Source organism: Podarcis tiliguerta (assembly GCF_965153285.1).
Source record: "Podarcis tiliguerta genome assembly, chromosome: 14".
NCBI lineage: Eukaryota > Metazoa > Chordata > Lepidosauria > Squamata > Lacertidae > Podarcis > Podarcis tiliguerta.
The window spans coordinates 30,992,198-31,545,125 of record NC_139547.1 but is presented as its reverse complement, the minus strand read 5'-3'; the positions used below and the strand labels follow the sequence as shown (position 1 = coordinate 31,545,125).

Sequence of the window (552,928 nt, the reverse complement as noted above, 5' to 3'; positions counted from 1 at the left end):
GCCCTGCCAGGGGTTGGATGTCAAAGCCGAGGGGACTCCGTTGTCACTTTTTGCCAACGCCCCCCCCCATGATGGACTGCCCCCTGCTTGTTTAGGTTTTGTTTCCAGCCATGACATTCGACCAAATTATTCTCCGGCAAGGGCTTTAAAGATTCCCAAGAGCCCGTGAATGCCGGGAAGTTCCGATAGTGATCCTATTTCTCAGCTGAGTGCCTGCATTCAGGCCGAGGCCCATTGATATGCAAAGCGCCCAAAGGGTCCCAGCTCTGAAAGATGGTTTGTGTCTCTGCCTTGTGAAAAAGGGGAGTTTGGGGCTCGAGGGTCTTTTTTTCCTTCCCCCTCCCCAGCTCGACAAAGGGAAAGGCCTGAATCTCCAAAGCCACACAATGCCTTATAGAGTGGAGCTTTTCAAGCATCTGACGTGACCCCAAAACGCATTGAAAGCGAGCATTTGCCTTGCAGACTCATTAAGAGCTCTCAATGGGCTCTTGGCAGAGGCCAGGGCTGAGGCTGGCCGCCCGGATTAAGACTTTTGAAGTGTTACACGAACCCCCTGCTTAAACTAATTGCTGCCCCACCGCTCAGGGGGTCAAGTATTTGCATTCATGGCATTGAACAGGCACCACTTGTGGGGTTGACCAGGTGAAACCGCTACTTCATTAGACGGGGACAATAAAAACAACCCCTCGTGGGGGGGAGGAAGAGGGGAAAGGTAGCTGAAAGGGGAAATGGTCAGATCTTTCCAGAGGATCCCCGCTGCATTCAGAAAAAGCCCTCTTGTTACTGCTGCGAGCTCGCTGGAGTTAAGAGTTGCAAAACGGAGCAAGCCATTTTTAAGTGGGGGACGGGACGGGCGCTTTTGTGGAAGATCTGTCAAGCTATTTGGTAAATCGCCCGCTGGGCCTGTTTCAAAGGCAATGTGTTTTTAATGGTTTGCCATCTATCCAGATCATTGTGACTGTTAGCCTGGGTTCTAATCTCCAAACAGCCAGGAGCGAGGACTGTGTTCTGCAGGAGGGCAATGTGGTACAGAACCCAGCCTCCTAAGAAGTGCAGTTTTCAAGGATGTGGAGTGTGTGTGCATCATTTTTGTTTATTTAAAAACAAGTTCCTAGTCCCTATGGATGCAAGGCTGCAGGGCAACTCCTGCTGAATCTCAGGTGCCAGAGTGTGACTGGTTAGATAAGATTCCCCAAGGTCAGAGGGAGGGGCTTCAGTGTGCTCCTCCCCATGACTGACAGAAGCAGCATAAATTATGCAAAACAGTAGAAATGAGACCATTATACGACATAAGAATAATTGTGCAATTGGCTTGAACCCAGTTCAGCTCTTGATCTTACAGACTTTGGGTTGCTTGAAGGCAGAAGCGGCTGTGGAGAGCTGGCATACTGGAAGCAGTACAAGGCTTTCTGGAGCTTGAATTCCCACAAGCCCAACCAGACATTGCATCTCAGCCTAGCGTACCTCATCCTAACGTATGTCACAGGACTGCTGAGAGAATGAAAGTGGGGATCTTGCCCTGCATTCCGTCCTAATGGTAGAATTAAAACAGCATTCTTCAACCTGGGCTCCTCCAGATATTATTGGACTACAATTCCCATAATCTCTAACCACCGGCCATGCTACCTGGGACTGATGGGAGTTGCAGTCCAACAACATTTTAAGGGCACTAGGTTCCCTAGCCCTAGTATAGATTGCATTCAGAGAGAAAAGAAACTGATATTACTGAACTGGGTAAACTGTACAAAACCAGTCAGCTGTTTTCCTTTCTTTGCAAGCCTTTTTCATAGCAGGGAGACATGCAACTACATTTTCAGGGAGGGGAACTCCCTCAGAACTACCCAGCCAATCAGAGAACAAGCTACCTCAGCAAGAATCATGCAATTCTGACTGGTTGCTAGGCAACACCTCTAGCACCCTGTTGACTATCAACAAAATTAGCCCTTAGGTACTAACTGTTGTAGCCCTGTTGTACTTCCAGCGTATATGGTTTCTTATTCCTTGGGCCTCGTTGTCTATTCCAGTCCTTGACAATATAGCGAATAGTTTATTCCAGCCCAAGATGTCAAAGGCTTTTTCTAGATCAGTTAACCCTAGTTGTGATTCCCTCTTAATTTCTAGATCTCTCTTGGTCCCTATTTGGATTACAAGCATGGCTTCCCTGGATCCTCCTTGTTTCTTAAATCCAAATTGTATCTCAGTTGTTCATCCCAACCTTTCTCTGCATAATCTTTTGCTGGTATTTTGGAAGCACAGGTTAATAACTCTGAGGCTCTTTGCATTTGCCTCCTGCCTGTAAGAACAGTTATAGTGGCCCAGATTGACTGGCATGTTTTGCTACTCCTGTCCATTTCTCTGATTAATTTAAACAGATGTTCCTTGAAACCATCTCCTGCAACTTTCATGAGTTCAACTAGGAAATTATTTGTTGTTGCTGTTGTTGTTATTCCTTCTCATGCTCCTTTTAGTCTAAGGCCACTTCCAGGCTCATTATTTTGTGAGGATGATTCGGGAGAAAGTTTTTCTCCTGTCTATAACTTCCTCTGAATGCTATTTCCATATTTCTGCAGTCTTTTAATCTTCTGTCAACAAGATCCGTTGCTCACTTCCGACAGTTGCATTCCTCTCACCACTTAACATTTGTTTGCAATCTGATAAACCTTAAGAACAAGGGAGTTACCTTATAATAATGTAAGAAGAGCCTGCTGGAACAGACCAATGGCCACTCTTTCCTCACATTGGCTGACCAGATGCCTGTGGGAAACCCACAAGTAGAACCTGAGCAGAAGAGCCCTCTCCCCTCCTATGGCTTCCAGCAGCTGGTAGTCAGAAGCATTTCTGCCTCCAGCTGTGGAGGTAGAGCACATAGCCATCATAGCAAGTAGCCATTGATAGTCTCCTCCTCCTCCAAGAATTTGTCTAATTGTATTTTAAAGACAGGGGATGCAGGTGGCACTGTGGGTAAAACCTCAGTGCCTAGGACTTGCTGATTGCAAGGTCGGCGGTTCGCATCCCCATGGCGGGGTGAGCTCCCGTCGTTCGGTCCCAGCTCCTGCCCACCTAGCAGTTCGAAAGCACCCCTAAGTGCAAGTAGATAAATAGGTACCACTTTATAGCAGGAAGGTAAACGGCGTTTCCGTGTGCGGCGCTGGTGCTGGCTCGCCAGATGCCACTTTGTCATGCTGGCCACGTGACCCAGAAGTGTCTCCGGATAGCGCTGGCTCCCGGCCTCTTGAGCGAGATGAGCGCGCAACCCTAGAGTCGGACACAACTGGCCCATACGGGCAGGGGTACCTTTACCTTTTTATTTTAAAGACATATAGAGTGATTGCCTTCACTGCCTCCTGTGGGAGTGAGTTCCAGAGTTTAACTCAGTGCTGTGTGAAGAAGTACTTTCTTTTATCTTTCCAGAAGTGATAGTTCAGCTGGCAGCGCATGAGACTCTTAATCTCTGGGTTGTGGCTCCGAGCCTCATGTTAGGCAAAAGATTTCTGAACTGCAGGGGGTTGGACTAGATGACCCTCGTGGTCCCTTCCAACTCTATGGTTCTATGAAAAATCTTCCAACATCCAGCTTCTTTGGATTCCCACGAGTTTAGTAGCATGAGAGAGGGAGAAAACTTTTCTCCATCCACTTTCTCCATGCTATGTATAATTTTATAAACTTCTATCATGTCACATCTTACCTTTTCTCTAAAGAAAAATGCCCCAAATTCTGCAACCTTTATTCTTAGGGGAGTTGCCCCCACTCCCTTGATCATAGCGCTTGCCCTTTTCTGAAACTTTTCCAATATCTTTTTTGAGGCAGCATAACCACAACTGTGCGCAGTACTCCAAATGCAGTCACAACATAGATGTGCAACTGGTGATGTGCAGTGGGAGGCATCTGGCTCTGACATCTGAAGGGAAGATGCCTGGGAGGGTTTGGGCTCTGGCCCTACAGGCTTTGGTGGTCTGGGAGGTTCCCCTGAGGACTCCTGTCCAATGGTCTCCCTGCCTTTGGTGGCCAACTCTGAGCTCTGAACCTGATCCCACTTCCCATCTGGTGCTTCTGCAGCCTCCCACTCAGTGTCCCCATTACTGCTAGATTCAGGAGTCACAAGAGCTAGGACATCAGAGCACTTGAATCTGCTTCATTTGCACATGCCTGAGATCCCAGCATGCGACTGAATCCCTCCCGCAAAATACAAATAGCCTGGAATCATCCATAGCCATTACATTTTGCTGCCTGATACAAAGAAGGCACACATAAGCCAACCAAATTGGCAGCTGGATCTTCCACACAGGTGACAGGACAGCATCCCTCACTGCAGCTGAAGGCCATAGGCTAGCTCAGGGGGTTCAGAACTTGGAACCCGGGACACATAGCATTATCTTCCAAACACCTCGCTGCAGCTCCCTCGCCTTCCAGCACCTGCTGTTTGGGGAAACGCCATAGCTCAGTGGCAGAGCATTTCCCTTGCATGCAGAAGTTCCCAGGTTCAATCCCCAGCAGCCCCAAGTAGAGCCCCTGCCAGTCAGCATAGGCAATACTGATCTGGATAGCCCAATTGTCTGACTTAAGAGAAGGCAGCTTTCTAAGCTCCTACATAATATTGCCCTTATTAAGAACTGTAAGGACTAGAATCTTACTTAATGTTTAGGAAAGGGACATGGTAATAGAGCATTTGCCTTGTGTGATGAAGGTCCTAGGTTCCAGCATCTCCAACTGGGGCTGGGAGTGTCCCCTGCCAGAAACCCTAGAGAGCTGCTGCCAGTCAGTGTAGACAGTATTGAGCAAGGTGGATCAGTCATCTGACTCTGTTCCTAAGTTCCTATTAAAATACTTGTGAATGTTTTCAGCTTGATTGCCGGGAAGGAGTTGCAACTCACCCCTGTGCCGGCAACACCCTCTGCTTGAGACAAAAAAAGGCACAGAGGCATTGTCAAGAAATAAACAATGAAGGAAGGAAGGGTCACTCACTCTCCACGACTGCCCCAGCTCCTTTTCCCCAAAGCTCTTGGAGTTTTCTGTTGGGATTCCCACTATTTAAACATTTGGGGCTAAAGTGTCAGCTATATTCACCCTTTCTGGCAGGGTCAGCAAGCGATCATGTGACCTTGTCACTCACCCATCGTTGATTCCATCTCGCCGGCTTTCTCGTCATGTGACCCTGTCAAGTGTTTGGACAGAGGGCAGCGTTCGCTGTCAAGAGAGATTAACTTGCACAGAGAAAGTTGCCCATATGGAGATGAGTGTTTGGAATATACAGTCGCTGGGCTTCTTGACTTCTGCTCAAGCCAGTTTCCTTCAGTGGCGACAGAGGTGGGTGGGAGAATTGCAGGGGAAATGCATTCATTTTCTTAGATGGGTAGCCTACCCTACACCCAAGACAGGAGGTGGGCAGCAATATTTAGATCTGGTTCATCTCTTTATCTCTTAAACATAGAATGGTGTGGAACGAAGCCTCCTAGTGATTGTAGTGATTGCCAGTCCCTCAAGCAGCTACAGGAAGCATGGCCTTGAGATTCCCTGGTTTCACTTCAACCTTGGTATTTTGGGCAAGGAAAGAGTGCCTAGCAGCAATCTATAGCCTTCTCCTTCCTTCATTTGTCCAGTCCTCTTTTGAAACTTTATGAGGAATGGTTGAGGGAGTTGGAGATGTTTAACCTGGAGAAGAGAAGACTGAGAGGTAATCTGATAGCTATCTTCAAACATCTGAAGGGCTGTAACATGGAAAAGGGAGCAAGCTTGTTTTCAGGTGCTTCAGAGGATATGACCTGAAGCAATGGATTCCAATGACAAGTAAGGATATTCTGAACAAAACATTAGGAATAACTTTATGAGGGTAACAGCTGTTCAGCAGTGGAATAGACTCCCTTGGAAGGTGGTGGACTCTTCTTCACTGGAACTTCTTAAACTGAGTTTGGATGGCCATCTGTCAGGGATTCTTTAGCTGTGATTCCAGCATTGCAGGGGATTGGACTAGATGACCTTTGAGTCCCTTCCAACTCTACAATTCTATGATTCTAACTTGGTGGTCCTTTGGTGGCAAGGTGCCAACAAAGGTCCGTATAGTTAAAGCTATGGTTTTTCCAGTAGTGATGTATGGAAGTGAGAGCTGGACCATAAAGTAGGCTGATCGCCGAAGAATTGATGCTTTTGAATTATGGTGCTGGAGGAGACTCTTGAGAGTCCCATGGGCTGCAAGAAGATCAAACCTATCCATTCTTAAGGAAATCAGCCCTGAGTGCTCACTGGAAGGACAGATCCTGAAGCTAAGGTTCCAATACTTTGGCCACCTCGTGAGAAGAGAAGACTCCCTGGAAAAGACCCTGATGTTGGGAAAGATGGAGGGCACAAGGAGAAGGGGACGACAGAGGACGAGGTGGTTGGACAGTGTTCTTGAAGCTACCAGCATGAGTTTGACAAAACTGTGGGAGGCAGTGGAAGACAGGAGTGCCTGGCGTGCTCTGGTCCATTGGGTCACGAAGAGTCAGACACGACTAAACGACTAAACAACAACAACAAACTTGGTGGTCCTCATTATACCTTGGGGAAACCCTTTGACCCAGAGGAGCCAATCACAGAAGCCTCTGAACAACTTAGGTCATCTGGGTCCTGGATATACAGGCACATGGAGACCAAGATTAATTTTCAGAACATCCTTTTAGGAACATAAGTGTTTGGCTGCTGAATCACACCAGACGCCCAACTTAGCCAAGCATCCGATTCCCAGTGTGGTCAGCTATGGGAAGCCCACAAGCAGGATGTGAACACAACAGCACTTCCCGCCCCAGTTATGATTCCCAGCAACTTACCAAGCAATGTCATTTTCCATTCAGTTAAACATGGATTTACTTTCCTACTACTGTTCTGGCCCAAGCTGCCTTTCATCAGGGTTTGTTTGTTTACTGACACAGGGAGAATGGGCACGTTCTTGTGTTCTTGTGATGGTTATGTAATGAGAATGATACCTCATTAGAGCCCGTTTTCCTTCTCTTGCCTACCTTCAACTCTGTAATCCCCACCCACCCCACACCTGAGAATGCTCACATTGAATCAATTCTACTCTATTCAAGCCAGTCTTCTCCAACCTGGTGCCCTCCAGATGTTTTGGATGGCAACACCCAATCATCCCCATTCAGCACCCAGCTGGGGTTGGTGGAGGTCATAATCCAAAATTTATGGTGGACATCAAGTTGGGGGAGGTTGATGTTGGCAAACGTGGCCTCCCCAGTTTGCTGCAAATTTGAGTTTCTCTGACTATTCTTACTTATTCTTCCTTGCATTCTTGGCTACTTGTCAAACCAGCTACCAATCTGCCCCCAGACATCCAGACATCACAGCAAATATGTTGTGATGTGTGGTCTAATGTAGCAGTGGGAAGAAGTTAGATTGGGATCACTTGGGAGACCTCCAACTGATTTGCAGCAGATCAGAAAGGGTTCTCACTCCCAATTGTTTAACAGCAACAAGGCCTTCTAAATTAGGCTGCTGGAATGAGGAAAGATTGGAGGAAGGGAATTAAGTGGGGGATGGGAGAGGGGGAAACAATTATCTGGTACTGGAAAAGAATCCAGAGCCTCAATCCTTCATTTCAAGAGCATGCTGTGTCTGCTCCACTACTATTTTGGTCCTGGTTTTAGTTAGTGGATTTTGGGATTATGGGGTTAAAAATAAATAAAGCAGAGCGCTGCAAGCATAATAACTGCCCATCCATGGTCTAATGGGTCAATCATTGCTCCGGAAGCCACTATTCATTCATTCATTCATTCATTCATTCATATTATATCCCACCCTTCATCACAACAACAACAACAGCCAGAAAAACCATTCAAGAAACAGTTGAAAACATTATCTTAATCAGTGATTTCATGGTTACCAGGGACGGTTTCTTTTAGCCGTCACATGCCTGGGTAAGCAGGAATGTTTTCAAATTCCTCCTGAAAGTTCATATTGATGGAGGCAGACACACCTCACTACGAAGGGCATTCTGCAAATGGGGAAGCACCGTGGAAAAGGCCCTAGTGGGTCAATGCCAATGGAAAAGCCCCCAGTAGTGGCAAAACCACATTCCATATTCAGAGTAAGGCAGTGTTAGGGAAGTGAATCCTGGTTTGAGAGCAGACTTTTACCTGTTGCAATTGCACACAGATGCTTGTAGGTAAGACAATAATAACATTGTTTATTGTTTACACCAACCTGGTGCCCTTCAACTGTTTTGGACCAGAAGAGCCATGCTCGAATTAGTCCCATCATCATTCGCCCATGCTGTCTTAGACTGATGGGAATTGTAGTCCAAAACATCTAGAGGGTACCAGATTGGCAAAGGCTATGTCTCTATGGCCGTGCTAGCTGGGGCAGTTGGGAGTTGTGGTCTAAAACATCTGGAGGGTACCATGTTGGTGAAGTCTGGTCCAGGCATATCCTAGGGTCTCAGATGAGCTGAGTGGGGGCTCTTGGGGTGTCTTTTTTCATACCTGTTTATTAATGATTCAGGTAGAAGTTGGCATAATAAGAGTATACAATCTGTACATTCCTAAAAGGAGGAGGAGGAAACAATGGTTTCAATTTTGGCACTGGGGCTTCTTCCCATCCATCAAAAATATTCAAGGAATTTAAGGCAGACCTCAAGCCAGAGAGAACCAGGATGGGGAGGGGACAGAAAAGGAGGAGAGAGAGAGAGAGAGAGAGAGAGAGAGAGAGAGGAGGAGGAGGAGCAGTTACAAACCCGCCAAGTTCAGCAGCTTGTCTGCTGGTTTGAATTGCTGTGTAATCCTCTGACATAGAATAAACTCGTGCCATATTAAAAAAAAAATATGCCCAGGCCTCGGGAGAAGAGAATAACTATAGCCACATGTCTGTGGGATGTTTCCAAACCTTGTCAAGTTGAAATATGTGAAGTAAGTCCATTTAACCACTATCAAATGGTGCCATCTTAGATGAGTGTATAAAGAAGAGAACTGAACTGGAAAACGAAAACCAACTGCGCGTTCTAGGGCTCAAATAAGTTCAGGCACTTTGCCTTAATGTCTGCCTAATTACTACACAAGCTGGTGTGTGTGTGTAATGGAAATCCAGCTTTCTAATGGAGCCAAGATCATGTTTTGGTAATTTGACTTCCTCCCCCCACCTCCTGCATTTCCATTCTCATTCTTCAAATGCATTGATGATTTGACATTATTTGCCCAGCAAAACAATGGTGGCTAATATATTCCTCTGTAGTCCACACATAGACCATCTGCTCTAAAGATCTGAAATTTCACTGAGGCTGCAGGGGGCTCGGTGGGACGGGACGGGCTCTGTCCTGGTCAGGCACACAGAGCTTGGCATTGTTCTGCTCCCTCTTTTCTGCTTGATGGGAAGTTCAAAGCTGCCCCCCCCCCCCCCGAAAGCTCTGCCCCTTTCCTGTCATTATTACAGGAGGCCTGCCGTGTCTTTGTCAAAAATCTGTTTATCGACATTTTTTTTAAAAATTGTTCTTATGCATGACCTGAACTCTTCCTTGAAAGGCTCAAGGAACAACAGCAGAAACAACAACAAAAATCCTTATAACATGAGGGAAATGTTTGAATGGTCAGGTGGGTGGTGAGTGGAGGGCCAGATGCATTTCTCCCTCTGCTGTTAAATGGTCACCTCACCTCAAAAAGGATGTTGTAGAACTGGGGGGGGGGGGGAATCCCCCACTCTCATATCACTAGAAGTCATGGGCCTCCAATGACGCTGAATGTTGGAAAAGAAAGGGCTTCACACATATTTTTTGAAGGTGACTCGGAAACTACAACTAATCCAGAATGTGGCAGCCAGACTGGTGACTGGGAACGGCAGCCGAGACCATATTACACCGGTCCTGAAAGACCTAGATTGGCTCTCAGTATGTTTCTGAGCACAAATCAAAGTGTTGGTGCTGACCTATCGAGCCCTAAATGGCCTCAGCCCAGTGTACCTGAAGGAGTGTCTCCACTCCCATTCTTCTGCCCAGACACTGAGGTCCAGCTCCGAGGGCCTTCTGGCGGTTTCCTCACTGTGAGAAGTGAGGCTACAGGGAACCAGGCAGAGGGCCTTCTCAGTAGTGGCACCCGCCCTGTGGAACGCCCTCCCATCAGATGTCAAGGAAATAAACAACTATCTGACTTTTAGAAGACATCTGAAGGCAGCCCTGTTTAGGGAATTTTTTAATGTTTGAAGTTTTATTCTGTTTTTAGTGTTCTGTTGGGAGCCGTCCAGAGTGGCTGGGGAAACCCAGCCAGATGGGCAGAGTATAATAATAATAATAATAATAATAATAATAATAATATGGAACTTACTCCCACAGGAGGCGGGGATGGCCCCAAACTTGGATAGCCTCAAATTCGTGAAGGAAAATGAGGCTACCCATGGCTTCTATCCTTGATGGCTATGCTTTCCCTCTATGGTCAGAGGCAGCAACGCTTTTCTGGAAGCCACAGGAGGCGAGAGTGCCCTTGTACTCAGGTCCTGCTTGGCGGTTTCTCATTGGGACATCTGGTTGGCCACTCTGAAACAGGAAGCTGAGCAAGATGGGCCACTGACCTGATCCAGGTTCTGGGAATCACAAGTTGCTGGGAATCACATGTGGGGAGATTACCGTTGCACAGCCAGGTCCTGCTTATGGTCTTCTGATTGGTTAGCTTACGTGCCAGCAGAATGGCTCAGCAAGATGGACATTTGGCAGCCTGATTCAGCAACCAGGTTCTTCTTGCGTTCTTTCCCAAAGGTATCATGTGTCTAAACCTTGAGGTTGCACATAACTAAATGATACCTAGTTAATCAGTTGCTGGGAATCACAAATGGGAAGAGCACTGCTGCTGCTCTCAGGTCTTGCTTGGAGGCATCTGGTTGGCCACTGTGAGAACAGGAAACTGAGCCAGATGGCCTTCGATCTGATCCTGCAGGGCTCTTCTTGTGATGCTCCCAGCCCTACCTGGAGAGATGCCAGGAATAGTACTTGGAACCCTTGCTTGCATATCAGATGTTCTGTCATTGAACTGAAGGGAGCTTCCAGAAATGGAATGGAATTAAAGGTGAGAAAATGGAGAAGGGGAAGTATGACATGAATTGGGAAACAATAGGAAAACTTTCACACGATGCCGACTCAGGCAAATTCTACTTTCATGGACCTAACTCCTGCCCTAACTGTGCATCCACTGGCTGCCCACCACGGCCCAAGGTGTATATGGAATGTAAAAAGTTGAAGACAACAAGCTCATCACCAAATGTAGCTTTATGTAAGGGCAGCCCATTCATCGCACTAGGGAGGAAGGAACACAAAGCCAGCATCTTACTGTGTACAGTTGTCATGCTGCATGAACTGAGCATGTCTGTTCAATTAACAAAGCAGCCTTGGAATTCCTTCTTTGATTAGATACAGAGACATGTGGCTGAGCAGAACGTGCCAATTTATCTTGACTTTTTAAAAAGAAACAGGCCTCTTCTATCGAATGGAGTGGGATGGAGGAGACGCAAACAGGGGCTTGAGTCCTCTTCCCGAAACACAGCTTTGTGCAAAAGGAGTTCTGCCTCTGTTCATTTTTTGCCTTGCAATCGCAGAACAAAAGGTTGAAACTGGATAGGGATAACCTAAAACTCTTAACTTACATTTCCCACAGAGTAGAAAAGCAACCAGTAGCAGTTGAAAAAAATGTTTCCCTGTTTCCATCTCTCTTTAATTTTTCTAATTGACTGTGTTTTGCCTCGGTAATGTAAACACTTAGCCAAACCTGATTGGTTGCATAGCATGCTATCCTATTCACTGTGTGATCCCAGACTGGCTGGATCATCTGACCAGCTTACTTGTTCCTGAATTAAAAGAGCAATAAACAAGGAGGGCAGGGCAGATTAGGGATGCCTGCGTGTCTGGAGTGTCTGGATTACAAAGTGGATTTAGCTGATCCCTGCATCCATATGGATCAGAATGTGGCCTGCATTTCCATCAGCAGTATTGCCTAATTCTATGAGGTGGTCTGGGGCTGACTTTGACACAGACACAGAGGTGGGCTCAGTTGCCCACTATATATAACCATTCACGCATGCTCTCATTTCAGGAAATGTGGGTCACTGAGCACAAGGCATGTGCTCTGCCACTGAGCTGCAGCCCGTCATAGAAGCTGCCTTATAGACAGCAGCTCTCCAAGGTTTCAAATGGGGACATTTCCAGTCCTACCTGGAGATGTCAAGGATTGAAGCTGGGACCTCCTGCATGCAAAGCAGATGCTCTACCAATGAATTATGGCCCTTCCCCAAGCTCATTGCTGAACACTGAATCAATCAGTCAGTCAGTCTAGTAGTTGGGGACAAGGTTCCATAGAAGACGGCTGAGGTTACATCACCCACTTGCTCTTCTAAGGTGCAGCTGCTGGACAGTGTTGCTGGACATTATTCTATGTGCATAGCATGGAAAGAGTGGACAGAGGAAAGCTTTTCTCCCTCTCTCCTAACATGAAAACTTCTGGACTTGAAGATTCAGGACAGATAAAAGAAATGTTTCATGCAACACACAAATGATGGAACTTGCTCCCACTCAGTCACCCACTTGAAAGGTTTAGAAAGAGGACGAGACAAATTCATGGAGGAGAAGGCTATTAATGGCTGCTAGCAAGGATGGCGGACGTGGGTGGCGCTGTGGGTTAAAGCCTCAGTGCCTAGGGCTTGCCGATCGAAAGGTCGGCAGTTCGAATCCCCGCGGCGGGGTGCGCTCCCGCTGTTCGGTCCCAGCGCCTGCCAACCTAGCAGTTCGAAAGCACCCCTGGGTGCAAGTAGATAAATAGGGACCACTTACTAGCGGGAAGGTAAACGGCGTTTCCGTGTGCGGCTCTGGCTCGCCAGAGCAGCGATGTCACGCTGGCCACGTGACCCAGAAGTGTCTCCGGACAGTGCTGGCCCCCGGCCTCTTTGAGTGAGATGGGCGCACAACCCTAGAGTCTGTCAAGACTGGCCCGTACGGGCAGGGGTACCTTTACCTTTACCTTTAGCAAGGATGGCTATACTCTGTTTCCATGGTTGGAGGCAGCAATGCTTCTGAATTCCAGTTGCTGGAAACCACAGGTGATGCTGCTGTTGTGCTCAGGTCCTGCATGTGAGCTCTTCATTGGGGCATCTGGTTGGCCACTATGCAAACAGGATACTGAACTAGTGGGTCATTGTTCTGATCCAGCAAGACTCTTCTGATGTTCTTGGACTCTCTCCTGAATTACGTAACTCTCAGAGGAGGATAGGGAGGAAAGGAGACAAGCGGTGTCAGCAAGTTGAACTTTGGATGGATGGTTCAGATTTGAAACCCTCTTCCAGGAGTCCAGGAGTCCCACTCCTGCAACAGAGCCACTCCCTAAGACTTCCAAAGCCACCTGGCACACACACATCGCCATGGGAGAGATAGAGAGAGAACAGCCGGTGTGCTCTGCGAAGGAACTACGCTTGAAAGTCAAGGAGGAGGAAATCATTTGTCTCACTCTTTTTCTGCCGTGAATGGAAAAAATTCTGGGACCACAAAACCTCAACGCTGCTGCCTTTTCTGTGCTTCCCGACATACTGGGGACAGATGCTGAGGAGGAAGAAAGGCCCAGGAACAAAGCAGAAGGATTTGCAATGATGTTCTGGTTAAGAGGGTGGAAATAAAATAAAAAAAATAGGATGGGGGGGGAGGCCTCCAGAACAGGCGGCCTTTAATTAAGGACCTTGGAATCCATTCCCAGCTGGTTAACATTGCTGCCCCCATATTGCAATGGTTTAGGAGTAATGCTTTGCTGAAGTAATTCTTCTTCCCTTTCATCATGTGCTCCCCCTTTCTTTATTTCTCTCTCTCTCACTCACACAAACACACACCAATCTTTCTGCCCTGGGGTATCAGGGAGGCCTGCATCCAAGTTCCTCACGATATCTGGTTTATCTCCAGGTTGCAATAACACTTACAAATGGTGCTCTTCTGGGAATTCAGGTCAAGAGCTCTGCCACCCTTGCCGGGATAGTCGGAGGATGCTTCTTGAGCCAGACACTGCCCCTCGTGTCTTAACATATCAGGGTTTAGTGAACAACAGTAAAATGGCATTGGAAATAATACCAGCAGTAATTCAATGGACTGCATGATGAATTTACACAGACGCAAAGAGCTGCTGGCTTAATAAAGGCCTGGAAATCCATAGTGAGGATGTCTCTGCTGAATCTCGCCTGGAAGAATGTTCCACAGCATGGGACTGGTGGAACGCAGTGCCTAAATCCTAATGGAGGCCAATAGGCCTTTGTAAAATGAAGGACAGTGTGGTGTAGTAGTTAGAGAGTCAAACTGGGACCTGGGAGACCAGGGTTCAAATCCCTACTCAGTCAGTCATTGCCTCTCAGCTTAACCCACCTCACAGTGTGGCTGTAGTGATTAAATGAGCAGGGACAGTACCATGTATGCCACCTCAAACCCCTTGGAGAAAAGTGTGGGATACAGATATAGATAAAACATGAGGGACAGCTAGCAGTTCTCTTCCGGTATATGTGTATTTGTGTTTCATATCTAGATATCTCTCTCTCTCTCTCTCTCTCTCACACACACACACACGTATACAGTGGTACCTCGGGTTAAGTACTTAATTCGTTCCGGAGGTCCATTCTTATCCTGAAACTGTTCTTAACCTGAAGCACCACTTTAGCTAATGGGGCCTCCTGTTGCCACCGTGCCGCCAGAGCACAATTTCTGTTCTCATGCTGAAGTAAAGTTCTTAACCCGAGGTACTATTTCTGGGTTAGCGGAGTCTGTAACTTGAAGCGTATGTAACCTGAAGCGTATGTAACCTGAGGTACCACTGTATATATTTTCTTATAAGCTTACTCTAGTCCCAAGAGGTTTTCAAAGTGGCTTGCAAAATATTTGCATAATAGTGTTCAGAAAATAATGCTATTCAAAAAACATTTTGTACAAATAATCACAACTAACCACATGATACCCAGTTTGCTTTGTTTCCCATTGACCCTTGTCTCACGCCTTTGTAATTTGGTGAGCATATTGGGTGGGATGGTTGAACAAACCATGCCTAAAGAAAGGTGATGGCTTTGTGTTACATAGTTAAAAGAAGCCAAGGTTCATCAGTCAATAACAAACCATGATTTCAGACTGTGGACTCTTGATAGTAAAGAAAGCCAAGTTAAGCTGCTGGGCCAGTCTCACACATATTGCTAAGCCATGATTTAATGAATCATAGTTTAATGAGCCACAGTTTAGTGTTATGTGTGAACCAGGGCACTGAATTCAATGAACTCAACAGAGGAATAAAAGCCCCAAAGACAGCGAACATGTAGAAGAATCATAACAGTCCTTGAAGTGTTATATGTACTCTTCTCTAAAAAGTGGTCTCCATTATTAAAAGTGTTTGGGTGATTTGCCATTGTTGAGGAATTGCCCCCTCCAAACTTGACTCTGTCTCCGTTCCCCCACCCCTTCCACGCATACCCTTGAAGTACAAAGCCCAAATACTGCTTCTGGCCAAATATGCAACCCAGACCCAGATTGGAGAACAACTAGTGGATTTTACTAGATTAAAACCAACACTTTTTCTTAATTGCTACCAGACACTCAAAGGGCAACTTATTTGCTCTGCAATGGAAGCAAGGGAAGCTTCCTTTCTTCTTCATACAGAGGGAGCTGGTGTGATTTGTTTATAGCTGATCGGCCATCTTGTAAGGATTTGCTACACTGGCTGTTGGGCGCAGGGAGCAGTATCAGTGATACTACTCATAGGTCTGTAGCCAGGATTTGGGGGGGCAGGCTTCAGTTAGGGGGATCAAACTTCAGTTAGATGAGTATTTTTATTGATACATTTGATCTGGGGGGCAGCTGCCCCCCGTCCCCCCTTGGCTACACCCGTGATACTACTCACTCCTTAACACCTTGAAACATGGCTAGGTCTCCTTTTACCACCCTGCAAGAAGGGAAGCTGAAAAGGGCTGAGAAATCGGACCAAGGCAAACCTGGGAGACAGCATCTCGTTAGCAAGGAGTGAAACTGCTAAATTCTTTGTTTTGTTCCAGTTTCTATTCAAGCTGTGACCCAGAATTGCTCTGGTTCAGGAAGGGTTCGGCAAGCAACGCAACACAGTCTGGATTTTTTTTTGGGTTTGGGTTCCCACCAGAGAGGAGCAATTAGAGTAGCAATTTGTTACAACAAAGCATCAAGCATAACCCCAAATGACTATGGTGAAGTATGCATGAAATAAAATTTAAAAATAATGGAAAAGCTGAAGAATGTGGAGGCTTAGAGCTTGTTTTTGATTTGTGCTGTTTCATTAACATGTGATTGTACTCTCCACCGTTGAAGGAGCAAGTTCCCTGTGTGCTTGCTGATGCTTCACATTTCGTGTGGCAGGGATGAGGAATGTCAGCGGCCCTCTAGCACTGGACTTATGGCCGCATCTGCAAAATCCCATACCCTCCAACATTTATCTGACGAAAATAGGGACGTCCCATTCCATAATGATAACTTTACTATTTATACCCCACACATCTTCCTGGGCAGCTTCCAACATATATAAAAACATAATAATAAAACATTAAACGTTTTTTTAAAAAACTTCCCTATACAGAATTGCCTTCAGATGGCTCGGGGGTTGGATAACTCCATACCCTCCAGCATTTCTTCAATGAAAATAAGAACATCCAGATGGAAAGTAGGACATTCTGGGATCAAATCAAAAATTGGGACAGCTTCTCTAAATCAGGGACATCCCTGAAAAATAGGGACACTTGGAGGGTCTGCTATCCATTTAAGGCATTATTATACAGTCATGGCTTCCCTAAAAGAATCCTGGGGGCTGTAGTTTGTTAAGGGTGCTGAGAGTACTCTATTCCCTTCTCTGAACTGCAATTCCCAGAGTGGTTTAACAATCAATGGATGTTTTTGGAATGTGGTGTAAGTGCTGTTGGTGTTAGATACAAAATGGCTGCCATGGGGGGGGGAGGCATGGCATGGTATGGTATGGCACAAAATGGTTGGCACACCTAGTTACCCATGATAGTTAAATAGAACCTCCCCTGGTCCCATAGAGTACCTATTGCTCAGGGAAGGGCTATAGTCTTCATCTCCTGCATCTGCCCGGACATTACTGGAGATGCTGGATTAGTCAGATCTTGATCTGATCCAGTAAAAAACGTTCTTCTCATTCCAACAACTGTGTAAGTTTACAGCATGATGCTGTAAATCCTCTTACTGCATTTTTCAAGTGTATGCTTGTGTCCCCCATTCATTTTCCTTCTGCATATAGAATCATGAAATTGCAGACTTGGAAGGGAACCCTATGGTCATCTAGTCTAATCCCTTGTGGTGCAGGAATCACAGCTAAAGTAAACATGGCAGGAGGTCATCCAACCTCTGTTTAAAAACCTCCAAGGAAGGAAAGTCCAACCCTTGTTGAGAAGGTCCATTCCACTGCTGAACAGCTACTACTGTCAGAAACTTCTTTCTAACGTTTACTCAAGATCTTCCTTTCTTGTAATTTGAATCTATTGGTTCGAGTCCTACCCTCTGGAGCAAGAGAAAACAAGCTTGCTCCATCCTGCGTGTGGCAGCCCTTCAGATACTTGAATATGGCGCTCATAACGCCTCTCAGTCTTCTCTTCTCCAAGCTAAACATACTCAACTCCCTCAACTGTCCCACATAAGGCTTGGTTTCCAGACCCTTGCCCATCCTTATGCTTGCTCCTTTCTCAGAAGAGGAAAAGAGAATTCATCACGCAGACACACCCTGCCTCCATAGATTTTCATCTATCCGCCCATTGCAATGGCAGGGAACAGTAAATGGATGGGGAGGGTGTTGCTCTCAAGGAACTCAGAAAATGTGCTGAGCCACCAGAAGAAAACATCAAACATCAGCAAAAATGGGCCACCACTTCCTGGCAGGCAAAGCAGAGAAAAGCAAATCCGCTGCTACTATATGACCCAAACATCTCCTACCTGGCCAAGCCAAAATGTTAGCTCAATCCATCATGCAGGCCTAACATGACAGCCTGTGGAGCTGTTGCATGCTTTAAGGACAGCAGAAAAGGAACGTGGGTTGGAGTGAGGACATAAGAACATAAGGAGAGCCCAAGGGAAACCTTCAAGCAGGACTGGAGCATAAGACCAACCCTCTCCCGCCTATGGCTGCTTAAAGGAGATTCTGATTCCTACTGGGGAAAGCATCACACTCCCCTCAGAGGTCCCCAAAAGGTGGGCTGTTAATCACTTTTAGTGCCCCGTTTCTGATGGACATTATGAAGGCTATAAAAAGTTTATTACGTAAAGGCCACCTGAAAATGATCTGGCTCCTGAGGAGGGTTGTAAGAAAACACACACACACACACACAAACACACACACACATTTCCTTCACTATTGGAGCTTGTAAAAAGAGCTGCTGTTTCTGCACAGGGCTCTGAGGTGGTTTCCTTGAGGGTTGGAGGGGTTTTTTTTGTTTTTTTAAGGAAGTTGTGGGTGGATTCATAGGCATCCATGGGAGTCGCGAGCAAGGGAGCCGGTTGCCCTCTCCTTTCCACCATATGAACCATAGTCCCCTGATTCCCAGCTTTTATGTTTTACAAATAGTAAATTTAAAATGCAGCACCTGAAACATGAGTATTTGTTTCTCATTTCTTTAGTGAGAAATTTCCCTGTTCCCACCTTTCGGTTTTGTTTGTTTCTTTGTTGGTTTGTTGGTTTGCAGTATTTACTCACCACCGTCCCCCAGAATTCTGTGTGTGGCCATGAATGGATTGCAGCATGCACCTGCAATTTTGTATGTTAACAAAATGGAGATCTACCTCACCCTTTCAACTGATAGGTCTTTTCTGAACTCATTTATAGCTCTGGTGACAGAGAGTTCCACAGTCATAGAATCATAGGATTGTAGAGTTGGAAGGGGCCCAGAGGGTCATCTAGTACAACCCCCTACAATGCAGGAATCACAGTTAAGTCAACCACACTCTGTGAGGGTTGAGGCGATTAAATTGTACTTTCTTTGAGGAAAGGACACATCCTTTTCTTTATAGCATCCTGAAAAGTACTACATGCATTGCTAACGCTGTAAAACTTTCAGACAACATGCTTATGGAATCCAGTCACGCAACAACAATAATAGAAATTGCAATTTATTCTGCCTGCCTTAACAAACGCACTATAAGCAGTAAACATGCTACATAGGGACCTAGGAAGCTGCCTTCTGCTAAGTTAGAGAATTGATCCACCTAACTCACTGTTGTCTACACTGACTGGCAGCAGCTATGAAAGGCTGCAGATAGTGGGCATTGTGAGCTCGACCTGGAGATGTCAGAGACTTGATCTGGAGTCTTCTGCAAGAAGGCAGGCAAGACTGAAAGATGGAAGATACACAAGAAAGCACAGTATCAAGGGAGACAAGAGCATTCTGGCAAGTAACTTCTGTACTCCTATGAAATACAAGTCAGGAAAATAAAGCAGGAAGGAAGTTCCACATTTATGAGTAAACATGGACAGGGTCATCTTCCAGCAATTTGACATGGCTTAAAAGGCTTCATTAAATCATTCAAATTTACAAGCAAGGAGCAGCCTGAATGATGGCCAGATAAAAGAGTCTGCTCGCTCGCTGCTTCCACTTGTGCTTAAACAGCATTGCATGAAGCAGAGAGAAGTTTCCAAAGAGGCTCTTTCTAAGAAGTAGAGCTCAAAAATCTGACTTTTTTGTGCTCCATGCTGTCCAGGAGCAGCTTGTGGGTCAAACAAGGCTACGTAACAGAAAGCCAAGGGACGCGGGTGGCGCTGTGGGTTAAACCACAGAGCCTAGGACTTGCCGATCGGAAGGTCACGGTTCGAATCTCCGCAATGGGGTGAGTTCCCGTTGCTCGGTCCCTGCTCCTGCCAACCTAGCAGTTTGAAAGCACGTCAAAATGCAAGTAGATAAATAGGTATCGCTCCGGCGGGAAGGTAAACGGCGTTTCCGTGCGCTGCTCTGGTTCGCCAGAGTCATGCTGGCCACATGACCCGGAAGCTCCCTCGGCCAATAAAGCGAGATGAGTGCCGCAACCCCAGAGTCGGACACGACTGGACCTAATGGTCAGGGGTCCCTTTACCTTTAACAGAAAGCCACCGTTGTACAGTGGCCACAGCGCTGGGCTAGGACCTGAGTGACCTGGGTTCAAATCCTCACTGAGGCATGAAGCTTATGGGGGTGACCTTAGGCAAATTGCAGTTTCACCTTGACCTACCTCGCAGGGCTATTGTGAGGATGGGATGAACCAGATGCCAGATCTCACCATGGCACAGACCATAACTTGCCGACTCTGCTGGAAAGTGGGTGCAGGGCAGCCTGCCCCACCCCAGCTAGGCTCAAGGCATTCAGTTGCTGCCCCTCAAGAGCCCTTGGGGAAGGGCCATAGCTGAGTGGCAAAGAATTTGCCTGTATGCAGAAGGTCCCAAAGTCAATCTCTGGCATCTCCAGGAAGGGCTGGGAAAAGAATCCCTGCCTGAAACCCTGGAGAGCCAGTAAACAACTTTATTATTTTCTCCCTTATAAGCATCTCTCTCTCTGTGATTGCAACAAATGTACCCTATCTAGTCAAGATTTGCTGGCTAAACACTGCTTGCTCTGTATACAAAAGGGTGTCAACAGGTAACTGACCCAGTTACCCCAATAGTGAGCACCTTGTATTCAGCCCAGAAATGACTCTGCAGCCAATGCAGCTGTTTTGAAATAGGGGTTATATGAGTTCTAAAGGCAACCCCAGCCAATAATCTGACCTCTGCATTTTGGACAAGTTGAGAGCCGGCACAGTATAGTGGTACCTCAGGTTAAGTACTTAATTCGTTCCGGAGGTCCGTTCTTAACCTGAAACTGTCCTTAACCTGAAGCACCACTTCAGCTAATGGGGCCTCCTGCTGCCACTGCACCACCACCACACGATTTCTGTTCTCATCCTGAAGCAAAGTTCTTAACCCGAGGTACTATTTCTGGGTTAGTGGAGTCTGTAACCTGAAGCGCCTGTAACCCGAGGCACCACTGTATAGTGGTTAGAGTGTTGGGCTGGGACTGGGGAGACCCAGGTTCAATTCCTCACTCTGCCATGAAGCTCATTGGGTGACCTTGGGCCAGCCATACTCTCTCAGCCTAAACTCCTTTGCAGGGTTGTTGTGAGGATAAAACGAGGAAGAGGAGAAGTGTGTGTGCCACCTCCTCCGAAGAAAAGTGGGGTATATATCTAATAATAATATTCCTGAGCCATCTTCAATGGCAGCCCTATGTAGTGTTGCAATAAAGATCACTTTATTATCTGTGGATCCTGCCCAATACCCAGCAGAGAGATCTCTGCAATATGCTCGCTTTCTCTCCACTTGCACACAAACATCATAAAGATTGGAATTTCACCAGCTGCTGAGAACAATACTTTGTCCTTTCATTTCAGACCTTCTCTCTGTTAACAACTGTATCTGTGTCAGGGGCAAATATAGCAATTGTAGCTCAGTTGTATGTATCCTTGATATAGGAACACACACGTGTGTGTGTTTGTGCGCAGGTACAGCTGCAGCAAGAGGGGGAGAGAATCAATAACCTGATTTACCGAACGGTGTTTTAATCTTCCTGCCGACTGTCCTGCCCCCCCCCCCCCTGAGACTGACACAGTGACATTTGGCACAAAGGCGAGCCACCTAATGTGAACATGACTTAGTAATGCCAAACAAGGGAGAGGGGCTGGAGGGGGGAAATCGATGGCCAGCGATAAGCACCGGTAATAAAATATTGATGAGCTGGCTGTTTGGAAATGGCAACGGGAGGCTGAGGCAGGAAGGTGCCTTTTTTGTCATTTATTTATTTAGCGCAAATGAAAAAGATGGCATACGCTTCAACGCAGAGCACACGAGGACATAGTACGAAGGAGGGATGAGCGAGCAAGGATTCGATTCACTTCACACCTGAAGGTGAGACCAGCTGATTTGCACTCACCGAAACAATAAATGAATGAAAATGCAGCCACCTTCTGTAATTTGCCCATCTCCAAATTTTGCACACGGCAGTTCTCTGGCCGAGCAATGTGTATATACTATGGTAAAGTTTGCATGTCAGTGTGTATATTGGATAGGGGGGAAAGGCATTATGTTAGAGGAAATTGCTTGGCAGAAATGTGCATATGAAAAAATTGCAGAGAAATATGTGTATATGTGGAGAAATTCACACACAAAATGTTGATGAATTTTCATGAAGACCTTTTTTAAATTAATAAAAAAATTACAGGCTGATGTGGAAACATGGAGAGCTGAAGTCTGGAAAAATGAGGAACAGAGAATTCAGAATTGGCTGATTCATGCATTGCTTAGAAGAGGCTTGCCGAATCAGGCCACAGAAAGCCCATCTAGTCACAGAATCACAGAATCACAGAATGGCAGAGTTGTAAGGGACCCTGAGGGTCATCTAGTCCAACCCTCTGCAATGCAGGAATCTCAACTAATACATCTAGGACAGATGGCCATCCAAGCTCTGCCTAAAAGCCACTGATGAAGGAGAGTCCAGCATCCTTTCTCACAGTGGCCAACCAGATGCTCCAATGGGAAGGACCTGAGTGCAGCACAATTATTCCCACCTACAATTCCCAGCAACTGGTAAAGTAGGGAGCTATATACAGCCTCAAGATTTAGAAGCAGTGTACCTTTCAGGAAGAGCATAAGAAGAGCCTGGCTGTTGATCCAGGGCCAAGACCCCTTCTAGTTCAGCATTCTATTCTCACACTAGGTAACCAATCAGACAAGCAGAACCTGAGTGGAACTGAGAGCAACTGAAATTGATAGATTTGCCCATTCCTAGAGCTGTGCAAGAACACTATACATTTCATATGGGGAGGGGGGAAGAGGGTCTCCACAAAAGCAATTCCAGGCAGAAAGTGCTTCTCATATATGTGCCTGCCTCTCTCTCTCTCTCTCTCTCTCTCTCTCTCTCTCTCTCTCTCATTTTCTCTCTCCTCTCCTCTCCGCATGCTGGCGTTTTTCAAGGAAATAAAACCAAATAGCCATTTGGTTAGCGGATGTTCACTTATTTGAAACATCCCTCCCCGGCGTACTGTGCCTTTTTAAAGCATCCTGGCAGGATCCCTTTCTGCTTTGAAGATGCAAATTGTGAAATATCATTGTCATATCTGCTTCTCAACCCCTCCCCAAATGTGCTTCCTGTTTGAGATGGGATGGTTGTATTTATTTGTTTAGGAAGGGGAGGGGGACTGTGTTTAAAATTCTACCGAGTTCCTTTTATTGTGAATTCATTTGTCCTCTTGCTTCTCTTCCCTTTCATTCTGGGTTCATTGATATATCCTTGACACAAGACAAGGCATCTGTTTTCTCTGATGATGGCCCTTTGAATCGCTCCTTCAGTCTCCCTGTCCTCATGTGCTTTTTTTCCTGCTACTAAGCAGTAACAAGGCCCTTTCAGATCTTTGCATCTTCCCGGCGAATTTTACATATGGAAATGGCACCATATGCTCGAGGGGGAAATGTACCAACATCACTGTGTATTTCTAAACACAGAGCTTCTCTTAATCTTCTGAAACTACATGTTAACCTCATTGCTGTTGGTGCTGTTATTGCTTCTTGAGCTGGGTGTTGAAAAAATCCACAATGAGTTGCATCTAACTAAGTTCTATGAGTCACTCCATGGAAATGAATGAACCCAAGTTAATCGTGGCCATTCATGTCAATGCAGTTATTCATGCAACTCATAGTTAAACTATGGAACTGGCTCTCACAGGAGGCAGTGGCGGCCACCAATTTGAATGGCTTTAAAAGAGGGTTGGACACATTAATGGAGAAGGCTATCAATGGATACTAGCCACAAAGGCTATGCTGTGCCTCCATGGCAGTGGCGTAGCGTGGGGGTGCAGGGGGGGGCCGGCCGCACCGGGCGCAACATCTGGGGGTTAGGGTTAGGGGGCGCAAATCCACAGGTTAGGGGGCGCAAATCCACGGGTTAGAGGGCGCAAATTACTTGCCTTGCCCCGGGTGCTGACAACCCACGCTATGCCACTGCTCCATGGTCAGAGGCATATAGTGCTAAACACTGCTTGCTATTACCCACAAGAGGGATAATAATATAATAATAATAATTTAGTATTTATACCCCGCCCATCTGGCTGGGTTTCCCCAGCCACTCTGGGTGGCTTCCATCAAAATATTAAAATACAGTGGTCTGTTAAACATTAAAAGCTTCCCTAAACAGGGCTGCCTTCCGATGTCTTCTAAAAGTCTGGTAGTTGTTCTTCTCTTTGACATCTGGTGGGAGGGCGTTCCACAGGGCGGGTGCCACTACCGAGAAGGCCCTCTGCCTGGTTCCCTGTATCTTGGCTTCTCGCAGCAAGGGAACCGCCAGAAGGCCCTCAGCGCTGGACCTCAGTGTCTGGGCAGAACGATGTGGGTGGAGATGCTCCTTCAGGTATACTGGACCGAGGCCATTTAGGGCTTTAAAGGTCAGCACCAACACTTTGAACTGTGCTCGGAAACGTACTGTTGTGCTCAGGTCCAGTTTGTGGGTTTCCCACAGGCATCCGGTTGGCCACAGGATACTGAACTAGAAGGGCCATTGACTTGATTCAGCAGGCTCACCTTACGTTCTCGTGGGTCTACTCTAAGTATGACTAATGGTGGCTACAGCACATTTCTCCCATTTGGGTGGATGCTTCCCTGATTTTGTGCCTTGTGCAATCTGTTGCATTTGCTTTGGGTTGTGCTTTGTGTGAAATCCACTGACCAGCCCATTCCTCAGAGGAGTGTCCCTCCCACTTCTCAAAGATGTTTCTCAGGTGTCACTTTCCCCAACCTGATGCCCTCTGGGTGTGCTGGACTGCAACTCCCTTCAGCACCAGCCAGCATGGTGGTAGGAAGTCAGTACTGATAGCAGCTGTAGTCCAGAACCTCTGGAGGGCACCAGTTTAAGGAAGGCCGCAACATGTCTTTCAGCGAAACCCCTCTGACACTGCACTCCAAATTTGCTTTGAATTTAACTTTTGGTAAAATGTTGCAGGCGGTACTGGCAGCTGTGAACTAGGGCAATGGGTTTCACATTCTTAGCAAATGCCATTTTGGCAATATATGGACCACCTTTTGCCCAGAACCACTCAGTGCCCATTATCCCTCAGCCCACCTGTGACAACAACCTTGCTTCGACCCAGAGCAAATCTCTTGGACTGCAAAAAGCATCAGCAAAGCTGGGGGAAGTGTTCTGCACTCTTCTCCTCTGCTAACAAGATTTATGAGCACAATGAAACAAAGGAAAGTGCACCATGTATCAAAGTCACACGGACCTGCAGTCAAGCCCCATAAATAATGCTGGGAGTTCGTTACTACTATGTTTAACAAGTCACAAATTTTCTTGCCTTACACAGAGGCTGTCTTGCTCATGCAACTATCCAAAGACTGATGAAGGGTTACTACAGCTCTGTCATGTTGTAGTAACCTTCTCTTCTAGCCCTTGTAGACAGGCTCTGACCCACAGGACTTCAGAGGAGCTCAGATTTAAGCAAAAAGCGTAGGCTGATAGATTAAGAGACTGAAGTATTAGATGTCTGATCAGGGGAGCCAGCATATGATCAGGTGGCTGCCAATCTGATACCCAACCAAATTCAGTGTGCTGATACTAACATATATGTCCCTATACATTCCAGGACTAGGTGACTCGAAAGATTGCCTCATTTGTTAGACACCAATTAGATTACTGCTGACTGCGAGAGTTTCTCTTGCAAGGTTCAAGAATCTCAAAAGTCCACTCTGCAATTACTTGGAGCAGGGCTTTTAGTGTGGCTGCCCCTGTTCTGTGGAATAGCATTCCTATGAAGATGTGACAGGTACCCACTCTCTGCAGTATCTGGAAGAGAGTTTTTGTTCTGACTGGCTTTCCCAGCTGGATAAATGGGAAAGTGTTTATTTTCTATTGTTTTTGTTTTGTTTTGTGTGCTGTTTCTTCTAGCTGTTTTTATTGTGTACAATGTCTTGAAAAATGTGTGTGGAAGGTGAATAATAATAATAATAATAATAATAATGGTAGTAGTAGCAGATGGAGCTGAGACTGACTTTTTGCTTACTCTATTAAGCTTCTGTGGTTCTGGTGTGCTAGCATTTTTCCCACTTGCAATTCCCAGAAACTGGAATTCAGGGGCATATTGCCTCCAGCAGTTAGAGGTAGAACACAGCCATTGGTACTAGTAGCCTTTGATAGCCTTCTCCTCTCTTTGAATTTGCCTTATCCCCTTTTAAAGCCATCCAAACTGGTGGCCCTCACTGTTTCCTTTAGGAGTGAGTTCCATAGTTTAACTATGCACTGTGTGAAGAATGACTTACTCTTGCCTGTCTTGAATCTTCCAGCATTCAGCTTCATTGGATGTCCCTGAATTCTACTGTTATTATGAGAGGGAGAAAAACTTTTCTCTATCCATTTTTCCGCACTATGCATAATTTTATATGCCTCTGTCATGTCCTCCCCTTACTCATCTTTTCTGCTGAACTTAAAAGCCACAAATGTTGTAACCTTTCCTCACAAGGAACTTGCTCCAGACATGATTACCAGCCTCAAGGTGAAGTCATGGCTGTAAGATCTTACATTTGAATGAGTCTTTTTTTTAATGTGATTACAGGGAACATTAACATGCTGACAGTATAAAAGAAACTTTTAAACTCTGTCCCTCCTTTTATATAAGCCACATCTATAAAAAGTACATTAAAAATTGGCCCAATCACTGTAATATCACTTATACCACCTCCCATTTAAGTAAGACTGTTTCAAGTCCTTGGTTAAGAAAGACCAGGCCTATATTTATAAACGCCCACTGCAATAATCCTCCTGGAAGAGATTGCCCAAGCCTGTGCAGTCATTAAAAAGAAAAATCCACCTCAGATGGGGGAAATGACATCAGTGATGGGGGTTCCTGGCTCACGTATCTTCTCCATGGAACAGCAGGCAAACCCAGCACTGATCGTAGAATTGTGGAGTTGGAAGGGACCCTGAGGGTCATCCAGTCCAACTCATGGGCGAGTTCAACTCATGGGTGTAGCTAGGGAGCAGGGGGCAGCTACCCCCCCCAAAAAAAAAAATCAAGGAAATAAAATACTTAACTGACCAATTGTATCAGATAACTCACCCCCCCCCAAAAAAAAACATAAAGCCTGCCCCCCCTAAAATAAATCCTTGACCCAACTCCCTGCAATGCAGGAATCATATCTGAAGAATTCCTGATAGGTGCCCATCCAGCCTCTGCTAAAAAAGGAGTATCCATTGCTTTCCAAGGCAGCTGTTCCACTATCAAACAGCTCTTTGTGTCAGAAAGTTCTTCCTAAAGTTTAGTCGGAATATCCTTTCTTGCCTTCTGAATTCATTGGTTCCTACCCTGTGAAGCGGGACGCGGGTGGCGCTGTGGGTAAAACCTCAGTGCCTAGGACTTGCTGATCGTATGGTCGGCGGTTCGAATCCCCGCAGCGGGGTGAGCTCCCGTCTTTCGGTCCCAGCTCCTGCCCACCTAGCAGTTCGAAAGCACCCCTAAGTGCAAGTAGATAAATAGGTACCGCTTTATAGCGGGAAGGTAAACGGCGTTTCCGTGTGCTGCACTGGTGCTGACTCGCCAGAGCAGCTTCGTCACGCTGGCCACGTGACCCAGAAGTGTTTCCGGACAGCGCTGGCCCCCGGCCTCTTAAGTGAGATGGGCACACAACCCTAGAGTCGGACACGACTGGCCCGTACGGGCAGGGGTACCTTTACCTTTACTTACCCTGTGAAGCAACAACAGAGTGAACTCATTGAAATCAATGGACATGGCAAATTTTAGTTTACTGATTTCTGAGTAACCCAAAATGCCATTATAGCTCCTAAAAAGCTGTCCTCCATTCAAACTCTTCTTCTTTCCTAGCTCTGCTCCTTTCAGAAACCTTTTGGAGGAGAGGCAGAGAAACTGAACAAAAGCCAACCAAGTTACCCATGACAGCACTCGCTCCCCGCAAAACCCAGTCTCAGGAAGTGGCCTTATTCCACCCCAGCGCTATGCCCTAGTGGAGGGTATTTTGCTACGAATGATGAAATCCCCAACTTAGTTCAGACAGAAGATGTGTCTTCTCCCTCCTTCCTGCCTCCGCCCCACACCCCTCGCATGAAACGGTCCCCTGATCAAAGCTGCGGGAATGACTGGCACACAGTAATGAATACCCATCCATCCCGAGCTGAGAAAAAGGGGCCCGCATCGAAGGCAGGGCCTTTTCTTCGCAAGAGGTTTTCCCAGCTTGAAACTCCACTGTCTGTCAACTCCAATGATATGGCTGGCACTGGGGCTCTTTCCACTGTATTGCATTCTTTTATGTTTGTGAGAGTGGGGGTCGGAGAAGAAATTCTGAAGAAAGAACTGAAATGAAACTTTTAATACTGTAACATTACAGAAGCCAGTGGAGGGCCCAGGGTGAGGATACAGCAGCATGAGAATAAAAGGGGGAAAGTGGGGTGGGGAGAAAAGAATGAGATTAATAATATGAAAACACACATGCACCAAACAGAAAAACTCTGTATTATAGTCAGAAACTTCTGGAGCATGGCAGGGAGAATCTTGCTAACAACGCCACATATTTAGAAGCTGCAGGCAGGCTGAAGATTACATTTTTCCTTCTAAGTTCTGTAGCAACAAGAGGAAAGACAGGGGGAAAATATTTGAGGAAGCTTTCCTCACTCTATCACTGTAACACAAAAAATAAGAAGAGACTGCAGGATGATGCCAGTGACCCATCTACTCCAGCATCCTGTTCTCACAGTGGCCAACCAGATGCCTGTGGGAATCCCGCAAGCAGGATCTGAGCTGAACAGCACTTGCCCTTCCTGAGGTTTCCAGCAACTGGTATTCAGAAGCACCCATCATGGACAGAAGCCATTGATAACCTTCTCCTGCATGATTCTCTCTAATCTTTTAAAACCAGTGCTTTTTTTCCAGGGGATACTCAAGGGTTCACAGTACTGGCACCTCTCTTTTTTTGGTTAAAAAGTGTGACACTTACTGTAACAACTTCATGGTGAGTACTGGCACCTCTTTTTCTAGTAAAAAAAAAGCACTGTTTAAAACCATCCAATTTAGTGACCACAACTGCTTACTGTTCTAGCAAGTTCCATAGTTTAACTATGCGCTGCATAAAGAACTTTATTTTATCTGTCCTGATTCTTCCAACATTCAGCTTCACTGGATGTCCACAAGTTCTAATGTTATTGGGGAGGGGGGACTTTTATTATCCTCTTTATCCATGCCATGCATAAATTTGTCAACTTCTATCATGTCACCACTTACGGTACCACTTACTCAACATAGGAATAGAGGAAGCTGCATTATACCAAATCTGAACATTCATCCATCTAGCTCAGTATGCTCTATGCATTCCAGTGTTTTGGGCAAAGAACATTGCCAGCCCTAACTGGAGATGCCAGAAATTGAACCTGGGACCTTCTGCATGCAAAGCAGATACTTTTCTACTGAGCCACAACCCTTTCCCAACAGCCCTCCACCCCTCTGTCACATTCCGGATCCCGGACGTCACCATTTCATTCCGTTTGCTAGGACTGGCATCACCTGTAGATCCAGCAGCCAGGACAAATATGCCATCCATCCAAAGGAAGGGCTGATGTCGGGAATTCAGTGGGTCACTCCTTATGTTCTTAAGCAATGCAGGAACCACTCACTAGAAATTTTAAATCCCTCTTTTTTTTTTGTCTTTCGAAAAGAGAGGAGAGAGACAGAAGCTACACAGGAGATAGTGTGAAATCCATCTGTTCTTTTTATCTCCTCCTCCTCCTTTTGAATGAGGCTTTCTTCTTCCTTAATTTGATCCGTGTTGCTATCAGCAAAAAGAGCACTGAAAAGCCATACACTGCATTCAGCCAAAAGCAGATAATGGAGGAAAACTCATAGCCGGAAGAATTTCATACGCCGGTGATCCGATCTATCCTTTTCTTTTTGAAATGGAGAGTGGCTACTTGAGAACAATGCAAAAAAACCTGATTCTATAGACTCACCTGACTACAGGTGAACATTTGCCCTAACTGGAGGGCATTTTGCACACCAGATAACATCCTCTTCCGTTATTTAGAAAAATGAGGCTGGGTTTCGTTTTTTTAAAAAATAAATAAGAAGTATAGTATCTGATTGGCAGGCCAGCCTGAGAATAAATAAATTTGTCATTCTTTCAGGGTAGGTGGTGGGGGGAAAGCAGATATGAAGTTGTGAATCAACATAGCATCCCTTTTCAAATGCAACGCTAAATGATGGTTTAGCATTACATGACTGAGCCTCAGGCTTGAATGATTTCTCCTCCCCTCTCCTCTGCTTCTACGTTTAAACTAACCACAGCTCCCCATTTTGTCCAAGTATGGGAGAACACCATAGTTTACAACCCTGACTTGTTCAATAACCATAGTTCAGACTATCCATTTCCCAAGATTGGACATTACAGGGAACCATAGTTAGTTTAAAACTGGAAGTGGATGCTTCTAGTCTTCGCCTTATGCAGCTGTGGCAGAGGAGGGCAGTGCGAAGTGTGCATGTTACACACCTAGGGTTACTTTAGAGATGGCACGGGGGAAAGATCACCAAAGAGTTGTCGTTCTGTATGCTCCAAAGGCAAGTGCTTAAGAACACTGATAACACAAGGGGCTTAAGTTTCAAGACAATGGTGTTCAGGTTCTGTTACCCACAATGGAACTTCAAGGGGAAAAACTTAAGTTACTCCAAAAGAAGTTACTGGAGCACTCCAAATCATTTGCTCGTGTATGTACACAGAAACTAGTAGATCTAGCTGAAAGATTTGAATAGATCATTGCAATGCCTAATCATTTGTATTTTCTAAGATTACTGTATAGAAGAAGAAGAAGGAGAGTTTGAATTTGATATCCCGCTTTATTACTACCCGAAGGAGTCTCAAAGCGGCTAACATTCTCCTTTCCCTTCCTCCCCCACAATAAACACTCTGTGAGGTGAGTGGGGCTGAGAGACTTCAAAGAAGTGTGACTAGCCCAAGGTCACCCAGCAGCTGCATGTGGAAGAGCGGAGACGCGAACCCGGTTCCCTAGATTATGTGTCTACCGCTCTTAATCACTACACTACACTGGCTCTCTGGTATAAGCTTAAAAGGTAATATTAATAATATTAGAAAGGGGCATGGCTGTGGCTATCTTTAAGTGATCTGACACCTCTGAATTTGCCACTGTGCTGCTGGGAAGAACCAACCACTGAGTTCTACAAGGGCAAGGCAGACACTAAGAAGGAGAAAGATGACAGCTGCTACTATACACTAGACTGGATAAAGGCAGGTGTGAGCCGGTTAAGGGCAGACTGAGACCAGTGAGGCAGTGGCCCATCGGGACTTACAGACTAGCCTCCAATGCCTAAAATGGTTTGAGGGGCAGAATATAAGTTTTGCAAATTTAATAAAATAAAATAAATAAATAAATAAATAAATAATGCATCCCTTGGCTCTAAGGGTCTAGTCACTGAAAACAGGCACCCTAAGATGACAAAAGCATGGCTTCCAGTTTCAATTTTGTATTATAGCTACCAACAAGCCTGGCTGAGAATTGGTGCCAGAATCCCCATGTTGCATACAGTTTGTCTCACTTGCTTGAGCTATCTAGTACCATTTGTTCTATAAGCAGCACCCACACCTATATGTCCTGGGGTATGCACAGTTTGGAGAGGTGGGTGGCCTTTGCCTTTCAGCCAGAAGACTGAACAGATGGTCTTCTTTGACTGCTCTTGCATTTATGGTGCTGAGTTGGGGAACCTCTAATTACCATAAATATTTTGTACAGTTTAAAGCTGGTAGGGGGGAGATAGGTCACAGAAGGATTTTCCTCCCTTTTTGGTGTGACCAAGATTGGACAAAAATAGATGTTCCCAGTTCACAGAAGAGCTCTCTCTGCTCTCCACCCAAACCAAAATGAGCTTGTCACCCCTTCGGCATGTCATTTGTCATCAAGCGGTGTATAATTATAATGGACTTTATTGACATTGTAACTATGAGTGCACAGGTGGTATTCATTTTCAGCACTTTAATTGAAGACAATGAAAGATCTTGTAATACGGAGCCGACATGGTGGATTAATCAGACTAGACCTCAGCTTTCAATAGCCATGACCTTCAGGTCATAAAATTACCGATCAGGAGTTTAAAAAAAAATTATGATACAGAAGTGGAATACTATTGATTTCTTTTATTTTAAAACATAGAGCAAATGGAAAGATGAACTGGCTTGCTTAGTTTTCATGAGGATCCAAGGAGTAAAACACCTTGATGGATACTAATAAGAGGTGCAAATATAAATTGTAATCCTTGTGTCAAATATTGCACATAGAAGCAAGATTTGCACAGGAATCTACCACTTAACCCAAACTGCCATACCCCAGCCTTGAAGAATGAACACACTAGCTTGGAATTCAACTCAATTTCAGTGAAGCCGATTTCATATAAAAGGGTTTAGGTGTAGGGCAGGGACAGCCCAGAAGCTGAATAAGGCCCTTGCTATAGGCCATGACCTCTCCCTAGGCCACACCCTTCTCCCTAAGCCACACCCTCACTAGCCCTGTTTTGCATCCTCCTTGAGTGTCAGGACTCTGCTCTTGAATAAATCTATGTTGGCCATCATTATCTCCACCTTGGACCTGGCTCCTTAATATTAGCACCGGAATTGTCTCAAAGAACATGATTCTGAGGCCATGGAACTGAGGGGAAATAATGGAGAATCACAAATCATACAACCTGCAATGCTACTCATAGTGGCTTTATGATCCATTCATGCTTCAGTGTTCCTTGGGGGATCAGGAGACAAGCCATCCAGTAAAGCTAAAAGTTGGAAGATTCATGAGGGGCAACAAGAAGTCCTTCTTCACATAGCACATGGGATTTGCTACCACAAGTAGTATTGATGGCCACCAACTTGGATGGCTTTAAAAGAGAATTAGACATATTCATGAGAGATAAGGCTATCAATGGCTGCTAACCACAGTGGCTGTGTTCTACCTCCACTGTCAGAGGCAATTGGCCTCTGAACACCAGCCACTGGGAAGTGCGGGTTTGTGTGTTGGAGGGGCAGCGGTGATGTTCTGCTAATGGCCTACCTGTGGGCTTCCCAGAAGTATCCAGTTGAGCACTGTCATGGGCGGACTTTGGTCTTTCAAATTTCAGAGGCGCCCTGTGCAAGGTCAACATTTTGCGCCTCCCCCACTTCCTTTCGCCTCAGTTCAGAACACCATAGTTGTGATGCCCTGCAGCACTCCCTAGGCCTGATGCCACTGCAACTAAACTGGTTGTACTGCCCTAAATCGTCCTCTGTCACTGTGAGAACAGGATGCTGGACTGATGGGTCTTTGCTGTGATCCAGCTGCAGGGCTTTTCTTAACTGAATAGATTATGCCTGGACCAGTCAGCGTCTCTTACCTAAGATCTAGAAAAGGCTGTGTCCTTGTCTCTAAAGGGGTTTACAGTTCTGCAGCAGTGTGGACAGAGATTTCATTGTCCTTGTCAAAGGCCCATTTTTTGTCATCAGCTGCACTGAAGAGACAACAGACAGTCTGACTGCTGTTTTACTGGAAAACCAAGTACCCTCTCTTACTGCGGCCCCTATCTCTCATCCATTGTCTTTGAATCTCCCTGCCTTTCTGAGGCACCCTGCCCCATTCAATTTACAAGTCACTATGCTTTTATTCCTCTGGTTACATTCACTTCTTCGTCCTGTCTGCTTCCAACTGGAGAAATTAATCTGAATGACTGTGAAAAGGGACCTAAGCTGTTGGTTCATGAAATCATTTCCGGAGTAGGGGCTGCTATGCCAAACCCCTTCTGGGATGTCTCTGTCCACCACGGTGAGGACAATTCCAATCACTGCCAGTTCAGGAAGTGGGAGAAAAGTAAAGACAAGGCTGAAACAAATGTAAAAAAGGTAGCAACAGAGACAGTGGCCATGAGCTCTATTTTACAGATGACACTTTCTATTTGTAGCCCATTCTAAAAATTAGAAGAGCCTGGCTGCTGGATCAGTCCAAAAGCCCAGCTCTCCTGCATCATCTTCCCACAGTGGCCAACCAGATGCCCCAATGGGAAGTCCTCAAGCAGAATCCACTAAGGATGGGGCAGGTTTTAGTCCAGAAACATCTGGAGGATACCATATTGGCTACCCCTACTGAACCTCATTTCACAAAGAGAGCTAGGAAGCGAGGCAAACACATCAGGACTGCTCCAGTAGGATCCGAACCCCACTGCAACATCAAGTGCCATGTTAGCCCAGAAGGGCCAAGCACCATGAGAACCTAAGAAGAGCCTGGTTGCTAGCATATGTCTTCCAACATCCTCTTCTCACAGTGGTCTGGAAAGCAGGGTATGGGTGCTTTGTCACTTGTGATTCCCAGCAACTGGTATTCAAACACATAGGCTGTGTTCATATCATATATTTAAAGCACATTCTACTCCCATGCAAAGAACCCGAGGAAGTGTCATTTGTTAAGGGTGCTGGGAATTGTAGCTCTATGGTATGTACATAGCCATATTGCTTCTGATTCCCTTAAGAACTATATGAAGGAAGAGCAAGGCCCATTAGCAGTTAGCACCAGGACAACAGACTCAGCAGGCCCACAGGTCTCTTGGTCACAGTTCTCCCAGCTGTAGAGATATATAATTCTATTCTTCTAAATTTTCACCAGTAAGTATGTAAACCAGCATATGCAAAAGTGAAGCACACCTGTGTTCTCCCCCCCCCCCTTTTGTGTGTGTGTGTGTGTGTGTGTGTGTGTGTGGCCTCCCTAGGAACAGGAGCAGGAAAATCCTCTTGGTGCTCAGCAAGCTAGCATGCTTGACCCAGAAGGAAACTTTTATGGGAATCAGAAAGTACCGTATGACATGTTCCACCCTATTATAAGGAAACCTGACTTCTTGACAAGCAAGGGAGAGATTTCACAACAGTTTACAAAAAAGAAGCTGTTGCATCTCAGTAGTAGGGCATATGCTTTGCATGCAGAAAGTCCCAGGTTCAGTCCCCAGCAACTCCAAGTGGGACTGAGAAAGATCTGTATCTGAAATCCTGGAGAGTCACTGCCAATCAGAGTAGGCAATATTGAGCTAGATGGGCAAGTGACCTGCTATGGTATAAGACAGCTTTCTATGCTGCTAGAGAGAAAAAGAGAACATGACCAAACACAAACCACACGGAGGACAAAGCTATCAATGGCTACTAGCCATTGTGGCTATACCCTGCTTCCACAGAGGCTAAATGCTTCTGAAATCCAGTTGATGGAAACCACATGGGGGAGAGTGCTATCATACTCAGGTCCTATCTGAGGGCTTCCCATAGGCATCTGGTTAACCACTAGAACAGAATGCTGAACTAGATGGGCCATTGGCCTGATCCAGCAGGCACTTCTTATGTTCTTACAAAAAAGGAAGGAAAGCCTCAAAATGATACTGAAAAGTATATGAAATATTAGACTGTTATAGATGGGTTCCCAGTGCTCCCCCATCCCCAAAAGACCAGTATTGGCCTCTAGGTGTACTTATTGTCCCAGCCTGGTCATGATGCTGCAGAGATATAGTACCACACTCTTTTAAACTTATTATATGTATAATATACATATTTTTGCATGTAATTTTTAGTATGATTTTGCATATTAGTCACACATTTTTAAAAAATACAAGAGATCGCCTGTGAGCAAAGCTTGAGTGGTTCGAAACAGCTAAATTCTGCATTTAAATCCGTTTGAAACAGATTCCCTCTCCGTCCTTGCAACCAACTGTATTATCTGTATCTGCTGTTCAATAACCTCCAGATAACCTTAACGCTCTTTACCTTTGCAGACAGGAGATCATCCATCCTAAATGTCGTGGCTTTTTGTTTCCAGGAGCTACAGTGAGTTAAACATCTATTTAAAAAATGTGTTACCTGTGTCAGAATATGGCTGCCATGTTGAGCCCTGAGCGTTTGACACCTGGCGTGTTTGGGGGAGGAGGCAGATGTTTTCTGATAGCGTTTCTGTTGCCACTGCATCGAGAGCTACGCCAGCCGTGACCTCTGTGCACTCACCCCTGACTTCTTTATCAAGTCCAAGACACACACAATGTCTCGCCTCCATAGCTGTTCATATTCATCAGGGGCTGGTAGTTCTGACAAGTCAATGCTATTGTGGGGGAAGATTTAAAAGAGAGAAGAGGAGGGGGGATCACTTTCATGCCATTGTTGTCACATTTAAAGGGAGGGGGAGCAGGCACAATTTTCTTCCTGCATCAGAGATGCTGTTTCCGTGATGAGGAGGGCAAAGTCTCTCTGGCCATACAGCTGATCTGGGGAGCCAAGCATGGTGTGCGCTGAAGCAAGAATGGGTTTTCTGGAAAAGCTGGTTATGACAACGTGCCGAGAGCCAGACGGCCTTTTCATAACTGGCTTTCAACAGAAATTCATTTATTCAAATGAAAACCACACCAAGGCAGCAAGCAGCTGGCAAGTGTGTGCGCTCATTTCAATTCTAGGTGTTTGGCTGGTGCGGGAATAGGACTGGAAGAATGGCTGGGTACAAACCATACATTTAGAGCACATTGCTTTTTGCCCAAAGAATCCTGAGAACTGTAATTTGCTAAGGGTGCCAGGAATTATAGCTCTGTGCGGGGGTAAGCTATAGTTCCCAGGATTCTTTGGGAAGAAATAATGTGCTTTAAACATATGGTACGTATGAAGCCCCCATTTCTAGTTATGACTGAAAATATTTGGAGGCTTGAGGCAGAAAATCCAAATAGCACACCACACTCCAATGGTGGTTTGAAAATATATTAATAAACTGATAATTTGCTACACCCTCCTGGTGCTGCCACCTCAAGTGGACTGCATCATCACACCCAAGTGGGGTGAACCCTAAGCATTTCTGAGCTAACTGTAAAACAATGCTTATATTTTAGTTACATTTTTATAAACTGGGAAGCGCCATAAATTGGTAATAATCTGTTCTGTATGCAAGAGGTCCCAGGTTCAATCCTCCACATCTCCAGATAGGGCTGGGAGAGTCCCCTGTCTGAAACCCTGGCAGCACTGCTGCCAGTCAGTGTAGACAATACTGAGCTAGATGAAACAATGGGCTGACTCGGTATAAGTTTGTTTTTAAAGGGTACATTTTGACTTTTACACCTCACCCTTCTCCTTCTCACAAAAGCCGCCATCTGTTTAGGCCTGTCATAGGCAAACTTTGCCCTCCAGATATTTTGGGACTACAACTCCCATGATCCCTAGCTAACATGATCGGTGGTCAGGGATGATGGGAATTGTAGTCCCAAAACATCTGGAGGTCCGAGTTTGCCTATGACTGGTTTAGGCCCTCCGGTGAATGAATGTGGAGGAAAAGGGTTGTCACCAATATTAGTTCTACTCAGAATACACACACTAGCATTAACTGACATGGCTAAGATAGGTTCATTAACTTCAGTAGGTCTAAAGGTAAAGGTACCCCTGCCCGTACGGGCCAGTCGTGTCCGACTCTAGGGTTGCGCGCCCATCTCGCTTAAGAGGCCAGGGGCCAGCGCTGTCCGAAGACACTTCCGGGTCACATGGCCAGCGTGAAAAGCTGCATCTGGCGAGCCAGCGCAGCACACGGAAACGGCGATTACCGGTACCTTCCCGCTAGTAAACGGTCCCTATTTATCTACTTGCACCCGGGGGTGCTTTTGAACTGCTAGGTTGGCAGGCGCTGGGACCGAGCAACGGGAGCGCACCCCGTCGCGGGGATTCGAACCGCTGACCTGACGATCGGCAAGTCCTAGGCGCTGAGGTTTTACCCACAGCGCCACCCGTGTCCCTTCAGTAGGTCTACTCTAAGTAAAAAGCATTCACTTAGCAAAGATTCCAACTGAGAAAATCTTTTGAGTTTGGAACTTCGTTTACATCTGTCCTCTCACCACCCTTCAATTGGATATTATATTGAAACACTCATCCAGTCAAAAACATGCATTGCCAGAGAGCAGAAATATCTTGGATAAGCTTGAGGTTCAACTATTTAAGCACATAAACCCACACAAAACTCTACTCTTAGTAAAACTTAGTTGGATTTATCCCAAAGGGTGTACAAAACATGACAAATATTTGGCTCCACAAGCTTTCAGCTTCAAAACTAGTTTTGTTAACTCATACTACAGTACAGTATGTATTTCCATTTACAGTACAGACCATCCATCAACAGTCCTAGGGCTGATCACAACAACAAACACATACCCAACAAATTAAAATTCAAAATCACAGCAACCTAAATAAGAAGCCAAACCAAGTTATATTATTGTTTATAACCGATGGCCATTACAATATAGACACAAAATACTTATGTGTAAAACACAGAAAAGGGTCATCAATCCAGTAACACAGGTATAAACCCTGAAAATAAGCAGGATTTAAAACATTCGTTTAGTTAAAAGCTCTCCTCGATATTTAGCGCTGATCTGACTCAGAAAGAGTTTGTGCAGAGGAATCACTGAATAACCTTATCTTCTAGTCAATGACAATGAAGTTTACACCCACCCACACCCTCTTGATCAAAGCAAAATTCAGATCCCCGTAACAATCCCCCAACCACGTCGAAGTCTCTCTCCCTTTGCCAGTCTGCTTCCTACTACTGTCCCTTTAAGGAGCTGTCGCGAGGAACACGAGGCAACCGTTGCGAAATATTTGCCAGCTGGCGCGCCTGCGGGCTGAGAGCTGATGCGTTTTCCCGCCCAAACTGTGGTGGCTGTTTTTGTGTAACGGGACACGATTGCAGAGAGAGGCAGTGCAGGAGAGCACCTCCTTTATATATATATACACTTTGCATGAGGAAAGAGTGTTGTTTATTCAAAACATACATATAAGCCCCATTGTCTGCCAAAAGGAAAGGAAAAAAGAACAAAGCCTAGAGTGTATTATTATTTTTTTCATTTATGAATTGTTTCCTATAAAACATCCTGCAGCGATTTAACAATAAAACTGTACAAACTGAAACACATGAAAGGCTAATAAAAATAGCACATGCCCTGTCCCCTAATGTAAACTTCTGAGGGAAACATACACTTTTTTCTCTCTCTGAAGAGGTCAGGGGTATGTACGTAGTTTCCCCCTTTCTGTTTTTTTCAGACCTCTTGTGATTATTGTTACCTCAGAATCACGAATACCCTTGGTTGTTAACAGAATATTAAGACAAATACACATACACAGCTGTAGCCAGTGCTAGTGCTACTCAAGAGTAGACCCATCAGAATTGCTAAGGACCTCTTGGACTGAGGTTTTGTTGGGGGATTTTGTTGCTGTTATTGATATTTTTTGTATATTTATTTTTCGATCTTTTGTTTTATATGAACATTGTTCAGTTTGGTTGTGTTCTTTTTGATGTGTTTTATTTATTGTTTAGTTTTATTGTATTTGTAATTATGTAAATATTTTCATGTTGTCAGCTGCCTTGAGTATGGCTTTAACAATGGAAAGGTGGCATACAAATAGTATCTTAACACCTTTATGTAAATTCTGAGGCAGCAAATAAATGAGGTAAATAAATAAATTCACAAATACACTTGGGGTATACAAATTTAGCCCCCACCTTTTTCATTTAATCTTAAATATATCCAAGGTCAAGCTCTGAACGGTGCTGTGACTCTTGACTGCCTCTCCTCACAGACACTTGAAATGGCATCTGTGATTAGTACCTCATAATTCTATTTCTGTGAAGGATTTACCTCAGAAGTCTCCATTTTGTTAGTCTTGGTACACAGAGATCAAGGTTCATTACTTAAACCTACCTGTGTTGGATAGGTAGCTGTTCTCATATACCCTTTTTCATATACTTTTCTTTTCTCAGCAAAAATGACAATTTTAATCCCTCATCATAAACTCAAACAATATTTTCTTCCTCAGACACAGTGACTTCTTGCTTGCTCTGCCCTAGTTTTGGCCCTCGTTTTGGCCCACTCCACATTTAATAATCTGGAATAATCCAGAGAATCTCTCTTCCCACTCAGATTTTTTTAGTTCAAGGTGCATACAATTATAATGTAGTAGTAGAAATAATAATAATAATAATAATAATAATAATAGTATCCTAGTTTCCCCTGATTAGCATGCCTGCTTCATCTAGCAATCACTGATGAGGTGAACAGCCCTTCAGCAAATCTCATTGTGTGAATATAATACAGGGTGAAAACAGTGTTAAGAAATGCCCAATCCACATTTTGGCTGAAAAATCCTATACCCACTCGTTGGGAAGTAAGCCTCATTGAGTTAAATTACTTTCAAGTAGACTGTAGGATTGTACTGTAAACTGTCTTTACAATGTAGCATCCCCATTTCCATCTTTTCTTAACTATACTGTACTCTGTATTTGGGAAGGGGGGTTCCATTCCTTCTAGGATTCCCATATGTCCTCTTTTTCCAGGACACGTCCTCTTTTTCATGGGTATGTAAAATGAAAGTCGTTACTGTATAGCAATCCATAATTAAAAGCAGAAGTCAACAAATGTGTCCTCTTTTTTGCTCTTCAGAATATGGCACCTTACTTCTTCTTTGTGCTGGCCCTCACAAAATTGGCCAGCAAAGTCATGACTTCTTTAGTCCATCCCTTTTACATCCCCCATTTGTCTTAATGCTTACTGAAAAAAGGATCTATGAATAGATTTCTGTTTTCAGTTAAAAGCGGTTGCAACATACTCTACTGGCAGTTATTCCGCTCAATTAAATAGGGCGTATTGGGGTGCAGTTTTATGTCTAACCATATGTGTAACCATTCTTAATGCCCTCACAATTCCCAGAGTTCCTTGCAGGGCACAATGGCCATTTACTGATTTAGGTTGGCAAGATAAGACAATATCCGTACTTTCAATTGAAACTGGTTTAATTGTCACAGTTTCATGCACAGTATCCTGGTAATTGCAGTTTTCTGAAGGCTAGTGAACTTCTAACAGAGAATCAGCTTTTGCAGTTGAGTAATACAGCATGCTGAGGGAAAATACTGAACCCCCCATTAAGATATACTCTTGAGTTCTTGTTGATTTTGGTGTCACAGTTTGGCTTATTATCTTGGAAGTGCTGGCAACAAGCAGCTTCATACCTACGACTTTTAAATCTCATTATATCCATCTTGAGATGCAGAAGATGCTTAACCCTCCTTTAGTGATTCCACACTATTTAATATTACAATTCAGATGTATCCACCAGTAACACTTTACATATTTTAAAAACTTTGTCTTTTAAATGCCTCTTTGAGGTAATCTGATTCAGTCATTAAAAAAAAAAGCCCACTAATCCATTTTCAATGGGCAATGAATTATTTAACACTGTATTTGAGGGAAGAATATACTATTGATAGTTGCCTAGGAGGCATAATTGGGCTGCATCTTGCTGCCTAAGACAGCTGGAAGTTTCTGTTTCTTTCCAAGTTAGAATTTTTAAATATGGAAATAGGGCACCTTAACTTTCGAAGGATCTATAGGAAAAAATAACTAGAAGTTAAAAGGGAAGACTTTCAGAATATATTAGCTGGATACACTTTATCCATGTTTAAAAAATAATAATAATCAAAAGTTGTGAAATAACCACAGTTCTGTTTGTTATGTATTATCTCCAGACAGCATTCATTTATTTTCACTTATCTTAAGATATGCCAGAGATGGCCTGATGGATGAAAAGTAAAAAAGAAAGCCCAACAAAACACAACACTGATATCTGTCAGTGAATATGAGTACAGTCCAAGGAAAACAGCTTTGAGAACTGACATTGCAAAGGGCTTTTAGGCACACTGTCAGTGTACTGATTGTGACTCCTTTTTGATGCCAGTATGTGTGAGGCTTGGAAGTTTTGAACATCCCACAAAAAGTCATTTTTACTTTACAATCTGGGTTTTAAAATGAATGTTTTACAATATACCAGAAAGTCACTAAGGAACCACAACACTTTTTGGCTTCTTGGTGCTGCAGACTTATGGCAGACAATTTTTAGAATTCAGCTTTTGTTAACTCCTAAAAACCCTTTTACTGTTTTTATTGGTTTCTGCTGTTCATTTTTTTGAAAAAAAATATTATTGCTGCTGCCATCAGTAGTTCCTTAATCCTTTTTATCTTTTTAGAAATACTGAATGCCAGGAGAATAAACATAAAGGAATAGGCTGAGTGGGTGGTGCTAGTGATAGGGTAGGGGCAGACAAATGCCTTCCCCCAAAATTCCCTGTACAGTGTCTGCGCACTGTCTGAATTAGAAATATAGAATGTCAACAGAATGTGAACTGTTTCAAAATGTCTAAGTTTGTAATAAATTCAAAGAGCTGCTGTAGGCTAGTCCAGAGGCTTGGGCTAGAGTGCATTTGGGGAGGGGGGCTTTTTAGTCTTTCTCTGTGAGAAACATAAATTCTTCAGGCACATGGAACCAATTGCAAAGTTCTTTGGATACTGGGCACAGCTTCTTGCTGTGGTAATTTTAACTTTTCTTGAGATGGAATTTGATTTAAAAAAAAATAAAAAGAAAGAAGCAGAAGCAGATAGTTTCTTTAATATATATATAATTTATAACATTTTTGCCCCATCCTACCTCCTGGGAGTTCAGAACTGTAGACAGTGGGTGCCTTTATCTTGATTTCATTTAACATTTAAAAGTTGACTAGGTTGGTAAGAGACTGTGGTTTACTTATTTAGCTTCATGGTATAACTGAAGATTTGACCCCAGACTTTTCTAATCTCAAGTCCAATAGTCCATGCACAAGAGGAGCTGGATTGTTTTACACAAAATTGAACAATAGGGCAAGATGAGAGCTGATGGATAGAAAAATGACGTAGGGGCCAAAGCTGATGCAATGCACTTCCCTCATGGGAGAATATCCACCAAGAATATCCACAGATAAAAAGCATCAAAGTAGTCATGTGAAATCCGTATAGGTCATTACTGTTCTGTATTTACTACTTTTGCACATCTTGAAATCTGTTCAGAAACTGCCGCACACATATCATGTTTATCATGAGCCAATTTCAAGCTTGCAAAAGTGCCCACATGATCTGAAAGTGTTACATTTTAAAAAGTGAAATTAAATTTTTAAATGTAATTTTTTTAATCATCTGATCTAATAAAAGAACCTAAGTGTTTCTTGACAAGTTGAAACAGTTTTGTTATCTATGTTTGGCCATTACAGCAAAAAAGTCATCCAGAAAGCAGGTGCTGTATATCAAATTAGCTTTTTAAAGAAAATGGTTTCTCTGCAGAATGCTCTAAGTGATTTGTTTTGATTTTGCTCTCTTTAAAAGCTCTAACATACGTTTCTGTAGTTTCAGATAAAAAGAATGGCCTACTCGGTTCCAACACAAAAATTTGTAGCCATTTCAGATGTGCATCCAAATCTTGCTCGTCCTGTAGGTCTTGGTGACATAAGTCTTTTTTGTTCTCCAGTGAAACTGTATATCACTATATTATATTACTGCAAAATTATGTAATTGGTTTGTCTTTATATACTCACAGCATTGGCATAATTATTAGGCACAAAGTATGTTAGCTTCTCTTTGTGTACCCTCAGAAAGTGAAAACTGATACTTCTGTTGACCACAGAGTGTGGATGCCACAACTATTGATGTTGACTGGACAGTTCATTGACTGAAGTATCAGAGACTTCTTTGTATTTTCTTTAAATAGATGTTGTGTTGATAATTTCTACAGAGTCTGCATTATAGTATCACAATACATTGGAAATGTATTCTTTTGGACTATGGACACCAGATTGGAAGCTGTGAGCGTTACTCACATGGGTAGTCCCATTCATGCACAGCTTCCCTTGACTTCCCTTGAGCATTTGAAAAAAATGATAATTGAGGCAAAAATTTCCATCTCTGTCTGTTGTTTCTTAACTATTAAATGCATGTCAGTGTTCCAGAGAGAGCAAGGATTTGTAAGGATACTGGTGTATGTGCATATCTCCGTGTACTCTGTACTTAACAAGCACACATTGCACCTTTCAATCAGATCTGCTCAGAGTTGAGCCCCAAGGCATGCTCATAATCTGGATTCCATAATAAAAATGAAGGTTGAATAGCCAAACTGCCCATTACATCCAAAGATCTTCAGCTTGGTTCTATACTGCAACCATTAAAGCCAGTGGCGTAGCGTGGGGGGTGCAGGGGGGGCCGGCAGCACCGGGCGCAACATCTGGGGGGCGCTCGCAGCTCTCTGTCCCTACTAAAATCCACGGGTTAGGGGGCGCAAATTACTTGCCTTGCCCCGGGTGCTGACAACCCACGCTACGCCACTGGTTAAAGCAGCTAAAGCTATGCTGCTTTCTCCTATTTGTGATTAGTAAGCTGTAGTATCTCTTGTTCTGTATGTGTGCGCTCACATGCTGGTAGCTGTTACATTACAAGAGTTGCCAAGGGCCTTGCATTCCACATCAGTTCAAGTCCACACCCTCCTGCAAAGCCCCTTGGCAAGGCACAGCTGCATCATGCAGGAGTTGCTGAGCACTGGTACATTTGTACCAACATCTCTAGCTGCCCAATTCACATGGCAGAATCAATTCACAGGACCAGATCAAAGGGATAAGGCAGGAATGGGGAACCTGTAGCCCTTCAGAAGTTGGTGGACTCCAGTTCCCATCAGCCCCAGACAGTGCAGCTAATGGACAGTGATGTTAGGAGCCATAGTATAACAATATTTGGAGTGCCATATGTTTCCCATTCCTGGGATAAGGTGCTGTCTTCACCTCGTACAGTAATGATGCTGAGACAATGGCACTGGATCCCATACTTCAATGTTTGCATTGTGGAGGTTTAGCATGGGCTGTTGAAACACAAATGGTAAGAACCAGGACTTAAAAAAACTTTTAAAAATGTTGCATACATAATATGGGTGGCAACTACATACAACACGTTGAAAATGTATATATAGCTTTATTGTTTTATATTTATACTCTTCTCTCATTCATTTTTGATATAATAAAAAGTAGTATTATTTTGCAGATGGCTGTACTTGTGTGAGTCTTAAACCTCAGAATAAGACATTTAGTCTGCAGTCGTAAACATTCTAATCTGGAAGAAGTAAGCCTCACTAAACTAAATGAGGCTTACTTCTGAGTTGACATATTTAGGATTGTCATGTTAGTCTCATTACATTCAATGTGGATTGTTCTCTCAAGGAAATGTGCATAGGATTGCAGCCTAAGGATTATTAAGTATTTTAGGGACCAACAACAGAGAGTTTTGGGCCTGAAACTCAGATGGCTTACTTAAAGTCCTGACAGGGGCAAGAGAAATATATTTGTATCTCCCAGGACTTTACTGTTCATCCTAACACAAATGGCACACATACTACCGTGAACTCTTTGTTGATTTTAACATAAAATAAGAGTAGTAATTTCCTCCTATCAAAAGTTAAAGAATGTATTACAAGGCCATAGATTTCTTCAAGGGATGTTTCTTTGGCACTGAATTGAAAGCACATGAAAGATTCTCTTGTGGGGTGGATGTATTTGGCCAAAAGATTTTATTTAGTGTATAGCATTGAGAGTATCAATGTATGGACCAAGCAAGAATTTAATTGTAGTTTTACTTGATAAACAAATAATGCTTTTCAATCTGGAAAAAAAATATGGTTTATTTAATGTCAGACATTAAGTAATTCATATTGAAGGAAGCTAGTAGTAGACTTTATAGTGTGTGACTTTATACATGTGAATCAGGAAGTTTTAAACATTTGATGTTTTATTATGTTTTTATATTCTGCTACAGAAACCCAGCCAGATGGGTGGGGTATAAATAATAAAATTATTATCAGTATTATTATTATTTATAAAAGAACTAGCTCAAATAAAATAAATTCTACAACATTATTTCAAATAATATTATATATAACTGAAGCACTATGTCACTGTTTTAAGTTATGTGAATGCCAAAGGTCAAAATGAAGTAAGATGAAGATATAGAGCAAAAATAACGAGTTTGGAAAGTGTCAGCAGAAAATCCTGACAAATGGACACAGAAGTTTATTTTCTCCTTTTGAGTGGTTAAATGGTATAACTAAAATATCTCAGAATTAAGGATATCTAAAAGAGGTTTAGGAATATTTCTCAAGCTTTTAATTTGGAATTATGGAATTTCACTTTGTTAAAAGAGTCAAATAATGTTGTAAATATAAATTTTAAGAAGACTTTGAAATAAATACTATTGTATGCAGAGTCTTAGAACATATTTGGGATTCCAAGAACCAGCTCTCTATTATCAGCAGAATTATACACAAGATATTCTGCGATTTAATTAAATTACTGTGAGTTAGGAAATGAAACATTTTGAATGCGAATTAATAGAATGCACTTTAAGAAAGCTTTCAAAGACCTGAGGGAATTATATTTCATTGCAAACATACCCTGAGTGAACTTATCCAGATAAATGCTGGAATAGTTTTCTTGCCCCATCTAGTGACTGAAAGGCACATCGAAATCTGCAAGCCTATTTTTCAACAGGTGTCTTGTTCATTCTGTTTTCCTGAAACCCAATTCAAGAATGTAATGTGGTGTGCTGGTTTGGGGGGGGGGCGGCGAGTAAAGCTAAGAGACCTAATGTTTGGAGTCCTTTTAGGACAGGACTTCTTATCTTTGGGGGGTTTTTAAACTAAGCCAGCCAGTTCATTAAACATTACAGTGTTATTGTTTCAACACTACTGATACAAATCTGCAAAAGAATCTTTGTTTGGTGGTAGTTGTTGCCTTTAAGCATAGGTATTTCCTCTAAAAGTCTAAATAAATGCATATTTTAAGGGCTTAATGCACAACATACCCAAATTCATTTACTGCTTCCCCATGCACCTACGTTTTTAAAAAGCATAGCAGTTTCTGAGAAAGGGAAAATTCATGTGGAGAAGTGGTAGAAAGGGAAAGTTTATGGAACCCCTACCTTCCTTCTGTGTCACTGTTCACAACTGCCATCTTGGGGAGTTGATTTAGCGTAGCAAAAATGACTGTTATTTAACTTAGCAAAAATGACTATATGTAACATGCAGCTAGCTACCCTGCTGAGAGTTCATGATGGTATAATAAAAAATAGGAGTTTCTTTAATAGTGAAGAAAAATAGAAATGCTCCTTTTATGCCATTGTGCAGACATGGGAAATCATATGGCCTCCGTCTGTCATGGATACTTTAGTTGAGATTCCTGCATTGCAGGGGGTTGTACTAGATGACCCTTGGGGCCCCTTCCAACTCTATAATTCTATGATTTAGATGACTCAGGAACTTGTACCCTAATTGGTTTGACTTTGACATGCCCTTAGCCTATTCCGCAGTGTGCATAAGCTGCTCACTGCCAGTGCAAGTGACAAAAAAGTGTATGTTTTCAGGTAAACATTTTCCTTACAGAGACAGACAGATGTGGGGTCTTTATATTATTTCCCAGTCTTCATCTTTTAATATATTGAGAAAACCACTTAGGTTGTTAATTTATTGATGCTTCTGTAGAATAAGTGCATTAAAATAAAAACAGTTAAATATGCTTTTTATTATTGAAGGACAAGAGAGTCTGTGAAATCAAATACATCCTGTACATCTGTATTTGATGTATATATTCTGTAATCTCTTTTTTCCCCCAGAGTATAATTGGTATGGTGATTGGGAAAACAGATGCCAAAGGCTTTCCAGACAGAAAAAGTAAAGTTCTTTTAAGCCACAATTTCTCTTTTTTTCTGGCTCTATCTTCAATCAGTGGTTTTTCTAACCAAAAAGCATGTGCATCAACTGGTGGGGATATTTTATGCAAAACCTATATTGAAATTAAAGTGTAGATTAACAAAGCTCTAAGAGAGAGTAACAGCATGTTAATTGAAACAAGCATCTCATCAACTTTATCCCTTGCTGAAACCTGGCTTAACATTTTTAAGGGCACCTGCATCTGCTAGGGTTAGTTAACATAGCACTGAATTTCCCACTATTTTATAAGCATCTGACGATATCTGATGATAGTGGAATATTTCATTCCATGCAAAGTTTTTGCCAAAACAATGAGGCACTTGCACTGCGGGTCTCTGCCTAAACTGCAATTGAACCAGCCAAGGCACCATTTTTCTCCCATTCATGAAAATGTAATATTTTAATTAAAAAAGGAGTGACCTCTAGTGGTAGTTAATGAGATTGTTCTCCTTTGCTTTATACTAGTTGTCGGGAACTTTTGGCCCTACAGATGTTGCTGAACTACAACTCATTCCCAGCCACTGACCATTTGCTGGGGTAGATGAGAGTTGTAGTTCAGCAACAGCTGTATGGCCAAAAGCTCCCCTCACCTGCTTTATACCTGTTTCTCATTAAGTGATCCTTTGTCCAAATCCAGCTTGTCAAGCTTTTACAGCCACTCCTCTTCCTCTCTTATCATCATTTCTTTGCTCCTGCTGCTGCTGCTGCTGGCACCCCAGCACTGACCTCTATATTTCTTTATCATATGCCATACGCACATCATAAGGGAAAATGGCGGCTGATACTATGGTGATGACAGCCTCCACAACCAATAGGTGTCTGAGACAGATGACAGTTCTGAAGTCAATTTGATTGAGGTGGGCTGTTTTCTGCCATGACTTAACACTGGGCAGAATGTAACAATAATAATATTTTCATGTGTCTTACACGGAATTAAAACTTTTAACTGGATTCTAAAACTGTCTCTGTTTCTTGTCACTGCAGATATTGGATCAGAAAGGTACACTTTTAGCTTCACTGTCCGCGATTCGCCATCTTATTTCATAAATGTACATTCTTGGGGAAGAGAGGACTATATTAAATCACTTTCAGAAAGCTTTAGAGTTGGTGACTGTGGTGAGCTGGAGTTTATTCCGAACATATTTCAATTTCAGTATGTTTCCCTACTCTTTAAATCAGTATAATGTGTTGTGGTCCTAGTGTGTTATCCTTCAAAGAGTTGTGGACTATTTAATTGGAACCAAATTTTTTAGTTAGATTGAGTGAGAGGGGGAAAAGTAAACTAAAAAGAACCAACAAGATTCAATCTAATAAAGCTGTCATCAAGAGACATGGACTGAAAAAGTAATCTCCCAGATTCCCTCTCAGATGCTAAGTTTTTACTGTTTCAGTCTTCTAAAAATGGTCCATAAATTTAATAATAATAATAATCCAGCCAGATTTAAGCAGTTAAGGCTGAAATTGTATGCAGGTACCCAGGAGTAAAGCTGACTGAAAACTATTAGAACTGGATTGCCAGTGTCTTGCTGAATGAACGTGTAAGCAGTCATTTAAATCCATACTTATGTGGCTTTCCACTGTTTTCCCTTTTATAGTCATAATTGAAAATCCTTTAGTTCAGACAAAAGAGGCTGAAAAGGAAGAAAAATTCAACGCTACAACTCCTAGGTAACTGTAAAGTCAGAATCTTATACCCTAAATAAGACTAAAACATGTATACAAGTGGCATATTCAGATTCTTGATACCAGATGATACAGATGTTACTCTTGAAAAATTTATATAGCTGTCTGGCAAGGGATTAGTTAGTGTCCTCCACTAATGCTACAAAATGACCTGACAGCCAAGCAACACCAAACAGTTATTTATTAGACATTGTGTCCGGATTTTCACTTTTTGAAATATGGCAATTCTAACATCTCTTAACTCTGAAAGTATCGTAATACCCTGTACTGCAGAAATGAATCTTAAACTCAGGGCTCATCCACACTTACGTTTTGCCCTGTGCTTTCTAGGAACAGGTCCACAATTTAAAGTGCTGTATTTGAGGGGCCCCCCTTTTTTGCCCTGGCACTTTCCCTGAGAAAACCTGCTCTTTAATGCTTAATCAAAACAAATGTCAGTTTGTGTCTCCATAGATTGCCATTTGCTCTGATTCAGCAGTAAAGAGCAGGGTTTCACAGGGAAAGTGCAGGGCAAAAAAAGCAGGCACAGAGCTTTAAAGCATGGATGCAGCACAAAAAGAAGTCTGGAAGAGCCCTCAGTCGACGTATATTAGGTATTATTTGGCCCCATTCAATGTAAGTATAGTGCGTAGAAAAGTGCAAAAGCCCTGCATTTTGCAGAGCCTCAGAAACTGAGTAATTGATACATCAAACTGGGGTTCATAGTTAATACCCCAAAATCCAAAATTGTCTGAATCACTTCGAACTGGTGCCAAAGTTTTGCGGTGGTTTTGCAGCAGTTGTACTCACACCAACTCTGTGAGACGGAGAGATAGTGAGTGGCCTAAGATTGGCTGATGGCTATTTGTATGGGGACTCTATCAATTACATCACACTGGCCCTGTATTACAGCTTTTTTTCAAGTCTTGTTTTGAGCAACCTTAGGTGTTAACGGTTGTTAAAGTACCTTCAGTTACTCACTTCAGTTACTTATTGCAACACTAAAATATGCAGAACTATCTGCTTCCAGAGCTTAGAGTAGGTTAATCATCCATTTCTCCCCCCACCCCATGAAGCGGTCAGTGTCAACTCTGCCTGCCAATGACTTGACTTCTGTTTGTACAAAGAAGCCACTATTCTCTGGTATCAATTGTAAAGTGCTTTTCACAACATCAGTGTAACATCAGTATTACAATAACCCATAACAATTCAGAGTTCGTCATATAGGAAAAAGCCTTTAGTAGTGATGAGTAAAGTATTGTTTGTGTTGTGCATGTCAGCTGCTACAAACTGCTCCTCAGTGAGAATCATTCCGTGGTTAAAATCTGTCCCCACTATGAAGTTGACACCAAACTACTGTCCCTGTTGAATCTACCTGTGAAGAACCCTCAAGATTTTTACTCTCTGGCGGACATTGCAGCCAATGGACAGAGCCTGGAAGGAAGAATCATTAATATTCTTGCAGCTGTCAAGTCGGTAAGTCAGAAAAACTGTAACATATTGGAGAGCTTCTACTGTAGCCCGGTGGTCAAATTAATTTATGTATAGTTAAGGATTTATTGGACCATCTCTGATTGGAGTTGTCTCCTTTTGTCTTGGTCAGCAGCCAGTTGGCTTGATTTAATACCAAGGAAGGTTTGCAAGTAATATTAATGAAAATTTTCATAAACAGCACATTTCACAAAGCCTTCATGTACCTAGGCTGGCACCCTGAAACAGCACAATAAAAGGAAGTTTATTTAAAGTCTTTTGACATTCACACACAGATTAGTTTTTAACTATAAGATTAAGCATGAATGCTAAATTGGTTTATTGATTTAGCACATGGCTCACTGACCCTTCATCTTTGTCCTCTTAAGAACATAGGAAGAGCCCTGCTGAATCAGCGCACAGGCCAATCTAGCCCAGCATCCTGTTCTCATAGTAGCCAACCAAATACTTAATGCATGGGTAGGCAAACTAAGGCTCAGGGGCCACATCTAGCCCAATTGCCTTCTAATTCCAGCCTGTGGACAGTCCGGGAATCAGCGTGTTTTTACATGAGTAGAATGTGTCCTTTTATTTAAAATGCATCTCTGTGTTATTTGTGAGCCATAGGAATTCGTTCCTTTTTTTTCTTTCCAAAATATAGTCTGGCACACCACAAGGTCTGAGGGACAATGGACCAGCCCCCTGCTGAAAGAGTTTGCTGACCTCTGACTTAAGGGAAGCCCACAAGCATGACATCAGCACAACAGCACTTTTGCCACTGATATTCAGGAATATGCTGCCTCCAACAGTGGCGGTTAAACATTGCTGTCATATAGCATTAAGAACATGAAACACTTTAAGTTTTCTTTCTTACATACTCCATTCAATGAGGGCACAATCCATTAAGAAGTTCTCTTGTACAGGCCCCATTGCATTTAGCAGGAGCTATACAATACCATGCTAAATGCCATGGTGATTGCTGTGTGCAAATGCCATCCAAATCTATCAAACTGCGCTACTTACTTGGTATCACAAATCACACTTGTCTATACAAGTTTCTGGCATCTTCAGTTAAAAAAAAAGCTGAGTCTACAAGTGATGAGAAATACCTCTCTCTGCCCAATTGCTACTCAGAGTACACAGTACTGGACTATATGGTCCACAGGTCTCACCTGAGTTAGTATAAGGCAGCTTCATATGTTTACCAGAGTGGGGGGTATCTGCAAGTCTCCAGCCTTATGTTCGCCACCAGTTAGTGATTATCTCCTGCAAATATCATTTTTTCCAGCTGATTTTCAAGAATTCAGTTGGGCTTACTTTTTATTTTGGAGACCCAGTTGGAAGAGGGCAGGCAATAGGGAATGAATAACATTTAAAGGGAAGAATCAGCAAGCAAAGGGAGGCTTAGGTACCCACTCTTACCCACTGTTATCTCCCCTATAAGTGCCTCAGAGGAAAACATGGGGTTTGGTAATCTATATCTCTCCGTACAGTGTCCAGTTCTTAGAAAGTTACTATGGTAAATGCTTTTCTACTCTATTGCAAGAGTACTCATGTAGTCTTTTGAATGTAAAAATGCAATAGACTGGTGCAGAGCTGCTTACTCTCCTTCAGCAATGCCCTACCATTTTGCAAGTCCTTCGTTGGATTCATTTTTCTGTGAAGAATGAGGTGCACATGCATACCGAGAGACTTTAATTGCAGCCAGCCCTGCTGAAGTGTTTGTAGTGCGGACCAATGGGGGAAGCTACCCATTGTGACTGCTGAGGCAGAAGCCAGGGAGGCTAAGAGTGGGCAAAACCAGGGCCAGTGGCAGGCAAACCCAGCGCATTCTAGTTTTGTCCCCACCTTCCTCCCTACAAGAGCAATAATGATACCAAGGGGGAAGAAGCTGGCAGCCAATGTCCCCCCCCCCCCCGGACCTGTTGTAAGTGCAATTACAAAACCTGGGCACCACCTCTCTGCCGAGCGGTAGAAAGATTACAGGGGGTTTGAGGCATTCACCCTGGGGTTGTGCTCCTTTGGAGAATTGAAAACATGGTGGATACTGTTGTACCTTTAAGAAATATGGTTTATCAACATATTTACACATTCAGTCTGCATGAAGGGAGTCCAGATTTTACAGAAAGGTCATTTCAAGAGGGGGTTGTTCCCCATAGCAGTATAGCACTGGAGGCAAAAGTATTTCTCCTAGCCAACCTGCCCAAAATGCATCTCAGTCTTTTTTCTCCCTTCCTTTTCCCAGCACACCTTGCTAAAACACTATTTTCCTGTCACCCCACACCTAGCTACCCTGCCAGTCTGTCTACTCAGGCCAAAGATCCCTCTTAGAATGGACCACCAACACCTTTGTCATGTTAATGTCTCTATCCCAGGTGAGGCACTGGCTTGGAAGAAAGCTTAGCCTGTACTTTTCCACTGGCCTCCAGTTCTTCCCTTCAATACTCCAAAAACCAAAATTCTACCATTTATTAATCTCTAGGCTTTGGGGGGTCCCCCCCAATCTATAACACCACAAAGGGAGTCAGTTGGCAGCTGGCTAAGGGCAAAGTGGGGCAATCTAATAGACCAGACTTCACTGGTATAGATAGCAGAGACATAAATATGGGGATACATTATTGCTTTTGACAAGGTTGGTGTGTGCGCAAGATGAAGATTGCAAATCATTTGTTGTTCACTTTACAAAGGTTGGAGAACCAAAGTACTTCACTACTTCAGACAGACGAAAGGGTCACAGATGTGAAGTAAGGCTGTATGATGAAACTGAGTCTTCCTTTGCAATGATATGGTAAGGTGTATTCTAAATCACAACCCAACTATACCCATTAATACAAAAATAAGAGGCTACACTGAACGTAAGTACATATTGCTATCATTAATTGAAGCTTCTTATTAATTGTGTGGTGTCTCTGATGATACAGCAGCATTCATTTAATGGCAGCAATATCCATTAACTTCTATAACATACAAGGCTGTCCAATAGAATGGTCTTGAATATATTACCCATTTCTATGAGTTATTGACAATTTCTCCCCTAAGGAGAGGCAGAGTGAAACAAAGCTGCAAATCAATTACAAAAGGTCATGTGGAGATGAGGAAATAAAAGAAGCCATTTAGTCAGTGAGACCATTGATGATCATTCCTGTTCAAAGCAACATATTGTCAAGTAGCAACTATAGATTAACCTTTGCATAAATGCTTATCATCAAGACTTTTATACATTAAAAATGCTTCAAAAAAATTCTTAGAGAACGTGTAGCAAATACTGTATTAAGAATGTAAGAGGAGCCCTGGTTAAGATTTCTCTTTCAAGAGAAAACTAAATAAACACCACTGCTCTTTTAGAAAAACCAGATTACCTAGACAGAGAGGGAAGAATATGGATAGAAAAAGAGCTTTTAATTTTTCAGTCCTTCTTGTGTCTGGGCCAAGTGACATTTCCATGTTCTGAAGCCACAAGGCACAATTTAGTAGTTGTGATCTGCAAGCGCTCTGCTGTTCCAATATGCAGATAAAGCTCAATGAACATAGAAGGTGCTCTCATCTTTATCAGCTAGTGAACATTCTGGGAACATACATTTTCATAGACGAGAATGGAAAGCTTCTGCATGTGTGGGGATTTGAATTTGAATTTTGAAACAAGCTTTATTTTGGTTGCACACACTCACCATATAAATATAGGTTAACATTTCAAAAACTGGAATGTAAATTGGTTAGGTGCAGAGCAACTGCTGCGTTGCTCTGCACATAACCAGGTTATCACATCCTGCTGCATGCAAGACTGACATCTGAATCCACAAGTATTATGATTTTGCTCACTTTTCCTTAGTCACTCAGCCACTTGGTCATAGCCATGATGCTTTTTGTATAGTTTTGACCTGTGCTCTTATGCTTATATAGTCTGGGTTCAGCATATGCCTCATAAAGAGGGATTCCCTGATCCAGGTGTCAACTTCTTATAAATAGGACCTCCACACTTGCTCTGCAGTTCCCTTCCTGAGTGCTTGTGACTGCTTGTTTTCAGAGGCAGAGTAAGATATATCTGTTTAGCAATTTGCTCAGCACCTATTCTGCCTTAAACCAAAGGAAAAGCAGTGCCCAACCTGGTGATTACAGAATGAACAATGCAAGTAGGGGACTGCAACCTAAGATGGGGAAAAGGTGGTGGTAAGGAACACTGAGCTACTTTAAATGAATTCATATCTCCAGGGCCTGATGAGCTACTGCAATGTGCTCTACATGGGGCAACCTTTGAAGGTGATTCAGAAACTACAACTAATACAGAATGCAGCTAGGACCTGAACCAATGGATCCAAGTTACAATAAAGAAGATCCTGATTAAATTCAGGAAGAACTTTCTGAAAGAGCTGTTTGATGGTGGAATAAACTTCCACAAGAGGTGGTGGACTCTCCTTCCTAGGAGGGTTTTAAGCAGAGGTTGGATGGTCACCTGCCACGTAGGTTTTAGTTGAGATTCCAGCATTGCAGGGCATTGGACTAGATGATCCTTGGGGTACTTTCCAACTCTACAATTCTATGATTCTTTGACATTTGTTACTTTTTATATTGTTGTTTCATTTTAATATTTGGAAGTTGCCCTGATACAAGAGTGTCAAAATATTCTATCAACACAAATAGAAAATATTAACATTTTAAACAAATAAACATTTGTATTAATTGAATGCTACTATTTTTCTAGCTGGGACAATGAATCTATCCAGCTTGCACAGAGCTGGATGCCACGAGAAACAGGTACTTCTCAGTTTTTTATATATAGTACTTTTGCTGAGGTTATCACTCGTGTAAAGCTTTGCCTGTAATAACAAAATAATAATAAATAATATTTTTCTTCCCAGTAATATTTGCATCAGATGTAAGAATAAATTTTGACAAATTTAGAAATTGCATGGTTGCAACTGTACTCTCAAAATCCATCATTACTACTAATCCCGGTAAGACACAATTCTAAAACCTTGTTAAATTGTCATAGAATGCCTTATATTATCCTAATGCTTTTATTGAAATTTTATCTATTTATTTAATATATTTATATTCCATCTTTCTCCCAAGTTGGTATTCAGGGCAGCTTAGAACATTAAAATATGATGGCTTAGGACTTTAAACACAGTTCTACTTGTTTAAAACCTACAGAATAATTCCCTGCCCATTTACAACATTGAGTTTCTTTATGGCAATAGTTTAATACCACCTGTTTTACTAAGTGCCCAGCTCTATATCTATCAGTACTTTCTTTTTTCTTCTTTGTACATTTCAAAAGTTCCATCTGAACTTCTATTTCCTCCTAAACCCTCACCTGTGTTCAGTCTATGATCCTTATCTATTCACAATGCTACAATCCATCTTGTTGAACAGACACAAAGCCTTGGCTTTCTTCAATTTTCCTTTATTCCCCATATTTAGTCCATTCTATGTCATTACCGTGGGACACGGGTGGCGCTGTGGGTTAAACCACAGAACCTAGGACTTGCCGATCAGAAGGTTGGCCGTCCGAATCCCTGCGACGGGGTGAGCTCCCATTGCTTGGTCCCAGCTCCTGCCAACCTAGCAGTTCGAAAGCATGTCAAAGTACAAGTAGATAAATAGGTACCGCTCCGGTGGGAAGGTAATCGGCGTTTCTGTGTGCTGCTCTGGTTCACCAGAAGTGGCTTTGTCATGCTGGCCACATGACCCGGAAGCTGTACGCTGGTTCCCTCGGCCAATAAAGCGAGATGAGCGCCGCAACCCCAGAATCGGTCACGACTGGACCTAATGGTCAGGGGTTCCTTTACCTTTATGTCATTACCATCCTCACACTACTCTTGGAGCTATCTCCTAAAAAAATGAGATGCCACTTCCCCCTTTTTCTTCAAAACCCATCTTTTATAAAGCTTTTGGTAGAATTCCTGGTCCCAATGCCCTGCTGTAAACTAAGTACTTAATAGGAACATTTTCTGTTCCTGTTTACCCTGCCTCCATTTTCTTCTTCTCCCAGTTGTCTCTCCCTGTGATGAATTATAGATTGCAAGTATTCCGAGTAGTACCCTGTCCTCTTGTCCTCTGTAAGGCACCATACACATTGATAATGCTCTATGTATCTATAAATAGATATTTGTATAGAAAATACGTGCCTTCATGACATATCTTTAGGTCCCAGGCAAAAACTTTCCTCTTCTCCCAGGCCTTTGCCTAATTAAACAATCTATGGCCTTTTAAACTAGGACGGGGCATTGCTCCTTTGTTATTATGTATATTTGTGCTTTTATACTGTAAACTGCACTGTGATCCTCAAATGAAGGGCAGTATACTTAACTTGCTTATTTAATAAATAAATAAATTTCAGTCCCACATGTCCTTATTAAAAAGGATATAATGTATTATGACTGGGAAAACCTCTGCCTATAACAATGGAGGGCTACTTCCAGAAAGATTAGACAATTCTGGGATAAATGGTATCTCAGTGTATGATCTTAAGGCACATGAGGCCACCACCTTGCTGAAGCTAAGCAGGTCTGGGTCTGACCTCGGAGTCCATGACAGAAGAAAGGCAGAATATATGTGTAAGAAAATACATAAATGGATCAGCCACCAGCTTTACTATAAGGTGGTCTTATAGGTTTCATCTTTATCAACACAATCCTATATGTGTTAATTCAGAAGTAAATCCTGTTGACATCAATGGACCAAATGCCTTGCGTGTAAAGAATTACAGCAATGTCTTTTCTGTAGCAGACATCAACCAAATACATGGAGCTAACCATTTAAGCTAAAAAAACTCCCACAAACTATTTTGGCATTATGCAAGTTTACCTTTATTAATACTGCTTTGACAAATATTTTTTCAAGATACACCAGAAGCAATCAGTCTACACAACTTTATAAGAGAAAGTGCAGAAATGTTAGATTTGGATGATGAAATGGGAGATCATTTCAGAGATTCCATAAATGGTGAGTGTTTACCAAGTAGTCCTTTAATCTGATAGAAATTTTTTAAAAAATTAAAAAATTGTCCAGTAGCACCTTAGAGACCAACTAAGTTTGTTCTTGGTATGAGCTTTTCTGAGGCTGGTGGACTTCCATTTCATGCAGCTCAACGTGGTGCCTTCCATGGTTCTAGATTCAGGTATCTGAATAATCTGATAGACTGCTATACATTGCTTAAGGCCTCAATTCTGGATTTACCCTTCTAAATGCAAACAGTTCTCAGAACACAGGCTAACTTTTTTGTTTACTGGGATTTTTTTAAGGACAGCATGTATTCAAAGTTATTGCCACATACTTCAGAAGCAAATGTATGTTAAAAGTTCTCATGTACAATCCATTTGATGCTGCGTGCCATTCTGAGAACTATTAACTGGGAAGTATGCTATAAACAGGGAAGTGTTCAGCTATCATGGCTCAGAGAATAAAGAGTGGACTTCAGTCTGGGAAATCATAAAAATTAATTAAAGTTTAACTGTTCTGGTTATAATACAAATGAATAACAGAGTATTTTCTGTCCAATGACATATTATGATTTTAAATGTTTTTTTCTTATGGTAAACTATATTTTATTGAAGTCCAAAGTCCACTAGTCAGTGGGAAGTTTTTTTTCTGTCTTTAAACTTCAGATCAAGTCCCTTTTTAAAAAGACAATCTTACTTCTTTTTCCTGTTATCTTTAGTACAGGCAATAGTTGATGTTTATACAGTGGAGCAATTAAAGATTAAAGCTTTGCAAAATGAGGGAAAATTGGAACCTTTCTATGGCATTATTTTTGCCTACATTTCTACGCTGAATATTGATAATGAGACAACTAAAATAATACGAAACAGATGGTAAGCACCTCATTAAGTGTCCTGGACATTTATCCTGCTCCTCACTCCCATTCCAAATCAGCTTGAAAAACTTCAATCTCTCTATTCCTCAAACCACTTTTTCCTCCTAACTCAGCATTAAAGCCTTTTCTGAAGTACTCTAACCTTATCTAACTTGCATGTCCAAAGATTCTTTGCTCTTCAGTCATCCTTCTTTCTTGCCTTTGAGCCAAGATAGCATGTCTATTCTATATTATACATTCTATTATTGTACACTCATAATTAAACAAAAAGCATATAAACAGAATGTGACAATTTCATCAGATATAATGAATAGGTATGTTAGATGCGTAATAACTAAACACATGTTCATTCATTTAAAATCTTGCCCTCTCTTCTTTTCTGCAGTAGCAAGTGCCACTATGTGGTCAATGAAAGAACAAACTCATGCTCCTTCTGTAGCAGCTTTGTCTCCTCTTCAGATGCCACACTACTCTTTGCCAGCTTTGATGTACTAGTTGATCTGACAGACCACACAGGCACTCTCCATTCTTGCAATCTCTCAGACACAGTGGCTGAAGAAGCTTTAGGCTGCACGGTAAGAATGTGTTAGAAATAGATCTCTTCTACTCAGGTTTATGGTTCAGGTTGTGTTTAGAACCAATCGAGAGCCTGAGGTTTAATGCATTGCACCAGTACTGCATCTGATGAAATAGACTCTAGCCCCCAAAAAGTTATGCTACAATAAATTTACTGATCTTTCAAGACCCTTCAAGGCTTGCTTGGTTTTGCTGTGAACCTACTGTATGTATGCACTTCTGAAAACACTCATCTTCCTTTTGACTCATGCTTCACTTCATGCTTGTGTGCATTGCATACCAATTAAGTTGTGGTCACTCCATTAGGTCCAGGAGTTCCAGACTCTGACAGAGGCTCAAAAAACAGCCCTAAAATGGCACCTTCTTCTAGAACGAAGCAAAATTTATTTTAAAGTAAGTACAGAAATAAGGAAATACACACCTAAATGAGCACCATTCTCCATGACAACCCTCACCCTATTAATATCTTATGGTGGAATTATCAAAGTTTCTTTTAGTGAATCAAGAACTGAGATTTGAAAAAGGCGTTTTTCTATGATTGCCAATAATATAGATCAGTTTATCCAGCAAGTTCTGCAGGAGGCAACACCAACCAACTTTGGAGGGGCAGGTGGGGGAATTGTCAGCTTGTACATTTTCTGGTAGATAACAGATTTCTGCATGTAACTGCTCATCCAAGTGGATGAAGTTAAAAGTAGCTAGAGTGTGTGTGTGTGTGTGTGTGTGTGTGTGTGTGTGTGTGAAGATTTTCTGTGAGAAAACAAGGTCAGAAGGACTAATAGCCCTCTCCTGCCCATCTTCTCCTTCAAACTGCCACTGCACAACATAATATGTAGTCCTAAATTTATATAAAGTTGCATTATTCTTCTTGCAAACTGTATTTTTTGGAGAAGAAATTTTTTTTTAAAAAAAATCTAATTTACTTCTATAGGTTATTATTTCGCCCAATTCACGAACCGGACTGAGAGTTAGTTTGCTTTCTTGCAAACTAGCAGATCCTGTGGAGGCCAGTCAAAACCTGCCTGGAAAAGACCTACCTTGCCCAGCTTCAGAACAGCTGGAAGGAGTCTAAGTTGTTGTAATATGGTGAATTTACATCTGGGGGGGGACGTTGCATTCTCATTACAAAGATGCTAGAAAGTGTGCTTTATCATTCATGTTTTAAAACTGTGTACTATCATTTACGGAAGAGTTTACCTTAGTCCATCCGTCACCAAATTGGTGTCCAGCTCCCAACAGTTGGAACTGATGAGACCTAGTCCAAAACATGGTGGATTTACAAGGCTGGCAAAGGCAGCCTTAGTCTGACTCAAGAGACCTAGATATACTATCTACATTCTTTTTAAAACAAAGTTTTCATTCCATGTATAACATATTTGAGTAAAAATATACTTCTGAAATTTATTATTTTTTCTGTGAGCCTATTTCTTTCAATTTTATATTATATGAAAAGCAGGAACTGTGTTCTGTGGGATTTCAGACAAAATAAGATTAAGTACATTGAACACTATAAATGCCAAGTTTTTTTATTTCACAGACAACAGTCACATGATACAGGGTGTCTGAAATTTATTGAGGCAAGTAGATAGAAGTTTTGTTTTATTTACACCTTAGTATACAGTTGCATGAGACTTCATTACAAAATATATTCTAAATTTCACCATATTTCCATTTTGTATGTGTGTATTTTAATATAATTTTCCCTGTTGAACTCTGTAAAAGCAGTCTAGTCTGGTAGAAAAGAATAATTCTTACATTCTTTGGCTGCGCTTTTCAGAAAGGCCACACAATCATTTATGATGACAAGTATAAGCCACAGTGAGTATAAGCTTGCATGTGCCCTCCTCTTCCTACGGCACGTCCCTCAATAATTTGAAAGCTTTCACTTTCAAACCATAGTTTTGTGTGTTCTCTGAACCACGTTAATGTTAACTATTGTTTGTTTTTAAAAAAAACAGCTTCATAACCTATGGTTTGGAGTGTGCTTTGTTCAACAAACCATAGTTAAGATTAACCAGTTTTGGGGGGGTCTGGATGACAGCAAGCTGCAGTTAACCTAAACTGAAAGTGAACTACTTGCTGCTGCACCAGAACCAAAGAGGAGAGCAAAGAGTGTACAAGCCTGAGGCTTGTTGTGACTTGTCCTTCTTATGCTAGGGCTTAGTGTGATGCCTGAACACTGTGCATATATTAAATGCCCAACAAGATGGGCTCTCAGCCCTTCTCTCATTCTGTCTGTCAATGTGGAAGAAGCTAGAACCTGAATGAGGGGAAAGCCAATTTTACTTGGTTGCTATATAAGGAGAATCTAAACTCCCAGTCTCCCCTGTCCCACAGGAAAGGAATGGTTTAGTGTCCCTTTGCTCTACAATCTGAATCTGTTCTTAAGGTAAAAGGAAACATCCCCTATCAAGGCCGGCATTTCTGCCGAACTACTTGAAACCGCATGCTCAGCACCCCCTGGATCCCAGCTTCTATTTCATCATTCTCTTGCAAAGCAGAAACCCCTTTTGGGGTTCCTGTTAGGATAACATCCCCTTCTTCCAGGGTGACAATTCCACTGATGTAGCTGATGATGTAGGGGATAGAGAAGATCATGTCTGATGTATCTCCTTCTTGCCGCATCTCCCCATTTACCTTTAACCAGATCTTCAACTGGTGTGGATCTGGGACTTTCTCTTTGGGCACAAAGTCACTGACTGGACAGGAGGTATTGAACCCTTTGGCCATTGTCCAAGGAAGCCCTTTCTTCTTGCATTCTTCTTGGGTATCCCTGGCTGTCATGTCCAAGCAGAGGGCATAGCCTGCCACATGGTCCATTGCTGTTTTCTGGGAAACTGCCTGGGCTCTCTTCCCGATCACCACCCCAAGTTCCACTTCATGGTGCAGCTTATTACAGTAGTAGGGCTGGATGATGGGAGAGCCTTCCCTGACATAGGCAGATGATGGCTTGAGAAAGAAGAGCGGCTCAGTTGGGAGAGTGTTCTTCAGCTCTTTGGCATGCTCTGCATAATTCCTCCCCACACAGATTATGTTCTTGCCCCACTCCCAGAACCTGGCCAAAGGCTTTGAAGAAGTCATTTCCCCCTCTCAACAATTATACTTCTGCAGGACAATGAGCTCTGAGTAGGGCAGCTAGACCTTTGCTGCAACAGACGCAATTTCTTCACTTCAATATAGCTGCTTGCTTCTCAGCTTGGGGAGAAAAATAAAACAAAGATCTGTGGGTAAAACTCATACATTTCCTTCCCATTCAGCTTCTTTTGCTACCAGAAATTCTCAATACAGCTGTCAAGCCCATTCTTTGTACTTTCACAATGCATTAGCCTCATTCACACATAATGCTAAGCCAAGCTATAGTTTAGCATGAACTAGCAAGGATGCAGTCCACAGTGAGAAAATCCTGGCCACTTAGCTACTTCCCCAACATACTACCTAAGACATGGTGTGGCTTAGCATGACATCCAAACCCAGGCTTGTGGTGTTTCCCTCAAACAATCCATGAGCAGTTGGCAAAAAACACATTGGTTACAGTTCATGGTTTGCTTGAAGCGAGACAAATCATCATCCCAGGTTCAAACGTTACACAAAGCCATGGCACGAAAGGAACAGGAGGAGCAAGGCAGGCACGATTTTCTCACTGCACCAGCACACTTGCTTATTCACATCATAGCTTAGCAAACCAGACTGTAATAATCACTAGTAGATTGTAAGTGCAGGAACATGGGTGAAAGCTTGGGACTCCCTGTTTTATGGCTGTCCAGCTCAGATTCCTGTCACCTGGCATCAGTTTTCAGTCACAGATCCTAAACAAGGCAAGTAGTCAGAACTAGAACATCTCCAAATATAACAGCCTGAGCGTAGCCATTATTGGGGAGGGGGCAGGACCACAGTTTGCTATGTATTTTTATTGATTTTTATTTATGGGGGGGCCAGCTGCCCCTCCCTGTCCCCACTTCACTACACCCATGTATAATAGTCACAATAAGAAAAAAAAATTCTGTCCTTCGAGTCCCCCTGCCCCCACAGTTGGCTAAGATTCTGTGGATTCTGCCCCTTCTCAAATGCACTTTCTAATTATTTTAAATGTGCCAGGCTGACTCCAGGCCCTGAAATATTCTGGGTGTTTGGGCAAGCCTTGCTTCATCACGTAAGAGATCTACTTCCCTAAACAGGGGCACTTTGCGTGCTCTCAAAGACTCGTTATTTCTGTTGTTATACCCTAGCAAGGCCTAGCTCAACCGTTTACCCTTTGCCGCCTCCGCCGTCAGATACTTCTGCAAGGGCGGTCTCATTTTCTGAGAGGCACCCGCTGCAATCCTGCTTACCTTTCACAGTCACACATCCCTAAAGGAAAAGAACCTCCACTCCACTGCGCCTGTCTCGCTTTTTTTGCAAGGACGCCAGCCTGTCCTCCAAACGTATAAACGCCCCGCCCGGCTCAGAGTCCGGGGAAGCGATTGGCTGGCTGAGACGGGTCAGGGGCCAAAGGGAAAGGGGCTGGAAGGCATCTGCACCAAACAGATCGCCCGGCCGGTGCTTGTGTAAGGGGGCGCGGAGGGTGCCTGGTTGCAGCCTCCGCCTTGGACCATGGTCTGCGGGGGCGGAGGGAGGATCGGCGCCGCTGCCGCAGCCGCTGTGTTGTTTTTGGGGCTCCGATCGGGTAAGTGGAGCCGCAGCAGAAGGAAGCGTCGCCTCCCCTTAACATTGCAGGGTTTGGAGCGCCGTTATCTTGTTAAAAGTTATTATTGAAAAAGGGCCTTTTTCGGTGAGGATCCTCTTGCAGCTTCTCTTGGACGTGTCCTTTATTGGAGGGGGAATCTTGCGCTCCGCGGACACCCCTAGCTCGCCAAGCCGCTCATTTTCCTTCTGGTCGCCCGCAGAGCACGAATTGCAAACCGCATGAAATCTCTTGCATGACACTCGGCTTTTAAATGCGTTAAAAATAAGTTAATCTTCACTGTAAGGCAGGAGACCCTCAAACCTCTTCAGACACCCCCCCCCCCCAAACCCAGTCTGGAATATAGACACACTTTCTCAGGACACTTTTACAGTGCGCGCATACTGGTATCTATTTATAGCTATTCCTTTTCTCTGGGAATTGTCTTGTGGGTGCGGAGGCTGCAGGTCTCTAACTGAGAATCTGGGCGACCTGAATGAAGTAGAACCCCCCTTGGGGAGTATCTATAACACTTCGATGAATATAGAACGTGTATAGCATACAGCAGGCATCCCCAAACTCGGCCCTCCAGATGTTTTGGGACTACAATTCCTATCATCCCTGTACACTGGGCCGAGTTTGGGGGTGCCTGGCATACAGTGTAGACACACACGCATTCTCTCTCCTTTCTTCCACCTTCTCTTTCATTTTATTATACGTAGCAAAAGTGGTGTCGCTGGTGCAATGACGTTTGAGTGAGACTGACCCACAAGTTGCTAAATGTGTTGGCGGTGGGGGGGCGGTCAGCAGCTGAAGGCCCCTGAAGCCATATTCCCCTCCAAACTCGCAAGGGCTTAAGTTACCAGCCTCAATAGACACAGGGTGGAGGCAAGTTGTTGAACAGGAATTAGCTCAGCCTTATTTCTCAACTGGGTGGCGCTGTGGGTTAAACCACAGAGCCTAGGACTTGCTGATCAGAAGGTCAGCCGTTCAAATCCCTGCAACGGGGTGAGCTCCCATTCTCAGTCCCTGCTCCTGCCAACCTAGCAGTTTGAAAGCACGTCAAAATGCAAGTAGATAAATAGGTACTGCAAGTAGATAAATGCAAGTAGATAAATAAGTACCGCTCCGGCGGGAAGGTAAACGGCGTTTCCATGCACTGCTCTGGTTCGCCAGAAGCAGCTTTGTCATGCTGGCCACATGACCCGGAAGCTGTACTCTGGCTCCCTCAGCCAATAAAGCGAGATGAGTGCTACAACCCCAGAGTCCGCCACGACTGGACCTAATGGTCAGGGGTCCCTTTACCTTTATTTCTCAACCAGGTGTCCTCCAGTTGTTTTGGACTACAACTCCCACCAGCCCCATACAGCAAGCAGATAGGATACCATGGCTGATGGGAACACAGCCATGCTTGGCTGGGGCTGATGGGAGTTGTAGTGTAAAAATGCTGAAGGGCAGCAGATTTGGGTAAAACTGCAACAAGGCATCGCCAAGCCTGAATGAAAATGACCTGCAACGAAATTGGATGGGCTTTCCTGTCTTGCCACCCAAAAAGTCTGAAATCATGTTTTGACATTAAACAAAACTTAGTCTGGTGTTTCTTGATTGTATGGGCATGCGTGACATCTCATCAAGCTGTCATCTGTGAAGTATTAAATGCCATTTCACATTATCTCTCAAATGCTATGATCACATGCCATAGCATATTGGCAATCAAATATTCCTGGCCTCTACATACTATTGCATGTTTGCAATTGGACAGTGTCTATTGCATGTTAGCCTCTAAATGTTGTCAAGTACCATAGGTACTTAATATGTGGATAATATTCAAGAGTAAATTTCATAAAAGAGTATTTTGAAAAGGAAACTAATTTCAGTTCTACTTCTGGAAGATATTAAATATGGGGGAGAAGAGCAAAGTAGGTTTAAGGAGACAAGTGGGTGCTTACAAAGTGCTTTGTAGAATAGTGGAGCTATTTCTCAGGGTGGGGGCACATGCCTGCATCCTGAAGGAAGGAATCGTTTATCATCTTACAGTTTGATAAACAAAATCTGCTGCCCATTGTAAGATGGAAAGGTAGCTCTAATATTTTTCCTTTTTATTGAATTTGGGAATGTGGAACGCACCGTGTGCTCTGTTCTTCTTCTTTGGCGATCACTCGTAGCTGACAAAGATTGTCTTCCATGAATATGGTCTTAACAGTGTGTCCATAAGTGACTGTGGAGGCCAATTCTGGATCCACATGTCCTTTCCACAGTGGGGACTTAGGTTTCCCGAAGGGAGTTGATCACAGTGAGGATTTTCCAAACGTGCCTTCCTCTTAGCTCCTTTCTTCCTTTCATCCTGAGTTTGTGCTGCTTCAAAGTCTTTGATAGAGGCTATTCTCCAATTGGAGTGCTTGCAGGCCAGTGTTTGCAGGTGTGCTCTGTTACTGTAACACAGACCACATAATACATGATACAACAAGTTCATGTGAACATCCAGTAGCAAAATTGTGCCAGAGAAGAGACAGACTTGGTTAAAATGAGGCAAAGTCTCTGTGTTCAAAAAGTCTTTAAAAAATATATTTATTTATTATTTATTAAATATTTTCTTTAAAAATCCACTTGATTGTAAAAAGAACCCTTCAAAGTAATTTACAAAAAAAAAAACCCAAGGAGATTATCAACATGTAAAATTAACAACAACCATTTGAAACTTCCAGAAAGTTAAAATAACAATAGACTAAATACAAATTAAAAACTTGCATCAACTTTCTAAACGTCTGGGTAAGCATGTCTAAACAATAATGTTTTTGGCAGGGGCCAAAAAGAATACAGTGAAGGTGCCAGCCTGATATCTTTAGGCAGGGAGTTCCAAAGTGTAGGTGCTGCCACACTAAAAAATCAAGTTCCCATGAATATTGAGTTCAAATGATGTTCATGTTAGTTTCAGCTTAACATCATCAAGCTGTTTGTGGTAGTTTTCCCTTTGAGATTAAAATTACCACAGTCCTGTAGTCTGGGATTAGGAAACTAGAAGGGAAGGATCTGGGTTTTTTCCACCAGTTTGAGTACAAGTCGGTGGGGTTTTTGAGGTGGTAATGGCGATAGCTGACAGGGTCAGTCCAACTTGAAATGTGGATTGAACTCCCCCAGCCAATTTGTGGAGTTGTACACAGAAACAGCCAAAGCTATGAGCTATCTGACTGACATCAGACTTAATCGATGCATTTGATACCCCAGAAGACATCAATATCCTAACTACTGGCAGGGTATTACAATTAAAACATCTAAAATAAGTTACAGTTAAAAAACATCTAAAGCAGTTAAAAACATTCTTCCACCCGGTGATCTCAAGGTTGCCAGAAACTGCATTCTCCAGCTGCCAAATTCCTGGGTAAATGGGAATGTTTTCAAATCCCTCCTGAAAGTTAGTAATGATGGAGATGGGCACACCTAACTAGGAAGGGCATTCCACAACCAGGGAACCACCACTGAAAAGGCTCTAGTGGCGATGATACCACCAAATTATTATAATTAATAAAGTAGTAGTAGTATAGTAGTATACTATAGTAGTATAGTAGTATAGTGAAGGGACGCGGGTGGCGCTGTGGGTTAAACCACAGAGCCTAGGACTTGCCGATCAGAAGGTCGGCGGTTCGAATCCCCGCGATGGGGTGAGCTCCCATTGTTCGGTCCCTGCTCCTGCCAACCGAGCAGTTCGAAAGCACGTCAAAGTGCAAGTAGATAAATAGGTACCGCTCCGGCGGGAAGGTAAACGGCGTTTCTGTGCGCTGGCCACATGACCCGGAAGCTGTACGCCGGCTCCCTCGGCCAATAAAGCGAGATGAGTGCCGCAACCCCAGAGTCAGTCACGACTGGACCTAATGGTCAGGGGTCCCTTTACCTTTAGTAGTATAGTATCAGTATTAGATTAGTACCCCACCCATCTGACTGGGTTGCCCCCATTCTTTGGATGAGGCTGCTTCCCCTTTAACCCCAGTGTATTCCCAGTCAGTGCATTCCCAGTGCTAAAAGATTGTGCAAGGTGAATAGGAAAACTCTGAATTGCTATTAAGCTCCCTTCAACTTGCCACTGTAAAAAAAGGAACCTCGGCTTTAAAAATCCTAGCTCATTTCGCACTCCTGGTTATCCACCCTCCCAATGCTTTGTTTTTTAATAATCACTTTCATTTCTTTTTCCATGGCGTCTTTCACTTTCACATTTGCTGGCCAGGCCCCATGAGTTTCTGCTCTTGTTTGCCAACCGTGTGATTGACCAACTCCCTGAGACCTTCATAAAGGCTTAACCACCTCACTCAGCTTCTCTAGAACAGATAACTAGGAGTGTGGGAGATACCCCAGGGAAATTGGTACATCTTTGCGGTAAGCCAGACTTGCTGACAACACAAACAGTGATCATCGCTGACAGCAGTGCTGGATGGGTGGAGCTCAGTCTAGCTGAGCCATCTGCACAGCTGGATTGTGGAGATTGTAGGTGTTGAAACAGCCTTCCTAGTGTCTAGCTCTGTGATGGCTTGAAGACTCAGAGTCCTGCAGGTCACAGGAAGAAAGGAAGGATCCTTCATCATTGCACTGCACTGCTTGTGTGCTTTAAGGCAAGTTTGTAAATAATCCTTGTTTTATGGGAGCCTGTGGTAGAATTGTCTCCAAATAATATAACTTTATTATAGGAGCTGTAATTTTAAGGACCTGCACTCGAGCTTGCGCTTTCCACCTTCCTCCTCTTCTTTTCTTCCTCGTGTGTCATATCTTTTCATATTCTCAATCTGATATCAGGGGCTGATGTAGTACTGATTTTTCTCTGCTGATTTGGGAGCCCCTTTTTTGGCTCAAAAGGGCAGGGTGTAAAAATGCCGTACATAATTAAAATAAATAAACTTCGAGGCAGGGAAAAACCTGCAATCTGGGTCACTGATGACTGAGTACTGTAGAGATTTGTGTGGACCAGTAATTCTTGCTAACTTAAATGCTGCTTTGAGGACCCTTGAAAAGTGAGGTTCGAGGCACCCCTCTAGACTCAGTGAAATGTATGGCAGAATCAGGGAACAATGGGCATTTATCTGGAGGTCTGTGGCTCAGTAGGTAAGTCACTTGCTTTGCATGCAGAAGGTCCCAGGTTCAATCCCTGGCGATTCCAGGTAAGGTTTGGAAAGACCCCTTGTCTGAATCCCACGAAAAACCACTTCTAGTTAGTGTAAATCAGGGATAGACAGACTTCAGTATTATTACTGGGTTTTTTCCCCAGAGCTCTGCTGAGAGACAGGATTCCTCCCTCCATTGACTGCCAGATGGCAGCAGCCATTCCACCAGGCTGCAGCGGATGAGCATAGCTGTCAACTTATTTTCAGATTTGAAAATAAGGGATCAGCGGCCTCAAAAATAAGGGATCAGCAGCCTCACCTGTCCCGGGGACAGTCTATGGGATATCTAACAATCCGGGATAGCAGCGGGAAGCAGCAGGAAACGGCACTGGAATAAGGGAATTCCCCGCAAAAAAAGAGAAGGTTGACAGCTATGTGGATGAGATGGGGGAGAGAAAGGAAGCAGGGTGGTTATCGGACTACAACTCCCATCAGCCCTCTTTGGCATTGCTGCCTGCTCAGCCTACTGGGAGTCTGGCGACATCCGGAGAGGTCCACAAGTTCCCCCACCCTTGCTTGGAGTGGACCACCCTTCTCTTCTGTCTCAGCCCTGCTTCCTTCCCATCTGCCAAATGAGAACAATGCTGTTGCCCTACCGTACAGGGTTATTGTAAGGATATTAATAATGGCGCTGTGGGTTAAAGCCTCAGCGCCTAGGGCTTGCCGATCAAAAGGTCGGCGGTTCGAATCCCCGCGGCGGGGTGCGCTCCCGCTGTTCGGTCCCAGCGCCTGCCAACCTAGCAGTTCGAAAGCACTCTTGGGTGCAAGTAGATAAATAGGGACCGCTTACTAGCGGGAAGGTAAACGGCGTTTCCGTGTGCGGCTCTGGCTCGCCAGAGCAGCGATGTCACGCTGGCCACGTGACCCGGAAGTGTCTTCGGACAGCACTGGCCCTCGGCCTCTTTGAGTGAGATGGGCGCACAACCCTAGAGTCTGTCAAGACTGGCCCGTATGGGCAGGGGTACCTTTACCTTTAGCCATTTGAAAAGCTTCTCTGTTTGTATCTGTTTAATTTAATTACTTTTTTCCATTGGGCAAGGCAGTTTCTCTCGTGAATTAAAAAAATTACAACCGGAGAAGTGAGTCTCTTTGTGGGGAGACAAACTGGTTCTTCCGCTTGCTGAGAGGCACTGCTGTACACTTTTGAAGGGACTTGGAGATGACTCAGCATAGCATGTAACTGGATGACTTTGGGAAATGAGGTCGCCTCATTTATTTATTTTTGCTTTAAACTATTGATGCTGCACCTCTTGGTGGCTGCTCAAATGCAGATTGCATTTTTGTGGGGAAGTTTGAAGCATTACTATGGCAGAATGTAGGAAATAGCCTTAGCTGACAGGTTCAAGCAGCGGTTCCCAAACTTTTAGGGACTATTGCCCCCTTAGTCCCATAAGCTCACCCCCAGTGCCCCCTACCCTATAAAAAGCATTATGCAAAACAGCCATTTGTACAGCTCACTAAGGAAGACAACAACACAATAAAATATGAAACAGTAACAATTAACTGAATATTTATTCAAAAAATACATATATGCAAAAATAAATATATACTCTGACCTAATCTTGTAACTAAAAAAAGAATATTCAGTAAAGAATATTTACTAATGAAAGTGTAAGGCTGAAGGAAGTTTATAGGACAAATTATTTTTATTTAGCCACTTACCGCACATGCATAGACCTTCACCTACCTCAGAGGTGTGGGAACTAAATTATAACAAAATCAATAGCTGTTACCAATAATTGGCTATCTTGTGACTTGTGAATCTCAGAATCGTAAATACAAACAACTGTGACCAAAGGAAATAGCTTTGAAAGCAATAAGAGCAGTAAAACTTCTAATATGAAGCAGGGAAGGTGTTTCACTCTGGGGTCCAGCCTGGTCAGTTGTAAATACCATACTTTTCCATGAATTAGACTGGTTTTTTTCTCTCAAAATCATTTTTAAAAGTGTGGGGCGTCTTATAGTGCATAGGGTGGACATTTATTTGGTTGCTGCTGCAGCTGTCAGCGGCTGTTGTACGTGTTATTGGTTGGTGCGTCACTGGGTGTTGTTGATTGGCCGACGATCCGGCCGTTGGGTGGTTGATTTGCAGCTTCTGCCAGCAATGGGACAGATGGGAGGCAGATCTTGCGCTGTGTGCGGGTGAGCAATTTTCGGTAAAGCTGAACAGCTCTGGGCAATCCTCCGCAAAAAAAGCTCAACAACTCTTTTGCCAATCTCCCCTGTTTTCTTAAATTTGAGACCCCCAAAATAGGGGTAGCATTATACATGGAAGCGTCCTATAGACAGAAAAGTACGGTAAGTAATCGAGGCGCTTGGAGGGACCCCCTGCTGCCTCCTTTTCTCTTAGCACCATCCTAGGTAATCCCACCCCCAAGTCCAGATGGACCAAGGGCCAGACTTGGTGCAAAGCAGCTTCTTAAGGCCTCTCTGTTGACGGTTTAACTGTCGCCCTCCCCAAAATTCTCTCCCGCACTAGCTAAACTGCTCCTTCATTGGTGCATCATAATATTTCACCAGTGTCCGCCCAGAGCATCGTGGGCGCCACCCCACCCCCCCAACACACACATTAGCCTTCACTGCTGGACCCACTGTCTCTCCTAAAATTTGTCCTTCTTAATCTCCTGAAGGTTTGCCACAATTTCGCACCAGCTTCCTCCACACCGAGTTTGAAAGCAGAGCGTCCAAGGTCATCTCACAAGCCAGCATGAAGGTGGAGCTGCTCCCGGCCCTCACAGACAATTACATGTACTTGCTCATCGATGAGGACACCAAGGAGGCTGCGATAGTTGACCCTGTGCAGCCCCAGAAGGTACCTCTGCTCTTTCTGGGTTTAGAAGCTTTGGGGAACACAGTTTAGTTGATCAGATCCACACTTGCAGAGTTGGTCAGTGTACACAGTGCCGAGCTAAATGGATCCAATCCTCTTAACTCTGTATGAAGCAGCTACTTGTGTTCCTAAAGGGCAGGGCCGTAGCTCATTGCTTAAGAGCACCTGCTTTGTATGCAGAAGGCCCTTGTTATCTCCAGGGGATGTTAGGAATGTCCCCTGCCGGAAACCCTGGAAAGCTGCTGCTAGTCAGTGAGGGGGTCTAGGTGGGGCTCCCCTCGTGCTTGATCTGGAAGCTGCAGTTAGTGCAGACTGCTGCAGCACGATTACTGACAGGAGTGAGGCCTTGTCAGCGTATAACACCTGTGCTCAGAGATCTGCACTGGTTGCCGATTTGCTACCGAGACAAGTTCAAGGTTTTTCTATTAGGCTATAAATCCCTTAATAACTTGGGACCAGTTTACCTATGAGATCACTTTATCCAATATGTGCCCACTTGACCACTTCAGATGGCAGAATTGGCACTCTTGCAAGGACCGCATAATAACTGTTTCACATTTGTAAGAACTCAGTTGTTTAGTGTGGCAGCACCTATACTTTGGAACTCCCTGCCTATTGATAACAAGCAGGCTCCTTCACTGTATTCTTTTTAGCAGCTGCTGAAAACATTGTTTAAACAAGCCTACCCAGATGTTTTGGGACGCACCTAGGGCTTGCCGATCGAAAGGTCGGCGGTTCGAATCCCCGCGGCGGGGTGCGCTCCCGTTGTTCGGTCCCAGCGTCTGCCAACCTAGCAGTTCGAAAGCACTCTCGGGTGCAAGTAGATAAATAGGGACCGCTTACTAGCGGGAAGGTAAACGGCGTTTCCGTGTGCGGCTCTGGCTCGCCAGAGCAGCGTTGTCACGCTGGCCACGTGACCCGGAAGTGTCTTCGGACAGCGCTGGCCCTTGGCCTCTTTGAGTGAGATGGGCGCACAACCCTAGAGTCTGTCAAGACTGGCCCGTACGGGCAGGGGTACCTTTACCTTTACCCAGATGTTTAGAAAGTTGATGTGAGTTTTCATTTGTTTCAGTCTATTGTTTTTTTTTTTTGGGGTATGTTTTCAATTATTGCTATAAATTTTTAGTAATAATTTTATTGTTTTGTCTTTTTTTGTCAACGGCTTTGAGAGGTTTTTTTCTACCATCAAGTTTAAAATATCACATGCATTAACTACAGACTCAAAAGAAAGAAATGTATTTGCTTTTCTCCTACCCGTATAAGGAAACTGCTGGTGTTCCTAGTATTTCCTTTTTCAGGGACTCCTTATGTCCAAACAGGCATCTAAATGAGATTGACCATAATAAGCCACGGTTTTGAAGATAGGCCACATTTGCACCATCCATTTAAAGCACCATGATACCACTTTCAACAGTCATTTGAAAGAATTGTGGGACTTGTCATTTGCTAAGGGTTCTGATAGGATTCTCCTCTCGCCCTCCCACAGCTAAAATTCCCATATTTCCCTGGGAAGTTGATCGTTCAACCATTCTGTGAATTGTTTGCTCTTCGAAGAGATTTCCTAGCAATTGTTGGCACCCTTAATAAACTACATCTCCCAGGATTATTTGGGGGAAGACATGACGGTAAACAGTGCTTTTAATGGATGGCGTGAATGTAGCCGTAGAAAGTGTTGTGAAATCAATAGTGGCAAGAAAAACTGGTGAGCTATGCGGAACTGGCAAAATTGACATATAAATTGCATGACAAGGAACATTGCGACTTCAAGGATGAATGGGAACTTTTTACAAATTATCTAAAAAGACAACAAAATGATTTGGACTCCTTGGCAGGTTTTGAACATCCATAAATTTATTAGTAGAACATATGACAGATAAGGCAAGGATATGTACAATTTTATAACATGCAAAGAACAGTATGTGCAAAGAAATCAGAGAGGGGAGCTGAGGGAAGTCCTTGGGGGGGGGATAATGTAATTGGTTATTTGGACTGATGATTTGGTAAGTTGAAAGTGTTTAATATATATATATATATTTAAGTGTTGTGAAATCTTCAGGCCATTCAGCAAGAGATGGGTATGGGGGCATTTGTCCTTCCAGCCTTGCAGTACATGTCTCTTAAGGACTCACAGAATCCACTTAAACCACAAAGCTGGTTGTGACTCAAATAGATTTTGTGAAAAGGTAAATATCCTTCCTTTTCCTCCTGTCTGTAGGTTGTGGATGCAGTCAGAAAGCATGGAGTGAAACTGACCACTGTCCTTACTACGCATCACCACTGGTAACCCTTTTGTGTTATATGATTTAAGTAAAGGAAAGGTCTTGTGCTTTGGTGATGTATGTGCTGTTCAGCTTCATGCTGTAGGAGGCTGCCATGGTATACATTAGTGGTTCCGAAACCTTTTTGGGCCATGGCCCCGTTGGTTCCATAAACACATCCCCAGTGCTCCCTACCCTATAAAAAGCATTATTCAGAATAGTGGTTTGTACTGCACACTAAAGAAGATGGTAACACAATGAAATTCAAAATAGTATCCATTAATTGCACATTCATTCAGAATCTAGTTAGAACTATTTAGTTTAATTAATTCAGCAAAACCCTGCGACCCAGTTGCCTCTCAACACGCAACATTTCAACCAGCTTCAGTTTTGTTTGGAAATAAAATTTAAGGTCTATGAGGGGGCATCATTTAATTTTAACACCACATTGGCCTTAATAATTGTATTTTGAAGTCAAGAAGGACTTCCTCCTCTCAATCGAATTGCCTTGATGCATCTCCCTTTATCTCTTCCCCTGAGCCTCCTTTCCTTGTATTCCTCACAACTTTCTCTAGTGTGAAACAGGATGAGCTCCTTGCTGTAAAGCCACTGTGGTGCTTGCTATCCAGGCCAGGCCAAGGCATTTTGCTGCCTGAGGTGAAACAGCAACACCCAACAACCTGCTTCCAAATTAAGGTGTAGAATACCCAAGTCTGACCAATGCCACATTTATAACATACATTTAAAGCACTTCTGATGCCACTTTGAACAGCCATGGCTTCCCCCAAAGAATTCTGGGAGTGGTAGTTTGCTATGGGAAATTGTTAAGCCACTCTGGAAATGGTAGCCTGGTGAGGGGAATAGGGGCCCCCTAACAACTCTCAGCACCCTTAAAAATTCATTGGGCGAAGCCATGGCTTTTTAAAGTGGTGTCATAGTCCTTTAAATGTACAGAGTGAATGCGGCCCTAGTTATTTTGTCCAGAAAATTTCACAAGCACCTTTACCTGGGAATAAAAAATACAGTGACTATGTGTCTAAGTAAGTTCTACTAATAATAGCCCCATTGCAATTAATGGACCTATATTAGTTATGTTGATTAATTCCAACCTATTGATAAATTAAAAAATAAGAATTTGCTGTCCTTTCATGATACCTCAAATTGGCTGCCACACTCAGCCCAGTGATAGAGCCAGCCCCTACACACATTACAGTGTTTGTGTCCTGTGCGCCAGTGTGGTACCCACACCTATTTTTGCCACACCTACATGCAGCCCCCCCCCAAGGGTTGTCCATGGGTGGATGCAGGCCCTTGGACCATTGCCCCACCCCCGTAGCCACCCCTGGACTACAGGATGAGGCTATTAGTTCCATTTTTTTTTAAAAAAAGAAAAGGACCAATGGCTTAACTTTAAAGAAAAGCAGGATTCAGGCTGTTTGCTTGATGCACATTGTAAGAGACTGCCTCTTGTGTGTTTTGCTCCAAAGTCTGACCATTTTGACCTTCTAGGGACCACGCTGGTGGCAATGAGAAACTTGTAAAGATGGAGCCGGGGTTACAAGTGTACGGGGGAGATAGCAGGGTTGGAGCCTTGACCCAGAAAGTCTCTCATCTTATGTCATTTCAGGTAAAAAGAAAGAAACGGGGGAAATACGTTTGCCCAAAACATCCACTGAAATCATGTGTTCCGTTTGAGCACTGAGACGCACGAAGGCCCTGGAACATGGCAATTGCGTTTTTGTCGCCGTTTCCTCCCCACACAAATGTCCTTTGCACGTGGCAGCTCTCTGCTTGTGGAAGATGGACTTCCTGACCTGAAATTCCTGTTTTTTGTTTGGTTTGTCTATTTTGCTTAAGCACATGAACACATAATGCACAGTTGCAGTGCTGGCTCAGAATGGCCCTTTTCGCCTGCCACAAGCATGGAGCTATCACGAGGAAGGAGAGGTTTGGGGGGGGGAGCTTCCTCCTTAAGCAGGGTGACTCCCCGGCCATTTGGCCTGTTTGAAGACAGGGGGCAAGCACCCTGTGGCACCAGGTGCCTCCCATGGGAGTTGTGTGACGCACCAGAAGTGCCACAGAGTTTCCATCCCTCTGTTTTTGGCCCTGTTTTGCCCATAAAACAAGCAGATGTGCACAGTGCAAATGAGAAGACACACAGTCTGTTGCCATATCAGCCTCTTGACAAAGACTTCGTGTGAACAAAGGCCTTCTCTAAGCACTAATGTCACAGCAACCATGCACAGCACAGCCTCCCAGCAGCTTTTGCTCAGGAGGTGTTCTCAAGCAGTGGTTGACCGCTTAGGCCACCTGGGAGAAGCAACGAGGAGGTCCTGTCCTCCTTAAGAAGCTGCCATGTCAACTAGCCCAGAGGTGGCCTTCATCACAGGGGTGGCTAACCCATGGTCTTCCAGAGGTTGCTGGACTCTTCATTGTCCCTGACCATTGGCCATGCTAGCTGGGGCTGGTTAGAGCTGGAGTCCAACTACAATATCTAGAGCGACACAGGTTAGCCTCCCGTGCTTTACAGGGTAGATAGAGCGATAACTTGAACTAGATCTACTTTTGCAATGATGTAGGTCAGAGATGGGAAATCTGCTGCCCTCCACTCCTTACTGGACTCCAACGCCCATCACTCACCACTTTCAGCCATGTGGGCTGCTGGTAGTTGGGGTCCAATGTCATGTTCCCCAGCCCAGATGCAGGCTTTGTGGAGTATCACAGACCTCTCCAGCGGGGGAAATGGACGCATCTTGCTGGCTCCAAATACTGGTTACTTGCGCAAGTGTTTTTGGTAGCTGGGAGCTTAGGGTTGTATCTGATGCTAGCCCTGCTCTGAGTAGACCCATTGAAGTTAATGAACATGGGCTAACATAGCTCCCTTAATCTCATTGGGTCTAGTCTGAGTAAAGCTCAGCTAAAGACAATCCTGAAGGTCAAACTAGATGTGATGTTAACCAGCTGATTGATCCTTGCCTACTTGCTTTCTTTTTTAAATTTACTAAGTAGCTGTGGAAGGAGGTGGATCGAAACTGCAGTGGAGGTCCAAGGGCAAGACCCTCCTCCACTGTACTGTGATTTACGGGGGGGGGGGGACATAAGGGGTGCAACTGCTAAATACTAAAGAAAAAGCAAACCTTTGCGGAGGACCACTTGTGTGATTAACATCATATCTAATGCAGCCTTTAATGGGTGATTTCATAGCCCTCCCACACAGGCGTTCATTGCCCCCTGTGGATAAAGCAAGCCTGATTTCCCCAGTCGCTGTTCGTGGTGAGTTGCTGAAAATCTCAGACCCTTTCTCCTGCTGGAATGACCGAGGCTGCATAGCTGTCATGGGTGCTTCTTACAGCTGAGAATTAGTCAAGCTTCCAATCTTGCCTGACAAAGAGTTCTGTGCAACCAAGAAGTGGGCGCAAGTCATGACTACTCAAAACACACAATACTAGACCATAGTCATTGGCTTGCATCAGTTTTTAGGGTTCCTTTCCTCCTCATCCCCACCCCTCTGCTTCTCTTCACCCCTGTGGGTGTTACCAATCTGAGATTCGCCATGTTGGTGCGGAGCGGTCGTGCCCTTGGTGGGCAATTGTGGTTTATCTGCCCCTTTGCTTTCCCCCTCAATGACTTGAGCTTTTCCACCTTTTTTTAGGTTGGATCTCTTAACGTGAAATGCCTCTCGACTCCCTGCCACACTTCTGGACACATTTGCTATTTTGTGACCAAGCCAAACAGCTCCGAGCCGCCTGCTGTGTTCACAGGTGAGGGTTTGGGGGCACTTCTTTTGCCTTGACCTCAGGAGCTTGAGCAACATGGGGGGGGGTGTTGCAACCTAACCCACCCCCCAAAGAGAGTGCAGGGATTGCCTTTGTGAAAATATTATTAAAATGATAATGTAGAATTGGAAAATATTCAGATAAGTGCAGTCAAAATGATCACGAGGGACGGTTGCAGCATTTGGGGCTTTTAAAAATTCATGTCCCTCCTCACTCACCTTTTGTATGGCATAGAAGAAATGGATAGAGAAAAGCTTTTCCCCTTCTGTGGACTTGTGATGAAGCTGAATGTTGGAAGATTCAGGACAAATGAAAGAAAAACCCTTCACACAGCACAGAGTTAAGCTGTGGAGCTTGCTCCCACCGGAGGCAGCAGTAGCAGCCAACTTGGATGGCTTGGAAAGAGGATTGGGCAAATTCATGAAGGATGGAGCTATTAATGGTTCCTTGCCACAATGGCTGTGCTCTGCCTCCATGCCTGCAGGCAGTATGTCCCTGAATACCAGCTGCTGTGAATTGCAGGTGGACATTGATCCTGCTTGCAGGTTTCCCACAGGTATCTGGCTGGCCACTGTATGAGAACAAGATGCTAGAGTCGATGGGCCGCTGTTCTGATCGAGTTGACTCTTCCCATTCTCTTACATGAAGATGTTCCCTCTGCCCTCCTGATGTCTTAATCTGGCTTCACCCAATGCGTTTGTCTGGTTGGGTGTTGGCCACCCCACAGCCTTCATCTGGGTGTAACCAAACACGTTCAGCTGGTTAGGTGTTGGTCAAAGCATGTGATCTGCCACTTTGCTTCTTGAATCCAAGAACTGCCTTCTGCATCTTGACACATTTTCTCACTTCATAGCCCTTTTTCCAGTGTGCAAGTGTCACCCTGAACAGATCTGTCCGTCCTCCCGACCTTCTAAATGTGGGTGCTCTACAGTGAGTGCTCCGTCACTTTGCTACCCCCACCCCACCTTTAGAGTTTAAGATCCCATTCTCCAGGAAGATTGGTCTCATGGGTCCTCATATTTTGGGGCACATTTGGAAATCTAATTAACTTACAGGAGCACCATAAAAAAAAAAATCCATTTTATTTTAATCCAGTAATATGCCATGAAAATTTAGGAGGAAATTGAACAGGGAGGGGATGAACACTTGCAGGATGGAAGAACGGAGAGCAACCTCAGGAAGCAATGGAGAACCACATTCAATAGCATTTAGAGACCGCACACAGTTCTGGGTCTGCTGGTCACTCAGCTGTGGCTCAAGTCATTATGCTGATTCTTTGTCACTCACTGCAAGCTTCTAGTCCCTACTGTTGAAGTTTCTCACCTCTGCCTCAGCAGAATCTCCTTCCTGGTTTACCCTTTTCCACCACGGTGCTCCCAATTCCTGGTTCTTTAGTGAGATCGTTAAAGTGTGTTCATTCTCCTCTCTCTCTCCCTTCTCTAGGTGACACACTGTTTGTTGCAGGCTGTGGGAAATTCTTTGAAGGAACGCCCGAGGAAATGTACAGAGCCCTTATTGAGATCTTGGGGCGACTCCCTCCAGAAACGGTACCACGCAAAAGCTCCCTGTTTGGGTCGGGTGTGTTTGTTCCCTACTAAAGACAATTAACTTTGGTAACTGTGTTCTTAGAGGACTCTTGTCAACCAGGCCAATCTACAGCTCCCAAAACATTTTGTGGGAAGCAACAACAGATAAGCCAGGGGTGGCTAACCCCGCATTTGGTGGTTTGACCTACCCGGCAACAAGCACATTTTCCCATTCCCCTCCAAAAATATCCCACAGATTCTGGTGGTGTTGGCAAAAAGAAGGCACAGAGCTGAGGTTGGGAGCCCAGCACCCTGATGGGGAATACAGATGATGCCCCTTCCCTCCCTGGTCATCAGATTGATGATTTGATTCACAGGGGCAGAGGTGATATCCCGTTTCTCAGCTGATCTGTGCAGGTCAGCTGGTGTGTGTGAGAGAGAGATTGTGCAAGAGAGTGTGTGAGGTGATTACACCCACCACTGGCATGTGCCACCCCACCCCAAGGGTTAGCCAAGCATGAATGCAGCCCTGAGGCCAAAAGAAGGGTTAGTTATATCCAAATGAAACAGATATAAAAAAACAGAGCATCCAGTAGCCCCACCCAGCTCTTGCATTGTCCAACCAGGAAGCAAAATAACCTTTTCCTGGGGAACAGTTAAAAGACAGACCTGGCCCTCATGTTAGGCAAAGCAATGGAAAAGTATGAATTGCCTCCCCATTGGGGCACTGGGCTGGCCGGAGAGTTTTTAATCCTGCTGTTCACCTCAGAGCCATCAGGTATATATTGTTGTGAGATGGGGGGGGGGAGTGGGCTGCATGCCAAGACCCCTCTAATTCCTGGAATAGCCAGGCTAACTTCCTGATAGCCTAGGTAATAGACCATTAAGGGAACAAAGGAAGTGGCTTGGCACCAGAGGAAAAATGGCTGGGCGCCCCTCCATCAACTGGCTGGCAAAGGGACAGAGTTGAGAGTAAAGTTATGTGAGCATCAAGCAAAGCAGCAAGGTGCCTGACCAGGATCATCTTCTTCCTTCAGCATGACGGTCTGCTGAAAACCTCAGAATTAGGCACAAAAAGCGGTTGTCTTGCAACTTAGGGGTGTGGGAAGCTGCCTTACACTGAGACAGAAGCAGTGGTCCATACAGCTCAGTACTGTTGACACTGACTGGCAGTAGCCCTCCAGGATTTCAGGCAGGGGACATTCCCAACCCTACCTGGAGATGTCGGGGTTTGAGCCTGAGACCTTCTGCATGCAAAGATCTACCCCTGAGCTATGTTCCTTTCCCTAAAAATACAGAAAAGTTCCAGCCCCCATGACTCTGGTTTAAATAGAAAGCTGCATTCTACTGAGTCCTTCTACTTTCCCAGTCCTATTGAGGATTGAACTAGGGACCTTCTGTCTGCAGAGCAGATGCTCTACCACTGAGCTACTGCCCTTCCTCAAGGCCTTCAGTGACTTTTAACTGCCTTCCTCCTCTTCTTCCTTCCTTTCCAGAAAGTCTACTGTGGTCACGAATACACCATCAACAACTTAAAGTTTGCCCGGCATGTTGAGCCCAACAACAGCGCGATCCAGCGAAAACTCTCCTGGGCAAAGGCAAGATGGGCTTCTCATTCCTGGAGAGGAGATCAGTCAGTGGGCAGCCTCTGTTCCCTTCCGCACCCCATGCCATTGGGACAGGCAGTGCCAGTTTGATTCCTTTACTCCGGCAGTGCTAGTCCAGGCCTGTAGCCAAAATGGGCAGGGGTGGGTTTTGTGGGGGTTGGGAGGGTGAGGGCTAATGACTCATTATAGGTGGGTGGGCGTGGCAGGTAACTGAACACTGAGCAAACAATGCAAGTTCTAATGTCAACAGAGCCTTCGTCAAACGGAATACTGTTTTTTCCAAAAGTGACGGCTGCCTGAATGCCTTTGCTGTCATTGGCTAGATCTCTGGAAGGCGGGAGCTTTTTTTCCGTTCCTTTCACCTCCCTTAGAAAAAGGATCAAGGGTTTAATGCTGTTTTTCAGCAGCAGCCTTGTACCCAGCCTCACTTGGGAATCCCAAGAAACCAAAAGATCATTTTGATGAAATCACTATGTTAAAGACAACACTTTTGAAAAAATGCATTTCACCATCTTGATTCAAAATAGCGTCCAGTTGTAGCCAAATTAGACAAAAACCTGCACATTGATCTCAGGAACCATAATCAAAAACTTAGGTAAAAACTGGTTTTAAAAGGTTCGAGTCTGTCATCTTGGTTCAAAATGACATTCAGTTGTATCCAAACCTGGAGGAATATTGGAAGGTGGTGGATGCTCCTTCACTGGAGGTTTTTAAAAAGAGCTTAGTTAGCCATCTGTCAAGGATTCTTTAGCTATGATTCTATGAACACCTGCTCTTTGATCTCAGGCACCATCATGCAACACTTGGTTGGATATCTTAAATATCCAAATGCATCTTGAACAGACAGAGGAGTTTCCAAAATTTCTAGTAGATGAAAACTGAGCATTCAGGATCAGGGGGTGTAGGCATACCCCAAAGCACTTTTGGAAGTCTCCTTGCAGTGGGGTTGGACTCAATAAACCTTTGGATCCCTTCCAAGTCTACAATTTATGATTCCCCTAGGCAAAATACGATGGTGGGGAGCCGACTATCCCGTCGACCATTGGCGAAGAATTCACCTACAACCCGTTCATGAGAGTCAGGTAATTTGTGTTTGAGGATGACGCTTTGGGAAGGAGAAGGTGTGGGGAAGGGTGTCCTGCGTTCTGAGGAACTGCAGCTGTGGGTCCATGGCTTGAGTGGAATTGGTTTCGTGAGATGGGAGTGGTCAGTCTCTTTGAAAGTGAGAATCTTAATTTGCTGAAGTCCGGCATCCAAGTACTATATTTGTCTATTTTTGAAAATTATACATTATTTTTAAGCAGGCACAGCGCTGGGATGGGGGGGGGGGGTTGAAGCCCAGCAAAACAGCCCCATCCCAGTGATTACTTTGATCATTTGAGGAGCACAGAAGGGCAAGAAGCTCCTCCAGCTGTTGCAGAGAGTCTGTGTGTGTGCATGTGGCCCTTGGGTGGTTAGCCAAGGGTCAATGCGGCCCCCAGGCCAAAAGAAAAGCTTGCCATACATACATGTGTTGAGTTGCTTCTTATGAGCCAGCTAAACAGGCAGTTTTTCACAACCTGGTGGTAGTTGCGTCCATGTATGGCATGGACAAGTCAGAGTAAGTGTCCTGGACCCTCCATTTTCCTTCATTGTACCTGCTGTCTGGTTGTGGCTTACAACAGTGTTGTGCATATGCAACACTGGGTGTGTCCATAATCACATGCAACGGTCTCTAGGTACTATTAGTTTTCCAAAACTGTATGGATATTCGGAGTAGAACCATTGAAATTAATGGACATGGCTAACTTAGGTCCATTTCTTTCAGTGGAAGAATTTTCTAAGTACAACTTGGCTGGGTAATACCCATTGTATTTTTTACTCCCAGGTAGAGGTGCTTGTGGAATTCTCTGAACAAAATAACTTTGCCCATATTCACACCATACATTTAAAGAGCCACTTCAAACAATCATGGCTTCCCCCAAAGAATCCTGGGAGCAGCTTTTTGTTGAGCAGCATGGCTTGTCTGTCAGCCAGCACTCCTCTCCTCCAACTGAGCTGTGATTGGATTGGAAAGTTGTTAGGAAACTCCTCACAGAGCTGCAGTTCCCAGCACCCTGAACAAACTACCATTCCCAGGATTCCTTAGGGGAAGCCATGACTGCTTAAAGCGGATCACAGTTCTTTAAATGAGTGGAGCAGATGGTGCCGTAGTTATTCCATTTTCAACAAACCAAATAGCCTGTAATCTCCTGTCACCTACATGCGCCATTTTCCTTCTTTTGGCAGGGAGCCAACAGTGCAGCAACATGCCAGGGAAGGAGACCCCATCCGGACAATGGGTGCCATCCGGAAAGAGAAGGACAACTTCAAAGTGCCAAAAGAGTGAAATCCCAGCCGCTTTCCTGCCCCCACCCCTTTTTTCCTTTTCCAAAGTTGATTTAGTTAAGGAAGATGAAGTTTCTCATTGCTCTGTTATGTTAAAAATAATTCATGTCTAAGGATCTTTTTTTTTTTTTTTTTTTTTGGTCTTAAAAGCACTTTGCTCTTATAGGAAATGTCCTATAAGCTATTTAAAAGATGTTTAAATTTTAATTTTTCTTGTATTCCTGGATTTGAACCACTGTGTAACAGTAAGTTTGTTTTTATTTTTTGAGGAGTGCATGGAACTTGGGAGAGGAGCGACCTGGTTGTTTCATAGGTTGTCAGGACAAAATTCAGATCAACTTTTTGCCCTCACTTGTTTTGACTTCTGGGGAAATGTTTGCACCCTCTGCCTCAGATTGAAAAGTGGCTCTGTTCTAATTGGGTTTTTTAAAAAAAAATTCTCCTTGCATCAGTTGCTTTGAAAACCCATTTTGTGAAAAATCCAGCTGGCTTTGTGAGGCTTGGAGCGAACCTTCTTGATTTCCCTCACATTCACAGCATCCATTTAAAGTTCCCTTATCCTTCATGGCTTCCCTCAAGAATTCTAGGAACTGTAGTTGGTTAAGAGGCTGCCCAGGGTTATTAGGAGACCCCTCACAGCATCCTTAACTAACAATAGTTCCCAGGATTATTTGGGGGAAGCCATGGCTGTTAAGTGAAGAAGGTATGGCTTAAAAATGTGGTGTGGATCCCCACATAGGCAGCGTAACAGTATCCATTTCCCTTCCCCCATCATCCTGAGTCGTTGGCCCTGCTTGGAGTCCAGTAACATCTGGAGGGCCACTGGTTCCCCAACCTAGGCCATGTCCACATGGGAACAGCTTAGGGCACAACCAAAAATCTGGGCGGGGGAGAAGAATGTAGTGTTGGCCATAGTTTTGTGGACTCTTCCATCTTGTAATACCGCAGTTCTGCCACTTGGAGCTGAGGAGAGGGAGCAGGGATGCTGAATGAGCACGCTTGAGTGTCCAGGGAGAAACTCCTGTGCAGACATGCCTCTAGCTTGCCAGCTGAGAGTACAGCAAGATTGTGCCTCTGCTTCTGAAACAGCCATGGTACGTGCATGTTGTCCACGCTGAAGATTAGCTGTGTGCTGAGCCACCAGTGCAGACAGCGCAGCAGCAAAACATCAGCATGGAGCACGGCGGAAAATTGCCATTGGGGCAAATAACTAATCTGAACACATCTTTTTTTTGGCTGCCTTGTTCTTTTGGATCCGGCATCCCTATCCAACTCTAATGAAAAGCAGGATCAACAGATCGAGAGAAGGTCTGACCACCCCACTCTCCCCCATCTCTCTTTTCTAAAAGAAAGCTGTGTTTTTTGACAGTGGTATCGTTTTCTTTTGGGTGTGTCTACCCTGCACTTTAAACTTTAAACAAAACAAAATCCCCAGACCTTATTAATGGGTGTGTCTCCCAGCCAAGGAACTGTGGGAACCGGAAGTTAGTTTGAGGAAGCAGGGGACACTTCTACACAGTGTACCCAGAGTTCATTGCAGGAGGAACCAGTGACAGTTAAAATGCCTTTGACAGCACTATACCTTTTTACGGCTCACATTGGGGCCAAGAAACCCCTCTAGATGGACAACCCACTTGCCAGCACCCCTCAAACCGCACCCCGTGTTCCTTGTTGATTCAGCTGACTCATGTGTACATACCTACATATGTGTATATACAGAAAACTAATATATTGCTATAAAAGAGATGAACTATTAGGATCAGAGTTAAGAGGTGTCACCAGTAACAGGCCAACTCATTTTAAAGCTGTTGTAGCTTCCGAGACCCCTCCCAGAACCCATGGAATTGGGGTCTCGTGAAAGCAGTGGGGCTCCCTTAGTGCAGTATTGAGATTCCAAGAAGCCAGGAATGTTGTAAAAAAACAGTTGAAAAAAAGAGTGTACTCCCCACACACACCAGGAACTATGGAACTGGGGATAATTTAGAGGTGATGGGGTCTTGCCTGCCCATTTCTAAAACCACTGTATAGTGGCTCCCCAATATGGTACCCTCCATATGTTTTGGACCACAACTCCCATTGGTCCCAGGTGACAACTGATGGGAGTTGTGGCCCAAAATATCTGGAAGGCACCAAGCACTCTGCTTTAGCTACTGCTGCAACTGTGTGCCCACCAGCCATGGGTGGCTGATTGGTGCTGCCACAGCAAGAGAAACTACGTAGGCATGTTGCTCTTCTTTGCCCAGGAAGCATTAAAAAGAATGCTGCCATCTAGTGGTGTGGAGGTGTGCAGCTGCCTCAGATGTAAGTTGTGTGGGAGCCTTTTATTTCAAATATTGACAATGGTGTCCTGCTCTGCCAATAAACATCTCTTGTGCTAAGCTGTGGTTCTGCCTCTTAATTCTTGGAGCCGAGACTTTCGCCACGAGCAAAGACAGGCCGACTGCAAGTGTCGGGAAGCAAACACAATTTTTCCTTCTATCATAACACTAGAACTTGTGGACATCAAATGAAACAATGAAATAAGTTCAGCGTCCTGAACCTTTCCGAACTGGATCTGGATGAGTGTGAATTTATCCCTGTGATTTCTGTTTTAAATGAGAAACCCCATGAGGGCCTAATCACGGAGTTTCTGCTTCCAGTTTAGCTGCACCCTTAAACTGCTTCTTCACAGTCTATCTCAATGGTTCCCAAACTTTTTCAGGCCATCTCCACCATTGGTCCCAGTGCCCCCTACCCTATAAAAAGTGTTACTCAGACTAGCAGTTTGCATGACCCACCAAGGAAGATCGTAACACAATAAAATTCAAAACAGTAACAATTAACTGCATTTATTCAAAATCCAATTAAAACTATTTAATTAATTCAACAAAACTGGTGAACTTGATCGAGTAACACCAGCTTTTCAAAGTCTGAAAGTCATTTATATCTCTAGATCCCCCTTGCCTCTTAAAGAGTCTCCTTAGGTAATCCCATCGCTCCTGGAGAAAAAGCTTCTCGGCTTTGTGGGTGCAGAGAATAAGGAAGTAATAAAGCAGGCCTGAAACATTTCAAGTTTCTGGCTACAGTTCTTTTAAAGGCCGCACTTCAGTGTTGTAGGTGACATTTTGCTCCCGTCCAGGATGGGGCATGAACTTCCAATCTCTGCATGAAAAAGGTAGGGCACAGATTGATTTGGGACTCTTGAGAAGATGATGTAGGAGTGTATGGACACTGGCCTGATCCAGGAGGCTCTTTCTGAAGTTCTTAACTCTTTATCCTGTATATTTATAACAGCTGTTGTTTTTTGTTACTAAGGGAATTCCTTGTAGGCAAGTGGCAGGAATGAGACAAAAGCACAGAGAGCTCTGGAAGCACACTCTGAGCTAAGGCAGGTGTACATGCTTTGAACCCCAAGAACGTGTTCCAGCCCCCTTTCGGGCAGACATTCAAGAACCCCCAACCTGCAGCAAGCCACAAAACGGGCTGTTTCCAACTGAAACTCTGCAAGAGGCTGGCTGGCCCCTGTGACAATCACTCAAGTTGCATCTGTTAGTATTGTGTTTTCCTTTGCATTGTGGGGTATGGGGGCAGAGATCTTGATCTAGGACAATTGTTTATGGTAGCAACATGTAACATGCCCCCCAGATATCAATGGACTCCAGATGCTACCAGGACGGCCAACAGTCATGGCTGTCAGAAGCTGGAGGGAAGGCAAGGGTATATGGATGAACACAGCTCTCCTTAAAGCCAAACCCTCGGTCCGTAATCATTTTTATTCCAGTCTTTGGTACTAAAGGTGGATTTGCTACATATTTTGCCACCTATGAACAGTCTCTGTCCTTCCAGCAACCACTCTGGAGAGGGAAAGGAAATCAAGAGGGCATGATTGTGACACCTCCTGTACCCAGCCATCTTCACCACTTGATATTCAAGGTGGCGCTTGACTTCTCCACTGCGTGATACCCTGTGTGCAGGATGTCTCGAGTCTGTCCCGAATCAGGGCCACCCAGCCACTCCTCATAGAGTGCCTGCACGGCTCCATTCAGCTCCGGGTTTTCAGGCTGGACTGATTCATACAGCCTCTCCACCCTCTGGAGAAGATCCTTGCTGGGCTCCCCTTCGGCTTTAATTTGGCCCCCTCCATTTAAGCAGCCTGGAAAGAAATGAGGGGGTGGGAAGAAAGTGGATCCCAGTTAAACCTGTATTCCCCAAGCTGGCACCCTCCAAATGCTTTGAACTAGAACTCCCATCAGCCCTAGGCATGCAAGGCCGCAAGTTCAAAAAGATTTCTGCAGGCTGGTGCCTGCTAGGAGCTCAAATCTGGAGGGAAGCAGGTTGAAGGAAGTACCTGAGTTAGCTAAGCTAGAGCTTCAATATTATCATCATCACCAAATGTATTGCTGGCCTTTCACCAGCAAGACCCGGGGCAGGCTACAACAATGAAAGACTAAAAATAGTTAAAACACATGACAGCCATAGGAAGAACAGCGTAGTCCCTGGAAACGCACATCTCAAGTGTCAAAGGTTGGCGTAAAGAAGTGTGTCTTCAGCATTCACTGAAACCAGTGAAGAAGCCAGGCACACCTCTGCAGGTAGGGGAATTCCACAGCCTAGGGGCTGCCGCAGAGAAGGCCCTCTCACAGGTCACACCCCTCTCGAATGTCTGAGGGAGATGGAGCAACCATGAGGGCCCCCTCTGTCGATATCAGCGCCTGAGAGGGTCTGTGAGGAAGGAGGTGGTATTTCAGATTGTTATTTATTTACGCATTATATTTCTATACCACCCTTTATCCAAGGATCACAGGGCTGTTTACAATATACAAACACAAAAATACATAACTTTGTAACAAACAAAACAGCATCCTGCTTCTTTTTAATTGAAGGAGAGTCTCCATCTTAGGATGTTGCCAGAGAGCTCCAAGCGACATATGCAGCCTTTTCTTATTCCCCCTGCCGTTTCCAACCTGCAGGTGGCCTTACCTGAAGGACAAGCCATCACCTCGATGTAGTGATACGGCAGCTTCCCCCGCTTTAGTTTCTGCACCAAGTTCTGGATGTTCCGAAATCCGTATGCCAGGGCAAAATGCAAGAGGGTTTTGCCATCCTTCTCCAGCGTCACTTCCTGCAAGTCCTTGTTTCTGGGGAAGAATTAAAAGGGGTCAGGGCGGAACCAGAGATTTGCTACTGCAAAACATGGTCTCTTCAGACACGCTCCCAAGCCAATATCCCAGCTGCTCAGAGCGGAAACTGGCAGCAACGGAACATGGACGAACAGTACAACTTTGGTGGGGAAGTCAGCCTGGTTGGAAAACGAATGCTTCCTCCCAGGCCATGTCTCTCTTGCACCTTCCACGGCTGCTTGCAATGGCTGCTGGCTCTTTAGCCAGCGAGGGAGGCTGGAGCAAGGGACAGGCAGCAGCAAAGCAGCAGCAGCAGCACTCCCAATACTTCCTTACTGGAAGAGAGTGCAGGCTGGGGGAAATGGGCTGGGATAGGATTCTTGGTAAGAGCTCCAGGCGGTAATGCAATATCCTTACTTCAGTGCCTTATAGCGAACTTCTTCCACTTGAATACCGAAGAGCTCCCTTGCGGCATACTTATAGATGTGCTCCAGGTAGCCCCCAGAACCGCCTCCAGAGTGCCCGAGCAACTGCTCCTCTTCAGATACACCACTAAACCTATGGAAGGGAGAAAAGAAGCAGCGTAGGGCACCATGCAAAACTCGAAATGCCCGGCTGCATGCCGATAAAGGCTAAATCCTGATTAAAGTTCTGCAAATCGAGCACATGTGAAAGAAGCAAGCCGGATGTAAGTGTAGCAAGGTTAAGCGACTTTAGATCTTACATGCTATCCAAAGGGGCAGGATTCACTTCTGATAGGGTTACCTTCTCCTGGTCCAGCAACTTCACAACTTCTCCTGAAACACAGAACAAATGCAAGGGAGTTTGCATTCTGGATGGAACGGAGGCAGGAAGCAGAGAGGAGTTACCAGGCAATGAATTAATCCTCTCTCCAGTTCAGGGATGGGGAACCTCAAGCCTAGGGACTGAGTGCAGCCCTCCAAGCTTCTCCACTCAACGCCCCTACTCAAGAACTTTTGCTTGGCTGGAATATGTCCTTGAAATGGCATAATCCCTCTGGCTCGCCAGGATGGAGTGATGCGGGAGGTTGTATGTGTAGAAACCTCTGGCAGAATGAGCGCTGGGCTCCATTAACTCAAATGGGGCAGGGTGGAAGTAGTGGCTAATGAATGGGCAGTTGCACCTCAAGCCAGGGGAGCAGGCAAGGGAATCTTCTGGGTGTTTCTAACTCAAACACTGACTGCATCACAGTTCCTGGCTCCGCTCTACCTGTAGTAATCACACAGTCAACCTCACGGGTCTGGTGCTCTTGGATGAAGAAGTCAGGTCTGGAAGCTTCTAACTTCTTGTCGTAACAAGGCATCACTGTCACGTGGTAGATCTGGTCAGGTGTCAAGTGCTATAAATGGGGAAGAGATTGGGATACCTGATCAGCAAAAACTAGTCCTGATTTCATGTTTCTGACAGTGGCACCAGTAAAGCACCGCAAAAGACACACAAGCAAAGAATGAAGGCAATAACCACTTTCTGTTTGGTTGGTTTTTGGCCCTGGCAGGTGGCATTCAGAGGTATAAAACCTCGATCTAGCAACCATTAACTAGTAGCACCCTTTGCAAATTTGTCCAAACCAGCCTTTGCCAACCATTTAGTGCTCTCCAAATGTTCAGGACTACAACTCCCATCAGCCACAATGGCACTGGCAGTGGATGATGGGAGTTGTAGTCCAAAACATCTGGAGGGATCCAGGATTGGGCAAAGGCTGGTCTAAACCCAGAGAAGTGAGAGTAGGTCATTCCATAGGGTAATAACAATACTGGGTGGTTTGAGATGGTTGCCCTTAAGAAGAAAACAGCAGCAGCAGCACTGCCCTAGCATGGAAAGGAAAAGGTCTGAGCTCCCCTTTCTGCAGAGGATTGTTTGGGTGAGAGGGTGACCCCTTTTCTGGCTGTCTGCAGAGGTGATCTGATGGGGAGGTCACAAACTGAAGCCCAGCTGCTGCTCCCAGACTTTCTAGGACACCAGTTCCCCTGCGAAAAGTGCCTGCCACGGAACACACACTTGCTGTTTGGCAAAGTGCCTCTTGACGAGGGAGCCCATCACTTGCTGGGGAGACTTGGCTGTGCTGACGTGAGGGATGATGAAACTCCCATGGGTTTTTTCGGCATAACAGATCCAGCCTGAAAAAGGAAGAAGAACCAACATCCTAAAGTCGCAAATCCACCTCCAGGCTCCAAAGGCAGCACCCACCCCATCCCACTCTCCTCTAGCTGGCCTATTGGAAGGAAGGTAGCTGCTACAGCATCCAAGGCAACAGCATGCAACCAGCTGTAAAGAAATATTGGAATGTCCCATTTATAGTCCACAGCAGGAGCAGGGAGCCTCAAGCCCAGAAGCCAAATGTGGCCCTCCAGACCTCTCTATTTGGCCCTTGGGATTCTCCCCAGGCTACCCGCTTCACCAGTTCAGCTTTGCACCCTCTCTGAATGTTTCTGCTTGGCTGGAATGTGCCCTTGTACTCTGACAGTGACTCTTGCTTGCCTGAAAAGCAAGTGAGTGGGAGCGGGGAAGAAGCCTACTGCTTAAAGGCAACATTCACATTCATTGTTCCACCCTCTTTTCCTTCTGGCCCCACCCATCACTGTCTTACAATCTGAGGTTCCTGGATGATGGGTAACACCAGTTGCAGGGCCCACACCCCACTCTCTCCCCCCACAACAGTCTTACCTGGGCAGGCAGCAGCCAACATAGGCAAAGCCTTCTTGTCTTCCTTTTGCCTCCGGAAGCGCTGTACAAACTCTCGCTGGCTCTCCAGCAGGCTGAAGTTCCTTGAGAAAGTCGTGTCAAAGACATAATGTACCCCTGGGACAGGGACGGAAGAGAGGTTAGGTATTAAGGAAACCACATTTGTGGAGTGATTTCTATACAGGTGTCATTGGACCAATGATCTGACTCTGTGCAAGGCAGCTTCCTTTGTTCCAAATGTCTTAAGCAAAGGGCTACAGCTCAATGGTAGAGGGCCTGCTTTGCATGCAGAAGGTCCCAGGTTCAATCCTCAGCATCTCTAGGTAGGGCTGAGAAAGACCCTTGTCTGAAAGCTTGAAGAGCTGCTGCCAGTCAGTGTAGACAATATTGAGCTAGCTGGATTGGTGGGCTGTTCCTAAGCTGTGTCAACTCAACACCCTCTGCAACAAGGGTGAACAAAACCACCAAGTGATAGGCAGAGATGACTTCATCTGTTTGGTCAGTTTTTTTATCTTCCCCCTGCATTTTTTTTTCAAATATAATGTTTGTAAATGTAACAGAGGGGAAAGAAATAAACGTCATCAGTTGACAATAAGTCCCAACTTAATTAATATGGGCAGTCTGTTCAAACAGACATCTAAATGAGAATGACATTTAAAAGCTATTTGTTAAAAGGGTGAAAAGGCAGCAAAATCTTCAGCCCCTGAGTAGTTTTATCCTTCCAGCCTTGTGGCAGAAATGTGATGCTCAGGAACACAGGAATCCGTTTCATCCCAAGTGTGTTTAATTACTAAATCATCAAGATACATACTTCAGAAGAGACACTGCTGCTCACCTAAACTTTTAAAGAAAGACACCAGTTTCTTGGCTGTGTCTAAAGGAGTCAGTGAAAACTTTGCCGCCAGCGAAGCTCGGGACTGAGGAGATACGGACACCACCACCAGCTTCTGGGAAGCAGAACCTGACGTCTTAAAAAAACAAACAAGCATCAACATGAAATTAGTATTTGCTGGAGTATTTACCTTTTCTATATTGAGGTGCCCTGAGCCTTTCTGTAGCTAGCATGAAATGGCTGGATTCCTTTTAAAAATATATATATGTTGAGAATCTAGTCTCTAATGCAATGAGAAGTGGAAGACAAACACAAAACCACCAGCAGCTTTGTAACAGGTCTAGATAATTTGCTCTGAAGCCAACCAGAATGCAAACAGCTTGCTAACATTGCTCCTGGCAGTGGAAGAAAATCCAGCCTACTCAGTGGGAAAGGGCTGTAACTCAAGGGCAGAGCAACCGCCTTGCATGCAGAAGGTCCCAAGCAGCATCTCCAGGTAAGGCTTAGAAATTCCCTTGCTGGAAACACTGGAGAGCCACTGCCAGTCAGTGTAGATGGACCAATGGTCTGGCTTTCTGTATAAAGCAGCTTCCTACCTTTATGTGCCTAGATCAGACCCCTATAGTTGCCTTCTCCTGCACAAGTGGGCAAGAAAGAGTTCATCTTCCAGGTCCTCAGCCCCTATGACTCCCATGCTGACAGCATCAACAACTTACTTTATTGGTATTTAAGACCCTGAGGAGTTCCTCGTGGCTCTGCTGTGTGATTAAGACACTCTCCGCAGACGTGATGCAGCCGCTACATGCCAAGCAGTCATTGAGGGTGATTTTGGCCTTCTCAAGCTTTTGTGACCCTCCGTCCTGAAAGGGAGAGTTGGTCAGAGGGGATGGAGATCGGCTGCCAAGCGTTCCTGAAAAGTACTTCCAGCTTTCACTAGCGGCCATTCAGGGGTTACCTCCCCACCATCTGACGATGATGTTGGAGATTTTATAAATGAAAGCTTCACAGAGGGGCCCGAGGACTGTAACAAGTTTTGGCTCCAGACTGTAGGGCCAAACATGAGAGATTTGCAGTCCAAAGAGCAGAAGGGAGTAATTGCTCTTTTGAGAGCATCCATTAACCAGGGCAATTTTCTTCACTACAACTGAAAAGGTCCTCCTTCCTGGAGGGCTGTTAACCAACTCTGCAACTAACTCCCTTTCCAAGAGGCTCCTGAACTCCTAGCTGGGGCTGCAGAGCTGTAACCGCTGACCCCCAAACCTATTTTGTATCTCTTATAACAGGGATTTAGCTTACTGTATAAGAGGCACAGCAATGGCATCACCCGCTTTCACCTCTGGTCCTGCCCACCACTGCCACGTGGCCCCCAGAAGCTTGATGGTGGAATGCAAAAACACACAGCTTAAAAAAAGCTTCCCCACCCCATCTTATGATGTGATCAAACTGAGGAGCGGAAACTTTACCTTGTCAACTTGAATGTAAGTCCCATCATCTTCAATGCGGATCTTTGCTGCTGCTTTCCCAAGCTTCTTCTCAACTTTGATGGGTTTTATGCAATCCTGAAAGGAAAGCGAACTACTGAAAATAAACACCAAAACACACACACACCACAATCCGTACTTCAGTAAGAAGCAGCAGTGTTTCCTCCTAGACTCCCACTGGACAGTTCAGAAATTCCTGCATCAGGCATTGATAACTGGTTGGTAATGCCAAGTTTATTCCCCACCCCGTCACATCCACACCCATACCCCATGGTTAGGATAAAACAACTTACCCCTTACAGGATCACTGTGAGGTTTGCCAGGAGAAAGAATGGATGCACTTTACTTTGGACACTTTACATTTTTCATTACATTAAAAACCAGTCCCATCTTCAATTTGCTAAGGCCAAAACCTTTGATTCCTTCCTTCCTTCCTTCCCATGACAACCCTGACCAGACCAAGGCCACCCAATGAGTCTCCAATGGCTGAGAAGGGATTTGAACCCAGGGACGCAGGTGGCGCTGTGGGTTAAACCACAGAGCCTAGGGCTTGCTGATCAGAAGGTCGGCGGTTCGAATCCCCGCAACGGGGTGAGCTCCCGTTGCTCGGTCCCTGCTCCTGCCAACCTAGCAGTTCGAATGCACGTCAAAGTGCAAGTAGATAAATAGGTACCGCTCCGGCGGGAAGGTAATCGGTGTTTCCGTGCGCTGCTCTGGTTCGCCAGAAGCGGCTTAGTCATGCTGGCCACATGACCCGGAAGCTATACGCTGACTCCCTTGGCCAATAAAGCGAGATGAGCGCCGCAACCCCAGAGTCGTTCGCCACTGGACCTAATGGTCAGGGGTCCCTTTACCTTCCCTAACCTGACCCTCTCACCATGACAGCACTCTGGCCCCGCATATTGGGGCCGCTCACTCTGAGCCTCAGCAATGGGCGCGCATGCGTGTGCTGCTACTGCTGGCCTACCTCACATGGTTGTTGTAAGGTTTGCAAAGAATACGACACGGGACCGGCCCCAAATGCCTGTATCCTTCTCATTCTCCTGCCTCCACTTTCTCTCTTCCTCCTCCCCCGCCCCACTCACTTGCGAGGGCCCGATATAGTCGTCCAGGTCCGTCAACTGCAGGACTCCGCTGAAGGGCGACACAGCCGTAGCCATCTTCGCATCTCCCTTCTCCGCCACACTGCCGTAAAGCTCCGACGAGGAAGTATATGCTCGTACAACACTGCCTGATAAGCGATTTCCGCCACACTGTCGCAAAACGACCAAGGCGAGAGAAAGAGGAACGCGGAGATAAATAATGTAGAGTAGCCACCTCACCTCCTTAATGAGGGCTCCCGATGTTACCTTGGCGTTCGTGTTTTCTAGGTTTTTTGCCCGCAGAAATAGACGGAGAAACCAACCGATTTAGACCTGGTTTTCAGCAACCTGCCTATTGATTTCTATGGCCATTTCATACTTATTCACTCGGGGAAGGAAGGTGGAGAGAAACCCGGGAGTTGAGCCCTATATGTCAATCTACACTAAGTCTATAAAAGAAGAAAAGAGAACTTCCAAAGAGTTAGAGGTAGAGTGCTCAAAGTAACGATCACTTCAGGTTCCCGATGGCAGCGGGGCAAAAACCAGTGAAATAATCCACCTGAAAGCTTAAACCGAATTAGGCTTGAAGAAGAGCCTGCATTGAGGGGATGAGCCTGTCGTGCACAGGTTAGAGTGAAGGCCCTGGGCGGCCAGAGTTCAAATCCCTACCCAGCCACAATGAACCTCAGGAGGGTGACCTTGGTCCAGTCAATCACTATCTCACCCTAACCTACCTCACAGGGTTCTGTTGAGGATAAAATAGGGAGGAGAACTTCATAGGATGCCATCTGGAGCTCCTTGGAGGAAAGGTGGAATATAAATGAAATAATAATCCTTCTGAGTTTTGGATGGTGGTTGCTGGAAACCACAGGAGGGGAGAGTGCGCTTGAGCTCAGGTCCTACTTTCAAATTCCCCACTGGGCATCTGGATGGCTAGATGGACCCCAGTGACTTGATGCATAAAGCTCTGGATGTCACAAACAAATAACTAACTAACATACATTCTATCCTTTCCTCCTCGCTTCATGGCTCCCATATTAACTTTTGGGATAAAACTCTGAGCTTTTTTTTAAAAAAAATCTGTAATCATGTGCATCGAAAACTGGGTTATGTCTGCTTCAGTTACCCAGTGCATAAGAAGCTCATAAGCTCTCTGCCGCCTTGTTGTTGTTGTTGTTGTTGTCTGCGGGGGGCTGCCTGCGAACCAGCTCTGGGATCCTCACGCAAGATACTGCAGAGACATCTAAGCATCTCGGAGCTGGTGCTCCAAACAGGCCTTTAGAACCTTCACTCTTGGCTTAGATTATGAGCCCCTTGGGGACAGATATTTACATGTGGACAAACTGCTTCAAGTCATAACTCATAAATTGAAATAATACCCACTCGAAGCCTACAGGACTTGGAATCTTGGAAAGTGAATGTTTGGGCCTAAAAAGAATCCCAGTGTTTGGGCAGATCTAATAGCAGCTCTAAGCTTAAGGAGAGTGCAGGAAATGCAATAAAATTACTCTGGAGGATGCAAAATCCAGCTAAAATACCCTTTTTATTAAATAAGGTGAAGGTAAAGGGACCCTTGACCACTAGGTCCAGTCGTGGCCAACTGGGGTTGTGGCGCTCATCTCGCTTTATTGGCCGAGGGAGCCGGTGTACAGCTTCCAGGTCACGTGGCCAGCGTGAATGTAGCACCCTGCTTGTGGTTAACGCTTAGCTGGAATGAAATATTCAACGCAGCAATAGAGAAATTAAAATAATAATTTATTTGTCAGACAAATAAATGATTGGCACAGTGGTATATGGTTACCAAAAGCTCTGCACACTCCAGCCCTGGTGGCCAGCACTTATATTTCCTGAGCCCAGCCCCCTTACTCCTCCTTTGGCTGCCTCTGTTCAATCAGCCTGGTTGAAATTCCTATTGGCTGTTTGCTAGAACCAATCATAAAAGATACACCCATTTCCTATTACCTTTTATGGGAGACAAAGAGCTATATTTCCTTCTATCCATAAATGGCAGACAGGTAGTCATATGTCTTACATTTGCCTCGACAAGGCACCTTAATTACCAGATCATCCTTGCCCTTTTTGCCCTTTTGCTCTTTTGCCCTTCTGCCCCTGGCAACAGGAGCAAATGGCTAAAACAGATGGCTCATGGTAACAGAAATTTTGTCATAAACAGAGATCTTGAGTTCACCTTCTCACACACCATCAATGAAATAAGAATCTAAGAATCTAACATTTCTTACTTTCTAAATCCTTTGTATACTTACATTAAAGTCAATATATTTCATATATAACATAGATAGATTTTTAAAAGAGAAGAACTTAGTAAAAACAGTTTCAAAAGCAACCCCTTCAATTTACACCCCCCTTAACCAGCCAGGTGCTGTTTCTATTAGCTCTTTGCCCTTTAACCTTAGGAAAATGTGGCTGATGGGAGGCCCATAGATAAACTATTTACCAACTCTTATTAGTGTTTATGCAGCTTGATTGTATTCTATAATTTGTATGACCTTTGCTCCCAGCTTTTGCTCCTTTTTACAACTTTTAGGTACATAAATCAATGAGGCGCCCTGTTCAGGAGAATAAACAAAAAGTACTCAGCCAGCTGGTTTCTGCCTGGCATGAAACAAGCATTCGCAAATATATTTTTAAGCTTATTTTAAGATATAGATCTTGATCAGATGCCTCATGACTAAGCGGCATCTGGCGAGCCAGCATCAGTTCCGCACACAGAAACGCCATTTACCTTCCCGCTATAAAGCGGTACCTATTTATCTACTTGCAGTTAGGGGTGCTTTTGAACTGCTAGGTGGGCAGGAGCTGGGACCGAACGACGGGAGCTCACCCCGCCACCACCGACCTTGCGATCAGCAAGTCCGAGGCACTGAGGATTTACCCACAGAGCCACCTGCGTCCCCCTTCCCACCAGAGCGGTACCTATTTATCTACTTGCACTTAGGGGTGCTTTCGAACTGCTAGGTTGGCAGGAGCTGGGACTGAGCAACAGGAGCTCACCCCATCGCGGGGATTCGAATCGCCGACCTTCTGATCGGCAAGTCCTAGGCTCTGTGGTTTAACCCACAGCGCTACCCGCATCCCTTTTTATTAAATAGGCTGCAGCTAATAGGAACATGATGTACAGCTGCCACATTGTGTTTTCAAAACCTCTGGCTTGTCCCTCGAGTATGTTTCTGAGCATATTCAAAGTGCTTTTCCCTGAGCATAACACAAATGGTTTCTGTTAGTGCCTAAAGCAAGGTTGGGGGTCATCTCTGACCCTCCAGAAGTTGCTGGACTACAACTCCCATCGTCCTTGGCCATTGGCTGTGCTGGCTGCTGATATTATGATCCAGTTTTGGGGCAGAACTAGATAGCGAATTTTAAACAACAGCTTTGCTGCATGTGTCAAACTGATCAGGCTCGAGACACACAGCCAGCCCCAAATCTTTTCTTTGCAATGGGAATAGCAGGATAAACAACCAGGCCGTAAATCGAGGTCTTCCTTTGCAAGGGAATAAACAAATAACCAGACCAAAAATAAAAGTTAAAAGCTTTATTTCCTTTAAAAAGTGTTACACAGCGTAAGATGTTATTTTCCTTGTAGAGTTTGAGGACTCATCCTTTGCTCCGTATTGCTAGGTGCAGTCTGGGATTTCTAGGTTCACGTCTGAGCACTTTTCTTTCCCTCTCACTAATTTCTCCATGAAAACATGCTCTTTACCGCTGAATCGGAGGAAATGGCAATCCAGGGAAAAACCAAACTGCCATTTGTTCCGATTCAATGCTAAAGAGTGGGTTTTCCTGGGTGAAGTGGCGGGGCAGGGGGAGCTCTGGGGCACAGACTGGGAAAGTGCAGGCCTCAGCCTAGAAAGTGCAAGGCAAAAGGTGTGTGTGGCTGAGCCCTGACTCTGGGCGAAAGGGAAACAGAGGTTGAAGTGAGGATATTAACCTGCTTAGTACACTACCTCAGAATTCATGAACAATGAATATATCAGACCCTATTTTCCAGAGACAGTCCCAGATTTACAGAAGCCATCCTGGTTTCGGATTTGATTCTAAAATGTCCCACTTTTCCTTAGGACATGCCTATCTTCATTGGAGGAATGTTGGAGGGTATGGAGTTATGCAACCCCCGAGTCCCCTGAAAGCAGCCCTGTACAGGGAGGTTTTTGTAATGTTTAATATTTTATTATGATTTTATATATGTTGGAAGCCTCCCAGAGTGGCTGGGGCAGGGTATATATATATATATGCTTTCGTAGATTTTCACGGGTACAGGAATGCAGGTTTTGGTGTCCTCGGGTGTCTTCCCGTGTAAAAGTTGGGGTGTCTAGGCGACGTTTCGACGAGGTCTCACTCGTCATCTTCAGGCTGGTGCTTTCGGCTTCTTGTTACTGGAACAGAGCAGGATCTCAGTGTTTGAGTTCCTATAAATACTGTTGAGGAGGTGTGGTGTATAGCCTCCAATGTTCTGGGCAGAGAGGAGGTTCCCAGGCTAGTGTGCCTTTTCTTCTTTTGTTCCTTAATTACTTGAGGGATATCTTGAGTGATTTCTTGAGTGATTTCCTGAATCCCACTTAGGTGGGTCATTAGGTGTGGATTAGTTGCTAAAGCCTTCGTGTCTTGAACTCTTGAACTTTGTGAAGAGTTTTTCTGAGAAGATGGCTGTACTGCACTTGGTTGTGCTCTGGCTTGGCTTCGTGTATAGGGGCGAGCTGTGGTTTTGTGGCCTGTGCCAGCCAGATCTGTGTAGGGATTGCAGGGGGGTGCAGCATCAGGAGGTGCCACCCTGGTTTGGCTACTGGATGGTGTCTGTAATTTATCTGTGGAGAGGGTCTGGGTTTGGGTCTGGTGTGGTTGATTGGTGATGGCGTTCTGTGTGCCTCTGGATCTGGTGTCAGATTTTGTGGGGAGGGCTAATTTCCAGATGTCTGGCAAGCGGGATGTGTCGTCACGCTTGTTCATGTTGTGAGGGTGTTTCTCTATCTCGATGGCTTCCATGATTATTCTCTTGTGGTGATGTTCCATGTTAAAGAGCAATTTGGAATCTGCAAAATTAATTTCGTGTCCTGTTTCTTTCATGTGTTGGAAAAGAGAGGAAGTTTTTTCTTCTTTTTTGACGGCATTCTTGTGTTCTGCGATCCGTGCATTTATTCGTCTGTTTGTTTGTCCAATGTACGTGGCTGGGCAGACTTTGCAGGGTATTTCATAGACCCCTTGGTTTTCCAACTGAATTTTATCCTTGGGGTTTCTGAGGATATTGGCTATTTTTTGGTTGGTGCAAAAGGCTGTTTTGATATTGTGTTTATGGAGGATTTTGCTAATTTTATCTGTAGTGCCCTTGATATAAGGAAGGAGGGCTATGCCATTGTTTTCTTCTGTGTCTTGGTTTTTGGGGGGTGTTTCTTTTTGGATTAGCTTCGTAACCCTGTTTTGCTGGTATCCATTGGCAATTAACACATTTGAGAGATTCTGTAACTCAGTTGTCAAGTGGTCTTCGTCAGCCAGGCGTTTGGTTCTGGAGATGAGAGTCTTGGCTACGGAGTTTATTTGTGCAGGGTGGTGGTGTGATTGTGCATGTAAGTAGCGGTTGGTGTGTGTTTTTTTCCGGTAGATAGTGTGTCCTAGGGAGCCATCAGGTTTTTTGTAGATTAGGACGTCAAGGAAGGGAAGTTGGTTGTTGGCTTCTATTTCCATAGTGAATTGTATTTTGGGGTGTAGGCTGTTGAGATGTGTGAGGAAGCTATCCAGTTTTTCCTTCCCGTGTGGCCAAATTACAAAGGTGTCGTCAACATATCTGAGCCAAAGTTTGGGTTTGTGTTCTGACTTGTCTAAAGCATTGGTTTCAAAGTGTTCCATGTACAGGTTAGCGATGACCGGTGAGAGGGGTGATCCCATAGGTGCTCCTTCTATCTGTTTGTATCTTTGTCCATTGTGGATGAAGTACGTGTTGGTTAGGCAGTGGTTGGTCAGGTCCAAGATGTATTCGGGGGGATTGTATTTGTTTTGAATGGCTGTCAAGGCTTCATTAATTAATATATATATATATATATATTCATATTCATATTCATTTTATCATGATCATGATGATGATGGAATAGAATGTTCCTATTTTCATCAGAGAAATGTTGGAGGGTATGATAAATTCACACAAAAGGATCCAAGCTAAGAATCATTTAGAGAATGAAAGGTGAGTGCATTCCCCAAGACACCAGCAAGTGAGAACACTGAAAATCCTTCATTAGATAACCACCTAATTGTGGAAGGAATTTGTGGAAGGAACATGGCTCACTTTACATGCAGAAGGTCTCAAGTTCAATCTCTGGTATTTCCTGGGAGGAGTGGGAAATGCTCCCTGCCTGAAGCTCTGGAGAACTGCTGCCAATCAGTGCTGGCAGTACTAAGCTAGCTCACCAATGCTCCGACTCAGTATAAGCCAGCTTCCTGTTTCACATCAATAGCGTCTGCATGCCTAATAAGGTTCTGCAATTGGCCATTGAATATCCACATTAAATCACCATGTATTGTTCTCAAAAGCACAAGGGACCCAGCTTTTCATTACCTGCACAAAGTTTGCGAGTGGACTGAATTCTTTAAGGGGTGGAGGCAGAGTTTGGAGGGTGGAAAAACACAATGGTTGGTGGGGCACCAAGAAACATCCAGCTGCTTTTCCAAACTCCGATGTACAGGAATAAGGAATGTTTACTAAGAAATATTAAATATTTTGCAAAACACTGTGGATAGCAAGGTTGGATTATAGGAAAACAGTTGTAAGAAAGTAAGGGAGGACAAGGGAGGTGGAAAACAGGATTGGATGGGTCCATGCATATGAAGGGGCACCTCCATAGATGTCCCCTGTAGTGTTTCCAAGGATGTGAATTGCAGCACCACCAGTGTGGTTACCTGTTGCACCAGTAGGAATGGGAATTGCAGAACCACCATTGCCGTTGTCTGTTGTGCCACCGGGGATGTCGGTTGCAGAACCAGCAGGAATGTAGCCTGCTGCTGCTCTTGGGGTGTGAGTTACAGAACCACCTGTGAGACTACCTGTTGCACCACCAGGAATATCAAATTCAGAGACAGGAGGAATTTTGCCTGTTGCACTACCAAGAATTTGAGTTGCTGCATCCCCAGGAATATGAGTCAAATCACCACCAGAGACATCCTCTGTTGCGCTACCAGGGATTTGGGTGACATCCCCACCATTGATGTCTGGAGTTGCAGCACCAGGGAGGTCAATTGCAGAGCCATTGGGGATGTTGCCTGTAGTGCCACTAGGGATGTCAGATGCAGCAGCACCACGCATGTTGCCCATTGCTGTAACAGGAATCTGAGTTGCATCACCACCACTGATGGTGCCTGTTTTGTGATGAGGAATTTGAGTTGCAGAACTACCAGGGGTGTTGCTTGTGGCACCACCAGTTATGTTGGTTGCGGAACCAGTGATGTTGCCTGTTGCTCCACCAAAGATTGATGGAGCACCATGAGGGATGTTGCTTGTTGCTGGACCATGGATTTTGCCTGTTGCATCACTAGTGATGCCATGTGCAGAAGCACCAGCAGTGTTTCCTTTTACACCATGAGGTATCTTTGTTGCAAAACCATCATCAGTGTTGCCTCCTGTGTCTACAGAGTTGTGATTTGCAGAACCTCCAGAGATATTGCCTGTTGCACCACTGGGGATGTCAGTTGCAGAACCACTAGTGAAGTTGTCTCCTATTTCTCCAGGGATGTGTGTTGTAGGACCACCAGGAATGTTGCCTGTTGCACCACTGGGGATGTCAGTTGCCGAACCACCAGCGATGCTGTCTGTTCCCTCTGCAAGGATGTCAGTTGAAGAACCACCAGGAATGTTGTCTGTTGCACCAACAGTAACGCCACTTGCAGAACTATCAAGGATATCGTTTGTTGTGCCACCGGGGATGAACGTTGGAGCAGCATGTGGTATGTTGCCTGTTACTGTGATTCCAGTGTCTGTTGCAGCACCATCAGGAATGTGACCTGTAGCACCAACAGTGATGTCATTTGCAGAACCACCATCAATGTTGCCTGCTGTTCCTACAGAGTTGTAAGCTGCTGAACCCCCAATTTCTGTTGAACCACCAGCAGCATTGCTTCTTGTGCCTATAGAGACGGGAGTTAAAGAACCATCAGTGCTGCTGCCTGTTGCCTCTCCAAGGATGCCAGTTGTGAATCCACCAGGAATGTTTCTTGTTGCACCACTAATAATATCAGCTGCAGAACCATCAGCACTATTGCCTGTTGTACCTACAGAGATGTGAATTGCAGAACCACCAAGGATGTTAGTTGCAGGGATGTTGTCTGTTGCTGCACCAGCAATATCAGTTACAGAACCACCAGTGAGGTTGTCTCCTGTTTCACCAGGGACACGTGTTGTAGGACCATTAGGAATGTTGCCTGTTGCTGCACCAGCAGCTTCATGGATGTTGCCTGTTGCTGCACCATGCATGTCAGTTGCAAACCAGCCAGCAATGTTGTCTCTTGTGCCTACAGAGATGTGAGTTGCAGCACTACCAAGCATATTGCCTGTGATGCCATGAAGGATGTCGGTTGTAGCAGCATCAGGAATGTTGTCAGTTGCTGCACCAGCAGTCTCAGCTTCAGAACCACCATCAAGGTTGCCTGTTGTGCCTACAGAGATATGAGTTGCAGAACCACCAAGGATGTTGCCTATGGCTCTAACAGGAATGTCCATTGCACCAGCAGTGTTGCTTCTTGTTGTGCCTACAGAGATGTGAGTTTCAGAACCACCAGCAATGCTGCCTCTTGCCTCTCCAAGGATGTCAGTTGTAGAACCACCAGAGCTGTTCCCTGTTGCTCCACCAAAGATGTCTGTTGCAGCACCATCAGGAATGTTGCCCGTTGCTGTGCTAGCAATGTCATTTGCCGAACCCCCATCAATGTTGCCTGCTGTGCTCACAGAGTTGTGAGTTGCAGAACCTTCAGAGACATCTGTTGCACCACCAGGGATGCCAGTTGCAGAATGACCAGCAGTGTGTTCTCCCATTTCACCAGGGATGTCAGTTGCAGAACCACCAGCAGTGTTGCTCCTTGTGTCTATAGATACATGAGTTGCAGAACCAAGGATGTTGTTTATGGTACCACCAGGAATGTTAGTTGCAGCAGCATTGCCTGTTGCACCATCAGGGGTGTCAGTTGCAGGACCACCAGAGATGTTGCCTGTTGCTGCACCAGTGATGCCAGTTGCAGAGCCACTATAGGGATTGCCTCCTGTTTGGCCAGGGATATGTACTGTCAAACCACCAGGAATGTTGCCAGTTGTGCCTACAGAGATTTGAGTAGGGAAACCACCAGTTATGCCGCCTGTTACACCTCCAGGTTTGTCAGTTACAGCACCATCAGGAACGTTGCCTGTTGCACCATGGGTTATCTGAGTTGCAGAACCACCATCAGTGTTTCCTGCAGTGGCTACAGAGTTGTGAGTTACAGAACCTCCAGGGAAATTGCTTGTTGCACCACCAGGTATGCCAGTTTCAGAACCACCAGCCAAGTTGCCTCCTGTTTCACCAGGGATGTGCGTTGTAGGACCACCAGGAATGTTGCCTGTTACATCACCTCTGATGTGTGTTGCAGAACCACCAGCTGCATTGACTCTTCTGCCTACAGAGATGTGAGTTGCAGAACCACCAGTGATGTTGTTTGTTGTGTCACCAGGGATCTGAGTCACAGAACCATCCAAGATGTTGCCTGTTGCTCCGCCAGGGATGTTAGTTGCAGAACCTGAAGTTATGTTGCCTGTTGCCTTACCTGGGTTGTCAGTTGCAAAACCACCAGTGAGGTTGCCTCCTGTTTCTCCAGGGATGGGCCTTGTAGCACTACCTGGAATGTAGCCTGTTGCACCTCCAGGGATGGGAGGCTCTGTATCACCAAGGATCCTGCCTGTGGCACCTCCAGCAATGTCAGTTACAGTACCACCATAGATGTTGCCTGTTGCCCCAACAGGAATGTGAGTTGCAGTGCCACCAACAACATTGCCTGGGACATTAATTACAGCATCCCCAAGAATGTTGCCAGTTGCTGCTCCAGGAATGTGAGTTGCAGCACCACCAAGGATGTTTCTTGAGATGCCTCCACTTCCAAGGATGAGAGTGGTGGTCTGTCTCGAGATGTAGGATGCAGCCCCTCTTGGCATCCCTCCTGTGCTTCCTGCAGGGATGAAGGTCGCAGCGCTCTGGGTGTCCCCTGTGGCAGCTGCAGAGGCATCAGTTGCAACAGTGGTTGCATCTCCAGGACCATGAATTGCAGCTTCTTCAAAAGTGCCCCCTTTAGTTGTTTCAGGGGAATTGGCTATAACACTTGTAACATTTTGAGTTTCAGCAGCTCCAAGGATATTGCCTAGAGTGCCTCCGGGGATGTCATCTGGGGCTCGTTCAGAGATTTGCATTGCTGAAAACGAAAATGAAAAAAAGAGAGAAAATAATCAGTTTGGAAACTTCTGAGCCAAGTGGACCAACAATCCAACTTGGTGCAAGGCTGCTTCCTGTGTTCCTATGTTCTGCTCACTTTTCTTCTTCTTAAGAACTTCATTCTATTATTCATACCTACCTTGCATCACTTCTTTATCCGCCTTCCCTGAAACCCAGCCTTTCTTTGGCCCTTCCTTTTGATCTGGGTGCATTTTTCCTTCTAGAGGTCCATAACTCTCCTCCCTCCCCCCTCTAATGTATTATTGTAAACATCTGGCCCTCCAAACCTCTTTATGTGGCCCTCAGGACTCTCCTACACCACACCCTCTTCCCAGACACTCCCACTCTCTTCAGGCCACACCCATCACTGTCTCTGCTTCACATCCAGGTAGGGTGGGGAGAGACTCCCTGCCTGAAACCCTGGAGAGCCTCTGGCAGTCACTGGAGACAATACTGAGTTAGATGGACCAATGATCTGACTTGGTATAACTGTGTGTCACTATGCCTAATAAGTCCTGCTGAACTGCCTAACATTAACTCGCTATGTGGGCTGAACTCTTTTAGGGGTCAGGGGAGAGGAACAGAATGGTGGGGGAGGCACCCAGCAATGTCCAGCTGCTTTTCCACACTGAGATGTTCAGAAATAAGGAATGTTCAGCAATAAATATTAAATATTAGATGATAGAGCTTCCACCAAACCTTTCTTTCTACTGCTACTAAGGAAAGATTTCTGAAGAAAAGAAGGGGAAATGCTTTCTACAGAAGCCACACACGGTCCTCTTTTCACACAACAACCTACATCTTTATTTGTGGTTGCCATAAGGCCAGAATTTCCCGGACATGCATAGAATATTGCAGTTGGCAGCAATGTCTGGACAAAAATCGGGGAAATGTCCGGGAAAATCCAGATATATGGCAGCCCATGTTGGCAGTGTCATTTTTGCCGATTTTCCATAAGATTTTGCCAAAAAACCAACAGCTCAACAACTTTTCTGTCCAAATCTTCACTGTTTAAAATATGGCAATCCCATTTTGTACAAATTTCACGGTAATGTGAAGCTAGAAGGATACCAGAATACTTTGATGTGCACCATTGGCTGGACGGATGATTTATTGCATGATAAATATATTCTGTGTAATCAAACACAACAAATTCAAGATTCCAGAGTAGCAGGATGCTAGAAAACTGCTATCAGTTAATCTGGAAAGACACTGATACACAACACTGTAGTCTGATTCCAAAGAGTGTCTCTTATTTAGGCAAATTTGCAGGTGGGTTGTGAAACAGAGGTGCACTATGGGGAAATGGTTACAATAAAGCAAGGGAGGAGAAGGCAGGCGAAAAATAGGACTGGGTGAGTCCATGCATATGCAGGGGCACCTCCAGAGACATTTCCAGGGTTGTGAGTTGTATTGCCAGCAGCGACAGAAGTTGCTCCCGGGATACGATGACTGTATGCTGTATCCCTTCCAGGAACGGGAGCTGTCGTTTTTCCAGGAATGTTGCTGTTTGAGCTTCCATGAACTGAAGTTTCAGTAGCTCCCGGGATGTGAGTTGCAGAACCACCAGGGATGTTGCTTGTTGCTCCACCAGGGAGGTCAATTGCACCACCACCAGTGGTGTTGCCTGTTGCTCCTACAGAGATGCGAGTTGCAGCAGCATGAGGGGTTTTGCTTGTTTCTCCACCACGGATGTTGGTTGCAGAACCACCAGGGATGTTGCTTGTTGCTCCACCAGGGACTTGAGTTGAGGCTCCTCTAGTAACGTTGCTGGTTGTGCCTCCAGGGATGTGAGTTGTACCACCACCAGGGATGATGACTGTAGAATTTCCAGGGATGTGGCCCGTAGCACTCTCAGGGCTGTGTGCTGTAGGAGTAGCAGGGACGCTGCTTGTGGTGCTTCTTGTGACGTCAGGGGTATTGCCTATGGCACTTCCAAGGGTGGGAGTGGTAGTCTGTCTCGAAGTGCAAGATGCAGACCATCCAGTCATCCATCCTGTGTTGCCTCCTGGGTGGAGAGTTCGGGCACTGCCAGAGATGCCTCCAGCCTCTCTCCCAGGGAAGAGGGTTGAAGCACCTCCCTGGATGGCCCCTGTGGCAGCTGCAGGGACCTCGGTTGGAAGAGTGGTGGCATCTCCAGGACTGCGAGACGCAGAGTGCCCAGGGGCATCACCTGTGACATTTGCAACGTTCTGAGTTTTGGCACCTCCAGGGGGCTGATTGGCAGTTCTTCCAGGGATTTGTGTTGCTGCTGCAAATGGAAAGGGAAGAAGTATCAGTTTGGGAACATGTCAGCTAAGAGGACCAACAATCTGACTTGGTGTCAGGCTGCTTCCTACGTTCTGCTCACTTTTCTTCTTTGCTTTGGTTGCTGAGAAGGGAATGCCACCCTCAGACTGAAGGAAGACCCTCCCCCTTAGTAACAAAAGGTTACCTGTGGGTTTGGGTTGATGATCACCCAGGAGGCAAAGGCTTTTGACCTCTGCAAGTTCTTCCTGCCGTTTAGTAAGGCTGGGGTGAAGTGCGACGATCTCCTTCATTCTGTGATTAATAAATAAGTTTTGAAGCAGCAGTGAGGCATTTTTTTAGAGTGGGACCTTTTGAGCAACATTATAGGAGGCTCTGTTCAGAAATTTATCTGTTCCCCCTCATTTATTCATTAATTAATTCATTCTCTCTCTCTCTCTCTCCTATCATTTACAACAACATTCAAGGTGATATGATATAGGGGTGGATAAATCTGTCAATGTTGGTTTCTCTCAGTTTCTCATTTTTTTCCAGTCTTAAGTTCCACCCCATCAGTTTGCAATATTTGTTTATTTGTTTTTAAAAGTCCTCATGAAAATTAAGTGTTTTAGTGCTTATGTCTCCTAGTTTTTGTACTCAGTCTTGCCCAATATGCACATTTTTACAAGCCATCCTTTCTTCTGCATTTCTGAATGTTATTTTCAGTAATAGATGCCTTTTCTTTCTTTTCTTTTTTGCACACTTTCCCCCCACCCATATTACGCTACCTCTGACTTACGTGGAATGGAAGAGTTCACATGTTGCCTTGGAGGATGACTGGGGGTGGCGGGATGTCCCCAGAGTCGGCAGGAAGTTGGAGAGCAAAAGGTGATAGACTTCATTCCACTGAGAGGAGTCCATTGAACCTCCTCCTTTCTTGAGGAAGAGAAATACATTGTCCAAAAGCTCTTGCTGGCTTTCAGGGGTGAGAGCAGCCAGTGGGGAAGGTCCTTGACACATAGACAAGATTTCTGTGGGCTTGTAGCTCTGCATGGAAGAGACAGGGATGAAAGAAGTGGGCTTCACAACAGTCCAGAGAAAGAAAGAGCTTTCAGGATTTCTATAGGGTGTGCCAGTGGTATGCTTAGGCTCAACAGACTTGTTCACAAAACATATCAAGAGATATGAATGCAGGGAGGAAGCTGGATTTCACTAGATCAGGGGTCTGCAACCCACGGCTCCGGAGCCGCATGTGGCTCTTTTACACCTTTGCCGCGGCTCCGGGGCAGATACTAGTGAGGGGAGGAGGCGCATTGTGCGCCCGACACTCCCCACTGTGGCGGGCGCTGTACTGGCTGTGACATCGCATGGGGGCGGTGCGCACCGTCCCGACGTCACCTTCCCGCACGCTGTCAGATTGCAGCTCCAGAGATATATTTGTTTTAAATGTCGCAATGGTTTTGCGGCTCCCAGGTTTTTTCCCCTTCGGAAACGGGTCCAAGTGGCTCTTTTTGTCTTAAAGGTTGCAGACCCCTGCACTAGATTACACGTTGATGGAAAGCACAAAATAGAGCCTATCGGCAGATCCACACCATGCATTTAAAGCACAATGGACATACATTGAAGAACTCAAGAACAGCTTACTGGATCAGGCTAATGGCCCATCTAGTCTAGCATGCTGTTCTCACAGTGACAAACCAGATGCCCATTGGAAACCCACAACAGGGTCTGAGCGCAAGAGCACTCTCCCCTCCTGTGGCTGCATCTAAAGTACATCACTCCCCCCCCCCAAGAATCCTGGGAACTGTAGTCCCACCTCACAGAGCTAAAATTCCCAGCACCCTACCAACAACAGTTCCCAGGATTCTTGGGGGAAAGACACATGCTTTAAATATGCATTAAAGATGTTTTAATGCACGGTGTGGATCTGTCCTGTGTTTGGCTATGAGATGCTCTTCAGTGGCATGCACCAGCAAATTGTGTAGAAGTCATCCAAAACAGGCACAAAAAGGAACACTGTCTTATCAAGGAGAGGTATCAGAAAGTTGGAACACGTAGATCAAGTGAGACTGTGGCCAAGGAAATAGATTTTAGCACATCACAAAATGGCATGGGAACACACACACCCCAACCTTACCTTGCAGGGAGGGCCTTTGAGCCTGGACAAATATTCATGGAGCGAGCCATAGTTTTTAAAGTTCTTCACGACCCCAAGAGCCAGGCTGGCCAGGGTGGAGTTGTGCAACATCTGGGCAATGACAGTTAAGTCGGCTGCTTGGGCTGGGCTGAGGGCAGAAGGGTTCTCCATCTGCGGATTAATTATAAGGAATTACTGTAGGAAGACTGGAAGCTTTGGAACTAGACTGGTTTGCTTGGGACCACTTCTGGCAAGACCCATTTCATTTCCAGAGAAGGCCTGGCTACCTCTGATACTTCAGCTTCATATCTGGGCTTCATCGAAAGTGGATGTGCACCCCTAGTCTGCATCATTTCCTATGCAATCCATTTTCACTTGTGTCTATTCACCCGGTCAAATGCCATTTATCAAGTTTTGTGCCAGACTTTGCTTTGTCTTACTTGAAGGCTTCCATTATTCCCAGTGGTGATGGTGCCCTGGAACACACCAGGCATGGGAGATGGGCCATTTAAGATAATTATTATATAAGTAATGAGGGTGTGTGTCTGTATCAAATTCCAGGTTACATACAAAGCTGCCTTATATTAACTCAGGGAAATGGTCCATCTGGCTCAGTACAATCAACAATGACTGGCAGAGGCTCTCAGGATTTTAAACAGGAGTCTTTCTCAGCCCTACCTGGAGATGCTGGTGATCCAACCTGGGCCCTTTGGCATGCAAAGCAGGTGCTCTGCAACTGAGGTGTGCTCCTCTCCCTATTGCCTGGTGTCATGGACTAGTTAGACACAGAAGAATGGTGGAAGGAATAAGCTGAGGCTCAGAACCCAGGGATTGCTGGTGAGACGATGATAAGTGGACACAGGGAGAAGAAGAAGAAGACTGGAAGGAGGAGGTGTTGAAAGCTGAAGAGGTAACAGGGCTTAGTAAGTCTGTGGCAGAGAAGTCCAGAACTGGAGGCTGGAGAGAAGGGAGGCCAAGAGGCAGAGAAGAGTCTGGCATGTATCTCTCCCCCTCCTGCTGCAATGAGCTGCCCTGCCCCTTGGTCTCTCAGAACAAGAAGAAGCATTACAAGGACGATGAGAAGTTAGCTTCATGCAGGTGCAATCTCCAATTGCTTGGGGGAAACCCTGGAGAGGAAGGGACTTAAGCAGCTGCGGGGAGGTGGAGACCTTCAGACTCAGTGACTGCTTCATGGGAGCATGGGACCTACTGGAGATGAGCTGCTGTGCTTGTTAGGCCTGACAATCCTGTGCAGATGCTGTTTATGCTAATAAAGAATTACTCCAACTTGCTCGGTGTGATTTATTGCTGGCTCACACCTGTCACCCGCACACACTAGACCTTTTCCTTTTCCTAGTAATCAGGCTGCCCTTGAGTGTGTACAGAAGTTCAGATTCTTAGCTAGTGGTCCCGTTCTGCAAAAACACCCCACTGTCTAATAATCAGGGGGGGTCTTGGACTAAAGGATCAGATGTCAAGGAAAATCTGGAAGCACCCTAACCATTTTTGGTATCCCATCAGTGAGATCCTTTATAGACAGTTTAAAAATTCACTCAAGGTCATGCTACCAGAGTCTGGTGCCAGCTTCAAAGCACTGTTTCGGATAGGTCAGTACGTTTCCGAGCATAATTCAAAGTGTTGGTGCTGACCTTTAAAGCCCTAAACAGCCTCGGCCCAGTATACCAGAAGGAACGTCTCCACCCCCATCATCCAGCTCTGAGGGCCTTCTGGCAGTTCCCCCCTATGCAAGAAGTGAGGCTACAGGAAACGAGGCAGAGGGCCTTCTCAGTAGTGGCGCCTGCCCTGTGGAACGCCCTCCCATCAGATGTCAAGGAAATAAACAACTATCTGACTTTTAGAAGACATCTGAAGGCAGCTCTGTTTAGGGAAGTTTTTAATGTTTGGTGTTTTATTGTGCTTTTAATTCTGTTGGGAGCCACCCAGAGTGGCTGGGGAAACTCAGCCAGATGGGCAGGGTAAAAATAAATTTATTATTATTATTATTATTATTATTATTATTAGCCTGGACCTCTGTTGTTTTTGTATGAAGACAGTTGCTTCCTTTTCCCCTTAACCCTGTGAGGTTGTTCCTACCTTGGTCCCATTTTACAGATGGGCAATTGAGACTGAGAAAGCAGCAAAGCTTGCCTACACTTTTCCTCCAACTGAGTTGTGATTGGATTCGAGAGTTGTTAGGAGACCCCCCTCAAAGAGATACAATTCTCAGCACCTTGGGGAAACTATAGTTCCCAGGATTCTTTGCAGGAAGCCATGACTGTTAAAGTGGCGTAAGAGTGCTTTAAAAGTGTGGTGTGGATGTGACCAGAACAGGTCACTATTCTGTCTGCACATCCAGCCTTGGCCACTGCTCCAGGTCTGCAATTAGGCGTGGCTTCCCTAGGTGCTATTGGTCACAACTAGCACAGCTATAAATGAACTTCGCCACACCTCCATGTTTGGATTTCAGCCTAATATTGTTAACAGAGCAAATTCTGTGCAGGTCTACTCAGAAATAAACTAAGTGGAGCATACTCCCAGGTTGCAGCCCAAGAGATGTGGGGCTTCATCTACTGTCAGAATAGACACATTGAAATTAATGGAGATGATGAGCCTGAATCCATTAATTCCAATGGGTCTAATCCAAGTAAAATTTAATTGAATGCAACCAATAAAGAATCTTCATTTTTACAAACCTATTTATGGAGTATAAATCCATTTATTCATTCCTGCTGTAGATACTGCCTACCCCACTCCCCCCCCCCCAAGACTGTGGCTGATGGGGGTTGTAGTCCAAAAGAGTCTGGAGGGCCACAGGTTGGCAAAAGATGCTTTTAAGTTTAGTTCAATCAGTAGCAATCAGTTGGTCGAAATGCTCAGTATCCCATGTAGGGCTGGCCTAATCAGTTCCAGTTCTTCCCTGTTTCTCATTTTTCTAATCATTTTGTGTTTGTTTGTTTGTTTTAATTTTGGTTAAGCCCTTATTAAAATTCAGAAACATTTTAGTGTATATTTCTCCTAACATACACGTTTTTTATGCAGTTTTCCTTGATGGGCACGTTTGTGCAAAGCAAATCCCCCTTAGCATAATGCATTTTTGCATGCTATCCTTTACTCCTATATTCATTTTTAGGCCTGCATTGCCCCATTTTTCGTATATATTGCTTGGGTGGAGCACTGGATTGTAAAATCTGGAGCGGTGCAAAGTTCAAAGGATACCACTGGGTTTCTGTTAATATATTGTTGCAGAAACTGCAAGTGAAATGTGAATTGGACCGAATTTCTACTCCATCCCATGTCTGATCCCACCTGTCAGGGGCATGGGTGTGGGGTTAAAAGGACCACATTAGTAATATGTGTGTGTGCGTGTCTGTTCTTAAAGAAAACACCACCATGAAACATACCAATTCAGCTGTTTTCAACATTATTGTTATTTTATTAATTGAGCAGATCAGCAGAACCACATAATAAAGAGCGGGTAGAGAAACAATGCTCTGGATATCAGCAACCATTTCCAAAACACAGAAAAATCATGTTTGATTTAGAACAGTTGTTACATGGTTAAATACAGTGTTCTTTTTAAAATATGTAAGGAAGATACCCACCCAAAAAACCCCTTCTTGCTTAAATTTTGACAGAATTCATGGGTGATTTTCCATGTCCATACTGTCCTTGAAAACATTACACCGCCTGTGTTAAAAGTCTGTGTTTGCTTTAGAAGAAAACGCACAGCTTCATTTTGCTGCTTCTCAGCTTAATGATGATACTCAAGCATTGAAAACTGAACCATTACGGGAGAAATTTGCTCCCCAGATTGCTACTGATTAAACTAAACACCAGCCTTAGAAAGACAATTTGGATGCCAATCAGGTTGATTTCTGAAGTATTTACTTTCTAAAGCAAGCAGTAGTTCGAAAACTCAAGAAGAGAAGAAAGAGTGGAATATAAAGAGACTGCAGAGAACATCAATCCTTTCCCTTAAAGATATGTCAGCTCCCTTTAGTCGATTTTAGGCTGGATGAAGATACTTTCATCGTTGCACAGGGCTGCTACTGTTCCCTGCAGAGGAAAGAGGTGGGGCAGCCCCCTCTGGAGCACAGTGCCGAGAAAAACTTACTCCATCAAGTTCTGGGTAAAAAGCTTGAAGTTCGCTCAGCTTAGCCACTGTGCAAAACTCCCCCAAATTCTTTGTCAGCCAGTCTCGGATTCCTGTAGTCCCACCATCACACGCTGACCCTGTGGAGGCAAGAGAATGTGTCAAGCGAAGACAGACTAAAATCCACAGTTGGGTTCCTTACAAATGATGAATTTGTGCAGAAATAATGCTGGAAGTCTATTACACCCTCCTCCTCCTTCCCTGCCCTTCTTCCAACCAACAGAACAGTTTGCCCCAAGCACCGAAGAGATAAACTTCTGAACAGATAAACTGTTCATAAACACTCAGCAACTAGTGGTTGAGGTTGGGGGAAGGCTCAATAATTAGGTCCACCAGGCCAGTGAAACTGTTTTGGCCAAGACTCCACCACCACCTGCCCGACACCTGACATCACATATCAGCCAGTTGTCAAAAGGGCTTTGCAGGTACTGCCTATCAGCTGGTTGTTGCGGCTTTCACAGCACAGCACTTTGGCCCATGTGACTGAACTTTAAGCTATGGTGACAAAAACGGGTCACCTGTGGCATCACATGATGAGCAGGTGAACCACCACGCTCCCATGTCAAGCTTGGCCCACAGGGGGCAGGAGAGATAAGGATTTGGTCCATTCCCCACTCCTGTTTCAGGGTGAAATTCCTAAGACCTGCCCCTTTGGCTCCTTACCTGAATCAGCAAACTGATAAGCTAAATAAGCCTTCTGGAAGTCATACACATCTTGCCTCTTCCGGGCTGATAATGTTGAGTAGAGACCATCCATCGCTTTCACACTGAGGAAGAAACGCAAGCGATTCCACACATTGGCTTGAGTCGCACTTGTTTTTCCACCTATTCACCGTATTCATTTACTAGCATCCAACCTGCCCTTCCACCAGTATAGGCCTTATCCATGACTTTAAACCATGGAAATGAAATGGAGCACCCATATTCAGAGGCAGCATACCTCAGAACACAAGGTGCAGAGAACAAACAATAGGGCTATAGCTTTCTCACCCTGCTTGCAACTGGCTCTGGAGTCTTTTTGGAAATAGAGGGTTGTGCTCCACTAAGTTTTACTCAGAATAGACCCAATGAGATGAATGAACCTCAGATCATAGCTGCCAACGTTTCCCTTTTTTAAGGGAAATTCCCTTATTCCAAATAGGATTCCTCGCAAGAAAAGGGAAAAGTTGACAGCTATGCCTCAGATAGTCATGGCCATCAATTTCAATGGGTCTCCTCTGAGTAGGACTAGCATTGGATGCAATCCAGAGTGCTGAACTAGGTGGTCTGATGAAACCAGCCTTTGTGTCCTCAGCTGGGTGTAGCTGCTTCCAGACTGTGGTTATTTTGAGGGTGGGGATTAAGAATATAAGAACATAAGAAGAGCTCTGCTGGATCAGGCCAGTGGCCCATCTACTCCAGCAGCCTGTTCTCAAAGCGACCACCCAGATGCCTGTGGGAAACCTGCAAACAGGACCCAACCACAAGAGCGGTCTGCTCTCCTGTGGTTTCTAGCAACTGGTATTCAGATTAAGGTTACTCAAATGAAGTTGAGTGGAAGAACTTGCACAATAAACCCGCTTCCCCAAATTATAGTAAAATGCACTGGAAAGTGTTGGAATAACACTTGCTTGAGGCAGCAGAATCTGGTGTCCCCACAACAAATCAGGATGGATACTCAAGACGCAGATTGTGTGGTAGCCACCAATGTGTACAAGAGGTAACCTCTGTCTGTTATCAAACTATGTGAAGGGACCTAGAAACTACTGAGATAAATGTATGCCAGCTACTTACATGGTTTGGTAATATGGGCAGGGCATACCCAGGGGTAGCAGCTCAAGAATTGTTCCATTGATACCCGGGAGGAGGAGGTTGAGTTTCTGGAACCAAGTGTTTGTGTCTTCCAGGGAACTGGTGGCAATCTGTGGGAAAATGATCTCCGCCGATAGCATCAGCATAGTGTCCCGCACTTTGGGATTGCTCAACAAGCCTCGGTTCTGGAGGAAGAAGCAAGAGAAAAACCAGGGAATAAGTGTGACTTCATTGAAGATCAGGTTATAGGTGGAAGCAGAAGTGTTGAAGACATGTTACTATTTCTGCAGCAGGGTCCCTGTCTCCAGCATCCTAGAGCTACCCAACCAGGGGAGCTTTGAAGCCATTGAGAATAAATCTTCTCACCCTTAGTGCTGATTGCAGCCAATCAGAATGAAAGGAGGTGAGTGAGCCACTGAGGATTGGCTCCTAGGGTCACTCTGGAGAAGGCACACAGGAAGAAGACCAACGAGTTGTTCCATATGCTCCAAAGCTGAGCATTTAGGAACACTGACAACACAAGGGGCTCCAGTTTCAAGAGAATGGTGTGTAAGTTCCGTTACGTACAATGGAACTTCAAGGAAAACACAATCTAAGTCACTCCAAATGAAGATATTGGAGCACTCCAAACCATTTGCCCAAGTAAGCGCACAGAAAATAGTAAATGTAGCTGAAGGGCAACACATGGAGATCAGCTTATATATTTATAATGAAACTCTAATTGTTTAATATTATAAGATTGTTGTACAATCTTAGAAGGGGGTGTGACTGTGGGTATCACGAAGGGACCTTGCACTTCTGATTTTGCAACTACGCCCAAAAGGATCCATGAAATCAGCTGACAACGTTTCACACAATGGAGAACAATGGGCTAGTAATGAGAACCCTTGACAATTACATGAGTTTTGAAAGTTTGTAGGAAATTGGAAAGGGTGATCTCGAGTCCCAAACATCAGGAGGGCCCCATCCTGGTGAAGGTTGTGCTACATAGCTTGAAATCCACTGCTCTGGAGTAATTTCCAGCTACCCCAAAGGTCACAGATCATGCATTCCCATTGGAGTTGACCACCAGTGCTCCAGTTATACGGCAGAAAATCATAGCCTGTCTCCAGCCCTGGAGGAAAAGTCTGTCAACAAGCTTCTGTTTACCTTCAGCACCAGGGTGTTGAATTCATCCAGGTACGTGCTGAGGAATTGCTCTGGCTCCTTCTTTCTCTGGATGGCTTGGAAGACCAGCACCATTGCTGAGCTCCTGTAAATGGTGTGACCTTCAGTGGACAACTGAGCCAAGGCACTGGCGGAGAAGAGGTCCAAGGAATCCACCTGCATTTGGAAACACAGAGCTGGAGTTGGATGGAAACCAGGCTCAAGCTCAGAATCCAGAACTCTTCAAACACCCCAAGCTTCCAATCATCAATAAGTCAGTAAGGTGCAGATTAAACCACAGTTTACCAAGGTTTGAGTGACACAGGAAACTGTGGTTTTAAAAAAAGGAAGTGAAAGCTTCCAAACTCTTCCTTGAGTGAGCTTATTAAAGCTAAACTGCCCAAGGGGAGCAATGATGGGGGAGAGGCCTTTAGAGGCTTTGTGAGCACCAAGGAAAGGCGTCAAGGGCAATACATTGGTGACCTGCGAGTTAGTGTTATGCCCGAACCTGCCCAGAGTCAAGAACACCACAAATGTTAAACTCCAAAGTCTGTGCCGCTCTCACCCCACGGAAGTCGCTTTTCAATGCAGTGAAATCTGAGTAGGAGCCATAGGCTGAAAAGGGTCCAAAGAATTTGCTCAGCCACTCTTGGTCCGTGGAGGCCCCCTGAGTGCAGGCAGAACCTGTGGCAAAACCATAAAGAGGGAGAGAGAGAATTAGAAATGCAGACGCACATTTCGGAGGTTCAACATTCTGGAGAGGGTCTTCATCAGGGTGGGTAGAAGGTAAAGTGTGCCATGGGGTGAGGGGAGAGATGTGCTTCCTTTGTTTACCTGAATTTTGTTCTTGGAATTCAAGAATCCTCTTTATGAAGGAGAATACATCCTCTGGATTTTCAAATGTGCTGTTGGCATGGTGATCATTTAAACCCTCCACTCTGCAAGATTAGGAAGGAGGTTGCAATTGAAGTAATAATACTCAGTTTGGAGATTCAAAAGAAGGGAGGAGTGAAGGTTAGGGGGAGGCATTTTGGATCAGCAAAGCATCTTCCACTGACAACTGGGGAGGAGGCCCATCGCCCGGTGACTGGGCACCTGCTCTGCATGCAGAAGGTCCCAATTTCAATTTGCAACATCTGCAGGCAGTGCTTGGAAAGACTCTCTGTCTGAAACACTGGAGAGCTGCTGCCAGCCTTCGTTGGCAATACTGAGGTAGATGAACCAATGGTCTAACTCAGTCTAAGGCAGTTTCCTAGGGTAATGGGCAGAACTCAGTAAGCAGAACATCTGCTTTGCATGCAGAAGGTCCCAAGTTCAGTCTCCAGGTAGGGCTAGGGGAGATTCCCACCTGAAACCCTGGGGAACAGCTGCCAGTCAGTGTAGACAATACTGAGTTAGATGACCCAACTGCCTGACTGGGAGCAATGCAGTTTTTGAGTTTCTGTGACTGTTCTCTTCACCCTTGGCTGCGCCTCGCCAAATGACTCCACCATCACCCCCACCTTGGGATAGGCATAGAGTTGGTACCTACATGGCTGCCAGAGAATCACAGGACATGTCACTGGGCAGGAAGCCGAGGTTCTGGGAATCAAGACTGCTCAGGAAGAGAGGGAGCCTTTGCCCAAACCACGCAGCATAGTCTTCTGTGGTGAAGAACTTCAGCACGCCACTCAAGTGGCAGAAGATCTCGCCAAGGATGAACCGTTTGGTCTCCAAGTTGGGCAGCTGAGTGAGCTGGTGCTTTAAGAAGAAAGCAAAAAGCACAGAAGGTACAGTGTTAGGAGGACAGGTGTGCCTAGCTAACTAACATCCTAATGTCAAAGTGTATAATTTACCAGGTGCCCTCTAGATGTTGTGGACCTCAGCTCCCACCGTCAGTCAATGGGAGCTATAGTCTAAAACATCTGGAGGAGACCATATTAGATACCCTTCGGGTAGATGACGAGCAACAAACACAGTTAAAGAAAAGGCCCACAAATGAAATGGCACAGCATAAAACAAATCTGCAACTAAATCAGTAGACAACAGCTAAAGGCAGGCCAATAGTCATTGCTGTAGGAGGTTAATTCAACAAGATAGGCTTACCAAAGGCAGCGCCAAGCAAATGGGCTTGGGGAGGAAGTTCTTGAGCTGAGGTGCCAACACAGAGAAGGCCCTCTATTTAGCCTGTATAATGGTCTTCCCCAACCTGGTACTTTCCGGAAGTTTGGGACTGCAAGTCCTATCAGCCCCAGCTGGCATGATCTGTGGCTGCCATTGGCAAGCTGATGCCCTCCAGTGCTGGCTGGGCTTGATGGGAGCTGAAGTCGGAAACATCTGAAGGGCACCAGGTTGGGGAGGTTGAAGTAAGGCTGTTGGGCAATAGCCCATCACTCTAATGGAGTAACCTTCAATAGGGAAATGTGTTAGCAAAGTCACTTGATTAATGTGAACAGAGTCCAGAGATAAAAGTCATGATAACACTTTACTGAGCAAAGTGAACCAAAACTATGCATAATTTGAAAAGAAACGACAGAGAGCGTTTGTCTTTCAGTTGAGGCCTTGTACAGGGCAGGGAGACATTCAACCAAACATAAAGAGGGAAAAACTCCCCCAGAACTACACAGGCAATCAGATCACATGCTGTCTCCTTGAATATCATACCACTCTAACTGGCTGCTTTGTAATACCTCTAGCATTCTCTGTTGGCTGGTTGACGTTAACACTAGTAGAATTAAGTAACAAACTGAATGAGCCCTGCTGCTGCACTTTGAACAAGGCAGAGGGGAGGAAGAGGGGAGTCTTGCAAACCTGTTGGGCAGCCGCATTGAAAGCATCCATGAATTCTCCAATGTTGTGTGAATCAAGGGAGCCAAAGACCTTCCCGGCTTTCTCGCTGTCGCGCAGGGCGTCACTCGCCAATGTGTACTCAGCCAGTTGAGATGGCGTGAGTCTCGCAACTGCATCCATCTAAAGAATGAGCAAAGCTGGTTCTTAGCAAAGGAAACTGTCAGCGGAGCAGGGACAGGGGGATCTGTCCATTTTGTTTCCGTCAGTTCCTCATTTTTACCATCTTCAATTCAGTTCTCTGCATTTTTTTTCAAATTCTTAGTACGAATTTCATCCAACAGTTTTGATGAATGGGCATGTTTGCCAAGCAATTTCCCCTAACACAATTATTTTTGCATGTTATTTTCTCTAATATATTCATTTTAATGCACAATTCTCGCTTAAATATGAATTCTGGTAAACGCTGGTTGGTTGGAAGAGAGCACTGCAAAATTCGGAGGGTTCAAATTTCAAAGGGCGGCTACATTTTGGTTCTTGTATTGTTTTGGAAAACGGCAAATTAACTGGCTAGCCTTTCAAAGTGAAATGAATTCAATCCCCCCCCCCCAATACTTTTGGCTAAGTCATGAATAAGCCTCTGCCCCCTGCCCCTGGTCCAGCAAGGTCACTTACCGGGTGGAAATCTGCATTAATGGCAACCAAGTCTTTATAACTGGCTAATGAGCTGAAGGACCCAAAGTTGGCTGTTAACCAACCCAAGCTGCCCCGAGTATTCTCAGTACAGGGATCTCCTGGAATGGAAAAAAGAAAAAAAATCATTCTTGGAGAATCATTTCGTGCATCCAGGACCCCTTTTCGTGAAAAAGTGACTCCTTGCAATATGCTATCACACTATATTCCATTTGCACTGGGGGCATGGTACAGCTGCTATGAGTGGCGAAGGAGCAGAGGAAACAGCCTTATACTGAACTGGACCAATGGTCCATCTTTGCTTCCAGTAACAACAGCACCCCCTGCCAGCTGGGAAGCAAGCACAGCAATTACACCCACATAGCAAACACCCTCTGGTTTTGACACCTACCTCCTTGAGATGTCTTGGTCATCAGGTAGCCTTTGGCAAAGTTGTAGACATCTTGGCGACTGTCTGATGACATATGTCGAAAGCTGCCATCCAAACCAGCCATTCTGGGTGGGAGAGGAAGGAACAGGAGGGGAAACGTATTAAAGTCTTTATAACAATTAACCTCTTGTTTGCTAATAATGATGGTGGTGATGATTTAAACTTACTAGATTTCTTTTTCCTTACAAAAGAAACTTACGATAACAACACGTACATTCAAACCAGTGTTGAACAAAACAGAAAAATCTAAAACTCATTCTTATTTTTAAAAAGCAGGATTAAAACAGCCCCACCCACTCAAGAAGGCCATAGATGATTAAAAGCCAAAGGCCCGGCAGAAAACAAATGTTTTTGCCTGGTGCCTAAAGATATGTAAGGATGATGCCAGATGAGCCTTCCTGGGGAGAGCCTTCTGCAAGCAAGGAGCCACCACTGAGAAGGCCCCTTCTCAAATTGTCCCTCTCCTGGAGGGAGCACATGAAGAAGGGCTTCAGATGGTGATCACAGGGTCTGGGTTCATATGGGGAGAGGCTGTCTTTGACGTACTGGGATCCTGAACCACATAAGGCTCAAAACCAGCACTTTAAATTGGGCCTGGAAACTGGTTCCTTTGCCCCCTCCTGGCAAACCCGCAGACGGCTGAAGACTCACATGGCTTTGAAAGTGCTGCAGGGGATGCTCTGTGGAATGGCTGCCAGGGCTGTGGCGTTGATGCTGGGAAGCACGAGGGTCAATGTTTTCTTGAACCAGTCTTCGTACTGGGAGGTGCTGGCTGTCGTTAGCAGGCTCTGTAATTCGCTGAAGATGACGTCAAATATCTTGTCCCTCACCTCCGTGTTTGCCAGGAACGTCACGCCGCTCTGCCAACCAGAAACACGGAAGGAACAGGTCATGGCCCCAGCCTTCAAAATGGCCAGAGTAGCACAGAGGAATGTGATTGTGCTGGAGAGAACAATGGCAGAGAGACAGAGCTTCGTGGCCAAGCGGGGGTTTGAACCCCGGTCTCCCAGGTCCTAGTCCAACACTCTTGCCACCACACCACACTGGGCTTCAGATGTCCCCAAAGAGAAGCAGCGAAGGACTCAGCACCAGGAGAGCTCCTGAAAGAAAAGAGATCTTATCGAATGGATATAAACCAAAGCTAACAAAAGACAACTCACCTGAGCAGCCAAGGCTGCAAACTCTGTCATAAAAGCAAGGGTGTCATCAACAGGCTTGTTCTCCAAAGGCTCCAGAAGGGCGCTGACTTTATCAGGATCATCCAGGGCGCCAGAGGCAAAAAAGACATGAGCCAGTTGGGTGGCAGTGAGGTTGCCCCGGACATCAAACTGCAAAAACACACATTCGAGGACATACTTAGAGACTTCTTCAACCCTTCCCCAATCTGGTGTCCTCCAGATGTTTTGGACTACAACTCCCATCAGCCCCAGCCAGCATGCTAGCTGGGGCTGATGGGAATTGTAGCCCAAGACACCTGGAGGGTACCCAATCGGGGAAGGCTGCTTTAGAAGATTTGGGGAGGGAGAAAGGTAGGCAGCCCTTTCCTTCTCCCATGGTGGGAGGAAGCTTCTCAATTGAGCTGTTGTGCAGAATATTCACTTCCACCCCTCCTGAAATGAAGAATCATTCTTTTTGCAAGTGTGGAATGTGGAAAACTTGCAGAACTGACTTCTCACTGACCCAGCACACTCAGGATTGTCTACACTGACTGGCAGCAGCACTTCAGGGTTCCTCTGGCTCCTGCCTCACCCTGCCACTCTTTGAAGGCACTAGGGATTGAACCAAGGACCTTCTGCATGCAAAGCAACTGCTCTGCCCTCTTCCCCTTTTCAGGAGGAGTCTAATGCAAAATAGACTTCCTAATCATTTGGTGGGGGTGGGGTTCTGGAGCACAGGGTGAGCATTATGCATCAACACAAGGCAACCTCTGCTACGTACCCCATTGAACGTGGCCATCAGCGTGGTGAAATCGCCATAAGGAGCTTGGGCTGCGAAGGCCCCCAGGTTATCTTGCAGCCATGCCTCGGAATCCCTGGTGTTGGAGGTACACGCCGATCCTGCAGTGTTGGTAAACAAACAAGCCTTTCTGAACAGAGCTCCATGTGGGATTCATTGGCATAGTTGCAGGTGGAAACTCATTCGGCCAAGAATTCAAAACTGGGTGGGTTTGATCTCTCTATTCCTACTCAAGAGGAATGAATTCTCCCCTAGGTGCCCACCTCCCTGCTGGATCCCTCTCAGGCCCCATTCCCAGGGACTCGGGCCTCTACTTCTGTTCCCCACCAGCTCTCTAAAGTGCCTAGACCCCACCATCCTGGCGTCACACGTTGCCCATGGCTAGGGATGGAGGAATCAGTCTCCCTCAGGTTTTCATTTTCCCAATCTTTAGCTCAGTTCTCCATATTTCCATTTCAGTTTGTAATTTTTTTTTAAAAAAACCAATATATGAGAGAATAGTTTTCCCTATATACATGCTTGTATGTAATTCTGCCTAATATACACCTTTTTTTGCAAAGCAATGTTCCCAAATATAATGCATTTTTGCCTGCTATTTTCCATGAATACATGCATTTTTATGCATACTTTACTCTGGCATCTGCATTTTTTTCTACATGATTTGGTTGGAGCACTGTATTGCAAAATTCAGAGAAGTGTAATGTTCAAAGGACTGCAGTATTTTCATTCTCATTTTGTTTCAGAAAATGTTAATTATTATTAATAATAATAAAATTTCTATACCACCCTTCATCTGAATATCACAAGGTGGTTTACAATGTAATCACCCAAAGGCCTGTAGAAGAGGAACATTTTTCCTAAAGATATGTAATTAAGGCACCAAATTAGGAAGATATGCTTTGAAATGGAAATCAACTGGATCAGCTTTCTCCCCGCTTCCAATCCATGGCCCTGAACTGCAAACTTAAAATGGTGCCACCGAATTACCTGTGGTCTTGTGCTGGTTGTCAAGGTAGGAAAACAAGGTCCTGTAGACGCCTAGTTGGTTGGTTGGTAGTATTGCAGAGTAAACTTGGCTCAGTGAGGACACCCTGAAGAAAAAAGGTTGTGTCAGAAATGTCTGCATAAGAGCAGAACAACAGCCTTCTGGATCAGGCCAGTAGCTCATCTTGTCCAGAATCCTGTTCTCAAAATGGCTGACCAGATGCCCCAGTGGGAAACCAGCAAGCAAGACCTTAATGCAACAGCATCTCTCCCCTTCTATCACTTCCAGAAACTGGTGTTCAAAAGCATATTGCCTGCAATAGTGGAGATAAAGCATAGCCATCATGGCTCATAGCCACTGACAGCTTCATCCTCCATGAATTTGTTCAATTCAATTTTAAGGCCATCCATATTGGTGGCCATCACTGCCTCCTGCAGTAGCAAGTTCTAGACTTTAACTATGCACTGCCTGAAGAATGATTTTCTTGTATCTGTCCTGAATCTTCCAGTATTCAGTTTTGTTGGATGTCCATGAGTCTTTTAAGACCAATCTGGTTCTCTCTAGAAGTTCTGAGACTATGAATCCCACAAGCAAAGACTCAGTGATGGCTGTCATATATTGCAATGCAACAGTGGTACCTATAGGCTGCTTCACACCTGTGTGCCCATCTCCTAATGGAGGGGTCAGCAAGGTTTACCTCTCCTGGGCCGGTTCACTCCAGCGGAAATGCCTCCATGGGCCGGATTACGAGCACACATGAATGTGTGCATCCGTGATTTATGGCGTCTTCGCAGACGTGATTTACGGTATCTGCGCATGCACGATTTTCGGTGCCATGGAAGTGAGTCCCTGTGCCATACTGGTTTAGTGCAGCGTGCGGGGACTCGCCAAGTGGGCGGCTCGGTTTGGAGGCGGCTTGTGGGCCGGTTAAACGACCCCCAGGGGCTGCTTGTGGCCATGTACCTAATGAGTGCAACATCAAGTGATGACTTCCTGCAGTGCTCATAGTAAATATGTCCATCACCAGCCACAATGTATCTATCACAACATCACTCATAGAAACTATGGTCTAGCTTTCCCCAACCTTGTAGTCCAAAGAATCTGGAAAGCACAACTCACATCAGCATCACTAGTTATCAGTGGTCAAGGATGATGGTCATCCTCAACCATTGGCTATGCTGATTCGGGCTGGTAGGAGTTGTAGTCCAAACCATCTGAAGGGCACCAGGTTGGGAGAGGCTGAACCATAGGTTGCTTCTTTCTCTTCAGACATGAATCTCCTTCCTGTTCCTTTAATTCAGTTTCCCATTCCATTGGATAGAAACTTCCAGTAATGAATTTGGCCTGTGCACCAGAAAGGAGACCATATGGCAGTGTGGACTGTTCCTTGTTTTAATAACCCAGCCAAGCCCTCCACCACAATACTCCATTCCAGTCCTCCTGGTTTGCAGAGTCAGACAGAATCCCACTGAGCGTGCTCAACAGTGGTAGCTGGTGCTGATGTGGATTGCTGGGGTGGAAGGCAGGGAGCCCAACAGTAGGTGGCAACAGAGCCAAGGACAGGCAGAGACAGCTCATTCTGGTTCTGTCCCCATCCTCTTCTCTATTGAGTTCTCTACAAGGACAACACTGAGACTAAGAAGGAGGAAGTTAATAGGCAGTGATGCCCTCCTAACTGCTTGTAAGTTAGAAGATGGTGGCTGGGGGCAGATTGTGGTTGGTGAGGCGGTTCTCTGCATATCCTCATGGACCAACCTTGCTGATTCTTCATTGGGCTGCTTTAGGGTTTTTCCTCATTTAGTCCCCCTGCCCTCCGCAATCTATATGTTGTTGTACTTCCACAAATCCTGTGCATCCCCCAAATTTGCTGATACGCCCCTCTTGCACATGGGATTCACCATTTTGGTTACTTACACGTTGGCACACTCCTCTGAATACTTGTAACAGTGAGAACGACGGCGGTTTATACTCACACAGCTTGGAAGGCATCACAACCGGAAACATAAGACAGCATCTCTTTGGATTCCTTTGCGCTGACACTTGGCAGGAAAAGCAGCAGCCTTGTGGACAGCAAATGAGTCCAGTTTGCAGGGCTGAAGGTTGAGAGTTCAGATCCAATCGCCTCCACAAAATGAGACAGCACCCTTTGCCTTATGCCTTCCTCTTTGAGAGACGTTATTCCAAGCTGCAATTTAAAGAGAGAAGGGAAAAATAGCAAACTCTTTCGCTTAACTATTTGGATTTATCTTAACTTTGTTGTCGATAACGGGCAATGAGAGGCTGTCCCATTGATTGTGATTTGCTGCTTATCTTCCCCCGGCTGAGCTGCAGAGATACATGCAAGGTTCATTAACATTCTAACTTATCAGGTGAAAACTGTCAGCAACAGAATGTATACAAGCAATGTGGGTTCTGTGAGGGAACGGAAAAGTCAGTTTGGGTGGCAAAAAGATCTAACTTGATTTGGAGTTTTGCTTTTCTTTAGTAAATATTTGAAGGCCGTACCTTATTGGCATCTGTGTTGAATTGGTCCAAATACTGGTAGATCTCTTCTAGCGGTTTGTTCTGCAATCTTGCAAGAATCTGGCACATCTTCTCCTCTTCATTGATGGCATCAGACTTCAGAGTGAGGGATGCAAGTTGCACTGGAGACAAAGATTGCAGAACAGCCATCTGCAGGGGAGCATCAAGAAAATGACAGTGAATTTTTCAAGCAGTCTGTAATAAGTTGCGATGCCTACATATGCACTCCTTATGTTTCTGGTTTAAAGTCGACACCCAAATTTTTAAAAAATGCAGGAGAGACTAGAGAACATCGGGAAAAAATACTGCTCAAGTAGGAAATTGTCAGCTATAGAATGTGCACAAACATTGTTAGGGAAGGTCAGGATTTTGTTTGTGTCATCAAGGAGCAGAGGCGAGAGTTATGGACAGGCAGTGTGGTTGGGGAATCAAGGGAGCAAGGAGCCCAAATGAAATTAATTGGGATTGTACCAGCCCATTTATTCTGGAGAATCAGCATATTTGGGTACTAGCATGCTGTGTTGTTGCAGGGAAGCTTCAGGGAAAATAAGAAATCTCTCCCTATATGGTCCTCGGGATGCTTTACCCTGCCATTTGACACTCAAGGTACACATTTTTAGGATCCACCTTATTTTTGTGACTGCAAGCTGTTTTAAACTGCTCTTTAACAATGTGTTTTAATGTTGTCACCTGCCCTGGGACCTTAGGGTGAAGGGCAGGTAATAAATAAATAAGCACCACTTTTTGCCCAAAGGTCAGTCCATATAATGCAAGGATGGGGAACATTTGTAGCCCTGCAGATGTTGTCAGACACCAGCTCCCATCAACCCCTGCCAGTATGGCCAATGGTCATGGGTGATGGAAGTTGTAGTCCCTAGAGGGCCTCACGCTCCCTATCTCTGATACAATGGACTGCCTAGACTATTTAGATCAGGGTTTCCCAAACTTGAGTCTCCAGCCATTGTTGGACTACAACTCCCATCATCCCTAGCTAGCAGTACCAGTGGTCAGGGATGATGGGAATTATAGTCCAAAAGCAGCTGGAGACCCGAGTTTAGAAAGTCCTGATTTAGATCTTGGGTGGGCAATTTAAGGCCCAAGAGGGGGCAATGTGGCCCTTCAAGCTTCCCTATGTGGCCCTCAGGACTCTTGCTAAGCCACACTTCCTCCCTAGACTATGCCCCCTACTGCCCCTGCTCTGTGGCCCACTCCAGTGTGTTTGCTTGGCTGGAATGTATCCTTGAATTGCAATCCCGCCTCTCACGTGCCGTGATGGGAGGTGGAAAGGCGGGGTATAGAACTCTCTGGCTTTTGATTGGCTGCACAGAAGTAAGAGCCATGTCCATCAGTCCACACGGTTTTTGCCTGGCCCCAACCACCAGCGGCTTGCAGCCCTCAGAAGGTTTACCATGAAAATTTCCTCAGGTTGAAAAATGCCACTTCCACCGTCACTGATTGAGAACGATTGGACTTGCTAAAACAGCAAGTACATTTCTGAGGGGATTTCCTCTCTATCGAGTGAAACAACCACATGAAGACATCTACATGCGTGGCTGGAAACTTCTTTCTCCTAACCACAAAAGGCTAAGCAGGGGATCCCAAACTGGATAATCTCTAACCATCTGCTGAGTTGCTTTGGCCATAAATTACTTCATTTGTTTGCAAGAAATGTTACCGTGAAAAAGCCTGATAGGTCCCATGCCAACAGATCCTGGATATAAAATACTCACTCCGTCAAAATGCAAATTCCAGCTGAGCAGGTCCTGGTATTGGGCGTATCGGCTGAAGTTCCCAAGATTGATTTCCAGCCACTCCTGGACGCTCTGAGTGGGCCTTCCACATGCAATGCCTGGAAGGAGCGAGAAGCTGTTCATTCCCATGAACCATTTGCAGCAGCCTTTACAAACCTAATGCCACTCAGTGAGGGAGGAACAAATTTCTCCTTTATCAGATCTTAAAGCCAGTCCCACATATTTCCCAAGACATTTGTGATTTAAAAAAAAACAAAAAACCTCTCATGAAAATTGATCAACATTTTGGTACAAATTTCTCCTGATGGGCACTTTTTTTTGTATGTGGTCTTGGCTAATATACACATATTTAAAGCAATGTTATTTTCACTAATCTATGCATTTTATGGATGTGTTATAGATGCATTTTTGTACACACTATTGGCTGGAGAACTACATCAAAAGTCTGGAGAAGCGCAAATTTTGAAGAATAGCTATGTTTCAGATGGCATATTGTAAGTCTCTTTGCGTTCCCTTGGGCAAGATAGAGTAACAAATTTAATAAATAATAATATTGGTTTAGTAAGTGTAAAGTAGGCAGATTCTCATTAAAATGCGAACAGAACCTATTTTTCCCTAGTTCCTACCTCTAGATGAACTACATCTCCCATCAGCCCCAGCATCATACAGCATGCCAGCTGGGGCTGATGGGAATTGTAGTCCAAAACACCCAGAGGGTGCCAGGCTAAGGCTGCAATTGAGCATGATGACAGTGATGCAAAACTCAAGTACAGAAGGAAACTCAGCCCCCATTCCCAACCAGTCAACCAGGGGCAGATCCACACCACACTTTTAAAGCACACCCAAGCACATAGCTTGCCCCGAAGAACCCTGGGGACTCAAGTTTCATCTGCACAGAGCTACAGTTTCCAGTATTCTTAATAAACTACAGTTTCCAGGCTTCTTGGGGGAAGTCATGGGCCTTCAGTGTGAATCTGCCCCAAGATGTAATTGTATTAATTGTAAGGTAAAGGTAAACGCCGTTTACCTTCCCGCCGGAGCGGTACCTATTTATCTGCTTGCACTTTGATGTGCTTTCAAACTGCTAGGTGGGCATGAGCAGGGACCGAGGAACAGGAGCTCACCCCGTCGTGGGGATTCGAACCACCAACCTTCTGATCAGCAAGTCCTAGGCTCTGTGGTTTAACCCACAGCGCCACCCGCGTCCCTTGTATTAATTGTAGGCAAGCAGAAAAGCTGCGAGGGGGAACCAAAATCCCTCCAGATGTTGCTGGACTCCAACTCCCATTGCCCGTCACCCACTGGCCACACTGGCTGGGGCTGATGAGAGCTGGAGTCCAAGGACATCTTCAGGGCCCTTGCCTAAAGAAAAGTGTGCAAAACAAGGGCTTGGTTTTACTTTACGCTGCTAAGCCAAGCATGGCAAAAAGACAAAGGCTCTTTGCATTCCCAGCCTCACCTAGAGCCTTACATAAACAACTCTCAGAGCTACAGTGCTTGGCCAGTGAACTAATTGATTAAAGAGCTTTTGTGCAGCAGACTTAAAAACCAACGGCACCCTGTCAATCATGATTAGAGCACATATTTATTTGTCTTTTGGTTTTAGGAAATGTACATCCTGCCCTGAAAACCACATGCAAGGCACCTTTCACACTTTGAAACAACAATATATCATAACGCAAATTACATAATTGGAATGAGAACTAGGAAGTGTCACAGCTCAGTGGTAGGACATATGCTTTGTATCTCTGGCATCTCCAGGTAGGGCAAGGAGAGAGTCCCTTGCCTGAAACCCCGGAAAGCAGCTGCCAGCCAATGTAGACAATACTGAGCTAGATGGACAAATGGTCTGACTCAATACATGGCAGCATCTTCCCAACAGAGTAAAAACAACAACAACAGTAGAATCAGCTATTAAGAATGCTAAATTGGCAAATATCTAAATAAAATAGAAATTCTTAAAAGGTTTCAGCTCAGTGGCAGAAGAGGACCATGCAGACCTCATGAAGGAAGGGAGTTCTGCAGTCTGGGTGCAGTCACAGAGAAAGGCTTTCATAAAAATCCTAACCATTCCAGCTTCACCTGTATTTGTCAATGAAGCTGGACTGGAAGATTCAGGACTGACAAAAGAAAGAATCGCTTTCCACGGTGCATAGTTAAACTATGGAACTCACTCCCATAGGAGACAGTGGTGGCCACCAACTTGCGTGGCTTTAAAAGAGGATGGGGCAAATCCACGAAGGAGGAGAAGGTTATCAATGGCTACTAGTCACAATGGCTATGTTCACTGTGAGAGGCAGGATGCCTTTTGGGTACCAAAATGCTGGGAATCCCAACTGGAGGGAGTGTGTCCGTGGCACTCAGGAGGCTTCCCAGAAGAGGAATCTGCCTGGCCACTGTGAGGACAAGATGCTGGACTAGATAGGCCTTTGGCCTGATCCTGCAGGACTCTCCTTGCGTTCTCTTGCTCTCACCTTCCAAACCCACAAGTGGCAAGAACCTTCTCTACCTCTCTTGCAAAGGAGAAGACATCTTCTGCAATGACATCTGGTTTCCACACATGGACCCACCATCTCAAAAGAATGGGGGAAATGCTTCCCCTATGACTCCAGTAATATGCACATTCATTCAGATGTGATTAACTAAAGAATGGATCTATTAAAGTTGAATATGATTGTTATCTATTTCATGAAGCGACAGCCCTGATTTATTCAGATAGGTAGATAGATTTTTTTTAAAAGGGCTTGTGTTACCTGATTTGATTTTTGTAGTCAAAAAAGCTTTGCTGAATCCAAATACACTGAGGGCTTTTCCAGGCAGGATGTTGGCGAAAACATTGTTGAAACCTTTCAATCTGGGAAGCAAAAGGGGCAGACAATGTCACGGTTAGCCAGAACTAAATGTCTTCTCAATGGCAAACCCAGCCAATACTCTAACCACTAGGCAAGCTTTTCACCAGCGCAGAACTCCTCCCCAGGTTATTCTGGGAGCACACGATGGAACAAGCTTTTTTCTTTTCTTTTCTTGTCCATTTTGGCCTTAGAGTGGTGCTGTCTTTGCAGTCACAGATGGAAAGATGTGCTTTACAGATAAGATTTCATCTTACCCTGTAAGCATCTCACTCAATCTTATGGAGGGGACTTGTAGTAGTGACTTGGCCACCTTGTTTCCTGGGCTACCCTGTCACCTCACTGCACAACAGCACTGCAGCTGGCAAGGAGGTAGTTTTCAGCCCAGGTGGCTTCAGTGCTTGACACAAGGGAACCAACAATTAAGTGTCATCTGACCCTAGAAAATTGCTGATACTAATTTGGGTCATCCTTCTGAGTCATCCTCATTTGCTCACTTCCTACTGAAGTGTTGGATGGCTTCCCTTCCTGCCATCAGCCCAATACTTCTCATTTGGTGCGACTGACATGGCTAGCAATTTATTTATTTTTGTGCCAACAGTCTGTTATTGCCTTTGTTTGCCTGATAAGCAGGTGCAGGTTTGAGGTGAGAATTCATTTCCATGCCATGCAACACACTCACATTTTCTGGTAGGAGTCACACGATATCTTGAGCGGAATGTCCACCACAAGGGTCTCGTTGAACTCATGTAGAATGTTCTGGAAGATAACTTGGAACCAGTAGGCGAAATCACTGGCTTTGAACTTCGGGAAGTTGATCGCTATCCTTTGGAAGGCAATGCTCAAGATGGAACCGGCGTACGAACTGCTTTGCAATTCCATCTGTGAATAGAAATCGCCACCCAGTATTCATTAAACAACTCTGCACATGCTCTGGTGCTCCTGGAACCCCACCCCACCGCCAAAGCAAGGTGGTGTCTCCATCTCATTTCCTTCAATGACCTTTTTGCAACCTACTCTTGCTCCAGATCCTTTGGCTTAATCTCCTAGTCCATATTGCCAACTGAAATGAAGCGTAAATTTGTGGAACACTTACTCACATGGATCTGCTGCAACCCTTAGCTTGTCTCTTTCCTCCCCTGCCCTTAGCTTGCCACTGAAATTTAGTCTACATGGTGATCTCCTTGAGGGTGATCTCCTTGTCTTCTGTTGCTATGTCATTCTGTGAAGTACCAGGTATGCTTCTACTACTTATTCAAATGCTACATCCTGCCACGACCACAATGCTCACTGAATTGGGCTGATGGGAGTTGTAGTCACAAACATCTACAAAGGGCACTAGGGTGAGTAAAGCTGCTCTAGTAAGAAATCAGGCTTACGTTATACCACAAGGCAACATGCTATGTGCAGTCATAAACTAGTCAAATCTGCGTATAATCTTTGACATCCCCTTACTCCATATATGCCCAAACTGTGGAACTCACACTGTGACAAGTGTCACATAACACGTTCTGCATTTATAAGAAACCAATCTTTTAGTATGGCAGCATCTACACTTGGAAACTCTCCAATTATTGACAAATGGCAGGCACCTTCACAGTACTCTACTCAGCACCTTCACAGCCTGCTAAAAAAAAAATTATTTAGACAAGTCTACTCAGACATGCAGAATGTTGACATATATTTTTAATCTGGTTTGCAGTTTATCATTGATTTTAATTGTTTCCCAAAGGTTTTTAATGGCTGTTCTTAATGGCTTTTAACCGATAATTTTATTATATTATTCTTTCCGTAAAACACTTTGATGCAGGATTTTTTTAAAAAAACAATCAAGTAGTATATGAATTTTAGGAAATAAATAAATAGGCCCCCAAACTCCCAGAAAGCAGCCATATACCGGGGCAATGGTGTTCAGCTTGCCCAAGAATAGGGCAAGGTCTTCCACGGTCTTCAGGTTGCCCATGATCTCCATGATGCCACTCCCATCAGCCAGCGCTCCCGATTCCACCGCCAACTCAGCCAGCTGGTTTGCAGATAGCTCTGCCATTGCCGAAATCTGAAAAGGTGCACATTTTGCTGCTCATGTACAGTTGCAACCAATAGTAAAGGTAAAGGGACCCCTGACCATTAGGTCCAGTTGTGGCCGACTCTGGGGTTGCGGCGCTCATCTCACTTTATTGGCCGAGGGAGCCAGTGTACAGCTTCCGGGTCATGTGGCCAGCATGACTAAGCCACTTCTGGCAAACCAGAGCAGTGCACAGAAATGCCGTTTACCTTTCCGCCGAAGCGGTATCTATTTATCTACTTGCACTTTGACGTGCTTTCAAACTGCTAGGTTGGCAGGAGCAGGGACCGAGCAACGGGAGCTCACCCTGTCACGGGGATTCGAGCCGCTGACCTTCTGATCGGCAAATCCTAGGTTCTGTGACTTGGTACGCAACAGAATGTTGTGTACCCGGGAATCTGTGGCTCTCCAGGCTGGGTCTCTAGCCCAACATCATAAGCATATTAGAAGAGCCTTCTGGATCAGACTAAAGGCCTGCCTAGTCCAGCATCCTCTGTCCACTATGGCCTACTAAACATCCCAATGGGAAGCAGGACCTGAGCACTCTCCCCACCTGGGATTCCCAGTGACTAGTACTCAGAGACATGCTACCTCTGACAGTGCAGTTTAGAATCTAGGCATCATGCTATGGGCAAGTTGCGCCGCTCTCCAAGGACTGGTCCCTCCAATTTTCCCCACTTCAAGGGCTTACAATCTGCCTCTTCCCGCAGCACAACCCCTGCTGGCAAAGGTTCCCTTACCCCATTGAAGTTCACATTCACTGCCAAAAACTCTGCAATGCTGGCAAAGGCACTGAATTGGCCATAGTTGCTGAGGATCCATTGGCTGCTGTTGGTGTTGGGAGAGCATGTGACCCCTGGAAGAGAAGAAAGAGTTTTGATCGCTGGTCAAGCAAACCTGAATTCTCCTAGAAAAGCAGAATAATAAGGACCTTTTGAGTGAAGCTGCATGCAGTTTGGGGGAGGGGGGCCCAGCATCCTGCAAAGAATTTTAGTTCTTCAGCTAGAAAAGTGGCTCCCAACTTTTTCTGCCATGGATTGCTTCTTTATTTCTCTGCCTGTAGTATCAGTTGTAATGCGCTGTGCTAGATGCAGTACAGTTTTGAATTATATTTTTATTGCTTCTTCTTATTTCTTATTTCTTGTATTTTATTGAATTCCATTGAGCTAGATGAGCCTTTCGTTTAACCCAGCGTTTAACCAAGTGGGTGGTACTGCCCCTTGTGGGGTGGTGGGGTTACCTAGTGGGTTGCTAAGAGGCAAGGGGAGAGCAGGGGGCACTGGAGATGTAAATGGGTATCAGACTTTGAAAAGCTGGGTTCACAAGTTCATCTGTTTTGTTGAATGAATTAAATTAAATAGTTTTATTTGAATAAGTGTGCAATTAACTGTTAGTGTTTTGAATTTCATTGCGTTATTATCTTCCTTAGTGGGTTATGCATACCACTAATCTGAATAATACCTTTTATAGGGTAGGGTAGAAGGCACTGGGGATGCGATTATGGAACCAAGGAGGCAGTGGCCCAAAAAAGTTTGGGAACTACTGGTCTAATCCAGTAGGCCGCTCAGTTGGGGTCATGTTCTTAAGTTCCAAAAACAAAGAACCCGTCTTCTGATACCTTGATCTGCCTGATAAGATTCCAGGTAGCTGAATATCCTCCCATGAATGGCCTTCTTCTGCCCCTCCGTGAAACGACCGAACACCTTGTCCATCGCTTGCACCCTGAGGAAGACAAAGATAGTGAAGGGCTTGTATCAAATGGGGTCCCAAAACTCCAGCGTAGTTCATGCCCTTTTAGAAAGAGAGGCATTACCAGGTCAGAGGTGTACGATGGAAGGAAAGACAAACAGGATGGGACATAAAGGTGGACCAAGCTATCAAGCACCATCAGGACGTAGAGACTGATGACTCTTCATTTCTCATTTTTCCAATTCTTAAATTCCGTTCTACACATTGCCACATCATTTGCAATTTCTTCTTTTTTTTTAAGAGGCCCTCGTGAAAATCATCAGCATTTTAGTGCAAATTTCTCCAACATACATTTCCTGCATGCTGTTTTGCCCAATAGACACATTTTTTGCAAAACAGTTATGTCAAATAAAAGGAATTTTTGCATCTGACTTCACTAATACATGCATTCTGAAATGCACACTTTACCCTAAGATAGGCATTCTTTGTACACGTTACCTAGCTAGAGAATGGCACTACAAAATTCAGAGAAGTGTAAATTTCAAAGGACAGCTGGGCTTTGCATATTTCAGAAAGTGAAAATTTGGTAGGTTTGCCTTTAAACGAGAACTGAATCCAATTTCTCCACTCCACTGTCCCTACCCTGATAAGGCTAAAAAGACATGGGTGTTTTCCCAGACTTACAAATTTTGGTGAGACTGGCAGTCAATATCAAGGGGAATCAGCAGCAGGTCCTTTGGTTTGAGAGATGGCAGGAGGAACTGGAGCTGAGTGCCAAACCAGAATGAGTATTGCTCTGCAGAAAAGGTGCTGAACTTGAGTGTCTTGAAGACCATCTCAAAGATCAAGTTACGGATCCGGAGGTCTGGGAGGACGAGCAGCTGTCTCTGCAAGGGAAATGGACAGGTGGCATTCCAGGCACATGCAAGATTAGCGGGTGGTGGTTTGTCCAGCAAAATCCAAATCTAGATGTGAGGAGATTCTAGCTTTTCAATGGGAGTTTGCAGTGGAGCTCTTTATGAGGCCGTCCACCTGTAAAACTAGCTCATGTATAAATACAATGGGATGAATTCTAAGCATAGTGCAATATCCTCCAAACCAGTCCCTCCAATGATGGCCAAGACTGAGGAAATTCATCATCCAAAACTTTTGAAGGGCACAAGCTTGGGGGAGACTAATCTGGCAGGACTCCTCCTGTGTGCCCTGCTCAGAGGAACACAGGAAGCAGTCTGACACTGAGTCAAGAGTTGGAAGGAAGATAAAGTCCCAACCAGAGGCAAATGGTTGATAAAGATGACAGTATGAAATGACGGAAATGACTGGGAAGATCAGAAACCAGGAAGAAGGAAAATTTAATAAGGAATGGGGGAAATTTATAAACACTGTAAACAACTAAAAACTTTGGCAGAATTTTAGCAACACTTGTAATGTACTAAAAACTAAGGTAAAAATGGATTGAGTTAAGAAATATGGGAAATTATGTGATGCGGTAGATGAAGTTTGACAGTGGAAACCATGGAAGGGGGAGGGAGTCTAAGGATTCAATGAATCCTAAATGTTGATGATTATGAATGTTGTTTGAATTTAATTGTACAATGTAAAACTGAATTAATGAGACAGAGACAGACAGACAGACAGGCTGAGTCAGACCATTAGGCCATCTTGTCTATGCTGAGAGTGCATTCAAACTTGGGGGAATTGTTCTAATTTTCTTGATTACACTGTCACTGCTTCTGTCCTGCTTTCTAACATTCCTTCCACACTGCAGTGACTGTTGTGTTATGGAACAGTGTGGCTTTTTCACTGCTATACCACTATGTTCCCCCCCCCTAATGAAAACGGCAGCAAAGAACTGTATGCTGGTATACAGTTTCACAACAATACTCCCACAATCTTTTCAGTTCCCATCCAGGGAAGGGCCCCACGACTCATTGCACATATCTTCTGCCACAAAGCTACAACCTTCTTCAAGTTCCAAGAGTGCAGGGAGAATGAATTTTATGGAAAGTGCAATTGTTCAGTGTTGACTGTGCAAAATGATTGGGGGGGGGGAGAGATTTGACGCAAGTTAGAAAATGATAGTTTCCCATCCAGGTGAAAGCGCAGCATGGTTACCTGGTTTACCGCAGCATTGAACTCAGCTGTGAAGTCCCTCATTTCCTCAGGGGGGCGCTTCTCTAATTCCGCCAAGATCTGGACAGCAAGGCGCTCATTTCTGAATGCGTTCGTAAAAACCATCATCGCGCCCATTTGTTTTGGAGTCAAGGCAGAGAGGGCTTCAAACTGGCAGGGAGAAAATTCATGGAGAAACAGATTCAGCAGACATCCAAGAAATTTAGCTTTGGTTGAGCAAGGGCAGGCATATTCTTCAGTCGGCATTTTTGTAAAGAAACCTAATTCTAGCATAGTGCCATGAACACTATTGTCATGAACTACAAGAAAGTCAAGTGAAACCAATCAACCATTTTTTTAAATAAACAAACACCTATTTTTAAGAATGAAGGAAAATGGAGTTTTTAGAACACAACCTATCTATCTGATTTAACCATCAAGCAGCAATTCATTTCTGGGAATATGTAAATTCATCCTGAATATTCACTTACCCCGTTAAAATTCGGATATAAGATGGCTAAGTCAGCGTAAGGCACAAAACGCACAAATCTGTAAAAGAGGAGTTGCAGGAAGCTCTGGCTGTTGTTGTAAGCACCAGGGAATGCTGTCCCTAAAAATCAGAAATTTGCAAAACAAAAACACAGAAATATTCATTTATACAGATAGTCTTCACCACACTTAGCAGACCACTAATCTGCCAGAGCAACACCTTCAACATGCATGAACAATTTGCCTTTTACCCAATCCCAAGCCAGCCATGACACAGCAGGCACTGCTACCCCTAAATTCCATGAAGCAGGTACCTGAGGCATTGATTTGGAATTGCATTATTCTCTTCATCAAATTGTAGATCTCGATGGATGCCTCCTCAGGTAACTCTGGGAAGACCTGATCGAAACCTCCAAATCTGCAAATGAACAGGAGAGAAATGAAAAGAAGTAAATACCAGACAGCTGGAGTTTAAAGAGCTAAAGCTATCTGCCATAAATAGGTAATAGAAGGCACTATATCTTCTCAACAACCATGTGAAGTAAGTTAGGCTAAGAAGTTAGGAAGTGAGCAAAAGTGAGCAATGGGAAGTAAGTTTCAAATATGAAAATGCACATGCTTTGTGTGTGTTTATTAAGTCTGCTGAAATGTTTTTTTGTTTGTGCTTTTCTGACAGTTGTAAAATTGCATGTATTCAGAGTATTATTATTATTATTTTAGTCTTATGCAATAATTTGTTAGACTTTGTGATGTATTTTCTGGCACCTTATTTAATGCATTCCTTTTGGGGAAGAATTGGGAGGGTTCCTATTCTGGCAACCATCTGGGCCTGCTTGCAGGAGCGAGTTCCATAGTTTATGTATGCACTGTGTTAAGAATTGTTTCCTTTAGTCTTTCCTGAATTGTCCAACATTCAGTTTCTACTATTCGACTCTACTCCAATTCTAACGTTACATGAGAAGCAGCTTGACCAACGAAATCTGAAGCTGATTGATCAAAAGGGGTCACTTGCAATTGATGGGACAAGTAATGAAAGGTGACACCTACATGGCGCGAAAGGAGGCAAAGCTGACATCGAGAGGAATCAGCTGGAGCAGGTTCACATTGATGCTGGGCAAAAGGAGTTTCAGCTTCTTGGTGAACCAGTTCTGGTAGTCCAAAGCAGTGAATTTACGGAAATGGCGGGCTAGGTTTCTGAAAACAGTGCTGAGCAGTTCCAACCTCACCTCAGCATTTCTGATACCCGGGATGTTCTTCTGCAAAAAGGGGAGGAAAGGTTCTGAAGGGAAAGCATGATTCAGGCTGCTGCAAATCTACACACCAGATGGGAGGGCATCTGCAGAGCAAAAATATTACCACCACCACCACCCCAAGGGATGTCGCTGATCCAATCAAAACCCTTCTTGTTTCCACTGAAGCTTCCTGGATGTTTGCTTTGCACTGGAGGGGCTGGAAGTTGATTTTTTTTTTGGAACTTACCTGTTCAAGGATGAAATTGAGCCTTGTCAAGAACACATCCATCTTTGCAAGTGGGATTTCAGAGCGGCCAGTCTCTAGGCTCAACAGAACCTGTCTCAGGGTTGTCACATTGACCAGAGCGTCCGAGGTCGTGATGACGTCTACCAGCTGTTCGGTGCTCAGGGTGTTCAAGACGGCAAACTAGAAAACATAGATACTACTCAATCATAGTTTTTCACTCAATTACAAAAATAGATAGGGATAACATACAATTTATGTTGATATACCAATAAGGGACAGCCCATTTTTGTGCAACCCTAATGATTAGGGGGTGCACTTTAGTTCTTTGAATGCAGAAGGTCCCAGGTTCAATCCTCAGCATCCCCCCCATTAAAAAAAAAAACTCAGTAGGAAATGATGGGCAAGACATCAATCTGAGACCCTTGAGAGCTGCTGCCAATCAGAGTAGACAATACTGAGCGAGATGGGCAAACAATCTGATGTAATATATCTATCAGCTTTCCATACAGATAAATTGACATATGAAATGGTTCAGTCTTTTCAAGGGAAAATAGGATCAATTGAAGAAGGATTAGATGAATTAAGAAAAACTAAATGTGGGACTGATTGATGGAGGGTTTTTTTTGCTTTAATTATAGGCTATAAAAACAATGAACGCTGTAAAGGGGGGGAAATAGATAAAATATAAACTTGAGATTTATAATCCTGTTTGTAGAATTTATTTTGCTTTAGGGAAATATAATCTGAATCCTAAAATACTGGTCAAAAAGGGAAGGGTTTAATTTATATTTATTTAATTAATATTAGTTTTGTAATATCTTTTGGTGGGGGAACAGCTCAGGCTACTGGGACACAATCTGGGGTACAAATTTGTTTTATATTTTGTAAACCTCTCAGATAATCAGCATATACAATAAGGAGCATATACAAGAAAAGAAGAATCGTCATCTTCATCATTAATACTATGCAGCATAGTATTAATTTTTAAGCAGCAGCACATTCCCCCTTCCTTGCAAAGAGCAGCTGTTTCATTGCTTTGTTACAAGTAGGGGGCTGCTCCTTCCATGAAACTTTGCCCCTGGAGTTGCTGTCTGAACACTCAGTTTTCTGCCACATGCCCCTGAGTCTTGCCTTCTTGGCAACAACTTCATTTTTCAAAATTTGCTGGTCATCAAGAAAGCAAACCTACAGGATCGAAGTCTTCCTTGATGGATTCCACTTCTCCCAAGGTGGCGTCCTTGAAGAACGAGCCCCAGGCTAACTTGATCCACTCAGCAAATGGTTCACTGGGCTTTTCTGAATGGGTAATAAGAGGACACAGGAAATATTTGAGCCTTTCATTATACTAGAAGCCACTGATATTTGTCAGGGGACATTTTACGTATCTGGGCCTCTGGGATTGCTCTACATGTTCCCCATGGCTTCTTTGGTCATGTTACCTTTTAGGTCTTTGAGGTTCTGGATGATCCACAGTACGACAGCTCTCCTGAAGGGTTCTGCCATTTGGGAATGTGCTCCACTAAGCCCAGCAACACTGTCATCACACAAATAGCAAAGATGATGAAAAGACACACAGACACACATCTACAATTGCTAAGAGCTTGCCATCCTGTGGAATGTTGCAAGGGATTCTGGGGCATACTTATCCGCTTGCACATGGTATATGCCTCAAGAGTATGACCAGCTGTTCTGTCTCATTCCATCCCCCTTCTGTGTGATGTCATCCCGTTCTGTCCCCTTATAAGCCATTTCTTCCCATTTCATTTAAAATGCATTTTGTATGCGTTTTATGCATGCCATTTTCATAATATACACACATTTAATAATAATAATAATAATAAATTTTATTTATACCCCGCCCTCCCCAGCCATTTCAATGCTTTTGAAAGCATTCACCAGTAAAATGTACATTTTGTACCTATCATTCACATAAAACACATGCTTCTCCATGCACAATTTTGCCCACATTGCAAAATCCAGAGAAGTGCCTCTTTTTCACTGGGAGTCATGTTCCAATCTGCGCACAAGTCTAGGAGATAGGAGCTATCCTATGTGACAAAATTCCTGCTGTGGTTCTAATCTGCAGGTTGTATGTGCTCTTTGAATTAGGGGGAAAGTTCCCGCTGGAGTCAAGGGGAACTTCAACCATGGCTTCAAGTTAACTTGCTTCAAATAAACCACCGCTATTAACCAGTTAGTCAGTTCGGATGAAACAAGCTGTACTAAACAAAACTGCAAATAAAAATTTCCAAACACCTCCTCTTAGCCATATGGGGAACCTATCGCTTGCCAAGCTATGTTCCACTTTGTGTTCATCACATTAAACTATGGTTTAAACACTGGCACATCTGCAATACCTTCCTTTCCTTCCCTTTTAAATTTATTTTTATTTCAATAACTTTTTATTGGGCTTTATAAACAGGGATCATAGGAATAATAAATGATAACCCATGACAGCTGTGGGCAGGATTCCAGCTCTAGAGTTCTATGATATTCTATAAGATTCTTCTATAAGATTCTATGAGCATTGGAAATGGCTCAGCCCACAGCGAGAAATGGACCAAACAAAATCCCTCCCATATCCTCTAGCGCCCAGTGAACTCATGCCGAGACTTACATGGCGGTAAAGGAGTTGTAGTTTTGGGGGGCGAAGTAAGCAAGGGTTGTTGCATTGACCACAGAGCAGAGGAAGCGCAGTTCCCCCTGAAAAGTGGCGTTCCAGTCTGCTGCTGTGTAGGTTTCCATTTGAGAAGACGCGAGGGTCAGGTAATTTGTCAAGAGCAACTGCGCAACTTCGGTGTTTGGGAGGACCGTCATCTTGTGCTGCAGAAGGATTAAACAAAGACACCTCCAAGGAATCAGTTTCTAAATGAAAAGCACAGAATCCTCTATACAGTGGTACCTTGATTCTCATACTTAAACCGTTCCGGAAGTCCGTTCCAAAGCCAAAAACGTTCCGAAACCAAGACACGCTTTCCCATAGAAAGTAATGCAAAACGGATTAATCCGTTCCAGACTTTTAAAAACAGCCCCTAAATCAGCAATTTTAACTTGAATTTTACTATCTAACGAGACCACTGATCCATATAATGAAAGGAATGAACAATGTACTGCAATCAGTAGCTGAACTGGGTTCCACACAGTAACAAAAAAAAAAGCCACAAAAACAAAAACACAAAATAAATAGCAAAAGCAGACAGACCTCAGCGCAACACTCAAAACGAAAGTGTGCAACTCAAAACGGAGCATGTTTGGCTTCCAAAAAAAGTTTGCAAACCAGAAAGCTTACTTCTGGGTTTGCAGTGTTTGGGTTCCAAGTTGTTTGAGTACCAAGGCGTTTGAGAACCAAGGTACCACTGTATATATTTTTCCAATGTCCCTAATTGTAGACAGGATACCTAATTTGAACTTAACTGTTTAACTAGGTTCCCATGTGTATTTAGGAGTGGATTGTTTTGCTAGAGTTGGTGAGTTAACAGTCAGAACCCAAGGCAACAGCATCACTTGGCAATTTTATAGTACTAGGGGCTATCGCTCCTGTCATTCCCCTTGCCAACCCTGGCTACCTGTTTGCCCAGCCACCACCCCTGACTCCCCCTCCCTCTACACCTCACTCGCTTGCTTGCAAATCCCTCCACAGCATTGTTGTTTACTGCCTTGGGATTCTTTGGAAGGAATGGTGGGATAGAGATTTAACAATAATCACAAGAACTTCAGCTGTGATTCCTTGCTTTGCAAGGGGTTGGACTCAATGACCGTTGGACCCCTTCCAATTATTCTACAAGAGCTTCAAGGGAAATACCTGAATTGCAGCCCTGGTGAATTGCTTCAGAATCATCTGGACAAAGTCAACGCTGCTTTCTTGGAAGAAGCTGACAAGGCGCAATGCCAAATCCATGCTGGTCAGGGTGTTTGAATGTACCATCATGTCTCCAATCTGGATCGGAGTTAAAAGATCCAATACTGCGTACTGGAAATAAGAATGTCAGAATGTCAGAAGGGACTGTTTGCTCTTTTTGCTCACTTCCTGCTTGCACTGGCTCAGAATCTCCCACAGTGAATACACCCCTTGAAGATGCTCCCATGCCGCTGAATGCCAGGATTGGACATTCTCCCCCCTATCTGTTCCCAAAAGTAGAGAGGTTCAAAGCGCTTCCTTCTGTGAATGCTAGCACAGCTCCGGTTGACAAAGGTGCTTTCCCCCACCTCCACCAAAATGGGGGGAAGCATTTGCAGATTTTAGACATTGCACCCATCGCACAATGCCACTTGGCAGCCATTTTGTGACTAGCGCCCACATCACTTTCTCAAAATTTCAAATGTGCCCACTGGTTTGCAAGCGCTAACTTACAGCATCAAATGTTTGGCGATAGTATGAAACCAGCTGAACATATGGTACTTCCGTATAGAATTGCCCAAAGTAGGTGAGTAGCCAATTTCTGGGTGTGGTTTGGCCAAAGCAGGCAGGACCTGGAAGGAAGAGATGAAAGCAAAAGTCATGACTTATCTGCCCAGTGGGAGAATGTCAGGGCCGGCCAGAGACATTTTGCTGATGGAGAGAGAGCACTAGTTCCCTTCTCCAACATACACACACTTAGGATTCGAAAGGCCCACATAACTGGCATCAAAAATAGGTTTCAGGATAAATTCTGGCAAGTTAGCCTAAACATTTTATGTATTTGACTTTAATTGAATTATCATTATTTTAACTTTAGATTTTATATGCTGCGTAATTATATTTCCACATGCATTTACAGTATAGAAATGAAAAAATGAAAAGCTAAGGCCTGTGCATTCCAAATACAGTGCTACCTCTGGTTATGTAACTAATTCATTCCAGAGGTTCGTTCTTAACCTGAGGTACCACTTTAGCTAATGGGGGCCTACTGCTGCCGCCGCGGCACAATTTCTGTTCTCATCCTGAGGTAAAGTTCTTAACCCGAGGTACTACTTCCGGGTTAGTGAAGTCTGTAACCCGAAGTGTTTGTAACTCGAGGTATTTGTAACCCGAGGTACCACTGTAATCCCTTTGTTTTAGCTCAGCGGTTCTCAAAAAGTGTGGCGCACCACACTGGTGTGGCACGAGCGGATCAGAAGAGCAGCATGAAGATTCAGAGTCAATCCAGGAAACGTTTAAACATTTCAGTGTAGTATAGTGTAGTGTAGAGCAGTGTAGTGTAGTGTAGTGTAGTACAGCATCAAAAAAACAGTGTTTTTGTTTGCAGAATATGGATAGATAGCCTTTCAAAATGAGAGCAAGAGCAGCAAGTGATCCTGAGGACAACCTTAGCTGTCATCCAGAATCACTGTGCAAACATTGGCTATTCTACAGTTCCCCATGTTGTGAACAGGGATTATCAACTCTGACAAATACGAAAGATCAGAAGAGAAAAAGGCTTCTTTGTGTTGATGAGGAGATGAGACTAGAGAGTTTGTTGGTCTCAGATTAGATCTAATATAAATTACCTGGCAAAAGGAAGCTCACACCTCTCACTGAGTTTGTAGACATACAAACTTACTCTTACACATGTAAGACGCTAATTTAAAATTATATACTTTGAGAATGATTCGTCTTATGTAGCTGCATTGTTTTATACTTTCTGAATGTCCTATGATCATGTTATAAAGCAGTTGTGTTCTAGGTTATAAATCTAGCACTGCTAGGAGTCGTTTCTTTTTGTTTTCCAATGTAGTTCTTATCAATAACAATTTTTGGTGTGGCACGAGCAAATTTTCATTTGGAAAGGGTAGCCCAGATAAAAAAGTCTTAGAACCACTGTTTGTTCACTCTTATTTTCCTCCAGACAGATCTGCCCTAAAACCCAGTTCTTTACCTGTGGTCTGAGACTTCTGGGTTAGGAAAGAAACAATGTAGTTGACACAATCCTTTTTCCTTTCCTGTGGAATTTCAGAGAAGCCTCTGTTGATCCCAGTAATCCTGGGATAAGAAGGAAAAGGCAACGTTAGAATATATATACACTATACACTTTTAAACCAGTTTCATTGCCCCAGTTCATTCTGGGAAGAGTGATGAGCATGTTGGGAGTTCTCCATTGGCTAGTCCAGGGACAAGCTAAATCTCCATCACCCCAACCCTTTAACTGCTAAGTTAGTAACACACATTAATTTCAGTGAGTATACTCTGAGTAGGCCTAATGTTGGACACAACTCTAAATTTTAATCTGTTTTTTTAGGAAATCACATTGACTGCTGCTGTGTTGTTGTTTAAATTTCTATTCTGCCTTTCATCCAAGATCTCAGGGAGGTTTACAATATAAAAACACATAAATACATATCATAAAAACAAACAAAAACAATACCCTTCCACACACATTTTAAAAGGGCATAGGTTGTTTAATTAGACAAAGGCCTGGGAAAAGAGGAATGTTTCTGCCTCAAGATATGTAACTGAGGTGCCAGGCGAGCCTCCCTGGAAAGAACATTCCAGAAGCAAGCAGCCACTGCAGAAAAGGCTGGTTCTCGTGTTGCCACCCTCCAGACCTCTGGTGGAAGAGGCACATGAAGAAGGGCTTCAGATGATATTCACAGGGTCCAGGTTGGTTCATATGGGGCAAACCAGTCCTTGAGGTACTGCAGTCCTGAGTTGTTTAAGGCTTTATAGATGAAAACTAGCACTTTGAATTGGGCCAAAAAAGCACTTGGCAGCCAGTGCAGTTGGACCAGGATTCGTGTTATATGCTCAAACTGTCTTGCCTCAGTAACAAGCTCACTGCTGAATTCTGACCAGCTGAAGTTTCTGAACCATCTCCAGAGGCAGACCTACATTTAACACGTTGCAGTAATCTAAACTAGAGATTACCAGAGCATAGATGACAGAGGTTAGGCTGTCTCTGTCCAGATTTTATGTAAATCCCTCAGAGGTGTTTTCTTATAGCACAGTAAGCAGTATAAAACATGGATAAATAAATATGTTCGGAGGGGACCTTCCCTCAAAATAAAGAACAGGTCAACACTCACACAGACTTGTATGCCTCGCAGGATATACTTTTGGGGATTTTCCCAAGAAACTCTGCATTCACACTGGACAGGACGACCACCAGTCTATCCTCAAACCAGACCCGAAAATCAGCATTAGTGAAGGTTGAGAACGCCACGCTCAAGCGCTCCATCGTCAAGGTGAGCATGGCCATTTTCACATCCATTGAGATATTGAGCACGCTGGCAGAACTGGGCTAAAATGGGAATGAAAGATGATTACAAACTTTGGCAGGAAGATTTCGAGAGAAGAGGGCCGGAGGTCAGGGAAGGTCTTGTTAATGCTTTAAATTTCGGGGTCCTTCCTTGAATACCAGACAGGCACCTCCCTGTTGTCTTTTCGGCACCTACTGAAGACCTTTCGCATGCAAGGTGGGTACTTTTTAAAATCATGCTCCACCCCTTCCCTTAAGTGAACCTATGAAGCTGCCTTTTATCAAGCCAGACCACTGGCTCAGTTTTGTCTACACTAAATTCCAGTAGCACTCAGGATCTTTTCCTCATCCTTCCTAGAGATCTCCCTATATAAAGAGAGATGTAAGGTTGTCATCATGCAGCTCGAATTAGAGGATTTTCAGTGCCACATCACAATTTGCATGAATTCTAGGTGGGGTAGGGAAGCAAAAGTGAAGGCAGGTCACACAACAACACTGGCCATAGCAGGGGAATGAGAAGAGAGGGAATACCAACAAGGGGCAGTTTAAAACAACAGCAGAAGTTTAAATAAAGCAGGGAGGGACACAGAGGGAAATGGCTGTTTTAAGCAATAGCAGACGATGGTGGGGTAGTTTATATGCAAGAGAGTTGCACCAGAGGAGGGGGAGAAGGCAGAGACCTGGGGTTAAAGGTGAAAGCTAGGGGTGCGGCCCCTAGTAAGAACATAAGATGAGCCTGCTGGAACTGGTCAATGGCTCATTGATCATTCCCAGGGGACCTTTGGAGGAAGCCATTACAGCCAAACCAATTTGCATGAGGTGTTTCGAATTCCTCTACAGTGGTCTTTCTCAACCTGTGGGTCCCCAGATGTTGTTGAACTACAACTCCCACCACCCCTAGCTAGCAAGGCCAGAGCTGAGGGATGATGGGAGTTGTAGTCCAACAACACCTGGGGACCCACTGGTTGAGAACCACTGCTCTACAGTGTGGCACTCACCAAAGCATGCGCAACTGTTGCACAGGGGTAGCCAACACGGTGCCCCTCAGATGTGCCCAGGAACTCCCAGGATTCCTTACCGTTCCCGATGATAGCTTGGGCTGGTAGAAGTTGTGACCCAGCAAAATCTGGAGGGCATCACATTGGCCTACCCTGGTGTAGCTCATGGGGGAACTATCAGCTAGGTGCCTGTTAAGTATATCAGACCAGACCACTAGCCCTTGGCCACCAAGATACCAGCCACCAGGTCAATAGGGTTCCATTTGCTAGAAAACCTTGCAAAACAAACAACACCCAAAAAAACACTTGCTCTAGAAGCTATTAATTAAAATGCCATTCCATCCCATCTGCTTGCCTAAGATGGGGTTTGCTCCATGATGCAAAAGACCTTACCTGAGACAAAGACCGTCTGACTCTGAGTCTCGGTTTCTGAGACTCTGGGTATCTTCGGGTAGCCTAATAAAAATTATTATTATACTTACTGGAGAGGGCGTGAACGGACAGGGACATTCACATAGCTTTGGCACATATTGTTAAAGTCTAAGAAATGGCTTATTTCCCTGTCTGTCCATCCATCCATCTACCCCCATACAGCCCATCCTCTGAAGCAGTCATATGGCAAGGGCAGGTTTACACAGCAAGATGCCACTGGTTTCAAACTGGTTCAAGGAGTCATTGCTTATGGCTTCCCTCCCAAAAAATCCATCAAGTCAAGGACATGCTAATTCAAACAACTGTCATGGATGCTTCAGCTGCGATTCCTACATTGCAGGGGGTTGGACTGGATGACCTTTGGGATCCCTTCCAACTCTACAATTCTATGATTCTGTAACTCATACTTGAAGGCTGTATCTGAAGCCAGTTCACACCAAAGGACCATAGCAAGAGGCAAATATGTTAAAGGCCCCCTACCCTAATCATGAGAAGAACCCCAACCTAGTTCAGGCTGCTTGACTCTTTCTGAATGGAAATTTGTGTATTCTGGGGATTAATGTTATGTGCCATATGGTTCAAACAGTTGTCAATGGCCCGTCTGGTGCAGCACCCTGTTCCCACAGTGGCCAACCAGACAGGACTTGAGTGCGAGAGCCCTCTCCCCACTGGCAATTCCAAGCAATAGTTATTTAGAGGCATGCTGCCTCCAACAGCAGAGATAGAAGAGCCTTCTGGTTCCTCCATGCATTTGCCAAATCCTCTTTTAAAGCCATTCAAAGTTGTGGCCATCAGTGCTTCCTGGGGGAATGAGTGCCACATTTTAACAATGGGCTGTGTGAAGAAGGGCTTTCTTTAGTCTGTCCTGAATGGCCCTACGTTCCAGTGCTGTGAGAGAGGGAAGAAAGCTTTTCTCTACATCTGCTTTCTCCATGCTTTCTGTCATTCCAGAAAGTCATTTCTGGTGCCCTGCTCGGCGGTGGAAGGCAGGTCCCTGAGCTCTGTACCTTTTTGTAGGCAATGTTGAATGCATCCCAGAAAGCAGCCAGGTGGTCAAGGCCAGGCAGCTGAGCCAGCCTTGTGAAGACCATATTCACTTTATCGACGCAGCAGAGCATCTCTGGATTCACAGTCAGCTGAGCAAGTTGTACTGCTGAGAGTTCCCCCATGTTAGCCGTCTGAAACAGAGGGAAGGCACAAAGAAATGATTAGCTTCATCCATCCACCCGCTTTTATTTTATTTTTTAAAATAAATTTATTTATTTGGTTTTTCATATATGATACAAAACAGACACCACCATTAATTAAAATAGTAAAGTAAAGGTTCCCCAAACCTTCGGACGTCCCTCCATGGGCTCCGTTTCAAACTTTCATTTCTGCAGTTTCCCCCCCTGTAATCTATCCATTAAGTATCCATAATTTCCAAAGTTCATGTTACTTTACAAGTGTCATTGTATCCCTGCTAATGATTTTTAACCGTTTACACTGGTCTCTCAAATAGTCCATCTGCTTTTCATCCTGGGGAGTAGTTGGCATCATGTTACCTTAGCCTGAGAAGATCTGAGTTCAAATCCTTGCTCAGTCCTGGAGCTCACTGGGTGCTCTAGCCTAGTAATCTTCAAGTGTTTCAGTACTAACACCCACCTTTAACCCAAACATGCATTTGGGAACCCATTTCTTAATCTTTCCCCACATATTTGCATGGTGGTGGTGCTCCCGTTGCAAACCGCCTTGGATCAGGTCGCAACTCACTAGTGGTTCCTGACTCATCAGCCTAAGACCAGCCTACTGCTTGGGGTTGTTGCAAGGACTGAAATGTGATAATCCCTTATGCAACACCTTACATGTCTTGGAGGAAAGTTGGAATATAAATATAATAATAACCTATAGCAGTTAACATTTATATGATGCTTTTATATGATCCAAGTTCTTTACCCATTTTATTTCATTGCATTTCATACAACAGCCCTATGAGGTAGGCCAGTGTTATCATCCCCATATTGTGAAGGCTGGAAGTCAGGCCACTGGTCCATCTATCGCATTACCGCCTACACTGACTAGCAGCGGCTTTCCAGGGTTTCAGGCAAGAGTCTCTCCCATCCCTACCTGGAGATGCCTTTATGGATTGAACCTAGGGCCTTCTGCATGCAAAGCAGGTGCTCTACCATGGAGCTAAGGGCTTAAGACCAAAGGATGAATTGCTCCTCTGCTGCTGTCATAAAATATGGACCAGGCCCTGGTTGATCTTAATAGCAAGAGCATCACAGCTGATCTTACCCCATTGAAGCTTGGGTCAAGAGACATCAAATCTGTGATGCTAATGAAGGACTTGAATCTCTGGAAGTTGAGGGAGAGCCAGTTTCCGGTCATCTGGCAGTCTGAAATAAATAATAATAATAAATGTTTCTGCAATTCTGCAAGTAGGTACCCATTTAGGAGCACCAGAGGAACAAAGCAAATGCTTGCAAATATTTAACCTAAGTTCCAAAAGATGGGTTGTCGCTGCACTGTTGTTTATGCAGCAATGTAAAGTAAGTACGAGTGGATTTTGCCAGGGATGAAAGGATAATTTAATTTCTAGTCAACTTCACTTTTGCATTCGTTCATTACTAAGGCCATTCCATAAATGCCCCACCGCTGCCTGTCAAATGCCGCCCTGAACAAGGCCCACCTGGCAGCAACACTGAACTTCTTTTCACAGCCAGGTGAAGACTTCCATGGAATTTGATCCCATTGCTTTATCTTAGGAGTCATCCACACTTCCATTTGCCCCACCACTTTCTCCCTGGAAAACCCACAGTTTAGGGGTGAATTAGATTGTCATTTGCTCCAGTTTAGAGCAAACAAGAGGGTTTTCTCAGGGAAAGCAGCAGGCAATGGCAAAACTTCTCTGACCTGAGCCTAGAAAGCACAGGAAGAGCAGATAACCACGCCGGCCCACACTTTCTAGCCAGGGGTTGCTCAAGTTCTGTGTTGGGTTGCTCCACCCCTGATGGAAGCTTGCAATTTATGTTTTGTGTATTGGTTTTATTTCTTTGAATATTAACAGTTTTTATATTAATCAGTTTTTATATCTTTAAACATGATTGTTTAATCATCCTGTGTCAGATGGCTAACAAATGAATTTATTAATAATAGTAATAAAAATGATGGTGATGGTGACTCCATTCTGCTTGCACACTAATCCACACAAAGGATCCCATCATATTTCTGCCCAGGGCTCCTTCGGGAGGAGAGATGGGACAGCAGTTTAATAAGCAAAGAAACAACCTGTGAGTGGAGGGCTGACGTTAAGATTTAAGAAGAAAGAAGTGAAGAGATCCAAAACTGACTGATTCCTCCATCTGTACATGAGTTAGAAAACCAGGAAACAAAAGGCTCACCTGTTTTTTGAAGGGCCTGGAGGATCCACTGGGCCACACCAGTCTTGGTCTCCAATGACATCTGGTCAAAGGCAGAATCCAGCCCTTTCACACTGCAAGGCATCCAAATGCAGGGACACCATTAATCCAGAACACTTTGGTCTCTAGTTCTGCCCACCAATGCAGCCCCCAACAGATTACTCCTGAGGAATTGTGGCCCTCTATAGATTGGCCACCCATAGTTTACACACCCTGATTTACATACCCAAGCTAAAGACTGAAAAATCAGCACCAGGAGGCACAAGAATAATCACTTGGGTGATTAAATGTACTTTTAACTCCTGGCAAAAGCTGTCCACAGATTCCCCACCCCGCTAATCTGAATGAAGACATTTATTCCATAGGTTGAGGCCACTCCTAAGAAGACCCTCCTCCATACTGTGGCCAGATCTGCCTCTGTCCAATGAGTACAATCCTCAGGCCCCCTCCCTAGCAGATCACAATGACGGGGGCAGCCTCTACAGAGGAAGGCCATCTCTCAGCTAATAGCATTATAAAACTGTTGAGTTGGAAGGGACCTCAAGGGTCATCTAGTCTTTGGCAACCCAACCTCTGTTTACAAACCTCCAATGAAGGAGAGTCCACCACCTTCCTAGGGAGTCCATTCTGCTGTCAAACAGCTCTCACCACCAGACAGTTATCCCTAATGTTTAGCTGAAAGCGCCTTTCTTCTCATTTGAATGCATTGGTTCAGGTCCTACCCTCTGGAGCAACAGCAGCAGAAAACAAGCTTGCTCCATATTGCATGCTCCATCTCACCTGATCTTGGGCTATTTGGGGCTTTAAGCTGTCTCCATAGCAAAACAGCAGCCAATGCACCTCCTTCAGACTGAGTGTTATTCTATCCACCCAGCACGAAACCCCACTAATCAAACTTTTACTTACATGGGTTGTATCTCCGTGCAGTTGGGGAGAGTAGGAAGGGCCCCCAGCTCCTCCACTGTGATGGATGGGAAATAAATTATCAGGAGCCCATTGAACCAGGACAGTAAATCAGGCATTGGCATGGAGGCAAAGTGTGGCTTCAGGAGTTGGAAAATCCCCCGTAACATGATCTCACGAACCCGCACATTGGTTATCTCTGTGATGCTCCCCTGGAGACAAAGAACATACAAACATCAAATGTATGGAGGTTCGTTTCTTTTATTTCAGATTTGAAAATCTGCTTTATCCTTGGCGTGAATGGCAGGGGTCTTAGAAAGCTCTGCATTTGAACAGAACAATGTATCTAAGAACGTAAGAGGTTCTGCGTCAGATACTGGGTGAGATCAATGGCTCATCTAATCCAGCATCCTGCTCACACAGTGGCCAACCAGATGCCCCAAGGGGAAACCTGGAAGCAGGACCAGCTACAAGCACACTCTCCCCACTTTGGGTTTCTAGCAACTGGTATTCAGAAGCATTACTGCCTCTGCCCCTGGAGGTAGAGCGTAGCCATTGTGGCTAGTAGTCAAGGCTAGCCTCCTCCTCCTCCATGAATCTCCCAGTCCAAAGCTGGCATCCAACACCATTTGGAGAGTCACCATTCCTGTCTTCCAACACTCAAAGTGGCTCACCTGTGCCTGGATGCTGAGAAGAAGGCTTTGGAGCTCAGATATGCTTCGGCTCTGAAGGGTTGCCATCACATTTGTTGCCTCCGTCTCAGCACTAACCCTGGCGCTGTCTGTTAAGGTGCCAGAGATCACAAGCAGTGTTCCCATCTGGGTTGTTGTCAGCAAATCCAGCACTTCAAACTGAAAGACAAGGGGCAGCGGGGAGGGACACCATCATCACCAGAGTTTCATTCCCTGTATGAGTGTGGTGGGCAGGTGTAAAAACTTTGTGGTTCAGGCTGTAGGTCCATCTAACGCACGCTTCTGATCACCAAGGGTCAGTTGGTAAAGCATTGCCCAGTTGGCCTTGGCCGTGGCAGTGCCTCCTTGGTGGTGGCTCCCACATGAATGATTTCCAGGAGAAATTTAAAGAACATTCCTGTTTGCACAGGTGCTTGGCGGCTGAGAGATAACTGGCCACAGCAACCACAACATCAATAACCATGGTGGTATACAATTGCTTCTAAACATTTTCAATGTTCTAATTTACATATTTTTAGAGGCTTTGAAAACGCTCCACATGTTTTCTTTATTATCCTAAAGTCTACTGTTTAATTTATTTATTACAAGTACACGCCACCTTTTCCTCCTAGAAGCTAAAGGTGGGATACATGGTTCTCCCTTTCCCCATTTTATCTTCACAACAACCCTGTGAGGTAGGTTAAACGGGAAAGAGTGATTGGTCCAAGTGGTCTCCCACATCCTAGTCAGATACTCGAATCACTACACCACGCTGGCTACTATACCCCATTGGCTTCACATGATGGTGCGGCCATTGGGAGGAAGGGTGGGATACAAATTTAATAAGTAAATAAATAAAAACACCTCACAGTGAGCACTTCACTGAAAGATTTTCAGTCACCTGAAGTTCAGCAGTCTCACAAAGAATCACCACCCTCAAAACTGTTAGCATGAAGGAAGAACCCCTGTCAAAGGGGAAGAAGAACCTGGTCTTTGCATGATTATTGCCCTCACTCCCTGACTTCCTCAGTGCTCATCTGCCACAAGCAGAGGAAGGGGACTTGAAAGCCTCATTATCACCTCATTCACTTGTCAGATCAATTGCTCTGATGCCCTGGCAGATAATGACAATGCTGCTGCTCTGGGGTGGGGAGAGAGAAAAGGGCCTGGAGCGGGACTCTCCCTGCCCCCCCCCACCTTCCTGCCCCACTTCAAATGAGGCTGGGGGTTGGTGGTGGTGGGGAACAACACTAAAGGTCCAGTCGTGACTGACTCTGCGGTTGCGGCGCTCATCTTGCTTTATTGGCCGAGGGAGCCGGCGTATAGCTTTCAGGTCCTGTAGCCAGCATGACTAAGCCGCTTCTGGCGAACCAGAGCAGTGCACGGAAACACCGTTCACCTTCCCGCCGGAGCGGTACCTATTTATCTACTTGCACTTTGACATGCTTTCGAACTGCTAGGTTGGCAGGAGCAGGGACCGAGCAATGGGAGCTCACCCCGTCGCGGGGATTCAAACCACCAACCTTCTGATCGGCAATCCCTAGGCTCTGTGGTTTAACCCACAGTGCCACCCGCGTCCTGTGGGGAACAACACTACTTACGCCATTAAAAGAGGGGTTCAGGTGAAGAAAATCATTGTAGTCTGCAAAGCTGCTGGAGAGTCCGAAGTTTTCCTGCAGCCAGTCTCTGCTGCTCGATGTCATGATGGTGCAAGCAGCTCCTGCAGGGAATATGGAGATGCAATTGCTCCGCCCACTTTTGCCCCTGGCCACACCCCCTTATGACTCTGGCACATTCACCACCGGCAGGTGGATCCCAGAAGATTATCCCCAAGATAATGTGGTTCTTCAGCTGAAAAGGCTCCCCATCCCTTGCCTTAAAATCTTAATAGTTTAACACAATTTCCAGCAAGGGAGAAAAACCACAAAATAACCATCTATCACCTTCTTTTGTAAGTTGTCTTTTCAGAAAATCCAGACGCTTTGTGCAGACAGCCTTTTGGGTGCTGTTGTCTAGCTCATGATAGACAGAATCAATCCCTTTGTAGCTGCAAAGCAAGCAGAGCAGAATGCATTTTTGTACAGTCTCCGCAACAGGGAAATCCAGTTCTTTGCACACATAATTATACTTCTCTGGCCTATAATAGGGAGCTGCCTTATACTGAATAAGACCATTGGGTCCGTCTAGCTCAATATTGTTTACACTGACTGGCAGCAGCTCTCCGGAGTTTCAGAAAGGGGTCTCTCTCACCCCTGTCCAGAGATGCCTCAGTTGAACCTTGGACCTTCTGCATGCCAAGCAGATGCTCTACCGCTGAGGTAGCCTATTCCACTGTTGAACAACACTTATCATCAAAAAGTTACTCCTGATGTTTAGTTGAAATCCTGTTTCTTGTCATTTGAATCCATGGGTTCAGGTTGTACTTTCTAGAGCAGCAGAAAACAAGCTTGCTCCATCTTTCATGCAACAGCCCTTCAGATATTTGAAGGTTGGTCTCATATCACCTCACAGTCTTCTGTTATTTAGGCTAAACATACCCAGGTCCCTCCATGGTTCCTCAAAAGGCTTGATTTCCAGACCACTGATCTTTTCGGTCTACCTCCTCTGCATGCATTCTAGCTTGTCAATATGCTTCCTTAAACTGTGGTGCACAGAACTGGACTCATATTCCAGGTGGGATCTGACCAGTAGCGGAGCTAGCCACTCCTGCACCGGGAGCAGCGGGGCAGGGCGATCTGCCCATGGGGCAGTATGATCCGCCCACGGGGTGATCAGCACGGCAGCGTGATCCTCGGGCGGGGGGGGTCCAATTGCAGTGCAGCGGTGCAATCCTCCAGGGGGGCCGATCACAGCAAGGCAGCGCAATCCTCCTGGCGGGGGCCTGATCGTGGCACGGCAGCGCAATCCACCCAGGGAGAGTTTGTCACACACCCCTCTGGGATGGCACCCAGGGCGGGCCACCCTTCCTACACCCCTGGATCTGACCAAAGCTGGTCCTATTATGTCCCTTGATCTGGACACTAGACTTCTGTTGATGCTGCTTAGAATTGCATTATCCCTTTTCGGTTGCCGCATTGTGACAAACGCAGGACACGGCAGACATCTCTACATCTGACAGTTTTTCCATTAGAGGACTTCCCTCCATCAAGCACAACCCATGGACCACCCACCCTTAACCTGAGCCTACTCACATATCACGGAAGTCTGTGCAACCAATTTTGGTCGGGAAAAGCTCCAGGATCTTTGCATCAGCAACAGGCAGGAACCGCATCAGTTTCACCTGAAACAGGTCTTTCAAGGAGGGTGAGCAGAGGTCGGGGAAGCTCTCATTCACCTTCCTCAGAACGGTCTCCAGCAACAGATAGCTGGCTCCGTGCTCAGGTGAGGGCTCCAGAGGCAACAGTGATAACTGAGTCAAGTAATCTTCCATGAAGCGGATGTTCTGGCTGCGGAGGGTTTGGGCAACATCTTCTGCCAGGCTGGCATTGGCCAGGACACCACGGGCAATGGTCAGTTGGGCAAGCTGGGAGGCCCTCAGGACATCCAAAGCTGCAAACTAGAAAATGGGTGAAAATCATGAGTTTGGTGCAGGCAGTCCTAAATGGACAAAACAATAGCTCTTCTAAGGACTAGTGTTGACCATTTCTCCATGTCCCTCTGAGCATGCATGGAGTATATAGGAAAGGGCTCGGTGGTAGAACATCTGCTTGGCATGCAGAATGTCCCAAATTCAATCCCCAAGAGCATTTTCAGGTAGGGCTGGGAATGTCCTCACCTAAAACCCTGGAGAGTCACTGCCAATTCCTATGTCCCTAAAGGTTATCCCCCTCCCCATATATAATGGTTCTAACGCCCCCCAATAAAAATCTAACCTGTCACAGGGAGCCTATATACTTGTCAGGAGGGCATAAAAATGAAGTGCCTCTGAGCATCTGTCTTTTCTTTGTGAAACAGCATCTGTTTGCTTTTTTTAAAAAAAGGCCAGAGTACTTCAGAGCACATGCAGAGTGCCTTCCCTCACCCCCACCCTGACAGGAAGCCTTCTAGTTGCATTCCACAGCTTGTGGTTGGAGTGAGTTACTCTCCAGAGCCACAAGTGCAATTGATTTTCTTACCCCATCGAATCCACTCCAGGTCTTTAGGAGGTCATTGTATGAGGCGTTGTTCAGGAAACTCTTCCAGTAGCTCTGAATCCATTCTTTGGGTGAACTCTGTGGGCAGCCTGAAAAGCAACATCAAAAGGAGCTTTGTGGTGTGGGCAAGGAAATGGAAGGACCAAAATCTGCCACCTGTTTGGTGAAGGCTAATGAAATGTGGAGCTGGCAGCAATGGAGAAACTGACTGATGCAATCCAGAAAAGAGAAAGCATGAGATGAAATGGAATGTATGGGGAGAGATGGAACTATTTTGTGAATACTGGAATGCATTGTATCGAAATGAAAGACTAGAAATAATATTTGTTTACCTAGATTATGTATTTATTTTTCCCCTCACTCTCTTTTCTGTTTATCAATGTATTATAATGCCGTTTTTCTCCCTTGCGGTAGTTTAATGAATAGCAATAAAATGTAGAAGAAGAAAAAGTGTATTTAATTTTTTTTAAGGAGCTTTATTTTTCAAAGGGTCAAATGGAACAATTTCTAATGAAGCAACTAGGACTATTATCCCACTCAGTACTGGAGTTGTACTGGAGTTGAAATTGACTTTATAAATAAATCCAATAAATCTTGTTGTTGTTGCTGCTGCTGCTGTCATCAATTGTATTTGTATTTCATGTGATTGTTTATATTGTGTATGTTTTTTATTGAAAATCACTTTGAGATGCCTCATTATAAGTGATTCATAAATGAAATTAATAATAATGCATCCTACGGGAGGTTGGCAGGAGTGTGAGGTCCTCCTCTTTAAGATTCCACCTACACAAGCCCTAATTCCTAATCTGCAGTTAACGAACCAAAAGAAAACCAAAACACAGTCACCCTTTGTAATTTTGCACCCCTCCAACTGAAAAGTTTGCACAACAATGAATATAATAATATATGAGTGGAAACAACTGCATCATATAAGGGGGAGAATAATTGCTTGCAAAAACGTGTATAAATTTGCACTCAAGAAATATTGGGAGAAATAATTTGCACAAAATGCAGATGAATTTTCATGTGGACCATTCTTTGAAAAAGAAAACCGATCAACTAGATGCAGGAATAAGGTGAGCTTTTCCAACATAAAGCTGGAAAAATAAGAAAACAGGAGAAACCAACATCTGTCCATCCCTAAATAAGAGAGGGAGTCCTGTCCAATACAGGGCTGTTCAACGGCTGAAGGTCCACGAGTCATGTGACTCAGATTCAGCTTTTCTGGAGTTATGACTCTTGACCGCTTGTGAAAGGAGCACCAGAATGGGGCACAATTCCCACTTACTTTGTATTGTAAGGAATCTCCCGATCCAGTTGGCAACCTGTTGCTTTGTGCTGCTGTCCATCCCAGAATAAGCACTGTCCAGAGCCTGAACACTAATGATGGGAGACACAAGAAAGGAAATAAGCATCTTATTGTTGGTTTTATCTGTTTGATACTTTACACAGGGCAGCCTCTGTGGGACAAGGGCTTGCATCCGATTCTAGTCCTACTCAGACAAGACTCAACCAAAAACAGTGGCCATGATAACCAACTCCAGTTTATTTATTTCATTGAGTCTACTCTCAGCAGAGCTTAGCTGCAGACAACTCGTGCAGCCAGGTTCCAAAACCTTTCAAATGCAATCAAATGCCCAGACAGAGGAAAGTCTTACTATGACACCAAAAGGTTGTCAGTGATGGTCCCAGGCAGGCCTCAACTGGGAGAGCATTCCACAACTGTTGGGAAGGAGGTTGCAACCAAAAAGGTCCTCTCCCTGCTGCCACCCTCAGGTGTTTCTTGTGGGGTATAAGGAGAAGGGACTCAGATGATATTCTTTTTGGGAGAGGTGGCCAGTCAGGTACCCTGGTACTAAGGCTTTTTAAGTTAAAGCCAGCAACTTGAATTGGACCGAGAAATCTACAGGCCTCATCCCCATCAGCATTCTGCAGCAGCTGCCATTTCCAAACAGCCTTCAAGGGCAGCCCTGGGTATAACTCATGTCATCCCTGTGAATTTTGAACCATACATATCTCTTGTGCAAAGGACCTTTCAGACTGCAGTATTCAGGATCCAAACGTCTGCTTGAATCCTGCAACTACAGCTGTCTTGAAATTCTCATCTCAATGAGAGGGAACCAGAGGGAACCAGCTGCTAACTCTAAATGTTGTCCTCTTGAATGTAAAAAACAAAAAACCTCAGAGTGGTTTACAAAAAAGGGAGGGGGGAAATGAAATTATCAGTGAAAAACAATGAAAAACTATTTAAAATCTTCAAAGAAAATATTAAAATCAATAAGCTAAAACCCAGTTTAAAACACAGATCAACATTGTACATATCTGTACAGACTTGCCTACACATAAATGTGTTTTCCCAAACAGGGAAGGGGGTTGCCAGATGTCAGTAGGCAGGGAGCTCCAAAGATTGATTTCTTACTAATAGTTGTCACTTACACGGTAGCGAAGCCATCACAAGTGATCGGAAGCTGAGTCATGCACTCTAGGACATTGGAGTTTATCGCTGCCAGGTAGGAGTGCACTGTGTCTTGAAACCAAGAGGCAAGGAAGCCTGGGCTCTGGACCCGGGGGTCTGCCTTGATCTTTTCCCATGCTGCATTCAGCAAGAAGGTTTTGGCTGTCAGTGAGATTTGGTCCACAGAGACCTAAATAAAACAGAAATGTGGAACAGTTGGTGCTCAAGGAAGAGAGATAACCTGGCACTTTATTTTTGCAACACGTATCCAAATTATCACTACACATCATGTGGCTGTTATTTAAAAATAGAAGAATAGCTTGCTGGATCAGACCAGAGGTCCATCTGGTCCAGCATCCTGTTCTCACAGGGTTCAACCAGATCCCCATGAGAAACGTACAAGCAGAGCCTGAGTGCGACAGCAGCACTCTCCTCTCCTGTGATTTCCAGCAACTGCTATTCAGAAACATTACTGTTAGTGCTGACCTTTAAAGCCCTAAATGGCCTCGGTCCAGTATACCTGAAGGAACGTCTCCACCCCCAGACACTGAGGTCCAGCGCCGAGGGCCTTCTGGTGGTTCCCTCGCTGTGAGAAGCCAAGTTACAGGAAACCAGGCAGAGGGCCTTCTCGGTAGTGGCACCCGCCCTGTGGAACGCCCTCCCACCAGATGTCAAAAAGAAAAATAACTACCAGACTTTTAGAAGACATCTGAAGGCAACCCTGTTTAGGTAAGCTTTTAATGTTTAATAGATTATTGTATTTTAATATTCTGTTGGAAGTGGTCCAGAGTGGCTGGGGAAACCCAGCCAGATGGGTGGGTATAAATAATAAATTATCATCATCATCATCATCATCATCATCATCCAACTGTGGAGTCAGAGCATAGCCATTGTGGCTAATAGCCATTGATAGCCACCTCCTCCATGAATTTGTCCTGTTCTCATTTAAACCATCCAAGTTGGTCGACATCTTTGCCTCCTGTGGGAGTGAGTTCCATAGTTTAACTATATGCTGCATGAAGAAGCCTCTTCTTTTCTCTGTCCTGGTCAACTGAGCTATGCCTCTTCAATGCCCCCTAAACTAGCTCACTGCCCTCAAGCCAGGGGGAGGATGCTATCACACTGACAGTGCTAAAATAAGATTCCCCTGCCACTCAAACCAGCTTCTGTTTGTGAAACAGGGCGCTGGCACACTCCAGTCCTTAGCTCAGGCAACAAACGTCTTGGGATGACCCAGCTTATTCACCATTCAGAACAGCACAGGCAGCAGCATCAATCAATGCAAATCTTGATATACAATGTGTACTGCATGCACATGCATGCACACACGCACACAACATTAGTTTTATAATTCTCAGTTGCTCAGCTTTAAGCTCTCTGCTTGCAGTAGGGTTATACAAGTTAAAATCCTGGGGATGGGAGAGTTGCAAATGCACAGGAGATCCTGGTCTGAGCTGCAGGGAAATTTGGCTTTGTGACCCTCTGTTCCTTTGCAGGTCTCCAGGTCTGTACAGGTCTCCAGGTCTCACTGCAAAATCTTCCCTGCAAAACGTCTCTGGGGTGTCACTTTCTAAATAGAGCTATCCATTCGCAAACATACAGGTTGAGCGGAAGGGAAGCAAGCACAACAGGTCAGAATTTCTAGTTCCAAAGGAGCAGCCCTTATCCTACACACCTTATCTACCTACCCAAGCCCAGATGCAACACTGGCCTTCAACAGATCCTAGTGTCCACCAGAGAGGTCCTAACAGCACACAAAAACTAGGACCATTTTGCAGAACCAAAGAAGGTGTTTGTGAGAGTACTACTTACCTGCAGATTTATCTCATTCAGAGCTGCCTGGAGCGTGTCTTTGTCAACATTTTCAAAGAGCATCAAGAAAGCCCCTTGGTCCAGCCAGGCCTCAGAGTCTGTGATGGAGCACTTGAGGATGGAAGCCAGCTCACTTGACGTCAGGTTGGAGATCTGTAGAGCAAAAGATGTATTTGCGTCATTTTCTGTGAATTATTTGCACTAGCAGTAGCAAAACGAGGTACTCTTTCATGAGCCAAACACTCATCTTCACAGCTACATGTCTTTTAATAGGTCCAATCCTTCCCTTAAACTAGTCCTCTTCTCTGCCCTTGGCAATAATTGCTCCCACCTCTTTTTCTACACCTAGCATTTTCATTTCCAGGTTTATTTCGTTTCCTAAATAACATTACTTGATAACTCAATGGAAGCTTCCCAAGAACTGAGCTTCCTAAGCTGAAAGCAAAGCACTGGCATGACATTGGCTCCATGGCAAATCAATTAAGATAAACTTCGCAGAATCTGAGCTGTTGAATAAGCAAACTTGCAAGACCTTATATACCAAACTGCATTATTTTGGATATTTAAAGCTGGCAAAGATACCTGGTCTGCTGAGCCACAGGCATACTGTGGCAGTGTAAATTGGCATGGTTCTTCAAGCGTGGAGTTTAGCTCTGCCCTATATAAAGAAACACACAAGATTATAGATAATTCTGCCAACCAGTCAAATACATTTCATCTCACTTTTGTCTACTGAAACGATTAAATGATTCAGCCTGCAATTCTCACATAGGTGTAAGCCCCATTGAACAAAGTGACACTTCCTTCCAAGTAAACTCACATTCGATTATATTGCCAACTTACTGCCTTTTGTTTTTTAAAAGCTGCACAACATATGGAATGGAGCTCCTTATTCATTTCAGACAGACTTTCTTGTTTATTTAAATAGTTATCAATAGTTATCAATTGCACCCATCATGTAAATACAGCAAGACATGTATACCACATACAAACTGACAGTCACTCTGATAAAAGCATCATTAAAGCTGGGTGTGTGTGTTGGAAATCATATTGCAAAGGCTTGCCTGAATAATACAGTTTTCAACAGATGTCTGAAATTAGGCAGGGATTATTCCTGTCTAGTTTCTACTGGCAGGGAGTTCCACAAGGTAGGCTCAGTCCCTAGTAAAGGCTAACCAAAACTCAGGAACACGACGAACCACCAAAAGTGTCCCATCAGAAGAGCTCAGTGATTGAGGTAGTAATCAGATGATCCTTAGGGCCCAAGGCCTTTGGGTTTTGTGAATTAACACAATAACTCTTCAACATGGAGTCACTTTGCTGCTACCCTCCTCAAGTCCTGCTCTCTGGGCCCTCATCTGGGAGGCCCCTGAGTTATGGGGCCCTAAACCTTGGCCCAAGGTCCACCTTAGCTATACCACCAGCACTTAGAATTCTACCCCATTCGCCTGTACCTGTTGATGGAGGAGCAGTAGGTTGATGCTGTGAAAACAAACAGACAAAAAGTAAATAATCACAGTGTTCTTATATTTGTTTTTAAAAACAGTTGCTTTTATCTATATTCTGGTCATTTCATTGCCTGCCAACTTTGAAGCCTGGCTTGTAACCAGAAGCAATAAAAACATAGTATTTATTTATTGAGTAAGTGGTATATCTATAAACATAAATCTTATGAGGCTGCTAGATCCAATGGAACAGAGGAGTCAGAACCCAGTGCACAGCTATACGTGCTTCAGTCAATCGATGCAACACAAATGAGTCTGGGTTGAATTACGGCTCTGGTGAATCAACCCTCCTTGCTTCAGTTAGGAGACATCTCAAGCCACAGCAGTTTCAGCACCCTGGACAGCAGCCCCATTCACAGGGCAGCAATGAAGCCTCACTTAGGGCTCCTCTACACTTTGCTTGTCCCATGCCTAGAAAGCACAGGTCCGAGAGGTCTTCCGCTTCTCCCAAACTTTCTGGGCATGTGTCCAAGTGGTTTTCCATTTGTCCAACCACTTTCCCCAGGAAAACCCACTCTTTAGCACTGAATTCATGGAAAGCTCAATTGACATTTGCTCCCATTCAGTACTAAAGAGGAGGTTTTCCCTGGGGGAAAGTGGCAGGACAAGCAAAAGTGCAGATTTACTGTCTTCTTGTGGGGTACAATTTAGCATACTCTGAACAAGCATAGTTGAAATTTGGGAAATGTTCCATTAACTTTCAGGCATCAAGTTTCAATGCCTTTTAGCCAGATGAGCTGGTAGAGTTCTCAGCTAGCGGAATGGACTGTACTGTTTTAGCATGCAGGTGGGAGATGCCATTTTTGAATGCTCTCTTGCATTTTAAGGGGGGGAGGGAACCCTCCAGATATAAAGTTTGCACTTGCAAGGAGCAATGCTAGGAATTTGTTCTATTTAGTTTTTCTTTAAAAGCATTCAAAGGAGCATTTTGTAACCTGAAGTGGTGTAATCCACACTGCCACTTCAGGGTTAGCTATGATTCCTACATTGCAGGAGTTGGACGAGATGACCCCTTGGGTTCCTTCCAGGTCCACAATTCTATGATTTTACCACCTCATTGTCCTACATCTGTAGATCATTTCCACTGGAAAGAAGTGGGGCAAGGAGAAAATCACTCAAACCCATGCTTTCTAGGCATGAGACAAGTGGAAGGGTGGACGAACCCAGTGACTAAGAACCAGGAACTGCCTTTCACATAAATAGATCATTACATTAATGCTTTAGCCCAAAACAGCACTCTGAGTTCAGCTTAACTTGTGTGTGATATTGGTCATGGGTCTGTATAATTATCTCCTTCCCATCCACTACCAGTCTGCTATAATCCCCTGACCCTCATTCTTATGCCAATAAGATAAAAGTAAAACTGATCTTACTTACAGATTGGGTAGGCCGGACACTGATTAAAAAGAAGGAAAAAGACAAGTGGTCAGAAAATCAGGATTGCATATTGCTCATATATAGAGCTGGATCTATTCTAAAAATCTAGTGCTGTGGAGGGGTCAAAATGACAATGATGGAAAGAAAATCTCCCACACAAAGAGAGGGGGGTGGAATGTTGCACTAGAGTGTTCAAATACTCCGAGTGCTCTTGAATTGTTCGGTCATTGTTCACCTGTGATGCAACTGGCAAGATCTTCTTCTGAATAAATGGTGCTATTTTCAGGACAGACACTAAACTGGCAAATTAACTCCAACAGCAAATGGATCATGTTGCCACTGTTCACCCCCCTCCCCATACTTACTGGATTCAAAGCGATAGGATAGGATCGGCGGGAGCGATAACCATGCCAGCTGCCTTCCGTCCAGCCCCCTTGAAATGCAATTTGAAATAGTTAGAACACGTGAAAGGACTAGTCTTCCAAGAGTTTGCTTAAGGATTAAAGCAGTGTTGGCCAACATGGCGCCCTCCAGATGTTATGACTACAATTCCCATTGTGACTAGCGGTCAAGGATAACGGTGGTGGTAGTTCACAACATCTATAGGACATCACATTGGCTGCCACTGAATCAAAGCAATCTGAGTTAGAGGCCATCATCACATCTTGTGGCAGGGAGCCCCACAGATTAATTAGTGGTGTGACATAGCAGTCCTTTCTTTTGTTAATCCAGAACCACCAGCCCCTCTGAATTTTAATGCTATGAGAAAGAGAGAGAAATGTTTCTTACTCACAAGTTAAGAGAATCTGCAGGATGGTCTGCTGTTACTGCAACAAATTTAGCTAACAGCACAAGTCTCCTCATGTCTACTGAGAAATACATTCAATGGGCCTTGTTCCCAAGTGAGTGAGTATAGGCTTGCAGCTGAACAGTGCAATCCTATGTCTCTTTACACAGACATAGCTCCTATTGTGTTTGTTGGTGCTTCCTCTCAAATACATGTGTATAGAATTACAATCTAAGGCTGTCACCTCATTAAATATTAGTGGATTCATCACATGGAGTTGTATCTAACCAAGTTTAACTTAGAGTAGACCCACTGAAATGAATGGAGCTGAGTTAGGCATGGCATGGCCAAACCGCCAGAAGGCCACCAGGTCAGGGAAGACTGATTTTAGTCAATTAATCTATTCTTCATAAATTTGCACAGAAGCGGAAAAAAACAAACAAAAAACACTCTGAAGTAGAAGCACAGCTGCTTTGATTTTAGCTTATTTAAGTAAGAGTTACAGCAGAACTCTCTTTCAGAAGATGTTCCCCATTCCCCAATTTATAGAAGGCTCCTTCCAATATGGTGCTTGCCACAACAGTCATTTTTTGTTAACTACTTCCGTTAAAAGTAATTTGAGGCACTTTTAAAGAACCAGCTGCCTCTGTTAGGAGGGACTTTCTAAACAGCTAAAAATGTTTGATTGAACTGATTAATCAGCTGGACATTACAAGCTGGGCAATTAATCAGTTGCATAGAAAAGCCATGAGTCACTGCTTTAGCTCTCAAAGAATGTGATTACTGTGAAGCTGATTCACCTTCTAGCCCCACAAAAGCTTGCCAGGAAAATGTCTGTTTTGCTCACTGTGTAAATATTTACTTGGATGCATTTGATTGTGTTAATTATTGGGAAAAGAACTGCAAAACCTACCTGAAATGAGTAGCAAAGTAAAGATCGCGTAAATGGGCGGGCCTTCTTTTTCCTTCATGGCAACTCAGTTTTCCAAACAGGCCTTCCTTGCAGTGCTATAAAGCATAAAATATGACCTCATAAGAACATAGGAAGGGCCTGGCTTGTTGGATCAGTCCAGTCTCCTGTTCTCCCAGTGGCCAATGAGATGCCTCTGGGAAGCCTGAAAGACAGGGCCTGAACGCAACAGACTCTCCTGAGTTGTGCTTCTGACAGTGGAAACAGAACACAGCCATTGTGGCTAGTAACCATTGATAGCCTTATCCAATGCTTTTTTCCTTTAAAAATGTTTAGGAGTTGTCTCATTTTGACTCAAGAAAATCACAATTTTATAGTTCAAATTGGGGAAAATAAATACAGTCAATGAACAAAAGTACAAAGATTCACAAAATATTTTGGGGTATGCTTACCCCTGCGTACCCCCAGAAAAAAAAGCACTGGCCATATCTAATCCTTTATTAACACAAACCAACTTGGTGGCCATCACTACATCTTGTGGGAGCAAATCCCATGGATCACCCAGTTCAGGCCCTCCCTCCAAAGACAACCTTCCTCGCTCTCCGGAAGCACCCATGTGCATCCTTTTGAGACTCCACATAATTCCAGAAGTGATTTGTCACAAGGGTTATGAAGGAACGAGTCATTAGATCTTCCAGAGGGGCGTCTTCTGGGCCTCATTGTTGCTCTTCTGCTCTAAGCTACAGTCAGAATCGCAAACAACTTTCAACAGTTTGAGAAGTATCACACTTTTTTTGTGCATTCATCTGGTTATGTTCCAATAACACTAGAAGACATAGAATCGTAGAATTGTAGACTCGTAAGGGACCCAAGGGGTCATATAGTTCAACCTCCTGCAATGCAGGAATCTCAACTAGATCATTCATGACAGGTGGCCACCCAACCTCTGCTTAGAAACCTCCAGAGAAAATTGCATGACATAGCAATTTAGTATTGATTGACAGCATTTATATTCCACCTTTTCCTCCAAGGAGCTCAAGGTGGTATACATGGTTCTCCCCCTCCCTATTTTATCCTCACAATAGCCCTGTGAGGTAGGTTAGGGTGAGAGGCAGATGGCTTCATGGCTGAATGAAGATTTGAACACTGGTCTCCCAAGTCCTAATATGACACTCTAACCACCACACCGGCTCTCAGTGCAGATGAGGAAGGGACAGCTCACCTGAGCACACCATTTTCAAACCAATTCCATCCATTTTTAATCCTTTTTTTAAGGGAGTGCTAAAACACTCCCCTGCCCCCAATTTTAACACCGGTTTCACAATGATTTCAATATTTAAAAGTGGAGGGGGGGGACAGAGAGAAATATAAACACAGGGATAGAAGGGATACGTATTGAAAACAGCTGGGTATTTATTATTTATTTGTTTGTTTGTTTGTTTGTTTGTTTTTAAAGTGTTTTTATCCATTTAATTGTGTGTAGTTTTTTAGAATTAAAAAATTAGGCCACAAAGCACCATTTTAAAAAAACTGAATAAAATCTGCAGCTAAAATTTCACTGCCAGGAAAGTTCATGGAGGCATAGAGGGCTGGCGATTGGCTCAGCTGCTCAACACATCACTTGACATGTCCAAACCACAGATCATCAACCCGTCATATAAGAGGAAAAGGGAATGAGGCTTAAGAAATTTTAACCTAACCATCTATAATACAGAATGGGCTTGGTTGTAAATAATAATAATAATAAAATCAGAAACAGATGGCATGGCAGGTATTATTATTATTATTAGAATTAGAATTTATATACTGCCCTATATCTGAAGGTCACAAGTTTGTACTACATCTCCCATCAGCCCCAGAATTGTATGGCTACACTGGCTGACATTGTGCTGGGAGTTGTAGTCTGAAACATATGGAGGGCACCAGGTTAAGGACTGCTGATCTAGATTAATAATTTCGGGGATATTTTAAATATAAAAAACCAGAATTAATATTCCAAGTGTTGGTAGCAGCAAAGCGGCCTATAGTTCAATACTGAGTGGGCAAATGGTCCTCCCAATGAATTTCCAATTTCTACTGTTTTAGGACAGGATCCAGCTGTTCCTACTGCCCCAAAAATTAAGGCACAGAAACATAGAACTGCAAAGTTAGAAAGGACCCAAGGGTCTTCTAGTCCAATCACCTGCAATGCAGGAATCACAGCTAGTGTGTACAAGTTGTCCCCATCCACCTTCTCTTCCCCTGCCCCTCCAAAACCCACCTTACCGTCAAAACGCCGTCATGTGTTCCGGAGGCTGGCAGGTGGACCAGTGTAAAGTGTCACAGTCTCCCGTGACATCTCCTTTTATACCCAGGTCTCAAGCCACTGGGATGGAATGCAGTCAAGCCGTACAGGTGGCTGCTTTGATGCAGCTGCAAAGAACAAAAGAAAAGGGCCCCACCCTTCCTCCTGGGGCACCCTGGCCTTTGGGGCACATTGCACTCCCCTGCAGAAGGCTGGGCTCACCATAGCAGAGGAAATTCACCTCAGTGGGAGCCAGTGGAGTGGCTGGGGACCAGTCGCCATGTGCCGCTCATCACGTGGTTCACCCTTGGGTGCCTAGGTTTTTCTTTCAGAAGCAGCCAACATTCTTTACTTGTTTGTTTGCTTGGTTTAGTCTACTTCTGGGCTCACCTTACACTGTGCATGTTCACTCGCCCGCTTCAAGCTGCAGAATTGGCACTGCATAATGCTGCATAATGTTTGTTCCGCAGTTGTAAGGAACTGATCTTCGGAACTCCCTGGCTATTGACATCAGGCGGGTGCCTTCACTGTACTGTTTCCAGCTCCTGTTTAAAACATTTCTGTTTAGGCAAACCTATCCAGACATGCAGAAGTTACATGTGTTTTCATCTGTCTCTAGCTTGGTATTGATTGTAATTTGTTTTAGAACGTTTTCAAATATCTGCTTTTGTTTTATTGCTAACTAGCCAGGAGTTCCTGGGTATTTTTATTATTGCGGTTTTTAAAACGGATAGTGCAATTTGTGAACCACTCACACCAAGAATTGGGTGAACTCAATCCAAAGTCATGTTTTGGTGTCCACCATCTTGATTCAAAATGGTGCCTGGCACTCAAGCATCAACGTAGAGCCCCTAACCCCCTCCAAGGTACCCTCATGCTGAGTTTGATGATGATATCTCAAGAGGTGGCCAAAGCTATGTAAAAAGTCGGCACAGGCGTGCCAAAATGACTTTTTGGTTCATCATCTTGATTCAAAATGGCGTCTAGTGTCCAAATGGTAATGGAGTCTGCCAACCCACCTCAGGAACCTTCCTGACAAGAGAACAAACGGACAGACAAGTGGTATATCAATTTTGCTAAATAAATAAATGCACTTCCACTATTTAGAGACTGCTTTTTACTGTGGATGTTCACAAAAGGTGTTTACATGACAATCAGTGAAACAATTCATGAATCAATCCCATGCTAGTTCTACTGTCATAGGATAAAACCAAATATATCAAAGATGGATGCAAACACACATCTAAATAACAACCTAAATTATAGCAAAATGTTGTTGTTGATGATGTTTAGTCATTTAGTCATGTCCGACTCTTCGTGACCCCATGGACCAGAGCACACCAGGCACTTCTGTCTTCCACTGCCTCCCGCAGTTTGGTCAAACCGATCAGGGGTTGGGTACCATTTTTTAAAAAATTGCTTTAAAATGCTTATCCAGGGAGATAGGACAAACCCATTTGTAAAGTAAATATGGTATGCCAAATATATTCAGGAATTGACATCTACAGTATTCCCCCCCATTAAGCTAAAAAAACTGTTCTCCACATCCTTGTTGTGTGCGCAAGTACAGCTCCTAACAAGCCACTGAACCTAACTTTCCTAATGATAGAAGCTGTTGGACAGATTTCCTTGAGATGCAGTGGGTGCTTCGATAATAATAATAATAATAATAATAATAATAATAATAATAATAATTTATTTATTTATATCCTGCCCTCCCCAGCCAAAGCCAGGCTCAGAGAGGCTAACAACAGTAAAATAATACAGCATTCTAAAATCAATTCATTATAAAATCAGTTCAAATCAAATTAATGGCAACCATTGGGCTAGAGTTCTGTGAAGAATTACCTTGGCCAAAGGCCTGGTGGAACAGCTCTGACTGGCAAGCCCTGCGGAAGGATGTCAAGTCCCGCAGGGCCCTAGTCTCTTGTGACAGAGTGTTCCACCAGATCGGAGCCACTGTCTGAAAAAGCCCTGGCTCTGGTTGAGGCCAGCCTAACCTCTCTGTGGCTCAGGACCTCCAATGTTTTTTTTTTTTTTTTTTTTTTTTTTGAAGACCGTAAGGTCCTCCGTGGGACATACCAGGAGAGGCGGTCCCGTAGGTACAATGGAGATATTTCGACGGAGGCTGGGCATTCATCTGTCCTGGTTGCTGCCGCTGCATCCTGCACTTTAGATCCTGTATATAAATTCAATAAATAATAATAATAATAATCCTGCGTTGAGCAGGGTGGGAGTCAAACTAGATGACCTCTGAGGTTGCTTCCAACTATATAATCCTATGATTCTATAACCCATGGTTAATTAGGACCATTAACACACATCATGCCAGAAACAACAGCCAAGAATTTGTTGCCCTTGTGTTACTTAATACAGTTTCTATGCCTCTTAATCATCAAAACCTTGAGTGTTTTTTTCAAATCTGCCTAACACTTTCAGAATCCAACCCACTAACAGCCAGTAGTTTTTTTTAAAAAAAAAGAACGAAAAAAAATTGGTGCTGCTTCCCTGTTGGCCTCACGTTCTCTTGAGCTTTGATTAATCCTCTCCCTTCATTCTTATACAACCTGTCCTTCATCAGGTGAAGGGCAGAAATCATTGCATATTTTAAGGCTGCATAACCAGATCAGCATTCTTGATGTGCTGCTCAAATTGTAGACAATCAAGATTTAAAGTGGGGGAGGGAGAGAGAGACCAGTTGACCTAGGGAGGCGATCAGAAACTCAGAAGATACTATTGAGCTGGTAATCTTCTGTTGAATCTCTATGTGCGTGCTCAGGTCAGAGAGTTTTAGAACCTGGCAACATGTCAAGAAGTGGTTCTATGTCTCTGACTGTTCAACATTCTGAAGTGGCTGGTTTTCCTTATGAGTTGAGAGCATAAGGACATCACAAGAGCCTGCTGGATCAGGCCAATGCCCCATCGAGTCCGGCATCCTCTTCTCACAGTGGCCAACCAGGTGCCCTGATGGGAAACCCACATGCAGGATCTGAACACAAGAACACTCTCCCCTCCTTAGGCAGATTTTGGGGAGCGTGACAGGTTTGGTTGCACTGGGTGTGGGGGCGATGCAGAAGGCGACACAACTACGATGTAGAATGGAAGACGAGAAGCAGGAGCTGCCGGATTTTGGTGTTGCATGGGTGTCAGGGGCTGGACTGAGGAGGAATGATGCTCCACCTTCCCAAGAACAGGAGGACAGTATAGATTTAGAACAATGGTCTGCAGAAGGTCATAGTTCAGAGGCTGCAGAGGGGAGAAGCTGGGAAATATTGGGGAAGCAGCAGGAAGAGGAAGCACCCAAGGGAGAGACAACCTACAGACTCAGTGTCTCTTGAAAGCATTCCTGACCCCCCTCCCAGAACCAGGCATGCCTTGAGGGTAGTTGATCAGAAAGCCCAGAGACAGAAAGCACAGATCAGCCAATGCAGGGATGATATAGAATAGGAGAGACGTAGGGGGTGGGACTTTACTTGGAGCAACGCCATTGTCTTCGGGAGACCGCCTTCCTTTGTCTCTCTCTGTGTGAATATTGAATAAATTACTTGGTAAGAAATCCTTTTTGTTTCTCTGCTTCTTGGCTGCCACCATGGGAGGGATAGGATTCCTTGAAGCCTGACAATGGGGCACCTCTGAAATTTGAGACTCCAAGGTCCGCCACTGCCTGTGGTTTCCAGCCATCATGACTTGTAGTCAATGCTAGCCTTCTCCATGAATTTGTCCAGTGGTCTCCCCAGTGAAACATGTCTGGTGCCATCATTAGCAGTTTCAAGACCAGCAGGGCTCTTCTCATGTTCTCAGCTGCATTGTGTTTACTGTTTTCCGAAACCAGCTGCCCCACATTGCCTTGCATTTCCTTCTGATTTCAAACACAGGAGCTGTCATTCAACAATGGGTGCAAGTAAATCCCATACATGCTTAGAGGAAGGCCCCACTGAGTAGAGTAAACAGCTTTTTACACAAACAACCACCCTTCCTGTTTGGACAGTGCCAGCGTACCATGCAAGCCCTAATCTGTCCTCCCGAGCCATTCACAAGATATCAAGGGGGATTGCTCTGGCGGTGATGTGAGGGGAAGCACAGGGAGGATCGCTGGATCATCTCCAGGGCCAAATGGTGCATCTTTTCTTGACAGTCATTCGTCAAACTGGCACTGTGTACTGAAGAACTAAGCAGTCACTTCAAACCAGGAAAGAGCTTTTTATAGCCTAAGACTGCTCATTCCAAGCCTGGTGTTGTTCATATTGCTTTCTGCCGAGGATGGGGGCATATCAGCTGCTTGGATTGGGCAAAGCTCCCCAACACCAAGAACAAGAAAGCAAATGATTTGGAGTGCTCCAAAATCATCTTTTGGAGTGACTTAGGTTGTGTTTTCCTCAATGTTCCAGTGTACGCTGTTCTCTTGAAACCGGAACTCCTTGTGTTGTCAGTCTTCCTAAAAGCCCAACTTTGGAGCATACAGAGTGGCTCCTTCTTGGTACTTTTCCTGTGTGCCCTCTCCAGAGTGATCCTTGGAGCCAATCCCCATTGATTGACACACTTCCTTCCACTCTAGTTGGCTCCAATTTGTTAACCATATAACATGACTTTTGCTTTAATTGTTATATTTAGTTTTGTGGGGGTTTTTGTTGTTGCTTTGTTTTATAGATTGTAACTCTTTCTCCAACGATTTGCTAATTATCCTATATGATTTATGCTGTATTTGTGATGTTCTTTTCTTATTGTTATTTATTGTTTGTAAGCCGCTTTGGGAGTCATTTGAATGAAAAGCGATATAGAAATATAACCAATCCAATCAGTCCAAAAGGTGAGAGTATCATTGAAATTCTACTCAATATTGATCCAAGGTAGATTCCAATGTATAGTTAGCAGAGTAACAACTTAAACAAATTGCAGGATTCCCCCCGAAAATAGACCAAAGACAATTAATATTTCATCCAGCAAAGCTTTACTGCTACTGAAGGCAAATGAGCATAATGGTCACAAATCCAATACATTCAGGATTTATTTACTTTTAAAAACATTTTTATTAAGTTTCTATTTTATATAAATATAACATATTCAAATTTTTCACATTATATTCCGCTCTCCCAAGCACTTGACTCCCCTCCCTCCCAGACCATGATTACCTTAAACTATATCTTTTTTAATTGCATTTCATCTTTCTCCTCTTTATTCAATTCTAATAATCAGAAAATTATGTTAATTGTAAATCGGTGCTTTCTATAAACTATCAAGCTATAAATCAGTCCTGTCAGTGTTGTTAAATATTTACAATTATCTTTCAAATACTCTATAAACTTATTCCAGTCTTTATGAAACATTTGGTCCCGCAGGTTTCAGATTTTCCCAGTCAATTTCGCCAACTCAGCATATTCCACCATCTTTGTCTGCCAGTCCTGAATGGTTGGTAAGTCTTGTTGTTTCCATCTCTGTGCTAGTAAAACTCTTGCTGCAACAGTTGCATACCTAAACAGTTTTTGGTCTTTCTTGGGTTTTTCCTCACCTATTATTCCTAATAAAAATGCTTTTGGTTTCCTAACATATGTAACCTTTAACATTTTCTTCAGTTCATTATATATCATATCCCAGAAGATTTTGACTTTATTATAAGTCCACCACATATGGAAAAAGTTGCCTTCCTTGACTTTGCATTTCCAGCATTCCTTATTTTTACATTTTTACATTTTAGATAACTTAGTCAGTGTTATATACCATCTATACATCATTTTCATCACATTTTTACATTCAGGATTGGCACTGTCCATAAGAAATCCAGTTGCAGCAGACTTAACTTAAACTTACAATAACTTATAATAAGACCAAAAGGAAAAAGAGACAGAAAGAGTGAAACTCAGGCTCCTTCTGACCTCACTATTATAATCAGCATGACCTTGACAGAAAGAGATAACAGAACCAGTTTAAACTAGCTGTATTCAGCTTCTCTGAAGGAATAACCCAAACATCATGAACCTTCTGCTTGTTTCTTTCACACAGAGAAGCTTCCAGAACCCTCTTGATTTAAGTAGAATAGGAAAGATCTCTACACATCAGATCGATACTTTCTGTACTAAGAAATGCAAACTGACAGAGAGGACTTCTTCTCGATGGCTAAAACACTCCCCTTTCATGCTGATAGGACAGCTCTAAGATGCTGGAGACAGCAACCCTGTTGGAAACCTGCTGAAAAAGTAGTAATGGGTCTTCACCCCATGTGTCCCTGGACTGCTACATCTCTGCCGAATGGCGGTCAAGTGAGAGCCGCTGCCCAACCACAATGTCTACTGACGGGCAAGTAACAAAAACATGTGTATGCTTAGAACATCAAAACCATCTTTATACCATGTCAAATTCTTTATCCACCTTGGTCAATGTTGACTCCTCTGTTTAAAAGCAAAGACCCTGCAGGGTCTCAGGTAAAGAAGTCTCTCACCTCATCCACTGGAACTGAGGATGCTAAGAACTGAAACTAGGATGTCCCACCTGCAAGGTGTGTGTTCTGTGCCTTGCCCCTCCTTGGAGAACAACTCTTTCAGGAAAGGATTTGGGGGTGATGAAGTAGGAGGCGGGGACAGGGCCCAACACAACGTCCCCTGCCTCCCAGGCGCCACTTCTCAGTCCAAATTTTCCTCCCAGAGAGGCTTTCCTCTGGGGAAAAACAACTGTCATGTTTTAGCTACTGAGGAAGGAAATTGGGCAGTGAATAGGGAAATAGTGAGAGCATGGGTGTGAGGATGGGGGAAGGTAAAGCAAGGGAGGTTGCAAGAGGGAGTGGCTAAGAAAATCAGCAGTGGGGGAAGGAAACTGGAGTTCTCTCATTGAAAACATTCATACTGCCATCTAAATCCATCTCCAAACTCCACCTCTCAAATTTCACAGTTGTTTTTTTCTAGGATGTAATATTTTCCCAACTGTCTGAATTTGGAAGCATGCCAAAGGCACTTGTTGTCAAAGTACATACTCTTCTCTCTCCTTCTCTCTTTATTTCTCTCGCTCTCTTCAGGACGGTTAGATGGCCTGGAGCAAAATTTCTCCCTTTGAACCACACCCTTTCCTGCACACTTACAGATCTAAAAGTGTTCTGAGAATCTTTTTGTCAACTCTCGTTCTTACCTAACCCAAAGGTCATCCATTGCAGAAATCATGCAATTTCATTACTTCAGGCTGATTCTCCTCTCCACTCTTTTGAATGCAGCTTCCATAATGTTATTAGATTTTCTTGGCATTCAGCAAATGTGTTTCTCCCTAATCTGTGCTGTGTGATATTACCGTATTTTTCGCCCTATAAGACGCACTTTCCCCCCTCCAAAAATGAAGGGGAAATGTGTGTGCGTCTTATGGGGCGAATGCAGGCTCCTTGGCTTCAGCGATAGCAACGCGAAGCCTCCAAAGCCTGTGCTCTGGAGGCTTTGCGTTGCTTCCGCTGGAGCCAGGAGAGTCTGCTCTTTGAGGCTGGCGGTGGGGGAAAGCAGCGCTTCCCCCATCGTCAGCCCCAGAGGATGGGGGGCAGCGGGAAGGCGCGCGATGCCTTCCTGCTACTCTCCGACCCGGCTTTGAGGCTGGCGGTGGGGAAAGCAACGCTTCCCCCATGGCTAGCCCCAGAGGATGGGGGTCAGAGGGAAGGCGCGCGACGCCTTCCCACTACCCTCCAACCCGGCTTGGAGGCTGGCGGGGGGGAAAGGAGCGCTTCCCCCATCGTCAGCCCCAGAGGATGGGGGGCAGCAGGAAGGCACGCGACGCCTTCCTGCTACCCTCCAACCCGGCTTTGAGGCTGGCGGGGGGGAAAGGAGCGCCTCCCCCATCGTCAGCCCCAGAGGATGGGGGACAGCGGGAAGGCGCGCGACGCCTTCCCCCTACTCTCCAACCCTCCTGTGGGCTTTTGCGGGAGATGGGGGAATTCCCCCACCTCCCACAAAAGCAGGCAAAAGCTGCCTGCTCTTTAAAGGGGCTCCGCGGCTTCTGCTGGCTTTTCTAGGAGGTGGGGGAATTCCCCCACTCGCAGAAAAGCCCGCAAGAGCCGCGCACCCTTTGAAGAGCGCGCCCCTCTTGGGGGCTTTTCCCCAAGGAGGGAGAAGGGACTGACTGGAGTCCGTCCCTTCTCCCTCCTGTGGGCTTTTGCGGGAGATTGGGGAATTCCCCCACCTCCCGCAAAAGCAGCAAAAGCCGCGGGCTCTTTAAAGGGGCTCCGTGGCTTCTGCTGGCTTTTCTAGGAGGTGGGGGAATTCCCCCACCTCGTAGAAAAGCCAGCAGGAGCCACGAACCCTTTGAAGAGCGCGCCCCTCTTGGGGGCTTTTCCCGAGGAGGGAGAATGGACTGACTGGCCATTTCAGTCCCTTTTCCCTCCTGGTCGAAAAGCCCGTAGGAGTCGCGCAGGGCTCCTGTGGGCTTTTGGGGGAGGTGGGGGAATTCCTCCACCTCCCGCAAAAGCAGGGAGAAGGTCTTGGAGTAGCGCACAGGCTGCGTGCAGCCTGTCCGCTGCTCCCAGAGCTGCGGGGGGGAAATCATTTTTTTTCCCTTGATTTCCCCCCCTGAAAACTAGGTGCGTCCTATGGGCCGGTGCGTCCAATAGGGCGAAAAATACGGTACTTGCAGCAAAGTGTGGCCAGTTCACCCACTCCCCCAATGCTCTAATGCCTTTAACAGCACAGGCAAGAAAGGAAAAGCAGTTCATGGAGACAAACACTTTCCTTGTCAAACTTCTGCCTCTCATGATGACATGGCTATAGGCACAGAAGCTCTGCCTGAAATCAAAGTGACAAGACAACCCAATTTCAATGGGAGTATAAAAATGTAAAGCTTGTATTATTAAATAGTGTTAAGTAGCATTTGTTTATAATTATGGAAGTTGCTTTGTGTGGTTTTTATTAAATGTGTGCATTTTTCTGCATATACAGTGGTACCTCGGGTTAAGTACTTAATTTGTTCCGGAGGTCCGTTCTTAACCTGAAACTGTTCTTAACATGGTACCTCGGATTACATACGATTCAGGTTACATATGCTTCAGGTTACGGACTCCACTAACCCAGAAATAGTGCTTCAGGTTAAGAGCTTAAGAACTTTGCTTCAGGATAAGAACAGAAATCATGCTCCAGCGGTGCAGCGGCAGCAGGAGGCCCCATTAGCTAAAGTGGTGCTTCAGGTTAAGAACAGTTTCAGGTTAAGAACGGACCTCCGGAACGAATTAAGTACTTAACCTGAGGTACCACTGTATGGTTTTATAACAATACATTTTTCCAATTGTAGATTCAGTTTTCCAAATTTCTGCAATAATTCACTATTTTTAAAAAAAAAAAATTGTGAGAATCCATCAGCATTCTAGTGCAAACTTCTTCTAACTGACACATTTTTGTACACTTTTGACCAGTGTTCACATTTTGCAAGCAATGTTATGCAAACAATGCATTTTTGTACCTTATTTTCACTGATGTCTTCAATTTTGTGCACACCTTTATTGATATATGCATTTTTGCATACACTACTTGGCCAGAATTGTAAAATTCAGAGAAGGGTGCACTAAATTACGCTAGATTTCTGAAAATGGCTTTTACGTTGTGTGAAGGCTCAAATATTATCCTGAAAGTAATAGTTAGGGAGGCATCAGGGAAATGGAATAAACTGGCGCATGGATGTTTTGAATTGGTTACTAAGCAATGGGGATGGAAGAGGCAGGAGACTGTGAAGGAGAAGGCAAGGCAAAGAGGGTCAGAAAACATCTCCAGTCCTTTAAGCTCTGTGGCAGAGCTAGCAGGGCTGGGAAAGATCTTGAACAGAAATCTTCAAGAGCTTCTGCCAGCCAGTGTAGACAAAATTGAGGTAGGTGGGCCAGTGCTCAAACTCAGTATGAAGCAAATTCCTATGTCTGTTTATATTTCTTCACTGCTATTTCGTTAAAAAAGCAGTTTACAACAGTACATAAAAACAAAATAACCATAGAAACAGTCAAATTCTGACAACAATTAACTATTGTGGGAAGATGAATTTATAATTGCCTGTACAGTGGTGCCTTGCTTCCCAAAGGCCTTGGTTCCTAAACACCGAAAACCCGGAAGTAAGTTTTCCAGTTTTCAAACGGTTTTCAGAAGCCAAATGTCCTATGTGACTGTTGGCTATTGTTTCCACGGTGTCTGCACCAATCAGAAGTTGTGCCTTGGTTTTCGAACATTTCGGAAGTCAAACGGACTTCTGGATGCTTTTGTTTTTGCTATTTATTTTGCATTTTTGTTTTTGAGGCTTTTCCAGTTAATTTGTTTTTGTGACTGTGTGGAACCCATCTCCGCTACTCACAGATTGATTGATTGATTTATTGTGTGACTGTGGAAATGGATAAAAGCCCCTCATCCAAACAATGACTATCATCAGTGCAGGTAAGGAAATAAATTAATTTTAATTTTTATCATCTATAACACTGTCTTATTTATTTTATAGTACAGTGCATAGATTATTGCTTTCATTTTATGGATCAATGGTCTCGTAAGATAGTAAAATTCATGTTAAATTGCTGTTTTAGGGGTTGCTTCTAAAAGCCTGGAACGGATTAATCCGTTTTGCATTACTTTCTATGGGAAAGCGCACCTTGGTTTTGGAACGTTTTGGTTTTAGAACTGACTTCCGAAACGGATTACGTTTGAGAACCAAGGTGCCGCTGTATAGTCCTGGTGGAATAGAAAAGTTTCCAGCAGGTATTGAAAGTGTGGCATAGAAGAGCAATGAACCAACCCCTTTTTGTTAACGTTCCTTTCTGCATTGTCTTTCTGCGCCTCCTGCTTCCAGTACCCTCCAACATCCTGCTGATCAAAATTGGGAAGCCTGGTGTGTGTGTTTTTTGGGGGGGAGTCCCCAAACTCTTGCAGGAGCCAGAGCACAGGACCAGAAAGAAAAAAGAGGACATTCCAGGGTCCAATCAGAAGCCAGGATGGTTTCTGTAATTCTGGGAAGTCCCTCTCAGATTGGGACAGTTGAGGGATATGCCCAATAGTTCAGTATTGTCTAATTGACTGGCCGTGGCTCTGCAGGGATTCAGACTGAGGCCTATCTCAGCCCTACGTTGGAGATCTTGGGAACTTGGGACCTTCTGCATGCAAAGCAGATGCTCTAACCACTGGGCCATGACCTTCGCCTAAAGGAAGGTGCCTTTCACTGAGTCAGGCCATTGGCCCATCTAGCTTGATATTGCTTACACTGACTGGCAGCAGATAGAACTTGGGACTATCTTCATGCAGGGCAGATGCTCTGCAACTGAGCCATGAATGATTGCACCTCTTGCGTGACCTGGGGACATATCTCAGTGGCAGCTAAGTTACTTCGTCATACCAGAGATGGTATTGCTGGGTGTGAATCTTTAGGCTTAATCCCCAATGTGGGAAAATGGTAGCAGGGTGTAGCTGCCAGGCCTCGTCAAAAGGCGTGTCTGCAGTAGCTGAGCACATCTATAATGTCTTCCTGATACCAATATCAGTCCATTTCCTGCACACGGCACATCTTCCTTGTTGAATCAGAAGAAAGCTTCTTATAGCAAAATTATTAGAAATTTCCTGTTTTCTTTGTTAGTAGCTACTTTGAGCATGATTCCTTTTTGCAGTGGGGCAGGGTGGGATGCATATAGAATTGTGGGGCAGCAGTTCCATCAGACTGCCTCACTGGGAGCAAAGGGAAGCAGTGGGGCTCATTCCATCAGCTTTGCCAAAACTCCAGCTCCATCAGCCACCTCCTACCCTTGAATGATGCAAGCCGGTCATTATAAGAACCACTGTTTTAAGAATTGGTACAGTGGTACCTCGGGTTAAGAACTTAATTCGTTCTGGAGGTCTGTCCTTAACCTGAAACTGTTCTTAATCTGAAGCACCACTTTAGCTAATGGGGCCTCCCGCTGCCGCTGCGCCGCTGCTGCACGATTTCTGTTCTTATCCTGAAGCAAAGTTCTTAACCCGAGGTAATATTTCTGGGTTAGCGGAATCTGTAACCTGAAGTGTATGTAACCTGAAGCGTATGTAACCCGAGGTACCACTGTACCTGAGTTTGATGTTTTCCTCTTCCCTCCCTTTCCCTTTTCCCTCGTGTGTTGTGTTCGATTGGAAGTTTGCAAGAAGGGACTGCATTTGTTTTTGTTTTGTTTTAAAAATAATACATTGATCTTAACAAAAAGACAAACAAAAAGAAAATGATTACACTGGTATGGCACAGTGCAATGCAGACAGTCAAGCAAAGCTTCTCACCATGGAGGGGCTAGAAAAGAAAAAATCCAGATTTGAAATTGATCAAACCAGAAACAACATGAGGTTAGATCTGAGCTTTCGTAGCTCTAGCTGCTGTAAGTAAATGGATGGTCAGTTCTTTATTTTGAAGACCTACAATATCAACAAAGGGCTGTATTGTTTTAACTGATTGAATGTAAGCCACACTGGGAGACTTTCTGGCTGAAGAGTGGCATAGAAATGGTCTAAATAAATTGTAGATTTAAATTATTGAGAAATTAATTATGTGGTAAAGGTAAAGGATCCCTGAACTGTTAAGTCCAGTCAAAGGCAACTATGGGGTTGTGGCGCTCATCTCGCTTTAGGCCGAGGGAGCAGGCGTTTGTCTACAGACAGCTTTCCAGGTCATGTGGCCAGCAGGACTAAACCACTTCTGGCACAACAGAACACCGTGATGGAAACCAGAGTGCACGGAAACACTGTTTCCCTTCCCGCCGAAGCAGTACCTATTTATCTACTTGCATTGGCATGTTTTCGAACTGCTAGGTTGGCAGGAGCTGGAACAGAGCAACGGGATCTCTGATCGGCAAGCTCAGGAGGCTCAGTGGTTTAGACCACAGTTATGTACAGTAGAATCTCGGGTTACGTACTGTCCTCCTTACGAACGCTTCGGGTTATGAGCTCCGCTAACCCAGAAGCACTTGTTTCGGGTAGCAAATTTTGCTCCAGGATGCAAGTGGAAGTCACGTACCGGTGGCCCGGCAGCAGCGGGAGACCCCATTAGCAAAAGCGTGCCTCAGGTTAAGAACGGTTTCAGGTTAAGAACGGACCTCCGGAACGAATTAAGTTAGTAAATGGAGATACCACTGTATTTATTTCAGTTTGCATTTCTTAGTACAGAAAGTATTGCTCTGATGTGTAGAGGTTTTTCCTATTCCACTTAATTCAAGAGGGTTCTGGAAGCTTCTCTGTGTGAAAGAAACAAGCAGAACGTCTATCATGTTTGGGATTTTCCTTCAGAGAAGCTGAGTACAGTTGGCTTAAACTGGTTCTCTTACCTCTTTCTGTCAAGGTCATGCTGGCTATAAAAATGAGGCCGGAAGGAGCCTGGGTTTCACTTTCTCTTTCCATCTCTCTTCCTTCTGATGTGGTGTTCTGTATATAGTGTTAAGGTTTAGATTTACTATATGTTATTGTAAGTTTAAATCTGCTGCAACTGGATTTCTTACGGCCAGTCCTGAATGTATTGGATTTGTGACCATTATGCTCACTCGCCTTCAGTAGCAGCAGTAAAGCTCTGCTGGATGAAATACAATTGCCTCTGGTCTATTTTTTGGGAATCCTGTGACACGTTTAAGTTTTTACTCTACTAATTATATGATGAAGTCTGCTCTGGATCAATACTGAGTAGCATTTCAATGGCATTTATTTATTGCATTTATATCCCACTTCTCCCCACCTCATGCTGCTACCCATCTACCCCCTAACATAAGAACCCATCTAGTCCAGTATCCTGCTCTGACAGTGGCCAACCAGATACCTGTGGAAAACCAGTAAGCAGGATTTGGGCATAAGAACACTCCCCCCTCCTGTGGCTTCTAGCGGCTGGCATTTGGAAGTATTTCTGCTTCTAGGTGTGGAAGGAAGGCAGAGCCACCGTGGCTAGTAACCGCTGACAGCCCTCTCCTCCATGAATTTGTCCAATCATCTCTTAAAGCCATCCCAGTTGGTGGCCATCCCTGCCTCCTCTGGGAGCCAGTTCCATCGTTTAGCAATCTGCTGTGTGAAGTAGGACTTCCTTTTATCCCTCCCAAATCCTTCAAGGGAGAAGAACTTTTCTCTATCCCCTTTCTCCAGTCCATGCATAATTTTATAAATTTCCATCATGATGACTCTTACTCACCTTTTCTCTCTTTTTTTTTATAAGATATTTATTAAAGTTTTCAATATATTACAAAATTTAGAAAAAATAGGAAAAATAAAAAAGGAAAAGAAAATACAAAATAGGAACAAAATAGGATCTTATCTTTTATCTTAATATATTATAACTTTAAGTTATCACTTGTTAAAACAATTCATTTTTACATATTCCTTAACATTACTACTAAAAATTCCCACTTAGCTTCAATCCAACATCATTCTAAAATTCATTAATTTTACGTTTTTTGTAGATAGTCTTTAAATTTCTTCCAATCTTCTTCCACTGACTCTTCTCCCTGGTCTCGGATTCTGCCGGTCATTTCTGCCAATTCTATATAGTCCCTTACTCACCTTTTCTCAAAGCTAACACACACACACACACACACACACACACACGGAACATTTCTTCTCTCATCAGATTGTGGTTTGCAGTGCCACCTATCTGTGGCCAAGTAGTGCAATGACACTTATATTTTTATTATATGTATAGATACATGCATACACACAGTGCTTTCCCCCCAGGAAAATAGGCGCATTTATTGATTGATTGATTGATTGATTGATTGAATTTATATACCGCCCTATACCCAGAGATCTCAGGGCGGTTCACAGAAGAGATCACAATATATATAATCAAAATAAGAACAATAACCCAATAACACACACACACATACCCAAAAAAGGCCCACATTTTAAAAGGGTATAGGATGTCCATCAGGTCAACCAAAGGCCTGGTTAAAAAGGAACGTTTTTTTGCCTGATGCCTAAAGGTATACAATGAAGGTTTCCCTGGGGAGATCATTCCACAGACCGGGAGCCACTGCAGAGAAGGCCAGTACTCATGTTGCCACCCTCCAAACCTCTCGAGGAGGGGGCACACGATGGAGGGCCTCGGAATATGATCTCAGGGTCCGAGGAGGTTCATATGGGAAGAGGTATTGCGGTCCTGAGCAGTACTCACCATGAAGTTCTTACAGTAAGTGCCACACTTTTTAACAACAACAAAAAAGAGGTGCCGGTATTGCGTATCCTTGGGTACCCCCTGGGGGGGAACCACTGCATACACATGTCAATAAAGTTTAGCAAAACATGTTCAACCTTCAGGCGTGTATGTTGCTATTACAGAAAAGCGGCAGCAGCCTGGCACTCTCTGTGGCCTTCTCCATCCCAGTGCCTCACTCTGCGGAAGGACCCTTTTATCTGGAGGAGGAGGGATAGGGTTGCAGCAGTGGTGATTGCGTTCAATGGCAAGCAGGCAAGCAGGTGCTGGACAAATCCACAGCTGTTTGTGAAATGCCACCTGAAGCACACATCTTCCTGAGCCTCAATTTAGGGCTAGGTCCCCAGGTGGCGCTGTGGTCTAAACCACTGAGCCTCTTGGGCTTGCCGATCAGAAGGTTGGCAGTTCAAATCCCCACAACAGGGTGAGCTCCCATTGCTCTGTCCCAGCTCCTGCCAACCTAGCAGTTCAAAAGTATGCCAAAAAGTGCAAGTAGATAAATAGGGAAGGGAAGGTAAATGGTGTTTCTGTGCGCTGCTCTGGTTTCGGTGTTCCATTGCGCCAGAAGCGGCTTAGTCATGCTGGCCACATGACCCAGAAAAACTGTCTGCGGACAAACGCCGGCTCCCTCAGCCTGTAAAGTGAGATGAGCGCCACAACCCCAGAGTCGTCTGTGACTGGACTTAACTGTCAGGCGTCCTTTACCTTTACCTTTACCCTTACCAAAACAAGATGGACACCATGCCCATGCCTAAGTGCTAAGCTGCTCCTGAATTCATAAAATATGGGTGGTTGGGAAGGACCATTAAACATGCACTGTGAGTGAGCTGAAGTTAATACCAGGGCATACACACCCCTTTGAAAATGCCCAGCTGTTTTTTTCTGGTAGCTGGGTGGCTGGTGTTGTTACATAGTTTAGTCACTAGGTGGCGGTGAGCCCACAATATATCATGGTGGGAGTCGGGAGCTTCCTGTTCCTGTTTTGTTCTCCTTTGAGAGACAATAAAGCTACTGATTGACTTGTTCCCATATCCCCACAAAGGCAAGGATGGGGGGAAATAGTAGCCCTCCAGACATTGTTGGACTCCAGCTCCCATCAGCCCCAGTCAGCATGGCCAAAGGTCAGTGGATGATGGGATTTGTAGTCCAGCAACATCTGGACAGCCACAAGTCACCCATTCCTGCTCCCATTAAAGGCTCCTCCTTGAATGGAAGCCGTATGGTGCACTTAAAAAAATTATTATGCAGTGCACTCTTCATTGCTCCTTCGCAGCCACAACTTTACTTCATCCACATCTCACATCATATGGCATCAGGTGAGTGACAGGTGGGCATAGCTGGAGGAAAATGGCTGGCAAGCCAAACTGGGAGAACTGGATATTTGGCCCATGGACCAAAGGTCCCCCACCTGTGTTTTAAGCCATCCATAGCAGTATAACTACTGGAGGGAAACTTTTTATTTATTTATTTATAATATTGCATGGTAAGGGGTTGGACTAGATGACCCATGAGGTACCTTCCAAACCGTCTATAAATTGTTTTTTAATAATTGCTGTTTCTAGAGGTTTTTTGTTGTTATTTTTATCTGTAAAGTATATACACAAAGTATCAAATGTGGTGACAGTAATAATAATACAACAAAACAACAACACCACAAACTGGCTTATAAATATAAAACCAAATTTACTAGAATAATAGCTAGAATAGAGATAGACTTGTAACCATTCAAACAACAAACATACTAAAGTGCCATGTGCAAGACAAAACCTAGAGATACTGTAAACATTTATATCCTGTCCTTTCTACCCAAAGCTCCCAGGGTGACAAGTAGATACATAATTCAAAACAAAACAAAGCAAATACTTTCTGGAAACAGTTCAAATGTTCAAAAAACAATTGCAATTAAAAACATTCTTCCATCCAGTGGTTATGAGGTGACCAGGAGCAGTGTTATTCAGCTACCAAGTGCCTGGGTAAACAGGTATGTTTTCAAATTTTTCCGGAATTTTAACACACTGCACTAGGGAGGGTATTCCACAAATGGGAAACCACCACTGAAAAGCCCCTGTCATGGATCAGAGCCAAACAGGCTCCTCCTGGTGGTAGCACCACCACCAAGGTCTCACCTGCTGATTGTAGGGTCTGATATGGTTGGCATTTGGGAAGTTGCTCATTGAAGTACTTGCTGGGAGAGCAGATGTGGTTTCAGTGGGAAATCCCAAGCGAGGAGTTGGTTCAGCTCTGTAAGGGGACTGCCATCGGAACAGGGGAGGGAGGCAGGAGGGCCGTTGGAATACAGAGAGCCTCTGAAACTCCTGAGGAGCAGTTCCTCTTCCAGCGGTGGGAAAAGCCACACCTCCAGTGGAGAAGAGAGTGAGGGGCCAGCCAAGAGAGGAAAGGGCTCGAGGATGCTGCTGAGAGCCCCAGCGCCTCACCTCGCCAGGTTGGCCAGGAGGGACGCAAGCCACTTCCATCGCCCAGCTTGCTCAGAGGGGTGAAACGCAAGGAGGGGAGGCGGAGGCTTGGGGTGTCAAAGTTCTTATGTTGGGGGAGAAGCCGGAAGGGTCCACTCCCAGATTCTGTGAGTGACTAAGATGGACATGAACTTTGGAGATCTGCACTGTAAATAGTTAGCACAATAAAACCTGTAAAAGACAGGTTTGGAGTCCTACGTGGTTACTCGCGAGCAACTACCAGCAGCATCTGAAGAGCTCCTTTCCTCCTATTAGTTGGGATGCCCCTGTTTTCCTTCTGCTCAAAGCTTTTCATGGGTGATGGTTTTCCAGAAGCTCCAACGGCTGATTTCTGTGATGCCTTTACACTTCCTCCATTTTGATATTTTTCTTTGCTAGTTCCCATTTTAGAATTGCCGCTTACCGTCATTTGCTTTAAGCTGCCTTGAGTTGCTTTATCAGTAGTGATATGAACAGAACTATAGCAGAACTGATTTCTCCAACCTGGCGTCATCCGGAAGCACTACATTCAGCAAAGTCAAGTGCAGGCATATGCAAACTCTGCCCTCCAGATGTTTTGAGACTACAATCCCCATCATCCCTGACCACTGGTCCTGTTAGCTAGGGATGATGGGAGCTGTAGTCCCAAAACATGTGGAGGGCCGAGTTTGCCTATGCCTGGTCAAGTGCATAAAACACATGACATCATAAAATTAGTTCATAGAATCATAAAACTGTAGAGTTGGAAAGCATTCCAAGGGCCGTCTAGTCCAATCCTCTGCAAAGCAAGAATCACTACAAAAGAGTATCTGAAAGATGGCTATAGGAGTATAGCATCTAGATCAAGGGAAGTTATAGTGCCACTGTATTCTGCTCTGGTCAGACCTCACCTGGAGTACTGTGTCCAGTTCTGGGCACCACAGTTCAAGAAGGACACTGACAAACTGGAACGTGTCCAGAGGAGGGCAACCAAAATGGTCAAAGGCCTGGAAACGATGCCTTATGAGGAACGGCTAAGGGAGCTGGGCATGTTTAGCCTGGAGAAGAGAAGGTTAAGGGGTGATATGATAGCCATGTTCAAATATATAAAAGGATGTCACATAGAGGAGGGAGAAAGGTTGTTTTCTGCTACTCCAGAGAAGCGGACACAGAGCAATGGATCCAAACTACAAGAAAGAAGATTCCACCTAAACATTAGGAGGAACTTCCTGACAGTAAGAGCTGTTCGACAGTGAAATTTGCTGCCAAGGAGTGTGGTGGAGTCTCCTTCTTTGGAGGTCTTTAAGCAGAGGCTTGACAACCATATGTCAGGAGTGCTCTGATGGTGTTTCCTGCTTGACAGGGGGTTGGACTTGATGACCCTTGTGGTCTCTTCCAACTCTATGATTCTATGATTCTATGATTCAGTCTGTTTAAAAAAACCTTCCACAAAGGAGTCCACCAGCTTTTAGGGGTTCCTCTGTCAAACAGAACTTACCTTAGAAAGTTCTTCCTAATGCACATATACATTTAAAATGCATGTGCAGCAATAAAATTAACACATGCAGTTTTTTAGAAGGAAAACAGGTTTGTTCTCAGTGATGGGAGGGGTTTTCCTTAGTAGATCAATTTACAGATCTGCACTGTACTGTTTTAGTTCTGCAATCTATACATGTTTACATGGGAGGGAAGCCGAAAGCAGCTGTACTCAACCCCTCTGGGTGTTTTGGGACTACAGTTCCTATCAACCTCAGACAGCCTGGCCCATCAATCACTGGAAATGTGCCCTGATCTTCATGCCATGACTAGGTGTCTTGTTTAACCAGCCTGGCAGAAAATTGGCCCCAGGCCCTTAGGCTTATGAGAAGCGCATTCAGTGCTGTGCCCTTGCTGACCTTTCTAGCTGAGCCAATTACTTGCCTGGCTGGTCCTCCGAAATGCTAGCGCAAGGCTGGGCCCTGCATCAGCTGTGACGCCACAGCCTGGGAAAGGAGATTGCCAGGGGCCTCAGGACTCCCTTGGAAAGGGGCGTAGCTCAGTGTTAGAACATCAGCTTTTCCTGAAGACAGTCCCAAGTTCAATCCCTGGCATCACCAGGTAGAGGTTGGGAAGGACTCCCCACCTGAAACCCTGGAGAGCTGCTGCCAGTCAGTGTAGACAATTCTAAGCTAGATGCACCAGTGCTCTACCATTGAGCGACACTTCTTCCCCTTCATGTAAGATTTTTAAGTGGGCTGATACTGGTGGGTTTTTTAAATGAATTTCTGTTGTTTTTCATTACAGATAAAAGCATCTTTGGTGATCACTCATAGCCTAGTAAGATTGTCTTCCATGAACACATTCTTATCTTAACAGTGAGTCCATAAGTGACTGTGGAGGCCAATTCTGGATCCACACATCCTTCCACAGTGGGGACATAGGTTTCCGGGTGGGAGTTGATCAAGGTGAGGATTTGCCAAGCGTGCCTTCCTCTTAGCATGTTTCTCCCTTGTGTCCTGAGTTTGAGTGTCTTCAAAGCTCATGACATCTTTGGTAAAGGCTATTCTTCAATTGGAGCGCTCGCAGGTCAGTGTTTCCCTGTTGTTTGTGTTTATACTACATTTTTTTAGATTTGCCTTTTAAGTTCAGAATAGAGCCGTTGCTTTGGAAGGTGATAATCAGGTATCCGCACAACATGGCCAGTCTAACAAAGTTGATGTTGAAGAATCATCGCTTCAACACTGGTGATCTTTGCTGCTTCCAGTACACTGGCATTGGTTCCCCTGTCTTCCCAAGTGATGTGTAATTTTTTTCAGAGACACTATTGATGGAATCTTTGGAGGTGTTGGAGGTGGCATTTGTAAGTGGTCCATGTTTCACAAGCATATAGTAAGGTTGGTAGTACAATAGCTTTGTAAACAAGCATCTTAGTTTCCCTACAAATGTCCCGGTCCTCAAACACTCCGCACTTCAATCAGGAGAAAGCTGTGAGAGTGATAAAAGCATACAACTATAGTAACAATCAGAGACAACCCACATCTGCTGCTGCTCCCAATTCTGCATATAGGTGGGTGTAAGGAAAATATGAACATTTGTCCACCTGGCTCAGTACTAACTGGCAGTGGCTCTGCAGTACTTTCAGACCTGGTAGCTATTGCAGCTCTACCTGGAGACGCCAGGGTTTGAACCTGGGACCTTCTGCATGCAAAGCAGATGCTCTGTCACTGAGCCACAGCACTTCCCCTTCACATTAACGTTAGCAACGTTGCTAGCTTTCTGGGAAGGCCTTTGAATCGCTGCAGACTTGCTTTGAAGTGGGGGGCAGGAATCATAAAGTTTCTTCAACTGTTTTGGACCAGTGTGGATGACAAATCAAGCCCGACCATGCCTGAAGAAGAAAGTTAAACGCACAACAGCAGTGCAGACTTCTCCAGCTGGAATCTAAGAGCATTGGCTGAAAAAGTGAAGAAGTCACTACATGTTCTGTCAGAAACATTCCTTGAAAGGTACAAGTGGCTCCCATTTTAAAAATAAGCCCCAGACAAACAAATGCCTCCTGGTAATTACCTGGAACACTTCGGCAGGTGTGGCGGCGGAGGGCATTTGTCCTGACAAGTTTCATCCTCCCCTCTCACAGGTGTGACTAAGAATACCTGTCCAAAGAGCCAGGAAGACGAGGTGCTTCTGCAGCCTGAATTTCTGCAAATGGATCTTGTGATTGGCCAATGGGGAATATGACTGACTGTGCACATGGCATCAGAAACATAGAACTGTAGAGTTGGAAAGGATCCAAAGGGTCAACTAGTTCAAGCCCCTACAATGCAGGAAGCACAGCAAAGAAGGACAGCACAAGGAGAAATGGGGTGATCTGGAATGAAACCAGAGGTGGATTTAGGGCAGAACCACTGCTTCCCTGCACTGGGTGCCAAACCAGCGGGGGTGGGGGGACACTTCAGGGTGTCACAACTATGACATAGTGAAATGAACAGAATGGGAGGCAAGAGGCAGGGTGCGCAGAATTCTGGGCTTGCAATGGGCACCGCTGAAAATTTAAAGGCCAACGTCCGTCCCCGATGAAACCATTAGGCAAAGCGAGGTGACTGCCTGAGAAGGCTGGGGGAAGGGGGTTAGGTGTCATGGGTGGAGAATCCACCTCTACCTTCGGTAACTTCACAGATAAAAATTAATGAGCAGTTTGTTTTTTATAGTCCTTTTATTCAGGCATCAGGTTGCAAGCAAAAATCCACATCCCTCCACAAGGAGAGCAGTTGGCTACTTTAAATCCTTCCCTCCCCGTTGCCAGCAACGTCCTGCACGCCAGCAGGAAGTCCCTCCTCCTCCTCTCTGCATCCTTTGCTCTCTAATACAGTCGGATCTCCTAGTTCTCTAATGACGTCTCTGCTATCTGTCACCTCCCTTCTGTTTCTCTTGCCATTATCTCATAGCTAAGTAACTCCTGCCTAAGTTGCTCTGTGTCTGTCTCAGCTTCTGAGACAGCTGTAGGCAAGGTGGGGGGTGTTGAATCTTCCCCCTCCAGCTCCTCTTCTAAGAGAATCTGCTCTGCCTGAGAATGCATTCCCCAGTCCTCCGCTTCAGCCCATTCCCTGACATTAGGAGAGTAGAAACCAGGGGAAATAGGAAGCAGTCTTATAGCAAGTCAGATTATTGGTCCTTCTAGCTCAGTATTGTCCACACTGACTGGCAGTAACTCAGCAGGGTTTTGGACAAGAGAAAGAACTCAGGAACATATGGAGAGCTTGCTGGAATCCCACAAGTAGGACCTGAGCATAGGAGCCCTTTCCCCTCCTGTGATATCCAACAACTGGTATTCAGAAGTATGACTGCCTCTGACTGTGGAGGATAGCTATCAAGGTTAGTGGCCATTTTTAGTTATCTTTTTTCAACCCTACTTGCAGATGCTGTGGATTGAACCTGGGACCTCAGGTGTCCACAGCAGATGCTCTACCACTGAGCTATTGACCCTCCAAAACAAAATAAGTTTTCAGGTCGGAACAAACAGCCCATTTAACTATGAGAATCTGAAGCTGTTTTAAATGGGAGACTGGTTGCGCCCAACAGAATCAGCAGGAAATGGGTACCAATATATCTGACATACCGTTGAAGAGAGGAATTTGAGGTGGATGGGTGGACATATGAATTCATTTCCATTTATGAATTGCTTCTTCTAAATACATTGAAGTGGCAATGATAAAAACTCTAAAAACATTCTTTTAAAAAATACAAAAATGGTATGTCTGAAAGCATATCAGTTTCATATATAAAAACAAAACAATCAAAATAATTCCTTCACTCTCTTTATTACACTCACTGAAGCAGAAACTTTGTACAAATTTATAAAATAATACAAAACAAAATAGAAAACAATATCAATAAAATTACTAGTAACCAGGGCTGGCCCACCAATGAGGCAAGCTGAAGTGACTGCCTCAAGTGGCAGGATCCACAGGGACCGCGGATCCTGATGTAGATCTTTATCCCCCCCGCCTTGTTCCTGATGTTGATATTCCCTCCCACTTTCTTCCCTAGCAGGGAGGGAGCTGCCATTTTGTGGTTCACCTCAGGTGCCAAAATATATTGGGCGGGCCCTGCGCATAGCTGTCAACTTTCAGATTTGAAAATAAGGGATCAGCAGCCTCACCTGTCCTGGGGAACCTCGAAAATAAGGGATCAGCAGCCTCGAAAATAAGGGATCAGCAGCCTCACCTGTCCCGGGTACAGTCTACGGGATATCTAACAATCCGGGATAGCAGCGGGAAGCAGCGGGAAATGGCGCTGGAATAAGGGAATTTCCTGCAAAAAAAGGGAAGGTTGACAGCTATGGCCCTGCTTGTAACTGTATCATACTATAGAGCACGAGGCATAAAGAACAAAATTAAAAGTTTGCAGCAGCACAATACTTAGCCACCCTAGAAAAGGAGGATGTTTTCTGACCTGAAAGGAGTCAAGGAAGCATAAATTGCATCTGATCGTCCTGGGAATTTCTGTAAAAAAAAAAAAAAAGTTCCATAAAAATCATACCAGTACCACAATAAAAGGAGCAACACATAAGAACATGAGTTACCAATTCTACCTCTCCAAATTCACAGGGACATTTGCATTGACAATGGAGGGGGAGTATTGGAGGGAAATCCCCTCCAGGACTGCTGATGGAAGGATGTTTAAACACACCAGAGTAAAGCCTTTGCAATGTTTTTGAAGAGAGAGCTCGTAAAGATAGGACTGCATGATATTTGAGGCTAAGCCTAGAAACAATTTCATGCATATAAAAACAATACCCACATCCGGCATATGAAGCAGCCTTGGCCCCAGATCTACTTTGCCGCGGGTCTGTTTGGCTTTATTCCCCCCTGCCCAATATATTTTATTGTGTTCTTAAAATTAGAACAAGGAAAAAGAGAACAAAGAACAATATTTCCGGTTACAGATCTTGGATCTATTGAACAAGTTTGGCTTTGATTTGCTGCTTGCTGGTTTACTTTGGACAGGAGCACTTCACAAGAAAGGGGTGAAGAGTTGATAATCCCTCATTTTGACATAACAGGAAAGAGTCCAGGACACCACGGCGTTCCAACAAGCCTTCAATCTGTATTATGCTGAAGATGGAAAATAAAAGGTTGACATGGGTGGGTTAGGTTCTGACGCTTTTGCAAGGTACATTGAACATTTTGGCAGTGTCAAAGTCCACCTTGGCCATCCAGGCTGTGCCATGACGGATTTTCCTCTAGCACAGCGGAAATCAAGCTGGTTTGCGCTTTCTCTTGGCCTGACCTTGGCTTTCCCAGCCAGATTGGAGCTTGAGAACTTTGTGACGGAGATCCAGTGAGACTTTCCAACCAACAAAGTAACCAAGAAAGGCAATCATTTGACCATCACATTTCAAGATGAGGAGGGGGCTTTCACAAATAAGTCGTGGCCAGGTTTGCACATAGCACAAATCTGGGGTTTGTTTAACGGTGGTTTGTTCGCATTAGCAAAGTCTCTTATATAACACCAACTGAGTCTGGCGAGAAAAGAAATCTGGGGAGCACATGCAAATAATGGACAATGGAAATGCCTCAATTATTTTATTGATTTCATAAATTTTATACACCGCTTGATTGTAAAAAATACCAAAAACCTCAAAGCAGTTTACAAAAAGATAAAACAATAAAATCAAGACTAATGTACAGTCATGCTTTAAAACGTAGAAAAGTTAAGATACCAAAGCAGATTAAAATTACATCGACCTTCTGAGTGTCTGTTTTGTTTTGTTTTGTTTTGATGTTTTGTTTTGTTTTGTTTTGTTTTGTTTTGTTAGTTACTTAGTTGGTTTACCCTGAAAATAACTTAACTGGATAAGGCTTTTTTGCAATGGCCTCTTCCTTCAATCCAAGAGCAAAGCTTTGGCTCTTGTGAATCTCACCCACTGTAAATCTCACCCACTTGTGAATCTCACCCTCTGTAAAATCTCCTTTCCCCATTTCCTACTGCCTGTCCAGAACATGTCCAGAATTCACAAGGCACTCTTCACTGTTTAGTGGCCTGTCAGAGCAACTAGCGCCATCTATTACAGTGCACAGTTTTATCCAAATATTTATATTTCCTGACATAGGGGTAAAGGAAAAGAAGGCATTTGGTGAGTGATCCAGAGAATCCCAGTGTGGTGAGTAAAATAATTGTGCCACACCTTGTGGGAACAGGATGAATAGCATGGAATGAGTAGTGTTTGCCTTCTTGAACAACATGGCCTCGGGTTACATATTCAATCTCCCTATTCCCCAGCCCCATTCACCCATGGCACTTAGAGGTGTATCTAACCTACTCGTCACTGCTCATCCATCCATCCATTGAAAGCATCATTCATTTTACCTTGTGTGTCAGCAAAAGCACCCGGAGCCATGTAATGTAAACCCTATAATATGTAGGAAAAGTTCTTGCCTGCAGGCTGGCAATCTGAAAGGCATAGCACAAAAGGAGAGGGGAGAGGGAGGGGAGAGGAAAGCACGCCAACTAAAAGCTGGTTACCATGTCAATGGATCATTTATTGTGAGTGTAGAATTGATTAATACTGAGATCATGGGGAGGAGAAATCCCCTGTCTGCAAAGCAAAATACAGTGGTACCTTGGTTCTCAAACAACTTGGAACCCAAACACTGCAAACCCAGAAGTAAGTCTTCTGGTTTGCAAACTATTTTCAGAAGCCGAAAATCCTCTGTTTTGAGAGCTACGCTTCCGATTTGAGTGCAACACTTCCGTTTTGAGTGTTACGCTGAAGTCTGTCTGTTTTTGCTATTTATTTTTATGTTTCCAAGCTGCCTGGGAAGAGGATAGCAGATGCAGCTCCAGATTTGAGATGGCAAACATCTTCACAATGGTGGGGCCCTCAACAAGTGCCTGATTCTGTTGCATTTTCTTCATCATGGTAGGATTTTGAGCTAGTCGCTGATCTTTTTGTTCAACGCCTCTTTTGATTTTGATCCTTCCAGATCAGGGATGTTGCTCAATTTTGGGGAAGTGACCAGTTCTGCTTGCATTGAGGGTGTTGCCAGGAGGAATTGATCCCCCTCGGGGCTGAGTCACTCACTGGGAAGAGTCAATCAAAGGTCCATCATGTTAAGCCTACGAAAGGTGTTAGATATGTCAACAGATAATAGGAAGAGTGATGGCTGTGCTTTGAAAGGGCAAAGTTGGGCAGTGAGATGAGTCAGTGGTTCACTCCTTCAAGCAGCATGGGGACAGTGGTGCCAGCTTGCGGGGCAGGGGAGCTATTACAGTCATACCTTGGGTTACAGACGCATCAGGTTGCGTTTTTTCAGGTTACGGACCCACCGAAACCTGGAAGTACCGGAACGGGTGACTTCCGGGTTTCGGCAGTTGCGCATGCGCAGAAGCACCAAATCGCAACCTGCACGTGTGCAGACGTGCAGCTGCAGGTTGCGAACACTGCGGGTTGCGAACGTACATCCCGCACAGATCACATTCACAACCCGAGCGTCCACTGTACAAGATACAGCGCGCACACACACTATTTGAATGGCAGTGCCCATCAACTTGTAGCGTACTCAACCTGTGAAATACTCTAGTATGCACCATGGTACATAAGGATTCCAATGCGGGAGGGAGCTGTAGTGTGGAGGTATTGATCCTGCAAGGAAGGGCATCAGGCATGAAGTGGAGCCTCAGCCTTGGGCCTACCTTCTTCTGGGAAGATGCAGCAGCTGATCAGACAGGTCTTGGCCTTGCTGTTTCTCCTTCCTGCCTGATGCGCTGCCCCCTGATAACCACAGAACACCCTCTGCCAATCCAGCCAGACTTGTAGTGATCTGTGGCTGTGAAACCTGACTCAGCCAAGGCAGCGGGCCCCTGGGGCAGTGCTCCCAGGGGTAGAGTACGCCTCCCATAGGGGCAGGGTGCACTGCGGGGCCTCCGGAGTCTGCCTGCCTCCTCCCACTCAGCTGCCCTACAGCTGGGGGGGGGAGGCAGCAGGCGGACTGTTTGGGCAAAGTGGAGCCTGTGTGCCCCCAAGCCACCGCATCTCTCCCAGGAGAGATGTGTGGCTCTGGCACACTGCAGACCCTGTGGTGAGTGCCACCTGGCATTTTGTCACCCCCCCCACCCGAGTGGTGACACCCAGGGCGGCCCACCCCCACTGCACCCCACTTCCTCCGCCACTGATCCAAGGCCCTCCAAATATGCTTACTTTTGCTAATGGCTTGACTGAATCCGGTGCAAAGCCCTTCTTCTCATCTTCTGCCTACCGTTCGCCTCTTTATTGAACTCCCACTTTCTTTCTCTGTTCCCACTCTGTCCCTTGCATCACCTCTTGCAGTCCTCCATCACCAACTGTCTTCACACTGACAGCACAGAGAATCATCGAATTGTAGAGTTGGAAGGGACCATTGAGGATCATCTAGTCCAACCCCCTGCAATCTTTTGTCCAACATGGGACTCAAACCCGCAACCCTGAGATTGAGAGTCTCGTGCTCTACTGACTGAGCTATCCTACATTAGACTTCTTCATGCAGCACAGAGTTAAACTATGGAACTCGCTCCCACTAGAGGCAGTGATGGCCATCAACCTGGATGGCCTTAAAAGAGGATTAGATAAGGATTTCCTCTGCCTTCCTGTTGCGTCTCTGTTTCCTGAGGTACAGCAAGAACTAATGGATGCACACACAATATCTCACCCAGTTGCCAAACCTTTCTTTAAAAAATAAAATTGGTTGATTATTCACCTTAGGACATCAACTCACCTTGCAGTGTCTAAGAGTTGGAGATCCTTGGATGTGGACTTTTTTTGAAATCTGGCTGGCACAAGCCTGGGGCCTAATTCTGATGGAAGAATTGACCAACAAGATCCTTGACAGGAAATGACATTTTAATAAATAATAAAATTTAATAAAATTTCTTTAACAAAGAAACATGGAAGACTTACTGTAATTTCTGGAATGATACATTTGTGTGTGTGTGTGTAATTTAAATGTGACCTCTTGTTTTGCCTTTAATATGTCTTATATAATTATGCTTTTTTGGACAATGTCAGGGGAGTTGTAGGGATGGGTGGAGGGAGCGAGGAATCGTTAAGAAAAAACAATAAAGAAAAGGTTTTGAAAAAATAATAAATAAAATAAATAAACAAACCCACAAACCACAGGGTGCGGTTGGCACTTGACATGTGTCCTCTCACTTCAGATGAAGGTATTAGAGGCAGAGGAGTCACACCCTGCCTTCATAATGAAAAGCAGAGCACTTGGAGCCTGTCACTTTCAGCCCAGCACACGAGGAGAAGGAGGCAGGTATGTACTTTGCTCAAAAAAGATGCTTCGTGCTCTGCTTTTCTGCCCTCTGCTAGATAGTTTGGTGAGTTTTGTTGCTTGAAGGGAAACCTGCCCTTTCCTTTTTCTCCACGAATCTCTCATCTAAACTGCAGCTCCTCCATCAAGCCCTGTCCATTTTTTAAACTTACGCACATTGTGAGAATCAGCTAAAGTGCTATCTAAATAATAAATATTACTACTATTATTATTTAAAGCCCTAACAGGGTTGCACATACTCAAGATATGGATTTTTAATGCACTATATTGTGAACTGCTCTGGCATCATTGAAATGAAGAGGGGTTCAGAAGCATTTTTTTAAAAAAAATCCTTAAAGAGAAGCAAAAATGTTGCGGTTTTGGTAAGTCGGACACAGTTTCTAAGGTGAAAGGTGGACTCTGGAATTCTGGAGCCTTGAGCGAGGACAAAATTTGGCCCCAACCCCCCCCCCCCCAATATTTCTTATTTTCAGAATAATCTATTTGGTCTAGTTGCTTTTTAATGAATCATCACGGTGCTATTTTTCTAGAAAAAGAGGTGCTGCAATGCACTGTGAATGCCTTCCTCATTCTCTTATAATGGCAACAGCACCCACCTGAGAGGTGCTGAGTTCCAGCATGTTCCAGCTGGAAAAAAGCCATGGATCTTCTCAATATTATTATTATTTTGCACCCCCTTAGCTTGGTGCCCTGAGCTGGAGAACCACCCATAATTCCCTAAATCCGTCACTGCTGAGGTCTCTGTGTTTGCAAATTCTGGAATGCCTTTAATGCTGCGTTTCTAATTAATTTCCTGTTCTTTTGATGATCAGGGAAACTTGAAGAAAATTAGGACCAAAATTGAAATTGGTTTCATTTATTTCTTTGTGTGGTTTTTTTCCTAGAGAGAGCAGATTTAACCATGGGGAGGGACCCATTTGGAATAATGCTACGTCGATCAAGAGTATTTGCTTGCATTGTTATGGTTGGTGAGTACAGTATGTTTGGATGCTGTCAGCTCCCAAGATGTCACTGAAATTCACCTGAGCCAACCTGAGAAGACTGACTGGCTAGTGACGGGCAAAATAGAAAAAAACAAATAAATAGTAAATAGTAAAAACAAATACCAGTAGCTAAACATGGCATATCACTGAGGTGAATTTTAGATAATTTTGACTGGCCACTGAAGGGTGAACTATAAATTGTGAACAAATAACCTAATACAATAAAGCGCTGAGGTAAATTTTAGAGAGTCCTGCTTGGGCAATATGAGAGGCAAAAAGCAGCTTCGTAATCTTCTGAAGAGAGGATTCTCAGGTTTCTAAACCGCCACAAAACTTTATAATGTAGCAGGAGCAAAAATAGTGGTTCCAGTTTGGGTTTGGGGAAAACTTCCAAAATATTTTGAAGGAAGTAAACCGTTTTGACAAGTGATGGGAGAGATTTTTGGGGAACGGGGGAGGATTAGGGCCTTTGAATTCTTCAGAGGGGGGAGTCCTTTTTAAAAACCTTTTAAGACATTTCCCTAATGCTCCTAGCTGTGTGGGCTGGGGGAAAAATCTCACTGCAGTGAGAAGTGAAGAGATCAGCCTTCCTTTCCTGTGCACACCTAAGTTTATTTTAGGACAAACAAGATAACCAGCTGCATGATACATTCAAGAGAACATCTAATTTGGGCCTCATTATAGCCCTTTTCTTTATGGATTCACATCTGGGTGTTGCCATCATATAATTAGAAGAAAATTGGAGCATGCAAAAGCAAATGATAGGAGAGCATGTTATTTATATTATATGTTATTAATTGTAAACCCTCCAACTTTTTTATGGACAGAAAGAGGGAGACACCTCTAATGTCCCATTATTCATGCTAGGGTGACTGACTGAGAACCACCTTCCACATTTGTATGGTACATTGTCGAAAGCTCTTCTCCCACCAGTTCTGTGCTGTATTAATTTACTCTGCAGTAAATTCTAGTCTCCCACCAAATGTAAAGCCTTGGTCTGCTATTAAAGGTACAGTGGTACCTCAGTTTTCGGACGTAACCCATTCCGGAAGGCCGTTCAACTTCCGAAACGTTCGAAAACCAAAGCAGTTACTTCCATAAGCATTTACTTCTGGAAAACTCAATATGGAAGTCGCGTGGCATGTTTGACTTCCGAAAAGCATTCAAAAACCGAAGCAGTTACTTGTGGGTTTTCGGCGTTCAAAAACCGAAATGTTCGACTTCTGAGATGTTTGTAAACCGAGGTACCACTGTACTCTGGAAGAGCACTAAAGTCATTGGTTATCAGTACTTCAAAATACATATTAGGGAGATGATGGAAAATTTGATGTCACTCAGGCGCAAATGAGCAAGTCTGACAAGCATATTTGAACAAGCAGCTGCTTGCTGGGCTCTGGCATCGGCCAGAGACACCGAGACACCGAGATTGGTCACAGACAAACGGGGAAAGAGCGGTCAATCAAAGGATAGCAGAATAAATAAACTCCAACAGTGAGGTTGCCTTCTCCACCACACCAGGACTTGCCCCACTCTGCCTACTGGAAGGGCCAGCTTTTCCAACTGTGGGGGGGAGGGGAAGGTGCACAACATGTGCCTTCTCCAGGGCTTATCTTCTAGCATCACACACCTAAGTGCTGTATTGTCAGAGCCCCAGTTTATGCCAAGCAGAGCAAATAACAGTTTGGGGGACTTTATTTGTTTTTGCTGCTGAAGCAAAAGAAGCATTTGACAAAGGACATTTGCTGGGCCAGATTTCCAAAGGTGAGCTGCATTTGATTCGAAGAGGTGTGTGGTTTTTTTCCCCTGAAGCCTTATGTGTCTTTCAGGTTGGGTGATGGCAGCTACTGCCAGTTCGGCGCTGAAGCTTCCAGTAAGTATTTTCTTGGCTTGTGCATACTTGTTGGGCTTTCCTCTTGCTATGGAGGGGCTGTAGCTCTATGGTAGGACACCTGTTTTGCATGCAAAAGGTCCCAGTTTCAATCCGAATCCAGGTATGGCTGGGAGAGACTCCTGCCTGAAACCCTGAAGAGCCTCTGCCAGTCAGTGTAGACTTCCTCCAAATAATTCTGGGAGCTGTCGTTTGTTAAGGGCACTGAGAGTTGGAATAGGAGGTCCCTGTTTCCCCCTCCTGGAGCTACAATTCCCAGAGTTCCCTGAGAAGGGTTGATTGTTAAACCACTCTGGCAATTGTAGCTCTGAGTAGGAAACAGGGGTGGCTCCTATCAACTCTCAGCACCCTTAGCAAACTACAGTTCCCATAATTCTTTGGGGGAAGCCATGACTGTTTCAAATGATATCATAGAATTGTAGAGTTGGAAGGGACCACGAGGGTTGTCTAGTCCAACCCAGCCCCTTGCAATGCAAGAATCTTTTTGCCCAACATGGGGTTTGAACCCACAACTCTGAGATTAAGAGTCTCACGCTCGTGTGAATGTAGCTTCAGAATATGGCGGCTTCCTATGTTCTTATGGAGTTCATTGCAGCTCCATGTAAAACAAGCACCAAAAAATCCAGGCTGTTATTACTGTTCCAGCTCTGTGGCAACAGATGGCCAAGGAAGACCAGCCAGAATTACCAATTGGAAAAAGAAAGAAAAAGGGCCACTCATTTGATACTACTCTTCCCATCCAGCCAAGCACAAAGGCATCATTACAGCTGATCAAATTCCAGACAGACAAAACATTCAAAAATGACTAGTGAGGGATGGGGCTTGGGAGGAGTTCCAGGGACCAGCTGAAGATTCCTGGGTGGCCACATTGGAACCTGAGGCCCGATGTCCCCCAGCCCTGCAATAGTGCAAAAGAAAGACTGGTATGGATAAGGTAGGTGGGCTTCAAAGAGTCCAGGTGTTTGCCCAAATAAGCTTAGAATATAGGTGAGACAGCCAGAACCCACAGAGAGAAGGCAGCAAGGCTGGAAGTCAAGGCAGGTCAAAGGTTGAGGACCACGGACAGCTCCAAAGGAGCAACTCACACCAACAGAAGCAAAGCTGTTGGTCAAATTATTGGTGTTAATTCTTCTTATTGGTAATTTTATTGTTTTATCTTGTCTGTAAATCCTGTTGAGATTTTTTTTTTTTTTTACAATATCGTGGTGTATAAATTTTATGAAACAAACCAACCCTCTAGTCTGAAGACACACACACCTCTTTCATTCTGCAGCGTGCACACCCTGGTGTCGCCAGACTGGCAATTTGTGGTGGGAGGCATCTGCTTCTTCAGGGTCGGGGAAGATGTCTTTGACAGTCCAGGTTCTGAATCTATGGGCCCCAATAGTCTGGGAGGTTCCAGCTCCTCATCTGGTGCCCCTGCAGCCTCCGGTTCATTATCCATAGAATCACAGAAATGTAGAGCTAATGGAAACACCCAAGACTCACCCAGCCCAATCCCCATGCAATGCAGGAATTACAGCTGAAGAATCCCTGGCAGATAGCCATCCAACCTGTGTTTAAAAGCCTCCGATGAAGGAGAGTCCACTTCTCTGATGAAGAAGAGTCCAACTTTCACCATTAGAAAGTTCTTTCCTATGTTTAGTAGGAATCTCCTTTCTTGTTGTTGGAGTCCATTGGTTTGGCTCCTACCCTCTGGAGCAGCAGAAAACAAGCTTGCTCCCAAGCTTCTATTAATCTGGAATACTGATGGATTCAGGGGGTCATGACTTCTTTGGGCACATGTGATTCCCCTCTGCCTCAGTCTGGGCCCAGGGTCATTCATTCTTCTTCTGCCACCAGGTTGCTGGCTTGCCAGGCAGCCAGTGTGACACATTCTCTCCAGCAATCCTGAACTCCCTGGGACAGAAGGCTCTCGGACTCTCAGTGCAGCAGATTGAGAACTGCATCCCCGGCAACATGCTAGCCTCTTCTCTGCCTTCCTTGAGCAAAGTTCAGGGCTGGGACCCTGAACAGGCTGGCGCCATCCTGGAGAAACTGTTCAGTTCTGGATACCAGGTGAGAAGAACATTGTCCCCTTGCATATGAAATACATACAGCTGAGCAGGAACCTTGAGGAGACATGGGAGTGAAGAAAAACGTCTCACCTGGTACAGGGAACTTCTGCCAGAAGTTGAAGGTTTTTTGGCAACAGGAGCTGCCCATTGGCAAATCTTGGGGGAAGAGGTGTAGCTCAGTGGTAGAGTAACTGCTTTGCATGCAGAAGTTCCCAGGTTCAGCACCCCAGTTTGCAACTCTGAAGAGTCCCTGCCAGTCAATGTGAACAATGCTGAGCTAGATGGACCAATTGTCTGACCCAGCAGAAGGCAGTTTCCTATGTGCACATTGGCCCCAGTGTCTAGCAGGTCAGAATGATACTGGTAAGAAATCGGTCCAAGGAGAAATAGGTCAAAAGCTCATATAGAAAGAAGGAAAATGTCCCGACTAAAGAAGAATGGCAACATAAGTTATTAGAATGCTCAGAAATGGTAAAACTTACTGGACGAATAAGAAATCAAGACGATTTTTTAAAAATATAGCATGGAAACCGTTTATTGAATATTTACAAAACTCTTGTAAACAAATTAAGACTTTAGCAGGATTAAAGTAAAAACATGCAGTGACAAAAAACATATATTGACTATCTGGGATAAACAATAAATGGCGTTAACATGGAAATGCAGTAAAGAACAGTATACTGTAAATGTAAGAAACCACAAAAATGGGGTGGGGAGTCAAGTTATGATGTGGAATAATTCAAATTTATGTTTTGTGTTTGTTGTAAAATGAAAAGTGTATATATATATATATATATATATATATATATATATATATAATTTATACTTATACTTATATAGATATATATAAAGTTCATGTAGAAGTCCCTTAAGAACATGGCTCAGTGTGGGCTTGCAGTGTCTCCTAGCTCCAAACCACCAATTCAGTCTTCTGGGTGAAGTTGACTATTGGATGCCCAACCTGGTTCCTACAGCTAAGAGTTTCCTATTTACAGATTCAGGATGGCCAGAGCCTTGCAGCACTTGGGAGTTTGGTGGTTGGGTTAAGCCACACCAGCCTGGAATCCATACCTGCCCAGGTGGTCTTGGACGCTGTTAAAGTCCCAAGCTTTGCCAAGCAGCTGGAGAATGTGCCACCCACTCTGAAAACAGCATTTGTGGAAAAGGTGAGGCCTTTCTTTTTCCTGTTAACTCATTGTAGCATTTCGATGCTATTATTTATTAAATAGTTTTTTTAAAAATTCTTCTGTTCCTCCAAAACAAACCCCCAGAGCAGCTTGCGATCTGAAAGACACGGCACAAAAAGAAAAGTGGGGTGGGAGGGAGAAGGGGGGAAATAAACTCAAGCACTACGGTAGTTCTTAGTTACAGGATCCTTGACCTGTCAGAATGGAAAGGTTTCAAGGAGAGGGGAAGCTCAGAATTTCCAGCCTTTCAGGAGAACTGACAGAGAGGCTTAATAATAGCAGCTTTCGTGTTTTCAAAAGCACTTCACGTACATTATAATTATTGTAATCCTTTACAACAACAGCCACCTCAAGGCACATGCCACCTCAGGAAAAATCTTACCGCTGCCTGCACTGCTAAGCAACACCTTCCCCCATGCCCTTCTCAGCTAGTTGACTTTAACACCAACAGGATTAACCTTAAATTATCAATTGAACGATCCCTGCTGTTGCATTTTCAACCAAGACAACCCTGCTAAGTGGGAAAATAGTGACTCAGTGAGCTTTGTGGACCAGTAGGTATTTTAACCTGGATCTTCCTAAGGCCACTTAGAGATTTTGGTTCAGTTTTCATTTTAAAGTGATATGAGGTTTTGTGAAGGCCCTGATCTGACTTATTGCAGTTTATTGACACTGTGCTTTGACTCAGGGAAGGTGGAGAGCACCCCCAAACCACATTCATCCACCTGCACACCTCTAATATCTATATTCCAATGGATTGTGTTCACACTTTTGCCTACCACCCAGGAACATACAGATGAAGGGTCATCAATAAGTATTTTAAATAAGCAAACAAAGCAGCCATGATGGGCTAGATGGGACTGTCATCCAGTTCAGCAAAAGTCTGCCCCCATGAAGTATAACTTTGTTTTCTAGCTGGTTGCTGCTACAGCGGGATTTAACGACCTGGTGAAATACACCCCGGATAGTCTGGTTCCCTATTTACCAAAATCACTGCTGGTCCCTGGTGACACGTTCAACATTCAAGATCTCAATGACAAGCCATGGACCCCAGAACAGGTGAGACAGGGAGATGACTCACCCTTATTTCCAACTCCTCCTGGACATCAAGGAGGAATCACGTGTCCTTGTTATTAACAGAAATTGTTTATGTTCTTCTTGGTTTATTCCCATAGGCTGCCATGTTGTTTCCTGATATAATCAAGAGGGTCCCTGAAATCCACAGGTATTGCTGACCCCTAATATTCTTTTTCTTTTTTGGACTTTTTCCTCTTTGTGGGAAAAAATGCCACATTTATTCATAACACTCTTTCAAATGGGTGGCTTTATTGGAGAGGAATGGTCTGGAGAGGAGAGGAAAGACCCACCCATTAACCTAGAGGGCACCGTCACTTAGTTGTAACTCTTGCAACCCAGCTCATTCTTTTTGGGATGCTGATGAAGACACTTCAGTGGCCAGTTTATTTTCTTACAAAGCAACTTGTCTGACCAGGCCAGCAGCCTCCTCTCTTCAATTTTAACTCTCACTGGACATGGGATCCCAAGAATTGGAAGGGACTCAGGCCATCATCCAGACCTGGGTAGGCAAACTAAGGTCCGCAGGCTGGATCAGGCCCAATTGCCTTCTGGATCCGGCCCGCGAATGGTCCAGGAATCGCCTCGTGGATCGCCGGTGCGCACGTTTGTTCCTTCTCCCCCCCTCTCCCTCACACAGCGCTGGTGGCGGTGCCTCCCTCCCTCCTCCTGGCTTCTCCCCGCCCTGCCTAGAGGAGGAAGGGAGCTGGGCTTTGTTAGTGCCAGCAGCAGCAGCGCTCGAGTGGCCACCATTTTAAGCATGCCCTTTCGTGCTCCGCTCATCGTCCCTCCGCTGCTCACAAGACACAGATAAGCAGCCACCGGGGCTTGTGGTGCTCTTCCATAATTCCCCCCCCCCAAAAAAATATAGTCTGTCCCCCCACAAGGTCTGAGGGACAGTGGACCGGCCCCCTGCTGAAAAAGTTTGCTGACCCCGATCCAGACTGACCCCTCAAATCCACAACACAAGAATTAGTTGGCTCTACCAGCCACCGGTGCCCCGATCGAATTATGAGCCCTCCATATTAAGTATTTCAAAGGCAAAAGAGGAGAAAGGTTAGAAGATACCCCACCTCTCTTCTGCATACACATTCGACTGAGCCCCTCGCCTTTTAAAAACCACTGGTGATGTTCTTCACAACTATCTATTCATTGCTTATGGTCCTCCTTTGAATTTTCAGCCTATCCCCTTCCATACTGCAAGGTGTTACTTGTGCAGTCGCTGCTGATATGGATGATGAGAGATTCCAACAGCTACTCAACGTTCTGGGGCAGAAGAACGTTCAGCTGAGTGAAGAACAGGTCGGCTTCTTTGCATGCATCTTGAGTGCTTTTTTTGAGATCAAGATTTGAAAGTATTTTCAAAGACCTGAATTAGATCTCCTGCCTCAGCTTTTATCCTTGGTGTGTGTTCTTGGGGATAAGATAGTAACAGAACTGGGGCCAGTCATTCAGTTAGGTAGGGTAAGGAGACCACCTCAGGTAGCAGGTGATGGGGAACTTGGTGTTGTTTGTGGGGTTTTGTTGGAGAGATTATTGCTGTTGTTGCTGTGGGTTTTTTGTATCTTTATTTTAGACCTTGTGATATATGTGGAAATTGTAGAGTTTGGTTGCATATTTTTAATGTTTTATTTATTTTGTTATGTTCTAGTTAAGTGTGTTTTTTTCGTGTTGTAAACCACCTTGAGCATGGTTTGAACTGTAGAAAGACGCCATACAAATAAAATTATGTATGTATGTATGTCCCCACAGTCTGCCCTAATCTTCTCAGCCAGCCCAATGACCTCAGGTATTGTGGCATATGCAAAGGAAATCTTTTGGGGCTTAAATTTAGCAAAACCAGCTGCAAAACCACCACAGATGGGTGTGTTGTTGTTGTTTATTTTATTTTATTTTATTTTTAAGGGAAAATCCCCTCGCCATTTTCTGAAATAAATGACCTGCTTGTACTTCTTTCTACTTGCTGACAGAATGTTCTGGTTTGTTTTTCAGCTGAGCTGCTTAGCCAAGAGGGTACTGCTCAGTGGACCCCCAGAGGATTTAAACAACTACCCTAAAGACTTGTTTCTCTTTTTAAGGTAAATTTAGAGTAGTGTTATAAGATGTGGTGGGGTTGGATGATGCCCATGAGTTCCTTCCAAGCTTGTGATTGTGTCTTTGTAAGGTTGGAATCCACCAGAGGGAATTACTAAACTGGCCGTACTAGTCTCTTTGTTAAGACATTGACCCTAGACGGGCTTGTAAGCACCCTGCTTTTACATGACTAAAGAGTGGTCATGTTGCTATGGAGATGACTGGCTGGTGATGCTCTTTCAGGAGGAAGCGGGTTCTTCCCCACGTCCTTGTCTGTCTTGTAGATAATAGAACAAGAAGCCAGGGGATGCTCTTTTGTTTAGTCTGGCTGATACTGAGAGCCGGAATGACAGAGAGAGGCTTGTCTTCTGCTGTGCTGAATCCAAAGCTATGGTTTGGGGAGACCCTCTCCCCCAGCAACCTAATGGAGAAGCAAGATCTGTTGGAGTACTAATGCTGTGAGCCCCTCCATCCTATCCTCAGGTTGTATATATGTTCAAATAAAACCACCATCTTAATAAAAGACACCACAGTCTCCAGTTATCTTCATTCCAAGGAAGCCAGAAGTAAGCACTAGAACCTCTAAAATATTTTTGCCACTTGGAGACTGGGGTGTGCACAGCGGTATATTAGAAGAAGAAGAGTTTGGATTTGATATCCCGCCTTTCACTCCCTTTAAGGAGTCTCAAAGCGGCTAACATTCTCCTTTTCCTTCCTCCCCCACAACAAACACTCTGTGAGGTGAGTGGGGCTGAGAGACTTCAAAGAAGTGTGACTGGCCCAAGGTCACCCAGCAGCTGCATGTGGAGGAGCGGAGACGCGAACCCGGTTCCCCAGATTACGAGACTACCGCTCTTAACCATTACACCACACTGGCTCTAATTTATTAAACACAGAGTGGGGAGAGTCGATTCATATGCACAAACATTCATTAATCCTTTCTTGTTTCTAGGCCTTCAGACCTTGCAGCAGGTGAAAACTGCAAGGAGTATGTCACTCGCGTCGGAAAAGCCAATATTGATGTCCTGGAGAAAGATTCCCCACAACGGAAACAGCTTCTGTCAGAGGCATTAGCTTGCCTGGTAAGTAAAGTATAATTCTGGCACCTTGGGTAGCTAAAAGAGCAAAAGCATTTATTCAAGCTTGCGTCTGTGCGAAATAAGTGGCAATCTGGACCAAGAAACTTTCCATTTAACTCAAGAACACCCTGGAAAAAAATACTCTTCACAGCACAGACTTCAGTTTTATCTCTTATGCCCATGACCTCAGTTTGAAATACAATCAGTTTGCCAATAATCACCTGATATCACATGACAGAAGCTGGGTTTTATCTCTCTTCTCCAGACTGAAAAAATACAATTAGTAGATGAGTCAACTACTGTTCTAGTTTATTTATGTATTTGTAAAGAGACATTTTTTATCAATGAGGGTCAATTTTAATCGGTGAAGCAGATTTTAGACTACTGAAGTCCTGGTGTGTTTTTCATGGGAAATTGAAAGGCAGCAAGTATTGGTCTACTCAGTCTCAAGTTATCTCCCAGTTTCTGAAATATCTCATAATAGTACCTATACAGGATTACAGATAGAAATTAATTTAATGAAATATATTTGATTCTTTGGTTAAAATATAGGTTATTAATCAACTAAATTATTTTAAGATGTTGATAGCTTCTCTTTTTAAAAAACTTGCGCAATTTTTTTACAAATGATTTTCCGTAGGACATCCATGACCTACAGGTAACCAAGGAAGATGCGGCAATGATGGGCCACTTAGTCTGTGATCTTGGTGCAGACTACATCGCAGCATCCGGCAACAATTTTCTGACGCAGTTAAATCAGTGCCTGTCTTTCTCAATTGAACAAAGCAGAGCACTCCAAGCTCTCCTCAGAGGTGGAACAACCTCCTTTGGGTAGGATCACACTGCAGGTTTTGTTTTTTTGTTTCCGCTCTTTTGGAGTTTTCTTAATTCTCCTGAAAAGAAAACTGGTTGTCAGAAATCTGTTTGGATTGCCACTGAACCTAATTCATTTGCATTTGCTAGTGCAAACAGCATTTCAAAGCTAGAATTGTGGGGCTTTGACTGGAAATGCTCATCATGAAATGTTATATTTGCAGCAAAAGCTAGGTTCCCTAAGAGGAAGTCACGCCTAACATAGATACAGAGTCAGTATATAGAATAATACCTAAAAAGCCGAGTCAGGCTATTACCATGTCACTTACTTGCAGAAGCTTTCCAGGTTTTCAGACAGGAGTCATTCCTCACCCTTCCTGAAGATGCCAGGGTTTGAACGCAGATGCTCCACCACTAAGCTACAGCCCATAAATTTCACAGCTTCAAAAGCCATGCTCTGTAGCTGAAAGGTGGGTTTTGCCTAAGAAACCTGAATCTCACACAAACGAAAAGCAACGACCAATTTACACAGTACAGTTTTCATTTCACCATGGAATAAATTTTTACACATGCAGAAATGGATTTGGAGGGAGTAACTATGATCTTGAAATGTCGCACAGGTTCTGCATCTGAAACCAAGGCTTTAAATGACAAATACTTGATGTTGGATCCTTTTGGTTTACTGCTTGCAAAATGCAAGTGTGCAACATTTGAATTTTTATATTTTTTCCTTTTCATCTTTAGCGGTATTTCAGTATTCCATCGGGTTATACGGCACCAGCAGGAGCAAGTGAGGGAGAGCAGCAGTGCTGCGAGGTTGGGGGAGCCTGTCTTGGTGGTGTCCTTCAGGTGTCCCAATAATACCAACCTAAAGCTTCCCTGATCTCACTGCTGCCTCACCCAGCAAATGCAGCACCAGTGGCAGGAGGGCAGTGCCCCTGCTGCCTTGTCCTCCTTGTGCTCTGCAGCTGCTCAATGCCTAAAGAAGGAGAAATTATATTCTAAATGTCACAGACATTGCTTCTGATTGGCACATCCTTTAAACTCTCTCTCCATGAAACTCATGCCCCTACTTCAGAGTTCCATTGTGCTGATATGTAGCTTGCTGACAAGTTTCCATTCCCTTTCTTTCCACTCAGGCTTCCTTCAACATGGTCAACTTCTACCCTGGAAGAACTGAGTGGTTTGCTCCCTGTATTTGATCGCAGCATCCTACAAAGTATCCCTGCAGTAAGTCTCTTCCCCCCGCCCTCACATAATCAAGGGGAAGCAGAAGGGTATTTAAGTCTCTGTTGAACTGCTGTGCTCTGGGTCGTGTTTGTTTGCCAGGAAAATAGGATGGGGGGATTGTAAGTGGGAATTATTGTGGACCTCACTTATCCTTGTCACAAATGTCATAAATTGAACCTAAGCAGCCTAGCCTCTTCAAGTCTTTATCTCCACAACTTCTTGTTCTACCCTATTTTCAAATTCAACTTATATACACTCTTTCTTCCAACCTTTAGTCAAATGCAAGGAGAATGGACACCTTGTTAAATTTCTGTTTCCCCTTAATTGTCAAGCTCCTAGTCGAAAATGTTGTGCAAAACCTCCTGAGCAAAACACCCCCTTTTAAACTTTTGACCCTCCTGTGCAAAACTTCCAACTGCAAACCTTTATCCTTCCTGTGCAGGAGACTGCTAAAGCAAAAACCAACTGATATATAACAACCAACCAGAACACAAAGTGTTCATTAATTTCCACCTGCGTTCCATTTTCCATCACTAGTGCTGCCACTGAAGTTCTGTAAATGAGAGCAGGCAAGGGAAAGGTCACATCTCATGATTCTTCATCAGTAACCATCTTTCATACGATGGGTCTTGTGTTTGCTGTGACTTTATACTGAACTGTTTGTAACTGCTTTGTGCAATGATGACTTTGTTAGCCATCTTGAAAGGTAAGGTGGGATAAACCTAACATCACCACCATTTGCATATTATTTGCTGCGATATTCTGTTCTGAAAAATAACCATCTTGGTCATGCTACCAAACCCCAAATCCAGGAGAAGGAAAGGAATCTATGCATTCAGTTTAACTAACTGAGAATCGCATAGATTTTCTAGATTTTACATCCTTCACCACATAGGTGTTTCTTTTTCCTTCTGCAGGGTGTATTAAAACCATGGCTGAAAGACTTCTTACACCATACCCATATGCCAACAGAACAGCTGGCATCTGTTGTGAAAAACCTCCACCCCTCCAGGCTGAAACGTAATTCAGGTATACAGCAACACTGCTTTTAAGTCTGGAGCTATTCTCTGGTAGCATTGGAGCCAATTAACACAAGCGGCAGATCCCATGATAAAGCTGTTACATAGGAAACACAGAAAGTTGCATTATACTGAGACAGGCTATTGGTCCATCTAGTTCAGTATTGTTTACACTAACTACCAGTGGCTCTCCAGGGTTTCAGGGAGGAACTATTTGCACCCATACCTGAAGACACCAGAAATGGACCCTGAATATATGTGAAACAGATGCTGTTTATATTGCCAGACTTTAGATTGCCGCTTCAGTTTACAGTGAGGGGATTAGAGGGGGCATTCCTGAAGTCTTCTCCATATGAACAGAAACTCCTGCTAGGCTAGGGATGAGGGAGAAATTCAATTCAGTTTGCATCTAAAGGCAAATCTACCTATTTCACCCTTTCCAAAACAACACACAAAGTGAAACATAGCCACCCTTCAAAATTCAGACTTCCCTAAATTTTGCAGTGCAGCAAGCTGGTCCCAAGCTATTAAGGGCTTGATATACTAACAGTAGCACCTTGAACTTTGCCTGGTAACAAATCAGCAGCCAGCGCAAATCTCTGAGCAGACAGGATCTCACTCCCACCAGCAGCTGTGTTGTAGCATACGGCAGCTTCCATATCAAGCACAAGGGAAGCTCCGCACAGAGTTCATTGCAGTAATCCAACCTTAAATTACTTGCATAGTTAATACAGGTCACAGAATTTAGCCTCTCTCCAAATACGTATTTAGCAGAGAGCACCCTACAGCACATAGTCTGTACTCCCTGGTTCAGAGGCACTATGCTTCTGAATCACTTGTGGCTGAGGAGCAAGAGGGGTGGACCTAAACAGACAGGACTTTGATAGGATCCAGCAGGGCTCTTCTGATGTTCTTGCATCCACACTGGCTTGTCAGTTGTGCAAGTTCTTCAACCCTGGTTAACTATTGAGTCTTGCCTTCCCAGGATGCCCAGCTGATAAGACCATAACACAGGAGATGCTTGATGATGAGCTGATGCCTCTTTATTACGATAATGAGGAATTACGCCAGTGCTTGGATGACGCAACCCTGCAGGCCAATCTCAACAAGATCTCAAGTTATGCTTTCACTGAGGAGCAGTTGATGGTGCTTAAAGAAAAGCTGGACCGGGTAATCGATGTTTTGGCTTTCATAGTTTGCTAAGAGGGGCATGGAACCGGGGCTTCAGTTCAGCCATTGCTCATCTGAGACTGCAGGCAAAGAAGAGTGGTCCAAGCAGATCAATAGATTGAGGCCTTGCATTCTCTCTCTCTCTCTGTCTGTCTGTCTTGTTCACTCTACCCCCACTCATTCATTGAGGTGAATGAGGCACTGCCCCACCAATCTCAGCCTGCCCTCAGCAAGCCCACTCCCTGCCTGTCTCCTGACTAGGAGCGAAAGTGGCACCGATTCCCTTTCCTTCCCCGTCTACCAGCTCCACCTGGTGTGCCAGCCAAGACCCTACCTGCCTGGCAGTGTCTCGCCAGAGTGGTGCATGCTCTGGTTATCTTCCGCTTGGACTACTGCAATGCACTCTGCGTAGGGCTACCTTTGAAGGTGACTCGGAAGCTGCAAATAATCCAGAATGCGGCCGCTAGACTGGTGACCGCAAGTGGCTGCCGGTACTATAATACAACAGTCCTAAAGGATCTTCATTGGCTCCCAGTGCATTTCCGAACACAATTAAAACGTTGGTGCTGACCTTTAAAGCCCTAAATGGCCTTGGCTCAGTATACCTGAAGGAGTGTCTTCACCTCCATTGCTCAGCCCAGACAATGAGGTTCTCCTCCAAGGGTCTTCTGCTGGTTCCCTCACTGTGAAAAGCGACGTTACAGGGAACCAGGAAGAGGGCCTTCTCGGTAGTGGCACCTGCCCTGTGGAACGCCCTCCCGTCAGATGGCAAGGAAATAAACAACTATCTGACTTTTAGAAGACATCTGAAAGCAGCCCTGTTTAGGGAAGTTTTAAATGTTTATTGTTTTATCATATTTTTACTATTCTGCTGCAAGCCACCCAGAGTGGCTGGGGAATCCTAGCCAGATGGGTTGGCTATAAGTTGTTGTTGTTGTTGTTGTTATTCCAGCCTGCCTTAGTCTCATGCAGCCTTGTTTCTGTTGTGCTCCAGTTCGTCCTCTGTGAAATGCCATGTTGTTTGCCTTGCTGTCATGAAATTATGTAACTAATGTAATATACATAGTTAACTGTGTAAGTTAGGTTGTCAATATGTTATTTCACCCCATTAATTCAGTGCAAATTGCGGGGGGGGGGGGGCATAATCAGTTATGTGTTGTTTGTATATGGAAAGCTGTAGCACCAGCAAATATCGATTGAATTCACTTGATTTTTGTTCTGCACACGGGTTGAAAAAGTGAACACCAGCCATTTCCTCTCCCCTTTTCTTCGTCATCAGAATTCCCTAACATTCCTGCTTCTTACCTCCAACCCATCAGGGGGTGACTGTGCCTGTCATGGCCTCTGGAGTTGCCTGTTGTTGATCTCCTCTGCATTCCTTCCCTCCAATCCTGAAGAGCACCAGCTCTCTCACTCTCTTGTTCTCTCTCTGTATCTCTCTCTCTCTCTCTCTCTCTCTCTCTCTCTCTCTCTGACACACACACACACACAATAAGGCAATCTGTCTCCTGATTGATGTGCGCTCTGAGAAAGGGCAAGAGGTGCTCCAGCAGCATTCACAAACAGTGATTTTTATTTTGCAATCCCTACAGATCTATCCTACTGGATATCCCGATTCGGTTATCCGTAGCATGGGAGGCATTCTCAGCCTAATGACTCCTGAGGATATTAAGAAATGGAAGTTCAGCTCGCCAGACACCCTTGTTGCTTTGCTGGACAATGCACCTGATGATGAAGTGGTAACGTCAGCCTTAAAAGCACAGCCTCCCCAGATTTACTTCTTCCCCTCGTTTTCCAAACTAGAAGTTTATTTTGATTTTGTGAATCGCTTCCTAGAAGCAAAACATGAGGAAACATTTTACATGCGTAAAGAGGTGCATTTGGTTGCAAAGTTTTAGAGGGACGGCACTAAAATACACAGAGGTTATGATGCCTCTGTTCTCCTCTGCTTTTTTAACAGGTGGTAAAGTTAATGAGTGGGTGGCATAGTGGTCTAAACCACTGAGCCTAGGGCTTGCTGATTGGAAGGTTGGTAGTTCGAATCCCCGCACCGGTGTGAGCTCCCGTTGCTCGGTCCCAGCTCCTGCCAACCTAGCAGCTTGAAAGCACACCAAAAAGTACAAGTAGATAAATAGGTACCACTCTGGCAGGAAGGTAAACGGTGTTTCCTTGTACTGCTCTGGTTTCGGTGTTCCGTTGCACCAGAAGCGGCTTAGTCATGCTGGTCACATGACCCTGGAAAACTGTCTGCTGACAAACGTCAGCTCCCTCGGCCAGTAAAGCGAGATGAGTGCCACAACCCCAGAGTCGTTTGCGACTGGACTTAACTGTCAGAGATCCTTTACCTTTTTCAAGTTAATGAGTTGTTTCCCCTTCAGCCTACCCCAGTGCATTTTGGTGCCTCAGACCAGATTTCTGAATATTCAGAATGCATAAAACGTTGCTAGAATGAGCCACAATGTGGAGACAGCACAGAGCATTCATAAGACTAGTTCAGCTGACCAAAATCCACTGGAAAAGTCATAGAAGTTGGCTCATAACATGTCGGACAACTGAGCCACCCTACTTCAATATTGCCTGATTGGCAGTTGCTCTCCGAGGTTTCAGGCAGGGGCCATTTCAGGCCATACCTGGAGATGCCATTGAGGATTAAAGCTGGGACCTTCTGCATGCCAAGCAGCTGCTCTGCAACTTTGCTGTGGAACATAGATGCTGCCTTATGTCCATCTAGCTCACTATTGCCTACACTGACTGGCAGCAGATCTCCAGAGTTACAGGCAAATGATATTCCCACTCTTACCTGGGACCTTCTGCATGCAAAGCAGGTGCTTTAGCACTGGGCTATGGCTATTTTATCTGAAAGCCACCTGAGTCCCTGTCTGGGGGAAAGGCGGGATATAAATAAATACAATAATAATAATAATAATAGCTCTTCCCCAAAAAATATACATTTGCAGAATGGCCCTGAAACCCATTGTTTTCAAAGGTTGCTCAGGTTTGTGCAGGTTTGTGCATTGGGGGTGTACGGCCACTGTGGTGAGACCCCTGAGAACATTTCCTTTTAGGACAAGGATAGAAATGGTAGAAATAGTAAAAGGTCAAAATAGTACACTTAGCTGAGTTTTGGCTAGTTCATTAATTAGTGTCTTAGCTTTGCTCATGTAAGACATACTTACAAGCCAATCTGTTTTGGGTTGGAAATTATTTCTTTTAGGCCAGGGAGATTATTCAGCAATATGGCAAGTCTGGAGGCCAGTTTGATGCCACAGCTCTGGATGCTGTTGGGGGACGTTACATGTGCTCCTTGACCCAAGGCCAGCTTAAAACGATCACAGAGAATGCTATCAAGTGAGTAAACTCCTTTAACACTCTTCATCTCTTAGCAAGAAAAGAGGTCCACTTTCCGCTTAGCAAATGGCTTCTCCACAAAGAATACCAGGAACTGTAGTGAGGAGAGTCATTAAGAGACCGTAATCCTCTCACAGTGCTACAATTCTCAAAATTCCTTGGGAGGTTATACCACTCTGGGAATTGTAGCTCTGGGAGGAGGAATAGCGGTCCCCTAACATCTCTCAGCACCCTTAACAAACTACATCTCCCAGGATTCTTTGGGTGAAGCCATGACTGTTAAAGTGGTATCACAGCATTTTAAATGTACAGTGGTGCCCCGCAAGACGAATGCCTCGCAAGACGGAAAACCCGCTAGACGAAAGGGTTTTCCGTTTTGGAGGTGCTTCGCAGGATGAATTTCTCTATGGGCTTGCTTCGCAAGACGAAAATGTCTTGCGATTCCTGGGGGGTTTTTTTCGCTCCCCACCCCCTTTTTCTAAGGCACTAAGCTGCTAATAGCCTTTTAGCAGCTAATCCGCTAATCCCTTAAGCCTTTAATAGCCGCTAATAGCCGCTAAACCACTAATAGCGCTAATCCGCTAATCCGCTAATGGGCTTGCTTCACAAGACGAAAAAACCGCTAGACGAAGAGACTCACTGAACGGATTCTTTTCGTCTTGCGAGGCACCACTGTATTGTCAAGTACGGGAGTTCCCCTCTCCCTTCTGGTGGTTCAACGATAAGAATTAATTAGCATTTGGTAGATTTATTGTCCTTTTATTACAGCATTATGTTGAAATCACAAACAGGCCACCCTCCTCAAGGATATCAGTTACCTACTCTGACTCCTCCCCACTTCCGCAGCAAGAAGTACACCAACAAGAATTTCCTCCCCCCCCCATCTCCTTTGTTTTCTGACATGCTCAGACCTCTGAGTTCGGGGGGAGGGAGGGGGGTCTCCCCCACTCTTGATTGATGTATCGCCCAGCTGCTCCCTCCCTTCTGGTTGCTTAGCTACTATCTCATAGCTGGGTAGCTCCTCTCTCAACTGAGCAGCTTCTGATAATCCCCCTCCTCTTCTGTTAGGAGCTGATCTCCCTGTAATTGCATTCCCCAGTCTTCCGATCCAGACCAGCCCCTGACATGTATAGTGTGCAGGTGGGATGGTAATGGGAGAGGCAGAATCCAGGGGTGCAACTTGATTATTAAGATCTTGGGCTTTGTGGTCTTCCAGCGTGGGCCTTTTGGTTATGTGCATTACTGCAGTTTTACAGCGCACAATTTCTCTTCACATATTGTATTTTATTCTGTTACAATTTGAATCCCATAGAATTCCAATCGTAATACAATATGGGAAATAAAAGAAGCAATTAAAGTACAACTAAAATTCAATATGTATATTGAGTGTAATGGATGTGCAGTTTCCCATCTTCACAAATCCACAAACATAAAGTGCATTGGGGTGGCCTCGGGCCAATCCCTGCCTCTCAGCCTAAACTACCTCACAGGGTTGTTGTGGGGATTAAATCAGCCCCACCCTGGGTCTTTGGAGAAAAAGGTGGGATATTAATGAAATAATATATAGAGTGGTGCCCCGCAAGACGAATGCCTCGCAAGACGGAAAACCCGCTAGACGAAAACCCGCAAATTTTTTCCCGCTCCCCACCCCCTTTTTCTAAGGCACTAAGCTGCTAATAGCCTTTTAGCAGCTAATCCGCTAATCCCTTAAGACTTTAATAGCCGCTAATAGCCGCTAAACCGCTAATAGCGCTAATCCGCTAATCTGCTAATGGGGTTGCTTCGCAAGATGAAAAAACCGCTAGACGAAGAGACTCGCGGAACGGATTCTTTTCGTCTTGCGAGGCACCACTGTATAAACAAAATACTGGTGACCCATGGACCACAGTTTGGGGGGGGGGCTGGATGTTTATAAACAGAGGTTGGATGGCTGTTTTTCAGAGATTCTTTTGCTGTGATTCCTGCAATGGAGGGGTTGGACTAGATGACCCTTGGCGTCCGTTCCAACCCTAGAATTCTATGGTTCTATGACCTAGTGAGCTCAGCTCTTTGACCCCTTCATTCCAGTGAATAATAAGCAAAGCTGAGAGAAATGTGGAAGGGCTCGGAAACTCGCTCACCTCTTCTTTCCTCTCCCTCCTTGCCTTTCTTGAACAGGAATGCCAAGACCCTCAACATTGGTGGGTGTCCTCAGACTACCAAGGATATCCTGTACCCAAAAGCCAAGAGGGCTTACTCTGACCGACACAACGAGTTCCCTGCTTACTATAACCTCATCAAGCCGTACCTGGGTAAGTCACAGCATCATTTTCGGAAACACCTTTGCAGTCTAGGCTGAGCATTGCAGTTTGTTGAAATGCAACTTGAAAGCAGCAGATCAGCTCATCCATTCGGTTAAATGGGGACACTGCCCCACTAACCTCAATCTGCCCTCCTGCCCACCTTCTTACTTAGAGATGGAAGAATCTGTCAATTTAAAACAAATGCACATATTAGGGTATGTGCATAACAGCATAGTGAAAATAACATACAAAAATGTATTAGATTGGAGAAATTTTCCTGCAAGTATGCATATAGTTGTCACAACTGCATGCAACTCTTTATTAGGAAAATTTTGCACTAAAGCTTTGCACTAAAATTTTATGAGGGTGTTTTGTTTTGTTTTTAATAAAACTCACAAACTGATGCAGAAATGTAGATAATTTAAGTTTGGAAAAATGAGAAACCAAGAGAACCGAAATTGGTATATTTGTCCATCCCTAGCCTTGAACACCACCATTATGTCTGGTTTGGATCAAATTTTATTTCCTCACCATCCCTATTTGCAGGACTGAGAAAATTAAAACAATGTTGTGGGTTTCATGGGGGGTTGGTCTGAATGATACCCTGAGCTCCTTCCAATTCATTGGGTGCTGTACTCAGTGAGGGTTAGAATCTAAGAGCAGAGGTTGCTGGCCTGGTCAGACAAGTTTATTTGTAAGACGGCGACCTTAGCCGGCCACTTAAGAGCATCCCAATAGAACAAGCTGGGTTGCAGGAGCTACAACTAAGTGATAGCGCCCTACAGGCTAATAGGTGGGCCTTTCCTCCAGCCCCCTCACCTAGCTGCTAGACAGGAAAACAAGAGCCAAAGTAGCTGAACTGGGAACAGGCTAGAAGCTGGAGACACAGAGACATGCTTGCTCTGTACTGGATCCAAAGCTGGGACTACTGGAAAATTTAAAGACACTGTGAAGAGTTGGGGACTTTCACATGTAAAGAGTTGCCTTTATTAGGGAACTTTGCAGTTCAGTTCTAAGCATAACTAAAAGATCTCTTTCATTGACTCAAGAAAAGTTGCCAATGTATAACCATCAAGTTTTCACCAAGTTTTCTTCTTACAGGAGGTGCTCCGGGTGAGGATCTGGGGGCGCTCAGCAAAAATAATGTCAACATGGACATCAACACTTTCAAGGGCTTGCGAAAGGATGCCGTGATGGTGAGTGGGATAATGCCATAGGGCTGAAGATGACAGGGCTGGCCTGCCCATGAGGCAAGGTGAGGCAGTTGCCTCAGACAGCAAATATGGCTGGCAGCCATCTCCTCCTCACCCTGCCTCCTCCTCCATTCCCGCCACCACCTAGTACAAGTCATTTTATTACAGTCAATGACCAGTATCAGGGCAAATACACCAATTACAAAATTTAAAAACAAAATCAGATGATGTAAAATCACATATACATAAAAAAGGCAGTTCTAGGTCACCATTTATCAGTCAGAAAGGAAACCTTCTGACCTAGGAATGTCCATCGGTCGGTACATTACACTAATCCTGGGTGCTAATTATTATAAGTCGTATTTTTATTGCTGCTGCACAAAACTTGGCCACCTTGAATGTTATAACAGGATTAATAGCTAGGATGTTAGGACAATAGCTAGGATAATATCTCTGGCCTCCTTTCGCTCCTGCCTTCAGCACAGGGTGGTTGTGGCTTCAGGGGGGGAGGCAACAGTAAGGGAGGGCTGTGGAAGAAGAGGAGGGGGGGCTGCGGAAGATGAGGTAGAGGTGGGTTGGTATTTTCTGTTTCTCCTGAAGCAGCAAAACATCCTGGGCTGGCTGTAGAAAGCAACCTTCAGAAAGAGCATCGAAATAAAATGAAATGAAATTTATCAGAGCACAATTCAGTCTTTGACTTCTCTATCAGTCCCTGGGGGATTTCTATAGATCACACCCCAGCCTTCTCATGTAACTATACCGGGAGTGGTGTTGCTAACAAACTTGCACCTACAGCAACAATTGGAGCACTTTGGAAGTTCCTCTCAGTGAACGAAAGAGAGAGAAAGAGTGGGCCATATACACATTACACACATATACATATATCCTTTGCCTCTTACATTCGCAGTTGGAGCTTTTGAATTCCAGCAGGGTAGACATTGCCTATAACCATCTCCCTTTGACTCATTTCACAGCAACTAAAACCCACCGATGTCAAACTCTTGCTGGGGATGAATGTAGCAGAGCTGAAGACTCAAGAGAACGATCCCTTCGTAAGAGACTGGATCGTGAAGCAGAAGCAGTCCGAGCTGAACAGCCTGGGCCTTGGGCTCCGAGGGGGGATCCCTGACGGATACATTGTTGTGCCTGACGAAGAAAAGAAACGTAAGAAACGGGGGGCATTTGCTTTCGAGGGGGTTTAAATTCCAATGATGTAGGAGGTAAATGATCCACAACTATAATAAAAGCTCTCCAGCTTGAGAATCAGTATATAGGAATTATGAAAATGTCTCCAGGTGTCTTTTTTGTGTATACAGTGGTACTTCTGGATACAAACTTAATTCGTTCTGGACGTCCATTCTTAACCTGAAACAGTTCTTAACCTGAGGTACCACTTTAGCTAATGGGGCCTCCCGCTGCCGCCGCACCGCCACCATGCGATTTCGTTCTCATCCTGGGGCAAAGTTCTCAACCCGAGGTACTACTTCCGGGTTAGCGGAGTCTGTAACCCGAGGTGTTTGTAATCCAAGGTACCACTGTACAGATATATATACTACTTTATTTATTCATCATTTATTTATTTTTGCAATCTGCCCTTCCTATAAGGAGTTCAGACAGTGCATTCCCCGCCCTGCCCCCATTTTAATTGCACAACAACCCAGTAAGGTAGTGACTAGCCCAAAACCACCACATAGTTAGATGGGATCCCAAAGGTTATCTAATTCAAACCACTGCAAAAGCATCCCTGATCAAGGGCCATCCAGGTTCTGTTTAAAAACTTCTTACAAAGGAGAACTGGCCACTTCCCAAGAGAGTCACTTCCACTGTCAACCAACTAAAACTGTTGGGAAATACTTCCTTATGTTTAGCCAAAAATACCCTCTCTGCCCCATTAATTTTTTTTGTACTTTAAACCCATTGGTTTGAGTTCTACTCTGTGGAGCAACGAAAAGCTATTTTGCTCCATCATCACTATGACTGACAACTCTTCTGAATGTTTGGAGATGGCTACCATATCGCCTCTTAATCCCGTCTTCTCCAAATGTACACACCATGCACTTAAATCTCATTTAAATCAGATTGCCTCTCTCAAAAACGCATGGGTACTGCTGTTTGTTCAGGGTGCTGGGAATAGTAGCTCTGTGGGTGGGGGGTACACTACAGTTCCCAGGATTCTTTGGGTGGGAGCCATGTATGACTTGTCTCCCGGAGACAAGGGCTATTAATGAATACTAGCCATGATGGTTGTAAGGGACACAGGTGGCGCTGTGGGTAAAACCTCAGCGCCTAGGACTTGCCGATCGTATGGTCGGCGGTTCTAATCCCCGCGGCGGGGTGCGCTCCCGTCGTTCGGTCCCAGCACCTGCCCACCTAGCAGTTCGAAAGCACCCCTAAGTGCAAGTAGATAAATAGGTACCGCTTTATAGCGGGAAGGTAAACGGCGTTTCCGTGCGCTGCGCTGGTGCTGGCTCACCAGAGCAGCTTCGCCATGCTGGCCACGTGACCCGGAAGTGTCTTCGGACAGCGCTGGCTCCCGGCCTCTTAAGCGAGATGAGCACGCAACCCCAGAGTCGGTCACGACTGGCCCGTACGGGCAGGGGTACCTTTACCTTTATGATGGTTGCGCTCTACCACCATGGTTCTGAACACCAGTTACTGGAAGCTGTGGGAGGGGAGAGTTGCTGTTGCACTCAGAGGTCCTGTTTGTGGGCTACACACTGAGGCATCTGGTTGGCCCCATGACAACAGGATGCTGGACTAGACAGGGCATTGGCCTGATCCAGCAGGCTCTTCTTAGCTTCCTGTGCCTGTCCCCTTCTGCTTCAGAGTTCTCACCCTTTCTCTGAAAGATGAGGAATCTGACTATAGAGTCATAACGATGTTGTTTCTTGTTTCTCCAGAGACCTCCGGAGCGCCCCGTGCAGCCACCATTGCCCATCTCCTGCACCTCTTCCCTGCGTTCCTCCTGACTCTGTTGCTGACTTCTTTCCTTTCATGAAACTCTCCTGCTCTAATCAAAAAACGGGCAATGTGGTAATGATGATCGATCTCATTTTGCTGCCATTTTCTATCAACTTTCAACTTTGCCTGTGGTGGGAAGAGCAAGAATACCCTTAGGGAAGTGGGTGAAGGAGATTATTTTAGGAAGTCAAACAAAATCTGTTCCGGAAGTCCATTCGACTTCCAAAACGTTCGGAAGCTGCGTTGGATGTTTGTGTTCCAAAGACCGTTCGCAAACCAGAACACTCACTTCTGGGTTTGCAGCATTCGGGAGCCAAAACGTTTGACTCGCAAGGTGTTCAGGATCCAAGGTGTGACTGTGTGTGTATATATATATACAGGCATACATATATAGATATGTAAGCCACCCTGGGATCTTAGGGTAAAGGTTGGGTGTTTAATAAATAATAATATGTAGAATGCTTCATTCATGCAGCAATATCATTTGCAAAGTAGGAGCTTCATAGCCTGAGCTATGATGAGACACCAGGACCTGTATAAATTATGCAAATAACGTAGAATTAGCTGCTTTTGTCCAACTTACAAGGTTTGTTTCTGTAAAGTATAGGGGGTGCAGCAAGGAGCAACCTTGAGCTCTAAAGCACCACCTTCTGAAGTGCTGGCTGCTCATCCCACACAGTCCCTGGGCTTTAAGCTTAACCTGCAATGCCCAAATATTTTCAAGCAGAAAGGCCACAGCTCAGTGGGTAGAGTGGGTGATTGACACACAGAAGATCCCAGGTTCAATGGCACTTCCAAGCAAGGCTAATAGAGAACCACACCTGAAATCCTGGGGAGCTTCTGCCAGTCAGTGTAGAGAATAATGAGTTAGTCGGACCAGTAGTCGGACCTAAGTTACTCTGCCTTTGGCAAACACGGAAGGGGTGGGAATTAAATCTGCAGCCCTTGGGATTTTGTGCAACACAGAGTTGCATACTTCTCACTTTCTCTGAGCTCAGAAGAAATTTCAGGAGCAGGTTTAGAAGGTTGCTTTTCTTTCAGAGGAGAGAGTACGCATGTGTTGTGTTGAGGTTAGAGCTAGATGAATTTGTCAGTTTCCATTTCCTCCCTCTGTTTCTCAATCTTCCGGTCTTAAATTGAGTTTATCACATTTCTGCATCAGTTTCCAGTATTCCAATATTTCAGAATTTAGTTTGCTTGCAAAAATATACTATGAGAAATGCAGTTTCACCTAATATGGGGAAGGACCACAGCTCAATTGTAGAGCATCTGCTTTGCATGCAGAAGGCACCAGGTTGAATCCCCATGACATCTCCAAATGGGGGTGGGCTGGGAAAGACTCCCTGCTTAAAACACTGGAGAGATACTGCCAGTCAGTGTGGACAATACTGAGCTAGATGAACCAGTGGTCCAACTCAGTATCAGGTAGCTTCCTATGTATTATGATGCACGCTGGTTTGTTATTTCACTTATATATGCATTTTTGTTTGGGGAACTAAATTCAGAGCAGTAGCAAATTTTGAAATCTAGCTTTGTTTCAGTCACATCCTGCTTCAGGAAGTGTGAATTGATTTCAGTTTATTAACAGAGAGGAGAGATAGAAAGGAAGTAGGCTACTCCAAGCATTATCAGCATCCTAAAAATCAGCAACAACCCATTATTTTCCTCAAGGCTGCTTCTACCCAGTTAACTCCAGTGACATGAAGTCTGCTTTTCTTGCAAAACATGCAAAAGCTGTCTTTTTCAGTCCTCTTTCCCCACTGCAGATGAAGAGAACCTTCATGCTTAAGCAAAAATCCCCTTTAGCTACCAAGAAAGATAAAACTTTCCATGTTAGACCAAGGAGTCCAGGGCCAGCCCCAAACATTTTGAAACCTGAGGCAAAACAAAAAATGGCGCTCCCCTCCCCACCAGGGAAGAAGATGGGAGTGAAGATTGACATCAGGAACAAAGGAAAACTAAAGTTCTATATTGGGATCCACTGCCCCTCTGAATCCTGCCGCCTGAGGCAGTTGCCTCAAGTTACCCCATGGGTGGGTCGGCCCTGAATGAGTCCATAGGATTTCCTAATGCCACACACAATCCTTGTAGTATGGTTGTTGATGCACAGAATGCACATTATGCAGTCATATGATCAATCAGCTGACCAGAAGTGCCTTCACCACAGCAGACATCCCGAAGTCTCCAGAAATCTCATAGTCAGTCCAGCTAGCCAAGAGAGTAAAGGGAAATGCTGTGGTTGGAACTGTCTTGGGCCATGAAGAAGAACCTGCTGAGCTCAAGACTTCTTTCTAACCAGGGGGAAGACACCAGTCAGCTGACTGGGCCCGTCACTCTGCACCAACTGGGTGAGCAAGTGAGATGGACTTGGAAGGCATTGTTGCAGCCTTCTGGACAAGCATTGCAAGCTGATTCTAGCCCTGGGAAGAGAGGGGCTTACATCAGTCTAGCAGGGGAGGGTTCTCTTGAGGACTAGGTGCCTGCTTGTTTCGTAAATTGTTTGCTGGGAAAATGTGAAAGGGCTGCAACTCAAAGGCAGGCAGGTTGGGGATCAGTGTTAGAAAAGGGTAAGACAATAACAGAAAATCCGCTGGGGAAGGCTAAGGACACCCAATGCTATATAACTTGTTCTTTTGACTCATATAAATGGCTTATATGTATTGTGCAAAATAAACATCTGGTCATCCTCTCTAATATGGCTGCTGTGTCTTTGGCATTCCTGGTGTAAGATGTCACACTGACTTCTAAAACAGGGCTGGGGAACCTCAGGCACAGGGTCACATGTGTGTGCCCCCTACCTCATGCCTCTCTACATGGACCTCAGGGTTCTCCAAGCCTCCCCAGACCACACCCCCTGTCCCTAGGCCACACCCACCGGCGCCCCTGCCTCACACCCTCCAGTGCTCTGGGATGTTTCCTTGAACTCTGATAATGCCTCTTGCTTGCCTCGATGGAGGAAAGAGAGAGTGGGTGTGTTGAATGTAGCCTACTGTACAAAGGGTCATATCCACCACTGTGCCCACTTTTTCTTCTGGCCTGCCCATCTTCGCTCCTTCCTCACTGCCTGTGTTGGAGTTGTCCTTTGGGAACTCCCTTAAAAGGAGGAACGGAGAACCTGCAGCACTCTAGAAGCTGTCAAAATATAATGCAGAGGTATAACTTGACCTAGGAGGAACATAATTATGCATTTTATAATTTGTTCTCCACCCCCACTTCACTCTAATTTTAGCCACTAGGGGTTCTTAAAGTTCATTTGGGCCTCAGTTTGCATGGTTGTGTAGACATTGTGTCAAAAACTGTGTTGATATATGTATTCAATTTATTTCCCCCACTCTCCAGCCCTTCTGCCTCCCACCCCAGCATTCCAAAGGGGGGGGGGATGTGTAAACATCAAAGCCGGTCAAAATTTAAACCAATTTTTTAATTTATTTTTAACACGTTATTGAAATTAAACAGAAAGTCATTGCCGCAGAAAGCAACTTTGTGACATTAAGGAACTTGAACAATTTAAGAGGGAGAGGGGAAACAGCTGGACTTTTTTAAGATCAATGAGCATGAGATTTAGAGAGGTATACAATGGAGTCTGGAAGTTATATCAATTAAGAGCTTCAGGTGAGCTTTCCATTACTTCTATCAGAACCTAAAACTCTTTCAGTGGTAAAGAGGGAGGGGTGATATCTGTCATTTTGGATTCCATCAGTTTCTCATTTTTCTAATCAAGTTCTGTTCCCCACATTTCCATATCAGTTTGCAATTATTTTTTCAGCATTGTAATATTAATTTATACAAACATACACATTTTTGCAAAGCAATTTCCCCCTTGCATTTCCACGTGTTATTTTTTGATAATATATGGATTTTTTTCACACTTTACCCTTGTTTATGCAACGTTGTACATATTACTTGGAAAACCGCTTTGCAAAATCTGGAAAAGTGAATTCCAAAGGATGGCTGAGTTTCCGTTCGCGTATTGTTTTGAAAATGCAAAGTAAGTGGCTTCATCTTTAAATGCAAACTATGGTAAATCACATTTGTCTCCCATTCTTCAATGTGACTAATGTCACATCTGGATCATGGCAGTTTTGAATAAGGACACACTCAGTATTCCCACCTTCTGAATTCAACAGTTGGGCAGAAATCTGTTGTTGTTTATTATCAGCCACTGCAAGTTTCTCAAGCTTCTGGTTTTGGTGATTGGTACCTGATGTTCCCTGAAACTTTGGCCAACATGCTACAGCCAAGTCCAATGAAAATGCCTATTGCTAATATGCAGTATAGCACAAAATATACAGAGTTCTTATTTAGGGTTAACATAGGATTAAGATGCCTCCTTCCTTTCAAGGTAGTGCCTCTGCTGCACAATAATCAACTTTCCCCAGCATTCAAGGCACTGGATGTTTCCAAGCAGTTTCTGTTTTCGGATGAGGTTCAGTCACATGCCAGAAAATTCAGGTTGTGTAATTATAGATGGATGGGACTCAGACCTTGGGCTGTAGGCTGCCCACAAAGGGAAGGAAGAACTGAGAAGGGACATGTCAATTTGAGTTCCCTCAGTTTTCATTTTTTTCAATCTTAAATTCAATCGTCTACATTTCTACAAAAATTTGACTTTTTTTAAAAAAAAAAACCTAGTGTACTCTTTGTGCATTTATCCTAATAAACACATTTTTCTATGCATCTTTCTCAAGCACATGTTTTGCAAGCAATGTTCCCTAATACAATGCGTTTTTTAATGTTAGTTTCATTTTAATGCACAATTCTCCAAAACAGATGCATTTTTGTAAACGTGAGTCGGTTTGAGCACTAGATTGCAAAATTCAGAGAAGTGCAAATTTCAAAGGATGGCTGTGTTTCCGTTTTTGCATTGATTCGTGCAGACTAAGTAGGTTTGCCTTTAAATGTGAACTGAATGAAACAGAACTGGGTCTCTGAATAGAACAGCCTGGCCACTTAACCAGCACAAGCAGGGCCTGGGTGAGACAGGAGTCCACTCTCCACATGTGATTTGCAGCAACTGGTATTCAGAGGCAGACTGTCTCCAACCATGGAAGCAGAAGACAGCCATCATGACTAGTAGCCAAGGGGCAGAGAAAGCGGTTTGCTTTCTGCCAGGTTCCCAACTCTTCAAGCTGACTTGAATGGATGGGCTGAGCAAAGCCAGTCTTCTTGCTTCCCCTTGCTCGGAACCAACCTGAGGTGCTGATGGTGCAGTTCTGGTTACTAACATAGGCCCAGAAAGGAATTCAGGAGTACAGCTGTTCCAGGAGGCTCAACAAACCAGGATCCAGCATGCACAGAGGACAGGAAAGATGGTGCTGGATCTCAGCACTACCTTGAGTGTGGAAGTGTCACCATAACGAAATGAGGGTAGAGAGAAACGCAGCAGCTTTGCAGCAGGCAAAATTTGCATTAGGCACAGGGCAGTTACTATGCACATAAAAGTCAGAAGAGACCCACAGTCCAGAGAGCATTGGCGTTTGATCCATGGGTTCCAAATGGCTCCCCTTGTAGAACTTCAAAGCTCTTGCCTTTGCCGTCCCCAGTTTCTGTCGGGAGGTGCGAGGAAGCAACAATACTCTCAGAGAAGCCTCCTCTGAAGTGGGATTCCAACCACAAGGGACAATGCCAGAAGAAGACAGCTGGAGATTAAGCTGGAAGATGATCCTGGATGGAGAAAGCGGAGGGGTAATTCAAATGAGCCACTGTTGTTTTTGCATTCAAGATCCTCAGATTTGCTAGAGGACTAGAAATTCTACACTATAAATGCCCTTTCCTCACCATGGATTATGCAAAAAATAATGTACAAAATAGAGATCAGATTTCTATAACCTTCAAGGCTTTAGACACCTTGGAGGAGCCTCCATACCGTAGTCCTACTAAGCCTCGGAGGGGAACCAAATCCACCTTTTCTGGGCCAAATATCACATATGTAGCCTTAAGGGCTGTTGTTTCCAGAACACAAGAGCTGTTCTGTGAAAGATGATGTACATCAAATTTTGAATGAACTTGAATGCACTTTCTCACCCTCCCCTGCTAATATGCCTGGTGTTGTTAGGGAAGTCTGTTCAGCCACAGCCTTTTCAGTGGGAGGAAAGCTGCCTTGCACCACATCAGACCATCCAGCTCAGTATTGCCTACACTGACTGGCAGCAGCATTCCAGGGTTTTAGGCATTGGACATACTGAGCTCTATCTGGAGATTCTGGGAATTGAACCAGGGACTTTCTGCATACAAATCAGATGCTCTACCACTGAGCCATTTTCCTTCCTCATAATTTAGAACATTGTTTGCCCCCGATAAGTCAGTCTAGTCCCTTCACAGAGGTCATTCCACCATGAAAGTAGAGATTCCCTGCCCTTAGACATAATAGATATTTAGCAGATACTTAAATCACAGGCACTTACCACTTAGCGGCTGAAGATTGATGTAGCCATTGGGTGTTGGCTGCAATGGTGGTCTCGTTCTCGAAGGTGTTCTGCTGGTGGTTCTCCTTGTGGTTTGAGGTGAGACTCCTGTCTTAGCGGATGTTTCTGGGACATGAACGGTAGTCTTGCTTGAAGCAGTTGACATCGTTTCCTTCATTTTTGTGGCAGCACTGAGAGGTGCTGGGGTTGTGGCATTTGGCATGGGCTTAGGTGGTGCTGAAGGCCTTTCAGAAGATGTAGCAGTCATGCCAGGCATAGCGGAAGTTCCATTGCTGGTGCCAACTGTGGTTGCATTTGCACTATGAGTGTGGTTTGTGCTGATGGCAGGTGTGTAGGAAACAGTTGCACTGATAACAGTAGTCACATTGGTGACAGAGGTAAGGAGACCTGTATTGTTGATTGTGGTGGGGTTGGAGGCTGGTGTGGTGTTGATGGTGGCAGTCAGATTGGTCTCCATTACAGTGATAGGGAGACTTGTATCATTGATCGTGGTGGTGTCAGACGCTGGTGTGGTGTTGACGGCGGCAGTCAGGTTTGTGTCCACTGCAGTGGTAGGAAGACTTGTATCATTGATCGTGGTGGTGTCAGACACTGGTGTGGTGTTGATGGCGGCAGTCAGATTGGTCTCCATTGCAGTGGTAGGAAGACTTGTATCATTGATCGTGGTGGAGTTGGAGACTGGTGTGGTGTTGGTGGCAGCAGTCAGGTTGGTCTCCATTGCAGTAGTAGGGAGACTTGTATCATTGATCATGGTGGTGTCAGAGGCTGGTGTGGTGTTAGTAGCGACAGTCAGGTTGGCCTCCATTGCAGTAGTAGGGAGACTTGTATCGCTGATTGTGGTGGTGTCAGAGGCTGGTGTGGTGTTGGTGGAGGCAGTCAGGTTTGTGTCCACTGCAGTGGTAGGGAGATTTGTATCATTGATCGTGGTGGAGTTGGAGGCTGGTGTGGTGTTGGCAGTCACATTGATGCCTGTTGCAGAGGTAGGGTCAGGTATTCCACTGACAGTATCATTTGAGGCAGTTGTGACATTGGAGGAGGTAGCTATTATTTTGGTGGAGACTGCAATGGTGGAGTCTATCGGGATGGTAGGAAAAGTCGTGCTATCAGTTCCGGTGTCGCTGAAATCTGCTGAACTTCTGCCAGAGGTAGTTGTGTTGACATCTCTTGCTGTGGTAGGGGCCGATGTTCCACTGATGGTATCATCTGAAGTAGCTGTGACACTGGATGAGATAGCTGGAGCTTGGGTGGAGAAAGCAACTCTGGGATCTATGGCGACCCTTGTATGGGTGATGTTGGTGGAGACAAAAGAGGTTTCATTGGCCGCAGTGCTGGTTTCAAAGAGTGGCGTTGAAAGGGGTTGCATAGCAGCACTGCTGCTGGAGAACACTGCTGCATTGTCACCAGAGGTCACTGAGTCACTTGTGGCAAATGAGGTTGACCCCGTACTGGGAGCAGTAGGAGGATCAGCTGTTGGAGTGTCAATGGGTGTTGTAGACTCGGAGGCATCTGCTACTGTGATGCTGGTTGCTGTGGAGGACAGAGAGGTCATCCCTCCTCTCAGACCAATCTCAAGAGTGTCCAGCTCAGACTGAAAATGGCTCTTGATCCACAGGGCTACCGAAGGATCATTCTCAACTTCTTTCAAATCAGGCAAATTTACACCAAGCAACCCTTTCACATCCTGGACGCTCAGTTTCTGCAATACATTTGTGATACCTTTGCTCATTCGGGAAGGTCCCTGTGTTTTAATTATGATTTCCCCCAGAAAATGACCTTTCTAGTCTGCTCTTGCTTCTCTCTACTTTGAAAGCATTAAAAATGCAAGCCTGGGACTACACTACAAGCCAGCATCAGTTCCAATACTCTTCTATTATCGTAGCATCTCCTATTACAGTTTGATGAGGGTGGCGTGAGAATGAGAATCCTCTGTTAGAGACCCTGCACCCCATATCATGGAATTATTCCTCACCCACCCCCTGCAGTGTTCCCTGAAAAGGATAAATAATGGTTCATTCTGCTTAATTGTCCTTTTAAATGTGTTTGTGGGAGGGGGGTTGGTTTGGTTTGTTCTTGTTTTTATTATGCATTTTGTGTTTTCATTTTGTGTTTTTATACTCTGTGAAGCACCCTGAGTTCTTCAGATGAAGGACAGTACACAAATTTAATTAATAAATAAATAACACTGTAATGTTTTTTACGCTTGTAAGAGTCTAGCACATCCTTCATCAACCTGGTGCCTTCCAGATGTCTTGAGCTACAATTCCCATCAGCCCCAGCCAGAACAGCCATGTTTTGGACTACAACTCCCATCAGTCCCCAGCCAGCATGACCATTTTAGACTACAATTCCCATCAGCTTGTGCTGGCTGGGGTTGATGGGGAGCTGTAGTTCTAAAACATCCAGAAGGCACCAGTATGGGGAAGGTTGGTCTGGCAGATAGTTCCACATTTTGGCTTAAACTTTCTAACTGATGGAATGGATGGGAAATGTTGATGTGGCCAAGTCTTGCCAAGTCTTTAGGCTGCCTTTAGAATCCACACAGTTCAGCCAACTGCAGCAACTCACCTGTAGCTCTTCTGGCTTCAGATTAACAAATGTGGCAATATCCATCGCAACCTGAGATCCAGCCAGCCTTTTCAGGTCCTCAGCAGGAGCTCCACCTTAAAAGGGGGAAAGGAAAAGGAAATGGGAAACAGAGCAGCTCATATATTTAACAAGGTGGGATGGAAACCCCAAAACCACTTAGAAGAAGAAGAAGCTGCCTTTAAAATAAAAATGGGGCAACATCTGAGAAAAACTGAGAATGCACCCATTTCAGAGAAAGGTAGTCCAGATTCTGAGAAATGTAAGAAAGCACTCCCTTAATTATGGAGGGGAAGGTTCATCTGGAAGCACCTTTGTTGCCCATGGTGGAATGGAGGAAAGTTGCAGGGAAATTAAGGTACCCACCTAGATATGGCTGAATTAGGGGATAATATGCACTGGTTCCATTTTGGCTGGCAAAGGCTGTGCGTGCTTTTTCATAGAGGATGTCTTTCTTGCCTTGGGAACAGGAAGAAATATCTAACTTCTCAGCATGCCTGCACAAAGCAAAATACAGGGGGTGAGATTGGACAAAACAACTGCTTCATAGCTTCAATCGACTTGGAAGGCAACTTAGCTGCTGACACAAAATAATAGCTGGTTCAAGGGACCTTGAAACCTTTGCCCATTTTCCTGGGGCAGCCCCTGTGTGGTTGCATTGATGCTCAAACCACATGCCTGAGTAGAAGGACTGGCAACTTGGGTCTCACCTATGAAGGTGGCACCCTGGGGTGCCAATTCTATTGGGAAGACCCACATTGTCAGCCCTGGCCAGAACTTTGGATTGTTGAAACGCTTTCTCAGTCACACAGGAGTCTCTCTGCTGAGAAAACCTCACATGGCTGGGATGGCATGAAATGGCTTGTTAGGGGTGCATTTTATCACATAGTTGGCAGTGAGCTCAACAAAGGAACTGATGGAGAAGAAATTTGGTTTGGCATTTTAATAACAGGTCTGTCAGTGGCTGCTACCCATGATGGAAGTATGTTCTGCCTTCACAGTTGGAGGCAGAAAACCTTGCAAATGCCAATTGTTTGAAGCCATAGTTATGGGGAATGCTCTCATCCAGGAAAAGATATACCCTGGGCTCTGAGTCAGAACTTTCCATATCTGTTTCTAGCAGCAAAACCCCCTGCCCCACCCAAGGCTGCATCCTACCGAATTGCTTCTGGGTTTATTTGCTTCAGCTGATCTTCATCCAAAAAGCAGAGGTATTTCCCCTCCAGCATGTCAAGTAATGGGCCCGTGAGGGTGCCCCCTTCTTCCATGTATCTTGACACCAGTCGCCTGAGCTGCAAGATGAAGAGTTCAGTTTCAGGACATGAACAGTGACACACTGGGTCACCTGTGGTGGCACATCTAGCTCTGACATCCAACAGTGCTGTAGGACTGCGGCAGGCAACGTGAAAAGTTTGCTCCAGCAGCTAAAGTAATTCCTTATGTATCTGCATCATCTAGGAACCAGTTTTGGCTGATGCCCATTGGGGCTGGTTGGATGCAAGGCAGGAGGCCATCAGTAGGTGGTGCCAGAGCCAATGACAGGCAGAGCTAACCAATTTTAGTTTTATCCTTGGTTTCCTCTCTGCTGAGTTCTGCAAGCGGCAACTCTGAGACTAAGGAGGGCGGAGGAGCCAGGCAGGGGAAGGAAGGAAGGAAGGAAGGAAGGAAGGAAGGAAGGAAGGAAGGAAGGAAGGAAGGAAGGAAGGAAGGAAGGCAGGAAGGCAGGCAGGCAGGCAGGCAGGCAGGCAGGCAGGCGGTGGTTGGCTGAGAGCAGACTTGAGTTTGGTGGCATTGAAATTATTCTGCTATTCCTTTAAGGTCGTGGTGTGAACTGACAAGGTGAAAGACCTAAGATAAGGAGGTAGCTTTTTCTGTAACTCCCATTGACTAGTATGAAAAGTAAAAGCAACTGGGCTTTCCTGCTTCGTTCTTCCTTTCCTTCCCTGACTGTAAAACCAGAGTTTAGTTTGTTATGAGCAAAGCTTATGAGTTAATAAGATAAGTCTGTGTTTCAAAAGTCATGCTTCTTCAAACCATCATTTCTGTTAAGAAGACCTTAGTAGTTGCAAGAGTTAGAGCAATACTCCCCACTGGATACATTGCAGGGGCACTATGCTCTTTCCTTCTGCACAGATATTTTAAGGATTTCCTTAAAATTCACATGGAAATGGGGTGGAGAAGGACCCTAGCTAAGTGGCAGAGCATCTGCCTCGCAAGCAGAAGGTCCCAGGTTCAATTCCTGGCATCTCCAGGTAGGGCTGGGAATGCCTCCTGCCTGAAAGTCTGCAGACCTGCTGCCAGTCAGTGTAGGCAGTACAGAGATAGGTGGACCAATGTCCCTATGTTCCTGTGATGGGACAGACCCAGTGGCATGCAGTTTTGGGAGCTATTCTGGGGAAGGTTGCCTTTTATTGTTACCGTAGTCCTACAGTTTTACCTGTCGTGAAAACCGATAAAATGAATTCATTTTAAAAAGAAGAATCTGGACCAAATGGACTTTCATGAATTCACCCACCCCACCCCACCCCATTTATATATGTTACCTGAGCCATCTCCCAGGCCCCATTATTTCGGCTGAGCAAAGCGGCAAGTGTGTCACTGGAGGTGATATTCCACCTGCCAATCTCATCTGCGCTGTACAGGCGTGAAAGGAAGCCAAGAAGCTTTAGATGGTCCTCTGGAATCCCATCGGGGTAGATCTAATAAAGAGGGTAGGAAGTTCATTAGTTGTGGAACAAGCAACCTTGTTCGCTAGAAAACCCATCACCATTGGCCAACATCAGTAAGGCAAAGGCTGCAGACATTTCTGTGGCAGCCAATCAGCGGCATGCACAGACATTTTCTTCTGCTTCAAATTTGCACAGCCAGCTGTTTCTGAGCTCCACCTTGGATAGGAAAAAGGTACTTTTGGATCAATTGTAATAAAGGCACCACAACCAGAGCAACCTGGCTGCCCTAAAATTGCCACAGCATCATCGAGCAAAGGCTGCAGTGCACAGATACATCAATGGCCCTTCAGTTACCTCGTCCAGCTTCCTTTTAATTACTGTCAAGTAGTCGTTCGGAAGCGGCTGCTCAAGCAGTGGGACCAAGTTGGCTTTCAAAACCTCATTGCTCAGGCAGGCATCAAACTGCTTGGCGCTGTCATAGTGGACGATGAAGAGCGGGTCTTCCAGTGAGCTGGTTGTGACTGGAGTGGACTGGCAAGCTGTTGGCAGAATTTCACAGGCAGGGAATGACCTTGCAAACTTGGCAATTATGGGAAACCATCACCCGTCTCTTTGGCTTCCTCTCTCTCTCTCTCTCTCTCTCTCTCCATCAATAATCAAGAAAGCCTGTGACTTTTAATACAAATTGTTACCAAGCACCAAACATACAACTTTAAAACAATTGCTACATAAAACAAATGTCTTAACCTAGAGCTTCTCTTCCACAGCCAGACATTTTTCAACCTCAGAATGTGGAGGCTGTGACTTTGGCACTGAGCCATTTCCTTTGTTACCTTAGTGACTCATACCATAACCTCACCAGGAAGCTATCCCCGCTATTCTGATTTCATGCTGGATCCAGGAATTAGAGTGGGGCTCAGGCATATAACCTACCTACCTCCAATCTCACAATGAGATAGAGATATATAGATATGCACAATAAACTAGCTTCTTCTTTTTTTCTCTCTCTCTCTCTTACTTTCTGGTGCTCGTCTAGTCCGAGGAGGGGAAGCAGATTTCGATCCAAGTGACTTTAAGAACAGGATTGTTTTCGCTTTCTGTGAGGCACTTTGGCTGTCAAACAGATCTGCCACCTTGCTGAAGAAGATCAGTCTCTCTTCCTGTGTAAAAAAAAGGAGATCCACCCGAATCTGTACATCAATGGCAAACCTTAAGGAATTACGGGGGGGTACAACAACAACATAGGGACGCGGGTGGCGCTGTGGGTTAAAGCCTCAGCGCCTAGGGCTTGCCGATCGTAAGGTCGTCGGTTCGAATCCCCGTGGCGGGGTGCGCTCCCGCTGTTCGGTCCCAGCGCCTGCCAACCTAGCAGTTTGAAAGCACTCCCGGGTGCAAGTAGATAAATAGGGACCGCTTACTAGCGGGAAGGTAAACGGCGTTTCCGTGTGCGGCTCTGGCTTGCCAGAGCAGCGATGTCACGCTGGCCACATGACCCAGAAGTGTCTTCGGACAGCGCTGGCCCCCGGCCTCTTTGAGTGAGATGGGCGCACAACCCTAGAGTCTGTCAAGACTGGCCGGTACGGGCAGGGGTACCTTTACCTTTACTTTACAACAACAACATGTGAAGCCTGGGACTCTTCTGCTCCCCCTACCTTGTTAATGGCGTCCCAGGTGGTACGGTTTATGTACAAAGCAAGGGGCCCGAGATCTTCCAGGGTTCCATCATCCCAAGATGCAGGCGCCCTGTGTCGCATGGAGACATAAAATCCTCAGTTGCTTTATGGCATGCTTGGACCAACCTGCCACCCTCTAGTTGTTTTCAGACTACAACTCCCAGAAGGCAACAGCCAGCACAGCATGATCAGAGACAGCCTTCACCAACCTAGATGGACCCACCTCTTTTGCTGAACTGATATGCTAGAGTGAAAAACACCTCCCAGATAAGGTGCAGGGAGGGCTCTTCGGGTATAGCCAAAATAATAAAGAAGAAAATATGGGTTGAGTCAATGCTTTCAAGGACTGTGGTTGGCTGAAGAGTTGGCTGAAGTGTTCGGGTGGCAGAAGATGGTTGGCTGGAAGATGATACAGCCAAGATGGTGCATTTTTCCTATATAGGGCATGTGCAAATGGAATGCTTCGACAGCCTCTTTTGGACTCTGTCCTGTCATACATTACTGAATAAAGCCTGACTAACTAGGAATTTCATGTCAGCCTCCATACTGAACCCCAAAGGGAATTTCTCCCACATCACATGCAAAACAATCATAAACAAGAAACGTTTGTCTGTCCCTGTTGCTCACCCTTGCGAAGTCTTCCCGCTGCTCAGAAGCACATTTAAGGCAATACTCTGGGCAGCTGTGAGATCAGGACACAGTTTCAGGTTCTCCAGGACCGTGGGGTCAGAGTCCAAAATGGTGGCTGCATCCATGTCACACACGAGGGCTCCAAGCTTCCGCAGCTGCTCTTTGCTGAGCGAGGTATTCGCCACTCTCTAGTGAAATATTTAATATTAGGACCAAAGAAGGAACAAGCCCATTTTGCTCTTACAATTGCTAGTGTTCATTCCAGCAATGGCAGGACCAGGGGCAGCCACCCATGAGGCCAGGATCCACAGGGGCAGCAGATCCCAATGTAGATCTTTATTTCCCTCGCTCGCTCCTGATATACTGTATTTTTTGCTCTATAAGACTCACTTTTTCCCTCCTAAAAAGTAAGGGGAAATGTGTGTGCGTCTTATGGAGCGAATGCAGGCTGCGCAGCTATCCCAGAAGCTAGAACAGCAAGAGGGATTGCTGCTTTCACTGCACAGTGATCCTTCTTGCTGTTCTGGCTTCTGAGATTCAGAATAATTTTTTTCTTGTTTTCCTCCTCCAAAAACTAGGTGCGTCTTGTGGTCTGGTGCGTCTTATAGAGCGAAAAATACGGTAGATCTTCCCTCGCCCATTCTTCCCTGGCAGGGAGGGGATGCCATGCTGGGGTCTCCCTCAGGTGCCAAAATGTCTTGGCTCAGCATCCCTTCTTATTTGGTTCTGGGGAGGTTAGATGACATTGTGTTAAATCAAGTGTTATCCTGTGTGTTTCCCAACCACCTTCTCCATCACTTTCATTGTGGCCACCTGAATTTGCCAGCATGTGATTGACTCCCACTTGAAAATAGGGACAGCTGCCCCCTACAAGGCCTTTGCATAAGGAAAGAGCGTCACTCACAAAGCAACTCAATGCATTCTCCAAGAGTTTGTTCCTTTGGGTTGATCCGTTGGCCAGCAGAGTTAGATTCCCTTGGGAAGCCAGGGTGTAAAACGCTTCACAGTTCTGGTGATTTATTTTGTTGAGACTGGAAGATACAAGAATCTTCATTATTTGAGAGGCAGGGCAGGAGTGCAGGAAAAGTTTGTTACTACAAATGCTTCCACTCCTCCTTATCCAGCTTTTAACTACAGTCGTACCTTGGTTGTCAAATGCCTTGGTACTTGTCTGTTTTGGCTCCTGAACGCCACAAACCCAGAAGTGAGTGTTCCAGTTTGTGAACGTTCTTTGGAACCCGAAAGTCTGGCACAGCTTCCGTGGCTTCCAATTGGCTGCAGGAGCTTCCTGCAGCCAATCGGAAGCCGCACCTTGGTTTCTGAATATTTTGGAAGTCAAACAGACTTCTGGAACGGATTCCATTTGACTTCCAAGGTACGACTGTAATGTTGTCCAATGTAAGTTCTAAAATGATAGCCTAAATATTATTTCTCATCTTTGTCTTCTTTGGGGCAGGGAAGGAGAGTCCTATAATGTTAAAACTGGTATACAGGAGGAGTAATAACATAAGAAGAGCTTGCTGGATCCGGCCAATGGCCTATCTAGTCCGGCATCCTGTCCTCACAACTAGATGCCCCAGTGGGAAACCCGCAAACAGGATTCAAGCACAAAGGCAATTCTCCCCTCCCTCCTGTGGTTTCTAGCAACTGGTGTTGAGTGATAGGTCTGGAGAATGAGCACAACCACCTAATACATTTAAAGCACATGTGCTGCTCTAAAGAATTCTGGGAAGTGTTGTTTGTTAAGGCTGCTGGGAATCATAGCTTTGTGAGAGGTGAACTGAAGTTCTTTGCAGAAAGCCATATGCTTTCAATGTGCTTTCAACATCTGGCGAGAGAGCTAAACAAAGCAAAACAAAGTTCCTGACCCTTAACTTAATTCCTCAGAGAAGACAATTCCTCAGAGCTACTCACGGAAAGAAAAGCAGCACATCGGTTGGGTAACTGGTGAAATTTGCTGCCTGGTTGTTTCTGGAGAGAAGTTTTGCCATGCAGGAGAGCTGATGGGAAGACAGCCAACATTATTCCCCTTACATCCTTCGTAAAACAAAAGCTGGATCTCACCTCCCTATCCATTCCCTGATCAGTGCAACATCAAGCTTGAAAAAGCAAACCAGGTGTCTGGGTGTGCACTTTCTCTCTGTCTGAATCTCGCAGGGAGGGCCGATCTGAGGGAAAGAAGTCACCCAAGGGGGGGTGCCACCTGTTCGACTACACTGTCTCAAAAATTCAAATGTACCCGCAGGCCTATAAGGCTGGTAACTATAAGGCGGCACCATTTTCTATAACCTTCTTTTCACCCCGTGCAGCGCTGCTTCCATTCTGCTGCAGTTAGTACTCTGCCCAAAACTATGTTTTTCATCTTGCTGTCACCTCTGATGAAATTACGTAACTTAGGTAATTCATTGTGTTGTCGTTATGATATCCTGCCCCATTCATTTCAATGCAAAGGAAACACAATGCAAATGCGAGGGACGTTAAGTGTGTGTTGTTTGCAAACCAGAAGCAACAACAACAGTGAACACCAATCGTATTTGCTGGATTGATTTTGGTTCTGGGCACAGGATGCATAAACAAGCATCAGTAATTTCCACTCCTATTTCTGTCTTGGGAGGAATTCTCTGACCTCACTACTGGTGACCCCTGTCTTACAGATACAAGAGAGCTCTCCTGGCCTCCTTTGCACGGGACACCAAATTCAGAAGCAGCCAAGAAAGCACCCTAGCATACTAATGCAGCCTGGCACTCCTTTGGCCCCTGTCTCATACCAGCACCATCCTGCCTGAATCCTATGATTCTGCTAATTGAGGGGAAGTGAGGGCAAGAGTCCTCAATCCAGCCCCATTTGCAGCCCATCTGCATCTCTCACCTGTTCCTCACTCAGGTTGGCATTTTTAATCTTCACTTCTTGGACCAAAGAGGACAGCTGTGCGGGTGTCAGTTTGGTGGCAACATTGCACTGGAAGCCTTGCAGGATGAATGCAGAAAGCCTAGAAGCCACAGAGGTGAATTAGTCTTTTGCTGCCAATTTGCTTCCAAGCCAAATTCAAGATGTTACTGTTAGCATATAAAACCCTTAATAATTTGGGATCGGTTTACCTATGAGGTCGCCTTACCCCATATATGTCCACTCAACTGCTTTGATCGGCGGAATTGGCACTTCTACAGGTGCCACATAACACATTTGGAAGAACGCCATCTTTTAGTGTGGCAGATTCTACACTTCGGAACTCCCTGCCTATTGATATCAGGCAGGCGCCTCTGCTGTACTCTTTTTGGCACCTGCTAAAAATATTCTTGTTTGGACATGCCCAGGTGCTTAGAAAGCCAATCAAAGTTTTAATCTGTTTTTAATCTATTCTTATTTTAACATTTTGAACATCTTAAAATTCTGGTGTTAATTTTTCCTATTGATAATTTTACCATTTTACCTTTTTAGGCAAACCACTTTGAGGTTTTGTACTTTTTTCACCATCAACCGCTGTATAAATTTTAAAACTCAACCATATTTCACTAGGTGCCTTTAATATATATATATGGCGCCAGGAGAAAACAATTCTCTATAACCAGGCCTTGGGCTGATTAAACAATCTATGGCCTTTTAAATGTGTTTGTGGGAAGAGGAGAGTAATTGGTTTGCTTTTTGCTTTTTTGTAATGTATTTTGTGTTCTCATTTTTATGTTGTGAACCTCCCTGTGATCTTCAGCTGAAGGGTAGTGTACAAATTAAATAAATAATGATGCTGAAAATGAAAATGTCTAGTATGGAGAATTAAATCAGATTTGATTAAGCCAGGGAGAGGGCTTCTTAAAAGATAAAGATTCCTTCATGAAATAAGCCAATTATGCCTCCCTTGGATACAAGCGCAAGGTCAAATCCATGGAGCCAATGGAAAGGCTGTCAAATGCTGGGCAATTGTTTTTTAAGATAATTCTGGCTAGGGGTCTCTCCAGTCCTGCACCACTGTGGGCCCACAACTCACTCTGTGTAATTATCCGTGCTGGACAGCACATCTCCAAACAGAACAGATGCCTAGAACAAAGAGAGGGGTCAATTCAATAGCAAGGAAGAAGCAAGATGGCAAACTGGCCTGTCCAGGCTCAAATTGCCATGCACGGCAAACAGGGTTTAAGAGAAAAACCAGAGTCATTACCTGCTGTGGGGACCATTGTTTCTCATTGATTTTGTGGAGATCTGGGATCTTGCCTCGAATCACCAGTAGCGAATTTGGGACTTGGTCCACTAAATCATCTGGGACATTATTCAGGATGTCACTGAGGGAGGACGAGTTTGAGAGGATCTACAAGGTTGAGGGAAAGGTAATAGAACCAAATCAGAGTTCGCCAATATGGCTTATCTTATGCGGCTTTGCCCCATTCTAGTGCCCTTCAAATGTTTTGGACTACAAGTCCCATAAGTCTCAGCAAGCACAGGGGCTGAGGGGAGATATAGTCAAAATGGATTTGCTAATGATAACTGTAGTCCAAAATGGTCATGGGGGTGGGGACCAAGGGGAATTGTAGTCCAAAACATATGGCAAGCAAGAGGTTGGGGAAGGATGATCTTATACAGGGGTTGTCAACCTGGTCCCTACTGCCCACTAGTGGGCGTTTCAGGATTCTAGGTGGGTGGTAGGGGGTTCTACAGCACAGGCTGAATCCTCCTTCCATCTAGCACTGGTGGGCGGTAAGGAAATTTTACCATGAAGGAAGATGCATTAGTGGGTTGACTACCCCTGATCTAATGATATGAGCATTATCGCTCTGCCCCAAATAACTGAAGAGCTTCCTACTGCAGCCTGCTACTTTATCTACCGGTAGGCTTATGCAAAACAAGGAATTTGGTCAAAGCTGTGGGCTTCTGAAGCCTGAGAATCCTAGCTTTCATTTAAAGCAGAGCACAAGTTTCTAGTGCTTGTGACTTTGAAGAAATGTTTGGGTTGTGCTGGATGAAATGTCATTGAGGGAAAGAGCGGGCTTCCAGTTATTGGGTCTACTAGATTGCAAGGCTCTACACAAAACCTTTCTATGCCCCACAGCTAGCAGAAGCGGTAAAAACGGTACTAATGTTTGGATTTCCCTGATCTGCAAAGTATATTCAGATGGATATATTTTATTTCTTTTCTGGCTTTTGTAAAACTGAAAGTAACCAACCCCTAAGCTAAGACACTTCCAAAAAAACCCAACACATTTACAAAGGTTGTTCCTGTGCCCTTAAGCCCATTTACCTTGCTAACAAAGGCCTTCCTTAAGTGTTCGGAGCCTTGCCTGAGAGCACTCAAGAAGGCAGCATTCTTTGCCAGCTGAATTGCCAAATCTGCTGAGATTGAGTCAAAGCTGCTGCTGGGCAACCCTTGTGCCAGGGTGCCAAGTCTCTCAAACTTCTCAGCGGTATCCAGCTGCATTAAGAAGGAAAGAGGAGGAAGGTCAGAGCTTCAGAGAGGAGCGCACTGTCCTGCAATGTCAGTTCCCAGGTTTCAGGGGTCACTGTGTAAGATGATGCCCTTCTTAACACCAACAATTTTGGTCATTCTCTTGCCACACCCCTCTGAGTCCAAACTGAACCACTGCCCACAGCTGCTGTGCCTTCACTTTGGGGTAAGGCAATAGCTCAGCAGTAGGGCACCTGAGCTGCATGTGGAATGTCCTGCGTTCAACCCCTGACGTCTACAAGTAGGGCTAGGAATGTCCCTTGTCCATGAGAGCAGGATTCAATGGGTCTCTGGCTGTCCAGAACTGGAAAGAGGCAGGTGGAATAGATGCCCCCTTGGACTGGCCTAGCATGGTGATATTTGCAGCTCTTTCCAAAAGTCAACCACCAGAGATGGGTGTCAGATTGCTTACCATGAAGTCGCTGCGTAGGATCTTGTTCACTAGCCCTTGGGACTGTCCCCTGTTCCAGCCATTGACCTGCCCAAGCGATTCCAAGACCTGGGGGTCCACCAGATCTTGCGGTGTCAGATTTGAAATCTGACCAGTGGTCAGCCCCATGGCCTGCTGCCCCAAGGCCACCAGAGTCTGCCTGTCAATTGTCTTGACTTGTGCAACAAGACTTGTAGCAAGCTAGGAAAGGGACAAAAATATAATTAAGGATTGGGAACTTCTTGAATGCAAAATGCATTCAGGGAAAAGTCCATGCAAATGCAGCCGCTGTTTTGGTTTTTCCAGCATGAAAATTTTCAGATTCAGTGTCTGCAGACATGATCCTGAGACAGCTGTGTTCAGATCCTGACTCAGCCTTTGATTCAGTGGTTAATCTTGTCCAAGACTCTCTGATTCTCAGCCTTAGTTTTCCTATCTGTTAAATTGAAATGACAGTGATGCCTCTTATTTTTTGCATAAAGCCACTTCCGAGCTGGAGAGGAGGTGGGGTTGCGGGCCCACCCCCTCCCCACGCACGCGGGGGCTGCGTTTCTTATATTTATGGGTTTCTTATTTTTATGGCTCTTATTTTTTGCATAATTAAGTTCTGCATGGCATAATGTTACCAAGATTCCATGCTTTAATGCATTTACAGGCACACAGCATAGAATCACATGGATCTCAGTAGAATCATTGTAAATGTAATGCTATCCCACAAATAATCCTGGGAGTAGTTGCTGAGCATTCTCTTTTCCCTTCAAATAACTGCTATTTCCAGGATTCGCTTGGAAGAAGCAATTATTATTAATCCAGTTTAAGTCTACTGTGTAGCTATCATAGCATCAGTTACCTGTATTGTGAAGTTAAAGAAAACAACGCACCTTTTGTTGTTCTGATTCCTGGGTTCCAGTTTCTGGAGTACCAGTTACTGGAGGTCTTTACTAAATCTGACTTTGGAATGGGAAGTGTGACCTCTCCCACCATAAAATGTTATGGGTAGGAGAGAGTCATGGCTTGGGCTAGGACCATGAAAGTCTACACATCACCCTCTTCCGAGCCCAGAAATGAATACATATAAATTAAAAGTATTTGGGGAAGGAAACCTTTGGGATGTTTAGTCTCCAAATCCATCTGGTGCTCTTTGTACCAAGGATCCCCACCTTCATGATGGCGCAATCCTAAGCACATTTACTCAGGGGTATATCTTGATGTGTTGAGTAAGGTTTACTCTCTTACAAGTTTACAGCACTAAGACTGCATTTACATAGGGGACGCGGGTGGCGCTGTGGGTTAAACCACAGAGCCTAGGACTTGCCGATCAGAAGGTCGGCGGTTTGAATCCCTGCGACGGGGTGAGCTCCCGTTGCTCGGTCCCTGCTCCTGCCAACCTAGCAGTTCGAAAGCACGTCAAAGTGCAAGTAGATAAATAGGTACCGCTCTGGCGGGAACGTAAACGGCGTTTCCGTGCACTGCTCTGGTTCACCAGAAGCGGCTTAGTCATGCTGGCCACATGCCCCAGAAGCTGTACGCCAGCTCTCTTGGCCAATAAAGCAAGATGAGCGCCGCAACCCCAGAGTTGGTCACGACCGGACCTAATGGCCAGGGGTCCCTTTACCTTTACCTTTATTCCATTTCCCATTTTGCTTACTGATAATTTCCCCATTTTGGTTGACCTTTCATGCAATGTGAAAGCCACTTCCGTAAAACTAGCAAAACATAGTGCATATTTAGCACTCATTTCTGTGTTAATTGCTTCAAAAAAAAAATCTGTTTGCAGCCCCCCTTGACCCCGAAAACCATGGGAGCACAGTGATGGAATTTGGGGTGGTATACCAGCATAGGGTTCTTTCCTGCCATTTTCATGGGGAATAGATGCAATACGTTGTCCAGTGATGTTTGTTGTTGTGGCACACGAGGCCCACTGACGTGAATGAAATTTAGTATGACATGCAGATACATCAAGGAAAAGGGCACAGTTCCAAAACACAGCTGTCACGGCAGTGTGCCAGGACTGTTAGAAAATGGGACAGAAGCGCTAGCATTATAATCAGGAAAACTAACAGAATATTCCCCATGTCTGAATGCATCCTAAACGTGCAACGTGCAATCACAAAATTCGGAGGGATCTCACCTGGCGGTCAGATGCCGATGGCAGAGAGGAGTTGCAGTAGCGGTTGACCTGCGCAATGAGGTTCAGGGCCTTGTCAGAGCTAAGGCTGGAGATTTGGGTTGAACGTCTAGCAAAGCAAATGAGCTGGTCTGGAAGACTTGGGAGGAAAGTGGGTGGTGTGTTAGTTTCTTGCTTCTTCACACATGATATTTTGGTGACTTATTATATCGAGTCGGAGTCCTTTGCTAACTCGCTGAGAACGAGATGCACCAGTGATGCCAATCCAGTTGAGACAGAACAGAAGATTCTCAAAATCAACCAGAGCTTGATGTGCTATAGCAACAGGATTTTTATTAGCCCAAGCAGATGTTCTAAGCACATAGAGTGAATGTGCATGGGAAAGGGCAGAAACCATCGATTTATTATGGTTCAAATTTTAGGCCAATTTGCCCTGAATGCAAGCAATTTCCCCTCATATAAAGCATCTTTGTATGATTTTTTTTTTTTTTTACTAAAAGGCACGTTTTTACGCAGACTTTATCTATAATATGTATTTTTGTACACATGACTCAGTTTGAGAACTGTACTGAAAAGTTTGGAAATGTGCAAATTTTGAAGGATGGCCTGTGTTTCATTTCACATCCTTTTTCAGGAAGTGCAAATTTGGGTACATTCACTTCGGAATGCAAACAACTGAATTTCTCCCCCATGCCTAGATGTGGTCCAAAACATTTGGAGGGCCCCGGATTGGCCAACGGCTCTTTTAGCCACTTCATAAACAGTCTCTCCCACACCTACCTGTCAAGATTGAAATCGGAATCGACGGCAAAGAGGGCCTCAGCATACATCTCTGCCAAGTCTTTACGGAGCCTGTTTCTGTTGATGAGCACCAGGTTGTCTGGGTTGAAGGCAATATCTTGGAACTAGGAAAAGACACAGCCGTGTAAGTGCTTGCTGGGGAAAACGCAATGAAAAGTGGGATGCATAATCGATTATGCACCGTTTGTGAACTGAAAGCAAAGCAGCTGCAAATGTCAATCATATTCCCTGGATTGATTTCCATTCCAGACATGGGAGGAATGAACAAACATTGGCAATTTCTGCTCCCATTCCTGTTAGCATTCTCTGCTCATTCCCTGCTCCTGCCAACCTAGCAGTTCGAAAGCACGTCAAAGTGCAAGTAGATAAATAGGTACTGCTACGGTGGGAAGGTAAACGGCATTTCTGTGCACTGCTCTGGTTCGCCAGAAGCGGCTTAGTCATGCTGGCCACATGACCCGGAAGCTGCACACCGGCTCCCTTGGCCAATAAAGTGAGATGAGCGCCGTAACCCCAGAGTCGGCCACGACTGGAACTAATGGTCAGGGGTCCCTTTACTTTTACCTTTAAGTTCACCACATCCATTAATTTCAATGGAGCTACTATAAGTAGGACTAGCATTGGGTGCAACCTCTTCTGCTCAATGTCACCTGGCAGCTGTCATTGATGTCTGGCTTACAGCCGCTCTGCAAGAGAAGCCAACTCAAGCAGAGCCCTCCCCTCAGTGTCTCTCAGCAGCTATTCCTTCAAGCTGCAGCAGAAGGAAAGCAGGGCCACTCCACTGGCCCAGTGGCTTTTGGCTCCTCCTCTGCTTGGAGCTTTTCCATTCTAGCTGGTCCTTATGAGATCTTTGTAATGAACATCTAGTGTCTGGGTTTGCTTTTTGCCCTCCTTCCTCCCAATGGCATGTGGTGAAATTTTTCCTAGGGGCACAGTTAGGGCCAGAGGTGCCAGCTTGCAAGTTTTCCTTCTCCTGGGGACACGGGTGGCGCTGTGGGTTAAACCACAGAGCCTAGGGCTTGCCGATCAGAAGGTCAGCGGTTTGAATCCCCACGACGCAGTGAGCTCCCATTGCTCGGTCCCTGCTCCTGCCCACCTAGCAGTTCAAAAGCACATCAAAGTGCAAGTAGATAAATAGGTACCGCTCTGGCGGGAAGGTAAACGGTGTTTCTGTGCACTGCTCTGGTTCACCAGAAGCGGCTTAGTCATGCTGGCCACATGACCCGGAAGCTGTCTGCAGACAAACGCCGGCTCCTTCGGCCCATAGAGCGAGATGAGCGCCGCAACCCCAGAGTCGGTCACGACTGGACCTAATGGTCAGGGGTACCTTTACCTTTACCTTTTCCTTCTCCTAGATGGTCTGCCTTCCCAGGTTGATGAGCTTCATCTGCCCCTAACTTCCTTCTACAGCAGAAACCACATTCTTGACCATTGGACCCACAATTGGTCTCATCCACTCAATCCACCAGAACCTTTCTTAGCATGCAGGGGAAGTCTCTAACTCACCGAGGGTTTGAGATCCATTGGCTACCCTCACCTGGTTTAGCTAGCCAGTCAAAGCTGTTCCTGGGGTGTGGCCACTGTTGCATGCTGGCCACAGGTGAGATCTGGGTACAGGGTGGAGACCAAAGGTGGGCAAACTATCCCAGAAGGAGCACAACATGCCCCCACCAGAGTTACTACCCCTCCTCTAACACTCCATACACCCCAAGGTGCTTGTGGCATAATAGAAGCCAGTTTCAGAGCTCGTTATTCTTCTTCCAGTTTTTAGTGAATTTTCCATCATTTTCCATTGAGGACTTGATCAGCACCACCACCAAAAGCAAATCCAGCAGAAATACTTACTATGGTTGCATTGTTGTTTGTGAGTAAACGCATGTCCCTGGCATTGCTGTAACGGATGTAATTCCCAAGATAGGTGACAAGCCAATCCGATGTCTCTTTATCACTGGGATTGTAGCAGCGGGGCTTCACTTGGGCAGCTGCGACATAGATCAATGAAGGTTCTCAAAATGGAGCAAGACCTCAAATGTCTCATATATATACCAGGCCCTCTGCTAATCCCTGCTTTTTTGCATTTGATCACCTGACACCTGCAAGCCCCTCTGAGCAACTGGTTGCAATGCAACACAATGTTCAAACATTCTCACTGCTTGAAGGAAAAAGGCAAGCTATAGAATGGGGATAAGCTGTGAGGGAAGGTAAAGGTCCCTTTTGAAGAGGGAATGACAGGACAACTTGTACTCTGCTGACAAAATTAGAAGACACACAAGTCCATTTCAGAGGTTCTTTAACATGTGCAAACAAATCAGAATGGGTGCTCAGTAAAGAGCAGCCACAGTTCTATACTAGGTTCTGAAAGCAGCTTCATCTTTCTGTGGCTCCAGCCTGGGTATTGACTTACCTGCCAGGTAAGCTTTGATGGAATAGTACACTTCTTCCTCCTTATCTTGGGACATGCCTGTATTTTTGTTCAGCTTCTGCACACTGCAGACAGAAACAATGGAAGTTGAGGCAGACAAATAAAACTTTCTTGTTTCTTTGCTTTGCAGTTCAGACCTATGAGTGGGGCAAATTGCCTTGTGTGGCCGCCAGGAGAAACCAAGAAGATCCATTGTTGAGAAGATCCATTTGAGGATGCCAAATTTAGGCCTCAATATTTGAAAGACTATCTCCTTCCCTACAGACTGTCTCAGGTGTTAAGGTCAGCAGAGGGGGCCCTCTTGGTAGTTCCATCTCCCCCCAGACTTTTGGGGGAGAGGCAGGAGAGGGCATTCTCTGTGGCAGCCCCAAAGTTGTTGAATTCCCTCTTCAGAGATGTATCTGGCTTATTCCCTATACAACTTTCAGCAAATGCTGAATATTCACCTCTTTACACCGGCCTTTGGCACCTCAGATGTGTGTTTTCAGGGCCCACAATTCCTGTGACTGTAATATGTTTTAACTGTTTTTAATTTTGAATGTTAACTTGACATAACCCACCCTGGAACCTGCTTGTGAAGGACAGGTAACAAATTCATTGTTGTTATGAATAATAGCATGAGCTCAACAGAAATATGTAATTTCATTTTGAATATATTCAGAACCAAGCCTTTGAACCTGGCTACAAAAGCCTGCCCCTCTTGCTCTGCCAACCTTCACTTTCTAAAAGTAAGATGCTTCAAGAATGTGAAGGCGAAGAACTCCTAAGTACTAAGATACAATTCTCCTCTGCCTTCATAACAGCCTTACAAAACAGGTTACCGTAGGTGATAAGACTTGCCCAAGCTGGAGACTGTTTCACAGCTCAATGAAATCTGAATCTGTCTGAATATTTACAAAACCAGGGCTCAGTTACCAAAATTTGGTTGTGTTTAAACTAATCTTGTGAAAAATATAAAGAATGTAAAGTGAAAAATTAAGGAAAATCTATAGGAAAGATATGAAGAACAGAGGTTATGGCGACTGAAGTATAAAAGACGTGTGGTGTAAACGGTGGAAGTCTTTTTAAAACATTTCAATTAAGGTTGATATCTTGCAAGATGGAAATATATAGCCGTATGCAAGCATAGATCTAGAACTGTTGTTTATGGCAAACACTTCTCTATTTTCTAAATTTTTATTTTAAATCTTTCCTTCTTTATTCTTTTACTCCTTTTTTCTTTCTTCGTTTATTCTTTTTTCCCTCCCCCTCTTTATTTCTGAATATTGCTTTATAGATTTATAAATAATTATGTTTATGTGTATATGCATGAAATCTGTTCTGTATTTCCTTTCTTATTTGATATTTTTTTTGTATTCAATAAAATTTAATAAATAAAGAAAAAGAAAGAAATCTGAATCTGAAACTCTCGTGCACTAACTGCTACCTGTTATGACACAGAGACACCAGTGGCAGACCTTAAGCTCTCAAATTTCAGGGGTGCCCTGTGTGACACCAAAATCCACCCCTTGCCTCCTGTCTTCCATTCTGCATCATAGTTGTGGAGCCCCCTGTGGAGCCCTCAAGGCTCCACGCCCAGTTCGACCTCTCAATCCACCTCTACACACACATGCCCAAATCAGAAAGAAGAACTCTTACATTTTACGGAATGACACACAGCTGGTATTCATGGTCTCACTTGCATTGAGCAGGTCACCATCGAGGAACATGAAGTAGGGAGCCAGGCGGCCATTGAGCCACATGTCCACTTCTGTGTTGTTGCTGCTGGAAACTACAGTTGGCCACACACCAGCCAAGAGAGCTGCCTTGGTGTCATTTGGAAGGATACCCTGCCAAAGGAAAGCCACAAAAATAATTTGTGAGTGTTAGAAATCAGGTGCTGCAAAGCCTGGATCTGTTAGAAAGTGAGAGGTAGGAGGGTGAACTTTCAAAATCCACCTGAATGAGAAGAGTACATTCCGTTCCAATGTAACCCCAGTCTCACATTTTGGCATTAGCTTGATTTCATGAGCTTCAGAGCTTGTCCAAAGCTTGTACAATAGTGTGGTTGAAACTTATATGCAGTGTTATTTTCTAGGCAAAAGAGATCCCGGAATTCACCATGAACACCTCCCTTGTTCTCTTATAATGGCAACGGCGCCCACCTGAGAGGTGCCATTGAATGCAAATGTCAGGCTCAGAATCATAAGAACATCAGAAGAGGCCAATGGCCCATCTGGTCCAGCATCCTATCTTACAGTGGTCCTGCTGGAAACCAGCATCCAGGAGGCCCAAGAGCCCACCTTAAAACCAGGAATACCTTTTGCAAGCCCCCAACATCTTCTGCTGCTCAGATCCATATCTGACCTCTCTCAGAGGAAATCCCATTTCCCAACACTCCTCTGCACCACCTGGGCACAACCCTCCTCTTCCTTTCTATCTCCATAAGAGGACTAAAGTTTTTGGGTGTTCTTAAAGGTAAAGGGACCCCTGACCATTAGGTCCAGTCATGGCCGACTCTGGGATTGCGGCGCTCATCTCACTTTACTGGCCGAGGGAGCCGGCGTACAGCTTCCGGGTCATGTGGCCAGCATGACTAAGCCACTTCTGGCAAACCAGAGCAGCGCACGGAAATGCCGTTTACCTTCCCGCCAGAGCGGTACCTATTTATCTACTTGCACTGTGACGTGCTTTCGAACTGCTAGGTGGGCAGGAGCAGGGACCGAGCAACGGGAGCTCACCCCGTCGCGGGGATTCGGACTGCCAACCTTCTGATCGGCAAGTGCTAGGCTCTGTGGTTTAACCCACAGCGCCACCCACATCCCTTCTTGGGAGTTCTTATCCTTCATAAAAGTAAAAACATTATGTCCAATCAGTTTTAAAATATGAGTGTTGCATTTTTCCTGTATGTTGCTATATCCCAGGTGTGGGGAATCTTTGGCCCTCCAGATGTTGCTGAACTACAACTCCCATCAGCCCAAGCATGATTGTACAATGGGCAGGCATGATGAGAGTTGGAGTTCAGCAACTCCACACCTGATGATGATGCCCTCCAGATGATGCTGAACTACGACTCCCATCAGCCCAAGCATGACTGTACAATGGGCAGGCATGGTGAGAGTTGGAGTTCAGCAACTCCACACCTGCTATATCTCCTCCTTTCTTCAGTGTGGATTTAAAAAAAGAAAAGAAAAGAAACTGTTTCTGTCATTTCCCCCCACTTACAGTAACATTTTTCTGGTTAAATTTATCAATAAAGGCTCCATTCTGCTTATAGTTCCGTAACACAGCAGTCAAGAAAGGCTTGTCATTGAGAAATCCCTCTCTGGCAAGCAAGTCAGCCAGAGCATCTGGAGAGACTGTGTTCACAATCTGAAAACAAAAGCATAAAAAGCCAGCATTATAATTTGAAAGAACAATAGGCTTGGGTTATAAACATGCAATTAAAAAAGAGGCTGGTTATTATACAAAAATAAATGATTTGTACAATGATTCTGCGCTGCAGTTGAGCAGGCTACAAAAACATTTATGCAGACCTTCAGAATAAATCTTCCATTTGGTGCTATTTAAACAGTGGTTTTGGCTCATAAGCCTTGGGGAGCCACAAGCTGTACAGACCAAACGATGTGGAGGGGAAGGGAAACTTTATCATCCTAAGGGCTGCATTCCCTTCTGGACAACCTTCTGAGGGCCATGTGCCCATGGTGGGTGGGTCCAAAGACAAAAGTGGGTGGAGCAACAAAAGTTAAATTCAGCTTCTTACAGTAGGATGGTTCCTACACACAAACACACACACGTCTCATTCGTGGTGCTGGCATCCTGACTATGAAATGCCTTTCCAAGGCAAATTAAGCAATCTCCCTCCTTTCCTGCATTCAGGGAACATGTAAAGGCTTTTTATTTAAATAGCTATCATGGTTTTGATCGATAGTTGTATGAAGTTTTTGTTGGCTAGTTGCAGTATAGTAACGCTGCAGAGAGCTTGCTGGGGAGACCATGCATTAAAAAGGGACTCAAAAATAACTTAAACAAGGTTTTAATAAGAAAAACAAAAACTCCTTTTACACTAAATACATTAACAAACAAACACGACCCAACCACCAACCCATCCCCCAGGGTGAATGGCAGAGCTAGGTGCTGCTCCCCATACACTACACCCAATTCCCGACAGCCCAATCAACGCAACTCAGCAGCACCTGCCATGCCCCACAGCTGCAAAGCTGGATCTCGCCATTCTGCTCTGGTCCTTGCTCTAGCCCCTTAAAGATATACACATCGGGTGAAACAATGATGAACCTTTACATTTAAAGAAACAATTCAACAGTTTTTACACTGCTGTTTTCAGCTCCTTTCTGCATCATGCTACAGTGTTGTTTTAAAACTGCTTTTATGTTATTTTGATAATCATGAGCTGCCCTCGGCTCCCTTAGCTTATAATGTGAAATAATAAATCATCGTAATGAATGAATAAATGCATCATCCTTCCATAAATGTTTTGACGGTACTGCAGCAGCAAAAGCACCTTTTGGAGGTCCGATGTGGGAATGAGGGTCTGCAGATCTCTCAGAGTCAGGAGGCTGGCAAAGCTCTGAAACATCTCTTCCAAGAAGACAGAGAAGCTGGAGTTTGCAGAGAAACAGCGGAGAGAAGAACCTAAGAATCCAAAGGACAGGAAGGGGCAGGGAGAGAGAGAAGCGGATAAAAACAGTGAAATCTTTTCAATTTCATAACTTGGAGAACTGTAATGCCCCCTCCCCCCCCCAAAGAAAAACCATTATCAGAAACATTTGTCACAACAATTTCACAACTGGTATTCAAATGCTATTTTTTAGCAATGAAGCTGAAGCTTTACAGTAGCTGAACACATCAGATAACACAGCGATTCTTCAAACAGCTCTTGTTTATTCACAGGCCAGAACAGAACTGAACTGAAGGGTTCAGCCAGCCTGCTTATATAGAGCTCCACTAGAACGCAACAGTAACCATTTTCTGTAACTATCCAATCACTGAACGTCACTTTTGATCCCTTATTTGCATATGTGGACCTGAACTATCTACAGCATCCCCCCGCTGGCCCAGGGTGAGAACTTCAGTACATAACAATCAGAAACATTTGTCACAACAATTTCACAACTGATATTCAAATGCTATTTTTTAGCAATGAAGCTGAAGCTTTGCAGTAACATTAATAATTAGCACTGATGCAGAGCACTTCAATGGGGCAGAGCCTCTGCCTGGCCCATCAGCCCCAGCTACCACAGCCATGTGGGTTGGGGATGATGGGAAACATGATCTTGAACAGGGGCTACTGTTTGATTTTGGGTTGAAACAGAGGTTGACTAGTGACATTTGCCTCTTTCAGCCCTGTGATTTTGTGTCAATTTTGTGTCAATTTCCCCAAATCAAATGGGTGGGAACCGCATGTGTTTTGGCTCTACAGTATCTAAATTCAAGCCCTGGATTACTGGGCTGTTAGACAACCTTATAGAACAGGGCAGGGAAACATGTGTCACTCCAACTGTTGTTGGAACCCAACTCCCATCAGCCCCAGCCAGCATGAGTAATGGTCAAGAATTATGGGAGTTGTAGTCTAACAGCATTGGGAGACCTGCGGGTTCCCTGTCCCTGTTATAGTATGTTTGCTGCCCAGGCATGGGGCACTGATTAAGCTTTAAAAAACTGAATTGGAGTTAGGGTTGGGAGAGAAATTCAATTCAGTTCACATCTGAAAGCAGATCTATCAAATTTTAATTTTCTAAAACATAGCTGTCCTTTGAAATTTGCTCTTATCCAAATTTTACAACACAGTTCTCCAACAAAACGTTTACAAACATGCATATTTTACAGGGAAGTATGCATAAAAATAAATATATTAGTGAAGATAGCATACAAAAATGCATCTTATTACGGAAAGCTGCTTGCAAAATATGTACACGAGTCAGAAGTACGTGTAAAAACGTGTTTTGGGATAATTCACACTAAAACGGTGGTGAATTTTCCCAAGGAGGGTTTTTTAAAAAAATAAATAAATCTCAATTTACTGCAAAATGTGGAGAATTGAATTTAGAACTGTAAAAACATGAGAAACTTGAGGGAACTGAAATTCACAGAGTAATTGCAAAACATTTAAGAGTGGTCAGATTGGGTCCCTGAATTGCCAGAAACAGGCAGAATTGCCCCTTACCGTTAGAATTCAACCCTTTCAGGTAAGGAAGCTGGAAAGACTCAAAGACTTCCTCTTGGAGCTGAGAACTCATCTTGGTAAACTGTGCATCGAGACCTTTAACGCTGGGAAGGAAAAGTACGGTATATTGTTGCGCAGATGGTGGATGGATTGGTGGGCAAAAGAGAAGAGAATGAAAAAGATTAGTCTTAGTTCATGATTCTATATGCATGTCAGGCTCCCCTTCCACAAAGGATGAGGCTATGGATTCAGGGTGGGAGAGTACATTGCACTCAGGAGAACCAGTGGGGTTGGGGAAATCACATTTTCAAATGATTGCAGTTTTGAGCGCTGGAAGTATGGATGTAAAGGAAGCAGTAATTTCCATTCCATCCTATCTCCATCACAGTCAGAGCTGTTTCCATTCCACTACCATTCGGCTTCTGCTAAAACCAACATTGTTCAGCTCGTTTTCCACTATGCTAAAACTAACATAATAAAATGTATAATCATGTAATTAATTTCAATTGAAGGGCGGAGTAAAAAGAAATGCAGAAAATAGCAGTCCTTTCCGGCCTGAAAAACCTGATAATAGCTACAACTGCTCATACTTGAGCTTGTGATTTCTGTTCATAACCTCCAATGAACAAGCAAACTGGGGGGGAATTATGCTTCCATTCTGTTTTTGATGGGATTTGCTGGCATCCCTAGTTGGGGAAATGCGGTTAGACCTTCCCTTTTAGCTGCGGTGCAGGCAGACATTTTTAACCCCTGGTGGAATTGAAGGACATCGAGCAATGAAAAGGTAGCGTAGAGAGACTCTTGGTCACAGCAACATGAACACAACCCATACATTGCCTGGTACTGTTCGCATCCCATTGTCTCATTGTGAAGGCACTGGAGCATGTCGACAGAGATGGCCGAGATGAAAAGCCGAAGCCTCTTCTGGAACCAGGATGTCACAAAGGCTGTCTCATTGAAACGATCCTCGTTTCTCAGCTTCTCATCCCACAGAGCCCTCAGTATGATAGTTTTCCATTTTTGAGAGATCAGGGAAGAGTTCATGATCTGGAAAGCAAAAAGATGACTTGGGGAGTTTCTAGCTGGGAAACCGGAGCTCACGAAGAAGTGGAGAAAAAAAGGCAGGGAGTGGAGTCATCATCATCATCATCATCATCATCATCATTTATTATTTATACCCCACCCATCTGGGCAGCTCCCAACAGGATTAACACATTTTTTATATATACCTTGCGATCAAATGCTTCCAGTGCTTTCTCCAGCTCCTCCCCATCCACTTCACTGAAGAGCACCCTGACTATATCTAATGAAACCTCCTCACTCGTCTTCCTTAGCACAAGTTCCAAGGCGCCAACGATGAAAGTGCTGTTCACTTCAGTCAGGTTCTGGAGCTGAGGAGAGAAATGGGGGAACCTTCGCAATATTGCCTCTTGTGTACAGGAAGACAGTGGAGGCCTATTTGTTAAAAGGAACAGGGCCCTGCTCCCACCCCACACCCCTGCAGAGGGACTAGCAAGAACAAGGGCAGGGCTGGGTGGAGGGACGGCTCTGCCTCATCCAAACCCCCGCCAGCCCAACCAGTTGGGGATTTTGGATTCCAGCCATTTCCTCTGATGGAAGTTAAGCTATGGAACTCACTGCCACAGGAGGCAGTAGTAGACAAAAGTCATGGAGGAAATCAGTGGCTTCTAGCCATAATGGCTATGGTCTGCCTCCACAGTTGGAGGCAGCAATGCTTTTGAACTCCAGCTGGAGGAAAGCGCAGGAGGGGAAAGAGCTTGAAACCTGTTTGCGGGCTTCCCATGAAGGTTTCTGGTTGGCCCCTGTGAGAACAGGATGCTGGACTAGATGGGCCATTGGCCTGAACCAGCAGGCTGTTCTCATGTTCTTAGGATTCCTTCCAGCCTGCTAGGTAAAGCCCAGTTTGGCTTCTACCAATGTGTGTGTGCGGTTTTTAGGGGGGGGTGTTGTTGTTTTGCCTTGCACACCACCTACTCCTAGTGGGCTTGCCACAAACACAACAGTGGTGTGAATTGAGTACCACTCCCAGCGTTCTTTCTGGGCCCCCTGCTCATGAGCAGATCTTTATTTGGTTCTGAAAACGTAGCCCAGGGATGTAAATCACTTACATTGTCGCATACAATATGGGTGAGGTTTGGTGATGTTTTGACATCCATCCTGGGAACAAACAGAGGTGGGGGGGGAGAGAGAGAGAAATACACATAGGCTGAAAAGGTAACAATTCAAAGGAGGCTGCCTAAATTCCACTGGCGGATTAGGGTGAGCCAGTTTCTATAGCCTGCAGTACACAAGGGTGTGCCTGATCCAGATTCCATCTACAGCTCTGGAATTCCCCCATCCCAAGAAAGTAGAGTCATATTTTCCAAGGAGGTCCCTTTTTCTCCTCCCGGTTTCTCACAATTTATGGGTCTTCTTAGTTCAATTTTCTGCTGTCTGGTTAGTAGCTGTGATGAGCTATTAGCTGCGATTCCAGCACAGTGGTACCTCGGGTTACATACGCTTCAGGTTACAGACTCCGCTAACCCAGAAATAGTGCTTCAGGTTAAGAACTTTGCTTCAGGATGAGAACAGAAATCATGCTCCGGCGCCGTGGCAGCAGCAGAAGGCCCCATTAGCTAAAGTGGTGCTTCAGGTTAAGAACAGTTTCAAGTTAAGTACGGACCTCCGGAACAAATTAAGTACTTAACCCGAGGTACCACTGTATTGCAGGGGGTTTCACAAGATAACCCTCCAGGTCCCCTTCCAACTCTAGAATTCTGTGCCCAGCCCACTACTTTCTGAAGCACATGAAAACTCCACATACACACACACACACAACTCTTTTACTGCCCATCTCTTGACCTCGCCTAACCAGAAGCCTAACCCAACCCATCTTCCTTGCCTGCCTTCCATTTTGGAACTGACTTCAGCTTGGTTTCCCAGCTATATATCTACCTCATCCAGCAATGCCAGTTATTATGCATTGCCCCCTGCAAGAGAAAGATAGGGGGTGGGGGGGCCATAGATACAGAGCATTGCTTTGCATCCATCTGAAGCCCTGGAGAGCCACTGCCAGTTCATGTGGCCAATACTGAGGCAGAGAGACCAAGGCAGCTTCCTATGTTATGTTCCTAAGATTTGCAATTTTAACTTTATATGTGACAGATGCAAACATAGGAAGATGGTTCTGAATCTAGGGTCCCAAACCTGGCCCTCATAGGCACCTCCCTTGGTGTCCATCAAGACCTCCTGTCCGTCCCCCCCCCCCCCCCCCCCGGTTCTTTTTTAAATTTTTCTATCTTAAAAATAGGGGGTTTGGGCTGCTTGCACTTTAGAAATACCTCTCCACGTCTCCACAGACTTCTGAAGCTGTTGCAAAAAGAAAAGAAAAAGAAGTTTAGCCAAGTTTCTTCTACAGTTCCCCAAAATGACTCTCCTTTGATGCTGTATATGAGATGCTGTAAGTTTCACCTACCATTAATCTTAGCAGCAGGGCACTAAAGGAAAAGAAAAAGAGGCGTTATTATAATAATATAATTGGTGATCATGCGACCATGTACCATTCCCTGAATTCACAATCTCCTTGTGTGCTTGTAGTACAGAATAAAGAATCCTCTCTTTTTTAAGTGTCTAGTGTTTATGACTGCAAAATTAACAAATGTTTTAGTACACAAGGCTACATATATATATATATTACATTATTCCCCCTCAGCTGTTGGGAAGGAAACATGATTGTTCTATTTTATTTTTTAAATGGGAGCATGGCTTCAAAAAGTTTTAAGAATCCTTTCTCTACAGCAGCTGTCCTCAACTACAGCTCCCATAAGCCAATAAGCCACAGCCAGCATGGCTGTTTCTTCCCAGTGGTTGCTCATTCTGCTCAAGCCCTGCCCTCCTTCTAGTCAAGGGTTTAGAGGAGCCTTCGCTCATGTGGTGCCCTTCAGTTAACTAGCTGGGACTCATGGGGGCACCAGTTCAGGGAAGGCTGTTCTGCTGCGTCACCTCCTTCTGAAATATGGTTGACACCCCATTGTCTCCAGGAGGTCACCATCGTGCAAGCCCCCACCAGGATTCCTTAGTGCTGAAGCATCATCCAGCCCAACCAATCCTTGCCATTCCGTCCTTAGAAAAATTCAGAGGGCGATGTGCACGCAATTTAAAATATGCAATTCAGGGAGAGGCCCCATCACAGAGGAAGAAAAATACCAGACAGACATTTTAATTTACAACCAATGGGTGGGAATGAAGTTTTGCTTAGCTGCTGGCTTCCTTGGTGAAGCAAGCCCTGATAACAGCAGTCCCCAAAGACCAGGTTAGGGAAGCTCCTGGGTGAGGTCAGAAGGGAGTGTAAGGGACTTACAGATGCAGTTTCCACCATATGTAGCAAGAGCCCTGAAAAAAGAGGGGGGGGGAGGAGACGGAGGCACCATTAGTGAAAACACCTAGGGATACATGAAGCCCCTATATATGCTCGAGCCATTTGGTTCAGCATAGTCTTTTGACAGCAGGTTTTGAGGTTCTTCTCAGGCAGAGGCCTTAAACCGAGATCCTTTGGGCTGGAGATGCTGAGGACTGAACCCACTACCTTCCGCATGTAAAGCAGGTGCTCTACCAACTGAGCCACAGCCCTTCCTTTAAGACATAGGAACACAGGAAGCTACCTGACACAGAGTCAAACCAAGGGTCCATCTAGCTCAGCATTGGTCTGAAATCTCTTGCAGGGAATTGGCAATTATAATAATATTATAATTTATTATTTATACCCCGCCCATCTGGCTTGGTTTCCCCAGCCACTCTGGGTGGCTTCCAGCAGAATGTTAAATACAATGATTCATCAAATATTAAAAGCTTCCCTAAACAGGGCTGCCTTCAGATGTCTTCTAAAAGTCTGATAGTTGTTTATTTCTTTGTCATCTGGTGGGAGGGAGTTCCACAGGGTGGGCACCACTACCGAGAAGGCCCTCTGCCTGGTTCCCTGTAACTTCGCTTCTCGCAGTGAGGGAACCGCCAGAAGGCCCTCGGCCCTGGACCTCAGTGTCCGGGCTAAACAATGGGGGTGGACACGCTCCTTCAGGTATACTGGGCTGAGGCTGTTTAGGGCTTTAAAGGTCAGCACCAACACTTTGAATTGTGCCCTGAAACGTACTGGTAAGCCCAGGACCTATAGCAAGGGAGATGAGTCCAGGTGCAATAGTATTTCATAACTTTGTTAGGCTGACTTCCTTTTACTAGAAGTAGGTTGACACTCTCTGAAGAGAAGGTATGCAAAGTAGGAGATATATTGGGGAGCAACAGCGACTCACCGAGGTAAAGGCCAAATGCTGCCAGCAGGAATGAATTGCGACACACCAACGCCATGACGAGTTTCGGCTAGAAACTGGAAAAGGAAAAGAGGGACCATAAAATCATAGAACTGTCGAGTTGGAAGGGATCTAAAGGGTCATCTAGTGATCATGTGTGATCGTGTGCTGATCACCACTGACACATCAGCATTAAAGGGTATTGAAACAACTCTATAATTTTCAAATTAAGTTACAGAGTTTGAAGGGGATAAAGGCAGAAATGTCAGAAAATCCCAATGGAAACAGAAACAGGAGTGAAAATCGCAGGGGGCGTTGCTTATTAGTTCTATGATCAGAATGAAAATCAAACCTGTAGGTATGAGGAGTATTCCCTGCTGTTGCTTTTGGTGCACAAATGATACGTATTTGATTACTTCCCCCTCCTGTTTGCATTGTGTTTCCTTTGCATTGAAATGAATGGCATGGAACAACATAATGCTAACATCAATAATTCTTGAATTGATTACGTAAATTTCTGCTTAGCCAACGGCAAGATGAATAGCACTAAAGTAACTTAAATTCTGCAGCAAAGAACAGTGGATCAGACCCACATCAATCTTGCCTAGCATGTCACCTTCAATGGCTGCCAGTCAGATGCCTCTCAGACCTCACAAGCCACAAAAGAAGGTAGTCAATAATAGGCATCTTCTGTATTTGAAGGCTTCCTTATCAGCTCCGATAGGTGCTCCGATAGGTGCTTCGGACTAAATTTGTCCGAAGACATATCCCCCAGGAAACATCTTTTTTTTCTCTCTCTCTCTCTCTCTCACACACACACACACCCGAGAAACAGGGAGGCAACTTTGCAAACTTTTCTCTGAATTCTTTTCCATCACAGCCACAATTTGCGAAGGTGCTGAATCTGAGGCACAGCAGACGATACAAAGCACTGTTGCTGCTGCTGTCCCTTTCAGCAGCAAAAGGAACGAAAATATTAACTGTTTAGCTATTTAACTATTGCCAGATTCTGGAAAGAGCTAAAGGGTACAGGGTTGGATTACTGGTATGGGAGAATGTGGAGGTTAGCTTTAGTGGAGAAACTTAAATAATGTTATGAGGTTCTTTTTGAAGGCGGGAAGTAGGCTGTATGCTGAGACCCTTTGAACCCCTGGATCCAGCAAGTGTTAACAGAGGAACATAGCAAAGGGGCTCTGTGTGAGACGGGCAGATGGGTGGAGCTCATGAATAGTTAGAAGGACAAAACCAGGCTTGAGAGCTGCAGTGATGTGAGCTAGAGGAAAAAGCAGCAAGCTGCAGAGAAATTCTGAGCAATGTTTGATTTCTATTCTGTTTGAATCCAAGGCTGCAGCTATTGAAGAAACAAGGCCCTTTTTGGGGTGTCAATGCTGTGAATCCTTCCATCATAGTCTCAAATTGTATACAGTGGTACCTCAGGTTACATATGCTTCAGGTTACATACGCTTCAGGTTACAGACTCTGCTAACCTAGAAATAGTACCTCAGGTTAAGAACTTTGCTTCAGGATAAAAACAGAAATTGTGCTCCGGTGGCGTGGTGGCAGCAGGAGGCCCCATTAGCTAAAGTGGTGCTTCAGGTTAAGAACAGTTTCAGGTTAAGAACGGACCTCCGGAACGAATTAAGTACTTAACCCGAGGTACCACTGTATATGTGTAAATTAATCATATATCCTAAAGACACCACAATCTCTGCTATGCCTCATTTCCAAATGAAACACAAACCCTGGGTAAACGCCTGAAACCCCTGGAATCTCACATTGGAGTGACATGAAACAATATAAATTGAAGGCAATTTAGGGGGCAAGCAATGGATGATTACTTCTGCGGGCAAAGCAGATACTCTCCCCTTTGTTGTCGTTTAGTCGTTTAGTCGTGTCCAACTCTTCGTGACCCCATGGACCAGAGTATTTCATGAGAGTCCCATGGACTGCAAGAAGATCGAACCTATCCATTCTTAAGGAAATCAGCCTTGAGTGCTCACTGGAAGGACAGATCATGAAGCTGAGGCTCCAATACTTTGGCCACCTCATGAGAAGAGAAGACTCCTTGGAAAGCCCCTGATGTTGGGAAAGATGGGGGGCACAAGGAGAAGGGGATGACAGAGGATGAGTTTGACCAAACATGAGTTTGACCAAACTGTGGGAGGCAGTGGAAGACAGGAGTGCCTGGTGTGCTCTGGTCCATGGGGTCACGAAGAGTCAGACAAGGGGGATAGCATCTGCTTTGCCTGCAGAAGACCCCAGGTACAATCCCCGGCATGCCTGGGTAGGGTTCAGAGAGACCCCTGCTCAATTCTTGGAAAGCCACTGCCAATCAGTGGGGAGAATACTGAGTTATATGGATCTCAACAGTTTGATTCAGTATAAGGAAACTTCCCAAGTTTCTATGTATCACTTTTTATGATACTGCTTTTCTTGTTTTGATGTTGTATTTTTTGCATATCACATAGAGATTTTTAATTCTAAGCCGTTTATAAATGCTTTTAAATAAATAAATAGACAAGCATTTTGATCTGCATACGGATTAATGCATTTCTTTTTCATCCTGTGTCAAAGTTTTAGAATGCTTTACAGTGTGGTCACCGACTTCTTGCTGAACTAGAACTACAGCATATAGGTTGAGAAAGAACAGAAGATCCTCTGAGTGATGAAACAATGAAAAAAATAAATTAATCTAGTTTAGGGAAGTCAAAGGCAAAGCGGGTCTCGAACCCTTAATAGTTAATTAGATGGTGTCCAACCAGTGCACATTTTCATCCTTATTTGGATTTGCTATTATTTCCATCCTTCAAAACCATAGTGACAATTATTATTATTTTATACCGTGCCATCGGTGTATGTCATGCTTTACAGAATCTCAACAAGCAGATCTCTGCCCCCAAGGAACTTACAAAGTAAGAAATCAAAGATTGTGGGACGGGGGAGAAGCAGAGGAGAAACAGACAAAGAAATCGAAGCGGGAATGAGGTGAAAGTGAAATATTTCAGGAAAGGCTGCAAGCAGACTGAATCTTCACCTACCTGTATGTAGCAAAGCCCACCTTCCAGAGGAGACAGGTATCCCTGAGATGAATAATGTAAAAGAACAGGTCTTTGCCAGCCTGTCCTGATCTTATCCCTCGAGGGCGTGGGATGTCGGAGGGGACAGGGTGTGACAAGTGTCAGCTTTCCAGCAAACCTTCAGAAAGGGCCAGAACTGGGCTGGGCGTTGACCCTGCCTCCGTCATTTGCTCAGATTATGTAGAACCGCTGCAACTTTGGTCATGTTCAGCTTCAGAAACCCTCCGCAATCCTGGTGGAAATTGTTCAGTATACTGTTTATATTGCTAAAGGCGCATTCTCCCTTTGGCAGTAAAAATGCAAATAAAAATAAAAATGAATGGAGCCTTACAAGCAGCTAAGTTCTGCTCAGAGTAGACCCATTGAAATTAAAGAACCAAAGTTGACCATGCCCATTAACTTCAGTGGGTCTACTCTGAGTAGGACTAGCATGGGACACAACTAAATAAGTCAATTTGATGCCCTTTCATGATACCCAAGATGAGCTGCCTGAGGCGGCTGCCTCATTATGCCTAGTGGTAGGGCCTGCCCCACAGCTGTTGAAACAAGCTTATCAGATCACTTTAATGTGTGTTCTCAAACTTTTGCCTACGTATTTCACTTGTTACAGAAGGCAGAGGAGCTGCAAGCTAACCAAAAGCGGCAACTATTTGTGGTTAGTACCACATATGAAGGTGATGTATACAAAGTCAGACTATTGCCACAGGCCACATCCACACCATACATTTAAAGCTTTATTATACCACATTTCCTGTCATGGCTTCCCTTAAAGAATTCTGGGAACTGTAAAGCGTTAAGGGTGCAGAGAGCTGTTAGGAGACTCCCTCAATCCCTCTCCCCAGGGAACTCTGGAAATTGTAGCTCTGAATTCATCACACGCAGAACCGTTTCCCTTCTGCTGCAGTTCATCTCCTGCCAGCAACTATCCATCCTGCTGTCCACTGTGGCGACACTTTACATAATTACCGTATTTTTCGCTCTATAACACACACCCAACCATAACATGCCCATAGTTTTTAGAGGAGGAAAACAAAACAAAAAATATTCTAAACGAAACAGTGGATGTATGATTTTTGTGGTTCATGCTGTGGCCACAGACATGTGATCTGACGGTGAGTTTGGGGTAGCCCAATGCAAAAATCCTGAGGATCCATGTGGATCCATGCTTTGTAACCACGTTTTTGCACCACTGCGGCCCCAGGCAACAGTGGGTGCGTGATTTTTTTGGTGCAAGCTGTTGCCATGGACATGCTATGTGATCTGATGGGAAATTTGGGGTGACCCAGTGCAAAAATCCTGAGGATCCATGTGGATCCGTGCTTTGTAACCAGGCTCTCTGTCCCTCTCTTCTTCCCACTCAGTGGCTCTTCTCCCGCTTTGCTGTTTCAAAGCGAGCAAAGCGAGCCACGGAGGAGGGAAGGAAGGGGAACCATGGATCCTCTGCTCACGACTGCAGCAGATCCCCCCGCCATCCGTAGGCATTCGCTCCATAACACGCACAGACATTTCCCCTTACTTTCTAGGAGGAAAAAAGTGAGTGTTATGGAGCAAAAAATACGGTAATTATGTAACTACATTGCCTTCACGTTATTCCACTCCATTCATTTCAACCCAAAGGAAACGCAATGCAAAAGGAGGGGAGGTCATCAATTACGTATCGTTTGTGGACTAAAAACAACAGCAGCAGCAAATACCAATAGCATTCACTGGATTGGTTTCCATTCTGGTCCTGAGATGAGAAAGCAAACACTGGCAATTTCCAGACCCATTTTCATCAGAATCCTCCAATCCTAATAGCGGGGTCAGTCTTGCTTCCCATGTCCGGCTTCCGGTGGTGTGTGCGATTCTTCATGCTTTTTTGCAAAGACAACTCCCTGGTTATAAAACTTTCAAAACCTGCTGGACCTGATGTTATCTCAAGGGAGATAACCCACACCCTCTGGCCTTGTGTGTGAGGGAGAATGAGAACTCAGAATGGGCACCTTGGCTGCTCCTTATTTACTTACCAAAAAGGCAGCATCTATAAAAACAGGACGACAAGGAGCAGACCTAATCTGAGCCAGCCCCAAACCCTGCTCCTCCCATGCCAAGGTCTCTCCCTGAAATATGAGAATAAGTCCACATTCATACCATGCATTTAAAGCATTATGATACCACATTATTTATTATTAATAGTAGTAGTAGTATACCGCCCTTCATCCGAAAATCACAGGGCCGTTCACAACATAAAAATAGAAAATGAGAAAACAAAATGGATACTAAAACTAGAACAAGAATAAACCAAGAACCCCTCTCCCACAAGCACATTTAAAAGTGCATAGAATGTTAATCAGCCAAAGGCCTGGTTAAAGCAGTCATAGCTTCTACCAAAGAATTCTGGGAGCTGTAGTTTCTGAAGGGTATTGAGAACTACTAGGAGCCCCCCTATTGAATGTGTCCAGAGGAGGGCAACCAAAATGGTCAAAGGCCTGAAAACGATGCCTTATGAGGAACGGCTAAGGGAGCTGGGCATGTTTAGCCTGGAGAAGAGGAGGTTAAGGGGTGATATGATAGCCATGTTCAAATATATAAAAGGATGTTACATAGAGGAGGGAGAAAGGTTGTTTTCTGCTGCTCCAGATAAGCGGACACGGAGCAATGGATCCAAACTACAAGAATGAAGATTCCACCTAAACATTAGGAAGAACTTCCTGACAGTAAGAGCTGTTCGACAGTGGAATTTGCTGCCAAGGAGTGTGGTGGAGTCTCCTTCTTTGGAGTTCTTTAAGCAGAGGCTTGACAACCATATGTCAGGAGTGCTCTGATGGTGTTTCCTGCATGGCAGGGGGTTGGACTCAATGGCCCTTGTGGTCTCTTCCAGCTCTATGATTCTATGATTCTATGATTCTATTCCCCTCACACATCTACCATTCCCATGACTGTTAAAAGCAGTATGATCCTGCTATAGACATACAGTGTGGTATGGTCGGAATGCCTCCGAGAATGTGCAAAATGCTTGCCCTGAACTTAGGAAAGGGGGAGAAAATTGGTGCAGTTTGCATTTAAAACTGTTTGCAAAACAATACGCAAATCAAAACCCAACTATTTTTTGGAACTTGCACTTCTCCAGATTTTGCAGTTCAGTTCTCCAGGCAAGTAATGTGTACAAAAGTGCAGATACTTTGGTTAAGTGTGTGTCAAAATGTGTACATTGGTGGGAACAAAATAATTAAAAGATCGCATTAAGGGAAATTTTGCTTTTTGCAAAATAGCATACAAATGCGTGTGTGGTAGGAGAAAACCACACAAAAACGCTGACAAGTTTTCATGTTGTTTTTCTTTTTAAGAACAAATTGTAAACTGATGTAGAAATGTGGAGTCCAGAACTTCACACTGGAAAAATCAGAAACAGAAATTGAGGGATCCTCCTCAGCCTACATAGAACCATAGAGTTCAAAGGGTCCATATTTGCACCCTAGAACCCTCCCCAAGCCACACCCCTCACTCCCCGGAGTGTTTTTCCCTGGCTTGAAAGTGTCCTTGGAACTCTGACCTCTTGCTTGCCTGAATGGAGGCTGCAGAGGGGTGTTTGAGTGTGTGCAGAAACTACCTTGCTATACTGTACATCAATTGCACCACCTGTTTTTGCCTCTGTCCCCAACCCATCACTCGCATGTGGCCCTTCAAAGGCTGTTTTGGTGGGAATGTGGCTCTCAGTCTGAAAAAAAAAGTCTCCCCAGCCTTGCCCTACCAGGTAGGAGTATTCTGGAAGGGGAGAATTAAGAGTTGGATAGGAGCATGCCAGGAAGCTAAAAACCTGTCCTCTGTGTGTGCTATGTGGGACAATTTCAGGAGGGAGGAAAGGGGGAAAGGACACTTCTCAGGGGCACTCTCTGCCCTTCCTCTCTTTTATATAGCCAAAAAAAAAAAAAAATGCTCCTGCCCAGCCCCAAACCTGACCCTGCATTGTCATGTTAACACAGAAGCAGAAAGCCTCAGAAAGGAAGGAAAGACCCCCTTCCCTATACTACCTTACCCTACCAACTAACACCTGCTACAAGACTCCTGTTCCAGGCTGGCAGAGACCGTGTTGATACACTGCAACTTTTTTGTTGCAGTAGCAGCACCCCCGCATTATCCGTACGCAAGCAAACATAAGCAGCTGCTTTCCACTGAGTCAGTCTTTTTATGTTCTGGCATTGCCTTGTTGAATTTTCCTCAGCTTGTTGATAATGGGGAAACTCGTTCGTTTCGAAGCAGGTCAGCCAAGTTTGCCTGGGCTTCAGAGAATTCCAGCCTGGCCAGTAGGGGCTCATTCTTTACTGGCCGCTCCTAGTGTGCCCTGGCATTCCTCGGGTCACCCTGGCTTCCTCCCTCCAAAGAAATGATTGGCTTTGCAAGGCCATTTGACCAAAGACTCGAGCACACCTAGACGGCCTCCATTCTCATGGTCATTTACCTCAGGGAAACAGTATTTTTGACCCACCCATTTTGCACACCTGGAAACAAAACAACAAAATAGTGCTCCATTGCAGGAGGGCTCCAGTGGACATTTGACCCTGAGTATGAACTCCTAGCACAGGAAGAGACACAGAGAAAACTGGGTGGGAAATGCCGCAAGAGGAACTCTATGTTTAGAACATAATATGCCCATGGCAGGTATCTGGAATATTAGTCAGTGCCGGGGTGGCTGGTCTGTGTTAGGGTGGAGCAAAAGAGTGAGCAATCAAACAATAGAGAGAGCAATCTCCTAGGAATTCAGCAGGGAGCCTCAGGCAAGCCTCCCTCTCTCACGCTCATTGCGCTGTGCTGAAATCTGTCCTTTGAACACAGGAAGCTGCCATCTAGCTCAGTATTGTCTACACTGAGTGGCAGCAGCTTTCCAGTTTTCAGGCAGCGGCGCTCTCTCCCAGTCCTGCCTGGAGGTGCCTTTGGGGATTGAACTTAGGACTTTTTATATGCGAAGCAAGTGCTGTACTACTCACTTGTTTTCCTTCCCCTAAAACGTAGGATTCTAGTCCTCATCATTCTGAAAAGGCTGCTTTAAATAGGAACAGAGGGAGTTGCCTTATACCAAGTCTATTGGGCCCATCCAGTTCGGTACTGTCTCTGCACTGTCTGGAAGTGGCTCTCCAGTGTTTCAGGCAGGCGTTGGCATGATGCTGAGCTTACCTTATCATTGCAAGGGCAGCATGAGCAGTGCATGGGTTGTGCTTGACCTTAAACATTTCTCTAGTCTCCCAGACCATTGGCTCTTCCTTATCTGTTCTGGAGGAGGGCGAGAAGCTTAAAGGGAAGAACAATGACACCCTGTATGCAGGAAGGTAGCACAGCAGGGAGAAAAGGTCCTCTAGCACCTATTTTTCCCTGTCATGGTACTTTTCTGAGTCCAATAAGTTTTTAAAAAAGAGAATTTAACCATGCAACCTCTCACATGTGCTGTGAAAAGCCTATCTGTCATAAAGTATGTCATAAGGTTCTTTGGACTGCATGCGTACAACTCTAGCTTCCTACCACAGTACACGCTAAATTCATTTGGAATGTAATTTAGACATAAGAAGAGTCTGCTGTTTCACCCCAAAGTGGAATCATCTAAACCATGGGTAGACAAACTAAGGCCCAGGGGCCAAATCCGGCCCAATCGCCTTCTAAATCCGGCCCGCGGACGGTCCGGGAATCAGCGTGTTTTTACATGAGTAGAATGTACCCTTTTATTTAAAATGCATCTCTGGGTTATTTGTGGGGCCTGCCTGGTGTTCTTACATGAATAGAATGTGTGCTTTTATTTAAAATGCACCTCTGGGTTATTTGTGGAGCATCGGAATTCGTTCACCCCACCCCCCACAAAATATAGTCTGACCCTCCACAAGGTCTGAGGGACAGTGGACTGGCCCCCTGCTGAAAAAGTTTTCTGACCCCTGATCTAAACCAGCATTCCGGTCTCATAGTAACCAGCCAGGTACCTGTGGGAAGCCAGTAAGCTGGACCTGAGCACAAAGAGTCCTCTCTGCTCTTGTGATTTCCAGGATCTGCTAATTCAGAAGCACTGCTGCTGCTGACTGTGGAGGCAGAACATAGCCATCAAGGCTTGTGGCCACCAATAGCCCTCTCTTCTATGAATTTGCTTAAAGGTAAAGGTAAAGGGACCCCTGACCATTTGGTCCAGTTGTGACCGATTCTGGAGTTGCGGCACTCAGCTCGCTTTACTGGCCGAGGGAGCCGACGTTTGTCCGCAGTTTTTCCGGGTCATGTGGCCAGCATGACTAAGCCACTTCTGGCGAACAAGAGCAGCGCACGGAAACGCCATTTACCTTCCCGCCAGAGCGGTACCTATTTATCTGCTTGCACTTTGACGTGCTTTTGAACTGCTGGGTTGGCAGGAGCAGGGACCGAGCAACGGGAGCTCACCCCGTCGTGGGGATTCGAACCGCCGACCTTCTGATCGGCAAGTCCTAGGCTCTGTGGTTTAACCCACAGTGCCACCCTCGTCCCATGGATTTGCTTAATCCGCTTTTAAAGCATTCTAGGTAGGTGACCATCGCTGCCTGCTGTGGGAAAGCGTTCCATAGTTTAACTATGAACTGTATGGAGAAGTCCTTTCTTTTATCCACCCTTAATCTTCCAGCAAATGCTAATTGAGAATGCTACTTGCCCTTTAACAATGTAAACCAAGAACTTTCCAACACACCATGAAATAATTGCTGCTTGTTTGAAGACAAGAGTGAAAAGGAGCTAAGGGCTGACCTTGGAGAATCTCGTCCAGTGGCTCCCAAATTCCCTGCCCCCATGGACCACTTGAAAACTGCTAAGGACCACTTGGTAGTTTTTCTTCCTGTTGCAGCAATTGTAATGCACTGTACTAGATGCTGCATAATTTTTAAATGGTTTTTTACAGGAATGTGCGGACCACATGAAGGAAGTTCATCCACTGGCCAGAGTTTGGGAACCCCTGATCTAATGACAGCACATCTAGATGTGCCACTAAAAGGCACTGTGCCCCCATTTGTGTAAAATTTATAAGCCACTGACAATGTTCATCCTGTGCGGTTTATTTCAGTTATGTCCACAAATGCAAAACAATAAATAACAAGTAGTGTTTTGAAACCTTACAGAGAGTCATGAGCACACGAAGTTCCACATCACATCACTTTTAAAATACACACACACAAATATATATATATATATATATACAAATAGGTGACTTTACGTCGCTAGCAAACAGACAACAATGCCAACTTAGCCCGGGGTGATAATATATAGCAGAAACAGATGTCATGCCACCATTCAAAGTGTGTACTGGCCATTGTGAACATTTTATCCTAAAATAGATCTCTTTCTCACAATTAACAAAATAACAGGTTAAGGAAAATATATATTCATTTCTAGATCTCCCTGCAACATTGGATAAAAGCACAGCAAAAAATTAGCCCAACTATTTTGGAACATGCTATGGGAAAAGTCAGGCTATTTTGCAGTTTGGTCCATGGGGCATTAAAGATGGAATGGTTTCGCCTTCCAGAGACACAATATTTGCCAACCCTAGAAAAACAGGCTTGCACCAATCAAGCACGCAACTCACACAAAATGGCACCCGTGGTCCAATGTCATCCCAGCTGAGCTTCAGGTGAGATGATGTTAGGCTGCTTTTCCCATGAAGTTTTTATATATATAGGCACAGGCCTGGCCAGGATGCAGGCCTGAGGAATCACACAACTCCTCCCTAAGCTAGCGAGCCCCACTTGGGCTGTGGGTCCTTGCCTTCTTTCCCTCCGAACTGACAGCTGTCAGTTCTGGAATCCTGAAGTCAGGGATGGTACATCCCATTTTGCCACTTGAGGCAAAACAGGAAGTGTCACCCAGCTCTGCCACAACAGCACCATCTCCAGTGGGACACTCCCCACCACTGTCAGTGGCACTGTAGCTGTACCACCATCTGTGTCACCTCTGCCGCTTGTGGAGACACACTGCTGGCATTGGTCCCTGAAAGAGCTTGCAGGATCTCTCCCAAATCTCAAGAGACATTTTGCTCTCCTAGACATCTTGCAAGACTTTGATGAGATCTCGCAAGATCTTGCAGGAAATCACCCATCTGTTTACCTGTAAGCATATAAAATAGCGCATCTTGTTTTGTTCTTTTGTTAAATTACTTGTGGCATTCAACACTTTGGGAGAAGACTTCTCTCCCTTTTCCCTTTAAAAATGAGAATCTATGCTTCACCCTCAGCAGGAAGGTCCATTTCAAATGAAATATGTATTTGTTTTGCTTCTGCTTTTTTGTGTTCTCAGGTGTCAAAGTTAGCCTCCTGGCCCTACTCCTCCAGTATCAATCCTGGTTGGGCTTTCATTGACCATAAGCAATATGGTAGGTAAAAAGGTAAAGGACCCCTGGATGGTTAAGTCCAGTCAAAGGTGACTATGGGGTTGCTGCACTCATCTCGCTTTCAGGCCGAGGGAGCTGGCATTTGTCCACAGACAGTTTTCCGGGTCATGTGGCCAGCATGACTAAACCGATACTGGCACACAGAGGACCATGACAAGTGCCAGAGCACACAGAAACACCGTTTACCTTCCCACCACAGCGGTACCTATTTATCTACTTGCACTGGCATGCTTTCGAACTGCTAGGTTGGCAGGAGCAGGGACCGAGCAACGGGAGCTCACCCCGTAGCTCCCTGGAGAGAAATGGCTCATCTTGCCCATCTTTGGGGTTTTACTTTGGCTTTGGTCTTTCGCTCAAGGAGTGAGTTGTTCTTCTTAGAGGTTCACCTATCCAGTTTGAAGGAAAATATTTGTTTCTTGTGAAAATCTCTGTAAGGGATGCAGGCCAGGCCAGGACGCAGTCTGCCTTGCTCTGCCTAATGATATGGTCAGCCCTGCGAAGTGATAATTGTTGCATATCAGCGTAATCAAGGCCTCTCCCCAATGTGCTTAAATACAACTTGCTACAAAACAGACATTTGAGAAATGAGAACAACTTCCATGGAAATTTCTATAAAGAAACAGGGTGGACACAGCAATAAACGACCCAGAGTTTGTGTGCCCTGAGAATAACTTTGGAAGATTTCTGCCCCATCCTCTGGGAGATCCAGTAATCACTTGCAATTACTGACAAGCCCATCTTTATTGCCACAAGGGCATACTATTGCATCAGAAACATAATGAAGCATGGATGCTTAAGACTGTGATACAGTATAAATATTTAGTGCAGGCAGCTCATGGAAAGTTATTTCTGCATATTTGGAAAATAAATAAAAATTGGTCATCTTGCAAAAAACCCTCGAACTGCTAAAGTTTGTGCCTTTAGATCCCCATCTCAGCAGTTCTGGATTTAATTTACAATGGAAATGTAAATGCTAACTGTTTTTTATCAACCATGTTTTACTAACAATTTAAGCTCATCTTTTTGTAAAAACTCTTTAAATCTTCCTTTTTCTCTTTCCCCACTGCACTCCTTCTTCTAAGAGTGTGTTAAAGGGTCTTCTGCAAAATAAATGGGGGAGATTAATCATTTCCATATAATTATCTCTGTCAAAGGATTGCAGTCAGAGAACCAGGACTATCTTTACAATATGAATGGTGCCCTCTAGTGGTGAGAACTGTTCCATGTCCCTCCCTCCCAAATCCAAACATAAGTTAGTGGGAATTATGAGCAATATTCTATATATGCACAGCATTGCCTAAAAAAACTCCCGTGATCAGTTTAAATTCTACTTGCATAATATAATGTGCACAAATATCAACAGCAGAATCTACACTTGGATGCAGCACCCTTTTTGGGAAAATTTGGAAAGGCTTTAAGAGGTTTCACAAGGAAATGGGATTTTTCACAAGAAAAACAAGGTCTCTATTGTGAGGGCTGGAAGGACACATGCAGGAATAAGGAGACAGGATCTGCATGCAGTGTAGGACTTGCAGTTCCCTGGAATCCCTCGTAAGGCACGTTTTCAACCCTAACTGTGAAGATCAGATGCTCCCTTTGTTTCAAAATAAAGATGGAAGAGGGAAAGGACACTACCCTTTCTGTGCCACAATGAGAAAATGCATGCCTTGTGACTGCATGGGTCTCTAGGCACCATTCAGGATTCAAAGAGCACAAAGCTAGCTTCGCCAGCTAGATCTGACATGCGGAAGGAAGGCAGTGTGCGTGTGTGTCTATGCACAAGAGAGTGTGTCAATTTAAGGCAGGGGTCACCAACTTTTTAAAAAAACCAATTAGCATATAGGGAGTTTTGAGCAAGTGTTGTGGACACTCTCTGGTCACTTCTCTCCCCCTTCTGAACCCAGATCAGCTCCCCTCTCCAAAGACAGAAAGAGAGGATGCGCACAGGATCTGGTAAAAGTCAGGTCCGGTGGAACTGTAAAGCACATAGAGCTGAAGGAGGAAGTGGGAAAGAGCATCACTATTCCAACTTCCTTTTTTCTGCTCAATGTGTTTTCATGGCAAATGGGGCACTGGGGCTCAGAAGCTTCATGGGCACAATAAAATGAACAAGGGCACTGAAACTAGTGATGTAACGTCATCCTAAAACCTGCATAGGAAAATGAGCTCAAAGGTGATTTTTAAAAAGACACACACACATACACACACACACTAACTAACACACAAACACACAAATATGTTGTGGAGCAGTTGTTACAATGCCCTAGAAAAGGATTGTTATCATCACCATCATCAGCTGCTACTGCAGGGCAGATAAAAGCCGAAACCCACATACATACCCTTCCAGACATCCACATAACATGAAAAAAATGCAAGATGGCTGATCTAAAATTGCCAAAAGCTTGCTTTCTATGGCAAGTAAAGTCAAAGGTCAGTCAGGAAAAGAGCTCTGAGGGAGGGAGGGAGGGAGGGAGGGAGAGAGAAAACCTTAACCAGAAAGGGATCTGCAAATTTTCAGGCCTAGGGGCACATTTGGAAATCTAAGGAATAGGTGTGGGCACCACAAAGCACCCAATCTGCAGAAGAAAAACTGTTGGTACTCAGAATTCTCTCTCAAAGCAACAAGGAAAGCATCTAAACAGTGTTCCCCACCCACCCTTAAAAAAGAAAACACAGGTGAAAAAACAGGCACCCTCAAGGAATTAACTTCCCCCAAAGTCCTCATTTTTTAAAAAAATTAAGAGGGTCAAGAATGCTTGACAGGTGTTGGGGAGCGGAGTGTTATCTGAGGGTTCTGAGATACCTATGAGTGCCCTGCTGGGGGACCCCAGCTAGAAAAGGAAAGGAGATTTTCCTGGTTTCTTTTATCCATTTCTTCAGAGTCCAAGAGACAGTTATGTGACAAGCCTCCTCATGCATTGGTTATTATCCAAAATGAAAGACAGATGAAAAGGGAAGTGAATCTCTGTGGCTGAAGGCAGACGGGGGGTGGGGTTTCAGCAGGTCAAGTGGTCCCTTTTTTCTGACACTTTCCCCACAGATTCCCCTGAGGGCAGCAGAGGCTGAGGGCGACGTCCAGCATGCATGGCCCTCAGAGAAGACCTACTGACATCTATCAGCCACTATGACTGGGTTGTGATCATCTCACTGCCAGGTTCCCTAGCAGCCATACACGAAGCAGTAACTTGTTTAGGGGAATTTAAGGGTGAGTGACGGAAACCAGATGCGAAGAGTTAGCATCCCGTTACGGTCGTTTGGTGGCTGGATTTGAACTCAAGCCCGGCCAGCATGTCTGCAAACAGCAGGGATGCCAACAGGTAAGAGGTCAGTGCTTCCTTTAGAAAGGAAATCTGAACTGTCTCCAACACCCGGACTAATAATAGGCTGAGAGTTACTTTGGCTCAGCATAGAATTGCTTCTGCAAAACTAAGACTTAGTGCTATTACCTCTGTAAGTCTGCTAGAAGGAGCTACTACCTATGGAACAGCATTTCTGTGTCTTTTGTGTAAAATGGTTATAGAGGACGCTGTTCACTACGTTACGCAGCATCCTCTAGACCAGGGATGTCCAGGTCTATCCCGGGTGATAGCGGTAGATCGCGGTCGATCACTAGTTCATTTCTGTTTTCTTGAGAAGAGTAGCTGTTTCCTTCAGTCATGCAGGATCGCTAAACTGGAATTCAGAGTTAGCACTGCCCAGCTTTTGTTCGGGTGAGCGTTTTTCGGCGATTCCGCCTTAAAATAATCACCTCTGCGCCCTCCCCCAAATAATCTCAACACCAACCTTGCCCCCTAAGAAAAACTCAACAACTTTGACCTGAACTCCTAAAAAAAGTTCAACTTTGACCTGAACCCCTAAAAAGGGTTAGATCACTGCCGCTTTTTGTGCTGGGAGTAAATCGCAGTCTCTTGGGAGTTGGACATCCCTACTCTAGACAAATATCCTCATGTAAAGTACCTGTCTGAGTTTAGCCACAATGTTATTATTTTTTTCATTAAGTGAGTTTGTGTGCTTTTCGCTGTGGGACAAGGAAAATCGGCCAGCGTGGCAAAGCGGTTAGAGAAGAGTTTCCCAAACTTGGGTCTCCAGGTGTTTCTTGACTACCATCAAACCCCGACCACTGGTCCTGTTAGCTAGGAACGATGGAAGTTGTGGTCCAAAAACAGCTGGAGACCCAAGTTGGGGAACCCCTGGGTTAAAGTGTCAGACTATGACCTGGGAGACCAGGGTTCAAGTGCTCACTCGGCCATAAAGCTCACTGGGTGACACTGGGCCAGTCACTGCCTCTCAGCCAAACCTACCTCACAGGGTTGTTGTGGGGATTAAATGAGATGGGAAAGGACCATGCACATATATGTCACTTTGAGCTCCTTGGAGAAAAAGGTGGGATCTGACGCAATCAATCAATCAAATTCTGTTACCTTGTGTGCCTCTCTATTTGCACTGGCTGCTAGGAAATTCAGAGCCAACTATGTGGCTCGTCTCTGAAAGTCTCTAGTATGGCTTATATAGGAACAAATAAAATGTCTAGTATTACAGATGAGCAATTTTAAGGCTACTAATTTCAATGGGTCTACTCTAAGTATGACTTAACTGGACATCACCCTGAGAGACAGTGCCCCAGTTGCGTTAATCCAATGGCTTAAGAGTGTCAATATCAGGGCACAAACCTGGCCTGCCTGACCACAGTCCGTGATCTTCCACATCCGGCGACTAAAACGAGCCAGCTTGAGGGCACGGGATTAAAAAGCTGATCAAGCACACAGTCAAAATTCCAGTTTGGGAACGCGACCCTCACAGAGGCATTTCCGAGGAATGTTGGGAGTGAACAAGACGACAGGTGCTGGGAGTCAGGCCTGGAAAAGCTTCTGGCAGGAATCAGCGGTAGTGACAAGGTACAAAGATTTGGGGTTTCCCAACCACGAGGGATCCGTGGGCCATCTCACTCCAGGGCCCACTCGGCCAGCCACTGCTCACATTTCCCTCGCTGCTCCTGCTCCAACTCCTCCACCTCAGGGCTCTTGGCTTCCGGCGGGGCCTCAGGGCTTGGGCTCCCAAGCAGATTCCCCTCACGGCCTTCCTCCGCCAGGACGCTCTGGTCCTTCAGTTCTTGGATCAGCTCCTCCAGCTGGTGCGTGGCATGCTGAGGGGCCCAGTTGCTGTCCACTGTGGGGACGAAAGGGTCGGGCGCGATCACCTCAATAAGCTCCTTGCTGGTCGGGATGCGCAAGTAGTAGGCGTGGAGCATCATGCGGTAAGGGGCGCTGTCCTTCTTGAAGCTGTACGTGAAGTCGCCCACCACCGGGTGCCCGATGGCGCTGCAGTGGACGCGGAGCTGGTGGGTTCTTCCTGAGGAGGGGCGGAAAGGACAATGCCTTTTTAAAAAAATTTTAGGACAGAGAGACCCTTTCGGCTATCAGCCCAACCTCCCACAAGGACAGGGTGACACAGGTCGCTTCCATGAGGCATGTAAAATGTTTCATCCAATTCTAGTGGTTTCATCAACAAACCTTTCACACATCCCTATTAGGAAGATGCCTTATACTGAGTCAGACCAATCAGTCCATGCTCAGTATTCCCTGCACGGACTGGCAGCAGCTTCTGAAACTGATACTGTTTTAGACAAGCCTGTGTAACATGAATTCTCTCCTTTTTTTAAACCAATCGGTACTTACTGATGTCTTAACAAAGCTTTTCTGCTGTTTTTATTCTAATAAGTTGTACTCCGCCTTGAATTTTCTTTTCTGAAAGTGCAGAAACATGTATTATACCGAAACACTTTTGGTCTTTAGCTTAAAAATGTATAAATTACTTCCTTTGGTCTTCCAGACTACTGTTTCTGCACCTTATCTATTTTTGTGTATTTTTTATGTATGTCAACAAGCAGCACAAGGAGTAAGTTCACATTCAAGATTTGTTATGCCACATTTGTTATTATATACTTCTTATTTGTATGAAAAAACTTCAATAAAAATCAATTAGATATACAAGTAAATAAACTTCTCTGAGGCACAAAAGAGTGGAGAAGTGGCCTTGCTGAACTGGCCTGACTTGACAGCCTGGAAACAGAAGCACACATTGCATTGTGGGAAAGGCCATTCCAGTGCCAGTGCAATGAAGGAGCTGGAGTCCTTTTACCTGTGAGGGGCTGCAGAAGCACTTTCGTCGCTGGATCACCACTGTAAAGGCCATGTTCAAGCACTGTTATCTCCGACTGGCAAGGTTTGGGGTTTTCACAACCTGTTAGAAATGTTGGAATTAACGTGTTAAAAACAAACTCAATTTTCAAAACATCTGCAAAGCTCAAAGTTTTCTGACGATGCAATGCCTCAGTGCTACAATGAAAATGACAAGGGGGCATGAAAGGGTGGTGGCAGCCCTACCCTCCGTCCCTTCAATGCACATCATGTGTGTCAAGCCTTCTGTCGTGTTCTTCCCGATGGCGTAGTGGATCGTCATCCTCGCCTCTTGGATGTGGCCCCTCACCTGCCAAGCAGAGGATGCATTTTGTCACAACACCCTGAGTCTTAACATGAAAAAAACACCAGCCTCAGTTTCCCAACTGTAAAATGGGAACGGGTCGATATCACTTGCAAAGCCATATACCTGCAGAACTGCTGTACAGGGACATCTTAACTTCCCTTACTTTAAATCAGGGTTGGGGAACCTAGGGCCCTCCAGGTGTCGCTGGACTACAAAGCGTGTCATCATCCCTCGCCACGGGCTATGCTGGCTGCTGGGGCTGCTGGGAGTTGGAGTCCAAGAACATCTGGAGGGCCACAAGTTCCCCCTACCCTCATCCTCGCTTCAGACACTTACTTGAAGTAAGTTCCTCTAAACCAGTTTTCCTCAACCTGGTGCCTCCCAGATGTTTTGGAGTACAACTCCCAGCAGCCCTCTAGTCCAGGGACATCCAACTCCCAAGAGACTGCGATCTCTACTCCCGGGGGGGGGAGGGACTGGCAGTGATCTGCCCTTTTGCAAATTCTGTAATGCAGTTCTCCAGGCCAAAAAAAAAAAAAGGCTATCAGGGAATCGTGTGCACAAAAATGTGTACATTAAAACAAACTTGCTTGCAAAGATGTGTTTTACTTGGAGATTTAAAAAATCACACTGTGTTGATTGATGCATGTAAGGTTTTCAGGATGACTTGTTTAAAATGAAGTTTGCAAACTGATGCAGAAATGGGGCAAACGGAACATGAGACTGCGAAAGTGAGAAACGCAGAGAAGCCAAAACTGACAGACTTGCCCAGCTCTTCAGTCCCAAAACCAAGAGGGCACCAGACTCTTGGTTTTGGAGGAGATGTAACACTGCCGGGGGAAGGCACATCTTTTTCCTTTGAAGATCCATGATCTCAGCAAATAAGCTTTTTTTCATTCCAGACTGCGCGGATCAGCATGGTTACCCCGTGACCAGGCTGCGTTAAGCTCTTCCCATCCACAGAAGCTGAGAGACACATAATCCGCTTGGCCTGGGAGGATTTCATCTGCGGCAGATTAGCTCTGCTTCCTGAACGGATTCGGCATCCGCAGAGTCTTTGTGCCACCCTTTTTGTCTCTCACCATCCAGGAAGGCCGTTTAACAAAAAGCCACGGCAAGCTTTGGTGACATCCACATCATACACTTAAAACCACATTTAAACACACATCGAAGGCACCTAGCTTCCCCCCCCCCCGACCCAAAGAATCTTGTGAACTGTAATTTGCTGAGGGTGCTCAGAATTGTGGCTCTGTGAGGGGTAAACTACAGCTCCCAGGATTCTTTGAGGGGAAGCCATGTGCTTTAAATGTACAGCATGCGTACAGGCCTGTCCTAATTTCAGGTGTGCAGAATTCCGCTCGGAATCCCAGGTGTGAGTCACAGGTTATCTGATGTGGGGGAGTCAGAAGGGGAGGTCAAATATGTCACAGGGGCAGGTGGAAGGGTAGGAAAAACACACATAATGTGCTTCCACTGTGGCTTTTTCATCCTGTGGCTACACCATGCATCCACGTCAGATGTTTAACATAGCCAGAGGCCGGCATGGCATAACGGTGAGAGCCGATGGTGACAGTACGTGTAATGACAGTATGAGAGCTAGTGTGGTGTAGTGGTTAAGAGTGGTGGACTCGTAATCTGGGGAACCGGGTTCGCTTCCCCGCTCCTCCACATGCAGCTGCTGGGTGACCTTGGGCCAGTCACACTTCTTTGAAGTCTCTCAGCCCCACTCACCTCACAGAGTGTTTGTTGTGGGGGAGGAAGGGAAAGGAGAATGTTAGCTGCTTTGAGACTCCTTCGGGTAGTGATAAAGCGGGATATCAAATCCAAACTCTTCTTCTTCTAATGCAGTGAACTCACTTCCTGGCCTAAGACATCTCAATCTCACTGCACTCTTTTATGCAATATGGAGATGATAATTCCTTCCTACCTTACAGGGTAGTTGTTAAAGGTCACAAAAAAAACAACATTATACATTGTATAAATGCTGTTAATAATAATGTATTATATTGTCGTTATTCCAGCTAACGAAAATCCCAGGAAGTTTCTTGGGACAGGGAGAGGCAAGGAATAGAAAGCTTTAGATCAGCAGTGGGGAACAGGATCCTAGGATAGGAACAGGAAAAAGCATCACGGACTGTAACCTCTGAATGATGTTGAGTACTCAACCCAGAAATACAAAATTACCTAGGTGACGAACAGCCTCAAAACTGGCATGTATATATATATATATATATATATATATACACACACACACACACACACACTCTGAGTCCTCTTTGTCCTTTTTGACATGCAAGGAGTCTCTCTTCCTAGCTGTGACCAGTTGCAAAACCAACCTCATTTCCTGCCAATCTGCTACTCACTTCTACTTAATGCCTTTTTTAATCTTTCCCTTTTAAAGAAGTAATGTTTAAGTCACAGGCGGCCGGTCGCTAGACACCCATCCTACAGATGGCCGGTTCGCCTTGCCTCGCGTGTCAGTGGGACACCCAAAAGGGATCAAGATAAAAATATGAACGCCAGCTGACGTCTGAGGCCCTACTGGCTGCTTTCCGGGTCTGTTTCAACAGTGCTGGCCAGAAACACATGCTGTTTTCGTGGCTGGGGAAAAAATATAAATGTTAAAAGTGCTCATTGAAAATCTTTTTCACCTGTAGAAAAGTGTGGATTGGGCACATGAACATGACCTTGTGTTTTGTGGGAAGATGGGTGAATCGTAGCAGATCCTGTAGATCATCTTTTAGTGTAGCAGCACCCATACTTTGGAACAGCAGATTCCCTGTCTCCACTATCCTAGAGCCCCAACCAGGAAGAAAGGGGAGTTTTTTAGCTGCTAAGAAGTCTTCTCATGCTTTGTGCTGACCAAAGCCAATCAGAGTAAAAGAAGGCAAATCAGCCATTAAGGGTTGACTCCTAGGGTACCTCTGGAGAAGGTGCTTCTGAATTTGCTTCTGAACCCTGCACTTCTGAATTTGCAGAGCAGCAATATCGACAGGGGGCAGCATCCAGAATGGGACACAACCTTCCATCTGATTCATAGCTAGAAGGGAATTTGACAAACATGGTGGCTCACCAGCGCAAGGTAGGCCTTGGTCACCATCCGTTCCTTGAAGCATTTGTAGGCACTTCCAGCAGCTGCCTTGTTGAGCGCCACGCAAAGGGCCCCGCTGGTGGAGAAATCCAGCTGGTGGCAAAACCTGGAAGATCACAAAATTTTATCTATTATTAACAGACTGAAAGGTTCAGTCTGCCATCTTGATTCAAAATGGCTTCCAACAGTATCCAAGTACAAATGAAAAGATTATCCTTGACCTCATTGATTTGGTTACAATGTCTTAAGAGGCATATAAATCACAGTGAACAAACAAACAACTTTTCAAAGTATGTAGCAGAAGTAAAACAATTCCAAACAAAGGTTCTGTGAACTTTGGAAAATCTGGCCTTGACCTCAAATCATTAAAAAAACAAAACACCTTCCTCATTTACACTAAAATGCACTTTGCACTTGTCATCTTGGGTTTTCCACAAAATTTAGAACTGAAATTAGGCTTGCATAGAATGATTTGAATCTGGGAGTCGCCAGTTTGCATTGCTCTGGAGAGCAATCTAATGTAACATGTTTATTTTAATTGCACTTAATAGGCAAAGCAAAAAACACTGAAAACTGACAGGCTTGCCTTGTATAGTTTTTGCTATCAGCATCCAACTATTGCCCTGGAAAATTTCCAACCACATTACTGTTGCCATCACACTAGCCATATACAGTGGTGCCCCGCAAGACGAATGCCTCGCAAGACGGAAAACCCGCAAGACGAAAGGGTTTTCCGTTTGCAGAGGTGCTTCGCAGGACGAATTTCCCTATGGGCTTGCTTCGCAAGACGAAAAATGACGAAAAAAATTGAATTTTTTTTTTGCTCCCAAACCCCTTATTTTGAATCGCTAAGCTGCTAAAAGCATTTTAGCAGCAAAACCGCTAATTCCCCACCCCTTAAAAAGCCGTTTTTAGCCCTTAAATCACCAATAGCGCTAATAGCGCTACTCCGTCAATGGGCTTGCTTCGCAAGACGAAAAAACCGCAAGACGAAAAGACCCGCGGAACAGATTCTTTTCGTCTTGCGAGGCACCACTGTAATACCCATTTTACAGAGGAGGTCTGTGCCTGGGTGCTAAGAGGTTGTTGCCTGTAGTTTATAGGTCTATACATTTATGGGTTTCAGCAATTGCAAGGGTCCATACATTTTTGTACTATAATGCAGGAGTCAGTGCTTGTAAAGTTTCCCATTTCTGTGCTATATAACCTGGCAACCGCTAATAACCAAGTTCATAAATTGTTTGAATAAAACTGTTTCATACTATTATCCCACACATTAAGTAAACAGAGAGCCTTCTTACAAACTACTCACCGGAAGCCATAGTATGTGTCTGGGTCCGCAAGCTCAGGGAACCGATATTTCAACTGGCTCTGCAGGGTGAGCTTTTCATACCACATTTTGCTGTCAATGCGGACATCCCAGTGTTTGTTAACCACAATGAAGTCCGCACTTTGGTACAGAATGGACAAGTTATCGATGCTGACAGGCTCCATAGCGATGGACCCTTAGAGAGGGAAAGAGAGGTGCAGTTCTGAGTTTCTGATCCAAAAAGTGTTCTTCCCTTCTGACCTAGATTTGGGGAAGTTGTTCAGAGTTATTCTGTCGAGGCGGCAAATCACTCTGTGCATGCTCATCAACACTGGTTAATGCATTAATGGACACTTGCTGAAATCTGGGTTGAGAACTAAAGCCCAGGTTTGGATGAAGCCCTAAAGACAAATTTCAGGTGCGCTTAAGGAATTGCAATAAATCAATCTGTCAATTGCATCAAATGCTGAGGAAAAGTCTAAAGGCTAGGGCAGAGATGACTGCTTTTTGGCTGGATATGCCAGATGACTGCTTGCCTAGACTCTGCCTGGAGGAACAATGGAAGAAAGGTGGTTGGGCCAAGTTAGTACAAGACCTGCCAGCCTCAAAAAAACATGACAACGGATTTTATATTCCCTGGAGTGGAAAGACTGCTCAGGGATTGGGTTTATGAACAGGCTAACAGGCAAGATTTATCTCTAATCCGTATCTCAAAATTCTCCCATTGGTACTATTTGCTGAAATCTCACCACACCAGAGCTCAATATTTGCAGTCACTTACCTTTGCCTCCCTGAAAACTGCATTTACAGCTCTCCGTTTTCAAACAATGCCTACGTCAGTCTTAGATGGGAGATAGAGAAATGTTCCAAGGCATTTAAGACTTTGTATTTGTGGGGTAGGTGAGGCAGATCTCATTATATACTCCATTGTCAACGCTATCAAAACCTCAGAAAGAGTTTTTTGGAACAGATGCTGGCACCGCTACAGGGACAGAACCCTGAAGTGAAAATATGTTAGCTATTATTTGACTGTGATCCTCTTGTCACATATAAAACAGCCTTATTTGCAAAAGCCGCTAAAAACATTCATGCTAACTATATAAAAAACGAATGCTGTAGACTGTGCAGGCGATTCATTAATTTGACTTATTGTAAATGGATGTATATCTCTAGATTTCTTTTAACAGGTTTTAATTGACTTGCTGGGTTTGTAATTGAATTTGTAATGACTTTTAGTCAAACACAGTAAATGATTGATTGATTGATTGAATGAAGAAATGAATGAATCTTTTAGTATGGCATCACCCATACTTTGGAACTCACTATGTATTGACATCACTGGACTCTTTTTGGCGCCTGCTTAAAGTATTTTGTTTAGGTAAGCCCAGACATGTAGAACATTGGCATGTTTTAATCTGGTTCTCAGCTTCTCGTTGATTTTAAAAATAATAAGGTTTTAAATAGTTATCAAGTGCTTTCACTGATGATTTCATTATTTTATTCTTTTTGGAAACCACTTTGAGGTTTGTTTGTTTTACAATCAAGAAGTATATGAATTTTAATGAATAAATATTTGCTGCTTTTGCATCTTGTTATGCTGCTTTCTGGAATGACTGCTGGGGAGGGTACCATTGCATTCTCCTGCAGAAGTAAAATCGTGATCCCTTACTAAAAAAAGGTAACTATCCAACAATAAGCAGCTGTTTTCATATAGCTTAAAACACACACCTAGAGCAAGAGAGGCCTCAGAGCTATCCACACTGAGCACCTGTGCAACAGACTGCAGGCACACAGCTCACCTGGTTGGATTTTTTCTTGCTGTTGTGAAATGTATTCTATTTTTAAAATTTATTTCAAATTGTGCATGTGGAAATTATTATTTTTTAAAATAGATGTGGTGATGTACAAAGCTTTCAGGCTTCCGACTGGGGCATCCACTTAGCTACTACAACTGGATGCTGGGCTAGATGTGCCAGTGGCCTGATCCGGCAAGCTCGTGTTCTTAAATGGCTGCCCTATTTGACTCTTGACCAAAATCGCAGACAGGAGAGCCTGGAAAGAGAGGGAGGGAGGACCGAGCCCCCAGATCTTGCTTTGTTCCCCATTATGCTCGGTTTACATTTATTTTAACAGACTTGCCCTAAACCCGCTTTGAGACAGGTGAGGCTGGTTGGCTGTCAAGCAAGAGAAGCCCCTCAAAGAAGCGCTTCTTTTGAGGTAGAGGCTGCTCACCCCTTCCCCACCGCCATCGTCACGACATCGGCGGCTACCAAATCCTTTGGATAAAGGGACAGAAAACAACATGCAACCTTCCCACCCCAAAGACGCCCACGCTGCACTGGAAGGCTTGCAAAAATTGCTGCGCCTCCAGCGCCCTTCGTATGCATCCCGTGCATGCAGACATGCAGACGCGCGTGCACGCATCCCCGCCGGCCCCACTCCGCAAGGAGTGCACCGAGCCGGGCGGATCGATCGACCGACCTGCAACTTTGCGCAAAGCGCTAGCAGAGGGCTGATGCGCCATGCAAAGGCGCGCGCGGCGGCGCTACATTGCAGCCAGCAGGCCCGGGCAGTGCAGCAGCCGCGGAGCAGCGCGTGGAGGAGACCCGCCAGCCAATCAGCGCCTTCCGCCGCATGGAACGTTCACCCGGAACTGAAACAGCGCGCGCGCTGGTTTGCAAAAAGGAAAAGTCAGCTGGGCTGTTGCAGGTACTGTTTGCAGTTGCAAAGCGGGTTTGCTTTTTTCTCTTTTCTTGCAGGGGGTTGCTTTTTTGTTGCATACTATCAAGCAACAAAGCGAGAGAGTTTGTGGAACTGAGCTTTTTAAAGAAATATATTCCTTTTCCCTTTTTTTTTGTCCGCCTCGGAAAGGAGGGAGGAGAGCTTGCATATGGAAGAAGATGAGCACGAGCTGTATGGCATTGAAGATGAATTTGAGGAGCAGTTTGCGGACGAGCTGGAGGCGCTGGCAGAGCTGCAAGGTGGGGGCTGATGGGCTTCTCTTGACGGTCAGAGAATTCTGGGCTTGAGAAGGAGAGGCCGAAATGGGGGGGGGGTCGCTTTTTTGCAGCAACAGCAGCAAGACCTCCTGTTGCATTTACCGAACATAAGCATAACCAAGAGTAAAAATAATCCCAAATACTCACCAGTAGTATGTATTAAAGAACTCCACCAGTATACTTCGGGGACCCTGAGGAGGCTCCAGTCTAAAATTCAGCAGAGGGGGAAAGGCAGACCCGTCCCCAGTGACCAAGTCTATACTGTGCATGTCCACTTAGAAATAAATCACATTTGGTTCAGTGGGGCTTGCTTCCAGGTAAATATATTTAGGATTTTATCCTCATTACATCCACTCTGTTCTTGAACCTCATCATTACATCAGCGAAATAGTTTATAGAGCTGCATAAATAAATAAACAGCAAAGCTCCAAGCACTGTTCATAATAAAATTGTGGCTAAAACGCAGCTAGAATCCAGGAAACGTTTTTTAAAAACTCATAAAATCAGTGAAAACTTATTTAAACAGATAGATAAAACAATGTGCAGGTGCAGCCCTACTAAAAGGCAGACTACTTGTAAAATTGGAACAGATACTTCTGACATTTCTAAAAATGCAAGTTCTGCAGATCAAAGCAGTCAAAGTGGTGCATTCAATCTCAAGTATGGGCAACTCAACCTATAATGGACTTTATATGCAAATAGTAAAACACTGAACTTGGCCCAGTAGCAAATTGTCTGCCAGTGCAGATCTTGGAGCACCAATCTTCTTTGACAATCACACGTAGCAGAGAAAGATTGTCTTCCATGAACATGGTCTTAACAATGAGTCCGTAAGGGACAGTGGAGGCCAATTCTGGATCCACATGTGCTTCCACAGTGGGGACATAGGTTTCCGGGCAGGAGTTGATCACAGTGAAGATTTGCCAAACGTGCCTTCCTCTCAGCACGTTTCTCCCTTTCGTCCTGAGTTCGAGAGTCTTCAAGGTCCATGACACCTTTGATAAAGGCCATTCTCCAATTGGAACACTTGCAGGCCAGTGTTTCCCTGTTGTTGGTGTTTGTACTACATTTTTTGGGATTTGCCTTGAGAGAGTCTTTAAACCTCTATTGTTGACCAACATTACGCTTTCCATGTTTAAGTTTGGAATAGAGTACAGTGGACCCTCTGGATACGAACTTAATTCATTCCGGGGGTCCATCAGCAACCTGAAAAGTCTGTATCTGGAGGCGCCGCTTCTGCACACACATGTGGCACGATAGAGTGCTTCTGTGCATGCGCGCGACGCAAAACCCAGAAGTATATACTTCCAGGGTTTCCACATTCGCAACCCAAAGTTTATGTATCCGGAGGGATACTTAAGTAGAGGTACAACTGTAGTTTCCTTGGAAGACAATAATCATGCATCCAAACAACATGACCAGTCCAACGAAGTTGATGTTGAAGAATCATTGTGTTACCAATACTTGAACTACTGTGGTCAAGCTATAACGGTTACATCTATTGCTACCAGGTTTGGTACAGTTAATAGTAAATTTTATAGCAGCCCTTTTTTAGCAGAGTTCATCTCTAAGTTACCTCACAGAGCTGGTATGGGACCCCGCTGTAAGCCCTAATGGATCATTAGATAATCTGACCTATTTCTCTTTTTTAAAAAAGAGAAGTTCTGCAGCACTACCAGGTATGGCCAAAGTCATGCTCTCTGTGGTTTTTAACTCCTTTCTTTCAGAAGAAGCACATCCAGCACCCTCCCATAAAGTGTCCGAGTTCCGAAGCAGAAAGCGTACGTTTGAAGAGGCCCTCGCTGCCGGGGATTTGGTTAAGGGCTCCAGTCCTGTAGCTAGCCAGCCATGCATGGGAAAGGCTTCTCAAGGCCAGGTCCTCTCTGAGGAGCCCGTCAACCATCTTGGTCTGAAGTCTGGAAAGCGAGAATGCCTTGCAGCAGAGCCAGAAATCTCTCCAAGTCAGCTTCTCCAGGAGACTTCTGCTACTCATAGTAGGTTTTGCTGTGTGCTATGAGTTTTTCATACAAGTAGTGCTAATGTGCTTGATACCAGCTTGGCAGGAGGTCATCTTATTTATATCCTGCTTTTCCTCTGCAGGACTCAAAGCAGCATAGTGTTTTGTTAGTCCTCCACTGTATCCTCACAAGCCTGTGAGGTAGGCCAAGCTGAGGGACAATTACTGGCCCAAGACCATTCCATGGTTGAGTGGGGGATTTGAGCCTGTGTCTACCCAATCCTAGTCCAACACTAACCACTATACACACTGTCCCTATAATGTGTGGGGGCGATAGGGTCTTTTCTAGGGCCATCTGTCAGAGACTCTTTAGCTGTGGTTCCTGCATTGCAGCGGGTTGGATTAGATGGCCATAGGGGTCCCTTCGTACTCTACCATTCTATGAGATCTTCTGGCATGTCAGTTTTCTTCCGGCTGCAGCATGCTATCCCTCTGAAGACCAAAAGCCCACATTGTTGTAATAGCTGTTCACCTCATTTTGGGTCTGAGAGCTCCAAAGCCAAAGCGCCAACGGAGATTTGAAGTCGTGAAGAAGCTGGATTTTGGGACAGAGGAAGAGCGAGCCACCAAAGAGCCACTTCAGAATGGAGCGTCTCTCCCTTGTCCTCCAGGTGCCAGTTCTGAACTGCAGGATGAAAGGTGAGCGTTCTGGTGGGAAGGGGGAGAGCGATGTTGACTCAGTATGTTGCCCTTATTGCACAGTTTTCAAAATCTCAGTTAGCCCTGCTGAAGTAATTGAGGAGCCTTCTCTGACCACCTGGTGCCATCCAGATATTTTTGTCTAAAATTCCCGCCAGCGCAGCCAGTGGCCGGACATTATGGAAGTCGTAATTTGACAGGTCTGGAGGGCACCAGGTTTTTGTTAAATAGTAGGGTTGTTCTTGTTTTTGTTGTTTTTTGTTTAGCTTTTATCAAGTGCCTAAAACTAGGCACTGTATGAAATATGCAGCATGGCATGGGGTTGGTGGCTTAGCTGGCTCCTTGGTGATTTGCGGACTGTAACGTTGGTTCTTCCTATGATCATAGTTACCATCAGGTTATGACACCAGGATCTCAGGATAATGTAACAACAATACGATACGATAATCTTTATTGTCATTGTCCCATACAGAACAACGAAATTGAAAAAATCTACACCAGACGTTCAAAAACCAACAAGCCTGGTTAACCCCCTAAAAACTCTGATACCCCATAATTAAATACAATATACTCCCATAGAGACTACCTTACACTGCATTTAAAACCAAAATCGTATTTGGATAGAAACTGTTTCTCAGGCAGCTAGTCCTAGTCTTTATAACCCTGTACCTTCTTCCAGAAGGCAGAAGCTGAAAGAGATCATTTCCGGGGTGTGCACTATCCTGCACTATCTCTGCAGCTTTCTTATAACAACATTGGCCAAACTGATTTGGATAGTCCCAGCAACATACAGGCTCCCCAGCTTGTCATCCTCCAGATGGGGCCCTAAGGGGTGGGGGGTTAGGGTCTCAGTTCAAAGAGAATAAAGCCTTTTACCAAAACACCTAAGAGAGCAGGGTTCAAGGTGCATCATAATCTCAACCAGTCCAATGTGTAAAGCACAGAGAATCAGTCTAGGTCCTAAACATTATGGAGAAACATAGTCAGGAAACAACCTAAGGCCAATATCATAGGGAGTTCAGCAAGGAGGAGAGACCAGTATTGTTTCCAGCAACAGAAAGGTTAAAGATGGAGGCCTTATATATGCCGGCCTCCTAGACCACACCCTAACCTCAGCTGCCAGCAGTGAAGGAGTGTCAGGGATTGTTTATGCATGAGTAGACCTACTCTGAATCCATAGACATGCTATATTGTCACTGACCTGGACCCAAAGCTTTTGATGCCAGCACTTCTTGAGAAATGGGTTGCTGCTCCACCTTCTCCTCTGACAGTCAGGGGTCTTCATCAGGTATCAACCCAGAGGGATCTTCAATGGGATCCTGCACATTGGATTCAGAGGCACTGCCTTCTCCTCAAGGTCTTGTAGGACTTTGAGAATCTCAACTCTGAGGACTTCATGTCTGGTGCCAGGTCAGCATTAGGCATAATGCAACCCTGGAACATAGTCAAGTTTCAAACAAGTCTAGTGCTTGTTCCCCAAAATCTGTTCCGACGTCATGTTTTGAAGGACGGTGTTGACCCCTCTGATGATTCTTCTCCTTGTGTTTCCTGGACCTCAAAGGACTCACCTCGAAGCACTTGGGATCCCAGATGGCACGGGGGTGAGCGGCATGTTCCCACTGCATGTTACACCACCAGAAGAAAAATACAGCAGGAAGGTCCTCAAGCGACCGCCCATCCTGGGGGACTATATCAACGTGACCTCCACTGACGGCACCCGAGTCTTCATGGCTGTGAAGGATGATGGGATGGGAATGCAGGTACCAGCAGGACCAAGAAGCAGAGCTCTTCTACAGCTCACTACATCCACCCTCTTCCTTTCACTGCTGCAGCTCAGGGGGAGGTGGGCAGCCTTCTATCCTCCTAACAAGGCTGGCACTTAATTTGCATGGAAATCTGTTCTGCTTTCTGCAGCTCTCCAGCTCAGTTGGGTGGAACAGAGAGAGGCCGCTTCAGCTACTGGGCGTCCCATTCTCCTACGTAAAGGAACAAGTTACTGAAGAGGTATTGTCCTTTTGTGGTTTCAGATGCTTAGTTTGTTCTGATCCTGATAACTGTTGTTACCCAGTCCAGATGCAACAATAAACTATGGTTAATTAAACCTTCAGTCGTGGTGCAACAAAAAGGGGAAGGGAAGTGCACGAGACCTGTGTTCATGTCAGTTTAATATGCTGAGATGTGTACCCAAACTGGGGCTTTTGACCTCTCCTGGTAGACACATGCATCAGCCAAACCCCTTTTGAGCAAACCACAGTGGAGTGGAGTATGAGACAACACTGTGCTCCTGATAGCCCACTCAAAATGGGATGTAGAACAGCAATGAAGAACCTGTGGCTTTCCCTATGTCGTTGGTCTCCAGCTCCCAGAATGGCCCAGGATGATGGAAGTTGTAGTCCCACCACATCCAGAGGGCCACAAGTTCCACCTTCCCGACGTATAGAATAGCTTCGTCCAGTTCAGATTTTGCTTTTAAATGAAGACGCACCTTAAAAGTGAAGGATGAAATGCCTGTCATGCAACACAACCACACACTCATCGTCCTCCACTACGTGAGTGTTTTTGCTTTTAGTTTTACATTCTCCTTTTTATTCCAGCGCCGGAGACAGATCCGTGAGTCTTCACAGAAGCTGACAGAGGTTCTGAACAGGTGGGCTTGGTGGTTCTTCCTCCTAAAGGCTTTTCCGGGGTAATAGGAAGCTGAATTATCCCGAGTCAAGCCATTGCTTGAAATGGGTCAGTATTACCTATGACAAAGGTGGGAAGCATTTTTATTTATTTCTTCACTTCAAGGACCACATTAGCTGGTAGGCAACATTCTGGGGGCTGCTGTCCAGTGATGGGTGAGACCAGAGGCAAAGTGGGTGGAGCACTGATGGCGAGACCTTTGTACAGTAGCCTAGATTGGAGCTGCGCAGAAGTCTTTGAGGTTTCTGTACGCCCTCTCACATCTTGGGTCCTCCATCCAGGCTGGCAGGAGCTCAAGGACATATCACAGCCAGGCCAGAGCACTTGAAGAGCGGATGGAGGATAGGACTTGCAAATGAGTGTCGTCCAGGGAGAGTCCAAGGGCCGAATAAAGCCCTGGAGGGCCATATTCCCCCGGCTTGTCTATTCTGACTGGCAGTGGCTTTCACACACAACCTGGGACCTTCTACCACTCAACTAGAGCCCTTTCTCTCTTTCTCCTGGATTGGCAAGTTCAGCCTTGGACAGCTATAAATACACAGGCAGAGACATATAAGTTTGCTTGGATTCAGAACAGATAAAAGAAAGTTTTTCCTCATTCAGCACAACTATGGAGCTCGCTCGCACAGAAAGCAGTGGTGGCCACCAACTTGGATGGCTTTAAAAGAAAATTGGACAAATTCTTGGAGGATAAGGCTTTTGAGGGCTACTGGCCATGATGGTTAGGCCAGAGGAAGGCAAACTAAGGCCTGGGAGCCGGATGCAGCCCACTCGCCTTCTCAATCCGGCCCACAGACGGTCCGGGAATCAGCGTGTTTTTACATGAGTAGAATGTGTGCTTTTATTTAAAATGCATCTCTGGGTTATTTGTGGGGCATAGGAATTCTTCTCTCCCCCCCCCACACACACAAATATAGTCTGGCCCACCACATGGTCTGAGGGACGGTGGACCGGCCCACGGCTGAAAAAGGTTGCTGAGCCCTGGGTTAGGCTCTGCCTCCACAGTCTAAGGCAGCAATGCTTCTGTGGTTGCTGGCAACCACACGAGAGGAGAGGGCTCTTGTGCTCAGATCTTGTTTGCGTGTTTCCTATTGGGGCATCTGGTTGGGCACTGATGCTGGACTAGATGCTATATGAGGCATTGGCCTGATGCAGCAGGATGTTCTAATAGATGAGCAGGAAGCTTTTGAGCTCTGCCAATAGGTAGTCTCCCCACCCAGCAGTATAGTGCTTTCAAAGTAAGTCTTCCTTCTTGCAGGTGTCTTGGGGATGAGGAGACTCAGATCGAAGCCTCAGCCCCCAGTGAGGAAGAAGGGAAGTCTGGCGCAGCGGAGGAGGACGGGGAGGAGGCTCAGGGGTCCCTATGGGTTGATCGGTTCGCTCCCAGGCATTACGTGGAATTGCTCAGTGATGATGTAAGAGTTTCTCATCAACCGTTGCTCTTAGGGGGCACCATTTCTCCATGCAGCTTGCAGCTGTCTTGCAGAAGCGCAGTAGTTGCAACTGAGTATAAAATTCCTCTAGAGAACCCGGATGTCCTTTCTAAGTTTCTAGTCCCTGTGGTGGTAAAGAAAAGCTTGAGGGAGGGAAAGTGGAAGCTAAGAAGGTTTAATTGGAGACTGTTTTCCTTCATCGTTCAGTAGTGCTCCTGTAACACAGTTTTACCACCAAACACATTCTGAATAGTATACGATTGGAAGTTCGCATGTTTTCTCAGAAGCAGTGCCTGGCCCCAATACAAAATGGGTAAAGCAGTTTGTTTCTAATGAAAGAACGTGCGGGTCTCCATCTATTTTAAGCCTTCTCAACCCCCTTTTTGGCATTTTACCTGTGTATTGCTACTTACTCATTGCAATTTGCCGGGAGGCTTTGCCCTGTGTTAGGCAACTCACAAATGAAAACAATGATAATTAACATAAGCAGTTGGGTCACCACCAAAAAGGCCCTCTTTATCATAAAGGGTACTCTGAGGAGGGCCTCTGAAGCTGACTGGAAATTTCTGTGTGTTTTGCCTCATTTGAGGAAGGTTGACCTGACCCTCTTCTCTCTCCCCCCTCAGTACACAAACCGCTGCCTTTTGAAGTGGCTCAAGCTGTGGGACACGGTTGTGTTTGGGAAGGAGAAGCCCACCAAGAAGCCCAAGACAAGCACCGAGGCTCACCAGACATCCAGACACCCCAAAGAGCAGCAGAGCAAATGGAAGAGCAAAGCCCAGTTGACAGAGGAGGCCCTGGAGGCCGAGTTGGACCATCACAACCGACCAAAATACAAAGTGAGGGAGGCTGGCTGAGGTGGCGAAGGACGTTGGGGCCGGGGGGTTGTCCACATGGATCCTGTAGGCAGCTAGGCAACTTCTAGGGCACTTGCAAAAGGTCTCAGCAAATATCCCCTCAAAAATCCACAAGAGGCTGTTTGCTTGGCCTAATCATTTCCAGTTTACGCTGCCTTGGCCTCTCACAGTAAACGCATAGCAGGCAGAGGCCCGGAAAGGCCCGGAAAAGTCCTCCTACGGAAAGGCAAACATCTGCAGTCGTTGATGTTCTAAGTGTGGAGGAAACGAGAGGGGTGACCCTCTTTGGAGTACCCTTCTCCACCAAGGGAGCAGATGCAAAATGGAAAGCCAGTGCAGTGATTAAAAGTTGGAAAATGAATGTGAAGGCTGATCCCATACACATCCCACACTAGAAGTTGTGGATATTCAGTGACGCTGAACGTTGGAAAATTCAGGGCAGATCAATTAAAGGACTTTTCATGCAGCACAGAGTTAAACTCTGGAGCTCGCTCCCAGAGGAGGCAGGATTTGCCACCAACCTAGATGGCTTTAAAAGAGGATTAGACAAATTCATGGAGGAGGCTTTTTAGGGCTACTCACCACAATGACTATGCTCTGCCTCCGTGGTTTCAGGCAGTGATGCTTCTGAATCCCTGTTTCTGGAACCACAGGAGGGGAGAGACTCTTGTGCCCGGGTTCTGCTTGTGGGTTTCCCGGAGGCATCCAGCTGGCCACTGTAAGAACAGGATTCTGGACTAGATGGGCCACTGGCCTGATCCAGCAGGCTGTTCTTCTGTTCTTAAGCTCTTTAACTACAAAAATTGGAATAGGAGCTTAGATCCACACCTGGTGGTAAACAAAGTGAAAGTTGAGGCTGACCCTACCAAGGATAAAATGTTTGGGGAATATGTTCTAATTCCTTTTTTCCTTTTAAGGTGCAAAAAGTGCTTGCAAGGTTTGCTGTAAAGCCCTGGATTTTGATGTCATTGTGGCTTTTCTCTTTGTTTGTTGCCTGCAGGTTGCCCTCCTGTGCGGACCACCCGGCCTGGGGAAGACCACTTTGGCTCACGTCATTGTGAAACATGCTGGGTACAACGCAGTGGAGATGAATGCCAGGTGAGCCAGCCAAGGAGCCTTTCTTTTGCCTTTCTCTGGGTTCCCTGCCACCTGCAGTTCTGGTACACTCAAGCTAAACCACTGCGAGACTACAAATGCACTATGCCTAGAGTACTAGATGCAGGCGTCACAGGTTCTAGGCCCTGTGGGTGACCTTTTGGAGGCTCAGTTGTTCCCTTGTCACATCTGTGAAATGGGTGCAAGTCATGACATAAGTTACAGGCTTGGCTTAAGCCACCTTACAGGCTGTATTCCTTTATTTCATATGTGGGGAGCCTTTGGTTCAGTACTTCCATCATCCCTGGTCATTGGCCATGCTTGCTAGGCCTGATGGGAGTTGTAGTTCACGTTGTACTGAACACCTGCTTTAATGCAGAGTAAAAAGACAAGATCCTGCCTCGAGGAATTCAGAATCTAACATTTGACAGCAGGAGCAGCAAAAGAAGGCAAAGCAAGGAAGCAATGTGTGGTTTCAGATGCACATGACCGGATGAGATTTACACAGTAGGGCATGAGAGGTGGTAGGCTGAGCCAAAGGCTTCACCGAAATGTTGGGTTTTCAGCAGGAATTTTAAAGTAGCATGAAAGGTGGCACTACGGAGCTCTCCTGAGAGACAATTCCAGGCCAGGAATTCTGTATCAGGCCCCTCCCCAGAAAAGGGGCCAGCCTTGGATCCAGCAGATGTTGGGATATTCAGCACAGATAAAAGGAAGAACTTCTTAATGCTGAGCGTAGTTAAATTATGGAATTCAATTATCCACTGTCGGCGCACTTCTGCCAACCTTTCTGAGGCAGCATTTTTGTTTCAGCGATGACCGTAGCCCCGATGTCTTCAAAACACGGATTGAAGCAGCCACCCAGATGAAGTCTGTGCTAGGAGCCAATGAGAAGCCCAACTGCCTGATTATTGATGAAATTGACGGGGCTCCTATGGTGAGAGAATTTCTTCATGTAAGGTGGAGAGTGTGTGTTGGCCATGAGGTGACCCCATCCCTTCCCCACCAAGAATTTACCTTTCCTTCTGTTCTGCCTTGTTCTCTTCTTCAGGCATCCATCAATGTGCTGTTGGGCATCATCAACCGTAAAGCAGCAGAGGTGGAATCGGGCGGGAGTACCAGCGGGGCAAGCGGCAAGAAGAGGCGAAAAGAAGGGGGGCTCCTTCTGCGGCCAATCATCTGCATCTGCAATGACCAGTAAGATTCTGTCTGGGCCAGTGTGGCATAGGACCTGGGGGAGACCAGGGTTCAAATCCCCACTGGGTTGTGAAGCTCACCGGGTGACCCTGAGCAAGTCACTGCCCTCAGCCCAACCTACCTCACAGGGTGGTTGTGGAAATTAATTCAGATGGGGAAGAACCACATACGCCACCTTGAGCTTGGAGGAAACAGTGGGATATAAATGTAATCAAATAAATAAATTCACACATATGGGAGCATGGCCACACTACCTGTTCGGAGGTTGAAGCAAAGCATTGTGGCAATGACATTGGTCATCTTGACTGGTTACTGTTTATCGGTAGGGGCCTAAAAAGCTTCATTTCCCACATTAGGCCTGCCAGATCTTGAGGAGAAACATCTCCTGAATTTTCAAAGCTGAAACTTGAAAAATCCCATTATTAGATTTCAAACCCTGCACATGTGTATCTTTTGTGTCACCCCCACCCACCCTTTGATTTCTGTATTCTTCTGTCTCTGAGCTAAAAGCCCTCTCTCCCCTCAGCCCTGACCAACTCTACTCTCAGAACCTTTTTGTCCACCACACTGGCAGCCAGAAACTTGTACTGCATACAAATTAGAGATGAGGAAGAATGGCAAACTAAGCTGTTGGACTATGCCAAAATGACAAAACTGACCGGAAAGCTCAGGAACCAAGAAAACCAAAACTTCAACAAAGAATGGGAAAATTTTTATAATTTACTTGAGAGACCACTGTCAGCTGATGAAAACATTAGCAGGATTACAATAACACTTGTAGTGTAGAAAATTTTATGGACAAAAAGCAGAGACAAAATTTGCATGATGAAATAATATGCAGTTGAAACAGTTTATAATAGGACCCATGGAGGGGAAAGTGGGAAGTCTAAAGATTCGGAGAAATCGCTAAAAATGGATATTGCCATTTTGTATTGTTATAACTCTACACTTGTAAAATAAAAATAAAAAATTATTTCGAAAAACAAATTGGAGATGAGGGTGCAAATGAACAGATTCCACTCCGAAAGCAATGTCCTAAATCCCTGGCATGCTTTGTGATGAACAGATCTCGTGAGTATCTGTGTTAGGCCCATCCATAGCTTTTGCAACTCGGCCTCTAGCGGCACACCCTGTACTGTGCTTAACTCAGGACTCCTGTTATTTCCCTGCCAATATACATCTCTGCCTCTTCTCTTTCCTAGGTACGTCCCTTCTCTGCGTCTGCTGAGACAACAAGCCTTCCTTCTCAACTTCCCCTCAACGGCCCCATCCAGGCTGGTCCAGAGGCTGCATGAAGTAAGACCCAAATCCAAAATAATTTATTCTTCTGTTGCCTTGGGACTATACTTCCCTGCAGCATGAACTTTGTACCTGTGTCAGCCTTTAAAGAACTCACCTGGCCTGGTGGCTCTTTCTGTGGCAAGGAACATGGCTGCCAGGCAAGCAATCCAGGGAAGTTTGGTAAAGCTAGCTCACTTCTTCATTATGTTTCTTTATTATCCATTCAGTTTTATTATTTTTAATAAATATTTTACACGGTTTTGTGTAGACCTCTTAGGTCTTTGTTGAATAAGCAGTATATGTTTGGAAAGTTGATTCGACTTTTAATCTATTTCCACTCTGTTGTTATTTTATCTTTTTGAAAGTCTTAAAAATATAAGGGTTAATTTTTCATAGTGCTAATTTTATTGTTTTATCTTTTCTGCAAACTGCTTTGAGGGTGTTTTTTAAAAAACAAGTGGTATATAAATTTTATGAAATAAATAAATTTAGTTAAATATACATATAATAATTAAATGTTCACATGTGCAGCTGCCTCTAATATACATATTTTTGCATTTCAGATCGCCGTTAAGCAAGGCATGAAGGCTGACACAGGGGCCCTCTTGGCACTGTGTGAAAAGGCAGAGAATGACATTCGCTCTTGTATTAACACCCTGCAGGTAACTTCACACACCCCACTTTCATCTTATATCAGGGATGGAGGAGAATTTCTATTTTGTTTGCACTTTAATGAGGAACCACCTCATTCTCACTTCGAGAATCAATGCACAAACCAAAACTTAGCCCTTCTTTGAAATTCACACTTGCCTGAGTTTTGTGATGCAGTTCTCTATTTGATTAACAACAAAGGCACAGAAGTGCATATATTAGGGGGAAATGTGTATAAAAACACATATTTGGGTGGAAATCACATTAAAATGTGCACTGTTAGGGAGGAATTGCTTTAAGAAAAACGTGTGTAGTAATCAAAGCTGCATAGAAGAATGTGTTTATTAGGAGAACTTTGCACCAAAATGCCAAGGAATTTTAATGAGAGAGAGAAATAAAATAAATACCGTATTTTTCGCTCAATAAGACACACCAGACCACAAGACGCACCTAGTTTTTGGAGGAGGAAAACAAGAAGAAAAAATATTCTGAATCTCAGAAGCCAGAAGAGCAAGAGGGATCGCTGCACAGTGAAAGCAGCAATCCCTCTTGCTGTTCTGGCTTCTGTGATAGCTGCGCAGCCTGCATTCGCTCCATAAGACGCACACACATTCCCCCTTACTTTTTAGGAGGGAAAAAGTGAGTCTTATAGAGCAAAAAATACGGTAAAAACGTAAAAATTATTTGTGACTGGCCCATGAGCATCCTGTGAGCTTTATAGCCAAATGGGGATTTGAACCCTGGTCTCTCCCAGGTCCTCTTCCAACATTAACCACTTCACCATATTAACACTATATTGCAAACTGATGTGAAAATGTGGAGAACTGAAATTATGCTTAGTAAAAGGGGAAACTTGGAGAGTCTGAAATGGACAGGCCCGTCAACCCCGTTCCATGTCCCCAAATCTCCCTTTGTTGTCTTTTTAAGTTCCTTCACAGTCGAGGTAAGAAGGAACTGAATGCAAGGACCGTGCAGACCACGCAGGTTGGCTCTAAAGACCAGAACAAAGGGCTGTTCTCCATCTGGCAGGAGATCTTCCAGCTTCCAAAAGTGCAGAGGTGAGGAGGGGGAGCTTCTGCGCTTCATTCGGCAGATCCTTTAGAACTTAAGAGGAGCCCATTGGATCAAGCCAATGGCCCATCTCGTCCAGTGTCCTGTCCGCACAATGGCCACACAGGTAATGGGGGGAAACCCTCAAGGAGGACCCAAACTATAAAAAGCACGCTCTCCTCCTGTGGCTTCCAGCAACTGGTATTCAGAAGCATTACTGCTTTCAATCATGGAGGCAGAGCATAGCCATCCTGGCTAGTAGTAGCCATTGATAGTCTTCTCCATGACTTGTCTACTCCTCTTTTAAAGGCATCTAGTTGGTGGCCATCGCTGCCTCCTGCAGAAGTGAGTTCTACAGTTTAACTATGCGGTGCATGAAGATGGACTTCCTTTTATCCATCCTGAATCTCCAAAAACATTCAGCTTCATTGGCTGCCCGCCAGTTCTAGTGTTACCGGGGGGGGGGGGGGTTATCTGGCCACTTTGTCCATGCCAATTTGTCCTTTCCAAGATGTATTTTGGGGTATATTTTTAAATAGAAGTGCAAAAATGCACCAGGTTTTAAGACTGCAAGGGATTTTGCAAACTGAACTAATGTTTTCAGACATGACATCTACTGTATTTTTCGCCCTATATGACACACCGTCCCATAAGGCGCACCTAGTTTTTTGGGGGGGAAATAAAGGGGGGGAAATTATTTTTCCCCCAGGCGCGGGGCTGGGGTGGGGGAAGCCCGCGCTTCCCCAGCCCCCAGAACAGGCAACTCTCCGCGAGCCGCGGGAGCCCAGCACGAAGTCTGGGCGCGCTGAGCTCAGCGCGCTCAGCCTTCGGCATGCAGGCAACCGACCCCTCTCGCTCTCCAGGCTTCAGCGAAAGCCTGCATTCGCCCCATAGGATGCACACACATTTCCCCTTCATGGGGAAAAAGTGCGTCCTATGGGGCGAAAAATATGGTAATTTTTCCCCCTTTTAATTATGTTATTTAGACCATTAAAATCTGCAGTCTTTCTTTTTTTCCTGATGTTAGTGCATGGTACTGTTGTATTTGGTACAACAGTGTGAGATAAATTTTAAAATTATTTATCTGGCAATGCTTAAATACTGCTTAGAATTTAAGTGGTTTACATAAAGTAGTATGCTATACGGTATTGATTCCTTTTAAAATGGTGATTAAAAATTATGAAAATATAGCAAAAATTATTTGTCTTGAAAACAAAAGTACATAATGAGATCACGTCTCCACATTTTGACAACTGCAAAGTTCACTGTTGCTTGATTTCCCCCCTGCCTTTCCCTCCCCACCACCATGGAGAAGCTTTAAACTGCATGCCCAATCTTAACCCTTCTGCTTCCTGCTTCTGTTCCAAGGCAGAGAATCAGTTTGGACCCTTCAATTCCGGCTCACCTCCTTGCTAACGGAGGCGATGACAACCTGTTCCATGTGACCTCAGCTAGAGCGTCCCTTAATCCAAATGCCCAAAGGTTTCACCACATCCTGCATCTAAGCATGTCCTCAGGAGAACATGACAAGCTTACCCAGGCATGTAGTTTGTGTTTCATTTTTCACTTTGGTGTGAGAAAGCAAAATTCAGACGACTAGTTCAGATCCTTATCTCCCCATGTCCTTCCCATCCCCAAATATGTATTACCAAGAGCTTGGGGCAAGTTATAATACTTAAGAAACAGAAATATATTTTAAAAAATAAAGAAATTGTCCAGTAGCACCTTAGAGACCAACTAAGTTTGTTCTTGGTATGAGCACACTTTCGTGTACATGCACACTTCTTCAGATACAGAGGCATGCAAAATTATAATGACTTGAAGACATTCAGAATGAAATCTAAAACTTAGAAAAACACTACATGTGGATTTCAGCATTCCACCATCTTTCAAAAGCTTATTCAGTTAAAAGCTGTGATTCTGAAAGTTGGTCAGGCTCTGAATTTGGTGAATCTCATACAGGTGAAAAGCCCAGAGCTGTAGGGTACCCTCTGTGAATGCCTCATCTCGCTTTACTGGCTGAGGAACCCATTATACAGCTTCCAGGTCATGTGGCCAGCATGACTAAGCCGCTTCTGGCAAACCAGAGCAGCGCACGGATGGTATATACGTGTAAATAAGTCATATGAAGATGCCACAGTTGTGTTTCATTTCTAAAGGAAACATAAACCCTGGAACTTTGCACCACTCAGAAATTGGGGTAGCACACCACAATGTCTTGGAAGCTGTATTTTGTTGAAGGCTCTGAGAGGAATTGAACTACAATTCCAAGAGTGGTTTAACGGTCAGTCCTTCTCACAGGGAACTCAGGGAATTGTAGCTCCATGAGGGGCGTCTCCTAACAACTCTCGGGACGCTTAACAAGCTACATGTCCCAGAATTCTTTGGGGGCGAGCCGTTACTGTTTCACAAGCGCATTATGGTTCCTGGTTGTGACTGTGGCTTGTCTCTGCTTTCCTTGGCAGGGCTTGTACGACAACTTTCTGAACATGAAGATAAAGGACTCCGCCTTTGACTCGCTCTGCCTGGCCTTGGAGTGGCTCGGCTTCTCCGACCTGGTGAACAAGGCAGTCCTGCACAGGCAGAACTTCCAGCTCATGCGCTACCTGCCCTTCCTCCCCGTTGCCTTCCACCTGCTCTTTGCCGCTTCCAACGTTCCCCGCCTGGTCTACCCCAACAGCCAGCATGAGGCATGTATTGAGAGAGGAGTGGTCGTGGGCAGAGCCAGGTGTCGCAAGCCAAGCGGCGCTGTCTTGGAGGGGGTGGGCAGATCCTGTGGGGAGGGCGAGGGATCAGGGAGCTGGAACTCCCAGGGGGGCCCAATTGGAATGAAAAGGAAGAGGCAGGGTGTGTGGAGCTTGTTGGAGTTTACACTTAGCCATGCAGTTCGCCTGCAGTCCCTTTAACTCTAGCCTGGCCTATGCGTTGCTCAGATTCATGCACAGTGGTACCTCGGGTTACAAATGCTTCAGGTTACATACGCGTCAGGTTACAGACTCCGCTAACTCAGAAATAGTGCTTCAGGTTAAGAACTTCGCTTCAGGATGAGAACAGAAATCGTGCTCCGGCGGCGCAGCAGCAGCAGGAGGCCCCATTAGCTAAAGTGGTGCTTCAGGTTAAGAACAGTTTCAGGTTAAGTACGGACCTCCAGAACGAATTAAGTACTTAACCCGAGGTACCACTGTATTGAAGAGCTTGGCAGAACCCAAAACCTGAGTTTGAGTTCATCCAGCAATGTGAGACTGCTCTGCACTAGTTGTATTTCTTTATGCTCTGAGGCAGCAAGGTACTACAGTGTTGAGAATCGTCCAAGAATCATTGCTTACGTAATCTGTTACACACTTTGATGAACTGTTAATAGCTGAGGAAGCCCTTCGGGGCGAAACAAGGAAATAATCTGGAAACCCTGTTCTACCCTCTACCCTTCCCAGCTGCCTGAGCCAGCCTGCCTGTGTCTGCTACCTGTGCTAGCCAGACTCATCAGCTGTATTGTCCGTGACATTCCAGGGACTTTTCCTTAACCACGTTCAAGGAGTGTAACATAAACTAAAACAAGAATGTACAGTACAACCTCTGCTTACGATCATAATCCGTTTCAGAGGCCTGTCCGCTGGGCGAAATCGGACGCTAGTAGCGGTGCCATTGTGCGTGTGCGCATTCAGTGGCAGCGCACTGCTGCGCATGCATAGACGACAGGAGCCGCTTGTGTGCACGCGCAGACACAGAATCTGCTTCTGTGCATGTGCGAATCGCAGCAAACCCAGTGTTTACTTCCGGGTTTGCCGCAATTGCAACTTGGAACGTCCGCAAGAAGAGGCGGGTGTAAGTCGAGGGTCCACTGTATGAAGAAAGGAAGAAATATATCTTCATTGGATTTAATTAAATAGATTATATACCTTGCTTAAGGATTGTTTATGGTATACATCCTGGACTTGATTCGTATGATAGGAAGTAACCGGTAAAGAAATTTGTTACAAACATTACCACTCAGCCTGTTGCGCTCTATTGCATCTGCGTAACAAGGTATTGTATTTGTTTTGACCCTGAGGCAGCAAGGGGCATTCCTAATTAATCCTGAGTCCAGGCTTGTTCAGTTTTCTCCTTGATCCTGGAGCTTACCAGTTTCCAAAGCTGGTGTACCTACTATTGTCATCGCTCAGTGGCCCAGCACCTTGTTTTGCATGAAGAAGTTCCCAGGCTCAATTCCCAGTATCTCTGCGGACAAATAACTGACTAGGTACAAAGCAGTTTCCTTCGTACCTGCATAAGTTCTGCTAGGCCAGGGGTCTGCAACCCGCGGCTCCGGAGCCGCATGTGGCTCTTTTACACCTTTGCCGCAGCTCCGGGGCAGATACTAGCGAGGGGAGGAGCGCATTGTGCGCCCCGACACTCCCCACTGTGGTGGGCGCTGTACTGGCTGTGACGTCGCATGGGGCGGTGCGTGCGTTAGTCACGCACCATCCCGACGTCACCTTCCCGCCCGCCCGATACATTGTAAGGGGCATGTACGCTGGTCACTGCATTGAAAGGGGGCATGTACGATGGTCACTGTTTTGAAGGGGAGTGAAGAACACACACACACAAAAAAGTAACTTGTTAATTTAACGTTTATTTCTATGAGGAGGAGTAATTCTGAGGGGTCAAACAAAGAAATAATACAAAAAAAGTGGCAAAAAGTTATTTTTATAATGACGAGTTTTGCGGCTCCCAGTTTTTTTTTCTTCGGAAACGGGTCCAAGTGGCTCTTTTTGTCTTAAAGGTTGCAGACCCCTGTGCTAGGCTGACCTTTCACATCTTGCTTAAGTTGCCTTGTCTGTCAACATTCCACGTCATGATGATAAAACGTAACTTGGAGACTGACAGCTCACTAGTGCCGCTTGTTTTGTTTTTCTCAAGTCCCTGGTGAAGCTGACTCAGATGCAGAACCTCATTGCTTCCATGATGTCTGGGATCACGCCAACCTCCCGCAGCCGTGCCGGACCACAATCTCTCGTCCTTGAGGCCCTTTGCCTCCTCTTGGAGATTATCTCACCGAAACTGAGACCGGTAAGGAAGCCCTTCTGTTATGAGAATTTTATTTTCATCGTCATATATATGTGCTTTATTGCCCACCCCTTACCCTAAGGTCCCAGGACTGATCACAGCCATTTAAAATACAATATTGACCACAGTTTAATACAAATTACATTCACAAAAGTAGTCTGGGTCATAAAACTATACATCACATGTGTCAAAGGTCAGGATAAACAGGCACATCTTCACCATACCACCAAAAACTGTATAATGAAGTTCCCAGACGTGCACCTGTGAGGAGGAAGTTCCACAACTTGGTGACTGTCACAGAAAACACCCTCTCACTGGCCATCTCTACTCCAAGCTGCTGAGGGCGGTGGAACTGCCAGGTTCCTATCCCCGAGTGCCCCTTAGGCCTCAAACATTGCCTTTGAGTATGAAAACTGGGAATTTTGGACTACAACTCCCATCAGCTCTAGTCAGCACAGCCATTTTGACTATGGTCATGCTCGCTGGGGCTGATGGGAGTTGTAGTTCAAAACATCTGGAGGCCACTGGGTTGGTGAAGGCTGCTTTTCCTGGGTATGGCAGTCGATGTTAGTTTGGTGAGTCTCCCCATTCCACAGGCTTCATTCGTCACCCTTTGAAACCCCTGTGTCCCTTGCCAGCTGCTTTGGTTTGTCGGTTTGGCATGAGGATTGTCTGCCCATTCCTGAAACAGTGAGCAAAGGACACCCTCCCTGCCCAAGTGGACTGCCAAGGCCGTCCCGTCCCGGTCCTCTGGCCTGAGCTTTACCTCAGGAGACCTTCTTGCGTTGCAAGGCTAAAGGGGACAGTTATGCAAGTGCTGGCAGAAGCAAAGACCTGAAGGGAAACAATTAATTCCGTGTACCCAAAAAAATAAATAAAGTGACAGCAGGTGTCCTGCCCTGTCCTTCTCTCCCCCGCCATCCTGTTTGTGTCACAAAAATCTTTTTTTGTGTGTCTGCTTGGTGTCCATTGCCCTTCAAACCATGGTACATGAACAGGCTGTTGGGAATCTTTGAAGGTCAAAAAAGAAGTAGGAGGCATGGCTTGCTTGAGTCCTTTGGGCCTTGTTGCTTACACTGCGCATAATTCTTGAAGTACGCTGACGCTGGTAGCAGAGTGGCCATTCTCCTGGCACATCTGATGGGTGGAACTATGGAACTCACTGCCACAGGAGGCAGGGATGGCCTCCAACTTGGATGGCTTTAAAAGAGGGTTAGAGGAATTCATGGAGGAGGAATCTGACACAATGGCTATGACCGGACTCCATAGTTGGAGGCAGCAGTGCTTCTGAATACCAGTTGCTGGAAACCACAGCAGGGTAGAGGGCTCAAATCCTGCTTACTGGTTTCTCATTGGGGCATCTGTTTGGCCACTGTGAGAACAGGACTTGATGGGCCATTGGCCTGATCCAGTAGGCTCTTCTTACATTCATATGTGATAAAATTCTTAACAACAGCGGAACAGAGATTTTAGATCAGGTGTAGGGAAGAACAGCTCCCTAGCACATTGGCCATGCTGGCTCTGATGGGAGTTGTAGTTCAGCAACATCTGGCGGGCCAGAGGTTCCCCACACGTGGTGCAGATTTGCCAGTTAAAGTTGCTCTGGAGTGAGTGGGTTTCCCAGTGGGTGCCTACATCTATCTAGAGGATTTTTACACCACTCTCCAGCCAAAAGGTTCCCAGAGCTTCTTACATACAACCCACTAAAACAAGACAGTCCGTGCCTGTAAGCTTGCAATCTAAAGGACACGACACGAAAGGAAAGACGGGTATGGAGGGAAGAGGGGGGAAAGCAAACCCCACCCTGTCCTTGGCAGCAAAATACAACAAAGCTGTCCCCAGGCTATAGTTTTGCCCACTGTGTGGGTCCTCTCTTAACTCTCTGCCCCTTTCCAGTGAAGGAAAGGCCACCCAAAAGTGCGTCTTACTCCTTATTTAACCCGCCGGACCCTGTATTCTGCAGGAGCGGGCATCCTCTAGCAATTCACCGTATGCAGTTAGCCCAAGTCAGCCATAAGATGTTGCCTTGAGGTCTAATAGCATGAAGTAGCAAGAGAGATTCCTACTCACTGTCTTCCATTTGCAATTTCCAGGTGAACACCCAGCTGTACAGTCAGAAAGAGAAGCAGCAGCTGGGGGAGCTAATCAACACCATGTTGGCGTATAATCTTACTTACCACCAGGAGCGGACCCCCGAAGGGCAGTATGTCTTCACGCTTGACCCGTGAGTACTGTATAAGACAGGCATGGCCAATCTTGGCCCTCCAGCTTTTTTGGGGGGGGGGGGTACTACAACTCCCAGCATCCCTAGTTAACAGGACCAGTGGTCAGAGATGATGGGAATTGTAGTCCCAAAACAGCTGGAGGGCCAAGTTTGACCATGCCTGGTATAAGCATCAGGAGAGCCTGCCTGATGGGGCCTGTCTAGTCCAACGCCCTGTTTTCCTTTTCTGATGGGGAGCCCCCTAGTGGGTCATGAGTGCAGCAGCACTCTCCCTGCCTGTGATTCCCAGCCTACCACCTCCATCAGAACACAGTCATCATAGCTTTTGATAGCCTTATGCTCCATGGATTTTTTTCTCAGTTTATAAAGCCATCACTACCTGTTGCAGGACCACTCTCCACTGCAAAGCAGGGTAAACCCTTTAAAGATCCTGGGGTCCAGTTTCCTGCCACTTGTGAGTGGCAGCTGTTGGTGTGAACCTGGGTTCCTCAGTACCACAGTGCCGGCCAACACCTTTCCTTGGCATCTACCAAGGTTTTGTGCCCTTCTTTTTTTTCAGGCAGGTTTTTTGTTTTGTTTTGTTTTTTGGTGGGGGTTCCATTTCCCCTCTCCCCCACTTTACTCATTTGGGTATGTGTGTGGTGAAAGGGTTGCTTCTTGCTTGTATTTTCTGAGCACTCTCAGTCTTTTTTTCTGTGAAATGGGCATCTTGCGCCCACGGCAGTTTCTTCTATTTCCAAATGGGCCTCTAGGCCCAGAAAGGGTTGCTTCTTGCTTGTATTTTCTGAGCGCTCTCAGTCTTTTTCTCTGTGAAATGGGCCCACAGCAGTTTCTTCTATTTCCAAATGGGCCCCTGGGCCCAGAAAGGTTGGGGACCCCTGGTGTAAACTCTGCAAACAGTTGCCCTTTAGAAAAGCATTGTGTTTGACACAGAAACGAAATCTCGGTCTCCTTGCACCCTTTGATCTTGTTGCATTTCACACACAGTCACTTGATGTTCTCCTCACGCCCACCACATGAGGAGCACCTAGATCCATGAGCTCCTCCTTGACATTCACAATTCAGAGCATGGCTCACTCATCCTTCCTTGTGACTCCATTCTGGGGGCAGCATTTCACTCGAAAGCAGAGTGGTCCTCTACTTTGCAGCCCAGATCTTGCTGCTTGGGACATACTTGAGTGGAAGTCATGGGAGACTGAGCAGTCCTCCATAAGTTATTCTAACCTTGTTATTAATGGGGGGGGGGTATGCTAATTCCCAACCCCTAACCCCAGACCAGGACCCTGGGAGACCAGGGTTCAAATCCCCACTCATCCTGGCCAGTCACTCACACAGTCATTGTGGGGATGAAAAGGGTAGCAGAAGAAGTATGGAGGCCACCTTGAGCTCCTTGGAGGAAAGTTGAGGTATAAATATGACAAATAAATAATTAAAAATAAATGGGCAGGTCTTATTCAGCAACACTCCCTCTGGCTGCTGAGGTTTCGGCAGGCATGGTCTACCATTTCATTTTATGAAAAAGCTGGGAATCTAAGAATCTGAATTCTGGATTCAGAATTGTATCCAGTACCTGGAGAGTCATTTTTTTATCCACATTGCTTCCACGCTCTGTATATTATGTTAGGATTTTCACTTGGGCACGAGGGACCCTCTGACTCTGGTCAGAAATCTCATTACCGATTCTAAGAGATTAGCAGGTTTTGTACAGAATTTCTGAGAAGCAGCATTTAATCGCCTTCTGCTTTTTTGACCTTGGATGCCTCTGAAATTAGCACCCCAAACCCTTGTTGTGGGTTTCTGACTACAGTCTCTTTCTTCCTCCTTTCTTTATTGTGTTTGTTAATAATAATAAAAACCAGGTAAAACTGATTTATCAGGTGATCTTTTCAGAAAAGACCTAATATGGCACCAGCCCAGAGGTGGCATTGGCCATCATTACGTGTGACATTAGATAATCCAGGCTAGAAGAGAAACTCAAGGATTCGGCTTAAGCGCACGCTCTCTCTCTCTCTGTGCCTAAATTATCTGGAAGCAAGCGTGTTGTTTCCAGCCCTCCCTGAGCAGATGGTGAAAATATCCTCTTCATTTTCTGGGTATGTCGACTTTAAACACATCACTTCTCCCTTCCTGTGATCCAGCCCCCGCCACTTCCTCTCCACTCACTTAATCAGGTTTGATCCTCTTTGACTCCCCACCCCCCGCCCCAAATCTGTCTTCTCTCTTCCTATGAGCGAAGGCACGCATAGATGTGTTGAGTTTTGTGGAAATCATGGGTAGTTTAGGGAAGTGTTCTGGACTTGTGCTGCACTTCTGCACCTCAGTTCTTGTAGCAAAACCATAATGTGGGAGATGGCCCATATCAGGCTTGTATATTGACTTAGTCACCTACGCTAAGGAAAAAATCACCTTTAGGCGACTCTTGAAGCAGTTAGCTTGACCAGAGTTAGTTAACTTTTTTCTGTTAGTCTGCAAATGGTTAATAGAAATGTGTTGAGCTAAGTAAGTTGGTAAAAACGCTCCTGGACTGGTAATTTTACCAAAGTTGGCCTAGATGTTAAAGTGATAAGGGTAAGAAAATCTTAGTGGGTTGTGTTGTTAATTACTTCCCACCCTCCGTGATGGTTCAGCCTTCCCATACTAAACAGTGTGAGAAGGGCCATAGCTGAGCATCTCTCTTTGCCTGGAGGAGGTCCCAGACTCAATGCCCCAGATGGCATCTCCATACAGGACTGGGAAAAAGACTCCCTGCCTGCCACCACAAAGAGTTCCTGCCAGTCGGTGCAGACAATACTAAGGTAGATGAATCAATGGTCCAACTTGGTATAAGCCTGCTTCCTGTGTGTCTTAAGGCTGGTGTGGGAACCTTTGGCCCTCCAGATGTTGCTAAACTACAACTCCCAGCATACCTGGACATTGGCCACGTTTGCTAGGGCTAATGGGAGTCATAGTTCAACAGCATTTGAAAGGCCATTGGTTCTCTGCAGCCCTGTAGTAAATAGCCAGGATAGGAGGGTCAGTTGCTAAAGGCCTAATCACCTAGAGGCAACTCCTAACTCACCCCAGGTAGCCAGGTTAGAGTGGGGTTTTTCCACAATCATCATGTCAAGACTCAAGCTGGATTTCCCATTGAGCCAAGTTTTGTTTTCTTTCTTCTAAGCCACCTGTCCTAACACAAGACTGCATTGGGTGCTCCTTTCACTCAAATCGTTAATGAGAAATTTTTGTCCTTGATTCGCCCGTCACTATAAGTAAGAAACAATATCCCTCCATTCTGCAAAATCAGGTTCAAGGTTAATACAGCTGGAAATGTTTTTTTCACTCCAAATCCCTTACATTCATTCAAAGGGCTTAGTGCACTCATGTCTGCGTGTTCAGGGGATGGGAGAAATTTCCGTTTTCTTCTTTCCTGTATCATATCAGCTCTCTTAGTTTGGGTTTCTGCACCCTGATCTCTATCGGATATCACTGGGCTGCCCTCTTTCCAGGAATATATTGAGTTTTCAGAGCTCCCCACCCTTTCAAGGCATGGATATATTTCTGCCCTCCTCCCACCCTCGCCGTCAGCCCCCCTGCTGAAAGGATCAACAGGACAGACTTCTGATTTGCTGCCTTCTCCTGCCTTCTATTCATATTCTCATCATTGGAATCTCTCCCCGCCGCCGGGCTCAAAACCAGCCTAGCCAAGATTGTTTGGCCTTAATCGGATTAGAGGAAGAGAAAACAGCTGCCTTTTGGCTTTTGACGGAGAGGCGCGAAGAAGCTGAAGATGCCTCCGGTTCTCCCCTCCTCGTCGGGCCGCTAGGATGCCAGCCCGCCTTCCGCTTCTATGTTTCAAGCCCGCTGCCAGGAGACTCTGTTCGTGACTGACTGGGGGGTGCCGCTGGTGATCGCCCTACTCCTCCTCGGCCTAATTTATCTGTTCATTTACCTGCCAGCCAGCCTCCAGCAGTCGTCGTCGGTGGAAGAGGCAGTGAGGAATTTAAGCGACAAGTACACTTACAACGGGGTGGGCTTTGTCAAGCAGTGAGGTCCAGAAGGCACCAAAGTCCACCAGCGGCCAGCCCATCACTCCATTTGAGGCCAAGGAGCGGCAGGCACAGATCTGAGCTCAGCAGACGAAACTTCCACTCCAGTTTCGGACAGAAAGAATCGTATCCAAGAGAGCCGTTCTTCCTTGGAGCAGCTGCATTTTTGGGTGTCTACACCAGAGGAGACCAGCGGTTTTATTCTTCTGATTGGCTGACCCAGGAGCCAAGTCTCTGAGCGTTGCTTCTCCGTCATCTTACTTTGCAGGGTGTCGTGGAGGAAAAGCTGAGTCTCGCCAGCGGAAAGCAGGGAGGAGGTGCTATGCTTGGGCATTTCGTGGAAGGAAGAAGAGTTTGGATTTGATATCCCGCCTTTCGCTCCCTTTAAGGAGTCTCAAAGCGGCTAACATTCTCCTTTCCCTTCCTCCCCCACAACAAACACTCTGTGAGTGGGGCTGAGAGACTTCAAGGAAGTGTGACTGGCCCAAGGTCACCCAGCAGCTGTATGTGGAGGAGCAGAGACGCGAACCCTGTTCCCCAGATTACAAGACTACCGCTCTCAACCACTACACCACACTGGCTCTCAGAGGAAGAACTCTCCAAAACATTTCGTGGTGGGAAGAGTTGAGGAGATTGGTGCAACCTGGGTGGCTGGCATCACCGAGAAAGGCTGAAGACCAGTGTGTGGAAAATGCTGGCTCTTCAGAGGCAGGCAACAGCACTTGAAAAGACACTGGTCCTTGACTTTTACTCTTCATTGAGCCCCCACCTCACTGCTTGCCACTATCTTTGTAACAAAGCTTTCTGACTAAAAATGGCAAAATATGTTGTGTATCATTTGGCCGCAAGAGGGTTTGTCTAATTAATGCATAGCTGTGGCTTAGATTTGCTGGATTTTTTTTTGCACAAACTTGTCAGCTGTGCTGTGGTTATGGCAGTGTTTCCTAAAAGAGCTTTAAAGGTACCCTTTCTTTTTCCTGGGTTAAACTTTCAGGGCACGTACCATGCTCTTTAGAGCCAAAAATATTCTTTTTTGGGAAAGCAAAAGCAAGTCAGCTGCCTTCAGAGGATCCCACCCTCTGTGTTTCTGCATGAGTCACCAGTCAGGGAAGATCCTTCGTTTGGAAGGAGGCAAGCCCAAAGCGCTGACTCATGCAGAGGGGCACCAGACAGACTCCTCGAAGGGTGGCTAATTCCGCCACGATGGAGCTGATGGAATGATAAGATTGCAAAATGTGGGACAGAATACCCCACCCTCGGTGGAAATTGATCGATCAATTTGAAGGAGCCGAGACAGAGCAGCAACTCATTCAGAGACACTGCAGGCAGTCTCTAGTGCAAAGGGGTCCTTCGGATTCATAGGGGGGCCCCTAACTATTTTAATTAACTTATTCCTTGTGACACCATTTTTTGTGAATTACTTGATTAAAGTTCTAGTTCTTTTGCTCCCTTCCAACACTCCTCTGCGTTTACTAGTATGCTAAGCCTCCTGTTTTTCTTTAAACCTGGAGCTCTGTCTGTCTGCAGCAGGTGTCGAAATGAGGCAGTTGACAATTCAGTGTTTCTTTCTCAAAGAGATAATTAAATTTGATTAATATCTGGCACATCCAGCATAGTAGATGGGTTGTTGCTTGTTACCATTTCTTCCTCTTTAACGTGGATTAGTCTCAAGATCTAAGAATCTAGCTTTGCTTGCTTTATTTTATATTACCATATTTACTCGGATCTTAATGCACCATCAAATCTAATGCGCACCTCAGTTTTCAGAACCTTGGAACCAAAAAAGTATTTGCTGGCGAATGTAAATGTGCCATCGAATCTAATGCACACCTTACATTTTCGCAACATAATTTGGCCAAAAAAAAGGTAAGCATTAGATTCGAGTAAATACAAATAAATTAAAAGCAAAGTTTTATTCCTTGGGATGGAAAGATAATCTGCAAAGTAGGCAAAATGTGTCTGCAAAAGTTACCTTTGTGTGGTGTGGGAATAATAGCCTCTCTAGATAATTGGTCTTATCCTGGTGTCCTAAGTTAAGGGTTAGGATTGAACTGTTCAATGCAAGAGGAGTGAAGGCCTGGTGGGTCCTCTTTCCAGATTTATTCCAGATGATGCTAGACTGTAACTCACATAATCCCTGACCTTTGGCAACTCCGGCTGGGGATTATTATGGTTATTATTATAATTTACTTGCCCTTCACCCTAGGGAATTTACACCCTTCACCACCAAGCATATTTGGTTGAATTTCATGTAATGAAAGGCTCAGTTTCAAATCGCAGCAAAATTTTGACATCTGAGTTCGAGAATCAAAATTCCAAATTGTTGGCTGGATTAAGTTGGTATGATTTTTGTTATAAAATTTAGTAAGTCCAGCACTGTTAAAAAGTGATCTGCTGCTTTCAGGGTTGACTCTGTGATGTAGATTCTTCCAGCGCCTTAAGGCTGATGCAGAATATCAAAGATTTGCTAAGTGCTTTGTACATTCCAGAAAATATATCAAGAGTATTTGCCACCAAAATTCACATACAAGTAATTTTGAGGCGCATTTCACCTCCACTTCAAATTTGAGGTTAAAATTCCACACTTTAGAAATCTCAAATTTCTCACTAGGCATTTTGTTTTTTGCATCTGAGGCTCAAATATTGAAATTGTGTGTGTTGTCAGGATTGTCTCTATCCACTTGCTTGGCACATTCAGTAGTGACAGCCCTTGCATTTCAGGAGCTCTGCCTTCTTTCTTGTTTGCTGTATTAAAAATGATTTCCTTCCAAGTCTCTGCTTGAAAACTCTAGACGACCAATAAACCTTGCAATGTTCAGCCAAGGCTGCCTTGTCAGTGTCTGTCTCAGTTAATTCCTTTAGCTGTGCATTGATTAGCGGTATCCTTTTCCTTTCCTTTCTTACTCTTAACACCCGATGTCTTCATCTTCTGGAGAGAAATTTATAACGGTTCTTTATACAGTGCACATTTTGATTTCTTTCAAACTTGCAATTCCAAAAACCAAAACCAAGTTAAGAAGTGGGGAACAAATGTCATGGGCATTATTTTTTTCCTTTTGAGCCATGGAACGCTCACAAACATTCTGACTTCTGGTGGGTGAAACTGCCTGCCACAGGATGCTGGCAAGTAGTAACAGGTTCTGGTGCAGTGAAAGATCACTTTGACTAGGGTACTCACAGACAGGGTCTAAAATTAAGAGGGCTCCAGGCTCATTTTGCACCTAAAGATTCTCCATTTGCAAGCACCTCAAAAAGTCTGGGTGCCATTTTTTTGCACCTGGCTGACACTCAAGGATTACTGAAATGTATGTGCTTGAAATATATGTTAAGGATAGACAATATGCTAAGGAGTTTAACAATAAAGAGTAGAGTGTTTTTAAAACTGAAGTACAGTACCAATACTTTTATTTCAAAATTAAACATGTATTAACAATTTTCTGCTAAAAATGTGATCTTAACAATGTGTCACTCATGTGAATTACGTGTTAGTTCATGCTTATCAGAATAACACACCTAAGTGGCGACTAGACATTCTGTTTTGGCGCCCACAACCCAGGTCCCAGAAGCCATTTGGCTCCTAGCTTTTCTATCCCAGTTTCTAACACTGCTCACAGAGCCCCTAAAACTGGGAAGGAGCTGTTTCGGGTTAGTGTTAGGAAGGCAGTACACAAGAAAGAGAACTTTGAATGCTAGGAAACTGGGGCAAGTGAATTTCACACCTTAATTTGAACAAACCTGCCAAAATGCTAACTGCAAGTATATACATTCTGTGGTGGGTTTTTTTAATAACTTTATTTTAATCGTTGTTTTCTACCCTTTCAAGAATAATGTGGGCAAGAGTGGGCAGGTGTACAACTTAATGCTCAAAGTGGCATTCATTGTTCTCCCCCCCCCCCCGCCCCCATTTTATCTTCACTACAACCCTGTGATGTAAGTTAGGCTGAAAGGCAGTCAGTGGCCCGCAGAGATAGATAAGTTGTTGTTTTTTAGTGTGGTTTTCTTCTTGTTTCTAATTCTTCTGCACTGATCTATTCCACTGCAATGCCTAGAAACATGGAGGAAGTGTGTAGGTTCCCAGATCTCCCGCTTCGGAAACCGCTGACTTACCAAGCCAAGCAGCTTATCGCAAGAGAAATTGAGCTGGAGAAGATGAGGCGGACGGAAGCCCTCCTTCATGCACGGAACTCTGGCCAGGTAAGTGGCTGGACGGCTCTTGGGGAGAGCAAGTGGATCAAGGAATAAGTGGGCCTGGCTCTACAGATCTTGTGTATGCCCCAGAATCCTTTTCAGCATGCAACAGTTCATTGGTAAACAAGCCTTTTCCCCAAGGAGAAAAATCCCTGAAAATTAGTGGTCCAGAGAAGGGGATAGGACCCCTTTCCAACCTGATGACCACTTTCCCTTGTGGGCAACGGTTTGTGGGTCACATGCCAGTAGTGGATGGGGCCCACTGGTGCAACTATAGGGGGCTCTGGGGGTCTGGGCACCCACAAAAAATTGTGGGTGCTCAAGCACCTGGTCTGCTGGGCCTCCAGCACAACTTCTGGGGCCTTGCAAAGCACCAGAAATCGTGTCTGAACCCTCGCAAAGCCCTGCCTAGCTTTGCAAATGTGTTAGCAGTCATTTTTCTCCACCATGGTGATAAAGCTTGCTGTTTTCTAAGCTCAGCAAATGTCTGGTCTCTTTTTTTTTTTTTTTTTTAAGTGCTACTCAACTGCAGCTGAAGGGATTGGCATCAGTTCATTGACAGCCATAACATTCATGTTGAGGTTTACATGAGGACAGTCATAATTGTCAAATTCTTTTAGAAAGCTCTTCTGCCCTATGGTGGGCCGAAGTGCCTGTTGCTGCCACCACACAAGTTCTTGGCACTGATCCTTTGACATTACATGTCTCTGTCCTCTTGATACCAGGAAAGATTGGTGATAGCTGTTGCAGGGTGGAAAGAGAGACACAGCTGGTTTTTTGTATGTGGCAGACTGAAATTTATAACTCTATCATTTGCTAGTGGAAATCTGGATTAAAGAGGCTCCTGATACTACTTTCTGCTTAGCTCAAGTGCCTTCAAAATCTTGTTGTTGTTGTTGTTTAGTCGTTTAGTTGTGTCCGACTCTTTGTGACCCCATGGACCAGAGCACGCCAGGCGCTCCTGTCTTCCACTGCCTCCCGCAGTTTGGTCAAACTCATGCTGGTAGCTTCGAGAACACTGTCCAACCATCTCGTCCTCTGTCGTCCCCTTCTCCTTGTGCCCTCAATCTTTCCCAACATCTGGGTCTTTTCCAGGGAGTCTTCTCTTCTCGTGAGATGGTCAAAGTATTGGAGCCCCAGCTTCAGGATCTGTCCTTCCAGGCTGATTTCCTTAAGAATGGATAGGTTTGATCTTCTTGCAGTCCATGGGACTCTCAAGAGTCTCCTCCAGCACCATAATTCAAAAGGATCAATTCTTTGGCGATCCTCCTTCTTTATGGTCCAGCTCCCACTTCCATACATCACTACTGGGAAAACCATAGCTTTAACTATACAGACCTTTGTTAGCAAGGTGATGACTCTTAGATGCTGTCTAGGTTTGTCATCGCTTTTCTCCCAAGAAGCAGACATCTTCTAGGCCACCCTAAAGGAAATCTCTAATAGGCCACCCTATACCTGTTGTGTGAAGGCCCGTTTTTTGAGGATGGTAAGGCCAACATAAACTAAGAGGTGGGTGGGAACAAGATGCCCAGTTTCTGTGGCTTTAAGGCCTTTTTGTGTTGCTAAATATATCCTACCTAAGAGATCGCAGCATGGACAGTGGGTAACTCAGTTGGTTAGAGTTTGGTGCTGATAATGCCAAGGTTGCAGGTTTGATCCCCATATGGGATAGCTGCATATTCCTGTATTGTTGAGGGCTGGACTCGATGATCCTCAGGGTCCCCTTCCAACTCTACAACACTATGATTCTACGATGAACAGACTAGTGGTCCATGTGGAGTTGAAAAATTAGTTGGCAGCTGTTACCTTAAGCTTAGTCACACCTAATTCGTTGAAACTTGGACAGATTTGCTGCCTGGAAACCTAGAAAGCTGCTGCCAGCCGGTGTTGTACTGAGCTAGATGATCAGTGGTCTGATTCAGCAAAGAACACATTCTTAGGTTATAGAACAGTAGAGTTGGAAGGTAGCCCAGGGGTCATCTAGTCCAACCACCTGCAATGCAGGGATCACGGCTCAAGAATCCCTGGCATATGGCCATCCAACATTTGTTTAAAAACCTCCAACAGAGGAGAATCTACTGTCAAATTATCATGATGATGGAAGAGAGCATTGTAAGCTTCTGTCCCCTAGAGGGTGGCATTTCCTTGTCTAAGACCAGATCTCTAAATATACTGTTAGCCAATAGTGATGGAAACTGGAAATAGTTGCAGGCTTGCAGCAATCATGGAATTGTGGAGACCAAATGAGCTCAAAGGTCTTTTGCGGCAAACGCCCAAGGGAACAAGGAGCCAAAGACTAATTGAGAATCTGGGCCAGCTACTTATTAAAACACACAATGCAAGCTTTTGAATCACACAGATCTCTTCCTGTATTTTGGGTGCTGATAGACTTCTTATGCCAAGATGCAGTGCATGATGTGTGCGCACACACACACACCAGGTGTTTGCTTTTTTGTTCCTAATATGCAATGCTGGTGTACAAACTGGCAGCCACGGCTGTGGTGTGCAGTGTGACTTCTGCTGATACATCCAACATTGGTCCTAGAATTAAGCTGTCTGAAAATCTTCAACATCTGTTGAGTTCCTAGTCTTCATGGCTGCAGTGAGTTGCTGGAAATTGTGTACCAAATGGTTCCTGAAATCTCTGAAGACAGGACTTGCTTCAGTAAGACTATCAGTGGCTGGGACTCTGTGTAGCTCCCTCTCTTGCGGAATGACTCTCCTGATTTGCAAAATGAGAAAATTTGTAGATTTGCATAATTTATACAGGCTGCAGAGCTGAGCTTTCCTTGTTGCTGTTTCGTTTTTTAAATGCAGAATACAAACAGCCTTGCTAATTAAGCAGGCTGTGGGATTGCAGGTCTAATTAGGTTTCATATGGGCTGGCTGATAAGGGAAGAATTTATATAGTACAAAAGGAAATGAAATAATAGACTCCTCCTTCCCCCCCCCATTTTTTTTATACAAGAAAGGGAAAGAGAGTAAACAAACGTGCATCAAAATGTAGCTGTTTTTCTCCTCCCTCTCTGCAAGTAGAGTAAACAAGCCAGGAAGCAGCAGTTAACCATAGCTTTCTGTTACAGCCAAACCAGGAAACTATGGTGAGCAGAACAGTCCAAAATGGGGCCTCGTGTTGATTTTGCATTTTCATTTTTTCTTGCTTTTCTGGCTTGGTTTCAATCATTGGAATTTATTGGTTATGTAGAGAGAGAGAGAGAGAGAGAGAGAGAGAGTGTGTGTGTGTGTGTGAGAGAGAGAGAGAGAGAGAGAGAGAGAGAGAGAGAGAGAGAGAGAGAATATGAATGAATGGTGGTTAGAGTGTCATCCTGGAACCCAGGAGACCAGGATTCAAATCTTCATTCCACTGTGAAGCTCCTCTGGCTGATCTGGTGGCAGTCGGCATCTCTCAGCCTAACCTACTTCACAGAGTTGTAAGGATGAAACAGAACTATGTACGCTACCTTGAGCTCCCTCAAGGAAAAAGCAGGGTGTGAATGTGATGAATACATAATACGTAAAGCACCTCAACAGAACTGAAAAGCGATACAGAAAGAATCTCCAAATAAATACAATAAATTAACCAACCCTTCTCTGCCTGTCTCCATCTACCCTGCAGGCGATGGAGACAACTTTGCTCCCGAAAGAAGGCAACCACAAAGCAAGCCGTGAGCCGGCACTGCCCGAATCCAGAGTGCGGAACCACAAACAGCGTCTCGACCAGATTGTGAAGAGAGCCACATTTGAGGAGAAGGTGAGGGCAGCGTCCAAGGAGTGCAGGCAGCAAAGGGCCATAGCACAGGGCAGCTTGCAGTGCCAGCACAGCCTGGCAGCTTGTGCCTCATTCCCTTTGCTGTGTTTCTGTCTCACATAGTTGAGAATGGGCCCTATCTTCAGGGCAGCAATTCTGCTGGGTCTTGTCCCAGTGCACATGTGAAGCTCTCCTTTCTTCTTTTTGCTGTCTAGTCCTAGAATTGTCGAGTTGGAAGGGACCACAAGGTCCTTCTAGTCCAACCCTCTGCAGTGCAGGAATCTTTTGCCCAATATGGAACTCAAACCCATGAGCAGCAGTAACAATGTCTGGGCTGCACAGGTGCACTGGTGGAGCCAATGCAGCAGTTTGACTGGTGCCACCTGCACAACTTCCACCTGGCAGCCATCATATTCCCCATCCTCCCAGTATATGGCAGCAGCACCGCTGCTGGGAGGCTATTATTGCAGCTCCACTGCACTGGGGAGCCAGTCCTGATGTCCACTGGTTTGCGGTAAAAGCGGGATGGTGGCTTCTTGAGGACCGGTGGGTGGTGATCGTAAAGATCAGCAAGGCCACTTTTATGTTAGCATGAGAGCAAATGCTGGCTTCTAGGTGCAACTCAAAGGTACAGGAATATGCTGCATCCCAAACAGCCTTTTCCACGAGGCTGAAGCCAGCTAGCAGACCTCATGCATAGCATTCTTTTTCACTAAGAGAACAGTACCTGGGACAGAGTTAAGGGTGAGGTGTGGATAATAAAACTAATTTATCCACTCGGTTGGTGAACCTATAGAAAGCTGCCTTATACTGAGTCAGACCCATAGCATTGTCTACATTGACTGATAGTGGTTCTTCAGAGTTTCAGGCAGGGAGTCTCTCCCCAACCCGACATGGAGATCTTCTGCATTCAAAGCAGATGCACTGAGCTATACAGCCTTTCTTTTGAGGCTGCCTGCTGTCGTGCCTTGGATAGGATGGTCAGTGTTAGTGTGATGCCTGCAAGCTAGATGGTCAATGTTAGTGTGATGCCTGCAAGCTAGATGTCCCTTTGCTGGGGGGCGGGGGCTTGTGTGTTTTTTTGTGTGTTTGGTTTTTGGTTTTTTTTATATTTTACTGTTTTGTTAACCAAGGAAAAAAGTGCAACCCTAACAAAAAAAACCCCAAAGAATAAAAAATCTAAACTTTAAAGTACAAAGATACAGCGCAGCTCCAAAAGGATAGTAAAATATGAACAAATACAAAGATTCCCTTTATAAATAATAAAGCTTTATAAAAATACAAGTATTCTCGACTTGTGAGTTCCATCATTATTGAGAATAAAGTTTCTGTATTGTCTTAAATGAGCTAGACTTTGACATATACTGGTGGCGCTCAGAGACCATGCACTTCATTATTCATATAAGAAATAAAATGATGCCATAGATACTAAAAAATTTGTAATTCAAGCTCTCTGCCCTTTAGTTTATGAGATGCCTTTTCCATAAGGCAATTCGCCAAGCGCTTGAATGCCAGCATTCCAAATTATTAAGGTTAAAAGTCTTCCAGGATTGGGCAGTACTTTGCTGGTTTTGCAGTGTCCGCTGCAAGACATTCCTTGGTTTGGAACCCAGGAAACACAATGAGGTCTGCCTGGTAGCTATTTGCATGGGTATTTATCAATGAGCAAATGTCTCCAGATGCATTAGAACACATTCCAGAGTAAACCCGCATTCTGTAGCTATGCTGGAAGTCCTGTGCAAAGCTCTGTGCCCATGTGACATTGGGCTTCTCTGACGAAACCAGGCAGATGGATTGCCTTTAACAACTGTGGGTGATGTGGGGAGTAGATGGTGCACTCTCATAATGGCTTCTGTTCCTTTCCGCAGCCAGAAACAGATTTCTTTGGCCGTGCGATTGTCAAGAAAAATGTGTCTCCGTCGGCAGGTATGTTCTGGGGTGGGGAGGAAATTTCCATTAGCAGGGGGAGGGAGACTGGGCTTACTGAAATGGATAGATGGTGCCAGCAGAGAAGATGCTTTAGCTGCCTTGGTACATACACACAGGGCCTTCTCTGTGGTAGCCCCTAAGTTGTGGAACTCCCTCCCCACAGAGGTCCATCTGGTGCCTTCATTATACAGCTTTGGGCAAATGCTGAGGTTGAACCTCTTTGTCCTGGCTTTGCCTCTGTAGTGTAGTGGTTAAGAGTGATGATCTAAGATCTGGGAGATCAGGGTTCAAATCCCCACTCAGTCTGTTGCATAATCAGTTTGCAGCACTAATGAAACATTTGTGGCCCGCCACATGTTATTGGACTACAACTCCCATTTTCCTTGACCAGTAGTCATGCTGGCTGGGACTGATGGAAGTTGGCAGTTAAGAACATCTGAAGGACCATAGGCTCCCATCCCTGAAAATTCCTTCATCCTTTCTTTTCCGCCTTTCCCAACAGCCAATCAGGAACCTGAGAAAAACCGAATAGAAAAACAAATTGGGAAGGCTGTTGGGCAGAGTGATGTTTGGTTCCGGTTCAACGAAGGTGTCTCCAATGCAGTTCGGAGGAATATTTACATTAAAGATTTGTTCTAGTGAATGAAACGTGGGCAGGCAGCACGTGAGTCATCTGGCATGTGGGTACCATGTAAGGATATTTTGAACATAAATGTTTATGTATGCTTTTGTATTGAATCCTGTTTTATATATAAAAAGAAAGGAATAAATTTGAGACATGCACAGTATCACTTTCTTTATTTTGCTTAGAAGCCCTTGTCACATTTGCTTAGCCTTTTTTTTTTTTAACTGCAAAACGGTATATCCTACAAGATACAAAAAAAAGTATTTAAAGTAATCAAAAATTCTTTTATAAAACTTGTGTTGCTCCTTTACAAGTCCCCCCTAAAAAGACAAAAAAAGAATTGCAGGCGTATAGGAAAGAGAAACTACGGGGTTCATAAAGCTGCAAATTTTGCTTAGTTTTTGTTGTGATTCCTGCATTGAAGGGGGTTGGATTAGATTATTCTTTTGGGTCCCTCCCAACTGTACCATTTTATTATCCTGTGCTGCATCCAGTGTCCCTATATCTTCCAGATGGTGGTACCAAAATTCAAAACAGTGGGGTCTCTTTCACATCCGTACTCTCTTCAGTGATGATTCCCAAATGGTGAACAGGGGTACCCACCAGTGTGCCACTAGGACAGAGTGTGACATGCTTTGAGAAAGGGTGATCCACTCTTAGATATGTCTATCTGTCAAGACTGGAAGACCTCGTTCAGCACCGATTCTGCTACCCAGCACTGCCAACATATGAACAGGAGGGAAGCAATTCTACATACACCTGGATTCTCTCATTCAGCCCAGACCATAGTTGGTGGGTAGAAGGGAACCCCCAGAAGCATCACCATTGCTCCAGAAAGTACATAGGTATTCCTGAGCCCCTATCTCCCTAGGCAAAGGGGGGAAAGTTGGATTTGGAAGGGGGTGCAATGGACTTGATTGTACAACATCTGCAGGGAGGGTGCCTGCCTGTTCTGTGAAATCTGTATGTCGTTGTTTTAAAGTGCACCTCCCATTTTAACCCAGGGGAAGGGAGAATGCTCTTCCCCAAATCATACAAATGAGGGAAACCTTTAATTAGCCACTATATGGACTCAACTGTGATAGCAAGGGGGGGGGGGTAAAAGTGAGTTTAGCCATAGTGAGGAACTAAAATAAAAACTTTATACATTAAGTTTTCATGCAATTTTGAGTATCTCCAAAGGAAGCCATTTTTATTCATCGTGGACGAAATTTTGGGAGGCAATGGGTTAGAGGATGGTGCATTTCCCCTTTTCCACCCACGGATTGTTCTTCATCAGCTCTGGGTTCAGAAATGGATCTTCTGGAATGCCATCTTCTATCCACTTAAGAAATCTAGGGTGGAAAGAGAATACATGAGGGTCTTTCCTCGTTGCAGTATTAGGCCAATGTCTGGCTGAGTCCAGAGTATCTTGGGCCTGGTCCCAAATCTCATGTCCTTCTTTCCCTTTTTTTAAACTTAACAAAAAAAATTCTGCTGAATTATAACTCCATACTCGCTGGGGAGTTGAAGTTCAGCATCGTCTGGAGGCCACAGGCTAAATATACCAGTTTTACAAGGTAGATGGGTTGACATCAGAGTGCTGGGCCAGTGAGACCCCAACCACATACCATCTTATTGTACCCAGAGGCACTCTCTACATAGATGAAAACTTGCGGGCTTGTGAACTGAAGCTTCTCGGGTACCTAGAAAGATCCCAGGCCTGCATATATTTCTGTTGCTGGGATGTGTATTTCTAGAGCCAAATATCTTAGGGAAAGCTCTTCATTCTTAAGATTCATGTTCCTGAGTAGCTTTTAAATACGTTTGCCAGCAGGAAACACACAGCGAGAGGATTTTGAGGATGGCAGAGTATCTCTGCCCTCAAAAGCCTCCACTTTCTCATAGGACAGCAGCCCCCAGGATTTCTCAAGAGAGAAGGATGCAATGCACAATGGTGTTGGCAGCTCAGTATTGTTCACACTGACTGGCAGCAGCTCTCCAGGGTTTCCGGCCAGAGCCCCAGCCCTACCCGGAGATGCCATTGGGGATTGAACCTGGGACCATCTACATTCAAAGCAGGCACCCAACATTAGGTTTTCCCCCCAGTCCATTTCAAGCCTATCTTTGTCACTACTGGGAATAGAAACCTGAGAGGGAGGTTTAAAATAAGCCTGATGTTCTTAGTATGCTGGATTCTACTTATGTGGAATGCTGGCAGGAGTAGGGACCGAGCAACGGGAGCTCACCCCATCACAGGGATTCGAACCACCAACCTTCTGATCAGCAAGTCCTAGGCTCTGTGGTTTAACCCACAGCGCCACCCGCGTCCCTGTATAAGGTGGTAGGAAGGAGAAACAGCAAGAAAGGAAGCTGTTTGTGGACTCACTCGGGGATCGTTTTTGAGGACATCTCCCTCTTGTAAGCCAGCTGGTACTTAAGGCTTTCGACTTCCTTCTTCCACTGAGGGGCTTCCCATTCATCCATGGGGACGTGGCTCGGTGGCTGTTTGGGTCAGAGAAGGAGAAGCGTCAACCTAGACAGAAAATTAAAAATGGTGAATAGATTTTAATTGGTTTATTTGTCCCTCTTCCAAGGAGTGCATGCTGGAGCCCCCCCCCCCCCCCCGGCAAGAAATTACCCTAACCTATTTAGCAGGACTGTTGTGAGTACAGTGGTGCCTCGCAAGACGAAATTAATTCGTTCTGCGAGTTTTTTCGTCTTGTGAATTTTTCGTCTTGCGAAGCACGGTTTCCCATAGGAAATGCATTGATGGTTTCCCACAGGAATGCATTGACGGTTTTAAGAAAAAGGCGCAAGACGTTTTCGTCTTGAGAAGCAAGCCTATAGGGAAATTCGTCTTGCGAAGCAACTCAAAAAACAAAAAACTCTTTCGTCTTGTGAGTTTTTCATCTTGCGAGGCATTCGTCTTGCGAGGTACCACTGTATAAGAAGTAGTGACTGAGCTAAGGTTGGTCGGCAAGCTTCATGGCAGAGATTTTGAACCATGCTTTCCTTTCCAACTAACACTAAACATTGCATGGCTCCTGAGCATACTGAACCCTCCCAGGACACTTTGGTGTTTTGAGTCTCCTCTTCCCTCACTCCCAAGCTTAATTTTGTTTATAGATATTGCAAACCTCAGAGCTTGTATTTGAGAGAGAGGAAAAAAATATACGGGTTACATAAAAACAAACATACCAACAGCATTCAATAATATGCCCTAAAAATGAGATAAATCCTGAACCCACAACAATACTTCCAGTGCACACACGTTTCCCAGCATCCTGCTGGCTCTTGGCACCTGAGTTTGCTACAAAGGGACTAATGTCGGTTAAAGAAAGATTGAACTAAAAATAAGAATTGGTCCAAGTTGTCTCTAGGGCGGGCTGCCTGCTGATCAAGTAAAATAGCCTGACTTTGCATCAAGCAAAACTTTTCAAAGGACAGAGCTCTAGAGAGGGAACAGGAGGTGTTAAGACCCACAACAGATGCATCAGGGAAATTGGGACTAATGGCCATGTTGGATCTTGCCTTTGCATATACTTTGTTTCTCCAAGCACTGATGGGGAAGGACTGGATGTGGGTCAGTTTGCAAAACCATCCTGAAACATCTGCTGCTTCCAACACAACCGCAGGTTGAAAGGTTGGCCCTAGGGAGGAACCTTCTCCCCTCTGAGATGGAATTTCTTCCCAGTCAGCCTTCTGAGCTCAGTGCCCCTGAATCCATCACAAAAATACCCATTTCACAAAAGGAAAAACTGGTGATGCTCAGATCCTCCACCATCACACCCACAAAAGCAGGAAAAAAATCTACCCTTCCACAAAAACACAGACAAAAAGAGGAAGCAACTCCACAAAGCAAAAATTAAAATCTCCAAAAATAAATTTAAAAATAAAATCGGGAAGGGCAAGAGATATTGCAGTAGTAGTACAGAACATCCGAAGGGCATCAAGTTGGTACAGGCTGCCTTAAGTCCTGCATTGCAGGGGGTTGGACTAGATGACTCTTGGGGGGCCCCCCTCCAACTCTGCAATTCTATTATTCTACATCATCTTTCATGACTGTATATATAGTAACCACAGGAGGAGTCGGTGCCTGTTGCTGTGGGCAAGCTGACAAGTGGAAATACGACAGATGTAGCTGGTGCCTTTCCTACCTCTGGTGACAAACTTTGGTGTAATGATCAATCTCCCTTTGAGCCTCCGGTTGCCCTGGTTCTGCATCTCCACAAGCCTTTGGCACTATAACCTCAACAGGTCAAGCTCTTCCCCCATCACCACATTATTCCCCATGATCTCACCTATTACATTTCTGCTAATCACACAAAGTCTCACTGTGCTAAGTGGGGTTATTTCAGGTCAGAGGTGGCCATCCTATGCCTGGTGGATTTGGGGGAGGGGCTCTTTGAGAAGGTGGGCAAATGCCCAGCAAAAAAGAGTTCCTATGCCTTTAAACCGGGAGTGGGGATCAAATACATCTCTCTTCTCGATCCAGACAAGCCAGAGATACTGTCGGAGGAGTTCAAGGGCATGTTCCAGCCAGGCAAAAACACTCAAGGAGGATGTGAAGAAAGGAGAGTGAGGGGTGTGGCCTGGAGAGAGTCCAAAGAGCCGGATAGAGAAATCTGAAGGGCCAAATTTGACTCCTGGGCCTGAAGTTCCCCACTCCTGCTTTAAATTGCGCGGAGAGGAGATTTACCAGGGCCCTCAACTCAAAAAACGAACTCCTGGGGAAAGCTAGCATGAGCCTTCTGTCCCAGATAAAAGGCAGGACTATGTGTATTTTAAAACAGCATAATCTGCCTCCCAAGAGTGAGTGCTGTGTCCTGCATACATTTAGTAAACCAGACATTGTTTGCATAGCGTTAAATGGCAAAAGTTGGTTTAGTTATGGGGCAAGGAAGTGCCTTGGTCCCTGAAAGCCTCTCTCTATACCCTCTACTGGGATCCTCGTTCAGTAATGGCTCTCACAGTCTCTCACTGGCTATGGACACAAGCAAATGGAATTTGATAAACTAGTTTTCATCAGGTCTAAGAAAATGGATCTATTAAAAATAAAAGTCAAAGCAAAGTTTCTCTGGAAGCCAAAATGTATTCTTTTGCTGCACTTGCAGGGGCTGGCAGTCACTATTAGACAAGGAGTCTATGTCACCTTTGCAAATAATCCTGTGGGGTGAGTGTGAGAGTCCCTGGTGATGACTCTGAAATCCAGAGCTGGGAAGCCCTTTGAGGTTGGAGCTATCTATCTGGGGATGACCCCAGCATACCCAGTATTTCAAAGTTGGCTGTGGGGCCAGGCTTATGGGAAAGTGATGCTTCCCCCCCCCTTCCTATGATTTGCATAGTTTTATCTCGTGGCATTAGCATTTAACTAACAAATCCTTCTAAATGCTGTCTCCTGCAGGAGGGTCTGAGGAAGGGGAGGGGAAGAGAGCAAGCAGCTGTTGCTGGCTTGATGGAAATGAGAGATTAAATCCCTAAGCAAATCGCTGTTTGGCAGTACTGTGGTTGATGGTGAACAAAGTGGGGGGGGAGGAGAGGTAGGGGTTAAGCTCCACAAAACCAACATATTGCCAGATTGTTTCCAAGGGGCACAGTTTAACACAGCCACACACTGCAAGTTGTTGGCCAAACAGTTCTGCCTGAGCAGCTTTTGTTGGTTGGTTTATCAATGGGAATTTGATTCATTGGTTTACTACTTCCTTAATCAATGGGAGGCTGTACATTAAGGAATCCCACTCAGAGCAGACCCACTGAAATGAATGTTAGTCATGTTGATTAACTTCAATGGGTCTACCCTGAGAAGGATCGGCACCGGATGCCACCCATATTTCATTATTATTTTTAAGTTGGTTTTGGCTCTGTGATTAGGGGATGAAAAATAAATCCTTTGGGGTGCCATTTCCTGCTAAGAATGGGTTATCACCAGTGTTGATTTTACTCAGAGTAGACCCATTCAAATAATGGGCATGGTGAGCCTAGGTTTATGTACTTTAATGGGTCGACTCTGAGTTGGGTATAACACACCAGAGCTATCTTCCAAAGGGCATCTGTGTTCATATTACTGTCGTCCACATTTATATTACTGAATCAAGTAACAGTTGGTTAGAGTGTGGTGGTGATAATGCACAGGTCACAGGTTTGATCCCCGTATGGGACAGCAGCTTATTCCTGCATTGCAGGGGGTGGACTAGATGATCATGAGGGTCCCTTCCAACTCTACAATTCTATACCTGTCTTTTAACTGAGGGGCCAACTATTGAATCCATTGATAGCACTGAGGTCTTATCCAGCTTGATACCTTCCAGATATTCTGGATCACAAAACCCATCTGTTCCAGCCAGCACATGGGACTCATTGCTGTAGTCCAAAACATCTGAAGGGAACCACCAGAAATGCATTTCTTTCTCACTAATGTATTGGCCAGGAAGCCTTCAAAGAGGAAGGGGCAAATGACACCGACGTATGTTTGATGTCTAAAACCACGCAGAGTCATAATTAAATCTGAAAGGCCACATATTACATTCAAGCACAGCTGCTGTTTTCCCAACCTGAGTTTCCACTGGCACAGGGTGGGGTTGGGAACAGGCAAGGAGAGGAGAGGAGACAGCCTATGCCAGCAATACTGCAGCTAAGGTCTCCTTGCTATCTGTTTCTGCAAATATGTCTTTCATATTTGACCCATGACAGGGTCTTTTCAACAGCAATTATCCTGTTATGAAGAACTGCCCTCCCTAATGAGGTGTGACCGTCTCCATCGTTATCAACTTTCAGGAAGAATTTGAAAACAATCCTGATTCCCTAGCTCAGCTAAAGTGTACATAATAATGCATACAGCATGCAAAGGATATACATTAGGGGGAAATGCTTTTCTAAATGTGCATATTTCGGCCAAATTGCATACAAACATGCATATTGAGAGAAATTTGCACTAAAATGCCAAACATTTTAAACACGCTTTAAAAAAAAATTCTCAAACCAAACTTAAGACTAGACAAATGAGAAACTATCTTATGAAATAAACAGATCATAAATTTTATAAGAACCTGATTCTGGACAAGTATGGACTGTCTCAGTGGCTAGATATTTGAAGGGGTGAACAGAGAACAAACACCTACCTTAGCAGTCCAGCTCCTGCCCTGTAGAAACTCAGCCCTCTCACACCAGGGCTTGAAAAGGCTGCCACTTTGCATGCATCACACACGTTGCCATTTAACTAAGCAATCTCCGGGTCTGATTTGATTGCAATTTGAATAGTATGAAAAGCTATCGGGTCAAGAGAGATGCTGCGTCACATCTGCTAAGAAGGACATCAGGTTGTACCCAAAGTTATTTCTAAGCAGTGTAGCCCCACTGAAATTACTGGCCATGACTAGCAAGTTCAGTAATTTCAATGGGTCTATGCTGTGCCTAACCTAGGTGGATATAAGCCCAACCATCTAAGGCAGTCTTTCCCAACCTGGTGCCCTCCAAATGATTTTGGACTACAACTCCTCATTAGGCACAGCCAAGCCCATTTCTTCTGGAAAGGGTGGTAAGCTCAGTGGTGGAACGGGTGCTTTGCATGCAGAAGGTCGCAGGTCCATGAGGACTGCAATTTTAGCTCAGTGGTGGAGCACTTGGTTTGCATGCAGAGGGTTCCCGATTTAATCCCTGGCATCTCTAGGAAAGGCTGAGGAAAGGCTCCAGGCTAAGACCCTGGAGGGCCTCTGCCAGTCAGTGTTCACAAAACTGGGCAAGATGGTGTAACTCAGTATTCGGTGACTTCCTATTTAAATTGTCCCTTTATTCAGAACCATGAGGACTGGGATCTTAGTTCAGTAGTACAGCACCAGCTCTGCACATGCAGAGGTTCCCAGTTGCAATCAAATGCTTTATGCCCAAAACAGGACTCCGGACTCCACCCAAGTGTTGAGCTAACCCAAGATTAGCAGATCCATGCCCAGCACAACATCCTCCATAACAAACACACCAGAGCATCGGGGACCTTGAGTGTATCAGTCGGCCGTGCCAACGAGCTAGTCCATTGCGTTTCATCTCCCTCTGGGAGAAGGCACAGTTGAAAAACAAACAAGCTTTAAGAGCTCAAATGAATCCACACAGGACAGCAAATTTCAGACGTCCTCCCCAGATGCTATTCTCTGGGGCTGCAGTAGATCCTGGGGCACATCCCGGGATCCAGTCTCTGGTTGTGAGGCATGGCGGAAGAGTCTAGATCTTGCTCTAGAACAGCAGTGCATCTAGGGAGTTTTCTAACCTGGACTTACTGGTTTTACTGGGCCTCCCTGTAAGACAGTCATGTGCACACACTTCACATTTCATCATTCACCCATAATACCATGCTTTACAACTGCTTCTACATTCCTGATATGCACACACACACAAAAAGGAAAACGAGCATTTGCCAACTCTGAAAAATATGTACAATTTTTCATTTTAAAATCATAATACCTTCATGTCTACAAGGATAGAAATGGGGATTGCTTCTGCTGCTAAAAACCAAATGGCATAGGAATGAGCACCATTTCATTGTTGGAAAAGATGATACATCTTTTAAAGTAAAAATAATTGTCAGCAATGCTTAAGAGACGCCAAGCAGAAATAAGTTCCTTTTGCAATAGTAACATCCCTCTGTTAACCAGGCCAGCAATACACATACATTTCTCTCGCAGGAAGCAACCTACAGGTGAGATTTAAAGGGTTATCTACTGCTGCATCCTTTAGCTCAATGGTAGAGCATCAGATGGTCCCAGGTTCAATCCTCAGCATCTCCAGGGAGGGCTGTGAAAAGACTCCTGTCTAAATTCGTGGAGAGCTGCTGCCAGTTAGTGTAAAAAACACTAGATGAACCAACCATCTGACTTGGTATAAGGCAGCTTTCCACGTTCCAACTACCAGGTGTCTCTGGAAGCATGAAGGTGGCAGCTACCTGCTTTTGCTTGCCCCCTCCTCCAGCATCTTGATACTCAACAGGTATACTATTCCTAGACATGGAAGTTTCCTTTTATTATCATTCATTTCCAGTCAATGGGCCACATCCAATGTTATCCCTACTCAGAGTAGATCCACTGAAATTAATACACAACTAGATTAGATTCATTGATTTCAATGTAACGACTCTGAGTAAAATGTGGTTGGATTCAGCGAAACAATGATAAAAAGTCATAAATTTGTAAGAGTAGAGATGGGGAAAGGCCTTGGTCTGGAGGTCAAAACCAATCCCATTTTTTTTGTAACTAGAAATATTCACCCCATCTATTTGGCATGATGTTTTATTAATAAAAGAAGTCAAAACCAGCAACCTACCTTGGAAGCAGCAGTATGGGCTTAAAAGACCAAAGGGGAAAAGTTGTGTTTGTTCTTTTTCTTTTTGAAAGGAAGATTTTCCCCACTGAAGAAGATTGTGTCCACCTAAAAAAAGGCTCAAAACAGCTTCCCAGGACTTTCAGCCGTACGTTCGCCTCTCCAAGCAGAACCCTCCGTTGCTGTTAACAATCTGAAATCCTGAATGTAATCTATTAAAGTCTGCCCAGCTGCCTCCCAAAAGGGAAAGAACAGGGATAATGAGAAATCCCCCCCCCGCCTCCTCCCTCCCGCGGGTGCTCTGTTTAGCAGCTTGGAGCCCAGATAAGCTGAGAAAGAGAAAGTGCACCCTTTGTCTTCCACGGGTAGCGATTGCTCCAAATGCCCTCTTACAACAGGTTCTGCTGAAACAAAGCCATGGGGATAAGGTGCTGAGGTGGCTGTCTCATTAGAGGGATCGAGATGGAGGCAAAGGATGCTTGGGCTGCCATAGATACCTCTTCCCCTCTCTTAAGAACAGCACCTTAATTGCATCCCTGGGGCCTGGAGGGATGGGTGAGGAACACCTACACTGTGTGCAAAAGCAAAACAAGTGTGTTATAGATCACTATTTCTGGTGCACCTGCTTAGGCCTGGCAAAGAAATAAATAAAACCAATCACCATCATGGCAGGGAAGTTACCAAAGGCTCTGTAGGCCGATGGATTAATTTATTTTTATTATTAATTATTATTATTATTATTATTACTACTACTACTACTACTACTACTACTACTACTACTGGATTCCCCATCCTTCACTAGAACTTTCCAGGGTGGGTTACAGCAATTTAAAATCCAGAATTAAAAAGTTAAAACAGATCACAGTCACAGGAATAGGACAGGCTCTGAAAACACACATCTCAGCCAGGATCATGCAAAGCTAGTAATAGGCCCAGCCAGGATAGGAAATGTAAGCCCAATTTCAATAATCTTTACCAAAAGATCCCCCCCTTTGCCTCTATCAGGAGGACCTGGAGTAGACCCCTCTCAAAATCATAGTCCCATGTCTATCTGGCCACTCCACTCTGTTCTGGCCTGATCTGAGGTGTAAGAGGTGCATTTTCAGCATTCACCAAAAGTTATTCAATGAAGTGCCAAACACAGCTCTATTGGGAATTCTGCAACCTGGGGCAGCCACAGAGAAGGCCCTCTCCCAGACTACTTATGAGGGCAGAGGAACTGTCAAGAGGGTCCTCTTTGCTGATCTTAACCTCTGGGAGCATCACCCCCCTCCTATAGGATTTATACAATGCGTTTGACATGGCCAGCACCAAATTTAGCGTGGTGTGGGTGGTTCCCTCACACAGGGCATCGGACCGAGGGGGTACAAAATTGAGAAGATCCGTTTGGGAGCACCAAATTTTGGCCTCACACAGGGTGCCTTATTATGAAGGATTACCAATGGGACCACCCTTGAAGACGGTCTTGAGGCTGCAGCTAATGCAGAATGTGGCTGCTCGGTTGGTGAAGGGCTCGGCCCAATGGGATCATGGGCCACTGGTTCTCCTGAGAGTGCCTCACTAACTGGGTAGCAAGCTACCAGGCCCTTTTCAAAGTGTTAGTACTGGTGTACAAAAGTCCTAAACAGCTGGGGACCAAAATACCTGAAAGACTGCCTCCAGTATTATCAAGCCTGTCAGACCATGAAAAGACCTCCTTGGTGGTGGCTCCCCATTTCCAGAACGTCCTCCCAGCTGAGTGTGCCTCTCTCCCTCATTACTAACATTTAGCAGGAATTTAAAAATATTCCTGTTTACTGAGGCATTTGATGGCTAAAAGTTACTGTTCCCTGTGACCTTGAAATTACTAACAGTTTTAAAATATTTCTATGCATTCTTAACATTTTTAAATATTTCATTTGTAATTGTATTGTTTTACTGCTTTGTTGTTTGCCATCCATAGCTCCCTCTGGAAAGGCAAAAGTTAATAAATAAGATAGCTCTGGGCCTCTTTACCTGACCAAGCCTCCCATTTGCCCAGCGTCCCATTCAAGAGCATTTTCTGCCAAGACTGAAATTCATGTCCTTAAATTTGGATAATGGATCCTGCTTGTCAGGACGGAGGAAAGTGGTGCATGTAGAATCTCGCTTGCTGTACAAAGGCAAAATGTTCATTTGTTGCTATGCCACTTTTGCCTCTGGCCCCACCACCATGTGGCCCTTGGGAGGCTGCCTAGGAGGTAATGTGGCCCTTGGGCTGAAAAAGATTCCCCAGCTTGTTCTAAGGGAGAAGGCATGCTCACCCGTGGAGACACATCCTTTGAGGATCTCAGGAGTATAAGAACAATAAATAAAACAAAAAAATTAAAAAAGCAAGATGGCAAAGGCTTTTTGCTGGTACTTTTGCTGGTAGGTCATGACCCGAACATCACTCACCCCTCCACCAGAACAAAACCTTCTTTCCAGAGCCTTCCACCCTGCAGGTCAAAACTCATTCCCCACCCCCAGGGACACCACGTGGCTATTATGGTAAAGAGGTCAGTGATAGCGGATCCCCAAAGACCAGATTATCAAGCTGTTTTGACATCAGCGTAATCTCCGAGCGCTGCCTTTTCAAAACAATTATCAGAAGGGATTGGGGAGTGGGGCTTTGGTGGCAGCAAAGCGACGTTGGGATGTGGGTTATTGGATTTTGGGATATTCTTACTATAGTGGGACAGCAAAACACACACAAACTCCCCACGTAGCTGTCCAGAGAAAGACGTCATTCTGGAGAAAGACGTCATTCTTGTTGGGCCGGCTGCCACAGGGCTCCCTGTCTTCATCCTCTTAAATGGGAATGACAATCAACAAAATGGCCTCTGGGCTGCTCACTCGCGGAGGGTTTGTTGAGTGCGATTTTCTGCACACTGAAAAACAACCTGGTATCTATCTAACGGGCAGCAGGCAGAGGTGGCAGCTTGAGATGATAAAATGTGGGCACCGTTAAAGCGTGGTAAATGTTTGTCAAGTATTTTTTTTTTTACCAAGTGGAACTTCCTACCACAGGTACCCAAAGGCTTTGGATATTTCCGTATAAGACTTTTGAGGCCTGAGGGAATTCTAGGGCACATTCCAGCCACAGGAAAGTGCTTGAGGCACCCCATGAGAAGTGTGGCTTGGAGAAAGCCCTGAGGGCCAGATACAGATGTTTGGAGGGCCGCCGTCTACTCCAGGGCCCGAAGCACATGTTTTGCCATGCAAATGGCCCGGGTTCAATCCCCAAGAAGGGCATTTATCTGAAAGCCCAGGAAGTTGCTGCGAGTCAGTGTCAAAAACAATGAGCTAGATGAATCAATTGTTTATCTAAATGGGAGGGTGTTTACCATTTCCATGAATATGCTCATAGCGCTAGCTAACAAGAAAATAAGAGTCTGCAGGATCAGGCCAGTGGCACATCTAGTCCAGCATCCTATTCTCACAGTGGCCAACCAGATGCCCCAGTTGAAAGCAGGACCTGGGCACAAGAGCAACTCTCCCTGCTTGTGGTTTCTAGCAACTGGCATTCAGAAGCATTGCGGCTTCTGACCATGAAGGCAGAGCATAGCCTTCATGGCTAATATATCAGAATATAACTCATACATACATACACACACACTTGAAAATAAGAGTAAAATTCAAAACAGACCAAAAATCCACAGAATCATCCTTTTGTTAATTTACCTTAGAAGATGGAGCATCTCTATTAACAAAGAACCATCCCCCGAAAGGCTTTCCTATACCCCAGCTTTTGGGTTATGCATGACAGATTAAGGAATGATGAACTGCATTTGTGTGTTAATACACATTGTGTGTGTGTAATACAATGACTGCCAGCCATCTGTTAATCTGCCAGCCAGTTGCAAAGTTGGCTCTTAATTGCTTGGCAACATAGTTCATAAATATAATTTGTTTTGGTATGTTTATTTGGAAAAGAAGATGAATGGGAGAAGGATCCCTTCAAAATTAAAGCATGTACAGTGGTACCTCGGGTTAAGAACTTAATTCGTTCCAGAGGTTCGTTCTTAATCTTAAACGGTTCTTAACCTGAAGCACCACTTTAGCTAATGGGGTCTCCCGCTGCCGCCGCGCCCCCGCTGCACGATTTTTGTTCTTATTCTGAAGCAAAGTTCTTAACCCCAGGTACTATTTCTGGGTTAGTGGAGTCTGTAACCTGAAGTGTCTGTAACCTGAAGCTTATGTAACCTGAGGTTACACTGTATTTCTTCCTATATACAAAGAGGATTTGTAGCATCATAACCCTGGATTTGAATGAAGTCAGTGCCTGATCTCAGTCCTGGATTTGTATGTTTAGGGTGGGGTAGACAAGTTGCACAATACCCGTGGGTCATAGCATGGGAGTGAGAAGGAATTGGCACAGAGGGGAAAGAGGTAGTTTAAAATAACAGCAGAGGTTTGCGGAAAGCAGGATAGCTGAGTCGGTTACAGAGTGGTGCTGATAACACAAAGGTTGCAAGTTTGATCCCTGTAAGGGAGTACTGTAGATGATCCTCAGGGTACCTTCCAACTCTGAGTCTATGATTCAGGGATGGGGAAAAACTGAAAGGAGAAAAGTGGCAATTTTAAACAAGCAGAGGTTTGACTAGAGTGAGAAGGCAGTGACACTGTGGGGGAAGCAGCAGTGTAAAACAAGGTTTGAGTACAGCAAGGGAGTTGGGAAAGGCTTGGTTAGCTTGCATTGTAGCCTTCTCTGTTATTAACTTGGAAGTAACTGCAAGGGTGGCTAAGTTTTTGTCAATAGTATCTCTATGAGTGGCACTATTTGGTCGGAAGAAATCCCAAGGAAAATTCTCATTATTCTATATTTTACATGGCTGTTTGTTTATATTTTAAAGTTTTATACGCAGATGTTTTATGATGGCCTATATTTGCAATGCTTAATAAAGGTTTGGTGAAGAAGTTATTTCATCTTATTACAACTCATTAAAAAGGAATGTATCTCCAACCCCTGCTTTACTCAAACCTCTGCCGTTATTTAAAACTACAATTTTCATCTCAGTGTCTCTCCACTCCCATTTAACTCAGACTTTTGACATTGTCTGACTATAGCAAGAAGGGAGAAACATTGAAGAAGCAGGGAATGGCTATTTTAAACTTCTCCCTCTTCCATTCCTCAGGTGCATCATGTTGCAGAGATAAAGGATGTGGAGCCCTCAGATGTTCCGCAGTACCTTCCCCCATTCGAGAGGTTGCATGGGGTGGAAAGGAGGAGCTCCAGGGGTGTTGGCAGGCAGAGTGATCAGAGGCTCGGCACTTAGTAAAATAATAACCAAGAAGGGGGTTCTGAGCATGTGTCAAGTGTCTGTCTGACCAATTCCCACTCATCAAGAATTAGTGGAAGATGGGCTTTCTAATCAGGCACAATTTGCAACAATAAAAACGTGACCTCTCATTTAGGGGCTTGGCTACACAACCTCCTTGACAGCTGCTTCATGTGGGACCAATTTGTTGATTCAGATCCTACTGAAAAAACAGCTGAAAGCAACAGAGCTGCCTTCATAAACTCATAAAGTGGGAAGAGATTAATCGTATCAAATTGCTGTCCCCATCCATTGTGGCTTAACCTTCCATCACTTTCTTTAACAACATAGCAGCCGTAATCCTAAAAGCCCTTTTCAAACACAGACTCCTGCTGGTTCTTACAAGCCAAAAGGCAACTTTAATAGTCTCTTTCTCTCCCAAGACATTCAGAAAGCAATTCTCTGTTTAAAGACACACCAAGGAGAGCTAAGGACAAGGGAGAATGAATGAGCCAGGAAAGATTTCATGGTAGCAAAGGGTGAAATGTCCGCAGAAGACTTTAAAAGTGAAAACCAGCATTCTGAATTGGGCCTGGAAACAAATTGGCAGCCAGCGCAGTTGGATTAGACACTTTCTTGTCGCCAGTTAACAATCTAGTTGCCACGCTTCACACATGCTGCTGGTTCTGAAACGTCTTCAAAGGCAGCCCCACGTACAAAACACTGCAGCAGCCTAACCTGAAGGTTTGGACTTCGTACAGGCCTTTGGCTCCTTCCCAGGACGAAACCACCACCTCAAGCAGAAAATAAAGAGCATTTGCCAACTGATGTTGCATAGAGACCACTTCACCTGCGATATTGTTAGCCACAGTTGGAGAGGATTCTGTAAACTTCTGAAGGCAAAATGAGAAGGAGGCAAAATGCATTTGTTTCGTCCAGTCTGTTCTTGAAGAGTCATAGTGGTGTATGGAAGAGATGAATGAAGAGAGCAGGTTAGCACCATACCACAATTGCTCCAGGAACAAAGATGGAGCAATGAATGCAAATTTTACCTTTGAACAGTAGATTAGTTTCTATACTCATGACCCATCCTCCACCCAGGCAAGCAATAGGCATCACTGGAGCTTAAGGACACATTGCAGCCAGGCAAAAACACTCAGGGAGAGCATAAGGAAAGGCTTGTGAGGGGGTGTTCCAAGAACCAGAGAGGCCTTGGGGGGCACATTTGGCTCACCAGAGGAGCCCACCGGGGGTAAAGGTAAAGGGACCCCTGACCGCTAGGTCCAGTCACAGATGACTCTGGGATTGTGGCACTCATCTTGCTTTATTGGCTAAGGGAGCCAGCGTACAGCTTCCGGGTCATGTGGCCAGCATGACTAAGCCGCTTCTGGCAAACCAGAGCAGTGCACAGAAACACCATTTACCTTCCTGCCGGAGTGGTACCTATTTATCTACTTGCACTTTGACATGCTTTCGAACTATTAGGTTGGCAGAAAGCTGGGACCGAGCAACGGGAGCTCACCCCGTCGCAGGAACCGCCGACCTTCTGATTGGCAAGCCCTAGGCTCTGTGGTTTAACCCACAGTGCCACCTGCATCCCACCGTGAGTAGCTCTAATCAAACCATGAAATGCTGTTTTTCCAGAAATCCAGACAAGAAAGGCACACCCTTATTTTAATAATAATTCATTTCAATTAGACAGAACACAGGTGGTTCTACTATATACATTTCTGGATCAAAGGTCCAACAGTTTGACATGTCCTTAAAGTTCTACACAGTGTAAATATGCTTGCTCCATGTCCAAAAAAACTCCAGTAGAAGCATAAAAAAAATGCAGGAAACTTTACTGATTCCCCAGCCCCACCCCTGGTTTTAAATATATAACTAGAAAGTCTTGAAAAATAATAAAGGGGGAAGAGAGAACAGTGTTTGCAAAACAACTTTCCTAGCCAGGCCAAAGTTGAGTTTTGCTTTCAAAAAGAATAGAGCAGAAGGAAATCAAGTGAATTCCATAGAACCAGAACAATTCGCTGGGAGGGCACGTTTCCTCTTGTCTGCATTTCATTGGTTTGCAAAACACAACTGCAGAAATAGGCCTTAAAGTGTGACATGGAGAAGCAGCTTCTGCTTTGACATTTGGTACCATAGGCATCATGCAACACCTTCGCCCTCATTTGCTTGAGAAGGGCTGACAAAAATAAGGTGGGGGGGCACAGGTGGTTCTCTGGGTTAACCCGGCAAACCCAGATGCAAGAGGACACACCATGGCAAAAATCTATCCATGTGCTGTGGGGCTACCTGCGCCAAACACAGGGCAGAGGCCTTGTGCATCAAACTGGGCTTCATATGGTCTCCACGGGTGAGACTTTCTTGAGATTCATCAGATACGGACAGAGAGGAGTTCATGTAGGCTGGGCATAGATAGCACAGGTCTATAACAGCTCTTGCGGGAGGAAGTTTCATGTTGCTTTCTCTTCTCTGCAATAAACCTCTGTATTCTCTAAACCAGTGATGGCCAAACTTGGCCCTCCAACTGTTTTGGGACTACAACTCCCATCATCCCTAGCTAACAGGACCAGTGGTCAGGGATGTTTGGCCATCACTGCTCTAAATCTTCCAGATCAGGAGTGGGAAGCCTGTGGTCCTCCAGGTGCTGGTGGATTCCAGCTCCCATCAGCCCCAGCGAGCATAGGCAACTGCTAGGGATTAAGAGATTTGGAGGTCCTCAGCATGAGGAGGGCCACAGTTTTTGCCTGTTTTTGATCCTGGAGAGCTCCACAGGGAAATTCAACCACAACTCCCAAACACACGTTTCCTCCAAAACCCTCCAGAACTGCATTGCGCAGGTGCCTTGATCGAGGAGCGGAGTGGCGCACATCATCCAGAGCTTTGCTGCTCAGAAGTAGCCAGAGGTGAGGGAAGCTGGTTGACCCTAGGGAGTCTCAGCTGTAAGGAAGACTGTGAAATGGCTATAAAGGTGGAAACTTCATAATCTGCCCAGCCAAATGGTTTTGTCTGTGCAAGAGAGAGAGAAAAAGGGGGGGTTTAAAAAAATGGAATTTAAGAACAGGAATAAAAGAGGAATGGCGGCTCATTCTGGCCAGTGGTTTTCAAAGTACACCCTTTGGTCCTTGATAAGAAGATAAGTCAGAGTGGGCAAGCTGTCCAACATGAATACAGCTTTCTTGATGTTCCCTCACAGCCACGGGGCAATATCCTGTGCTTCAGAAGCAATCTAATTAATTATAAGAGTATTTACATATGCCAACTCATGTGAAGCATCAAGGTGGTGTACAATGTATACAATAAACCATAAAACCCCATACAACCAGTACAAAAAATCATTAAAGTGAATCAAGAAGATTTAAGCAGTTGCATAGGCCTGTAGATATTAAATGGTATTCAGGAGAGGCCTGGAAGTCAAAACAAGAGAGGGCCTCTGCTAAATATCCACTGGAAGGGTCTTCCACAGCATGGGACCAGCCACACTCAACACCAGACTTCTACTTGAGCCGAGTAGGGATTCTGCAAGATGGCACAGAACTAAGAGCACTCTTCTGCATGATCTCAGGGACAGCCTTTAGGATATCCTAGACCTCAAATTGTGTGAGCCTTTGTATAACACAACAGCCTTGTACCTGAACTGGTAGCATATGGGCAGCCAGTGCACAGGGCATGTGGAGAATGCCATCATTTTGTGAAAATAAATGGTGTATTGACTCCTGATCATGCAGAAAATGAACTGTCCAATCTGCCTCCTAGGAGGAACTTTTGGGATGCCTGCTCATTCCTCACTGGCTCTTCCGCATCACCAGAGAGTCCTTGAACCCACCCTAAGTTATACTACCAATAACGGAAACCCTGTTACCAACAGTTTGACCGCTCTTGGGGGAGACCTCATCATGTGGCAATGCACACATCTAGTCCCACAAAAATAAAAGTGGGTTGCCCCCCCCCAAAGAATACAGTTCACCATCCCTGGTTTTAGCTTCGAACAACTGCATCTCTTGCAACAGTCTTAAAGAGCCGGCAGGACTAACATTTGCACTGCACTGCCTCCAAGGCAAGTGGGAGGAGCAACCAATTCCCGGATAACCTTTTTCATGTGCCTCCTCCATGAGAGGTCTGGAGGGTGGCAACACGAGAACGGGCCTTTTCTGTGATGGCTCCCCCTTGTCAAATGCTCTCCCCCTAGGGAGACTCGCCTGGTGCCTTCGTTGCATCTCTCTTCTCTGAGGCCTCTGGCTAATTAAACAACCTATGGCCTTTTAAACTGGGGGCGGAGAGTTATTGTTTATGTTTCATACTATGTTGTGTATTTTTGTGTTTTCATATTGTGAACCGCCCTGTGATTCTTAAATGAAATTAAACAAAATAGAAATTAGATAAATAATACGTAATAATTAAATAAGTAATAATTAAATAACCTCCTCTGCAGAAAAAGATTCACATACTTACTGATTTTTGAAGGAATTTGCTAACCTGCTTTGCCCACGGACACCTGAAAGAAAGGGAAGGGAGAGGTAAGATGCGGGTCCCCCTCCTCTTGAGGCAAACCACCTTCTCATTTTCAGCTTTCCATTTGCATCACCCAAAGATGCTGCATACCAACAATGCAACACATGTGAGTCTCAAAGATGCCCACAAGTGCCACCACAGATAAGTTCAGGTCCTGTGTCAATGCGCAGGGTGCTTACCCCAACAGCAGGACCTCGAGGAGGGTTTTTTAACACACAGGGAGAGATCCCATGTCTGGGTCCCAAGCTACTGAGGACAGGGGTGGAGAACCTTTGGCCAAAGCCAGCCCCTCCAAGCCTCTTTATTTAGCCTGCAGGACTCAGTCCCAAGCCACACACCCTCTTCAGCTACATACCTCCTGGAGTGTTTCTGCCTGCCTGGAATGCGTTCTTGAACTCTGATGGTGGCTCCTGTTTATTTACTTGTTTTACGAAGTTATTTAAACTGCTTCACAGCCTGAAGCCATTGAAGCAAAGTACAAAATTAGATGAAATGCCCCCCAAAAGCTCTAAAAACCACATCTACAAACTACAATAACAATAAAAACATTTCTATGCATGTATAATCAATACATCTACCTATATGGAAAATAGAGGTATGTTTGTGTGTAGAAACCTATACAAAACATTTACATTCATTCCTGTGCATAAGCATTGCCCCTGGCCCTGCCTACCCCCGGAAGGGAATGTGGCATTCAGGTTGAAAAACGCTCCCCACTCCTGATTCAGGGCTTTTGTAATTGGCACTCTGATTTTTCCTCTTGGAAAACTGGGTTGCTGGGATGGAAGGAATGTAGCTGTGACCTTCATACACTGTGACACTCACATTGGCAGGTTTTCCACAATAATATTGATGATGGAGATGCCAACTGATGGTAGGTTTCTATCCCTGGATGTCAGGAAGAGGCACAGCAGCTCCCCCACATACTGAGCACCCCAGTGTTGCCACCTAAGGAGAAAGGAAAGGAATCAGAGAAAATGAAGGTCCCTGGCAGCATCTGCCAAACTGGCAGCTTAGCCAAAGCCATTTTTCAACTTGTACCAGAGGTCCACAGGTGATGCATGCTGGTTTTGCAATAGGTCCTGAGCATGCCAGCTCACACATCATTGCAGAGCGAGTGGCACAGAGCAGCCTTCGCCAACTCATGCCCTCCAGGTGTTTGGGACTACAGCTCCCAGCCAGCACAGCCATGTTTTGGACTACCATTTCCATCAGCCTCAGCCAGTGCAATCATTTTGGCTGGGGCTGATGGGAGTTCTACACTTGGAGGGCACCAGGTTGGCGAAGGCTGACAGAGAGAGAAAAGACCCAACTCTTTTGATAAACAAACACTCCTCTATGTGGTCAGTAAGCGCAGCTCACATAAGTCAGCAATGGCTGATGAGAAGGGATGAATCCACCATTTCCTTTCTTGCCCTGAAGCTTTGAGAACTTTTTTCTGCTGGCCCAGCAAAACAACAACGAAGTTGCCTCTAGAACGTCACTATAGTGAGCAATCAAGTGGAGACCAAAAATCTGGCCTTTGGTAATAGAAGCGGATGAAGGTGCTCAGCAAATCCACCTTTCCACACTCACAGACTTTCAGAGGCAAGGAGAGGAAGAGGGAAATGCACTAAAATGTTTTGAATGAATGAATGATCCACAGGAAGACACATGAACATCTCACAGGCTAATCAGGATGGATGCTCAATATTATATGAGCTTGCTGCAAAAAAAGGCCTGAAAGGATGCTCAGTAAGGACCAGACAGTCTGATTTCCATGTAAGCTTTGAGAAAGCAGAACAGCTTGGATGCTATAAACAGGTGTCCAGAGGCCATCAAAAAGCAGCACAGGGTCTGCCTAAGGCAGTCAATGAGGCCTTGCTGAGGTCTGCCTTAAGTATCAAAAGCTGCTGGCCTAGAACTAAGAAAGCAGGCAGGCGGGGGGGGGGGTTTCAGTGATTTCTCATCTACGTCTGCTCTTGATGTGGCTCAGCCTTTCAGGACAGATCCCAAGAACAAAACAAAGGAGGCTTAATAAATGCCAACTTACAATCCCAACATTTCTGTTTTGTGGCAACAGAGGTCTGCAAGAAGCAAGGCAACGATGTTACGGACAGCCTTCTCGTGATAAGCCAGAGACTCCAGCAGAAGCTTCAGAGCCCAGAGGTTATTCTGCAGAAAGGGAGAAGAGAGAAATGAGGGGCAACACTGCAACTTGACAGCACATAACTGAGGCTGAACGCCCCAGGTTTCATTTTAAAAGGAAGCTTTCTTGAGCTGTAAAATTTAAGAATTACACACACACACACACACACGTGTGTGTGTACATAGGTAAAGGTAAAGGTAAAGGGATCCCTGACCATTAGGTCCAGTTGTGACCGACTCTGGGGTTGCAGTGCTCATCTCGCTTTATTGGCCAAGGGAGCCGGCGTACAGCTTCCGGGTCATGTGACCAGCATGACTAAGCCGCTTCTGGCAAACCAGAGCAGCGCACGGAAACACCGTTTACCTTCCCGCCAGAGCGGTACCTATTTATCTACTTGCACTTTGCTGTGCTTTCGAACTGCTAGGTTGGCAGGAGCAGGGACCGAGCAACGGGAGCTCACCCCGTCGCGGGGATTTGAACCACCAACCTTCTGATCGGCAAGTCCTAGGCTCTGTGGTTTAATCCACAGCGCCACCCGCGTCCCGTGGATATACATACACACACACAAACCCACAGAAACACTGCTGTAAGTAAGAAATATGCAGAATAACTTAAGATGGAAGATAATGAACACACAAAAAAAGCTCACCCTGAAAGCCAGCACAATGTCTAGGAAGGAGCACAGGGAGTTGTGTTCCATCAGGATCATATGCCGAACTGCCTGGACCACAAAAATGAGCCCAGCTTCCAAGGGTGACTGGAAGGAGACAAATAGAAGGGTAGAAAGGAAACAGTCAGAAACAAGGATGAACTGTTGAATGGATGAATTTGCTAGATGAGACGATCAAAATCCTTTTGACTAAAAAGATGCCTGCTGATTAAACCTGGCAGCATATTTTTTAAAAATTGAATTTGTTTTTCAATTTAAAAAACTGCAGATTGCAGCTGCCATTTTAGAAGAGGCATCTTTCCTTCTCTACCACCTGGAAGAGCATACTTCATTATAAGACAAGGCCTTCCCCGGCAAGAGCTAAACAAATGATTCCCCAAACCAGAAGCTGCTCTGCAATAACTCAGAACAGGGCTTTCGGCGTGGCTGCCCCTGTTCTGTAGAACAGCATCTCCATCATGCTATGAGAGGTACAATTGAAGACATTTCTGTTCTGACAAGCTTTCCTAGCAGCATGAACAAGTACTTGCCAGCGGTGTCTACACTTTGTATCGCTTTTTAAAATTTATCGGCTATTATTTTCTATGTTGTGTTTAACTGCTGTTATTGCATTTTGTACATTGCCTTGGGCCAGGTGTGGATGGGGATTTGCAATAGACCGGCCAGGGTTTATAGACTACAAAATGACCTTTCTCCACCTAAAGGAGGCTGCTGAAGTAAAAAGAACTAAGCAGGGAACATCTGTGTGAAGGACGGAGAGTTTATAATTCCCAGACTCTGGGACACCCTGGTCTTTAATTCAAATTATATGCCTTTCGCAACTGGTTCTGGCTGGCAGATCAGGGTCTTAGCACAAAACAAAGTAGATTTGACAGGCATGAAGGTTGGGCTCACACCCTTTGGTGTAAAGAAGTCCAGAATCTGGGCTTCCCAAAAGGAAGTGTATACTTCAAGTGTATACTTACATCTTGGCCAAAGTGTTTTGAGAAGGTAACATTAGAGTGGGGGGTTTGGGTGAGTTGTTCAACAACGTAGCATGACTCTTCAGAGACCACCTGCAAGTGAAGTCACCGCAATAATCAAAAGAAGAGCCTCGATACCCAGAGCAGTTCTCAGTCTTTCCCTCCTGTGTGCCAGAGGACAACAGCAGCAACAAGCAGCCATGTGCACTTTCGACATGCAATAATGTCCGACAATTTGTCTGCCCTGGATGGGGCTGTACTCCTACCAAACAAGTAGGCATGCAGTCTGTGGGTGCTTCTACATCCAGATTTCTTCCTGCAGACCCGGGTAGCCTCGGTGGCTAGAATTGCCTTTCACCATCTGCAACTGGCGTGACATGTACAGCCATTCCTGGACTGGCAGAGCTTGACCACATTAGTTCAGGCACTGGTGACTTCCAAGAGTGGATTACGGCAATGCACTCCAGGTGGGGCTTCTCTTGCACTTGAGCCAGAAACCGCAGTTAATGCAAAATTGCTGACAGGCGTGAGACCCCCATTCGCATGTAACACCCCTGCTCAGAGATCGGCACTGGTTTCTGCTTCATTACTGAGCCAAGTTCCAAGTCTTTCTACACTGGGCCCGCAGCTTATGCGAGGGTTGAGTTCTGGGGGTCCACATGCAAAGGCAAAAATGTGTGGAGCCAGGAAAGCCCTGGAACCAGCCCCACCCCAATGCAACTGCCCCTACCTGTCCAGAGCAGGCCTTGCTCTGCACCTTGCTTACTAGTTACTGGGAAGGTCACACGAGGGCCCGGGAGCGTCCCATGCATCCTTCCCAGAGGCCAGTAAGTAGAGAGCATAAAAAGTTCTTTACGTGACAGGTTTACCCCAGCTTCCATTCATTCATTTTTCAGCCGTGCGCCTGAAATCCTAATCATGTAAGCAAATTGTGCATAAGTTTCAGGCCCACTGTTTTAGTATATAGGGTCCTTAGCAGCTTGGGATAAGTTTATTTGAGGGATCGTCTTGGCATATATACATATACCCAGTCTGACACTGTTTAAGTGTGTCAGACTGGGTAGATAGATAGATAGATATGCACCTACACCTTGGAACTCCCTTTCACCATGAAGCCCCTTTCACTGTACTCTTCTAAGCACCTGATAAAAACATTTTTGCTCAGGCACGTGTATCAAGACATGAAGAAGCTGACATGTGTTTTAATCTGTTTTTAGCTTAACTGTTGATTTTAATTTTACAGTGGTGCCTCGCAAGACGAAAAGAATGCGTCCCGCGAGTCTCTTCGTCTAGCGGTTTTTTCGTCTTGCGAAGCAAGCCCATTAGCGGGTTAGCGCTATTAGCGGTTTAGCGGCTATTAAAGGCTTAAGGGATTAGCGGATTAGCTGCTAAAAGGCTATTAGCAGTTTAGTGCCTTAGAAAAAGGGGGTGGGGAGCGAAAAAAAAATCGCAGGAACTCGCAAGACATTTTCGACTTGCGAAGCAAGCCCATAGCAAATTCGTTTTGCGAAGCACCTCCAAAACGGAAAACCCTTTTGTCTAGCGGGTTTTCCGTCTTGCGAGGCATTCGTCTTGCGGGGCACCACTGTATTTTGATTTTATATACCCGTTTTTAAATTCACCTTTTAAAGGTTCTCTTTGCAATCAAGCAGCATATGCATTACATTAAATAAATAACATATTTTTAAAAGCCTTTGTATAGCAAGTTCAAAGCACTCCCCAGACATTATCTGTTTTATGCAAGCATCTGGCTACTATTTCAATTCTGCATCCAATTCAAAGTGCTGGTTTTGACCTATAAAGCCTCACGTGGCTCAGAACCACAATACCTTAAGGACCACCTCTCCCCCTATAAAAGTGACCTGGACCCTGCAATCATCGTCTGAGAGGCCTCTTCTGTGTGCCCTCTCAACAGATTATCAGCGAAGGTAGCAACACAAGAACAGGCCTTTTCAGCAGCAGCTTCCCAGTTGTGAAATGCACTCCCCAGGGAAGCTCGCCTGCTACCATCATTACAGGCAAAAGCATTTCTTCTTCTCTAGGCCTTAGGCTTTTATCTATGGCTTCCTTTAGTGGGTGGGGATGTTTTATTCCTGCCATTTAAGAACAGGATTGTCTTTTCGATTTTTCTTTCATGCCAGTTTTAATGTGTGTGTGTTTGCTTGCTTATTGCTTTTTGGTACCCTGGTGAAAAAAATTGACTAATAAATTTAAAATAGTAATAATTGGAATGTTGTACTGAGGACTAGAAAGGGTGGGTCATTAAAGGTACCTGGTGAGTTTATGGCAGTCCAGGAATCATCACCTCTGACATGATAGCAAGATACATGCCCCCCCCCCCCCAATTGAGGAATAATATCCCTGAGTCAATGGTGTTACCTGTTGGAATTCCTGGGATGGTTCTTTTAAAGTGATGGCTGTCAGGTTGCCATCTGCTCCCACAACAGGATGACTGGCAAAAATTTTGATCACAGAACTCCAGCATTTGGGCTGAAAAACACAAACCGGGGCTCATTTGGTACCAGAAAACAAAATAGGATTTCCCAGAAGTTGTTCAAAAGTAATTACTCTTTTAAGACAGAAGAGCACAGGGTTGAGCAATGGAATTTATTTCACAGCTAGTTTATTTATTTGTAAGGAATATACCTTTTAGCATGGCAGGACCTACACTTGGGAACTCCCTGCCAATTGACCATGCAGGCACCTCTGCTGTACTCTTTTCCAGAGCCTTATTACCCTCCTTTTAAATCCCTCCCCCTCCTCCAAGGAATTGAGGTAGGCAACTGGCCATCCCCTCCTCCCCTCTTGGTTGCTGGATGGCGAATTGAGTGGGCTAATTCACAGGTTTGCCAATTCTACATTCTCTCAACCTAACCTCAACTTAACAGGGTTGTTGAGAGGCTGGGTCCAGGTCCCCTTAGGAGCAAGGAGCTGCAGCTAACCCTGATGACCTCTCCACTTCAAGACTTCTTTCTTCACTTTTTGGGGGGGACCCACAGTCTGCCCTGCGAAGTAAATCATATCCAAAAAACCACATCCATTCACTGTAGAGGTAGAAGATAGGCTTCAGAGTGGAAGTGGACATCTGAAGGCAGCCCTGTTTAGGGAAGCTTTTAATGTTTGACAGACTATTGTATTTTAATATTTTGTTGGAAGTCGCCTAGAGTGGCTGGGGAAACCCAGCCAGATGGGCGGGGTATAAATAATAAATTATTATTATTTTAAGTGGAAAGCACTTCTGTTTTCAAATGAGTCTGCCATCTTCTGGATGGAGAGGGAAGCACACATGTACATGAAGTTCTGGACCACTGGATGACAACCAGCAGGGCGGAAGAAGCCAGGGCTGGGCAATAGCTGGCTTTCAACATCGTGATATACCAATATATCACAGTGTCTGAAATAAGGATGGAGCTATGTAGAGGCATTGGATGGCTTCACGTTGTGATTTTCGCACAGCACACGCACAATGATTCGCGATATGTTATCAGGTCAAAAATTATGAAACCAATATCACAATATGGATTTCAAACCCACTTGGGGCGATCTTTCAATATATCACCCGGCTCTAGAAGAGACCCATAGGCCACCTTCACCAACAGGCTCAATATTGAGCCTAGGTGTTTGGGGAGGGGAAAGGTTAACTGCCACAGAACTAATAAAACTGGTACTCACACTTGTATACAACGATATGTTGCAGTAGAACAGCTTGAACATCTGTTTGAGCAGAACAGGTAGTTTCAAGGGAGTGCCTAGAAAGAGGGGACAGCTAAAAATCACACCTTGTAAAGCAACAGCTGCCAACTTGATGCCAGCATGCTTGTCGCTACCTCCCCTACATTGCAGGGATTAGACTAGATGATCACAGAATCATAGTTATAGAAAGTATTGGGGTTGGCTTTTGAAGCCCAATTCCCCAACAAGGGACTCGGTGTCCCCTAAGTCCATTATTAATCAGAGCTTAATGGATGGAGGCAGGATCCAGTGAAAGGAAGGCAGATCTTTATTTTCCTTTATTTGCAACAGACGTCCCCCACCCAGCCTTTGGTAGGAGGTAAGGACTGGTCTAAACCACAGAGTCTAGGGCTTGCCGATCATGTTCGGTCCCTGCTCCTGCCCACCTAGCAGTTCAAAAGCACGTCAAAGTGCAAGTAGATAAATAGGTACCACTCCGGTGGGAAGGTAAATGGCGTTTCTGTGCGCTGCTCTGGTTTGCCAGAAGCGCTAGCCACATGACTCGGAAACTGCCTGCAGACAAATGCCGGCTCCCTCAACCTTTAGAGCAAGATGAGCGCTGCAACCCCAGAGTTGTTCGCGACTGGACCTAACGGTCAGGGGTACCTTTACCTTTAAGGACCCAGAACAAAGGTGAGTAACAGTTTTTAAAGACTTTAGAGATTACTTTAGAGGTAAATACTCACTCACATCTCCATAAAACACGAGAGGCTATGTGCCCTGGCTCAACCTCTCCTACACTGAAAAACCACCACCACCCTAAAACAAGCCCACATTTCACTAGATGGACTGGACCCTCATCCTCCCATCTCTTCCGGGCAGAGGAAGGATGCAAAAAGCTTCTGTAAGAGAAATTGTGGCAGTATCTGATATAGGTGCTCCCCCCCCCCCGCCAATAATGCAGGTGAGAGGCTGGTGGGGCGCTATTTGGTAGTCCTGTCTACTTTTCTGCTCTTTTTAGATGTGTCAGACATTTTGTGTTATCTCCCCTGCCCCCAAGAAGCAAAAGAAGATGAAGAAGAGTACCCCACCCATCTGACTGGTTTGCCATTCTGGGCGGCTTCCAGCATATATAAAAACATAATAAAATGTGATCACCGGCTCAAAAACATTGGCCACCCTTCACGAACAACACTCAGCGAGATGCTCCATAGACAGCCAGCAGAAGCAATAACGAGACTGAAGGATACTTGCCCGCTGGACCCCACAGCACAGAGCCCTCCATGTCATTTCCAAAGGGAGCCTGTCCTGATCGGAACATCTTCAGGTAGACCTCGAATTGGAGCAGGGAAAGGCGGCAGGCCGCACAGCAGCTTCTGGGGTAGACGATAAACAGTGCCTGTGCAGCACCCGCAAAATCTCCACTTTTGCACAGGTAGAAGGGGACCTTGTCCTGCCACTTCTGTAACCTAGAAGTTAGGCAAATGAGAGGCAGCAAATACTACAGGCAAACTGATTGCAGCAAAACGCACACATAGAGAGGGATCCAGTGGCATATGAACAATATTTATTGTTGCATTAAGGGGAAAAGTCACAGCCAAACAACAGAGCATCTGCCTGGTGTGCAGAAATTCCCAGGTTCAATCCCTGATGCCATCTCCAGGTAGGGCTGAGAGAGACTCCTGCCTGAAACCTTGGAGAGGCACTGCCAGTCAGCGTAGACAACGCTGAGTTAGATGGAGCAACAGTCTGACCCAGTACAAAGCAGCTTCCTACATTCCTTTAAGACTACAGTCCACCTAAAGAGGCGTCCTAAACTGCTAGGTGGAAATATGTAACCGTAAAGAAAAAGGAAATGTAAGCAGCCAAGAGCCTTTCAAATTAGTGAAGGGTCCATTTTGCACACCCTTTTCTGTTTCAGTAGAGGGTGTCAGTGGGCAATGTCCCAGCCCTATATTCACCAGGCCTGGAAACTCTTGGGACTCACTAAAACCTGATCTCCTCACTTCCTAATTCAGTAAAGACAGGGCCACTATTGTTTATTGCGAGCCCCAAGCTATGATTCCCCTGGGTTTTAAAGATTTTAGGTGTGCAAGCTTTAAACAAAATCCCGCCAGTAAACAGATTAAAATAAGCCCTCCACGGAGAGTTGTGAGCAATTTCACATCGCTTACCACTTGGAATCATTGCATTTCACCACCTTCAAATAACGGATCAGCTCCTTGTATCTAGGGAAGAATGAAAGCCGTTAGGACAGGAATGGAGGGCGATGACCCGTGGACCCAGTGATGAAGGCTCCCCAAGTGGTTGCAAGAGACTACTCCAAAGGGCATGGAGTAATGCCATAGGAAGATTTGATACAGGCTGCATTTGCATGTCAGGAAAGCCAAACCATGGCTTAGTGCAAAAGCACTGGCTGCCAAGGAGGAGATTTATTCCCTCCTCATCACCCTCACAGCTTTCAGGCTCAGTGTGGTGTAGCGAAGCTGAGGCTTGGCTGAGCATGTCATCTGAACCTCAATTCCTTAAGCTCCCTCCCCCTTAAACATGATCAATAGTCAAGATTTGTTCTTGGCTACATGTTCTGGTTACTGGGACACGGGTGGCGCTGTGGGTAAAACCTCACCGCCTAGGGCTTGCCAATCGCATGGTCGGCGGTTCGAATCCCCGCGGCGGGGTGAGCTCCCGTCTTTCGGTCCCAGCTCCTGCCCACCTAGCAGTTCGAAAGCATCCCTAAGTGCAAGTAGATAAATAGGGACCGCTTTATAGTGGGGAAGGTAAATGGCGTTTCTGTGTGCTGCGCTGGTGCTGGCTCACCAGAGCAGCTTCGTCACGCTGGCCACGTGACCCGGAAGTGTCTGCGGACAGCGCTGGCCCCCGGCCTCTTAAGTGAGATGGGCGCACAACCCTAGAGTCGGACACGACTGGCCTACTGGCAGGGGTACCTTTACCTTTACCTTTTACATGTTGTGGTTAAGAAGGAAACTGTGGAACCTGTTCCCGCATGAGGCAGTGACAGCCGCCAACATAAAAGGCTTCCAAAAAAAGGACTAGACGAATTTGTGGAGGCTAATGGCTGCCAGCCATCATGACTCTCCTCCACAGTCAATGGCAGTAATGGTTCATAGAATTGTAGAATTGTGGAGCTGGAAGGGACCATGAGGGTCATCTAGGCCAACCCCCTCCCTGCAACGCAGGAATCTTTTGCCCAACGTGGGGCTCAAGCCCACAACCCTCAGATTAAGAGTCTCCTGCTCTACCAACTGAGCCATCCATGGTGGCGCTGGGGAAAAGGCTCTTGGCTCAGGTCCTGCTTAAGGGTTTGCCACAGTCATCCAGGTGGACACTTTAAGAACAGGATGCTGGACTAGATGCTACATAGGCCACTGGCCTAATCCAGCAGGTTCATCTTAATGTTCTTATATACAAATTGAATAAATACAAATTGAATAAATACAGTGGTACCTCAGGTTACATATGCTTCAGGTTACAGACTCCGCTAACCTAGAAATATTACCTCGGGTTAAGAACTTTGCTTCAGGATGAGAACAGAAATCGTGCTCCGGCGGCGCAGCGGCAGCAGGAGGCCCCATTAGCTAAAGTGGTGCTTCAGGTTAAGAACAGTTTCAGGTTAAGAACGGACCTCTGGAACGAATTAAGTACTTAACCAGAGGCACTACTGTAATAATAAAACTCTGGAGAGCCACTGACAGCTAGTGCAGGCAATATTCAGCTATATGGACCAAGGGTCTACCTTGGTGCAAGCCAATTTGCTAGGTTCTTTTATCTGCCTGTGAGCTTCTCTCAGGCGGATCTGAACAACTGTAGTTGGAGATCAAACGCTGGGCTAGTCTTGCTTTTTGGAGTCATTTCTTATGCTCCCGCTGTTCCATAGGTACTTACTGCCTGCAGCCTTCCATCCTTTCAATTCGTGCCTCTACTACGGCAACTGTTTCACAAAGGCATTCTTTCTTCCCTTTCAGTGTCCGTTGGCCAGTAACATTTTGTCCTTTCAAGACGGAGATCAGCAAACAGTGATCCCAGGGAGCGAAATTCAGGCTGAAATGAAAACGAGGCTGTGTTTATGCGGGCTTAGGATCAAATAATAGAGAGCAGTGTGCCAGGAATCTTGTCACCCTTGCTTCAGGTCACAGGCTAACTGCCGTGAGTGTGCAATGGCAGCTAATACTGCGGCAATGAGGGTGTGGTTTTGGGGGGGGGGGGGCTTTGTTCATAGACTTGCACTGACTTCTAATGTGATACTGAGCCAAATTCAAGGTGTTATGTTTAGTATAAAAAGTTCTTAACAGCTTAGGAGCTATTTACCTGCAAGACTGCCTTACCCATATATGCCCACTCAACTGCTTCAATCTGCAGAACTGGCACTATTTACTGGTGCCACAAAATACTTGTTCCTACACTTTGGAAGCCCCTGCCTCTTGACATCAGGCAAGTGCCATCTCTGTGCTCTTTTAGCACCTGCTAAAAACATTTTTATTGATAGTGTTACTATTTTATTCTTTTTGTACAGCGCTTTGAGGTTTGTCTGGCTTTTTCCAATCATGTGGTATATACATTTTGTGAAATAAATAAATATGCATGGTGGGAAACCAAAAATCTCGAGAATATATTCCTTTCAGATCCAAACACACAGTTCAAGCAAGGAAGCATACCTATTTGAGAAGATATGGCAGTGAACCGGGAAAGGAATGGAGTGGTAAAACGCGGTGAGCTTGTTATACAAAGGCTTCGGAAAGTCATTCAGCACCAGCAGCCTCTGAAGTCGTCTTGTGATCCTGAAAGGTAATGACTAATTAGAACAAAAGAAGCACCTTTGAAGCAACTGTCCCTAGTCTGCTGCCCTTCAGAAGTTCTGGACAACTCCCATCAGCCCCTATCCAGCCCAGCAGCTCTCCAGAATTTCAGACCGGGCTCTTTCCTATCCCTACCTGGAGATTGAACCTGGAATATTCTGTATGCAAGGCAGATGCTCTACCAAGACTGAGATAAGGGGCAGCCTGCAAACTCTCTTAGTATCAGCTAGCGTAGCAGGATGACCCAACATCAGCTATTGTGAGGCCACTGACTTTGGAAAGATTTCTAGGCACGACAGCTTTCCTTTTCCGTATAGCAGGAAAACTCAGTGATAAAAGGAACTGGTTGCACACCAGACATCCATTCATACACACACACACACACACACACACACACACACACAACACGTGCGAAACCAGCTCATGGCTAGTGCCTGGGATGTGTCTGCAGCTAACACATTTATGTAAATTTATCCTAAGGGGTGTTGAGAGGGCATGAGCTGGCTCTCCCACTATTTTTCTGCAGAAGGGGATCTCTGCCACAGGAGACCCTTTCCCAATGTGGGACTAACCATCGTACCCCAACCTATTTTTTTTGCACCAGAAAGCGTCTACACCTAAACAGACCACTGGGATGAAGATCTTACATTCTGAATAATTCTATTCTAGTGAAATGCCCTATACACTATTTCAAAGTTCCTGGAGGGTAGAATCGCTTAAAATAAGGATAGGTGAAAGTGATGATTAATTTAAAAGCAAGGAAAAAAGGGAACAGGTTTCCCCAAAAGGGGTTCGTGTTTGTTCTTCATTAACCTTTGCTACTATTCCATTTGGTGTTAAGAAAGTGAATGGAAAAGACAAGCTGGGGGAGATTACATGAGGCATCACATACTTCAATGTCCTCATTAATTAGACTCCAGGGAGTAAGGAAAGAGGAGATAATTACCACCACCACCCAAAAATTGTAGAGATTAAAGCAAAGCCAAGGTCAAGCGTGGCAATGCTTTTATTCTATAGAGTTTGAGATGGATTTAATTCTGTTCCCCACCCCTCCCTGATTCCTTCTAACATCTACTCCTTTTCCCCCCAACCTGGATGGCCTCCAGTTGTTTGGGACAGCAACTCTCTTCAGCCTTGACCATTGCCTGTGCTGGCTGTTGCTGATGGGAGTTGCAGGGCCCCAGGTTGGGGGGATGCTGATTTAGAGCTTTTTGCAGCAGCCAGGTACTTAGCACCTTGATTGCCTTACCTGGACATTAGACAAGGCACAGCCTGGCTCAGCGACACCAAGTGACCAACGTTTTGCGCAAAGCTGACAAAGAAAGGAAGACAGGAACACCAAGCTCCATTACTCAGTTTTTGCCAGCATTTCTGTAAAATGGGTATTTTCCTTTGAAAAAGTTTGGTTCTTTGCTTTGCCCAAGAGTAGAGCCGGCCCCAGCCCTTCCCAACATGTCTCTGTCCTCTGCAGAGTTTTCCCTCCATAGAGTTCAAACTAATACAAGGAAACATCTAAGAAATAAAAATGGCAATAAAAATACAATTTAAAAATCAGCATGAATAGCAAATGCAATGATATGAGATCTCCCATCTTCAACCACTTGAATGAAGCTCGCAGACTAGTTTGCGAATCTCCCCCCTAAAGAAACCCAAGGGAGCAGCGTCACCTATACCTTTACTCCATTTCCACCTCTTCAGCCAACAATCTTCAACGTATGTTAAGGCAAGAGTTGCAATAGCAGTGAGATACAAGCAAGGGTCGCCAAGCAAATCTGCCTGGGTTACTTACGGAGTGATGTCCTTGTGGAGTGCAATTTCCCTGGTTGCTCCCATAAGCATGATGACCTCTGTTTTGGGTCTCTCTTTCTCAGCCAGATTTAGAAAGGCTGTTACGAGTTCAGAAACAGAAGCATAACTAGAAAAATGAAACCCAAAAGCTTCTGAGTCACAGATGGAGCAGGTTTTTGCAACATTTGTCACTTGATCATGGAGGTGGGGGGGGGGGACTGTTACCATTGGAAATCTTAAGTTGACAAATCAACACACTTTACGGGCAAATGTAGGCAAATCTGCCTGTAGACTAGGCCTAGGCAATGTATCCATACATCGTCCAGGAACGCCCCAAGGTGACCCAGTGAGTTTCATGACTGAATGGGGATTTGAGCCCTGATCTCTCAGGTCCTAGTCTGACACTCCAACCACCACTGTGCGCCACGCCCCAGGATGTATGCCAGCCCCGCCCCCGCCTGCTCTCCGCCCCCCAGTTCCAGAGCATGAAGCTCCGCCACTGCTAACCAGTACACCACACTGACTTCCTAGAGTACTTCTGCTATGGGGCAGCTACATAAATTAAGTAGGTAAACAAATAGGTCAAAATGTCGCTTAGAGAAGGATTTGAAATATTTTCCTTGAGGCTTGAATTTGTTTTATTCTGGAATGTTTTATTGCATATTTTAATGTGCTGTAAACCAATTTGAGATTCTTTTTCTTTGAAATATAAAGCAGGACAGAAATGAAATGAATGATAATAATAAATTTCATTGCTTAAAAAAGAAAGGCGCCTAGACAATCCGTTGTGCCAACCGTAACCTAGGTTTAAGGTGCCATTAGGTGATTAGCTTACATATCTGAGTTTCTAACACTGCTGTAGGGCAACAGCCTTAATATCCACAACAGACACGAAGTTATATACATTTGTAAACATGTATTGACAGGGTTTCCTACATTACCTGTGCACAGTATACAAAGGGTAGGAGCTGCATTTTTCACACTTCCCAGGACGCAAATTCCGATGGCAAAGGCATTTGGGGAAGTCTGGAGCAATTCTATTTCCAGACAGATACTTGTTATATTCCACAGAAACATCATGCATGAATTTCTGCAGGAGTACCCCTATAGCAGAGAATTGGGGTGGCACAAAACAAAAATGCTTAATTCTTCCCAATACATGCTGTGTCACTCAGAAAGAGGCTGATATCCCACACCGTTCTCCTGTGCTTCTGGCAATGCTATATTGATAGGACCCACCCGACTCTTGCAATTGTAATTTGTTTTAAACCACTTTAAACGCTTGTGACCTGCCCTGGGCATCTTTTGGGAAGAAGAGCAATCAAATGCAATTAACATTAAATAAAAATTAGATTAAAATAACACAGGTGTGGATTACCTGTAGTCCGTTTAGACACTGCTGCACTCCAGCTCCCATTATCCTTGACCACTGGCCATGCTAGCTGGGGATAGTGGGAACTTGGGAGTCCCGCAAAATCGGGGGGGGGGGGGGGCACAGATGAGCCACTCCTGAGTTAGAGATCACAGATTAAGGAACCTGCTGCTCCCCACCCACTAGGAGTCTCAAAGAGTCTCACACACCAATTCTCAAAATGTGGGGCACAAGAAATAATTAAAAAATTAACTCCTATTTGCTTCCACATTCACCCACAGAGTGTGCCCACTGTGTCTCTGAATGTTCTGGCCTATTGTGAACCCCAAAACCAAGAAATAACTTGGGAATTACAGGACAGATCTTTACCTTAGGATTACTACACCCTCTTCATAAATGCACAAAATGGTCCTTAATGGAGAAAGCCTGCAGTTCAGAGACACCCCTCAATGATGTTGAGACAAACGTAGGGGCTGAAGTGACTCATTCATAAGCGCCCCGAGAACTACATGCAAGCTCCAAATTGGGAGTGTGTGGACAGGGGTCAGGCTGATCAGTGATGCCCCCTTGAGGATCCTCCTGATGTGCAGATGAGTGTTGATCTGATGACAGCCTGGCTGCAACAATATCAAGGCGAGGGGGCACCTCATGTCCATGCACATTGCTGGCCTGAGTGCAAGGTCCAGACCCTCTTGGAGTAAATGCAGTCACACTTCTAACGCCCGCTGGCCTGTCTCCTCTGCCGCTGCGCTTGGACCAGTGCAGGAAATGCTCCCTGCAAAGACTCATGCATTCTAATAGTAAAAGGGTGACGAGTGTGTTCTGGATGATGAACTTGGAGTAGTCTAATTTTGCAAGGGTCACCTGCTCAGGTGCCAGCCAGCTAATCAGAGCCACTCTGGTTTCAGATAAAATGAGGTCGCTTGCAACAGAGGAATCCTGAATGGAGGCAGGAACCAAGGACCTCAAGCTTTTAAAAAAAAACAGAACAAAACAAAAACAAAACCACAGCCTCCATGGCCAAAAAAGGTCTACCAATCTCACTGTTGCTTGTGCGACCTGGATTTTCTTCTTTTGGTAGAATCATACGTAGGATTGGCATTGGCATAAATATGTACTTTATAGCAGCCCAGAGGCCAAGGCTGTTGACAACAGCTGTGTCTTCTATGCCATGCAATAGGCATGACATGAGAGAGTTAAAACACTGAGGTTACAAAGTAGTTCAAACCTTTATGTCAGAGTCTTGAACGCAGAGACTGACAGACTTCACTCTTCTGGGTCTCAGAAAATCTGCTGTCTGATTTCAAAGAGCCCTTGATGTGTTCCACCAAGAGCTATTGCAGATGGTGCCCTGCACACACCAGGGCAAGTTCCGTTTGAGGTTGGAGGGCTCTTGATCTCACGCCGCCTCCAACATCTTTCACCGCCATGTTATTAGTCTTGACAAGCCTGTAAGCTTGATGGACCAGGCTGGAGAAGGATTGCAGTTCCAAGCCTACAGCTCTGCAGTCCAGCCAGTTTATGCTGTGAAGGGCCTCTGCAAGAGAACAGTATCCTGGGAATACTTGTCCCCAACACTGTGCCTTCCCATCCAACATGGCATCGACTGTCATCACCACCCCCACCACCCCCCATTGAGTTTTTGCAGCCTGAGCCACCACGGGAAAGATTTCCTCCCACTGCTGTGAACTGAAATAGCAACAGGAGCCACTGAAAGGGGTGCATGTAAAATCTGGTTCATGCGACAACCATGGTACAGGATATCATGAAGCCTAACAGGCCAGGTTTATGGGGGGGGGGGATAATAATGACATTGTCTGACCTTTTGGAACAGATACTGGTGAAATCCTGCCACAGCATCTGTTTCCTCTCAACTGACTAATGACAGTGTCAGTCTGAGTTCCTAAGTACTTGATGGACTGGGAAGGCTGGAGAGGGCTCAATTTAAAAATCCCTGTGACTGGAAGGTGTTGATGATGGCCTGCTTAGCCCAGAGATGCCTGTTGACAAGACGACCTGGCCAAGGAGACCACCACTGAGACCATGAGTTGTGAGAATTATCCAGGGGGGGGGGAGGGGAACACCAGGACAAAGGGAAACAGGAGATACTGCTAATGCTTATTCGGATAACAGAAATGGACAAACTTCTTGCATGGTTCTTTTATCAGAAAATGGAGAGGTTTCAGGTAAGTCTATGGAACCTGGGAAATCTCCAAGACAAAGGGTTTCCCCTGTCGAAACTGGGCCTCCATTCTAAACCTGATATACTTCAGGTCCACTATGGTTTGCCACACACCACTTCTTCAACACTGCAAAGATGACAGAACCCCCTAGTTTCTCTCCCCCTGGGGAATGAACTCAGTTGCATGGATGTCAAGGAGATGGCAGGTCACCGTTCTAAGGGAGACTTTTGATGCGGGAGATGGCTGGAATGTATCTCTGGGTATTGATGGGAAATTTTATGGTGTTTATTGTCCTCAATACAGAGATTCTTTGCTCACCTTTCCCACATGGGAGAAAACAGCTGAGGCTGACCTCCCACTGCAGGAGAGGTGGCATCAAAACCACTGTCCATTTCTCCTAGAGGTGTGGGACAAACTCCCCCAGGAGGATGCTGAGCCTTGCCCTTTTGTTTGAAACCTGGACCCAGACCAGAAGGGCTTGCCCGATTTGAACTCTTCAGTACAGGACAGAACTGTGTTAGAATGAGAGGAGGAGGAAGAAGCACCCCTGCAAGGTTGCCTTGACTCCTGCTTGTTTTGAACTGAAGGCACGGCTGTTGCTTTTGGTTTTCCTCAATACATCTTTCGGCAACTCTTCGTCAAAGAGGTGGATGTCACTGAAAAATGTCCCAAAAAGCCAAGTCCACTGAAGAATGCACCACCCAGAGATACCTGCGTGCCACAACTGCATCCGCGATGGCCCTGGACAAACACTGAACGGCATCCCAAGTTGCATCCACAATCAAAGCAGCTGCTTTGTATTGTCAACCGAGAGAACTTTTAAGGGTAGCGATTTCCAATTCTTCATCAGCCAATTATGCAGCCAAACCAAGGAAGTCCGAGCCATAATGGAGGCAGCCATGGCCGCTCGAAGGGCCAATGCCTTTGATTTGTGGGCCTTACAGAAAGCTTTGTCAGATGAGCCGTGAAATCGGTCTTGAAGGGTCATCTTTCCATCCCGATGAACAATGTCACCTGGGAGAAGCACCCCTGCTGGAATGTTTACCAGGGGCACCTTCAACATCTCCATGAACGCCGGTGGGAAAGATATAAACGCTCTGCCACACTTGTGTTGCTCTTCCGCTGTGAAGGCGCTGCCCATTCCCTTAAATTCAGGAAGTAAAGGAATTTCTCTGATGGTGAGCTTCCCAAAGCCAACTCTCTTGGGCTGCTGCGGAGGCACTGGAACTGGATCCTGAAGGTCTAAGGTAGAAAGTACTCTGTCCAAAAGAGGTTCATCGTCATTGGGATCGAAAAGCTTAGAGGTCTGAAGGACTTTGGTCCGAATGTCCTCCCTCTGCTCCCTTCTCCAAATTGCCTGCAGGCTTACAACTATTTCTCTTGCCTTTTCCCAGAATTTTATGGCAATGTCTGGTGTCCCTTTGCTCAGCAACCTTCCCGAACGCATCAGTTGCCTTCCTCTTAGCCCTTTTGTGGTTTCTGGGTGAGGATTCTGAAGAGCGCTCAGAAGAAGAGTGCCATCTGCTTGACCTCGCGCCATTTGCTGACCTATGGTGCATGCGACCCACTGCAGCCTTCAGCTGCTCGATCACTCCCATCACTGGCTGTTTAATGCTTTGGTAGAGATCCTGAGCGATGCCTGGGGCCAGAACCGAGGTAGAGGCTGCCGTAGAAGTGGGAACCTGGTGAGCGGCAGATGCATTAGAGGCTTGGGAGGACCAAGACGCAGAAGTGCTGGGAAATACATTATATTCAGCCTCCCTGCCCCTAATGCGGGATGTGCTTGCCCCCTGGTGGTCCTGGCGGGTGGCAGTGCTGGCTTCATACCCAGAGGACGGTGTTCCATAGTTCGGGCGGTAATAAGTATAAAAAAGCTCAGCAATTTCCTGCATTGCGTTGTTCCGTAAGGGCCCTTGTTCGGCAGAAGCTGCGAAGTGGAAGAAGACACTTGGAAATAGAGCACAGCAACCAGAAAAGGATCCACGATAGCTGGCGATGCTATTCAGAGAGCTGAGAGAGGTACACAGGGAAGGAACTGAGAAGGAGCCTCTTCAACCAGCAACGGTCTACAAATCTAGTATGACCCTGCCTGTCCCAGGCAGCGGGTAGACATAAGCCATTGTCTGGATGCCGCCATCCCACAGGGCAGAGAAGTTCCTCAGCTATTCAAAATCTGGCGATCCCTGCTCTATATAATGGTGTATGGCCCCACGAGGAAATCATTGTTTGCTCATCTTCAGATTTTCTGAATTGAGACATTTCTCTTTCGTAAGTCAAGCCTGGGGGAACCACAGCTCCAAACAACATTGGCAACCAAGGCCAACGGCAAGAGATGTTGGGAGTTGTTGTTCAGCAACATTCACAGAGCCAAAAGCTCTCCACACCGGCATTAAATAACTGAGTAAACATAAAACATCTTTACAACTCGCTTTTTAACTGCGGAGGGCATCTCCACCCTGTCCTGCAAATGTTGCGATGTTGGGCCGTTGGATCTGGTCACTGCCCAGGTGGAAAACACCTGGAAATCTTACCTACACATTCTTGTGGTGCTTGCGAGGAGGACGGGATAGAAATGTAATCAACAAACTGCCCCTATTCTTAACACAACAAATTCTTGGTGGCACTGATGCGCCTCCACTCACCCCCGTGCTGGACATCGGCATCGATTTCTGAGAGCTCCAAGTTGAACTGAGAGAGACTGCCAGTGAGAGCAGAATTCCACTGATCCTTCCAGAATTTGCTTTTGTTGTGTGCATTGCAATGGCAAAACGAAGGCGTCACCCAATCTTTACACTGGAGGAAGGAAGAGGAGAAAGGCAGGTTGGACTTGATCAAATCCACAATATCTGTAAGTTCCTTGCAGCTTGCAAATGGTTCCCACTCTGAGGGCCCCTACCATTTCGTCAGCATCTTAAAGAACGACATAAGCGGAGACAGGAAACTGCAGAGAATGGAACAGTATTCGATAAAGTTTCCTTGGGCGAATAATGTAAGTGCTACCCTCCTAGGGAAAAAGCAAAAGCCAGCATCTACTTCCAGAAGCAGTCATATAGATGCCCCTGGATATTGACATCCAGAACAGAAGGAAATTGCTCGTCTCTTGTGTTTGTCTCTAGCTTTTAATACTCAGCAACTCTCTAGATCAGGAGCGGAGAGCCTGTGGCTTTCCAATGTTGTGGGACTTCAACAACCATCAACCCAGCCCACATGACCAATGGACAGGGATGGCCAAAGCTGTAGTCCAGCAACATACAAAGGGCCAAATGTTAGCCCTGCTTTAGATGGAGCCAACCAAAGGCTCTTCCCTTTCCCCCCCTGCAAACCTAATTGTGACACTGGGGCATTTTCAGGGTGTGTGAGGCAAGTCACAGCTGGAGGGAGTAATTAACCACTCTCAGTGTGTAACACATCCACACTGAAACTGTCCACCCTCACTGCAATTAGGCTTGAAAATAACTTCTATCAGCTGGAATAGAAGGCTGCTTTCAAGCCCAGTTTCAGCAGCAAGGGGGCAGGATCCTGTGGGCACCAAGAAGGAGTCTGCAGGTACATCGGAACCTGTGGTGTAACCCAACCACTCTAGGGCGACAAAGGGGTCTCTGCAGAAATAGGAGTCCCGCATCCCAAAAGCCCTCCTTACCTCTGCAGCAACCTTATCACAAATGTAGCAGTAGCACTCGCTGCATGTCTCTGCGTTTCTCCCAAGGGGGCAAGATGTTTCACATTCCCCTTGCCTAAAAGCAGACAAGAAACAGCTCCCAGTTGTGATAGCAGATCATAAAAGGGTTTCAATGCACTGCACTTTCAACTTCTGTTATGTCCCTCGTTATAAAATGTCCCCATGAGAGGGATGGGGAATCTTTTTTCAGGTCGAAGCCTGCATTTCCTCATGGCTTCTGGGGGCTGCGTGCCATTGGTGGCAGGGGCCATAGGCAAAAGTGACTCTTTGCAATAGATTCTGGCCCCACAAAAGTAAAAAAAAATTCTACACACACTCACCCACTCTTCCAGTTAAGCAAGATCTTGAACCAGGCAAAAGCACTCAAGGAGAGCAGAGCGGGACTAAGAAAGGCCCATGGGACTGGCCATGGGGCCATTCTTAGTTGAACACTGCTCCATGGGCCAGAGATATATGGAGGACTACATCTGGTCTCTTTGCTACAGGAGCTATTTGAAGGAGGGACATAATGAATGCTTGGGAGTCAAGAACCCTCAGTCTTCTGGACCAAGTGCAGGGACCTTTGACCCTCCAGATGTTGCTAGACTACAACTCCCATCACCCCAGACGACTGGTCATACTTTCTTAGGCCGACAGGATCTGTTGTCCAACAACTTTTGAAGCACCAAAAGTCCCCCATCCCCTCTTCTTGGCTCCAAATATTGCCACTAGATCTGCACCGATGCAACTGTGCTTAAGCACAATGTTTGTGTTTTTTCCCCAGTGGAAGGTGTGGAATTCCCTTTTGTTCTCCTCTGTGGCATGATACATACTCAAAGGGGTGGGTCGGGCAGTCGTATCTCGCATGGGGCATCACTTTTGCTCTCTTGCAGAAAGTAACTATCACCTCCTCATCTACAGCTTCTTCTGTATTCTCCCTTTTCAAGGGAATCTCTTCTGTAAAAGGAAAAAATACTGAATCCCATTTCACTGCAATTCTAGAAAGGCATTGCCCAGACCTCAAGCTTTAAAAGAAAAAGGAGAGTGTGTTGAGAGTTAGGGCAAATTCATAAACCACATTTTGGTCAATTATAAAGCAGGCTGATCAAAAAAAGTCTGATTCCTTCACTGGAAATTATAATATTAATATTAATAGTAGTAGTAGTAATTGCAATATATAGAATCTGTAGAAACATCATTCTTTTAAGACATCTTCGTTTTGGTCTTTAGCTTAAAAATGTATAAATTACTTCCTTTCGTCTTCCAGAATGTTGTTTCTATGCCTTATCCATTATTGTTTCTTCAGGTTGCTTGAATTTATTTATTTTTGTACATCAACAAAGAATATCAGGACTAAATTTCAATAAGAATCACTTTATATTTAAAATACATCTTCCTTTGCAGCTCTGTTTAGCTTTTCACCAGTGGCCCCAATAGTAAAATAGCAACGATTCATTAACAAAGATCAGGTGACAAATATCAAATATGTAATAACTCTTAGACCTGCTATGATTGTTAACTCTTATTACCTGTGTTCTTCTGAGGATCTGATTTTGTAAGTTTGATATATTTTGTACTTTCTTTAGTGGTTGGTAATAAATACTTGATTATTTGACAGTTAAATTTTGCAACAGCTAAGAACTAGATGGTGCCCAAAATATTTCAGAAAACAACACAGGCTTGTAGTTAGTTACCTACTTGCTTGGGGGATTTAAGAATCCTTTACAGGTACAATCCACTACTCTACACTGACCCTACCTCCTTAGTGTTTTATACAGCTTTGCAAATAAGACCACAAATGCTCCTGGTGTGTTTTGTTTCCCTTTTCAAGTTCTTGATGGTGCAAGAGAAGTAACAATAAGACAAAAATCACAAATTCTTTCCAAATAGTCCAAATCTTCCTGGCCTGCCACAAGCACCTAGATATGGGGCTTTTAGAAGACAGTTTGTTTTTTAAATGAACACTCACTTTCTTATTCTGCTTCTTTTTTATCCCATGCACTGTACTCTATAGCACTACAAAGAACAAGGAGCCCACCCACAAAACAAGAAACTTTTCAGACTCTACTGAGAGAATTATATCTATATATAAAAAGCAGTTACCTGCATCATCAGCCAACAAAATACAACTCCCCAAGGAATTCTCAGCTTCATCTTCATCAATCCAGATGACACTTCCCTCTTCTTTAGTGGACTCCATGACTGTTGAAGAGTAACTCCCAAAGCGTGCAACTTGTCAAGGCTGGCAAAGGCTAGAAAGAGGAAAGGGGGGGGGCATTTGCCATTGATGCCTCTACGATGAAAACGACCTGCCTATTTTTAACCAGCTCCAATCATCATGTGCTCTAACTCAGCAGTAGCACATCTGCTTTGCATGCAGAAAGTCCTTTGCATCACCAGGAAGGGTTGGGGGGGATGGGACTCCTGCCTAAAACCCTGGAGAGCCATCGCTAGTCATTGTAGACAATATTGAGCTAGATGGACAAATGGTCCAGCTCAGTATAAGGCAGTGCACTTCCTATGTTCCTAACATGCATGGGAGGGGGGGATGGAAACTCAGGGAAGACATGACTTCACCAACCTTTTTTTTTTTTTGTATAATCTTTTTTATTGAGTTTTACACTTCACATTTAAATTCAAACATTGAAGATCATCACCATCATTTATTATTGTAATAATAATAATTTATTATTTATACCCCGCCCACCTGACTGGGTTTCCCCAGCCACTTTTGGCAGCTTCCAACAAAACACTAAAATACAATAACCAATTAAACATTAAAAGCTTCCCTGTTAAAGGGCTGCCTGTTTTTGTATTTTTGTATTGTATTTTATGAATTATTGTATTTTAATATTTTGCTGGAAGCCACACAGAGTGGCTGGGCTAGGGAAATCCAGCCAGATGGGCAGTGTATAAATTATAAATTATTATTATATTATTATTATAATATATTTAGGATTCCCTGAATCCTTAGAGTCCACTCCACCCTTGCATGGTTACCATTTTCAATTATTTTTCTTAAATAATCCATTTTTATCTTAGTTTTTAGTACATTACAAGCGTTGCTGACCTCATCAACAATTAAAGTGACCCCAAACTTTACACTGGACCCCCCCCCCGAACTTTGCCATGATGCAACTGCCCCCAACCCTTCACCCCAGCCGTTTGTTTTCGCGCCTCAATCACCACCCGACGAAAGCCCCCGCCTTGTCATGCCCCCAACCCTCTTTCCCCTCACCTTGTGCCTCGAAGTCTGACTTGGCAGCACCCCAAACCCCCGCGAAGTAATTCAGTCTCATCAAACACACGCACACCACATATGGCTGCTGTTCCGCAAACTGAGTGAGTCTTCAACTCCCTCCCATTAGCTTATTCCTTCCTATTTCCACCCCCTTTCTGCACATCCCAAAAACTACCGCAGGCCGGGCTAGAACTGCAAGACAAAACAAGCCACAAACACACAGCAACAAGCCTCGCTCTCGCCCACCTGCAGCCGCCTCCGCCCGCTTCGATTCCCGCGCCCAGCTTTTCAATTGGCGTCACTTCCGGCCCACCCAGCGACAACCTCCGTCTCCAGGATTTAAGCCTGGGAAAGATACACAGAGATAAGAATGGTAGAGTGGCACATCTCGCCACTTGGAGAGGGTGTGTCCGGGTGTGCTTTAGGAATCCCTGGACGCGGCGGGGCAAAGGGTCGGAGACTGGCAGAAGGCGGAGTTGACTTTGGAAATAGATGCGGACGTTGAGAATTTTAGCTCAGCAGTCTGTGGGTTGGGCCGAGGAAGGCACCCGTAAGCAAAATAAAGGCTGCAGTCAAAAGAGGATTTTATGACTTTTTTTCTAAACGCACACAGATCAGGGGCGTGGAGAGGCGGGGAGATAGTTTTTTTAGTTAAGTTTGTTGGGGCCCGTAAAGAGTTCTGGCCAGTGGTGGCGTTAATTTTTAACTGAGAGTAAATATCTCACAGTGTAAGGCTATACATGTCTACTCAGTAGTAAGCCTCTTTGCATTCAGTGGGGCTTACACCCAGGTAAATCCAATTCCCACTTCTGAGTGGACATGTATAGGATTAGGAATACCTTTCTGATGGGAAGAGCTGTTCGACAGTAGAACAGACTCTCTAAGAAGATGGTGGATTCTCCTTTGGAGGTTTTTAAACAGAAGCTGGATGATCGATCGTCTGTCAGGGATTCTTGAACTGTGATTGCTGCATTGCAGGGGGCTGGCCTAGATGACCCTTGGTGTCCCTTTCAGCTCAGTGATTCTGTGATTGTCCTCTAAGTGCAGCATCTCTAGTTGCAGATGGGAGAAAAGCAGCAGCCTTTAGATTAGATATGCCATGTGTATACAAAACTGAGCTGTAAAAACCAACTGCTGTACACTCACTTAACATCAGCACTTGTACCTGTAGAGACAGTGTAATGATAAAGGTAAAGGTACCCCTGCCCGTACGGGCCAGTCTTGACAGGCTCTAGGGTTGTGCGCCCATCTCACTCAAAGAGGCCGAGGGCCAGCGCTGTCCGGAGACACTTCCGGGTCACGTGGCCAGCGTGACATCGCTGCTCTGGCGAGCCAGAGCCACACACGGAAACGCTGTTTACCTTCCCGCTAGTAAGCGGTCCCTATTTATCTACTTGCACCCGAGAGTGCTTTTGAACTGCTAGGTTGGCAGGCGCTGGGACCGAACAGCGGGAGCGCACCCCGCCACGGGGATTCGAACCGCCGACCTTTCGATCGGCAAGCCCTAGGCGCTGAGGCTTTTACCCACAGCGCCACCCGCGTCCCGTTAGTGTAATGATAATTTGCTGACACTCCCTTAATGTTAAGGATTTGTATATTTGAGGACTGGTCTTGGAGTTACATTACCTGGTAGTGTTTTAGGCCTTGAGTTTCAGTTCTAGAAGAGACTGCTAGGAATAAAGCCTGTTTTATAAAACTACTCATTATTGATGTCTGCTGCTGGATACAGAAACATTACAATTTTTACCCATGTTGTAGTTTATACCTGTGAAGTGGTCCATGATTTGGAGCACTGAAGGCAGATTGACAGTATATGGATTACCAAACATTCAAAAAGGAGCACTATAATAGTCATGGGAAACTTCACTACTGTTCTCCGATATCTGTTGGAACTAAAACTCTGCCAAGAATGTAAGGTCCAACAAATTCCTCAGTTGCCTCATTGACAATTTCATTTCCAATTGTTATAAGAATTCTAAGGCATCATGAATAAAATGAACGTTCATAAGTGCAGAAGGTAAACACACAAACATAAGTGCATAAACCACATGTCTGAAATAGTAGAGGAGAGCGATCCTGAAGCCATCTTAATGACCCCAAATATTTCCTCTGCAGAAGGAAATATCTTGGAAAAACCTTTCCCAGTAGTTCTTTTCACTTGCAAATCCTTAAAATCCTGTCTTAAGGGCATGTCTTATGTGTGAATTGGGTAGGCCTTTGACCTGGATTCAGGAACTAAGGTATTTACCGTCTCAAAAGAATGGTCCAGACCAGGGGTCTGCAACCTTTAAGACAAAAAGAGCCACTTGGACCCGTTTCCGAAGGGAAAAAAAACCTGGGAGCCGCAAAACCATTGCGACATTTAAAGCATGCGCGTCGCTGCCCTCCGATCTGACAGCGGGCGGGAAGGTGACGTTGGGACGGTGCGTGACTAACGCACGCACCGCCCCCATGCGACGTCACAGCCAATACAGCGCCCACCACAGTGGGGAGTGTCGGGGCGTACAAGGCGCCTCCTCCCCTTGCTAGTATCCGCCCCAGAGCCGCGGCAAAGGTGTAAAAGAGCCACATGCGGCTCCGGAGCCGTGGGTTGCAGACCCCTGGTCCACACTGACCAGGAAATGCAATCAGTAAAACATTATCAGAAGTTACACGCAGAAAACAATAAACACTCATGAACACCATAAAAGATTCAATCAAGTGTAGAGTTTTACTTGTACAGGTTATAAAAGCATAACTGGTAGCAAATTCCACAAGCTGTGGAAAGGCATACTTAAACAGTCCAACAAGAGTTCAAGCCTCTCTTTCTGCAGCAGGTCACAAGCAAGAGAAAAAACAAGTTACACGGAATGCTGTTAAGCAGTCTTCTTCCTGTAGAAACCGCAAATGTCCAAAGAGCAGTTCCCACAGAAAGTATCATTGCATATTCTGCATAGTCAAAACAATCTAAGCTTTCTGCCACTTCTTGAATCTTCTAGATTCTTCTTCTGTTTCTGGAATGAATGAATCTTACACACACACACACACACACACACACACAGAGAGAGAGAGAGAGAGAGAGAGAGAGAGAAAATCCAACAGATCCCCTACCCCTCAAGTGACCCAGACTCTCTTTTACTCCAATACAAGGTGTGGCAAGCCTTTCCCAGTCTGCCACAGCCTTTCAACTAGTTAAGCAAATTTCACTTATCATAACACAAAATTGAACAAAACACATTCTTGCCTCCAAGAAAAATATTTTTATTCTCATCTAATCCATATTTATACAGGTGAACAGCAGCATAGCCAAGTTGCTAAGCTGGAACATTACATTCAGAGTTGATTTTAAAAAAATCGCTAATACACCCTCTTGTGTCTCCCAGGGGAGGCAAAACAGGCACAGAAGAGTTGATCAAGTGCTCTCAGAGGGCAGGTTACCCAATAATACTGCTACTTTTGAGTATGAGTGTGCGTGTGTGTGAGGTCATTCCCTGCAAATATTCACAGGGCTCTGCATGAAACCTTGTCTTCTTGGACTTTGATTTTGATACCACTGAAGTGGAAAGCTTCACTTCTACAGTGCAGCTTGCATAACCGTCTTGAAAACATACAAGGTGTGATTATGTACCTGAGGCTCATAAGACCAGGCTGAAGGCAGACACCAGGTGGTTCTTTTCAGAGAGTTGAGGAACACTTCCAATAAACAGCAGGTGATTGTGATCTTTGTGCTGATCACACCTGCAAGTTGAATGCAGTGTCCACACAGACTCATTGTCATCAAAATGCTATCCCTTAATTTCCCCCCCAACAATTTTACTGTTTCTGTTGTACTGCTTGTTTTTTTAATTAATGGATTTTCCACAGAAAGAGTAAATCTGGATTGAATGGGGGGGGGGATATGAGATGCATTTTAATGAGATTGTGTTGGTACCTTGCAAAACATGTGTGCGTTCCAAACTGCTGTGCGGAAATACTTGAGGTGTGAGAGGTCATTGTTCACAGTATGTACATTCAGCCCACTTTTGCCTCAGCTAAAACAACCTTTGCCACTTTCCTCCATAAACCTCTTACACCGTTTCAGAAACCAGGAAAAGCTTCTCCACTGTGGAGTGTGCAAAATGGTTCTAAGGGTACATCCAGGTGGCGAATTGTCACGCTCCTTGACCATGATTTACAAAGCATATGAAGCATTTGCTCGACAGATCGCCTCATAAAGCAGACCCCCTGTTATGCTACATCAAGACACAATGGACCACCTGTTCTGAAGTTCTCAGCTTTGGATGTAGGCAAGCATGGAACCATCATTAGGCCAAGCAACCAGTGCAAATATGGATGAGTGCCATCCTGCTTGAACTGCATGTCCAGCAGCAGCACAACACCCTATTCATGTTAACAACAGAAGATTAAGCGGAAACCAACTGATGGTATATGGCACCATATACCATCTAAACTCTACTGTCACTGTTTCCCTAAAGCAAACACCGGGATTTCTCCAGCTGTTTTTGGACTACAACTCCTATCAGCTAGCAGGACCAGTGGATAGGCATGATGGGAATTGTAGTCCAAAAACATATGGAGACCCAAGTTTGGGAAGCACTGGTCTACACTCTCATTTACTCACTTTGAGCTCTTTTTTTAAAATCCTCTTTGTCCGACTCTAACCTAAGTCTGTAGATGTGGTCTGAAGTCAGGGGTGAGGAAGGAGTGGCCCTCCAAATACTGCTGAACTTCAGCTTCTACCATCACTGACCATTCACTATGCTGGCTGGGGATGATGGGAGCTGGAACCCAGCAGCTTCAGGAGGGCCACAGGTCCTCCATCCTTGCCTTGGATGGACATTCATAGTTTCTGTTTCCAGCTGAATAGCCAATCAAAGAGGTGCAAGTTTTGCAAGTCCTCCTTCCCAGTGCAGGAAGGAAGCTTGTTGTTGTGATACAAGGCAAAGAGGAAGAAGGAAATGTGCCGATTCAGATGAATCTTATGCATTAGCCCTTTGAGCACTGAGAGGTAATCTCGGTTTCTAATGTTTGTTTCTAAAGCCTGAGTGATATGCAGTGTTAGGCAAGAGGCTTCATTCTGACTTCTGGAGCACCCAGAGAAATTCAGATGTCAAGGCATAAAATTTGTTTGTACATTTACAACAAACAAGGGCTTCAAAAGAGCAAGGAACGTATTAGCTTCGTATTTCCAAACTGGAGGTTCTTAGGTCTCACCTGAAATGCAATTCAGGGACTGCAGATTAACTCTTGCATTTAGACTGCACCACCAAAAATTTGGACAAATCCATCCATCACTTCAAAAATGAAGCACTCGGAAATATGACTCCTTAGCCCTTCTGTGGCCTTTGCTTATAACAAACATACAAAATCTTAGCGCAACAGCAAAGATGCAAACTGGTGTCAGAATGATGCTCAATTGATCTATTTCTCTGCTAGAGAGAGAATCACTTCTATTATATGCAAAAATTATAGGACAACTAGGTTGCCAGCTTCTGTTTCCTGAGAGAGCTCTTGTGCCTTTAGCACAGGGGTGGGAACACTGTGGCCCTCCCGATGTTGCTCTCATTTTCCATGACCACTGGCCATGCTGGCTGGGGCTGATTCCCAGCAAATCCTGAGGACCACGTTCCCCTCACCTGCTTTAACAGTGACTGCAAAGAGGTAAATTTAGCAGGCGAAACTTTTGTGGCCATGAAAATAACTGGGGGGGGGGGGGGTTGAGTTTAATGGCAGCATTAAAAGCACAAGGACCCTGCCTGGGGAGGAAATATTGGGAATCCAATATTAATTACCTGGAGCATTTTCTGGGTAGCTCAGAAAAACCGTCCTCACCCCTGCTCTCCAAGACGGGTTTACATGGGGCAATTCATATAATGACACCACACCAGAAAATGCCCCAAGGCAATGTGGGGCAGGGCACAACCCAAAGCTAGGCTATGGTTTCAGATGCCACAAAGACTTTCTTCTGAAGAGGCCAGGAAATGGTAGAGTTTGATCCAAGGGAAGGGCAAGAATGGACACACAACAGTGTGAGGACATTTCTGAGGATGCAGTCGCAGTGACCCAATCACGGAAGCAACCCTAGCAGTTCCATGGGGCATAAACCAAGCAGCATTGTGATGCTGAAAGGTTTGCTCCAGGAGACCATGTTCTAGTTCCGAATTCTCCAACCTTGGATTCTGAGGTAGTGTTGGACTACAACTCTCATCATCCCCAGCCACCTTAACAAATAGTCAATGATGGGAGTTGTAGTGCTGCTGAAGCTGAGGATCCAAGGTTGAAGAAGGCTTTCATACTGGAGAACACAGCTACTGAACTGTAGTTGCTGTTTCAAAAGATCCTGGGCTGTTGGATAACTGTTTACATTAAGGGTGGGGAAGCTCAGGCCTCCCCATTTCCTCCACCAGGTCAGTTTGGCCAAAGGATGTTTACTTGTCCAACACTTGGCGCCATATACCACGTCAGGTGTGAGGCAGGTAAAGTCGCAGCTAGGCCACATAGGGCTTTGTAAGGCCCTTTGGAGCCCTGGCTATGAGCTGTTACAACTTAACATTCACAACAGCCTGTAAGAGGGGTTAGGAACTGGAGGCCAGTAAGCCAAACCTGGGCTTCTAGAAGCCCCTGCAGTGAAGTCAAAACAGCAGCTGTGGCAACAGAATTTGCCGGCAGGCTGCTTGGGGGAAATGTAGGCTTCTACCACCACTCTTTACTCCCATCTCAAAATGGTTTGGTTTTTTTAAGGAGGGTCATAGCTACCCTGGGGTTTGTAGCATCTGAAATGCACCTTGGATCCAACGCTAGTTTGGGCAGAGTGAATCTGGATTGATATGATTAGAGCCCTGCTCAGAATCACACCATCTTCTGGGGCAACTCATTCCAGAGCCAGACAAGCACTCTGCTCTTGAGTGGAGGAAAAACCCAGACTTTGGTAGGGGGTCACAGGTGCAAGGTGGTCACACCTGAGAAAAAAGAAGAAGAGGAGAAGAAAAGCATCTGGGTGATGGGAAGAACATTCCAAACTAGACTCGATCTAAGATACAGGTTGAAATGGAAGACCTCAAAGCAGGAGGTAGCAAATGCAGGGAGTATCAATCAGAAATGAAAGCCAGAAGTAAAGAGTCTTCATTTCTCTCTTCGTATTTGCCAGTGTCCATCCTGCCAGTCCAAAGGCAAAAGATTCCCAGCCGACAGAGAAGGGTTGTGCTCAACAGCTCCTAGATGGTTGGTGTGGAGTTGGATTGGTCAGCTAGAAGCAGCATCTGATTGGCTAGGTGTTCCAGCCTATTTACTCCCTCAGGTCCTTGTCCTTCTTATCTAGAAAACACAGAAAGAGAAATTTGGATCCAACAGCTGCCATTTCAAAAGGGCTTTTTGTCAATGGGCGAAGTTGCAAACAGATGCACAGTTAATTAAGCTCACCTTTAGGGATGAACTTGAGAGAGTTGCTAAATATTCAGAAGCGAGACTGACCCCTTTTGGGGCCGTCGTTGATGAACTCGTGGCCCAGACCGTTGCCGCACTTGCCGCATGAGACCTAGAATGGAAGCATATGAAGCAAAGGGAATAGAGAGACAGAACTCCAGAGCCCTCAACACTCCCCTGTGCATGGCTGCTTGCACACTAGAGTCTTAGCACTGCTTTTGCACAACCGGTTGAAAGAAGAATTAGAATGGTGGTCACACATGTGACTTAACAGAGCACATTACCGTATTTTTCGCCCTATAGGACGCACTTTTTCCCCTCCAAAAATGAAGGGGAAATCTGGGTGCGTCCTATGGGGCGAATGCAGGCTTCGCGGACCTCTCCGCAAACAGCAAGAGCGCTCCCGCTGCTTGCGGAGAGGTGCCTGCATGCTGAAGCCTGCGCGCGCTGAGCTCAGCGCGTCCAGGCTTCGCGGACCTCTCCGCTGGCAGCGGGAGCGCTCCCGCTGCTGGCGGAGAGGTGCCTGCATGCTGAAGCCTGCGCGCGCTGAGCTCAGCGCGTCCAGGCTTCGCGGACCTCTCCGCTGGCAGCGGGAGCGCTCCCGCTGCTGGCGGAGAGGTGCCTGCATGCTGAAGCCTGCGCGCGCTGAGCTCAGCGCGTCCAGGCTTCGCGGACCTCTCCGCTGGCAGCGGGAGTGCTCCCGCTGCTGGCGGAGAGGTGCCTGCATGCTGAAGCCTGCGCGCGCTGAGCTCAGCGCGTCCAGGCTTCACGGACCTCTCCGCTGGCAGCGGGAGCGCTCCCGCTGCTGGCGGAGAGGTGCCTGCATGCTGAAGCCTGCGCGCGCTGAGCTCAGCGCGTCCAGGCTTCGCGGACCTCTCCGCTGGCAGCGGGAGCGCTCCCGCTGCTGGCGGAGAGGTGCCTGCATGCTGAAGCCTGCGCGCGCTGAGCTCAGCGCGTCCAGGCTTCGCGGACCTCTCCGCTAGCAGCGGGAGCCAGCACTGGGCTCCCACCGCTTGCAGAGAGCTGCCTGTTTGGGGGCTGGGGTCGGGGGAAGCTCGGGCTTCCCCAACCCCGCGCCTGGGGGGGAAATAATTTTTTCCCTTTATTTCCCCCCAAAAAAACTAGGTGCGCCTTATGGGACGGTGCGTCCTATAGGGCGAAAAATACGGTATTTAACTAGCACTGACCATCCCCATAGTGAAGACCCTTCTCTAACATTCACTAAGAAGTCTCTCTCAGCACAGCCCCCTTACAACTTTAATTAGAAGCTTTCTTGGTGTCTTCTGCCCCTAACACCTTTCTGGGTAGTGCTACATATCTTCTTAACCAATCAGTTCCTGCTTGCTATTAAAATGTGTTTGTTTTTAAAACTGCAAAATAGCTGCCGCAAGGAAACTTCTAATTAGATGCACAGTAGCCCCTCAATGCCTCAACAGTGCTTTGCCATGTCACTTTGGACAGCCTGTTGCTGCAACTGATATTTTTGGTTTGGGGGTGGGGTGGGGGGTTTGGAGAAGGCAGTGCCATAGATCAGGTATAAAAGAGGATGGCAGGACAAACTCAACCTACTAGAACACAATGCACTGACAACAATGTTGGCTGAATTCTCTGGAAGACGTTGAGGAATACTCCTCTCTTAAGCACTGAAAGCAGATTGAAGGGCTGGACCCTTTGCTCACCTTGGGCTCCATTTCAACCCAGCAACAGTTCCTCAGTACTCACCTTGAAGGCTCCCGGCCGTTCTAAGTACTTGGAGATGCTATCTTCGTGGAGAGTTTCGGTGAAAGCCGGCCATGGAGATGAGTGAGCATACTTGGACCTGCTCGAGAACAGCTCGTAGCCACATTTGGAGCAAGCATATATACCTGTGCACAAAGATGGGAGCAGGAAGAAGAAGGGAATGAGGTCCCTGGAAGATATACATTCAAACTGGCCGTGGTTTATCTGCTGAACAAAGCCATACCCAAGTTGACTCAAAGCAAGAGTGCTTACAGAAGCTCATCTCAATGTAGCATCCAGTCCAAACTATGCAAGCATCTCTCCATGCCAAACCCCTTCCCCTCCTGCTTGAAATAGGATTGGGGTATCGGTCACTTATGGGGCTTTCTCCCCTCAATGCTGCCTTCTTAGGCAAACAAACCTGTGGGAAGGGCAATAGCTGAGTGGTCCCAGGTTCAATCCTCAATGGCACTTGCAGGTAGAACTGGGAATGTCCCCTGCCTAAAAGGAGAGGCACTTTCAGTCAGTGTCAACGGTACTGTGCTGGAAGGACCACTGTGTCTGTCTAAGTGTAAGGCCGCTTCCTGCATCCCTAGGAGTTACCTCAACCCCAATTCTCTGTGTTCATCATAATGCATCAGAGGTAATTACCAGAGTTCCACAGAGAATTGCTTTTCCAGAATTAAGACTTAATGTTATGGCCTCTGTCTTTTCCAGATGGCTGGTGTAAGAAATTACCTTTGAAACAGCTTTTCTGTATGTTTTGTAAAATGGCTATAACATGACATTGTTCACTACCTTACCCAGTGTCCTGTATCGTAAAGATCCCCTTGGAAAATATATGGCTGAGCATAACCACCAGAGGCATTTTATGACACCAGTGCATTTGTGTGCTTTTGGCTGTTAGACAAGGAAAATTATGTTACACTGCACATCTCCTAACTGGAGCCAGGAAATTGAGCCCAATTTGTGCCTCAACTCTGAATGCCTTTTAATATTTTGTCATGGCTTACAGATAAACCAATTGTCTTTTATTTTATTTTTACTGTATTGTACTATTCTCTGTATTAATGAATAGACATTATCCACTTCTGTGCCAATTCCATCTTTACAACTGCTGACACTGAATAAACCTCTTTCACAACTCAGCAGGCACTGGAAGGGTGGCAAGATGTGATTCTATTAGGCTTGCAAATAGCCGCTCACCTACAGGCCTGGAGCAAGTGAGAATTGCTTAGAACACAAGAAGAGTTTGATGGATGAGGCCAATGGTCCAGCATCCTGTTCTCACAGTGGCCAACCACATGCCTGTGGGGAAACCCTCAAACAGAATCTGAGCACAAGAGCCCTTTGCCCTCCTGTGGTTTCCAGCAACTGAGATTCCTGATTGTGGAGGCAGAGCATAGCCACCATGGTTAGTAGCCACTGATAGCCCTCTCCTCCATGAATTTCTCCAATCCTCTTTGAAAGCAAGTTCCATAGTTTAAATATATGCTGTGTAAATAAGGACTTCCTTTTCTCCATCCTGAATCTTCCAACATCCACTTTCATTGGATATCCACAAGTTCTAGACTTTTGCTTTCTCTGTGCCTTGCATAATTTTATAAACTCCCTATCATGCACCTCTTACTCACTTTTTCTCCAAACTAAAAAGTCCAAAATGCTGCAAACTTTTCTCATTAGTCATTCTGTCCCCTTGATCATTTTGGTTGCCCTTTTCTGAACATTTCCATAAGTTTCCTATTTTTGCTGCACCGTACTGTAGTGACAATAGATGACAATAATGCAATCGCAAAAGGGAAGCCTTGCAGAACAGCCAATCGAGCAGAATAAACCTACCACTAATGCAGGATTATCGTGTCCATTACATGTCACACAAAACACCGACCATAAAACACCAGTCCGGAAGGGTCCCTAAATTGTGAGACAGCTAATTATTATTTTCATGGGCCAGTAAACTTCTGTCGGCTGGCTTGTGTGATCCACCTGACACAATTGCATTGGGTAATGGAGGAGAAATTAATTCCTTCCACAGGATGCTTTTGAAACCACAGCAATAAGTTTCATCACTGTGCTAGTTTTATTTTTGAAAGGGAATGGGGAAGCAAAATGTGACCTTGAAAAACGGTAAAAGTGTTTGCTGCAATGGCGGTCCCAGAGACAATTTTCTCTGTGGTAGCAGCCCCCAATTTGTGGGACTCTCTCCCTACAGAGGTATATCTAAGAACCTTAATCGTATGACTTTCGCCATACGCAGAACATACACCTCTTTTTGCCTCAGCCTTTGACAGCTAAGGGCTTCTGTTTTAAGAAACTCACCCTTTTTGCACAATTTACACACTACCGTTCCATTTGGAACGGTTTTATTTGTTTTATTTTCATTCATTTATTTATTTGCATTTATATCCCACCTTTTTCTCCAGGGAGCTCCAAAGTGGTGTACATGGTTCTCCCCGTCCTCATTTAATCCTCACAATAACCCTGCGAGGTAGGTTAGGCTGAGAAGCTGTGACTGGCCAAGATCACACATAGTGAGTGAGCTTCATGGCAGAGTGGGGATTCGAACCCTGGTCTCCCGGGTCTTAGCCGGACACTCTAACCACACTGTCACTCATTTCATATTATCCTCATAATATTATCATCTGTTTTTATAACTGTATATTTTATTATTTTAAACCACCCTGGGACCTTATTGGGAAAGGTTAGTAAGAAATCTTATAAATAATTTTAAGACAATAGAATTAATTGATTAGCCCCATCATAACCCCAACAGGTACCAAGTACTGTTTATTTTCTAAACCACCCTGATATCTTTGGACGAAGGGTGGTACTGTATATAAATTTTAACAACAAAAACAGTCCCTTTTCTCACTCTGATGCTGTGCCTTCTATCTACTTTCTGGGAGTATAAATCTCCATAAATAACAGGGAGGGTGCTTAAGATTCTTCGTGCTCATACAAACATTTTTCTTTGTACAGTATTGGGGGCCAGCTGAGTCTGTGCCCCCAACAATCTACCCTATATAGAGAGGGGGGGTGCATAACCCCCTATAAATCATGGGGGCAACCAGCTTTCTCCAAGTTAATTGTCCCACCCAGATGTTCTATGAATATGTGACCAAACAAAAACACAACTGGAGGATGGGGGTGTCCCTTTGAGACAGGCGTCTCCAACCTGGTGCCCTCCGGGGGCTGATGGGAGTTGTAGTCCAACCGTTTCTGGAAGGCGCAAGGTTGGCGAAAACTGATGTAAGAAGACCTCCATGACCAGAGTTTTATTGACTGCGCCGCTACCCCAGAGATTGCAATCCCCGCGCCGGGTGGCCTACATCGTGGATCCTCCCGATCCATCCACCCACGGGATGTGGAGGGGAAATCAGTTCCCCGCTTGCCGGCGCCTGTCGCGGGTAGTGAGTGGGGTGGAGATTCTGCGGGCTAGATCCAGCCCCGCGCCGGGTGGTTTCCATCCTTCCCCGTGGGATGATTTACCCTTACCGGGTTCGAAGTGGTCCTGATAGATCTCGCCTCCTCTAAAGACGCAGAAGGACATGGCAGCGATCGCTCTCTCCCGGCCCCTGACGCCGCTCCGGCCGCTTCCCGGTTATATAAGCGGCCGCCCTCCGTCCCTCCTCCTCCTGGCTCTGTGTTCTCCGTCGCCTGCAGTTTCAGCGGGAGCGGCGCCAGGGGGCGCTGCCGGGCAACACTCGGCCGCCCGCGGAAGCCGAGCGCGCAACTTTAGCCCACGCGCGGAGAGGCACGGAGGGGGGAGAAGGGGCGCTCAGAGGAATCCCGGAAGAGCTGGCGTAGGATCAGACCCAGTTCAGGCTTAACTGCCTCGCTGGAGCAAGTGAAAACGGGCCTCTTCAGTTCTGGTTTCCGTTACTCTTAGTGGCCGACCAGATGCAGGGGGCAGTTGTGTCCTTTTGTGAGGGCTGGCTTCCAGGGCTCCAGTCTCCAGAAGGAGTAGGAGCCCCTCAAACACACACACAAACACACACACACACAATGAAACAGGGCTGGCAATGTCACATTTTGAAGGAAGAATGTGATCTGTAGTGAGGCCACCACTTTCAAAGCCCTGTTGGCTCACACTGATGGGAGTGTGGAGATGGGCGTGGAGAGATTTCTCTCTCTCCCCCCCCCCCCCAAGGGGCAGCCCCAGACACTTTGAAGGTGGATTACTCAATGTGTTACCGGAAAAATCCGAGGGCTCCCTTGGACAAAAAGTAAATACACCAACCAGAGTAAATTGGAGCAAATCAGCAGCCTGTAGGCTTGGCCTTTATTGAACTGTTGCAACAGGGTGCTCCCCTCACTTGCAGGAGAGAGGAAAAGACACAGAAAGATGGTGTGCAAGGCCTTATAAAAACTTTTGAAATTCCCACCCTGTAGATCAAGACCACCCCCAGAAACATCATACATACATCACAGAAATGAGGGGTTGAGGGAGGGGTGGTGGTGGTAACCTGAGTGTCCTGTCACCTGGCTGGTTCCCTTCTCCCCCTCCCCATGAGTCATTTTCAGAAGACAAAAGGTAGTCGCAGTTTCCCGCCCCTAGGGGGAATCCAATCACTGTTCTTTTGTTATAGCCCATGTTGAATCCACTCGTGTATGCAGTGTTGATGATCTTCTGTCTGAGACCATCAGGGTTGGCATAGCAACTGGGCAGGGCTCCTGTGTATGTACTGGTATGGTCAAGGATTATGGCTGCCCTGTATCAAACCTTCCCCATTTTGTAGTCCTTCCTTCATGGAGTAAAATAAAAGTGGAACAGTGCAAATCCGATGTATGGTTGATTTTCTATGAATTTATAAAGAAGCATAGCGTATGTAGTGTGTGAGTGTGAGTGTGTGTGAAGTTTGTACAAACTGAATGATTGGGGGGGGGGGTTCCCTGCTACAAATGGCCCTTAAAGGTAAAGGGACCTTTGACCATTGGGTCCAGTCGCGGACGACTCTGAGGTTGCGGCACTCATTTCACTTTATTGGCCGAGGGAGCCGGCGTACAGCTTCCAGGTCATGTGGCCAGCATGACTAAGCCGCTTCTGGCGAACCAGAGCAGTGCACGGAAACACCATTTACCTTCCTGCCAGTGTGATACCTATTTATCTACTTGCACTTTGTGCTTTTGAACTGCTAGGTTGGCAGGAACAGGGACCAAGCCACGGGACCTCACCCGTCGTGGGGATTCGAACCGCCAACCTTCTGATTGGCAAGCCCTAGGCTCTGTGGTTTAACCCACAGTGCCTTACCCTCCCCCTAAAGCAAGGTGAGAAGCTTAAGGCCCCCAGGGACTCTCCATCTGGCCCCCAAGACTCTCCCCAGTTATCTCCTGCTTATCACACGGTTTGTGTTTGGCTACATAGTGTAGGAAACTATGGAACTTGCCCCCGCAGAAGAGAGCGAAGGTCTCCAAATTGAATGGTTTTAAAATACTGTAGGAAGTTATTGATGGTGACTACCTATGATGACTATGCTCTGCCTCCAGTGTTAGAAACAGCAGTGCTTCTGACTACCAGCTGCTGGAAACCACAGGAGGGGAGGGTTGTTCTTGTGCTTAGGTCCCACTTGCAGGTTTCCCTTTGGAGGCATCTGGTTGGCCACTGTGAGAATAGGATGCCACTGGCCCGATCCAGCAGGTTCTTCTTATGTAAAGTAAAGAAGAAAAGGCAAGTAAAACTGCTCCAGTTTTTGCGCCCTAGAACAGCAGCAGCAGCAGCAACTGAAAACTTTGCAAGGGGTCCCTATTTCCACAGTTTCTTGTTTTCCCAAGGACAGAATTGCCAAGAGGAGAATGCTCATGGCTTGTCCTGAACTGACCCCCACCTCATTGCAAGAGGAGGGGAAAGGGAAAGAAGCCACACCCCCTCATTGTGATTGGCCAGTTCTGCTATACGGTACCTCTGTGTGCAATCATAGGCTGTGGGAGGATGGGGTAGGGGGAATGGGGCTCCAGCATTCAGTGGAGGGGGAGTTTTTGAGAGGGGGGGCAGAAGATTCTATTTTTAGCCTCTTTGATCCAGTGGCATATGGATCTGTAGGATGCAACTAGAAATCAGAACAAGGTTTTTGTTCATGTTATCCCCCAACCCCCGTGAAATTGCATTCCTTTCTCTTGCTGTGCTCTCCTTTGCTGTCCTAGAGATTGCAAACGCCGGCAGCACGGTGGCGGCTATGTATCCCCCATCCGTCAAGCGGATTTGTCACCCTTCCTCAAGACTGGCTGGGCATGGCGTGTTTCTCAAAAGCATCCCTTCCCTCCCCTGCCCCCCCTGTGATTGGACCGCACAGCGGGAGGCTGCAGCAGCATCAGCACCAGAATGAGCTAAGGATGCTGTGCTTCCTGCATTCCTCCATCCCTGGCACTCTGTTCTCTGGGCCAAACCTGCAGCTCTTCCCCCCCTTCCCCTCCCCCTCCTCAGAGCCCTGCTTCTGCCATGGCCAGGATGGCTGTAGCGGTGGCCTCAGCCGCTGCACTTCAGCTTAAATCTGGATCAGATCAGGTGGTGATGCAAGCAGGCAGCCGTGCAAGCTGCGATGCTCCTGTCCAGACTGGTAGATGGATAATCCTGTACTAGCAGCTGCGGGGCCGCGTGAAAAGGATCACCATCCGTGACCCACGTTCCGGTCCCAAGGGGCAGCAGGAAAGTCCAGATCTTGGCCCACTGAAGGCATAAGGAGGAAGGCACCCCCCCACACACACAAAAAGGTGAGCTTGATGGAGAGCCTGGCAATTTTAGGTTCTTTTATTTTTGTGTCGAACGCTAAGAGCAAGGGTTGTGGTTTGGGGGTGCACTCTGGTGGCAAAATATACGGAAGGGAAATAACTTTTTGCTGGACTAATTGCTGTGCAGGTGAATGTGTAGCAAGGGATGCAGGCTGTCTAGATTATAGACAGAGATGTGGAATTGACATAAACAGATCTATTCACTAGGAAGGTACCCAGTTCGTATCTCACGTAAGGAGAGATTGATTTGAAGAGCATTTAGCCGAGATATCTAAATTGGTGGGCACTGGGCAGGTAGCTACGGTGCTCATCCCACAGAACGAAAAGTTGTGGAGTACGAAAGGGAGAATTGGAGAGTTTCCTTTTCCTGCAAGTGGTTTATAATGGTCTCTTTCTAGCAGAGAGGCAAATCCCTCTAGCTCTGAAGGACTCTGCCTTGGACCTGACCTGTCTTGGCTCCGTTGCAGGAAAGGTTTGTTGCCCTGACTCCTGTCTGCAGTCTTCACTCTCTCGTCATTGCAAGGTTGTCTGCTATGCCCGCCGCATTTGGCTCTCGACGCACCAATGCCATCCAGGACTCGGAAGCCAGGTGAGGAGGAGAAGGAGCCTTTTTAGTTTTCTCTCCAGACTGGCTCAAGCAGTTCAGCCCAGGTGGTGCCAGCATTCTGAAGCGGGAAAGATGCCAGTGAAGAACCCTGGCACATCAGAGGTGCCACAGGCACAAGGTGGATGAAAAAGTATTTCTCTCTCCCTGTGAGCCAGCGTGCGGCAGAGACCGTTTTCCCGATGAAGAACCAGCAAGTGAGCTGGCACCATTGGATCTCCCTCTTTGCTGGCACCCTTCCAATCTGATCAGGTGAGTTTTATGGAGACTTCAGAGCTGGGAGAGGCTTTGGTCCCTGAGATACCCCTTCTCAAACTTGGCAGAAAAGAATAATAAGCAGGACTAGACCTTGATTTATTGCTCATTGCATCAAGGATTCAAAACAGTAATCCATCAAGGAACAGTAATCATGTTTTGGGTGCTCCTGGCAATTATGAATACGTGTGTTAAAAAAAATAGATTTATTTTATGATGAGCTTCGTGGAATGGCTGTCCATATAATTTTGGCCCCTGGCCCTTTCTGCTTGTGGCCTCAGTGCTGCAGTCAGCTGTGGTAGCCAATTTGCAAGGAAGCCAATGAGCTGTGGTAACCACTGTTTACTGTAGTGCAGAGCTGGGGAACCCTGCAGAATGTTGCTGGACTCCAACTCCCAGCAACCAGCATGGCTAGTGGTCAGGGATGATGGGAGTTGTGATCCATCAACACCTGGAGAGCCACAAGTTTCCAAGTCTTGCCTTATAGGTAAGTCACCCCCTTGTATACAATACTTGACAAGAGATTGGGACATCCAGTGGCACCCAACAAGCTGTACACATTTTTTTTTAAATGCCCCATTCTTGCCTGATTATGAAATGCTGTGCTGCTTATAAAGTGTGAACAAGATCTTTGTTGGGCTTTGTCAACCTGGTAGTGCCCTCCAGCTAATTTGGACTCCAGTTTGGCCTGTGATTGTGAATGATTATATGCTGATTAGGGGCTGATGGCAGCTGTGGTCCAAAACAACTGGAGGGAAATTTGGGGGAAGGCTGTTCTATTTTACATTTTCAGTGGCCAAGACTAGCACCGAGTTTACCACCAGCCAAAATGCTGGACTGCGACTTGTCTTTATGTTCAAAATATCTGACGGCCAGAGGACAACACGTAAAATCTTAACGAAGTCTTCTTCTTCTTATAAGATACTAGGCAGCCTCAAATAACCCAAAATGTGTGATTCTTAAGCAACTGTTTTGGAAGGTAGAGGAGCCTGGCAAGTAACTCCGCCACAGCATGCTGCACCTGAGCTGAACCATTGGTCCATCTAGCTCTGTAGCGTCTTCTCTGACTGGCAGCAGCTCTCCAGGGTTTCAGCAGGGGGCATTCTCAGGTTCACTTGGGAGATGTCCAGGATTGAACCTGGGACCTTTTGCATACAAAGCACGTGCTCTGCCACTGTGCAACAGCCTTGCCCTTTAGGAAGTTGCTTTGCACCAAGACCACTGGTCTGCCTAACTCAGCAGATTGTTTGCACTGATTTGCAGCAGCTCTCCAAGGTTTCAGGGCAGGAAACTTCCCCAGCCCTACCTGGAGATACCAGAAATTAAATCTGAGACCTTCTGCCTGTGAGGTAGATACTCCACTACTGATATTCCTGGCCTCGTGGTTTGGAATAAAGGGGTGATTTAAATAGGAACACAGCAAGTTGCCATGTCCTGAATCAGACCATTGGTCCATCTAGCCCAGTTTTGTGTACACTGGCTGGCAAAGGCCTTCCAGGGTCTTAGACCAGAGACTCCTACCTGGAGATGCTGGGAATTGAACCTAGGATCTCCTGCATGGAGAGCAGATGTTCTGCCACGAAGCCGCAGCCCCAACCCTCCACAATCAATGAGCCCAGCTTTACAAACAGCTTCCACATGAAGGCTGCAAATCCTGACACACACACACACACACCATTTTCAGATCTGAGGGCAGACCCACAGCTAAAGAGTCATCTCTCTAGGTGGCTACTGAGAGAACAAGGTTGGCCAAAGGAGACGAGCAAAGGCAGAGGTTTGAGATCTGTGTGGCAAAGCAGGTCGATCAAAGCCACCGTCCCCCTCTGGATGCTGCCATTTTAAATTAGGTCAGTCGTTCATCCTGGATAGATTTCTGCAGCGCACCCCCCTCCTTCTTTGCAGAGCAGAATTTATTGTCAGTGGCAGGTGCCTAGAGAACATTTCTTGAGTGAGGAGGTCCTCCCCCTCTGCCTCGCTGGGTGTCTGTGCATCCGGCTGAGGAAAGGAAAGAGCAACAGATTATCCCAGAGAGTCTGAGAGGTTGCAAGGAATCAAGAGGGTCAACTTCTTTAATAATAGCTGCAGACTCCGCTCTTCTGCACCACCACCCTCCCATACCCTATTTTATATGTTTATTTATTTAAGGGTGTGGGTAGCCTTTTTCAGCCTGTGGGTTGGATCCCTTTCTGAACAACCTTTGGGGAGCTTGTGGTGGGTGGAGCCATAAATACATTTTTTCCCCTTTGTACGGAAAGCTAGTTTCTACCCACCCACCTCTGTATCCCCCCATCTAGGCAAGCAAAAGAGGAATGATCAGAGTTCAAGAAAAACATGCTAGCTGGGCAAAAACACTCAAGGAAGGTGCAAAAGAGGGTGCAACCTGGGGACAGCCCTGAGGGCCAGACAGAAAGGTCTGGAGGGCCACATTTGGCCCCCTAGGCTGAGGTTCCCAACCCCTGATTTATTTTATGAGATTTTTATCCTCCCCTTCCTGTAAGCTTCCAAAGAAATTAACTTATCTTTATGTACAGCTCCGCTTCCTCCTAGCCTATGACGGAAAAGGGGTGGAAATTCATCTGCCTTTGATATGGCTGTTGCCTCACCTATGATGGGGGATGCTTAGACTTAGGTGGACTTTTTTAGTTTTGGAGGGATCAGTGCATTAAAATCTGGAATCACTCTGTTTCACAATATCTCTGTCCAATGCTGCAGTCTGAAAACAAGAAACTGTCTGTACTTTTTTTTTTTAAAGCAATAATACTGGGAGTTCATGCTTTCTTAAAAGAAATTATCAACTTGTACCTGAGTTTACTTATTTCCTCCTCCCTCCCAATCTGTTTTGCTTTTTGGCTACATCTTTTTAGACTAAGGTTGAGAGCAGGGCCTGTGCTGTTACTATTGATCTTTCTGGGAACCTTTTTTGGCTGAAGAGCAGGATGAAAGTTCTTTAAATAAATAAATGCAGACAGTGCCTTCTCTCTCCTGCCCAAATCTGACCCCTAATTCCATATTTGTAGGACAGATCAAAGTAATGCTTAATAGGCACTTTGCCTATGCTTGAAATATTTCCTTTTGTTTTACGAAGTCTCATGCACAGAGATGATATCTCTGTAATAAAAGCTTGACTTTGAAAGTAACTTTCCTACCATGCAAGCACCTAATTTGATTTCTGCCTAAGAATTCATGGTCCTGGATTGCAGCTTTCCTTCCTTCCTTCCTTCCTTCCTTCCTTCCTTCCTTCCTTCCTTCTTGTAGTCCTTATTGTAGTAGAAACAGGCAGGCAGTAACCAGTGAGAAACTGGATGGGCATGCAAAGATCAGAAGGTGAGGAAGCTTGTTGGCACCACAGAGATCAGTTCCTTATAATTAAAGGTAAAGGTAAAGCTACCCTTGACCGTTAGGTCCAGTTGTGGACGACTCTGGGGTTGCGTGCTCATCTCGTTCTATAGGCCGAGGGAGCTGGCATTTGTCTGCAAACAGCTTCCGGGTGATGTGGCCAGCATGACTAAGCCGCTTCTGGCGAACCAGAGCAGCGCACAGAAATGCCTTTTACTTTCCCGCCAGAGTGGTACCTATTTACCTACTTGCACTTGATGTGCTTTTGAACTGCTAGGTTGGCAGGAGCAGGGACCAAGCAACGGGAGCTCACCCCGTTGCAGGGTTTCGAACTGCTGACCTTCCGATCGGCAAGCCCTAGGCTCTGTGGTTTAGACCACAGCGCCACCCGTGTTCCTTCCTTATAATTAGCAGAGAGCAAATAGCTTATGTAGTTGTGCTACAATAGCTGTCATTCAGGTCATATAGAATCCCATGTTTCTTGATGCAGGATTTTAGCTTCTCTTTTACCTTTTTAAAATAAAAAAAGCTAATGGCCCGTATAGTCCAGCATCCTGTTTTCACAGTTGCCAACCCGATGCCCATTGTGGAAATCCCACAAGAAGTAGCTAAATGCAAGAGCCCTCTGCCCTCTTGCAGGTTCCAGTAACTGGTATTCAGAAGCATTACTGCCTCTTTGAAAGCCATCCAAGTCGATGGCCATACCTGCCTCCTGTGGGAGTGAGTTCCATAGATTAACTCTACACTACATGACAAAGTGCTTTCTTTTATCTGTCCTGAAGCATCCAACATTCAGCTTCATTGGATATCCACAAGTTCTACTTTTCTCTACCCCCTTTCTCCATGACATGCATAATTTTATAAACTTCCATCGTGTCAACTCTTACTTGCCTTTTCTCTGAAGTCCCAAATGCCACAGCCAGGGCCAGATTTAGGTTTGAGGAGGCCCTAAACTACTGAAGGTAATGGTTATATGTCCATCTGTCCTTTGTCAACTACAAATTGTTGCTGTTTTTTGTGTTGAATTTATGCTTTGTGGTAATTTATGGACCTAATAGGTATATAAAGCCATTTGCACATAACAAAATATGTAATTTATCAAAGTAATTGTTGAACTTATCTTATATTTTGGAAATGTACATCCAAGTGTTTTTTCCTTTAAATTTTTTCCTTTAAATATAGCCCTAAGCTATAGTTTGTTTAGCTTATATGTAAATCCAGCATTGTCCACAGCCAATGCTTCTTTGTACAAGAGTCGCTCCTTCCCCTTGCTCATGTTGTTTTTCCCTTTTCTGGACTGCCCATTATAATCCTCGGCAGCAGCATGAAAATCCCTACAACTGCAAACTCTCAAGATTCACAGAGTTCTCTGGCAACATTCCATACTACTCTCACTTCATAGAATCATAGAGTTGGAAGAGGAACCTCAGAGTTCATCTATCCCAACCCTGCTCAATGCTGGATCTGCAGTGCAGGACCTTGCAACTGCAGCATCCTTGGCTGCCTTTGCTTACTCCTCCAGCAGAGGTGGGGAGCTTTTAGAGCCTGGCTGTTGTTGTTTTAAATTCCATTTAGCTTTGCAATCTTCACTTTTATGCATATTGCTCAAGGCTGAGAAGATTGAGATTTAGAAGGTGCTGGTACAACCCTTTATTTTTAGCTTGGGTGAGCTATGAGCATTTCAGCTTCCATAAGTGGGGCTTGATATGCTTGTCATCAACACCTTCTGCAACAATTGAGAGATCAGGCCCCAGTGAAACAGCTTCATGTCAGGTCAGACTATTTGTCTGTTATCACCCAACATCCTAGAACACAGAAAGCTGCCTTCTCCTGAGTCAGACCTTTGGTCCATCCAGCTCAGGATTGTCTACATCTGTGGCTCCCAAACTGTTTGGAGCCACTGCCCCCTTGTTCCCATAAGCTCATCCCCAGTGTGCCCTGCCCTATAAAAAGCATTATTCAGAATAGCAGTCTGCACCACCCACTAAGGGAGACAAAACCACAAGAATATTCAAAACAGTAACAATGAATTGCACATTTATTCAAAATCCAATGCAAACCATTTAATTAATTCAAATGTATGAACTTGATTTGGCTGATACCAGCTTTACCTATAACTAGCTGTCTTGCGACGTGTGACGACTCAGAATTGTGAATACAAACAAGCGTGACCGAAGGAAATAGCTTTGAAAGTGATAAGAACAGCAAAATATTCAATACGAAGCGAGGAAGATGATTCGCTCTAGGCGGAAAAAAAGCCCAGGACTTGTCTTAACAAAAATGTTTTTAGCAGGCACCGAGAAGAGTACAGTGAAGGCGCCTTCTTGATATCAATAGGCAGGGAGTTCCAAAGTGTAGGAGCTGCCACACTCAAAGATTGACTTCTTACAAATGCAGAACGGGTATTATGTCACACCTGTGACAATGTCAGTTCCAGAGGCAGAGCTAGTTGCTTCTGCACCCAGCTAGCTGCTGCGCACCCAGGGGCGGAGGCATGGGGTGAGCATCCCAGGGGGTGGAGCAAGCTGCCCATAGGGGGGTGGAGCGAGTCGCCCATGGCAAGCTGCTTCCCGGGTAGGGGGGAGGAGTGAGGGAGCTGCGCCACTTTGCCAGCAGCCTTCCTCCCTTCCCTCTTCCTTTTGACAGCTCGGGGAGGCTCCCCACCCCTGGAAGCAGCCTAGGAGCAGGGGGCAATGGCATGCCGCCCACCCGCAACTCCCAAGCCTCCCCTGAGCTGTCAAAAAGAAGGGGGAAGGGAGGACGGCCATCAGCAAGGTTCCCCCAACAGCTCCGGGTAGGCTTGGGAATCGCGGGCAGGCAGCATGCCAAATGTCACCCCCATCAGTAATGACACCTGGGTCAAACCGCCCCCACTGCTCCCCCTTCCTCCGCCCCGGTCAGTTCTGCCGATCAAAGTGGCTGAATGGGTGTATATGGGGTAAGGCAATCTTGTAGGTAAACTCTGGTTCCAAGTCATTAAGGGTTTTATATACTAAAAGTAAGACTTGGCTCAGTAGCAAATTGACAGCCAGCACAGATCTCTGAGCACAGGCTTGATAGGCTGACAGGGCCTCACTTCTGTCAGCAATCATGCTGGAGCATTTGGCACTGACTGCAGCCTCTGGATCAAGCGCAAGGGAAGCCCCACGTAGAGCATGTTGCAGTAACCCAGAAAGCCTTAAAGATCCAGGGTGCTTCTCTCTCTGCCCTTGAAGGTCAACCGGGAATTTCCTATGAGATTTAGGGCTGTAGGACTTCTCCAGTAGGTCTGGTCAAGGGCAGGATTGTGCCCCAAACTATTTCACAAGACTACATCTCCCAGCATTCATAAGGGAGGAGAGGTTTCACCAGTTACGCTAGCTTGAAGTGCGGGTGCGGCTTTAATCGAGGAGCGAATGAGGGCCTGAGTCCTGCAGCTGAGGAAAGCGTTTCAACTGCAGAACTAATAAAGGCAGCAATTAGCTTTTGGCGAGGATGCTCAATCAGAGATAATTAGACGAGGGAATTCCTGACTCTATAATTGATACGTCTCTTCAAAGGGGGCAGGACAAGCCATATTTGATGAGAACAATTTGCAGCTGAACTACCAGATTGGCATAAAGGAGGATGAGAGCGCCCAGAAGTGCCATTTTCCCTGTTTCCTACAAGGCAACAAGAAAGGACAAAAAGCCAGGAATGGCGGACGGGAGTCTATTAGATGGATTGTCAGCTACATTTTGGGCCAGGGATAGGGCCCCTTCAGCTCCCATTATCCTTGACTGGTGGCCATGATTAAGCTGATGCAAGTTGGAGTCCAACGAAACCTGGAGAGTCTGATGTTCCCCCATCCTCCTTATAGGTCCTAAGCCTGTTGTTATCCCAAGAGCCCTTGTATTAGCTATTGTGATGCTATAGAATGCTCTCCAACATTTAATGCTCTCCAACACACCGTGGGAGAAACGTCAGTGATTACAATGCTCTGTTTTTATTGCTTCTCATGGCCTAGAACTGACCCTGAACCCAGCCCTGAATGAGCTATTAGGTGGATGTTAAATGTTTGGGTGAAAGGGCCATCTCTCAGTGGTAGAGCATCCGTTTTGCATGCAGAAGGCTCACAGGTTCAATCCCTGATGGCATCTCCACATAGAGCTAGGAATTTCTCCCCTCTGAAGTCCTGGAGATACGCCTCAAGTTATTGTGGATCATACTAAGCTTGGTAGGCCAATGGTCTGACTCACTGTAAGACACCGTCCTATGTTCTGTACTTTAAAGAGCAAGGATTTCTAAAGCCAGCAGGATAGTGTCCAGAGGAGGGCAACCAAAATGGTCAAAGGCCTGGAAACGATGCCTTATGAGGAACGGCTAAGGGAGCTGGGCATGTTTAGCCTGGAGAAGAGGAGGTTAAGGGGTGATATGATAGCCATGTTCAAATATATAAAAGGATGTCATATAGAGGAGGGAGAAAGGTTGTTTTCTGCTGCTCCAGAGAAGCGGACACGGAGCAATGGATCCAAACTACAAGAAAGAAGATTCCACCTAAACATTAGGAAGAACTTCCTGACAGTAAGAGCTGTTCGACAGTGGAATTTGCTGCCAAGGAGTGTGGTGGAGTCTCCTTCTTTGGAGGTCTTTAAGCAGAGGCTTGACAACCATATGTCAGGAGTGCTCTGATGGTGTTTCCTGCTTGGCAGGGGGTTGGACTCGATGGCCCTTGTGGTCTCTTCCAACTCTATGAGTCTAGATATGGACTTAAGAGGCTCACCCTTCCTAGGAGCTGGTGCAGGAAGGTGCAGGTTGAATTCTAGGACCCGATCTGCTACCAAGCAGGTTTAGACTAGGGAATCTGGAGAAACACATCTAGCTTCAAAATCTACAAAACCAGCAATATTTGCAACCAAGAACATCTCTGGGAGACTCTGCTGTCCTCCGCTAATTGATTTTCCTCCCCATCTTGCCATAATAGCCTGTTGTAGTTGTTGTTATAACAAACACCTTCTTCCAAAGGAACCCAGGGCAGCAAAGGTATCAATACTAATATAATTAAAACTTTAAAGCAACCTTCTAAAAAAACAGTTTTAAATTCCTCCCAGGCAGTCTTTTTCAGTGGTTTCTACAAATTGCTGTGTACTCCAAGTTCCTTCTCAAGAAAATGAGCTTTCTAAATCTGGATCATCTTTATTGTGCTATTGATTGTGCTTTCAGCAAGTTAATAACCTCTCAGGAAATGGGGACTGCCTTTTGCATACTCAGAAACCACTCAAGGCAGGACTCAGTGATTGACAGCAGAGAAAATGCTGACCCCCTGAGTGAGATGTAGGCTGGAGACACATCAATAGTTTTGCACTTTCTTTCTTTACCCCCCTAGGGAGTTGTAGGATCTTTCACTTGGGAGACAGACCCTCCAAATCTCACCTCTCCTTGTGGCATATATAGGGGGATACTACAACCTCTCCTTACCTTCGGGAGCCATTAGTGCCCCGTGACATCACAGCAGCCATTTCTCCAATCCCAACCCTCATCTCAAACCTGTGTGCATAACAAGCAACCAACACACCTACAGTATTGTTGGAGGGACTGCTCTGCTTAACACGGACTGGTGCAATGGGTCAAAAATACATTGTGAGCAGACAAATGTGAGCAATAGTCAAAAGAGCTACACCATCTCGGTGCCAGCCAGCTGGTGGGCATTTTGTTCATTACAAAACAATTAGTGCCAAGAAATATATATGCTATTGCCAGGGCCGCAGATTCCTCAAACTATATTTCTCTTGCTGCGAGGGAAATAGACTAACAAAACTGACTGAAACTGGTTTGCAGGGAGAGGGAGGGAAGAGCAGAGCACCTGCTTTGCAACACAAAGTTCCCGTGTTCGATTTGCGGCATCTCCAGGTAGGGCTGGGATGGGAAAGACTCGTCTGAAAACCTGCAGAGCTGCGCCAGTCAGTGTTGTACTGAGTTAGAGGGACCAAGGGTCTGAGTTGGTATAAGGCAGCTTTTTGTGTTCTTGTGTTCCTAAACCTACACTCTACTGGTGCCATTCCCCATCTGTTGCCTCTTCATAGATCCCCAGATAGACTGGAGACATTATTTCAGGTTCATTTTGTTCATGAAGAAGAGGAATTGGGGAAATGTAAGGAACATGAAGGCCCTACAATGTGCAGGCTGAGAAAGGCAGCTGGGGCAACAGCATTGCAGTCTCTGATTAATTCATGCCAGTAAAGTGCTTTAAAGAGCTTGCCAGAAATAAATAAAGGAGCAAGCAGGCTTCCAGCTTGAAAATCAGGGGAGAGTAAATCCAAAGAATGTTCTGAAAGCGAAGCAAACTTTTCCTTGTTGTGTGCTGGCAAAGTACTGGGTTGTTCTTGTTCTTGTTTTTATTATGTATTTTGTGTTTATATATTTTGATTTTATGTTGTGAGACCTGCAGGTATAGGGCAGTATACAAATAACAACAACAATAAATGGGAAAGTGCTCTGGGCAGCAATCCTGGGCATTGAAAAGCCTGTCCCAGTGAAATATCAGAGGGTGAGTTACCCCAGCCTCCACACACACCTAATTGCTTATTGGCATCTATCCAGAAGCTCATCCAAGTGACCTGTTAATTGACCATTTCATCCAGCTTTGCTTGTGCAGAGTTTACACAGAGGTTTGACTACATCCGGTCTTTATTAAGCATTCATTCTGGGGGGTTTTTTGTTGAGAGGATATACCAGGTAATTTAGGCTTGCACAATTTTTAAAATTAGAAAATATTGATATACTGCTATTAATAAAAAAAAATCAGAGCAGTTTACAACAATTGTACATAAAACCATGCAATGAAAATATATACTGTATTCAAAAAATCAGAAATCAGCCAGCTACTGTAGAAGGATACATCTTAATTGCCTGCATAGTGGAATAGGAAAGTTATCAGCAGGGCTTTAAAAGTTGAAACAGAAAACACCTGCTGAATCTCCATTGGCAGGGTGTTCCACAGGACTGGGCAGATGACACTAAAGGCTCGATTTCTTGTTGTCAGATGAGCCTCCCCAGTTCTGGGAATGATCAGAGATGCTCCTACAGATTATCTCAGTGACCAAGCTGAAATATAAGGCTTCAGGTGGTCACTGGCGTACCCTAGACCTATGTTGTCCAGGGCTTTGCAAATTAAGACAAGGACTCTTAACCTGGCTCAGTACAGTGGTACCTCGGGTTAAGAATTAATTTGTTCTGAAGGTCCGTTCTTAACCTGAAACTGTTCTTAACCTGAGGTACCACTTTAGCTAATGGGGTCTCCTGCTGCTGCCGCACGATTTCTGTTCTCATCCTGATGCAAAGTTCTTAACCCGAGATACTATTTCTGGGTTAGTGTAGTCTGTAACCTGAAGCATCTGTAACCTGAAGCATCTGTAACCTGAGGTACCACTGTAGTAGATGGGCAGCCAGGGTCAGCCAGATGCCATTGCATTCTGCATCAGCTGCAGCTTCTGAACCAGGTCCAAGGGCAGCCCCAAGTAGAGAGCATTGCAGTAATCCAGGATTGAAGTTGCCAACGTATGGGTTACAGTGGTGAGGTTAAGTGTAATCATAAAGTGGGTTAAAATACTCAGTTGCCATAGCATAACAAAACCTCTTTAAAAAAAAGAATTAGGCTTTCTGCAGTTTGGAAAAATGACAAGGAAATGCACTAGAAAGCATAGGATGGGTGGGAGGGTGCCTTAATGTGAAGACATATAAGCACCTCACAGGCCAATCCAGATGAATGCTCTATATATCTGTCATCTGGGGAAACCCTATCAATTTCTGCACCAAGTTAACCAATTTATGCGCAAAAAAGGAAAACCACGATGAGATCTATAGAAACTTGATTAAAAAAATATATATTAATGGAATCAGAGATTCCGAGGACAATGAATTTTGCACCCAGGAAACATTCAGTATTTATTCTAATGTAGAATCTCAAACATACACACAACCCTGGTAATACTCCTAAAGGTCAGAACATCAGAATCCCTGACCTATTATTATTTTTTAAACAACTTTTTACCAATAGAACTCTCAGCAGAGAATCTCCCTTGCAGCACAACCTATTTTTAATTCATTGCTTTTTAAAACTCCCCGAGGGATTTAAGATTAATGTGACAATGCATGAGTCACTCTTGCTGAAAGCTAAAGTCAGTTAAAAATAATAATTTAAAAAAACTGAAAACCCGATGACAACCCCGAACACAGCTTGGTAAACTGTGATTCCATTAGGTTATTTAACAAAAAAAAAAAAATGGGAATAAATGTTCCCAGTAAAGCCAAATGCTGGCAATATATATGATGTTACTATAAAGATCAATGGTCCCAAACGACAAAAAGTTGAAACGATGTCATAATCGGAGTAAATCTATTGAAATAAATAGGCATAACTGACTTAAATCTATTACTTTCAGGGAATCTACCCTGAATATGCCTTAAGGCTAAAAGTTTTATTTTGATAATCTGGCTTCTTTTTCTTCTTCTTATTCATTGATTAAATAATGCAGATAGGGGATTAAAGGGAAAAAAGGCCACTGAATAGTGTCTGAAGTGCCATCACATCTTGCTCTGTTGTTGAATTTTAAAATCCTATCATTTCAAAAATGAGGAAGATTGTGGAGTTCCACTTTACAGACAGATCTGTACCACAGCTTTGTTGCTCCCCACCCCCACCCCCCGCCTTCCACACAGAGAGTTGGTGAGGAAGTTTGGGATTTCCTACAGATAATGCTTTGAACCATTTCACCAGATTACAATTCCCAGCATTCTTAGGCAGAAACAATGGCCATGAAAATTATGCAAAACGAAGCTAAGTATGTAGTCCAGACAATGATTTTTATTTATTTAAAATAATTTCTCAACTGCTTTTCATTTCAAGACAATATCTTGAAATGTGGTTTATAGCAAGGAAATAACGCAGCAATAAAATCAGTGAAAAATGCCTTAAAACAGCAACATGATCCAGAGGCAATAAAAAAACCCACAAGCATCTGTTGGAGATGCCTTGTCAGAGATGTGTTTTCATTAGACAGCGAATGTGTTCCACCACTATTGCCTGCTGTATCACCTATGGGAGGGCACTTCAAGGACAGGACAGCCTTTGCAAAACCACTGCTCTCCAGCTATTTTGGACTACAACTACAGTCGTACCTTGGAAGTTGAACTGAATCCGTTCCAGAAGTCTATTCGACTTCCCAAATGTTTGGAAACCAAAGCGTGGCTTCCAATTGGCTGCAGGAGCTTCCTGCAGCCAATCAGAAGCTGCGGAAGCCCTGTCGGACATTCAGGTTCCAAAACTAGTTCGCAAACCGGAACAGTCACTTCCAGGTTTGTGGAGTTCAGGAGCCAAAATGTTCAAGAACTAAGCTGTTCGAAAACCAAGGTACAAATGTATGTGGCCGGTGGGAGTTGTAGTCCAAAATAACTGGAGGGCACCAGCTTTACACCACTGAGGAGGCTAGGAGGGACTCCTTAGAAGATCTTGATGGTGGAGTGAGTCTAGCTGTGGGGAAATGTGCCTTCAGGCTACCTTGACCTGAGTTCTTTCAGGGCTTTGTCTGCCCACGAGCATAGGGGCTGACAATACCATAGTTTGTAAAAATTTATGAAACTGAATAATGCCTTACATGATGAGATTATTTGGGGCTGGAGGTCTATTTCTATTCCATGAGGCTTAATCTGGAGGTTCGCATGTCTCTGAATGTCTCCCATCACTTTTGCAGGTTCAGTGTCAGGGAGGATGTGAAAGATGGATGACCACTCTCAAATCACTTTTGGTCCTTTGACTGCAAAGTTTACTTCCCAACCGTACCCTCAGCAGGGAGGCGAACCTGCTAGTTCCCAACAGTTAGCCAACCACCTTGCTGCTCCCAGCAAAGAAGATGACTGGGAAGGCGTAGATGGAAATGAACTGATCTTTGCCTTAGATGATGAGGAAGATGCAGCTCCTGACCCACCCGACCACTTTTATATGTGTGAAGATATTGGGAAACAGGATGAACATCAGGAAGGGTCCACATTCCACATGCCATCCCCTCTGCCGTCTCCTCCTGAACTGGATTTCTTGCCTGCCCTCCCCACTTCCAGTTCACCCAGTTTATCACCCCAGAGATCAACAGGCCTTGTAAACCCTCAAGGCCCCAAGCCATTAATCAACTTAGTGAAATCCCTCTCAACTGAAATTGAGCCCCGGGACGCCTCTTCCCTCAAGCCCCAACCCTTGCTGAGCTTGGTCAAATCCATTTCAACCGAGATTTCCCGCCTGGAGCCAGAGGTGACACAGTCCAAGTCCGACTCCAAGCTCAATGTCCATCGATGGCGGCAGATCACCCATCCCAAGGGCAAAAATGGGGATTCTAGGACGGCTCCCTCCTCCCCCAACATTTCCCCCTCAGAGAGCAAAAGCAGCTTCTTCAAGGCTCAGGAAGCCAAATTTGAGGACACGAAAAGGCGGTTTTCAGAGGCCATGCATGAACCCCTTAGCAGACTCAGCAAAATCATGGGGGATGAGAATAATGTTTCACCAAAACACAGATCCCCACTTTCTGGCAACCACCCCCACGATTCCCCTTCTAGCCACAGCAAGGAGACCATTTTGGAAGACGAGAAGAGCCCCACCCAGGAGACCAATCTGCATGGGGCTGTTCCAGGACAGCCATCTGGGAGGAGCCAAGTGGAGGACTATTGCCCCCGTGATCAGAAATGGGGTTCCTCTTTGAACTGCCAGTACGAAATCTGCTCCTATGGAGATGTCATCCAAGTGGTGGAGGTTGCTGCGGACAAAAGCAGTGGCAAGGAGGAAGTGCGGATGCTTCCACCTCTGGACATCCTCCGCCCCACCAAGCCTTGTAGCAGAGTGCCATGCAAAGCGCTTGTCTGCGTCGCCATCTTGGCCTACCACTATTTTGTGCTGCCGCTGCCTCCTTACATCTCAGGCCTCTGCCTTGGCTTGGCATGTGGGTTCATGCTGGGCTTCCTCATTATTCTTCTGATGATGCCAAAGCGTTCCTTGTCTCCACGGAAAAGGCAGACATCTCTAGACCAGCTGCCATCAGAGACGTTGAATCAGCAGCCCCAGGAACCCAACATTCTTAAGGTAGGAGATAGGGGTGTCAGAAGTTGGCCATTGGTCCCATATAGCCTCATAATGTCTGCACCAACAGGCAATGGCTTTCCAGTCTTTTAGCTGGGGAACTCTCAGTCCTACTTGGGGATTGAACCCGGAACCATATGCATGCAAAGTACATCCTCTGCCTCTGAGCTACAGCCCATCCCCAACAAATTGCCCAGTGGAACCAATCTGAGGCAGAATGCTGAAACAAAAATCCTGTCACTGTCATTTGTTTCCAGACATCTCAACTGATATTTTAAATTTTTTTTATGAAATTATACAGTACATAGCTACCTGTACTGGGCAGGGCAGGTTGACATTTTGATAACAACCTAAGATTCTGACGTTTGCACAAGAAACTATAGTAACCAGAATAACCCAGAGCTTATGAAAAATAAAAAGAAATGAAAAACACTGGGGTGCCATTTTTCCTCCTGACCAATTGGTCGTCCAGTTGGTTGAAAGGTTTCATATAATGTTTAATTTTTGTTTTGTTTTTTTGTTTTATTATGAATTAGTTTTTGTACCACCCTAAGAACTTTTGGGTTGAAGAACAGGTTATAAATGGAATGAATCAATCAGTCAGTCAGTCAGTCAGTCAGTCAGTCCTAGGCCAGACATTGCCCATTCTTAACAAGGAGCCCTTGGTGGTGGGGTTGGCCAAGATCCCTCAGTGAAGGGGCAGCCATTCTCTACAGTTGCCCCAGCATTAATAGATTTATTTATTGCATTTATAACCTATCTTTCCTCTAATAATCTCAAGCTGCTGTTCAGTGTTCTTCCCCATTCCATTTTATCCTCACAACAGCCCTATGAGGGAGGTTAGGCTGAGAGACCGTAGTTTGCCCAAGGTGACCCAGGGAGATTCATACTGAGTGGGGATTTGAACCCTGCTCTCCTAGATGCTAGCCCAACCTGCATAGCCGGAATGTCAGGTAGAGATAGGCCAGGGAATTCATTTAGGTTTGCATTTAAAGGCAAACCAACTTAATCTGTACTTTCCAAAGCAAATCAAAACACAGCCACCCTTTGAAATTTGCACCCCTCTGAATTAGACTGCACTCCAGTCTAATAATATGTGCAAAAATGCAAATGCTAGGTGTCCATAAATTTTTTAGTGAAAAAATACATAAAATATTAGGGAAATTTAGTTGCAACAATGTTATATCAGGAGAATTTTCACAAGGACTTAAAATCCTGTATATATTTTTTCTTCATGAAATGATGGGGGTGGGGATGAAATATAGAGTTGTATGTAGTGCTCAGAACAGATTTATTGAAATTAATAAATTAGTGATTTCCAATAACTTCAGTGGGTCTACTCCGAGTAGGATCAGCCCTAGAGTACAACAACCCTGACAGGTTTATCCATCTTTAACGTCAGGGCAATGAAGGGAAAAGAAGACAACCGTTCTCTTTCCTCCACCCCACACCTCCATTGCTGCTCCCACTGATTAAGTTAACTGAGGGGAGTGGATTGGCATTTGTGGAGGGCATCAGAAAAAATGGGTGGGTGGGTTTCCTCAAGCTTCATATTGGCTCTGATTAAAGTCCCCAGGTAATTCAGATGATTTCCATGTTAGCCTGACACCAACTTGGGAGAGTATACCCATCTTTAGCTTCAAGGAGGTGTCGGCCTACTTAAGGCACGAATAATGGTTGCCAAGCAACAAAGGCGGAGGCTTTCATCTCCCATCCTGTTGCTGCACAGTCTCCATCAGAGGCAATGAGGAGGAAAGTTAAGGAGTTGCTTTAGGTTGTTTATAATATCCTGTTTTAGTGCCGTAACCTGACTTGGGACCTTAGGGTGAAGGGCTGGTAGTAAAAAAACAACCCCAATGTTCCCATGCTCCTCTCTCAACATGGATTTGTTCAACACTGTAACAGTTCTCACACACACACACCACTAGGAGAGATAATCCTTCCACGGAGAAGCAAAACTAGGACTATCCCCTTTAATAAATTAGATTAATTGATTAGAAACCTTTTTAATCAGCTAAAAAGGCACCCTCGATTAATCCAGCAACACATTATTTTATCATTTTTTTTATTTTGCTGTTAAGGCTATTACATATTTATTTATATTATTATGCCTTATTATTAAAGTTATTTATTCATTTCTTGTTATTTGTATGTTGCTTTTCCAAAGGTAGCTCACAACACAACAGTATTGTTATTAATAAACATTTTAAAAATGCAAATCAATGCATTCTAAAGGCTAAGTGTTGTCTGCAACTCACTGATTATTCAGGGTAGACCTATGAAAATTAGTGAAGTTTGTCATATCCATTAATCTCAGTGGGTCTTTTCTGAGTAGGACAAACACTGGATACAGCCCTCATTCCTTTCAAAACAGCATCTTAAGAGAGATATTCTTTACTCCCTTCACTTTCATACAGGTGAGAATGCCTCTTTTTAAGATGGTGTCTTTAGGGACATAGGAAACCTTCCTGGGTTTTTTTCCTGTTTAGACCAGTATTGTCTACAGTAAGAATGGGAAACCTTTTTCAGCCCAAGGGCCACATTCCTTCGCAGGGGACCTTCAGGGGACCATACACTGGTAGTGGGCGGGACTAGAGGCAAAAGTGGGTGGAGCAATGGCTGTAACTCCAATACCTTTGTACACTATAGGAGACTGCATTCCATCCAGGAAAAAAGTACTTGAGGCTTTGGGTGCAGGGCCAGTGAGGAGCCTGCCCTGGGGAGGGTCCCACACGCCAGACAGAAATGGCTGGGGGTTCCCCATTTCAGCGGCCCTCCAGGGTCTCAGGGCATTTGCATCACTTGTCACCTGCTCCTTTCTTTATCTAGAAATGCCAAGGTTTGATCCCAGGACCTTGTTCAGTATTCAAAATATTTTCTGTTAAGTTGTGAGACTTCCCCTGTATGCACACACTATCTAAAGCCAAAAGGAGTACGATTCCCAACCCCATTCCAATTTTAGTCAGATGCAAGCACATTCATTCAGACTTAACATATTATTTTTTTTTAAATTGCTTAAAAGCCATCCTGGTGAGTAAATAGTTGTTGTTGTTGCTCATTATTAGTAGTAGTACTTTTATCTATGGGGGTGTTATTGGGTTGTTGTTTTTATTCTGATTATATATGTTATCTTTTCTGTGAACTGCCCTGAGACCTCCGGGTATAGGGCAGTATATAAACTCAATAAATAATAATAATAATAATAATAATAATAATAATAATAATAATAATCTAATTAATGATTATCTGAAGAAGTGTGCGTGCACACAAAGGTTCATACCAATAACATAGTTGGTCTCTAAGGTGCTATTGGAAGGAATTTATTCATTCATTTATTCATTCATTTATTTATTTATTTATTTTGTTTTGACTACGGCAGACCAACACAGCTACCTACCTGTAACTAAATCTAATTACTGTAATTGTTGCAACAATTTTAAGAAGGCAGCCCTAAGAAAAAAACCACACAATTTTATACCAGGAGTATCCAATGTGGTGCCCTCCGCTGTTGCTGGACTCCAACTCCCACCAGCCCCAGCGAGCAAGACCAATCGTCAGGGATGATGGGAGGTGGAGTCCATCCCAAAACATCTGGAGGGCACCACGTTTGCTACCTCTGTTTTATACTGTGTGGACTGGCTACCTCCCCCACTCTAAACAGAGTTGTTTCTTTCCAGGGGTGGATGAATGAAATGTATTTCTACGATCCAGAGATCTACCACCCATCGCTTACCCACTCTGTGTTTGTGACCTTGGAAGACACCAGCATGACGCTCTCCTACCCCAAGAGCAACATCCCCCGGCGAGCCACCTTTGAGGAAGAGGACTTCAAGGTGACTTTGGTTAGTCACCGCCATTATGAAATGATTGGCGCAAAGGTGAGACACAGATGGGCAAGGAGCTGAAACTACGGGGGCGGGGGCTCGCTCACAATAGTGGACTAGCAAACAGCAAGGGGTGGAAGGAAGACTAGAAGCAGGTGCTTGGTTACCTGTTGAGTAGCATGCCGTTGGCATTTCATACAAACAAGGCAAAGGCCAAAGTAGAAAACATGAAGAGGAGCCTGCTGGATCAGGCCAATGGCCCAACTAGGTCAGCATCTTGTTCTGACAGTCGCCAACCAGATGCCTGTGGGAAACAGGCAAGCAGGACCTGAGCACAGGAGCTCTTCTCCCTTCCTGTGGTTTCTAGCAACTGGCATTCAGATTTGCTCCAGCACTGCCAGGCTATTCATGCCGGTTGTTAGCTTCACGATTACTGTAAAATTTTACCGATGCATTTGATTGATGTTTCATTATTTATTGTTATATTGTTGTTGGTTGTGAACTGCTTGGGTACTCTCTGGAGTAAAAGGCAAAAAGAAATAATAATATGAAATTTTTAAAAAATATATATATTTTATTAGTTTGTAGTTACAATAATCCAAGAAAAGCCTCATTATAACAATGCCAAATGATAATACCATTAATAATGCCAATCATACAAAAGCCAAGTTATACAATTTAGGTGGCCCCCCCCCCCCGCATGCTAGAATTGATGTTTTGATGATTTACTATATTCCTGCATTCCAAAATCTTATAAATTTCCATTGCACTCCAGTCAGAATAACAAACCCTTATACTGCAACTGCAGTTTTAATGACTTCCATTCACATTAACACATTAAATGATTTATAGTCCTACAGGTGAAGCATTTAAACTCTTTCTTTGTTCATCTTGTGTGTGGTAATTATTCTGTCCATAATGTTTCTTCCTGTCCTTGTAGTATATTATGTCTATCTTTTGTCAGTCGTTGCTGTTTCCATAATGCCTTGAGCAGAGCTAGTGTTCCACTGTTGTTTCAAAAGTTCTCCATGAAATAATATTATGAATAAAATCGTGGTCATCGAATTGTAGAGTTGGAAGAGTCCCAAAGGGTCTGCAACTGTCTGCAATGCAGGAATATAAAAACAGTTGATCCCCTAGCCTAGGACATTGGGAGCCAATGCCATGCCTTCCAAATCCTACACAGCTCCCCCCACTCATGACCATAGGTTGTGTTGGCTGGGGCTGATGGGAATTTTAGTCCAGAACATTTGGAGAGCACTGTATTGGCTACCTCTGCCTGAAGCGATATCTTTGCAGCTTGGTACTACTGCAGCATATACTGAACAATTGCTAGTATGATTTGCAGTTTCCTGAGAGTTTACACCTTCCCATGGTGCTCTAGGTCTTCCTCTTCCCACCTGGGCTGGCTCGCAAGAGGATGTGGAACAAGAAATACCCCATCTGCATTCTCCTCCCAGAGCAAGACGACTTGAGTAGCAAAGGCTCCAGTGAGCATGACTTGGATCACTCAAGAGAGAAGGCTGTGAAGAGAAGGCTGTCTCCAGTCCAAGAGACCCCTCCAACACATCCAGCTGAGCCCCAGGAAAAGACTCTCTACCTCTTTGGCAGGACAGGGAGAGACAAGGAGGAATGGTTCCAGCATCTTGCAAGGGCCTCCCGGGCAGAAAGCTGTGAGCCGCGTAACACCGTCACAGGTGAGCTCCAACATACCCTCCAACATTTCTCTGATGAAAATAAGGACGTCCTGAGGAAAAGTGGGGCATTCTGAGATCAAATCAGAAACTGGGACAGCTTCTGTAAATCTGGGGCTGTCCCTGGGAAATAGGGACACCTGGAGAGTCTGCTCCAATCACACACAAAAATGTGCTTGGCAGAAGCCTTTCTCTCAGATTCATTTTAACTTGGGTATTTTAAGGGGGAAACTCCTGAGATGCTGTTCACAAAAGCAGTGAGTCCTGCTAGCTGCGTCTGGGAAGATGTTGCCTCAGCGAAAGCTTAGGGTTTTCTGAGAAGGGTTGCAGGGCTTGACCCTCCAGGGACTCCACCCCTCTGGAAAGGCTGATTATGGCATTTAAAGGGCCTGCGGAATAGCCAACGGTTCCTGCAAGGTGGTGGAGCAGGAGAGGCGGCTAGGAAATCATTTTCAGACATTGTGGGGGAGTCATGTCCTTAGGCTGGTGCAGTGTAGAAGGGCTATTCCTCAGGTGGGGTGACTGGTGCATCCTCCTCCAGCCAGCACTGGGTTCCTGAGGCAGGAGACATTACACCCTAGTCCCCAAATCCTCAATTTTTGCATCACTTCCTTCTGCTTTTGCTAGCCTTGGGAAGGGACAAACTGTAGTGCAAGCGCTAAAGCCGGGAGAGGAAGGAGAGTATGAGCAATGGAAATGCTTCAGTGTTCCCTTTGGCATTGGAAATTGATCAGATATTGCCCACACGCTCATAAGACTACCATCTAATTCATAAGAACAAGACATTTGCCAAGAAACAGAAGATAAAGATTTTCAGAAACCTGAGGCTAAAACCATGTTTCCTGCTTTAACCGAAGGCAGCAAGGCTCTAATCTCCCCCTCTTTCTCTTGGTCAGGTTTAAACCAGCTCAGCCCATCAGGAAAGGGGACATGCAGCAGTGGCAGCAGCAGAGGCAGCACTGATGACCTCCTTTCTCTCATCAAGCCCAAGGACCTGGTTGTTAATGTCCGGGAGAAGCTCCTTTTGGATTACAACATGTACATGTCCCGAATAGTCCCAACAGGGACATGTTCCAGCCCACCCGAGAGCCCCTCCCACAGTACGGCAGGCAGCCCAACACCCAAAAAGGTGAGAAAACCACTGAGATTACCAGGTAATCCAGAAAGAGGGAAATGCTTTCAATATCATCCCTCGGGGGGAGGAAGGCAGAGGGGTTAAACACTCCCTCCTGTTAGTCACTTGTCCCCAAAACTGCTTGCATTGTTTAAAAATAAATAAAAGGAGGTCATTGCACATTTATGTATACTGTCTAGTTAGGCCCTTACGTCCTCACCCTAAATCAGGCTTCCTCAAACTCGGTCCTCCAGATGTTTTGAGGCTACAATTCCCATCATCCCTGACCACTGGTCCTGCTAGCTAGGGATCATGGGAGTTGTAGGCCAAAAACATCTGGAGGGCCGGGTTTGAGGAAGTCTGCCTTAAATCAAAGGTAAGCCTTAGCACATACAATGGCTTTTGTTAAATCAAGCAGAATTTGATGCCAAATGAAGATTACAAATATGCGGCAGATCTTTGGCAAACCTTCAGTGACTCTCTAGTGAACACTCAACAAAATTAACAGAGGAGGGAGAATGTTTTGGAGACAAACTCTGTTCAGCTTTTGGAGGAGGCCAAAGAGGATAAACAACATCATTTACTTATTTTTTTAGAAGATCTATAAACCACATGATCAAAGAGCTCAAAACACAGCCAAAATCCACAAATTAATTGAAAAGCAAATATGCATGAAACCATTGCTATTAAAACACAGATAATTTGGTAAGACTTTCGAAACAAATATAGGTAGCTGAATTATATGGCTAGGTGGGCTTACAGAAACATACCGTATTTTTCGCTCTATAACACGCACCCGACCATAACACGCACGTAGTTTTTAGAGGAGGAAAATCCGTAGGCATGCCACCCGTAGGCATTCCCTCCATAACACACACAGACATTTCCCCTTACTTTCTAGGAGGAAAAAAGTGAGTGTTATGGTGCAAAAAATACGGTAAATGTTTTCAGCAGGCGTCTAAAACAATACAGTGAAGGTGCCTGCCCAATCTCAATCTATTGTCAGAAATGTTTTAGAGCAATAACACATGTTATAGCACTTACAGGTATTTAGAATGTCTTGCTCTTGGATGATCCTATACAGAATTTAAGAGACATTGCAGTACTGCGACTCCCTTTTTCCTTCTTTTCAGTTCTTTGGGGATACGAATGTCACGAGTGACACAAACACGGCTTGGGCCAATGCGTTGCTTGGGAGAATGTTTTGGGACTTTCTACGGGAAAAAGTTTGGGCAGACCTAGTTTCAAACAAGATTCAGAAGAAACTAGGCAGAATCAAGGTAAGGAAATTGGCCCATTTTCTCTTCGCCTCTGTTTCTGTGTCGAAAGCAGATGCTTTACCACTGAGCTGTAGACCTTCCCTTTAGGAACCTAGGACTCTTTCTCATACTGAATGAGACCCATCTAGCTCAGTATTGCCCACACTGACTGGCAGCAGCTCTCCAAGTTTTCAAGATGGGGTTGGCCCCATATGCTGGCATTTCACTGGAAAGTAGTCTTTTGTTTCTGCCTTTCTTTGACTTTCATTCCTGCCAGATTGTTGTTGTTTCTTCTTCCTCTCTTTTGGTCCAACTCAGCTGCCGTACTTCATGAACGAGCTCACACTCACTGAACTGGACATGGGGACATCCATCCCACAAATACTCAGCACGTCAAGCCCGACCATCGATCACCGAGGTGAGCTGTAGCAGCATGCAGGGGGGAAACAGATTTGCACTGCCTCCCTCTAGTGGTGGGGCTGTATATGTTTCCCCGCAAAGGAGTGTTTCCCCAAATATGAAAGACAAAAAGACAAAGTCACAGGAACATAATACCTGTTTCACATTTGTGAGAAATCAATCTTTTAGTGTGGCGGCATCTACGTTTTGAAACTCTCTGTCTATTGACATCAGGCAAGTGTCGTCGCAGTGCTCTTTTCGGCATCATCTAAAACCTTGCTTTGTTTACACAAGCCTACCCAGACATATAGAATATTGATGTATGTTTTAATCTGGTTTTAGGTGATTGCCGATTTTATATCGCTTTAAAGAGTTGTTTTTACTTTTTTTTAAAACTGATGATTTTATTGTTTTATTCTCTTTGCAAACCGCTCTGAGGGTTTTCCTTTACAGTCAAGCAACGTATAAATGTTATGAAATAAAAAGATTAAATAAATAATCAGGAACCCAAATGACAATGAATTTAAATATATAAGCAACTATGCATGTATGTGAGTATATGTTTGTATGAAATATATAGACACTGTATGTGAAACAATGAAGTTCTCCAAACAATGCTTAAGATTGAGGGGGGGGGGGAATGAGAAACTGAGAGAAACCCACATTGACAGAAGGGCTCATCCCTCCTCAACAGCCATGCACATCTCCATTTGGCAGTGGTCACCTCTGTCCTCTTCTCCACTCTGCAGGGCTTTGGGTGGACATGGAAGTGACCTACAGCGGATCCCTGCAGATGACCCTGGAAACGAAGATGAACTTGTACAAACTAGGCAAAGAAGCCCTGGGAGAGGACAGTGGAAAGGCAGAGGACGGCAGGGAAGGGTGAGGCCAGCCTACCAGCCCAGCACCAGTCCGAAGAGTGTTAGCTCCCCATTCTCAACAAATCTGGCCTTTAATTACAAGAGCCTGGAAAATCGTGATATGCCGTAATAGCCTCTTAGGAAAAGTTTGGATTAGGCGACTCCATTAATGGGGGCAAAGGATCTATTTACAGGCCTGGCGAGCCAAGCGAAGGTTACATTTCAACCAGATAAAAGCAGGCCAGGGGACGGCAGGAATGAGAAGCAACTTGTGCTCTCTCTGAGAGATTGTGCTGAACCATCTGTTGGATGGGATCATCAACCATCTGTCCTCATCTGCCACAACAGGAGGCAGGACAGCTGGAGAATTATTGGTTCTAGGAAAGAGTCCATCTTTTAATCAAGATGGAGATCTGATTTTACAGGGTGGTGAGGACTGTTACTGTCTCTGGTATGTATTTGGCATTAGTAACTTTTGGTGAGTAAATAGCTGGAAGAAAGAGAGGTGGGGGCTTGAGAGATATTACCTAATGGCATTGACACCTACAGGCTTTTATTTTATTTTTGCCTTTTTGTGGTTTGGCAAATGTATAAAATAACACATTTTTGCACCAAATGCACCTTTTCCCTCTCTGGTTGGTAAAAGGAGCTCAGTTTCAAGGTGCTAAGAACAGGAGCTGGAAATCATTAGGCAGAACTGGTGCTTTCATTAGATCGAGTGAGGCAGCTGCCACAGGGAGTTGAATTTGGGTGTGACGTACCTCATGATCGTATTTTTATAACATGGGACTAACAAGGCGATACAAGCAATTTCCACACACCCATTTCTCTCTCCAGCAGCTAATGCAGAAAGCACAAGCACAATGAACCTGAGAAAATGAACCTAGGAGGATGGTAGGAAGAAAGCCAGGTGTTCCCTTGCTCAGACTCAGTGGCCGAGGGTGTTTTGCTAGGCGGGAATGCTACTCCACAGACAGAGATGCTGGTTGACATGAAAGCTCCCCAGCCATTTCCTCCCGGCTGCTGAGAAACTCCCTTCTGGACCTCATCTGCTTATGTAGGTCACAGTCACCAGGATGCACCTTCTTAATCCCCAGGGGAAAGGAATTACATAGCGCAGGCAGTCCCTGACGCACACAGCATTGCGCAAGGGCAGGCCTTCCTTGGCCTTTGCAAATGGCTTGCGTTGCTTAGGGTCCTCTCTCTCTCTCTCCCCTTGCAGTGTGAAGCCCCGCTTAGTCCTTCTGGCTGACAGTGATGCAGAGTCCTCCAGCGCTGGGTCCTCTGACGAGGAAGACATCCCCAACATGGAGCCCTCAGGGGTCCCAGGAGAAAGGGGTACCCCTCCTGGGGCTGAAGGGTAAAACCAACTAGAGACAGCACAGAACAACCCCCGACAACCTGTTGCCCTCCAGATGCTTTAGACGACAACTCCCACCAGCCCCAGCCAAGCACAGCCATTTGGGACTACAACTCCCATCAGCCCCTGCAGCTATAGGGCAAAAATGGGGAGGGGAAAGCTATGTACCCCACCCAGGGGTGCTGGCTCCTGGGGCCAAGCCCTTTTGGACCCCTCAAATATTTTGAGGGTAGGTGCTGGGCACCTCCAATGTCCAAGGAAGTGCAGAGGCAAAACCTGGAGCCAAGCGTAGTGTGGCTCCAGTGACCGGCTCCTTCTCTTCCTCCTGCCATGGAGGAGGAGGGTTGAAGCAGCCTCCTGCCAGTGGTGGCACCAGGAGGAGGGGAAGGAGAAGCCAGCTGCCATTGAAGCTGCGTGGCTGCCACACACAGGCAGCTCCTCCCAATATCCTGATGTCACGTGCATCAGTGTCATGACGCAATGTCAATGTCACACATGATGCCACACATGCGGCATTCCCCCCCCCCCAACGCCTTCGCAAGCTGGTGCCTCTGACCCCACCTTGAGCTCCTTGGAAGAAAGGCGGGATATTAATGTCATAAGCAAATAAACAAGCAAACTCAAATCTACACTGACCAAATTGCCACTTTCAGCAACTTTGGGGTCACATACTCAGTGTTCCTTGATTTGGGCATATGTCCCTTGCCCAAGACTCGCCTATGTTTCGTGGGCCAAGGCTGACCCTGACTATGTTTTCTCTCAGCCACGTCAGCGGAAACAGCACCAGCCGGAAGATCCTGCGCTTTGTGGACAAGATTGCCAAGTCCAAGTACTTCCAGAAGGCCACCGAGAACGAGTTTATTAAGAAGAAGATAGAGGAGGTCTCCAACACCCCCTTGCTCTTGACGGTGGAGGTCCAAGAGCTGACAGGCACGCTGGCTGTGAACATCCCACCACCCCCAACTGACCGAATCTGGTAGGAAGCTAGAAGGCAGAGAGGGGAACAGGCCTCAAAGGGTTTGCTGGGGCCTGTACTGTGTGACCAGACTGGGGCAAAGGGAAGGCAAGTGAGAAACCCTTGTCCATCTAGCTCAGCAGAGCAGGCTCTCAAACAACGGCAGTCCGGGTAGCCCAGAGAAGTCCACAAGATGGTGTTGCAGAACTGGGCTGCGTATATTCCAGGCTACTTCAGTGCTTCATCTCTCAGCAAAAAAATAATCACTGGCGGGGCAGGGGCATGCAAGAATGTAAGGATGGGCTCATTGCAATGGTTGCAGAGGGAAAGGGAGAGTCTACACGAGTCTTTTCTGCCTCCCTGCTCCAGGTACAGCTTCCGGACTCCACCACAGCTGGATCTGAAGGTCCGCCCAAAGCTGGGGGAACGAGAGGTCACCTTCATCCATGTCACAGAATGGATCGAGAAGAAGCTTAAGCATGAATTCCAGGTACCTGTCTTTGGAAATAGGCCAGGTTCCAGAAACAGGCTAGCTGGGCTCAAAGTAAGGAATGGAGTCTAATAAGTCATTCGTTACCACAAGATTTGGTTATAGAATCATAGAATCATGATGGCCACCTGGTTAGCCAACTTTTCTGAAAGCGATGAGACAGATTGCTGAAGGATAGGTCTGGCTAAGGCTGTTTACCAAAACAGCTGTGAGCACAGGAAACCGCCTTGTACTGAGTCTCACCAGTGGTCCATCTAGCTCAGTATTGTCTACACTGACAGGCAGCAGCTCTCCAGGGTCTCAGACAAGGAGTCCCTCCCTGCCCTACCTGAAGATGCCAGTGGGACCTGCTGCATGGAAACAAGATTCTCTACCACTGAGCTACAGTCCTTCTTTCTTGGGGAATAGAAAACAGCCTTAGCCCAAGTCAGACCATCAGTCCTTCTAGCCTAGTATTGTTTACAATGACTGGCAGGGACTTTCAAGTGTTTTATGCAGGGCATATTCCCAGCGCTACCTGAAGGTGCTGTGGGAGATTGAACCTGGGGACTTCTGCATGCAACACAGGTGTTCTCTTATCAGTGGGCTTTTACAGTTCCCCTGAATGGAGTCTTCCTGTTGAATCTGCCATGTGATGAAAAAAGCCTGCTGGGGGGGGATGCTGGTGGTGGTAGCAGAACCAGAAGTGGGTTTTACACATAGAGTGCAAACTCTGTTGTGGCACTGAAAACTTACTGAGCTGAGCATTCAGAGGCACCTTGTCCCTTACCGTATTTTTTGCTCTATAAGATGCACTTTTCCCCTCCTAAAAAGTAAGGGGAAACGTGTGTGTGTGTCTTATGGAGTGAATGCAGGCTGTGCAGCTATTGCTGAAGCCAGGAGAGCAAGAGGGATAGGTGCACGCTGATCCCTCTTGCTCTCCTGGCTTCAGGGATAGCCATGCAAAGCCTCTTGAGTACAGCTGGAGCACTCCTGCCTCTTCGCTCAAGAGGCTTTGCGTTGCTTTCTTGTTTCTTGTTTTTCTCCCCTAAAAACAAGGTGCATCTTATGGTTGGGTGCGTCTTATAGAGCGAAATACGATAATTCTGAGAAGACAGTGTCCCACCCAGCCACTATTGTGCACCTGGCTGGTGGGTCCTGGCGTTCCAGTAAAAAACCACAGCCAAGCAGAGCCTGCAAACCTGAAGAACCTGAAGGCTGCCTATCCTTGGTGTAATGGCATCAGAAGATGGACTAAGCTGTGGCACCCATTAGAGAGAGGAGATGGAGCTGCCCTGTTCAGACACATCAATGAGTTTCCTGCAAAGCGCATTTCCACCATAGGTTGCCTCCAGACTGCTACCGCCTCGCAGGAGGGTTTGAAGCACATACTGGAGCTCTAGGCTTCCACATTGAAAGTGGATCAAAGTGCAACAAAACCACTTTAAAAGCAAACAGACGTATACTTCTTGTGGTTTTGAAAGTGACAGAGAAATGCACTGGAGAGAGTGGGTGCTCAGTAAAGTCTGGATCAAACCTCAGTGTTAGCTTTGTGGAAGTATATCAAGATGAATGCTCAATAAACAGACGCTGGAGAGGCCCATAGAGAGCACAGTTCTCAGCAGATCATCTCCATTATATAGATCACTTGGCTGCACCAAGCCTTCTAGAGGCATTTTTTGCTTGCAGAAAACTTGGTGGCATATTTCTAACCTGATTTCTTTTCTCTCCCTCCCACCCCTTCAACCCCTTAGAAAATTTTAGTGATGCCAAATATGGACGATCTCATCTTACCCCTCATGCATTCTGGTTTGGAATCCCAGCTGCCCACAGAAGGACACCAGAAGGAATTCCCAGGAGAGGGCACAGCAAAATTTTGAGGAACTGCCCACTGGTGGGTTGGCTGGCTCAAGATGCTTGATGGGGTCCTCCAGGATTATCAGGGCCTGCAAACCCATCATCACCCTTGAGCCACACTGCTGGTCTCATCTCTGCTGGCTCATCTCTTCAGCTTGTCGTTCAGGGGCTTCTCTCCAGCAAAAGAGGTCCCCCACCCATCCTTTGGATATTTCACAGGGTACATTTCTCAGTGTGGAGGAGATACTCCAAGATTCTCCCTTACAAGCACCAGATTCCTACCAGTGCAAGGAAGAATTTCTGTAGTGCTTTCATTAGCTTTGCAAAGAGGGGGAAAATGTAGGGGAGATTCCAAGCCCACTTCCACCTAGGTCCCGTCTTTGCAAATAACAGCCATGTTAAGCATCTTTTAAATGTCAGAACAGTCATTAAAACTGAAGAGGCCAAAGAAAAGAGGGGTTGACAAGGAAAGAAAGGGCTCTTTCTGCAAGCAGTCTGAAGTCCTCCTATTTCCACCCAGGTTTGCAATGGTGGGGAGAGAAATCCCAAAATCTGAACATCCAGCCTCTGAGTGAATCATCTCTCTGACCTCCTTGCTACTCACAAGCCAGAGGAAAGGAAACAGAGAGAGTTAACAGTAGAAGCGTTTGTATTTCCCTCGGGAAGGCATGCAAGGAACCTGTGAAGAACATCACACAACTCTTTACTCTGTGAAAATTCTCCCATCTCCTGATAAGGGGAGGTTTAAGGGAATTCAAGCCTCCAAATTGATGAGGAAAGTGTGGAGTGCAGGTTGAGACCAAGCAAGAATGTATCACCACTTTAACAGTCAAGGCTCCCCCCAAAAAGAAGGAATCCTGTGAACTTTAGTTTGTTAAAGCTGTTGAGAATTGCAGCTCCGTGCAGGGAATAGGGAGTCTCCTAAGGCACTCTCAGTGAATGGGGTGGAATAACATACTGACCACACAATTTACGTAATTCATTACGTGGCTTTTTAAAATTCAAATCACAAATTCGGAAGAGGGTTTTTCGGCAGGAAAGGCTCAACCTCCCCTCACCCTGGCTATGCCCTAATTGTGATCCAGAACAGCACCATCCCCTTCCACGGCTGGTGACTGATTGCGAAGAGAGGGGACTGGTGCTGCTGACCACAGGGATTTAAAAACATACTCACAATTGCATCTAGACTAATCCTTAGGATGCCTGAGCATGTGGACTCTGCAGCTGGGACACTCCAGGGCTGGAGGCTGTGGCCAATTTCATGACAGTCTTTGGTGGGGGTGGGGAGGAGGTTTTCAAAGCTCCACAACGTCCTTCTTGGAGGTGTGCTATTTACTGCTGTGAGATTAGAGACTATCGAAAGAGGCAACCAAGGAACCATGAGTGGAGGAACAAGGCAAGTGTGGCTTCTGGAGGCTTAGCCCTGTTATCTGAGTGCTAAAGATATGGACTGCCTATGTTAGAAAGAGAAGCATATTGTGTTAATTCTTGAAACCTTTCCATGCTGTGCCGCAAGTGAGGCAGAAAGGAGAGGTGGCTCTCCTTTCTCAATAGTTATATATACCCTCTGCCTGCCTAGAGCACCCCAGCCCACCTTTGCAACCCTGCCTCTAAACCAGCCTTCCTAGTACCTTCCCACAATGTTGGACTACAGCTCCCATCAACCCCAGCTAGCATAGCCACTGTGGACTACAATCCCCATCAGCCCCAGCCAGCATTGGTGGGAGCTGATCAGAGTTGCAGTCTGAAACAGCCTAAGGGAACCAGGTTGGGGGAAGATGCTCTAAACCCATGTCATGTCCCAGGAGATTTCACATCAGGGAGATTCAGCAATGCAAAGGAAGCTGAGCCGGTCGTGACAGCTCACCCGGCAGCATGAAGTGGGTTTTAGAGGTACTGATTCCGTTTCCCATGCAATAAAACATTTTAACAGAGCAATAGCTTTGGAAATTCGTGACAATGAAATGGTCACAACTAATCAAAGGGCTTTACAAACCATGGATGACGTGTGAGCCAGAGGCAACTAGAAATGATGGGGAAGGTGAAGGGAAATAAAGGTTTGCATCGATTCCTGGGGGTGTGCTTGCTTTTCTTATTCCTTGTGTCTCTTGCATTTGGTCTCTGTCAAAGTACCCAAAGAGGCAGAGCTGCTTGTTCTGATGGTAAAAGCTGTTCAACAGTGGAATGGACTTCCTCAGGTGGTGGACTCTTCTTCCTTAGAGGTTTTAAGGCAGAGGTTGGATGGTTGTCTGTCATGGATGCTTTAGTTGACATTCCTGCATTGCAGGGAGTTAGATTAGATGACCCTCTGGCACCATTCCAACTCTACAATTATACGATTCTATGATTCTAAGTCCAGATGATGCTATAAATGCATGGCCCTGAAAGACTTCTGAGACAAATGTGGGGGGCATATACCTTTTCGAGAACATAACACTAATCACCGGTTTTGTTTCAGTGTATTCATGTTTGCAACTATTCAAAGCAGTGACAAAGTTGGACTGGAGTCCGGAAACATCTTAGGAAAAACCCTTTTCACAATTCCTCCTGGGTTTCCACCTTCCCCTTCACCAGGTGCTTCTTCTGTGGGCCCTGGAACAGAAGCAGAAAGAAATGGCCATGGAATCTTAAAAGCTATGCTTGCAAGACAAAAGGCAATACTTTGCATCAGAGGCAAAAGGGGGCATTTGTACCTTTCTGCTCTTTTTGCTGTTTTGTCTCCACAAGGAGTGAGAGGTATTGGAGATGTTGCAGGGCAGCCTGTTTTCCTGACTGGTGCAAAACAACCCTTCATTTCCAACAAATGTGGCTAGCAGGGGTAGGCAACGTAGTGCCTCCTCTCCAGGTGTTCTGGACTAACAAATCTCATCACTCCTATCCTTCAGGTGCAAAAGAGAGCAGTACAATACCTAATGGAGTATCTTTGGCTGGTATTTGGCCACATTCCCCAGGCTGGGGCCTTCCAGGTGCTTTGAACTACAACTACCATCAGCCTCATCCAGCACAGCCATACAGTGCTGTGGCTGAAGGGAATTGAAGTCCAAAACATCTGGAGGGCACCAGATTGGGGAAGGCTGGTCATCCACCTAATGCTTTCCCTAAAATTTCTCACTTTTTGTTTGTCTGAATTGAAATGGAAAAGATACTTGGGATCAAAAAAATCTGTCCTTGGGCAATGTGTAAATCTCAAAGAGGATATTTCAAAGCTGGATAAGGCACAGGAAAGGGTAATCAAAATTATCAGGGCTGTTAGAGCAACTTTCCTATGGAGAAAGGCTACAATATTGGGGGCTTCTTAAGTGTTGGGGGGAGGCAAATAAGATAGGACTTGACAGAAGTTTGTAAGATGTGGAGATATCTCCCCCATAATACTAGAACCCAATGGAAACAAGCTGAAGCTTGGGTAGCTGTGATTCTTGCATTGCAAGTGCTGGGGTCCCTTCCGACGCTACAGTTCTATGAGTCTGTAAGTTTCAGGACGGAGAAAAGAAATGGCACAATGGGGTTGTGCTTCTTAGATGTGCCCCAGGTAGGAAGAAGTTTTAGTACCCTTATCCCAAGTATTGGTTGGCAGCGCTGCTTCCCCCAGTCACATTTGGTCACATATCCTTCCCAAAGGGTTTTTTTCTTCTGTGCATCATGTTTCACGGCTAAGACTCACCATGAAAGCACGCTTTTCTTGAGCCGTCTGGAAGTGTCCATGACCAAACTTGGAGGTCGTGTCAATGAATTTCAGCTCCACAGGTTCCAGGGCCTTCCTGCTTGTATGGACCAGAAGGGACTGGAAGAAAGGAAAGGGGTCCATTAAATGAAAGTGCAAGGGTGAGGGGGAAGAGTTTTCTGTGGGGAATCGCTTGTTGAACATAGACAACTTAGCTGAGTGACATGGGGACAACCCTACCATTAGGCAAGGTGAGACGACCACCTCAGGTGGAAGACATGGAGGTGAGGCAGCTGCTTGACTATTCTCCATATGTTGGTCTTACACCATTTGTTGGCATCCGTCTGTCTTGAGAGACAATGGAGTGCACCTCTAGGGGTGAAGTCAAACTGCGGAGAATCACAGTGTTTGCTGTGGCAGCAGAGCAGTGGCGTAGCGTGGGTTGTCAGCGCCCGGGGCAAGGCAAGTAATTTGCGCCTCCTAACCCGTGGATTTGCGCACCCTAACCCTAACCCCCAGATGTTGCGCCCGGTGCGGCCGGCCCCCCCTGCACCCCCCACGCTACGCCACTGCAGCAGAGACCAGTAACTTGTAACTGCTGCCTCAACCCAATGTACGGTAGGTTTGTACTGGTGGCGGGCAATTTAAGTGCAAAACCCTTGCCACAGGCCAGTCCCTGGTCTGTTGAAAGGGAACCTTGCTAGGGCAAGGTTAACAATAATAAATACCAGTAGTCTTAAACTGTAAGAACAAGAATGATTGCTTAACGTTTATCTCTTGCCTTCCTTAAAGTGTTTACAAAGGCTGCTCATTGTATTTCATGTTTCTTAACTTCTTGTGGCCCTCACAACACTCCTGTAAGGCAGGCTGATGTTATTGTCAGCAGCTCCCAAAGCCCTTCAGAGAATGGACGCTTAGCTGTAGCCCCAACTTCCCTTCTCCCTTGGGAAGAAAGCACCTACAGTCTCGTGCCATTATTAGCACTACTGTTGATTATTACTTCAATTCATTTCCCACCTTTCACCATCAGGTCCCAGGGTGGGTTATGACAAGTTAAGAGACAATATCAAAAACTGGCCACCTGCTCATTGCTTGGGTCCAAATCCAACCAGTCTCCTTTGGGCCCCACCCTCACAGGAAGTCACATCTCCCTCACAGTCCATGTCTCTGATACAGGCCTCACCTTCCTGAGGGTCAGCACCCGCTTCTTGGTGCCCACCACACAACCCTTCACCATCACGAAATCATTGTTGACTTCTCCATACTTAGGAAATCCACCCTGGGGGCAGAAAGGTGCATTAATGTAGAGAAGGAAGCTGCAGCACCAGCGACAGAGTGCCCACCACAAATCTGGGCACGAGTACATAAGGGGAAGGACCATTGTCATAGTCAGGGGTTCGAGTCCCACATTGGTCAAATGGTTCCTGCATTGCAGGGGGATTGGATTAGATGACCCTTGTGGTCCCTTCCAACTCTATGATTCTATTTTACCAGCGGGGTAATTGTTTTCTCGGTTGTGTCGTAATTGGTGGAGGCGTTGTTCTTCACCACTTTGCCATCTTCTATGTGAACCCCGCGCCCAATGCGGTAAACCTGAGGTGAAGAAGAGATGAGGCTCAGTTATGTTTGCACTTTTGTTGTTGCTGTAGTTAACAAATTAATATTAACTAATAAATATAAAACCCAAATCAACTATTACTCCATCTTTCCACCTGGCACTTTTGAACCTGTACATGGAAACAATGGAATTTGAAAAGTACCAGCAGCCTGGAACTGTATTGTTAAATCCTGGGAGACCTTTAATCTTAATAGGATTTATGGCATTCAAGGGTTTTACAAATTGCCCTTCTTTAAAAGATTTGTCACAAACCAAAAGTATTTAAAGGGCAAAGCTTGAATGACCAGGTTTTATTCATATACGGCATGATTTTATTTCTTATTGAAATAGGCACCACCAGTATACGCCAATGTCTGGCTTCTTTAAGACTACATAGAATCTTTATCCTCAATGATGTTGGAACTCACAGGTGGAGAATACTTTTATTTTTATAAATCTATATTACTTGTAAAGAGAATCTTTGTATGAGTAAATATAAACCCCTTGGATCTGCGCTATACCTTTGTCCTTCTAGGCTGTGACACTTTATGGTTTACATTTTTAAGTCTTTGTTTCTTTTAAAAAAGAAATTAACAACAAAAGAAAGAGTTCAGGTGCTGGGGAACTATTGCCATCAGCATCTCCCAGACTCCCGAGATTGGGTGAGCAGGCGGGTATGGGATGGTGACGTCAGCCTGGGGCCAACCGGCAGCAGACTCAAGTCCATTGTGAACGAGCCCAAAAGAACAGGAAGGAAGGAAGGTGAAGGAAGAAGGGCACTGTACCTTCTTGTTAAGTTCTGTGCGGTGATGGTAGCCTTTCTGGCCAGCCCGGGCAATGGAGTAGCCCACCCGGGCAGGATGCCAGGCTCCAATGCATGCGACCTTACGCAGTCCTTTGTGAGTTTTCCTTGGGAGTTTCTTAGCATGCCACCGACTTGTCACACCTAAATGAAAAAAGGTCATGTTGTTAGAGGTTGTTAAAGTCTCCCTGCGTGAGTTTTTCTCAGACAGCCCTAGAGGTGCCAGGGATCCATGCAAAGTTCAGCCTACCTCAACTATGCTATCTTCCTGAAAAATAAAGCAAGATTCTAGTCCTCACAGAATCAGACTAAAGGGCTGATTGAAATAGAAACATAAGAAGCTTCCTTATACTGATCAAGCCTTTGGTTCATCTATCTCAGCTGTCTACACTGATTAGCAAAGGCTCTTCAGGGTTTCAGAAGAGTCCTAGCTGGAGATACCAGAGATTGAACCCTGGAACCTTCTGCATTCAAACCAGAAGCTCTACCACTGAGCTACAGCCCTTTCCTTTATGGACTACAACTTACATTAGCTCCCATCACCATGTCTGGGGCTTGTAGTCCAAAATATCTGCACAGCACCAGGCTGGGGGGAGGCGCTCTAAGCCATGAAACAGAAAAAGGCCTAGATGTTCTCAGCAGCAATGAGGTCTAGAAACTTGTTTTCCCAAAATCCTGGGTACTCCTGGAATCAATCATTTTCTTCTGGGGCAGCATTTTGCATATTTTGAGCCTCAAAAGCGTGCAGATTCCTACCACCCACCCTTTCCCCTCCCTTATCAAGGCTATGATAGCAACTGCCCCAAGTCAATCTGGCCACAGGCTATGCCAGCCTTCCCCAGCCTGGTGCCCTCCTGATGTTTTGGACTACAACTCCCATCAGCTCCAGCCAACAAGGCCGTATTAAGCTGGGGCTGATGGAAGCCGTAGTCCAAAACCAGCGAAGACCTGGGTGACCTTAGGTCAATCACTGCCTCTCATGGTTGTTGTGTGGATTGAAAGGGGGGGGGGGAGAACCACGTATGTCCCCTTGAGCTCCTGGGAGAAAAAGGTGGGATATCAATGCAATGGGACGCGGGTGGCGCTGTGGGTTAAACCACAGAGCCTAGGACTTGCCGATCAGAAGGTCGGCAGTTCGAATCCCTGTGATGGGGTGAGCTCCCGTTGCTCGGTCCCTGCTCCTGCCAACCTAGCAGTTCGAAAGCACGTCAAAGTGCAAGTAGATCAATAGGTACCACTCCAGCGGGAAGGTAAATGGCATTTCTGTGCGTTGCTCTGGTTCGCCAGAAGCAGCTTAGTCCTGCTGGCCACCTGACCCGGAAGCTATACGCCGCCTCCCTCGGCCAATAAAGCGAGATGAGCGCCGCAACCCCAGAGTTGGTCACGACTGGACCTAACTGTCAGGGGTCCCTTTACCTTTATCAATGCAATAAATAAGTAAAGTAATAAAGAAAGCATCTCTATGCCAAGGCTCACCACTGCTCCTTCCTACCTTTCATGCCATGCCCCTTAGTGACACCAATGACGTCAATCATCTCGTTCTGGGAGAAGACAGTGCTGACAGGCACTTGCTTCTCCAGCTTCTCATGAGCCCAATCCACCTTCTCTGCCACGGTGCCCCCGTTCAGCTGGATCTCCATGATGTGAGCCTTCTTCTGCCTCAGTGGCAGGAGCTTCATCTGCAGCCAAAGAAGCTCAACGTTAACACAATGCAACAGAGAGAGAGTGCCACCGCTTTGCAAAGAACTGTTCTTCCCTAGGGCTGCCCCAGAGGATGATGGGAAGGCTTCACCTGGGTGTGCACGATGATGCGGATGACCTTGCAGTACTTCTTCATGGCTGCGAAATCCTTCTCCAGCTGCTTCTTCCCGGCCTCATCCTGCCATTTCTTGCAGTACTTGGTAAATGCTTTCTTCTTGCTCTTGTGCCTGAAAAGGAGAGACCCATCGTGAACCATCGGCCGCAGGGTTTAGGCTGTGAAAAAGGCAACTTCAGTGCTAGAGATCATTAGGAAATGAACTGAAAATAAAGCTGCTGTTATGTACTGAGTTGAATAGGATCCAAACTGCAGCAGTCTGATTGGTCCTAGAACAATAGGATCCAAAAGGCAGCAGTCTGATTGGTCCTAGAACAATGCAGCAGTATGATTGGTTGGCAGGAACCACCCAATCATGCTCCAGATAGAAGTGAATCCACAACCTGATTGGCTTACAGTAGAATTCCGGAATTAGCCAATCATGTGCAGCCCATTGTGTAAATAATGTATATAAGGCAGATACTTTGAGGGGACATTCATTCATTCCTCCTCACCACTATGAGCTGAATAAAGAGCATGAAATCACTTTGCGACTCTGAGTATATTTCAGCTGCCAATTTCATAACGCTGTTATACAAATCTATGGTGCAACCCTGTTTGGTATAGGGACATCCTACCATACCCTCAAACATTTCCCCAATGAAAACAGGGATGTTCTAAGGAAATGTGGGACATTCCAGGATCAAATCAGAAACCAAGAGAGCTTCTGTAAATCCAGGACCGTCCCTGGAAAATAGGGACCCTTGGAGGGTCTGCCACAGCTGGAGGCAGCAGGGCTTCTGAATATCACTTGTTGGAAACCACAGGATGGAAGAGTGCTCTTGTGTTCGAATCCTGCTTGCAGCTTTCCCACAGGCAACCGGTTGGCCACTGTGAGAACAGGATGCTGGACTAAATGGGCCATTGGCCTGACCCTGCAGGTTCCTCTAATGTTCTTATGTTATGTTCTTACTGCATATTTCTACCAAGGAATTTGCAAAACGACCTGCCTGCGTAGTCCAGCCTCTCTGCAACCTGGGGCCCTGTAGGTGTTTTGGACTACAACTCCCATTACTCCTAGCCAGCACAGCCACATGAGGCTGAGGCTGATGGGATCTGTAGTCCAAAACTCCTGGGGGGTAATCACTACTGACACCTTTGGAGGAGGCACAAGAAACCAGCTTAGCACAGCTCATCAGCCAGCAGATGCTGCTCTAAGTCATTTACAAGAGGAAGCCCTTTCATGACACACCTTATGCTGCCCAATGGTAGGGCCAGCCCTGTCTGTAACAACCAGTTAGACATGTTTCCTCCACATGTATGTGCTGATTGGACATTTGCCATGTGGCACCTGTGGACCGTTTTGCCTGCCCATTCCCTATGTCTGCCACACAGGAAACCGCTCACCAGTTCTTGTAGAAACGTCTTCTACATTCATCACTGATATGCTCTGCGAAGATGGTCTTGAAATTCCTCAGCCCCCTGGGAGTCTCGATGTAGCCCACCAGTCCAACGACCACCAAAGGTGGTGTCTCTATGATGGTGACAGCTTCCACCTCCTCCCTCTTTGAGACCTCTGGAAATTAAAGGAATGCAGAAGGAGCAGTCTTAGAAGCACAGGAAACGGCCTGGTGCACAGTTAGATTGCTGGTCCGTCTAGCTCAGTATTCAGCTGGAATGGGAACCTTTGGCCCACTGGATGCTGCAGGTCCAGTGCTTTTTTCCAGGGGGTATTCAAGGGTACACAGTACTGCCAGTGGTGTAGCGTGGGTTGTCAGCACCCGGGGCAAGGCAAGTAATTTGCGCCCCCTAACCCGTGGACCTGCACCCCCTAACCCTAACCCCCAGATGTTGCGCCCGGTGTGGCCGGCCCCCCCTGCACCCCCCACGCTACGCCACTGAGTACCCCCACCTCTTTTAATTGATGTTAAAAAGTGTGGACTTAACTGTAAAAACTTCATGGTGAGTACAAACACTTATTTTTGTATGAAAAAAAAGCACTGTGCAGAATGACAACTCCCATCAGCCCCAGCAATATTAAATTACCCCAAATGCAACACCCTTCCTCACAGTGTTGTATAGGAGTAATTAATATGGTGTGTGACCTCTGCAGATCAGATTTGGCTTCCAAATTCTTATTCTTATTCATATTGGATGTCCTGGTGGGGTTGAGTGGATGAGTGAGTGACTGCTGGCAGTAGTTGGGTCAGGCTAGTTGGTGATGGTTCCTTCTGAGCCCCAGGACCATCAGCAGATGTTCAGTCATGCTGGGGGTTGATGCCTGCATTTGAACACAGGAATCTGCTTTATACCAACATTGGTCCATCTAGCTCTCTGTTCTTACTCTGGCTGGCAGCAGCTCCCCAGGGCCTCAGGCAGAGAGAGGTTTTCCCCAGGCCACCTCTTTGCGACCCTACAACTGGAGATGCCTCTGAGGACCTTTCTGTGCCCCACCACTGAGCTACAGTCCTTTCCCCCAGCTTTGCGTTGACTCCTCCCATGAATCCTTCCACTTACTTAGCCCCGGTCTGTAGTGTTCCCGGAGGATGTGAGTCATGCCAGCTTTGTAGCCCAGGAAGGCCGTCAGGTGAACCGGTTTGCTGGGGTCATCTTTGGGCCACGTCTTCACCTTCCCGCGGTGACGGTGGCTCCTCTTGTGAGGGAGGAAGCCCAGGTGGCCATGCCTTGGAGCTGAAAACTTGCGGTGGGACTGGGGGGCGGGGATGAAAAAAGGGGTGAAGGTAAAGCACACCCACACCCACAAAGATAACGGTCATTGACCAAGAACTTCCCAGTGGGATTCCCAAGAAGATCCCAGTGGGATGCTTTGGGATTTGAACTCCTGGTCTCCCAGGTCCCAGTCCAGCACAGTTATGGTCCTCAGTGCATGACAAGCTACTGATTAATACAGCAAAGGGGGTCTGTGAGGCTGCAGAAATGCGTTAAAGTGGGGCTGGGTGATCCTTGGTGTGAGGATAGGTCCATTACAAAGTTTATTGTGTTTCTGGGGAAATGCTGGAGAGTGTTTTTTTGTATTCAAAATACTTATATGCTGCTTCTCAGGGTACAGCCATCAGAATGAAGCTTACAAAAGTTCATTAAAACTGCAAAACCATCACATGGTGTCTCCCCATCACAAAATTCCCAGCCCCATTGTTCCTAGATCACCCACCCACCCACCCCAAAGGCAGGCCTAGCCCACAGCAAGTCAGTACTGACCATGATCAGACGTCTTCTCAGTCCCTGTCGGCAGTAGCGAAAGAGGCCACCAGCAAGTGACTTGGTTGCCTAATACCAAAGATGTTTCTCGGCCCCCAAGACATAAATTTAGCAGCTGGCTTCATTCTGATGCTATATTCATTTCATACCCGGGCAAGCTGACAGGGGCCTGACACCACCAGCAATTGGAATGGAGACGAAAGGTCATCTTGGAAGCAGGGGTCTCAGTTTACCACCATGTGCAATTACCATCTATGTACGGCAGACGGGAAGGGTCAAAATTCTGCCTTGCCACCTGGGGAACATGTCAGTCGTACATCAGCCTAGGTAAGCGAAGGAATAAGGAAGTGTGCCCCACAGTGATTTCTATTTGCCATTCAGCACCCGCAGTTAATACATATAAACATGGGATTGGCACAGCTGGCAGATGAAAATAAATTTGGGGAAAATATTTATGAGGATAAGGCTATCAGTGGTTACTGGCACAATGGCTATATTCTATCTAAATCCACTGTCAAAAGCAGAGTGCCATTGTGCTAATATCCTGTTATGTGAGCTTCCCAGAAAAGGCACCTGGTTGGCCACCATGAGAACAGGATACTGGACTAGATGGGCCATCGGTCTGATCCAGTAGCTGGGCACTTCTTACATTCTTAGGAGAAACTATATCTCAAGTACACTGAGACTCCTTATGGCATAGAAGTCCACTGAAATATGTATTGGTAAAGCTTCAGGAAAAGACAATTAACAGGTTACACACATGGTGCTGTATACCTCAAAAGTTAACCTAAAGAACTTTGGGAAACATTCTTTGGGAATGTTCTCCCATATGTGGTGGAGTTGACCCATGATTCAAGTATGTTGGAATAAGGTGTTGGCAGAGTGTAGCAAATTAGCTGGGCACCTTGTTGTTTAAAACAACAGCAAAACCCCCTGGAATTATTGACTATTTCTGACAAAACCAAACCAAACCAAACCATTTAGATATACACCTTTTTATTAGTAACTGCAAGACAAGTAGTAGCAAAACATTGGAAGGATGATGATGGACCTACAATGCAAGAATGGTATACCTATGTCTGGAACAATGCAGAGAAGTTGACCAAACCAGTTTAAGAATTGAGATGTCTGGACCATGATAATGATTTTGTGGACAAGTGGCTTTTCAGTGGATGAAGAGATCAAATAAAACTGTTACACCACCTTCCAGGCGTGGGACACTATGGCATAATCTGTTGGGGTGAAAAAGCAAAATGCTTTATAAGGAAATTATAACAGAATTAATATTAAAGCACAGAATCAGAGCCAGGGAAAAGGTGGCAACCCGTAAACCACGTGGTTTAACCCTATGTTTAAACCACATGGTATCTACCCAAAGAATCGTGGGAACTGTATTTAGTTAAGGGTGCTGGGAACTGTAGCTCAGTGAGGAGCAAACTACAGTTCCCAGGATTCTTTTGGGGGATGTTATCCCCCCCCCTTTTATATTTGAATCCTGCTTTATTTCATCCAAAGAGCTCTTATCATAGCAACCCTGTGAGCAAAGGAGGGACACTGACTGGCTGAAAGTGACGCAGTAAGGAATTTGAACCCTAGTCTCTCATGTTATTCATCCAGCCCATTCACCATGTTGTCTCTTTAGAGCTGCTTTACAAAGTTAAGCTTTGCGTAGGTGGCATATAAATATGACAAAGGCACTATTATTAAATTTATTATAATCAATTATTACATGTGTATCCAGCTTTCCTGTAAAGGGAATTCAAGGTGGCATATGTGGTTCTCCCTCTCTATTTAATCCTGTGAGGTGGGAAGGTAGGGAGGTGCAACACAGCTTGGCTCAAGGTCACCAGTGCCCCTCAGGGCTGTGGGGGGATTTGAAACCTGGTCTGCCGTGTCCTTTTCTGTCACTAACTACCAAACCATAAGGTTGCCAGTTTATTTTAACTGTCTCTTATGACCATTAGCTTCTGAACAACTGGAAATTCAACGGGTGCAGCTCCTATCGGGCTTCCACAGTGGGGAAGAAAGCTTCAGAACAAGACCTTGCAGACAGAGAACTACATATCCCAGCAGTCACCGGAATATTTTTTTTAAACAAAACCATGCGCATTGCACCCTTTCGACCCTCTTAAAGCCAATATTTACAAACTGCGCCTCCCATCACGCAGCGCGCGCGGCACGAGTGGCTGCGCATGCGCTCTTTTCCTTAACTTGACCCGGTCCCTCTGCCAAGGAGGCTGCCATTTTGTCCGCATCGCTTTGCTCGCGCAAAGGCTGCAGCGATGCCCGAAGAGCCGGACCGAGATGTGTACCGCGCGCCGCCTTCTCGCACCCCTAAGACGGAGCTCACCAACCCGCTGTACCTGATAGACCAGATATTTCGAGTCGTGGTCGACGCGCCGGTCACAGCCTGGAGGGGTGAGAAGGGGCGGGGCCAGGAGCCAAAGGGCGGAGTTAGACAATGGGGAGGGAGGGAAGCGCTGGGGGCGGGGCCAGGAGTCTGGGGGCGGGGCTATAAGAACAAGGGGTGGAAGTGTGGGGTGGGGCTAGGAACTAGGGGGTGGAGTTAGAGTGGGGCGGGGACTACAATTAGGAATGGAGTGAAGGGCTGGGGCGGGGCCAGGAACCAAGGGGTGTGGCTATGAGGTAAGGGTTGGGGGCTAGAATGCATAGGAAGGGCCACAAGGCTGTGGGCTCCTACAAGGCAGGAGGGAAAAAAATAGGGGTGCTGGGGGGGTTATATGAGTGTGTGCATTGCAGGGTTGGACCTGGGCTACAGCGAAGGCCTACAATGGGAGAGGCAAGAACCCCTGGTGATGGTATAGAACAGGGTTTCCCAAACTTGGGTCTCCATCTGATTTCGGACTACAACTCCCATCATCCCAAGCTAGCAGGACCAGTGGTCACGGATGATGGGGATTGTAGTCCAAAAAAAATGCTAGAGGCCCTAGTCTGTAAAACACTGGTCTATAAGTTTGGAAGGGCTGGGATGGTGCTAGAATGCAGGGGAGGGACCAAGAGAAAGCTGCAGGGCTAGAACAGGGGAGAAGCCAAATGCTAGGGAGGTTTTGCAAGTGGAGAAGGGGCTGAGTTGAGTAGAAGGAGGCTGGATGATGTTGAAGTCTGGGGTGGGGAACCAATGGTTCTCCGGATGTTGTTGGACACCCATTAGCTTCAGTCAGCATCCTGGAGACACAGCCTTTCTCAACCTATGGGCCCCCAGATGTTGTTGGACTACAACTCCCATCACCCCTAGCTAGCAAGGCCAGAGCTCAGGGATGATGGGAGTTGTAGTCCAACAACATCTGGGGGCCCACAGATTGAGAACCGCTGCTGGAGAGGCTTATCTTCCCCAGCTCTTGGATAAGTGGAGTGCAGGTTGGAAGAGGGGTAGATTTTCTTCAATTCATCCTCCCCAACCTTGAGCCCCGGCCTAAATGTTTTGGGAAAACACCCTCCATCATCCTCAGCCTGTACTGTCAGTGGTCAAGGATTATGGGATTTGTAGTTCAGCAGGAAGACTTCTCTTATGAGAGCTCCCTGCAAGGCATAATTTTCCACGAGTTGACTCTGTCTTGGCTTTGTATTGCTTAAAAGACCTCTTTCGTTTGAATCTTGAAAAGCATCTCTGGACATTTCACTCCTGCAGAATGGATAGAGCGCCAGCATGCAAAGAACAAGTTTTATTACTATCACCGGAACTTCCGCCGTGTGCCGGACTATACAGAGTGCTTGGAGGACGACTACTTATGTTACTATGAAGCAGAGATGCAGTGGAAGAGAGATAAGTACGTCTTCTCTTTTTCGGAGGGTGGGTAGGATTGCAGTTCGGCTCTCCTGCCAAATGTTTTGTTCTATGCAGGGTTGGGAGGATGTTGCCTACAGTCTTCTAAGGATTGAATGGTTTGCAGTATTGTTATTTGACTTTCAGGATAGAAGTAAGGATGTTGATTAGACAGTATCATCAGTGTATGTAGTGCTTGGGTCCCTGCCATAAGAAGCTTGCAGTAGGCCAGGAGCAGGAAACCTTGGGCCCAGAGGCCCAAATGCGGCTGTCCAATCTTCTCTTTCTGGCCCTCAGGACTCTCTCCCCTGGCCACCACTCCCTTTTTAACCCTGTTCTGCAATCTCCTTCAGTGTTTCTGCTTGGCTGGACAGTGTTCTTGACCTCTGATAATGCCTCCTGCTTTCCTGGCTAGAGAGGTTTATGACTGTGTGTAGGAACTAGCCTACCATTCAAAAGTAAAAATTTGCATTCATTGCTCTGCCCATTTTTGTCTCTGGCCCCACAGTCTATCGGCATGTGGCCCTTAAGATGTTTGCCCAGAAGAGAATGCGGCCTTCAACCTGAAAAGATTCTCCACTCCCGCAGAAGACAGTTGTGGAGGCAGGAATAGGCTGAGAAATAATTCCCCTCAAGACGGATGTTTTTGCTTTCCCTAGATCAAAGGAGGCTAATTTGTGGCCACCAGATGTGATTGTACTTCAGCTTCCAACAAACCCAGACATCCTAACCAACTCCTACCATCAGTGATCTTTGCAGTCTAAAACATCTGGAGGTCACCATGTTAGCAGTCTGGCCTAGTGCAGGGGTGGGCCTTGGTAATATGGTGCCCTGTGCAGGGCCAAAATTTGACGCTGCCATCCCCCCAACCCAAATCCGCCTTCACTAAGCTGGGTAAGGAAGGTGCCAGGCTTTGGGAAGGAGGTGTGAGGCTCTCGCAGGATCCTAAAGTCCCTCCTTCCAAGTTCTCAAAGCTAGGCAAATGCTAACTAGTTTCTGAGAAGGAGGAAGGACTATAGGACCCTGTCAGAGCCCTCATGCTTCCTTCCCAAAGCTCAGCATTCACTAGGCTTTGGGAAGGAAGCAGGAAGGCAGCCCCTTGGCCCCTGCTCTCTGCGCAGGGAAACCAATTGTGCTGCCCTGAATCCACCTCTGCGTATTGATTCTAAAGTCCACATGGAAAATTTGAGTTGTGAAGAGGAACTTGAAATAAATTACAGGGCAAGCCCTGCCAAAGAACTGGGAGGCAGTTCCGGACATAAGGGGTAGGAAGGGAGCAAGAGTGGGCTTGTTACAGAGAGGAGGAGACTTGAGAACAATAGAATTAAAAAAAGGAAAGTTGGAAGCAGGAATGTGGCTGCATATTAGATTGGGAGGGAGGCTGGGAAGTGGAACGGACTATGGAGGGGTTTGTGGGACAATTAAAATAAGATAAAATAATCTTGTTGGACTGCTTGCATTATGTGTTTTTGATGTGTCATATGGACTTGGTGTAATTTTCTGTACAGAATTTCAATCCAGGGACTTAGGTAAAGTCTGTATTATTGCATTCTTCAAGTGTTTGTATCTCTCTCTTTCCACTCCCACAGGCTAGTTGATAGACAAATTGTGAGGATCATCCAGGAGAGAATGGGTGCTTGCAAGCAGCGGGAAGGACCCAGTTATTTGGAGAACTGTGCAGCAGAGTTACAGCACTTCAAAGAGGTGACCAAGGCCTATGACAACAAATGTGAGTCTATTAGTATATTGGGATTATTTCAGATTTACATCCCACTGTGAAAACAATCTGACTTAAAGGCTATGTTCCATCCTGAGCTCACACAGGTGGGATTGGGAAGCTGGTATGGAAGTCCACATCAGCACTTGGGGCAGCCTTGCCTCCCTGGTTCCTCCCAGATGTGCTTAGACTACAATTCACATGGGCCATGTTGGTAGAATTGAGAGTTCAGCATCTGGTAGGAGACACATTTTGCTGCTTTCCAAGTGGCTTAAAGCTGGTCTGTGACCGTATTAATAAATTCATTCATTCATTTCCAAGTGGCTTCAAGACCTAGGAAGGCCTGGATGAGCTACTGTCCTGCAGAGGAGCAAAGGTTCTTGCCTTATGAGTCGTGTTTTGGCTATGTGTGTACACATACAAAAATCCCCCAAAGCTCAGCTTGACAGTAGTAGTAGTCAAGACTCCTGCATTCACCTCTGTGCAGGACAGAGAAAGGCAGAGGGCAGAAAGAGACAAGGAAAGCACCAATGTTAAAGTAAATGACAGTGGAACTTGCTCTGAGCAGCAGGCCTAATGTTCTGATACTAGACTACCATTCAGTACAGCATTTTATTTTGCTATGTTGTTTTTGCACTGTTTGGTTTCAAAATGCATTCTTGCTTTCTTTGTTGTTAAGTTCCTTTGATGTGATTGGGGGGGGGGGCAGAAAAGTGGTATACAAATAAAATGAACTGTTTACTTTTTTGATGGCAAGTTAGCATGCTTAATATGTAATTCTGCAGTGGAAGTCTCCCCTTTTCTCTCAGATCATGATTGTTCTCCACTGTCATCCTAGATGGCGAACTTGGCGGCCTGGGAACTGCTCGCAAATGCTTAATGAAGCAGAAGCACCGGATGATTAAAGAAAGGAAGGAGGCCAAGGCAGCAGCTGAGGCACATTAAGTGTTCTGGTCACTTTGGCCTGGGATTTGCGCTCCAAACAGACAAACTAGCGTGTGTCTGCAGATTAGACACTGTATGGATGGTAAATCAAGCATCATCTGTGCTGTTCTCTCAGAACTACTGTAAACATATACAAGGAAGACTCAGAATGTATAGTGGGAAGAAAATAAAGCCGTAAATGCTAAGATTGTCTTTGCTTTGTAAACACAACAGGAAGGAGAAATGGGATTAAGAGGAAACTAGTGGAGAGGGTTGAAAAATGGCAGGATGGGTTTGCCTTCTTGAATTATGGCTAGAAACTAAAAAAATTGCCTTTACAAGTCACTGACGCAAGTGGCTGGTACATGTTGCTTTTCTAGGTGCCTGGCTAACCACATACTGTATATGTATGTAAAGGGTTTAAGAGGTGTACTTCCACAGCACACACTTCAAGAGAATTTTATGTAGTCTACTGTGAAAGCACCAGCTTAGATATGTTACTTTCCCAGTAACTGCAATTTGTTTTTTCTTTAGTAAACCCAACTATAGTCTTGTCTTATGGGAACCAGGCAGAGGGTCTTCTCAGTTGTGGCACTCACCCTATGGAATGCCCTGCCATCAGATGTCAAGGAAATAAACAACTGACTTTTAGAAGACACCTGAAGGCAGCCCTGTTTAGGAAAGTTTTTAATGACTGATGTTTTAATGTATTTTAACTATTTTGTTGGTAGCCGCCCAGAGTGGCTGGGGAAATCCAGCCAGATGGGCGGGGTATAAAGAAAATTATTATTATTTATTGGGCAGTGTAGTTCTGGTCAGTCCAAATGGTCAGAGCACTAGACTACTCTTGTAGGTTAGGAATGATGGAGATTATGCCATTTGTAATTTTTAAAAACTAAAATAGAGTAAAAATGGGTAAGGTAGATCGCTGGATCCAGCTTTGATGCAATTGTTTATTATTAAGCCATTTGCAGCCTTTGCAAAAAAGCCTTCGGGGTGGGGGTTATGGGAGTTGTGGGCCAAACACCAGCAGGGTACCAGGTAGGCTATTAAATTACTGCTCTTCGAGTTTGTAGCTCTCTGCAAGTTAACGTACTGTGGCTTTTAAGATCCTGTACATAGTTCTCCAAGCTCGTTAGTAAATGTTGATCTAGAAAAAAACCACATTCCTCCACCACCAAGGGATAACCCATACCCCATGGCCTTGAGAAGACCGAGCATTAAACCCTACATTAAAACAGACTGGAATTTAAAAGCTGGTTGGACACCACCTTCCAACAACTCCTGCAGCCAAGCTGGTGCCAAATGTATTGCTCCGCTTTCCTTTTGACCACATCAGTGAGGCTGAGGGGGAGCACTGTCATCTGTGCAGCCCAGGACCTCCATAAACCCTACCCAGGCTTGCACCCTGCAGAGGTCACTTGTGTGTTAACACAGCAAAAATGTGGTAGGCAGCAGTTTCTCTACAGCCACAGCAGGCACTGTGACTCCCCAGTGGTTTGACTTCAGCCCCAGAGGTGCACTCCATTCTCTCAAGACAGACTGAGGCAACAAGTCTTTCTGAGCACGCATCCCCCCCCCATGCTGTTCAATGCAACTCTACTGGATGTGACTTTTACCCAGATCTTTTGGGGAAGAATATGCACACAGCACTTGTTCAAAAATCCAAATGGGCCTGTGTTTTACAAAGGCAGCATCCTTTTTTCCAATGGCTATAGCTACACATGGGGAAATCCCACCCCCAGAAAAGCTGTGGGTTACCGAAGTCTTGCTCAGCCACTGAAATGAATTGACCGGCTAGTCATGTCCATTAATTTCAAGTCTACTCAGAGCATGACTAATACTGGGATACAATCCTGTAAGGCAGTAAATCCCCTTTAATGCTGTTCAAGAGCTCCTAAAATATCAATGTCATATGCTAGGTCCAACCTATACTGGGCACTTGCTAGCACTATAATTAAAAGATCAGACATTCAAGTAAGATAAAGCTACTAATGGCAATGTTCTATCTTCACTAAAGACAGGATGCCTCTGAATGCCACTTATGAAAAGTGTTGTTGTACCCAGGTTCTGCTTGGGAAGCTTGCCAACCGGCTTCTATAAGAACAGGATGCTGGACTAGATGAGCTCTTTTGGCCGGATCCAGCAGCCACACTTTATGTTCTTTTATTTTCTCTGGAGGCACCAACGTCCTATAACCCATCCAACAACAAACACTACACACAATCTGCGAGACTGGTTTAAAAATCACACTTGGTCACTTTATTTTAGAGGACATCTTTTAGGTAGTTGCCACAGCAGCTGCTTGGGTCCTCTGCACAGACACTCTGGTAGCGTGAGTCTTTGCAAGATGATCAGTGAACTCCTGCAGGGAAAGGCAAAGAGACCATGAACATACGAATTGTTTCTGAACCTCATTCACCCCAGGTAATCTTTTGAAGTGGTCAGACCTGCTAACTGCAGCTTGACCTGATGGCAGCAGCTATATTCTGTTAAACACAGCCTTCAAAAGAATTGAAATGCTGGTTCTTATATGGATTCATGATTAATAATGTACCCCCACCCCTGCCTATGAGCACAGATTCATGAAATAAAGCTAATTCCCAAAGATATCTTAAATGCATGCTACAGCTCTCAAGGCTGCTCTTACCTGATAAGGTGACTTGGTGAACACAGTCTCTTTCCACAGATCAGGGGTAAGGTAACTATAGGTCTTTGAGATGGCATCAAAGGTGGCCTTGGCTACAGAAAAAGAAAGATCATACACGGTCACCAATGTACACGAGACTGAGCTGGCAGCACCAAAACCAGTTGTTGCTACTGGAAAAATATAATTGCCTTGTTGAGTATGAAAAGGAACAGGGAGACTATTTCATTGAATCTCACTGCCGTGCAAACAAACTCATTCGCTTTCCCTCTCGAAAAACGACAGTTGCACCACTTGAACCAGGTACAACTGAGCAGAGCAGAGAGAGTTTTACCAGAACACATCCCAAAAGGCAGTACTTACTCTGTGTGTGTCTGAAAACGTATACACACAAAGTATAGCTGCACCTCAACCGGGTGCCCTCCAGATTTTTAGACTACAGCTTCCATCAGTCCCAACAGGAAGGTACAAAGTTGGCAAAGGCTGAAGTATTTCTCACCTCTTAACCAAAAGTCCTAGAGAAATTGGCAGCTTGCCAGACTTTTCTTCCTTCTGGCCCATGATGCCTACTGCTGCCCTTTACATGAATTACTTGTAACAGTGACACAATCTATTGCACTGCACTGTCATTTTTCAAGACAGGACCAAGTAAATTGAGAAGTATAGAAACGTACCAAAGTTGCCCAAGGTGGCAGTGCAGCCCCTCGCTGATGTGTAACAGTCGTCAATACCAGCCATCATCAGCAATTTTTTGGGAACTGGGGCAGACACAATTCCAGTACCACGTGGTGCAGGGATGAGACGCACAAGTACGGAGCCACACCGACCTGTTACCTAAACAAACACAAGTTTCACACAATAAGAAACTGGCATGGATATTTTAATATCAATAAGCCTAGTTTGAAGTCCCAAGCCCTGGTTTAGCAAAGTGTCAAACGTTACCTTGCAAGGTACAGTGTGCGGCTTGCCGATCTTGTTCCCCCAGTAGCCTCTCCTCACGGGCACAATGGACAGCTTCGCAAGAATGATCGCCCCACGGATGGCAGTGGCAACTTCCTTGGAGCACTTGACCCCAAGACCAACATGACCATTGTAGTCACCAATCGCCACAAAGGCCTGAAAAGGAAGACAAGAGAAGCTTCATCAGGGCTGCAGCTAAAATCCACACATCCCTTAACCATAGCACAGAAGCCTCAACAGAACATGCCCGTGTTAAACAGGCATTCCTGAGGAACAGAGGCACCCTTATCATGTCAACTTAAAACAGGATGTGCATGTCAATTCATCTGTTTAGAATCCACTTCTCTTTATCTGCCTTCCTCAACTTATTCTCTAGCATCTCTACATCATATGCGATTGGCTCAGAGATTTGGCAAGGCAGACGCAAACAGGTAAGTAGTTCATTCATAAATGTAAAAGAGCAAGCTCTGTCAACGGTAAGTGTGCTCCTGCCCTGGCCCAAAACTAACACACTTCAGGGCCAGACTGAATGTGTCTCCAAGAAAACAACTTTTGGGGTGAATTTCTGCTGTAAAGGTTGCCTGAGCCCAATTGAAAATAGACAGATAAATTTCTGGAATTCATATGGATGCAAAACGTTACCTTGAACCTGGTGCGCTGACCAGCCCGGGTTTGTTTCTGAACAGGCATGATCTTCAAAACCTCATCCTTCAGGGATGAGCCCAGGAAAAAGTCAATGATTTCAGACTCCTGTGAAGGCAACATTAACTGATCAGTTCTCTAGCAGTAAGCATAAATTAATCACAAAGTTTGCTGTGTTAAAACAAGGGTATGTCTCAGGAGAAGAATTGCATCTGGCTAGTTGGCCAGATTCAGACTTCTTCCACACCCCATTGTGACAAGTAGGCAAGGTTCACCTGTCAAGAATCTGACACAAAATGCAGTGTTTTCCTTTGCCCATGTGATCCGAAAAGAAAGATTTCCTTACAGTGCTTGCTTTAAGTGCCCAACAGTTGATCAGTGCTGAGCAGCTGATCGGCAACAATAGCAAGCCTTGCTTACCAAGGAACAATTGGAGAATACTTTAAGCCTCCAATTGTTTCTTTGCAACCCTGTCATGTATGATGTCCCCAGAGACCCACAAGGAGAGCATTACGGCTACAGACCTCTGCTGTTGCTGTTCCCCAGCTGCTGATATTCAATGGCATAGCAGTAGCTCTGAACACAAGATGACTTCAGACAGCCATCATGGAGAGCCACCACCAACTGACCTCCTTAGGGGAAAAGAGACAGCACCTGCCTTTTATGCAGGTCCTGGATTCATTCCTCAGAATGTCCAGGTTATGTCTGAGAATGCCTTGTGAATTAACCTTGGATGGTTGCTGCCACTCAATGTAGAGACAATACTGAACTAGATAGACCAATGATCTGACTTTTTTTTTTTTAAAAAAAATCTAATCAAACAATCTTGTGACAGTGAATTTCATCAATTATACATACAGTGTGAAAAGGTATTTTCTTGGCTGCATGGAATTTTCTGCTAATCAGTTTCATTGGACAGCTGCTGCCCAAAACCCCTCCTCTTGGTAAACTTTACCAATGGAAAAACACTGTGAATCGTTCTCAGTCCTGAGAAACCCTACAGAGCCCTTAACATAGAGCAAATACCTTGATTGGAAGGGAGAAAAGGTAAATCTCCTCCAGAGACTTGATTTTCATGTCCTTTACTAGGCGACCAAGTTTGGTGACTGGAATCCACTGGGGGGGGAATGAAAGGCAATCAGTTCAAGCTGCTCAAACACTGTACATTGATCTTTATTCCATATATACAAGAAACACTGACTGCAGCCTTAGCCACCCTAACAGAAAAGTAACTACAATGTCAATCTTTTCCACAGAAAAGCTACGGGTAGAATTTGCTGTTAAAAAATGGGTATACAGAAGAAAGATTTTCGTCTATTTGAATATAATCTATCAGCTCTGCTAATTTTCTATTTGTTTTTTTTTAATGCAGTTCATTCAAAAATAGCACCTCTCATCTGCTTTCTAGTAGTCTGCCCCTACCATAATTTTCTTCTGCATACTTAAGAGGTGAGCCCTTGTTTGCCAGAGCTTTTTTGAAAAACCAAGGAAGCAGATTTAGTAAGATAATTTGATCATGGCGCTGGACATGGTTGAAACCCTAGCAACTCTAAAACCAAACCCATCTAAGGAAAGTTTCCATTTCTTAAAAGTTTGCTCAAAAAACTTGAGCACCCCATGCTGGAAAGAGGCTGCTGGGAGTTGTAGTTCAAACACCTGTAGGGCACCAAAAAGGTGACTTGCACTCACTTCTTTGTCTTCAGCTTTGCCCCGAGCTCCACGCCCTCGGCCACGTCCCCTGCCACGGCCTCTCCCACGCCCTCGGCCTCCACTGCCAAAGCCTCCTCGGAACCCTCCTCTGGCAGCAGCTCCTCCACCTGCAGCTGCTCCAGCTCCTCCTGCCCCTCCCGCAGCACCGGCGTCGTCCGCCATTTGCTGTAGAAACAAAACACATCAAACTTTTTAGTGCATTAAGCTCATGACATAATGGACAGTGACAGATATTGTGTTGGAACGGCAACAAAAACAGTAGGAAAAATTGTTTCTACCCTCAAGTAGCAAATGGAACCATATAAATGTGATCACATTTCAAAGTAGATGCAGGGTGCTGGCCAAAGCACATTTTAGGAATCAGCAGCCCTAGGCAGTGACAGAAATGTGTCACAATTCACAAGCACCAATGCCAAGAAAATTAAGATGCCCTAGATTTTCCCAGGTAGTTCCCATTTGATGGTTTCTTTTCAAAATGTTAAATTAATCACTACATATAAGAACCATTTAAAGGGGGAGGGAGATGTACACCTGTCAATGAACTTATATCCCACCTTCTTGATCCCACGTTAAACCCACCGAATCCACCAACACAGTCCAACATTCCATAGCAACTTCACTCCCATTAGGGAGAAACCCCAAACCCTTCTCTAATTAGGCCATCCCCAAATTTCAACTTGGATGAGATGAACTTTTGTCATTCTGCTAGTCAACTCCCACCACCTACCCAACTAGTTCCTTTCAGATCAGCTACAATTAAACTTTTCACTCATTCATCCAGCAGCAACATCAAGGGGGCCAGATACAGATTGCCAGTACCACTTCAGGCCGCACATTTCAATGGCTAAATCCTTTCCCCCTTGATATACTGTACTTCTAAATGCAAGAATGTATATATTTATTGCTTCTGGAGAGGCTCAATCTCAACGTACGTTCTGAGATGCTAAAGTCTAATAAAAGGTTTCTGATCCATGTTGAACTGGGCCTCTGATTTGCCCATAACCCCATCACTATCTGAGGAAGAAAAAAAAACCCAAATCCCTTCCTCCCCATGAGACGGGTACTGCTCCTAATCCCCATCGCGGTGGGCTTGCCTAAACTCCGGGCTCCCAGACCCTCGATGGCGACGGATTCAGCAACCTCCCCAGCCGCAAAAGAAACATGGTACAACTTACGTGTTCTCGACTAGAAGGCCGAAACCGCGCGGCGAGGCCTATTTATATGCCGCGCATCTCGCGAGAACTACTTCCTCGAGCGATACATACATGTTTCTCCGCCCCGCCCTTAACAAGAGCTAATGCGCAGCCGTAAGAGGCTTGTTATGTGTTATGCTGGAGGAGGGAGCCCCGGATCGAGCATGATTAAAAACCCAGGTTTATAAAAGTTAGGACGGGAGGAAGGAAGTTGCAGTTTCGCAGGCGCAAGGTAGGTGGAGGGCATGCAGCGGGAGCGGGAGAAGGGGGTGTTTCAAATTGTATGGAAAAAGCAAGTTGTTGGTTACATTTATTTAGCTTAAAAATTGCCCTAAGAAGTTATGATGTTGCTGCTTTTAGGTTAAGTACTAAATCTCCCAGCATGCTCCTCGTCAGTTGGCCATGGGGCAGCTAGTCTTGGGGCGCGAGGGATGCTGGGATGTGTAGTTGCTTGCCACGCGCCTTTTTCTCGCGCGTGAGGCCTGACTGGAGGGGAGTTGAGGCCCGAAATTTGGTCTCCGAGCTAATGCGGGTACATTTGCACTGTTGCACGTCGGACTATGCAGCTTTCCGACCGGTGCACACGAGAATAGTGGAACGTCTGCCGCGAGACCAGCAGACCCTAATTTTCTGTCTCCACTTCAAAACAATTGTGGAAGCTAAAAGGAAAACGCACAAGCAACTTCGTTATCAACTCTCAGGGCGGCAAACATCGAAATGTTGAAAATGTACCATAAAAAATCCTTTTATTGAATTTTTGCACCTCCCTTAATGTAGGGAGGGGCTTGCCATTAATTCGGGTGCCATTTCACGCGCTAAGCTGAACCTAATTGGGGGTGATTACTTAAAAGTGAAACTAGGAGGATGGATGCACCAAGGGCAGTTGATATACAGGTATTGGAAGCCCTATGTGAGCTTCCTTTGAAGGAAGACCCACTAAATGCCATAGCGCTGCATGGCTCTCTCATTCCTCATTCCCAGCTTGAAACAGTTTAGTTCTGAGTGCTAGAAAACTCAGTAGGTGTTTACATTACTTTGGGTTCTGTATTGTGCCTACAGGTTGTTAGGGCACTGTCTGAAAATCATCCCTGGCCTCTTCCAGTGGCCTTGGGTGAGATAACGGTGCGTAAAGCAAAGGGAGCATTAAGCTTATTGCCCATCAGCTCAACGTGTTGGGCAATGAAACCCATGCTCCTATATGTCCCACGAGCAGAAGGATCCATGCAATAGATGTTTTTTGTTATATTGTGAAATTGCTTTGAGATTATTCATAGCATGTGATCCATAAATGAAACCAATAAAAATATGCTGTGTAGGAGGGAAGGCATACAGTACTACAAAACCAAACCAGAGTGCTAACTTGTCTTCTTTTTCTACAGGCCCCATCTGCATTGGCGTGCCACTGGTTTCTGAAGATCTACCTTTTTACACACAAGTGTTCGCTTCATCTCACAACCCAAGGCTCCTGTTTTAATTGCTTTGTTTTAATGTAATTGTGTGTTTTTTTGCATATTTTAATTATGAATGTTTTATATGTTAACGTTGGGGGTCATAAGTTCTTAGACTTGTACAATGCTTAGGGTCCTATTTTGGCTGCCTGCAGCAGAATCTTAGAAGTCCATACACCTTGCACTTCAAAAGAAGATGGTTGGTGTGTGGCCCACAATTGCCAACTGCGATGGTGGCAGGTTTCAGAGTGAAGAAAATTGGCCATTTCTTGTTCACAAAGTCATTTTTGACTGACCCTGCTTGGAGTGATGTTGGAATATGTATGTGTTTTTTTGTTTGCCCAGAGAGTGAAAATGTTAGTTTGGGGCATATAGTATGCTGGCTTTAGGTCATGAGACAGATATAATAAAAATTGTTTTTATACGTATTGTGTGTACTTCTTGATCACTTGTGAGTGTCTGAATAGGAGAGAGAAGCAGGGTGAGCTTTCTCTAAATAAAATGCAGCAAAAGTATGAATACGCTTCTTGGGTTTGGGGCTGTTAGATAATACAACTGTAGCATTTTAAACGGAAGACTTCTAGATTGTGCTGCCTGATCAGGTGGGGAACCATTTTTAGGCTGAAGATGGCATTCCCTTCACGTCTGTTCATACACACACCCCTCTCCTCCAGATAAGCAAGAGGCATTATCAGAGTTCAAGGACACATTACAGCCAGGTGAAAACGCTCAAGGATGGTGCAAAACAGGCTGGCAAGGTGTGTGGCCTGCAGGAAGTCCAAGAGCTAGATAAAGAGAAGTTTAGCAATTTACATCATTGTAATTCTAGGTAAGGATTTGAGCCTTGAAGCTTACAAAGGTATTGTGCATCCTGGGGATGATCACAGAATTTCTGATGGCTTCCTTCTACCTTCAGCTGCCTGACTAGAATGAGCCTTGGTGCTATTTTCTAATGTTGGTCCTCCTAAGAGTAAACCCATTGCTATGAATGGACATAGCTAACTTGGATCTGTTAGTTTCAATGCCCTACTTTGAGTAAAAGTTAATTGGATTTAACCTGTAGTTGAAGGCTTCATGCAAATAAGCATAAAATGTTACCATGTGGCAGAAATACGGTATGTAGTGCAGACAACTTTTACCATAATGCAAATGAATACCACCCAATAAGTAGAAGTTCCCTGTGCCATTTACATAGTAAAAATCAAACACTTAACTACACTAAGCAAAAAAAATAAATCACTCAAATAAGAGACTTTGCGCCAACCTATTAATAGTAACAAAGCTCACTGTTGCTAGACTCCTAGTTGGAATGTGGCTTTTGCAGATATGGGATCTTGTATTAATGGGCAAGTTAACAAATTTTAAAGAAATAGGCAGGCTAAACAATCATTTACTACAGTGTGGAATGACTTACCATGTATATGGCAGTTACAGTGGTACCTTGGGTTAAGTACTTTATTCGTTCCAGAGGTCCATTCTTAACCTGAAGCACCACTTTAGGTAATGGGGCCTCCTGCTGCCGCCGGAGCACGATTTCTGTTCTCATCCTGAAGCAAAGTTCTTAACCCGAGGTACTATTTCTGGGTTAGCGGAGTCTGTAACCCGAAGTACCACTGTATTGAGCATGGTTACAGACCAAGCACATAAGCATTTGGAATGACATTTAAAACAAACCAACTTACATGATGCTTTTTTTAAGGGAGACTGGTTCTGTAATTCAGGAATGGGAGGGAGTTTGGCAATTCCTTGTTCTAAAGGTACTGTATGTAAGAAAAAACTTTAATTTTAATCAAACCTTAAAATGCTAACTAAATAAAATCAAGGACAAAAATACGGTTGGTATCTTAACAGAAGCCTTCATGTCCTAGAGTCTGTCTAGAGTTCATCAAAGCACGTGCCATTTAAGAGAGCTGCAGGGACACTCCTTTCTGTAGGCAAACTCACTTCCGTCTTGAGGAAGCTTCAAAATGAACCAGGAAGTTACGTCTCCACCGAGCTGGTGCCGCTACTTTACCCTTTTCTTACTTCTATGTTTGTCTACGTCACTATTACACGCCGGAAGTAAGTGTTTCTTACCGGAAGCACGTGTTTGTCGGCATGGGGGCAGTGGCGAGGGAATCGAACCGGTAAAGAAGTCATCCTGGGGTTAGAACATGGCAAGCCGGAGCTCCTCAGTAACCTTCAAAACCAAGTAAGAAAGGGGGAGCGGTTGCCATGGAGAATGCTTCCTGTTTCCTCTCGGGTGGGGTTTCCTTGTGCTATCGTCATGGCAACGCAGTACCTTACAGGGCGGAGGGGGCGGTTGTTTGGACGCGCTAGACTCTCCTTCCCGCTTTTTGTAGTCCCTCCTTGGGGTGCCTGACGTCATAATCGAAGGGGAAGGGTTTCTCAGAGCATGTGCAGAGTGCCTTTCATTTTTATTTCCTCACTGAGTCGCTGCCAGCTGGGGCTGTTTGAATAATCCTGTTTCAATTTTATTTTATTGGATGCCACCCTGAATAGTATCCTGTGCTTCTCCACTAAGTATCCAAAAGTGGCCCCTACACATTTGGGCATAATGTGTGGGGCTTTCAGTCAGTTCCCCTGTGAGACTAGGATCTGCATAGCTGCTCTGCATATTTATCGCTTGAGGATTAGGCACCCTGCGAGAAGACCTGGTGTTACTGTGGTGCCTGAGTGTTCTGCTCTGTCATCCGTGCTTTGGAGCCATTGTTATGGCTGAGCTGAAGCAAAGCCAACTGTCAACTCGCTGAATTGGTATTTTCCTTCTGTCCTTTCACAGCTATGCCATTTCCAAGAGAATCGAGCCATTCTACAAAGGAGGACGGGTTCAGGTAATGCCAGAGCCCGGGTTTTGACCATGCTGGCTGTGCTTACCACATGTTGCTGTGATCATGTGCAAAAAAGGCTTCTCCACTCTCATCTGTTTGTTTTCTAGATGACCCAAGATGGGGAATATATGTTCTGTGCTTGTGATAACAAGGTGAATGTGGTGGACGTTGCAACAGGAACTGTCGTTAACTGTATCGAAGAGGTAATAAAGACAACAGTAACCACCTTAATTTGATCCCTGAATATGTGTACTTGGTCATCTTCAAAGGATGTCATACCTCTGCTTCCTTTGAAGCTTTCTCAAACACACTCCCCACTAACCTCAGTCTGCCCTCAACCACCCTCCACCTGCCTGCCTTCTGAGTAGACCACTGCCTGGTGACATTTCCTCCTTCTTGGCATCATTCTTTCCCTTGTAGAAAGGCATGTAAAAATTTGTTTAGCTCTGAGCCATAACAAGACAGAGCAAAAAAACCCCACACATTTTTAGATGAGCCACAAATTCAGCTTTTATTTCCTGGCTGGCTTTCCAAATAAAGAAATTAGCAAAATAACCTGATTTTCATTATGAAACAACAAAAAGCAAGCAAACTTACTAGGTATATCAAAGTTATTGCTACTAAATGGTAAACTTTTTTCTTTCTGTCTTTTTACTCTCCCAAGGATGAAGAAGAGGAAATTACATCATTTGCTCTTAGCAAAGATGATGAAGTAAGTGATTACAGAATTGCATAGTAAGAATTCAGAACAGAGGGTCACATGGGGGCAGAGTGAGATGATGGATGGAATCAAGCACCCTATTAAGCTGTACATTTTTCAGTGTAGACCTTTATTCTCCTGCACATACCACCTTTAAATTAATGGTAGCCATGCAAACTCAGTTTCTTTATTTTGGAGCCTCACAACTCCGAAGGGGCTCAGTTTATGTGGCAAAAGTGCCTAGAATCTAGACCACCATATAGGGGGTGGATGGAGAACCTGTGGCCCTCATGATGATGTTGGGCCACAAGTACCATCATCCCTAATCAGGCTCACTAGGACTGATGGGAATTGGAGTCCAGCAACATCTGGAGGGCTACAGTTTAGCAGTCCCTGAATAGAGTGCCCCATGTAATACACTTGTGATGCCCAGATTTTTAGACCACTGTGTGGTTCTCTTTACTAGCCAACCTGTTTCCACCATTTCCTCTTGTTATTTCCCCCCATGTTAGATCCTTGTGACTGGAAGCCGATCGATGCTGCTGAAGCAATGGGACTGGCCAGAAAATAAATGCACACGCACATGGAAGGCTATGCACACAGCCTCCATGGCCAGCATGGCCTTTGACTCAAGCTCCACATTGTTGGCTACAGGTACGAGTTGCATCTGTCCAGAGGGAATAGGTAGTCTCCATGGGACTGAGGAGGAAGGAAGAAATACGCCTTTCACCCCACCCCAGTGTTGATTCCTCTGCAGCTAGAGCTGGGCTGGAAGCTAAGGGCCTGCAAGACAGAGTTGTTCCACCAGGCCTTTGGTCAGGGCGCAGCCTGACTCCCTCCTCTGGCAACCTGCACAGAATTTTGTTTAACGGTTGCCATCAATTTGATTTTAATTAATGTTTATAATGAAATGTTTTTAGAATGTTGGATTATTTGATTGTTTGATTATTTGATTGTTGTTAGCCACCCTGAGCCCTGCTTCGGCTGCGGAGGGCGGGATATAAATAAAATTTATTATTATTATTATTATTATTATTATTAGGACCTCCCTATTTGGCTGACTTTTTGTGCCTGCTTCATTTCTCCCTTTTGTTCTTCCAGGTGGCTGTGACAGCGCTATTAAGGTCTGGGATGTTCCCAGGCAGTACTGCACACACAACCTGAAAGGCTCAACGGGGGTTGTCCAGTAAGGAAACTTTTCTTTTTCCATGTGCTCTTTTGCAATAGGAAAAAACTAGCCCAAAAAACAATTTGTGACTTTCTGCAGGAGGGTGGCAAAGACTTAAAAAAACCAAAGTGTGTTATGCCTTAAATCTGTGTTAACCTCGTAGAATCATAGATGTCATTCTGATGTATGGTCACGGCAGCGGGGGCTGGTGGGACTTGTAGTCCAGAGTGTCTGAAAGTCACCAGGTTGATGAAAGTTGGATTAGCGTTTGCTTCATTTCCCAGTTACTAATTAACAGAACAACTTTGGTTGGTGCAGAATAGTCAGTCTCCTTTTCAACATCCATAATAAAGCCCATGTCGTTCAACAGAATACAGTGGTACCTTGGTTTACAAACTTAATCCATTCCAGAAATCCGTTTTTAAACCAAAGCCGTTCTTAAACCAAGGTGCACTTTTCCTATTGAGGCCTCCCACCTTTCGTGCCCTTCCACCGTTCAGCTTCCATTTGTAGACCGAGGTAAAGTTCGTTAACCAGAACACCATGGATCAGAAACACTTCCAGTTCGTTAACAGGGCTGTTCATAGACCGAGGTACCACTGTATAATAGGATTCATCAACTGAGATTACTCTCCATCCCAGCAACTGAATCCTTCTTGTTTCCCCCTCTGTTAAGCCAAGTTAACAAATAAACACAGACAGATAGTTTGCACTATCCTTATTTTTTTATAGCGCCATCTGTGCTTCTGTATGAACATAGGAAAGAATCCTTATAGTCCATTAGACCAATGGCCTGTCTCAGTCAGTACCATCTTCATTGATGGGAAACATGTGTATTTCAGATATGTTAGACTACATCCCATGATCTCTGAACATTAGCCATGCTGGGTAGAGCTGATGGAGTTGTAGTCCAACAACATCTGGAGGGCCACAGGCTAGCAGTGCTAACTGGTAGTGGCTCTGTAGGGTTTCAGGCAGGGGTCTTATTCCAGTCTTACATGGAGACGCCATTGGGGATTAAATTTTGGACTCTCTGCGTGCTGAGCAGGTGCTCTGCCACTGAGCTGTGGAACATAGAAAGGTGCTTTATACTGAGTCAAACCACCACTTCATCTAGCTCAGTATTGTCTACATCAGTGTTTCCCATACTTGGGCCTCCAGCTGTTTTTGGACTACAATTCCCATAATCCCTGGCCATTGGTCCTGCTAGCAAGGGATCATGGGAGTTATAGTGCAACAACAGATGGGAGACCCAAGTTTGGGAAACACAGTGGCAGTGACTCTCCAGGGTTTCAAGCAGGGGGCATTTCCAGACCTACTTGGAGTCTGAACATGGGACTTTTTGCATGCAAAGCAGATGTTTTACCTCCTTCCTTTAGAAACATAGGACACTGCCTTATATTGAGTCAGACCTTCAGTCTATCTAGCTCAGCATTGTCCACACTTACTAGCAGCAGCTGTCCAGGTTTGCAGGCAGAAGTGTCTTTCTTTCTCTCTCTCCAGCCCTACCTGGATATGCCAGAGGGAGCCTCCTGCACACCCAACATATGCTCCACCACTCACCTGCCTGTCTCTTTCCCCAGCCTTGTCGAGTTCCACCCAGACACTTCTAAGCTACAGCTCTTCTCTTCTTCCATGGACAACACCATCCGGGTTTGGGACCTGAAGTCCAGCGAGTGCGTCGCTCAGCTAGAAAACCATTACAGCTCTGTCACCTCCCTCGCTTTCTCTCCTGACAATGAGACGCTCATCAGGTGAGAACCTGGAAGGGGGGCTCCCTCCGTGCTTTCTTTCTGTTCTGCAAATCAGAATCCATTTAAGTTTCATTAAATCACTTCAAGGCAGCTTACAAAATACAAGCAGTCTACAAACATACAAGAGTTAGAATCAAAGGTGTCAGCCAGCAAAATTTTCAATGCAATCCCAAAAGCAAACACTGCCATCCTTCCAAGAAAATACATGGTACAAAACAGAACTGTTTAAATACCCAGCAGAAAAGAAGTGTGTTAACAGTGCCTACATATATGTAACGACACTTACTCTCTGCCCATTGATGATATATCTGTTATTGTTATAATTATTGTTGTTGCTATTATTGCTGTTATAATCTGTTTATTTATATACCACCTTTTCTACAAATTTGTACTCAAATCAGTTTACAGCAGACAAAGACAATTAATACAGTAACCATAATACATGATTAAAACCATTATACCATTTACAGGTCTAAGTAAAGTATGTTAAGCAAGCACTTCGGTATTATGTAGGTGTCTGCTAAAATGTCTTTGCTTAGGCAAGGCTACCCAGACATGAAATTTTAACATGAAACTTTATTTCTCTCTCTCTCTCTCTCTGTGTGTGTGTGTGTGTGTGTGTGTAAACTAGGAGTGTGCACTTGTTTGTAATACAAATGTAATTTACATATAACCCCATTTCTTAAAAACCAAAGGGTGAACAAACATGAATTTGGCACATTTAGTTTTTCGTTGTTTTTGTTTGTCCTTTCTAACTGATATTTTGAAAAGATGATGTCTTGAGAACAAAACCTGCACATTTCCCACTATTTGGGTGGAAAACCACATAAAGTTAACAGGGGAAAAAAGACTGGGTTGGTCTCCATTGAAATCAGTGGGAAAACTGTGAGGTGAAATGAAAGTTTTTCCCCATTGAACACCTCTATGGGAAACTGAAGCCAATACAAAACCTCTTGCCATGTGTGAGGCTCAGATGCTCGCAAGTCTCAGCCTGAGAGAAGTTGCGTAAAATCTTCTGTGCCTCAGTTTCCTCACCTGTAAATGGGCAGTTCCGAGCCTCATTGCAATGCCTTTCAAACCAGCCTCATGGAAACCCTTGTGCTGCAGTTCCAGTTATCTAGTTCCAAAGGGCTGAAAGTGACACTGTGTTTGATTTCAGCTCCGGCCGTGATAAAATCTGCACTGTGTGGGACCTGAACAAGGGAGAAGCCAAGGGCACCATCCCTGTCTATGAGGTGACGTTCTCCCCCCCCCCCTTACTTTGCTTACTTGGAAGGGGTGGTCTGGTCTCGAGTTCTTCTTTTCTGTGATGTGTTGGGAGAAGAGAGTTGGCCGTATTCACACATCAAGGTTTACAGTGAATACACAGGTGGCTCTCGCTTCACTCCTCCCCTCTAGCCACCAGGAGCAACAAACCATAATCCCTGCCATAGTGTAAGATCTGACCTGGGGATTATCGTTTGCTGCACTCCAAACAAACCATGAAGTTGAAACATTGGCTTACCGATCATAGTTTACTTGAGCAAAGCCACAATCCCCAGTTTGGACCCAGTGACTCTGGTTTGCTGCTCCTGCTTGCACTAGGGGAGGAGCAATCACTTTGCTTGGTAAACCATGGTTTACCATGACGTGCGCACTGTGCTGGGGTTTTGTTTTTTATTTTGAACTGCTCACCGTTCCTAATTTTGTTTCAACCTTAAAACTTGGCCATGTTCTGGCAAGCTGTTAGACTGACCCAGTCAGCCCACCACTGGGAATTGTAGTCCAAGCACCAGTTTGGCAAAAGCTGCTCTAGTAGAGATACAGCCTAATACCATGTGTCTCTTTGAGTATGAATAGGGCATCATCTGTCTTTTAGGTTCATTGCATGTTGCTGAATTTTTCCAGAGCCACACTTGGCCACACTGGTGTGAAAAGTAACTTCTCTACCCAATAAATGCCCCTGGAGCTGTCTGGCATTGGTGGGGGGGGGGTGGATGTCTCTCACTCTTTTCCTGTTCATGACTCCTGCTGACTTCTTTATCCACCTTAGAGCATTGAATCTGTGGTCATGTTGCCAGAACAAGGGGATTTCTCGTGTTTAGGCGTGAGTAAAGAGAGCCTTCACTTCGTAACAGCAGGCAGCAAAGGTGGGTAGAAGACCTTTTTCTTACTCGTTTTTTCAGAGAAAACAGTAAACAATTTTTTTATGTGTTAGTGGAGAAGTAAGGAAGAAAATAGAGAGTAAAAGCAGGACTTTTTCTTATAATTTGTGTTCCGATATATTAGGAATAGCTCTCCTAACACACACACTCCATTTTTATCCTACCCTGTGAGGTAGATTAGGCTGAAAGACTTGGGCCAGCCCAAGGTCACTGTCAGGGAACTGCCATCAGTGCTGGAGGGAGAGAGCAAAAGCCAGAGGGATTCCAGAGAGCGTCCTGGGATTGGGAGAAGCAGCCCATCTTCTGGGGAAGAGAATCAGTGTAGCACCAGTGGAGAAGGGGGGCAGATGGGGGAAGCGGCGAGGCGGTCCCATGACTCCTTGCCTGGGACCAGCGGGGAGAGTAGGGGTCCTCCGCTGCCTACGCCCTCCTTGCGCAGAAGGCTTTCGCGCAGAGAGAGTAGGAGAAGACTAGGCGTCAAAGAGCTTCTTTGCTGGAAGAAGTTTAAGAAACGCCCACTGACGGATTCTGCCAGCGATTGAGTCAGCCACGGGTGAGGGGCTGTCCGGACAGAAAAGGTTCACTCAGGCAACCCAGCCAGGTGTTTGCACCCAGCTGGGGAGATGAGCACCGGCTTACGCACGAGCAACCCCTAGAACCATTACAGTCACCCATGAGCTTCAAGTGGGAATTTCAACTTGGATCTCCAAGGATGTCGTGCAGCATTCTTGCCATTCTACCACTCTGCATCCAGAGAGTTGGAAGGGAGCAGGTCCCACCCTCCCTCCTGTTACCAAGTGCAGAGCGTGTGTGTGTGCGCGCGCGACTGCTGGAGGACAGAGATTGCGTAAAGCCAATTACTGGGACAAGGGAATGGTATCCATAGGATTGGAGAAATGAGTTCTTTGGGGCACTTGACCTCCAGCAAAAAGCGATATATCTCGGAAGGTTTTCTCATAAGGTCTGGAAACCTGCCCACCCAGCTATGTTTTGCAAACAGAAGCCAAGGTTCCCAGCCTGCCGCAGTCCATGCCAGAGCTCACAGAACTGCTCAGGATATAAACCAAGGTGTGGGTTGCAAAGTCTTTCCTCGCCTACACAATATTTTTTTCTGTAACAATTTCCCTTGTTTAGAAATCTATCTCGCCTACTTTCCCCAAACAAATTCAAGGTGACTAACAAAGAAGAAACAAATAACCAATCCCAGCTCAGTTCAGCTTCTTAAAACAGTCTGGCCAAGCTGCCCAGGTGCTAATGGAAAGTGTAGTTCAAAACATATGGAGGGGCACCAGGTTGACCACAGCTGCTTGGGCTACCTCCCCCCACCCCATTACAAGAGGCCCCCATTTGCCTCAAACCTTGCCCATCTTTGCAAGTTACTTGATGATGCTGATGCGTTGTGTGCTGTGTGTTAGGGATCCTCCGGGTCTGGGATGCGGCGTCAGCCACCTGCGTTCACAGCCAGTCCTTGCCCTGCCTCCCGGCAGCATGCGTGGATCAGGAGGACGGGCTGCAGAGCCTCATGCATTGTGTCCTGGTGCCCATGAAGAGCCAAATTCTCACCGTGAACACAGACCGCAACATCTGCATGTATGATGCACAGACCCTCGAGCTCAGGAAGCAGGTAATCCGCTTCTTAATTATTATGGATGGGGTGGTCCCTCTTTCATTGGAGCAGTTCCAGATGTTTGTATTCAAACCCCTGGAATGCAACCCCACCCCCCTGTTCCAAATCTGCTGACTGGTAAGGACAGAGTTTCAGGCTCCTATCCCTACCAGGAGATGCAAGGGACTGGAACTGGGACCCTCTGCCTGCAAAGCAAGTATGCTAACCCATCCGGCTTGACTCTTGCTCTTCAGTTTGCAGGTTACAATGGAGAGGTTTTGGATGTCAGGTTCCTGGGCCCTAGAGACTCCCACGTGGTTGTGGCCACCAACAGCCCCCAGCTGAAGGTCTTTGAGCTGGTGACATCTAACTGCCAGATCCTGCACGGCCACACAGGTAGGTGGCAAGAGGCTCCTCCAGTTTTCCGTGCGGGATAGCTGCAGGGATGCCTTTCTCAGGGGCTGCGGTTGATGCAAAATTTGGCTACTAAATATTGTATAGGGCGTTGGTCCCAGGGCTGCCTTGTCCTGTTCAGTTTGCAAGTTCAGTGTGGCAACAGCACATCACGCCGGCCTTCTTTCTTGCAGATATCGTTCTTGCCTTGGATGTTTTCCGAAAGGGGAGGTTGTTTGCCAGCTGTGCGAAGGTAATTTCCCAGTTGGGATTCATTTATTTTTAATTCAGTGTGCATTAATTCAAGTGGGTGGTGGTTTTTTTTTGGAGGGGGGCTCCAGGCCTAAGGCTCATCCCTAAACAGCCTGGGTCTCTGTGTTACTCATGCTTCAGAGCCCTCTTCAAGCACAGAAAGGAACTTTTCCATGTGCGGTTGATGCACAGGATGCGGGCCTCTGGATTGGCTAAGTCAGCGCTAAAGAGACCCTTCTGTAATAAGGAAACTGGCCCAAGCGCTTCCTGCTCTGTAATCACCATTTAGCTTAATTATCCTCCTTCTTCTGTTCTGATGCTGGCGTGACATTTAAGGTCAGGGCTGCAGACTTTCAAACTCAATTTTAGCTCAGGAAGTATCTGAAATATGTGGACAGTCCAAACGCTGGATAAATGGGGGCATTGTTTAAAGGCCGCTATGCATAGACTCGGCTTTGAAGGAGCTCTGCAGGGTCTCTGAACGGATGCATTCCCCAACTACATGTCCTCCTTTTCTCTCCTCTGTCCCCCCTCCCCCGCCTTAGCACTGGAATTGCTGGTCTCATGAAGGGCCTCCCTCCTGATTTCCCACATCACAGGACAGTTTCAGCAAGTTGCTTGTGTCGCGGTTTCTGCAAGGAATTGTTTTCCTTCTTAAGGAACTTCCTGTGTCTCTGGATTAGTACATCTTGCTTTTGCAAGGTCCAGCCCATGCATACAGCACCCCCTTCCCGGGCCACAACCCCTTCCATGCCACATCTTGCACCAACCCTGCTCTGTACTCTCCTGAGTTTTTTTGCCTGACTGGAATGTGTCCTTGAGCTCTGATGATGTCTCACGTTTGCCTGGTTGGAGGATACAGAGAAGGTACTAGCCTGCTGTACAAAAAGCAGTGTCCAGTTGTTGGTCTGACCACTTTTGCCTCTGGCCCCACCCACCACTGGCATGTGGCCCGCAGCAAGTTACCCAGAAGGGATTGTGGCCCCCAGGCTGAGAAAGCTTCCTTACTCATCCTTCACCTCTTCCACTTCCAGGATAAAAGCATCAGGATTTGGCGGATGAATGACCACGGTAATGTCTTCTGCATCGCCCAGGGCCTGGGCCATACCCAAGGAGTGGGTGCTCTCTCTTGCTCCAGGTAACAACAACAGAATCCGTTCCCTGCCTCCTCCCAGCCTCTCTTGAGTTTCTTGGTGCATTGTTGTTGATGTGCTTATTTTAAGAGTCCTCTTGTCTGCAAACCCTTGACTGGCTGTTTCGTAGCAGAGCTTTTTCTTCTCCAGTGGCAGGTTGGGGTTCTTTTCTACTCTGAGTAGAAAATCTCCTCCAGCTGCTGCATTTGGGGTTTTCTCTCCTTTGGTGTTGGTTTCCAGGGCCTCCAAAGACTTGGCGTGAAGCTTGCCTCCTATGCAATCATTTGCCGTCTCTCCCTTTCAACCATTCAGGGTTGGAAATGTGGAACAGTTGCATCGTCTGCCATCATCATGTGCACCCAAACACTTTGTGCAGGCACCCAGTCCCTGAAATGTTTGGGAAAGGTGTGAAAAAAGTTCACGCTGCCCTGAGATGTGAGGGGGCTCTATGTCACATCCGCAACTTGCATTGAAAGCACATTAAGGAATCCTGATAACTGTAGTTTGCCAAGGACTGCTTCCAGTAGAGATTCAACAGGTGCCATTTCAACTTCTAAACACCTGCTGGAAACTTTTCTATACTGTCAAGCTGGTGCAGGCAATTAAGAATGCACTTTTCTGTAACAGCTGATTTCTGATTTTGACATTTTCAAATGGTTTTTATGGTATGGTTTTATTTATAATTGTTTTAAACCATGGTACATAAATAGCGGGACGTGGGTGGCGCTGTGGGTTAAACCACAGAGCCTAGGGCTTGCTGATCAGAAGGTCGGCGGTTCGAATCTCCGCAACGGGGTGAGCTCCCGTTGCTCGGTCCCTGCTCCTGCCAACCTAGCAGTTCAAAAGCACATCAAAGTGCAAGTAGATAAATAGGTACCGCTCAGGCGGGAAGATAAACGGCGTTTCCGTGCGCTGCTCTGGTTCGCCAGAAGTGGTTTAGTCATGCTGGTCACATGACCCGGAAGCTGTACGCCGGCTCCCTCGGCCAGTGAAGCAAGATGAGTGCCGCAACCCCAGAGTCAGCCACGACTGGACCTAATGGTCAGGGGTCCCTTTACCTTACATAAATAGCACACATAAGTATTTTTTATAAATAAGGTTTCTGGAAAGTGCAGCTTCATTGAGAGATAAATTATAGTTCCCAGGATACTTGGCGGTGGGGGGCAGGAAGCAGTGTGCTTTAAATATATGAAGTGGATGTGACCCTTGCGACTTTAAAAGAGGATTAGACAGCTGCTTGGACAAGACTATCAAAGGTGCTCTTATGTGATACCTGCCATCCTATTGATTGGAAGTGTTTAGTTGACTTATCTGGCTGTTCCCTTCCCTCACCACCCCTCTTTGTGTGTCCCTCTGCTGAAGTGATGTCCTAGGTGACTGCTATCCCAAACAGGAGCGTAACATTCTTCGGCCAAGTCCTTAAACATGCTATTTTTCCTGCACCACCATCCCCACCTCTTCTGGTCTCTCTTCGCTTCCTTTTTCCTTCTCGCTTTCCTTCCTCTTTTTCCTTCTCCTCTTTGGTGCACTTTACAGCACCCAGGGTTCGCCTTCCTGGCAGCTCAAACAATGGGGTGATACAGGTGAGCTGAGCAGCGCAGGTGGCTGCCTGCAGGTGTTACTGATTCCACTGCACGCCTCTGAATCCCAAGAGAGGGTGATCAATGCAGGCCCAGTGCTGCAAGCATTCTCCATCCCAGCCTTTGCTTTGGGTGGGCCTTAGGCATTCCAAAAGGCATCCCCACCCCGCACTCCAGAGCTGCAAATAGGCAGGGAGGAGGGGGCGGCAATGGTCTGCAGACCTGTGTGTGTGTGCAGAAGCACTTCACCTTACATCTCCCTGTTTAAAGCATCAGTTTGCACCCTGCCATTTCTCGAGGCAGATGAAAGAGCAGAGATCAAGAGGAGCAGATTCCTTAATTTCGCGTTGACGCAGCTTTGAACTGGTTGTCGGGTCAGAGATAACGAGTGGTGCTGGGAAGCCTTAGAAATTATTTTGTTGCTGAGGTTCCTCTTTGATGTCCAAAATATGTTGCTTTTTCTTTTCTTTTTAATCATTTCATTCGAAGAGCAATAGTTGTGGCTACACTACGGCTAGCAGAATCGGCTCCCAAATTAAATGAACAGAAATATTTGAATACATGGTTCTTAAAAAAACAAGAGATTTTCACTTCTCTTTTTTTGTGTGTTTGCCCTCCATCCCACTCAGCAGTCCGTGGTCCGTATGAGATAGCTCAGTCGGTAGAGCATTAGACTCTTAATCTCAGGGTTGTGCGTTTGAGCCCTACGTTGGGGGGAAAGTTTCCTGCATTGCAGGGAGTTGTACTGGATGACCCCGGTGGTCCCTTCCAACTCTACATTGAAGTTTATTTTTTTTGGTGGTAGAGCATATCTGAGTGGTAGGGCATCTGCTTTGCATGCAGAAGGTCCCAGGCTCCTAATGGCATCTCCAGGTAGGACAGGGAGAGAACCTTGAAAAGCTGCTGCCAGTCAGTGCAGGCAGTAATGAGCTAGATGGACCAAGGATCTGTCTCTATATAAGGAAATGCACTACCAGACTTCAAGGGGGGCGGGCATAGCTCCTGGCTGTATAGAGCTGCCAGTCTGTGGACAATACTAAGCTGGGTGTACCTATGGTCTGACTTAGTATAGGGCAGCTCCCTATGGTTCTTCCTGGCTTCCTTTTTAGGGTTCCCCCCCCCCTTCTGCAAATCCTGGGTTTCCCTGCTTTTCAGTAGCGCTGTTTAGGCTAAACAGCTGTCATATGAATTACGAATTTACAATAAGTTTATGTTGGGGCTCAAGGCAGGTTTGTTCTCTGCACAGGTGCAGCAATTAGTGGTAGCTCTGTTGCTTCTGACCTTCCTTTTAATCACATTCACTCTCCACTCTCCCCCCCCCCTTCCCCTCCGCTTCTTTCCAGGATGAAAGAGAACTTTGTGGTCACAGCCAGCAAAGACAACACAATGAAAGTGTGGAGTATCCCCGAGTACATCACTGCCAGGGAACCTACAGACGCTCCCACCACAAATCCTGACCCCCAACCAACTGCCCCTCCAGTCACAAAGCCTGCTCCCCCTCCTCCTGCCCCCCCAGTCACAAAGCCTGCTCCTCCTCCTGCTGCCCCTCCAGTCACAAATCCAGCTCCCACTCCCGCTGCCCCTGCCACCACAACTGCTGCCACAACTGCAACCACAACTGCTGCTACAACTGCAGCCACAACTGCTGCTACAGCTGCAACCACAACTGCTGCCACAACTGCAACCACAGCTGCAGCCACAACTGCTGCCACAACTGCAACCACAGCTGCAACCACAACTGCCGCTACAACTGCAACCACAACTGCTGCTTCAACTGCAGCCACAACTGCAACCACAACTGCAGCCACAACTGCAACCACAACTGCCGCCACAAATGGCACAACTGCTGCCACAACTGCTACAACTGCCACCAAAACCTCTACTGCACCTGATGCCAAAACCTCCCTCTTTAAAAGCGCAAGCTCAAAAAGTGCCAAAAATGTCAAAATTACCGAATCTCCCACGACTCCCGAAGAACCCGTAGCTCTTGAAGCCACCATGACGACGACACCCCACCACAAGGTCAGGCAGTGGGGGAGTTTAGTGGTCCTTTGGAGCTTGGAGAGTGAGAGGACCTCCTCCCTCCACAGCTCAGGAAATGCTTATCTAATAGAAAATACCAGTTGTTTAAAAATGTGGGGTGAACTTCTGTCTTCGTCGTTCTGCTCTTCCTCCTAATGGAGCCCAAGGCAGCAAACAGCAATACACAACTAAAAACAAAACAAAGATATATTTAGAACACCTAAAAATATGTTGGGCTGTGTTTTACGCAAACACAAGAAAGTGGGGTTAGTCCACTTCTTGAGATTTCCCCCAGTTGTTGTCTTGTCTGAAGAATATTTGTTGCAAGGTGGAGAATGCAGCCACTCAGGCCTGGAGAAAATTTAATAAATTTCCCACCTTTGGGCCGTGGGTGGGAGATCAGGAGCATGCCAGTTTCTCACTCCATTCCTCTTGTCCATGAATTTTCCCTATCCCTTTTCTGGCACTGAGCATCATGCTCAAGTTGACTCTAACCATGGTTAGCTTCATTTGGGTGAGCAGGGAGGTTTATGAACCTTCTGTGCTTGTAGCGGGGGGGTGGGGGAACCACCTTTAAATAAGTGTTAATAATAGAATTGTAGAGTTGGAAGGGACCCCAAGGGTCATCTAGTCCAACCCCGTGCAATACAGGAATCCTGCCCACAGTCATCACTGGGTGGGCTTAAACCACCAACCTTCTGGTTAATAGCCAGATGCACTGACCTATTGTGCCACTGGGAAAACATCACCAACACAGTAGGGGCTGGGTTTGCAAACCAAGGTTATTATTAACATTGGAATGGCCATAATGCTAGCTATGGTTAGTCCAAATTCATGTACAAGAGGGGGTGGGGAGGAAGTGCCCAGGTCCCATGGCAAACTCACGAGTATGAGTTTAGCGACATCGCGTCTGCATCGGGTCAGAATCAGGCTGCCATACAGATAGTGTTGTGATGTGTTGCACAGCAGTTACCCAACTTATAAAAAATACTTATTTTTAACATGTAAAAAACCAGTAATATGTCTTGTTGGTGCTCCTAGCTATTAAGAAGTCTGGAATTCTGAATAACTTGCAATTCCTCAGCTTGCAAGAGAATGCAGCACCAGAAGACCTCTCTCTGTTTTTTTGTTAAGGATGTAAATAGCGTGGCGGTTTCTCCGAATGACAAGCTGATTGCTACAGCATCCCAGGACAAGACGGCCAAGCTGTGGACAGCCGACAATTGCGAGCAATTGGGAACCTTTGTCGGACACAAACGAGGTGTCTGGTGTGTGCAGTTCTCACCGGTGGATCGGATCCTAGCCACCTCTTCTGCGGATGGCACTGTGAAACTCTGGAGTCTGCAGGATTTCAGCTGTCTAAAGGTACCCTATGGGGCCATCTTTAACACCTAGCCATTATTTTTCATTGGCCAGAAGTTTAGGAGCCTTGAACTTCCTGTAATTTAGATTAAATGGTTAGAAATAATATATGGCTAACTGCATCTGGCGTGTAAGAAGTTTAAGGAATGGCAAAAGGAGGATAAATAGGGCCATTAATTTTCATGGGAGGATAGTGCTATCAGTAGCTACGAGTCACAATGGCTATGTTCTTACCTCCACTGTTGGAGGCAGTGATGCTTCTGAATATTAGTTGCTGGAAACTTCAGGCAGGGAGTGGGCTGTTGTGCTTCAGGGTTTTTCACTGGGGCATCTGGTTGGCCACTGTGCGAAGAGGTGTTGCCTCTGTGCATAAAATAAGTCAATTGTGCACTGGCTGCCGGTATGCCAAATTGAAGATGTTCCTGGTAGTGTATAAAGCCCTAAATGACTTGGGGTCAGCCTTTCTGCATGCAGTACCTTCCTGTTCTTTGAGATCTGCTGGAGAAGCATTGCAAACTGTCCCGTAGGACCTCCATTTGGCAGCCACAAGGACTGGGGCAATTGGCATAGCAGCACCTATGTTGTGGAATTCCCTGCATGTTCCTTTGCATGCTAAGCACATGTCTTCTGTGTTTAGTTTTACACAGCAGTTCCTGCCATATGGCCCAGTTCTGTGTTTGCTACTCTTCTGATTCTTGCCTTTTCACATTTCTAACTTTGGTGTTACACTGATCTTATGCAAGTTTTTCCTCCTTGATTTAGGAATACTGAAATGTGTGTATCAATAAAAAATAAAAAAAATAAGATGTGCTGACCATCAGAAACCCCATTCAGCCCCCTCTCTTGTTTTAATGAACTGCTTTCTTTAGGAGCAGTCTCTATTCTGGTCAAGTCAGTAGCTAGACTCCCAGTGACTGGAATAGTAGGCTCCATTCTTGATGAAAACTGAGGTCGTTCAGGATTCAGAATAAGCTAGGTAGATTTTTTTATCCCATGCACTACTTCCCCCACCTGTTCAGGAATGATTACGTAGCATCTTATCAAGCTATTCAGTGGACAAATGTTTTACGACTCAATTATGTAGACATTTGAGTGGATATGTAATCTGGGGGCTGCCTGGTTGGCAGTAACTCATGACAGAGCCTTCTGGGTGGTGGGTCCCCATTTGTGGAATGCCTTCCCTGGTGAAGTGCGTCAGTCTCCCTCATTATCGTTTTGGAGAAATTTAAAAACATTCCTCCTCCCCCCCCCCCGCCCCAGGCATTTAATGCCTGAAAGACATATCTCTGGCATCCCTGAAATTATTAGTTTTGAGACTAGGTGATTGCATTTAGGAGTTTTTAAAACTGTTTTTAGAAGTTTTAATTGTATTGTTTTCGTATTGACATGGTTGCCACCCTAGGCTCCTTGAGAGGAAGGAAGGCGTATAAATTTAATTAATAAATGTATAAATAACAGTAGGAGCAACTTCATCGCTGTCATAACATTCTTTATACCTGCTCATGCTTGCTTTTACCTCTTCCTTGCCTCTCCAGACTTTCGAAGGTCACGAAGCCCCTGTGCTGAAGATCATTTTCGTGAGTGGAGGGGGACAGGTACTGAGCAGGTATGTCTTCTGTGGAAAGGGTGGTGGCATTTTGCTCAGGCGGTCACCCTCTGAGGAAAACAAAATGGTTACCTGTTACTAGAGGTAGGCGGAGCCCCCAGTTCCCCTGCTTGTTCCCCAGCGGTGCCTCGTATTAATATATATATTGTATTTAGCTCTATATAATAAAAATGTAAGGGTGTCATCGCATAGTCCTCGTTGGAGGATTTGTCACAACTCTGGATTGTGGAGGCAATGGCAGAGCAGAGCAAGCAGGGGCACAGCCCCTAGTATTTAACATAAATCTCTAAGCGCAATAATTTGTTTTGTTTATTGAGTTTATATCCTGCCCTTCTTCCTGGTGGACCCCAATAAATGACATCTAACATTAGATGTCTCCTTGTCTCTTCTCCTCCTTCCCCCAAAGTGGAGCAGATGGCCTTATGAAACTTTGGACAATCAACAACAACGTTTGTGTGAAGACCTTCGACGCTCACGATGATAAGGTGTTGGGCCTACACGCCAATAGGAGAGACAACGCACTGGTGACCGGCTCCGCCGATTCCAGGGTCTTGCTGTGGAAGGTACAACCGACACAAATGCCTGACCTAAAGACCACCATTATAATCTGGCTTATTTGCTTTATGTTCTTTTTCTTCTTCTTCACCCTCTACCTCGTCGTCTTGATCAAAATTCGCTAGTGCCCTTCGTGGAAACGCAGAATGATCCACCTTTCCTGTGGCCTGGTATTGATTCCGATCTGTAATAAACGGGTGCCATTTTTGAACAGAGTCAGTCAATATTGCTTGTCCGTTTCTTCAGTGAACCAAGTCCATCAGTTTATGAGTTTGTGCCAGTGGAAGCTGGTCCGTGATGGCAAATAGGCTGCTGCTCCACCAACCTCAGTCTGTCCTCAGCCAGCTTCCACCTGCCTGCCTTCTTACAACCATTCTAGCAAGTGGCCCTGGCTGTCAGCCTCTGCCTCCTTAGTCTCTGTGTCGCCCTTGCTGAAGTCAGTAAGGAGAAGGAGGACACAACTAGTATTAGTTGGCTTTGTCTGTCATTGCCTCTGGCACCACTTAATATTGGTCCCTGTGCCTTCTGCTCCGTCAGTCTCAGTGGATACCAGCCACCCCAGTTTGTGCCATTTCATATGCATTTGAGTCCCATTTGATTAGAGTAGCTATGGGCATCTGTCATTGTATGGTGGTGAGACGATTCAGAATTATCCTACACACTCCTTGAGGATCTCACTAAATAATTTAGGAGTGATGAAAATGTCCAGGTTAATGTGAGCGTAGGAATCTGCCTTATACACAGTCTGATCGTCTGTACAACCAGCCCAATGTTGACTGCACTGATGGGGAACAGCTGTCCAGGGCTTTGAGCAGAGAAGGGTCTTTAATCACCCATCCCTCTTCTCAGGCAACTCTGGGAATTGTAGCTCCTTGAAGGGAATGGGGTCTCAGCACCCTTAACAGACTACAGCTCCCAGGCTCCTTTGAGAAAAACAATGACTGTTTAAGGTGGTACCATAGTGCTTTAAATGTGTAGTGCGGACGTTGCCTTAGTCGTGCTTCTAAGTTTAAGCTAAGATTCAGGCCTCCAAGGCAGCCATGTGCTAATGCCCCCACTGCCAGGGATAGATCATGTGACCTAGAAAATTTGTTCCTCTAGCTCCACTTTAGTTCCTTTGCCTGCCTTGCCATGGAGAAGTTCTGTCCTTCATCTTCCTGCTTTCATGATTTCTTAAAACTAACTTCCTTCCTTCCTTTCAAGGTAAGGTGTCCAGTGATGCTGATATTGGTTCTTGTTCTAGTAAATATATACTGTATTCCAGTTATCCTTCAGAAACCATTATCATATAATAACTGCATGCAGCTATTCATTTATTTTACTTAACATACATTTCTGACTTCATTTTAGGGCAAGCTTAAAAGAGAGAGAACTGGACAAATTCACGGTAGATAAGGCTGTCATGTGACTACTTTCCACAATGGCTGTGCTCTGCCACCGTGGTTGGAAGCAGTAATGCTTCTGAATGCCCACTTCTGGAAACCACAGGAGGGGAGAGGGCTCTTGGGCTCAGTTTCTGCTCTCAGGTTTCCTATTGGGGCACCTGGGCAGCCACTTTGAGAACAGGATGCTGAGTAGATGACCATTGGCCAGATCTAGCAGGCTTTTCTTATGTGCTTGTCTTCTTAAAACACAAAGCAATGGAACAAGCACAAAGCAATGGAACTTTACTGGGTCCAGGATCTCCCACAATCTGTGTTCCTTATTTTTCAGAGGAGGTGTAACCAGTAAAACTGGTTGCAAACCTCAATCCCAAATGATGGTCTTGGCAATCCAATAAGCCCACAAGCCTCTCTTTTCAGGATGAGGCTCCTTTCAAGAGGAGCATAACTCTGGTTTGTTTTCCCAAAAGGAACTTTCATAGTTTCTTTAAGCTCCTCGCCTCCCTACAGCACACCAGTGCTGGTAAAGACAGGTATATCAATCAACTGTGTTTGGGTAGCACTGATGTTTCAAGCCGTGCTTTCTTTAGATGGAACCACCCACACAGATCCTCTTTCGTGTTCAACAAAGCTGTCGTGACTTAGTTTTTGCCAGCCGTTGAAAACTGACCAGCGGTTTCACACTTGGGTACCTAACAGATGGATTTGGAAGTTTCAAGGCACAATTGATTCAAGCTCCATGCTTCTTTGGTGGCATTGCCTTCAAAAAAATATCAGCTTGCATTTCCTGTGTGGCCGGGGCTGGTGAAAGTTATAGTCGAAAACAGGTTGGAGTAAGAGAAATCTTTGCTGATTTCTGCCCTGATGCCTTTAACACAGAGTTAGGGAAGCTTTTTAGCAGATATTCAACCGTCCCTGCCTCTGCAGGGCAGCTTCGACGGGTGGGTGGCATAGCCTACCTGCCAAATTTTGCATTGAAGCAGCTGCTAAAACAGAGATTTTCCCTTCCTTTTTAGTCATGGTTTTAGTGAAACCCATCAACGCCTTGCCCTAGCAATGGAACCATCAGGAGCTCCCTTTAACCTCCCAATTGTTCGAGTGTAGTTGTGGCTGTACCTGCCCTGCACCTGGTGGCATAAGCGGGCTGGTGACCATGACTTGTGAGGGACGACATAACAGGTCAGACTGCAACTTGCCCCAGGTCAAATGTGACCCACCAGGCAGGGGTTTCCCCACCCTTGCTTTTTAACAGAACAGTTTTGCTCTAAAAGCCTAGGGCTCTGGTACAAATGCAAATGCCAGCCGTGATAGTGGGCACTGCTGTCTGTTAAGTGCGAAAGGTTGTGTAAGGTGGTTCTTAATGGACATTTTCACCTTTTGGTGTAGCAGGTGGAGGAAGCCTTCTGGATGCAGGCAAATTCTGTTTGCCTGGTGAAAACTTGCATCCCTTAAGCAACCTGCATGATCAAACAACTTTGTTTCATTTTGCTTTTTGCAAACAATGTGATTCAGATTCGTTTCTTTGAATCTAGTCATCTGACGAAACAAGAGTTTAACAAAGGGAAACTACAAATCCGTATGAAATGGATGCACGGTAACATCAATAGAAATTTAATTGGCCCTAAATAAAACCATGTACAGCCTGAAGTTTGCTGACATTTTGCAACATTCTCCTTTAGGAGTTTTGTTCCTCTAGCCCAAGATTTCTCCTTAAGGCTGGTGCCTGGGTCCAGCAGCAAGCTTCCTCTTCCTGGTGGGGACTGATGTGCCCACACTTCAGAGTTCTTGACACTTAACCCCCCAGATGGAGGGGGAAGAGGGCTTCCCAGGGCGGAGGGAGCAATGTCATAGTAAGTTCTCCATGGACTGACATCATCCTCCCTAAGAGATTAGAGATAATTCATCTTTCTGGTTCCCTGTTGCCAGTGATAGTCAACATTAATTGTACTCTGAGAAGATCCCTTGAAAAATCAGTGGATTTAAGGGCTTGTCCATTGCTTTCAGTGGGTCTGCCCTGGGTATAACACAAGAGCACGAAAAGTCATTAAAGGAGATGCTTATACAATGGTGGTAAATACAACTGTACGTAGGAATATTAAACTAACACATAAATTAGGAGAGTCATATTTCTTGCTTAGGTGGAGGTAAGGAGTCGTACAGGTCATTGTTTGAAATGTAAAATATAAAGTCCCACCAGATTGCATAAAATTGTTCTACTGGTTCTGTGTCTTTCATCACACAAATTTTGTGGATTATCTTTTTGGTAATAGCCAGGTTCTACATTTAAAATCTAAAATCTCTCTCTCTAAAAAAAACTACGCAAAATCTGTAAAGGACTTGAATATGTATTTAATTTTCCTGAGTCAATTTGACAGCATACTTTTCCATTGCCTGGTGGGACGGGGGTAACACCTGAAAACATGACTGCGTGGGTGGCTATTTCAGTTCTAAAACTGAGAGGGAATCCCACAGGAGTTTCAGAAGTTGCATTTTCCGAGGCATCAGCCATTCCATTTTGCCATTTTTTCTTCTTCTGTTCCTTCCCTTTTTTGTGTTTCTGTATGTTAATAGGATGTCACTCAAATTGAGCTTGAAGAGGAACAAGTGAAGCAGGAAGAGCAGATTCTGAAGTGAGTATCTTGGGGCAACTTCCGCAGTTGGGCTGGGGATTGATTCTGGGGGGAGGCCCCCCCAAGATTTCCATCTGTCCCATAAAAGTGCACACGTATACCGTATTTTTCGCACCATAGGGCGCACCGGACCATAGGGCGCACCTAGTTTTTAGACGGGGAAATAAATTTTTAAAAAATCTTCCCCCCCCCCAGCCCCAAAAAGCAGCATACAGGCTGCGCACAACCTCTCCCTGCCAGAGGGGTTGTGCGCGGCTATGGCACAAGCTAAGGCAGCGAGCGGGGTGGATCCCGCTGGCTGCTTTGGCTTCCTCTTTAGTCCCACGCAATCCCTCCCTGCCGGGAGAGGCTGCGTGGAGCTAAAGAAGCCATAGCCCCGTGCAGCCTCTCCCTGCCGGAGGGGTTGCGCGTGGCTATGGCACAAGCCTGCATTCACTCCATAGGATGCACACACATTTCCCCTCAGTTTTTGGAGGGGGAAAACTGTGTCCAGTGGAGCAAAAAGTACAGTAAATAAGAGAGCTGAAGTAGCGAGTGGTTTGAGCAGCCTTTCCTGCGGCCCTCCAAATGTTTTGGACTACAACTCCTATCAGCCCTAGCTTCCTCGTCCTTCCCGGCATCAATGCTGATAGTGGGATGCTATTGCTGGGCGAGACACTCCTGGAGAATCTCACTTGTCTATATAAGTGGTGGCATCAAGTATTTGAAAGTGGGAAGTCTGGGCTAGTTGAGAGACTGACCTCAATGACCACCTGGAGGAGACAGTCCCTTGCAAGGTACCCTGGGGGTGTCACTGGCACTGGCAGCATGCCAGATACTAGATAGGACCCAAGATGGCCCTGGCCATCCTTCCCATGAGGGATTTACAGTAGGGGGTCAGCTGCTTGCAAAGAGGCCTGTCGAATAATGAGATTTCCACCTGCATTGTGTTCCAAGCTCCATCCAGATTGCAAAGCAGGGTAGTAGCAGGGTAAGGGCCATCCAGGTGGCCCAGGGAGTAAAACAAAGAGGCACGCCTGGGAATGGCAGGGATCCCTCATGAGGCCTTCACGTCCTTCACCTCCTGGTCTGTCTTCATCAAATACATCATTTGCCATTTTAGCTTTTCTCTGCCGTCACGGCAGCTAGAAACATGCTCTTTTCAAATTCCAGCTGTGATCCAGCACCCTCTCATTCTTGCTTTGTGTTTTCAGAGAGCAGAAGCTGTCTAACTTGCTGCATAAGAAGAAGTACCTGAAAGCCCTGGGCTTGGCAATCTCCTTGGACCGGCCACACACAGTGTTGTCGGTGATCAAGGGTAAGGCTCTTTATAACAAAGAACATTAAGGGAGATTTTCCTTAAGTCTTGGCTGAGCCCTAAATAAACTTTTTTGAGCCCCACTCTGTTGCTTTCAGGGATGCAGGTGGCGCTGTGGGTTAAACCACAGAGCCTAGGACTTGCCGATCAGTAGGTCGGCGACGGGGTCAGTCCCTGCTCCTGCCCACCTAGCAGTTTGAAAGCATGTCAAAGTGCAAGTAGATAAATAGGTACCACTCTGGCGGGAAGGTAAACGGCGTTTCCGTGCACTGCTCTGGTTTGCCAGAAGTGGCTTTGTCATGCTGGCCACATGACCTGGAAGTTGTACGCCGGCTCCCTTGGCCAGTAAAGCGAGATGAGCGCCACAACCCCAGAGTTGTCAGCGACTGGACCTAATGGTCAGGGGTCCCTTTACCTTTACCTGTTGCTTTCACTCGGCCTTGCAACATGATTCTGTTCACAGAGAGTTCCATGGGGCTTACTTCCAAGGCCCCGCCTCCCCTATTCATTTAAAGCCATGTCATACCTCTTTAAAGAGCCGTGGCTTCTTTCCCCAAAGAATCCTGGGAACTGCAGTTTTGTTAAGAGTGCTGAGAGTTGTTGTATTATTACATTTATTTTCTGCCTTTCCTCCCAAAGAGCTCAAGGTGGCACACACATCTTTCTCCTCCTTTAATCCCCACAACAATCCTGCGAGGTAGGCTAGGCTTAGCGGCATTGACTGGCCCAAGGTCATCCAGTGAGCTTCATGGCCAAATGGGAGATTTGAACCCTGGTCTCTCCCAGGTCCTGTTCTGACACTCTGGCAACCAAGCCACATTGGCCTATCCTCATTCCACTCCCAGAGCTACACTTCCCAGAGTTTCCTGGGAAAGTGGGACTGATTGTGAAATCCTTAACCCCTCTTCTACACATACACACACACAGGATTTATTAGTGATTGGCTATTCGTTGTTCTTCATAGCTATTCTTAAGGAGGCTAATGGAAAAGAAGACTTGGAAAAGAACCTCCTGAAGCTTCGGAAAGACCAGAAAGGTTAGTTAGTATTCTGCAGGGACGACTTCTAAAGGGGGTGTGTGTGTACTGAACTTAACAATTACCCAGCAGGTGCCCTTTCGCAAAGTCTTTTTTTGTCCTTTTGAACAACAGCCATGGGAAAGTTGCGAATTTAAGAAGAAAGACGGGTGAGAGGAGAGGTTGCTTGACCCTGCGCCCCCCTGGCATTTTTCTGATTCAAAACCTCCCACCAACACCGCAGGCTGCTTTTCTACTAGGTGGGGAGGGGTGTTGGATCTGCTTCCCTGCCTTGAAGAAAGGCGCAGGTCAGATGTGTGCCCAGACCTGGCCACACTTCGCAAGAGAGGTGTGTTGGTTCAAGGTGGCCACGCTGCCTGCAACTTGCACTCCTTCCCGACGTGTCTTCCCCAAACCCCTTCTTCCAGAGGCTGTGCTGAGGTTTTCCATCACATGGAACACAAACTCACGGAACTACCTCGAGGCTCAGGCAGTGGTGGAAACCCTCCTCAAGCATGAGACGCCAGAGAACCTCTTGCAATATGAAGGGATCAAAGCAGCTGTGGAGTCTCTCCTACCATACACAGGTAAGTGACCTTTTGAATACTTCTCCCCATCCCACACCAGGCTTCATCCCGTAACTTCAGTTACGGGTTCATATCCTGCCTTTCCACCAGGGAGCTGTACATTGTTCCCTCTCCCCCAACCCAATTTTATCCTCACAGCAACCCTGTGAAGTAGGTTATCCTGAGAGAGAGAGAGAGGGAGGGAGAGAGAGAGAGAGAGAGAGAGAGAGAGAGAGAGAGAGACTGGCCCAAGGTCACCCAGTGAGCTAAACATCTGAGCTAGGGATTTTTCCCTGGGTTCGTGCAGTTCTAATCCAGTATTCCAGCCACTGCACTACACCATGACTGATCCTAAAATGGAGATTGTTGAGTGGGTGCAGCAGGGCTTCCAGGTGGGATTGCAAAGGATTAGACCTGGGACCTTCTGTATACAACACAGATGTTCTGCCGCTGAGCCAAGGCCCTTCTCTGGTCCACTGTTACTGATCTTATGGGAGATCCCTTGATGAGTTCAGAATGCAGTTTGAATGCCATGACATTGGAAGGGAGCAGCTGCTGATGTGGCAGGAACAGGTAACTTTCATTCCTCCCCCTGCCTCTCTCTTTCTGCAGAACGGCACTTCCAGAGGCTGGGCCGGTTACTGCAGGCCTCCATGTTCCTCGATTTCATGTGGCAAAACATGAAGCTGCCTGACGCCGCCAAGTGGGACGAGGAGATGGACACATGATGAGCTTTGGGTGCCGGCAGCATGCGGGGCAGAAGAGCTGGACACTCCTGTCAAGTTGGCACTGCTCTCACCGGTGGAATATGTTGAATTGGTTTGCAAAAAACGCCCCACAAATGTACGTTTTTCATTTTGTAAAGGCATAAATCTCCCAAGAGTGTCTTCCTACATACATCCCTTTCCCATCCCCTTTAAAAATGAAATAAATTTATTTAGCATACTGGGTGTTCAGAATGAAATAATACTCCTGACCACCAGAGGCCATATCAGAAGACAGGAAAGCAAGTGGGGATTGCCCAGAGGACAGCATTATGGCTATAAAAGAGGCAGCCTGACACTAGGTGGGGTGGTCTGGAGATTATGAGGAGTCTGTGAAGAGGTGAAGTTCAATTAGCTTCACCAAGAGCCTTAAGCAAGGGTGATAAACAGTGCTGTGGGGACTGTGCCCTTGGCTCTGTGTGAGGCAAACCGTGGGTCACAGTTGCCTTTCAGGCCATGGGCAGCAAAAAAAGAGGAGGTGAAAGAAGGGTTTGCTAGCCCAGCCCACCACATAACACTTGCAGTGAAACAGATCCTCCACCCGGTTCCATTTCAAGGTATTCAGTGGCTTGGTGTTCAGTGTTGTTCTGAGCCCTCGAGGTGGGGGGTACAACAATTAAAGCACAATATCAAAAGCAGTTTAAAGCATCTTAAAATCTCAGAAATAAAAATATACACCTCGTGAATCAAAAGGATATGAAAGGATTGGCTAATTTTTTTATTTAACTGCACCCTATTACACCAAGTGCTTGAAACGTAACACAACCAATTTAAATACTTAAAAATAATCACTTTAAATTTTTTTAAATATTTACAGATTTAGAAATGCATCTAAAGAGAATAACATACCAAGTGAATTAGAAAAAAAATCATACAAGTACTGTATGATAAATGTATTTACAGACTTAGTTCTGCAATCTATACATATTAACTCAAAAGGAAAGCCTACCACACCCTTCCCCAATCTACTGCCGCCCAGATGTTTTAAGAACACTATAGGAGTCCTGTTGGATCAGAGTTATATACCCAGCTCCATCCCGTACATGCTTAAAAGATAACATTATATTAATGTGTAATATGAGCCCATTAAATTCAACTAGAGATGAAAAAACCACCTAGCACTCTGCTGCAAGTGCCTGCAGATAAAAGATGTTGAGATTGCTCAAGCAAGCAAGTCTAATTGCACACTACAGTGGAGAGGAATTTCAGTCATTGGTGGTTTGAGAAAACACCACTCCATTCAAATTAATCCATTGCCTTCTCAGCATTAACAATCACTGTAGGGGTCACCCTAAGGCAGTGATGGATTACTCCCAACTCCCATTAACCCCAGACAGCATCTCCAATAAATTCTGGGAGTTGTAATCCAACATCTGGGTGGCAACAGATTTTCCAGCCCTAGTCCAAAGGCAAAGTATGGGGAACCACACATTTAATGGGGTGGTACTTTCAGCCCTACTTAATCAGTAGGGTTTTTTGTTTTGGAGGGGGGACTATAACCCATCAGCCCCAGAAAGTATGGCTGATGTGTGAGTTCTAAGCATTCTAAGCATCTGGAGCACCCTAGGTTGAGGAAGGCTCCTATTCCAAGAACTAAGTGAGCCTGTTTATCAGTCAGAGAGGCCTGCAAGAGTCGCTTCCATTTTACCCACTCTCCAAGCATTAAGGCTCTGAGTTCTAAATGCACACATGTAGTGCTGCATGTGTTGCCTTGCTCAGTACTGGCACTACCCCCCCCCACTTGTGTTTTGAACCAGCTCCTGCTACCCCCCTCCCCTTGTTTTGCACCCTCTATGTTGCCGTTTCAGTAGCAGGCTTGAGAGGATGCAGTGGGGCTGGCCCTGGCCAGAGCCCCTCGCAGGGCTCTTCTGGTGATGGTGGTGCACCTCTGCAGGATTTCATGGGCCTGAGGGCGTGGGGGTATCGTTGGATGACCAGAAGCGGGTTCAGAATCTGAGGAGCGAAGCAAAGTATCAGACGAGCCCAACGGTTGCTCCTCAAAGCCAGAGTCGCTTCGATGCTTGCTCTCCAGGGGCGGGGAGAGGCAGCCATGACTCCTTGAGGAACAGAGGAGGAGGGTCTCTCCAGGGGTGCTGTTCCTCACCCTGTTCACCTCAGGATTCTGGGGCCAGTCATATCCCTGTCCACTCGCGTTTCCTGAGCTGTCAGACAAGCAGTCCACCCCGCTTGCCAGCCCGGATGTGGCTACGGCCACAGACACACTCAGAGAGTGGGATCTCATTCTACTTGGGGGCGTGTTGTATTCTTGCATTTCCATCGTCGTATTGGTTGAATGAACCTGGGCAGCACCCTCACAAGAGCCTCTCTGTTGGCTTGGGGAGCTCTTACTCAAGGGACTAGTAGCTTGAGATAGGTTTGGCATAGAGTAACACAGACTGCTATTGACGAGAGCCAAGAATTTGCTGTGAGGGTTTCTGTATGGCTGGAGGAACATGGAAGGGACGTAGCCTGTTGTCCCATTATACCTGAAAGACCAAAAATGCAAAAACATCACTTTAAAAGCAAAATAAGTTCCAGGATGACAAAAATGGGTTGGTTTTTTTTTCATTTTCATTTTTTGCAAGTTGGGGTGGGGTGGGGAATGTTGCTGTGTAGCTTGGAATAGCAGGCTGCCTCTCACAGGGCTGAACCTTTCATTCTACTGTTTTTTAGTTTATTTTGTATGGCACAGATGACATCTGTGCCAAGCATCTCCAAGCTTTGGGTTACTAAGAGGCATCCCTGATGGTGGTTTCATCTTCCACATGACGGCCCTTTAGATATTTGAAGATGGCTGTCACATCATTTCTCAGTCTTCTCCAGTCTTGTTTTAAGTGTATGGGATTGGGCAGGGAGGGATTACTTGCTTTTAATTAGTGTAAAATGCATTCTTATTGGAAGGAAGTTAATAAATCAGTGATGATGATGATGATGATAATAATAATAATAATAATAATAATAATAATAATAATAATAATAATAATATGCCAACAATGTTTGGTGCCCATCAGCAGTTTAGCTGCTGAGTTCTGTACCAGCTGCAGCTTCCAAACCAACCTCAAGGGTAGCTCCATACAGAGTGCATTACAGTAATCAAACTTTGCAGTTACCAATGCTTGGACCACTAGCAGACAAGTTATCCTGATCCACGAACAGCCCCAGCCCCACTGGCTTACCAAACAAGCCACCATCCATCATCTGATTTCTCCAGCACTTCCACCACAACCCCAATCTTCACAGACAGTTCATCTGACTTCTTGGCCTCATAAGCCCGTGTGACATAATACAGCATCCCTGAAAGAAAAGAGGAGGAACTGTTTCCAGCTCTCTACTTGTTTTCTTAAACAATACACCAGATGAGCAAGGAAGAAGAAAGGCAACTGGGACAAGGAAGGGCAACTTCCCAAACCAATATGTAAACCGAAGCACAGCTGTCCTCCATATTGCTTTTCTGGATCTTGCAGTGCTGTTCTTCAACCCAAAAAATGTGTATAAAGAGCCATACATTAGGGGATTTGCTTCCCGATGTTTTGGACTGTCTCTCTCTCCCATTAGCCCCAGCCAGCATAGCTGTATGAAGCTGGGGCTGATGAGAGAGTTGTAGCCCAAAGCAGCTGGAAGGCACCTGGTTGATGGAGGTTGGCATAGACAACCCTGAGGTAGAGGTGACCTGACTCAGCAACTAAGGCACCTGCCTGATGTTCCCCTCTAAGAGAAAGCATCAGAGTCACTTGAGAGACTTATCCAGACTCACCTGTCTCTTTTGTCTCCTCGGTGGCAGCTGCCTCCTCCGTCTCCTCCAGGTACGGGGCTGGGAACCAGGCAATTTGTTTCCAGTAGTTTTCCACCAGCCACCATCCTGCAAAAAATAATCACTCTGAAAGGAAGCTGAGGCCCTCTGCAAGTTTCCCCCCGTGTGTCTTTTTTAAAGACAGAACCTGGTGAGTGTGGGGTCAACTGCACCACTTAATCCCAATTTTGTGAGAGCATGGATGATGGGAGTTGTAGTCAGCAACATCTGAGGGGCCGCAGATTTCCCACCTCTGTCAATAATCCTTACAACAACGTTAAAAACTAGATATTTTTATTCTCATAAATAAAAAGGGAGGTGGCAGAGAGAAGCCTGCTTGTCCAAAGCCAGCCAGTGAGTTCATGGCAGAAATGAGATTTGAATCTGGGACCTCCTGATTTGTAGCTCACAGCCATGGTGCTGCACCTGTTTTCCAGAATGAAGCATCAGCAGCGGACATGGGACAGCGGGAGGTTTGCTGGCGAAAGCTGTTATGCTGTGCATTTTGTGCTCTTATATGTGAACTGCTCTGCGGTTTTTATTTTGATGAGCAGAAAATAGCTGTGATTCCTGCATATTGTTTGGAGGTTGGATCAGATGACCATTGGGGTCCCTTCCAACTCTACAATTCAATAATACAATGATGATGATGATGATGATGATGATGATGATGATAATAAAAAAATTCTACCCTGCCCATGTGGCTGGGTTTCCCCAGCCACTCTGAGCAGATTTCAATGGAACATTAAAAACAGAATAAAACTTCAAACAAGGCTGCCTATGCATACAGAACTGGAGTAAAGAAGCATACCTGTCTTGTCTTTCATGAGGACTTCAAGTATTTCCCCCTTGGTGGCTCTGAAGAGCCTGTTGCTTGTGTCTTTGGTCTCATAGGCTTCAATGCACCTGTAACTCTGGGACATGACCGGCTGTGTGATGGTCGTGCTGGGTGGCAAAGGTGTCTCTTTCTTCCCTGGGCCCATTTCAGAAGGCAAAATCACAATGCTGCAAAAGTGGGAGGAATGATTTGTCTGCTGTGATTCCTGCACTGCAGGGGGTTGGACTAGATGACCCTTGTGGGGGATTCCTTCCAACTCCAGTCCTAGGATTCTATGTCCCTTTTTGAACTGGAATAAATTTCAAATAAATTACAGCAGATCGGGAAAACTTGTCTTCTCATTGAGCTTGGTCTCCAGTCTAATTTCATCCGTGGTGACACCATTTATTACTACTATTGCAATTAATTTATTAACTCCCTTCAGAATCAGTGTCTCTGGGTGCTTTACACATAAGATAATTTAAAACAGTTTAAAAAACAACAGCAGCAAAACCAACAAATACATTTGAAACAGGACTGAAACCCTAACAAGTGAAAACACACGGTGAAGACTCATTTACCTAGCTGGGAAAGTCTGTTGGAACAAAATGCCTCAGCTGTTTCTGGGCAGTGTAGACAGTGGCTGTCTGTTGTATTTCAACACAAATGCTACTCCGCAGAACAGAAGCAGCTGCATTAAAGCCCTGCTCCGAGTCACTCTCAAGAGTGGGCTTTTGAGATCTTTGGAACTTGCTGGAGAACCTCTCCCCGCAGACTTGGCCTAGTATATATTACTTGGTGTCTTTCAAGGCTGGAATCCTGGAAAACATCTCATCAGAAAAGCAGCAGACTGCAATATAGGAATCAACGACTCAGACCCATGGTCCATCTGTCACTGACTGGCAGAAGCTGTAATGGGTTTCAGGCAGGGGTTTCCCCCCAACCCTACCTAGAAATGTCATTGAGAATCAAACCTGGGATCTTCTGCATGCAAAAAAATAAATAAATGCTCCACTACTGAGTTAGGGCACTTCCCCGTACATAAAAGCATACAAAGAAAGTAGGAAAGCATATAAACAAAATAGTGTGGTGCTGATAATGGCAACATCACGGGTTTGATTCCCTTATGGAACACCTGCATATTCCTGCAATGTAGGGGGTTGAACCTTGGGGTACCTTTGAACTCAACAATTCTATGATTCTATGAAAACATGGCCTAGCAATAGCAATAGCTCATTGATATGTCACTGCTTAGAATTAAGACAAATGCTTAAAACTCATATAACCATAAAGAAAACTCTGGTGCCATGTTGGCTGCAGACCAGTGAGATATTTGTCAGTTAGGAATCTTCAAAGTATCTCAATCAATTAATTTGACAGATCAGTTCTATAAAAACCCATATGCACAATGATCCTCAGCGGTTTCCTTCAACGTGGCATTTTGCTGCAATTATTATTTCAACCTACTCTGAAATGTGCACGTCTCTGCAGTAGTTCATGTCATTTTCCATTTTGAAAACATACAAAAGTTAATTTGTCAGTTTCAGCTACCAAAAAAAGGAAAGGGGGAAAAAATGCTTTTATGAGCCAATCTGTAATGACCACTCTTACATCTGTCAGAGTTCACTTGCAAACGACAGTCAGCAGATCGCGAAGGCAGCTCTGAGAGTCATAACTAAAAGGTTTTTATTTCAGCTCAATCCATTTACCACCCTTTCCTCACCCTTGCCACAACAACACTCCCATGTGTGCAACCCTGAGAATTAAAACCAGTAGAATGAATAAAGCTAAATTCAGACACAGAATCACTTCCAACATTTGGGAAGCTTCATTGTATTTTGGCATAATATTGGAAGTGGCAAGCCACTGGCCTGCTAGGGACTCGCAAGCCAAAGTTGGAAACCACATGTAAAGCGGGTTTGCAAACAGCGGTTTGACTTGGCTTTAGGGTTGGTCTGAACAGACAAGCTACAGTGATGGGTGTTGCTTTGTTCTAGACCACACACACAGGAGTGCTGTGAAGGTGAGAGATGAAGGTTGGCAAGCAGCTCTGACCCATGAATTGACTGTTGTCACAGAAGGCTGGTCACCAGGCCAAGGAGTGGCAGAGCCCTACCAGAATTTTTGTAGGTTTTGGGGGTTATTCTGGAATGATACAGATCCCTTCCAAACCTATGATCGGTGAGGTTAAAATCTATACATGAAAACTTGCAGAGCCAGCCAAACCAGTTCCTTTTTTAAGTTAAGGGCCTTAGCTGGCCAGTTAACTGCGACCATTAACATATCAAAAGAGGTTGCCCTGTTTACTGAATTTGCTTTTCCCTCTCCTCCCTCCCCATCCCTTTTCCTTTTCTGTTGTGTTATTTAGATTGCAAACCTGAGGGCAAGTTCCATATTATAATTAATTGTTGCAACCCCCCCCCAAAAAAACCCCACCTTTAGATATATAAAATGCACACAGAGACACCAGTTCTTCTAAACACATAGATATATATACTTTCATTTCTTAAAAAACGACGGTACCTGTTCTCTGGAAAAGAAGGGTCCATATCTCGGCTTTGTGCTTCAAAAAAATGGACGACATCCTCTCCCTGGGAGATCCTGGCTTTTGTTTTTAGGAGCTCCTGACAGTAAATCTCCAGCAACATCAGACTCTCCCGGCACCTGCTCAACTTCTGGTTCTTCTTCAGCATCACGTTTACATCTTGGAGGGGACCCAACAGAAGGGGGGAAGCCATCAAGGGATGCTGTGGTGGCTCTTGGCAGCACCTCCTCCCCCATCCTTTATACTCAGGGCTGTCTTAAGCATATGCAGCGCCGGGGTGCCTCGGGTTAAGTACTTAATTCATTCCAGAGGTCCTTTCTTAACCTGAAACTGTTCTTAACCTGAAGCACCACTTTAGCTAATGGGGCCTCCGACTGCCGCCGCACAATTTCTGTTTTCATCCTGAAGCAAAGTTCTTAACCCAAGGTACTATTTCTGGGTTAGTGGGGTCTGTAACCTGAAGCGTATGTAACCCGAGGTACCACTGTAAAATTAAAATCTAATGAAAGGCCTCCCTTCTTCCCCTTTTACCTCGAAACCTGGGGATGGTCCGGTCAGACTTCTTCAAGAGACCACTTTCAATAGGGAACTTTTTCTTCAAGTCTTTCTAAGCGATGGGAGAAACAAGAAGGGAAAATGAGTACTCTCATGCTTCTCAACAGAGGGGAAATCATTGTGCCCAAGCAGGGGAAACTGGCCTCCCCAGTTTCATATCTTACTCCCTTTACGTTCAAAAGAAAACTTACATGGAGTTTCTTAAATTCTTCAAACTCCCGGTAGATGAGAATGTTGTTTTGATCTGACCAGGAGACAAAAAGCATCCAGACCTGGGGAGGGAAATAGAGTAGATGGTTCCTACAGGCCCTGAGTGTCTCCCAGCCAGTTCTTATTCAGTGCTACAGCTACACTACATTCTGGAAACCCAAGACTTATGAGGAACAAATGAGGGAGCTGGGGATGTTTAGCCCGGAGAAGAGAAGATTGAGAGGTAATATGACATCCTTCTTCACATATCAGAAGGATTGTCTCACAGATTGCTTGTTTCCTGCCACTGCAGAGGGTAATATTCAGAACCAATGGGTTCAAATTACAAGAAAGGCGATTCTGACTAAACATTAGGGAGAACTTTCTGGTGGTAGCAACCATGCGACAGTGGAACGGACTACCGCAAAAGGTGGTGGATTCTCCTTCATTGGAGGTTTTTAAGTGGAGATTGGATGGCCATCGGTCAGGGAATTAGCTATGATTCCTGCATTGGAGAGGGTTAGACTAGATGATATTTTGTCTCCTTTCCAACTCTACAGTTCTATGATTCTATGATTTTTGATAGAATTATTTCACAGTAAAAAACCCCATAAACAATTCAAATCAGCTCCATATATAACAACAAATTAAAATCAATTCCACACCTAAAAATATTTACAGACCCAACACAAATGCATTAACTGTGGGAGTCGCAGAGGGACAACTGAAATACCTTTTGTTTTCTGTGCTTCAGCAAGCCCACTGCTTTCACCTCCACGGGAAACCTGCCGCTGCTCATCTCCGCCAGAGGACGATGCTCCATCTGTCTTGCAAGATCTCTTTGAAGCACCTGCTTCCTGCAGGCCAGGTATTTAGGAGCACCCAGGGAGGAGGGGCCAGCTTTCCCCAGCTGGCTCTAAAACTCAGGTTTCCTCCTCCGCCCAGAAGTTCCAAAGTCTGGCAACCCTGGAGAGATTATTTGGGGAAAGGTTTGTTTGTTTGTTGCTACCCCAATACATTTTGGAGCCCTTGGCACATTCAAAAGGGTGGCATAGAGTGTCAGGAGCAGAGAGACACAGGCTCACATCTCATAGGAATCTGCCTTATATTTATGAGTCAGACTCTTGACCCATCTTGCTAAGTATTGTCTTCACTGACTGGCAGCCGCTCTCCAGGGTTTCAGGCACGGGGCATTCCCAGCCCTAGCTGAAGATGCTGAAGGTTGAACCTTGGACTTTCTGCATACAAAAGAGATGCTCTCCCACTGAGTCACAACCCTTTTATCCACACCCTGACAACACAGCACTTTCCCCCTAGTTGCTGTCCCAGAAAGCTCATTCCACATTAAAGGGAGAAGTTTTACTGCACTGGCTATAGCAAGCTGAAAAGGTTACTTCTTTTGGTTTCATTTTTGCGTATTTTTTTTGTACCATCCCTTGCTCCCTTTGTGGCAGCTTCCAAGACTGAATTACTCTGCAAAGTTAACAGTCAATCCTAACTAGGTTAAAAACCCAGTTTTACTTCTAAATGAACAGATAAACTGGAAGAGTTTTTAAAAGCATCATATATAATAATAAGATATATCACAGGCAGAAATGTCTGTAAGAAACAAATGCACAAGCTGGCCCTAGTGCTTCTGCTGATGAGGATTGCCAGCTTACTAAAAATCATGTTGACACAAGATGCATTTTAATTGTGACATCATCTGTTGCACCTTGTAGGCAGATGCCCTTGACCTGCTTTTGATCTAAAACCTGCCTCCCCACCCCAGCCTTCCATATCTAGAGAGAGAGACACACCGGGATAATGGAGGGGGAGGGAGCAGAATTTGTTCCACCAATCCAAACTCAAGAAACAAGCATCCTAAGTACACCCCCCCCGCACTGACCACACTTCATTCATATGGACTAGTTACATTAATTTTGTAAATAGTTACATAGCAGACAGAAAGACAAATAATGTACAGTAGTTCAAAACATTATTATTGCAGTGATGACGATTTCGGTGTGATTTGTGCATTGCAGAGGGTTGGACTAGATGACCCTTGAGGCCCCTTCCAACTCTGCAATTCTATGCTTCTATTGCATTTATATGTCACATTTTTCTCAATCCTCATTTAATCTGAATATGGAGTAGATTAGGCTGAGAAATGTGGAGAGTGCCAGGTTGAAGGATGATGTACAAATCACAGTAAACTTTGCACTGTGGTTGGTGGTGATGGTTCACAAGGTCGTGTTCAGTGGTTTTGGTGTGTACCCACTCCCCCCTTTTTTATGCCCATGGCAACCATTTTGTGCTGGCAGCCAGGGCACTTTGATCAAGACACCTGTTTTTTAAACAAAAGCACTGCCCCATTATTCAGCTATTTGCTCCTCCCCTCCCAAATTTGCATTCCTTTCTTTTTGTCCTCTCTCTCACCACCAATGAATCCATTGCGCAAAGTACCCTTGTCACGTCTCTGACTTTGACAAGGAAACACTGAAATTAAAGAAATTCCCCCAAAGAAACAGATAGGTATGGCAGTATTTGCAAAGTCAATATAAGATAAAGACAAAGATAATTTATTATGGTCGGAGACCAGCTTATAAAACACACTTGGGGGTATAGTCACAGAAGTAAAACAGACAATTAAAACAACGTACAACAATAAACTATCCCAGGGAGTTGACTCAGAGTCACCCATGGAATTGAATTTGGGGATTTTTATGCCAGACTATTTTGAGTTGGGCGATGGTCTGCACCTACAGATCTGTACACAGAATCTGGCGATCATCCAGGTCATCTTCTGATCTTGCCTAACAGGAAAAGGTCAAATTTTTGCTATTGCGGGAGGTCGGGGAGCCTCACCAGTAGGGGATCAATGATCTTACTATGTGCCTCTTCATAAAAGAGACATCTAAAGAACAAGTGTTCTGGGCTTCCTATCTCTCCCAATGGACAGGTGCAAAGTCTCTGAGCACACGGGACCCTTCTAAAGGCTCCATCCAGGACCGGCGAGGGAAGAGCTGAGCTTCTGGCGAGTGTAAAGGCCCTTCTTGCATTTCTAGATACGAGAAAGAAGAGATATGCTGCCAGTGCGGTATCTCTCGATTTCTCCAATTTTATAGTCGGGGCACCTTGCGCAGTCCTGTTGTATCTCGGTGTCTAATATTCTTTGCCTGACTGTAGCTTTTGCCTGGCCCAAGCCCAGACTTAGAAGGGCTTGAGGGGCAAAACCCAGTTTCTGGAGGGTGTTCAGGACTGCAAAGTCAATATGATTTCCTTAAGATGGCCAGAAGATAATGCTGATGGACAAGTGCTGTTAATTATTAAGGGGGTGAAGTATATTGTTGCCACACATTGGGGTGGGGGGTGGGGACTGATGAACGGGAAGTGGCACAAACAGTGAACAAAAGTTTGAAGTTTGAATACTGGGCAAAGAGAGCAAGTTAGCCACAGTGGGATCTGCTCACGAAATAGGTCTATCTGGCAAGCGTAAAATGCTGACTTGGCTCTACCAACGCTCTGCCTTTAAGGGTTCTTGTGGGGCCAGGCCAGCTCCAGGATCTGACGGTCCTCTCAGGCAGTGGAGCCATCAGGGCAGGAGTCTGGGGCAAATGTCCATGGGTCCCACTTGGAACAATGACCAGGAGGCCCCCCCTCAAGTTAACAAGGCTAGCGTACCACATTTTAAAGTAAGGGAAGGGGTCACATTTCCATCAAAACAGGGAAAGCCCCCAAAAGCCAGTGTGGTTAGAGTGCCGGACCAACATCTGGGAGACCAGGGTTCAATACCCAGCTTGGCCATGAAGCTCACCAGATGACCTTGGGCCAGTCCCTGCCTCTCAGCCTAACCTACCTCACAGGGTTGTTGTGATGAAGAAATGGAGAACCATATAAGCCACCTGGAGCTCCTTGGAAGAAAGGTGGGATATAAATGAAATACCGGTAAATAATAATAATAATAATAATAATAATAATAATAAGCCATTTGTTCCAAAGTCTAAGGCTGTGTACACACCATATGTATAAATCACATTCCCCCTCCCACCTCAAAGACTCCTTGGAACTGTGGTTTACAATTAATGAATACTGGAAATACTACAGTTACCAGGATTAATTGGCAGAGAATGTTCTTAAAAACCATGGTGTGCATGCACCTGCTCTCAGGCAAGGCATCCTAAAGGGCCACCTTAAGGGTTGCAAACCCAGGAATTCTCTGGTGCTCTATCAATATTGAGAAATAATCCATTATACTTTATCTGACAACACAGGCTTCTCCTACTCCTGAGGGAAGGATCCGAACCAATGGATTCAAATTACAAGAAGGGCGATTGTGAATGACTAAGTATTCAGGAAGAACTTCATGAGGGTAAGAGCTGCTTGACAGTTGAGCAGACTCCCTCATAAATTCTCCCTCTACAATTCTGGGATTCTATGATCTCCATTAACATGAATACACGTAGTGAGAAGTACACAGACATAGGTCACATTAGCACCATACATTTAGGGCACAATTAATGTACATTTCAAGGACACAGCTTCTTTCTCCGTCTGAAATATACTCGGAGTCGAGTGTGGATTTCATGTTCATAGTTCAGCTCATAGTAGTGAGGAATGGAAGTTTCCCCAAACTGTCTGCTTTATATACATTATTTACACAATGGGCCCCACGTGATTGGCTAATTCCAGGGTTCTCCTGTAAGCCAATCAGGTTGCGGATTCACTTCCACCTGGAGTTGCATTGAGTGGCTCCTGCGGACCAATCAGACTGCTGCATTCTGGATGCTATTGTTCTAGGACCAATCAGACTGCTGCATTCTGAATCCTATTGTTCTAGGACCAATCAGACTGCTGCAATTTGGATCCTATTCAACTCAGGAAATAACACCAATCCTCCAAATCCTGGGGACTGTAGTTTGTTAAGGTTGCTTGGAATTGTAGTTCTGCGTGGGGGTACACTACAGTTCCCAAAAATTCCTGGGAAGAGTTCTCTGGGAATATGATTGATAAACGTCTTTGGGAATTGTAGCTCCTTGAGGGAAATAAGGGTCTCCTAGCAACTCTCAGCACCCTTAACAAAATACACCTCCCAGCGTTCTTTGGGGGAAGCTATATTAAAGTTATTTTAGCATACCATACTAAAGTGGTATCATAGCACTTTAAATGCATGGTGTGAATGTGACCATCGTTGATTGGGAAGCCTTGTGCAACAATGGGCTTTGATCTGACCCAGTGGGTCTCTTCTAATATTCTTAGATCTTTCCTGAATCAAAAAATATTCCATCCCAGACCTCAAGTAGCCTTTAGGATTCACTGGAAGCTGATGGAGAAGAGAAATGATCCCTTGAGGAAGTTGATATGCACACTAAAAAGAAAGGATTGCAGAAACATCTATGGTCAAAGTCCTGCTTAATATAGGCCAAAGATTGTAAATACTTACAGCAACCTGGAGTGTGAATTTGCATGTTCTGATTTCCTCGTATGTGAAAACAAAGTAAAAGTAAAAATGTTCTACTTGTCTGTCACAATGTATTATCTTATTTCCTTGGGAAAACACCTTTCTGACTCAGAAGCCCAAGCTAAACATTTGCTAGCTATTTGCTGTCCTGGTCATTTAGGGGAATTGGAGAACATCAGTGTCTAAAAACCTTCCTAGATAGCTTAGAGAGGTTGTCAGGGCAGTTCCATCATCGGCTTGCTACATGTGCCATGTTTCTGGAGGTCAAAGCAGAAATTCAGCATGAGGTTTAGGCCTGGAGCCTCTGCCCTGTTGCTGATGGGCAGTTCCAAAGCCGTTGCAGCAGCCCAAGTGTGACTTTTTAAGTTTCTGGTCCATGATCTCTCTAGATTCAGAGGTGCTAATACAGCTTCCTGCCAAGGGTGCAAGAGATGGGGGCGGGCACCAATATGGCTCCATGCCAAGAACTACTTTACATGTTTTTAATTACAATTGTTTTTTAACTGTTTTAACTGTTTTAGAATGGCTTGGCTTGGCTTTTAAATTGTGCATCTGCCATTCTCAGCTCCTTTGGAAGAAAGAGTTGGATATAAATTCAATTATTAATATTGTTAATAAATTAGCATATGAAAAATTGATGCACATCAATGTCTTTTTTGTGGGTGATGCATTTCCTCTTTATTTGGAAAAGTAACACTCACCCACACCCAAAGTCACATTCAGTGAGGCTCTAACATGTCAATTTTGTTCTTCTGCTCGGCTTCTGGAGGAAAACAATTCAAAGAAACCCTGCACTTGCCAAAACATCTTAGAACCAGGAAGCAAAGGCTCAGCACCATTTACAAGGCTCATATGAGAGACCATGTGAATGATCCCCACCCTAAAAGCAGATCAGCCTTATGGTAACTCTGGACTTTACAGGGTACTTGGAAATTCACATCCTTCCTGTAAAAAATAATCATAAAAGTTGATCCATTTCTACTGTGTCCAGCACTACCTGCAAATTTAGTGCGTGCACACACAAAAGTAGGCAAAGTGTTACGATGTAGCAGTTGAATGTAGAAGAAAATAAATATAAACAGAAAACATGGATCTAAAATTTGGAGATTCTTGAATTTGCTCTTCCATTGCTAGCACCACCCCCAGCCAACCCAAGTTGCGTATCTGGTGTCAGAATGCAAGAGGCAGCACTTCACCCACCTGTTCCACTGCTTCCACCTGGGCAGAGGAGCCAAGCAAGCAGCAACACTTTAAGGAAAACCCTGCCTCCTGCCAAGTTCGGCAAGTGCTGGGGCACAGCAGCAGCAGATGTGGAACGCAGCAGGTGGGGCCAGAAGGTGGCAATGACCATTTTGCCTCAGGTAGCTAAACTGCATGGGTCATCCCTGCCTAGCACCCAGATACAACCAACATATGCAGCTAACAGAGCAATCCTAGTGTGGTTTATTGAGTCAATTTGCATAGCTCAGTGGCAGAGCATCAAGGCAATTCAGAACTTTTCAGAACTTCTGCAGAGTTTTGCCCATGCACCATAAAGCATGGAAATTGCAATTGCAGGTACTCAGACCTACCATCTGCATCAGGTAAGCAGTAAGCAATTCCACAGCAGCCTTTCCTAGCTGGAATGCTCCAGATGTTTTGGATGTGTTAGACTAGGACCTGCGAAAGCAGGGTTCCAATCCCAAACTCAGCCTTGAGGTCCACTGGGTGACCTTGGGCCAGTTCCTCTCTTTCTCTCAGCCCAACACAGAATAACACATGAAACTGGTCCATTCAGTTCAATATTGTCTACACCACTGGTCTTCAGCTGGTGGGTTGGCACCCACTAACATGCTGCAGCCCAATCCAAGGTGGGTTGCAACAAGAGCACTACCACCCTGCAAATATATGGGAAAAGATTAAGAAATGGGTCCCCAAATGCATGTATGATTAAAAGGAGGTCCTGGGCCTTCAAAGGCTGAAGATACTTGGTTTGAACAGATTGGCAGCAGCCCTCCAAGATTTCAGGCAGGATCTCTCCCAGTCCCACCAGGAGATGCTGGGGACTGAACCTGATGCCTTCTGCATGCTAAGCAGTTGTTCTGCCACTGAGCTATGGCCCTAGCTCACAATATTGCTGTCAGGATAAAATGGAGAAGGTGGAGGCTGAAGTGTGTATGCTCTGTGGAGGAAAGGTGGGATAGAAGTATAAGAAGGAATAAAGTATGTCAACTAGCCTACAAGTGAATAAACTACAGTATATTTTTAACTTACTCTCCTAATAATTTGTATATAAATTATAAAAGTGGTATATAAATTTTGTTAAATAAAAAAAAGAGGAAACTCTTTCAAACTTTCAAACAGTATGTTATGTTTTCAAACAGTATGTTATATTTCAGACTTTCAAACAGTATGTTATGCCTGAGCCTTCATTGCTGAAACTCCCAACAGCATTGACATGCTCACAAACACCTGATGAAGGAACCATTGTGACATAGCCCATTCAAGCAGAGATAAGGGGCAACAGGCTGTCAACAGTGGCAGTAGTTGGGAGCTTCCTAGCTATTAAAAAGCCACATAGTCTCTTTTCATACTGCCTGAGGAATTAATCCCTTATTTAACATTCATAATTGCTGGATCAATTTAACAGGACTGGAGCTAACATTTGCTTGGATTTGGCACCATTGATCGGCAACTGCCTGCTGCGTCCTCTGCTTTGAAGGCACCCTGATCTTTGGGCCTCCAGCACCTTCTTCAGCATGTCCAACCCATCTAGGAGGCGTTTGATGCTGGTGTTCTACTGGGTCAGGAAGAACCCCCTGATAGAGAAGCCATGCCCTACCATCTCGGCCAAACCTTCGGCCTCTGCACCAGCTTGCAACACTCCTCACATTTCACCCTACTTCACGAGGAGCAAGACACAACCCGCTCCGCTTAGGAGGTCCAGCAGGCGCAAGGTGCTTCGATTGCCGTATCTCGCCGACCCCATGTTTTTAAGATCAGCCATTGGCAGCGTTGGCCGGAAGAGAGCCCGCAGGCGTGGCAAGCAAAAGAAGACTCCAGCAGAAAAAGGAAAAGGGGTGAGGGCTAGGCTAGAGGCAAGAAGGCTCCAAAGCTATTTGTGGGGTGGGATTGCTTTGGAAGATGCCTTCTCACAATCTCTTCCCCTGAACCACGTAAGGACATAAGAAGTGCCTGCTGGATGAGGCCACATTGGCCTGTTTAGTCCAGCATCCTGTTCTCACAGTGGCCAACGAGAGGCCTGTGGAAACAAGAGCATTCTGTATTCCCTTCCTGCATCTTCCATCAACTACTATTCACAAACGTTACTGCCATTGACTGTGGAGGTAGAGCATTGCAGTTTGTAAAGGGTGCTGCAAATTGCAGCTATGCGGTAGAAGGGTAATCTACAGTTCCCAGGATTCTTACAGGGGAGAAGCGATAATGCTTTTAATATATGGTGTGTACACAGCCTCAAATTAGCTACACCAGCTCTGAGCAAAGATTATAATGCATATTGTTGTTTTTGTTGTACTTTTATAAATATTATAAAACCCATTCCTGCAAGCCATGTAGTCTGGAATAAACTCAAGTCACCCCTCCCATCATTATTGTAGTCATAGGAGTTCCTACATGCAGATGGAGCTTATTAATTTTAATAGAGCTACTCCAGAGTAAAGAAAACTGTAGCTTATGGCATTACACTAAATGCTAATTAGGCTTGACATTTGATAATTATATAGTCATAAAGTAAACAAGAGTTAGAAAATAATTTCTGGAGTTACCATTGTTCTAGCTGATGGCCCTGCAAGGCCCAGCAGATTGTAGAGGATGTCTAGATAAATGGAATGGGAGAGACATAAAAAGCAAAAAATTGTAAATTGTATTATTTATTTTATAACATTGTATTTTTTAAAAAACAAAAAATATATTCACCATACCTTAATTTCCATCTATTATTATTATTCGTCTGTTAATTAGACTGCATTATTAATATTATTATGAATAATCGAAACCTCTTCCCTTATTTTTCATCTACTGTTATTACTGCAGTCTGTTTATAAGAATAATATTATTCTTAATACGAATATTAGTGTTATTAATACTGAGGTCTTCTTCCTCGGCTGCAAAAATACAACAGCGCCCCTCCCTTCCTAGGAAGCTGCCTAGTGGAGTTGCCATTGACAACCACTCTCAGCCTCCTTTTTTTTCCCCTCGAAGGGGCGGGCCCCTTCTGGCCCAGCATGCTTTGCGCGCACCCAACATGGCGGCGCCCAGCTCCAGCACGTCCGGACCGGCGCCCGCTTTCCCTTTCCCCTTCTCCGCCTCGACGGCCGGGGCTGAAAAACCCGCGGAGGGGCAGCCTCTGCCGGCCGCCGAGCCGAAGAAGAAGAAGCCGCCCTGTCGGGCCTGCACGGACTTCAGGAGTTGGATACGGGATCAGAGGAAGCAGTCGGACCTGGTGAGGGCTGGCAGTGGGACTCCGGAAGGCCGCAGGGAGGGCGGGAGGAGGGAGCCGTGGCCCTTGGGATCCCCGCGAGGACGCGGGGCGGGAGCGGGCGGAGCTGGGCGAGTTCACTTGGGGAGGGGGCGAGAGCAGCCGGTCCCCCGCTTGCCTTGGGACTGAGGGGCGTTATGGAGTAGAGGGTGAGGGAGAAGCTCGATGGCGCGATCTTATTTAATTATTACATGTATATCCATTGCTTTTTTTTCCTAAAAAGAAAAAAAAAAGAAAATCACCATTTTATAGTTCAAATCGGGAAAAATAAATACAGTAAATGGACAAAAGTACAAAGATTCACAAAATGTTTAGGGGTATGCGTACCCCTGCGTACCCCCAGAAAAAAGCACTGTGTATCCCACCTTTCCCTAAGAAGTGCAAGGTGGTGTACATGGCTCTCTGTCTCCCCATTTTATCCTCGCAACAACTGTAAAGGTTAGGCTGAGAGACGGTGACTAGCCTAAGATCACCCACCGAGCTTCATAGTCGAGTGGGGATTTGAACCCTGGTCTGCCACATCTTAGTCTAATACTGTAACCACTACACAACTTGCACAACTCCTTAACAACTATCTCAAGGTGAGGCACACAAAAGGTAATTAAAATTACCAAACCAACAGATACATTTAGCACAAGACCAAAACCCTAGCAAGTGGGCACTTGCAGTAAAGACCCATTGATCCAGCTGGGAAAGCCTGTTGGAATAAAAACTACTTCAGTTGTTTCTGGAAACTGCAGGTGGCTCATGGGGCATTATGGGATGTAAGGAGAGGGGTGTCACGGGGTTGAACTTGCCCTTGGGACATGGAGAGAGTGTTGTAAAAAGTATTTATATGACCCGCCTTTACCCGATCATTGTGGAATGAATCATGTGGGGCAGAGATAATTCTCCTTCCTTGTTGAATTTATAGAGACATGAGAAGCTGCCTTATACTTGACTATAAACTGCCTTGAGCATTAAAAACGTTAGGTATGACTGCTGACAGTAAATAACTAAAAGATTTCTGATTCAGTTCCAAGAGTTTAACTCTCTGAGGTATATCCAGCTAACCTCTACTCAGATAAGACCCACTGGAATTAAAGAACCTAAGTAAGGCATGCCCATTAATTTCAACAGGTATCCTCTGTGTAGCATTTGCTACAACCCTCTATCTAGCTTTTTTACAGGGTCCAATGGGACCATATGTTGATCTTCCTTGTTCAAAGACCTGTTCCCAGAAGCTCTTTAAACCTGTGGAACTCTCTTCAGGCCTCTAGGAAGTAGTGGATCCAATGCCTTTCTGCCCTGAGGATGCAGTGGCTCTGTCTCAGGGTTCAAAATTAGCAGGGCACCAGGCATATTTTGCACCTAAAGATACTCCATTTGCAAGCACCTAAAAAAATCTGGGTTCCATTTTTTGCGCCTGGCTGACACTCAAGGTTTACTGAAATGTATGTGGTTTGAAGCCTCAAAGTATATGTTAAGAACCGATAATATGTTAAGGAATTTAACAGTAGAGTGTTTTGAAAACTGTAGTACGGTACCAATATTTTTACTGTAAACACCAAATTAAACATGTATTAACAATGTCTGCTAAAAATGTGATATTAACAACATGTCACATGTGAATTGCATATTAGTTCATGCTTATCAAAATAATAAAAAGTGTTGCTGATACCTCCCAGTGGTGCCTAGGCATTCTGTTTTGGTGCCCACAACCCAAGTCCCAGAAGCCATTTGGCTCTTAGCTTTTCTATCCCAGTTTCTAACACTGCTCTGTCTCTGGAGTCCCATAAAACTTTGTGGTGGGAGATTCCTGCCATTGTGGTTCCGCTTATTGGTGCCCTGGCTCAGCTTGGGAGAGATTCTTGGGGGGTATAAGGAAGATTTGGACATAGCTTCTGTAGTTTTACTAATTATAGCTGAAAACTATGCATACAAATATTGGTGAGGTGTTCTGTCTGTGCTGACATCACAGCACAGACTGCTGTGCTGACATCACAGTGTGACTTGGCACAGTATGCTTTGCCCAACCTGGCTTAATCCCAAAACTGACAGAGGACAGTTTGCATAGGCGGTGGAAGGGGAAGCGAGCAGGGCCTTTGACGCAGCTGTGACTTACAAATCTGCTTTAGAGTCACAGTGTGCAGGATTATTCTGTGTTTCCTCTGGCTTGTTGCTGATGAGTACATGTTTTTTTCCAATCTAGGAAACAGGAGCCGCAGAGAAGGAGTTACCTCCTGATTGCCCTTTAGATAGAGAACAACTGGGGAGATGTTCGTGGTCGTTTCTACATACAATGGCAGCGTTTTACCCGGATCGGCCCACTAAAACTGAGCAGAAAGACATGGTTCAGTTCATCAACTTATTTTCCAAGTTTTTCCCTTGTGACGAATGTGCAACGGACCTGAGAAGCAGGTGAGTGAACCAGCCAAGTAGGTCCCATGCCTCACCTGCAAAAAGTGGCATTTAGCGTCACAATGGCATTTCTGTTAACCGCAGTACTAGGTCACTAAGCACCCACCTTGAGGCTTGCTCTTGTTTCTGTATAAGGTCCAAGTGATGAGCCATCCTAAATCACTGGCAATTCTGCCTGTAATTTTCAAGCCTGCTCTCTTGAGAGTGTGATGCCATTCCCACACTTCCCAAGAATTTATTTGGGGTGAGAATATAATCCAATTTCACACCTGTTCTAACACTCTCTTAACTTCCCAACCCAGGAATCTTGGTATGAGGTGGATTGTAGTAGAGGCTGGTCCATCAGGGAAGAGAGGAACCGCCCTGCTAACCTCAGTCTGCCCTCTGCCAATCTCCACCTGCCTACCTCCATACTTAAAACCAGTCTGGGAAGTAGCACTGCTTGCCATCTTCCTCCTGCTCCTTAGTTTCAGTCTTGCCCCTAGCAAAACTTCATAGAGAGTAGGATGGGGACAGAACTAGAAGGAGTTGGCTGTACCTGTTATAGGTTCTGGCTTCACCTACTGTTGGGTTCCTTGACTTGCACCCCACCAGTCCTTAGGGGGCACCAGCCACTTCTGGTGAATGGGAAATTCAACAAAATGCCATTGGACTCTGTTTGGTTTTCCCTTATACACAGATTACGAAGAAACCAACCTGATGCCAGCAACCGGCGTAATTTGACACAGTGGTTCTGCCGGCTTCACAACGAGGTCAATAAGAAGCTTGGGAAGCCCGAATTTGACTGTTCCCTTATAGATGAGCGTTGGCGAGATGGCTGGAAGGACGGGTCCTGCGATTAGATATCCTAGCAAATACAAGATTGGTTCACCTTGATTAAAAGAAGCTAGAAAGAACTATGAAATCAAGCCTTGTTTGGACTTTTGCTGAAGCGTACAATTGTTCTTTGGGATTGAGGTTGTGGTGATACAGGAGGAGGAGGAGGTGCAGGTGTTAGAATAGATGTCCTGCCTGATTGTTTCTGATTCTGGAAAAAGTAACAAGAAGGTCCTGAAGTAAGCTAGTCTTATGGGAATTTTCTACCTGCTGGTTGTCTTTTCCAGACCACATACTTACTAGCAAATGCTGCCTTAAATTTTTTTTATCAGTACTTTCTTAATGGTAGGGAAAAACATTTCTCCAGCCACTGAACTACTAGGCTGGGGAAAAAAGTTTTAGAACTTTTTTTTGCCACCCCCAGTTCTGTAATCTGCCTTCATTTTGTTTGTCTTTATGATCAGATTTTATGTTGTGTCTTTTTTTCTTCCCTTATCCTTGTAATCTGGAATGGTTTAAAAATTATTTTAAAGAGAGTACTATTTAACCACTGTGGAGCTGCAGGGCTCTCTTCGTTCAAGGGATACTAAAACCATCCTTTTCCAACTTTTGGTTGCCTTCAGCTGTTTAGGACTACAACTTCCAGGGGTCTCAGCACAGCCATTCTGACTGGTGCCAGTGGGAATTGTAGTGCAAAACAGCTGAAGGGCACCAGGTTGGGGAAGGCTGCCTTATGTTTTCCACAGGTTAATTAAGGTACAAAGAAACTTACAGAGTTGTAGAATCCCAGTAACTTTGCTGAAGTCCTAAAGCAGGGAAAATAAAGTAAATTCTGAGTGCAAGTCTAGGTCTCACATTTCAGCTTTGTCAACAGATATTGTTCTTTGATTTCTATCTGTCTGGCAAGAGGGTAATATAAATGAAAGGAATGATTAAGCACAGGGAAATTAGGATTATATATGTCATGTATTAAAATATAACTTGTGAGAGGTGGGGTTCATGAAGGTCATATTAGCCCCATAGCACTGGGAAGAGTTGCTGAGCTTCCTTTTTCAAGGAAGGTTTTATTAACTCATCAGAATTTTGTGTGCAGGAAGTCAGGCATTCTGTGAAATTATAATAAGAAATAGTTGTGCACTGAGCATATGAAGGTAGAGATGGACCATTACGTCTTGCAGGAATCCTTGTGTGAACAGCCTGTTGCCCGCATTGGCAGTGGGCTGAAGACCTGGCAGTGAGTATTTGAAGAGATCATTGGTCCTTGCAAACACTTTACATGGGTGGCATTACTGCTCTTGCGCTGCAGAAAGTCCTGAGGTGTGAATTGTACTGCATTTTGATTTAGGGTAGATTTTAACATTTTACTCACAAGTGAAATTTAGATAACTTGCACTTAAGCAACAATTATGTGAAGCTGTTGGCCTGATTTAGATGTAACCATGGTTTGTTTACATATACAAGCTGGGTCAAGCCGTGAGCTTGCGTGTTCCACCTCCTCTTCTTCCTTCAAGCACAACAGGAAGATGTTTGAGCCTTCCATTTTCTCATTTTGTCCAAATATGGGAAAGTGGTTTGAAGAAACCATGGTTCAGTGTTCCTGGTTTGTTAACTATCAAATAATAGTTTTTATATCATGGTTTGTTACTTGTGGCTCTAGATACGTACACTTGCCTCTTCATACATCATGAGCAACTTTAACAGCCATGTATATAGAAACATCTATGAGTGAGTTTCATCACTGGAGACAAACAGGTAGCTCTTGGGCACCTTATTAACAAAACCTGCCTTCATATGACTGCATATGCCCTGCCCCAGTAAATCTAAATGTCCAAGCCATTTTATATGAAAAGAGTCTAGTAATACCTTGCTCTACATATAGGTTGCCTTGTTTGTACTAGATTTCCTGGTCTCCTGCTTTCAGGCTAACATCACAATATAGATCAAAAGACTTCTGGGCTTCGGCATCCTTCGCCAATCTGGTTCCCTCCTGGTATTTTGCACTTACAACTCCATCAGTTCTGAGACTGATGGGAGTTGTAGTCCAAAACGGCTGTGCTGGCTGGGGCTGATGGGAGTTGTCAAAAACACTAGGAAGGCACCAGGTTTATGATGGCTGGGCAAAGGGATGTAAGGTTCTGGCCCGGAGATGGGGCCTGTGCTTTGAAACGCTCTTAAGAAGCCAGTGAAATGGCAGTCCCTAAGCTGCCAGTGTTTCACCTTTATCCACTGCGAGCCAAACTAGAATCCTGCAATTTATAGCAGGTGGACCAGGGAGAATGACCTGTGAGGTTAATAGGCTCCAGCCTGGCTTGGTGCATTTTAAAGCACTTTCACGGTACCTAGGCAAGAAGGTGGCAATCCCATGTGGTGGCTGTATGGCTAAAGGTTTCATTGAAGGAAAAGTGATGTTTTGTATCTTGACTTAAAAGTTGAGCTACTCTGTATAATTTATTTTGAGGCATTTCTGTTTATCGATAAAGAATGTCAATTATCTAAATGCACTTGATGAAGGCAGTTGGTAAAGTGTATCTCAAAAATGTATTTATTTCCTGGCTGGTGACCAAACAATAAAGTTAAGTATTTCCTTTATTCCTCCCTCCCATTTTAATTTTTAAAAAACATTTTGTCCACATTGTAGGGCCTTAGTAACCTGGGAAGGAGGGACACAGAGAGAGAGTTGGTGGTGGTTTTATTTTCTATTTGCAAGGCAGATTCAGTTAATAAATTACATTTTCAGAGAGATAAGTGAGGTATCATATTAAAACACAGAATGGTTTGTAGGAAAATAGTATAACATTCCATAATTCCTCAAACAGTGGCTAAGAAGGTATTGGGTCTTAAATAGCATGATCCAACAGAGCTATTCTTCTGTTTATGTTCTTATTGGTGTTGGGCGTGGAAGGAGCAGTTTTACAAGGAAGTGTAATCATCTAATGCTGTAAAGCATATCGTTTCTTTGTGCCTTTAACAGTTATATAGAAGGGAGAATTTTAACAGATGGGGAAAATGGTGCCTGCTCAAATTCTCCTTTCCACCGAGCTCTTAATCTTTCATTACAGCGACCAAGAACCAGACAGTTCACCAATGACATTTTCCCACTAATTATCATAGAATCTTCTCACATAAGTACATCCACTTTAAAAAATCAACAGCCTCTTCTAGGATTCTGCTGTATTGAATGATAAATTCAAATTTAACCTAGAACCCTTCAAACTGAAGGCCTCTTGTTCTCACTGATTCCTAGAATGTGCCTCATCTTGTGCCTCATCAAAAGTGGGGATGGCCTTCAATCAATCAGTCAGTCATTTTATTTGTATGCTGCCTTCCCAAAGCTAAAACCATGCTCAAAGCAACTTACAACATATAAAAATCACATAACTAAAAGCACAACAATAGTCGTAAACAATAAACAAAACATCAAAAAGTATGCAACCAGATTGGACAATTTCCACATAGATCCCAAGATCAAAAATAAAGCTACGAAGAATTAACAGCAACCCCCGTCCCAACAAAATGCGCTAAATAATACCTCAGCACAGCATTTCTTTCTTGCACAAGTTTCATAGGGTTAGCTCATAACTACCCCTTCAGAGCCAAGTAGGCGTTGTCTACATTCTCAAAAGCTGTGCTAATTTCTAGACCCTAATCCGGGGTGTGGGGCAGACCAAGGGCTCTGAAGGTGGGTTGAAAGCACCTGTGCTGAGGTACAAGAAGTCATCAGTGGGTGAGGGGGGATAATGTGTTTTCTGAAAGAACACCTTAATTTTAAGTCTCAGCATCATTACTAGTGGAATAATGGGCACACTTTTAAGCTTCACCTTTGGTTTATTCACATCAGCTCATTTCAATAATATTCCACAATCAGGCACTGTTCGTTTCTTCCACTATTCCTGCATTTAGCAGTGCCCTGATTCAGCCTGAGGGTTGCCACTTTGCCACCAATGCATGTTACATCTTCCTTTTTCTTTTTAAAGGAAGTGTTATGCCAGTGGGTGACATTCAAGAAGGGAACTCTGAATGTTGCGTTTCCCTCTGGCAGTTGGAAAAATGCAGAGAGATGATGACTCACCTGTAATTGAGAGAGAGAGAGAAATCCTAAAGGCATACTAATGAATATTACGAGTGACGTTTTTTCAGATTCCCCTCTTGGCTCCCCTACCCCCCCCCCCGTAGGAAATCAGCAGAGCTCTCCCCACCCCAGAAGGGGCAGATCAGAAGGAAGGACGGATTTTGAATAATTTTTATTCCTTTCTCCCCAGAGATGGGCATCTTGTTCATTGACTTGTCTTCAAATATGTGCTATTTATAAGCTGTGCATGTGTCTGTTGCAAAAGGGTAAACCAAGGTACAGCGGGGGGGGGGGGGGGAGAGAGTTACGACAGGAGTCGAGCTTTGAAAGAATCCAGATGCCAGTTGTAATTCTGGGTGTAATTCCCCTCCCTCTTTTTCTCTCTTCCCAGTCCAGAGCAGAGAAATGATGTCAAAGTTGTCATGGTATCAGTATCTATGGCATGAAAATCATCAATATGATGTCAGGGAGGGAGGGGTTGAGAAAGGAGGGTTTAGGATGGCAGCCTGGAAAGGGAGGAGGATTCCTTTTAGCATTTTGCGGTAACATCCACATTGTCACGTTCCGCATCCCTCCTTTACGAATTATCTAGAACAGTTACCACTTCTTCATTCTGTATTCGGGACTGCTGGTGTAGGTTAGAAGCCTATAAACATGCATTGAAGCAAGTTGGGGTGGAAGGAAAATCTAGCTGTTTCCTGAGTGTTCAGAACATGTCACCTGTCGTTATAATCCAGAACGACAGTCCTGTCAGGTAGGTAGGCCAGCATTTTCTCCAAATTGCAGGGAAAGGCTCACCAGAACCCACTTGCTGTGTTGATGGTAGAGGCAAGATTCAAACTTTGGGGACTTTCTAATTCATAGCTCTGCTTCTAGGTAACTGCTGCTACAGATCTTTTTTTATTCGGGGACATAGGAAGTGGCCTTACCCTGAGTCAGACATTCAGTCCATCTAGCCTACTGCACTGACTGGCAGTGGCTCTCCTACGTTGCAGATAGGGAGTCATTCCCAGCCCAAACTGGAGATGCCATTGGGAATAAACCTTCTGCATGCAAAACAGGTGCTCCACCACCGAGTTGCAGCCCTTCAATGCTGCCTTCTACTGAATCAGACCATTGGACCATCTAGCTCAGTGCTGTCTACACTGACTGGCAGCTGCTCTCCAGTCTCGAACATTCTGCATGCAAAGCAGATGCCCTACCACTGAACTGCGGCTGTTGTAGTATTTATATTCTGCCCTTCTCAATATAGCAATTATAGTGGCAGCATACACAGTTCTTGTTGTTGTTTAGTCGTTCAGTCGTGTCCGACTCTTCGTGACCCCATGGACCAGAGCACGCCAGGCACTCCTGTCTTCCACTGCCACCCGCAGTTTGGTCAGGACACAGTTCTTACCCATCCACATTTTACCCTCACAACAACCCTGTGAGGTAGGCTAGGCTGAGAGGCAGTGACTGGCTGAAGGTCACCCAGTGAGCTTAATGGCTCCTGGTCTCCTAGGTCTAGTCTAGCACTCTTAAGCAGTGCACCATGCTGGCTTTCTTATCTTTCTTTGGGGTGTGGGAAAAGGGGAACCTACCACCCACAGAGGGCCAGTCACTGCTTCCTCTGAAAGCAAAGCAAAACTCCCATCTCATTTCTTGGTATTCTCATTTCTTCAGCGGTGACATCACACACACCACAGGCCCAGTGCAAAGTCCCTGTGGACAGCGAGGGGCTCTCCATGAACCCGTGACATTTTGAGGTGGGTGTGATTCAAATCCCTTGTGTTTTCTTGCATCTCATGTTTCATTCTGTGGCTGAGTGGCAGGCCCAAGTGAGCTTCGTGGCTGTGTGGAGATTTGAACCCAGTTCTCTCACAGCCTAATCAAATCTGTTAGCTAACACACCACACCATGGAACAAGCTCTCCCTTCTTCCTTTCCATCCGGCTGCCACTGTAACTGTCTGCTCAGTACTTTCCCTCCTTCATGGGATGCATCCGATCTTCCCTCAGAGATGAGTCCCATCATCAAAACCCGGCTTTCCCAGAAAGCTTTCCCAATGGGCTGATTTGAGTTGTTTTTGATGGTTTACGCTGTCTTTGACTGGATCTTTTTAGAAATAATAAAAAAAACCCCAAACAAACCCAGTCTCGTTTTTTTATAGATGTGTCACGGTTTTCAATGCGGTTCTAGGTTGGTGTTTGAAATGTTTTGTCAGCTGCTTTGAGTGCTGTGAGAACAGATACTGTGGCATGTAAATATTGAACATTAATTCTTAGCTATAGATACAGTGCTTTCAAATTGTGCAAAAGAGACTTTGCATAAAGTTGGAACGGAACCTTTGGAATATCCCTGGAAGATTGGCCAAGAGGGCTTTAAAGGGTTCCCCAGCCCTACCTAGTTTTTAGACATACTTATGGAGGAGAAGAGGTCTTCCACCCAAGGTCTCCAAATGGAACATCCAGATTCAGAGGCTGTTGGACAAGATGAACCTTGGGCTCTATACCTCACACAGATAACAAAAATTCTAATACATCTGTAATTATTTATCAAAATACTTACGGACTGTCTAACAACCTAAAACCTCAAATTTATGTACAAAAGGCATGCAATGCCAGCAACCAAAGTAAAACAAAGCCTGTGGGGTGTAGTGTTTAGAGTGCTGACCTAAGACTTGGGTGACCTAGATTCAAATCCCCACTCAGTCATACAAAGTTCAGTGGGTGACCTTGGGCCAGTCACAACCTCTCAGCATAAACTACCTTGAAAAGTTCGTTGTGAGGATAACGGGGGATGGGAGGGCCATGAGCTCCTTGGAGAAGGAATGATAGATAGATAGATAGATAGATAGATAGATAGATAGATAATGAAATACTTGGGAGGAACCTTCTTGCCACACACCCTATTTTCTGTGGGTGCAAGCAGTACTGCGAGTTGCAGGAGGCAACTGATGAAGGGGTGTGTGAAATAAAATATAAAATAAGGAGTACTGATAAGTAAAAATGCAAAATAATAAGGGGGGGGGGAGCTGTCTTGGTGGGAGGCAGATCAGCAACAGTAGGCAAGAAATGAAGCGTGCACCAAACAGGGCAGGGGAGGAGCGGAAGAAAAAGAAGGAAGCATCTGGAGAATATAAATACTGTACATCCTTTAGATGTGTGGTTTATGTGTACTTTAACACATGTTAGGAGCATAAGAAAAGCCCTGCAGCTGGATCAGGACAATGGCCCATCTAGTCCAGCATCCTTTTCTCACAGTGGCCCTTCGTATGTCTCAGTGGGAAGCCCACAAGCAGAATTCCCCTTCTGCAGTTTCCAGCAGCTGGTACCCAGAAGCATTGCTGCCTCTGGCTGTGGAGCCAGAGCATAGCCATCCTGGTTAGTAGCTGTCAAGGAAGGAGGGAAAGCCCTCTCCAGCCCCGGAGATAATAAAAATAGCAATTTATAGTAGAAAACAAATACAGGCAACTGAATCTAGCATGGATCAACTTTGAAGTGAAACCCAAGCCATCTATCTATCTATCTATCTATCTATCTATGTTTATTTAAATAAGGCAAGCTTCTCAACTGCACAAACTCTTAGCCGAGAGTGTAAAAACAAGAAAAGCTAATAACTAAATTCCAATTACCTGTTAATATGTACAAAGAGGCGTTACCATGGGGATATTTTTGCAGCTGCAAAAATTATGGCCGTCAGCCAGCCCAATCACTAGCTTATCTACAAAGAACCTAACTAACAGCACCTGGGCTTTACTAATTAAACAAATCAGCACAAGGCTACTTTAACCTGGGCAAATACTTGACAGTAGCCATTGATGGCCTTCTCCTCCTTGAATTTGTCTAATCCTTTTTAAAGCCATCCAAGCTGGTTGCCACCGCTGCCTCCTGCAGGAGAGAGTTCCATTATCATGCCAGTTGATATCATGTCAATACTGTATTTGCAAGTCAGAATCCCGAACTGAATGGCCAGTGGGTCTCTAATGGTGGCTGGCTAATTTGAGGAAGTTAAATCTTAAAAGAGTCACCCCAAGAAGGGCTTTTTAGGGTTATTTCAATGTAGATTGCATTTTAAACAGAGGATCCATTTAATCCTGTTTTAAGAGGGATTTTGCCTTCCTTGCAATGGCCTATGGGCTACCAGCAAGAACTATTTATTGGCTGGAGAAAAGACACCCAATGAACTTAACAAAATACAACAATTATGCTCTTTTAAAATGTGGGGTTTATTGGGTTGTTTTTTATTTTGATTATATATTTTGTGGTTTCATATTCTGATTTTGTTCTGTGAACCGCCCTGAGACCTTCTGGTATAGGGCGGTATATAAATTCAGGAATAAAAATAAATAAAAATAATAAGTGCACCAGCATACTAGTCTGGACGTTTCCTGCCTCTAATGAGGAGGGCTGCAATCCACAAAAGCTGCTGATGCCACAACCCCCTGAAGATGCTACTGTTGTTTCTGTTGCAGGGCTTCCAGTTTAAATATTATGATTCCCCCCCCTCCCCTCCTAATATTCTGATTACCTTTCCAACCCCACCCCACCTATTATTATGGTCGCTTCCCCCCTCCCGCCCCAACACCCACACCCACCCCACCCACTAGGTTGGTCGCTGCAGCAGGAGCGGAGCCTGCGCGCGCTGAGAAGCTGAACCCGGACAGGCGAGCGGGCAGGTGGTGGCGCGAGCTTCCCGGGTCTCCGCCCGCCTGCGCCTGCTGCCTGGCTCGCTTTGCTGCCTGCCAGCCTCTGCCGCCGCCCGCCCGCTCGCCCCCCAGGCAGGCGCCGCCGCCGCCGCTTTCCCTTTCTGTTCGCTCCTCCGCTTGGAAGCGAAAGGAGGGCGCGCGAGCGAGGAGAGGGATCCGCAGAGAGGGCGCCTGGAGAGGAATCATGGAAGGAGCCTCCTTTGGAGCCGGCAGGGCAGGCGCGGCGGTGGATCCCTTGGAGTTCCTCCGGCGGCCTCAGACGATCCTGAGGATCATTTCGGGGGTAAGCCTCGCACCCCAAGCCACCCCCTCCCTTCGCCACTAGACCCACGCCTCGCGTGGCCTTTCAGAGCCCTCCAAAGGTCAACAAGCCTTGGCGTCGTCTGCTGCGCCCCTCCACCATATTAGGGAGGGGGGGCGTTATTCCAATTTATTATTTTTATGTTGCAGACATTGTGCATGCAGGAGAAGGGAGGGAGGGGCGCGGGCAACGCTCAGGTGCGGTGGGCGGAATGACCTTTTTATTTTTGGCGTGTCGGTTTGAAGAAAAGAAAGATGACTCTGCATCGTCTGGCGTGTTTGTGGGTTAATGGTGGTGTGGTATGGCAGCTTCTCGGTTTATTTCTGGAGTGCCTAAAGAATTCCCACCTCTTTAAATGTCATTAATTCACCCCCCCCCTCTACACACACACACACAGCAGGGGAGGGAGGGGGGAATGCATGTGTGCCTTGAAGGAAAAGTCTGCTCCCCCACCTAATTTTCTCCTACCCGCCCCCCCCCCTCCTGCTCTAGTCAGGTTGTCTCTTTACAGCCCCTCTAGGAGATATAGATCTACCCCCTCCCCATGCTGCCAATCTGCTCTTTTGCTACCTGGCTTTGCAACAGAAGGTGTGGAAAGACTTCTCTCTCTGCTCTTTTCTGGATCTGAAACCCACAGCAGGAGGTGTGTGTGTGTGTTTGGGACTGAAAAACCGTTCTGCCAGGAGACATTTTTTCTCTCTCCCCCCACCCCCGCCACCTGCCTTGGTGGAAAAAAAGCAAGCATGGCTGAATCCACCTGCAAGGCCTCCCCTTGTTGGAGGGATGGGTGTGGAATGATGTCAGGCTTCCTTCTGCTGTGTTTGTCTTTCTTTTTCTCTCTCTTCCTGCCTTCTTGGAAGCGAGAGATGATGGCAGCAGCACCACGGCTGCCCACTTTGATGGCTGCTGGGTGACCGTTCTGGCAACAGCAAGATGGGCTCGGTTCAAAGGAGGGGCAGAATCATCTCTTGCTCACAGCCCCTTTTTGCTGTGGCTGAGCCTTGTGGCTTGGTGGTGTGGAAGGCAACAACACTCTCATTTTTTCGTGTATTCGTGTATACAATGCGTGTGTTGTTATTTTGTTGGTATTATAATATCAGGGGCCTTGTCGAGCTTTTGGAGGGTTCTCAGTGCCACATCGACAATGCTGCTCACAAATAATTAAATGTAAGATAGGAAACCGCCCTACATTGAGGTTAACTCTTTGATCTCTTTTAGCTGAGTATTGTCTACACTAACCAGCAGAAGCTCTCTGGGGGTTTCAGACTAGAGAGCTACCATGGCATAGTGGTTAGAGTGTCGGACTAGGACCTGGGAGACCTGGGTTTGGATCCCCACTCGGCCATGAAGCTCACTTGGTGATTTTGGGGTGGTTGCTGACTCTCAGCTTAGCCTACTTTGCAGGGTTGTTGTGAGGATTAGATGAGGAGGGAGATAAGCCTTTATACCACCTGGAGCTCCTTGGAGAAAAAGCTGAATATAGAAAAAAATAAAAATTACCTAGACATACCCAGGGATGCTGGAGATTGAATTTTCTGTATGCAAAGCAAGAACTGATGTTTCTGTATGCAACTACTGATCAGTAGTCCTTTTCCCCAAAAGTTTCCAGTCCTTTTGGTCTGAATAAAGGGCTGATTTGAACAACAACCCAGGAAGCATTGCCTAGATTGACCATCAGCTTCTGTCCAGCGTTTCCGACAGGGTGTCTATCAAAGCTATACCTGGAGATGCCACTGGGGATTGAACCGGGGGACCTTCTGCATGCAAAGCAGATGCTCAGCCACTGAGCTACAGCCAGGATCAGCCCACTTGTGTGTGGTGGACTGAGGCAGCTTCCTAAGGCAGGGGAATCCCATGGCCCACCCGTGCCGCTGCTAGATCTCACTGGAAGCAGCCACGTGACCCCAGAAAGCTAGGCCTTGATGGACAGGCAGCAGCAGGGGCAGCCCCTTTCAAAGGAATATGGAGGGGATCAGGCCTCTGCGTAACTAGCTTTGGGACTGCTCAAGGGTGCTGTCTTCTTGCTTCCTCCTCTCCCCCCAATGCGGAGCAGTAGAACAGACTGACTATGGCTAGAAGAGTTTATGATATTCATAACTTTGTAGGTGGCTATTGAGTACCTTCCATATGGGGTGTTTCACTCTCCAGCCTATTGAATTATGATTCTCCCGATTTAGGACCCATCAGTACTACAGAATTAGATTTATTTTTCATTTATATAGATGGGATTTTTTTTTTTAGATTCTGCTCTCCTGGTGCGCAACACCCCACTCAGGGCAGTTAACAACAATCCAACCCTAAAATGCAGTGAAATTCCAAATCAAGCAACAGCAATTTAATAAAATCAGAGACATACACAACAGATAAATTAAAAAACCAATAGAGCAAACATCCACCTAAACAAGGAGGTTTTGGGCGTCTGGCAGCCTTTGCCAAGCTGGCACTCTCCAGACATTTTGGACTACAACTCCCATCATCCCCAGATGACACCGCTATGGTACTGGGACTGATGGCAGCCAAAGGCCCAAACATCTGGAAGGCACCAGATTGGCAAACACTGATCTGGAGGAATCCTTTGCCCATGTAAGACAATAATAAACATTGAAACTACTATATGAGCATCCCCAAAATGCCTTCCCTAGGTATCTACATTAGCCTGATTTCCAGCTAGGTAGCCAAATTAGTCTGTAGCAGCAAGAAATAAGCTTGTGACTAAAAATGGTTTATTACAGCCTGAGCTTTTGTGGCATCACCTACATCAGATACACGAAGTGTTGGCAGGTATATATAGCTATCTCTCTACATTGTTACACGGAGGGAAACATGAATCACCTCCTTGACTGCAGTCTCTTTCAGGAAATCCTTGACACACATCAGTGCATAGAAATGTTCATAATATCACTTAACACAGATTCATAATCCTTTCAGAAACCCTTCTGGAAACTGGTGCCCATCAGATAGGAATACAGGAAGATGCTTTGATACCAAGTCTGTCTAGTGTATTGTCTACACTGACCTCAGCATGATGCCCTCTTAGCCCTACCTGGAGATGCCAGAGATGGAACCTGGGATGTTCTATATGCAAAGCAGATGTGCTGATGGGAGTTGTAGCCTCAAATGGCCATGCTGAATGGAGCTGGTGGGAATTGCAGTCCAAAACATCTGGTTGGGGGGGGCACGAGGATGACAAAGATTGCTCCAAGACATTTACTCACTCATGTATGCAGATATGTGTGGAAGTGACAGCTGAAGGAGGCCCCTGTTCCCCTCCATCAGCTGCAATTCCCAAAGTGGTTTAACAATAGATTTCTCTTCCCAAATCTGGGAACTGGAGCTCTGTGAAGGGAATATAGAGGTCCCTAACAACTCTTAGCAAACTACAGCTCCCAGAATTCTTTGTGGGAAGCCATGACTGTTCAAAGTGACAGCACAGTGCTTTATATGTATAGTGCCAATGTGGCCGATGTCCTCAAAAAGGGGTTGCTGACCTGTGGGCCTCCATATGTTGGCTGGACTACAACTCCCATCATCTCTGATCGCTGGCAATGTGGGCTGCTGGGAATTGCAGTCCCAACAATGTCCAGAGAGCAACAGGTTAAGCCACCCCAGGGTGTCCCAGAAGGACTTTGCTGTAATTTTGTGGCAGGGTTGCAGTGAAATCATCCCAGGGTGCTTTTCGCCCTGTTTTTGGATAGAAGGTTGAGATCTTCAGACCCTGCCTTGGAGCAAGAACTGTCTTCCCTGAGCATTAGCTTAAACCACTAATGGGTTTCACTTTCATTGGAGAGAATGGCAGCTCTCTTGAACATGTTGTTCTTTCGATATAGCAAGGCTTTCTGAAATCTCATAAGAGCTGGAAAGTCCTGGGATGTTTCCTCATTCCAACCCAGTTTGCTTTGTGGTGACCGTTTGCATTCTGCTTTTTCTTGCAGTCCTGGTTTGCAATGTGAAAATAAACCTTTCACTTAGAAAAAAAGAAGGGGGCTTTTTACCAACTGAAACAAAATACAAGTATGGCCTTGTTTTACACGACTGGAGGAAGCAATGTGGTTAAAAGCACGTGAACTCTAGTCAGGCATTGATATGGGTGTTTGATACATAGGGGGTGATACCAAATGTTAGTTGTACTCAGAGCAGACCCAGTGAAATCAATGAAATCAGATATCTTGAGGCTGGTGATATTAATCTGTCTGTTCTATGACTTAGTGGGATAGCACCCATAGAATCTGGCCCTCTCTGCTACTGCTTGTCCACCCCCTGACCTCTCAGTATCCCTTTGCATGGTACTGCCAGTACAGTAGTATGGAGGGGTGAATCTCTCAGTTTCGTTTTCTCTCTCATTTTTCCAATCTTAGGCTCTCCAGGTTTCCATACACATGTTTGTTAGAGTCATGGTTAGTGCAGAGTCTCTCAAACTTCAGACCCCTGCTGTTGCTGGACTTCAACTCCCATCGCCCCTGACTACTGGCCCTGCTAGCTAAGGATGATGGGAGTTGTAGTCCAGCTATAGCTGGGGACCCAAGATTGAGAAACACTGGGTTTGTGTTATGTGCAAACCCTTCTAAGTGGCTGAGCTATGGTTTGTCTGCTAACAACAAACTGTGATGTGAAGCTGTGGTTTGTTGTTAGCTTACGAACCTTGGTTTTTTGCTTTGCAGAATTTGGATGGCACCACATTGTTTGCTGGGAAATTAGACAATGTTGATTGCCATACAGCTACCCTGCAAACAAATCTGGGATTTCTGAATGATAGGGGTTGGGCTAAATGACCCTTTGGGTCCCTTCCCAACTCTACAATTCTATGAAATCTGTATGAATTCTCAGGCTGTGTACTTTACACTATGTACTCACTGTGTTTCCCGGGCTGTTTTTTCCATCCTTGTTCACCTGACATTATCCAGAATGCATACTTGCCCTGTACTTCATTATTAAATACTACTACTTGATCATTGTTTCTCAAACTAGTTTCACACATATTAAGAGTCCTTAATCTATTCCTAATCTCCAGCCAAAGTGTGAACAGCCCCCGCTCTGTGAACAAATGAATCTAACACTAATGAAGCTATGCTGATGTGAATGGCTGGGTTGAGGGAGCTGTGAAACGCACAACCCCCCCCCCCCCGAATTCATCTATTCTCAAAGGCAGTCATGTGAACACATCCATAGTCTAACCACCAATTAAGCTTTGTGCACAGCGTGGAGAAGGTGGATTGAGAAAAGTTTTTCTCCTTCTCTCCTAACACTGGAATATGTGGGTATCCAATGAAGCTGAACGTTGGAAGATTCAGCACAGATAAAAAAATGGTAAAGGTAAAGGACCCCTGACAATTAAGTCCAGTCACAGACGACTCTGGGGTTGTGGTGCTCATCTCGTTTTACAGGCTGAGGGAGCCAACGTTTGTCCGCAGACAGTTTTTCTGGGTCATGTGGCCAGCAAGACTAAGCTGCTTCTGGTGAAACCAGAGCTGCGCACGGAAACGCTGTTTACCTTCCCGTTGGAGTGGTACCTATTTATCTACTTGCATTTTTGGCGTGATTTTGAACTGCTAGGTTGGCAGCAGCTGGGACTGAGCAACAGGAGCTCACCCCGTTACGGGGATTCGTACTGCCAACCTTCTGATCAGCAAGCCCAAGAGGCTCAGTGGTTTAGACCACAACGCCACCTGCATCCCTGAGTACAGATAAAAGAAAGCCCTTATTTAGGCAGCGCATAATTAACCTATGGAACTCCCTTCCACAGGAGGCAGTGATGGCCACGTACCTAGATGGAGGAGGTGGCCATTGACAGCTACTGGCCATGATTAGTGGCTCCTCCTCCACAACAACACTCCTGAATCCCAGTTGCTGGAAACCACAGGAGGGGGGAGAGGGCTTTTGTGCTTGAATCCTGCTTGTGGGTTTGTCGCACATCTAGCTGGCCACCATGGGAACAGGTTCATGGACTAGCAGTTTCCCACTTTGGCCTGATCCAGCACTGCAGGGTTCTTCTGATGTTCCTATGGCTTGCTCGCCCTCCCTCGTCAAAGGCAGCCATGTTTCTGAATACCAGTTGCTGGAAATGGCAGGAGGGAAGAATGCTCAGGTCCTACTTGCATGCTTCCCTCAGGCATCTAGTTGGCCACTGTGAGAAGAGGTTGCTGGAGTAGATGGGCCTTTGTCCTGATCCCGCAGCCTCATATGTTCTTAGGACTGGCACCTTTCTCTGCCAACCAGCGGCAAATAACGGGCAGCAACTGAGGGGCCTGGCCAGGCGGGGAGTTTCTCCCTTATTTGTCCTCTGATACTTGACGATAAAGAAAAGCAGACAGTTCCACCCATTAGGAGAATTGCTTTTCCTTCCCCCGCTGCTGTCTGCGCGAGTTTGTTTTGTGTTTTAAGTATCATCGAGGGTGTTTTTATCTCCCTGGGGGTTGTGTTCAGTACAAGATGTTTCTAGGTGGTGGGGGCGGCGGGCTGGGGGTGGGGAGAAGCAGGGCTGGAGCTTGAACAGATGGGCAGCAAAACCAGGCATCTACACCAGCCAGCCACATTGTCATAGAATCATGGTGCTGCAGAGCTGGAAGGGACTCCAAAGGGTCATTTAGCCCAACCCGCTGCAATGCAGGAATCGCAGCTAAAAAAAATCCCTCACAAATGACCATCCAATTTATGTTCAAAAGTCTCCAAGGAAGGAGAGTCCACCACCTTCCTAGGGAGTCTGTTCCACTGTTGAGCAGCTTCTCACCCTCAGAAAGTTCTCCCTGCTGTTTACTCAGAACCTCCTTTATTGTCCTTTGCATCCGTTGGTTTGGGTCTTACCCTCTTGAGCAGCAGAAAACAATTTCCCCTTTCTCCTCCATTTTGAGGAGAGAGGGGTGGGAAACTGTTGTTTCCAATCCGCATCAGTGCCTTATATCCAAGCAAGGTTTTTCCATTCTGAATTGTGCCTTGAATCGTGGACACATATTTTGAAACATACTCAGAGTCGCAAAGTGATTTCATGCTCTTTATTCAGCTCATAGTGGTGAGGAGGAATGAATGAAAGTCCCCTCAAAGTATCTGCTTTATATACATTATTTACACAATGGGCTGCACATGATTGGCTAATTCCGGAATTCTACTGTAAGCCAATCAGGTTGTGGATTCACTTCTATCTGGAGCATGATTGGGTGGTTCCTGCCAACCAATCATACTGCTGCATTGTTCTAGGACCAATCAGACTGCTGCATTCTGAATCCTATTGTTCTAGGACCAATCAGACTGCTGCCTTTTGGATCCTATTGTTCTAGGACCAATCAGACTGCTGCAGTTTGGATCCTATTCAACTCAGTACATAACATATTTGAACTGCTGAGAGCTTTGATTTTAAAGGAATAAGCGTCTAGTCGTTGTCTTTGCTTGTGATGCAGGTTAGAAAACGGGTGGAAATCAAGTGGGTCGTGGGAACACATTTGAGAGAGAGAGAATGAGGGAATAGCGCGGGATGGGGGGAAATGAGGCATTGAAGGAAGGGCACTTGAGGAACTTGGAGACAGAGCATCTGCTGTGCATGTAGAAGGCCCTAGGTTCGATCCCTAAGATATCCAGGTAGGGCTAGGAATGATTCCAGTCTGAAACCTGCAGGGCTGCTGCCAGTCAGTGCAGACAATACTGAGCTAGCGGTTTGGCTCAGGATAAGGCAGAGTTTCCTATGAGGTGTCTGCAAATTGGATTTGTGTGTGCCTGGTTGAGGGACTGGCTTTGCGCTTGAGGAAGCCAGGGTTGAATTTTTCTAGCAGTGAACCATTAGGATGACTTTGTCAGCTTCGGTTTGTTTTGCTATTTTGCAGACTGAGAAAGAGGAGCAAGTACAGGCAGCACAGTCCTCTAGGAAGTAGCCCTGCCTTCCCTAGAGCTCTTCCAGATGACTGGCTTATTGAGTTCCTGATGCATTTGTAGAAAACTTACATGGAGGCTCAGAGTTGCCTCCAGTTTTACTGAGCGTTTCTGCTGATTTGATTGCAGGAAGGTTATCAGAGCATTTATTCCAATTTGCTCATGGGGTGTTTTATTTATTTATCTATTTTATTTATTGAATTTATATCCCACCCCCAAGGAACTCAGGGTGGCAAACAGATAGGCAATTTAAAAAAAAGCAGGAACGTTCTAAAACAGAATAAAGCATTCCAGCAACAATTACAGTTAAAAACATCTAAAAGCAGTTGCAGTTAGAAAGGAGTTACAATTACTTTCAAAAGCATTTTTTAAATTGAAAAATGTTAAGGTTAAGAAAAATAAATCAATAAGCAATTACAAGTACAGTGGTCTCTCGGTTTACAAACTTAATCCGTTCCGGAAGTCCATTCTTAAACCGAAGCGTTCGTAAACAGGACTGTTCTTAAACCGAGGTACCATTGTAAAGACATTATACTACCCAGTGATTTTGAGGTTGACAGGAACAGTATTCTTCAGCTGCCACCAAATTCCTGAGTAAACCAGAATGTTTTCAAACTCCTCCTGAAAGTGAATAATGATGGAGACAGGTGTGCATCACTAGGGAGGGCATTCTGCAACCCGGGAACCACTACTGAAAAGACCCTGTTGTTGGTCAGAAAAAACCAGGCAGCCCCTGGTGTCAGCACCCCAATAGCCTCACCTGCTGATAGTAGTTTAATGAGTATTCTTCCTGATTTGCTCATAGGGTGTTTTGGCACCTTTCCTAATGATCCCTACTGCCACAGATCACGTACAGCAGCCGCTGACATAACATGAATTGTTCCTACTAAGGCCACATTCACACCCTACATTGAAAACACTGGGGTGCACAGTCTCCTCTTCACCCAAAGAATCCTGGGAGTTGCAGTTTTTTAAGGGTACCAAGAGTTGTTAGGAAGCCCCTAATTTCCCTCCTAGAGCTATAATTTCTAGAGTGGTTTAACAATCAATCCTTCTTTGCAGGGAACTCTGGGATTTGTAGCTTATGGAAAGGAATTGAGGAAGGAGCACCTAACAACTCTGCACCCTTAACAAACTACAGCTCCCCAGAATTCTTTGAGTCAAGTTATGGCTGTTGAAAGTGGTATCATAGTGCTTTCAATGTGTCCTGTGATTGTGGCCAAGTTCTCTCCAGAATAGTTAAAATTCCAATGGAAAGTGATTCATCCTAGAAAATGTAATATTTTTGTCTTAGAATATCAGAACTACTGTTTTTTGTTTGTTGTTTTTTCATGCAGAATTTAGGATAAAAAATAGGCTTTGCAGATTCCTGGATGGACAGAGCACCCGCCCCACTGTGTTCATGTGCCATTAAAAGTTCTCATGTGGTCATCTTGGCACAGAAAATTTATCTCTTGTGCCTCTTTAAATATTTTCAGCTGCTTCCTAGATTTTGTAACTTAAAAGTGGATAAGTGAGTTATATTAACATGCTCATGTGCTTCTTATTGAACATGATTTGGATCATGTTACCATGTTAGGATGATGCATTTTCTGCATGCAAAATGGGCATTTTAATGCTGCTTACCCGCTGGAGCTGATGGGCTGGGGCTGGGCTGACACCTGAGCTGTGACGTTGTTATTATTATTTCTGTTGTTATTATTACAATTGTCAGTCGCTTTATGCAGAGGAAAACATTTCAAAAAGGCTTGGCCAGATAAAATACAATAAATAAAAGCAGTTTAAAACCAGAACACTGGCCTCTTCCAGGTCCTAATTTGACATTCTTCACTGCTACTGGCCTGCCTTGCATGTGTGTTGTAAAGTTTTGTTTTGGCATCATGTCCATGATAAGCATTGCAGCTTCGCATTCCCCTACAGCTGTAGTCTATCCCTTAACTAGGAACCTCGGAACGTAGGAAGCTGGCTCATAAACCACTGACCCATCTCACTCAGTACTGTCTACACCAGGGGTCCCCAAACTATGGGCCGCGGGCCGGATCTGGCCCACCAGGCTCATAAATCTGGTCCGCCAGCTGGGTTTACCTCAGTGCACGGAAACTGTTCTTTTTAACGGAAAAGCCTCGCCTTGCTGGATTTACCTCAGCGTGTGGCAAGGCTTCCAACTGGCTGCAGGAAGCTCCGTCCCCGCGCGGCGAGGCTTCCTGCAGCCAATTGGAAGCCGCCTGCTCAGCCTCCTGGCAAGGAAGAATTCTGGGAAGAGGAATCTAAGGGGAAAGGATTTTCCTCCGAAGCACATGAGAACTTTTGGACTTTCCCCAGGTGGGTCAGGTGCTGCTATCACCATGTACAAGTCAGTTAAGTATGGGGCAAGGCAGAAGAAAAGGCTGGTGTGAGAGAGGAGCAATGAGTCCAGCTGGTATGCTACCTGCTAGAGCTGGCTTATCAGCAGAGGCGTACCTAGGCTCCCTTGCGCCTTTGGCAAGGAGATGTATCGGTGCCTTGCATCCTTGCCAGAGGATCTGAGTCAGAATGTTGTTGTTGTTTAGTCGTTTAGTCGTGTCCGACTCTTCGTGACCCCATGGACCAGAGCATGCCAGGCACTCCTGTCTTCCACTGCCTCCTTCAGTTTGGTCAGACTCATGTTTGTAGCTTTGAGAACACTGTCCATCTCGTCCTCTGTCGTCCCCTTCTCCTTGTGCCCTCCATCTTTCCCAACATCAGGGTCTTTTCCAGGGAGTCTTCTCTTCTCATGAGGTGGCCAAAGTATTGGAGCCTCAGCTTCACGATCTGTCCTTCCAGTGAGCACTCAGGGCTGATTTCCTTCAGAATGGATAGGTTTGATCTTCTTGCAGTCCATGGGACTCTCAAGAGTCTCCTCCAGCACCATAATTCAAAAGCATCAATTCTTCGGCAACCAGCCTTCTTTATGGCCCAGCTCTCACTTCCATACATCACTACTGGGAAAACCATAGCTTTAACTATATGGACCTTTGTTGGCAAGGTGACGTCTCTGCTTTTTAAGATCCAGAATAGAGAGGTGCAATTTTTGTGCTCCCGTGGGTCTGTGCCTCTTACTGGGGCCAGCCCTTGGGTACGCCCCTGCTTTTTAGGCAACATAAAAGGGAAGGATTGGTCTCATTGGTTCCCAGAGGTGGGAGCTGGGGGCAGAAAGAGCTCATTGACCTGTGCAAGTCCCACAAGCTCTTCCGTCCCATTCATTCACTGTTTTTGCTTGGCATCCGAAATATGAATGTGAACATGTTACCCTATTCCAGGGCTCAAACTCACCTTCTTCTATGTCTGTGGCTTCTTTTGTCTGGCCCCTTCCTTTTTACTACTGACCCCTCCTGGGTGTGTCTTGAACCCTCATCCAGGAGGGCTGCTTATGGTCTTTGAAGGCATTCTGCTCAGATGTGGTAAGAGGCCTTAAGCTGAGATAAGTTGCCTCCCTTCCTTAAGAATGCTGTGCTACAAAACTGTGGCTGTGAACAGATAAGGGCATTTGAACCCCTTCCTGAAGGGGTTGGCAGAATGAGGTGGTTCAGGGGTGTGTACTGGGATTCCACCCCTGTGGTCATGAGTTCAATTGGATCGCTGGACTACCAGTGGTGCAGTCCAGTTGTTGGTTTTCAAGGTGATTGGGGGTGGGTGTATTCCATTTTTAGTTTCTGCATTTTCTGATCTCCCTGGGCTACATACATATCATGCAGCAGCATATCTACCCCGCCCCCACCAGTGCATAACTGGTATGTAGAATTACTCTCTAAAAGCTCTCTATAGCTAATAGCAGCTTTTAGAATTGAAATACTTACAAGTTTATGTTGATTAAAATCGTTCTTCATTTTAAATATTGTATTGTTTTTCCTGTTTTTTGTGCACTACAAATAAAATATGTGCAGTTTGCATAGGAGTTTGTTCATATTTTTTTCAAATTATAGTCCGGCCCCCAACAGTGTCTGAGGGACAGTGAACCGGCCCCCTGTTTAAAAAGTTTGGGGACCCCTGGTCTACACTGACTGGCAGTGGCTCTCCAGGATTTCCGACAGCAGTCTCTCCCACCCCTACTTGGAGAGGCTGGGGATTGAATCTGGGACCTTCTGCGTCCAAAGCCCACACACTGCCTCTGAGCTATGGCTCATCCCCAAGAGCCAACTGGCAGGCCCCTTAATATTCAATTGCTCTTAAAAGTCTCTGTTGATGAATTGATGCTTGTGCTGATAATACTTTGCCTTTTTCTGTGCTTTACTACCTTTCTGGACTTCATCCTGGTGGTAGTTTTAGTTCATGGAACGCCCTCCCATCAGATGTCAAGGAAATAAACAACTACAGTGGTACCTTGGTTCTCGAACTTAATCCGTTCTGGGAGTCCGTTCGACTCCCAAAATGGTTCAAAAACCAAGGTGCGTCTTCTGATTAGTTGCAAGAGCTTCCTGCACTCAATCGGAAGCTGTGTCGGATGTTTGGCTTCAGAAAAACGTTTGCAAACCGGAACACTTACTTCTGGGTTTGTGGTGTTCAGGAGCTGATTTGTTTGGGAGCCAAGCCGTTCGAATACCAAGGTACCACTGTGTCTGACTTTTTGAAAAAATCTGAAGGCAGCCCTGTTTAGGGAAGTTTTTAATGTTTGATGTTTTATTGTGTTTTTAATATTCTGTTGGGAGCCACCCAGAGTGGCTGGGGAGGCCCGGCCAGATGGGTGGGGTATAACTAATAAATTGTTGTTTGTTTTATTGTACTTTTTTCTAAATGTTACAGCATTCATTCATTCATTCATTCATTCATTTATCATGATGCCATTATAACAGAAAGGATGTTGTTGTTGGTGGTGGTGGTGTTGAGAGGCTATTCCTCCCTTTGCAAGCTACCTCTTCCTTTTTCCATTCTGTTGAAATAACAGCCCCGCTAGTTTTCATCACAGCCCCAATTCCTTTTGCAAGAGTAACGGCTCCATATTGAAGTCATGGATGTGTCATGTGGACTAGAATCCTCGTTAGCCTTCTGATTCTTACTCATAAGCAGTGCTGCAATTCTGTAGAAGCGCATGATGTGTCGCCGGATGCAGAAGCCAGCTTCCTGAGAATCTGCACTTTTATTTATTTTAAAAGCAAATTTCTAGTACTCACAACGGCGGTGAAAATAAACTTGAAAGGAGGGTAGGCAATGACTGCTGAATTCCTAGAACTTATATGTGTGTGTGCAACCTCCTTATTCTTGTGATTGTTGTTTGTTTCAAAGTGTTTTAAATATTGAATTTCAGATAGCTGTAAGTTGCCCCCGGGACTTTAGGGTGAAGGGATGGGTAAAAAAATATCAAATAAAACAGTGATATAATGTTGTGAGTTGCGGGGGTGTGCGGTTAGCCTGCATGATGTCTGAATCCATTGCAATTCTTGGGGTCCTGGCTCCAGCAAGGGTTCAAATATAATGGAGGATTCTGTTGTTGAACGAGCCAGCCAAGCTTGTTCCTGGGTTAATCGCCTAAGCATGGTTGTGTTAGTATAACCAAGGAAGTGGCTTTGTTCCAGAGGGCAAATGGGTGGGTCCCCTCCCTCACCTGGCTGGTGGTAAAGGTAAAGGTAAAAGGACCCCTGACCATTAGGTCGAGTCGTGGCCGACTCTGGGGTTGCAGCACTCATCTCGCTTTATTGGCCGAGGGAGCCAGTGTACAGCTTCTGGGTCATGTGGCCAGCATGTCTCTGGCAAACCAGAACATCGCACGGAAACGCCATTTACCTTCCCGCCGGAAGGTATCTACTTGCACTTTGATGTGCTTTTGAACTGCTAAGTTGGCAGGAGCAGGGACCGAGCAACGGGAGCTCACCCCGTTGCAGGGATTCGAACCTCTGACCTTCTGATCAGCAAGTCCTAGGCTCAGTGGTTTAACCCACAGCGCCACCCGCGTCCCCTGGCTGGTGGTAAGAGGGACAAAAGCCAGAGTTGAGTCTGTGTGAGGGAGAGCTGGGCTAGAAGCAGGCAGAAGCCAGAGAGTGAGAGCCATGCCTGATTTCTGTTGCAATCCAGGGCTGCGACTGTGCGAGAAGCAAGACCTTCTGGGGTGTTAATGCTGTGAGCCCCTCCATTATGTGCACAGGTTGTATATAAGTGGAAACACCAGATAACATGAAGACACCACAGACTCCACAAACCTCGTTCCCTGGTGCTCCCTGAAATCTCACACGGTTCAGAGATTGGGTAGAGCTGTGCAAAAACTATATGATACACTGTACTATTGGGAGATCAATTATAGACTACTCAGGCGTTTCTGCCACCTGATTTGATCTACCTTCTGTCCACCAATTGTTCTAGAAACTCTATCTGATGGTTATCAGAATTGCAATATAAATACACATTTATTTCTTTTTTAAAAAGCTTGATGGTTATAAAATCCAGTTTTTACATGTAAACATTTTTTTTAAAGGATGCAGCATCAAGTCTGGATGCACCAGCCCTTTTGCAGGGCTAAGCAAAGCAAGCAAACAAATAACATCAGTTTTCTAGGTATTGCACCAAAGGTTTTAAAAACAAGATCACCTGGGAGTCTTCCCTCTTCTGGAGATAAAGAGTTGTAAGCACTCAAGCGCGTTGAAAAGTGCTATTGAAATTTGAAAGGCTGGTAAGAGGATGAAAACACACTTCCGCTCATCCTGCCGCCCATTCAAATGCCTCTTAACTCTTGGTCTTCATGGCACAATCTGCTTCCCTTGGGGAGGAGGAAGCACTAGGAGGGGAAAAAGATCTGCGCGCACTCACAGTTTCCGGCTCTTCTGTGGAACAGAGGAAACATCATTCCTTATACTGAGCCATGCCATTGCTACATCTAATTCAGTTTTGTCTGCACTGGCGGTCAGCGGATTTGCAGGGTTCCAGGCAGGGGGTACCCCCTACCTGGAGATGCCAGGGATTGAGTAAGTGACCTTCTGCATGCAGTGTAAAAATAAAGTAAGATTCTAGTCCTCCTAGCTGAATAAGGGCTATATTAAATAAGAACTTAGGAAGCTGCCTTATATATACCTTTAGCTCAGTATACAGCTTTAGCTTCCCCCAAACAATCCTGATAACTGTTAGCTTGTTCAAGGTGCTGAGGGTTAGTAGGAGACCCCTAGTCCCCTCACTGGCCTGCAAATCTCAGAGTGGTTTAGCATTCAATCTGTCTTCCCTCTGGGAATTGTAGTCCTGTGAGGGGTCTCCTAACCACTCCCAGCACACTTAGCAAACTGCACCCCTCAGGATTGATTAACTGTGGTATGCCAGTGCATACACTCCAATGTCCCGCTGATGAAAGTTGGGACATGACTCAGCCCCTCAACACACTTAAAACCCTGCCAATGCCTCCCTGCCCCTTCTCAGTGACACCCCCCTTAGCCACTGGACACCTCAACAAAGGCCATGCTCTGGCGGGTGCCATTTGTTCCACCCCAGCGTGTGGGAGCTGAAACAGGACACCCCTGGATCCAATCAGAAGCAGAGATGGGTTCTGTAATTCCAGGATATCCCACTCAAATTGGGACGGTTGAGATGGGTATGAGAGCGCTTTATAGTGTAGATGGGAAGTAAGATTCAGCACTCAAATCACTGAGAATGGTCCTCCCTTCAAGACTAGAGATAGGAGGATGAGGGGAAGCGAATTTCAGTTCTGGGGAGACCAGATCTCCACCTGGTCTCTGTGCTGTGAGAGGGATGGCGAACTCACAGCTCTCTCTTACAATTACTGTTGGGTTTACTAAAGGGTTTAATTACTGCTGTTGGCTTGGAAATGGTCATTCAGTTCCTTAACTGCCGCCAGGCTGTGTGCAGCAGCAAACTAGAGTGAGAGGGAGATTTCGCTCTGTCAATTTCTGTTTTCTTTAATGGCTTCTAATGGAACAGAGTAATAATACTATCTAAAATCGCAATGTTGTAGAAGGAGTAATGAACAACGGTGGATTGGAATGACAAGAAGGGAGATTCTGACTAATCCTTCTGACAGTAAGAGCCATTTGACAGTGGAACGGATTCCTTTGGAAAGTGATGGACTGTCCTTTAAATAGAGGCTGGACGGCATTGCAGGCCATTGGGCTAGATGACCCTTGGGGCCATCTCTTCCAACTCTGATTCTGTGTTTATAGAAAGATGGGTTATATTTGTGACATTTTGAAATAATAGCATTCAACCTTCCTTTGCTTTACCAAAATCATGCATTTAAAAATAACAATAACAATAACAACAACAATAATAATAAATAAGCTGACATTTTGCAGATACAGAGAACTCTTTCTTATGGTCCCTCTGGCAAAGCAAGAGAGTGGCAAGGATGTTTGGAGCCAATGGGGTGGCAGGTGGAAAGGGTGCCCTCCACCCACTGACCCACTGCCCGTGAAACCCCGTGTGGCACTGAACCTCCTCCATTATTCATGCCGCACAAACATGCCCTGCTTTTTGGCAGGCTGAGCATGTTTCCCTTAAGTGGCTGTCAGTATTTCCAGCAGCGAAGGGGGGTGGGTGGGAGGAATATGTTCCTGCATTATTTATAAATGAGATTAAAAGAAAGAAAGAAAAAACCCATCATCACAAAGTGCTGAAGATTACACCTTCTGGCAGCCTCACAGCTTTGGTGAGATCCTCCTTGCTCTCACCGGTGCTGCAGTTGTATGTCTTCGGTCCTGCTTTATTGCAGCCTTAGCCGTCCCAGGGCCCTCCAGATGTTTGGGACTACAACTCCCATCAGCCCCAGCCAACATGTCAGATGGGAGTTGTAGTCCAAAACATCTGGAGGGCCCCAGTTTGACCAAGGCAGTTGTTGCCTCTGCTGGGCTCTGTTCAGATGGAAGCACTTTGCAGGTGAGGACAGTGGCGTCCTGCAGTGGATCTGATAACGTTGCTCGAACCAGACTCCGACTGCGCACAGGCAGAGAGCACGATAGCAGGAAATGATAAAGCACAGGAAGTGTCAGGGGCCTGACTTGCTTTGCCATACAGGAAAAATGGACCCTTGCCTTGCTAACTGTAGCTTGAAAGAATGTTCTTCTGCACACAGCGTGTGGTTAAACTGTGGAACTTGCTTCCGCAGGAGCCAGTCATGGCCCCCGATGTGGATGGGTTTAAAAGAGGATTGGACAAATTCATGGAGGGAGAGGGCTGTTGGAGGCTACTAGTCACAATGGCTATGCTCTGCCACCACTGTCATAGGCAGCAATGCTTCTTTTCTTTTTCTGGCAGCAGTGCTTCTGAATCCCAGGTCCTGGAAACCACAGGAGGGGAGAGGGCTCTTCGAACTGAATCCTGCTTGTGGTTGGCTACTGTGAGAACAGGATGCTGGACTAGATGGGCCCTCTTTGGTCTGATCCAGCAGGCTCTTCTGGTTCTCGTGATGTTCTCATGAACATCATGCACATCAGTGTTTTGCACCCCGGTTGCATGCTCCCTATAGTTTCCCATCCTCCTCCTCCTTCCTGCCAACAACTTTAAGTCCCTCCTGTCCTCAGGGCCTGTGTGTTTCCTCTCACTAAACCCACCTCCCATTTTTCTCATTGGCCCTTTTCCCCTGAGGAACTTTCCTCAGTTTCTTGACTACCTAAGGCCCTTTTCCTATGCAGCTTTCAAGCCCTCACGCTTCCATCCCACTGGAAAAGCATTTCCCGCCCCCCGCCGCTGCAGGCCTGGGGGCTTTGGATGAAATAAACCAGCCCTTTTGTTCTCATTGTCACAGAAGCTGCATTGTTTTGTAACTGTCAGTGTACCACTCAGAAGTTAGAATATTTGTGGGCATTCCGTGACACTGCAGCTGCTCGGCCAATGCAGGCCGAGAGCCGGAAAGCTGAGTGGGGAAAGTACTGGAAATCAGAGGGCCCAAAGGAAAGGGGACAGGTGCAGCCCTCCAGGGAGGGCATTCTGTTAACAGGGAACCACCACCAAGAAGTCCCTGTCATGGATCACATCCAGCGGCGTCACCAACAGGTCTCCCCTCCCAACTGTAGGGGCCTGAAATGGTTTATCTTGGGAGAGGTGAGCTTTCAGTTGAATATTGTTCCTCCTTTTCCTCCCCCACAACAAAATAATAATCCTCTGTTTAGGTTTTCTCCATCGTTGTCTTTGGCTCCATCCTCAACGAGGGTTACGTCAACGATGGCAGCAGTCCGGTGCTGCGCTGTGTCTACAACAACAACGATGACGCCTGCAACTATGGAATCGCCATTGGCCTCATTGCCTTCTTAGCCTGCAGTTTCTTCTTAGTAGTGGACCTCTACTTCCAGCAGATCAGCAGCGTGAAGGACAGGAAACGTGTTGTCCTCTTTGACCTTGGCTTCTCAGGTAGGACCTGTGGGGTGGGATTTGTTGAGGACAGTCTTCCCCAATCTGAGCCCCTCCTCCAGATGTCTTGGAGTACAACTCGCAGCAGTCCCCACCCAACACGGCCATTTTGGACTCCATCTCCTATCAGCACTTGCCAGCCCAGTGGTTGATTGCTTATTTCTTATTTCTTATTACTTGATTCTTATTCCTTTATTTGATATATATCCCTCCTTGCTCCAAGGAGCTGAATGCAGTGTACATTTTATACTTGCTTGCATGCAATTTTGCCTAAAACTCGCCTCTTTTGCAAAGCAGTTTCCCTTACTCTAATGCATTTCTGCATGTTATCTTCTCTAAAATAAGCATTTTGACGCGTGTTTTCCCCTAGTATTTGACTCTTTGTGCACATCCCGTGGCTAGAGAACTGTATTGCAACTGAAGTGGATGGATCCCGCTTGCTGTCTTGGCTTCCTCTTTAGCTGCGCACAACCTCTCCCTGCCGGAGGGGTTGCGTGCGGCTATCCCTGAAGCCTTCTGAGCGCAGCGCAAGTTCCCGCTGTGCTCCTCAGGCTTTGGGTTCCTTTTGCTGAAGCCGGGGGAGCAAGACTCTCCTGGCTTCAGCGAAAGGAACCTGAAGCCTCCAGAACGCAGTGGGAACTCACACTGCGCTCTGAAGGCTTCAGGCGGCTATACCTGAAGCCTGGAGAGCGAGAGCGGTCAGTGCACACCGACCCCTCTTGCTCTCCAGGCTTCAGTGAAAGCAACGTGAAGCCTCCGGAGTGCGGAGGGAGCGCTCCCTCTGTGCTTCGGAGGCTTCGTGTTGCTATCGCTGAAGCCAAGGAGCCTTCATTCGCTCCATAGGACGCACACACATTTCCCCTTAATTTTTGGAGGGGGAAAAAGTGTGTCCTATAGAGCGAAAAATACGGTAGGTTGGCAGGTCTCTAGATGTGACGCAAATCGAATTTCTCCCCATCTCTAGTTTTGGTCTGAAACATCTGGAGGGCACCAGCTTAGGGAAGCACAAGGCAAGTCAGCACACCCGCCTCCCCCCCGCCCCCAAGATTCGCTTGCAGGGGCAGCTGCAGCCTGATTTTTAAGCTGCAGGTCCTAAAAAACTCCTCCTAACTATGGTGGCTTCACAGTGCTGAATCCACAGTACAGAGCCAGTTGTAGTGAAGGTGGAGCATATGCAGCCTGGTGCTCTTTAACTGACTCTGCTATTCCTTAAATCAAGCTTAAGTGTCGGGGTTTCCAACAGAGACGTCGCTTTGACAGCTAACTGTACCCAGGAGGGTGATGCTGTAACGTACAAGTAAGGTATTATGAAATGGCCATACGCTTATCACACCATGGACGTCTCCAGCAGAGTATTGTGTAATCTGTTTGGAAGCAGCTTCCCGGTGGCTCAGGGAGAAAGGGGCAACATTACTCACTAGGCATGAGGGAGAAATTCAATTCAGCTCGCATTTGAAGTGCTGTGAAACACTCGTTCCTCTTTCGTAAGAAATCCATCTTTTAGTGAGGCACCACCCGAACTTTGGAACTCTCTGCCTATTGTCATCAAGCAAGGGCGCTGTGGGTGGCGCTGTGGGTTAAACTACAGAGCCTAGGGCTTGCAGATCAGAAGATCGGCGGTTCGAATCCCCGCGACGGGGTGAGCTCCCGTTGCTCGGTCCCTGCTCCTGCCAACCTAGCAGTTCGAAAGCACGTCAAAGTGCAAGTAGATAAATAGGTACCGCTCCGGCGGGAAGGTAAACGGTGTTTCCGTGCGCTGCTCTGGTTCGCCAGAAGCGGCTTAGTCATGCTGGCCACATGACCAGGAGGTTGTACACCGGCTCCCTTGGCCAATAAAGCGAGATGAGCACCGCAACCCCAGAGTCGGCCACGTCTGGACCTAACGGTCAGGGGTCCCTTTACCTTTTTAAGGGCCTTCATTATACTCTTCTCTGCGCCTGCTAAAAACATTTTTGTTTCAGCAAGCCCATCCAGGTATGTAGAAGGTTGTCAAGTGTTTTTAGCTCGTTTTAGCTTAGTGTTTTTTGAATGCTTTAAATAGTTGTTTCTCTTTATTACACTTACGATTACATTGTTCTTTTCATAAACCACTTCAATGTCTTTTTTAAAAAAAACACACCAATTGAGCACTATGTAAGTTTTGGGAAATAAATAAATAAAAAGACAAACCTACCTAATTCTCATTTCCTGAAAAAATAAACAGAAGCCCAGCCATCCTTTGAAATTCATATTTCTCCAAATTTTGCAGTGCAGTTCTCCTGCTAAGTGTTGTGTACAAAAGTGCTTGTACTAGAAAGTGTGCCTGAAATGCATATATTAGAGTAGATAACATGCATTATACTAGGGAAAGTTGCCCTGCAAACAAGTGGGTTTTAGGGGAAATCGCACATAAACACGTGTATATGAGGATACTTAAATGCTGGAGGGACTTCAGGGGAAACTGCAAATGGATATGGAAATGTGAAGAACTGAAGGCTGGAAAATTGAGGAACTGAAATTGACAGATTTGCCCATTCCTAGCGCTGCCCCCTGATCCTTTCACAGGAGATGGCCAGGATTCAAGCAGGGCATCCAGCATGCATTACCGCTGTGCTTTAGCCAACTTATTTTTCCTTGGGGAGCTCCTATGCCGTTTACAAATTGCATAACTTCCACGCTGCGGAAAGCTCCTTGTCCTGCAGCTGTTTATTGCAATAATTTATTGTTTGTATGTCATTCTGTGGTTGTGTACCCAGAGAAGCATACAGCATAAGGATACAGACAGCATAACGGAATCATCAAAATGCAAATAAAAGGCACTGCGCTTGAAGACCCAGACAGGGATGATGAGAGCCTGGGGAGAGGTGTAATGGTTAAGGACGCTGAAACTGGGACTTGGGAGACCCAAATCTCTGCTCAGCCATGAGGTTCAACCTTGTCCTTATCTCTCTGTCTTACTTACTTACCTTACCTTACTTGGCTTTAGCTTACCCTACCTCACAGGGTTGTTGCGAGGAAGGGAAGAACCACGTACACTACCAAAGGTGGATATACATGAACTATAATAATGCTGCTTAACATTTGACAAGGTTCTGTGCCAATGGTGTATTGTGCATGTGAGAGGCAGAGAACAGTGCCTTGTTGCTCTGGTGGTACTGGGGTGACCTGATGTGGTTTTTTTTTGTTTTTGCTTCCTCCCACCAGGGTTCTGGTCCTTCCTGTGGTTTGTGAGCTTCTGCTTCCTGGCCAACCAGTGGCAGAGGACGCCATCGAGCACAGCAGCACATTACGCAGGTGATGCGGCCAGGGCGGGCATTGCCTTCTCGTTTTTCTCCATCATCTCCTGGGTAAGCTTTGGTGTCCAGTGGTGATCCTGTGATGTGTGGAATACTAATAATAATAATAGTAGTAGTGGTAGTGATGATGATGATGATGATGATGATAATAATAATAATAATAATAATAATAATAATAATAATAATAATAATAATAATATTTTACAGTCATACCTCAGGTTGAAGTAGCTTCTGGATGAATATTTTCGGGTTGCGCTCCGCGGCAACCCGCACGTAACAGAGCGTGTTACTTCCGGGTTTCACCGCTCGTGCATGCTCAGACGCTCAAAATGACGTCATGCTCATGCACGGAAGCGGCGAAACGGAACCTACGCATGCGCAGACACGCAGTTGCGTCTTACGTTTACTTCAGGATGCGAACAGGGCTCTGGAACGGTTTCCGTTCGTATCCAGAGGTACCACAATATTTTATTTATACCCAGCCACTCTGGGCGGCTCCCAACAGAGGACTAAAAACAGAATAAAACTTCAAACATTAAAAACTTCCCTAAACAGGGCTGCCTTCAGCTGTCTTCTAAAAGTCAGATAGTTGTTTCTTTCCTTGACATCTGATGGGAGGGTGTTCTACAGGGCGGGCGCCACTACTGAGAAGGCCCTCTGCCTGGTTCCCTGTAGCTTTGCTTCTCGCAGCGAGGGAACCACCAGAAGACCCTCCGAGCTGGACCTCAGTGTCCGGGCTGAATGATGGAAGTGGACATGCTCCTTCAGGTATACTGGGCCGAGGCCGTTTAGGGCTTTCAAGGTCAGCACCAACACTTTGAATTGTGCTTGGAAATGTACTGGGAGCCAATGTAGGTCTTTCAGGACTGTGTAATATGGTCTCGGTGGCCACTCCCAGTAACCAATTTGGCTGCTGTAGTTGTATTTGTAGTTTTAGGGTCACCTTCAAAAGTAGCCCCATGTAGAGCACGTTGCAGTAGTCCAAGCGGGAGATAACTAAAGCATGCACCACTCTGGCAAGACAGTCCGCGGGCAGGTAGGGTCTCAGCCTGTGTACCAGATGGAGCTGGTACCAGATGGTCCCTGCTCCTGCCAACCTAGCAGTTCGAAAGCAAGTCAGAGTGCAAGTAGATAAATAGGTACCGCTCCAGCGGGAAGGTAAACGGCATATCCGTGCACTGCTCTGGTTCGCCAGAAGCGGCTTAGTCATGCTGGCCACATGACCCGGAAGCTGTACGCCAGCTCCCTCGGCCAGTAAAGCAAGATGAGCACCGCAACCCCACAGTCGGTCACGACTGGACCTAATGGTCAGGGGTCCCTTTACCTTTAGAGGCTGGAGAAGCCCCAGAAGTCTCTGTACTCCTCTATGTTACAGCGCTTCAGGGATCCGAAGAAGGTGACCATCTCACCCTCCCTCCATCAGCCAATCCTCTCTTCTCCAGGCAAGCAGACATGGGTCACATCCATACCAGACATTCAAGCACCTTCAAAATGCATGGCTTCCTATGTCCTAAAATGTGCCGGATTCCGCAGGAGGTGCCAAATGAGGCGCAGGAGTCCGTGTTTTGATCTGATGTGGCATGTAGCCTTTCAAGATCCTCTTCCCGCTTTTGCCTGCCTTTTCAAGCCACTCCAAGGGGGTGTTGACAGTTAACAGCAAACGCTCTCGGATTTGTTCCCCTTTCATACTGTCAGGGGCTGCTAAGGGAGATGTTAACAGAATGCTCTGATCTGAAGGGAAGCATTGCAGCATTTGTGTCTTGCACGGTTTGCGTTTTAAACATGCATCCTTTCAACCCCACTCACACACGTAAACAAAGATCACCACAGCCAATCACAAGCAAACAATCACGCCCTAGGCCAACCCCAACCTCTCTCACCACCAAAGGAACACAAGTGAACAACACAAACAACGCTGACCCCAAACTCTACATACATTAAACATAATAGAAACACCGCCACCCGACCCCACCCCATCCATCTTCCCTCTCTCCACCCCCTTTCTTTTTTCTTCTTTTTTCTTTTCTTCTCCCCCTAATGCCTCAACAAATGAAATGGATTTGTAAAAATGTCACATGGAAAAAAACAACAACGAGGCATTACACTTACTTCTGTAAAACAAGAAAATCCTTAATAAATAAATAAATAAAAGAAAAAAAGAAAGAGATGGGGAACGTTTTTGGCAAAGGAGGCATGGAAGACTGACCTGAGGAACTCGAGGAAAGGCTTCGTCCTTCCAGTCTGCCCTGTGCTAGACCCCACCTTGCAAATGTGGATTCTGCCTTCCTGGCTATGCAGGGCATCCTAGATACGTCACACTGACCCCTGCCATGTCCACGTTATGTCAGTATTTGCCTAAAACTGGTGTGTGGGGAGAATCTTGGGCCCTCCAGATGTTTCTGAGCTACAACTCCCATCATCCCTGACCCTTGGTCATACCAACTAGGGCTGATGGGAGTTGCCATCGTTGGCTATGCTTTGCCTCCATTTTCAGAGGCAGTCACTGTGAGATCACAGGATGATGGACTAGATGGGCCATTAGCCTGATCCAGCAGGCTCTTAGGTCCTTACGTAGTTTGGCAACATCCAGAGGGCCAAAGTTTCTCCACATCTGGCCCAAATGTTACGTCTGGGTTGGTTTGTTTTTAAGTTGAGAGAAGAGGCCAGCATGATGGAGGTAATGACCAGTTTTTATTGACGTTATATTACAAGTTTCTGGGATTTTGCTTTTTGTAGTCCACACTGCTCTATTTTAAATGAAAAGTGTGGTCTATAAATGTTTAAATAAATATATCGAGCAAACAGCCCCTTGCCTGTGAGAAAATTAACTCAGTGGTTCCCAAATCGGGTGGTACCAGTGGGATTACTTAAGGAGGCACTAAGAGGCAAGGGGGCACCAGAGGTGTAAAATAATAACAAACAGCAGCAGCAGCAGCAACAACAACTACTTGTATAAACAAGTTGTATACCACCCTTTATCCATAGATCTCACAGCGGTTCACAACATAACTGACTATTTGAGTTTGAAAAGCTTGTGTTGCTGGGTCAAGTTTGTCAGTTTTGTTGAATTAATGAAACTAAATAATTTTACAGTGGTACCTTGGGTTACATACACTTCAGATTACATACTCTTTAGGTTACAGACTCCGCTAGCCCAGAAATAGTGCTTCAGGTTAAGAACTTTGCTTCAGGATGAGAACAGAAATCGTGCTCTGGCGGCGCGGCGGCAGCAGGAGGCCTCGTTGGCTAAAGTGGTGCTTCAGGTTAAGAACAGTTTCAGGTTAAGAACAGACCTCCGGAACGAATTAAGTACTTAACCCGAGCTACCACTGTAATTGGATTTTGAATAGATGTGGGCTTGCTGCTGTTTTTGAACTTTATTGTGTCCTTATCTTCCTTAGTGGGTTGTGCAAACCACCAATCCGAGCAACCCTTTTTTATTTACAGGGTTGGGGGTTACCGGGGATGAGTTGATGGAACGTTTTGGGAGCTGCTGACGTAAACCTTTGTCTTCCCCGCAAAAGGTTGCCCTGGCCCTCAAGGCGCTCCAAAGATACCGGCTGGGAACCGACATGTCCTTGTTCGCCACGGACCAGTTCCCCACCGACCCCAGCGCGGCCTACCCAGGCTACCCCACCGGCAGCGGCGTGGAGAGCACAGAAACCTACCAGAGCCCACCCTTCTCGGAGACCCTAGACACCAGTCCAAAGGGCTACCAGGTGCCGGCATATTGAAGGGCAGGAGGAAGTCCTCTCCCTCCCTCAAGGTTGTATAGCAAATGGGAACCCGACCCAGAGATATGGGGCAACTTTCCCTTTCATGGTGCAGTATAGTCAACTGGTTGGTTGCAAGTGTATTCTAAAGTACCTTTTCTTTTTTTAAAAACAAAAAAAAAATTAATGTGGCAAGTTAACGTAACTGGGTTCAACTTACTCTTAGCTAATGGTGCAGTGAATTCTCTACAGTGGTATTGGTTCTTGTCTTACCTGTCTGAGGATATTTTTTTATTATTATTTTTTTTAAAAAAAACAGTGTTCCCTCTAAGCATGAAACGTTAGGATGGTTGCTACCAACTCCCATCTTTGTGAGCCGTCCCTGCGATCTTGGCTCATTGTGGCATTTTTTCCCCTGAATTCGCACACAGAAGCTGGCAATAGCCCAGCCTGTTAAGAGACGTCGCCCCACTCCTTACACAGATAAGTAGATGCTTTGTTTTGTGCTTCCGCGGCTTAATCCAGAAAATTGCTCCCACTGTCTTCATCCTAGGAACCTTCCAGATCATCCTCTCCTATTTTTTTATTCCCTTGCTCTATAGCCCTAGAAAAAAAGGTAGTTTTAAAGCAGCCTTCTTGCCCTCCGGTTGTTTTGGATTCCAACTCTCATAATCCCCAGTGGGAGCTGATGGGAGTCCAAAACATCTGGAGGGAACCCAGTTGGGGAAGACTGTTTTCAAAAGGAATGTGCCAAATTTAAAACCAAAAATAATGGTTGTGTTGATTTCATTTGTGTGTGTTTGTTACGTACTTGGCATATTTCCTGTGCTAAATGAGTGAAAAACCTTCTGTATTAGCTGTGTTAGCTTTGTGATTCTGGTACCGCAGGAAGTTTTCTTTCTTTCTTTTCCAAATTGCTTTGATGCAAGAATCATTTTTGTACACCTTTTACACAAAAATTACTGCTCTGGGGTGAGGGTGGGGAAACAGTCACACCGTCAGGCCATCAGCCTTTAAGAGTCTCCTAGCAGTGGGGATATGTAGCATTCAGTAGCTCAGCTGTCGTCTCAAAATAGGGCTTGCTAACTGCTAGGGTCCTCATCATATCCTCATGAGGAGTGTGATCCAGCCCACCAATTCTGCCTCAGAGATGGGGGACACACTTCAAGCAGTCTGGAAAAAGATGGAAGCGGAATGGAAGAAATATGTCTGTTGAGGGAATAGCAGCAGGAGAGGAGGCTTCTTGTGACAGGCCATTTTGGCATTTTTTTGGCATTTTGGCCAAGATAACATCCATTAATTGGTCTTTCTTAATAAAAATTCAGTATGCAGCCATTTTGGCAGCCCCTTCAGTACCAAAAATTATTCACGCTATCCCTTTAAAATGGTTGTGTCTGGTAGAGGCCATTTTATTTTGAACACAGTGGAATAACGTGCATCACAGTATTTGTTGGGAAAAGCTCCAGCCTTGCTCTGTAAAGAAAGTTTGGGCAAAAAGTTTCACTGTGGCAGACAAGAGAAAACGAAAAGACAGTTGGAAGTCGAAAACCAGAGAGAAAAGGCTAAATTCCCATGAAGATGTAGTAATGCTTAAGGGTTATAAAGAGAGTGGGCTTAAATGAAATTTAAACTATGAGAAGATGGGTAAGTGAACTGAAATATAACGATGCTGTCTTTTAAAGTGATTTCAGCAGCAAGATGTAAATTATTTTATATTAAGGAGGATCCCGATAATCTGCCATTCTCATCCAGCTGTAACTCTGGAGAAATTTGATCTCTGAAATCCCACCATGAAGATAGGGCCCCAATCCAGTAAGAGAGAGCTGCATGTGCCAGGAAGCTTTCGCGGACGTATGCCCTTAACAGTTTGATACACAATATTTCCGTGGAGGTGGCCAAATTGGCTGGAACTAAGAGTGTCCCATTTCAGTCTTTCAGATTTTACAATGGAAGGCCATCAGTCTTGTGGACAAAGACCTATATAGGGTTTACACTGATACAGAGAATGGTATTAATACAGGGTACACATAGAACTGTAGCAATATTTTCCTTAGAGAGAACACTGGCATTTTAGCAGTATACAAAATTGTGTCTAAATATTTTTTCGGGGGGCGGGGGGAGGGAGGGCAGACAAACACACACACACACACACACACACACACACACACACACACACACACACAGAAAGTCACAAAAGTATAATACATTTAAATGTTTCTTTAAATCGATTGTATATGTGAAATGTCTGTTCAGTAAAGTGTATTTTTTCTAACTATAAAGAAATTCATTCAGAGTATCCTTGTATTAATTGTAAAGAGAAAGAGAGAGATTACGTTCTGTCTGACTAGTAGAACTGCCTTGGTCAGTAGTGTTAATGTGTTATATATTACAATTTTGAATGTATGCACCTCAATGCCTACATCTGTATTCTCTTCCTTTCCAACCCATTCCTAACCTCCCCACGATTAGCACTGCGGTTTATACAAAGCTGTGTCATTCAGACAGGACTAAGGACAAGTGCAAGAGACTTCGGGGCCATTGATGGAAAAGCCAAAATACTCCCCTCACCCCGCCTTCTCCTGTATTTGGGAAGCTCTGGGTAAGATACAGGCCCAGCATCACTGTGGAGTCGATTCTTCAGAAAACGTAATTCCCATTGCCCATTCCGGTCTGGCTGAGTTGTAGTTCAGAACACCTGGAGGGCGACCAGTTTGGAGAAGGCTAACGTAAGGCTCTAACCACTGTCATGCTGGGGCTGATGAGGGTTATTGTCCAACAGCTTCTGCAGGGCCATTACTTCCGCAACTCTGCTTTAGGTTAAAGACAAATGCATACCTTCTTCACCCAGCACATAGTTAAACTGTAGAACTTCCTCCCACAGGAGGCAGTGATGGCTTTTGAAAGAGGATTGGACAATTTCACAGAGGAGAGGGCTATCAGTGGCTCATAGCCACGATAGCTAAACTCTGCCTTCATGGTTGGAGACAGCAGTGCTTCTGAATGGCCGTTGCTAGAAACTGTAGGAGGGGAGAGCAGCTGCCGTTGTGCTCAGGTCCTGCTTGCAGGGTTCCCAGAAGAGACATCTGGTTGGCTACTGTGAGAAGAGGCTGCAGGGTGCTGGTCTAGATGGGTCATTGGCCTAATCCAGCAGGCTCTTCTGATGTTCACATGCATACTTTGGGAAAAGGTGTGCAGAAGTCGGCAGGGTTGGTGAAGCTCAGGCTCCATCCGAAAGCTGATTTGGGGTTCTCAGTTTGGAGTGGCAAAGGTACTTGCTGTTTGGGCCAACAGGAAGGACTCCTGAGGGGACTGGCATTTGGGGCAAATTTAGATAATCTACAAGCTTATCTTTTGGGGGGGAGCAGGAAAATAATATATACTTGGCTAAAGTTATATATTGGCCAGCCGGTCCTTTTTTTATTGTGTGGGCAAACTATCCAAGCTGACAAGTAATAGATGAATGAGCTGATTTCACCTGCTTTTGCCAGGAAAAATATTGCTGGCAAGTTGTGCTTCTCCTTTGAATTCTTTTGCCACTACTGTAATCCTAAAACATATTCTCTCCCCACACCCTGCTTGTAAAAAGGTGTAGCAGCTACTTAAATTTACCCCCTGAATGCAAATGGTGCTTCTCTTGTAACGGTAGCTCTGACTTCAACCTGGATGTTTTGGGATGACACATTCCATTTGCACCAACCAGGACAGCCTCTGCTTTAAAGGCAGTGCTAGGTAGATGATGGGGTAGGCAAATCTGTCTGTACCTTGCAAGAGATCAGGTGTCATGCATCTATCGCTGATTGCAGTTGCTGGTGCCGAAGCCCAGCACCCAAGTGGTCTTCCTGTCTGGCATTGTAAGGGGGAAATAGTTGCCACAAGCCAGTAGAGAAAGCTGTGGGCCCCCTAAATGGGCGGTGAAAACGGCATCCACTTGGTGAATTGGTTAGCAAGGATCTGTCGAATCAAGGTGAGGCTCACAAACTGCACATGCAGAAATAACTTGCTTTGTTTCCTACCACTCGAGAAAAGGCAGGGAGCTGACTAGTTGGGTGTGACGGGGCTTCGAAATCCTTAAGTCTTTCAAATTATCATGCTGAACCTTTGTGTAGGTTTGCCAAGTTAAGTAAACCAGCCAATGAGACTTTGGCCTGTTGCCACCACTCTGCAATTAAAGCAAAAAGCCGCTGCCGGAGGCGTTAAAAGCATTCGCTCTCCTTGTTTCCATGTGCTCCTATCAGCACTCAGCCAATGTTTTGCGACTCAAGCCATGTAACAGGGACTCGTCAAAGGAACTGTGTACACAGAGCTCTAACCAAAATACATTCTTACAGATTACATGGTAGATAATGAGTAGGAGCTGTTGGTAAGTTGTCCTGCTAGTTCCCTCTGCCCCATTCCTGTTTTTCTTGAGATCAGTGCTCAGTGTTTATCTCCCATCCATCTTTCTGCCAGAGACCATTAACCCACGGCTTAAAGTGGGGGGGGGGCACTTTCACAAAGGGGTGTGGAGCTGGTCAAACCCCATCAGTCCTCGGCACCTGTGATGCTTTTGTGATGCTCATCCAGGCATTCAAAATGTGTCAAAATAACTTTTTGGTGTGCCCAAAGGGATTGTTGGCAACTTGGAAATGCCTGTCCTTCACTGCCATCAGTGCTCTTCGTGCACAACAGCTCAGAGTATGGAAAAGCTGCCTCTTATCTCAACGGGACCACAAACTCACATGGCTGGGGGTAAAGGTGCCACAGATTGCTTCTGGCACTCAGGGCAAATCGCAGTTCAGAGTTTACTCTGAAGAGGAAATTGCCAGTAGCCTCCACCCAGCACAGCTAAAAGCCTTGACCAGAGCCATTGCGACAACCACCTGTTTTAAAAGGCAGTCAGGGTTATTTATCAAACAAACACCTTGTGGTGAAAGCTGACTTTTGACACCCAGGGTGTATTTTTCAGGGCCCACCCTATTCCTGTGACTGCTATTTCTTTTTAACTGTTGTTAATACTGAATTTTAACTTGTTGCACTGCTGGTGAAGTGCAGGAAATACATTTAATGACATGCCAGCCTCACTGCACACAGGCAAAGAAAGCAGGCTTTGGGAACGGGTTTCATGCTTTATGGCACACGCCTGCTAAGTGCAATTGGAGGAAGGCTGGCTGACCTCATCCTCCTCTGAAATCCAGATAGAGCCAGAGCTCTGGTCCTGATTGCTGCAAGCCCAACATGCAGTTGCTTCAGGCTAGAAGAGGCCCACATCAGTCTGCTGAAAGACCGCAATGTGGTGCTACCCACAGTTGGTTGATTGATTGATTTCGTTTATGGTCCGCCTTTTTCTCCAAGGAGCTCAAGGTGGCATACATATTTCTCCCCCTCCTCAATCCCAACAATGCTGAGAGGTAGGTTAGGTTGAGAGGCAGTGACTGGCCCAAGGTCGCCCAGTGAGTTGTGTAACTGAGTGGGGATTTGAACCCTGGCCTCTCATACCTTAGTGTGACAATCTAACCACTACCCCACACTGGCTTTGCAGTCACCTGGTTGAGCATCCTGAAACCAGCATGCTAGAGCAAAATAAGAGTAACATGCCCCAAGTTTCTAATTACGCCGGGAGCAGAAAGTTGTCACGCTTGGTTGCGGCCGCAGAAAACCATCTCACGTCTTCTAAGCCATGCTTGTCGAGATGAGCGCAGCAACCTCTTCCATCATATTCTTAAGGAAATAATCATGGTGTGGCCTAACCCAGTTCTGTCCTTTCTCCTGTGGGGCTGTCAGAAGCCTTACTACAGTCTCACAGACACCCTTTTCCCTTCCATGAGGAAACGCCATCACCTAATCCTCCAAGTGCTACACAGAACGGCAAAGTCGATCACTTAATGTTTGCCAAGTCTTTATGCTGCAGGAGTAGAAACAGGTTAACTCTCACCAGGCTAACTCCAGCTACCTATAAGCCCTTTTGCTCCTTCCATTCCAATACAGAGCATCTTTATGAAAACCCCTTCGCCTCTTTTGACGTCCTGCAATATACAGGCAGGGGAAACTCATTTTGCTCAAAGGTTCACTCATTTGCCTTTAATAGACTGTGTAGAGGCTACCACAGAGACAGACAAGAGAAAGCCTTTCAGGGTGAGCAAGGCCCAATAATACCTTTTTAGTACAGAGAGAGAGAAAGAAGCCTCCCTTTCATTTTGCTGCAAGTATGCAGTTCGACCTCACATTGTTTTCATCGTTTTTAATAGGATACCAAACATACAGATACCTCCCTTCAAAAGCAGACTGCTTCAAACACACAACAAAAAGTTGCAGTTGTTAGTGACCCAACGTGCACTGTGGTAGAAAAGTGAACTGTGTGAACATAGGGGCTTTCAATGTTTATAGTTCTATTTTTGTCTGTATATATAATGATAGATAGATATAACATTTTGGAAAGACAAAGCATCACTCTGTGACTGTGTTATTTTAATTGTCTGTATACCAACTGCAACTTATTTTTCAATAAACATTAAAAATGAACAGCTCGAGACCTCTTGACATTCTGCTGGATCAAGTGTAAAGGGGGAAGGAAGTGAGAGAGACCTGTGGGTGACTGAAAGATCTAAAGGATGCTTATAAATAGCTGATAGAAATAGTCAGAATCTAAACCAGGCAGGGTGACACATGACAGACATTGGCTTTTTAAAGCCATCAACAGTTGAGAAGTTTTAAGCACAGCAGACCAGCTAGCAAAATCTATTGTGAGTCAGAGCCAGTTGTATGTTCAATTTCATACTATTTCTGCACTTTAAAACAAAAGGGGGGGGAATACAGTTGCCAAGAACAGCTGCCTGATTTTATTTCACTCTTTCCAATGGGACTCAGGTGAGATGCCTGTGGTTGCCTTCAATAAGCCAGAGCAGACAGAATTGCTCTGGGGGAGAGCACTCTACCTGCTACATGGGGCCTCCCAAACTTCTTCTTGATGGGCACAATGAGCACAGACATACAGCTAGATGTATCAAAAGGATCACTGAGAACATTTGGTGAGCTGTTCTGATCTCCCACAGAACCAGGAGTCCTAACTCTGCAGGTTTCCCCTGTTTGTGGAAAGTGTATTTGTTTCCCGTATTTAGTGGGGCCACAGGAAACATGACCCTGCCTTCCTTTCCAACATACTCTGTGCATGTGGTGGGAAGGTCCAAAGTACCCTACATTCTTAGTTTTACTCAAGTAGTACTTAACAAAACCACCTCAAGATAAGTCCTGCATTACTGAGCCAATCTTAACGATCATCTTTGGAGCCATGACTGGATGTGTAACAGCTAAGTAACTTTTTCTTAAAATTGTGGGAATGATCCAAGGTTTAGCTCAGACTTCCTCACCCTCGGTCCTTCAGATGTTTTCGGCCTACAACTCTCATGATCCCTAGCTAGCAGGATCAGTGGTCAGGGATGATGGGAATTGTAGTCTCAAAACACCTGGAGGGCCGAGTTTGAGGAAGCCTGGTTTAGATCTCTTCCACCCCTCTAAAGCAAACAGGGAGTTCTTGTAACACCCCCATTTCAGCAGTACTTGTGCAGAACTGGTAAACTGCGTCAAGCATTTTTTGATTAAAGAGCCAGGTGGATTCAGTAAAGACATCCCAATATAAGATCTTTAAAACAATAATTACTTGAAAATACTGAAGTGAAAGGCTGCTGACATCAAGACTTGAGCAATTACAAGGTGGCAGATAAACTGGGGGAAAAATCTCAGTTTGGACAAGCAGCTCAGCAGGTGGTCCAATGGGGGTCTGGACTCTTCCATTTCATACCACAGGCTGGTGGAAATGGCATGACTGATTTGCAGCCTCTCCCACCCACAATGCAAAATAAATGTTCCTGCAAACCTGGATTTGGGGGAGGGTTCTAAACTAGCTGTCCTCACCTGCCAATTCCTATGTAGAGGGTTGTTTTTGGGTGGGACAGATTTTACCTGCTGCCAAAGTATTTGCAATTTCTCTTCCTGGACTTGAACAAGAGGTTGCACATTCTCAGCTGGTGTTTCTCTGGTCTTGGTGAGTGTATTTCACTTCCAAGGAAGCCCACTAGGAAAGGTCTCTGCAAAGAGCTGTTGAGGTTGCTTACCCTGTGGAGACAATGTAAAGGAGGAAGCTCTCCCTGGCGACAGGGTGGAGTTTAGATCCTAGCCAGCTCTCTCCTACCCGCTTCTAGGTAAGCTCATAGGAAGCTTGCATTTCAAGGCATCAGATGGCAACATAGGATGGTGGTCAATGTGGAACAGCATTTAATGAGCCAACCACTGGCTGATCTAAGCCAGCACAGATTCCTCAAAGACAATGGAAATAACTGAACTCGCATCACAGAGGCAGAAATGCACATTTTACACAGAGAAGAAAAAGCATTGAATACCATTTTTTAAACCTACATGCAGTTTTAACAGAACAAATCTGGGTTTCCTTGGAGAAACATTTAAGCTTGACAGAAAAAATGCTTTGAAGTCTAGATGCAGATATTTTCTTAAGAAGTTCCATCCCTGTTGATGGAAGAAACTCATCCAAAAAGCTGAACTGGGGTGAGAGACAAGAGTAGGCCAGAGGAGAGGCCCAAATCCATACTTGCCATGGCACTTTTGCCCAGCTCTACATTCCCAACACCCTTCTATCCTGTGCGGCCTACACAACTTACATCTTATGTGCGACTGCTTCTGAGCCATTCTCAGTGGCTTTCTGCAACCAAAATGGTAACCTTCCGGTTTTTAATATTTTTTTTTACAAATGAAAACAACCCCTCCCTGCCCATATTTCCATATTGTGCCAAGGTCAGAAACTAGCTAATTCATCAACGGTGGTGGCAAACTAGACTCCACCCACTGGGAACTTGCAATTCCAGCCCATTTTTGTGGCAGGAGGTCCGTTGTCACTGGATTTCCCCAGTGGCCGCAGCTGCCGCCACCCAGGAATCCCCTTAGCCTGCCAGCACCTTCCACAAACTCCCTCTGCCCGCCCACAGAGCCGGCTGCTCTACACTCTTCTGAGAGCCTGCCTTCCAAGAAACGCAATTTTTTAAAGATGGAGACTGGCTTTATTGAGTTGCCTGGAACAGCTAGCTGATGATCCTGCTGATAGCCTGCAAGGAGGGGAACTCCTCCTCCTCCTCCATATGCAGGGCTTTGTGGGAAAGGAGGTCCTGTTGGGTCAGCACCTGCTGGCATGTGGGGCAGACGCAACAGTCGAGGTCGGAGCCCAAGTCTGTCTGCCAGGCGCTCTTCCGGTTCTTCCTGGATCTACCAATGGGGGAAGCGGAGGAGCCCAGCCTGGCCTTCAAGTCATTGTGAGCGGCAAGCAGTTCCTGCTGCTTGGCCGTGTCCGGCAACAGCACAAGGAGCTCGTTGAAGATCTTCTTGAAGTTCTCGCCCAGCAGCTCCTGGCAACTCTTGTAATACTGAGCTGCAGAAATCAGACCCTTGGATTGGAAAGGAGGGAAGGAGATTGGACAGTCAGAAAAGAAGGAGGAGGCTGGGGAAACAGCCTTCATGCAAATGATGTCTGGAGCGGAGGCAAAAAGGTTATCACCCCCCCCCCCAAATTTAGTCAATTTCTAAGAATGTACTAAATCACAAGCCCAAGTCTGCTCATGAATTACTAGAAGCCCATGCTCATCAAGAAACTGCAGGGTCACCTAGATCCCTTGAAGTCCCTGCTGAAAAGGTGAGTGGGCAAATGATTTGTGCAAATAGTGAATCCCCTGCAGATACCACATGGGTCACTAGGGAGATCTTCCCCAACCCCAGCTTCATAGGGACCCTTGGAGCATGAGAGAAGATGAAATGGCCTCTTATTGACAGTGACTGCTCCTATAAGCAGATCTTATTGGCAGTGATTCCAGTATCTGGGAACATGAAAGTACATTTCCCAGAGAACCACAGGAAGCCTCCCTTGCTGGAGAGCCTCCACCACAGCCCCGGGAGATTTTATAAACAAACTTGCTCAAAAGCAGCAGGTCCAGAACAGCTCTCCAGGCCTGCTTTTGGTACAACAAAAGTACCTTGGTCTTGTTTTTCAGGTGATATCTCCCTGTGTTTGACTAGGCTAACTGGGTAAGGTGACCAAGAGGTAAGTGTTCTATGGGATTCACCACAGAATCCAGGTTTACCTTGTGCTAGGGATAGCAAAGTGCTGGCACTATCATTATTATGAATAGTAATTACATATATATCCCACTCTTCCTCCCAAAGGAGCCCAGGGCAATGTCACTGAGAAGCCTTCCAATTCCAGTGGATACATGTCACTGCTTTCTGACCTCACTACCCCACCATAAGCCACAAAAAGCCACCAATGACTTCACCAAACAGTGCTAAAACACAGGCAGACGCTTAACATCAAGCCCAGGCCCACCCAGATACATGCTGCCACTCATGGGAAGAACTCTCCGCCACTGGATGTTCCAGTAGAATCGCCTTGCAAGTGTATCTAAGGGGGTCTCCCTGCTGCTCACCTGCCTGAACTGCCCGGAGTATGTCTTGAATTTGTTGAACTGGGATTCGTCTTCTTGCAGAAATTCCTTGATTGACTGGATTAGATGGATGTTCCGCTGCTGGAAGTTATCCAGGATCAAATAGGGTCCCTGACAAGGTTTTGGCCTGTTTTGAGGAGGGAGGGAAAATGCAAGATCTGAACTGGATCCTTGGATGTTATCAGGAAAAGGTGTCTTGTTGAGGATGCTCCCTGGAGAGGCTCTTGACACTCCTTTATGGTTACTGATCTGAGGCTTCCCCCTTTTGAGGTTTCCCTCTCCCTACAGTAATTCCTAAACGGTGTGCCACAGTGCATTCCTGAAACATGGCAAAACTGCTGCTCTACTGTGAAAAACAGGACTAAATCATCAACTCATGGAGAAAGCTGCCAGCTGCAGCCCTGTGTGACTTTCTGCTCTAGTGCTTATGGGTGAAATATTGCTGTTGCTCTATGCATTTTAGAGCGCAAAACTTTTTTCAGGAGGGAGCCTGAAATGCTTGCAAATTCCCTAGAACCAGAAACACCCTGTTTGTAAACTGGAACTAAAAAAACCAGCTGTAAACAACACATTTTTCCTTGCATCTTTGCAGTGAACACGGGGATAGAAAAATTTGTTTCTGGTTCTAAAGGATTTGCAAGCTTTTAAAGCTTCTGGAGTTTTGTACTCCGAAATGCGTAGAGCGGGGGACAGTAACCTTTTTCAGCCGTGGGCTGTTCCACCGTCCCTCAAACCATGTGGTGGGCCAGAGAATATTGGGGGGGGGGGGAGAAATGAACAAATTCCTATGCCCCACAAATAACCCAGAGATGCATTTTAAATAAAAGCACACATTCTACTCATGTAAAAACACGCTGATTCCTGGACTGTCCGCGGGCCGGATTGAGAAAGCGATTGGGCTGCATCCAGCCCCTGGGCCTTAGGTTGCCTACCCCGGCGTAGAGCAACAAGGATAGATAGCTTTCATCCATAACCACGGGAGTTTGTCACTTCTTCGTCTGACTCTCCCTCTTCCAGCATACTCCCCTTTCTCAGCAGCCTGTGCTGAGGAGCATCAGGTGTGCCTGAATCACACAATCCCACTTTCCTCAGAGGCAGCAGAAGCACAGGAAGAGAGGGCCTAAGGTCACATCAACACCATACATTTAAAGCACATGGCTTCCCCCACAGAATCCTGGGAACTGTAGTTTGTTAAGGCTGCTGCAGAGAATGGTAAGGGGTAACTACAGTTCCCAAGATGACAGAAGCCATGACTCTTCAAATAGTGTAATGCTGCTTTATGGTGTGGCTGTTACCTTACACACAGTAGAACAGCATTCCCTAACCTGGTGCCCTTTTGGACTATAAGATTCAACAGCCCCATCTGCTGGGGCATCAGTTTTGGACAGATGCCTCTAAAAAGTAACACTTTTAGAATGCAAGAAGAAGAACCCTACCCACACCCTCATTCTGAATTTGGAAAACGTGTGTCTCAACTATCAGAAGTCTGAGAAAGAGTCCCTAACCACTATGGAACCGCCACCTTGGACATTTATTTATGGCAAAATATTTTTAGTGTTGTTCCATAAAAACTCCAAGGACAATTTGCATAAGAACATGCCACATCCACCCCGAAACACAACTAAAAAAAGGAATAACAGAAGCCTAAAGAAACCATAATAAGAACACAATAAATAACGAGGCAATGAGGGCTTAAAAGCCAGATTTTTTTAAAGTGTATGAAACGAAAATACTGCCTAGATTCAGAGGCAATATCAGTAAGCTAACGAGCCATGGCTTATAGTTTATAGTTAACATAACTAGAAACAATGGTATTCATATGGCATATAAATAAAATGGCATATAAATAAAACAACAATGATAAACTATATTTAAGGCACTGGGTTGGATTTGCACAGAGCACCAAACCATAGTTTAACCAATATTTACTTAAACCGTGGTTTAATGTTATGTGCAAACCAAGCCTATGTCTACAAAGCCTGGAAAAACTAAAGGTGCCAGGAAGTCCTGGAGGTGACATCATAAAGAAGGCCCTCTTCCTTTGCAGGCCTCATCCTATACCAGAGGGTGGGAGGGCCCTGAAGACCTATGTAACAGCCACTCCATAAAGATGAAAGTCAGCAACATCACAACACACAAGAGCCAACTACTTACTCTTTCACAGGAGCAGGGGCAGACTCCGAGATGCTAGTGGGTGGAATAGGAGTGAAGCCAGGGGGTGGTTTGCTAAGAGGCACTGACAGTCCCGGAGGTGGCGGGGGGCTATTAAGCAGCACCACAGAGTTGAAGCCTGGAAAAGGGAGTGGGGGAGACAACAAGCAGTTAGATCCTGCACCAATGGCATATGCAGCCAGCGATTTAGACATAGCTCTTTTGTAGTACACGGCAGGTTGCTCTGTACATGCTCAAGCGGCACCCTAGAAAACTGGTCCTAGTCCAGTGTGTGGTAATGGGAAACCTGGGTTCAGAGATTTCAGCATCTGAGGCTCAAAAGCTTTCAGACAACTTTATACAGCCAAAACAGATGTTGCTTGTTCATTTATTTCATATAATTTATATACCACTTGATGGTAAAATAAACCCCTCAAATCGGTTTAGAAAAAGTGATAGTGGAGATTCTCAGGCGGCCAAATTCTGCACCGATGAAAGAGTCTTCACACCCACAACACTCACTCACCCCAGGAACAATTCTTCTCAAAACCTGAGAAGGAAGCCTGCAGCCTTTTACCTGGGGGTGGAGGCATTCGGGGTGGTCCAGAGTTTCCGAGGGCTGGGAAGTCTTCCTGAGGCAGCAGGGTCTGGCTGGCCACTGGGGGCTTCTTCAAACCAGGGGGCTCTTTAGAAGCGTTGCAGGTGCCCACACACTTCTCTGAGTGACCATTCACAATAGCTGGTACATCGGCGTCGGCAGGCAAGGTTGGCACCTGCTCGGCTTCCGGTGCCTTCTCCGCAGAAGGGATGGGGGCTGGTGCTTCCTGCAAGATGGAGGGAGAGGCCGCCCTCGGCTTCTCGGCCCCAACTTTCTTCTTCTTGCCCACTTTGACAAAAGTCTGAGAGTTTGAGGCCGCCAGCAGAGAGGAGACATCGACCATCGTCGGAGCGCTGCGGATCTCCTGGCTAGTCAGGCCACTGCCGCTCTCCTGGTCGTCGCTGCAAAGGGCAGCCTTGTTCTTTCTGCCACCTTTGCCACTGCTGCTGGGGGTTGCCTTCCTGGCCGGTTGGCTGGCACTGGAGTTGCTGGTGGGCACGGCTTTCACCATGCTCTTGCCTGAGCCGCAGTTCCAGGCGGAGGTGAGGGTCGAGGCCGCCTTGATGTTTGGCTGCACTTTGGACACCAAGGCCGGGAAGTCCTCCTCCTGAAAGGCCGACCTCCTGGCTGTGGCTGTGTAGGTTAAGGACATGGCCGATGAGACCGTAGGGGCAGTCGAGGAGGAGGCAGAGAGGCTTGGGAAGTCCTCTTCGTCCAGTTTCACCGAGGCTGGCTGGGCCGAGCTGCAAGAAGAAAGCCATGCGTAGAAAAGCAAACCTCCCCTGTCATGCAGCAAAAAACCCACCGGGAAAGAGGTGCTCTACTGAACTGTTTTCATTGAAACTGCACAGAATTTGATATATGGATATGGGGAGCCCCAAGGATAGAATGGGAAACTTATTTGGGAGCCTTGGGTGCTAACAGGGGAGTGATACTCTCTTCAGCCTGCAGATCAAGCTGAAACAAGACATGGAGGCACAGGCGAACCTAGGCAAAAGATTCATGCATTGCAGGGGGCTGGACTAGATGTCCCTTGTAGTCCCTTCCAACTCTACAATTCCATGATTCTGTAACTGGTGAATGAGGAAAAAGGCTTTGCCTTGGAGGGAGACCCCGTCCCCTCTTAAACTAGGTGATATGCCTGACCTTTTGGCCCTTTCCAACTCTGTCATCCTACTAGATCAAAAACTCACCTCTGCACAGAGCCCACTGCTGTCGAGTTAATGGCAGGAAAGTCATCTTGGCTCAAAACAGCCTTTGCAGCAGTTTCCTTGGGAGCTTGGGAGGAAGAACAGAAAGGCAGGCCTAACTTAGAGACTGTATTCTAGCAAGCATCTTGAAATATGGTCCCCCTCCTGCCTGGTGTTGAGCCCACCCCGGCCCTCAGAGGCCGCTCTCACCTGGCACATCGGCTGGAGGTTTTGGTCCCCGCTTGGAGGTGCTCAAGTCCAGATCTTTTGCATCTTCCTTTTTGGCACGGGAGCCGTCCTCTTTGTCCTCCCCCCGCTTCTTCTCTTCTTGCCTTTTGGCGGCTACAGATGCCCTGACAGCTGCTGCAATGTCTCTGTCTTCTTCCTCCCTGTAAGGATTTTGAACAGTGCAGTGCAAGAAAGGCCAGAGTTAAAGGGACATGTCTCGTACCTCTATAAACCAGGTGGTTGGGAACCTTCAGTCCATGAGGCTAACCGGGCCCAACAGAACCTCCCCTCTTGGCCCATGAAGCCACACCCATCTGCCATTCAGGCTGGGTTAAAAGGGCTTTGCAGGCACTGCCAATCAGCTGATTAGTGGCACTTGCAAAGACCCATGCACTGATTGCTGGTGCTTGCCTACAGCTGCATGCACTGCTTTGCATCCCCAACAACCAGCTGACTGTTCAGGCTTCAAGTACTGCACCCGCACAGTTTAATTCCAAACCACATGGGCGGAAATGGGTCACTTGTCATTGTGACAACAGGCAACTGGCAGGCTGGCCCCGCCCACCCAACAAGCTTGGTCCATACAGGAGCAGGGGAGAGAATTGCCCCATTGGCTGGCAAAGGCTGCTGTAGAAGATGGTGTACAACAAGTTATGCTAGATTTTGAGACAACATATTGAAGTCTGGAAAAACAGAAGGACTGGCAGAATCTGGGCTGCCACTCCAGGGGAGATAAAAGCCAGAGGCAGCTTGGTGCTGCCACCTGCTGGCAAAAGCAACACATCTCCAAAGCCTCATGCAAATAGAATGCACAGCTGACTGTCCTTAATACCTAAACAAACCCACATAGTTTCTAATGGGTTTTGCTTTTTCTTAGACAGGCATTTTTATAAGTTGTTTTATGCATGGAAAGTGTGTTATAGAAGTACAATAGGTTGTTGCAATGTTCTATTGCTTTCATTGTAAGCTGCATGTGAGGTATCTTAAAACAGAAAAAACAGAACGTGGATTTTATAAACAGGAAAAAGGGGTTTTGCAACACACCCTCCTTTGCACTGACCTTTCCTGCCTGGGCCTGAGTCTTTGGTTTTTGCTAAGCGTGACAGTGGTCCAATTCTGGCAGCAAGCTCTGACTGCATCCTTAAACTAAGGGGACAGTACATGTCACATCCTGATTTGCACCCCTGTTCACAAGCCAGTTTCCTGCCCATTGAGACGATACCCAAAGGCCGGCTGAAGGTCGCTCACCTTTTGTATCTCCAGCTGCCTCTCCGGTTTTGCTGCCCTCCTCGTGGCCCTGACCGGCCTCCTCTCACTTGCCTGTTGTATCGGTCAACCTCTTCATAGTCCTCGCCACCCACGACACCTGGGACAAGAAAGATACAGGGCCGGTCAGCCTCAAACTGCTATTTTCCACCTTGTATGGGATCAGTCACCAGTGTGTTTGTGTGTGTGGACAGGACAGGATAGGATAGGCTACAACGGAGGTGATGTGCTAGGAACAAGCATCAGATAGATCCTAGGCTCGTCTCAGCCAAAGCCTTACAAATTGCCCCCAACCAAATTAGGGACATTCAAACCAATTTGGGGAGATTGGGGGGGGGGAGGGTTGTTTTTGTTTTATAAATGCAGGCCATGTGTCTGCTGCAACTGAATTGTTGCTCCTCAGGCTTGTCATGTCAATGTAGGGAGAGGTACAGTGGTACCTCAGGTTACATACGCTTCAGGTTACAGACGCCGCTTACCCAGAAATAGTGCTTCAGGTTAAGAACTTTGCTTCAGGATGAGAACAGAAATCGGGCTCTGTCGGTGCGGCAGCAGCAGGAGGCCCCATTAGCTAAAGTGGTGTTTCAGGTTAAGAACAGTTTCAGGTTAAGTACTTAACCTGTGGTACCACTGTATTTTGTGACTGACAGGTCTAGTTTCTAATCAGAGGCAATGATACTACCAGGGCTCTTCCAATCACTGTGCTTTGGGCAAGGGATGCTGAAGTGTTATATCACCTTGCTCTTGCCTGCTCTGTGCTCTGTCCTAGTCCTGCTAGTGGCACTTGCTTGGAAAACGCCGGTGGTGGATATGCTTCTGCCTCTGCTGCACGGCCACACATCCACCTCTATCAGATCAGCTCTGCGCTTAATTAGCACAAAAGCTGATGGAAACAGAGAACACAAGCCTAAAGCCAGCCTCCACCCCCCTTCATCTTGGATGCCTCCAAAATTTGGCCGGTTAGTTCACTGCTCGGGACACCTCTGCAATGGAATGCTGTTTTCCTACAAAATCACAGCCAAAAAAACCAACATGATTTTTGCCTCCAGTGCTTCTTTCTGGGCTATAAGAGAATATGCAAACACCCCATGGTAATCACACAGCTGAAAAACACTGAAGTGAATTGCCTTTGTCCTTTGAAACAACCAGCCCTTCCCTGCCTGGCCAGTATGGCGTACCCTCATTTCTCCTCTGATGCCTCAGCGCATAGTTGAACTGGAGGTCAATCTGCCGGTTCTGCCTGGCCTCTGCCCGGTTCTTGCTGTGACAGGCCGTCTTGTGGGCTTTGTAGTCTATCTCAGTCCGGAAGGCATGAGTGAACTGCTCGGTGCTGCACCGGCCTTCTTCGCAGAGGAAGTGCTTCTCGCGGAAGTGTTCCCGGAGGTACTCATAATCGCTGCAAAAAGGGTAGAGGGGAGGCATGCACTGTGAGCATATCTGTGGACTTGGTTCAGTACCTGGAAAGTCCATACCATAACAGATTTGAAGCACATTGCTTCCTCCAAAGAATCCTGGGAATTGTAGCTCAGTAAGGGGTAATCTGAGGGACGCAGGTGGCGCTGTGGGTAAAAGCCTCAGCGCCTAGGGCTTGCCGATCGAAAGGTTAGCGGTTCGAATCCCCGCGGCGGGGTGCGCTCCCGTTGTTCGGTCCCAGCGCCTGCCAACCTAGCAGTTCGAAAGCACCCCCCGGGTGCAAGTAGATAAATAGGGACCGCTTACTAGCGGGAAGATAAACGGCGTTTCCGTGTGCGGCTCTGGCTCGCCAGAGCAGCAATGTCACGCTGGCCATGTGACCCAGAAGTGTCTCTGGACAGCGCTGGCCCCCGGCCTGAGTGAGATGGGCACACAACCCTAGAGTCTGGCAAGACTGGCCCGTACGGGCAGGGGTACCTTTACCTTTAAGGGGTAATCTACAGCTCCCAGGATTATTTGCTGGGGGGTAAAGAAGCCTTGTGCTTCAAATGTATGGTGTGGATGTGACCCAAGTTTGTGGTGACAAATACAGATGGGAAAATGGAAAGCCTCTAAATTGGGCTGGGCAGGATTTGGACCCCTGGGCAATTTCTAGGAGGACCATATTGCACTGAACTGGTTACTGGGATTCCTGCAGAGAATGCTGAGTGAAGAGAAATTTGCTCTGACAGGGCAAGACTTTTCAAAGGATACATATGCAGGATCAGTAAACAGTCAGGCCTGAAGAATTCAGAGTTCTCCTTGTGTGCCCCAGCTTTGTAAATTTACAGCACATTGGAAAGTTAGGAGAATTCGGTTTTTAAAACAATGGGCAGACCATTCAAGACTGAAGCCAGCTCTGAACCTCAAGAACGACAACTTGACTGCCATCTATACTGATAGTGAGTAAAGCTGGTTGTGTCCACTGAAGGTGACTGCAGTGTGGCAAGGAAAGAACCAGCACTGTGGTCACCTTCAACAGTGATGAGGAGAGAGCAAATGCTTATTTTTAGGGTTAATCATTTCAGGGTGCTATATTGGAAGTGATTCATGAAAGGAAGGAAGGAAGGAACTTTCCCAGCTGTCTCCAGCTGCATTTTCACCAGGGGAGGTGGAAGCTGGCTTGACTCCGAAGAAGAAGAAGAAGAAGAAGAAGAAGAAGAAGAGGAGGAGGAGTTTGGATATCCCGCTTTATCACTACCCGAAGGAGTCTCAAAGGGGCTAACATTCTCCTTTCCCTTCCTCCCCCACAACAAACACTGTGTGAGGTGAGTGGGGCTGAGAGACTTCAGAGAAGTGTGACTGGCCCAGGGTCACCCAGCAGCTGCATGTGGAGGAGTGGAGACCGAACCAGGTTCACCAGATTACAAGTCTACCGCTCTTAACCACTGGCTCTTGATTCAACCGGACTCCTTATCAAGCAGAGAACATGTAAACCCTCACCCATTTTATTCAGTCAAGGGTTCTGTAACTGAAGTGCAGGGTGGGCTAGTTTCACCCCCAACCTCTCCTGCTGCCTCAGGAGTAGTCATTTGTCAAAAGAATCTACAATTCATGGCGGCTGCTAGCCCTCCAAACCTGACCACGGTCTCTTCTTATGAACCTGGGCACAAGCACCTGGTTCTGGGTTGGCCAGCTGCATCAAGAACCTTAAGACTGATTAGCCACAGGCAAATTCCCATCTGGGGCGCCGCTCTAGCTGTGCCCACAAACCTGTAGTATTCCTGTGCCCCGTCGGAGTCACAGAAGTGGCAAAAATAGTGGTCTCTTCTCAGGTGCTTCAATAACTCATCATTATCCAAGTAGCGCTCATCACAGAATTTGCACAGGGGGTGGCCACGGTGAGAAGTGTCGTCGGGGTCCCCGTGGATTCTGTGCCGGGCGAGGTCCTTACGCGAATACCACTTGCGCTCATAGGTAAAGATCTAGAACACAAGGAAACATGCCATTAACTCCTTGCCCTCAAATAAGAGCAATGTCATTGGGAAGGCCAAGACCCAGCCCCCTACCCAACCAGGTACCCTGGAGGACTCTCAACTACTTGCCTTCAGGTGTTTCACACACAGTCTGCAGCAGAAGAGCTCGTGCTGCTTCCTCATGTGCTGCTCCAAGTCCACAATGGTGGCGAATGGCTTGGCCTCTGGGCACAGCGGGCATTCGTGCTGCAGAAGCTTCCTAAAAGAAAGAAAAAGGCCAGAGGACACAATTTAGCTCCTCCAGAAGCTATTCCCTAGTTTCCCCTTTGGCACATCGTCCTTTTAATTAAAGCACCAGCAGGAGGAGAAAGGCACTGTATACATCAGGTGTGGCGAACCCCTCCAGATGTACAAATCCCATCAGCCCCAGCAAGAATGGCCAATGGGCAGGGATTCTGGGATGTTTGGCAATATCTGGAGGGCCAAAGGTTCCCTGCACCCGAAATAGCTTAGTGCATACTTCTGCAATGTTCAATATAGATCACTTACAAACACAGAGAGAGTCAGCATCAAGAAAACCTAAAATGCTTGTTTTGCATAGTTTGCCCTTCTTGTTTAGGAATTGAAAACCCACCCCCTGGCCATGGAAATCCAACTGAGCTCCCATGCTGGTTTCTTGAGATTTCATCAGATATTGCCCTCTTAGGTAGGGCAGACTTCACCAACGTGGTCACCTTCAGGGCTTTGAGACTATAACGCCAAGAGGCTAGGGCAGATGGAAGCTCTAGTCCAAAATATCTGCTAGGTGTCCACTTGACTAAGGCTGACCAAGATGCACTTTTAAATACTATCTTGAATCATCCACCACATAGGCCACGTTTCCAAGCAAGAGACCAGACAGGCTCCATGAACTCTTGAGTAAACCCCACGGTGCCATGAATTAGGATTTGACACAGAGATTCCTCAAGAGGAAACCAATGTATATAGATGGCTATCTTCTAGGTCATGGGTAGGCAAACTAAGACCCAGGGGCCAGATCTGGCCCAATCCCCTTCTAAATCTGGCCCATGGATGGTCTGGGAATCAGCGTGTTTTTACATGAGTAGAATGTGTGGTTTTATTTAAAATGCACCTCTGGGTTATTTGTGGGGCATAGGAATTTGTTCATCCTCCTCCCCCGCAAAATACAGTCCGGCCCCCCACAAGGTCTGAGGGACAGTGGACAGGCCCCCTGCTTTAAAAGTCTGCTGACCCCTGTTCTAGGTGCTCCTTTTTGGGATGGGACACTTTGCCCAATTTATTTAAGGGGAGTAAACTGAAGAAGATTTACCTATAGAGAGCATAAACTTTTCCATCAGTAAAATAGATGTCATATTTCTTCTCGTGCTGCAACTGGTTGAGTGCAATAGTTGAAAAGGATGCCAACTTCTTCCCAAAGACCACCTACAGAGAACACAAGGAGGAGAGTTAGAAGGCTTGCTGGGCTCATGACTGATGATACATACAGAGCTATGTTCCATTGGCCCAGTCCTAAAAGCTGGAATCCATAGGGTAGATTCTGGAGTGGTGATCAGTGGATGCAGATAACACCTACTGGATAAAGTGTGGAGTCTTGATGAGGAAGACACAGATTTGAATCTTAGCTGAATGCACTCACATTCTAACCTCTTTCACATGAGAGACATTAAACAAGGATGAACCATTGCTGCCAATGAGCCAGTGGAACGAAGCAGGAAAGAAGAGAAGGTATCAATAGTTTTACCCAGATGAGCTACTTAAGCCATGTGAGCTCCCTGAGAAATTTAGCTGTGGCTTTCAAAACATGTAGGTTGCTAATCCGGCATGTGTACAACAAGAGGGGCTGGACATGGGGCTGTGATGTGTGAAAAAAGCTTGAACAAAGTCACGAGCCAAAACAAGTCTACAGCCTTTAAAAGGGGTGAGTAGTTTGCGGACCGCAGACTCCATTCAGCTCACATATTTCATTGGTTCTGCTCTGTGCCTGCCTCAAGGACTTTTGCCTGGCTGGAATGTGTCCTTGAACTGTGACTATGCTGCTTGCTTGTCTAGACTAGGAATGAAGAGGGATGGGTGGGTATATTCTTTACACATACATGTATAATACACACACAAGTGTGTGGCACACACAGACAAACCTCTGCCTTTTGAATGGCTGAGAAGTAGCCCACTACGCAATGATAAGAGTCATAACAGTTACCACATCCACCTTTGACTTGGGCCCTGCCCACCTCTGGCGTGCAGCCCCCAGAACGATGCCCATGAGGGAACATTGCCCTTGTGGGGCTGGCGGGGGGGAGTCTCCTCTCTAAACTCATTGCCTGGTCCTGCATTTGTGGGTAGTAAAAACCAAGGACTTATGCAACCCCTTCCTTGCAGGAATACCCAAAACTGGGGGGGGGGGGGCACTAGGCAGTTGCAGAGGGACTTAACTAATCACATGGGTACTTCCACCATTCTGAAGGACTAAAATGCTCACATGATAGAAGTCGCTTACTATCCAGCAGTTCCAGTTGAACTTTTAAAAAAAAAGTTTCACAGATTATTGGTGTGTTGCTCACCCCTCCCTCAGCGACTGGCGCGGTCGGCTGAGCTTTCATTTCCTCGCAATTTAAACATTATGTAAGAGGAAGTGCCTCTGGCTGGTGACACACCATTCCAAGAATAAATGGAATGTATCATCTCCACTGGGCATGAGAAAAATCCAAGCAAGCGAGTCATAAACCAGGATTGTTGTTGAAAAGGCTTGGTGTGGGGGGTTGTTCTTATGAACAAACCAAGTTACTGAGGGGGCGAGCCAACTCTAGGGGAAGTCACAAGATTCTGGCTAGCTACACCGCACCACTGAGACACTGTCACTAAGAGAAACTGCCCGCAGGTTTTTCTTTGTGGCCACAAGGGACAGAAATGCCTCTTTCAAAATGCTGAATCGTCAACATCTCCTATGTCTATGAAGTTACTGGATTCTGTGGCTTGGTCCATACTTCTCTGCACACTGGGTAGCACTCAGCCACGCCTTATTTGTCAGCTTAACCTAACTGCCATGATTCTGTCTGACCATAGTTCTGTGGCAGAGTACATGTTAGGCATGCAGAAGGTTCCCGGTTCAGTCCTTAGCAGTTAAAAAGTTGAAGTAGGAGATACTCTGGAGAACCACTGCAAGTCAGTGTCAATTTCAGACATTGCAGACTACAACTCCCATCATCCCTGGCAAGTAGCCACACTGGCTAGAGTTGTAGTCCAAAACCTCTGGAGGGCTCCATGTGGCCCCAATGGTATGACATGGTATGAGGAAGCTTCTTAAGCACCAATGGTTGTTCTGAATTATACAGGGCTGGGAGTGGCCGATGGGACCATATAACACCACTCCTAAAGGATTGGCTCCCAGTGCATTTCCAAGCACAATTCAAAGTGTTGGCCCTAAACGGCCTCAGCCCGGTATACCTGAAAGAGCGTCTCCACCCCCATCATCCTCTGAGGGTCTTCTGCTGGTTCCCTCACTGCAAGAAGCAAAGTTACAAGGAACCAGGCAGAGGGTCTTCTTGGTAGTGGCACCCTCCCTGTTGAACACCCTCCCTTCAGATGCCAAGGAAATAAACAACTATCTGACTTTTAGAAGACATCTGAAGGCAGCCTGTTTAAGGAAATTTTTAATGTTTGATAGTGTTTTTACTATTCTGCTGGGAGCTGCTCAGAGTGGCTGGGGAAACCCAGTCAGATGGGTAGGTTATAAATAATAAAATCATCATCATCATTATTATTCTAAGAAAGGACAGGATGCAAAACAATTAATTAATATTCCTGAATAAAGGAGAGGCTGCCACTGATGTCATCACCAGGGGGCCATCTACAGAGAACCTCAAAGTCTTCAGCAGAAGAGACTGGAGCAGCTGCCTTTCCCACATGCGAGGCCTGAGCATTCCAGAGCTGCTTTATAGATACTGCCCAATGCCCAAGGTAGGGCTGGCTGCCAATGTGCAACAGAGAGAGGTTCCCCTGCTCCCAACTCTACCAATCTAACCCTGCCTGCCATCTCACTCTGGTTCCCTCTATTCCAAGCCCAAAAGAGCCACTTCCAGTTCAAAGGCAGCTTGACGAGGTAACAGAATCACAGCAATCTACTCCAGTACTTGGCAGCAGCTGTAACAGGATGCTGCATTGCTAAGAGCATGGAGGAAGGCAAAATAGGGTGTGATAAGGAAAAAAGAACAAGGCAGATTGCCAGCACTGCAGACGCAAACACACAAGGATGTCTGGGTCATTTGCTATGGTGGGTTTATGGCGGCTAGTACAGTATGGTACTAGTACCCTTGGAATAACCATCCACATGCCCCTGTTCCTTCTGTCTCACTTTTTACAAAGTACCCAGTGACATTTTTGTCCTCTGTTTACTTGTTAACTCTCTCTCACACCTGCCAACTCTCCTGGGGGAAATCAGTTTTAGCAGAGGCAGAGGTGTAGCCTTTTTATGTAAAATGAAACTTAGCACAATATGCCATATAAGCAAGCAGAGAGGACCACAGGACGCTGCCTTATCCTGAAACACAGGCCCATTCTAACTCAGTAATGTCCACACTGAATGGCAGCAGTGCTCCAAGGGACACATGGGACATTCCAAGCCCCTACCTAAAGATGCCATCAGGGATTGAACCTGGGGCTCTCTGCATGCAAAGCAGGGGCTCTACTACCAATAACCTGCCTGAGACATGGAAATAATATGGCAGTGTGAGCACTGTACTTTGTATTATACTCTCATTCTGTAGGTAGCTATCACACACACACACACACACGCCCCACCTGCTATGCAAGTATCTTACACCCTGAAGCTCCCTGCCACTGAACTTATGAATGGGCACATGGAATAGTGTGATCACAAGGAAGTCAACAATGTCATGCAATGACCTCCTGGGCAAGGTGCTCTCTCTCTCTCTCCTGCCTATTTTCCCATGTCAGTATCTTTTGGACTATTGCATGTCCCATTTCCCCTTGCCCCCCCCCAACATTCCCAAAGTACAGGACCTGAATAAACTGGAAATGCTAATGCCTACAACAGATTTACTCCCAAGAAGAATGATCTCATTGAACCTTGATCTTTAAGCAAACATACTGTTCCTGCAACTGGAACAAAAATGATATCACTTGCTGCTGGACTGAAGCCAAGGAGGACAAAGAGAGCAGCCATTCGTTCTTGAATGTACAACAGTAGGCACCTTATGGGCATATCTACAAAATAAGCTCCCTGCTGGAACACCCAGAGGTGTTGTGTTACTGGGAGATTCACTTATGTCCCCAAATACACGAGATAAACCTAGATTAAACATTTTCAGGATTTTTCTATATGGAGGATCCTTAATACAGTATTCACTTGCATATCACTAGACCAGGGTTGGGGGAGCTTGTGGTCTCCCAGGTGTTGTTGGACCCTGCCATCAGCCCCACCCAGCATAGCCAATGATTAGAGAAGTCCATGGCTTTCCCACCTTTGCACTAGAGCCGCCATTGCCCACCCAGCACCCTCCAGACTAAAGGTCTATTCCATTTTAGTGTTCAGACTCTGAACAAATATTCAGCCCCATAGGGAGACTGCTGGTTCCCAAAGGCTCACTGCACTTTTAAGACACATTGTTAAGTACATAACCAATACTGAATTTGATTAATCAAGATGTGACACCTTATACTAATGAGGTCTTATTCCACATTGGTAGCATTCAGGGGAGCACTGAAGTAACAGTAACAACAGTGAGGCACAGCAATGGTCAGGGAGCAATAGCAGAATGTACACACTGAATCTCTTCTGACTCACAATTTTGCCAGATGAGCAGAGAGAAGCCTCAAAACATACAACACTCAGGCAGCCTGGATTCTCTGAATGTAACCTGGCAAGAAAGGGGAGCGGCAAGGAGCAAAGGGATGACTGGAAATTTGTTAAAACTGGGCTAGTAGAACTACCCATTAGAGCAGGAAGAGCAAAGGTTGTGCCCTCCAGGTGTTGTTGGACCATCCTCTTTTTATAAGAAAATAAACATATTTTTAATTGATTTTCAAGAAAAAGAACATGTAAACATATCCCCTCCCACAACAGATTTCCAATCACCATTGACAACTTGCCATGCTGGTCAATGAGGAATTTTAGTCCAACAACTTCTGGAGGTCATAATGTTGGCTAACCCTGCATTAGAAGCTTCAGGTACTGGCGAGCAGAAACTAAGAAAATGGTGTCAAGCCAGTTTTAGCAGAATTCCAGGAAACTGTACAAAGATTTTGAACCACATGGACCACAATGATACAGTGGTACCTCGGGTTAAGAACTTAATTCGTTCTGGAGGTCCGTTCTTAACCTGAAACTGTTAACGTGAGGTACCACTTTAGCTAATAGGGCCTCCCACTGCTGCTGTGCCGCTGCCACGTGATTTCTGTTCTCATCCTGAAGCAAAGTTCTTAACCAGAGGTACTATTTCTGGGTTAGCGGAGTCTGTAACCTGAAGCATCTGTAACCCGAGGTACCACTGTACTTGATCTTAGCCAACAGGCCGAGAAGCGATGGTAACACACTAGTACTACCCAGCACAAGACACCACAACATCCATCAAAATATGAACTGTCCATTAGAGAGCATAAGTAGGGACAAAGCTCAGTTAAACTGCATGAATCCTAGAAGTGGAGCTTTAAAGTAGTGTCGAAAGCCCAGAGAATGGCAGAGAAATACTGGAGACCACCTGAGAACCAGATACAGTGGTACCTCGGGTTAAGTACTTAATTCGTTCTGGAGGTCCGTTCTTAACCTGAAACTGTTCTTAACCTGAAGCAAAGTTCTTAACCCGAAGTACTATTTCTGGATTAGCGGAGTCTGTAACCTGAAGCGTATGTAACCTGAAGTGTATGTTACCCGAGGTCCCACTGTACAAGCTTTCTTTGAAGGATGGCTATGCAGGCAGAAGCATAGTAATTCAAAGTCAAAGGGTATGTAAATACCCAAGGCCAGCCTCAGGGTTGAATGCAACTCTCTCTATTAAAAACTCCTCTATCAGTTGGCAAGAAGTAGACAATATGTCTCCATAAACTTCTGTGGCCTGGACACATTAAATCCCCAAATTATGATGTTAGCAGCACCAAAAGAATGAGAAGCCAAACTGGCTTTACTACAAAGTGAGGCTTGTCTTGAATTAGGAGGTGTTAAATAAGCAAAAAGGGTGAGTCTGCAACTCCACCCCTGTGTGTATACGTGTTTGTTATACATCTCATGCAGAGCTCACAAGTACTGTTTCCTATTCTGTTGAAATAACTGACCTTCATAGCTTCTCCTTCCAAAACAATAAAAGGAAAATACTTTGTGAAGGTCACATGGTTCTTACAAGAACATGCTGTTATGTACAGTATTCCAAACCAGAGGACTGCACAAGATAGTTGTATGAACATTTAAACAGAAGAGATGTGTAAGCGACTGGCCACCAAGTTACAGATTTCAGCAGCTGTCTATGCACTTCAAACTCATCCCATACACAGAAGGGGCTTGGCTCAACAAATACTCTTTGGTAGGTTAAGAGGTGGCAACTCAACCCTTTGGAGCATAAATGGATCAGCAAGTCCCATAGAACAGATCCCTCACATAAACAGCCAGCTGTTCATCATCTAAGATACTGATACTCAGAGGTTGACTGTCTCTGAGCTTGGAGGTTTTATCAACCTATTATGGTTAACAGCTAAGAACATAAGAGACCTGCTGGATCAGACCAAAGAGCCTTCTTTCACTGTTGATCCCCAGCAACTGATAATAATAATAATAATAATAATAATACAACAGTAATAATAACAACAACAATAATAACAATAATAATAATACTTTTTCAAATAAAATAAAGCAGGTAACACTAACAAAAGTCCACTGCTCATTTTTTCACTTTGGTGATAAACAATATTAGCCACACTCAGATCAGGCCCAATGAAATTGGTAGGCCTAATTACTAATACTGCCAATTGATTTTGTGGGATCTGTTCACAATAATGATGGATGGATTTCACCCCCACCCCCACTAGTAATGTCAGATAGTGGGCTGTACTAAACTAAATTCTACACTGGGCAGATCCAGTGAAACCAATGAACCAGAGTTACTTATGTCCATTAATTTAAATGAGTCTACTCGGGTATGACTAATGCTGAACACGATCCAGAATGAGTGTGTGTGTATATGTATATATTCTACACTTACTTATAATACACTCAATAGTACAAAACTGAAGTAACGAATGCCTAGAATATATGAATGAAAGTAGAAATATATAGATATATTTCTAATGAGTGTTCATCACACAAACATATATTTACATTATTATCAGTTTAGCAGTTCTGAAAATAAAGGCATTTTTTGTTTTTCAGATCTCTTTAGATCTTGTTTTCCGTGTGTGAGAAAGAGAGAGAGCGAGATACAGATAGCTATAAATCTTCCCCTTTTAGAGGTATCTCAGAAGCATTTGCCATCCGTAGTGGGCTGTATGGATATATAGTATTATTTGTTTTTTATGTAACCTGCCTTGGGACCCTTGGGCGGGGGTCGGGGCAGGGCAGGTAACAGATACAAGAAGTAAAACTGAAAGCCAGAGCCGGCCGTGGCCCTGCGAAGAACAGGGAGCCTGCCTCCCTTCCTCCTTCCCGGCACCGGCTCCCCGGCCGCGCTCACCTGGGCCAGCTCCTCCCGGCAGACGGCGCAGTAGCGCACCCCGCAGAGCGCCCGCATCCGCACGGAGCAGCGGTAGCAGATGGGGTGCTCGCACCGGCCCAGCGCCACCACCTCCAGCTCTCCGCAACACAGCACGCAGCTGCTGGGTGTCTCCGAGCCGCGCGGCTCCGACCGAGGCGAAGCCGCCATGGCGTTCCCTCCCCGTCCTTTCGGCTGCCTGCCTGCCTGGCCGGCCACGCCGCCCCTGCGGCCTACTAGGCCCGGAGCGCAGCCTAGCAACCGCCCCCCTCGCCCGCACAGAGACGTCGGCCTAGAGCGGCGGCGGCAGCGCCGCCTATCAGCGAGCGAGTGCGCGCGCACGCTTCCACGTCACCGCCGAGATCTTTTGACGAAAAGCGCCACCGCCGCCGCCTCCTGCGTCGCATAGACTTAACGTATAGACTGACACACGGGTAGCAACTCCCGCGTTTCTAAGTTTATCTTCCCCGCTTCCCTTTTTCCCGGGGGAAGGGGGCCTGAATTGCGAGCTTCCCATAGGAACCAATGGATAAAACGTTTCAGCACAGGTGCAACTGGACAGCGGTTTGTGTTTCATCCTCCCACCACCAGTAACTAACATAGCTGCCAACGTTTCCCCCTTTTAAAGGGAAATTCCCTTATTCCGAATAGGATTCCTCGCAAAAAAAGTTGACAGCTATGGTAACTAATAAGACTGGAGCGGATGCTCTTCTTTCTAATTCCTTCTGGAAATTTTCTAATTCGGGCCTTGAAATCACATGCACAAAATTTAAAAGGCTCGTTCTGCGCTTATTTACATAAATATTTTTTTCCTCAGGTCTTTGGTCAAAAGAAGCTGCCAGAGTCCCTGCTCTCAGGTAAAAAGACGTGGCACAAAAGGAAAACTGACTGGGAGGAAGGAGGAGAAAGATAAAACTCAGGTACAAGTCCTTAGTTGCAATTTATTCTAATGATTAGCTGGGGTGGAACAGTTCAAGGAGAGACGGGGTCCCCAAATTGCTGGCCTTTCAGCTGCTTCTATGGAACCACCCTGCATCCCTTCTCTTCTCTCCTTCCAGCTGATGGAAGGAGCCTGCAGAGTTACCTTCCTGAGCTCACTGGTTTTGAGCTAGGACTCCAGCGGGAAATGTTATTAGACTGCCCTTTGTTGCAAGCTAGGAGTTTTGCTGAGGAGGCGGGAGATGGACCTTGGCTGGAAACCCAAACCAGATTCAGTAGTGGAACAAATTTAAAAATAGAAAACAAGAAATACCCCAAGGGGAGGGGGAATAAAAAATTGCAAGAATAAAATGTTGTCCCAAGCCAGCCTTCAGCCTGCACTCTGGGGTTGCCCCCAAGCAGCAAAATGGGATAACTCACAATATTGGCATTTGCATTTGATCTGGCTAGCAGGTCGTTTTAAAAATTAAGGCCTACACCCATCTTGGCCGCTATCTTTTTTTGAGAGTAAACACGGGTACACTAGAATCATAATTTTAACATTGAATTAAACATTGGACAACTTTCCATTTTGAAATGTCTTTCAGTGCAAACCAGGAAGTTCTCAATCGATGGATTAGTCCCTATTTCTTATCTCTATACTTCATGCACCATGTCCTCCTAAAATGACGCTCTAGCACAGTGAGCTTCTTTCTCTTTCTTTCTAGTGTAGAGAGTCCCCACCCATAGAGCTGCATATTCAGGCTGGCCGCTATATCAAAATATTGTAGAACGCCCCCTTCAGGCACTCAACTGTATTTGCTCCACAGACTTCGATTTGTTTTGCGGCCATTTTCTCCTCCCAAGGAACTGTGGGAACTGTAGTTTGATGAGAGGAAGGTATGGCTATTTAACAGAGAAATCTACAGGGCACACTCACTCAAAGCTACATTTCCCAAGAGCCTTTGGGAAAAGGTCGTGGCAGTTAAATTGATCAAAAATGGTTATCAAGGTTTACCAATGTATTGCAGTGGTTAGAATGTTACAGTGGGACTTGAGTTCAAATCCATGCTTGTCAGTGAAACTCACTGGGTGACCTTGAAACAGGCTAGGCAGTGAAGTAATGACTATTTCTCAAAGAGGAGTTCTGAGGATTAAATGGGATATTGTCTGGGAGTAAAGGCAAAAATATTATTTTTGTAAATAAGAATAAGAATAAATCATCTGTAAAGTTCAAGCAAGTTGAAAGAAAGGATGGTTATACATTACTAGGCCTCGGTTTGAACTGCCATTTTGTAGAGGACATTTGTGCTGGCCCAAAGTTTATTTTTATTCCACATTAGCCTCAGGCCTGGTATAAAGTTGCATCATCATTTGGGGTGTGTCACTGACATGAAATGTACACGCATGAGATGGTGTCCTCATTTTTCCCGTGCAAATTCTGCTTTAGGGCATTTCTATCATTTCAGTTAGTGTGGCATAATAAGCGGCATTATCACTATAAATTTGTTTGCATTTCATTTTAGTCTCATTTTTAATAATAGGTACAGAGAATGCTGCCTTTTGCTAAGCAAGATCATTGGTCTATCTAAACCAGCATTGTCTGCACGGACTGGCAGCAGTTCTGCAGGGTTTCAGGTAGGCAACATTCTCAGCGCTACCTGGAAATTCTCCCAGAGAATTGAACCTGGTACCTTAGGAAATTTTACTGGCTGTTGCATTTTTATGGTTTGTATGTTTTATTACATTAAGCAGTATTTTTAAAAAACAAATTCTATTATTTTAGTCCTAAAGGGCGCTGTCCAAAGTGCTGGATATAAGCCAAAGAGTTCTAGATTCAAATCCTTTCTTAGCCATGGAGACATCACCACCTTTCAGCTTACTCTGCCCAAAAGACTTATGAGAATGTGTTTATTATTATTTTTTTAAAAATTATCCTGCTCTTCAGCTATAAAAGGCTTGCAGAATGGCTTGAAAAAAAGTCAGTCTCTGCCTGTAGGCTTACAACCTAAAAAGACACAGCACAAAAAGAAAATGGATTGTGAGAGGAGGAAATTTTAAAATTCAGAGTCATGTGCATTGTTACAAGTTCTAATGTGAAAACCCTCTACATCTGCTCCTCAAATAGCTACCTCTTGGTTGCCAGTTCATTTCCAGGCCTAATTCATGATGCTCATATTAGTGTTTGAAGGCTTGAAATACCCAAATATCTGAAAGAGATGTATATTTTTAGATTCTATTTTTAGATGTATATATTTTTTATATTCTATTATTGTAGGTTGCTTTAAACTGATTTTAATACTGTGTTTTAATTGTAAACTGGGACCTTAGGGCGAAGGATGGGTAATTAATAATTATAATGGTGATAATTATGATGTTACACGCCACCTCAGTCTCTGAGCAGTGAGACTCCAGAAATTCTAGGAGCTTATACCAGGTTCGATTTCCTTGGAATGAAGGTCAGCAGAGATTGCAGAGTCTTTAGGATATATGGCTTTACTTACACATATAGACAACCTGAGCATAAGATGGAGGGTGTCACAGCAATAATAGCCCAACTGATCTTGCTTCTTCATTAGTCACAGGTTGGGATCTAGCACAGAGTGAGCACATCTCTGTGTCCCAGCTTGCTTACAAAACTCAGCTCACACACATTCTCCTGTTGTTTTCCTACCTAGCAGCTAGGAGGGGTGGTGGTGGAAAAAAGGCCCACACATAAGCCTGGAGGGCCCTGCCGCATATTTGTAGCTCTTGCAATTTAGCTCTTTTGGGATGCCAATGAGGACACTTCAGTGGGTAGCTAAGGCCATTGTCCTACAGAGAAGCTTGTCTGACTAATTCAGCAACTTCCTTTGTCAGGTTCTAACCTTCACTGGGTGCAGGATCCCAAGAACGGGAAAGGCCTCAGGGCCTCATCCAGACACACCCCGAAAACCCACAAGAACAACACCACCACCACCAAGTCAGTGAAAACCAATAAATGACCGCATTAAGAACCATGAGCAGTGCAAAGTGGAAATGTTTTAGCACTTCAAAAACCATTTCAAAATGCAGAATAATATTTGTCCTTTTTGAAAATGCTTTCAGGGGCTCGCAGGGATACAGGGCTCTGAGCATGGGGCAACTGGAGTGTAAAGGAAAGTGTTAGGGGGCGGAGAGGTGATTAGGAATGACTGGCTGCATGAGAGTTGTAATTACTGCATAAAGCACTCCATGCTAGCAATTACCCCTTCCCTCCCCTGCCCCCAGTCTCTGTCCCAGATTAATGATACTTCTGCCACTGTTTTCCATGTCAGAGAAGCGCCCATCCAATTTGGGAAAGCAATTAGTGCGAAATGAGACGGCAGCGGCTGACTGTAATGGGCCATCTTAAGTGTCACTTGTCTGTGAAACTGCGCAGGGACTCGAGTGATGTATCCTGCCGAACGGGGCATTGTAAATATGCCATCATAATGAAGCTACACACACACACAAGCAATGCTACTTGTCTCAGTCACTCCAACAAGCAAATTGAGCAGAACTACAAACTGCCACCACCTCCCACTAGACACTGACTCGGTGCCTGTATGCTGTCTCAGTAAGGCAGGCTCTGCCAAACTAGGGCCCTCTGGATGTTTTGGACTATGATTCCCATCAGCCACAGCCAGTGCATGCTGGCTGGCACTGATGGGAATCGTAGTCCGAAAGATCTGGAGGGCCCCAAGGTGGCAAAGCCTACAGTGAGGGCTGTGGCCTACAGTTTAATAATAATAATAATAATAATAATAATAATAATAATTTTATTATTTATACCCTGCCCATCTGGCTGGGCTTCCCCAGGCACTCTGGGCAGCTTCCCAAAAAATTAAAATACTGCAATACATCAAACATTAAAAGCTTCCCTAAACAGGGCTGCCTTCCGATGTCTTCTAAAAGTCTGGTAGTTGTTGTTCTCTTTGACATCTGGTGGGAGGGCGTTCCACAGGGAGGGCGCCACTACCGAGAAGGCCCTCTGCCTGTTTCCCTGTAACTTGGCTTCTCGCATTGAGGGAACCGCCAGAAGGCCCTCTGATTCCCTGGAATCTTTTTATTCCCTGGAATCTTTCACCACTCAGGGACTGGGGTGGCGAGCAGCAGCAACATTCAGTGCTCCCCCACACCCCTGCTTTCAGATGCCACAAGACTTTCTGGGTTGTATCGGAGCAAGTTTTACTCAGAGTAAAAAATGAAAATGAAAAATGCAATGGGGCTACTCTGAGTACAACCAGTATTGGACACACCCCTTGCTTGTTTTTGCTGCAGCAGATTTAACACATAAATACAGGAAAACTCTCTGATCCAGATTTCTTGCTGGCAATGAGTCTTTTGGCTGCCAGAATTTTAAGATAAGATCTTACCTGAAAGGCAGGTACAAATCTCTTCTTAAAAACGTTTCCAAATGCAATTTGTATTTGAATTATAAAGATTACCTTTGCTTACATGTATACAAGCTGTGTTTTTGTTCTATCCTTAATTATGTGCCCATTTGATATCAATGGAGTAGGCTGTCACTTTGTAACTAGCAGCACTTCCTGGTGGTACATTTTGATAGTAGCAACTATTGGTGCCAGTAAGAAAGGCTAGTTTCAGGCTTTTTGGTGTGCAAAATATGATTGTTTTTAAGCAAATTATGTTTTCTAAAAGCTGACAAATGCTGCTCTAGATTTCCCAGATTCCAGAGAACCAAGGCACACCTTTTCTACATTAAAACAGGGGTACACTTTTTTCTTACCTCTCCACCCCACCCCCAGTTTACTACTTTTAGAGTGTAAAAGATTAAGAATTACCTGCCCTCAAAGGACCTTGCTTCACCCTCCCTTTGGTTTCTGCACAGGCTGCTGATCTGGACTTCCCTTTTGTCCAGAAGGATGCAAGGCCATGGGCAGCGACTCATGCCGAAGTGCAACAGGCACCCTCCTCTGGAATCAGGCAATTCTTCAGCCTCTCTGCTTTGGCAATGAGTGACTGCTGCAATCCATGCAAGGGCAGGGCAATGTTACCTACCTGCAGTGCTGACTGATTGGAAGAAGGCAAAGGCAAAGCAGTGACTCATACAGGGAAGCAGCAGGCAGTCTCCTTCAAGGGTGGACAATTCTGCAGCATCTTTGGAATGGAGGAAATTGACTGATTGATCAACCAACCTGTGCTCAGTGCAGCGAGTCAGCTGGCTGACTCCCTAGCAGCAGTGTTGAGAAAGGCCCAGCTGGTCTCTTTTGTGAATGGGGGCTATAGAAGCATTTCACTTTTTGATTTGTTTATTCCTTCTGGCAACTATGGTTTGAGGAGAGATGTGAAGGAGGGGCAGAAAGTAGTGAGGCAGGCAGCCTGGAAAGAACATCATGGGAGAAGCCTACATCTGATGATAGCTAATCTCTCTCCCTCCTTCCCTCTCATTCCCCCAAGCCATCGAAGTGGTTGTAGAAAATGGCTTTGTTATACCGACTGCCTGAATGAATCACCCCAAATTTAGACTTGGTGTTGTTCACAGTTTAAAAGCCAAATAGGATTATCCTGTGCCGTCCTCTTTGAGGGCTGACTCACTTCATTCTTCATTCATAACCTGGGGGATGTGTGTCTATATAGCCCTTTCTAAGAAGCATTGAGTGGGGTGTGGGGTGAGGAGAGGAAATCAGCGAGTTGCAATTATGTACAAGTGGGAACCGCAACCGAGTGTTGCAGCGCACTTCCTCACTGCTTAACATGAGTGCTCCTGAGCAGCCATGCCCGCCTCCAGAAAAATCCAATTTCCTTCCTCTTACCACCTAGTTTTCTCAATCAGTGAATCACATTTTTTTATGAGGTGGCCACATAAAAACAAGATAAAACAGCAAAGTGATGTGTGCGATTTTTAATATAAAACAAGCTAAGCTATATCCTGCATGTTATAGTGGTTAGAGGGTTTGACTGGGACCTGGGAGACCAGGGTTTGAATCCCTACTTGGTTATGAAGTTCAGTGGGTGACCTTGGGTCAGTTAGAGTGTCTCAACCTAACCTACCTCACAGGGTTGTTGTGGAGAGGTAGGGGACCCATATATGCCACCTTGAGATCCTTGGAGGAAAGGTAACTGTAATAATACAATTAATAAATATATATAAAAAATAAAGCTGATGGTATCCTTTACAAAACTTTGCAGCAAAAAGGGGGGAATCTATTGTTTTCGTTGTTGCTTTACTCATATTGGCTAATAAGTAGGGACAACAATAAATCATTTCTTGGGTATTTTAGTAAAACGGGAGCAAATTATCCCTTTTGTTCATCGCTGAAAAAGGTGCATGCAGAAAGAACATGAATTAGTGTTTCTGTTGCTCTGTCCTCACAGGGAAAGAGCTGTTATTGTAAGAAATATATCCCCAAAGTGGAAAGAAGGCAATTAAATCTTTCCCTTAGAATAGATCAGCCAATATTTGAGAACAGTCAATATTTCCTCCACACTGTCAGTATTTTGCCTGAGTATGTCAAACCAAAGAGCCCTTTGGTTGTGAAGGGGTGTTCAGTTGTTGTTGCTGCTTGTATCAGTTACAACACTATTAAAAGAAGTCACACAAAATACCTGTAAGTTGCTTGGAGACCTTTGGATAACAAGCAAAAAAATAAATACCAGAACTTAAGGTATGCAAACTTGAAGTGGATCAAAGTGCTCTGTCTCCTTTTTAAAAAAACCCAACAATCCACTTAAAAAAACACACCCCAAACCAGACTTTTGTATTTTGAAAGGGGCAGAGAAACATATTTAAAAGTGTGTGGGGTAAATGGATGACTTAACAAGAGGACTGGTAAACACCTTACAAGCAAATCAGAATGAATGCAGAATAATTGTCTCACAATAAAATCAGAACAAATGCTCCATAAAGGGCTGATATAGTCTAACCATTGCATAAACTTTGGGCAAGCAAATCAGAACGCTAAAGGAACCAGACATTTGAAGGAACCACAAGTTGTCAGAATAATCTTGGCTGGTGTTATGTACTGAGTTGAATAGGATCCAAAATGCAGCAGTCTGATTGGTCCTAGAACAATAGGATCCAGAATACAGCAGTCTGATTGGTCCGCAGGAGCCACCCAATCCAACTCCGGGTGGAAGTGAATCCGCAACCTGATTGGCCTACAGGTGAATCCCAGAATTAGCCAATCACGTGGGGCCCATTGTGTAAATAATGTATATAAAGCAGACATTTCGGAAGAACTTCCACTCCTCACTACTCTGAGCTGAATAAAGAGCATGAAATCCACACTCGACTCAGAGTATATTTCAGCAGGACTCTTAGAAGTCAACACATAGACCAAGATGAGCTGGAGGACCATCAGCACCATTAATCTAAAGGTTAAGAATGTATTTTGTCTGGCTATAGCCCTGAAGAAGAGGAAAATTTCCAGAAAGACCTAATAATTACAATTTATCGCCAAAAGGTTTGGGCACCATGAGCTTGACATAACTGCTCTTCTGAAGAAGGCACAGGTGACCTGAAGATGTATTAAAAGAAACGATGTTTGAAGTTTAAGGAACAAGCAAGCCCCTCATTCATCCATTTCCAACACAATTATGTCTTCACACCCAAATGGGTGGCGTTTGTGAAAAGGAAGTGATGACTCTATGCAGCTTTTCTGAACTCTATGACAATAGCATTTTTAAAAGGCAGAAAACCACCCACCACCATCTCCTGGCCTGCTCTGCCAGCATTTCTGGCTCATTTCCTTTAAACAAGGCATTTGTAAGGCAACATAGCATTTACACAAAGCTGTTAGTAGAGAGCAAGTGGGGATTATGCAGCAGAGGGGGCTGAAAGCCTGGATGTCTCCATAGGGAGGTCCCCCTCTGATGTGTCAACTCTTATCTCAGATGCTGAATCACCCCTTTTTGGCTCTTGCTGAGTCAGGGTCTGTTCTGGGGTGGGGCAGTGGGAACAGGGGCGGAGGGTGAGCAGGCAGGCACCCTAGAGATTTATTCCTCATCCCCATGCTGCATCTCAGAGACAAAACGCAATTCCAGAGCAAGGGAAGATTCATAAGTATGTCATGAAAAAAGGCATTTATTGAACTCCAAGGAATATCTCTTCCCTTTGTCAAGCTAAAGGAGCTTTTGCCAACCTGGTGCCCTCTAGAAATTTTGGACTACAATTCCCATCAGCCCCAGTCATTGGTTTGAGCCAATGCAAGACAGCCAATTCCACATGTTGTGCTTTTAGATATTCTGTGGACACATACACACCGCACATTTAAAGCACATTGCTTCCCCCAAAGAATCGTGACAACTCTAGTGTAAGAGTGCTGGGAATTGTAGTAGTGGTAAACTATAGTTCCCAGGATTCCTTGGGGGAAGGAACGTGCTTTAAATGTATGCTGTCATGCTATAGGAAAATGAAATGCACGCATAAATATGATACGTTGTATAACTAAATTGCTGTCTTTATTTTCCTTTCCCATTAACTTTTCTAGGTTTCTTTGGGGAAATGAAAGTGAGCGGTATAAATATGAAATGAAACACTGCCGTGCTTGGTGCCAGCCATTTATTATTTATTCCATAACAATTTTGTTTCATTTGCAAATCACTTCCCATGAGTCAAAGCAATTCATTTATCATATTTGCATCAAATATTCATGGTGTTGCAAGTTGTGGGTTTAAAGATCAATCAAAGGATGGGCAGTGTTCTGTGTGCTGGAATCCCTGGGATTACTGGTGGCAACGGGTCATCTGAACTTCCCTCTCCTTTTTGCTGTGGCCACAGGAAGCCATAGGGTGGGTGAGCACTGGGGGGAGGTAGAGGGGGCCCTGCCACCCCATCCATGCACACACACCTTTCAGACATTGGGCTGAAGTGGGAGAAGGGCCATTGCTCACTGGGAGTGTGCTTTGCATGCAGAAGGTCCCAGGTCCATTCCCTGGCATCTTCAGGTAGGGCTCGGCACAACCCTAGTCTGAAACCCTGGACAGCTACTGCCAGCCATATTGGAGGTATTAATATTGTGCATCATGAAGCAATTGGATGCATAAAGTCTGGCTCCTATTGGAATAAAAATGGTCCAGACCCATCATTATAATTCAAAGCATTGCTAACCAGGACTTCTTCAAAACAGGTACGAAAACACCAGTCATACATCCAGATAATGCCATTAAGCATATGCTTATTCAAGCATAAGCTTTTCTTAAAATATATATAACAGAATTATGATCAGAGTAAAAATCTAATCTGTCTCTTCCATAGCTTGCATTAGCCTGCATTCAGCCTAAGGCTATGCAGCTCCTGGAAAAGCTTTATTATTACATCCTTTGTTGTCTCTGTGACGTCCAAGAAAGACTAACAGGCAACTCCATTCAAGATGGAGATTTGCAATGGAATACCCTCATGTGAACTAAGGTTAAACACTCACACGAGTGCTAGCAGAGAGCATCAAATTTTAACCATTAACTCAGTTAGAAGCTTAGAGAACTTCAGTATGGCCCAGTGGAATTTTCTAATGCTAAACCCTTTCAGCAATAAATGTCTAATATACTTACAGGCATTTTCCATTTTAGTGTGCAATTAAACAACTATACTTTCCAAGTCACTGTACACAGTACAGTACTTATTGGGACGTGAGTGGCACTGTGGTCTAAACCACTGAGCCTCTTGGGCTTGCTGATCAGAAGGTCGGCGGTTCAAATTCCCGTGACGGGTGAGCTCCTGTTGCTCTATCCCAGCTCCTGCCAACCTAGCAGTTCAAAAGCATGCTAGTGCAAGTAGATAAATAGGTACTGCTGCAGCAGGAAGGTGAATGCACTCTGGTTTCCATCACAGTGTTCTGTTGTGCCAGAAGTGGTTTAGTCATGCTGGCCACATAACCTGGAAAGCTGTCTGTGGACAAATACTGGTTCTCTTGGCCTGAAAGTGAGATGAGCTCCACAATTCCATAGTCGCCTTTGACTGGACTTAACCGTCTAGGGGTCCTTTACCTTTACCTTACCTTTACAGAGCACTCAAAAAGATGGATCAGTGACCTGATTAAATACAAGTCAGAGCTTTCTACATTCCTATTTAAATCAGCCCTTTATTCAGAATCATGAGGACTAGAAACTTACTTTCTTTTTAGGGGAAGGAGCATGGCTACTGCTTTGCATGCAGAAGGTCCCAGGTCCATTCCATGGCATCTCCTGGTAGTATTGGGACAGACCCTCCTGCCTCGCCACCTGAAACCCAGGACAATAATGAGGTAGGAGGACCAAAGTTGCAACTTGATATCAGGCAACTTCTGCACCAGCCTAATAGATCCAACAAGATTTTGCTTTTGATCTGCTCTGCCTCTTCCCCTTTTGGTTCCAGCCAACCGATTCCCATTCATATTGTTAGGTTTGTACTCTAGTAACTTGCTCTGCTGTCTTCCCTTTTCCTAATGAATGGGAAAGTGATGGGCACTCTTGTCACACGGCATGCGCCAGACCCCAGTCATCTGCCCTTGTTTAATCACACATGAATTAATATCACAACAGCAAATCTCTTCCACACGCCTGGCAAGGTTCGGCTAATGAGGCTGCTCGATCGTCAGGCATCAAACCCAACAGGCTGTGAGATGTTCCTCCTGCCTGTCTATGTTTGCAAAAGCTGTTGTCTGTGCTGGAGAAAAATGCAGTTTAATTTTCGGGATTATTATTATTCTGTGGATGATGAACAGCCTATGGCTGTTTTCCAGCCTTTAGGGGCTGGAACTGGGGGTGGGGGGTGGGGGGAAGCAACTCAGAATTAGATTTGAGCTGAGGAAAGACAAAGGAGGCTTCATGTTTGAACTCCTTGGTGGCTGCCACTCATTTCCTTAGAAGCAGGATCCTTAGATCCTTAGAGTAACCTTGTCTCCATCAACACAGATGTCACTAAGGTGGAAATAATAGCACAGGGAAACAGTGCGTAGTTAAACTACGGAACTCGCTGCCACAGGAAAGAGTGATGGACACCAACTTGATGGCTTTAAAAGAGGATCGGACAAATTCATGGAGGAAGGAGGAAGCTATCAGTGCCTACCAGTCATGATGGCTATGCTTTGCCTCCATGGTTGGCAATGGGGCATCTGTTTGGCCACTGTGAGAACAGGATGCTAGACTAGATGGGCC

The 552,928-nt window shown here is 45.4% G+C and overlaps 21 protein-coding genes and 5 long non-coding RNA genes across 71 annotated transcripts; 13 read left to right on the top strand and 13 right to left on the bottom strand.

Moving 5' to 3' along the window:
• Nucleotides 1–27,736: 27,736 nt before the first annotated feature.
• LOC310664748 lies at nucleotides 27,737–40,294 on the bottom strand. The gene is made up of 3 exons (XR_014505043.1): nucleotides 40,199–40,294; nucleotides 35,889–36,123; nucleotides 27,737–28,600 (listed from the first exon to the last, which is right to left on the bottom strand). It is a non-coding gene; the product is annotated as an uncharacterized lncRNA (long non-coding RNA).
• Nucleotides 38,583–60,570, top strand: MEIOB (meiosis specific with OB-fold). 13 transcript variants are annotated; one of them, XM_083414226.1, is made up of 15 exons: nucleotides 38,825–38,872; nucleotides 40,858–40,919; nucleotides 43,250–43,333; nucleotides 47,546–47,603; nucleotides 48,627–48,758; nucleotides 49,238–49,310; nucleotides 50,585–50,780; nucleotides 53,462–53,562; nucleotides 55,474–55,526; nucleotides 55,631–55,726; nucleotides 57,618–57,719; nucleotides 58,435–58,588; nucleotides 58,976–59,165; nucleotides 59,473–59,559; nucleotides 60,098–60,570. In XM_083414226.1, exons 3-15 carry the CDS (start codon nucleotides 43,265–43,267, stop codon nucleotides 60,236–60,238), a joined length of 1,452 nt encoding a protein of 483 aa, XP_083270352.1. In that variant the 5' UTR covers nucleotides 38,825–38,872; nucleotides 40,858–40,919; nucleotides 43,250–43,264; the 3' UTR covers nucleotides 60,239–60,570. The 13 variants fall into 13 exon arrangements, with proteins under 13 accessions (XP_083270345.1, XP_083270340.1, XP_083270342.1 ...); XM_083414219.1 differs by lacking the exons at nucleotides 38,825–38,872; nucleotides 40,858–40,919 and adding an exon at nucleotides 38,583–38,702 and having other exon boundaries at nucleotides 58,979–59,165; XM_083414214.1 differs by lacking the exons at nucleotides 38,825–38,872; nucleotides 40,858–40,919 and adding an exon at nucleotides 38,585–38,702.
• Nucleotides 43,340–44,789, top strand: LOC310664757. Its single transcript, XR_014505053.1, has 2 exons — nucleotides 43,340–44,069; nucleotides 44,234–44,789. It is a non-coding gene; the product is annotated as an uncharacterized lncRNA (long non-coding RNA).
• LOC310664726 (hydroxyacylglutathione hydrolase, mitochondrial) lies at nucleotides 59,474–85,715 on the top strand. Of its 5 annotated transcripts, XR_014505041.1 has the most exons (10): nucleotides 63,672–63,829; nucleotides 71,604–71,785; nucleotides 74,019–74,083; nucleotides 75,571–75,688; nucleotides 77,714–77,822; nucleotides 79,281–79,384; nucleotides 80,860–80,961; nucleotides 81,973–82,052; nucleotides 83,239–85,380; nucleotides 85,441–85,715. XR_014505041.1 is itself a non-coding variant. In XM_083414265.1 (9 exons), the coding sequence occupies exons 2-9, from the start codon at nucleotides 71,681–71,683 to the stop codon at nucleotides 83,336–83,338; spliced, it is 783 nt and encodes a 260-aa protein (XP_083270391.1). In that variant the 5' UTR covers nucleotides 59,474–59,559; nucleotides 71,604–71,680; the 3' UTR covers nucleotides 83,339–85,715. The 5 variants fall into 5 exon arrangements, 4 of the variants coding, with proteins under 4 accessions (XP_083270391.1, XP_083270390.1, XP_083270392.1 ...); XM_083414265.1 differs by lacking the exon at nucleotides 63,672–63,829 and adding an exon at nucleotides 59,474–59,559 and having other exon boundaries at nucleotides 83,239–85,715; XM_083414264.1 differs by having other exon boundaries at nucleotides 63,652–63,829; nucleotides 83,239–85,715.
• FAHD1 (fumarylacetoacetate hydrolase domain containing 1) lies at nucleotides 60,677–63,632 on the bottom strand. Its single transcript, XM_083414295.1, has 2 exons — nucleotides 63,495–63,632; nucleotides 60,677–62,361 (listed from the first exon to the last, which is right to left on the bottom strand). Exon 2 carries the CDS (start codon nucleotides 62,245–62,247, stop codon nucleotides 61,576–61,578), a length of 672 nt encoding a protein of 223 aa, XP_083270421.1. The 5' UTR covers nucleotides 62,248–62,361; nucleotides 63,495–63,632; the 3' UTR covers nucleotides 60,677–61,575.
• Nucleotides 85,716–86,149: 434 nt separating the features above from the next.
• Nucleotides 86,150–94,721, bottom strand: CIAO3 (cytosolic iron-sulfur assembly component 3). Its single transcript, XM_083413237.1, has 11 exons — nucleotides 94,538–94,721; nucleotides 93,435–93,530; nucleotides 92,688–92,831; nucleotides 91,975–92,107; nucleotides 91,122–91,256; nucleotides 90,456–90,574; nucleotides 89,667–89,796; nucleotides 89,161–89,233; nucleotides 88,854–88,994; nucleotides 88,297–88,454; nucleotides 86,150–87,469 (listed from the first exon to the last, which is right to left on the bottom strand). Exons 1-11 carry the CDS (start codon nucleotides 94,610–94,612, stop codon nucleotides 87,231–87,233), a joined length of 1,443 nt encoding a protein of 480 aa, XP_083269363.1. The 5' UTR covers nucleotides 94,613–94,721; the 3' UTR covers nucleotides 86,150–87,230.
• Nucleotides 94,722–106,031: 11,310 nt separating this feature from the next.
• LOC310664058 (uncharacterized protein) lies at nucleotides 106,032–167,061 on the bottom strand. Of its 2 annotated transcripts, XM_083412598.1 has the most exons (58): nucleotides 167,020–167,061; nucleotides 164,758–164,852; nucleotides 163,423–163,490; nucleotides 163,058–163,076; nucleotides 161,630–161,657; nucleotides 160,758–160,833; nucleotides 160,176–160,328; nucleotides 158,345–158,553; nucleotides 157,197–157,288; nucleotides 155,891–155,997; nucleotides 154,967–155,331; nucleotides 153,719–153,822; nucleotides 153,377–153,495; nucleotides 151,779–151,955; nucleotides 151,108–151,316; nucleotides 150,184–150,275; nucleotides 149,078–149,178; nucleotides 147,808–147,978; nucleotides 146,762–146,824; nucleotides 145,198–145,412; nucleotides 144,054–144,157; nucleotides 142,571–142,689; nucleotides 142,022–142,189; nucleotides 140,837–141,042; nucleotides 139,659–139,753; nucleotides 139,409–139,515; nucleotides 138,220–138,399; nucleotides 137,788–137,996; nucleotides 137,055–137,158; nucleotides 136,743–136,861; nucleotides 136,255–136,422; nucleotides 134,824–135,026; nucleotides 134,069–134,172; nucleotides 133,191–133,306; nucleotides 132,283–132,441; nucleotides 131,068–131,267; nucleotides 130,290–130,390; nucleotides 127,516–127,634; nucleotides 125,768–125,935; nucleotides 125,236–125,447; nucleotides 123,265–123,368; nucleotides 122,260–122,378; nucleotides 121,482–121,649; nucleotides 120,973–121,181; nucleotides 120,283–120,386; nucleotides 119,874–119,992; nucleotides 119,223–119,381; nucleotides 117,964–118,172; nucleotides 117,267–117,370; nucleotides 116,998–117,116; nucleotides 116,436–116,609; nucleotides 115,269–115,471; nucleotides 114,159–114,262; nucleotides 113,457–113,575; nucleotides 109,343–109,513; nucleotides 108,005–108,252; nucleotides 107,414–107,520; nucleotides 106,032–107,230 (listed from the first exon to the last, which is right to left on the bottom strand). In XM_083412598.1, exons 2-58 carry the CDS (start codon nucleotides 164,813–164,815, stop codon nucleotides 106,275–106,277), a joined length of 8,883 nt encoding a protein of 2,960 aa, XP_083268724.1. In that variant the 5' UTR covers nucleotides 164,816–164,852; nucleotides 167,020–167,061; the 3' UTR covers nucleotides 106,032–106,274. The 2 variants fall into 2 exon arrangements, with proteins under 2 accessions (XP_083268724.1, XP_083268725.1); XM_083412599.1 differs by lacking the exon at nucleotides 146,762–146,824 and having other exon boundaries at nucleotides 106,033–107,230.
• A 26,686-nt stretch (nucleotides 167,062–193,747) lies between these two features.
• Nucleotides 193,748–222,425, top strand: LOC310664648 (mesothelin-like). The gene is made up of 22 exons (XM_083413991.1): nucleotides 193,748–193,790; nucleotides 195,253–195,356; nucleotides 196,259–196,342; nucleotides 198,184–198,227; nucleotides 200,088–200,303; nucleotides 201,298–201,468; nucleotides 202,405–202,548; nucleotides 202,665–202,714; nucleotides 203,745–203,865; nucleotides 204,556–204,641; nucleotides 205,589–205,718; nucleotides 206,356–206,546; nucleotides 207,668–207,758; nucleotides 208,676–208,787; nucleotides 209,763–209,947; nucleotides 211,540–211,686; nucleotides 213,162–213,295; nucleotides 215,453–215,586; nucleotides 216,679–216,773; nucleotides 217,745–217,934; nucleotides 219,671–219,803; nucleotides 221,320–222,425. The coding sequence occupies exons 3-21, from the start codon at nucleotides 196,276–196,278 to the stop codon at nucleotides 219,766–219,768; spliced, it is 2,406 nt and encodes an 801-aa protein (XP_083270117.1). The 5' UTR covers nucleotides 193,748–193,790; nucleotides 195,253–195,356; nucleotides 196,259–196,275; the 3' UTR covers nucleotides 219,769–219,803; nucleotides 221,320–222,425.
• A 1,947-nt stretch (nucleotides 222,426–224,372) lies between these two features.
• Nucleotides 224,373–272,558, bottom strand: LOC310664635 (uncharacterized protein). The gene is made up of 33 exons (XM_083413954.1): nucleotides 272,494–272,558; nucleotides 256,391–256,464; nucleotides 255,448–255,479; nucleotides 254,563–254,584; nucleotides 254,429–254,456; nucleotides 253,217–253,265; nucleotides 252,317–252,478; nucleotides 251,920–252,134; nucleotides 251,088–251,191; nucleotides 249,426–249,556; nucleotides 248,129–248,275; nucleotides 246,563–246,753; nucleotides 244,907–244,989; nucleotides 244,348–244,484; nucleotides 242,482–242,606; nucleotides 241,705–241,840; nucleotides 239,556–239,774; nucleotides 238,940–239,110; nucleotides 237,866–238,012; nucleotides 237,695–237,744; nucleotides 236,581–236,701; nucleotides 235,626–235,711; nucleotides 234,616–234,742; nucleotides 233,709–233,899; nucleotides 233,061–233,151; nucleotides 232,427–232,568; nucleotides 231,763–231,947; nucleotides 231,283–231,438; nucleotides 229,898–230,031; nucleotides 229,106–229,236; nucleotides 228,722–228,816; nucleotides 226,136–227,852; nucleotides 224,373–225,395 (listed from the first exon to the last, which is right to left on the bottom strand). The coding sequence occupies exons 2-33, from the start codon at nucleotides 256,443–256,445 to the stop codon at nucleotides 225,310–225,312; spliced, it is 5,466 nt and encodes a 1,821-aa protein (XP_083270080.1). The 5' UTR covers nucleotides 256,446–256,464; nucleotides 272,494–272,558; the 3' UTR covers nucleotides 224,373–225,309.
• Nucleotides 266,476–281,314, bottom strand: RPUSD1 (RNA pseudouridine synthase domain containing 1). Of its 2 annotated transcripts, XM_083414039.1 has the most exons (7): nucleotides 281,188–281,314; nucleotides 279,488–279,704; nucleotides 278,710–278,902; nucleotides 277,380–277,503; nucleotides 274,207–274,309; nucleotides 273,962–274,063; nucleotides 266,476–273,172 (listed from the first exon to the last, which is right to left on the bottom strand). In XM_083414039.1, exons 3-7 carry the CDS (start codon nucleotides 278,889–278,891, stop codon nucleotides 272,766–272,768), a joined length of 918 nt encoding a protein of 305 aa, XP_083270165.1. In that variant the 5' UTR covers nucleotides 278,892–278,902; nucleotides 279,488–279,704; nucleotides 281,188–281,314; the 3' UTR covers nucleotides 266,476–272,765. The 2 variants fall into 2 exon arrangements, with proteins under 2 accessions (XP_083270165.1, XP_083270164.1); XM_083414038.1 differs by lacking the exon at nucleotides 279,488–279,704 and having other exon boundaries at nucleotides 281,188–281,297.
• On the top strand, nucleotides 281,222–316,555 carry CHTF18 (chromosome transmission fidelity factor 18; the record flags this gene model as incomplete). Its single annotated transcript, XM_083413968.1, has 23 exons — nucleotides 281,222–281,415; nucleotides 281,578–281,687; nucleotides 283,433–283,699; nucleotides 284,214–284,361; nucleotides 285,923–286,121; nucleotides 286,276–286,365; nucleotides 286,956–287,008; nucleotides 288,305–288,461; nucleotides 289,106–289,318; nucleotides 290,337–290,434; nucleotides 291,245–291,368; nucleotides 291,483–291,628; nucleotides 292,831–292,924; nucleotides 293,473–293,571; nucleotides 294,488–294,618; nucleotides 295,979–296,150; nucleotides 297,076–297,300; nucleotides 299,507–299,656; nucleotides 301,747–301,877; nucleotides 309,952–310,096; nucleotides 313,707–313,841; nucleotides 315,707–315,764; nucleotides 316,270–316,555. 23 exons carry the CDS (start codon nucleotides 281,222–281,224, stop codon nucleotides 316,404–316,406), a joined length of 3,276 nt encoding a protein of 1,091 aa, XP_083270094.1. The 3' UTR covers nucleotides 316,407–316,555.
• Nucleotides 316,551–329,374, bottom strand: GNG13 (G protein subunit gamma 13). 15 transcript variants are annotated; one of them, XM_083414071.1, is made up of 4 exons: nucleotides 329,359–329,374; nucleotides 325,681–325,878; nucleotides 318,761–318,907; nucleotides 316,551–317,726 (listed from the first exon to the last, which is right to left on the bottom strand). In XM_083414071.1, exons 3-4 carry the CDS (start codon nucleotides 318,856–318,858, stop codon nucleotides 317,621–317,623), a joined length of 204 nt encoding a protein of 67 aa, XP_083270197.1. In that variant the 5' UTR covers nucleotides 318,859–318,907; nucleotides 325,681–325,878; nucleotides 329,359–329,374; the 3' UTR covers nucleotides 316,551–317,620. The 15 variants fall into 15 exon arrangements, with proteins under 15 accessions (XP_083270197.1, XP_083270195.1, XP_083270194.1 ...); XM_083414069.1 differs by lacking the exon at nucleotides 329,359–329,374 and adding an exon at nucleotides 328,364–328,647; XM_083414068.1 differs by lacking the exon at nucleotides 329,359–329,374 and adding an exon at nucleotides 327,673–327,966.
• A 3,208-nt stretch (nucleotides 329,375–332,582) lies between these two features.
• LOC310664650 (uncharacterized protein) lies at nucleotides 332,583–360,411 on the bottom strand. The gene is made up of 20 exons (XM_083413993.1): nucleotides 360,188–360,411; nucleotides 358,804–358,952; nucleotides 357,534–357,657; nucleotides 356,683–356,776; nucleotides 355,685–355,835; nucleotides 350,429–350,591; nucleotides 349,489–349,614; nucleotides 348,949–349,011; nucleotides 347,559–347,681; nucleotides 346,789–346,944; nucleotides 345,060–345,113; nucleotides 344,140–344,354; nucleotides 342,886–342,962; nucleotides 341,593–341,703; nucleotides 339,217–339,306; nucleotides 338,231–338,338; nucleotides 337,486–337,607; nucleotides 336,279–336,401; nucleotides 335,394–335,436; nucleotides 332,583–333,950 (listed from the first exon to the last, which is right to left on the bottom strand). Exons 2-20 carry the CDS (start codon nucleotides 358,898–358,900, stop codon nucleotides 333,813–333,815), a joined length of 2,178 nt encoding a protein of 725 aa, XP_083270119.1. The 5' UTR covers nucleotides 358,901–358,952; nucleotides 360,188–360,411; the 3' UTR covers nucleotides 332,583–333,812.
• A 2,749-nt stretch (nucleotides 360,412–363,160) lies between these two features.
• Nucleotides 363,161–372,731, bottom strand: MSRB1 (methionine sulfoxide reductase B1). The gene is made up of 4 exons (XM_083414059.1): nucleotides 372,557–372,731; nucleotides 369,065–369,207; nucleotides 367,340–367,454; nucleotides 363,161–367,234 (listed from the first exon to the last, which is right to left on the bottom strand). Exons 1-4 carry the CDS (start codon nucleotides 372,609–372,611, stop codon nucleotides 367,206–367,208), a joined length of 342 nt encoding a protein of 113 aa, XP_083270185.1. The 5' UTR covers nucleotides 372,612–372,731; the 3' UTR covers nucleotides 363,161–367,205.
• A 2,306-nt stretch (nucleotides 372,732–375,037) lies between these two features.
• LOC310664641 (testis-expressed protein 2-like) lies at nucleotides 375,038–406,918 on the top strand. 7 transcript variants are annotated; one of them, XM_083413972.1, is made up of 13 exons: nucleotides 375,038–375,769; nucleotides 376,255–376,643; nucleotides 389,690–391,062; nucleotides 394,737–394,937; nucleotides 396,268–396,580; nucleotides 397,474–397,706; nucleotides 398,825–398,971; nucleotides 399,269–399,368; nucleotides 400,099–400,231; nucleotides 401,432–401,569; nucleotides 402,333–402,545; nucleotides 402,894–403,014; nucleotides 404,748–406,918. In XM_083413972.1, the coding sequence occupies exons 3-13, from the start codon at nucleotides 389,716–389,718 to the stop codon at nucleotides 404,871–404,873; spliced, it is 3,072 nt and encodes a 1,023-aa protein (XP_083270098.1). In that variant the 5' UTR covers nucleotides 375,038–375,769; nucleotides 376,255–376,643; nucleotides 389,690–389,715; the 3' UTR covers nucleotides 404,874–406,918. The 7 variants fall into 7 exon arrangements, with proteins under 7 accessions (XP_083270098.1, XP_083270097.1, XP_083270096.1 ...); XM_083413971.1 differs by having other exon boundaries at nucleotides 376,189–376,643; XM_083413970.1 differs by having other exon boundaries at nucleotides 376,186–376,643.
• A 379-nt stretch (nucleotides 406,919–407,297) lies between these two features.
• On the bottom strand, nucleotides 407,298–416,084 carry RPL3L (ribosomal protein L3 like). 2 transcript variants are annotated; one of them, XM_083414023.1, is made up of 10 exons: nucleotides 415,925–416,084; nucleotides 415,223–415,415; nucleotides 414,113–414,281; nucleotides 412,703–412,838; nucleotides 412,403–412,589; nucleotides 410,894–411,054; nucleotides 410,003–410,104; nucleotides 409,695–409,790; nucleotides 408,512–408,631; nucleotides 407,298–407,442 (listed from the first exon to the last, which is right to left on the bottom strand). In XM_083414023.1, the coding sequence occupies exons 1-10, from the start codon at nucleotides 415,925–415,927 to the stop codon at nucleotides 407,386–407,388; spliced, it is 1,224 nt and encodes a 407-aa protein (XP_083270149.1). In that variant the 5' UTR covers nucleotides 415,928–416,084; the 3' UTR covers nucleotides 407,298–407,385. The 2 variants fall into 2 exon arrangements, with proteins under 2 accessions (XP_083270149.1, XP_083270150.1); XM_083414024.1 differs by lacking the exon at nucleotides 409,695–409,790.
• A 2,033-nt stretch (nucleotides 416,085–418,117) lies between these two features.
• On the top strand, nucleotides 418,118–422,555 carry NDUFB10 (NADH:ubiquinone oxidoreductase subunit B10). The gene is made up of 4 exons (XM_083414057.1): nucleotides 418,118–418,342; nucleotides 419,574–419,712; nucleotides 421,298–421,437; nucleotides 422,264–422,555. Exons 1-4 carry the CDS (start codon nucleotides 418,207–418,209, stop codon nucleotides 422,368–422,370), a joined length of 522 nt encoding a protein of 173 aa, XP_083270183.1. The 5' UTR covers nucleotides 418,118–418,206; the 3' UTR covers nucleotides 422,371–422,555.
• Nucleotides 422,556–424,585: 2,030 nt separating this feature from the next.
• Nucleotides 424,586–429,587, bottom strand: RPS2 (ribosomal protein S2). The gene is made up of 8 exons (XM_083412591.1): nucleotides 429,484–429,587; nucleotides 428,288–428,473; nucleotides 427,625–427,714; nucleotides 426,599–426,706; nucleotides 425,939–426,112; nucleotides 425,671–425,830; nucleotides 425,000–425,091; nucleotides 424,586–424,714 (listed from the first exon to the last, which is right to left on the bottom strand). Exons 2-8 carry the CDS (start codon nucleotides 428,468–428,470, stop codon nucleotides 424,631–424,633), a joined length of 891 nt encoding a protein of 296 aa, XP_083268717.1. The 5' UTR covers nucleotides 428,471–428,473; nucleotides 429,484–429,587; the 3' UTR covers nucleotides 424,586–424,630.
• Nucleotides 427,723–428,280, top strand: LOC310664048. Its single transcript, XR_014504762.1, has 3 exons — nucleotides 427,723–427,865; nucleotides 427,898–428,008; nucleotides 428,087–428,280. It is a non-coding gene; the product is annotated as an uncharacterized lncRNA (long non-coding RNA).
• Nucleotides 429,588–429,611: 24 nt separating the features above from the next.
• On the top strand, nucleotides 429,612–431,370 carry LOC310664047. The gene is made up of 2 exons (XR_014504761.1): nucleotides 429,612–429,733; nucleotides 430,881–431,370. It is a non-coding gene; the product is annotated as an uncharacterized lncRNA (long non-coding RNA).
• A 1,617-nt stretch (nucleotides 431,371–432,987) lies between these two features.
• Nucleotides 432,988–457,890, top strand: TBL3 (transducin beta like 3). The gene is made up of 22 exons (XM_083413977.1): nucleotides 432,988–433,140; nucleotides 433,732–433,783; nucleotides 433,888–433,983; nucleotides 434,445–434,492; nucleotides 434,993–435,134; nucleotides 435,582–435,666; nucleotides 437,232–437,402; nucleotides 438,562–438,637; nucleotides 439,435–439,531; nucleotides 440,962–441,170; nucleotides 441,407–441,548; nucleotides 441,740–441,798; nucleotides 442,832–442,935; nucleotides 445,854–446,532; nucleotides 447,667–447,897; nucleotides 449,430–449,500; nucleotides 449,907–450,063; nucleotides 454,009–454,067; nucleotides 455,261–455,364; nucleotides 456,329–456,400; nucleotides 456,808–456,966; nucleotides 457,558–457,890. The coding sequence occupies exons 1-22, from the start codon at nucleotides 433,103–433,105 to the stop codon at nucleotides 457,671–457,673; spliced, it is 2,967 nt and encodes a 988-aa protein (XP_083270103.1). The 5' UTR covers nucleotides 432,988–433,102; the 3' UTR covers nucleotides 457,674–457,890.
• A 95-nt stretch (nucleotides 457,891–457,985) lies between these two features.
• Nucleotides 457,986–475,230, bottom strand: NOXO1 (NADPH oxidase organizer 1). Of its 3 annotated transcripts, none has more exons than XM_083414020.1 (9): nucleotides 475,131–475,230; nucleotides 474,810–474,859; nucleotides 465,608–465,688; nucleotides 465,393–465,468; nucleotides 464,840–465,020; nucleotides 462,311–462,504; nucleotides 461,464–461,568; nucleotides 460,886–461,003; nucleotides 457,986–460,195 (listed from the first exon to the last, which is right to left on the bottom strand). In XM_083414020.1, the coding sequence occupies exons 1-9, from the start codon at nucleotides 475,204–475,206 to the stop codon at nucleotides 459,514–459,516; spliced, it is 1,563 nt and encodes a 520-aa protein (XP_083270146.1). In that variant the 5' UTR covers nucleotides 475,207–475,230; the 3' UTR covers nucleotides 457,986–459,513. The 3 variants fall into 3 exon arrangements, with proteins under 3 accessions (XP_083270146.1, XP_083270148.1, XP_083270147.1); XM_083414022.1 differs by lacking the exon at nucleotides 475,131–475,230 and adding an exon at nucleotides 474,966–475,091; XM_083414021.1 differs by lacking the exons at nucleotides 474,810–474,859; nucleotides 475,131–475,230 and adding an exon at nucleotides 466,339–466,576.
• On the top strand, nucleotides 473,569–481,327 carry GFER (growth factor, augmenter of liver regeneration; the record flags this gene model as incomplete). Of its 2 annotated transcripts, none has more annotated exons than XM_083414052.1 (3): nucleotides 473,569–474,104; nucleotides 477,714–477,922; nucleotides 478,602–481,327. In XM_083414052.1, the coding sequence occupies 3 exons, from the start codon at nucleotides 473,784–473,786 to the stop codon at nucleotides 478,762–478,764; spliced, it is 693 nt and encodes a 230-aa protein (XP_083270178.1). In that variant the 3' UTR covers nucleotides 478,765–481,327. The 2 variants fall into 2 exon arrangements, with proteins under 2 accessions (XP_083270178.1, XP_083270179.1); XM_083414053.1 differs by lacking the exon at nucleotides 473,569–474,104 and adding an exon at nucleotides 475,289–475,486.
• A 6,088-nt stretch (nucleotides 481,328–487,415) lies between these two features.
• Nucleotides 487,416–515,219, top strand: SYNGR3 (synaptogyrin 3). The gene is made up of 4 exons (XM_083414058.1): nucleotides 487,416–487,776; nucleotides 505,701–505,938; nucleotides 509,122–509,264; nucleotides 512,738–515,219. Exons 1-4 carry the CDS (start codon nucleotides 487,678–487,680, stop codon nucleotides 512,945–512,947), a joined length of 690 nt encoding a protein of 229 aa, XP_083270184.1. The 5' UTR covers nucleotides 487,416–487,677; the 3' UTR covers nucleotides 512,948–515,219.
• A 4,134-nt stretch (nucleotides 515,220–519,353) lies between these two features.
• ZNF598 (zinc finger protein 598, E3 ubiquitin ligase) lies at nucleotides 519,354–541,333 on the bottom strand. Its single transcript, XM_083413990.1, has 12 exons — nucleotides 540,896–541,333; nucleotides 533,533–533,645; nucleotides 532,332–532,461; nucleotides 532,000–532,211; nucleotides 530,013–530,230; nucleotides 528,817–528,934; nucleotides 527,551–527,729; nucleotides 527,344–527,428; nucleotides 526,130–526,893; nucleotides 525,556–525,691; nucleotides 523,384–523,528; nucleotides 519,354–522,351 (listed from the first exon to the last, which is right to left on the bottom strand). The coding sequence occupies exons 1-12, from the start codon at nucleotides 541,082–541,084 to the stop codon at nucleotides 521,992–521,994; spliced, it is 2,649 nt and encodes an 882-aa protein (XP_083270116.1). The 5' UTR covers nucleotides 541,085–541,333; the 3' UTR covers nucleotides 519,354–521,991.
• On the top strand, nucleotides 541,264–545,472 carry LOC310664678. Of its 4 annotated transcripts, none has more exons than XR_014505029.1 (4): nucleotides 541,264–541,347; nucleotides 541,731–541,833; nucleotides 543,376–543,469; nucleotides 544,691–545,472. It is a non-coding gene; the product is annotated as an uncharacterized lncRNA (long non-coding RNA). The 4 variants fall into 4 exon arrangements; XR_014505030.1 differs by having other exon boundaries at nucleotides 541,343–541,477; XR_014505031.1 differs by lacking the exon at nucleotides 541,264–541,347 and adding an exon at nucleotides 541,376–541,461.
• Nucleotides 545,473–552,928: the final 7,456 nt, after the last annotated feature.

What these genes read in the sequence shown, in the direction of transcription:
- MEIOB (XM_083414214.1), top strand. Translation starts at nt 38,679, where the DNA reads ATGCGTTTTCCCGCCCAAACTGTG. An exon ending in ATCCAAATCTTGCTCGTCCT is followed by an intron (nt 43,334 to 47,545) that starts GTAGGTCTTGGT and finishes TTTTTCCCCCAG; the next exon opens with AGTATAATTGGTATGGTGAT. An exon ending in TTCAACGCTACAACTCCTAG is followed by an intron (nt 49,311 to 50,584) that starts GTAACTGTAAAG and finishes TGTGCATGTCAG; the next exon opens with CTGCTACAAACTGCTCCTCA.
- FAHD1 (XM_083414295.1), bottom strand. Translation starts at nt 62,247, where the DNA reads ATGACTTCTTCAAAGCCTTTGGCCAGGTTCTGGGAGTGGGGCAAGAAC.
- LOC310664726 (XM_083414264.1), top strand. Translation starts at nt 63,757, where the DNA reads ATGGTCTGCGGGGGCGGAGGGAGGATCGGCGCCGCTGCCGCAGCCGCT. An exon ending in CTTACTACGCATCACCACTG is followed by an intron (nt 74,084 to 75,570) that starts GTAACCCTTTTG and finishes TTGACCTTCTAG; the next exon opens with GGACCACGCTGGTGGCAATG. An exon ending in GGCGACTCCCTCCAGAAACG is followed by an intron (nt 79,385 to 80,859) that starts GTACCACGCAAA and finishes CTTCCTTTCCAG; the next exon opens with AAAGTCTACTGTGGTCACGA.
- CIAO3 (XM_083413237.1), bottom strand. Translation starts at nt 94,612, where the DNA reads ATGGCTACGGCTGTGTCGCCCTTCAGCGGAGTCCTGCAGTTGACGGAC. An exon ending in GTTGGCTGCTGCCTGCCCAG is followed by an intron (nt 90,575 to 91,121) that starts GTAAGACTGTTG and finishes TTCCTTTTTCAG; the next exon opens with GCTGGATCTGTTATGCCGAA. An exon ending in GTTCGCTATAAGGCACTGAA is followed by an intron (nt 88,455 to 88,853) that starts GTAAGGATATTG and finishes ATTCTTCCCCAG; the next exon opens with AAACAAGGACTTGCAGGAAG.
- LOC310664058 (XM_083412598.1), bottom strand. Translation starts at nt 164,815, where the DNA reads ATGAAGGAAAAAGAAGGCCCGCCCATTTACGCGATCTTTACTTTGCTA. An exon ending in TGCACGGAGATACAACCCAT is followed by an intron (nt 150,276 to 151,107) that starts GTAAGTAAAAGT and finishes GATGCCTTGCAG; the next exon opens with TGTGAAAGGGCTGGATTCTG. An exon ending in TGCCAGTCTCACCAAAATTT is followed by an intron (nt 134,173 to 134,823) that starts GTAAGTCTGGGA and finishes TGTCTTCCTCAG; the next exon opens with GGTGCAAGCGATGGACAAGG.
- LOC310664648 (XM_083413991.1), top strand. Translation starts at nt 196,276, where the DNA reads ATGGGGAGGGACCCATTTGGAATAATGCTACGTCGATCAAGAGTATTT. An exon ending in GTTCGGCGCTGAAGCTTCCA is followed by an intron (nt 198,228 to 200,087) that starts GTAAGTATTTTC and finishes TTCTGCCACCAG; the next exon opens with GTTGCTGGCTTGCCAGGCAG. An exon ending in CAGGCTGAAACGTAATTCAG is followed by an intron (nt 208,788 to 209,762) that starts GTATACAGCAAC and finishes TTGCCTTCCCAG; the next exon opens with GATGCCCAGCTGATAAGACC.
- LOC310664635 (XM_083413954.1), bottom strand. Translation starts at nt 256,445, where the DNA reads ATGGCGTTGGTGTGTCGCAATTCATTCCTGCTGGCAGCATTTGGCCTT. An exon ending in CCCATATTGTATGCGACAAT is followed by an intron (nt 252,479 to 253,216) that starts GTAAGTGATTTA and finishes TTCTCTCCTCAG; the next exon opens with CTCCAGAACCTGACTGAAGT. An exon ending in AACAATGGTCCCCACAGCAG is followed by an intron (nt 237,745 to 237,865) that starts GTAATGACTCTG and finishes TCTTTGTTCTAG; the next exon opens with GCATCTGTTCTGTTTGGAGA.
- RPUSD1 (XM_083414038.1), bottom strand. Translation starts at nt 281,230, where the DNA reads ATGGCGCATCAGCCCTCTGCTAGCGCTTTGCGCAAAGTTGCAG. An exon ending in GACACATACTATGGCTTCCG is followed by an intron (nt 277,504 to 278,709) that starts GTGAGTAGTTTG and finishes GTGATCTTCCAG; the next exon opens with GTTTTGCCACCAGCTGGATT. An exon ending in GTGCATTGAAGGGACGGAGG is followed by an intron (nt 274,064 to 274,206) that starts GTAGGGCTGCCA and finishes CATTTCTAACAG; the next exon opens with GTTGTGAAAACCCCAAACCT.
- GNG13 (XM_083414071.1), bottom strand. Translation starts at nt 318,858, where the DNA reads ATGGATGAATGGGAAGCCCCTCAGTGGAAGAAGGAAGTCGAAAGCCTT. An exon ending in TCCTCAAAAACGATCCCCGA is followed by an intron (nt 317,727 to 318,760) that starts GTGAGTCCACAA and finishes TTTCCACCCTAG; the next exon opens with ATTTCTTAAGTGGATAGAAG.
- LOC310664650 (XM_083413993.1), bottom strand. Translation starts at nt 358,900, where the DNA reads ATGGAGTCCACTAAAGAAGAGGGAAGTGTCATCTGGATTGATGAAGAT. An exon ending in TTTGTTGGCTGATGATGCAG is followed by an intron (nt 357,658 to 358,803) that starts GTAACTGCTTTT and finishes TTCCTTTTACAG; the next exon opens with AAGAGATTCCCTTGAAAAGG. An exon ending in ACATATCGTTGTATACAAGT is followed by an intron (nt 341,704 to 342,885) that starts GTGAGTACCAGT and finishes TGTGTTTTTCAG; the next exon opens with CCCAAATGCTGGAGTTCTGT.
- LOC310664641 (XM_083413975.1), top strand. Translation starts at nt 389,716, where the DNA reads ATGGATGACCACTCTCAAATCACTTTTGGTCCTTTGACTGCAAAGTTT. An exon ending in GCAGCCCAACACCCAAAAAG is followed by an intron (nt 397,707 to 398,824) that starts GTGAGAAAACCA and finishes CCTTCTTTTCAG; the next exon opens with TTCTTTGGGGATACGAATGT. An exon ending in AGAAACTAGGCAGAATCAAG is followed by an intron (nt 398,972 to 399,268) that starts GTAAGGAAATTG and finishes GGTCCAACTCAG; the next exon opens with CTGCCGTACTTCATGAACGA.
- RPL3L (XM_083414023.1), bottom strand. An exon ending in ACACTACAGACCGGGGCTAA is followed by an intron (nt 414,282 to 415,222) that starts GTAAGTGGAAGG and finishes TTTAATTTCCAG; the next exon opens with AGGTCTCAAAGAGGGAGGAG. An exon ending in AGAAAACAATTACCCCGCTG is followed by an intron (nt 409,791 to 410,002) that starts GTAAAATAGAAT and finishes TTCTGCCCCCAG; the next exon opens with GGTGGATTTCCTAAGTATGG.
- NDUFB10 (XM_083414057.1), top strand. Translation starts at nt 418,207, where the DNA reads ATGCCCGAAGAGCCGGACCGAGATGTGTACCGCGCGCCGCCTTCTCGC. An exon ending in GCCGGTCACAGCCTGGAGGG is followed by an intron (nt 418,343 to 419,573) that starts GTGAGAAGGGGC and finishes TCACTCCTGCAG; the next exon opens with AATGGATAGAGCGCCAGCAT. An exon ending in CAAGGCCTATGACAACAAAT is followed by an intron (nt 421,438 to 422,263) that starts GTGAGTCTATTA and finishes CTGTCATCCTAG; the next exon opens with ATGGCGAACTTGGCGGCCTG.
- RPS2 (XM_083412591.1), bottom strand. Translation starts at nt 428,470, where the DNA reads ATGGCGGACGACGCCGGTGCTGCGGGAGGGGCAGGAGGAGCTGGAGCA. An exon ending in GCAAAGCTGAAGACAAAGAA is followed by an intron (nt 427,715 to 428,287) that starts GTGAGTGCAAGT and finishes TTCCCCCCCCAG; the next exon opens with TGGATTCCAGTCACCAAACT. An exon ending in TCACCAAGTCACCTTATCAG is followed by an intron (nt 424,715 to 424,999) that starts GTAAGAGCAGCC and finishes CTTTCCCTGCAG; the next exon opens with GAGTTCACTGATCATCTTGC.
- TBL3 (XM_083413977.1), top strand. Translation starts at nt 433,103, where the DNA reads ATGGCAAGCCGGAGCTCCTCAGTAACCTTCAAAACCAA. An exon ending in CCAGGGTCTTGCTGTGGAAG is followed by an intron (nt 450,064 to 454,008) that starts GTACAACCGACA and finishes GTATGTTAATAG; the next exon opens with GATGTCACTCAAATTGAGCT. An exon ending in AGTGTTGTCGGTGATCAAGG is followed by an intron (nt 455,365 to 456,328) that starts GTAAGGCTCTTT and finishes TGTTCTTCATAG; the next exon opens with CTATTCTTAAGGAGGCTAAT.
- NOXO1 (XM_083414020.1), bottom strand. Translation starts at nt 475,206, where the DNA reads ATGGCAACTCCACTAGGCAGCTTCCTAGGAAGGGAGGGGCGCTGTTGT. An exon ending in CGAGGAGACAAAAGAGACAG is followed by an intron (nt 461,004 to 461,463) that starts GTGAGTCTGGAT and finishes CTTTTCTTTCAG; the next exon opens with GGATGCTGTATTATGTCACA. An exon ending in GATGGATGGTGGCTTGTTTG is followed by an intron (nt 460,196 to 460,885) that starts GTAAGCCAGTGG and finishes TTGGTCTTTCAG; the next exon opens with GTATAATGGGACAACAGGCT.
- SYNGR3 (XM_083414058.1), top strand. Translation starts at nt 487,678, where the DNA reads ATGGAAGGAGCCTCCTTTGGAGCCGGCAGGGCAGGCGCGGCGGTGGAT. An exon ending in CTTTGACCTTGGCTTCTCAG is followed by an intron (nt 505,939 to 509,121) that starts GTAGGACCTGTG and finishes TCCTCCCACCAG; the next exon opens with GGTTCTGGTCCTTCCTGTGG. An exon ending in TTTTCTCCATCATCTCCTGG is followed by an intron (nt 509,265 to 512,737) that starts GTAAGCTTTGGT and finishes TCCCCGCAAAAG; the next exon opens with GTTGCCCTGGCCCTCAAGGC.
- ZNF598 (XM_083413990.1), bottom strand. Translation starts at nt 541,084, where the DNA reads ATGGCGGCTTCGCCTCGGTCGGAGCCGCGCGGCTCGGAGACACCCAGC. An exon ending in GCATCAGAGGAGAAATGAGG is followed by an intron (nt 528,935 to 530,012) that starts GTACGCCATACT and finishes TTCTTGTCCCAG; the next exon opens with GTGTCGTGGGTGGCGAGGAC. An exon ending in GCCCCTGCTCCTGTGAAAGA is followed by an intron (nt 523,529 to 525,555) that starts GTAAGTAGTTGG and finishes TCCTCAAAACAG; the next exon opens with GCCAAAACCTTGTCAGGGAC.